General features: G+C 44.7%; 3 protein-coding genes across 7 annotated transcripts; all 3 read right to left on the reverse strand.

The window, feature by feature from the left end:
• Window positions 1–94,855: 94,855 nt before the first annotated feature.
• Window positions 94,856–438,187, reverse strand: FNIP1 (folliculin interacting protein 1). Of its 5 annotated transcripts, none has more exons than XM_085618035.1 (19): window positions 437,979–438,187; window positions 332,873–332,999; window positions 297,593–297,730; window positions 276,524–276,624; window positions 275,987–276,031; window positions 268,308–268,382; window positions 259,323–259,414; window positions 251,015–251,098; window positions 249,883–249,954; window positions 248,029–248,164; window positions 239,552–239,753; window positions 205,471–205,556; window positions 191,020–191,166; window positions 163,135–163,304; window positions 154,073–155,489; window positions 137,270–137,438; window positions 123,766–123,963; window positions 103,315–103,430; window positions 94,856–99,618 (listed from the first exon to the last, which is right to left on the reverse strand). In XM_085618035.1, exons 1-19 carry the CDS (start codon window positions 438,065–438,067, stop codon window positions 99,540–99,542), a joined length of 3,543 nt encoding a protein of 1,180 aa, XP_085474161.1. In that variant the 5' UTR covers window positions 438,068–438,187; the 3' UTR covers window positions 94,856–99,539. The 5 variants fall into 5 exon arrangements, with proteins under 5 accessions (XP_085474161.1, XP_085474163.1, XP_085474164.1 ...); XM_085618037.1 differs by lacking the exon at window positions 437,979–438,187 and adding an exon at window positions 352,779–352,916; XM_085618038.1 differs by lacking the exon at window positions 251,015–251,098.
• LOC146810982 (uncharacterized) lies at window positions 224,306–238,660 on the reverse strand. The gene is made up of 2 exons (XM_085614467.1): window positions 238,179–238,660; window positions 224,306–226,856 (listed from the first exon to the last, which is right to left on the reverse strand). The coding sequence occupies exons 1-2, from the start codon at window positions 238,623–238,625 to the stop codon at window positions 226,254–226,256; spliced, it is 1,050 nt and encodes a 349-aa protein (XP_085470593.1). The 5' UTR covers window positions 238,626–238,660; the 3' UTR covers window positions 224,306–226,253.
• Window positions 399,324–402,275, reverse strand: LOC146810983 (uncharacterized). The gene is made up of 2 exons (XM_085614468.1): window positions 399,535–402,275; window positions 399,324–399,444 (listed from the first exon to the last, which is right to left on the reverse strand). The coding sequence occupies exon 1, from the start codon at window positions 401,962–401,964 to the stop codon at window positions 400,279–400,281; it is 1,686 nt and encodes a 561-aa protein (XP_085470594.1). The 5' UTR covers window positions 401,965–402,275; the 3' UTR covers window positions 399,324–399,444; window positions 399,535–400,278.
• Window positions 438,188–576,716: the final 138,529 nt, after the last annotated feature.

The raw sequence follows: 576,716 nt of genomic DNA on the forward strand, positions 1-576,716 counted from the left end.
GCCCCGCTTCCCACAGCCCCTCCAGCAATCTGCACTCTGTCGGGGATCTATCACATGGAGACTGTCAGGTGTGTAATACCAGTACGAGGTCACTTTTGTTAAGGTCTCGATTAGTCCCATATTGCGAGCTGAGTGACGAGCCCTATGATATATATCCGCCCATTCCTTATGGCTAAGGGGCACTCCAAGCTCCCTCTCCCAGCGTGCGCGGCCAGAGTTGTAAGCATGTGTTTGCGTGGCAAGCAGCATCTAATATAAATCCGAAATGAGCTTCCTGTCCGATGTGTGCGTTAAAAGCCACTTTTCGTAAGTGGTGAGGTGACGCTGTACGTGTGGTCTAACAAGCAGGTGAAGTGCCCAGTGGCACAGTTTGAGATATTGGAGCCGTTCAGATTCGGTAATCCCGTACTCCGTGCGTAACTGATGAAATGGGATTATCCCCTCCACATCGAATAGATTCCCCAGTGATCGGCATTTCGTAGGATGCCAGCGTGAGAAGGCAGTCTCGTCTGTCCCAGGGTGAAAGTCCGTATTGTCTTAGAGTGGAGTGAGTGGGGAAAGGAAGGAGGTTAAGTTATGTTTCAGATTAGTTTGGTCCCAAGCCTCCATAATCGTCCAGGTGATATGAGAGGCGTAAAGATTAGGGGCTCTATGTGCCTTACGGAGGAAAGGAATCCGCTGTAGTGGCGTGGCTGTGACTGCTTGGTCTTGAAACAGCCCGCGCCTCTCAGATTCAGTCCGGCCCCATTCCACCAAATGGCAGAGCTGCGCCGCCTGAAAGTAGAGCTGAAGATTAGGGACCCCCAGTCCACCCTCCTCAGGAGGTAGCATGGTGATGTTGCTCTTCATCCAGGGTCTACGGCCCCTCCAGAAAGTTCAGATTGGACCTGCTTAATCCACCCAGAAGTAGGTCTCAACGGAATGGTCTGGAACACATAGAGTATCTGAGGCAGGACGGACATTTTAGTGGCAGCCACTCTACCCAGCCATGAAATATGGAAATGTTTCCACCTCTGTAATTCCGCTCGACTTTGCGTCCGTATCTTCGTGTAGTTGGCGGAGATCACCGCCGGCAGGGTAGGTGCCAGCAGGATGCCCAGGTAAGGGACCGTATCTACTACCCACTGGAGGTAATACTGTGATTTGAGGCCCGTCAAGGTTGAGGGCGACAGGGAGAGATTGAGCGCGACCGACTTTTCTACATTAACTTTAAAACCCGAAGACTGTGCAAAACAATCTAGTTCAGCCAAAAAGGCCCCCCAAGCCGGAACAGGTTCCGACAGTGTCACCAGGACATTGATTTTGACATTAAGAGGGTGTCATCCACAAACATCATTGCTGGGACCTTTGTACCTGCTAACTTAGGGGTATCATTGTCTTGATAATTGGGCAACCAATGCATTGACAAAGAGTCAAAACAGGGTAGGTGCGAGCACGCACCCCTGCCTTACTCCTCTGTCTACTGGAAACCGGGACGTTAATTCACCTCCTTTCCAGCATCTCATTTGGGCAAAATTCCTTTCATGCCATCTAATTAGCATGCCTAGGAGATGGCAAACACCCCCCATAGTTTGACTCTAGGCACCAGATGAAAGGCCGACTTCAGATCTACAAAAATTAAATAGAGGCGGCCACCGTCCATTCTCACCTTTTTCCAAAATATAAGTTGGAGTCTATATATTTGGTCGACGGTGGAACTGTTCTTTCTGAATCCAGCTAGATATGGGCTGAGTGTTTCATATTCTTCCATCCAACCCTGGAGACAATCCAAAAGTATCCGTGCAAACAGTTTTTGCGTGATATCGATCAAACTCACCGGTCTGTCGTTTGCAGGCAGGAGTGATGATCCCTTTTTAAACATTGGGACAATTTCAGCCCCAGCCAGGTTTCGGGGATCGGTAAGCCTTTTGTGATGGCACTGAATAGAGCCCATAAGTAGGGTCCCCAGATTTTAGGTTTGTCCCTGAAAAGATCCCCCCCGGAGCTTGTCCAATCCTGGTCCTTTGCCAGAGGGGAGCTTATTAATTGCATTTTCAACTTCTAGCAGGGGATCTCAATGACTTCTTCATTGCTGGCTCTTGTTGTAGTCGTTGGTGCATCTTCAGAAGGTCCGGGTACTTCCTTCGTGGTGTATAGAGCCTGGAATTGTGCTTCCCATGATTCTGCTGCTATATTAGCTTCAATTACTAAATTGCCTTCACTACTGCCTGTGCTTACAATGGACCAGAATTCTCTCATATCTTTATTGGAAAGGGCGATTTTTAAAGCATCCCATCTTTTCAGTTCCCAGGTCTGTCTTCCTAATCGCGTGGTTTCTTTATACAGCTTCTGCATATGTTTAGTTGATGGTTTGTCTTTGGCTTTAATGGCCTCTAACAAAGCTCATTTCATCTTCCGACAGTTGTCGTTGAACCAGGATCGAATGATCCGTGTTTTCGCCTTAGAGTGTATCTTTGGGAAGAATATGTCAGCCAGTTGGGAAACCAAGCCCGCATGCAAGTCTGCAACTTCGTTGATGGATACTGAGTTGCCCGTCACTACAGCAATTTTTCCAATTTCTACTAGAACAGGAACAATTGCTGTGTATAGTGCAGTCAGCTTTTCGGGTGACTGTTTAATTGCCCCCCATGTAATTCTTCTCCTGTTAGTGAGTACTAAATTATTATCGGGGGTTGCTGCTGGTCAAGACAGTTCCAAGGTACGGCATCTTCAGTTCCACGGACAGAGCGTTGGGATCGCTATCATGCCACTGATGAACAGGGAAATCAAGAACCATGCACCACATCCTGGTCTCCACTAGTATGTAATCCAGAAGAGAGGCTTGGCCAATTCTATTGAATGTCAAATTCCCCAGTGTATCCGAGGCTGTGCGGCCATTGCATGCTCTCAGGGAGTGGTTCAATGTAATCGCATTTATCTGGAGTGCCAACGGGGACCACGCCTTGATTGGTGGGATTTGTGGATCGGTAATTAGCCATTGCGCATCCTCCTCACTGCCGATTGTTTCAGTGATATCGGGAAGGGGCTCGAATTGGCAATTAAAATCTTCCCTAGCAATCAGCAGCATGTTCGGGGGAGAGTGGGAATAAAAAGATCCAATAAATCAAAGGTCGGGATTTCTTATTCAGGCCTGTAGGTCGGGAATAGATATTAATAAGAGCCAAATTCAGCCTGGTGGGGAAACGAAGTGCTACGCACAGGATATCATTGGACGGAGAATCCAGCTGATTAGCTTTGCAACCCAGGTGTGTGCCAACCCAGATGCATAGACCCCCAGACGGTCTGCCCCTGCCCCTCGAGATGGCCTGAATACCAAATGACGCAAACCCCACCTTACTAGCTCTTCCCTTGCCCATGTTCCTGGAACATGCAGATGTCAAATTGGTCCACAAAAAACCCCAATCCGGGCAGGACAGTTTGCTTTTAAGGCCAGCAACGTTCCTAGATAAGACCCTCAGCTTGCTCCCTGTATTTTGTTCGTTGGTGGAAACGACCGAGGCAAGAATACCAAGGGTTTGGGTGCCCCCACTACAGCTGAGGGAGCGATTACCATTGTGCTGATGTGTTGTTCTACCATCGTATCACTGACGTTTAGGGGGTCAGGGGCTATGGAGACTGCTGTTCCCAGGGGCTCTTCCTGTGGTCCTTCTACACCACCAGTCACCTGCTCTGGTAATATGTCCTGGTCCGTTGTATTTGTCCCAACCCCAGGCTTGGTAGATTGGCTGTGTTGGTCCCGACCAGGCTCCTCTAGTGCTCCATGGTACCTCGAAATTCTAGTACCCCAGTATATTCCCCTGGTCACTGTTAGTCAGTCCACTTCTTCTAGAACCCTGTATCTGTTTGCTACATGTATGTTATAGGGCAGAAGTCTGGCAGGGGGTGCATAAGCACTTTAGCACTGGTTAGCATTGGTAAAGTGTGCAGAATCCTAAGGCCAACAAAAACGAATTTCAGGCAAAACAGAAGGGGTTAAGGCAAAACGTTTGGGGGTGTACCTGCAGAGAGGTCCAAGTCCACCAGCGAGGGCATCTCATGTGGGGAACACTAGTCAATCTTCCAAGGGTCTTCCAGAATAACTGCTTTCAGAAATATGTGGTGTCACTCAGGGTAAGAAAATATGCGCAGGCACCAATAAAAAGTGGCCCCAAATTAACAAATCAGATATCTAAAAAAAAGTTGCCAATATCTGCAAATCATGTCAGTTTTGAACTTGTAAAGACACACTATAGATGTGTCTTGCAAGGTGTGAAAGACTGTGCTTGCTGCAGGCAATGTGTATGGTAATATCAGGAAATCAACAGTAAAACCGGCCCACCAGACCATAGAACAGGCCTGCAAAAGCTAACAAAATAGTACACACAATGACCAGTCAGACCAGCCCATCTGGCCCTGTCAGAACGCCATATAGGGCAGTCGGATACTGGGTTCGCTATTACATCTGGAACCTAACAGTCTTTCAAAACCCGACTTCAGAATTTTGTTCTTTCGGTTTCCACATGTGTAAAAATATTGTTGCACCTTCCAGCTCGATGCAAGGGAATATGCATATTGGTGCAGCGACCAGCCTTTGCTTAAACAGTCTATGTAATTTAGGATCTAGTTCAGACCTTTTGCTCAAAACAAACAAACCCAATTGACGATTTTCAAAAAACATGGACAAAACTAAGGGCCTCATTTATGGAAAGTGTTTTATCGCTGGCCGAAAACAGCGACGCCACACTTTCAGTGCGCCCTCCTTGCGACACCATGGATGCGGGGTATTTACAGTACGGCTCCCCACGTTGCAAGGATTGACCAGATACGTCAGGAATCCTGACGTAGCTGGTGGCGCAGTAATGACACATTGCTGGAGTGTGTCGCGAAACATACGCAACTCCAGCAATGTGTTATTGCACATGGGCGAGTCCCATGTAAAAGGGCCTGCGTCAGTCTTACGCCTGCTGTGAAGCAGGTGTAAGGATGTGACGCAGTGCACTCGTAGAAGTGGAGTGAAATCTCATTGATTTCACTGCGCCACTTCTACAAGCCTTTTCACGGGGAACGTCCACCCTGCGTACATTATACCTGGCGCAGGTATAATGTAGTGCTGGGGTTTACAAAGTGACGCATCTGTCTAGATGTGTCACGTTTACAAAGTGACGCATCCATCAAGATGTGTCACTTTGTAAATATGGCGCCGCGTGGCGCTTTGTTTACGCCGCCGCAGCGACACAAAAAAGTGATGCAGCGGCGGCGTAAGGCCTCATAAATAAGGCCCTCAATATTTACGAACATCTGTATAAATGAAACCCGGCTAACAATAGCTTTCCTTCACTACTGGCGAAGATGCATTTCACCCAGCACCTCTTTTGTGAATGACTTCAGTTTTCTATTGTGGAAACTTCTTGCTCCAGCTGAAAATGAAAAGCAACATGGTTTTATTTCCTGCAGGCTCGTGTCTGTGCTTTGTTCTGCTCCACAGACGGGCGCAGTCACAAGACCGAGCTCGCGCATCAATGGTGTTTTTGTTGCCAGTAGAGATGCATTTGATGATGTGCACCACGTCAGTCACACACACGCACCCTTTGCTTCTCCCCACCCCCTCGTTTGTGAATGCGATCACTTCCCTGACCCACAGCAGCAGGCCCGCCTCGCCCCGCCCCCCAGTGCCTCCGAGGGTACATCTCCCAGGGGGAGCGCGCTCTACCCCACATGCAAGGCCCCCTGACGCTCGTCCGTGTCACCCACACCCGGGGCTGCTCCCCCGTACAGGCCTGTGTGTGAAACAGCAGCATCCATTTAACAAGGCCTGCTGCCTGCCCCACCCAGGCATGACTATTATGAAAGAATTCTGGAGCAGGAAAACCCGAGGCCCGCACAATGCGCCCATTGATAAGCATTCCCTGAGAACCTGTGTGTTTGGGTTTGCACATGAATGTGGCAGAGAGGAAAAACAGAGGCCTGCCTATCCCAGCTTCCCGAAGAATCGCTGTTTGAAGCGAACTTGTTTTTTGGGCAATGGCTGCCAGTGAGTTAGCCCCGACCGTTCTGACGCCCAGGGCACTTTAGAAGAAAAAAGCCACTAATTGCAACGGAAAAGAAAAAGAACGAGTTAGTGATCTGATGAGGTAAGTGAACATACTAAAATTGGAAGGTACCTGCTTAAAGCAGTGCTTCCGGTATGAAGGTGAAAACAATCTGCAAGCAGCGCTCTGTGGAGATGGCTTGCTACCCTGGACGCTCCCGGCAGTGTTGGCACCCTGGTTTCCCCCAATCATTGGACGCGGAAGCAGCTGGTACAGCCTCAGCTCGCATCCTGAGGCGGTATCCTTCCATTCTGTGCCGGGGCCAGCTGAGGTCACCCACCAGCTGTCCACCTGGCACCCAAAGGCCTCACTTCTCGGATGGGCCTCGACACCTGCTGGGGCAGCTCGGATACGCATTGGGTATCGCTGCTGCCAAGTCACGGGTACCTTTGACAATATTTCCTGTAGCTTATTTGTGAAATTCTCACTCACTCAGGGGTATATTTACAAGGGGATAGCGCCACCAGAGCGTCACTTTCACTGACGTTCTGGTGGCGCTATGCCCGTCTCTATATTTACAAAGCGGTAAGCCTCCTTTTAAATAGGGCTCCTTAACACGCATCACTTAGCGTGAAAGGGGCGTGCATTGGGTGTTGCTGTGGGCTTTCCACCAACACCCACTGCTTTTTGACACTTCCCCAGATTTACAAGGATCCGTAAACCTGAGCAGCGCCAAAAACTAACGCCATGCAAGAGCAGGTGTTAGAATAGCGAAACGAGGAGAAACACTTTGATTTCTCCAGGTCTTTGCTTTTTCTATGTGTGCTGCATTCTGCGATACGCAAAAAATGAGCAAAGCACCATTAATGAATGTGTATGTGCAGGGAGGTGTCCCTTCCTGCACATGAATAATCATTTAATAATGACAATTTGCTACTTTTATGTGTGCTACATTCTGCAGCATACATAGAACTAACAAATTACCATTATAGGTTATTTATGTGCAGCAAGGGACACCCTCCTGCACATAAACAATCATTCCCTCAACGCAGACACCCTTGTACTATGATGCAAGGGTGCCTGCTTTTGCGCTAGGCATCAAATGTTAGCACCAGCACTAGGGAAAACACAGGGGTGCGCCCCATTGTTGTAAACACGGCGCGTCCCTATGGTTTGGAAATGTCGGAGCGCGGCACTGCCAAATTTTGTGTAGCTCCGCGCTCCGACATTTCATTATACATATACCCTGTGTGTCTTACGCACTGTTTCCCATTTTAGCACCATAGGTGCCCATGTGGGCAGTGCTAGACAAACCTTAAACAGTTGCTGGTTTCAAGGTCCAGGCAGCAAGTTTCTTTTACACATATTGAGAAAGGAGCATGGTCAACCCTATCGTGCACAGAAGTGCAAAGATAACAAAGACGAGAGTTACACTGTCCTATTTACATGTGTTTATTATCAGACTTTGGGAAGAATCAGAACTGGGACAGTATTGGCGGGGTGGAAAACTTGCATGGGAATTTACCTTTACTGTGTGGTAGATCCGCACCATTACCATGTAATTATAAATGAATCCTCATGGAATGGGGAATTATCGTGTGAGAATATATTTACTGATCGTAAAACCACCACGAATTTGCAACTCTGTCGATTTTAATGCATACATTTACCACCTGCTCCGAGCTTCTACCTAAGGGCGAGGTGGGGGAGAAGGGTGGGGTGTGGGGAATAGTAGAGGAAAGGGATAGATAAGTTCTGACATAAAAAAACAAGGAATGATGTTTGGCTGCTAATGTAGCCAAAACCTCATGCAATTGTCCCAGGGGACTACCTGGAAAAATCGTATCCAGTGTTTCCACACACAGGAAAACCAAGAGCAGGAACCCCGGCCCACTCACAATCAGGCGGTGCAAATTCCATGCAACAATTCTGCTCCGCACGGCTCATAATCATGGCCTTAGACTGCCATGAGCCCAATATCCAGGTTTGTGTATTATTTTTTGAGAAAAATGCAGCCTTGAGAACTACGCAACTTGTCTTGAGGTTCACACTAGGAGAAGATAGCACATCTCCCACTCTGACAACATTTCTTCGGCTTGCTGTGGTATCAGGGTTGAAGTTCCTTTCCATAGTGCATAGAGGCCTTCTCTCTTCATTAAGGTCCCTCTATTGTGGCTGACACAATTACATTTTTAGCTCTTTTCAGGCAGCAAAGGTGGCAGCAACACTTGGTTTCGAAATTCTGTAGGATCCGTCCGCTCAGCGGTGCCTTCTGGGTGCAGGCCAACCCCCAATACACTCCTTATCTGTGGTAATTTGGGGCCAGATGTAGATAATCCATAAATACCGAATTCTTAATAGCGAATTTTACCGATTCGGTATTAAGAAATCGGTATTTCTTATATAGCTAACGAATCGGTAAACAATACAGATTCCTTAATATTCCTTATTACCGAATCGGTAATACCGATTCGGTAATAAGGAATACCTACCCATTCATTCCTATGGGCTTGGAGGCCCATAGGAATGAATGTAAAGCCATTCTGTATTAGCGATTCGGTATTACCGAATCGGTAATACCGGGAGGTATTTCAAGGGTACCAAGGTGTCCAAAGGACACCCTGTTGCACCCCTGAAATGTGCCTGTGTGCACATGTGGCGCACATACATGCCCTGAGGGCATGGATGTGTGCCACATGGCACTTAAAAAAAAATTCAAAAGTGAATTTTGAAAAGAATTCGTTAATTACCACCAACTTGAAGTTGGTGGTAATTAACGAATTCTTAAAGCACATAAGCACTCTTTTATGTGCTTTCTACATTGCATTTACCGATTCGGTAAATACTGAATCGGTAAATACTGATTCGGTATTTACCGAATCATCACCTAAATTAGGAATGGCTAAATACCGGTCGGTAACCCTGAAATTTACAGAATTTTGGGGTTACCGACTGGTATTTAGCCACCTACATTGGGTCCCTGGTTCCTTAATTTCCATTTGAATGTATAAAGAAAGTGAATAATTTTCCCTGAAACTGCTTATCTTAGATTCCAGCAGTCTTGGGATGTTCCACTGCACCAAGAGCCCATTTTGGTGATGTACATGAGCTTAACAAACCAATACCACCATCAATGCCCATACCGATGTGTTGTAATTCAGCCATTGGACACAGAAGCAATTCACCAGTGCTGTCAGAGTGCACAGCAACCTACCTTCTGCCCAGCCACGATAGCATGGGAGTCACAGTTTCTATTAGTTCAGAAAACTTCAGCAACATGGAACCACAAAGGTGACTTTGACACACTGACACTCGCTGCATTACTCTTGTAAAACACAGTTCAGGCAGCCCCTTTACGATACAGGAGGGCCAGACAATGCTGACCACCAACTACACAAAGACATCCCATACCACATAAGGGCTTTCTCATTAGAGGCCCAAAATAGCCCAAAAAGCACCTTTCGCTGTAATGCTTAGAAGTGGCAGTGCAAAAGTTCACTCTTGGGGAAAATGCTTCACAGCGGAGAAAACACAAGACAATGTAGAGAAAATGCAAATCCAATTGTGCATTGCAAATTTCTATTCAGACATGACACTGTTTATAATTCTGAAGGCTTCAATATTTGGACATGTCAATGTACCTGGGAAGCTACTGCAGTCGTGGCTTCCCAAAGGTTCGCATGAAATTCTGTGTGAAATTGAAGAAAATTGAAAAAGTTGCTAGTGAAGTCCATGAACCCTACAGAAACAAATTTGCAACTTTGTGAATGAGGCCGAACGACTATAAGAGATCTATTCATATCTGCAAAACAAAATAAGTAAATAAATAAATGTACTATTCAAATAAGATTCGAAATACATAATGGCTTCTCTCCTTGCAAAACTGCAACAATGGGTCACAGCGCTCTGCCTGCATGGTTCACCTGGTCATTAATATCCAGAAGTCAAGACCTGCCCGGGACTCAACCTGATCATTCAAGCCCGTGGGCTCAAATACTCCTTCCCAGGAAAGACCTCTCTTCTTCTCCACCTCTAGAGTCATTTTCTTGCTGGTGCTTCATAGTGGCAAGAGGCATTACAGCCCTCACTTTAACAATCAGGGTTCGATGGTCTGGCTCTCAATGGCACAAGGGTTATGCGTGCGGAATAACGCTGTGGCCCTTAGGCCTCAGTGGATGGTCTAGTCCATTCTGAGCCACCCGCAGGGTCATTCATGACAGCAGTAGCTTAGAAGAACAAGCTCCCGCTCCCAGCTTGTGCCAGGGGCACCCTACCCTTAAGCCACCCTACATCATGCTCTCTAGTTGCGGTGGAGCCGTAGTGCTTCCCTCCTGATGGGGTGATGCCAATGCTTCTCACATTCTACCTTTCAAATGCACACATACTACATATGAGCTCGCACACGCTGCTATTTGTTGGATGTTCAAAACCATGTACGAGCAAACAGAAGTTTTTTATCTTGACTTCTTTCATCCCTCCTATGAGGAAAGCAATGAGATGGGAAGGAAATAGAGAAGTCACCTAAATCTATGCAGTGGCGTAGCTAGACCTTCGGCCGGCCATGGCGGTCCCTGCATTTGCCGTCCTGTGGTGCATTGAATAGCGGGGGAGGGGCAGGGCGGGTGCTGGCGCTTGCCGAGGCGGCAGTTAAGAGCGGGGGAGGCCACTGCCCCCAAAACTCATGCTGCCTGGGGAAGACTGACCCCCCCAATTTTTCTTGTCGTAAACGGCCCGACTCTGCAAATCAGGCTATTTGCGACCAAAAAAAAGTATTGTTCATCTGGCCCCTAGTTTCCATAGGAAAAGCATTTTTTGTTTTGCTAATAACTTTGGCGCCGTTTGACGAATCTGCACAATGTTTTCAAAACTAGTGTGCCAGTCACTTCAGCTGCTGTCTGGAACATCTTGGGGTGATCCGTGTAGCGGCGGCCGACAAAAAGGAAAACTCCCAAAACTAATTTTCCCCATGCAAGTTCCGATAGGGATTTTAGACACGACTACACCTGGGACCCCGCTGAATGGAATTACAACAAACATGGCAGAAAGCTAGTTCATTGTCCAGAAAGAGTGGTTTTTGTAATTTTATGTAAATCTGTTCAGTAGTTTAGGAGTTATTAAAGAAAAAAGATGTATATATATCTAGAAACGCGGATCCTCCGCGGCTCTAACTGATCTCAAAATGACATCTGATTCACTGCCACCACCTCAACCAGGAAGTTGTGGCAGCCATTTTAGGACTTGGGGCCCGGGTAGGGATACCTTGAGCTCTTAAGCGTGGATATGAGGTCCCACAAGGACTCCACCTCACCTGGGGTCCCAAAAAATGTTACAATATTAATTTGCAACAAATTTTCAGAGGACCAGCGGAAAAGAAAAAAAACATGCGTGGTCTCCAGCACTTGTTTTCTTTTTACACCCCCAGGTGGGCCAGTGTATGTATATTTGACGGGGAGGGGGAGCACGTAACCATCCACTCCCCAGGCCAAATTAGGCCCTGGGGACCTCATCCCCCGTGGCCCAGCCTTTTAAAAAAGTGGGATAGTGGCACGTGGCCCCCCAGGACCATTTCAGTTCAAGGACCTCATCCCCTGGGGCCCAGCCGAGTATGAGAAGGGGCCTTGTGGCCCCCTTCCCCGTGCCGATTCCAGCCAAGGAGACCAAATTCTCCAGGGTCCAGACTTTTAAAAAAGTGGGAGGGGGCACACATTCCCACTCCTGGGCCAATTTTGGCACTGAGGACCATATCTCTTGGGGCCGGCCGGATTCAAAAACGGGGAAGGGGAGGGGTACGCAGCCCCCTCCCCGGGACAATTTTGGCCCTGGCTACTCCATCCCCACAGGGCCTGGCCACAATTACAAAGGGGAGGTGGGCCATGCGGCCCCCCCTCGGGAGCCATTAATAGCCCTGGGGACCTCATCCTCCAACGCCAGCTCATATGCTATGCACCAGGCTGCCTACCTCCGGGACATTACAGTTTTCCTGTCTGCACTGGGACTGTCAGAGAAACTTGAGTTTGCTCTCGCTTGGCAGAAGCAATTTCAAAACTCCTGCCAAGCGGGAGCAAACACCATCTGGCACAAACATCAAAAATGTCATTTGTGATTCCTTATTAGCGAAAAAGAAGAATTCGCTAAGAAGGAATCGCAAATGCCTATGCATGTAGGAATCCCTTAAAAAATAGAGATTCTTAAACATTCCTTAATTGCAAGTCGCATTTAAGGAATTGCTACCCATTCATTCCTATGGGCCTAGAGGGCCATAGGAATCAATAGAAATTGCATGCACAATGTGCGAGTACCCAATAAGTACTCGCAAATTGCGCATGCAATTTCAAGGGTGCAAGGGTGCCAAAAGGACACCCTGTAGCACCCCTGAAATTGATATGTGAACACATGTTGCACACACACATGCTCCAAGGGCATGTGTGTGAGTAACCTGGAACTTTGAAAAATGCACAAGTTTTCGCTAATTACCATCAGGTATAATTTTCCGGTAATTAGCGGACCCTAATAGCAAAATCGCTATTTTAAATGGCATCTTGCATTGCATTCAAAGCATCGCAATTTGCGATTCCTTAAATGCAATCGCAATTTGCGATTTTTGCATTTGGGATGATGCATCCCAAATGCAAAAATACCGGTCGCAAAGGGGCAGATTCTGAGAATCTGCCCGTTTGCGACCATTTTTTTCCTTGATGCATGTGGCCCCAAGTCCGCTCCCAGCGGGCAAGAGCATGAAAAATGTTCCCACCTGCTGAGAGCAGACTTTTCATCTGTTTTCTTGCCCGCAATGAAGCGGGCAGGGAAAGAGATGAAAACATTACACTCACCCCCAATGAGCAGAATTGTTAGCTGTTCTCTGAGAGCAGGAGCACTTCTGGCTCCCAGTGGACACAGGGAGATGGCGGGGTCCATGGGGCTCCCCGTGTCCACCAACCATAGTGTGGCGGGTGCCCTGGGTGGTCACGAATGCACCCACCCTTGGCCAGGCCCTGGAGAATGTGGTCCCTGGGGACAAAATAGGCCTGTGGAGAAGAGTTGCATGTCCTCCTCCCCCTTTTTGAAATATGTCCAGACCCCTGGAGATGAGGTCCCTGGGGCCAAAATCGGCCCCGGGAGAGGGGTTGTGTGTCACCCTCTTCCATAAATATAGTGGCAGGCCCCAGGGGATGGGCCCCCGGGTCCTAAATCAGCTCAGGCAGGGAGACACATGCCACCCTCCCCACCAAAATGTGCTGGCTTTGGGGGATGGGGTCCCCAGGGCTGAAATCGTCTCAGTGAGGGGGGCCATGTGCCGCCTTTCCAATTAAATATGGTGCTGGGCTCCAGGGTATGGGGCCTCCGGGTCCAAAATCGGACTGGAGAGGGGGCCGCGTGCCCCCTCCCGCTAAAAAATGTATCAGCGAATGGGGTCCCCAGGGCCAAAATCAACCCAGGCAGCGGGGACACAAGCCACCCTCCCCCACAAATGTGCCGGGTCCTGGGGGATGGGGTCCCAGGACTGAAATCGGCCCAGGGACAGGGGCTGTGTGCTTCTTTCCCCATTAAATATGGTGCCGGGCTCTGAGGGATGGGGTCCCTTGGTTGGAATCGACCTAAGGAGAGGGGCCACATGCCCCGCCCCCCCAAAAAATACACTGGGCATAGGGTCCCCTGGGCCAAAAGCCGCCCGGGAAGGGGGTCTGCGGGTTGGCTGCCTATGGGCACAGTCAAATGCCATGTAACTCGTGCCCTAGGGTAACTATAATGCACACCCTCGCCATGCACTGCTAATTACCCCACATATTACATAGTCATGACATCTCCTATGACATCATCGATAATTTCACAGCAACATTGCAATAAAGTTTTTGATGAGAAAACTGTGCATGGCGGGGGTGTGAGTTATAGGTACCTTTGGGCGCACTATATAGTTTCTGGAGATAACTATAACTGCTGAATTTCTATGGTTTTATGTGTGTGAAATCTGAACCTAACTATAACATCCATGTAACCTTTGATTTTATAGTGAATTTCTAAGGTTTTTTAAATTCTATTTCCTAAGTATAATATCCCTGGAAACTTTCTTTTTTCAATGAATATGTATAGCTTTCCCCTTAGATATATGTATCTGCTTTTAGCAAGAGGCATGATTCAAAGTACAATGACCTGTACTTGAATGATGACAGCTCTTTTCCATACCGTTAGAAGTATAGTTTGTCATGTCTGCGTATACTGTTGTGGTACATTCTTTAGTTGCAAGAATAGTTGACATGTAAGGAAGAGCCAGCATTTGATTAGTCTTCTGAAGTTGAGATGGTTGTCTGTGGATCATATGTTTGCAGGTAGGGAATTCCATAGTTTGTCTGCTTGAACTGAGAAAGATGTTGCACCCATGTGTTTTTCTTGTATGTAGGAATTATGAGGCGGGAGCCATTCTTGAATGTAGGTTCCTTTGTCGCATGTATTTTGTGATTTTCTTTTTGATGAAGACTGGCCTTTTGCCCTGTATTGCTTTGTGTGTGATACAAATCAGCTTAAAGGAGGATCTTCTGGCAACCTGTAACCAGTGTAGCACCCTGAAGGCAGGAGAGGTGTGCGTTTGTGGCTTTACATGTAGGAGGAGCCTGTTGGCAGCACTCTGAATTCTTTGCAGTTTTCTTATAGTTGACAAAGTTGTGCTGTGATACAGACTATTAGTGTAGTCCAATTTTGATGGGACAAGAGATTGAACCTTATGTGAGAATCCTAGGTCTGGAAAGATGCCTTGCAGTGTTTTCATTGTTGGATACCTTGATTTGGCTACCTTTTCCACTTGTGGATTCACTGGCGTTCATTGTAATTCCAAGGTTTTGAAAAAATATTTTTGGAGGTGGTCCTAGATTGTCAGGCCAGGCACAAAGAGGTTTGTAGGCTTTCCAGTCGTCACAGGTGAGTATCTTGTTTTTGGAGGCATTCAATTTGAGGTGGCTCCATGTCATCCCTTGGCTAATGGCCCGCAGGCAATCAAAGAGTTTGGATGTTTTAATGTCCTCTGGGCTTTCCAATTTCAGAAATATCTGCATGTCATCTGCATAGTTATAGCCGGTGATATCAAACCCATTGATCAGATCCGGTAGTAATTTCATATAGATGTTGAAAGCACCGGTGAGAGGATTGAGCCTTGAGGGACTGCTGCTTTAATGTTGTATGGTTTTGAAGAGAATGGGCGGGGATGTATTTATAATATTTGTTCTACTGTATAGGTAGGATATGATCAAATGAGAGTTGTACCCTCTAATCCAGCTTCCTCAAGTCTTTGGATGAGTTTATAATGATCTACTGTGTCAACGGCTGATGGAAAGTCCAAGAGAAGAAGGGCAGCAACTCCGTTCTAGTCCACTGTGTTTTTTAATGTCATTCCAGACAGAGATTAGTTCGATTTAGTGCTTCTTCCTGGAAGAAAACCAGTTTGGAAGTTGGAAAGTATTAAATTGTCTTCAGTGTATTGTGCTTTCTGGGTGAAAGCTGCTATTTCTATAAGTTTGCCAAGAATTGTCCACTTACATAGGTCTGTAGTTGTTGGGGTCTTGGTTGTTCAGGTAAGGTTTTTTAAAACCTTTTTTAGGTATTCTGGGAAAACTCCTACTGTTAACGTTGTTGACGAGGTGGCAGCTGAAGTTGATAGTAAGATGCTTTTGAAGATTTGAGGTAGACAAGCATCAGAGGGGCAGTCGGCTGGCTTGCTTGCTTTGACAAGATTCAGAATTTCAATTGGTGATAGTTTTTTGAAGGTGTGTACTTGCCATGCTTGCCTTTGGCTTGAGGGTATTGTCAGCAATGGGTTGGGCCTTTGTTTTTTGTTCTATAAATAGGTGTCAAACATATTTGCTTTAGATTTGTAATGGTTAGCTTAACCAGTTTGTCACAAACATCCTATGAAAGGGGGCTGGTGGCTGATGAGCATTTTGGTTTCTGGAATTTGGTGAGTTTTTTTTTTATAGATTTCTTTATTGGCACACTTGGCATTGTGGATTTGGTGCAGACTTGTAGAAGCCACATGACGATGTCTAGACAGGCCAAGGTTTAAAAACTGACTGTAGGGTTACCATTCAATAGAGATAGTAGGCATTAGCTAAAACATATATCAACAGTAAACAAACAGCACATTCCAAAGCAGGAGATACTGATTCAGAAGAGACCTTCAGAAAAGAGACCAATTACACAACACACAGCAATTATTCTGTCCATAATACATCTCAGGAAGGGTACATAGCCTTTGTTTTTTGCCACAGTTCATCAGTGAGTATATAAGAATCCTGACTAGGTTTTCAGTCACACGCACAAATAACTGTATCTATAAATAAACTGCAAAAAGCATCAATCTTTTACTCTCTCAAACGAATTCCATTTCACAAACATGACAGACAAATCAGCAATGGAATTGCAAAATGGTACCCATGACTATTAGTGGCACAAGGCTACACCAGTAGAAAACTACACACCTCCTAAAATTATGTATGACATTTTACAAGGAGCAGCACATAATTCGACAAAGCACTTCCTGCTGTAACTCAACTATTGCATTAAAGGCCCTTGGAGTCAGTCACTATTGCTTTTGGCCATCAACAGACTAATGGACCAAAGTCACAGGGGAGGGTAGGGGTAATTACATTATTGACCATATCAGAGAACAGTAATATTAATGATACATGAATGGCAGCTCCCTTTCTCCTGTCCTCTAAAGCTCACAACCACCATAACTTCCACATCACCCTCCCACCCTATTTCAAATACTGTTGTGCATCAGTTGTTGCCCCCTTCAAGGAAACAGGACTATGTTTTGCCCCAACTATGATTGGTCACTTATTGGACCAACTCCACACTATGTTGACTGACTTTCACCCTTCAGTGCTATCGTCTTTCTCTGTGATTTCAACTTAATTCTCAATAACAGCTACAGCACATGTTATTTCCACATCTCTTTGATCACCTGTTGATCAATACATATCTCAAACCAACACATTCAGAGATTAACCCTCTAGACTAGATCTTGCATTATCTGGTAAGCACATTCTCCCCGCCTCACATCCAAACCCTTGACTATAACCTACCTTTAAAAATGTTTCAAAACAAACAAACATAAGAGCACTTCTATTTAAGTGGCACAGGAATAGGTCCACATCAAATTGAGGACTATTAACCCCAGAAGACACTAGCAAATTGCATTGAAAATCCCAAACCTTAATAATTTCAAAAACCTTTTCAACTCACTTCAGTCTTGCACTTAAGAATTTCCACACACTGCCAACTACTTACTCTCTCCTCCATAGTCACTTATTGATGATCTGTCCTATTCAGCTATGGGCTTTGACTTGTATCTCTCCTCAAAATGCACTAATATAAGAAACTAATTACAGTTCTAATGGCGTCCTCATACATTCCCACCACAATCCAATACTACTCAGCTCACTCCAACTTTGTCACAATACCCTTAATCTAAGTCATTCCAGTTATCAACGCTACAAACTCACCACACTGTGTACCATCGGACCCGGTCAATCCTCCGCCTATCATAATTCCTGCAGCCATGTCCAGTGTTCTCCGTCTGATCAATCTTGACTATACACTCACATTGGGTACATACCCAGCAATCCAACATGTTCCAAATCTGCAGTGGTACCAGCTATTCTTGAAGAAAAATATTACTGCCGATCAGCAAGGTTCTCAGCGCCTGGATACCATCTTGGTGATGATCCGCGCTCTATAAGTCCTGATTGATTGATCACTTTCTCTTCTCACCACCCCCCCCCCCCAATCTATTGGCCAGTCTCTCATTTCTTTTTGTTGTACATGATATTAGAACAATTCATCTGCAGACATCGAACACTTTACCTCCTCGATCTACTGAACCCCTCCAATGTATCCCCACTGGATATCATATGAATCACCTATCTTGCATCCTTAAACTTCTGAATCTAATCACTGCCTTCAACACTTGATCATCCTACTCTGGCCTTTCTACACTAACTGGTCGTCATTAGCCTGTCACACAGTTGGTTTACCTCGTACCTCACCAAGCATTCTTTCTTAGTTCCTCAGGCCTCGGAGAGGTCACTATCCAGCCCACTGCCAGTGGGTATCGCACAAGTCTTAAGGCCTGATTTAGATCTTGGCGGACCGGATATCCGTCACTGTTGTGACAGAGTAACCCGCCAAGAACTAAATAAGCCCCTAAGTCCTCGGCCCTCTTCTTTCCCATTGAACACCGTTTTTTCTCAGAGCCCAAGGGCTCTGTTGTCATCTTCAGGCAGTTTTTTTGCCAAATCTGATCCTTTCGCAGGTTTAAACCCCACCGCAGCCACATACCTCTTACTGCCATCCGACAAGGAATAACACCACAATCACTCTTGGTGAACTCCTCAAAAACAGGGTTCTCCAAAGTCAGTCCTGGCGGGCCGGATCCATGCCAGATTTTGAAGATAACTACATTTATCTAAATGGGGATATGCACAAAATCTGGCATGGATCTGACCAGTGGCGGCCCCTTCATTAGGGCGTGTGGGCATCGCCCCACTGCCTTCTCGCACTGCGAAAAGGTAGAAACTTAAAATGGTAAAAACTACCATTTTATGTTTCTGCTTCTTGCACTGCGAGAAAGCAGAAGTGCCTGGTTGGGGGCGGGAGGGTGGGTGGTCCTGCTCGAGGGCAGGGGGGGAGTGGCTTACCCACCAAATACAGTGCATGTGCGCCGGGCACGAGCACCATTTGTCAGCCTGCCTGATCACTTTCGCGGCCGCTTTGATGGTCTCAGTGAGCCGCGCGGCCACTTAGAACATCAAAGTGGCCGCGAAAGTGCTCACCATTTGCCACCCCCTCCCTTATCCCACTTCCTGCTTGTTATTTTATACTTTCCTCGTTCCTCCGTTGTCCCTTTGTAGCCCTTTTCGTTTGATTTATTTCTTTCTGCAGTCTAGCTCTCTTATCTTTTAGAAGGCCAGTAACTTCACCGAAGGGTAACGTAAAGTTCATTTAAAACTTAACCCAAACACGTTCACAAATTTCTGCACTGTAAATGCATTTTCCAAGGAGCATGTTACGGTTTTTAAAGTTCTGCTAATAATTTCGTCCTCTTCGTGCAGCTGGTCAGTCTCAAGCACCTCCGTTGCTCTCTCACCCCGCCGACTAACCATTGTTCCCCTCACCGTCTCTTTTGTTGCTCTCCAGCACCTAGTGGCACTGCTTTTCCCCTTTCCTCCATGTGCTACTGCTCCCCTTCCTCCTGCTGCTAGCCCTCCTTATCGCACTGCCCCCACTTCTCTTCTCCCTCGTCAACACACTACTGACCCTCTCTTGTTTATTCACATCTCATTTCTTTTAAAAACTTCTCCAACCTCACATAACTGCCCTTCATCAGCTTTCCTTCTTCCTATACCTGATTGTTCATTTTTCTGCACCGTCGTAAGACCCCGTCCCCTCCCCCCCTCCCTGACATTCAGCACCCCTCCTATTTTCTTTTTCTTTTTTTTTTTTCAGAGTTTTATATAGCGCAAACTTGACCCGAATCCAATCAGGTGTCAGAGCGCTTTACATAGCACTAGTTACGTTCATGATTTTGACTTCTCGACTCGCTGAAAAGCGTTCTACTCCAGAAGACATTACTGTGATGTTCCCTTCCACCACCATTTATTGTACTGTTTGCGTTGGACCTCACAGCACTCACTATTCAAACTTGTGATCCAATAACTACTTTGGCACTTTATTAAAAAGTTTAAAAAATAAGTACCAGCAGCCTGAAGGCACCGCGGCTCCATCTGAGGGTGCTAAATGAACATAGCATGACAATTTATTCACTCATCACATAGGAATATTACCCACCAACCCCACACACCTCTCTTTAACTTATAACATAGGACAGAGAGGTAGGCTATCGCTACTGGGATATACTTGCATTACGTGAGTCTATACAAGGAGTACAACCGTGTTGGGGAATAATAACTCTTGCTATGCAATCAGATAGGTACATTTTTTAAAGTAGCAGGACTTTTGGGATCGCCATGCTATAAACAAAAGTGGTTGGCGCTGTGAAACTAGAGACATGTAGTGCCTTGGTTGGTACAGAGTCTGTTGGTGTTAAGAGCCTATTAAAGTTTGAGCTATTGGTGTTGCATTATTTAGCAATGCCAATAGCTCAAACTTTAATAATGCGAGACCTATTGCATTGCAAATGCTTGTTCTCTATGTAGGAGAAAATGGCGCGGCTGGGGCGCTCTCCCCTGCGCCTTCAATCACAACGCTGCCATAGCAGCATTGTGAATGGCTTAGGGAGCAGGAGGAGGGAGGCTGCCTGTGCGCCAGGAGCAGCAGGAGCTGCGGCGGCTGTTGTGCGGAACTCGACTGGAGGATGGTACGTTTTTTAACATGTATATCTAGATTTATACCGTCCCTCTCGTATTTGTAGTAATGCATGGCTAGTAGGTAATTACGGATTACGTGACCGGGCTATGTCTCGAGAGTGTCCGCCTGCACGGGGACAGAGTCAGTCACACGCAGAGGCACTGACTTGTTGCAGATTCTCTTGATCTCACTGCAGGCTTCTACAGCGGAGGCCTTTTCGTTTTGACTCACTTGCATCATGCACAGCTTCCGTGGTACTTCTGGTTGAAAGCCTAAAGGCCTGGCCGTGATTCGAACTATAGATGTCTGAAGCAGGTGCATTTACCTCCTGGACTATCATGCCGGTGGCATGCATCTTTCACGCTGCTCTGCGGTCCCGCTTGTAGAGAGTGACGGACGGTTCTCAGAGCGCCACACACCACAGGAGCTGGTACCTGGGGTCAGCGTCTCAGGCTGTGTGCAGCCATCTGGGGTGGTAGGGGGAGGGGTGGCAGATTAGTGGTGAGGGGAAAAGGTCAAAGCTATCACAGTGACCTGCATTTATAAGAATTCATTTAAGAAGGATGGGGTCCTGCTCTGTGGTGTTGTTTCTCTTCTAGTAGACATTTTTAGAGCTGTGAACGTGGGGAAGGGGTCGCCAAACTCAGGGGGTGTATGCCAAGCAAGGGGGAGGGGAGGAGGGGGGCAGCAGGGACCGGTCTCTCTCGCACTTCTTGTTCTGCTTTTCTTTGACAGTCTGATAATCTGGACCACATGCTGTTATTGGGTCCACAGTTACTATTGTACATTCGAATCCTACTTAAATTACCGACCTTGGAAGGATGTAAAGCTCGGTCGGCTATGTCAGGATTCGATGTAAATGGGAAACCTGTCATGTACAGCGCTTGGAACGGGGGAATCATGTTCAAGTCTCAGCATCGGCTCAACAGCACCCTGTGATTCTGGGCAAATCACTTAATCTCACACGGTCGACATAAGGCGCTGCATACAACTGTTTCAAACTTTGTAAAGCAAGGAGTGCAATATTCTGTGCACATACTGCGCTGTAATTTTACCCGTAGCTGTACAGGGCAGCAAGATACCGGCAAAGTTAGGTTCCTGTCATGTCATTCATGCATTTTTTTTAGGAGCTACAGTGTAGTTCAGATCATCTTCGTGTGCTTGGGACTGTTGCTTGCCTTTAGAATACCTATAAGTGCCTGACACTGCCGTCAATAGCAGTGCCCGGCCTCTGATTGTTTATTTAGAGATTTGGCTTTGCTATTCTAAGTGCCTTACATACAGTTACAGCTTTCAGCCTTGCTCTTTCTCAAGGCACTTGACTCGGATTATCAGAGTGCCTGGAGGTTCTTCGGTTAGTAGTTTTGTGCATTAAAGGGTGCTTGTTTTTTGCCACTAGTTGGCTTTTGCTTCGTTGTCTACCTGCTTATTATGCGTACATTGAGCCGCCTGACCGACCTTCAGAGTGCCTAGTGATGCTTAACTTTACTCTCCTGAGCGCACTTGTACTTGTGTCTGTCTTCCAAAGTGTTGAAAGCTTCCTTCACTGTACCGAACACATGTACGCTTCACTGCCATTATTAGTGTTTTGAGGCGCCTGTGTCTGAGTGTCAAAGGAGCTTACCTTAGTCATTATAACGGCTTAGAGGTGCTTGACTGTGCCTTTTGAGTATTTTGAGGCACTAGACTACATAGTGCATTCTAGCAGTAATTATATACATATATCTCACAATACTCCTTAAAGGTTCCAGGCGCTTTATGAGTTTTACTCCAGACGCGACCATGTGCCCCATTTGGACATGCGCTACGAAGCCTCATATCGCAGTGGTGTGCGCTGGAAATGCATGTGTCATGTCATGGCATGGTGGCTGTTTGTGCCTCATCCCTGTGGGAGTCAAGAGGATTTTGGGAATTGTAGTCTTGTTCAAGCTCAATTTGACTTATACACACGAGGGCTATTAAACAGAAAACACAGGCTTGTGAAATGAATGGCAAAGAGGCATCTGCTAATTCACTTGATTAACTAAAGAAAATGAATTAAACCAAAGTGCAACGCTCTTTATTTCAATTTTCTCTTCACACGGTTAAACATTGCGAACCCAGTCAATATAAGAGGAGCATACTGGCCACTTACGAACAACACCAAAATGCTTCCCACTATACCATTCATCCAATAGGTTGTTCAGGCCTCACACATTTTGTCCAGCATAGTCCATATTGGCCGTACTACAAACAACACTCTTCCAAATATACACCCGGAGGATTGAAGATGTTAGAAATTACAACCTCAGCAATGCAAGATTGAATCCACATATTGCGCTTAAAAAATTCGACCCCAGCAAATACTGAATAAATGATACATAGAATTCTTAAGCAGTTAGAAGCAGACTTTCTAATTCGGGGGCTGTCATGATGATGAAATCCAATTCAGAGCACATTAGCAAACCGAACATGAAAACATTAGTACATATCTGTCAAAATCTGGAAGCAGAATAAGTATATCGGTATGGTTAAACTATAGGTTCTTTTTAGAGGGTCATGATGTAATTGGAATCAGGAACAAGAGTTTTCTTAAGAGATGACTTAGGACAGCTTTCGGGAAAGGTGCAATAAACTAACATAACATGGGTAAAAATAAGATCAAGAAAAACGTGTCACGTTTGGGAGGAAGCTGTTTTGCAGACCCAGTTGGTTCAAAAGTTTTAAATAAAAATATTCCATTTATAGTATACATATGCAAAGATACACACAACAACACATGCCTACCTGAGGGTTCCTTATTAATGCTATCAATAGAGGCTTGGAACAGGAAGCAGGAAAAGCATACTATTCACAGCTATAGGAGACTCCTAACTGGAATTTATTTCATGTTGGATGTACCGTGGTTCTATCCAGTATGATTACGAATAGTTTTGCTACTGCGGTACCAGTAAATTGTTGTTCATTTTAGTTCCATATTCCCAGAGCATTCTCACTATATGTCAAACTTCTATAAGGTCTCTTAGCTCCCACAACTCTAAACAGTAGTATTGACTGACCTTCTGGTTTGCTTGAAAATGCACCATTTGCCCACTTATTTTCCAAAATGTTCTCAGGGGAGAACTCCCAACCCCCCCAACCCCCTGTAGGTGGTTCAGGCTCGCACGCTAGGCTCGCTAGCAGCAGCGAAGTACGACAATTGTTTTACGCCCTTCCACTTTCAAATGTCACCAGCCGCCACTGGATCTGACCCTCCAGGACCGACTTTGGAGAACCCTGCTCTAAACATAATGCTCAAGCTATTAGGGCAAGATAGTGAAGGCCATTTGTATCAAGGGTATCAACGCGATTTTAGTGCAACTAATGATTCATGCAATGCAATTTAGGACTCGTATTAGTGGTGCTATGGGGATACTCCATACATTGGCCGACAACCAGTGTCAAGTTTTTTAAGTCAAGGAGATTAACTCCAGAAACGAGGCTCCTTAGAAGAAGTGAATATTGCCAGTAGTTGCATTGCCCACCGGTGCTAATTTTGTGACCTCCTAGAAGGGATGCAAATGTTGAGTGTGTCTTACATGGGAGATTTTTGCTGTTGTTATTGGGGGTCAGGGATGTGCTCTCCATGAGTGCTGTATCTTGAGTCTGCCTATGTCCAAAGAAGTGAGACAAGACAGTGGAAGATAAGATTTGCTCTGTGGGTAGAGAGATGCATGTTTGGAGCTATCCTGTAAGTGAAGAGTTGTCAAGAGAAAGCATTGAAGAAAAGCAAGGGTCCAGCAAAGTCGGGCTGAAGAAGCTGAAGATGGTCTTAGGCACCTGACTGGTGTGAAGGTCACGCCAAGGCAGGAAGCATTGCGTCGTCTGAGGGCGATAGACCTGCCTGAGGTAAATTGTAAGCCAAGGTTTATATGACTGGAAGCAATGCACGTCAAATGTACCCTATGTACTAAGCAATTCCTATTGCATGTGAGAGCCAGTGATGTACTGCGACCAAGAGAAAGCAAGGGGCTTTTTAATCCAGGGACAGCGATAAATAATGCAACGCGCACTTAGCACTTTTTTATTTATCGCCGTCCATCGCTGCAATTTATCGCCCTGGTAGCCCGTTATTAACAACGCATTTCTCCAGGGCGATAAAAATTCCAGCGATAGCGGGGAAATCGCCGTTTTGCAGGGAACATCGCTGGTTTTCCAGCGATGTTCCCTGCAAAACGGCGATAACCTTGCTGATACTCCACCCCAATGTTAGGGATAGGTAAGTCTGCATTTTAGCAGACGTTAGTTTTTGCGAAAACAGCGGTTTTCTCCAAAAAATTAACGTCTGCTTAAATGCTGGGGCAGCCTTGTAAATATTGTGATGTGCACATCAGCGATATTTGCAAGGTTGTACTGCCCAGTGACGCCCACTTTGCATCTCATTAGAGATACAAAGCGAGGCGTCGATAACAAGGCTGCTAACATGCGCTAATGCATGTTAGCACTGCCTTGTTAATAGGGCGAAAACATTATCTCCGCTTTTTTGGCTTTTAAAGCCAAAAAAGCGGAGATAAGGCCCTTGATAATATGCCCCCAAGTTTGTCACTGTAACAAAATACAGTAGAGTCTCAGAGTGATGTACTAGATGGTGAGAAATACCCTCCCATACATACTCTCATAGACATTGTGGTTAGTTTGGAAAGCTGACTCAGGATCAGTGGTCCTTGGGCGCCAAACTGAAGAAAAAGAAATAGCTAGAGAAACAACCAGGAACCTCTTTCATTTATTTAGTAAATTGGGTTTAGCATCAGAGACCTTGGGAGGTTGCATGGGAACGTCCATGCTCCACACATGGTGTGTCCCCTTGGCGCTAAGTAATGCAAAGCAGCGCTAAGGGCTTCCTTGCGTTACTTTCACGTTCTTACTAGAGCTAAACAAGCTTAGCACTTGAAAGTAAATTGGAAAATAAGATTTTGCACCGATGTGACGCATACACGGAGTAAAACCATAGTAAATCTCCCCTTCAATCTCCCTGTGCCCATGGACAGCGCCTGGATACCCTCAAGGGTGATAAGCTGCGCTATATAAAACTTGCTTACACTCATCTGCTTCAGAGAATCAAAGCAAAAACCTAGAACCGCATAATCTACAGTAGCAGGCACTGAACCCTCTTATGAGTCAAAGCTGCATATAACTGCATACAGAACTCTTCAGCACGTGCATTGGCCACCAGCTATCTTACCACTAGTGTACCACAGAGCCTGCGCCACACACGGGTCCAGATTCACTAACACTTTGCGCCTGGTGAAACTCAGCGCCGAATGGAAAGTTGGCCTTCTTCACGGTACTTTGCGTCCAGGGTGCGCCGTTCTGACCTCGACCTTTCACACAATGCAGCCAGCAACGTTGGTTGCTGAGCTGAGACGAGTTAAACGTTAGTAAGTCTGCCACCAAGATCTCTGCAGCACGTGCCTCAACCCATGTGTTATTTTGAACTGCAACATGTTTGCGACAATTAAGTTAGCCGGCAGATATTTACTATCTCTTATCTCTTAGTTGGCAAATTTCTTTAGGGCAGAAATTTTTGAAAAATGAATTTATACCTTGACTGTCAGATGCCTCTCCTCGTGACTCCGCCTGTTGTGACTCGGCCCCCTTTCTGATGCCACCTCCTCATCACCAATTTGTTGGGGGATATCTGAGTATTTTATCCCGTTTCGAGGACTGGTCTAATGAGACCCAGCCCTAATATATTACTGTGTACTGTAGACACAGACAAATGGGGAAAGTATGTAGTTATTTCGAGTCTTCCGAGTCCTCAGTGTTTTTTTTGTATTTCATCACCACCTGGTGGCGGAAATGAGCTATGACACCATCAATAACCCGGGCGGAGAAGGGATTTCAACAGCTGCAAATAGTTTCTTCCGGATACGACTTCCTCATACGGGGCTTGTGGTGATAACCATTAAAGTTCCAGACAATAAAGCACAAGAGAAATCGAGGTAATGAAATAAACTGCACGTAACTACACCAATGACCAGACGCAAGTCGTCACTAAATCAGGATCCCAAAAGCCCAGATGCAAGCAACCGGATCTGATAGAAACCGCTAGTCTACTGGAATTTGCAACAAGGAACCTAACATTCAAGTTATTCACCAATCATTTATCATATTGTCCTGAAGTCTTGCTTGTTTTTAAACAGCGAAACAAAAGGTATTGTTTCTTTTTAACATATTTTAATGTTATTATTTAAAAGTGCCACTCCAGCCATGGGCGTCCGCAGAAATTTTTCCAGGGGGGGGCGAACCTGGCAAATGAAGGGGCGTGGCTAATGTTAATAGGGGCGGGGCTAAAATGGCAGACAATCCGGATCGGGTAATGTTCAGGCCAACCTGAGAAAAACAAGCATTGGCATAGCCAATAGGTCTCGTCTTTGGGACCTTATGACTGACTGAAGAACTTATATAGCGCACTTCTGCCAAGGCGTCTTGGCGCTGGGTAAGTATGATGCCGGCAGTATAAGTATTTAGTTCTGCAGCAGGTCCCAAAGGCGAGACCAATTGGCTATGCCAATGCTTGTTGTTATATCTAGGCATGTTGAGAGGCTAGGGGACTGGGTCTCGATGTCGGGTTGGGAGCACAGCAATGACCTACTCAATTTGAATGCGTAGATAATACAACCGGAGGGGTGAAATGAAAGGTTCGCTACCAGGAATAACAGGAAAGTAGAAAGTTAGGCTGGTTAGACAGGTAAGGAGGTGTAGAGGCAGGCATGGTGGTGAGGGGAAAAACAGATGCATGCTAGGAGAGTGCTGTGAGGGAGTGAGGCGAAATGGGAAGAGGCACTGAAGGTGGGTCGGGTAAAGACCGGAGTGAGGCAAACAGAAGGGTAGCGAGGGGTGAAGGGTAGACAAAGAAGTGAGGTGTAGAAGAAAAAGATTCAGGAGCAGAGACAGGTAAATCAAAGCTGGAGAGGGGAGAATAACGCAGTCGTAGAACCAGACAGGGCCAGGTAGAGAGAGGAAGAGGTGTGTCAGAGACAGGTAGAGACAGCTGAGGAAGAGGGAATAATAACGACTGAGGTAGACAGATGAGGTAGAGGGGTGCGTTGATATAAAGGAAGTGCAGAGATGTGTCACAGATGTTACTGAAGAGGAAAAGAATTAGAGATATTGAGAAAGAAGTAAGGCACAAAAAGAAGTAAGGGGGTGAACAGAGGTAGAACGAGTGGAAGGGGAGAGAACACGTAGAAGATGAATGGCAGGGTAAAATGAGCGATCAGGCAGTGAGTGTGAGGAGTGGAATACAGAGGCATATGTGGCAGTGAGCGCGAAGTGCAGGGAACAGAGGGATATGTTGTGGCAGTGAGCACAAGGTGCGAGGTACAGAGGGATATGTTGTGGCAGTTAGCGCAAGGTGTGGGGTACAGAGGGATATGTCATGGCAGTTAGCGCAAAGTGTGGGGTACAGAGGGATATGTCGTGGCAGTTAGCTCGAGGTGTGGGGTACAGAGGGATATAAGGCAGTGAGTGTGGGCAGGGCCGACTTTAGCGCTCGTGGGGCCCAGTGCGATAATGCTTTTTGGCACCCCCAATGACCACCTCCACTACAGGTTCTTCATAACCATCCTTTCACAGCGCCCCTCAAGCCTCCGTAACCATTCAGTCTCAGGTGCATTTAATTCATTTTATAGCGCCGCTCCTATCAGTGTAAGGTGTCACAACACTTTACATCACACAGATTACATAGAGACAATCAATCATAAGGGTGTAAATCAGTGCATAGGAAATGTTACATAAGAGAGAGGACAAGAAGGTGTAGGAGTCACATGTCATCCATACAGGTAGGCAGGATAGTTTAAGAGTGCTTGGTCAGGAGAATCAGAAACCTAGAATTTAAAACCTAGCACCATGGATGGGGGGTTCTCTTTATTAATAAGAATTGATTTCTACCCAAATTAACCCATTTTGCCACATTAGGATAATGAAAAACTGGGGGGAAATCATAACGCTCTAGCCCAGTTTGCATGCATCTTTGATAACAGTTACTTGCTCACTGTTCCACATTAGGATTTTAACTCCTAAAGAGTTATCAACAATATGGTCTCTCTGACAAAAGTGTGACTCACTGACCTATTTACCTTACATTATACGCACTTTGTGAGCTGCACGTTCTTTGCAGCAAGCATAGTAACCCTCTGTGCTACCTTAGGATGAGTAGAAACTTCCATTACACAAAACTTTGATCTCTCCCTTTCTAAGGAAGTGCATTAATCACTGCAGTCATTTAGACATTTTTATTGGTGGCTGAACATTTCTAGGAGTCCAGGAAAGAAGCAGGTGCTTTTAAAATCATCATATTAGGGCCCCCTACACGAAGTCAGCAGCCGGTGCGGTGGCACCGGTCGCACCCCCCTAGAGCCGGCCCGAGCACGGGGAGTGGGGTACAGGGGGATATGAGGCAGTGAGCGTGGGGAGTGGCGTGCAGGGGGATATGAGGTAGTGAAACACAGGGTCGGGACGTCCTGCCAGACATGATAGGGTGCATACTGGCAGATGGATATGTTATTGACACGAGTCTGTGTACGTTTTAGTGGGATCTGAAATCCGGGCTATGCTGCAACCTCAGTTTTTGACTTGGGAGAATAATGCATCGACTCCCCCCAGAACGTCATTCAGAAGACCCCTTGCTCTCAGGCTACAGAGTGTTAAAAGGAGGTCTTTGTGTCCAGACCTAACCACTCGTGCTTGTGGCGCGCAGCTCAAACCGGCCATTGTCATTCTGTTTGTGATAATCAGCCACAGACAGAATGACAATGGGCGGGAGGGGCTGCGAGGAGGCGTGCAAGGAGCCCCATCAGGGAGTTGAGGCCTCTGGCAGGGAACACCTCTGCTCCCTGCAGGGCCCGTAATTCCAGACAAAAGGCTTCCGTTGAAGCATAGGTGGCCGCAGGGGGGGCAAGGAGGAGCACTCCAGGGGGGGGGGGGGGCAAGCGCCCCTCCTTGCCCCCCCCCCCCCCCCGCGGACGCCCATGACTCCAGCGCGAAATTCGAGTGAGTTCGTACCTGTTACTGGTTTCGATACAATCGGAACTACTTTCTACAGGAAAGATATGCTTAGTTTTACATTAATTGTATTTTTATCTAGCATATAAAAATCCTTTTGAAAATAATAAACTCAAAACATGGCAGCATACTTCAGAAATTGCATATTTGCCCAAAATGGCATTTTTTTTTTGCTGCTAGAGTGCTAAGGTTTGGAGAAAACACCTGCCAATCGTGCATGACAAGACTAATAAAAGTCCCCGAGCAGTGATGGCCTTATCGAGCCACAGTGACCATGACCTGTAAGCGGTCATTGTCTTGCTTTCAGTTGCTATATTCTTACAATATATTCATTTGTGGTTATGTTATCCCATTTATTCAGTGCCTCAGCAGTCACTGTGTGCTGTCTCCCTGAAGCTCAGGTCACAAACTGCATGGCGTCTTCACATAGTCAGGCATCACCAGGTGTGGCCTCACCTTAGAGGCTGTTTCTCTTTTTATCAAACTCTCTATTCCGTGAGGTCAGTGCGAAGGTTGGGGAGAGTCCTTCACACCAGCAGCAGCAAACACAGATGTATCAGGACATTGTAGTGTTGTAACTCCCAGCGTGTAGGCAAAGGGGTGATCTGGTGACTCCCCTGCCGTCGTGCTTGGAATTTGGTTTGACCTGGGTATATGGATGGGGCTGCCTCCGCAGTTAAGGTGAAACTATGGAATCACCAGTTCTACGCCTCTGTCTATTTTTTCCTGGCGCACTGCGTGCTGGCCTCGTCCTCGGGCCAGCCCCACATTGGCGACGAGGCCAGAGCTGTTCCCGCGCCCTCGCCCCAATGTCGAGCCTTGTAGTTTGGCCACGTGGAGGCCAAATACCACCCTGCGGCACGACGGTAGCGGGAACAGCAGCGTCTCGCTCAGCCCGCACACCACACTGCCGGGTCCAATCTCCATGGCGTAGGACCTCTGTCATAGGCCTGCCCATGTGCACTATCGGCAGGGCCGTTTCTACCATTAGGCAAGACTAGGCAGCCGCCTAGGGCGGCAAAAGGGGGAGGGTGGCAAAAAACATGAGTTTGGGAATATCTAATGCATCGAATTCTTCTAGCCTGGAAGACAGGGGGAGAGAGTGATGGTAGTAAAAGGGAGGGGAAGGCATTTTTCAGTTCTCACCTAGGGCGGCACAACACCTAGAAACGGCCCTGACTATCGGCACAAACCCCCTCTCTTTCCCTGCAGTGGGACTTCACAGGCTGGTGCAGGAAGCCTGGGTTATGGAGGAGGCAGCTGGGCATCTTTGGCAGCCTGCAACCTAGCACCACATGCTCTCCATCTGTCCACCAGTGGCAGCCTGCAACCGAGCAACACACGCACCGGCCCGGGCATCTACCCCTACAGGTGAGCCTCCTGCCCATCGTCCTAGAGAGGGCAGGGTTCAAGGCGCCTCTCTGGCATCACTATCCCTTGGCCAGGCAGCTGTTATGCAAATCCACTTCATGGAACAGTGCTCGTGCTGCAAGAGACCCCTTGCAACCCGCTAGTGAGTCCGTGAAGTCACCTCCACAGCAGCACGCATCAGTCACATCACGGCTACGGTCCCTGCCATAGAGCCTTTCATCATTGAGGGCGTACTCTCGTCACAGGCGCCCAAGTGGAGTGACTAGGTGGAATATCGCCGGTTATATTCTAAGGCGCAGACATAGCGGAAGAATGGCGCCATGCCCTCCTGCTGCTTCTAGGAGGCAAAGACATTTAAAACTCTTGTGGAGGCGACTCCCAAGGCATATGCAATGCTGGTTGCAGCCCTGACTGCGCATTTTGAACCTATGGCAGACAAGGACCATAAGAGATTCGTCTATAGACAAGCCCACCAAGAACCTGAAGAGTCGCTCAACACTTTCTATGGCCAACTGAAAGAACTTGTGAGCATGTGTGGTTTTCACAATGAACAAGAGATCGGGGGCCAGATTATCCAAGGCTGTGCGTTTGCTAAATTTAGAGAGAATATACTCCAAGAGTCTGGGAAGTCACTCAGAGACATCCTGATATTAGGAAGGTTGAAAGAACTAGCCAAAGCTTGAGCGTCGCATATGTGGGTCGTCCTCCACAGGGCCATCAATACAGAACCTATCAATGCAACGCTGAGACCCCAAAACGAACTCCGGATACAGAAAAGACATGTGGATATTGGTGGGGCAGCCCCACAGATTGAACGATTTCCCCGTCAAAGCCCAAAAATGCACAGCCTGTGGCAAGTACAATCACTTTGCCAAAGTCTGCAGGACATCAAAGCATGCACCCTCGGAGGAAACCATTCACGCTGTCACTGAGACATCATGTGGGTCACATGACATGAACACTGGAGTGGCTGAGTACACAGTATACGGTGTCTTTGCTATGTGGGCTGCTCGCCCCACACACCGTTTGCTCCCAGATCCAAGTAGGACATCACACCGTCACAACAATTGACATGGAAACTTCTATAGATCTCGTGTCCACAGACACCTACCATGTGCTGATGAACCCCCAAACACTTGAAAAAGCCAGGGTGAGGGTTTTTGCATGCAGCTAATCCTAGCCATTGCCCGTGATGGGGAGCTTCAGGTCATCAGTGTCCTACGGAGAAGCGAGTATAGATACCACAATCTACATGGCAGATGGAGTTTATGGAATGCTAGTCAGTGGTCACCGTGGAAACATTGGACTTGATCTTTTTTGCATTCAGCATGCATATCAAGGAGCTGTCGAACATCCTTATGGAATCTGAAGAAGTATTCCAAGAGATTAGCTGTTTGATGGGCAAAGTCGTGTGACTGCATATCGATCAGTCGATACAGCCAGTAGATCTACGCCACCGGCGGATTGCATTCCACCTCAGGCTGAAGGTGGAGGAAGAGCTGGACAAGCTAGAACCAGCTAGCATCATCAAGAAGGTAAATAATCCCACACTGTGGGTAGCCCCAATTTTGGTAGCAAACAAGCAAAAACAAACCGGAGGAGTTTGCATCTGCGTGAACATGTGGCTCCCAAACGTTGCGATCAAGCAAGAACACCATTTGACTCCCACGGTTGATGACATCATAGGGAAGCTCAACGGGTCAAAATGGTTCTCAAAAGTTGATCTTCGTTCTGGGTACCACTAGGTACCTCTGCACCCCGAATCAAGGTACATACCTACATTTCCCACACATAGAGGACTCAGGACATACCGATGACTCAATTTTGATATATTGAGCGCCACTGAGGTACTCCAGAAAGCCATCCAGGAAATGGTCAACGCTTTGCCAGCAGTGGCGTAGCAAGGTGAGGTGGTACCCGGTGCTGAAAATTTCTTGTCATCCCCGGCTTGACAAAATGACAAAAATATGTGTTTAAAACACATCTTTTTGCCATTTTGTCACCACCCTCAGTGATAAGACCCGGGGCGGCCCGCATCCACTGCACCCCCCTTCCTACGCCACTGTTTGCCAGGCGTCATCAATGTCAGCAGTGACATTCTGATCTTGGCCAAATCCATGAGGGAGCACCAAGAATGCCTGCGAGGGGTCCTCCAGAGAATCTGTGACTCAGGGTTAACCCTCTACCAGTAGAAGTGTGAAATCATAAAACAGAATAGCTTTTTTGGCTTAACTTTCTCAGCAGAAGGAGTGGCTCCAGATCCAGAGAAGGTGAGCGACGTACAAGAAACCCCTGCTCCTACCAAAGTTTCTGAAGTGAGAAGCTTTCTGGGGAAAGTGAACTACTGCGCATGGTTCATACCGGATCTCGCAGGCCTCACCCAGCCCTTCCGCAAACTCACAAAAACCAATACTCCGTGGACCTGCGGCGCGGCATGGGAAGAGGCTTTCCAGCAACCAAAAAAGGCCCACTCAGCAGACACCATGCAGTCATACTTTGATCCACTGAAGCAGACAACCATCACAGTCAACGCATTCCCAAAAGAACTGGGGGATGTCCTCACCCAACAGCAACACCAAAGTACCTGGAATCCTGTGGCCACTCACTATGACGGAACAGCGATACTCGCAGATTGAAAGAGAGGCCATCCTCATACACTGGGCCTGCAGGAACTGTCATTTATATATCTACTGACACCCTTTCGTGGTCACCACTGACCACACACCTCTCATACCTTTGTTCTTAGGCTAGGTGTCCAAATTGCCACCTTGCATTGAGAAGTGGATGCTTCAATTACAGGAGTATGATTGCCGGGTGGAATATTGAATAGTTGCCCACAATCCAGCTGATTACCTTTCCTGGCACTCCTGCTTCGCCACCCAGAACGAAGCAGAAGACGCCAAAGAAACAGAAGAATATGTCCGATATATAATATTGAGATCAAGGTCACTTCCTCTTTCCTTCAATGCCCTATGGCTTACCACAAAAGCCGCTGAGGGCCAATAGCTGCCCATTTCAGTGATCCAGTCAGGGAAGTGGCATGGGCTAAAAGAACAACTATCACAGAGAATCCCAGAAGCAAAAAATGTTTTAGAATCTTTGTTCAACGTGAGTCACAAACTCATGGCTGACACTGGCAGGTGCTTGCTAAGGGAACTCTGCCTGGTAATACCCACCAGCCCAACAGACCAAGCAGTGCATCTTGCCCACCAGGCCACCAAGGCATGATGAAGACAAAAAACAGACTCAGGACGAAAGTCTGATTTCCATGTATGGATGAGATGGTGGAAGCGACTGTGATGTCCAGTCAGTGGTGCCAAGTGTCTGGCCCCCGGAAGCACCAGCTCCTATACTCACTGAGCCTGGCCCCCAGCAGCCCTAGGAGTGCACCAGCCTGGATTTCTCTTGTCTCCCTGATTGACGATACACCCATGTCTTAATAGACGACTACACTAAGTATCGAGAAATATAGCTTGTTGGGTCTCAAGCAGCCACAAAAGTCACCCTAAAGATGGGGAAGATGATAGCCACACACGGTCTTATGAAGGAACTCAAAACAGTCAATGGGCCACCTTTCCAAAGCCAAAAATATGCAGACTACCTCCAATTATAGGGCATCAGCCACCGCAATGTAACCCCTCGCTGGCCACAAGCCAATGGAGAGGTGGAGCATTTTATGTGCACCCTGAACAAGGTAATACGCATTGCTCATCCCAATCACCAATCCATGGAAACAGCCCTTATGGGGTTCCTCAGAGAATATTGACAGACTCCACACTCCATTATTGGACAAGCCCCTGGGCAGGCCAGAATGGGGCGAGGAGTCATCTACACAGTCCCTCATCACCCATGGTGGACGCCAGATCCTATCGATAGTGCCAGGACTTTTCAAAGGAAGAGAGATACCAAGTCAGTCAATACCGCTAGAAGAGTTCGGCCATCTAGCATCCAACCTGGGATTGGTAAAAGCCCGGGACACCAGAAGCAAATTTAGACTGCCATTTGAATGTCACCCCTTGGTTGTTATCAAACAGTGAGGCACCATGACCACTGCTCGTCAACGAGATGAAGATTTCACCCTTCCCGTCTCGTTCTTCAAGCGAGCCCAAGGAGACTTTAGTGAGGAGAGCACACCTTCCACTTTTTCCGGCCCTCTGCCAGAAAGCGATGTTCCCATGACCTCATCACTCCCTGCTCCCAGCGGAGAGCCCTGGCATTCCTGACAGAGCCAGGATGACCACTGTCGCCTCAGGCGGAGCCCCCGATGAAGACCCCACACCTGCATCCGCTCCCCAGGACTCAGCAGGACGAGATGACCACCCAAGGTATTGTTTGCAGAACAAATCTGCCCCATCGACCCAGTTGAAGGACTTTTTGGTCTGAAAGCCCCGGTGAGGCCACAAGCCATCCCAGGTAGATGTGCACACACACCACTGACATGCTGAAATGTTTGCGAAACGATTGCTATATCCCTGACACATTTTCGGTTGTGTACAACTGTTTTGTTTAATTACAGTTAAGGAGGAATGCAGTGTTGTAGACAGAGGGGCGATCTGGTATCTCCCCCCTCGGACGTGCTCGGAATTGGTTTGGCTCGTGCACCACGCGTTGATTACAATAAAAGCGTATCGATTATTTCCTGGCGCACCGCATGCTGGCCTTTGCCCGGCTCAACCCCGCAGACATCATTTCTTGCTTGTAATTACTCATTACGAATAGGTAGTGATGCCCAGGACCGGTCTGGCCGTAGTAGGCACCGGGCAATCCCCCGGTGCGCCGCACGGGTGGGGGCCGGTTTTGGGCCCCTCGGGGCCGTTTTTGTTACAGGGCCGTTTTTGCAGCAGAGCTGCAAAATCGGCCCTGCAACAAAATCGGCCGAAAACCGGCCCTGGCACAGAGCTCGCTGGCACCCCCAACACAGGGGGGGGGGGGCATTGGGCAACTCCTTTGCCAGGGCCGGTTGTGGTTCCCAGTCCGGCCCTGGTGATGCCATTTTCTTATTACAAGAGCATTCTGGCGTCAGAGCGCTTCTGTAATGAGAACACAATCTCTCATAGATTACTGGAAGATTGCGCTCCTCATCTGATTATTTAAACATAGCAGCTTTAAATCTGCTTAGTCCATGTTTTATCCTGGTGCAAATATAGGTTGTGCTAGTCCCCATTACAAAAGAAGATATGATGCAAAGGATGTTCGCGGTAGTATTTTTGTTACCTCTACAATGCGTTGGTAATACAGCCATCGGTTTCCTACTATGAATTATACTTTATTTCTTTGCTAATTATTTTGCGTTGACATGATCTGCACACTACAAGTGAATCGTTTGGAAACGTGAACATGTTAAGTGATGTCATAAGAAAACAGTTAATTACTGAGCTGCTCAGGAACGTGCTGTGGATGGAGATTGTGCAGCGCGGAAGTGAAGCAATCCGGAAAGTAAAACCTTCCCAGACAGGCCTCCTCAGTATCAGAGCCAGAGGCCTCTGCTCATTAGCTCTCCAAACAGTTGTCATATTGCATGTGTTTTATATTAAATTGTTAAATCAGCTTCCCTGCTGCTGACTCCAGGAAGATATTTAGACAATCCAAGCAAGAATCCTGGCTTTAATATCCGCGACAGATGATGAACGAACATAATTACTCGAGATGTTTCAGAAGTGCTAATGTGTCAGCACGGCTGCGCGCGCGCTCGACAGGTGGTGTTCCGGCTTCATTAAGATGGTGGCCAATCCACGATCGACAGCCTACACGCCATGGCAAACACCAGCCATTTTTTTTTTTAAATGAACTTATTTCTATTATTTGTAACATACAACAACCATAGTTGCAGTGCAGAATAACTTATGCAAATTTGGCAGTGAAATCTACGAAACAAAATAGGTGTAATAAAGTGTACTTTCCAATTAAGAAGGAAAATACAACGTACAACATTCTCCACAGTTTCATACATCACGTGACACTCAATGAGTAGTCCCACCATCGTCCTCAAATTTTGGTGTGTGTTTTTTGTCAGCTTCTAGCTCGACAAATCTCTTCAGTTATGACACCAAAGTCCATGGGGGCCATCTTGGAAATGGCAATATTTGGAGGGGTTTATTGGACCATGGACCTCCCGTTCATCCATAATTCCCAATAGTATCATTTTTGTTTCTAATTCAGTCTGGCGACCCATTACATCCCCCAGCATTCTCAGAATTGCCTGCCAGTCCCCGGCTATTTTTGGACATTCCAAAATCATATGTATGTAAGCGCCCAATGCTGCTTTGCAATGCCGACAGCAGGGGTCGGGAAAGCAGTCTATTTTCCACCAGGTCGTAATAAAACCTGTGAAAATATTTATATTGGATCAGTCGGAGGCGGGAGGATGTTATAGAGTTCTCGCCACGATTTTGGCTTCTACCCAAAACTCCAACCATTTTAATGGATGCCAATCCATGTCAACATTAGACTATTCCATGGTGGCTGCAGGCAAGTGTGTGCCAATCGAGAAACAGATCACCTTAGTGACTCAAACAGGATTGCAGTGTGTGGAAAAACCACTGGTGTTTGTGCGCTCCAGCTCTCCATGTATGTTCTAACCTTTACAGTACAACACCTTATTCCATCAGGACTCGATGCCATCTGTCTGTGCAGGGAGGCATAACTTCAAACCAACTTCTGGTCTGGGTCATGTAGGCGAACTAATGCTAAGAAAAAAAGGGGTGCATCCCTCTGGCTTTACACCTTGTAAGTGGCTATTAGTCTCAGGTTTCAGTAGCACATTGGCTCATATCAGTTAATATACTGAAGACAATTTCACAAAAAGAACTGAGTAATGGGCAAGGAGCCAGCATAAGCATTAGATTAGTACTTGCCTCACCATGCTGCATTTTGATTTCTCTGTTCTCCCTAATTTATTAGCCTTCTCAGGCAGTTGTGTGTTACAATATTGAGTGATAAACTGTTGTCTTACTAAAACATCCACTCCACAATATCAACTTCTACATCATGAATGTAAGTATGTATCGGAGAATTAGTAATATTTTCTGCTGAATTGGAGGGAGCCAAGATCGCTAGTCCACTTGTTACAGTGGTTTTGGGGGTTGCCCTCCACCTAGTTCAGTAGCTTTCTATAAAAATCCATAATATATTTGGACCCTAAAACATACAGATTTCATCATGTTTTTCAGAAGTGGAGGCGTTGTTGATGTCTCTGTAAATATCAAATCAAATTTGGTCTTAGGAATTCCATAGGGAAATTGACGTATTGCAGCAAAATTCGCCAATCTATGCAGGCCAGTCAGATATTCCAACACAATAATTCCTGTTTGTTGCAGTGCTTCAAGAACTGAGTATTGATAGGGAAGATAGGTCTGGCCCAAATGGGCATGTATACAGAAATATCCTGGATATTAATAATGTTTATACATGTATACATGTTCCGTCATTTAATTTACATGACTAAAGCAGTCTTCAGTTTTATCTTTTTGTAGCACTTGGGATTACAGAATTGAGAAAGTAAATGTATGCCAACTCGAGGGTCATGCGAGAGAGAAAAAAAATCAACCAAAAATAGCTAGAAGTTAATATGGCATCTCTTGTCAAGTTCAAAACAGTCACCAATCTAATGCCAAACCCAGTTCAGTCGTAAAGCCTAAAGTCCTGCATTGCAGGGTCCTGAAGCGAGGCTCCCAGAAAAAAACTCTTCATACCCAGAGTCTATTTTCTTTAATTCCCTGTCAGGATGCGCACTAAGGAAAGTATTCTGACACCACTTAGACAATGATGGCTGAACCACACAAGTATTAGATGTGGAGGCGTAAATGATGGATCTGAAGGAGCAGGTCTATAATCCCTAGGTCTATACCTTACCATAGCAGGAACAGTTTGCAGTTTTTCCAGGACTGATTTAATTGTGGCAGCCAAAGCTCCACTGAAAAGCAAAATATGTTCCACTGATTGTATTTTTTGTTTATTTTTTTTAAATTAATTTCTCAATAAACAGATACTGAGCTTGAACAGTACATCTTGTGTCTCTTCATGAAGTTGTGAATAGGTATTTTTTTGCAACATTTATAGATCCTTTACGACATCTATGTGGGTCTCTAAAGTACTTTCCTGCATGGAGAGAATGCTACACCATGCAGAGTTTGTGGTTAAAATGCATTATCTTTGTTTTGATTTTGTGTGAAAATGTTTCTTTGTCGTGGGTGATGACCACCAATGTGCAGTTATCGTGTTATAGGAGGCAAGGCTTAGTATTGTGTTGAATGAAGAGGTGTGAGAGAGAGGCCTGCAGTTTATGATTTTTCAGTAAGCTGGCAGGTTTTAGCAGGTCAGCAGGTCCCTTTTAGTTATTTCTTATGGTTATAGCTGGCTTAGCTGGTTACTGCACTAGGTTGTCCATTCTGAGATATTTTGTTTAAAGTTTATGGTACTGAGCAGGCGTAGGTCGGAGGGAGAAATGGCGGAGACATCTCTGAGAAAGGCTTTATTAATATCATCCCATATCTGATTATCTTTGTGGGGTGTCATACATTTGATGGTCAACATAGCAACTTATTATAGAGAAGAAACAACATCCTGCCCCAATTATTATATGCTTTTATTTACAAGAACCAAATTAGGACATTAACCCCTTAGTCACCTTTACTACTTTCTGCTCAAGAACAATCCATAGAATCCTCGAGGTCTACGGTTACTGATACCATCTGCACTCATTCCCTGACATCCTTCTCCCAACTTTGCGTTGGTTCAAACACTTGCCCGTCTCCTCTCTTCAGCCAGAGCCAATTTACCGACATCCTTCTTCCAACTTTAAAACCAGTGGACCCATACAACCAATGAATCATAATGCGTCTCTTAAAGAGCAGGAGTAGCACTACACATTTTTATCTGATTTTCCTAGTTTTTGGGGTGTGGCCCTAAAATATAATTAGGGCTCCCGGTTTGATGGTATTTATTTTTTTGACATTTCCGTCTGTATTTATCCATATATTATTTATTGTCAACTTTATCTGTATTTATCCATATTTATTTTGGGTTTTGTGAAAAATAAAGCTGAAACTGGTACATTTCTACACTTTTTAACCAATAAATATGCAGTCATGCTTGAATGCCTGCCAGTATTCACTGATATGAACACCTGCAGAAGATAAATCAATGCATTTATATAAAAAATATGCACATTTCAGTATCTGCCTCGTGCATATTTACTGCTGTTTAAGCCTCTTTGCTGAAATTACTTTTTTTATTTACCCCCCTTACCTATCAATCCACACAGTTATTGGCTTGGCAGTCATGGCAAAGTGTATTTAGAATCGCTCAAAAAGCACCCAATTTCCGTTTTTATCCACATTTAAAAATAAATACAGACAAGAAAATAAATGCTTTCTGTCTGTATTTACTGTAAAAATCAGTAAAAACGGAAAACAGGGAGCCTTAAATATAATATACCACTGTCTCCCTCACTGAGTACTCCACAGTTAGGTGCAAGCAGTTCATCACCAGCTCCAGATCTCTGCATCTATTCTACTTATCTAACCATATGCAATAAATCAGCATCAGCTTAATTCCATCTAGGAGAGGCATGTGACTGCTGCAGATATATAGTATGGATAATCCTATGTGTACATCAAATCCTATGAATATATTTCCACTGAATGAGCCTGGAAGCAGCTTTAGTAGATATATGCCATACGTCATAATGTATGAAACGCTCAAGTGCAATTTCTCCCTAATTCACAGGCTATATATTGGTCGTTCCAACTAGAGTCTTGCACAGATGGACACATTTGGCCAACCTCCTTCTATTAATCCCAGTCGTATTTCTAAAAGCTCTGATTCAAGGTGTCTACCAGGGAAATTTGGCCCGAGTGCTCCCAGTTTCTTTGACACTCTACTGAAAAACTAAAAACGGACCCACTGGGACTCCAAATATCTCCATAACCTTCTCAAATATTACCATTTGGTCCACGGTATATAGGTCACCAACAAGCTTGTTCAGTTTTGGGTTAGTGTAATCAGGATAAACTTAACATGATACTCAAATCTAACAGGCCTGAACCCATTTTTGTTGTGGATGAAGGTAATGGCACTGGGGATGTCATGCTAAATAAATTCCCCCAAAGTATTCATAGATGAAATTGGCGAATTAGCTGATTTTAAACATGAGATTGTTTTAAAGAAAGATGCTTGTCCCAAAATGTACAATGCAAGGAATATTTCCACCATCGTTAGAGGGGAAGTGGAAAAAAACCTTAACATATTAGTAGAGGGTAATATAATTGAGAAAATTGAGTCTTCCTAGTAAATTTCTCCCATTGTGGTCATGAGACGTGCCAATGGTAATATCAGACTTTGCATTGATTTGCGCCATCTTAATAATAACATTCTGGTTGATCAATTCCCTGTACCGCGCATTGCAGTAATGTTAGTACTCGTTAAAAAAGCAAGTTTTTTTCTATCATTGATCTGTCTATGGCTTATCACCAGATTGTGTTGCAAGATAATTGTAAAAGTTACATGGTATTTATAACACCAATGGGATGTTACCAACACAAGAGAATGCCATTTGGGCTTGCGTCGGCTGCAACCGTTTTCCAACGTGTTATGCACAATCTTTATGGAACAATTCAAAATGTTAATTTTTTTCCAGGATGACATTTTAATATTTTGGAAGACCATGACTTTACCTTAGAAAAGGTGTAGGAGATTTTGTAAGAACAAGGTATGACTGTGAGACATTCTAAATGCAAGTTTGCCATAAAATCAGTTACTTATTCGGGGCATGTTTTGTCGGAGGAGCGTCTAAGACCGAAAGGCTATCAGTAAGGCATCTACCTTGAACGGTTTTAATCCTCAGCCTACCTGCGCTGGTACTACTGATGCCAGTTCTAAGGGTTTGGCTGAGGTCTTAGCCCAGAAATTAAAAGAAGGTGGAGAATCGTGCTTCTAGAGCACTTACGGCAGCAGAAAAAAGGTACTCTACTATTGAAAGGGAGACCTTGGCTTGCATTTGGGCTTTAGAGCACTTTAGGCCTTTTGTGTGGAGGAAGCAATGTGAGATGAGAAGTGATCATAAACCTTTGGCACATCTACTTACCACTGAAAGGATGATTAAGGCGTCCACACGCATTGCCAGGATGTTGATGAGACTCCAAGATTTTGTATATGCGATGGTGTATGTTCCGGGTAAAGACAATGTTACTGCGGATTTTTTTAACAAGAATGTCTTTACCTATCAAAGAGGATGTGTGTGTGGGGTGGGATGAAAATCAAATTGCTTTGGTCCATGATGAGGATACATCACCTATGGAAAAAAGGATAAGGGTAGATGAATTTACCAAGGATGAGATTTAGCAGGAGGTTTGGAAATTTATGGCGAAGGGTTGACCCACGAAGAGCATGCTAAAGACTGACTTATGGTGTTTTTGGGAGGTTAGAAATGAACTATTGTGTGTAAATGGTATTATTTTGAGAGGAGATGGAGCAGTGACTCCTTATAAATTAAGACGGTTGATAGTTATGCAGTATTATCAGGGACATGGAGGTATCATAAGAATAAAACAATCTGTAAAGAAAGAATTTTGGTGGCCGGGTTGGACATTTTCATTGAGTCCCTACTTAGGAATTGTGTGACATGTGCCAATGTGGCAAGTCTTTGAAGACACTAAGGCCCAATACGAGTGAACATTTTGTTCCGAAAAACCCATGGAAGATTATTGCTATGGACATTATGGGACCTATAGGCTCTAAATATAAATACATTGTTGCAGCCGTTGACATATTTTCACGGTGGCCTGTTATAAGCATTCTGGAAAAGGCGGACACAGACGGTGTGTTATCCTTCCTTGATCGGGGTTTCACAGATAAGGGGCTTCCCGTACAGATCATCACGGACAATGGTGTATATAGTTTCTTTCTAACAAAGCTAAGGTTTATTTCCAGAGAGTGGGCATTAAACATCACACCACATCTCTCTATAATCCCAGTAGGAATGACATGATAGAAAGATTTAAGAGTGTGCTTAACGGTGCTATATAGATTACCGGTGTCGAAAATGATGGTTGGGATGTTCAGGTATGCAAGACAGTGTGGCTGTATAGGACTAACGTTAAAACGTTATGAGAGGCAGGTAACCCAGAACTAGGGGGAATCCATAATGGATTGTGGAATCCACTGCTACCAGTGTGGATATGGAAGTGGTGAGACAGAAAGTAGGGGAGAATCACAAGACCAACAAGTTAAGTTTGATTCAAGAGGCTCTATAAATAGTTCTAGTGTCAGAGGAGGAATGGTGGTCAAAGTTAAGAAGCATTGGAGAGTTAAAAAGGCGACTCTCAATTTATGGGGTCATTTGAAATAGCATAAGTTTTGAAAAATGCTGTGAAACTAAATGATGGAAAAGTACGAAACCTAAGTAGGATTGCTATTCTTAACCATTCGATGCTCATCACGGAGCGGTTCCGTCATGAGCATCGGTTGGGCTGTGCTTATGACGGAACCGCTCCGTCATGAGCACTGCCCCCGGGGGAAGCGCTGGCGCTCCCCCCCTGGGGCATCGATCGTGCCCCCACAGAGGGGGATGGCAGCGGAAGAGCTTCCGCTGCCACCCCCGAGCCCCCCCACGCTTCCCCATGACGTCAGCGCTCACAGCGCGCGCCGGCGTCATCAGGAAGCGTTGGACGCGCTGGAATCCATTTCTTCCAGCGCATCCAAGGGGGTAGAGGTAGGTTTGCTTGTCCGGTGGGGGCCGCGGGGGTGATATTTTTAGTATTGAGGCATCGGGGGAGAGGAAAGAGTATTTCCTCTCCCCTGATGTCTCAATACAGGGCATTCCTGCTCCACGATCGCGCACAGCGTCGCGATCGTGGAGCAGGGATGCCCCACTAGACACCAGGGATGTGTGTTGTTGAATTTGGGAAGCGACCTCTTGGGCAAGGGTCGCTTCCTAGGGGTGCCAAATTTTTTGAAGTCTTTTCTGCCCCTCCTGGGGGCAGATCGGTCGTCTTTCTGCCCGTTTCTGCCCCCAGGGGGGGCAGAAAAGCCCACTAGACACCAGGGATGTCTTTTATGTTATGTAGGAAGCGACCCCTTGGGCAAGCGTCGCTACCTTCGGGGGCAAAATAATTCGAAGACTTTTCTGCCCCCCCTGGGGGCAGATCGGTCTTCTTTCTGCCCGTTTCTGCCCCCAGGGGGGGGCAGAAAAGCCCACTAGACCCCAGGGATGTCTTTTATGTTATATAGGAAGCGACCCCTTGGGCAAGGGTCGCTTCCTAGGGTGGCAAAATATTTCGAAGACTTTTCTGCACCCCCTGGGGGCAGATCGGTCGTCTTCCTGGCCGTGTCTGCCCCCAGGGGGGGCAGAAAAGCCCATGAGACACCAGGGATTTCTTTTTCTTTATGTAGGAAGCGACCCCTTGGGCAAGAGTCGCTTCCTTTGCGGCCTAATTATTTAGAAGACTTTTCTGCCCACCCTGGGGGCTGATCGGTCGTCTTTCTGTCCGTTTCTGCTCCCAGGGGAGGGGGCAGAAAAGCCCACTAGACACCAGGGATGTCTTTTATGTTATATAGGAAGCGACCCCTTGGGCAAGGGTCGCTTCCTAGGGTGGCAAAATATTTCGAAGACTTTTCTGCACCCCCTGGGGGCAGATCGGTCGTCTTTCTGCCCGTTTCTGCCCCGAAAAGCCCACTAGACACCAGGGATGTCTTTTTCGTTATGTAGGAAGCGGCCCCTTGGGCAAGGGTCGCTTCCTAGGGAGGCAAAATAATACGAAGACTTTTCAGACGTCTTCCTGGCCGTGTCTGCCCCCAGGGGGGGCAGAAAAGCCCATGAGACACCAGGGATTTCTTTTTCTTTATGTAGGAGGTGACCCCTTGGGCAAGGGTCGCTTCCTTTGCGGCCTAATTATTTAGAAGACTTTTCTGCCCCCCCTGGGGGCAGATCGGTCGTCTTTCTGTCCGTTTCTGCTCCCAGGGGAGGGGGCAGAAAAGCCCACTAGACACCAGGGATGTCTTCTTTTTTATGTAGGAAGCGACCCCTTGGCAAAAACTGTTTGCATTTGTGCTCGATGTGTATTTTGTTGTCTTGTGAGTAATTTGTTTTTTTTTCCTTCTTTCTAGTTGGATATCGTTGGTTTTTGCTGTGTCACTGCAAAGTAGGTTCTGGTGAGTGTAGCTGTCTCTTGTAATTGAATTCTATAGTTTTTGAGTACATTGATCATTATGATAAAGGTACACATTTCTTTACTTACTTGGTTTGCACATTGTTGGTTGTTGTTGACTTGTTTGTGCAGTCTTCAATCTTAGTAAGTATAATGGCTAGCCGCAGGATTACTGCTCAGCAGGTTGTTGGTTTGCTGTTTGAGTCTTCCTCTGATATTGGTTCAGAGACTGACTCTGCATCTGAGGGAGAGGAGGCAGGGGACAATTCTGGCAGTGAGTTGTCTCTCCGTATGGAGTCATCGGATGATGAAGATACTCTTAGTGCGGATGAAGTGCCTGTGTTAGAGGAGGAGACTGATGTGCCGATAGTGCGGCAAGAGGCTTCTGGGCTGCAGCCTGCGGCTGCAAGGCTTCCCGTTGGTGTAGTGCGGCAAGAGGCATCTGGGCTGCAGGCTGGGGCTGCAAGGCTTCCCTTTGAAAGTGATGACCTCTGGGTTGCCCCTGGCATGGTGCAGCCGGCATTGCCAGAGTTTACTGGTGTTCCAGGGTCTAGAGTGAATACTGAGAACTTTTTGCCGGTCAATTTTTTTCAGTTGTTTATGGACGATGTGTTTTTTGCAGAGATTGTTGAGCAGACTAATTTGTATGCCGAACAGTTTTTGAGGGACAACAGTGCCAGTCTTAAGCCACACTCTAGAGCTACCCGGTGGACTCCCACAAATGTTGAAGAGATGAAGAAGTTCTTTGGTTTAACTTTTTTGATGGGCTTGCTAAGGAAGCCATCAATGTCTTCATATTGGTCTAGCAGTCCCTTGATGGCAACGTCTATTTTTCCGGCAGTCATGAGTCGTGACAGGTATTTGCTTCTGCTTCGGATGATGCATTTTGTTGATAATGGTTTAGCGTTGCCACGAGATCACCCTGACTGTGACCGTCTTTTTAAGATTAGGCCTGTCCTTGATCACTTTGTTGATCGATTTTCTGAGATTTATGCCCCTGGGAAAGAAATTGCAGTGGATGAGTCTTTGGTGTTGTTCAAGGGCCGCTTGGTTTTTAGGCAATACATTCCTAGTAAGAGGGCACGCTATGGAATAAAGCTGTATATGCTGTGTGACAGTAGGACTGGATATGTCTCTAATTTCAGGGTGTACACCGGTAAGGAATCTAGGTTTAACCTCCCTGGTTGTCCGTCCACTTTTGGTGTGACTGAGAAAATTGTTTGGGAACTTGGAAGAGGATTTTTTAACAAAGGCCACCATTTATATGTAGATAACTTCTACACTGGTGTGCGGTTGTTCAGGGAATTGGCCAAAGTGGACACTCTTGCTTGTGGCACAATCCGCTCTAACCGTAAAGGTTTCCCGAAAGAACTTGTTTGTCAAAAGCTTGTGCGGGGACAGTGCAGTGCGTTGCGTTGCCAGGAGCTTCTTGCTGTGAAGTTTACAGACAGGAGAGATGTCTACATGCTGACTACCATCCATGATGAAAGCACTGCACCTGTGACTGTTTGGGGTCAGGTCGCTGAAGCGCGCAAACCTGTGTGCATTTTAGACTATAATAGGCACATGGGTGGTGTTGACAGAGTAGATCAGAGGTTGGAACCTTACACTGCTCTTCGTAAGGCTTACATTTGGTACAAGAAGTTGGCTATCCATCTTTTCCACTTGGCAATGTTTTTTTTTTTTTTTTTTTTTTTTTTTTTTGAAACCGTTTATTGCAGTTTATAGAAGTTACAGGTATGGGCCTACAACCACACGGCCGGCCGCTAGAGCATCAAAAGCATATTACATACATACAGCAAAAAGCTTTCTCAGCGGTGCACAGTAGGAAGACAGGAGTGATCAATGGTGCAGGCCTCACAGCTCCATGCCCACAGTACGGTTCCATTTTCTTAACGCAAAACAACGTAAACAAACCACAACCGCAAGGCAACCCTCGATCCAAAGTGACAACACGTGCTCCATAAGTGGGGGATCCAAACCAGCAGCAAAATTCTGAAGAGGGGGACGGGAGTAGATCAGGGACTGGGGGACCGCGCGCCCGCGGCCAAGGGAGGGGCGCCATCTAGGGAGACGGAGCCGGCGAGGCCGCCGGTAGCAGCGGCGGCTCACAAATACCCCCACGGTAGGCGTTCCAGGGGCCCCAGAGTTTCATCCACGCCCCAGGCTTACCCCTCGCCACATACACCACCTTTTCACGAAACATACACCAATCCATATGCTCTTTCCAGGCCGACACCGCAGGGGGCCTCTGGGATCCCCACAATTGGGCAATATCACGCTTGGCTATCATGTATCCCAGAGTCACCCACCGCGCCTGCGGGACCGAGTAGTCATTTGGTTCCCAGACATTCAGCAAGCATCTCCTCGCTTCAGGCAGCAGCGCGACACGCGTAACCATTCGTAGAACCTCATGCACACCACGCCAGAATCGCTCCACCTTCGGGCACTCCCACAGTATATGCATGAAAGTCGCCAACGCACCACAGCCACGCTTACACATTCCATCACTGGCAAAACCCATACGTAAAAGCCTTGGCCCCGTCACGTAGACCCGGTGAAGGATCTTGAGCTGGACGAAACGAAGGCGAGCCGGGATGGCCACCTCTTTCGGAGAGGCCACCGCGGAGATCCAATCCTCGTCGTCCAGCTCCAGCCCGTCGGCAACCCAAGCCTCGCGGAGACTAGTCAGCAGACACGATCTATCGTTAATCAATTTTTTGTATATGAGGGAGATCGTGCTGTCCGGGACATGGCCATCCAGCACTCTGTCCTCCAGGGGGGAAGACTCCGGAATGGATGCAACATCCGGGAAGACGGAGCCCAGCGCATGGCGGACCTGTAGGTACCGAAAGTACTCACTGCCCTGCAGCTGAAACTCCGCCTGCAGCGTCTCAAAAGTTTTGAATCCCCCCCTCGTCCAGAGATCTCCCACCGTGCTGATTCCGATCGTGTCCCACTTCTCGAAGCCCTTCGACGTCCACAGGGAGCCCAACCTCTCAGATGCATACAGCGGAGACGCTCGGGTCAAACGGTCCTTCCACCCCATAGCCGCATTAGCCGCGTGCCAGACACGCACCATGACACGCGTCGGTCCCGTCAAACGGGAGTCGGGCGCGCCAGAGTAGAGCGCTCGATTATAATCGCCACCGGGCAGAAGCGTCCTGTCCATCTCAAATGCCGGGTTCAAGGCGGGCCCGTAAAGGCCATGATTAATTGCAGCTAGTTGGGAGGCCCAGTAGTACCGTTTGATGTCCGGGAGGGCGACCCCTCCATCGTACCACGGGAGCGTCAATTTAGCCAGAGCAATACGCGGCCTCCCGTCCCAGAACAGGCGCCGCTGGAGGCCCTCCACCTCGCGAAAGTAGCGTGCCGGGACCAGGTCCATGGTATTCTGGAGGGCGTAGAGGAAGCGCGGCAGGGACATCATTTTAAATAAGGCCGCTCGGCCGAGCGGCGAGAGCGGCAGACGCCGCCAGCGCACCACGTCCTCCCTCAGACGCTGGAGGGGGGGCAGCAAGTTCCGCTCATAGCGGGCCTCCGGGTCAAGAGTGATATATATACCCAGGTACCGGAAACCCTGGGAGGCAATCTGGATCGGACAGTCCCGTGGCAAGACCGGGGCCTCCCCGGAGAGCACATAGACACAGGATTTCGCCCAGTTGATGACCAGGCCTGAGTTGCGACCGAAGGAGCGCAAAACATCAACCAGGACGATCAGTGACTTGCGCGGGGAGGCGAGATACAAAAGGATATCGTCAGCATAGAGGGACACGCGGTCCTCATGCTCGGGGGTCCAGCGGAGACCACGGATAGAAGGGTGCCACCGCAACCACTCCGCCAGGGGCTCCATGGCCAGGGCGAACAGGAGAGGCGACAGGGGACAACCCTGTCGCGTGCCCCGCCCCAGCGCGAATGGGGCAGATACTCGCCCATTCACCACCACCTGCGCCAACGGGCCCGAATATAGCAATTTGACCCAGCTGACGAAACCCGGGCCGAACCCAAACTTCGCCAGCATCGCCCAAATATATGGCCATTCGAGCGTATCAAACGCCATGGTGGCGTCCAAGGACGCCAAGATGGCCGGCTCCCGCACAAATGGGACACGCGCGAGCACCCCGTGTAAGCGCCGCAGATTAAGCGCCGTGTTGCGGTGTGGTATAAAGCCCGATTGGTCTTGGTGGACCAAATCGCCCACCACGCCAACCAACCGGTTGGCCAACACCTTGGCGAGGATTTTGGGCTCCGCGTTCAGAAGCGAAATCGGCCTATAGGATGTGACCCGCTCACGGGGCTTCCCCTCCTTATGGATCACCACAATTGTAGCCAGACGCTGGTCCGGCGGGAGGGAGCCCTGCGAGTGGGCCGCAAGGAACATCGCGCGCAGGTGGGGCGCCAACACATCCGGGCGTAGCTTGTATAGCTCAATGGGAATACCATTGGGGCCCATTGCCTTGCCGGATGCAACCGAGCGAATAGCCGAGGCAATTTCGTCCGAGGTGGGCGGGGCATCCAGCGAATCCCTGTCCTCCACCGTAAGGGAGGGCAGTGCGATGTCCCGAAGCAAGGCATGGGAATCTTCCTCCGAGCAGGGAGAAACCGGGGAGTAGACTTCGCGGAAATAATCCGCGAAGCAGGAGACAATGGCTTCCGGCTCAGTGACGCACACACCATCCACGCTCTCAATCAAAGGCACCACGCGGCTCGCTCTTTCCCTCTTGTCCAACCACGCAATCAATTTGCCAGCCTTGTCACCCACATCATACAATCGCCCCTGCTGCTCTCTACTGAGGCCCCTGGCCGCCTCCGTGACGAGGGCCCGATAGGCCGCCTGCTTTAAGTGCAAAACATGCAACTTGGCGTCTGTTACCCCGCTCCCCAGGTCACCCTCCAGTTCTGCAATCTCGGCCTCAACCCGGGTCACCTCCTCCCGCTCGCGCCGCCGGGCATTGGAAATAAAGGAGAGGGCCTCCCCTCTAAGAACCACCTTGAAAGCCTCCCACAGGGAGATGGCAGACGGGACCGACCCCACATTCTCATCGAAATAGCGCTGTAAGGATTTGATCAAGTCGGCACGAATGGTGGGGTCGCGCAAATACCATGCATTGATCGGGGCCACTCTGCCATCCCCCCTCGGGAAGACATCGAAATGCAACAACAATGGGGAGTGGTCTGAGATACCCCGTGCCAAATGGCGCACCTCCCCCACCCTCCCTGCCTGGGCCGCCGGGACAAGGATGTAATCAAGCCGCGAGAGGCTACCATGGGCCCCCGAGTGGAAGGTGTACTGTTGCAATACGGGATGCTTTAAGCGCCAGCAATCCACCAGGCCCAGCGTGTCTAAAAGGCCGGGCAGCCACGCCTGTGCCTGGGGGAGGTCCCTAGGGGGATGGCGATCCATAGACCCAGAGGCAACCGCGTTAAAGTCCCCTCCAACCACCAACAGGCCACCCGGAAGGTCCAGAAGGAGGCGCCCCAGGTCCGCAAATGTAGTGGCTTGTAACCCAGGCGGGACGTACACTGATATAAAGATAAACACTCTACCCTCCATTCGTCCCACCAGAACAGTGTAACGTCCCCTCTCATCATGGCGCACCTCGTCAATCTCCAACGGGAGCGAGTTCTTGACCATAATACCCACCCCCCGCGAGCCCGAAGTGAAGCCGGAGTGGGCCGCCAAACGATATCCCCGCCGATTCATTGCATGAAAGGTGTTACCTATAAGGTGTGTCTCCTGCAGGAAGACAACATCTGGAGAAATACGTTTTAAATACTGCAGGACCACACCACGCTTAATCCTATCCCCCAGGCCGTTAACATTCCATGACAACACAATCAAATCCCTACCCCCCATCATACGTCAAAACAACCGGTCGCCCCCCACCGAGCATCTTAAAAACAACAAAACAGTTGCGGGTTTGCCTTGCGGTGCTAACAAACAATACACCCCCCCCACCCCCCGGTCCCAACAGAACTCCCCCCTCCCTGCACCCCTGCATGAGCCCAGACAGCCCCCCCAAAGTGCAGTGTGCCTGTCGCCCCATAGCTAAGTACTAACTAGTCCCCCCGAGGAGGAGGGAAGCCCCCAGCAGACCCCACCCGACCTCCCTGGGAGGGGAACATACGAAAGCAATATATGGTAAAGGAACAATATCCAGAGCAAGGCCTATACAGTCACCCCTCAATTCTGATCCGGCGGGCCCTCCCCGCCAGCCGCGCCCCCCCCACCCCGATCTCCAGGCAAAGTATCTAACCAGTCCCCAGCCACCTCGGGCCGGTCGAAGAAGTGCGTACGGCCATCCACCTCCACCCTCAGCTTAGCCGGAAAGAGCATTGAGTACTTGAGGTTTAGGTCCCTTAGGCGACGTTTAATACCAAGAAAGCTCTGTCGCTGCTTCTGGACCGCCGGAGTAAAGTCTGGGTAGAAGTGTACATCCATGTTGTCCAGCCTGACCGGTCCCTGTTGCCTGGAGGTCTGGAGGATGGCGTCTCTGTCCCGGAAATTAAAAATCCGGGCAATAATAGGCCGCGGCGGTGCACCGGTCTTAGGGCGGCCCCCAGGGACCCGGTGGGCACGCTCCACCGCAAAAAGCTTACTCAGCCCCCGGGGCTGGAGATGGGTCAGGATCAGTTCTTCCACGAAGAGATCTGCCGCCTCCGCCTCTCGGCCCTCCGGCACACCAATAATGCGAACATTGTTCCTCCGGGCCCGACCCTCGGAATCCTCCAGTCGCCGGTCCATCAGGGCGCTCGCCTGACCTAGCCGGCGCACCTCCTTCTGGAGGGCCACCACGTCCGTAGTGAGGCTCGTTGTGGTGTGGGCCAGGGAGTCAACTCGGTCGTTCGTTTTTGACAAGTCTGCCCTCACAAGGCCCACATCCACCAGGACCGAGTCAATTTTTTGCGCCAAGGTATCGAAACGCTGGTCCACTGAGGCCTTCATCCCTGCGATGGCGCCCATGACGTCCCGGAGGGTCAGTTCCACCGGTTGGGCAGGCGCCTCCGTCGGGCCCACCAGGGATGACCGCGATGTCTCCGGAGAACCCTTCTGGAGCGTATAGCGATCCATACTATTGGCCTGGTGCGCCGTGCCACGGCGGGTTGTCTTCATCTTCGCCCGGTCGCCATCTTGTTTGGTGGACATGCTGGCCCTTCCACCGTCGTGCCAAGATCTCCAAACGGGCCGCCACACCAAATCACGGGTGTCAGGGGGGGGGGGGCGGGGGCGACCACCGGGCCGCGGGCCGACCCACCGCCGGCGGGCCAGCCGGGCACCTGGACAAGGCAACACCACCGCACCCCGCTCCGCAGCCCGACCCCGCCTGAGGCAAGGAGGGCGCAAAAGCGAAAGTGAAAGTGCGGGGTACGCGAGTCGCCCAGCCCCGCTCGCCGCTGTTATTCACTTCGTCCCCGGATCGCCCCACTACTCCAATCCGGGGGGCCGGCGAGGAGAAGGCCGCAACCTTCAATCGATGCTCCCACCGGTGTTCGGGGTCCGATTCGAGCCCAAAAAACGGGTGGCGCCTCAGCTCGGGTTCACCGACACAGTCCCCTCAACAAGGACAGGATATCGCCAGGATTAATTCAGGAGGTCGCGGAGGTCCTCGGGAGCCTCGCACCTACGCGGCCATCTTGGTTGCGCGCTAGGCTCCTCCTCCACTTGGCAATGTTTAATGCTTTTGTTGTGTTCCAGGATTCTTGCCCGGAGTCAAAGATGACTTTTGCTAAGTTTCAGGAGTCTGTAATAGGCAGCCTTGTTGTAGTGGAACAGGCAAGTGTTCCTAGAGTTGGAGTGGTGGAGGATGTTGCTAGATTGAAAGAACGCCACTTTCCAGATCACATTCGTCCCACGCCCGCAAAAGATTTTCCCAGTAGGAGATGTAGAGTCTGTTGGCGAAGAGGTTCGCGGAAGGAGAGTCGTATGTACTGCCCCGACTGTCCTTCTCATCCTGCACTGTGTCTCCCTGCTTGTTTCAGAGCGTACCACACGCGAAAGAATTATTGGGAGCATTCATGAGTGGTAAAGTGAATTGCCTGGTCTGTATTCTTTGGATAATTTGATTCTGTTTCAAGGTTGGTGTTAGTGCAATGTATTTAGTTGCTGATTTTCTGTTGGAAGATTTGTATCTATTTGCAATTTGTTTGTGTTTTTATTTTTTTCTAAAAAAAATCCTAAATGTGATGGCGGTGTGTGTAGGCTTGCGCTTGGCTGTTGGTGTGTGTGGACTGGCACTTGGTTGGTGGTTTGCGTGGAATGGTGCTTGGCTGGCGGTGTGCGTGGACTGGCGGTGTGCATGGACTGGCGGTGTGCGTGGACTGGTGCGTGGCTGGTGGTGTGCGTGGACTGGAGCTTGGCTGGCGGTGTGCGTGGAATGGTGTTTGGCTGGCGGTGTGCGTGGACTGGTACTTGGCTGGCGGTGTGCGTGGACTGGTGGTGTGTGCGGACTGGTGTTTGGCTGGTGGTGTCCATGGACTGGAGCTTGGCTGGTGGTGTGCGTGGACTGGAGCTTGGCTGGCGGTGTGCGTGGAATGGTGCTTGGCTGGCTGTGTGCGTGGACTGGTACTTGGCTGGCGGTGTGCGTGGACTGGTGGTGTGTGCGGACTGGTGCTTGGCTGGTAGTGTCCGTGGACTGGAGCTTGGCTGGCGGTGTGGGTGGATTGGCTGCCGGTGTGCCTGGACTGGCGATTGGCTGGCGGTGTGCCTGGACTGGCGATTGGCTGGCGGTGTGCCTGGACTGGCGCTTGGCTAGCGGTGTGCGTGGACTGGCGCTTGGCTAGCGGTGTGTGTGGACTGGTGCTCGGCTGGCTGTGTGTGAGTAGTGACTTTCCATCACAGAAATGTGGAGAAAATGTGTGTTTTCTTGTCAATTTTTTAGGTTTGCAAGGGAGTCTGGGTAACAGACCCTGGTGGGAGGCACTCAAGTCACCCCATCCTGGATTCCCCTGGGTGTCTAGTTTTCAAAAATGTATAGGTTTGCTAGGTTTCCCTAGGTGCCGGCAGGGCTAGGGTTCAAAAACTACAGCTAGTCACTTTGCCAAAAAGGGGTCATTTTTCACTGCAAAATTGAGGTGTGACCACGTTGCGTTTTGCACCGTTACCTGTCGCGGGCACTAGGCCGACCCGCACAAGTGAGGTACCATTTTTCTCGTAGGACTTTGGGGAACGCGGGGTGGGTGGAAATTTGTGGATCCACGCAGATTCCAGAACTTTCCATCCCAGAAATGTGGGGAAAATGTGTTTTTTTTGTCATTTTTTTACGTTTGCAAGGGATTCTGGGTAACAGACCATGGTGGGAGGCAGTCAAGTCACCCCATCCTGGATTCCCCTGGGTGTCTAGTTTACAAAAATGTATAGGTTTGCTAGGTTTCCCTAGGTGCCGGCAGGGCTAGGGTTCAAAAACTACAGCTAGACTCTTCGCAAAAAAAGTGTAAATTTTCAGTGTGAAAATGTGGTGCGTTCACCTTAGGTTTTGAGCCACTTCCTGTCGTGGGCACTATGCCTACCCACACAAGTGTGGTACCATTTTTATCGGGAGACTTAGGGTTGTTCAGATTTGTAAAGCAACTGTTATTACCTATTGATTTTTGATGCATTTCTCCCTTCCAAATGAAAGACATTGTGTAAAAAAAAAGGTCATTTTGAAAAATGACCAATAATTGTCATGCTAGTATGAGTATTCCCAATTTCGAAAATGTGCAAATATGCACTGTTTCTAAACTCTGTAATTTGTTCCCATTTCAGAAATACATAGGTGTCTTTCATACCGATTTTTCCATGTATACATTTTCCCACAATAATTGCTATATACCCGGAACAAAAAAAAAACATTACAAAATGCTGCTCAGTTTTTTACTCTGGGTTCGCTGGGCTCTTGGTGAACCTACAAGTCCTATATATCCCCACAACCAGGAAGGTCCACCGGATTTAACGGTACATTGCTTTCAAAGAGATGTCATAATTCGAAGAAGTTACAGGTGAAAACGTTGACTCAAAAGGCTGCTTTTTTCATCAAATTTTTAATTTTTCCTATATTTACCTGTTAGTTTCTATAAAGAAACCTTGATGGATCTACACAAATGACCCCTTGCTGAATTCAGAACTTTGTCTACTTTTCAAAAATGTATAGCTTTCCAGGATCCATTATTGCTTTTCTACCCATTTTTACCATTATCTGGAAGGAGGTTCAAAGCACAAAAAATAGCAAAAATAGGGTATGTCCCAGAAAAATGTCAAAACTGTGTAAAAAATGTTGGATTTCTAACAAAAAACTGTCATTCCCTAAAAGCTGGAGAAATTGTGATTTCAGCCCCACAAACCCTTTTTTGATATCATTTGCAGAGAAAAACCCAGACGCTTTCATTTGCAGCCACTTTTCCCCATTTTTCCCAAAAAAAACAAAATTTTGCTGTATTTTGACTAATTTCTGGGAACCCTCTAGGAGAATCCACAAACCCTGGGTACCTTTAGAATCCCCATGATGTTGGAAGAAAAGGACGCAAATTTGGCATGGATACCTAAAATGTGGTCAAAAAGTTACAGGGGCCTAAGCGCGCACTACCCCAAATAGCCCAAAAAAGGCTTAGCACAGGAGGGGAAAAGGCCTAGCAGCGAAGGGGTTAAAGGAGAGAAAGATGTATACAGTAAGGAAAATTCCAAGTTGTATTGTGATTATGATGAAGATCCTCATAATGAAGAGATAGCACAGGAATGTGGATGTGGTGAAACAGACAGACAGCTGTGGCCCGTGCAGGTAAGAGCGGTGGTGGGGGATTTCAAGGGACAATGATGAGGGAAAATGATCTATTTAATTTCCCTTCATCATTGTCCGTCGAAATCCTCCCCCACCGGGCCCCACCGCTCTTACCTGCACGAGCCGCGGCTGACCACAGAGAGAGAGAGAGAGAACTGTCATGGGGATATGGATATCCAGGAGAAACCTGTGTGGAAGTTGATTATGTCTGTGTACATAATGAGTTTGCAGATTGACCTCTTTCCCTGTGAGGGGGTCATGCATATAGTTTTGCTATCTCTGCTTTGCGTTTTCTGTATTGTTTTTCTGTACGTTTTATTGTATAACTGTTTTTTTCTGTTGTTTTATTGAAGGAGGAAGTGTGTGCAGTGTTTACTCTTACATGTGTTCTCACTCTCACTGGGCACATGGTGTTCCAGGTTGGATTTATGGAGTCGGCACTGTGACAGTTGCTATGAGAAGACCTGTTTTTCTGTGGTGCTTTTATAAGGAATAAACGTATGTTAAGTATATCTAGTGTCCGTGCTTTACTTAACAGAGGCTCAGGAGTAAAGGGCCCAGGCTGTAGGATCTCCATGAGCAAGTTAGGTTTTGTCTCTGTTAATGGAAGAGGGAGTTCCAAAATTTCCTAAGTGCTACTGGCAATTGTAAAGGAAGCTCTCTCGTAAATAGGAGGTCCATGTAGCGAATCAGGGACTGAATCAGGGGAGGTGTCAAGGCCACTGGCATCCTGTCGTTCCAGGTAAAGGCCATCGTCAGTATAATGGAGAAAAAACAAGCTGTCTACGTCTCATCATGTGGAAGTATGTTAGGAATCAGAACATTTGTCTCCGAGCTGAAAATTGTTCCAGTCTCGCAAAATGTCAGCGTTGAGAAAGTTGAACCGTCAGGGAACCAATCATCTTCAATATAGGGCTGCCCTATAGTAATTCTAGAGTGTGATATAGAGTGGACTTTTGTAGATGAATGATCTGGGCCAGCGCCAATAGATTCAGCAAGGATGTTGTTGGAATATTTTATAAGTTCCACAAAGTGTAGTGGCTCCTACCATGGGACCCACCTCTGGCTTGCTGTTGGCAAGGGTGTGTGAACTCATTTTCCAGTTCCCTCGTGGAGTCTCCACTCCATGTTAAACCTGTTGGTGACATTCTTCTGGAGTGGTCCCTGGTCCTGATCATGGTAGGGGTCTCGAGGCTGATAATTCAGCCCCAAACTTCAAGTGGTATCAAAGAAAGCACAGTCTTGAAGGACTCATGGGATTGTAGTGCCTTGTGCATAACATGCACATTGGCCTAAAGGAGCAGGGAAGTGAATTCTCCCAGCAAAGAAAATGTAAGTTAAGGTGACCCCTGTGGGTTTCTTACATTGACTAATTAGGGCTCTATTTTGGCAGTATGGGTGTTTAACCAAGGACCGCAATGATGGGCCTTGAGACCCTTATTAGGTGTAGGAGGGCACCTAAGAGAAACATGGATAAAATGGAAGAAAGGGCACATGAAGCCAGGCTGGGAAGACAGGGTGATGATAAAACGTCCAAGAAACATTGTCAAACAGTACCCGAGGGAAGCTAGGAAACTAGACCTTGTGTTTTGGTATGAGCACCTGATCCTTCTTAAAATCTTGGCATAGAAATCATAATGGCCGGGACCTGAAGGTCCCTCAAAAATGTTGATTTCTGGTGGACCTTGCATTGTGGATTATAGTTCCAACATGGCCAAAAGAACTTTCATACTGCAAAGGTGCAGGAATATCTGAATGCTTGTCTTCTCTTGGAAATGAGGATCACTTGGAGAGAAGCTTCCCCAGAAAGAATTGGTCACATTACAGGGGGAGACCAACATCCTTAGATGATGATGATGATGATTGAGTTGCACAGGTTAAGGAGATGCTGCTTTGTTGGGAAAGGTAGTTCTGAGAATGGGGCAAACTGCCAGCTCACTCTTTGATTCACTTATTTCACAGCTTTGATGCTTGCAAAGAGATAAGCAGCTTGTGATTCTGTATCACTACTTGCCGTTATTTCTGGTCTTTCGAGGGGAGCAGATATTACATAGACTTGGCAGCTGTGAGGCATTGTGGCTCTGAGACCTTTTCTAGGAGCAGTGGATTTGGGAAATTATATATTTATTGAAATCCTACACTAGAAGCAGGTTTATTGGGACTTCTGAGAGGATGGTGTGCAGTAGGTGACTAGCAGGTGGGGGTTGCAGTCAGATGTCCTATGGACATTGCACTCTGATCCAGGGGACATAATATGCTCTTTTGTTTCGTTTTTGACTTTCTGGTTTGGGTGGGTTTTTGAAAGTTGGTGATTGCCAGGGTGGGTTTCCATGAGCCAAGAGTTCCCTGGGATACCCTGGTGCATCATTCAGTTGTATCATTTAGGGTCCTGATGTTGAGTGTTAGGGGGGTTCGACTACCAAGCTAAAAGGTATTTGAACTATTGGTTTCCAAGAAGGTAGACAAGGAGAAGCTACAGAAACACATCTGAAGAGGCACACAATAAGTTTGAGAGCTGGATTTTATATTCAATCTGAACCATAACTTCTTGCCCTTCTTATCTGTGGAAATTTAGGTCAGTACAGAGGACAGCTGCATATTGGTTGAAGGGATGGGCAGTACAAAGACACTCACATTGGGGGAGGTCTATGTGCCAAACCTGTGTATTGGCACAAAGGCCTCAGAGTCACAAGTACCTTTTTCTGGCTCTTGGGTGCCATAACACAGTCCTGTATTCTTGCACATGGAGTTACAATCAGTGTTAAAATCAGAGCCCAATACAAACCTGGCACCTACCAAGCATCAACGGATGAGCCCATCTCAGGCTTGGAGCATGGGGACAGTGGTTTGCGGACTTCCACCTGTGGTCGGGGTGCTCTCAATCGTTATTCCGTGAGAACTCACGGTCCTAGCCATCTTGGAAGCCACCACAAATCCAGCAAGTATTAGAAGTCTTGTGACATTTCTGGCTTTTTGTGATTTAAAATACCTCTGCTGATAGGAAAAATAAGGGGGGCAGGAGACATAGTGTTGTGTTAGCAGTTCAAACAACCACGTTTACAATGTTGTTTGTATGGGTATAATCTATAAATTCTATAAATGCAAATGAAGATATCACAAAAAGAAAAGAAATCCTCCCCTACCACCTCAGGGAAAATTGGCCATTCTTCTTCAATCAGTTTAATTCAGAGTGGATATTCACTTGACAATTCTTCCTTGACACTAACCAAGTAGCCAAGTGCTGTGAGTGGGACTCTGTTCTGTGCTAACTGTGCAACAGTATACTTGTTCTATGGCGCCTGTTCAACATATGCTGGCCTTTAGTATTCGTTATCTACTTTATGTTGCTATAAGGCTAGTTAGTGTAATTTTACCTTTTGTGATTGACTACAAACACAGGTATAGTGGCATAAAAGGGACAGCTGTGTTTGCAGTGCCAAATGGAAAATCATTATTTTTCTCAAGCTGTCTGTGTTCCGTAAAGCAATCTGCGCTGCTTAAAAAATATAAATAAATCAAAAACATGACATTTGGGTAAACATGAGGGAAAGCAGTGAGCTAGCATCGCCCACCTGCCCCCTGAGTCTATTAAACAATTCCCAAAGGTGAAGGGATCTCAAATCACTCCTTCCCCTTTGTGAATCAGTTATCATCTCCTTTGAGGTGTTTGCAACTGTAGCTTCGGTTACAAACCATTGAACAGTTTCCAACCATGAATATATTTCTTACCAAATTGCAATTCAGATGAAAGACCCTTTTTACACCCCTTCCAAATGGCATTTCGGAATAGGTCACAAACCCCATTTTACAACCTGGAAAAACATTTCCAACTTGTAAATTGGCACCTTTGTACATTAGAAAAAGGAATCTGTGGTCAGAAACTAGTGATTTTGTTAATCGCAGGTTTTAGTGATCACAAAATCCTGTCTTACATCTGACCCTAGTTTCTTGTGCATGATGAAACTATTCTAGATTCACATGTTTTGCATAGATTGTTATAGCAGTAACCATGCTAGACTGGAGGGTATGCAGACAAAGCAGTATTAAAAGTTGTACCAGTTTAAGAAATTCGGTTATTAGTTGAGAGGGGTGAGAGCCCCACTCAAATGATAAACAACCCTTATCAGGGTGAACCACAAATGTCAAAAAATCAACCTGTTATTAAGCTTGGCACAAAAGCATCCAGGCTTATTTGAGGCAATGTGTGAAGTATTTTTGCAGCACTCATACAGTAATAAAGTGAAAACACAAGAAAATTCCAAACCAATTTAGAAGAATAGAGAATATTTTAATAAATAAAATTACACCAAAACAACATAAGTCCAATAAGTAGACCAGAAGGTATGACATTTTTAAGTTTTCAGAAGAAGTAGCTCCTAAAAACACAAAACACCAATGGCAGTTATCTGGTGGTGCTGGACTGGGTCCAAGTCAAACGTTAAGGCCAACCTTGATGGAGGGTGTGTCGCGCACATGGATCAGATTCGTTCCAATGGAAAGTTTATCCTCTAACTTAGATCAATTTGATGCAAGAAGCACTAGTTGACGAGGTTTTCGACGGTCAGGCTACAGGCTTGATCCATAGAGGGGCTTGTCGACGGTGGGTTGCTTTGGTTTTTTGACCTGGAGCCCAGTTCTGGACGTTTTTGGGTTGGAGGAGTACACCCCAACACCAGGCAAGAGTCCAGGACCTGGGGGGCACCTCTTGGGGGTAGAACTTATTCCAGAAGAGGCCAGCAGCAGGGTTCAAGCAGGCTCGTTTGGTACCAGTTAGCTTGGCAGTTGCAGGGGGAAGGCCTCTGGAAGCTTGTTGTGTCCCTGTAGCTCGAGCAGGAGGCCAGCCATCTGCCCCACGGAGTCACTTCTGGGGCTCTGGGTTCAAGGGAAGCAGGTCTAGTCTTCCTTCAGACAGCAGGGCAATCCTCTCTTCAGGTCCAGGAGTATTCTGATGTGGGGTTCTCAGGGTGCCTCTTTTTTCCACAGTGCCATCCCTTTGTCTAAACCTAAACTAGCTCTGGTCAGTTCCTCCCTTTCACCTGGGTTTGATTCCAGTCTGTCTAGGGGAACAAAGGGCAGACAGGCCCAGGTGTGGGCTGCATTTGCCAGTAACAGGACAGGCATGTTCTGAAGTCTGGAAGGAGGTTGGTACAACAGTTAGGCTACCATTTGATGTTCAGGAAGAGCTGGGTACAACCATCCAGGCCATCCTCATCAGGAGAGGAACACCATTTCCCACACCCAAGGTGTTTTGGTCCCCATCTAGAAGGAAAACACCTCACACCACAGCAGTGCCATTAACAATCATGTGACCCTGGACACTGGCAGAAAGGCACATTTGGTTTAGACAGAAAAATGCCAACTTTCCAAAAGTGCCATTTTTAAAACCGCTATTTAAAATCAGAATTTACTATTAAAGAGGACTTTTAATTACAATTCAAATGAGTGGAAGAAGTATTTATTTAGCTTTCCCTAAACTGAAGTTATAACTTATTAAATGTAATTAGGTTTCCCAGTGTTAGCCTATGGAAGAGCTAGCTCAGCTACAGTGTAAAATAACTTTGCTTTTTTTCACTGCCAGGACATGTAAAACCTAAGTATATGAGATATGTTTTATAGTGTTAATTTAGTGGGTGGCACAATGAGCGCTGCAGCCAACTTTCAGCATTTAAGTTACAGGCCCTATATATATATATATATATATATATATATATATATATATATAGTATCATTTACTCAGGATTTATAAGTAAATTAAATGTGCCAGTTAGGCGTGTACCAATTTTACCAGGTTTGGAAAAGAGAGCACAGGTACCTTGTCACTGGTTATCAACCAAATTTGGTTCAGCAAAAAAAAAAAATATAGGAGAGTGAAACAAAAATCTAGGGGAACACTACGCAAAAGATGATCATTTTCAAAAACAGCTTGTCCCATTGCTGTTTCTTGCTTTGATTGCACAGCTATGTGGGTTTTATAAAAGTATGTATAGATAACCAAGTTGTTGCAGCACAAATCTTTGCAAGTTAGAAATTTCTTAAGAATGCCAAAAGTGCAATTTTATTTCCCAGGCTCAATATTAAATGGTACTAGCCAACTAATAGTATTTTGTGATGTCCCTATCTAGCAATTATACCCTTGGTTTTTGCCTTGCCTGAAGATTGTGAACGCTAAAGAATTGTTGAGAGTATGTAATCAGCCTGATGATTTCCATATAATACATTCTGGTGTTCTAAGATTCAACACCCTTTCAGCCAGGGATGTAGGATCTCTATGAAAACAAGCAGTCCCACTGCTTCATTGAAGATGGAACCATCTTAGAAATACATGTTTGGTGCTTTCTAACCACCACAGTTTCAGCAAGTGTTTACATATAAAGTTCATGTACTGAGTGCTCGTTCAACTATGTAATTTACACATGGTTGATGCAACTCTCATCCGTGTGACACCCTTAATTGTATGTTTAAGTTTGTGCGAGAGGTTTTTGTCTCCTGGGACATGTAATAAGGCCTAATAGTTCCCCAATTCTGTATTTCCACAACATAGCAATCATTGGGTATTACATTGTACCCCCTTGCTTGTCCAGGTAGGCCATGCTCTTGTCTGCGAATACCAGCACCAATGCTCCCCTGACTTGTGTTAGAGAAGGCTTTAATGCCATCTATACAACACTGAGTTCAAGAACAGCAATAGGTTGCACTGTTTTGTCAGGATTAAAATTATCCCTCATGTAGAGGTCGTTCATGTGTGCTTCCCTTCTTCGGTGGGACGCATCTGTTGTGATAGCTACTGTACAGACTGGATCTATAAAAGCTCTCCCTGCTATTTTAATATGACAGTTACAATTATGTAAATATTTTCCCATAATATAAATCACAACCAAGAAATCTTTTCCATTCCTACCTGCTTGTAACCACCAAGCTATTCCCAAACTGGTTTAATGTGTAGTTACGCATGCGGTACAAGATGAACGGATGAAGCCATCAATTCCTCTAATTTCATCACAGTTCTCACTGTCCGAAACCGTGACATATGGAAAGGAGAATGTGATTTACAAATTAATGAATTGTCTGTGGTGTTGGAGCGGACACCAGTGATTACCACTCGGTAAAAACTCCTGGGTATGACATTATTCAGAAAGGAGCACCTTAAATTTATAATGGTTGCTATAATATATTGGGAATGTTTGACCCTGTTCACACGGGGCAGACTGGGGATAATGAGCCCCAATCGTGGTGGTTGAGGTCATTTGCCAATGGTGTCCTGGGGCCTGTAACACTGTCACGCCCCGAAAAATCTACTCGCCCACTCGCAATTGCAAGTAAAATTTTATCAGGTCGAGCTATTTTTAGCACTTACTAGTCCCATCTGGCAAGTAAACTTAGGCTGGAAAGGAACAGGTGTTCTGTTCATTGAGAAAGTGAATGAGCAATAAAGATGCCATTAAATCTTGTTTTTATCTTGACACATTTGCTGTCTGTTAAAGGAAGTTACAGGTTTTTGTCAAGTGAAATGTCAGAAGGTGTCAGTTATTTTCTCTAACAAATAACATTTATATAAATAGCTGTAAATTAATATTACAAATATATCAGAAATTACAAAAGCACATTTGTTTTGTATTTAAGGAGAGTGATGCAAACAAAGAGTTAAATAGGAGCAAATCAAACCAGAACACTTTACATGGAAATGTGCAAATGACACACATTTGCAGAAACTCTATTTCCAAACATTATTGTTTGTACACTATATCGTTTTATCAGTAAAACTACTTATCAGTGGGAAAGTTCATTTCAATGTAAAATCTGCTGATTACAAATGACAGTGTGCTACCACTCGATGCTTTAGTTATGTATTTATCAAAAGTGATAGTTTCTAAACTTGATTTGAGAAACATTCTTGCCCCTGCCCTGATGACAATGCTGTTAATGAACTAAGAGGCAAGTCAGGGGTCAGGTGTATCCTATATGTGGATAGATTTGTATTATTTATGGTAAAAACGTTTAGTCCATTAAATCATACAAAAGAGTTTTATGTAGAGCAGACATGCTGAACTTGCACACTTGAAGGTCCTCTCATAAGTGATAATGAAACAAATGGCGCCTCAATGAATTAAAATATTTTTCCACAATCACATGATTTGAAACCAGTTTATGGGTCACGAGCATTACAAATAGGTCAAGTAGATTATTTGAGTCACTAAACCTACAGGTCTAGTAAAATGTTTATGATTTTTCGAGGCCGGACTGTGACTCTCAAAACTGGGACAAGTACAACCCTTTCTGCCCTCTAAGGGTAGCTAAGGCATCGGGGAGCAGTCACGGGCTTCTTAGGGAGGCAGATTACAGTTTTGGGTATGAGCTCAGAACTCAACAACCAAGAGACACAATTTTAAAGTCCAACACAGAGCTTGCCTTTGTAGAAATGACAGAACCTTTAATCTCACAGCAATAATCAATACTACACACTGCAACCCAGTATACATGATAGTGATACTGGTCACAACTCTCTCGTGGTGCTATATCTTTCTTCTTCTTTGGTGCTATCTCCCACATGGGCGACCCTAAATTAAACTATCCCGCAGCAATTTATGGTATAAACGTCAATAATGCTCAGGTGTAGGTTTTAGTGTCCCACAAGTCAAATGCACAATCAGATAAATTATTTGCATGAATTCTTAAATCTTGTGGTATAGCCGGTAGGAAATCAGTTTCTTAGTTGTTCGCACGACTAGCACAAACTTGGTAGCTTAACTCCACCACAAGCAGAGGTCCACAGTAATCAGTTGCAGTTACTTGGACAGTGTCTGACCCTGCCCAGCAAGGCAGCTTCCTTCCCTCTCTCCACAGGCAAGTATCTAGGCACAAAGCAAATCCTGAGCTCCTGCAGCAGAAAGTGAAGACTTTAGGTGAGGTCTGGGACGCTGGTTGTCAGACAGACATCAAACCTGGTGATACAGCAGTACTCTGCAAAACACACTTTCCTGTTTTAAACTTCTGAACTGGTTTCGGGTGGTAATCTGCCAAGTCTCCTTCACAAGTTCCTCTCCAGACAACCTTTTTGTGAAGCGATGCTTCTAACAGCAGTTAGCACTGGGGTGGTGACCAAAATGTAGCCCCCACTATATAGGGAAAGTAGGAGGTTTCTTCACCTTCCTGTTATCAGCCTCTGTGATGCAGTAATCGTGGCTAGGCAAAAGGGCAGGCTTTACCCAAAACCTTTAGCACTTTAAACAACAGAAACAGCAGTCCCACACTTAATCTCTACCATTCACCAAATGGCAGTGCTCAAGAAAAAATAACCAGTAACCCCTTGCTTACAAAGACTTTAAGAAATGTCTAAAGACTGGCGTGTCTCCATCCTTCCTGTTTTAATGTCTGTCTTTCCCCTTCTAGCCACAAGAATGAAGGCAATGCAGTGTCACTGTCTGGGGAAGCTGTCCTCATCCTCCCTCTTGTTCCGTGCCAAACCAGGGTCATCGAAAATGGATCTCACTGGCTTCACTTCGCAGATTCATACACACAGAGTCCTACTGTTTTACATGTGCTAAATGCACTCAACATGCACACAGGATGTCAACAACATGTTCTGAGCATTCACATTACAGCAGAACTTTACACAAGAGTGCCTCTTGTGTAAATTTGTTCTGTTATGTGAATATCTCTGATTGACAAGAAGAAAGAGAACTGGTTAGAGTAGCCATCTTAAACTGTGGTATGCTGATACCACCACTTTATGCATTACACCCATGACAGGAAGAGTATTCGTCTTGGCACTCTGAGGGCATGCTTGGTGCACCACTCCAGGTCACAGGACAGGTCCTGGACCTCGCTTAGTCAGAGATGGGCGTAGACCTCTGCGCACCAACTGGATTAGCATAACGCCAAAGACAGAATACAAGTAAGGATATTACATTCATAGTCAGTCTGGCACTCAAGGCAGGAGATCAAGCCCCTATACCATGGAGAGGGCACCCACATTACAACAGGGATGTAGAAATATGCATCTTTTAAATTGATCAATCGTGGTAAGGCAGTTGTGCTTTTCAAATAGTGGGATTATACCTTTTACATCTTCATTTTTAATTTTATAGATTGGCATGCTTGTTCACTGATTTAAAATCCAGGGTAGGTCTTAATGCCTAGTCTCTTTTTGTTATAAACAAACTTAGTACATCCCTTGATTTATTTCTTCTGAAGGGACTTTTTGTAGAAACTCCCTTTTGAATCAGAAATTGAACTTCTTCCAATAACAGATGAAAATAATACTTTTTGGTTTCTCTTTTTTGGTCTGATATTGGGTGGACATTTTAGGGAATCTATAGAGAATCCTGAGTTTATGATCGCAAGGACCCCCTCAGTCTGTAGTGTTGTGGCCTGAAGCTTTCCATAAGTGCTTCTGATCACCCAGGACCTGTGTGGTATCATCAGAGGAAGGTGTACATACTGGTGTTGATAAAGTCTGTGGGGTTCTGCTCTTTTTCTTCCAATAATTGTGTCCGAGGTTGTGATGGCTCTTGCCGTGATGCATCAGTATGCTTTTTCCACATTGACTCAGTCGTTGTCCATGTTGGTACAGGCTACAAGGTTGTCTGGCCTGTTTATGGGTGGGTGTTCCCCTAGGAGAGGAGTCTTTTGTGTTGTAAGACTGCAATGTCTTGAACTGTTTCCTGGTCTGTTTTCACCAGTTCTAGCATTTGATATATTGGTTGATCAAACAAATATTCGCCACTGCAGGGTATATTAATAATGATGGCCTGAAACCAGATTATAAAAGCATTTATTATTGTTACATTGCTTCTGCTTAATTGAAATAAAGCATGTTCCGTCAACCCCGTTCAGTGCTGATGTAAAGCAAGTATTTGACAGCAATTTTCCTTCTTTAACTAAAGATGGAAAACGTCCTTTGTGCTATCTGGAAGTTGTTGAATTATTTCCTCTATAACTGAACTCTCCATTGCTGTAATGGTATCTAGCTAAGAGAGCAGTTTAATTCGATAAGCACAATGACGCTGCTGCAGATCTTCAGTTTTCTTTCCATGGATGTACAGTTTCTTGCTTTATTCATCGAATGCTGGACCACATGTAATAGCTCGGTTCAAAAACCCTTTCCTCGCTTCAGAGACTGTAAGTGATTCTGGTTTCACATGTGAATGTACAAATAGAGGATCATGTGGTGAACTTTTGATTCCATATGTGGCCTCAGTGCCTTAGCCATGGCCGGTACCTTGAAAGTTTCCTTACCCTTTCTAATATACTAGGCAATAATGGTAATTGCTTTGGCAACGTCAATAAGTTTAGCCTGTGTGAGATCTATTGGCTTTGTCAAAGTTACGCTGCAGTGCAACATCTCTTAACGGTAGAGGTGACCTGCAGATACATGCACTTATAGAGTGGCTAGCCAAATGTAAAAAGATTTTTTTTTTTACTGACGAATCACGGCACCAGAGGACGACACAGGCCGCACACAGAAAGCTGCAACTGGTCCATGCTTCACAGCAGAGACAAATGCTGAAGCTCCAGAAGGAAGCAGGAGGCGCTGACCAATAAGAAGCAAGAAAACAAGAGTGACTTGGAAACTAACTAATGGCACGCAATGTTAAGTAATGGGCCCTCTGCAAGCCCGTCTTTTTTTTTTTATTTACAAAAGAATTCGCTGACAGCACAAGTGCTGTCTCAGGTAAGACCTAAAAAATTGTGCTTTCTCTTGAAAGGCCTAAGTGTATCATTTTAACTACACTCAATCATTCCTCCACCAGACTTTAGTTCTGAAATGTAAGCTCTAGAGCTCTTATCTGGACAGAGTGTGAAGAGAAACACAATGGTTCTAAATGGCCTAAAAAGGTCCAAGTTATAAAAACCTTGAAAATAGGTAAGCGTATGACTAAAGGTTTTTTGAAATTAATTTTAGAGAAAAAGAGCGATAGTTAATATAGAGCAGGGACAAGAAGGTCACGGTATAACAGATATTTTATTACACAGTGAAACAAATTCAGGTGCTCACATATTCAGTGACAATAAGCGTGACATAAAAAAGTGAAAATGAACTTTAAAAGAAGACATCGCATTAACAACGAGAATTGAACCACTTTCTTTTTAACTTAATATGATGGGTTCATGTTGTAAGCGGTCGACGACGTTTCGAACTCAGTTAGTTGAGTTCATCTTCAGGACAAAAAAGTGAGCATCTATAATTGTCAGTGTAGATATAAGGTGGGGGTCGAATTTATCAACTTGGAATATGGTAAATGGATCACGAGATTTCATCATTCCAAAGATGATTATCTTTGAAGAAGGCAATAAAAAAACATTATTTCGCAATAGCCTAAGAGACCACATTGGGGCGACACTTATGACCAACAAATTCTACCGTTTTAGCTTACATTTTGCCAAAAATTGTAACCAGGGTATCTACCCTCATTTATATTTGTAATATTGATGGTATTTATATAGCGCACAGTTTGCCATTGTCATGGCATCACTGAGCTTTTCTGTACATGATTTGAAACAAGTAATCCAAAAGAGCAAACATCTGACGCCATTAGCTCAGATTTCTATAGAAATATGAAAAGAAGTCCATCTTTGAATACTTTATATAAGCCTAAATGTTGCATTTTATTATTATTTTGTTTTATATTATTTAATTTAGGCAGAACGTGTAAACACGAAGGGTTTGGTGGCTCTGAAAATTCAAACTGTGGATTTACCTACACTGACAAATGAAGAGATACGTTTGCAGCGTCTTGCTGAAAGAGAGGCAAAAGGGGTGAGGGGGGGCGTGCAGAGTATTTCACATGGAAGGAGCAAGCAGCCAGAAGGGTCTACCCCAGGCCCAGTACGTGAACACATAGTTGCAGTTCCTAGAAGTGCAGAGGGTAGGGGAATAGCCAAAGCTTATATGGGGGGGAATTAGGGCGAAATGCCACACGCTGCAGGACGCACTGCACAGAAGGCCTCAACTGTAATGCGGCAGTGATTAGGAAGCCAATTTGAACAAGCATTGGCCAGGAGTCATCACGATCACGATCGCTGTGAAAGCGAAAGTGATCGCGATGACGCGCTAAAACACGCAAGGGATGCACGCGCAAGCTCGCGTGCTTGTTGCACGTTCTAGCAAGCTGGCTAAAAAGCTGTGGGGAAAAATGCTACCACCGGCCACAGCTTGCGTGCGCCCGCGCACATGCACTGCAAGCTGTAGCCGACGGTAGCATTTTTTGAAGCCCTCACTTACAAAAGTCTCTCTGAGCAGCACTTGCGCGCTCACTCAGCGAGACCTAAAAACTGCAAACCAAAGGAGGCCACATGTCAAGAAGAAGTAAGATTTGACCAATAATGGAGATGCCGACTGCCAAGAAAACCAAAACCACCAATAATCATTCTCAGGACTGGCCCCCAGATGGTGGAACAAGCCACCAGCCCACATCAGGATCAACACAAACCTGGGGTTCTGAAGGGACCTAAAAACTCACATTTTTAGGCGCGACCTCTCCGACCATCATTCCTCTTATCGTGTGTCTCAAATGATATGTTTATCATTCTTTAGGTGACACCTGCTAATAACTGTCTCAACAATCTGACGGCCATGTTGTTAGGCCTGTGCAATGTAAGCGCTACAACGAAAATGAAAAATACGTGTTTCCAATAAGAAGCAAGGTTCCTATTGATCTCATACTCGGTTTGTAAATGTCTGCTGCTTGTTTTCAAACAGCATGGTACACAGACATGTCATCGGCGAAGGGCATGCCATGTATAGCTGTGTTATGATTGATTTGGTGAACCCTCTCATGTTCCTTTATGGTTTCCTCAGTATATGTTCGTGCTCCACTTCTCCGCCATGAAGAGAATGTTCTGCTTCCGTTTACTCTCTAGTTATCTTTTAAATACTCTTTCTGGGTGCATTGCAAAAGGTCATTTTCTTTTGCGTTAAAAGTCTGTTTCGGCTTCTTAATTATTATTAATATTTTTTTTCGATCTTAAAACTCATTTTTTGCCTTTAAACCTCTAAAATGTTGCAGGCCATTGTTAATAAAACGAACATGGGCAGGCAAACACAGCCACAGATTCGCTGGGAAATATTACAGAGGCCATCTGAGAAGGGAGGTTTTGCAACATTTCATTTTGGAGTTTATTATATGGCACACGCACAATTTGCCACACATTGGTTTCATAATAGCAGACGAGTACTTCAGAGGGACCTAGAATTGGAACTAGCAACACCTAAAAGGCTCACGCGTGTCATATTGAAGACCCAGACATGGCCACGAAACAAAATCCAGGTTTTAAATTCTACAATATGGGCCTGGGCACAACTGGCTAGGACATGCTACGTAAATACACTGTACCCGCCACATATACAATATCGAAAGATGCTCAACACAAGTGAACCTTCCTTTTACTGGCTATCTGCAAGAGGGGGTTTCACACTTCTAGATGTGTTTCTATACCATAGGTATCCGCTAAGGAGATGTTTTCCCACAAATCCCCAATGTTGGACCTCGCCATTTTTGCAGGGTTATCCCCAAACTTTTTGCCTTCCTCCACCAATTTTTCGGACCCTCTTTTTGTTGGCTTTAGGGCTCTGGGCACTTTGTCATTGCTAATCAGTGCTGAAGTGCATGTGCTCTCTCCTTTAAACGTAGTAGGATTAGTTTACACCTGTTTGGCATATTTGATTTATTTCTAACTCCCTTGTAAAGTGGTATCCAATATACCCAGGGCCTGTAAATAAAATGCTACTAGCGGGCCTGCAGCACTATTTGTGAACCCACTGACGTAGCCTTTCAAAACGGTCTCAGGTCTGCCACAGCACGGCTCGCGTGCAGTTTACAACCACTTTAATTTGCCATTCAAAACTACTTGCTAAACCTTAAACTCCCCTTTTATTACACATAGGTCACCTGTAAGGTAGTCGCTAGGTAGAGTCAAGGTCAGGGTTCTGTGTAAGTAAATTGTAGGACGTGCCTTCATTGTGTGGCATGTCCTGGTAGTGACAAACTGCCAATTTTTTTCTCACTGCTGTAAGGCCTACTCCTCTTATAGGCTAGCATTGGGAATTCCCTAATGTGTTTTTAAGTAGCAATAACTGATCAGAAAGGAGTGCAGTTGCCATGTTTTTTATGTTTATAATGGTAGTGATAAATCCTACTCACTGATGTAGTCGGATTTTACATTAGTATTTTAGAAATGCCACTGTCATAAAGTGAAAGACACACAATTGATGGACGGAATGCAGAACAAATCAAACCATTCACCTCAGTCAAGAGATCTGGGTTAAATCCATCATTCCTTTGCTCACCATGCCACCCCAGTTTAGACCTGGTCATATTGCTTCCTCACCCTAAGTGCACCGGGTATGCCCAGACGTGGTATCCGGGCTCACTGTGCCACCGGATTCAAGCTATCCTGGCTGATAAGGGGTGAAACCACAAAACCGGTCCTAGGATGCTTGTTTCCGGTCCAGGGAGGACCTGGCTTGGCAGTTCAGGCTGGACTGTTCCCATGAGGCACAGGGTCAAGACTGATTTGCATATGACCAGGTCTAAACTGGGGTGGCATGCTGAGCAAAATAATGATGGATTTAACCCAGATCTGTTGACTGGAGGTGAATGTTTTGATTTGTTCTACATTCCGTCCATCAATTGTATGCCTTTTACTTTTATGAAGTGGGCATTTCTCTGTGCTTATGACTTTGTGTTTTTGCAGCCTAACTCCAATACATGAGCTAAGGTGACAGCTACACTTGGTGCACACTTTCCCAAAAGCCACAACACAGGAAGGGCTGAGTGCGACAGTGGTTACATCTGCATTGTGATAGTCTTCCTGGGTTGGAAGAATGCGCTCGCACTTTACATTTGTATAGATTGTGACGTGCCCTCACACAAAGTGCTGATTTATCCCCCTACTGACATCTGGACCCAGGGCTGGGTTGAAAAGAAATTGTTGCACACTTCTAAGGGTTCCTTTGAAATCACTCTTGAACAAAGACGATTTTGAGTACAAGTACAGGGACTCTGACCCCGGTTATATTTCATATCGGTATCCTAATATAGGTCCAGGGAACATCGTACACTTTCCCTACATCAGCTCCCGTTATTTCATATGAACAAGCCTTATAAGGACATAACTCCAAATAAGGACAGAATGCCTTATAGGGACATCACGCCTTATAAGGACTGCAGCCTTTTATGGACTAAACCTTTCACCTAGTTCCATGCCGAGGGTGGGTTTTTCCCAATCGATATTGCTAAGACGTCATCCTTAGCACATATGAATAATTGATGAGTACACTCTCCAGGAGGCATACTTCACCTCTCTCATCGATGCACAAGGTTTAATCCCCAAACGTCATCCTCATACTGAACAATGGGTAACACACGTACATAGACTGTATAAATACAGCACCTCTTGCTATCAGAAGGCAGGAGGGAACCGAGACTTCAAGACCGACACACTGACCAGAGACGCTGCAGATCCGGCATGCCATCGCTCCAGCAGACAGTGATCGGACGATCCCTTGCGGGGTGTCCAGCTCAAGTACAGGATGAAGTCCCACACTCTCACTATTCAGGTATGGGGGCTCGACTCAATCCTAGCGGGATTCTTGGCTCTTAGGCTCTGTAGCACCTACTCACATGCTAGGTACACTTAGGTACATCTAGTCAGGCATCTTAGGAGTACGCACTTTATTTTTATAAATGCATTTCATCTTACTGTATATGTACGTGACTATTGCAAAATGGTAGAACAATACTATTCCTTTTTATTCACTGTACTGCTGGTTCTATATCTCTGCTACTGTGTTACAGTTGTAACAGCACACTTATTCTACATGATAAGAACTACGGTACAATAAATTCTTATTGTAAAAACGCTCAACTGTTTCTTCTCCGTATCTCTGAGAGCAATACAAGCAAGCACAAGTGACTGGGTGAAAAGTAGTATATTGTTCCCACGAGTCTGAGATTGTGTTCTGAGGTTGCAAAAATGAATCTCTCTGATAACAGAAGATTCTAGTAGCACTACAAGCTAGCTAATGCGAAAATAGGCTAACCTATTCGGTGGGGGTGTACAGAGTCAGTCTGCCACCAGGCCCACAGTTTATGTTATCCGCAAATGCATAGGTCCTGCATAAAGGGTACTATTGGAACTACACTACATGGCACCCAACGTGGTATATTGATGGCGCACTTACTCAACAATAGAATCGGAGTAGCCCAGTTGTGCTTATTCTCAGAGACCCTACTTACAAAACCCAGAGATGTCTGGAGTAAGTGGGCAAAAAACTCTGCCACAGCTGAGTAGGCAAGATACCCTATGTATTGGCTATTGGTTAATCAAGCTTGAAGAAAATCTTCCCAAAATTGTGCATAAAACCTTTGCACACAACCTGTTTATCCTTTCCTTGTACAATAATTCTGTGTCTTAAGCACGATGATGGACGAGGAAAGAGTTTTAAACCAGGGACTGAATCAGTCTGGTGACAAAGATGCAGATGCAATACAAATTGCACCCAAAGTAAGACAAACTTTAACAGTAAAACTACTCAAACATGGGTTACAACCCAGAGGAAGTGTAGTAATATTTATGATAGACACACATGAAGATTTCAAAACAGAGGTATTCTACTCATGGGTTATATTCCCAGCAACCGATGCTGTAACAAAAACTTTTCATTATTACATACATGATGACAGTCCAGCAGTAAACACTCCCTTTTGAGGAGACTGAGATTCCGTTTACTTACCAGGAACATATTTTGTGGTTTAATGGCGCCCTACCCCACATAAAAACAAGAGCAAGGCTTGGCCCTTTAGGGATTCCAGGAGCAACATGGCCGATATTAGAGACCTATGCACCACATCCAGACATTGACAATGCCACAGGCTGAACTACTTGTTCAACACAAACAGATGATAAAACTTTACAGAAACATGACACACTTTATCCTGAGGACTCTAGCGGTAAAACCAACAGTAATTACACCTACTACACAGAACTCAGGTACTAAAATTACTCCACAAACATTACACGCGGTAATGGGCAAAGTGCCCACAAAACGTGAACAAATTCCTTTCTGGGTAGCTGCGAAAATAACCCAGTTAGAAGCAGTATTCCCAAATACCACACCATTTTGAAAAACACAGAATGTTAACAATCTGTTTGCCCATGGGGATTACACCACAGTTCGAGGATTGCACCTCTTGGGGTACAGTCTTTGCTGCCATATATACCAGAACTCATGGTATTCCTTCATTAGCAGTAGTGCTAGATGTATTAAGACAAATACTAAACGACTATGGAGCAGAACCTGCCCTGAATTTAGGGATGAAGTTGTTAAACAACTATGACCAGGTATCAGCCATAACACTAGCTAACATTAAATGGGAAGCAGCATCAGTGGAAATCCGCCAACGCCTAAGGGAGTTCTCTCCATTAGAACAGGAGAATGTACTATCCAAAATAATTGACACTGCGTTTGCAGAATTAGGCAGGGACAGTTGGGGGGGGGGGGGGGAAGCTTTAAAACCTCAACTACAGACACTTTCAAACAGACACCTACTTCTAAGAGGAAGTGGGATAATAAAAAAGAAAATTCTAAAGACAAGAGATCTCAGTCCCGAGGTAGGTCACCTCAGCAGGAGCACTCTGAAAAGAGGTACAACCTTATGAGTAGGGATAACACTTAGAAAACTGACAGGTATCAGGATACTGATGCACGTTCCTCTCGTTCCTTTATGGGCTCGAAGAAAGGCTCCGAAAGAGAAGGACGGTCAGAACACAGAGAGGAGCGCACACAGTCCAGAGACTAGCAGCGCGCTCAAGACTTTACTTCTAAAAAAAGAAGATAAGCAAAATCCAAAACCTCAATTTAAGAAAAAAAAGTTGCTGATCTGAAAATCAGACATGCCCAGAATTCTGAGGACACAACTTCTGAACGGGGAATGGGCTCTGACGATGCTAGACAGTGCGGCAGAAGTAACAACACTTCGCCAGAACCTGAAGGAATTTCTGGTGACAGCAGAGTTGAATGATTACATCACAGTGGAAACACCACACACCAGGGTGAGCGTCCCACATAAGTTATTTGAAATAACACTCCGGATGGAGGGGGACAAGCCCAGGAAAGTAAAAGGTCTTTTTTGGAAGAACTTATCATCTGGTTATGATATCCTGTTAGCAGAACAAGATTGGCCACCTGCATTCATAATAGTGCCCTTGGGAAAAAAGTTTAATTTTTCCTGCATTTTCCAACCACGTTCCCGATCACCTTAAACATGCTTATGCACAGGAGTGTGCAGTAGCCCAAGCCCCTGCATTGTACAAAAATCACGCAGGGTGGGATGAGTACTCAACCTACCACGTGATTCCATTAAAAGTTTCACCTAGTGCTCAGAGGCAATACCCAATAAAGCAAGAAGCTAAAAAAAATTTAAAAAACAGGTCAGGGAGATGTTAGATCAACTTGAATACCAAGGGGTCATTGAAAAATGTACTTCTCCAAAGAACAATACTTTGTTTCCAGTTTCTAAACCAGACCGTATACATCTAGTTTTAGATTACAGACATTTAAACTCATGCACAAAGACATTTGCTGTCCAAAATGCACATAGTGCCGCATTAATGAATAACATTGTGCGCAAAAAATACAAAACCACACTAGATATCTCTGATTTTTCTGCCAAAATATAGCGCCTGAAAGCAGGTATCCAACAGCTATCAGTGCGTTAGGGTCACGACGACAATTTTGTTGACTCGCCTAAGGGTACAAAAATAGCCCTGGGGTATTTTCTGCAAGAGTAACAACCAAAATTTTTCTGAAGAAGCGTTGTCCTATGTGGATGCTATTTACCTGACTGACGACGACTTAGAGAGGCACTTGACCAGGGTAAGCACCATTATTATGGCATTTGCCGCAGAGGGTTACAAGTTCAACTTTAAATAGTCGAAAATTGCCACCTCAATGTCCTATTTTGGGGATAGGAGTTGTCAAGTGAAGGCAAAAGTCTGACAGCTAACTTTTTAGAAAAGTGTGTGCTGCTCCAGCCTCCAAAATCATTTAAAGGAAACGCTGGGCCTCAGGCAAACACCAATGGCGGACCAGTGGAACCCACATTTGCAAACCCTGATGCAACTAGATGGGGACACCTTGGGACCCTGTGGGGCGCACGTTGGGGAGGCACTCACTGAGGGGGAGGGGGCGGAGGCTGGACTGGGGGTCAGGCATGAAAAATGTCGCGAGGGCCTTAGCTGGCCAGGTGATGTGCCGGGGACCAGAAGGATGCTATCAATGGGGCTGTCTGTTCCGGGGGATGGGGAGTTGGTGGGGGGGGTCAGATCAGGGGACGGAACATGGGGATCTTACAGTACAGGCCGACCTTGCTGCTGTTGCTATGCTGGGGCATTTGTTGTTCTGCCTCTGTTTTCTTATTGTTTAAGTGAACTGTTTAGAGGACTGCACTAGGGAAAAGCGGGTGTATTATGAGTGGTTCCCTTGGGGAAACCCCCCGGTGACGTGAAAGCAATAGGGGATGTTGAGATAACGGTGCTGGCTAGGAGACCCATAATGTTTGCCTTTCCTAGCAAGTGGGTGTGACACTTGATCCTGTTAGTTACCATACTCATGAATGGGGATGTACCATTAGACTTATTTACTCATTGACTGTCAGGTTGCTCAAATGTACCATGTTTATATTCACAAAATGCCAATAAACAGATTTCATAATAATAATTTAATCAAACCTGACTTTTCAGCCAGAGATTGGACACAAGAACATACTAATATTCTTCGTTTTCTCCAGGAAGACATGATTGCTTCCAAACACTTCCAAACATGCGTAATCATACGCCACTTGGTGATCCGAATAATTGCGGGTCAAAGCGGGTACACTTATTTGACCTTTAATGAGGGAGAAACTGTACCAATCGCATCAAATCACACCTGTACACAAATGCGTTTCACTTCAACAGAAAAAATCCTGACAGCAGTAGCAAAAGGAAGAGCACTGGCTCAGGGGAAACTAGTTATTGTCGTAACTCCGGTACCGGCTTTAGAAGCGGTTACAAAAGCCAGCATCCCGAATGCGAAAGCGTTACATCCAAGATGGATGCAATGGGCTAATTCTCTAACTGCAACAGATGTTGAATACAGATTTGATCCAAGTTTAAAAACTCAAGCATTCCTGCAATATGAACATGAATATCCTCTACCAAATGAAATTTGGGAATCAGGGCAAACTAGTTATTGTCGTAACTCCGGTACCGGCTTTAGAAGCTGTTACAAAAGCCAGCATCCCGAATGCGAAAGCGTTACATCCAAGATGGATGCAATGGGCTAATTCTCTAACTGCAACAGATGTTGAATACAGCTTTGATCCAAGTTTAAAAACTCAAGCATTCCTGCAATATGAACATGAATATCCTCTACCAAATGAAATATTGCCTTTAGAACGATATGAATATATTATTAAAACTGACAGATCTGCTCAACCGGCGATAGGAAGTAAGCAGCAATATTTTTCGGCATGTGCTATCGTTAAAGGTTACATGCGTGATGGCAAGTTCCATCCTAGCTGCACAAAAACGCAATATCTAGGAGACTGCACGTCGTAGTTGGCAGAATTAAAAGCACTGATACTGGCACTTGTAAATACGGATCACAAATTCCCCACACTAATCGTGTGTGATTCTTTTTACTGTGTACAGTCGTACATTGAGTACTTGCAACATTGGGAACAAAACGGGTTTAAGGATGCAAAAGGTGGCACAATTAAGAATAAAATGCTATGGGAACGGGTAGCAGAATTGAAAACTGAGCTACCGAGGACTCACGTGATCCATACACTGAGTCATCAACGTGATGGCGTTCACGTTGAAGGGAATTCATTGGCTGATGATGCCACAAAGGGGGCTGTCCGCACAGCTTCTGTATCTGCGCTGACTCGTTCGAAAATGAGGATAGACGGAGATATAATGGTAGCTGTCATTGCATCATGCAAAGGCAGCACAGCAGTACCAAAAACATTTCCACTCGAATACTCCTATAAATTAGATGCACAAAACATTCCATATGCTCAGATTCCTGGAGTGGGGGATAGAGTAATACCAAATATGGATCGTAGGCAAGGTTTAATACTAGCTGCACACGAGGGTTTGGGCTCTGTGCACACAGGCGTTACAGCGACTATTTCTTTACTAAAACAGCGCTACTGGTGGCCAGGGTTATCCAAGCAAACTAAAGAGTACGTCTTGAAATGCGACATCTGCCAGCAGATGAAAGGCTCCACCGTTGCACAGACTCCATTGCTAAAGTCAGAAAAACCTCTCGCATGTGTGTACTTGGACCACTGCGGCCCCTTACAAATGGACCAAGCTCACAGGTATATCATGGTTGCAGTGGATTCATACTAGAGATTCCTATGGGTATGGCCGCAGCGTTCTGCTGTCGCTCAAACTGTTATAAAAGATTTGCGAGTCTTTATCGGTACATACGATGTTAGCACATTAAACTCTGACCGCGGCCCTGCGTTTATTTCTGGGGCATACAAAGAGGCCATGGAAGGAATGGGCATAGCATTGCTGTTCTCATCTCTGTATCATCCTGAGGGAAATTCTGTTGTGGAGAGAAAAAAACGAGACTTAAAGCAATCTTTAACAGCTAGGGTATTAGGCAAGGGCGATAGTTGGGTCACACACCTTTATGGGGTACAGCGGGCATTAAATAACAAGCCAAGAAGCTCTCTAGGGGGTGTCACTCCATATGAGGTCCTCTTTGAGACACAAATGTGGGTACTTGATCTTGATTGTGAAGGCGCAGTAGCGTATGAAAAACCATTTGACATCCATGATCGTTTGGCTGTATCTAAAAGAATCCAGGACAAAACAAAGCAATGTCCATCTAAAGCAGACCGCCACTGAGGAAGTTGAGGTAGTCACGGCAAGACCTGTCTGGATCCCAAAAGTCAGGGATCTGGTCAGAGAGAAAATTGCGGACAAAAAGGAATTTGGACCCTCTTACAGAAAACCTGTACCAATCCTTGCAGTACACGGAACAAGAACTGTGCTGCTCCCGCCTGTTGCGGGAAAAAAGAAGAAAAGATTTGTCTCAATCGACTTAATCAAACCACACTATGTGGCCGATACTAAACAGTAGGCCTAGTGGACTCTGATGTAGCAGACGTCCTCCTCTAGCTACAATCCAAGAAGTTCAAACAGAAAGACTCATCACGTTTGAAGAGCCACGTGTAAGGAATGAAGGACTAAGCAACAATGCTATGGAACGTGTTCCACTCGACCCAGACATTCAAATTCTAAAGGAAAAACAGAATAATTCACAAGTTGCAATTAGACCTAATACAGATGTCTACATCAACATGCCTCGTCGAGAGGAAAAGGACATTTCAACAATTGATCGAACTGCTTCTGGCTATTTCATCAACTTTGATACGTTTTCACTGGATCCAAGCAAACCGGAAACAACCCCAGCCAAAACACCATTCAAGTAGGAATTAAATAAATTTCTTCTCTTTCTTCAAAAGACATACCTGGTATCACCTTGGATTGAACTCTGGGTAATTTCTGGGATAATGTTTTTTCTTTTATGTCTAGGTTTAGTTTTGGACTTTTAGTATGCTTATTAATGGACATTATCTCCAACAAGATTCCACAGCCCGAAAGGTCAACATCCTCCTGAAGCCAAACACATCGTGAACAAAGAGACTTATCATCAGTGAACATCACAGCTGTTCCTATACTGGATGGTATAGTATGGGACAAGGTTGATTTCAACATCTTCGGCCCGACCGAACTTTTAAAAATGAATCATGTATTTAAAATATCTTTGAGTGATATCATTACCTCGAGTACATTTTCTGATGATTGGGACACTGAAACAGTTAATAACCTGTTATCTGATTTAGAGAAAACTGCTGCATTTTCTAATAATGAAATGTTAGAGGGTTCTTCAGACTATGACAAATTGTTGTACTGTTATAAACATTTTGGTCATCATTTCCTGCACAAATCCATTTCACCTAGGAATGTATTGGAATACAATCAGTGGGAACATTGTCCAACACCACCAAAAACTAGTTCACAAACGTTTGCACAATTTAGAGCATGCCTCATTCCACAGCAGATGATCTTTCTAAACGCTACTGTGCAACAGACATCCTGTCTTGGAATAGCCAAGATAAAGAACCTGAACACTCCAAGGTTACCTACACGAACACATGGGTGGCAGAATTCTTCTAAAAAGGAAGGGGCAATAGTTGGTGACATACTGAAGTACAATAGATCAGACCCAAATTGGAAGGAGTGGGTGGTTTGGCCCTTAGACACAAACATGTCAAACAGTTCCTGCACATTACCGAGGACTCAGTATGCATAGGCCAGAACCACGTTATGTACAGAGAGAACATCCTGGGATAGTGACATCCTATAGTGTTGGGAAGTTGTGCCTACAATGGCTAGAAACCTCAACACTTGGAGAAGTGAAACAACACTTATCTTTACTCTCACAAGAAATGGATCTTAGGGACTTTTTACAAGGACCGAGGAAACGTAAAAAACGTTTCATATATGCAGGCATTTATGCTGCCTATAATGAAATCTGGAAAATTTCCCAACATGAAGCCGCTGAGACAATACGGGAAATAGACCGTATAAACTTAGAAAAACTTTTGCTGTGGTGGATAATGGGTTAACAACTTAGACCTCCAGAGTATATTCATTGGGCAACATTGTATCTTCTGTTATTGACATATTGGAACAGGATTTAGCCATATTACAACACAGCCAATCACAGTTACGTTCTATTATGTTATTAAGCTGGACGCTACAATCTTTGCGTGCAGGCCTTGTGCCTTGGCGTTTTATAAACAGTACGTCTCTGTTTTCAGAATACAATCTAACTGGTAACCAGATTGAAATGGCACAAAGGGGAGCTAAATATACAATGCTGCAAATTGAAAAACTGGACAGACTACCATTTACAGTAGCTGAACTACCATCAACTGAGTGGCTAATCCATGGCCAAATCGCTCTCCCGGTCACTACATTTCAGTTTCACTATTGCCTTGAGCAAAGGCAGGCAAACAGATATGAAAAATTGGGTAAAGAATACATTAAGAAATCCTGGGATTTACCATACAGATTTTGAGGCCGGAGTGGGGATTGAGAAGTGTTTCTTAGTGGTACTAACTGCAAGAATGCTTTTAGTGGTGCTCTCATATGCCAAGATATCGTTTTGCACGGAGCCTGTAATGGTTCAGTTTCAAATCTGTCTTGCCACATGAAAGGAACACCAGCTGCCGTAATATCGCCTGTGTTCGAGTTAATTTCGAATGGGAGTTACTTGATGCTGAACGATCAAGGTTGTTGTGGCATGCTTCCAGGCATTGCATATCTGGGTCACCGTGAACACCACGGTTACTTGCTGTATGCAAGTATTGTTTCCTCCGACAAATACAGTCAGGGAGGCGCTAGTATGGCCTTCACTGAAGGTTTCGTTGATACAGTTTGATGCTTCGAGCAGAATGAAAGCCATGCTTTTACAGCAAACCGTGCCACTGACCTCCGCTCGAGAAACCTTTGAACTTCAAGTTGCAAGGACCTCGACCGAGATACAGGCGCGAATTCAAACAAATTGCCCCCTACATTTCATAGAAATGGTGGGACGTATCTTTAACATGTCTGATTCGAGAGGCATTATTCACCTACTTAAGACCATAGGGTCCGGATTCCTTAGCACTTTCAAGACTATCCTCGGAGTTATTCTTAACTTCATACACTCTGTGTTTGGAAGTATTTTCGGGGGTCTACCTCTGATACTGCTCGCTGTAGCTGGAATCCTGATTATTGTCTACCTGCTGCGCAATGGACGGACCATCGGCCAGCGAGAGTGCAAAGGCTCTCCAGGAAAGACATTACCGTGAGAGCATGGTACAGCATCTCGGTGCACCTCGCCTACGAGAACTAAATGCTTCTTAGTTCTTATCCTTCAGACCAGTCTTTGAGGACTGCATCATACCTGTCTTCCGATGCCTGTTCTGCGGAGGCGAATTAGAGTTGGACAGCTCTCTGACGGAGATGCCAGCGGACTTAGACTCCAGGCTGGAACCCTTGTGGTCCCATGCACGACTCTGTCCCCAGCGTATTCCCATCTTGACGCAAGCCTTCCTTGAGGAACCGCAAGTGCCTTTCACGACTGAATTAAATTTCAGCTCCAACATTGACACCGGGGTTTCAAATCTGGTACTGGAAGCCTACACACCAGCTGTTGGCAGCGAGGAGTTTCATCTATGCACACTTGACGTGCTATGCGAGGTATTGCAATGTTTGTCCCCTGCTGTAGCAGGCAGCGATAATATTATGTCTCCCAGCCGGGACATTTAATCTGAATCTGGCTCACCGTGTGCTGGGAACGAATATGGAACTTTTTCTTCCCTTTCATTTTTTAAAATACTCTTTTTTAAATTGACACTTTCTATCTCAAAGCATGGCCTTCTAAGTACGCTTACAGTAGTTCAACTTGTGTGATTTAACTCATTTAGAACTGTGATTTGCGGAATTTTACAACAATGTCAAACATTACCAAAGAACATTTGTCCCCGTTTTTTAAAACTGTTTTTAAATGATTTTTAAACGTTTTTAGAAACATTTTAAATGACTGCTTGATAATTTTATACACTGACACTTATGAAAATATGTATCTCAGAAGGTGTATTATTATTGTTAAGTATAAGGTGGAGTGGGTGTTCCATTTCATATCGGTACCCTAATATAGGTCCAGGGAACATCGTAAGCTTTCCCTACATCAGCTCCCGTTATTTCATATGAACGAGCCTTATAAGGACATAACTCCAAATAAGGACAGAATTCCTTATAGGGGCATCACGCCTTATAAGGACTGCAGCCTTTTATGAACTAAACCTTTCACCTAGTTCCATGCCGAGGATGTGATTTTCCCAATCGATAATGCTAAGACGTCATCCTTAGCACATATGAATAATTGATGAGTACACTCTCAAGGAGGCATACTTCACCTCTCCCATCGACACACAAGGTTTAATCCCAAATCTTCATCCTCATACTGAACAATGGGTAACACACGTACATAGACTGTATAAATACAGCACCTCTTGCTATCAGAAGGCAGGAGGGAACTGAGACTTCAAGAACGACACACTGACCAGAGACGCTGCAGCTCCGGCATGCCATCGCTCCAGCTGACAGTGGTCTGATGATCCCTTGCATGGTGTCCAGCTCAAGTACAGGACGAAGTCCCACATCCCTTGCGAGGTGTCCAGCTCAAGTACAGGACAAAGTCCCACACTCTCACTATTCAGGTATGGGGGTTCGACTCAATCCTAGCGGGATTCTTGGCTCATAGGCTCTTAGGCTTAGGCTCTGTAGCACCTACTCACATGCTAGGTACACTTAGGTACATCTAGTCAGGCATCTTAGGAGTACGCACTTTATTTTTATAAATGCATTTAATCTTCATGTATATGTTTGTGACTATTGCAAAATGGTAGAACAATCCTATTCCTTTTTATTCACTGTACTGCTGATTCTATATCTCTGCTACTGTGTTACAGTTGTAACAGCGCACTTATTCTACATGAGAAGAACTATGGTACAATAAATTCTTATTGTAAAAACGCTCAAATGTTTCTTCTCCGTATCTCTCTCAGAGCAAAACGAGCAAGCACGAGTGACTGGGTGAAAAGTAGTATATTGTTTCCACGAGTCTGAGATTATTGTGTTCTGAGGTTCCAAAAACGAATCTCTCTGATAACAGGTGATTCTAGTAGCACTATGAGCTAGCTAATGCGAAAACAGGCTAACATACTCGGTGGGGGTGTACAGAGTCAGTCTGCCACCAGGCCCACAGTTTGTTATCCGCAAATGCGTAGGTCCTGCATAAAGGGTACTATTGGAACTACACCACACCCCAAGACTTTAGAAACTGCAAGGACTTGTAACCAGACACTGCTGGCTCTAAAGACTGCACATTGCCAGAGGACTGCTATGCTGCCAGAGGGATCCGTCATTTGGAATACTTACTTATTGTGTTGGCCTGCTGCCTGTTGGGCTGTAGGAAGAACTACCACAATGCAATCTATCTTATGTGCTGGCTTGCTGCCTGCCTACCTGCTGTTGTGCCATCCAGTGTTCTCCAGGGGCTGACTGGCTGCTACTCCAGTTTGTTGGGGAGCTAAGGAATCACAGGAATTCCATTCAAAATGGCCTGAAGCCAGTTGTGTGACACTGGCGAATGTCAGCACAGTGAGTGCTCTATCGTTATCCAAGGCAAGTGCTTCGATTGCTTCGTGCCTCAACACTGCCTCCTCTAAGGGGTGAGAGATGCAACCATGCCTAGCTTCACAAAGGAATCACTCTGTGACTTCTGCGCCCCTTTTTGTAAAGGGAGGAAATGAGCGCTATGTGCCTACTGGGTTAAGGAGACCATTTGTCAGGGAGAGATCAGGTACCCTCAGCAGGAAGACGAGGCCAAGATGGGCTTGATAGTCTGTGCATGAAGTGCGATGCCGTATGAAGCCCTTGGGGTGGGCCTCGGACGACGAGTTGTCCCTAACCTGGGGCAGACCAGCATTCTGAGGCACACCCCCTCCAGGTTGTAGCGTGCAGGTAGCACGAAGCTCCTGACGCAGGACCCGTTGCCGATAGTTGAATAGGATTATGCTACTTACCCAGTAAGCATCTATTCTTGGCATGTAGAGCTGTAGATTCACATGCTTTGCATACTCCTGCTGTTGTGCTCCTAGTGTTGGGTACGGATGTGTGCAAGTTATTTTTCTTCGAAGATGTCTTTCCTAGTCACAAGGTAAGGGGACTCCTCCTTTCGGTGCTATTGCGCATGGGCATCAACTCCACTGTTAGATTGTTTTACCGCAAGAGGGTGAGAATGGATTAAGTGTAGTACAGAGATGTCCATGCGTATGTAATGTACATAATGAAAACTGCAACAGCTACAGGTGCCCGGAGAGGTGGGAGGGCACATGTGAATCTACAGCTGTACATGCCAAGAACAGATGCTTACTGGGTAAGTAGCATAATCCGTTAGAGACATGTGTGCTGTAGATACACATGCTTTGCATAGACTATATAGCAGTATTCTCCCAAAGCGGTAGCTAACCAGTAGATGTTGCAGCTGTTTGAAAAAGTGTTTTTTAGCACTTCTTGCCCTACATTGGCTTGTTGACGTGCTAACACATCCAGCTAGTGTCTGGTAAAGGTGTGTGGTGTGGACCATGTTGCTGCTTTACAAATGTCAGCTATAGGAATGCCACCTAAAAAGGCCATAGACGCGCCTATTTTACGAGTGGAATGTGCTCTAGGAGATAAAGTTTGTTTAGCTTTAGTGTAGCAGGTTTGGATGCACTTGACAATCCATCTTGCAATACCAGATTTAGAAATGGGATTGCCTTTGTGAGGTGTAGCAAATGCAACTAACAATTGTTTTGTGAAAATCCTTTGCTCTTTCAAAGTAGTACAATAGTGCTCTGCAGACGTCATAAGTATGATGAGCTCCTTCTGCTACCGAATCAGGATGAGGAAAGAACACAGGAAACTCAACTGATTGGTTGATATGGAAAGCAGAAACCACTTAGGGAAGGAACTTTGGATTGGTGCGAAGAATAACCCTGTCTTTATGAAGTTGAAAGAAGGGTATTTCTAAACTTAAAGCTTGTAGCTCACCAACTCTCCTCAATGAAGTGATTGAAATAAGGAAGGCCACTTTCCACGAAATAAACTGTAGGGGACAGTAGTGTAATGGCTCAAAAGGTGGACCCTTAAGCCGTGTAAGTACAATGTTGAGATTCCAAACTGGTGCTGGAGGTACCCAGGGTAGTAGTATTCTCTTAAGGCCCTCCATAAAGGCTTTAATTACTGGAACTTTGAAGAAAGATAGGTGTTGTCTGTTTTGCAAATAGGCAGCAACTGCTGCAAGATGCAAACAAATGGAAGTGTAGGCTAGACCAGCATGCTGTAAATGCAGATGGTAACAAATGATATTTTGAGTAGATGCATCTAGTGGAACAGTATTGTTATTAGTACAATATGTATCAAATCTTTTCCATTTCGCTGCATAGCATGCTCTGGTAGTAGGCTTTCTTGCTTTATGAAGAATGGTCATACATTCTGGTGGCAAGTTGAGAGAGACAAATTCTATGACTTCAGGAGCCAAATTACTAGGTTGAGCTCCTTGGGATTTGGGTGTCGGACTTCTCCATGGTTCTGCATGAGAAGACTGGAATTGAGATGTAGCTTTTGATGTGGAACTACTGACAGTTCTAAAAGCGTTGTGAACCATGGATGACGAGTCCAATGTGAAGGATGTTTGCCTGAGCTTCTGAACCAGAAATGAAAGGAGAGGGAGAATCAGAAAAGTGTAGCCAAATATCCCTGACCAGTTCATCCATAGGGCATTACCTTTGGATGGAGGGTGTGGGAACCTGGAGGCGAAGTTTGGGCATTTTGAGTTGTCCACTGTGGCGGACAGATCGATTTAAGGGAATACCCATTGTTGAAAGTATGGAGGGAGAACCTGGGGATGAAGCTCCCACTTGTGAATTTGCTGTCATCTTCTGCTTAGGAGGGCGGCAATCTGATAGTCCTTCTGGTAGAGCACTTCCCTGGAGTGGACAATGTGATGAATTGCCCAACGCCAAATTGTCTGAGAGGCATGACAGTGGCAGAGAATGTGCCCCCCGTTTCTGTACATAGTAAATTGCTGTCATGTTGTCGGTGCGGACTAGGGCAATTTTCCCTATGAAGTGAGACAGAAAAGCTTTCAGTGCTAGATATACAGCTAGAAGCTCTAGAACGTTGATGTGCAAGAGCTTTGTACGTGTTGTTCCGTAGACCTTGAATTGTCAAGTTTTGAAGATGGGCACCCCAATCTGTGAGGGATGTGTCTGCTATTAGCATGATCTGTGGATGGCCCCCTGCCCCCCCTCCCACTTTCCTCTGGGCTATAGAGAAGCATGGGGGCAGACTGAATTTGAACTTTCAAGGACTTGTCCCCCCTGCCGGATTTCAAGATGGCCACATCAGCGAGACCCTCCGCGATACTCTTTCCTCTCCAGGTCTAAAATCGTTCGGCCCTCGACCAGCGTTCACTTGACCCTATTCCCGCTCACCCACCAGGACCTTTACTCTGAGAACTTCCCCTCGACAGCTGAGACCTAGCCTTTTTGACTGATGCCCGGTGGCGCTACCTCGCGAGCTAAAGGGGAGATGGGCTACGGATTCCCTCCTTGACCATCACCTACCCAGCCGGTCTTTGAGCAAACCCTCCTGCGTCTCTCCTGACCTTATGCCCCTGCCCCTCTCTACTCTTCACCACTTTCCAGCTAATGACGTTTGCCCTCACCTGTCCTGGCCCTTAGTGCCCACCCTGTTTATCTGTGAACTTTCCCTCGTCAATTGAGACCTAGCTATTTTGACTGATGCCCGATGGAGCTACCTGGTTTAGCTAAAGGGGAGACGGGCCGGCGATTCTCTCCTTGGACGTCACCTACCCAGTCGGTCTTTAGACAGACTTCCTTTCGTCTCTCCTGTCGTCTCTTCCCCCATCCTCCCTCTATTTATGTCTCTCCTTCTCTCCTCTCTCAATGTATTGTTTATTTTTTGACATAATGTGTAATTGTTATCATTTTCTGTTACATTTTAGAACCTAATGTAAAGCGCTCTGATACCTTCGGGTCTAGCCAGCGCTATATAAAACTCTTTAAATAAATAAATAAAAAATAAATAAGGGTCGATGAAGGGCTGCCCTTTTGATAAGTTTGGTGTGTTCCACCACTGCAGGAAGCGATGGGTGCGGCTGTTTACCAACACTAGATCTGTTAATTGACCTCCAAGACTGATTCCACTGACGTGCTAAGCACTCTTGTAGAGGACAAATGTGCAACCTTGCATGAGGTTCTATGGTGATGCATGATGCCATCATCCCTAGTAGTTGCATGAAAGTTCTGACTGCTAAGTATTGGTTGGCCTGAAATTGTATTGTCAAAGATTGGATAGTTTGAATTCTGGCTGCATTGGGAGAGGTATAAGGTGTGCAAGTGTTTAGAGTCACTCCCAGATAAAACTCTATTTGTGAAGGCTGAAGGTGAGACTTTGGAGCATTGACCGTGAAACCCAATTGGTAGAGTAGGTTTAACGTAGTCGGAGTGTGGTGTAGACACTTTTGGTGTGTGCTGGCTTTGATACGTCAATCGTCCAGATACAGGAAGACATGACTTTGTCTTCTGAGATGTGTCGCTACTACTGCCAGACATTTTGTGAATACTCTGGCAGTAGTTACTCCGAAGGGGAGGATTTTGAATTGATAATGTTTTCCTGCTATCACAAATCTGAGGTATTTGCGATGAGTTGGGTGAACCGGAATATGAAAGTATGCGTCTTTTAAGTCTGGGGTGGACATAAAATCGCCTTGTTGTAACAGTGGAAGGACTTGTTGACGTATGACCATGTGAAAATGCTCTGAAAGTATGTACAGATTTAATGTCCTTAGATCCAAAATTGGTCTTAAGGATCCGTCCCTTTTGGGGATTAAAAAGTACACAGAGTACACCCCTGAACTTCGGTACTGTAATGGAACTGGTTCTATTGCTCCTTTAGTTAAAAGGGCTTGTACCTCTTGTTTGAGAAGCTGCAGATGCTCTGATGAGAGTTTGAGATTGCGAGGTGGAATGTTGGGAGGATTGCTGGTGAGCTTCAGGCAATAACCATGTCAGATAATGTCTAACAACCATTTGTCTGATGTTATTGATTGCCAAATGGGTAGAAATTGTTGAAGCCTTCAACCAACAGGTGCTAGATGATCAGGGGAAGCGTAGGCAAGTCACTGCTTATTGGGGGAAGAGGAGTTACAGGTTGGCGTGCCTTTATCCATACCTTTAAAATTGTTTCCTCTGTACCCTCCTCGAAAGAAGCCTCTACCTGAAGAGGGTTGTGTGTTGGATTTGTACAAGGAAGTGTTCTGGTCTGAGGATATACTTTTAGACCTAGCTCTATATAGTGAGCGATGAAAGGAACCTCTGCTTGAAGGAGTTTGAAGTGCTCCCATGGATTTTGCCACGTTTGTGTCCATCTTTTGTAAAGCCGAGTCAACCTGAGGTCTGAAAAGATGATGTTTGTCAAAAGGAGTGTTTAAAATAGATTGTTGGACTTCTGGTTTAAAGCCTGAAATTCTAAGCCAGGCATTGCTATGTAAGAGAATGCTGGTGTTAATTTCTCTCGCTGTGGTGCCAGCAGCATCAAGAGCACATCTAACAGAAGTTAGAAATTAGCTTCCCTTCTTGAACTAGCTCCTATGCTCCTCTGGGAGGTACTGAGGTAGACCTTTAATTTCATCCCAGTGAGCCCTGTAATGCCTAGCTAGAAGGCCCTGCGTTTTGGCAACGCGTCAGTGATTAGCGGTTTGAGCAGCTACCCTTTTACCAGAGGTGTAGATAAGCTTGGATTCTTTATCTCAGGGAGGTGCAACACCAGAGGTCTGTGAGTTGGCTCTTTTATGAGTGTTGTAAACTACCAGAGAATCTAGTGGGAGTTGTCCTTTAATAAAAACGGGATCAGAGTGCGATGGGTTATATTTCTTTTTATCAACGCTAGGTGTTAAAATGCATGCCCGAACGAGGTCTTAAAAATGTCCCCTTCATGTCTCATCATGCCTTTTAACAAAGGAAGACTTTGACTAACTGTGTGTGAAGACCCCAGTGTCTCAAATAAAAGAAATCACCATCTAAGGCCTCTTTACACAGTGTAACCCCATGATATGCTGCTGCTCTGGAAATAAGCTCTAGATAGGATACATAGTCATCTGAAGGTGAAGGTTTTGCAGGATATAGGTCTGGATAAGTATCCATGGATGGATCAATATTATAATCATACCACGGATCTGTAGGTAAAGGAACACTGTCATGATCATCATCATCCTCATCTCCTAAATCAGGCTGTCGGTGAGGAGATCCCTGTGGTGTTATATGTCATGGATCTGAGACTGGCAGGATTGGTAAAGGTGGTGGAGAGAATGGCAAGGCAAGAAGTTTCGGTGCCGAACTGGACTTATCTGTTTCGTCCTTGGAAGCAGAAGGTTTCGGCTCTGGAGCGGCCTTATGTTTGGAAACTGAGGATTTCGGGCCAAACCAGATTTGTCTTTCGGAGCGGAATGCTTCGGGTCCAAAGACAATTATCTCGGCTCGATCCTGAGCCGGGAGGTTTGACTGCTTGTTTCGGTGCCGGGCCCGAGGCTGGGGCGTCAAACGTCAGCTCGGTGCCGACCAAGGCCTGAAGGCAGAGGTCGTGCCGAAGCCTTATGTTTGTTAAGGGATAGTTTTTGGGGTACGGGGTTTTTTGGTGCTCACAACATCCTGTCCCGCTGGAATGTCTCAATCTTGAGGTCAGAATCTGATTCTGGGATCGAGAGGGCCCCCTCTTCTTCTGCAGCTGCCACCTCCTCCTGTTTGGATACTTCCCTGAGATATCCGGAGTTTGTTGAGTGCCTTGGCACTGCATTTCTTGACGTCGTGCCCGACTAGCACAAAGAGTCTTTTTCGACCTGAACGAACGACAGGCCTTGCAGTCTTCTTCCTTGTGCTGTGGTGATAAGCACAAGTTGCAGACCTGGTGTAGATCGGTGCGAGGGTACTAGGAGTGGCAGAATTGAAACGGAGTCCGTTCCATTGGCAGAGGGGATGGATGGATCAACGCGGTTAGGCCCGCAGGCCGTCCACGATGTTTTCGACCGAAGATGAGACTTTCTCGATCTAATTGATACGCGGAGAGGGAAACGCGTGCGAGAACAATACGGTCGAGGGTACAGTGGATTCTGCACCGAGGGGAACCCGAAGGATGTTTTCAAACTGGAGCGCAACAATACACGTTCAAACTCAATGGCAGAAAAAAAAAATCCAACAATGGAGTCGATGCCCATGTGCACTATCACCGAAAGGAGGAGTCACCTTACCTCGTGACTAGGAAAGACGTCTTCGAAGAATAACAACTTGCAAACATCCGGACCCAACACTAAATGGCAGGAGTATGGAAAGCATGTGTATCTACAGCACACATGCCTCAAACATATATTTTTGTGCAGAAGTGTTTGCAGAAGTTTACTGCTCTTTTACTTATACCTACAGGTTGGAACGAACACGATTATCTCCCTGGTAGCTATCTCTCATCCGCAGTGTACATACAATGAATGCAGCCAAGGTTTAAAACCCTGGTTTCACCGGCTCTACTTTACTATAGGATGGGACTGACAGATGTTTTGGGTGGACCCAGAGGACCAGATCTTCCATAGTTCAAATAAGTGTGACACACATTAGCCACTTTAGGCTATGAATATCTGCATTCCAATCCCCGATTACTAATTCAATCATTGAAAAGATAAAAAGTGATTATTTTACTTGAATACGTTTCTCAAGACTTAAGGACAGCAAAGCATGTTTGCTAACTTCTAGGTATGAAAATCTTAAATCATTTTGGGGGTTTGAGGAGTACCTAAATTACATTTAAATACAAGCGGTTAAAGAATTGTTTCTATACGTTCGATTCATGATCTACCACTCACAAGTTAAAAGATATCATGGAACTCCTAGGTCCGGTCTGCTTTTCTATGCATTTTGTGATAGCAACCAAGAAACGTAAACTCTTGGTTAAGCTTACTGTGTCCATCCCATTTTTCGGTTTTGCCTGCACAGCACTTGCGTTGTGCCTGTGAAATCATGTATTTAATATAAATCTTTAAAAGGGGTTACATCCCACCCTTCCTTTTCATTCATTCCTGTGCTTGCCACTTACGTTTACTGTTTCTATTGGTTGTTGCATACCATTTCCTGTTGTTCTCCGTGTCTTCTTCGTATCAGTGTCCCATGACCAAAGTATTCCTTCACAGTTGCTTGAATATCTTTGTTATTTTAATTACACACCACTTTTTTCGACCTACTTCTTGGTGAGTGCTGCTTATGGAATTTAAATTTAACATTTCTTTTTTTTGGTGCTAGTTCTTTATATATTTTTATATTTGTAGGCATGGGAAGAGTAAGCGATTTGCGTACAGGATGTTGAGACGATGCAGAGACTCAAACCTGGGTCCCCAGCTTTAAAGACGGCAGCTCTGCCTGCAATGCTACATCCTCTCCCATTCTCTCCAAGCCTTGCTTTCTTCAGTTGTCTGAATCGCTTTATGCCAATCAACAAGAGACAAAGTAAGGATGTCATATGCCCCAAGTACACTGCGTTTGACTGCATCATGGGATGCCCATTCATTTAGGTGCAAATGACAAGACCAATTGGCTAATAAGTAAACATGATTTTATTTTCAATAAGTCTTAGGCGTTTATAACATCTGTCCCTAAGACAAGACTTCTAGAATGGCTACAGCTGGTGACTTTTAGAACTTGAAAACAACTTGGAGTTTTGGCATCCTGTTAATTTGGGAAAATTAGTTTACAGCTTTGTCCCCTTTCGAAATGCACTTTGTGCAAGCAACATCCATCAGCAAGGGCTTTTTTTTCTTGCTTCCCTGTGGTCTTTGTTTCCTCATCATTGCTGCTAGCACTCCTTTCACCCTGACCCCTATGTGGCTTCCGCTCCCCCTTCTTCCAAGACTGAACTCAACCCTTTTGGTAGATTTGCTTTCAGCAGCAGCAGGATCTTGCTGCGAGTGCCTAGGGAAGCTGCTTAACACCATTATTATGCAGAGCTCCTACGAACCAAATCACATCTCTTTCAAACTGTTTACCCAGTCCACCCGAGCTGTTACACAGCACTAAAAAACAAGCAATACCGCTGCAAAACTCCACACACAGCCTGTTTTTGAAAACAAAGTTTACAGCCGGGTGCACGCAGTTTGATTTCACTACGGTTTCTGTGGTTTTTCATGTGCATTTATAATGAGTTAAATTCTCATGCTTGCAGGTTAGTAAAATGTACTTTGCGGTTTAGATGAGCACCAGTTACATTACACATTCATTTTCTGTAGTCATGGGGGGATTAAATGATTTGCCCAGAATCACAGGATGTTGAGCCGACACCAAGACTTGAATCGTTGTCCCCAGCTCCTAAGTCGGCAGTTCTGATTGCTACACCATAACCTCTTCACGCCTCTTTAGTGTGTTTTCTGGGACAGAGCCAAGAGAACGGAATTACCTCCAGAAGCTTGTCTGCACTTAGCCTCTTCACTTGTGTTGCTTGTTTGAATTTCCTAACAAGCACTCCTTATGAATACACTTGCAGGAGGTCTCTCTCTCCTCCCAGTGTCTTGCAGCCTACCCTGTTTTATTTATTTTAATTTCCACAGGTACAGTTCCCATCGTTTTGACACTATTCGCCCCCCCCCCCCCCCCAATCCAATAATCTAATCTCTGGGCCATTTAAAACGTTTCTCTTCAAAATATAGGGATGAACATTGAGTCCTCTGTGCAGAGGTACACAAGGGACCCAGTGGCATGACTCCGCATTTATCGCTGTTAGATGTCTTTCCAGTCAGAGCAAGGCGCAGCCAGCGACATGCGGCGAAGTCTCACCTAATCTTGTTTCCCGGCCTCATCTGTATTCACACTGTACTTATCAGGTACATGTTTTTTTTTGGTTCTTCTCTATTTACCTAAACTACCCGCTTCAGAAATATATCACCAGTAACAGCACAATATTGCCTTTCTCAATATACAAGTCCTAACTGTTTAACAGAGTTTAGTTTCAGTAACTTATATTGCATAACTACTCACCAAGCTACAACATACAACAAAAAACAGCTTATTATTAATCACATAGGCAAAACCTATTGCTTTTACCAATGCTTGTTGCTTTAGGTGCTGTTAGTGATTAACAATTATTTGCCAGGTGGAGGTAAGGACTACTAATTCAGCTTTGTAAGCTGATGACAGTTGTTTCTATAATTTATGTAGCATCCATGTTTCTATTGCACTTGTGGAGAAGGCATGAACAATTTCAATAACTGAACTTAAATCTGAAACTGATTCTCCTCATCATGCACAAGCACACTACGCTTTTTTTTTTTAATTCGTAAGTGTTAGCGCACTGCCTAATCAGAATCGTTATGTATTTTTAATTCTGTAGGACACGGCACACTGTTGTGATGTATGCTATACTTGAACTGATTGGTTATTTCTGGAATTCATATCTAGATACAGAGCGTACTGCTCTCAATCTGTTCTTGTAATTGAGAAACAAACCACAGAAAATACATGCTGCAGCTTCTTTATTTTTAGGTCCAGCCTACTAGACAGCACAGCTGTCTGTTTGGGAAAGACCTATTGTAGGCATGTGGGGGCTTGCAGCCTGCCTGTTGCTTACACATTGGTTGGTTTTACTGTCACTCTCATTTGCCTATTTCTTGTACGATGACTTGCCTTGTTCATCTTGTGTCTGTCCCTGCCCTGGAGCATTGCCAATTTACTTGTGTCCTTCCACTACTCACGTTAAGAAAAATACTTTTTTCTTTTGTTGTAAACACTCAAAAAGAGTGCATGTGTTTTGCAGCTGTTTCCCTAGTATGCTTTTCTTCCCGCCACCGTGCTCCATGTTGCTCTCTTGCCTTTGTGTTTCTTCCTCAACCCCCCTCCGTGATGTGCTTGCCTTTGTATGCTTCTCCCCACGTGCTGATTTCTCTCCCATGTGCTTCTCCCCCAGCTCCACATTTCTCTCACCAGTTTGTTTTTCCCCACCCCTCACTTGCACCTTCAATGTTGCTTTCTAATTGCCTCCCCCGTGTTTTTTTAACTCCACCTGCGCCCCCAGTGTTGCTTTGCCCGTCCCCTGTTCCCCCAATTTGCTTCCGTCCCCGTGTTGCTTCCTGCCACCTGCTTACAAAAAAATAAAGATATTTAATCCCTGAAGGCTGTGTTCCATTATTGTTACAGAAAATTACATTTTTCAGTGAGACTCATGTTATCTATACTTTGAATACTACTTTAGCACACAGTGTAGATTAACTTCACTTACACAGTTTGACAGGGATAGCACCAAAAACACAGATTGTACAACAATCATCAAGAGAGAAAAAACAATGTGTCACGTGATATCCAGATTTCTGAAATAAACTGTGTGAATTTGTTTAGGGAAAAACATTCATCAATTAACAAAATCGTCACACCGCATTTTCAAATATCGCATCCGGAAAATAGGCAAAAATTAACAGCAACAAGGTAACTGAGAGACTGCAGTCTGTATTTATTGCACAAAATTCCCCATAAATTGAGAATGATTATTACAATACAGTGCACATCTTGGAAAATATTTACAAAGCAAGTATAGAACAGCTATATACATGAATCCAGCATTTTACACATAATGCCATCTGAATAATTTAAACAAAGCAAAAATAGTTATAAAACATCTGCCACAGATGGAGGAAAAATATCGGTCATACATTTACTTGCATATTTTTTGTTTGATATCCCTATGTTTGCAGATTGCAAAACCAGAAAGCCCCCGACTGTATGCTCTAAAATGTTTTCTTTTTTGTCAGGCAATCAAGAAAGCAAATTTAGTAAATTGTAAATTAGCAACAGTACATGTGTTTACATGCTGACAAATTGTGAAAATGAAAATGTCAAAACTAATCTGTTAAAAAATACACTCTTTTTGTTATGTATTTGTAAAGGTGCGACTGCTATACATTTATTTACAGACACAGGATACTTATGAAAAACACGTGTGTTGCAACAACAACCAATTATTTTGACAGTATGCATGATGATTCTAAACAATTCGGTTTATTTGATTGGCCATCTTGCACAGATGGGCAATTTAACAATGCACTATTCCTCACATTACAGCGCAAAGATTTCCCTTGCATAAAAGTAAAAGAAACACGTGTCTTGTGCAGTGCAAAGTTCTTAAACTGGCCACCTATGAATGGATGTTTGCCTATGTGATTGAGAATATGTATCTGAATATTCGTTGTAGATCCGTCCCCTTTATGTCTTCAAATACACTAAATATCTATCTGCGCTTGAAGCGGACAGGAGGAGTAAGAAAGGTCATACATAGGAAGTCTGTGGAGACACACAAATGGACAGTAATTATTATAAAACACGTCTAGAACTTTCAGAAACCATACATGAAAAGATGTAATATTTTTTGAAAGATTTTATGTTTGTTCATGTTTGAGGGTATAAATATATGGGGCTACTTATCAAAGTGCGCATTACCAACAATACAGAAGAGTCTTTACTATAAAGGAGAGAAAATATATACAAAAGTCAAAACTGTATATTTAAGTGCTGCGTTACAAAAATAGTTGTCTTTTATATTTTAATACATTTCATTGTTAAGATGAGGTTTTGCTAATGAACTTGCAGAAAGAGAACACATGAATTTGAAAATGTAAAAGTAGTAATTGCTTTTAGTTTCTATAAATGCTAGAATTGTTTTTGCAGAGACAGCGATACTCAAAGTGAAAACACAAAGAACAATGGTTTGGAAGATGATCACAGAAACAAGGAAATACAACATAAACAAAGATAATAGGTGAAACCTCTGACAATATAAATTGGTATGATAGAGAGAACACAATGTCCTCAGTGATGTGCTGGTGAGAAATAGCCTCAGACTTTATTAAGTCTGTGGTAGTGCAATAGCCAGGTAATTCTGGCACTTGGTAAAAATGCATTATTGCTAGGTTGGACAAAGAAAACGCCTCTAAGAGCCCATCGTGAGGCTACACATTGAAATGTATTTTTGAAAGAATGCATCATTCAGGTTTATATTATGAATGCGGAAATAGATGCTACACATGACTGTTTAAACCATCTAATACGTCCATGTACATATCTTAGTTAACGATGTTTTTTGTACGCAATCAAGTAAGACGCAGAAGTTCTGGAAACATTTACAATAAGGGACATCTAGTTGGAGCTTGATGGCTGCAGGATATGTCCGTGCAATTTATTTTTCTATTACAGGTTACAGTTACGATCCCCCCATTTTTGTCTCACATTGACTACTGACTGACGGTATCAGGAAAGGTGTATGTACTTAAGCTATATTGACGAATGAGAGGGAAACCATTTTACAGGTGAATGATGAGCAAATAACTATACTCATCCAGAATAGATCGACTGAAATCTAATCTGGTTTGCTAAAAAGGCCATAATATTCTCAACTGTATACATCATACAGCCATTATGCCAATTAAAGTTGAAGTTGCTTTTCTACTTTGCAGGAAAATCTGCAGATTGCATTAAGATCAGGGAGCTTGCTACCCAATCATGGAAAGTTGGATCTTGTTTGTGTATCAAGATATTCACAGTGATGGGAGGAAAGATAAACCACATGGCTCTCATCATGTCGAAATTCAAATTTAAACACCACTCATTTACAATTCCAAATCCTACAAACGCGCATGAGCAACAAGTGTAGCCATATTGTTATTAATATTTTTCGAGTGCAGAGGGAGGATCAGAAATTGCACATACAAAGGCTTTAGTGCCCATAAACAAAGGAATCCACTGTTAATGGAAAATTTCATGCCTGGTTCTGGAGTAAGAGAAATTACATGTAGTACTAATAATGGAAGCCAAGAATTTGTGGCAAAGCAAGAAAACTTTGAGGTTTGAGCATGCACTATTAAACAACAGAAATTATACAGCACACGGTCATTACGTACACATGGATAGCTCAGTGGATAAGCTCTTATACAGGACTTTGGGATTCATGCTTTACTTAAAAATACTTCTGATGTGATGGACTGATGGTCATGCCTAGAACACTGAATGCTCACAGGATTAGAGGAATTATATGTGCATAACTCTCACAACCAGCAGATAAACAGACATGAAAAGAAAGTGCATCACACATGGAGATGCTAATCTAACCAGCTAAACAAGATGACCAGGCAAGCTTGGTAGGAAAAAACTAATTTGAATTTGAACACAGCTTGTTCTTGCTTTTAGCTGTCCAGCCACACCACTGATACGTGATGGCAAGTCCTGCCTAATGTTAAAATTAAATTTAGCAGATTTGTATCACATGACTTTTGAATGATCAACAGAGTTGGAATATTAAAGGTAGAGCTGAAGTCTAAATAGTGTCCAATCTGTTTTGCAGGCAATGAAAAGGATTACTAGAGGAGCCTTCCACTATTTATTCATATTTAATTTCCATGTACATATATAAACGTTATACAGCATCAAGAAAATTCCCTCTTGATGCTTGTTTCTGAATGAGGAGCTGGATCTGAAAGGCAATGTTTGAACACACCAGTTTCAAGGTGTCTGAAATCAGATCAGATTCATAACACTTATAAGTCATCTAAATTCCAGAACGTTAGCAATGAGTGCTAAGGAGCTTGAAACCAGAACCATTTGCTGCACTCCTCCAGAAAAAGCATTCTATTATCTGTTTCATTTAGAATCTAGCAACCTTAACTCCAGTTACTCCAGCTTACAATCTGATGTCCACCTGTCCCACATGCTGCACGGTCTAAATATATAACAGGAGATTAAGATAATTTCTGTGTGCTGCTTTTGTTACAGCAGATCCATCCAGCTTTCAAAGAAGAGACATTTGAGAAATTCACAAATGTCTACTAGAAACAAACATACAAAAAGAAGCCCAATAAAAACACTAGAGACAAGATGTCCAAATAGATTGAGGTAGTACAGACTGGTGACAACTTAATCCATCTGTTGACAGCCAACTACATTACCAAAGACATACTTCACATGGATGGCGTTTGTACACAATGCTTCTAGCATCTACTTGCCAATGGGTTTGCACATCACATATAGTGACCAGGATAGAAATACCACACTTATTTCTTGCTGATGAACACAAGACTTTGTTTGGAAAACATGGAAACTGCTTTACAATTTAGGAGCATTATGATTTTCATTTTAGGTATAATTGTGCCATCAGTACACAAGGCTGTGAAATTGAACATAAAGCAATCATTTTGCAGCAACTCTTCAGAAAATGCAAATCTATTTTCTCCAAGAATGAATACAAATGAATTTGCTCTGAGACACTGACAATCAAGATACTTTTTAAAGATATGATGGGTTGTACTTATGAAATATTTAACAAAATTGCCAAGCTTTCAGTCTGCTTTTTGACCCTTTTGATTTAAAATATATGGGTTTCCCTTTTGCACACTAACTGTTCGTTGATAGGCTGTCCTAGGTCATTTAGCAGCTGAAGTCATCAAACAAATTATTTTATGACAATACATTATTTAGTTTTAATCAACAAAGAGTAAAATCCTATGTACAACAAACTTTTCATACCCAAAAGAATTGTTCGGATGTCGGAAAAAAACAACCTGTGGTGACCTAACCTCCAAAGCAAACAAAGAGCACAGTCACCTGCAGTGTTGAAATCAAATGTAAAAATTGAGCAGCTCGGAAAACGGATCACCATGAGCGTCTAGTTCCTCAATCCATATTTACTAGCAGGGGTTACATCAAGATACTACTAAAAATGATTGGATTTTTCAATAAACCTTAGCCTACTAGCAAATGTTAAAAGGCGGTCCAATAGCTCATCAACCGAGGGGTGTCTATCATTAGTTGAGTGGCGCCGGAGCCCAAAGTGTGAGCGACAAGCCATAAACGGCTGTATTTTAGTAAGCTACTTGGGATATGGTGCCAGTCTTCCTTGCTTGAATTAGGGTCCATGGCGGACACTGTCGTCCATATTGTACAATCATCAATATGATGTTTTGTCGAGGGATTTAAAAAAATGATTTACCAGATGTGCAAAAATGTTTTTGTATGTACACGTGAATTTGCCAGTTAAAATCCTTCGGCTAAGGAGTTGGGTTCTGCAGGATTGGCATCATCTTCCTCATATACTTTTCAACAAACACAGTCTATTTTTCTGCGGAGTGGCATTTAAAGTAGTATCTGAGCAACATATGGAGAGTGAGTGCTTGCAACAGCTGCTAATAATGGTAGGTCGTTGGATTCAATTCTAAAAAGCAAACATAACAAAAGAAAATTATTGTCAGCCACATGATGATATGAAGTCAATATACAATATTAATACAATGATTACATTAAAAGGCGGTACATTCCCATTTCGTAGGCAGTTCTGATGTTCTAAAGTGTCTACGAAAGTATATGAAAATTACAGCAGGCATTTATGAACTTTTTTGCTAATGCACTCGAACTCCCCTCACGGGCGACAAACAAGAACTTGCTTCAAAAGTCTCTCCTCTGTTATCAACCTGTGGCAGAGTCATGAACAGCTTCAAAGAATGCTGTTTAACCACACCCATGTGCATCTGGTCCTACCATAGAAGGCCCAACGAGGGCTGTGCAACACTCTAGCTCTCCGCCCACTAGCCATTTTGGACTTTTAACATGAATAAACCTTACTCCTTGGCAGTACTTCAGTTTAGACCTTTCTGAATGCCTTTCAATCAAAATAAAAACCAGCTACCAAAAAAGTAAATTTATTATATTGTATTGTAAGGATGAAAACCAACAGCATCTTCTTCCAGCTATTCCACTTTGCTATTTTTCGCACCCTAAAAGAATGAATTTTTTTCATTTTAGGCTGTTTGAGGGGCCCATAACGTCAGATCTATTGAAAAGCAACTTTTTTTTTATAACTTATTTTTATTTATTTTCTACAATAAAAAACAGCCTGCAAGCCTGAACAACAACTTGTGTACTCACCTGGGCACCCCTGGTGTTCCCTCAGATTGGGAACACAGGTTCATAGTCTCCCCTATCTTTTAGTATGGAGGAGGCCTACTCCTCTGCCACAATCAACCACCATATAGCCGGGTCCCAGCTATATGGAGGTACAGTACAACTGCACCCATGAAGAGATGCCTTTTCAACCACATCAAAATAATTTTGAGCTCCTAACCTCCTTCCCCCTGCTTAGGAGTATTAGTAATGGAGTGTATACAACTGAAGTGGGTCTGTGGACTGAAGTGATCAAGACCAACAGGGAGACTGCAGACAAGGAGTGATTGTGAACACGAAGACTAGATTTTATAGAAAGATTGTTTTTACTTTTCATTTGGCCCGGGCACATGGAGGGTGTCAGTGGATGGCTCATAAGCATTAAGTTCACATACCTTTGAGTGGTGCAATGGTGAAGGGCCACCACCATTAACTACTTGATTTTGGGGAACGAGTTTAACTTCTTGGTCGCCGAATGCCAACAAAGTACAGCTGCAGCCCAGCTCATCAGATAAAAGGTGGCAGGAGTTGACTGTCGCCAACTCCCTGGCTTAACCATCTGAAGAGAATTACTTTGCATAAACCTTGATGAAACCTCCTGGAATGACATGGCCACATGCTCATTTCTTGGATGTTGAGCTTTTAGGTATTCGTTACTCATTGTACTCTTTGAAAGCTGAACTTGATCTAGTCTTGAGTGTAAAATTGTGTTTCTCTAACACTTGGATGAAGTACTCTCACCTCCATACGGCCACAAACGTAACTTCATAGTCAAGCACAGGCTCCATCATAAATGAAATACTCTTCACTTTCATTAAGATCTAGGATTGTGGTAATCTGTCCAGAACAAAATCCTTTTTAATTGTGATGTTTGACCTGGGATGGTGAAAACAAAGTTGCGCATCTATTTTAGGAAATTCCTGTCAGACATGCTGTGCATTAAGATGCCAACAGATATTCCAAGACATAGGTCCCACGCAGTGCTTCATTTTTAAAAGAAAAAGGGCCCAGATTTTTTCTCAGAATCCCACTGCCAGCACTGCCCAATATTGATTTAATAGAATAAAAAAGCTGTTTAGTTTTTATTCCACATCAGGCCTCTTTCATCCACCACCACACACTTCCTGCTCCTCTATCTCACTCTGGTGGGTTATTTCATCCAGATCTTATCCATTTATAACCAACCGTTCTCTTTTATTTCTAATCCTTTTTCTTTCCCCCTTTTATGCCTTTCTCTTTCCCCCTTTTATGCCTTTCTCTCTCGTACTCTGGGTCAAAGCCTTATGATTAGAAATAAGTCCTGGTCCCCAAATAAACAGAATGCCGGTAGGCACCACCTACAACCACCTGAAATTAAGCAATGGTCCCATGTTTACTGTGCCATAGAACTGTGCTATAGCTTTACACTACTGACAAGGCCCATAGATGTGTTGTATGTGCTCCTGTTCAGAGGGGACGTGGCCAGCCAGTTTGGGCTGGCCGCTTCCTTCTGTAGCAGAACCAAAGCCGATTTGCACAGGTCTGGTGCTGTTTGAGTTGTTCGATGGCGGGGAAAAAAAAGAAGCTAGGGCCTAGGATGTTGTCCAGAGTAATAGATTAACCCCTTCGATGCAGATGACGAAGCGGTTTCGTCATGCGCGTCGGTCGCGCAGTGCGCATGACGGAACCGCTCCGTCATGGCCCCTCCCGCGCACGGAACCTTCAGCACAGCGCGGTAATCCGCGCCGCGCTGAAGGAGTTAATGTAAGCATTCCACCCATCACTTTTAGTGTTTCTCGGTCCAACTAGATAACTATTCAGATATTTGAGATCTTTGCAGTCTCCAGGTAGACACTGGACAGGGAACTATTTGTTATACAAAGGATGCAGTCTTCTTCGGAGGACAGGGGGTGATCATCTCGCACACGCAGAGGATGTCTCAAGAAGAAAGATTTCTAATCTCAAATATGTGTAACAGGCCAGAGGTGCAAACAAATGAATACACACTAGATAGCAACAGAACCATGAGGAACAGAGAAAAATCGGTTGCCCACCTCCCAATCACTTACAGAGCAATGTCACAAACCAGGGGATTTGAACTTGAGGTAGGTAGTATAGACACACAAATAAGCAAGTCTTATTCCACTACTTGTTGACAGGACACCCTCAATTTGGAAACAGAAGAAAAAGGAATACATATTCTTTTGGAGAGATCTGCATGGATTACTTCACATGACAGGCTTTACCATCCTCAAGCAAGGGCTGTGAAACACTCTAATCTAAGAACATTTTTCCCCTTAACTGGACAGGTCTTGGATGTATCAACTTTATATTAAGGCTGAGTGAAGTCAACTATGCATGTTTTCCCTCTTTCGAGCAACTGTCTTGGGATGGGGGTCACTGACATTTTGTAATTTCCTTTAGAGCATAAGGCATTTCCTGTCATGAGCCCTTAGCCCATGATATCTCACAAAACCTCAATGTAAAGAGTCAAGGATGCAAGTCATTGTTTCATAACATAACCACTCAACAGTAGCATTAGACCCACTGGGCATTACTCTTCACCCACAGATGGAGTCAGAGGAGGACGTTCAACTTCTAAGGCCCATGGCAACAAAGACTCCCCTTGACAAAGACATTTTACATTCTTAAACGTTTCCGATTGAGACTTGGCTCTTTGAGACCCATGACCCACTAGCCACTTATACATAAATGTGCTGTAGCGGTTCTGTCAATTGTCCCCTTATAAAATGCCACTGCAGTAACATATGCTATGTCCATATGAATAAAGCTCTCTCTCTCTCTCTCTCTCTCTCTCTCTCTCTCTCCCTACCTCTCTACTATTCTCTTTCACTCTCATCAGTTAAGCAGGTATCAAAGAGGTTCTCTGTAATCAAACAAGTAGAGTGATATACCTGGAGCATTTGTTGTTGATACACTTTTACATGGAGTCGCTGAGGATCTCCCAAAAATATTACAAAGGAAGACATACCCCAACACCTTGCTCAGTTCTTCCACACGGACTCGCACCTGTCCCTTTAGGTATTCGGAGAGCATCCTGCTTTTGAAATACAACTCCTGCAGTCGATCTTCAAGGTGCATGATGCACTAAAAAAAAACAAAAAAAAGCGTAATGAAATGACTTAATATTGCACCAGCGTATATGGCTTGTTATGACGCACAGAAACAGGTTTGCAGGGGATGTGAAGGTCATGATAGTAGAGAATGTGCCCTCGCCTCACTTCCATGTAAGTTTAGTTCCAAACTACTGAAAAAAAGTACATCCACAACAGCCTATACACAATTGGCTTACATAGTACAGGGGCTATAAAGGTAAATCAAATTGAAAACTCATTTTAATATATTTACTCTCCACCTCCTAGCTCACATCAGTGATACAAAAACTAACTTCAGGCTTTAAATATGTACTTTCTGCTCAGTTAATATAAAGCACAACTGTTTACTTTCTCGATGTATTGTATTTTATTGTGTTGTGTTGTGTTACTTTATGGATCATAAAATGTAAGGCATCTTAGCTGGAAGGGAAATTTATATTTTAGAAAAAAAGGTAGATACATCAAATACATATGCACTTATTGGGATATTGATCACAATATATACCACTCAGCCTGCTGCTTAAAGCTGTGTTTTACAAGTCCAGTAGCCGAGAATTAGCCTCCGTGTCAGTGCAACACATACCAGAATTGCAGTCCACATTTCACATGCACACCCATACATAAATAAATATACTATACATATTTACACATGCACAGATAGAGATGAACAGCTGATTTATTACTCATCCTGACTAACACCAAACTCTGATCTCATATGAGGCAGAGATTAACAGACAGTGGGGGACAAGTGCATCAATTACAAATGGCAAGCCCTCATAACAACCTAGTGAGTTGATGGCTCACTCCAGAGAGGCATGTTTAACCTGTAGGTCTCAGATATCAATGCCTTTAGGCATAATTTAGCCTGTCATTGATACATCGTGCTGCTCAAAGTCTTGTAATAATACTATCCGTATTAGGTGTGTTAAGACCGCATGACCCATGGAAAGTAAAGGAACCTATTCTCTGCCAGATGATTATTTGAAAAGAAAAATCCATATGCCAGACAAGGATCCACTGAATTAATTTGCAACTCAGTGAAAGTATAGGAATGCATACAGAAACCACTTTCCCAGGAAAGATTGGGAGGAAGGGGTTACATCAGTTAAATGAATATTGCATTCAATTCTATCATACTGATATGTAATTTTCTCTGAGTATTGTCCCAGGAAGGCTGTGGCAGCCGTAACCACAACCAAAATTATATCAGGCTAAATTAGTTAGCATTTGAGAAGATAACATGGAGATCTGAATAATAAGTGTACAAGGAGAACAAACTAATATCTAAGGAAATGGAGTAGTACCTTCTCTAGAAGATCTATAAATGTGTTTCCGTACAAAGGAGAGTAGAATTTCTATGACCTTCATTATCTTTTATGCATAAGGGGAAAATTCAGACTAAATGTCACAAGGATACTCTCGAACAACATATTTCTCCACACTTAGAAATAGGCACATATTGTTTTTATACGCGTACAATGACTTCTGAGAAAGAGGAAATTGTAAACGGTCTCTGTAGTATCTAACACAACCTCAAAGAACCGCAGACTCTTAAAAGAGTATAGCACCGATCTCAGCTGATTGGCTGATGGAAAATCTTAACTCATAGGATGCCCATCAGGAGCTGAATGTTAGAAGAGTCCGTTCTCAAAGTAAACCTGAAGACTGATCCTTTGGGGGCACAATCAAGCTACCAGGGTGCAATCCCTTTAGTTAGCATTTTCAATGCTTTATTGAGACTGAAAGGGGTGCTCTTGCTCAGATACTGATGACACCTCACAACAAGTCTGAAAAACTATTTGATTTCTAGTCATTATATGAATATCAAAAGTAGGGTGAGGGAAATCTAATAAACTCTTGCACCCCTTAAAGCTCTTATTTTTTTCTTTGAAAGCCATTTAACTTGTGTGATGGTTGCTCTTTGTCAAGTACTGAATGCCTAAATGTAAGGGATTTAGGGAGAAAGACGATTAAGAGTATGCTATTCTGTTCAAGGATTTCAGTGGAGAAAAAACGTTCCACTCCCCCAAGCACAAAAGACTAGCATTTGGTTACCTTCTTGCCTCGTCATAGCATGAAGCAGAATTCTTCTTTGAGCACTTGAAAAATAAAAAGTCTCAAATCTTCTCATCCTAAATGAGCCTTGCATTTCCTTTCCGGCAGCTACATATATAATACTAGAAAAAGGAGTGGGGGAAAGGTTTGCTCGATAACCTTAAGTGCACTCCATAGAAATTCAAACATTACCATATGGAACATTGATTTCTGGAAAAGAATGTAAGACACATTGACAATCTAAATATAATGTCAATGTGTCTGTAAATGCCTGTTACTTAGTCCTTCAACCACACCACCGAACTCCACTGGACCGACCATCGCTGCATCCACTTCACCTTCTGGAAACCCACCACGCACCACTGCACCCAACAGATCCCTCGCCGCTGCTGGAGCAAAGTCACCGAAGACCAGCTAACCACCACCCTCGCCAGGAGCCCACCCACCGACTCCACCGACTCCACCGACCCCGCCGCCCGCAACCTCAGACAGTGGATAGATGACTGTGCCAACACCCTTGCCCCGTTCAAGAAACCCTCCAACAGCCACACCAGCAAGAAAGCCAGCTGGTTCACTGAAGACCGCCAGGCCTCCAAGCAAACCTGCTGAAAGCTTGAGAACAACTGGCACCGTGAACAAACACCGGATAGCCGCGCAGCCCACAAGAACGCCACCCGCAGACACCATCACCTCATCAGATCCGCCAAAAGGGCCTCCTTTAAAGACCACCTGGACAAAAACGCACACAACAGCAAAGAGCTCTTCAACCTCGTGAAGGAACTCTCCAACCCCAGCTCCAACACCGACATCCCACCTGAGCAAGACCTGTGCGACTCGCTTGCCACCTTCTTCCATCGCAAGATCGCAGACATCCACAACAGCTTCAACGCCACGACTGCCCCGACAACCACTGAGACCTCCGCCCCCCCGACTACCATCCGCACCGACCGCCTGCTCTCCTGGACCAACAAACGACGACGACACCATCAAAATCATGAACACCATCCACTCCGGATCTCCTTCAGACCCATGCCCATACCACATTTTCAACAAAGCCAGCACCACCATCGCACCCCATCTCTGGAACGCCATCAACATCTCCTTCGAGATAGCAACCTTCCAGGAGAGCTGGAAGCACGCAGAGATCAACGCCTTACTCAAGAAACCCAATGTGGACCCCAAGGACCTTAAGAACTTCCGGCCCATCTCCCTGCTCCCGTTCCCGGCGAAGGTCATCGAGAAGGTCATCGAGAAGACCGCCAACAAACAACTGACCCGCTACCTCGAGGAGAACAGCATCCTGGACCCGTCCCAGTCCGGGTTCCGCAGCAACCACAGCACCAAAACTGCCCTCATTGCTGCCACCCATGACATCGTCTAGTTGTTACCACTGTTTTTTCCTGTTGGTCCTGCTGTCCGAAATAAAAAAACAATGTGCGGCTTTTCTGTCAACTTAGTTCGTCAGTTCATGGACATTGCCGATTAGTTTGCAGCCACTCTGACCTCCCCTTTTGGGATGCCTTCATCTGTTCGACAGGCAATAACATGTACAAATATATTTTTTTCATGCATATTTTAACACACAACTTCAGAAGTTGGAACCACATTGCCCAGCAGTCACCTGGCGGGTGGTGTGGAAAACCTATTGCTACCATTTTATAAGCATACTCCCTTAAAGTTTTCCGAGTTTTTGCAAAACATGTCCCCGTTTTCGAAATTACACCTTTAGGGGTGTCAAGTACAAACTACATCTACCGGCAACCTCTGGGCGTCTGGGACTTCCAGTCAGTACAAATCATCACAAGTTCCCACAATGCAATGTGTTTCTCACTAATGGATTGACACGTAGAGGTACGGACAGACGAAAGGTGCACTCCCGATAAGCTTGCGGGAGTAAAAAGAAGCAAGAACATTAAGGGACGGGAGCTTTTGAGCACTTCAGTCCTAGCAGGTTTTGCGATGACTTATACCGCTCTGTTTACTTTCAGATCCCGGCGCGGGCAAATCATTCGAAATGTACTGATGAAGTCATACAAGTAAGTTTTGCACTTCCCAAGGCTGGTTTAGGTTCGGGCTTTGAACGCTTTTGTCAACGGTTGTTTCGGGTTTTGAACGGTTGATGACGTTAGTAATCGGAGCCCGTTTTTCCCTCACTTTAGAAAAGCCAGCATCTAATTAGTGGTAGCCGGAAAAGAGGACACGTTCCCCATATCCAGTAAGTTGAGCCAGTACTATTATTTTATCCAAAGTCTGTTGTGTGTCCTGTGCTATATGTATTGTCCGTTTTAGATAAGTAGGAAACTATAATGCAGTTGGTTTCTTGTTTAGGTTCCTTATCTTTGTAAACAACTTGGATCCATTCCAGGCAGATGGATTCCTATATTTCAAGGTGGGTGATTAGAGGCCGTAATGGTGCTTCGTAGGAACTCTGAGTCAAAGTATTATATCCTAAAACGTTTTTTTATTGTTCATTGCAGAAATTGGTTGGTCCTGAGGAGAACCCTAAATTCAGTGGTTCGAAACGCGTCGACCAGTTTAGTCCTTGTGTCGCACCGCTTTCAAGATATTTTTGTTTGCCTTGTGTATTTCAAAATAATCTGATCAATTCATGGTGTCAACGAAAAAACAGAATGTTTTTTTAGGTTGAAATTGAGATGTAATCTATTTACAAAGTGAAAGAAAGGTCGCTACAAGGACCCAGTTCTTTAGAGTGTTTGTATGTTTTGGTGTATGCATGAGTATAATGGCCATGAGTGCTTGATGAGTGTTTGCATGTTTGTTTAATTCACCGAGGGGATCATTATTAATGTGTTGTTGTATTACAAGTTTTGTAGAGTTTTTATTTAAGATCTAAGCGCAATGAAGCATTGTTCTCAGCGCAAAATCATTTTGTAATGTGAAAGTAATTAAAATTATTTCCGTTAAATAATAAGGAAATTCATAAAAACCCTCCTCTTATGTTTCATTTCTTATTAGGAGTTATTAAGGTATTCGGTTGAGTGAGTCTCAGCTTGAACTTTTTGTTCTGTTTTTCTACCCATGACATCAGGGCCTTGCTAGACCATGGAGAAACCGCAGCCCTCGTCCTCCTGGACCTGTCAGCCGCCTTCGACGCGGTCTGCCACCGCACACTACGCACACGCCTCCATGACGCCTGGATCCAAGAGAAGGCCCTGGACTGGACCACCTCCTTCCTCTCCGCAAGAACACAGAGCAGCCGCATCCCCCCTTCCGCTCCAAAGCCACCAAGATCATCTGCGGCGTACCCCAGGGCTCATCCCTCAGCCCAACGCTGTTTAACATCTACATGGCACCACTCGCCCCACGTCGCCCGACTGCACGACCTCAACATCATCATCATCATCTCTTACGCCGATGACACCCAGCTGATCCTCTCCCTCAAGGACCTCCACACCGCCAAAACCAACCTCCACAAAGGCATGAAAGCCCCTCGGCCTGGGATGACTCCTGGTGGCCGACAGCACTGGGAAAAGCTCCAACACCCACGCAACCTAGGGGTCATCCTCGACTCCACCCTCTTCATGACCAAAGCAGGTCAACGCCGTCTCTTCCTCCTGCTTCAACACCCTCCGCATGCTCCGCAAGATCTACAAGTGGCTCCCCACTGAAACGAGAAGAAAGGTCATCCAGGCCCTCGTCAGCAGCAGGTTGGACTACGAAAACGCCCTCTACGCAGGAGCCTCGGCCAAACTCCTGAAACGACTTCAACGCATTCACAGCGCCTCGGCTTGCCTAGTCCTCGTCATCCCGCGCCGCAGCCACATCACACCCCACCTGAGAGACCTGCACTGGCTCCCCGTCAACAACAGGATAATCTTCAAGCTCCTCACCCACGCACACAAGGCACTGCACAACACCGGACCAGCATACACCCCCACCCGCCAGCTTCGCTCCGCCGACCTCGCCCTCGCCACAGTCCCCCGCATCCGAAGAGCAACCTCCGGCGGCAGATCGTTCTCCGACCTCGCTGCCAAGACCTGGAACACCCTCCCCATCCACCAACGGCAGACCCAAGACCTGCTGACCTTCAGAAGACTCCTCAAGACCTGCCTTTTTGAGCAGTAGCAGCATTACCCCCCCCCTCCCCCCCCCCCCCCCCCCACACCAGCACCAGGAGACCCTCGCGGGTAAGTAGTGCGCTTTACAAATGCTATGATTGATTTATTCTTACTTCAAGTGTTTAATGTTTCAGACCTGACTTTTAATGAGATTACGGTCACTAGTCATCTGTAAAAATGCATTGCAAGTGCATAGATGTGCAATATTACCATACAGATTATTTTAGCACCCAGTTCACTCTTGCCATGTCTTAACAGCTGAGACAACAGGTAGGGGATTCGCTACAGAGCACGATGCCAGCTTTTTAATTTGAGACATTATAAACATTCCCAACCAAAACAGAACAAAAAGCATACAACTAGTAACATTAAGACACCACTATAAAAAACAAGCTATAGCATTCTGGCCAATGATGCAGAACACAATTCAAATGGCTCGTAAGCAAACATGGAAAAGAAAGACCAGTGTTGTCATTTTTCTTTTCCTTCTAATACAAACCATGGTGGACACAATTTTAATTATTAATTTTCCAGAAAAATACACAGCTAATACAGCATACATTCTCTAATGGTTTTTGTAACATTACGAATAAGAGACCCCAAATGTAAGTAATGAAGATACTGCAAATCATACTAGACTGTTTTTCTGCAGCCTCATGTTATATAATTATGAAACTGCTCAGTGGCTTGCAACACTCTGATTACATACCTTTGAGAGCACTATTTCAGATGCATTCCCTTCACAGTACCCACATGTAAGACAATGGGTTACTGGTTGAGGGGGTTGAAAGCCTACTCAAGCAGCAACCACTATCCTTGTCAGGGTGAAGTCACAAGAAAACCCCAAATTAACTTGTGCTAGACCCTCTGGTAGCTTGGCACAGAGCAGTCAGGCTCAACTTAGAGGCAATGTGCAAAGCACTTATGCAGCATTTCAAACGGTAATAAAGTGAAAACATGAACATGGAAAAATCCCATATGAATATAGAAATTTTTTGTACATTTTAATAAATTAAGCCAGACTAAAACAACAAAAATGTAATCAGTAGAATAGGAGATATGCAATTTTAAAGGTTTAAGGGAAAATAGCGCCAAAAAGCACAAAGCGCTAACTGTGTTTATCTAGCCGTGCTGAGCCGGGAAAAAGTCACAAGTTCAGACCGACCGCGATGGAGCAGTGAGGAGGAAGACGCCGGGCCGCTGGTAAGAACGGCTGAAACAAGGAGCAGCACAGGAGAAGAGAACTTGAGAGGGGCTTACGAGTTCGCCGTATGCAGAGAGGACGATCGAGGGGAAACTGCTTGGAGAAGGCCGTTCGACCCGCTGAACAGGAGTACCTTAAATCCTGTTTGCAAAGAGATGTCTCATGTCAAGGATGCGTCACGCAGCAGGGCAGTATGTCTGCAGTCCTTTTAGGAAGCAGTCCAACAGAGTCTAAGTCCTTTTCAGCGCACAGCAGTCCTCCTTTCTGGGAGGGTCCACAGGTCCAGAAGTGCACTGAGGAGTTGAGGTCCGAGGTCCAATATTTATATTTAGAGCCCACTTTGAAGTAGGAGAGAATTCTAGAAGTTTCCATACCCCTGAGATGCTTGGAATTTCCTGTCTCCCTGCCCTGGCCCCAGATTCTCTGGGGTCAAAAAGACCAGTGACAAACCCATTGTGAGGGTGTTAAGGCAGAGCCTTTGTGAGCTGGAAGTGACAGCTCCTCCCCCTCGTTAACGCAGAGTGGCCCATCCTGCCAACACCTAGCTTCCTTCTGTATCACTGTCTCGGAGCAATACACAAATACCAACTGCCAGCTACACCTCCTCATGTGACCCAGCATCAGGCTGCAGTTACCAAATGGGTAGGACAAGATAATGCCAACTTTCTAAAAGTAAGATGTGAAACCTGGCTAGATATCCAAGGGCTCCAAGTGCACTACAAGTAAGTCGCTTAATCCTGAGCGTACAGAAAGTTACGTGTCCAAATAAATCTATATAATCATAAAAAGAAAATCGTAAACTTAATCAACTGCAGTTCAAATCATATGCTTCAACACTCTCCAAAACGATCAAGCGTGAAGTGTGACGAGTGGTGTAATCTGCTATAATTCAATCAAATTGCAGATGTTCTTCAATAAGTAACATAAAGATGCTTCTAATCAGCAATTCAGATCGGCAAGATTCATCTTTCGCAATGCATTTCGGGCTATGTAAAGCCCTTCTTCAGGGGAATCTAGAATAATATGCTTGTCTCAAAAACAGGTTTTAGAAATATTAATTTATACACAATAAATGTTGCAAAACGATGGAAAATAATAAAGGGCTCAAAAAAGTAAAATTAGTAAAATGAGAAGCGATGGGACGCTGAATGTGACTACAACAAAAGCGTAAAAACTTTTTAGTGAAAACAGACGGCAGAGAAAGAAAGAAAAAGCAGTGAAAGAAAGAAAAAGCCTTGATCAAAGGTTACCCATCATGTGCGACAGTTGCTGACAAAATCTTAAAACGCAATCCAAAAACACGAGTGTACCTGCCCCCTAGCAGCCAAAGTAGACCACAAAGATTATGTAAATGCAAAAGCGAACCAATGGTCCACTGCAAAAAGAACAACAGAGCCAATTAAGCTACAAGGATGACGTGAAACGCAAATACCGTGAACTGCAGAGATTAGTGGAAGCATACCTCTCGTACTCTCAGGGAAAGCAAAACACGGGGTGAATGAAGCCTTTAGAAATACGAAATCATGGGATAATGAGCGCTGAGCGCGATATTAATGCCCAAATGAAAGTCAGCAACTAAAAAAAAAAACGGGTGCTTACCAGTGTAAAAATTCCCGGGCAGCAAGAGAACCAATTCTGTGCAAGAATACCAGCATTTCATGCAAGTGTACGATATGGCAAATTTTAAACGCACGGACGCGAAACGCAATGTGCGTGCCCTACGTGAAAGGTAGGCATGACAATAAAAAGAGGACGGTGTAAAGGACGCAGAGATAAAAGAAAGACAGTCCCAACGCCAATAAAGCCCAACTGTGCGTACAAAGTGTATTCAGTAAAGACAAAATGGTGAAAAGATGAAGCAAGGCCTACAACGTAACAGCAAAAGGGCCATAAATAGAATGAATCCTCAAAAAATCTACCTGCCTATACAAAACTATGGCCTGAAGACCTGCCAATACAAATCTGACAAACAATACTGGTGTATTACAATGCGAGGGCCAACTAAATTTAAAAAATGTGTATGAAAGCAGACTCACAATGAAAATCATAGTAGTAAACATGACAAACATTAACGTGACTTAATTATAATAAAATCCAATACTGATTTACAAGAAACAAGACAGTCTGAACTAGTCATTCCACCCTCTTGGGTGGAGAGTTTCCAAAAACCAAATCCAATGGGTTTCACGCTGCAATAGAAATCGAGTCACATCTATATCTGGTCGTTGGTTCAATGATTTCCACTACGCAAAACTAAGTTGCGCAATCAAATGATTATGCTCTAGCCAATGCTGTGACAACGGTGAACTTGAGGTTCTAGTCGGTATTCTACTCTTATGTTCTGTAATCCTGGTCCGTAAAGATCTCTCAGTTTTTCCAACATAATAAAGACCACATGGACATTTTATAACATAAATAACGTGAGCTATTTCAATTAGCGGTGAAATTAAATGCAATATCCTTGCGTGAACAGGGATGCGAAATGTGTTTACCCACTATTACGTTGTTACAATGTGAACAATTTTTTTTTTTTTTTTTTTTTTTTTTTGGAAAACCTTTATTTAACAGTATGCGCAGACAGATACGGGCCTACAACCCTCAGGCCGGCCTCGACAATAAAGGGCACATCAGCAAGCAATTATACGATTCAGCAGCATATCAGTACAAGCACGAATAGACCAGATTACGTTTATACACAATTGTGCCGCCGAGCGCCAGGATGATGAGGTTTAAGTTTTATAAAGTTTTGAAATAAGTCCATAGCAACAGGTCTGGAAGGATCCGAATCAGAGCAATGCAGTTAGGACTATAGTGGGCAACGATCATCAGAAGAGTCAGCAAGCATTATCCGTAAGGTAATCAATCGCACTCCATGAAATCAGGATAGAAAAGAAGCATATCACATGACGATCCCCAAGCACTACCCACAAGTTCCCAATCCTCCCCTCGACCCCAGAAATAAGAAAAGAAAGAGCAAACGAGAAAGGTAAGGAGTAGAAAGGGAGAAGAGAAAGAGAGAAAAGAAAGAAAGGAAAAGGAGGCCCATAGAAAAAAAAAAACCAACAAGGAAATATACCCCCCACCCTACACGCATGCAGAGGCTACGGCCTACCCCCCCTAGCAGTGTGTCTGTCGCCCCAAAAGAGTACCCGAAATGTAGGAGAAGAGAAAGAGAAGAAAAAGAAAAAGAATGTCACGGTTGATCGGAGGAGGGCCAAGGATCTATTCAATACAAGCAAAATCGTTACCCGCGGTCACCCAACCCCAGGCCCCGACCTAACACCCTGCTACATGTACCTCCAACAGTCACAAGTCCCAGTCCCAGCCATATACGTATCAATGTGCAACAAGAAAAACCCCCTTCCTCAGCCTTGGCCCCTTCGAATCTGCAGTCCAACAGAATCCAATTGCAGTACAGCCAACCTGGACGGGATGGGCCACCATGGAGTCCGTTGCAGCAATCGAGGGGTAAGAGACAAGTCAAACTGGAGCGAAGCTCGATAGTAAAGGACCACAGAATGCGCCACTGCTATGCGGTGGCTAGTACAACAGGGAGCAGGACGATGCATAAATCCCAGAGTAGCGGCCGGCCGATGTACAGGAAGCAAGTCCAGGAGGACGCTCAGAAACGTGGCACCAAAGGACAAAGGAGATGGGCAAAACGGCGGCTGAGGCACAAGCTCCGGCCATACCAAGGGAGCAGGATTGTCAGACTCCTCCAGGGCAGGGCCGAGGAGTACCGCAGCGGGCACTGGGACACGTCCCCCCGTCACTGCCACATACCTCAACTCGGGTGATCCACCGACAGTCGGCTGAAGATGTGGCTTAACATGCCGCACTGGAGAATCATCATGGCCAGCTGAAAAAGTCCGATCAAACCGGTCCTCCAAACCAGTGGCAGAGTCGCGGAAGGCCAACCACAGGTCCTCCAGAGCTGCCAGGATGTCGCGAAGCCCCAGCGGTGGATCAAGGATGGAGGGTGCTGTTGCGTCCGCCATCTTAGGCAAGCAACCATCGAGCGCCCCGGGAAGCAAGCCCCCTTCATCGGCCATCGGTATCTGGAAGGTGATAAGCTCTCTGCGGGGCCCCGGCGGTGCAGGAAACGTGGAGGCAGCCGGTCGTGGAAAGGCTTCAAGGACAGGGGGATCTGTGGTGCAGGGAAACCCACCGGCGAGACCAGGGCTTCCGATGCGGAAGATGGCGTCCGCTGCTGTAGGCTGCAACAAAGAAGCGATCCCGGCCCTCTCCCAGCTGGGCCGGGATACAGTATACGGGAGCTGGATACAATGTTGCGAGCGGGGCGCGCTGGGCAGCCGAGCATGGAAAAGGCTGCTGTGAGAATCCCAGCGCCGCGCTCCAGGTCCGGTGCACCGGCTCCTCCCTCTCCACAGCGGCCGCTGCTATCGTTGTCGCCGCCGGCCGTCCCCACTAAGCAATGGCCCGGCTGCGACCGCTTGGAAGGCCGGAATGGAAACCGGGGCCCAACTCCGCCGGGGCAGCTCCGTTTTCGACCGGAGTCAAAGTATCGTGGTCAGGAACGTGGCGCAGGTACGCGTAGGGCTCGGAGGCGCAGGATTCTTGCCAGGATATCGACGAAGGGCGAAAGGGTCGGCGGAGCCGAAGAGCTAGGCGGCCATCTCGGCTGCAGGCTAGGCTCCTCCTCCACAATGTGAACAATTTAAGCACTTAGTCATACCCTTGTGAATGACCTTTGTGGTAGGTGAGGGGGATGCCAAAATCTCCTTTAGATTGCGAGAACGTTTGTACGCAAACATAGGGGGGGTTAGAGAATAAACCCTGAAAATCGGATTCGGATTGGAGTAATTCCCATTGGTTTAGCACCATCTTCTAGATCAAGTGTGAATGAGATGAAAACGTAGAAAGAAACACTTCTCTAGGTATAGTTTTCTTATTAGTAGACTTTTTCAGCAAAACACTTCTTTCGACCTGCTGTGCACGCGTCTCAGCTTGATTTACTATTTCAAGAGGATAGCCCCTGGCCATGAATTGTATTTTGTAAGCCTGTATTGTCTTGGCACTTAAAACAGGATCTGCCAAAATGCGTCTGATTCTGGTAAACTGAGAGTACGGAAGAGGACGTTTGAGAGACCAAGGATGAAAACTTTGATACAACAAAGCGTTATTTCGATCAGTGCTTTTCTTGAATACACTGGTAGTAATCTGGGAACCATTGGTTTCAATGCAAACGTCCAAATAAGAAATAGTCTGGGAATCAATAACAGAAGTAAACTGGATTCTGGGGTTCTTGTTGTTTAACTCCTTAACCATGTTCTCAAGGTCGCTGCATCTACCATGCCAAATAATCAATCAATCAATCAGCACATTTGTAAAGCGCACTACTCACCCATGAGGGTCTCAAGGCGTTGGGGGGGGGCGGGCGGGGGGGGGATGGAGGCGCTGCTACTGCTCGAACAGCCAGGTCTTGAGTAGCCTCCTGAAGGTCAGTAGGTCCTGGGTCTGCCGTAGGAGGATGGGGAGGGTGTTCCAGGTGTTGGCGGCGAGGCAGGAGAATGACCTTCCGCCAGTGGTCGCTCTTCAGAAGCAGGGGGTGACGACGAGGTCGGCGGAGCGGAGCTGGCGGTTCGGTGTGTAGAAGGTGAGTCGTCTGTTAAGGTATGCCGGTCCGGTGTTGTGGAGTGCTTTGTGTGCGTGAGGAGCTTGAAGGTGATCCTCTTGTTGACGGGGAGCCAGTGCAGGTCTCTCAGGTGGGGTGTGATGTGGCTGTGGTGAGGGATGTTGAGGATGAGGCGTGCAGAGGAGTTCTGTATGCATTGAGGGCATTTCCGTAGTCCAGCCTGCTGCTGACGAGGGCCTGGGTGACCGTTCTTCTTGTTTCGGTGGGGATCCACCTGTAGATCTTGTGGAGCATGCTTAGGGTGTTGAAGCAGGAGGACGAGACGGCGTTGACTTGCTTGGTCATGGAGAATGTGGAGTCAAGGATGACCCCCAGGTTGCGTGCGTGGTCGGTTGGTGTCGTTACTGCTCCCAGTGTGGTTGGTCACCAGGAGTCGTCCCAGGCTGACGGGGAGGAGCCGAGGATGAGGACCTCCGTCTTGTCCGAGTTCAGCTTCAGTCGGCTCTTCTTCATCCACTCAGCGACGGCCTTCATTCCTTCATGGAGGTTGGCTTTGGCAGTGAGGGGGTCCTTGGTGAGGGAGAGAATCAGCTGGGTGTCGTCGGCGTAGGAGATGATGTTGAGGTCGTGCAGTCGGGCGACGTGGGCGAGCGGTGCCATGTGGATGTTGAACAGTGTCGGGCTGAAGGATGATCCTTGGGGTACGCCGCAGATGATCTTGGAGGCTTTGCAACGGAATGGGGGAAGGCGGACGCTCTGGGTTCTGTCGGAGAGGAAGTAGATGGTCCATTCCAGAGCCTTGTCTCGGATCCCTGCGTTGTGGAGGCGTGTGCGTAGGGTGCGGTGGCAGACCATGTCGAAGGCGGCTGAGAGGTCCAGGAGGTTGAGAGCCGCGGTTTCACCGTTGTCCAGCAGGGTCCTGATGTCATTGGTGGCGGCGATGAGGGCAGTTTCGGTGCTGTGGTTGCTGCGGAACCCGGACTGGGATGGGTCCAGTATGTTGTTCTCCTTGAGGTAGCGGGTCAGTTGTCTGTTGACTATCTTCTTGATGACCTTCATGAAGTTCTTGAGGTCTCTCGGATTCGCCTTGGGTTTCTTGAGTAAGGCGTTGATCTCTGCGTGCTTTCAGCTCTCCGGGAAGGTCGTGGTCTCGAAGGAGATGTTGATGACTTTGCGGAGATGGGATGCAATGGTGGCGCTAGCTTTGTTGAAGATGTGGTGTGGGCATGGGTACTTTGCGGAGATGGGATGCAATGGTGGCGCTAGCTTTGTTGAAGATGTGGTGCGGGCATGGGTCTGACGGAAAGCCGGAGTGGATGGTGTTCATGATTTTGATGGTGTCGTCGTTGTTCACGTTGGTCCAGGTGAGCATGGGGTCGATGCCGATGGTGGCCGGGGGGTCCGAGGTGTCGTTGGCTGTCAAGGCGGTCAGGTTGTTGAAGCGGTCGTGGATGTCTGCGATCTTGCGGTGGAAGAAGGTGGCAAAGGAGTCGCACAGGTCTTGTGATGGTGGGATGTCGTTGGAGCTGGGATTGGAGAGTTCCTTCACGATGTTAAAGAGCTCTTTGCTGTTGTGTGTGTTGTTGTCGAGGCGGTTCTTGAAGGAGGCCTTTTTGGCGGTTCTGATGATGTGATGGTGTCTGCGGATGGCGTTCTTGTGGGCCTCATGGCTGTCCGGTGTCTGTTCGCGGTGCCATTTCTTCTCTAATTTCCGGCAGGTTTGCTTAGAGGCCTGGAGGTCCGCAGTGAACCAGCTGGCTTTCTTGCCGGTGTGTCTGTTGGAGGGTTTCTTGATTGGGGCAAGAGTGTTGACAGTGTTTGACAGGCAGTTTAGATAGATCTTGTCTGACTAAAGTCTCAAACTGACGAGACTCTAGTCAGACAAGATCTATCTAAACTTCCTGTCAAAGCCACAGTGCGAGCAAATTTGTCTAGAAGTGAACGTCTTGCCTAGCAAGCATTGAGGAATAATGAAGAACTTCATTTCACTAAGGCAGATAAAGGCGGAGCATTCGTTGTAATGGACCGATTATTTTATGAGGACAAAATTGAAGCTATATTAAAGGATGAATCCACCTATTTACTTTTGTCTGACGATCCCACTGAATCTTTTAAGACCTTGTTTTCTTCTATATTGTCACATGCTTTAGATATGAAACGGATCAATGACAAAACCAAAGAATTTCTCACAATTAGATTTCTACGTAGACCAAGATTATACATGCTACCCAAGATACACAAAGACTTGATGAATCCACCTCTTAGACCTATTGTATCTGGGTGTGGTTCTTTACATGAACAACTCGGTCAGTATTTAGACACTTTTTTCCAGCCTATAGTTCAAGCTAGTCATTCCTATCTTCAAGACACGACCCATTTACCACAGATTTTAAATGAGGTTCAGATTCCTGATGTGGCCGACATATGGTTACGCACAGTGGACGTGGTGGCTTTGTACACCTTGATCCCTCATATGGAAGGCATAGAGGCCATTGATTGGGCCTTATTGAAAAATAAGGTATCTGGGGCATACAAAATCTTTTTGCTTGAACTGTTGAATTTTTGTTTATTCCACAGTTATTTTAAATGGAAGGATTGTTTCTATCTTCAATCTAATGGAACCTCTATGGGTTTTTCAAAGGGCTCCCAGCTATGCCAATATCTTCATGATGAAATTTGAAACTGAACACATTTTGTCTAACACTAATTTGACGAGCAAATAGATTGCATATCGTCGTTATATTGATTACATTCTGATTATTTGACATGGTAGACACAGCGACCTTGAGAACATGGTTAAGGAGTTAAACAACAAGAAGCCCAGAATCCAGTTTACTTCGGTTATTGATTCCCAGACTATTTCCTATTTGGACGTTTGCATTGAACGCAATGGTTCCCAGATTACTACCAGTGTATTCAAGAAAAGCACTGATCAAAACAACGCTTTGTTGCATCAACGTTTTCATCCTTGGTCTGTCAAACGTCATCTTCTGTACTCTCAGTTTATCAGAATCAGACGCATTACGTCAGATCCTGTTTTAAGTGCCAAGACAATACAGGCTTACAAATTACAATTCATGGCCAGGGGCTATCCTCTTGACAAAGTAAATCAAGCTGAGGCACGTGCACAGTAGGTTGAAAGAAGGGTTTTGCTGAAAAATCTACTGATAAGAAAACCATACCTAGAGAAGTATTTGTTTCTACATTTTCATCTCATTCACACGTGATCAAGAAGATAGTGCTAAACCGATGGGAATTACTCCAATCTGAATCGGATTTTCAGGGTTTATTCTCTAACCCCCCATTGTTTGAGTACAAACGTTCTCGCACTCTAAAGAAGATTTTTGGCATCACCCTCACCTACCACAAAGGTCATTCACAAGGGTATGACCAAGTGCTTAAATTGTTCACATTGTAACAATGTAATAGTGGGTTGTCACACGCCCACAGACCAGACGAGGCAGTGGTATGCTGTGTATATGATTTATTGGGATTCACAGGCCAGAGATCGTGGTCGATGTGGGTAAATGGCTGTCTTCGCCTTGGACCGGAGCACTGGTCATATCGGTTGTAACCTTCTCCGTCTGTTTCTTCTCCTACGGGCTCTCTGTCCGATCGTCCCCTCGGTAAAAAGACAAGAGACGGTCAGAGCCTTGTTCCCCTTTTTCTGTGAGCCTCTCTGCGCTCATGTGCTATTATTGCCATTCCCTTCCGGTGTGCCCACCCAACCAGTATTCTCCGTGATGAGGGTTGGTGTTGAATATATATGAATATATATATGAATATATATATATATATATATATATATATATATATATATATATATATATTATCCCCGGGCCCTTAAGATCAGGCAGCCTCCCGTTGGATATATGTTTGAGTTTGTCTCCCCCCCCCCCCCCCCCCTTGTGTTTTCACCTGCCCCTCCTGTCTCTTTAACAGCACTTCCGGCTCCTCTCCCTTCACGTAATCTTCCAGGGAAGCCCCTTATAAACCAGAAAAGCTTGATTGTGCATGCAGCCACCCCACCAGCGTGCGCCCGGTTCTCCCAATGACTTGCCTGAAGCCGGGACCTGATGACAGGGGCACGTCTCGGCCTCCCTCTGGGTTCTCCCGTCGTTGTCTCTGGGTCCTCGCGAATCCGTCTCCTCGTTCTCGTCTTCTTCGGGTCTCTCGGTCTCCTTGGTTTGTGGTCCTCCGCTCTGATCCTCACCTCCTCAGCCTTCCACACTGTCCGTGTTCGTTTCCGGGCTTTTCAGCCCTGTCAGACACCGCCCTTCCGCTGTCGTCACAGTCAGCACTAGTCGGTACAGCTGAGTGCCCCCGGGGTATTCTTGTCGGTCCTCCTGGGGTTTCCCGTCACATGGGTAAACACATTTCTCATCCCAGGCCAGGCAAGGATATTGAATTTAACTTCACTGCTAATTGTAATAGCTCACATGTAATTTATGTTATAAAAATCTCCATGTGGTCTTTATTATGTTGGAAAAACGTAGAGATCTTTACAGACCAGGATTACAGAACATAAGAGTAGAATACCGTCTAGAACCTTAAGTTCACTGTTGTCACAACATTGGCTAGAACATAATCATTCGGTTGCGCAACTTAGATTTTGCGTAGTGGAAATCATTAAACCACGACCAGATATAGATGTGACTCGATTTCTATTGCAGCATGAAACCCATTTGATTTGGTTTTTGGAAACTCTCCACCCAAGAGGGTTCAATGACAAGTTCCAACTGGCTTGTTTCTTGTAAATCAGTATCTGATTTTATTATAATTTATTCACGTTAATGTTTGTCATGTTTACTACAAAGATTTTCATTGTGAGTCTGCTTTCATACACATTTTGTAAATTTTGTTGGCCCTCACATTGTAATACACCAGTATTGTTTAAGTAGATCTTTTGAGGATTCATTCTATTTATGGCACTTTTGCTGTTTTGTTGTAGGCCTTGCTTCATCTTTTCACCATTTTGCCTTTACTGAATACACTTTGTATGCACAGTTGGACTTTATTGGCGTCGGGACTGTCTTTCTAATATCTCTGCGTCCTTTACACCGTCCTCTTTCTACTGTCATGTCTACCTTTCACGTAGGGCACGCACATCGCGTTTTCGCATCCTTGAGTTTAAGATTTGCCAAATCCTACACTTGCATGATACGCTGGTATTCTTGCAAAGAATTCGGTTTTCTTGCTGCATGGGAATTTTTACACTGGTAAGCACCAGTTTTGTTTTTTGAGTTTCTGACTTTCATTTGTGCATTAGTATCACGCTCAGCACTCATTATCCTAAGATTTCTTATTTTTACAGGCTTTATTCTCCCCGTGTTCTGCTTTCTCTGAGAGTACGAGAGGTACGCTTCCACTAATCTCTGCAGGTCACGGTCTTTGGGTTTCACGTCATCCTTGTAGCTTAATTGGCTCTGTGGTTCTTTTTGCAGTGGACTATCGGTTCGCTTTTGAGTTTACATAATCTTTGTGGTCTACTTTGGCTGCTACGTGGCAGGTACACTCATTGTGCTTTTGGATTGCGTTTTAAGATTTTGTCAGCAACTGTTGCACATGATGGGTGACCTTTGATCAAGGCTTTTTCTTTCTTTCACTGCTTTTGCGCTTTCGTTGTAGTCACATTCAGCGTCACCTCGCTTCTCATTTTAATAATTTTACTCTTTTGAGCCCTTTATTATTTTCCAACATTTATTGTGTATAAATTAATAATTCTGAGACATGTTTTTGAGACAAGCATATTATTCATGTTCTAGATTCCCCTGAAGAAGGGCTTTACATAGCCCGAAATGCATTGCGAAAGATGAATCTTGCCGATTTGAATTGCTGATTAGAAGCATCTTTATGTTCCTTATTGAAGAGCATCTGCAATTGGATTGAATTAAAGCAGATTACACCACTCGTCACACTTCACGCTTGATAATTTTGGAGAGTGTGGAAGCATTTGATTTGAACTGCAGTTGATTAAGTTTACGATTGTTTCTTTTTATGATTATATAGATATATTTGGACACATGTAACTTTCTGTACGCTCAGGATTAAGCGACTTTCTTGTAGTGCACTTGGAGCCCTTGGATATCTATCCAGGTTTCACATCTTACATTAGTATCAGGAGGCTGACAGAGCCCCATACCATGTGCACACTTCCATTTTGATAAATTTAAGAGGAATGGATTATTTTGTTTGAACTAGTTTATACATCGGAATGCATTCTAGCTGTATTTCTATCGTTCTTGTAACTTTCTAAAAGTGGCATTTTCAAAATTACGATTAAAAATCAGACTTTACAATTAAAGAGGGCTTTTAATTACAATTCTTTAGACACCCAACTCAACCTGTCTATGTCTACCTGCTCCCAAATGGAAGTTATGACTTATTAAATGTAAGAAGGTAATCTAATGTTATCCTATAGGAGAGGTAGGCCTTGCAGTAGTGAAAAATCAAATTTAGGAGTTTTTCACTACCAGGACATGTATAGCTTAAAAGTACATGTCCTACTTTTTAATACACTGCACCTTGCCTTCTTGGCTGTTCCCGGTCAACCTAGGGGTGACTTGTATGTATTTAAAAAGGAAGGTTTGGGCCTGGCAAAAGGTTTACCTTGAAAGAAGCTGGGGACTTGTCAGATCTCCCAGATCCAAGATGTACAGCCAACGAAAGTGTTGTACATTTTATAAATAAAGGGAATCTGTGTGATGTTAACACTATGGCAAATCAGTGAAAATGTGCTGTTTCAGAAATTGCATATTTTGAGTGAAGGAACTTGTTTAGTATTGGACTTGACCCTTTGTGTGGATCATCCCCAGACTTTTTGCATTCACTCTCCTGTTTACTGAACCAGTTTTTGTTGGCTTTTAAGGCTCTGCACACTTTATCATTGCTAAAGTGTTTGTGCTCTCTCCTTAAAACCTGGCTGAATAGGCTTACATCCAATTAGCCTATCTGATTTACTTGTAACTCCATAGTAAAGTGGTACTACATGTGCCCTAAGCCGGTCAATTAAATGCTAACAATTGGCCCGCAACATTGACTGGGCCACTCAATTAAGTAGCCCTTTAAACATGTCTCAGCCCTGCCATTGCAGCCTTCTTGAAAAAGTAGCAAGCTGTATGTTGAATGGATGAAATGGATTTTAACAATGATTTAGTCTTCAAACCTATTATAAAAGAACAGATGTAGATCAGAACATGCTATGCAAAATCCACGGTTATACAGAACTCACCAAAAATATATTCAAGTGGAAATGCTAAATGGTCACTAACGAAAGAGGGACTGCTGCACATTGGAGTCATTTTGCTTATTTAAGAAGAAAAGAAAAAATAATGCTCACTTTTTTCATGTTCTAGGTTTGTTAAATTCGAAATAAAAATGTGTGCATACTTACAAAATTTGGTGACAGCTGGTGCTTATAAAGTTGAAGCGTGGAATGAAGTAAATTGGATACCAGACTTGATACCAGGACCTCTTTTCCCAATTTATTCTCAGTTGCCCTTCTTTGACTACTGGCCACTTGGACTGTCCATTTATCCAGGTCTGCGAGAATGCAGACAGCTTCTGCAATGGGCTCATCCAAAACCGGGTGCTACAAGAAAACAGTTATGTTTAAGAATTCGGTATTCATATAAGAAGTGATCACATTTTAGGTTTTCATATAAAAGTCAATGACCAATATTTTCATATTTATCAAGTGTTGTGCAAGGTTCAAGTAAGGCAGTTGCTTCAAGGGCAACTGTGGATAGCTCTTGTGAAGATGGGAAAACTAGGTCTAATAGAACCAGAATCCCCATGAAAGCAGTTTGTTTCTTACTCTATCGCTCTAGGAAGCTAATATTACAATCTAATATACTAGAAGGTGCGCATTATACATCCCTCCTAAATTCAAACAAATTGTACAGAAATTCTCATCTAAAAACTGCATCCTTTCTGAATGACGCATCCAGGGAGTACTCCGTCACTCTCCTAAGAATGTCTGCAGTGGATATTTCTCTTTTGAAGGCCAACAATGTTACCTCTGCTGTTCAGAATTGAGATCAACATGAAATAGGCAATCCACTTTGCAAGCTACAATTGTTGAGGAATCTGGTTTCGGAAGTGGGGGCAGTACATTCCATCTTGAGTTTCTAACTTCAAAGGCAGCAACTCTGCCATTGGCTCTAGCCATGGCTAAATCAAAAATTACTTGACACTAAGACCTTGAGCTGTTGATTGTAGGAAAGGCAAAACTGACACCTTTTTGGTTTAGGGTGCTGAAAGCTTCCTCAATAGCTAGCCAAGTGGTATAATGTGTTGCAGTGTGGGAAGCTGTTTTGTCTCTCAAATGCCACTCCCCAGTCACAGAACAAGCTAGTCTTTGGTCTAACGAAGCAAGACAGAAAAGTCACATTCTTTAAGAGATGCTTCGGTATGAAATACTCCAACAATAAGCAGAAGTCTTGGAGCTAAAGTGATCATGCAGAAACAGCCCACAGGAGAAACTGGTTCAGGTAATAAACATTTAATATTGGCCTAATGCTTCAGTATTCTGGACATAAGGAAATATCTGATCTGTGGTTTGAGACAATTGACTGACTGGTGTTTAGAACAAAATCTCCTTTTTTAACCTGTCCTTATTGTTTCCCTTTAGTTTGCTTTCCGACCTTAGATATTTGAGAAGGCTGGTAGGATTTTTGAAGGTGCTATAGGGGACCGCAAAGATTTAACGATTAAAACTCCAATTCTGCACGGAGGGTGAACCTTGGCAGAAGGAGAGAACCAGATTTTACCATAACAGAAGTCCAGGATGCTGGAGTGTACGTTAAAGTGCGATTAGAGGTACATAACTAATTACAACATCCTAATTCATAGAGCTGTTAGGGTCAAACTGTATGCTAGATCTTTATTTATTTGATGCTGGTTTAAAACTACTTCTTTTGCCAACAGCTAAAGTCATATGCTGCACATGGAGGCAACATTTCAATGAAAGTGTCCAACTATTCCAATATATGCAGAAGTAACAAATGTAGACGTCTTGGTGAATGTAATGTAGGTCGGATAGAAATGGAATTCAAGATTGTAGTGCCTTTGGTGCACAATGTAACTTCTTGATTCCCTGTGACCATTATTTCTCTATAATATGTAGATTTAACATGCCCATCATCTTGTCATGCCTAAATGATCTGAATTGTTCTTTTGCTACATGTATTTCAAAGCTGAAGGTAGAGTTTTGAAAGGGATGACGGGAGAGACTGCGACAATTCCAACATGCTGCCATTTGTTTCCATCACAGTAAAGAGAGTACAGCTTTAGGTGTACACACAGACGAGGAAACTCTGTTCAGTGATGTTGCGCCCAACCAGGACACAAAATCGAGCAAGGACAGAGAGTAGCAAAGAGGAAGACGCCGGACCGCTGGAGAGGATGGGCGAAACAAAGAGCAGCTCGGGAAAAGGGTACACAAGAGGGGCTGACGAGTTCGCTGTATGCAGAGGGGACAAGCAAAGGGAACAAGCTTGGAGAAGGTCCAGAGCTGACTGGAGTCATCTGGCAAGAGCAATACAGATTAACAACGCGTACACCCAGCAGTCTGAGGAAAGAAGGTGAAGAGGTCCCAACCACTACAGCCCGAGATCGGAGCCATGGCACCAGGCAAGTGATTCTATATTCAGTCACCGAGTGGCATTAATAAGGGGGTTCATGGTGACACTGGGTGTACTGAGGGTTGGTAAGAACACAAAGACTGGACTATGGAGCACCAGTTGAGATTGTGAAAGACACGATAAAACGTGATATTCTTGTGAGCACGGCAGTGGTGACCGATGAAGGGGAAAAGAGTGACTATCAGAATACGTGCTCATGGTCAGTTTTATTTTCCAGAGGGTTGATACTGGTACTCAAGAGAATGCATAGGAGAATGGGAGGCAGAGAGTGAGAAAACCCAGGGAGACCTAGGAAGGATGGAGTTATGGAACACCGAGACAAAACCAGAATGACCTTTCTTTACTTTAATTTCCTTAAAGTTCAACCTCTGTATACTACTTATGAGGGTGCCCAATAAAGAACCAAGATACCGTTACTATTGACTTGTCTTCCGTCTAATAAAACCTGTTCCAAGAGAAAAATAAAAAAGTTTACATTTAATAAAAATAATCTCATGCAATGGAACAAAGTGTGTAATCTCCTTATAAGTAAGCTTTTATGTGGCTCCCTCGCATTCCTCCTAGTCCATTACATTTACCAGTTACTGGGGTGGTATTTAATCTGATGACCGACAGAGAACGATTTGATGCAAGACTGTATGCTATTCTTAGATAACTGAATTGATGCACCAGTGAACAGCCACCTACTGCTATACTAAGACAATGATTTCTAGATTACACAATGCAAACATTTATAGCACACTTGGGGACAGCATGCTTACATTCTGGTCAATGCCTCTGCATTTTCTGTCCATGTGGTGTCTCCATTGATGTCCCATGTTGGGGCTGAGAAGGGTCCCCTTTCTCTGTGTACCAAAGGTCTCGTCCCCTGGTGGGAAAAACCTTTGGTGTATTGTGTTTTTAAAAACATTCTTCAGAGCTTCTTCAATGGCCGAAAAAATAATTTTAAGATGGTGACCATGCACAAGAATTTCCAGGGCAGGCATCCGACACACAAGGGATGGACTTACCACCAAATGGAGGTCGACAATACCCAAAGGAAAGAAAAAGAAAGAAAGAAAGAAAGAAAAATAGCGGGAACAGACAGGACACAATGTTACAAAACCCTAAATATTTTCTGAACATTCTAGATACTGCTATTTATGTATGATTAAAGGAGTTTTGTATACATTGCAGGAATATGGTTTCTCTCTGAAAGCAGAACAGTGAAACTGGTGAACACTTTGGATCCCAAAACTAGGAAAGATGGCACAAGATCAAATTTCCGCCAATACCAGTTGGAATGGATGCAAAGTTGCCAACAGGCGCTTCAGAAAAATAGCAATTGAGGATATGCATATTCATGGGTGCAAATTAGCACTCCTGAAGAATTCAGGAATGTATTGAGGATTTTAATGAAGATGGAGGTAAAGTGGGATGTGTAACAACTTCCAAGAAAATCAGGCATGAGATTTGCAACACACTACCTTTAGAGCCATCTGGTATAAAAAGGTTTATTTTGACTATTAATAAAAGCACACAAGCTTGCAATAGTGTTGGCATAAACAGAGGGAGAAAGAATGTTTTAAAAACTGAGCGAAGATAAACTGCAGATGGCAGACTGCTCATTTAGACGGTCAACTGAAGAGATGCCAAGACCACCAAAAGTCAAACAGTATTTGACTCTAGCAGTTTGGATGAGAAACAGAAAAGGTCAGACCACAGATGAGGGGTGACCAAATACTATGGCCATGAAGATAACTTTTGAGACACTATCGTAATGTTGCAGATGGTTTTTGGCGACTATTCAGGAATGATGGTATAGAGAACATTTTGACACAAGCAAGATACAGGCTAGAAACTGTGAAGTAGCACATTGTGGCTGATAAAGGCGAACAAGAAATATGGTAAATGTATTTGGGCTTACCAAAGGTAGATGAAGAGCGCTTTGAAAAAGTTTAATCCACAATTGAGAAACAGCAATGAGGTACTAATAACTGGTAAGAGGACTGTTGAGTTTGGAAATGCTTTCAGGGGCATCGTTTAAGGTGGCTTTAATTGAACTAATGCAACAAACAAGTATAAAACTGTGATATGAGACAGTGATTGTTGATGCTCACAGCACCGGCTACATAGGAGTGATAAAAAAGCATGGGAATGGTGTTCTTGAAGGTGTATTTAGATGATTGTGGTGCTCTGGTGTGTTGATGATAATTCGGTGCCAATTAAATTGTTGGTTACTTTAAAGGTTCAGGGTTCAAACCACATAGAGCTACTTTGCCCCATCTTAGATTAAAAAGGTGGGAAGACAGGATCAAAATATGCTAAAGGGAAACATACAATTGGTGTTGCAGAGAAGGCTAACTACAAGAGGTCAAGAAACTATTCGTTTTTTTAAACACAGCAAATTCTACAATCACAGGAGAAAGGCTGCAAATCGTGTGTAGCTAGGGGATGCTGCATGTGGTACACAGAGAAGTTTAACAGATGGAAAGGATACATATGTGAGTGGTGAAAGCAAGGGAGATGTAAAGAAGTTCAGGAATCATTTAAGCCTAGAGAATATTGTTACTGGGTAACAGTGAAGAAGAGAATTATTTTTGTATTCACAGAAAGAGAGGACGGTCAGAGATATTTATTTTACAGTGAAATCAGACTGAAGCAATAAGCACTGGGATTTAATTGCATGTGTGAATTTCTAAGTGGGGTGGAACATGATTCCTACTAAAGTCAATCCTGGCCCCCTGATATGCCCCCGTAAAACAATTGTTGTCCAGAGAATTTCAGGTTTGATTTGGGTTTTGGATCATTAGAGAATTTAGCTTGGGTAGACATTGCTGTTCAACGCAAAGTTTCTTCTACATAATATGAAGCGGGATGAAGTCTTTTCTCACCTGTTCCATAACGTATTCATAACTCTGAGAATCCTTGACTTACAAACATTGCAACAAATCTAATTAGCATAATAATAAGATACGAGTCATTTGACAGTACAATGACTCTATTGGAACCATTCTGAACAGCCCACTCAACATGTGGCACAACACGAAGGTCAGATTCCTCCAATTTGCTGTTAAGTTATCGAACAATATGGCCCGTACCTTCTGAATACATATCAGCAGGCACCAACTCCTCAGTGAATCATTCCAGTAGCAAATATGGAAATTCAGTGTTCAATGAAGCATTAGCAATGTTTTGGCGAGTTAACATCTCCAAGTTCATCTTGTTCGATGTTGATGACCAGAATTTATCAAGTTGCACAGGTATATGCGTCAAATTTTTTATGCAGGCAAGGTCAATTGGTCCACTTGTAGACATTCGTCTGATTCTCTCACATTCTTTGACAGAGAGTTCAAGATAACGGTCAAAGACAATGTGCAGTTCTTGCAAGGTGCACACTGACTTTGATATCTATCTATAGAACAGTCTGAACGACCTCTCTGAAGTTGTCACGGATGAAATCCTGACTATTCGCAATTGGGACACAGCCGGCTCTACTCCTGCGTGGACGGGAGGTTTTTATTCTCATTTGCAGGCATGGCATTAAGGAAGATAAATACAGTGTTGGGCTCTCTGCCTCCCGGTGAGAATCAGTTTCCTTTCTACACAGTGAAGGATACGGCCACTCATTTGATCGGGCTCGCATTCAGATCTCTCTGGCGAGGTGTCCGCGTTTTGACATGAAACAGATCTCGCCTGGAATTTTCTTCATTGAATTTTATGAATAATTATTGGAAGCACTTTAGGGAGCCCAATCACCCATGTGTTGGGGCCACCCCCTTATGTTTTCTATGAATAGGATTTAATCCAATCTACACGGACAACATACTGTTATGGATTGTCCAGTCTACAACCACAGTTGTCTCTATGTCCTGATGAAGACCCGCATGCAGAGGTAGAAATTTCCTTCACCGCCCAAGACGGGTCGAAACGTTGACAATTTTCTCTCTTGGCCTGTAATATATCTCATTAACTTTTGGGATGATGCATGCCTGATTAGATGGCTTTATTCTGAAAAGAGGTCAGACAAGGACTAATATAGTAAAATGATAATGTATACAGGCCTAACATTGGTTCGGTTCACTTATAATCCACTCCAACCAGTGTTGTACATATAGAAATTAGGATATTATGTTCTTTATTTTTCATATTTTTCTTCTATCCTTCTACGTTCACATTGCATATGAGCACTTTCTTTACACTCTCCTTTTTGACAACCGCCTACTATAAAGATGACTTATTAAATATTGTCTATTTATAAGGATCATATAAACAAAGAGGATTTTGTCTTATAAATACAGTGGTCTTTGTTTTTTCTCTCAGGTGTATCTCTATATGTATAGAATAACCAAATGAACGTTTGGTTTGAATGTTCTAGTCCTTTGAACCTTTTGCTGGCTTGAAAATGGTATGTCAAGGCCAATTGTTGATTAGACTGAATTTGTTCCCAGGTCCTCTGACGCTTTCTGGGAGAACCCCATTAGCTTATAACAGTCCAGCACAACAGCAGTTTTCAATGAAGACACCTTTTCGAATTGAAATTCTTCCGGCGAAAGGTTTTTTTAAGCTCTTGTACGAGTTTGTGCTACACTGGTTTGGTTACACCATCTCCATCAAATAATGCATTTGTTGGAAGAAGATCATGCGACAGGATATCCTTGATAAATTCACCCCTTTCTTTTGCTACATCCATCTCTCTATGTGCTTGCGAAAGTTGTTTTATTGTAACCTGTTTTGTAGTGGCTGAATTGGCGAAACTCTAACTATGGAAAATATAGCATGGAAGATTAGCTTTAGTGATTATGTCAAATAGCTTTTTCTCTTTCAAGTTCTGCATATAGTTTTGATCCATGTTCCAACACATCTAGTAGACGTGTTTTGTTTATAGTTATCCACATATTGTTTGGTCACGAAGTTGTGTAGTTGCACAAGCTCAGTCACTGCAAATGAGTTTCCTTGCTGCTGCATGAAATGAAGATTGCGGTCAACCTGTTTATTAAAACTTTCGCCTCTCTTTCCCACAACTTCGTGGTGAGGAATAGTTTCACAATGGTGCATTAATTTTGAATTGGTCATCTCTCAGAAAACATTGTGAATAGAAAGAACTTCATGGAAAACTAGCTGCCATTAAGCAACATATTCACTTTTACGTGTCTGACAAACAATTCTCTTGGAGCTTTTCTGTGATCTCTGGAACGTCTGTTCCAGTTTGATATATGGAGCCACAGCATTGAACCTTCCCTCTCGGTCTTTCACCACAAAATGTCTTTGGATGAATTTGCTATAGAGGCATGGATTTTTCACCTATAGCTTCTTTACGCTTTCCAATTACCAGGTCAAATATCTCAGGTAGTTTATGCAATCAAAATCGCGAAACAGTAATCACTGACTCCACAGTCTTGACGTGCAGCTCCTGATCAGTATGTACAAAGTTTTTCACTAGAGCTATCATGAGGAAAACTTTTCCCCAGTACTTGCAAAGTTCTGATTTTTCTTCACATTCTTTGACAGTCTACAAACTTGTTTTTCAGGTTTTCTGATTTTTAACTGAGTGTACTGAACATTGATGGCTTTGTATTAGGTCTTTTGAATGAAGTGCTCCCTGTGCCTTGTTCACTTCTGGGATAAGATATGCAAACCTAATTTGTCATTCTTGTTTCAGAAAGCATTCCAACGCAATGTTTCTAAAGCCTCAGCTATGATGAGTATACCTTCTAACAAACTAACATAATGAGTTCTGCTCAATACGGACTGGACAGTTTTACTTCCAAAGAATTCAACCTCAATAACTGCATCATCTATGCCACTTCCATTGAGTTAAATTCCTGCACACCGCAACACAACTTTGGCCATGTGCAAAGCGTCCATCACTGGATAAAGATCTGCAAATTCTACTGGATTGCTCATAAAAATGTCAGCTACAACACAGAAAACACCTTCATCGCAGAAACTTGGCAGGGTAGGCTGGTCTTCAAGCAGACAACGCACATTTTGGAAATTCTTTAGAGCTGTTTATACTGTTGCGTAGTTTTTGACTGGAGATGGTATTACTGGTAAAAAAAACAAATTGTTCAGTAGAACGGTATTCTGGGGGATCAGAGCATGAATTCCAGGCCACTGAGGAACTAGCTTTTCTTCATCCTTCAGTCCGCACAAAATAGGCAACATGGTAAATTCAATTAAATCAGCTTTGCGGCCGCAGCATCAGGTAGTAGATCCATGTGCACAGCCACTTGAAACTTTCAGGTAGACTGGGAAGTGTTGATGTCTTGTAGTGATTTTGCGCACGTTGGCAAGGCAGTGGGGTTATAAGTTTGCAGCTTCGTTTGATTATGTCTAAAGCAGACACAGACGGTTTTCTATCAGCTACTTCATTTGTACAATCTTGATAAAAGGACCATGGCAGTATCATGTGTGTTGGATGTTCCAGACAAAGAAGAGCGGTCTTCAAAATCAAAATGATCAAGACCAGCAATTGTAAATCCTTTCCTGGTAAAGTGACTTTGAAGTGGTGTGCTGTCGGATTCACAAGATTCTACCGCATGAGCTGCTGACAAGTTCCTGCTTCATACTATGTCATTATAACTTGTTGATACACCAATCGTATTCATTGAAGTGATTAGCTCTCTACTTTTACACTCATCATAGATTGCGTGGGCAGTCATGTGTAGTGGAGTTTTCTTTTTGCTGCGATGCAATTAAATAAACATGATTTGGAAAAGACAGTACATTTGCAAAGCATAACCCTGTCAGTTCCTGGTATTTTCTGCCACTTCTTTGTTTATATCTTTAAAGCCATCATCAACCTTGTCGGCTTCTTTTCTGAACTCAAGAACTTTCGTTTGTAACCGTTTTGCTTTGCTAATTTTAAACAATGATGTGAAAAATGTAAAGGCAACATCAGGCATCCTTGTTGACTCCCATGATTTGCAGAGGTCTGGGGCATCATAAAATGTGTTAAGCCCAAAATGTAAATGTTTCAGGACATTTCTTAAAATGGTTCCTACAGAACTGCAGGAGTCAAATCAACTGAGAACATGAAAAGTGGCTCATTCTTTTTGTCAGATTGACAAAAACAAATTCTACGATTGTTCATTCTCACCAGAAAAATCTTAATTTCAATATTATCGATCAATACAGTTTATTCAATGTTGACCATTATTTCTCTGATCTCACTGAGTGTGAACCAGTAGCCAGCACAAAAGAGTGGCGTTAAAGCCTTATTTTCTTTTTCAAAGAGTGCAAACTTAACTGAAGGCTGGTGGTTACATTACTGCTGGAAGCTCATTGTACATTCATATTTTCAAATGTATGCACACATGCAGTTCAGTGGTATACAAATCCACTGCAAATACATTCACTTCGATGTTTAGATCAGCTACTCAGCTGAAAACGTCATCTTGGAACAAACTAGCTGCAGATAAAAACATGTTTGCCCTTTGAGACTCAAAGTTGGCCCTTGTTCTGGCTACACCACAGATAACACATTGAAGATCCTCTGCTTTCTGATCAGTTTTTGGAGGTGAACAGAGGGGTTGCCATCAATCGTCTAAGTGGATGAGCACTGGGTTTGGTTGTCGTCGCTTTCTCAGAAGGCTCGGGTTCTTGTTGTGTCACTGGTTTCTGCTATTTTTTAACTATTTTTTTCCAGGCTTTTTTCCATTGTATACGACTTGTAGCAGTTCTAGTTCCAATGCTAAAATATCTGATCCTCTTCACCCATCAGTTTCAATTCTTTGTGAACTTCGTCTTGCCGTACTTCTGCAGCATCTCAAACACTCTTCTGTCCAGCCGCAGTTGATGTTAGTTTTTCTTTCGGATTACTTATGGCATATGAAGTGTGGAGAAGTGTGGCTCAATAGTTAGAGCGGCAGACCCTGATGCAAAGGTCCGGCCCGGGACCAGGGTTCAATTCCCGCCTCGGCGGGTCTTGGGTTTAATTTCCTCGGACCGGATATTTCTCGCCTCGGTGCCTAGTCTAATCATGGGTCCCACTCTACAACTCTGGGCAATAGCTTCCTTAATCTCCACAACGGCCCCAACAGCGCAGGGGATGCCTGGCTGCACCTTGGGGGGGCCCAGGAGTGGACACTTCACAGGGAAAGCCAGGATGGGTTCCTCTGCGGTACAAGTACAGCGCCAGGACACCTCAGTTGGTAGGTAGCTGCGCGCTTTACAAATGCCAGATTAATTAATATGACACATTTTACTTTGTTGAAGGAGTCCTCAGATTTTGTAGTCAGCAGCACTCTGTCAGGAGGAGGCAAAGATCTTTTGCCACCACCTGATTGGCTCAGGTTTACAAATTTGAATCAACGGAAAACCTGAAACAAAAACAATATTAAATTATAAATGACCAATATGATGGCTAAAACACATCATTATAGAGCCGCCATTGTGGATAATGGCGGAAGGGTTGCTCTGAGGAGTTACTGTTGGTCTCTATAAGACTACTTGACCCCCAAAACCTATGTTTTGACACCAAAATGAATTATATAGTTCTCATGGTTCCTGAAACATTACATTATCAAAGCAACACATCTGCCATTTTTAAAAATGTTGTCCAGAAAAAGTCGCCCGGATTAGCAATGTCTACATAAGCTAAATTACTTTTTTAATGATACAAAAACACAAATCAAAAGAGAAACTCGCTGGACGACCATTTATGTTTTACAGAGATATATCAAGGGGCCAGGACCTAGAAAGGGGGTGTCATTGGAAGGGGGGGATGTGGTTACAACTAATGAGGAGATCCCACTAAGGTTTGATAAAGAGAAAAAATATGTACTGTGTGGCGGAAGTGAATCCCAAGGATGTCTGTGAGTGAGTGACAACACAGGAGATGCTGAGACTCCAATGAAGACAATGCAGGATAGCCTAGGTAGATGATTGAAAATGAAATGAAAGAAGAATGATGCTCTGAATTGCTTTTTCAAAATTTATATGTGAAAGAGAAGAGATGTGTGGTACAGTGTTGCATAGTATGGGTGATGTGTGCATGTTAGGATGGTCGATATGGATGGATGTGATGTGTAAATGGTAGGCAGAATAGCAGGCTCAGGGATGATAAAGAGGATTTGGGCTGCTAAAGATGGACAGGAAATAATATTACCTGATGTATGGAAATAAATGTATTGCACCCAAGTTCTTATCTATCCGTTCCCTTATGCATCTCTACATTGATGCTACCAACTTGATTAGCCAAGTGGTAATTTTAAACCTCTAAATGTCAGTGGAAGCCCTCTGGTTGTGGGGATAAGTCAAACTTTTTAATTACAAATCTTCTCAATACCACCTCCAGAGGCATGCTGCCATGCAAAGGACAAACGCTTTATTAAAAAAGAGGAAATTGGAATCTCGAAAGGAAATGTCTCACAAGGTAAACAAGAACTTCCAATTGACCTCAAGAGAAATTAGTCCATCCAACTTTCTTCTTTCCTAATAATGAGGTACCTGCAAGAATTGTTAAAGTGACAACGCGGAATACAAAACTGGTAAACCTTAAAACTCAAATTGTATCTTTCTGGGGGTATGTTATGGTGCCACCATTTCAAGCACATGTTTCCATTCTATTCTAACAGTAGGACATTAGTTGCAATTGCTAAAAAATGCAGCAAACAAACATGACTATGGTATGAAAAGGTTATTCAACAGTGTTCTGCTACAGTTGCCAATAGTCTTGGCCACTATAACTTTCTGCTCCGAGAACAAGTGTGAAGAAGTACATAGAATAATACGACATATTTTCACGAGATTAGCACTTTGTATTAAAGTAGAGGCTTCTTTGAAACCTTATGATGATTCATCTACTGAGATGACTCTTTAATGACCGATTTTCCTAGTGGGCGTTTCCCAAAATCAACAAGTAACAGCTTTGTGAAGTTCAATATAAATCAAGAGGTCTTCTGGTAAGCATGTACTTACGCCACCCAATTACTGTTAAACTGTAATATGTTAGCTTGTAAATCACCTTATACATAACTAATACTAGAAGAGATTCACAAGACTCAGTCAAATTAACCCTCAGTAAATTGCGTCCTATCCAGGTTGCTATGTAGACTATGGTCACATAGTATATTCTAGGAGAAACAGGACTCGGCTCTAGCTTGTTGCATAGAGCTAAACATGCATTCCCGAACTTGATGGTCCAACTCTTGTTCTGACATGTTCAGCTTACGTTCAGAATTTTGTCTGGAGGATATGTTTCACTGATGAGTGACAGCCAAATAGACACGGATTGCCTTCGCGATTCAGCACACTATTATGGGCTCTATATAAAATAAAAAGACTTCGGCACACGTCCTTGATGAATATCATAATCAATATTATCTAGCATGGAACCTTCAGCTGTGAGCACTAGATATATCTTTTCAAGTTCAGGTGGGTTAATCTCTAGAGTCAACTATTCCAGAGTCTATAAGCCACACTAGCCAGTAAGCCTTTCAAGTCAGGCTGCAAGTGACAGCCTTAGTCCACTAATCTGGCACCGACAGGGCAGTCACCACAGCACAGCTCACATTATGTCACACAATATGCAGTGCAAAAAAGAAAGAAAACTAAAAGGGGTTCTACACAGATACCTGAAGGGAGGACAGGCAAAGGATCACGGGGTCAAAGGATTGCTGAGTGAAGATCCTTATGGTTAGGACTCACTAGGGTCTCACCCATAAGGAACCACTTACCTGCCGTTTCCGCAGCTGTACAGAACCCCCCAATCAAATGTCATAACATCAGACCATGTATAATTGGTGGGCAACATTGCAAGGCACACAATACATACCTACAGAATACCCAAGTCCTGCACTATGCACCAAGCCAATAGTTTAAATTGTGCTTGGCAGCTCAGCGGCCTACATGACCTACTGTTATGAATTCCTTAAATTATACAGAGTGGGCTTTGGTTCCACCCAGAGGAGTAATCCTACTTCACATCATGCTAATGGCTGACTGCTGTACCATTTTGGCTCGTATGGAGGGCTTGCACTGCACAATGATCTGTCATCACAGTTCAAAATAGACTGAATCAACAAAGATTAGTTACCTCATAGAATCACAAAGTAAAAAAAAGAAACCCTTTCTTGTTTTGTTTGTACTTCGCAGCAGACTTTTATAAATGTTTTATTCAGAACATACTGGCTTAAACAATGCTTATTTTAAAAACTGATGTTGGTCCTACTTAAATTGAGTAATCCAACCAACTGAAAAATCTGGGGGCAACCTTGTACTCCTTTAAACATATTAAAAACATAGTGAATAGCATACAATATTACTTACTTGCACAGCATGTGACAAGTCTGACATCAAGCTCTGTTTTATTTTGTCATCATTTCCTATCCCTTGCAGAACAAAATCCGGAACATAGGTCGAGCAGTAACCAGCTAGCAGCGATCTCCCAAAATTTGCAATGCTGGGCATGACGGAGTTCATATCAATTAACTTTGACCTGCAGGAAATATATATATATGACGCTTGTAAACATTTTGATGCGAATTATCAGCTCAGCTAAAATAACAAGTGTTGGCAAAGTCAATATGTCATGCCTTTGTACAGCATCCCCAATTAAGTTCTGCATGGCTGAAGAAAAAAAAAAGTCACAATGACACAATCACTTTTATAAAAAATAAAAATTACGGAGTCGGCCCAATAAATAAAAAAATATAAGTAGTGCAAAAGTGTTTTTTAAGCACGAGTGGGGGAGCAACAAAGAGGGCGCTGGAGGAGGAAGCATCACAACGGACCTGGGTAGGGGGAAGCAACACAGACTGAGGGTGGGTGGGCAGGAACATGGAGGGCACGGGCGTCAGGAAGCAACACAGAAGGCGGTGTCAGGATGCAACAGAGAGAGTGTGGGAATCAAAAGGAAACACAGAGGGTGGGGGAGAAGCAACAGGAGAGAGAGAGAGAGCGTCGTGGAGCAGGCAGGAGAGAAGCACAAGGGCAACAGACAGCCACACGGAGTGCAGCCAGGGGAGAGAAGTACACAAGGCAGACATCTGAAAAACACATGCACTCATGGAATGCTTACCCCAAAAGAAAAAAGCTGTGCTTGGAAAAAGAAGCTGTGCAAGGACAGAAGTAATGTGCCCATGCTCAGGGGAGGGATAAACACATTAAGAGGAAGGAAGGAGAGCCAACACAAACTAACAAAGGAAAAGAAAGTAAATGAAAGAGACAGCTAAACCATGCAATAGTAAGCAGTCGGCAGGCTCGAAGCCCACAATAAGCGGACAACAGGTATTTTAGCCAACAGACAGCTTTCCCTGCTTTGGGGTCGTAGCCAAATTGGTGGCCGCATCGAATGCAACCTAGTGAGCTCCGTAGCCAGCCTGTATAAGATCCTCGAATAATCCTTCCCACTCAGTCCAGATTTGCAGTTGAAGACCTCTCAGGTACCAGACACGTACAACAGATGCCGCCCGCTCCGATTTGGGTGTAATACTACTGCCATTGTACAACCGCGGCAGCAGAAGGATAACCAGCTAGGCAGGGCTTCAAAGGTGCCAACCCGGCCCTGAAACTACGTTAGGCCTGAGAGGTGACGATATCAACCTCTGCGCTGGTGAGCCCCGCAGCAACCAGAACGACCTATCCTCATTGCATGCTCCTTCAGGTCTCCCAAGAAGGCATCAATACGCTGTACTTGTGGCCCCCCCCACCCGGTCCCAAGAGAAATGTTGCTGTACGAGAGCCCACTAGGGCTCTCGACTGCCCCTTGCCAGCTGGTCTGAGATCGGGAGGAGTGCTTACGTTGTGGCAGACAGAGCATGTTGGGAACTCCTCACGGGACTACGGACTAAACCCCTGGATCTGCGATGCATGGGCCTGCTGATGCCTGTGCCCCTGGAGGTGAGGGTCTTGTTACGCTTGGGGAGCAGGAATGAGGGACTCTTCCCGCCCCCCTAAAAATGCTCTAGGGGGTGCCCACTGTCACTTGTCTGGGGGACCCTTGCCTCACCTAACCTTGCACCTTGGAGGGGCCTGTAGGGGCTCGCCGCGCTGACCGCCCACTCTTAACCTGCCTGCCAGCTGCTGACAAGCCCTCTATTTGTTCACAAGATACCGTGCCCAGCTGGAGACATTGAGGGTGAACCACAATCCTTTCAGATCTCACGCTCGAGACTCAACCACGGCTCGCTCGGCCGCATGTGAGGTACGCTCAACTGTTGAGCCAACATCGGCCACACTGTGGATCTCCGGAGATGAGACGCATTCCCGCGAACACACCAAGACCGCAGTGAGTGTGGCGTTGCACCGATTGTGCTGCAGCCTCTTTGCTCTGGATCTCCCTGATGGGGACCACCAGATGACTGCTTCGGCATGGACTGGGTCTGCTGCCTAGTGACCCTCACCACAACATTGACTGCTACACTGGACTGCAGAGTGCTCTCCCCCTGCTCCCCCTTTTCGGCCCCATCAGGCCCCATTCTGGCCTAAAACTGCAGACCACTCCGGAAGTCCACACCAGCAGTTCCACAACACAGCCTAAAAACACTAGAGGACAACCACCCACCCACCTTGAGAGCTTGACTGCACTGCATTCATGAGGAAACCAAAAGCAAAGACTCTGGGTCCCCGGCCAGGCATGGGGGAGCTCTCAACACCCGGATGTGGGGACGGACACTCCGTTGACATCTATACACCTTCACCTCAATAAAATATTTGCTGCCATAGTGGACACCAAAGATACCCTCCAGCAAGATATTAGTGCAGTGTCAGTGGGCTTAGGGCTCTTGCAGACCTCTTGGAAGAGTTCACGGAGGGTCATGAAGGACTAATCGCTGAAGAAACCGACCTCCTGGCAAACGGAGCAGGAGCGGGCAGCTGCACTCCAAGTGGATGTGGAAATTGAGTCCGGGACTTCTATGGTGGATGGTGCTGCCTTATCTGAAGTGACTCCAAAGTGTGTGAATGAATTGGTCTGAAGCACTGAGCTGTTGATGAGGGGTGGGGTTGGGGCGGGGAGTGCTACCTGCGCAACTTTAGGCCAAAATGTGCTCTTTATACATTCCTAAACGGGGTCTTTTAGGAGGTTCAAGCATGGGGCTGTGTCCTATGTGGGTTTCTTACTGTCTCCTCTATGGCTCTGAGATAGGGGGTGCTCTTGTGGTTGGAGACACATGCCCACAGAGTGAGTACATGAGGGGCTGGAATGGAATTGGCTTACACTTTACAGCATGGCCTACCTCTCCCAGATTAGTCCCTACCAGGTGACTGGAGGTGGCATTCTACTGACAATGTTTTTATTTTACATGTTGTGTGGCTGGCTGTTGCTGGGCTTCTCTTGGGTCTGGGAATTCATAGTTCGGGTTCTTACAGTTTTTCTCTGGGTTTGCACTGTGTATGGATGGGGGGGGGGTTTGGTTGCTAGGAGCCGTCGGGGAGACCGGTGGTGGACACACATGTGATCCGTTCAGATGCAGGACATACACTAACCTTTCCATCTTGGAATATTCGGGGGATGGGTTCAACCTCTAAATGCCATAATATCAACAGGTATCTGCGGGAGCAGGGGGTGCAGGGGGATATGCTGCAGGATACTCACCTGGTAGTGACGTAGAGCACTTGCGGCATAGGTGTGGGGCCAGTTTATAATACCTCCTATTCCGCTTATGCTCAGGGGCATTGATATGGATTAGAGTGGGGACACCCTTCGAGCTTATACACTCCACCATTGGCCACGAGAGACGTTATGTCCTACTCAAGGGTATGGTATTAGGCAGGGACATCACTTTAGGGAGTATTTTATTTCTTCGCTCACTCTCCACCCTCTGGCTCCAATGACGACAAATGAGCTCTTGTTAGGTGGGGAATTTAATTGTGTAGCCCAGGGCATTGGCACACAAGACAGGAGACTGCTTTAGAAACTGCCTGGACCGGTGGCCGCTATCAGACCCCTGGAGAACTCAGCATGGAACGACACAGGATTACTCCTACTATCCTCATATTTACCAATTCCACACTCGATTAGAAAAATGTGTTTGCCCTAACATGCTTAGTCAATATGTGACGCACACAGAGTACTTGGGGCGCACCCTCTAAGACCATAGTCCCTTGTTGTTGGGCTTCTGGCCAGTTAAGGAATGTCCAGAGATCCCTATGTGGCGACTTAACCCACTGTTCATAGAGGATGCTTGTTTTCAGGACTCTCTGAGAGAAATGATTGCCCAGTACTTCGAACTCAATGAAGGTTCTGCTTCCTCAGGCCTAGTCGGGGGGAAATCCTTTAAAGTGGTTGTTCGGGGTCACTGTTTGAGTCACTCGGTCAGAGTTAGGAGGTGAACTAGAAGGGGAACTACGGATTCTGGATGGCAGGTTGCATGAGCTAAACAACACTCTGGGCTCCGATGGGGATGCTGCGCTCCACCTCCTGGAGGCTTGATAGCAATATAATGCCATGTTAGAACGCCTCCGCTGTCATGAGTATAAGAACTATATTGCCAAAGCACATGATGCGGAAGGACGGCTGGGTAGGCTATGGCTTGGCTCATTCGCCTGGAGTCCCGTGGGGCCCTTATTACACACATTCTAATAGAGGGCAGCATAACTCTGTATTCTTCCACGGCCTTTAACACCTCGTTTCAAGAATATTACGAAACACTGTATAGGCGTCCAGACGCTCTGTCATTGGAGAAGCAGGTTGCCTTCCTGCGGCGAATGTCACTGAGAGCGCTTACTCACAAGTCACAGGAAAGCTTGGAGGGGGGTGGGGGCCTATGATGGCACAGGAGACTTGGTACGCCATTAAGGAAAGGGCTACTGGGAAGACCCCAGGTCCTGATGGTCTGCCTGTCGAGTTTTATTCCACATTTGCAGGGAACCTGGCTCCGAAACAGGAGTTGCTGTATGCTGACTCTTTAAAGCATGGATCTCTGCGTGCGTCCACACAAGATGCAATTGTGATCCCACTCCCCAAGACTAAGATCCTGGGTGCCTGTACCACGGCGTTTTGCCATCTGTGCATGCTCAACATAGACTTCAAAATTCTTAGCAATGTTCTGGCCCTCCAGCCGCTTCCCACAAGCCTGCATTGATAACACGAGAACCAAAACGGTTTCATTCCATCTCGCAGTACTTCCCTTAATCTTCGGAGTCTATACCACGTCCTTTAGCATTTGAAGGTGCAGTCTCTGTCTGGCCACGCTTATGTCAGTAGACCCCGGGAAGGTCTTTGATTCACTGTGGTGACATTTCCTGAACCAGGTAATGCTTTAGCCATGGAGCAGTTGGGGAGCTCTTCGATGAGAGGGGGTGTGCTCAGGCGTGGCAGTGGAGGGCCAGGAACATATTATTTCTCTTTATGCAGAAGATCTCCTTCTATATTTGGCTGATGGCCAAACAAGTGGAGATACCACTTTACATCTTCTAGGAGAATTTGCTATGCTTTATGGCCTTCAGATCAACAAAGCCAAGACCTGCTTGTTCTCCATGTCGCTTAGAGTCATCCTACTTAACTGGACTTAACTGCGTCTCCCACATCTTTTAAATACTTGGGAATTCGGATATTCCACTCCCATGAAGACCTTTGGTGAGGCAATTTGCGGAAGGCCCTTAGATCGCTTAAGACCTGCGTCCCCTTCTGGAGATCTCTTAAGTTACACATTATGGTCAGGATGTTGTTGTCCAAAATGGTCATGCTCCCAGAAATATTGTATTTTTTTTACTAATCTCCCCATTGGAGTTCCTCTGTCTTGGTCCTGGCAATTAGAGTATTTGCTTTAGGAACGGATATGGGATGGAGGCCGCCTAAGGGTCTCCCTGGAGGTCCTCTGGTGCCCACCTGATGAGGGGGGCCTGGGTGCACCTGATTTTGAGTTGTATTTCTTGGCAGTACAACTCCAGTAGGTCACCCAGTGGCTTGATGGGGCTAGACTTCAAGAGTTGGGTCAGATGGGACTGGCTCATAATCAGACCATGCTGCTGGCAAAGTTACTTTGCCCAGCAACGGCAATTCCCATAATTGGGTTCTATTAGTGATGGCCTTGAGGTGTTGGAGGCGTTTTGAGGGGAGGACTACGGGGACACCCTTTACCTGCCTGCCTTCCACTGGTTGGTCTCACCCATGGGGACTCTCACTTTTTTCACAACTGGGCAGCTGTCGGCCCAGATAGATACTGGCTTGATAACAGTCGGCGACTGTTTTCAATTGGGAGTCTGACACCAGATAGAAGACTTAGTGGCTCAGCATGATCTACCCCCAGGCCAATTCCTAACCAATGAAGCATTGCCATGCACCTTTAGAGACTTGTGGGCCAGTGAGCGGATGAACCAATGACAAAAGGTACTAACAGCTTTGGTGTGGATGGGCACGGCATTTGGTGAAGTGTTTTTTTATAGGTCACTGACCAGTATGGTCTGAGGCACGTGTTGATACCTAGGCATAGGAGGGGATAGATATTATGGAGACACCTAACAGACTCTGAATGGAGTAGGGTTCTGGGGTACCCTAAAAAGGTCTCCAGAAATATGAGATTGAAGTATACTCAATTTAATTCTATTCATATTGACATACCTAACACCCCACAGACTACAGGTCATCTATGGAGTTGCCCCAGATGTAAACATTTGGATGCATATTTTTGCCATATGACCTAGAGCTGCCCCCAATTACAGCCGTTCTGGAATGCAGTGATCTGTGCACTAAATGGCACCCGGAACTGAGCACTCGCTTGCAATCTGGAGGCCTGCTTGCTGGGGCTGTTGCCTAGACCCTGAAAACGTAAGGTTGGCTCACGGTACCTGGATTTGGCCCTAGTGTTTGCTTGAAGACTAATTGCAATAGCATGGAAGTCAGCTGTGGGGCCAGTGATGAGTACATGGATGAATGATGTCAGCGTGAGGGCTAGGGCTGAGGAGAGGGCCCTGATTTGTGAAGACACTAGAGGGGTGCGGCGATGGGAGAAGGGTTGTGGTCAGAGATATTGGAGGCTTGCAACAACCAGGGAGTGCCACGGAAGACAGCCCCGACACAATAGATGGATTGGCTGAGAGAAATGAAGGAGACTCCTCTGGCGACTCGGAAAAAGAGATTAGACTCTAGAGTTAACAGTCTCATGTGCCCTTTGTCTGCCCTACCCCCTGCCTTAGATAATAGCTCTGCTTGTCATGTCCCCAACCCCCCCCCCCTCCCCCCGATCGCTGGACTTCCTGTCTTCGGCTCTGAAACCCCAGGAGCTCCAAAAGGTCTCTCTCAGGCTATCCTCCCTCAACTTATCTGTTCTGACACCCTCCCTTTTTAAAATTGGCATGTGCGACCACTGAGACAGCTTGGTTTCCCATTTCTGTTATTAGTTTTTCATATGATGGCATCTGTGATTCCCCTCCCCTTTATTCCTGAGGCTTAATTTACATGACAGTGAGACTTGGAGGAACAATGTAATTTCTTTCGAAGCCATGCATTATCTGTGTGTTAGGTCACAACTAAGAGGAGACCCGGCGGGTGGAAAATAGAGGGAATTATTTTCAGTATTGGTCTATACTTGATCGTTAAATTCAACTCACTTTTACCACAAAGTTATTTCATCTTTGATTATACACCTGCTGGCTCTCTTTTGTAAGTCATGTTCATTGGAATGATATGTACAGATCGAGATGTCAAGACGCGAGTGTACTGAATTTTTGCCAATAAACACGTTTGAAAACAAAAAAATTAAAAAAGGCAGCTTTCCCTGCTTGCTAGTCAAGATGTAAAAATAAAAAATTGTTCACTTTATCACCCAAAAGGAAGGGGAAGAGCGTAGACAGCCGTTTCTGAAATAGGTGCTTCAGAGAAGGAAAGCTGAAGGAAAGTTGCAGGAGAACCAAGCTATTTATTTTAACACTGTTTCTGGCGAGAGCTGGCTCCTGTACCCACTGCACTCCCTAATTTGTGTGGCAGGGGGAAGAGCCAGAAGGGTGTTAGTAGCATTATTGCCAATACCCACTGAACAACAACAGCTGTTAATTAACCCCTCTTTATATAGACCCTCACCAGTGGCTTAATCCATTACGGCAGGTAGGGTAATTAACAGTTGTTACTGTCCATGGTTTATTTGAACATTCGAGAGTTAAGAAATCCATTGTAAACAGTTGAGAGGCACAGGGCCAATAATCGTATGCTCCACACAGCAGCACTGGTCTTTTAGTTTCTCCAAGTTTATTTTAGAAAACTCTCCTCTGCGTAGGTGGAAAGATCTAATAGCGCTGCAGCTCTTCTGCCTCGGGCTATAGCTGTAGTTAAAGACTAAATAGCTACATTTTGGTAAAGGGCCTGTAAAACCCATGACACTGGTTATAATTCTATAAAATCAACCACATTTGGCTACACACTACAACATACACAGAGGAAAAAATGTGCTCAAAAAGAAAATTCTTTAAAAACAGAGGGATGTCAAGATGTTGAACGCTTTGGTTTGTTTTCTGAGACTGACTTTTAGAAGTCATAAATACTTGCCCAAGAAACAGGATTAAGTTTTCCAACCTCTTGAGTTAAATGTGTTTCAACATTCAATTGTTTAAGTAATTTCCCAAAACTCCATTCCCACTCTTCAACTCCTCGAAACCAACACACTGGTTTCTTATTGCACTTTCTAGCTAGTTGAATGTAGTTTCTCTCTTACACAGGTCATCCATCTTAACAGGCAATGTACTTGGATATCTGTTGTTGAAGATCAGAATCACTTCTTTTCTAGTAGTGGTGGGTGACATTTAATTTAAGAAGGCAAAAACTACGAGTGATGCAACAAAGATTCTACTGAAATACAATACAAAGTTATGGTTCTTCTATTATCACTCCAGACTCAGGGGTTTATAGTCTGAGGAAGACCAACTGGTTGCAGGAACCAAGGACCCAGAAATGGACATAAATTGTACATTACCTTGCCACAGATTAAAATATATTATAGGGTATCTATATAACAACTTCTATTAGTCATGGAGCCTATTCAGAATTATTTTCTTTTAATGCAGGAGGCCCATTTAGAGTGATTCTCTCGCCGTTAGGCCAAGAGATATGACGGCGGTCAAAAAACTCAGGCTGAACTAGAAGTCTGAGGTCAAGCGACGCAAGAAGGAGCTCCAGCAAGAGGCCTGGGACAAACTGACCCAGGCTGCGGAGACACACAATAGTGTTCTCTTTTGGGCAACAGTCAACTGCCCGTTCCTTAAGGATGATATGGTGCCTGAACTCACTTCTAATGTAAATAAGGCTGCCTGGGTAACCCATTTTTCTACTATCTTCAATTCTAACATATTGTCTGAAGACAGTTGTGGTCCATGGTCCTCTATTCCGCTGGATGTTACCACCGCTGAGATCATTTTAAGTATTAATGCCAGTAAAGGGGGCAAGGCGCAGGGCCCAGATGGGGTCCCTATTGATGTGTATAAAGCTGTGCCTGAGTTGTGGGGACCGCTGTTAGCCAATGTATTTAATGTTGCTATTTGCGCCGGGGTCCCACCTACTTGGGGAGAATCAATTATAATACCAATCTATAAAAAAGGTGACAGAGGGGATGTTAAGAACTACCGCCCTATCTCCCTATTAGACTCCTCGGTCAAAATAATGAGCAGGGTTTTATTGGCAAGTTTGGAACAATGGGCTGAAGAAAAAGGGATCCTGGCTAGTACCCAGTATGGCTTTAGGAAGGGGCGTGGAACCGTGGACCAGTGTTTAAATTTAAATCTCCTTATAGGGAAGTATACGCAGGCTAAAACGGGTTCCCTTTATCTCTGCTTTGCGGATTTGAGTAGTGCCTTTGACATGGTAGACCACTCGATTCTTTGGCCCAAATTTCTAGAAATGGGCGCACCAGAAGGCACAGTCGTTTTTCTTGCCCAATTATATTCTAATCTCCGCACTTGTATCCGATATGGCCCCTCAGGGAGTGCACGACAAAGTTTAGGATTCGCCTGGGAATTAGGCAAGGATGTGTTCTTGCCCCACTCCTTTTTACGCTTTTTATAAATGAAGTAGATGCTGTTTTAAAGGGGGTGAGCGCCGATGTTCCTAAGACTGATGGCCTTGACGTACCGGTACTGTTATATGCTGACGATGCCGTGTTATTGGCAAGGACTCCACTAGGGCTCCAACATTTGATGGATAGTTTTTCTGTTTTTATTGAAAATAGAAAACTACTCATCAACAAAACTAAAACTTTTATTATGACCTGTGGGGCAGGGTCTAGGAGATCCCAATCCTATTTTTTAGATGGGACAAGGTCCAACAAGTAGATAAATTCTGCTATCTGGGTATTACTTTTGGTAAGGACAGCAGATGGACCCATGAAATCACTAATGTACGGACTAAGATGGTGAAAAGTGCCCATGGTGTTTTTAAGTTTGCTGCTAAATTAGGAGAAAGGCGTATTTGGGATAGGCTACAAATCTATAAAGCTCGTAGCGTGTCTACTTTCCTCTATGGTGCAGGGGTTTGGGGATATTCATCCAATAGCATTCTACAACTAGAGGAAAATCTTTTCCTCAAAAGGTTACTGTGCCTACTACCCAAATCCACTTCAAACGAATTAATCCATAGAGAGTTAAGTGTTTATCATTTATCTGATATGATCGCCTTAAAGCCATTAATGTTGTGGCGATCAGTTTGGCTGAAGGATGAGACTTCCTTAAACAGGGCAGTAGTCACTGACTGTCTTTCCCATGATAACTATCTCAACATTCCATGGCTAAAATATGTTGTCTCTAGTTTTAGAGATATCTATGGATTGGATGTTACTAAGGATTGTTATGCTGCCTCAGTTTTGTCTAAAGTTGAGATGAAGAATATTTTTATGACCTATTGGGGGGAGAGACGGAAGGTGAGGGCTGGTCCTTTAGTTACCAGCATACTCTATAACAAACATGTGGATGGAGATGGGTATCAAATCTATCTCAGTAATGTTACCAGAGCTTCCCACCGATTTGTGTTGACCAGACTAAGACTTGGTATTGTACATAAACTGGTAGCCTTCCCCTCTCCTAACTCACACCCGGTAGGACCCTGTCCCTGTGATGGTACCTCTGCACAAAGCACTTTGCATCTACTTTTAATATGTAAATTGTATTACCATTTGCAAATTTACTTTTTAAAACCAATTTTTGTGAAATATGGTGTACGTACTGTGCACGATTCTATGAAATTGCTTTTTAATATGCGTGAAGTAGATATGTTTTTTTACTGCTACCTACCTTTTTAAATGTATTCAAACAAGGAAAAGTCTGATGTTTTAATCATTTGTAAGGCTCATTTGTATCACTGTATCTAGAATGATGCTATTTGGTGTTGTTGATTATATATGCTTTTATGGTCATTATTGCAATGCATCGAATAAAGCTTTATGAATTGAATTGAGTGATTCTCTCAAAGCATATATATACGCATTATATTCTGGTTAAGTAATTTAAATACCTTTGAGTATACTCCATTTGACAAACAGATGTATACAATGCACGTACAAATACACACACACACACACATATATATACACACATATATATATATATACACACACACACACATATATATATACAGACACATATACATACAGACACATATACATACACACACACATATACACACACACACATATTCACACACATACACATATATTCACACACACACACACACACATATATTCACACACACAAACACATATATATATATATATATATACACACACACACACACATATTCACACACGCGCGCATATGCATACATACATACTGGTTTATCATATGCATTAGTTATACACAAACTATTTTAATCATAATATGATGGGTTCAATCCATGTACTGAGAGAAAATCACTCTGAATGGGCCTCATGATTACTTGTAAAGTTGATTTCCTCTGCCAAGTGGGCAGAAAATGCATTTTGAGAGACAACAGGCAGTGTTTTCTCATGTCAGTTATGTTGTATTGTGGTAATAAATTGAAATCTTACCTTTGCGGTGTGATAATTGATAAATATGTGAATGTAAGTTTATTCGTTTATTTGCTCTATATAACGTGTTACTGGACCACATTTATTTTCAATGGCAAGTCATGTCATATAGATGTGTGAAGAACAAAACAGTGACAAAAAGATTTATATAACACAATTGGTGTGCAGTAAACTTGCAAGAATTCATGAGCATGCACCCACTGTTTTGACATTATAAATCGGTGTTATTTTCAAGAACTAGCAAATTTCTGTTAATTTGCAAGTTTCAGGTACACCTACAACAATAACAAAAACAAAAAAAATATATATAAGGAGCCACTGAAAGCAGGAATGAAAGGCAGTTAGAGCGAGGACCCAGCATCCAAAACTGGCTGAGCAGAACCAAAAACAAGGTTGGCCATCCACAGCGGGTTAGGCATGGGGCATGACCGCAAGACAGGCTTTGCAGTAAAACCCCTGCTGAAGGCAATGCACAGCAGCGATTGGGAATAAAGCATGCCATAAAATAACCCTAGAAAATCTCCAAAAACATCCAGCTAGAAATGACCTTTGATTCTGCATCAAATGCATCAAACTACTTAACATGGTTCACAGCACTCGCAATGCAAGCTATAACTCATGTCACCTGCCACACCTATTCTCCAATAGCAAGCTAGGAAACATGGTGTGTGACATCAGCTATGGCAAACGTTGGGCGTGCCACGAACCACAACTGGTGAATTTCAGTACTTTTAGATGCTTGAGCAAGAACCATAACTCAGTTTTTGTGTTTTTCAGGAAAAATATACATCTATATATCTTTATATATTGCAGCTCCAGTCCACCAGACTGTACTTAGCACTCCAGATCGGGTGTCGGCCTGATCGCGTGGCGGTGGTGCCCGTCTTCTAAAATTGAATTTAATGAAGTAAATTAAATATTCAATGTATAAATGTAGGCTCATACAGAGCTCAATTCTGTGATGTTTCACACATTACAACCACGTATTTGTAAAAATGAATTGACAAAATTATATATTCTGAGAGGAACATATGTTCATATAGAACCTGATTTATGTATTTATATGAACAAATCCAGAGTATGCAATCTAGGACTATGGTCTTTAGTAAAATAATCATGTCACAAATGATCTAATTAAGATGATTTGGATGTTAATGTAAGATTATATATAATTGAATGGCTAGTATGGCCTTAATGATATTAAGCTCTATATATGCTCATTCAGAGCGCAATTGTGTGGATACTCGGCTGTCTGTGTGCCAATGAATATTCTATCACTATATTATGGATATTTTAAATAAAAATCGTAAGGTAAATCGATAAATGAATTGTGATTTTATAGAGATCAACATGTTCAAAGATGGCACTCGTGAAACAAATTGTAGACTATGTAGCAAACATTAGTCCTATGTTGTTGTTCATGAATTCATGACGTTTCAGGGAGCCACAACAGATCGCATGACTTAAATACACAGCAGTACTGTTTGAATATTGAAAGTTGAAAAAGGCACAAGCCGAAACGCGTCCATGATTAAATTAAGTTATTCTCCTGTCTCGCGAGTGCGATCTATTCTTTGCAAGTGCAAGATGGATATCTATATATATCTTTATCTATATCTATATACCTATACATTTGTGTGTGTGTGTGTGATGGCAGTGAAACGAAATGTGGCACAATAAGACTATTTTGAGAAACTGCTCTAATATAAGTACACTCACACGTTTATTACAAAATTTCAAAGGTCTAATTCAAGTTTACCACCACAGTACATCAACACGCACATTAGAAAAAGACTTCACTGCCTCACAGATTGCATGGAACAATTGCTTTATACAAAAAAAATATACTAATATGTCACAAGGTCTCTGCAATGGGCTTGCCCCATGCAGAACAAATTTAATCCCTTGGTTCTTGCTTTTGGTGAAGTATTTTTTTGTTAAAACAAGTGAAAAATGACTATGGCATAAACCATATATGCAGTGGTGCAAGGTATAATCAATTTTATTACCTTTGCGGAGGCAGGGGAAGGGCATCATCACCTACTTGAAGCGTTGTGTCGGAGTCAAAGCCCCAGCCCACACTCAACAAATTGTAATAAATACCATATTTCTCGGCATGATTACATACATAGTTAAAGTTTATACACATAAAAAAGGGTATATGCGCAGCTATGATTGCAAATTAAACTGACTAAAAAAAAAATACATTTCCAAATTATGGTTAGGACCGCAATCTAAAAACTCACAACAGTTATGCAAATCATAATTTGCACACCAAAAGCAATGCTCATGACCTAACACTTGTTGTGACAGATGCTAACACAAATTCAAGTAATCTTACTGATGAGATTACATATAATACTAGCAGCTTTTAACACTTAAAGAGCCAACTGTGAGTGCAGATGTATTGATTTGTGTAAATATTTCTATTTAACTACATTGTGCTTTTAAGCCTGGTTATTTATTGATATCAATATTGAAATCATAAGCATTGCATTTGGTGAGCGAGTTGTGGTTTGCATTAATGCTGTGAGTTATGGATTGTGGTCCTCATGCAACAAATCGGACCTCAGTAGTCTAAAAGGTGTCTTGCTTTTGAGGAGATAAGAGCTTTAAATTGGATAGCAAATCCTTACATGTCTATTTAGAGCCATCAGAAAATTCTAAATCTGTTTTAAGAACACATATTTGAATGGAAAAGATGGAAAGACATACACCAGAATGAATGGCTTGGAGTTCAGCATGACTTCAGCCAGAGCACCCATTTTTGGAAACCCAAGACTGTAAAACAGTAGGCACTCTGTGTTCAGGAGAGTTATAAAGAAAGCCAACCAAGAACACAGCCATGCCTAGAAAGATGTTGAAACCACATCTGGATTAAGGCCACACTCTTACTTAAGTGTAAGATGGCTACCGACTACAATCCCTTCAATATTACTTTACCTTGGAAAATTAGGCGCATGGATGTAGATGCTGGTCAGAATTGTATAAAGCCAAAACATCAGCTTTTCTCTGTGCAATTTCAATAAGCCCATTACTTTGCACTGGTTCACTTAGAGCCAGGGTGATGACAGTAAATGTCAGAACCAAAACGGTCAAGAAAAACATTACAAGGCTACTTGATTGCTCTGCGCTACAAAAGACTGATGTGAGATGCCTATCATTTCCCACCAATAGGTGTTCACATTTTTAAAGCTCTAAATGCAATCCACCTCCTGCCAGAGAAGCATCTTTTCAATAACAACTTGACAATCCTCTTTAGGCTTTTGACCTGCACTCGATACAAAGCCAGATCACCTTCGAATGTGTCAGTTAAACTGGGCAATGGGGCCCATTGAGACTACAGCGATCACTCCACAGAACTCATTTATAGCCTAGCCTGTCATAGCCACAGAATGTAGAACACCATAAGTGTACCAATCTATCACCTGAACCAACTTATCTGGCACACACATAGGAATCATGTATTTTAGTCTCTACATGTGTTCCTCCGACGTCAACCCTTTTATCATTAGTGTGTCCATCACTGTCTCAATACACTGATTTTCCTTGCCTGGCTTAAAGCTTTGACTTTGGGAGGTGAAGGGAAAACACCTGCTCATGCAGTAGAGCCACTGCTTTCGCTCATATGCTAGCAACAAACAGAATGAGTATGTAGAATAGATTCAATTTCTAGTATGCATTATATAAGCTGCACATTGAGTCACATAGGCAGGGTCCGCCAGCAATGTGCAGACAGAAGATCATGTTGCTGCTTTTCAAATCCGACTCAGAAATAACCGAAATTGCCTCTAGGAAAGAACACTGACAATCGCTTGCAAATCCTATGAAAGAGGGCATCAAATAGCAAAGGCCACTCTGAAATTAAGGCGGCATAAAATTTCAAAACCACGCAACAAGCCGGTTTCCAACATATATTTTAAGAGTGGTGCATGGTCTTAGGATCTAATATACTGTAATCAAAAAAGGGATTGTTTTCAATTATATCAAGAAGTTGACTTATTCATGATACAATGAATGACAGCCAAATGCTTACTTCGGATATCAAGGAAATAATCTTCTAAACCAACAGTTAATAAGAGTATTCTAGGTATGATGACATTAACACAAGTAGAACAAATAACTTTTAGACTGAGAGGTCAAGAGGATCGATTCAATTACATATGGGAATGTTTTTGTTTCAAGAGAAATGTAAATTATGTTGATAAATTGGTTGATATGTCTCATTCTTCTAACTCCTAAGATCCCCTCTCCCTGGGTGTTTCCTGAGAGTCTAATGCTTCACCTTGTCCACAAGTACTGTCTAAGATAATAGGCTTTTGTAAATATTTGACAGAAAGGTTTATAGGATTTTGCTGTTAATACCTGATCTTTATGAAGATAGGACTTGGCAAAGTAGTTAAGATACAGACATAAGTAGGTTTTACAATTCTACTAAAAGGGGCATGTTGCACTTATGTTTTAGTCTTCAAATTCATAGTTCTGAGGTAATAAGAAATATGGTTATATCACCCATCAAACTGCTATGCTAAATATATATGAATTAATCGACATATGAGACTGATTAACATGCTTCTCTTTGCTTTTGAATAAATACATGCCATGGAAAACCAGGATGTCTATATGCTATCCTAAGTTGATCTTTTAGAAATCTTGAATAGACACCCGCTACATTACTGAAGTATGATGGAATCTGTCACAGCTGTGCCACAAGGCAGTGCGGCTACTTAACCCCATTATTATAGATGCGTAGAACCAAACATCAAAAAAATATTTCTCTGTTGTGGGTGAAACCATAAATAATGTATAAGCGAGTACCTTTCCTTCTTTAAACACGTTTTACTATACAGAATGATAATCTAACTCTGATTCATGGATAAGTCAGAATTATTCATAACAATATGCATAATCAACAGTGTATAAAGTTCGATTCACTTTTTTCTAAATTACATATAACAAGCTATAAACAATGGCTCATACAAGCAAACAGTTTTGTATCAGGAAAACATGCGTACACATTTAAAAGTAATTCGGCTATATGTTGTGAGGCACTGATGACCAGAAGTGTACCTTTTCCTCACAACAAAAGTGTTGAGGCCAGCGTACTTTGCTACCTATCCACACGCATCTATTCATAGAGGTGACATTGTGAGGAGGTAGATCTTACCCTGGAAAAGGAATTTCATCTTCCTCTGTCCAGTCTTCATTTCCACCACCATAAAAGCCGCTGCTTGATCTCTGCCCCTCATGACCTGCATCTTCGCTTTCACTGTCTCCGAGGGCGCTGTCTGAGCTTTCATTCCTTGGAATATCCCACTCAGGATTGGCAGCAATATCTTTCCCAAAACCCTCCTTATCCCCATAGGGGACATAAATAGATTTCTCCAATTTTTGGTCCCATTCAGCAAAACAGTTTTTGCATAAGTCTTGATTAATTCGGGAGCATTTAAACTTACAAAATTCACTAGGTGCTTTCCATAACTTTGTACACAATCTTTTAGGAAATTGCACCCTACAATTGTGACCCAAAATTACTTTATTATTTTGTGATGCAATATCATCAATAGTCCTGGTTTCTATTGAACCATCATCTGGAAAATACTCATCAAATAAACTGGTGTCAGTTTTGAAAGGGTTCCAATCCGGACATGTGATGGCAACTTTTGGGAACACTTGCGACGTTCCACAAGATTGGGTTTGGTCCTTCTCAGAAGCCATTTCTTTCCTCGGCTTGCTATGATGTTTATTGATTTGCTCTGCCACGGCTTGACTCCTGGTCTCAGTATCAGAGTCTGGTGACATAGAGTCTCCAATGAGGAACATCACCTTGGACTGAACCTGGGAAGATGTACATGGTAATGCTGCAGACAAAGCCTTATCTGGAGGTTTCTTCTCAACAGCTATCCCAGGTGATCTCAAAGCTTCGAGTATTGGCCCAGTGTCTGGCGACAATCTGCTTTCTTCCATTACTGGTTTCACCTTCAAATCTGTCTCTGCTGAGATGCATTTGTCTGTCAGAGCTGATGCACTAATAATTGGAGCTGAGCCTGTACTTATCATGCGCTCCACCTTAGGCTCCAAACAAGGGCTTGAAGTATCTTTATGTAGCCTGATTTGCTCATTATCTTCCCGACCGAAAGAAGGCACAACTTCCTGGGATTCCTTTAAAGGAGTGTTCAACTGTTCATTTGGTGTAGTGGGCGTAGCTTTCGTCTCTTCTTTGGAACCACCACCTTTATCCTGTTTAGCATACAGGGGACAATGGCAACAAACACAGTGACTGTCCATTGTACTTGATTCTTCTACATTTCTCGAAAAGGAACAGCCCTTGTTTTTATGCATAGTGATAAAAACATATTCGGATTCCTCTACTTCACCTTTCTGGAGAGTAGTGGTGATGACGGTCCCCGGTATAACAATGGCTTCGTCTTCACCATTCTCCAGCAAGTGGGTCTCTTGCAGCTCAGAGCACCTGATGAAATATGTGAGAAAATACAGAAGTCGCTGGACAAGTTCCTGTCTTTTGCCGATAACAACTGTTCTTGCAAGTCTGACAGGAGATCCAATAGCGCCATACAAGTCTCCTGTAAATAATAAAACACATTAGTTACATCTTTGGCTTTGTTATTCAGCCTCATTTCATATTAGATATTAATCTTAGAAAAAAATAAAACTTGCCAACTAGTTGGTACTACTAAAACCATGTGCCAGAAGCTGTGCATTAAACACATTTTCTAACCTAACTTTGGTCAAAATTTGATGATAAAACGCTACGGTAGCCCTCTATTATTTAAACATGAAGATCTGTTCAGTGGAAAAATTATGATGTAAGAATGCGCAATGTAGGAGTTGGTTTCTCATGCCATTAGTCAACTTTGCATAAGCAAACATAGGTGAAAAAATACTACATTTTATATTTAAATACAAAAATATTCTAAAAATTAAATACCAAGTTATGACACACTGCAACTGTGCCAATTGGTCTGGCTTAATACTTAAAGTGACTTTTGTGTCATTTATGGGTACTACAAATCTGGAGAGAAAAAAACCCACTTGCAAAGCAATATACAACCACTCTCAACATGGCCTAACAAGAATAGTCAGTGTCGGGCCCTCAAGGGTTCGTCAAAGTGGGTGGCCAATGTCAAAACATTGTCTACTACAGTTATCTGTGGGATTCTATGCAACAGAATACATATGTGGAGGCTCTAAAATAGAGTAATACCAAACCACATCTAAATGCACACCATGCCACCTCAGTTTGGATCCAGCCATATGTAAATCGGTCTTGACCCTGCTCCAATCGAAATAGTACAGCCCGGACTACCGGGCCCTCCCTGAACCAGAACACAAGCAACCTATGACCAGTTTTGCCCTTATAAGGGCTCACAAGCCGGGTATACCTGTTCATGGCCTGGCAGTTCAGGCTGGACTGTTCCCTTAGGAGCACAGTCAAGACTGTGCTTTAGGAAAAGAGCTGGCAATTGTCTGTGCCCTTAATTTATGCCAAGATGGAAGATTCTTAGGTCTCTTTTCTAAGACAATTTGTTTGAAAAATAATTGCTTGAGGACATGAAACCTTAAATAAGGGTGGAGTGATCAGGGCAGAAATATCTACCCCTTTTGCGACACTCCGTTGTGGGTTCACTGTGCCTACAGTAATGTTCACTGGTTGCAGACCTTGTATTCCCATTCCTGTGGCCAATCTCAAACTCTCACACTGCGCTGGGGTTAGCTTTTGAGAATCTTTGTATTATTCCACAGCACTCTAGATGCCCCAGGATGACTGACATTTTCATATCACAAGAAGAAACTGGTTACAACTGTTTGCAGGATTACTCGCCTCTCAATTGTAAATATTAAATATGTTATTACTAAAGGCAAGATGTCTCTCCAAGTACACCCATTATCCGCCGTGCATGGTGATATGTGGAGCCCAAAGGACAGTGCGCCATCGCTGTGCTGGACCGTAGGTAACTAGATCGTGCAATTCCTTTTCTGCTCAAAAGGGGAGGGTTTCAGCATGAGATGGGAAGCAGAAATATTCTGTTGTGAAAACAAATATATCTTAGGGCAACTTCTTTAAAGTGTAAAGAGTGACACAAGCACAACCTGCTGAATTACTTACTTCATAGCTTGGGCTTGCGGCCTTATCTGTGCCAGTTTAGACACAAACTGGAAAATGTTTGAATCGGATGAATTGCACCTGAACATTAAATGCACGTTGAGCAGCCATATGAGGCAAACGTTTATATTAACTCATACACTACAACGTGCAAAACACAAGCTAAAACAAGCTAAGCAAGAGAGCTATGTCCACAATCTCTTCACGAAAGAGGCGCAACTAGAGCCAAACTTCAGGGGGGCTAAGAAAAAATTTCGGGGGGAGGGGGGTAATTATTCCAGCAATAGGCAGAGTGGAGATGCAGGGGCTCAAGGAAGGCGTGAAAAAACAACAAAACCTCACTAACAAGCACATTGTCTTTTAAAGACCTGTGAAGTACTCGGGTGCGGCTGTGTGTGTCTCTGGGAAGCTGTCTCAGCCCGGGCTGCCACACACGACGGGGGCAGGGGGGTCACTAGGCATGTAGATAAAATGAAAACAGGAAAAAGGATTTAATGTGCCTTGTGAAGCAAGTTGGAAGACGTTCAACGATAGCGATCATTCTCCATATGGGTACTAGGTGGCAGCATTGCACCGTGAAGCAATGATCTGCCACACCCCCTATTCAGAGCGCTGTACCACATTACAACAGACGAACTTATTTGCACTCATTTAATGTGCTGCTCCTGTGCCTAACTAATGCTTCCACCCTCCATATTACATTTTCGTTAGACTTCTATTTTTAAGCCTTATCGTTTGTATAAAGACAAGCACGTCAACAATAATTCTGACCGATTCATGAAAAAGAAGCACCTTTTAACCACTTTTTTTGGTGGCATGCCCGGTTTGTTTGACTAAAAGACAAGGAAATATATCAGAGGTACGAAGTACAAACATTTTATCATCTTTAAGATGGTGTATGCAACAGTTACACCTTTCATACAATAATTAGAAACGTTTGCACAATGTTTCAGGAATAACCTAGGTTTAACAGATGAAGAAATTAAGCAAATCCTGGAAGAATTCGAAGCTATGCCTACTGGTGAATGCCTTTGCTTTAAATTTGTCCAGCATGAACTCTTAATTCAAATAGTAAACCAGCTTAAACAATGTCGACTTATAATTTTACGATTATGTGTGCATACACAACTTTCTGCTGGCAGTTTGGTTAATAAAACTATTGCTTCATGGCTTCGAAAATGTAACGGTAGATCGTTAAACTGTGGGAGAACTTACTTGTCCGGCCTTCCATCATGGACTCTGCATGCCTCCAAAGAAAACATGCATTGGCAAAGCCACGCTGGCACTTAGTCAATGCTTATTTTGCTTTGCCACGGTTTTTATGAAACTTTCCTGTGGGAATTACCGGATCTTTTCAATGTGTAAAAAAAAAAAATACACTGCAGATAGCGTAAAAATATTTTTTGCACTCAAAAAGCACACATTGCCACAATAGTCTCCGTTACTGAATGGAACTACTTTATGAATTATGTGCTTCTTGTGAAAGAGCAGAAAATCCTGCTTACTTACCGGTAATCCTCATTACTCTTAGTCTTACTCGTCCTCAACCCAGTCATTACACGTGAGGTAGTATTCACTGACAGGAAACAAAACAGAAAAGGCTTGCTAACTCCACCCACCTTCCTGCCAGGGGCTATAATACAATAGCCAGAACGCAGCACTTCCTGACATACCAAGCACAAAGACCTGACACAGGGAGGGTGGGTGGGAAAGATGACTGGGTCGAGGACGAGTAGGACTAAGAGTAATGAGGATTACCGGTAAGTAATTAGGACATTACCTCTACGTCCCTCGTCCTCGACCCAGTCATTACACATGAGAAACACCAAAGCAGACTCCTCAAAGAGAAGGCCTTTGGAACATTGGTAGAAAAACCAGACATCACACAGGAGAGAAGCACACCACAGTAAATTTAATGACATGAAAATAAATAATTGAGGAGCATCAGATTCCACAGCATGCAAAACACCAAGCCCAAAATTCAAACGGTTACCCAGAGAACTACGTAACTGTAATTCCTAATAAAGGTAGACTCAGAAGCACAAGTCCCAGCACAACAGCTTTCATCCAAAACCAGCCCATTAAAGACAGCCCAGTACGCCGAGACCCCTCTAGAGGACCAGGCCTGGACACCTGAATGACATAGCAAACCTGAGCCCTGATAAGCCCAAAAAAATAGCGGCCTTGATCCAACGCCTAGGGTCAGCCAAGAGGCAACCTTCCCATGGCCCGCCAGACAAAAAGTCACAGTCAGAAGCACCAAACACAGCAGACTTGTCCACATACACAGACAAAGCACGCTTTACATCCAAAGTGTGCAACAAGTGTTCATCAGGAGAAGATGGTGCAGGGTAGAAAGAAGGCAACACCAACTCCTAAGACGTATGAAACTTAGAATGAATTTTCGGAAGAAAACCAGAATCTAAACGTAACACTACAGCATCCTCCATGAACCTCAAGAAAGGGGGAGAACAACGCAAAACAGAAAGTTCCCCCAACTCCCTAGCCAAAGAAATGGCCACCAGGAAAGCCACTTTAAAAGACAATAATTTTACATCCAAAGACAACAAAGGTTCAAAAGGAGAGGACTGAAGAGCATGCAAGACTAGAGAAAAATGCAAGGCAGGCACCGAAGAAAAGACAGCAGAGGAGGAGAGAAAAGCTTATGAACAACCTGGACACCAACAGGCCATCCACAGAGGACAAAGAAGCAGGATCCTTGAAAGCCCGACAACCGCCCACTGGCCCTTCAAAATAAGAGAAAGCAAAACCCTTACTAAAGCCGTCAAAAACAGAACTGCAGAATGTCAGAGTCAGAACAAGAAGTAGAGGACAGATCATGGCTTTCTTGGCTCTCATATCGCACCTCCTAACAGTCCTTTCTGTCAATAGTACAGTAGGTGCATTGTTTTAGAGTCAGGAGGAAGCAGCTATTACGGCTGTATGGAGGCACGAAGTGACGTGTGTGCATACAGCCAATAAAAGTGTGCATGTCTGCCGGGATACCTATTTTTGCGGCCAAAAGTGCAAATTGTGTTCATTGCACCCCACAGCTGAATTTGCTTTTATTTTGCAAATCGCAAAATAACAAAATGCTGGAGGGTTCGAATGTGTGCTAACTAAAGTAAAATATGGTGCTTTTGTCTTCACTTCCTAATCAAAGGTGTAGCTGAGGCTCTGGCCCACAATCTTACTTGCATAAGACGAGAGGACAAATACCTACTGCATTAAAAAATTAACGTAGCTACTAATATATCTTATTTGTTTCAATATCTGTGTACCTTTCACATTGTGTTTTGGCTCAACTAGCCATAGCTTACTACACGAAGGGATGGGTTTGAATTCAGGGGACATGGGTCACAATTAACACAACAGACAGATTTTAATTGCTTACAAATTTAGTGATCCAAATCCCACCAGTATAGATGGTATATGTTTAACCTCTGGTCTAATAGATTGTCTAAATGTATGACAACACATTAATAGGGATTCGAGTATCATAATCACCATGTGAACAGGTCCTTTGTTGTGTACTAGTATTTGAGTGGGGGATGGCCTCTTTTCTGCCCCTATAGCTCCTTATTGTATATGGTCTAGAGAACAAGACTAGACCATTGTTTAGGTTCAACCCAAGGAGGCATGCCTCAGACACATGATAAACATAAGTATCTAAGGTTGATTGGACAGAGGAGATCGTGTTCTTTCTAATAAGGCACTCAACGCCTGAAATCCTGCCAGAGGACTATGGCAGGCCCACCTTAACCAGGAGCAAGTCTTGTGGACACACTGCAGGGCAATGCTATAGGATAGTGTATTATGAGGTCTTAGTGACACATGGATGTGATGCAGTGGATTCAAGACCCTAGAATCGATTGAGCGGTGGATGTTAGCATGATTTGGAATTTGCGTAATTCTGTTGGTTAGTACTCCTAACATGTAGTGTATTGTGGCAGGAGATCATTCTAAAGAGGCAGATAAAAGGATTAGCATCATTGAACTGGAGTTAATTGAAGTGGAACCCTGTCGCTTCAAGGGCATGCAGCATGAGGGGTTAGAGTTAATTTGCCTCAGATATATTTTGGGGCTAGGGTCTCTAGGATGCAGTGCAGCATGTTTGGGACCATGTAGTGCTGTTAGGTGAGTTTGCATCCCTAGGATGCAGCACACTAGGTGTGTGACCCTGAAGGGCCTTGTGGTGGGGCACTCCTAGGACGAAGTGCAGTGTGGCATTTTAACATCCAATGACAGGTGTGGAATATGAGGGAGGTATGGTTACTACCCAAGGATACTGTGCAGTGTACTATGTCAGGATCCTAAGTATGCACATACAGGACACTAGAGAAGCATATGTAGCACCTTTAAAAAGGTGTAGGTGTCCAATGTCCACGATGCACCACAAACAAAATAGTGATAAGAAACATTCCTATGATCCAACATTCCATCTAACCCGGTCATTCATGTCCTCTACAAATAAATAATGAATATCAGGTTTTAGAGAATGTATGGGTTGAGAATGTGCAGTACTTAAACAGAATACATCAGTGTGTCCCTCAATCTGTTCCTTTAAACTTCCCAATTTCTGACCAAGACGAGTAACAGGGGTCCCTATGAGGGATGTAGGACTTACAGTGATATCTCCAAATGTCTGAAAGAGAAATACAGCACTGCTGCATTGAGTTGTTTGTTCTGCATTTCTCTCAGCTGCGATGAGGGGTGTCGGCTTCCCTTGGCAGGGTAGTGGTAATATGGCGAGTTTCAGGGAGCCAATGCTCATTAAGCTACCACTTTACAGCCTAGGCGCAGTCCAACAAAGATGCACCTTTAAGCTCTCTACAGAGTACTGACTTGGGGCCAGGAAAAGGGAAGTGTGGGTCCATGATTTGAATGGGTGTAGTATGGCCTCTTCCACATTGAAAAACTGGCACTCAGAACAATCACCCAAACCCAGCAGGACACATATTTCACAGGTATGTAAGATGCTGGAGTTGTCCCCCAACACCTGTTCATAAGAGAAAGGTGGGGTAGATCACAAGTCCAAACCACTGTGGTTACCGATATCTTTTTTTCATCATTAGGAAAGTGGGCAGTAATGACCGAGGAGGCCCTGCTTAGCCCTCAAAAAAAGGTTACCTTTGTTCAATCTCTGGCATGAGATCTTATTAAATTAGTAACACTGCTCAGTGATGTGAAAATCACAAAGATAAACTATGCAAAAACAGTTAAGAAACAAAAGTAAATACCAAAAATACAACAGATGGAGAAGGAACTGGATAATCAACACTTCTACAGCATTTAGAGATCAATGGTTTACTCTAATCCCAAAGGAGAGGCCTATTTGTAGGGCACAAGATCCTTACCATCCAAAGTCGCATGATTCCTCATCCGGTTTGATCGTCATCCAAGTAAAGATAGATCTAAGTTTGGACAGGCTTGAACAATAGAAAGTCTTAGCACTATGCATTTTCCTTTGTACTCAAGAAGAGCAAGGACATTCACGGAAAAAGAGAATATAAAAATTACCTATAAGTAAACTAATAAAGTTTTTTTTAGGGTTGTCTATACCAAGGTTGAAACAAAAATCTCATTAGGATGAGGAGGATAAGAAACGGTCAGGTCATCTCCTGGTCCAGGATCTTGAATCCTTGATGTCATTATCCTCACCCTGATTTAAACAAGTATGTAAGTATGTGTCAAAATATACAAGTATTGTATACACCCAAAAGATAATATTTAATTTTATTGTGGTTAATTTAAACCTGCACTTTGCTTCCCCTATAGTAAGGGAGGTTATGGCCCTTTAAGAAGGAGTGCTGCGGTAACCATCTATAGTCAAACATTGGTACAGAGGCATTACGAGATCAAACCACCTGTGCGTCCCATATTCTTGACAATAGAAAAGTATCCTGCTTACTGTCAAAGGAAAAAGTTAATTATTTCATATTTAATGAGCCACCTTACAAAGCTTTTGCTAGTGAAAAATAATCCTGAAAAGGAAACTGTTCATGTTCATAGGTTTTTAAATGAACAGTACCAACCTAATTCAATGTAAAGGATAAAAAGACAAAAAAAGGATTCTTTTGTTTAGACACATCTTTCAGACTTACCCAACTGTGCCCAGAGTGGATTATACGGATGAGTTTTTGCCAACATGTCCACACTTTGAGAGGAATGTTTTTCTAGGAAGATTTTGATGGGCGGCTGTCCATTGGGCATGACAGTTGGGACCCATGCTAGGTGGTTTGTCAGAACGGCAGTCAGCAGGGCTGGTAAAAATCTGAGAAAAGAAAAAAGGACCCCCATGTTATGTTTTTGCATCCAACCCTTTAAACCAACAGCAAATCGACACAGCATAAAGGAAGAAGTCACAAGTTTAGTTTCACAAACTTAACAATGATTGACTTCCAAATCCCATTTGTGGTTGCGAACAGCACATTTATGCAATAGGATGGTATTGAAAAATCTGCCACAAACGCAGATTTTCTGCAGTATAAGTTTAAAGACAGGACATTAGTGCTACTACCAGAGGGTGAGTTTGGGTGGGGGCACTTGATAAAGTAAAGAGCACGACAATGGTGTAACCAAAATGTATCGGGCCAGTCGGACTAAAGGGTGACAGGTCATATAAGAAATGTTTATATATACATACACATATATACATACATGCACGTATGCATATACAAAGTGTGTGGTAGTAACCATTAAACACTGAAAACTATTCTGATTGAATATCGCAGCTCAAAATCATTTACAGGGACTAAGTCTCTGGTACATTTACATGCAGATTTAAGTTATTTTCACTTATAGTGCATATTTGGCACCTTGGTAAGTAAAGATTAATTACTTTTTGCCTGTGAAAATTAAAGTATCTTTAACATTTCAGTGCTGCAATGCCGAACCACGTAACTTTCTTCAAAAAATAGGAACATATTTTTAAAATTGTCAAGTGTCAGAACACTGGGACAAACCACTGAAACCCGGACTGTCTGGGGAAAATCGGGTCGTATGGTCACCCTACGGAGGGGGCCCCCGGACGGCAGGAGCTGCGGTGGCCATTGTTACACCACTGGAACACGACTAAAGTCCTAACTCTGCCCAATGTTTTTCTCCCAATCATACGCACACAGATTTACTCACCAAAATGGCGGGGATAGGTATTAAAATTAAGCAGAGTATAACAAATATTACCATATTTATAAAAATAACATGTTTGGAAAGCAATTAGACACCCTCGTAGGCATGCAGCTATAGTTGTACAATATGAAACATCTGTTCCATAAAATCCTGATTGGTCTGTATGTAGTAGTGCAATAGGAGTTCGAGCTTACTTACCAATGTTTTAGCATATCGCTAAGCCTCGAAACTTAATAGGGCTATCAGTCAGGTAGGAAGCGCAATCACAAGGGTTCTTTCCCGCCTTACAGATAAATAATATGTCTGTCTTAGAAACAAACTAAAGGACCAATGTCTGTTTTTGCTCAAAGAACGAAGATTTGAGAAATCCAGTGTTATGAAAAACCAGATGATTCTGGTCACTGATGGCCTGCAGCCATATCTTTACTCTTGCAGAATGGTCATCATAGGTTTGTTTTGAAGAGTTTTAGATTAGAGATCTTTTACCGTCTTATCACTTCTCCGAACACTAATGATTGGTCAAACGAACTGATTAAATGCCCCTGTGATGATCGATCGAGCTAATGCACCTTGCACATTATTCTCTTTTGCACTTTCTATAAGGTCCCTCCAAAACGTTTTATACTTCCTAGCCTTTGTGACTACAATTTCAAACAATTAGGCCCGGCATTACTGTTTTCACAACAACTCACTTCTTTATTGATTTGCAGTATGCTTTTTAGGGTCCGTGATTCATCTCAGCAAAAGAATGACTATATAACAGCCATAGCTAGAGTTTTCTTAACGCGGGAGGCCTGACTCAGATGTTTCTTCATGCTCAAGTGGTACTTAAGTGAGCAAAAACAGACATGTGTATATGTAAATCCCACGTCCTGATTCAGAGGACTAAGACTAGTGGTATTATTTGGTAATGTGGCATTTGAAGTTTGTTTGGCAATGTGGTGCAGTAGTTTATTTGCTATTTTAGATTTAAGAGCAATTTTGTAAGCGTATCTGGGTGGGGCACTATGCACAAACAGATTTACAAAGAACCTTGTCGGTTTAATGGAATTTGGATATCTGCTGCAGAATTGTTTATTTTCTGTTAATTTAAAATTTTTGAAGTCCTAACAATGCTTGATTTCGGAAGCCATTGTAGGCGATGGAAGCCATAGCATGAATGCGATCTAACGATTCCACCCTAATCCTAGGACATTGCCATTGTTGTACAGATGTTAATCCATGCACCAATGGAATTTATTTTAGCTGCCAACCAAGGATAGAGGTTGTAAATGTCCAACCAGTACGGAGGTACCACAACTTTTACAACATGACATTGGTGTGGTGCTAATTAGTAAACCAAATTAAGTTAATAATAAGAGAAAATATTAAAAGAACACTTAAATAAAAAAGTAATACAAAAAAGCAAAAAATCGATTGTTAGGAACGTAAAGGTGATGAAGAGAAAGAAATGGAAGGCATGATCTCATATTTATGTTTGCATATAACAAAGAAATAAACAGCCACAGAGATTCAGCTAATATTATTTTTGAGGACGTCTTTAATGTTTGCCAAACTTAAATTTTTAAAGTTTGACATAGAATGTCGCAATTCCAAGTTCCAATCCTGACGCCGATAAGACCTCCGGCAACCAGTTCTAAACTTCATGGGATTTTTATCTTTCCAGGCTCTGGCAGTAGCTAATCTAGCAATTCATACCGCAAAGCAGAGGCTCATCTTCAACTTCCTATATTTATTTGCAAGTCAAGTTGCAGTCCCAAAAAGAGCTATCAGAAACATTTGCTGTAGTGATGTATGTAATGCATCTTCACAGAAAGCAAACATGCTTCCAAAACGTACTAAATAGAGCACTCATATGTCTGAATGATCAGCGTTGTTATCTCCGCAACCGTGTATTAACATTAGTTTGTGATTGGATGCTACACAATTTAAACACAGATAAGTGTGATGGATCAGTAAAAAAAAATTTGACAAGGATATCCAGTATTAATAAAAGTGGTTTTGTTATTACAAAGGTTGCAATTCCCCAGACTGGGGGCGAGTGCTTGCAATTCTCAACACTCCGTCCATCATTTCCTTTGGTTTTGGCTTTGTTCGCCATAAGTTGGCAGGGTATGCTCAGACGTGAGTCCCGTGCTCACTTTGCCACTGGATTCAAGCAAGCCTGGCTTAAGACGGCTGAAATGCCAGAAACCGGTCCTAGGAAGCTTGTTTCCGGTCCAGGGAAGGCATGGCTTGGCAGCTCGGGCTGGACTGTTCCCATGAGGCACAGGGTCAGACTGATTTGCATATGGATTTGCATATGGCCATGTCTGAACTGGGGTGGCAGAGTGGGCTAAAGAACGGTGATGGATTAAACCCAGATCAGTTGACTGGGGGTGAGTGCTTGCAATGTTCAACACTCCGTCCATCATTTCCTTTTATTTCCTTTGGTAATGCAAATGTGTCCGCTTTTGCGCGAGACCCGATTTGATTCTTCATATGATTTCGAAGGCTCCCAACTGTCAAAAACCTCCCTGAATTACGGGACTATCTTGTTCCAAGTGGAATTCAATGAAATCTTTAGTGCTGGGAAATTCTGTGTGGAATTCCACCTGGAGGTAACTGTATGTGTACACATTTTCCACAGTCATGTATTCCATTTACTCCAAACCTAGGACTAATCCTAAAGAAGATTTCTGACTTTTTAACAAAGTTTTGAAATTAGCACAAAGTGATCATACAACCCGTATCCATGATTAAACACTAGGGCCTCGATTCCAGTCGGCCAGGAAAAGAGAGAGAGAGAGCTATTGTAGCTCAATATTATCCAACACCCTGGGATCGGGATATAGTGGATGCGATAAATAGCACCGAATTATGATTTCTGCCCTAGAAATGGGGTAAAATATGCATATTTGGGTGTTTATTGAACCAAAATATTAATGTCCCGTTTTTTAATCAGGCCTTTTTGGCCTAGTAAATTTCAGCAGGTTTTACAGCAGTGCAAGGCTCATCACAAAGTATCTACAAGTGATTGCCACTTGCATGCTTTTTACAACAACTTTTTTTCAACAAAATTATTTTAACTTTTCATTCACTGCGACAAGTAGAAACACACGAGTCAGTAACAAGATGGTAGAGTTGGCGATCAATACATACATAACATTACAAAACTGTACCCATGGGGTTCAAGTTCATCCTTTTTATTGACTGTTCAATAAGTAACTCTTTGTGGCATTTCTCAAGTAAGTTTGATACCCTGTATCAATGTCCCTCTTCATTAGAGTTACTGGGTAATGAGGAAGAGGGTTTGCATAACTGATTTGCATAACAATTCTGACATGTTCACTGGATCCCCACCCACAAGCCGAAATATTTCTATATCATGAATGGCAGCCAGACTGCTTGAAATTTGTGGGCCCCATTATGCAAAATAGCCGATAATTTCTCTATTGTGTGTGTGTGTTAATAATTTCAAATGTAGTCTAATCCCTGTTAAGGCCCGAATACCTGGCAGTGTTTCATTCCAATATGTCTGCATACTGAAAGGGGTTGCAACGGCAGTGTAATCCCCGTTAGGGTTTTCATTTGTGACACTATTTCTTTCAAATAAGTTTATAAATCTGCACGAGCCCACCACATACGGAACAAAGTGCCTACTCCACCAGGAGTACCAAACATGGCATGCAGCCTATTTGGAGAAAGATACCAACTAATTAGCAATATATACACATTTTCTTTATGCTGCACGTATATAGATGACTTAAATGCTATGGTCCATATTTTGACCCAGGTTTTCTCTGCTACCTTCACCCCATAGACTCTCTCCTAAAGGAGTAAGCAATCAGGCTTGTGCTGGTATTGTAGGTTGCTTTTGGGTCGCTGGAACCAAGGACGGCCTTTCTGGATTTATTTGTTGAAAAGCATGGCTTCAAGAGGGGTTCTTTCCTTGCCCGCCATCTCTCCCTACGCTCCATGTGCCAATCCAGAATACGAGCTGCGTACGACAGTAGTCCTCTTCTCTCTTCAGTCCTAGGCTCTCTTGGATAACTTCCATCGTGTTTAACTTCCCCCTGAGAACAAATCCCCCACAAGAGTTGGATTGCTTCTGTTCCATCTTTTAAATCCTGTGTCAAAATACCGGATTGGAAATTTGGGTTGTGAATAATTGGCCTGGTTGGGGAAAGTCGTGCGCCCCTCTTTCCATGCCATCTAATGCCAATATTCTAAAAGTACTGATGTAGTGTTATTGTACTTCCGATCGCACTCTGTGTCAGCCATTGCAGATAGATTAGAGTTGAATTTCTGTTCAACGTTTACTCCCCTTTGCTGCCCAGATTGTAGTTTAGTTTAGTCATATTTAGTATTATTGGAGTACTTAGCATTCACTTTAATCTAAGTTACTGGCTTCTTAAAATTGGCTAGGATTAGTTTCTTTATTATTGGGTCCAAGGGGGTCCTATCTAGTATTTGTAAAACTTACATTAGGAAGCATCTGAGCCAGGTGTCTTCGGGCGAGGCTTTCTTTTTATGGCTGCTTTAACCTAATCTATGTAGAAAGTTCTTCCTTAAGAGGACAATGTTTACCAGCTTGACTGCAAATGTGAAGTCCTCTAGAAAGTAGTTCATCAGCTGCTCTTGTCTTCGTTTTGTTCTACGAACAAAGTCATGTAGAAGGTGGAAAAGGTTTTAAGGATTTCCAGGGTGTTACCTAGTGAGGCTAGTGCTTATTTTGTCTCATCTCTTTAATATAATTTCTAGTTTGCATTTGTCTAATCTTGTAAGGCAGCAATCTGTCCGCCTTGCCCCTCTAATATGGTTGATTTATGTGTAGCGGTTTCTTAGCTGCATTTCACATCACAAGTAACTCCAACTCTCCTAACCTTTCACAAATCTCTTAAATTCATAGAGAATTATTCTTTTTATGATGGGATTCTAATCGCTTTAGGGGAGTTTCCAACTATAGCGTTTTTCAGTTTAGCTATTTCTTCAAAGGTTATTGAATGAGAAATCAGAATTCCCCCTCTAGCACAGCCTTTGCCACAATCTAACTAATGCTCGAGCTCACCTTCCCATTGTCTTTATCTTCAAAATAATGTTCTATCACTCCCCTCTTCATATCTCTTAGTGTTGGGTCCCAAAAAACTATTTTCATAACCAGTCAAGGGCGGTGCGGAGGTGCTTGTGGTAAGACTGGATCTATAATCCACCATACTGAAGCAAGAAAAGACAAGGTCTTCGCCTCGATTCAGGTGGGAAGTACTTAGGTGATCTAATCCCTTGAGATGAGGAAAAAGTCAATCTGTGTGTATAACCTATGTAGCTTAGAAAACAAAAGTGATATCTTTGTCCTCTATCGGCTGCTGTCTCCTGATGTTTAGAAGGTTTAAATCTATCATGCTTTGCGATAATGATGCTGTGGCTTTTGAGCATGTAGGTTCCATTAGCGATCTGTCATCAGTGGAGTATAGAACAGAGTTAAAATCTCCACCTAGGAGTATGCTACCCTTTATAGAATTGGCTACCTTGGGAAAGAATCATGCCCCTAACCCCTATGAATATGCCTCATGTTAGACCTGCCATCCTTGTCATGGTTTCCCCTGACTTTTTGCCTCTACCTCCTATATTGTTTAATGTGTGCTGGATTTAATTTTTGCTGCTTTAGGTACCCCGGGCACCTTGTCTCCGCTGATCAGGGACAAAGTGCAAGGGCTCCCTGTTTAAATTCTGATAATGATGTATTATCCATGATTGGTATTTCTGATTTACTGAGAAGTCCCTAGTAAAGTGCACTTTTGTGCCCAGGGCCTGTAAATCAAATGCTCCTAGTAGGCCTGCAGCACTGATTGTGCCAGCCACACAAGTCGTCGTAGCAATGTCTCAGACATGCAACAGTAGTGCCTGCGTGCGAAGTTTTTAACTGCCATTTCGACCTGGCAAAAGCACCCACTTGCATGGCCCTAACCTTCCCTTTTCTTACATGTTAGTCACCCCTAAGCTAGACCCAAGGTACCCCATAGGCAAGGTGCAGTGTATGTTAAAGGTAGGATATGTACAGCTGTGTTTTACATATCCTAATAGTAAAATACTGTGTATTTCGTTTTTCACTATTGCAAGGCCTAGTTTCTCCCAAAAGCATTGGAACTACCTTGGAACATTTTGCAAGTGTAACGTTCAATTGGGAACAGCTAGCAATTTGGATTTTGGGCTCCATGAACTCTGAATTTATTAATACACCTTTTAGAAAAGGTGGTTTTTAAATTGCGCATTTCAAAATGCCACTTTTAGAAAGTGGGCATTTTCTTGTTCAACCATCTTGTGTGCCTCTGCCTGCTTGTGGATTCACAGTCTGGTTGGAGACTGGCGGGGGCTGTTTGTGCATTCACTCCAAACACACACAGAGCTGAAGTGTGCCCCACATATGATGGGCCATCCTGGCTTGGCAGTTCGGGCTGGACTGTTCCCACAAGGAACAGGGTCAAGACTGATTTGCATATGGCTGGGTCCAAACTGGGGTGGTGTGGTGAGCAAAAGAATGATGGATTAAACCCAGATACTTGTGACTGGGGGTGAAAGTTTGCTTTGTCCAGCATTCCGTCCATCAATTGTTTCTTTTGCATATGTCACCCTAAGTGGGAAGGGTATGCCAGACGTGGGTCTCATGCTCACCACACCACTGGATTCAAGCTAGCCTGGCTAATGAAGGGTGATGCCCTGAAACCGGTCCCAATATGCTCGTTTCCGGTCCAGGGAGGACCTGGCTTGGCAGTTCGGGCTTGACTGTTCACACAAGAAACAGGGTCAACACTGATTTGCATATGGCTGGATCCAAACTGGGGTGGTGTGGTCAGAAAAAGAATGATGGATTAAACCCAGATCCTTGTGACTGGGGGTGAAGGTTTGCATTGTCCAGAATTCCGTCCATCAATGGTTTCTTTTGCAAATGAGCCATCCGGGGCTAGAGTGGTTTGAGGAGTTGTCACAGACACCTGAATAGGCTGTAGCTGCTCTACACAATGCTCTCTACCTCCTGTAGTGAAACTGGAGCAGGGAGGACAGAACTGGTTTTACTGAGCAAGAGCGACTTTCTGAACAAAGACTTCAAAGGGAAAAAGGGGTACAAGTATTAGATATAAATATCAAAAGATTCAGATTGCTTCTGGACTAACAGGGCCCTGCCGAGAAAGAGAGCTGAAGAGCTGCCAGGAGGTGTGCTGCCCCTATGCTGTGTGTTGCTTTGCTGGTGAACCTGCAGTTGCTGCTTCTGTATGTAGGCAGTGGAAAGGGCTGAGCTTTTGCCCTGCTGTGGTATCCTTCTTAAAGAAGATCTCCAAGGGCTTGATGTAGAGTTTGCCTCCTGTTAAGAAGTCTCAGGGACACAAAGACTTCATCAGCAGCTGCCTTGAACTCCACTGCTAAGAGTTCTGACCTGTGTTGTGGTACCAAATCCAGTTCTGGGCCTTTGGAGGTTGTTCCCGTTACAAAAAAACACAAGAATTTAATGAAACCTGAAATTCAACGCTTTGCCCTCCATGCGGCTGAATTTTCTGATACAGCACCACCATGTGGGAGAAATTCCTGACGCACAGCCCCGTGGCCTCAAGTAATCTATGCAGCGCCTGCCAGCAGCCTGAAGACTCCAGTGTACCGGCCTCTAAAGCAGGCCCTGCTCTGCGGCTACAAGAAATGACGCATCGTGGGATTGCGGCTGAAGAAATCGATGCAGAGCCAGTTTGCCGCAGCGACCTCAAGCGAGTCTGGATTTCCACGCATCGCTCCTGAGCGCCATGCTTTGCTGATGCAGCACCTGTAGACCAGAACCATCCTGGAATAGACTGGTAAGTTCCCCATACAGTCTGGCTTTGACGCATCACTTCCTCCGCGTGCAGAAGTGCTGCATCGCCTCCCCAAGGACTCAGGAACGCACGCATCACTGTGTTTTCCAATGCGTCCCTCCTCTGCGGCTGTTATGCTTTGTGGATTTTGACACATCTGAGGTACTTTGTTTAGAAATCACACATCCATAGTTTTCTATGGCCAGAACTGCTTGTATTCTTTTAAAAGTCATATTTTGAGTTCTAAACTGGTGTGGTGTCCTTTTATATTGTTTTCACTGTGTTAATGTGTGTGTTTTGTGCAAATACTTCACACATTGCCTCTGAGATAAGCCTGTATGCTTCTGCCAAGCTAGGAAAGGGTGAGCATGGGTTATCTAGGTGTGTAACTTCCTTATCCTGGGAAGAAGGAAGGGTTCCTACTTGGACAGGGTACATACCACTGCCAACTAGAGACCCCTATTTCTAGCATCCCCTTTATCTGTAAACTTTAATTTCAGATCATATGCCAACCCATGCCTCAGCAATATCCCTACCCTTTTCGTTTTGGTTGTAGCAGAGAGGAACACCAATACGATTCTAGTTGTGGTATGTCCTATGCAACCAGATGGGTCTCTAGCATAAGAGCCACGACTATCTCTTCCGCTTTCAACTATTGCAAGAAGTCTCTGATCCGGATTGAGTAGAAGCCAGGAGAATGGACACGTAAAATGAAGGTAAAAGAAGTTAACACCATCTGCAGGAACCACAGGTGATCGGGGAGAAGGGTAAGCGCATGCAAATCTACAGCACCGCATGCAACAAACAGATGCTTTCAGGTTTAAGTAACATTTTCCATTTGTGGCATGTGTAGCTGTAGATACACATGCTGTGCACAGACTGTAATGTTGTTCTTCCACAAAGCAGTGGCTTAGCCAGAGGATGTTGCAGAGATTGGAAAAGTGTACGTAAGACAGCCTGGCCAACATTAGCTTGCTGGCGGGCAAAGACATTCACACAAATATATTTAGTGAATGTGAGAGGGGTGGACGAAGTAGATGCTTTACAGATGTCAGCCAGAGGTATGTCGCCCAAGAAAGCCATTAAAGCTCCTTGCTTGCGAGTAGAGTGTGAATTGAGAGGGATAGAAAGTAGTCTTTTGGCTTTGGCATCACAGGCCAAAGTGCAACCTGCTTTACAAATAGCAAGCCCTGTGTGTGGTTTGGAAAACGGCACAAAAAGCTGTTGTGTCCTATGAAAGGGTTTGGTTCCGTCAATGTAGTATATGATAGTCCTCTTGATATCCAAGGTATAAAGAGCGTGCTCCACTACAGCCTATGTATGTTGGAACACTACCGGGAGTTCTATTGTTTGGTTGATATGGAAATTGGAGACTACCTTGGGCAAGAATTTAGGGTTGGTTTTGATAACCAATCTATTATGATGCATCTGAAAGAAAGGTTCTTCCAAGGTGAAGGTATGTATTTCGCTGACAAAGGGAAGTAATGGTCGCAAGGAAAGCTACTTCCCAGGAAAGAAACTGCAATAGGCAAGAGTGAAGTGGTTGCAAAGGAGGGCCCATTGGTCTAGTGAGAACTATATTAAGGTTCCACACAGGAACGGGCAGTGCCCAAGATGGAATTTGAGCCCTTTCAGAACAGCCTTAATGACAAGGATTCTGAAAAGGGAAGTGGGCTTCCTATTTGTAGTTAAGCTGCCAAATCAGGCAAATGTAGTCTAAAAGAAGTATAGACATGGACAGACGTCTGCAAGTGGAGAAGGTAACAATGTCCTGTGCAGAGGCTGTGAGAGGGTGAACATGTGAGGAGATAATAGTTTATGGACCATTTCCACTTAGCCGCATAGCAAGCTCTAGTTGTGGACCGATGTGTTTCATTCAGAATTGTCATACACTCTGCAGGGAGGTTGAGATAGCTGAATTCCAAGACCGCAGGAGCCAAATCACAAGATTGAGCTGCTGTGGTTTAGGATGCGCAAGAGTCCATCGGTTTTGAGATAGAAGGTTCAGCCAGTTGGGGAGCTTCTCATGAGAGACTAGGGAGAGTTAGACCAGAGAGGTGAACGAAAGCTGGCGTGCCCAAGTTAGAGCTACTAGGGTGAGAAATGTCTCCATCAGCTTTCGAACCAAGAATGGGAGAAGTGGAAGAGGCGGAAAAGGGTAAGCAAATATCCTTGACCAATTTATCCATAGTGCACTGCCCATGGACTGTGGAGTCTGGAGGCAAAGCTTGGGCATTTTACGTGTTCAGCAGTGGCGAATAGGAAACCTCCACCCCCAACGATCGGCATACGGAATTAGGGTATGGGGGTGGAGATCCCATTCATGGACTTGTTTATGCATCCTGCTGAGCAGGTCTGCCAAATCATTGCCCATCCCAGGAATGTACTGAATCCAAATATATGCGCCCCGTGATGTATCGCCCAACGACAAATTCTCTGGGCTAACGCAGTCCAACTGGAGTGAATGCGTTCCTCTCTGTTTTTGTAGGTAAAACATGGGAGTCGTGTTGTCTATCCGGACAAAGAATACTTTGTGCTGTATGAGGTGAAGGAATGCCTGAAGGGGTAGCCTGGATATCTAACAGTTCTAGGCGATAGATGTGCTGGCTTTGTTGTGCAAAAGCTCTCCCACTTGGATAGTGAGGTCCTCTAGGTGCACCCCGCAGCCTGTAAATGAGGCATCCATGGGGATGGTCTTTTGCAGTAGTGGGTCGAGAAAAGCCTGTTCCTGCAACAGATTGTATTAAACCACTGCAGAGAGCGAGAAGTACGGCCACAAATCAACTCTAGATCCTCCGCCTGAAGCCACTGCGCAGCTAGACACGGTTGTAACAGACTCAGGTGTAACCTGGCATGAGGAACTATGGTGATGTAAGATAACATCATGCCCAGTAGGCACATTACTTTCCTGACAGAGATCTAGCAATTTGGCTGAGAGAGGCAGCAGCATTTGGAAAGCTTGCACACTTCCAGGGCTAGGAAAGGCTTTCCCTACACAGGAGCCGAGAATGGGCCCGAGAAAGAGTTGGACAGGCTGAAAGTGAAATGTGGTCACACTGAGGGTGAAGACTACGCTGTGAAGTTGATGGTGAAGCCTAGGCTGTGAAGGAGTTGAATTACTATCTGCGTGCACGTTAGGCATTGAAGCTGCAGGGTGCTCTTTATCTGCCAATCGTCCTGGTAAAGGAACACATGGATGCAGCTCCATCTAAGGCAAGCGTCTTCCACAGCTAGACCTTTTTTAAACTTCCTCAGTGGCCGTGGTGATCCCTAAAGGGTAGCACTCTGAACTGATAATGCTGGCCACTGACCACGAATAACACATATCTTTGATGAGCCCGGGTGGATGGGTATGTGGAAGTACGCATCCCTCAGATCGAAGTCGACTAGCTCCAGCAGGGAGAAGACATCCTGCAGTATTACCATATGGAAGTGTTCCAACAGGATTTACTATTTGAGGGGCCTGAGGTCGAGGATGGGCCAATGGGAACTGTCGTATTTGGGGATTAGAAAGTCCGGAGAGTACACCATCTAGCCGCGATGTTGTAGTAGCACCGACTATGGCTCCCTTGGCGAAAAGTGCATGAATCTCCCCCTAGAGCAGACGCTGATGTTCCAGTCACAGTATTTGTATGTAGGGTGGAATGTTTGTGGTGTTTGCATGAGTGTAAACAGTACTCCTCTTGCATGTCTAGAACCGACTAGTCCGAGGTGATTGCTGCCCAGTATCTCCCTCGTGGCGATGCGCCGCTAAAGCGATGCGCCCATCGATCCCGAAGCATATTTTTCATTATGGAATGCGAGGCACATTGCACAGGAGTCCTCACGGTGTTTGGGGGACACACAGAGGTTACAAACCTTGTGATGGTCTCTCCTCGGGTACTTTGCATAACAAGTAGAGCAGAATCGATAGAAGTCCTTTCTTTCACGTGGACATTCTTGGGTCTCGAAGTCTAAGCCCAACATTAGATGGCAGGAATATGCACAGCATGTCTCTAAAGCTTCACATGCCACGAACAAATGAGTTTGTGGTAGATATTAGGGAGTTAAGGCGCGGGAGTCGGGGGAGGGGGGTGGTCTCCAGGGTGTATTTTAGCAAGAAAAACATTTCTAACTAAATAACAGTTATACATTAAAGATTATGTGGGAAGAGAGATATTAAAAACAAGCATGAAGGCTGATGCCAAGCCCGCCATCATTCTTTTTGTACAGTTTTGTCAATTAGCATATCACTTTCGTGCCCCTGGGTGAGGCCCCAACATACTTTTAGGGAGTCAAATAAGTAGCTACTAAGTCTGCTGTGCATGGGTAGATTAGTGTTGTTTGAGGAATAATATTTTTGACAGCATTCACAAGGTTATGAGGGGTACTCCAAACCTATGCAGCTGCACTTCTTATGTTTTTGTGGAGAAGCCAATTAAAATCTTATAAACTTGTTTAAAACAAAGATACCGTGCTCTACAGGCACTTTTTTCATTTGTTAAAAATCCGCGCCGCGCTGAAGGGGTTAATTCTACGTATACACAAAGCTGTGCCGCATTATCTTATATTTAAATGGAAACAAGTGTGATTCTCGACACAAAATAATACACACTTTACTCAGTTAATTGGTTAGTAGAGTTGGCGATCTAAAGATGCATAAATTAAAAGAGTGCACATTGAAAGTAAGTTAATCATCTGGGGTGGGTTAGGAGCAAAGGACAGAGGATGGGAAGGTGGGAAAGTGGATGGAAAAGAAAGAAAATTATACTCTTAAAAAACATTTTATTATAATACATGTTATTAGTTGAGATTCATTACAACAAGAATCAATGATACCAGAGATAACAGAAGATCGATCGCATCATATAAACTATAGTGAGCAGAAAGCTATAGGAGTTGGGTACAATACTGACTCACTGAACCTTATGTCGTGTTTTAATGTGAACATTCAAAGTCTGTGCAACACACTAAACCTTGGAAGTCCCAGGGCAGGGAACTAGAGGCAGGGGGTATTCAGGATGAGCTGGCCTCCAACCTTAACATGTATACACTAAAGAAGCTACCCTGAATAGAATTGGCTAGGGGTTTTACAAGGTACTTGGTAGAGTATCGGGCATCTCACAAAAAGTGAAGGACTGTCATCACACACCACTAGGTGTCATGTTTCATCATTGGTAGTCCTCGCTCTGTAGAAACTCCATTTGGTAGAGAGCGGGCCTACACCTGGAGACAGGGAGGAACTTCTAAATCTAAGTGGGGTCCGTGAAAGTGAGTGATTTTTTAAAAATCAACGCAAATGCCAAAATACATTTAATAAACAGGCAAGCACACCCCCTACAGCAAGTCACTGTAATGACCTGCGATGTAAGGGTATTGCGTACTAACAACGCAGTCGTTGTAACGACCGCGTTGTAAAAGTATGCGTTGTGATAGCATGCGATGTAACATGCTATATTAGCCAGAAACAGTACTCTTTGGAACCTATGCTGATCTATTTCATTGCATTCTTTTAAATCAGCATCACCATCTGCTGTGTACAGACTTTTATTTATGTGTGGCCCATTTACTTTCGTTGTAAGCTGATGGATAGCTCCAAGGACCTAGAAGTCAAAACTCAGTGACTGCCAACATGCCATAAATACATGGATGATGAATTACCGACTAGGGCTCAATACTGCAAAGGCAGCGATTAGGACATGCGGACAATGGCAAAACTCCCAGCCTACTGCCATGTTTCCTAAGGAACTTGAAACCCCTCCGACAACATCAAGAGAGGTTTAAACCCTAAGAGTAACCATAGATTCAGACTTATTCTGGATACCCTACGCTACCAACATCACAATGACTACCTTCTACACAATGAAAACCCAATATTGCATCTTCCCATATCTTGCATACCGACAAACTGCAAGACATCCTCCCACTGTAATCCAAGATTGACTATGCCAAAAGCCTATAACTTGGCACACCCGCATTCATTATACGCAAAATGCAATATCATCCAAAATGTTTCTTCAAAGCTTCTCCTCTACCTTCACCCAAAAGAATGCATGACCCCAGTCCTGCAATCCCTCAACTGGCTATCTATAGTTTGAAGGGCAATTTTCAAGGCACTCTGCATTGTCCACAGAGCCCCCCAAAGAAAAGGAACGGTACACCTACAAGTTGAATTCAAGCAATACAGACCAAACAGATTACTGCACCCAATGTTTGCATCACTTATACCACCTTACCATAACAAATCCGTAAAAGGCACTGCTTCCTCCATACAGGCAACAGAGTAGAGAAAATAGTCACACTTTCAAGCGCTATCTTCAGCCTAGAACCCACAAAATGCAAACAACATTACCAACAAATTGCTTTCGTTATGCAGGTAACCATGGTTCACTGTTATCTACTTCCATATGTAACTGTTATTGCCCACGATAATACTAAAACCATAATATGCAACCGGCAGCAACAAATTGTAACTTATACTTATTAAATTAACGTAATACATATCTGCTATGAGAGTTGTCCACCACACATTACTGTACAGCCAAAAACAAACAATCACCACCAAATGAACAGGCATGGAATAACTGAAGAGATTCACCACACATTACTGGAATATTTTGGATGACTTTGATATAGTCCATCACTGCAGGCCCCAAATATCTATACAACCGGACAGCTTAGTTTCATCTCACATAGACATTCAGATATAGGATGATAATAAAAATGCCTCTACAGATCTCTCAAAGTTTCTCTCTCCCTCAAACTCAGGAACACAACTATGCACATAATCTCAGATTGGACAACCCAGTGCTGTTAGCAGTTAAGCAGACTATCATTTGAAATACAATAAAGGGACCTGCAGAGCTGTTCAATGCTAAAAGCATGATGAAAACCATAAAACTACGTCTGTCTCTTACACTTCATCATTCAACACACTAATGACTGCGTCCCATAACATGATAACCGCACCTAGAGGGTCATCATGCACGACAAGGAAACACCTTCTACATAGGATCAAAACAAAAACATCCTTCCAACCCCACATCCTACATGGTGTAGGATGCCACTCAAGTAGGCAAGCACTTCAGCGCCCCACTTCGGGAGAAATACATCCTCATTGCTCCTCAATCTATTCTTTATTCTCTTCATGCTACAAAATTACATTTAATACCCAATTTCACCTCTGTACCTGGTCGGCTGCACTACTGGCTACGTGCTCAGACCACGGGACTGGTCAAAGTCTGATGAACTTTAGCCTTTCAGAAAACAAGCAACACATTTGGGAAGTCAGAGACCCAAAATAACGATCAATTTCAAACAGTTTTCTTATTTATTTTTAGGACAGAGAAAAGACAGTATTTCACACATACAACCCACATTGCAAGATCACCATTCTAAGAATTTTTAACCAAAATCATTACATTTGCTAATAGTAACAAGTGTTATTTACAGCGCTCAGACAACTGAACTGTGGTGTGAAGTGCTATATTGAAAATGGGTTTCTCATTTAGCAATATTATTAACAAAAGATACATTGACACTTTTCTCATTACTTCCGTATAGAAAGGATGACAGGGTTTTGAGGAGGATCATTAACTACATTAGTGAGAAGGTTTCTTAGTCAAATGCAGATTGCCTATTTATCATCCTTACTAATATCAGCGTTTTGCCCAGAGACATGAACTTAGTGCCTGTCATTCTTTCCATGCCACCGCATGATGAGTGCTACAAGGTCGAGAATGATGGAAGCCTACGGTGTGTGCGTTTTTCTTGTCATGACGCAGTTATGAGCTTCTTGCTGAGGTCTATGGGCCCCCAGAAGATTTTTGGGTGCCTGAATGTACAATGTATAACTCCGGTTATGGAACAGGGAAAATCTGAAAGTGACGTTTGTCAGCAAGGGTTCTCCAAAATATAAATGTCTCCAATATTGCTTTCTAATAGGGTTAAAGCATCACGAGTAGCAAAAGGAGGGTAAGTACATAGCTGGGATTATTATGCTGATGCTGTTCAGAAATCAGCATAGGTAAGGATGCCACCTTCATGGTTAAGGGTCTTCAGGTAAGAACCTCTGGAACGGTTCCTCGGGAACACCAAGAAAAGGAAAATGCTACTTACCCAGTATGCATCTGTTCTTGGCATATAAAGCTGTAGATTTATATGCGTTAGCACAGATCACCATTTGGTGTTGGGCCCGGATGTTTGCACTTTGTTTTTCTTCGGAGGTTTGATGATGCAATAGTAATAATAGAAAGAGATGCCCATGTATAATGTATCTAATTAAGATAATACTGCAACAGATAAAGGTACCCGGGGAGGCAGTGGGTTCATATGAATCTACAGCTTTATATGCCAATAACAGATGCATACTGGGTAAGTAGCATTTTCTGTTCGAGGCATATGAGCTGTAGATCATATGCGTTAGCATAGACTATATAGCAGTTATCTTCCCAGCAGTGGCTAACCTGCATCTGTTGCAGTGGTTTGAAATAGTGTTCTTAAAACTGCCTGGCCCACACTAGCTTGTTGTTTTGCTAACACATCTACACAGTAGTGCTTTGTGAATGTGCGTGGTGTAGACCATGTTGCAGCCTTGAAGATGTCATCTAAGGGTATTTTCCCTAAAAATGCCACAGAAGCCCTAATTTGCGTGTAGAGTGCACTCTAGGGGGAATTGTTAAGGTGCGTTTAGCCGAGAGGTAGCATATTTGGATGCACTTAACTATCCATCGTGCAATACCTGCTTTTGAAATGGGATTGCCTTTATGTGGTAGGGAAAAAGACACAAAGAGTAGTTTAGTTTTCCTAAAATATTTGGTTCTCTAAATATAATAAAGTATTGCTCTTTTTACATCTAACGTGTGAAGAGCACGTTCTGCTACGGAGTCTGGTTGAGGAAAAAACACAGGTAACTCAGACTGGTTGAGGTGAAAGACCGAAACTACTTTGGGTAAAGATTTTGGGTTAGTCCTAAGAACCACTTTATTGTGGTGAATTTGTAAAAATGGTTCTTGTATGGTAAGAGCCTGGAGCTCACCAACTCTTCTAAGAGATGTGATGGCTATAAGAAAGGTTACCTTCCAAGTTAGAAACTGTAGTTCGCATTTGTGCAAAGGCTCAAATGGCAGGCCCATGAGCCTTGTAAGGACTATGTTAAGATTCCACACGGGAGAAGGTGGAAGTCAATGAGGAATGATTCTTTTGAGTCCTTCCATAAAAGCTTTGATAGCATGTACCAGAAACAAAGACAAGTGTTGTCTGTTTTGTAGGTAAGCCGCTATTGCGGCAAGATGCAATTGTATAGATGTATATGCTAAGTTAGCACTTTGTAAATTTAACAGATAGAAAATTATGTTTTGAGTAGAAGCATCTAATGGATTGATTTTATTATTAGTACAATATATTACAAATCGTTTCCATTTTGCTGCATAGCATGCTCTTGTGGTAAGGTGTCTAGCCTCTTTAATGACGTCTATGCAGTCTGGCGGGAGATTAAGGTAGCCAAACTCTATAATGTCAGGTGCCAGATCGCAAGGTTGAGTTGACTGGGATCTGGGTGTCTTATCTCTCCATGGTTCTGCGTGAGAAGCTTGGGAGCGAGGTGTAACTTTTGATGTGGAACTACTGATAGTTCTAACAGGGTTGTGTACCATTGTTGTCAAGCCCATGGGGGAGCAACTATAATAATTGTGAGGGAATGCTGCTTGAGCTTCCGAACGGAGAGGTGGAAAAGCGTAAGCAAATTTTCCTGACGAATTCATCCATAGCGCATTGACTTTGGACAGTGGTTGTGGACACCTGGATGCGAAGTTTGGGAATTTTGCGTTGGGGTGTGTGGCGAACAGATCTATTTCTGGGTAGCCCCAGATCTGGAAGAATGGGGGGATGTAGTTCCCATTCGTGGATCTGCTGTCTTTGACGACTGAACAGATCTGCAATCTGATGGTTTACTCCTGGGAGATGTTCGGCAAGGAGATATATCTTTTGAGGTATGGCCCATCTCCATATGCTTTGAGCTAGGTGCGAAAGCTCTAGAGTGTGTGTCCCCCCCCTTCTTTTTGGATGTAGTACATTGCTGTCATATTGTCTGTACAGACTAGGACAGCCTTGCCTACTATGTGTAGTTGAAAAGCTTTCAATGCCAGAAAGATTGCTTGCAGCTCCAGATGGTTTATGTGGAGTTGCTTTTGTTGTAGTGTCCATATGCCTTGAATGGTATATTGTTGAAGATGAGTTCCCTAACCAGTGAGGGATGTGTCTGCTGTGAGTACTATCTGTGGAACCGGGTCGAGCAATGGCCGCCCTTTGGAAAGGTTTTGTGTGTTCCACCACTGCAGAGAGCGATGAGTGCAGCCATCCACCAACATCAGATCGGTTAACTGACCTTGAGCCTGGTTCCACTGACGTGCTAAGCATTCCTGTAGGGGGCACATTTGGACTCTTGCGTAAGGAACAATTGGAATTCAAGACGCCATCATTCTGATTAACTACATAAACACTCGAACTGGTAGTGAGGGTTGCGGTTGAAATTGTGATATTAGTGTTTGCATGGAGCGTATTCTGACTGGGTTGAGGAACGCTAGAGCTTTGCGGGTGTCTAATGTAGCTCCTAGATACTCTTGTGTGTTGGAGAGATGCAGATGAGACTTGGCGATGTTCACAGTGAATCTCAAGTCATGAAGTAGTTGAACTGTTTTGTGAGTGTGGTGTGGGCAGCTGTGTTGTGACTTGGCTTTTATTAGCCAGTCGTCTAAGTAAAGGAAGACATGAAAAGGTGTCTTCTTAAATGAGCTGCTACTACTGCTAGGCACTTGGTGGATACTCTTGGTGCTGTAGTGACGCCGAATGGGAGGACTTTGAACTGGTTGTGTTGTCTGTCCACCATGAACCTGAGATATTTTCCGTGAGCCGTGTGAATGGGAATATGAAAATAGGCGTCCTTTAAATCTAGAGTGGAAAGAAAGTTGCCTTGCTGAAGCAATGGGAGCCCCTGTTGTGGGGTGACCATGTGGAAGTGGTCCGATTGAATGTAGAGATTTAGCTGTCTGAGGTCCAGTATGGGCCTGAGAGAGCCGTCCTGTTTGGGAATTAAAAAGTATAGGGAGTACACTCCTGTCCCTTGGGGGTGTAAGGAAACTGGTTCTATTGCATGTTTTTGTAACAGAGAGAGGACCTCTTGTTTTAACAGGATGAGATGTTCTGGTGACATTGCCTGCTGTTTTGGAAGGATTGTTGGTGGAGTGCTGGTAAGTTCCAGGAAATAACCATTTTGGATAATTTGTATTACCCACTGTCTAAGGTGATTGAATTCCAGACAGGTAGGAACTGTGAGACGTCCCCCGACGGGAGTGGAATGGTCGGGGGAAATGGGGGGACGTCACGGTTTGTTGGCAGGGGAAGAGCGGTGGACTTGCCTCTTCCCCTGCACTGGTTATGGTTTCCTCTGTAACCTCCTCGAAAATAGCCTCTGGAGGGGCTGGATTGGTTGTTCCCCTTGTAAGAGGAGAAGGGATTTTCTGACAAAATTGTTTTTGAGCCACTCCTGTAGAAGGAGCGACGAAAGGAGCCCCTGCTAGATGGTAATTGTAGGGCTCCCGTGGATTTTGCAGTGTCAGTATCTTTCTTCATTTTTTCTAATGAAGTATCCACTGTTGGCCCGAAAAGATGTGCTTTATCGAAAGGCTGATTAAGTATGGAGGATTGTACCTCCTGCTTGATCCAGAGATTCGAAGCCACGCGTGTCTCCTCAGGAGTATGCTAGTGTCAACGGCACGCTAAGCTGTGTCTGCAGGATCTAGGGCGCTTTTTATGGAAGTATTTGTGATAAGCTTCCCTTCCTGAATGAGGTCGTTAGCTTTGGCCTTATGTTCTTCTGGTGAATGTTGTAGAGGTTTTTCAATTTCATCATAATGTGCCCTGTCGTAACATGCCAATAGAGCTTGAGCATTGGCAATACGCCAAGAGTTGGCGGCCTGGGAAGCTACCCTTTTGCCTGCGGCATCGATAAGTTTTGACTCTTCATGAGGAGTAGCGTCCCCAGTTGTTTGAGAGTCAGCTCTCTTGCGAGCATTAGACACAACACGAGAGTCTACTGGTAACTGGCCTTTTATGTATACAGACAGGGTCTGAAGGAGTGGCCTTGGATTTTTTTATCTATCCGAGGGGTTAGTATTCGGACTCTAACTGGATCCTTGAATACCTCGTTGGTATGAACAGATTGCTGAGGCGGACAACGGCGGACACACTGACCTCACTTCCCCTGTTGTGTTCCCTTAGTGTGATGAACAATGGTCAATTAAGTTTGGTGTGCACAAGCTACTCCAGCACCTGCCATTGTTTGGTGCTAACTGCAATGCAGAGAGATACTGAGCCCAAGAAGGGAGTGGTGCACCACCTTTTATATGTGAAGAAAGAAGTTTCAGTAAGTATCAGTCTTTTGGAATATGTCTTTAGACTGTCTTTTATTGTGAAAATCCAAATGTAGAAAATTGTCAGCCAACGCGTTTCGTTCATAGAAATGAACTTCTTCAGGGCTGTAAATTACAATATAGAGTACATAAGAATGTGTATAAAAACAAGCATGTATAGAATACATGACACAGGACTTGGGTGACAGAGATGAACATGGAAAAGGGGAATGGTGAGGGTGGGATTCGATGTGTCCGAGTTTGGAGAGTGGTCAGAGAGAAAGAAAAAAGGGGGGGGGGGGGGGAAGTGAGGTAAAGGGGAGGGAAAAAAGGACACAAAGTAAATATTGTGGATACAAAGTATGTATAGTTATTAAGTCACTTGGGAGCCTACTGGTAAAATGGTTAAGCTACATTTGTGCTCGGGTTTATAGGCATAATAAATTTATGGAACATTGTATCATTTGTTATACAGACATATTTTGAAAAAACATAAAAAGAAAAAAGAAAGAAAGAGGGAAGCTTCATGAATACATACAGTTTATATTACAATTGCAGTTTGTTGTAAAGCAGAGGGGCGTAGTTGACCCTAATGATAGTACCTTGAGAATTGGGTCTAGATGGACTCAAAAAACATGTTCCGACCTGCAGTTACCCACCCACTGGCTCGATACAGAGTGGCACGTATGGCGGTTAGTGACTAGTTATAGTGGGCTGATCAGGGGTGAGAAAGGAGGCACCGGTCTACCTGTGGTGTATGCTGATAATAGATGTGGTACATACCAAAAGTGTACTTGGCATCTGAGTTGTGGTAATCATAAAGCAGAGCAGCTGCGAGGGCCTCCTTGATAAGGGCTATTGTGCTACAAGATCTGGTGGAGAAAAACATCATCTTAGCGTTGTTTCATTTGTTGTGCAGTGGCTGGCAAGGTAGTATAGTTAGGGAGCGCGCCGGTGTAGGATCTGGGTATGAAAGCAAGGGAGGGCACAAGTAAGCAGAGGGCACTATTGCGTGTGGCCTGATGGGAGTAAAGGAGGGCTGTGTCTACTGATGTAATTGACACGGACCATTGTAGTTGAACTGTGAACAGAAACTGGGTGCGTTTAGTGGGCAAAAAGAAGGTGAGAAGGCCGAAAAGTTGCCTAAAAGTATGTGATACAAGGTAGAAGCTGGCCGTAATAGGTGCGGGGTTGGAAATGTGAGGATATAGGAAAGAGTGATGGATAATAATGACGCGCGGTTGAGTTTTAGGCGCGTACTGTTCCTGATGCGTGAAGGTTGAAGTAGCAGGTGTGAATCCAACATAAAATATATAAATTAGGCGCTGGTAATGTAGGGCGGCCGGTAGGCGCGCTAGCAAAGTGACCGCAATAGGTTTAAAGTATACAATTCAAGGCAGAGTTAAAATGTCGGAGCGAAGTCCGTGATCGACGCTGATGAAACGGTAAATCGTGACCTGCCGGTTATATGAGGCATTGTGCATAACATAAAATACATAAAATGGGCGCTAGTAATGAAGGGCGGCTGGTAGGCGCGCACGCAATCTGACCGTAATGGGTCTAAAGTATGCAAGACGAGACAGAATTGAAATGTCGGAACGATGTCCGTAACCGACGCTGATGAAACGGTAAGTCGTGACTTGCCTGTTATATGAGGCATTGTGCATAACACGGCATAAGGTGTAGTGAGTGGCTTGCATTTGAAGGGGAGGTCGCCGGGTGTATATTGTAACAGTTAGCGCGATTAAGCAGAGGGCAGTCGCATACATGGGTGGCAAAGTGCAAGAGTAGTAGCACTGCATGGGGATTACTAACGCGGCTTTGCTACGTGTGCGGTCGGGGCCTACTAGTGTGTAGCATATAAGTTCCAAAACGGCGTGGTGCATCAAATGTGTGCGAGTGAGGTCGGGGCCATAGGAGTACGTGGCGTATAAGTATAAAGATAAGCTCGGTGCACCAATTAAGTGCACGAAGAGTTAAGATGATAGAGAAGTAAGAAGGGCATGGACGTGAGCAGAAAGCAACGAGCAGAGCTGAACAGACTGCCTCTGCTTACGAAAAGGTTCAAGCCAGTGAGCATGCCAGAAATGAAAGCAGAACGTAGCCGTAAGAGAGCAACAGTATAGCAAGAAAAAATAGAAAGTAAGCAAATATGAGAGCCGATAAGAACTGTCGGCGGTTGAAGGCTGAACATAGAAGAGCATGACATGGCTCTAGGTAGGCAGTGCATAAATCGGACGTACCTGTACGGACGAGTGAAGAGCAGCCGTCAGCTCTGGTAGATAGTGTGATCTGGCGAGTGGCGGAGAGGCGATTTAAATACAAAGAAAAAACCGCGGGGAAAAACGAGAGGTGTGCATCCGAGCACGTAGGTAGATGCGCACTGATAGGAGGATGCCCTAGTGGCTAAAGGGATAACCGGATGAATCCGTATCCTCTGTGTGGTCTGTTGATACTGTGGTGGCAGTGTCAGCACAGGTTATGTATACTAACGGTGAAGGCTAAACAAAACATCACGTTGTCTGCACCTGCATGTGTAAATGGCAGGGCAGCAGCGTGGATGGTAATAATAGATAGTGGTCAGGAGATTACATAAAGGTGAGAGGCGTACAAGAAGAGAGTATATATATCCTGGTAGATGTATATAAGGATAAAGAAATATACGAAGCAGAGTAACTAGTAGAAACCAAACAGTTCGTGACAGGGTCTGCACCTGCATAAGCTGATAGCAAGGCAGCAGCATGGATAAAAGTAGAATATGAGCAAGGGGATTAAAAAATGTAAAAGGTGTACAAAATAAGAGTATAGATATTCTTGGTGGATGTTTCTGAGGAGAAACCAAAATGCGAAGCAGAACATGTATATAAAAACAAATCAATAAGAAGAATATATCTGGTTACCAGATCAATCCATAAGTAATGAATGTTGAGCAATGTGGAAGATGTTCAGCGTGAGTCAGTGGCGTCTACATGGGAGTAGGCCACGAACCTAAGTGGAGGTAGTTCTGGCAGAAGTTGGAAAGGACTAGGCAGTGGGACTTACTGGCGATGTCAGGAACAATATGTTCCAAAGTAAGAAGTGATGGGAAGCGTCAGATAAGCGATGACAGGCAGGTAACAAAGGATGTATATAAGACTAATGTACAAGTGAGTTAGTCTTGAGCTTGGTATGTTTTAAAATGCCTTTTAGCATGGGTATGGTGTTAGTAAACCTTTGTGAATGTTGCTACAAGGAAATCCTCTTCTAGAGGGTCATTATGTAGTTCCACCCCGTGATATTTTTGCAGCCCTGTTGATGAGTTGTGCAGAGCCAATATGGTCATCATGTGGGGAAGGCCTAGAGGGATATATATCAGGGACATTTGGTATATCTGGATCCTTATCGCAATCATCCCATGGGTCAGTGTCGTGTGGTATGTCTGGGTCTTGCAGGATATGATGATCATCATCCCCAATCCCATCCCCATCTTCGAAATCGTCATCCTGTGAGTCAGGTGACATTGGAGGAGGTGAATTTGAAGGTATGATGTTTGGAATTGGAGGAGGAGATGGAGGTATATAAGGGGGAGAAGGGTTGGTACCCATGTCTCTTTTTTTGCTTAAAAAGGTATAGGGGCCTCTTGTGAGAAGTCTAACTTCAGTTTTTTGGGGAAGAGTAGCCATAAGGTGTCCAGTGTTGGGATCAATACTGAGTTTTTACTGTTTTGGGTCCAAAGATGGTTCTTCAGATGGAAGTTCTTGGGAAGGAGTCTATGTTCCTTTTGGAGTAGATTTCGGCAGCGAAGATTTTTGTTCAGAGTCTTTGGGTGCCGCGTGTTTGGGATCTAGTTCTTTAGTTTTAGCCGGTTTAGGCTGTGTAGCCTTCGGAGTGGTTTGTTTCGGCTCTGAACTTTTCGGCGCGGAGGTTGACGGCTCCGAGCTTTTAAGGTGTGGAGCGTTTCGGCTCTGAGGATTTCGTCTTGGACGACTTTGGTTCTTGCTCTTTTGGCTTGGAGGGTTTCGGCTCCAAGGCTTTCGGTGTCAAAGATGTCCTCGGTACCGACGACGTGAGAGGAGTCCCATGTCTGTCCTTATGTTTCAGTGCCGAAGGTGTTGGTTCGGCACCGGACTGGGATCGGCTCGAGCCCGAGCTGGAAGGCTTGTGTTTCATAGCCGGGACGGAGGGCGGGGCATCTGAAACTTTCACGGTGCCGACTGAAGCCAGAGGGAGAGGGTGATACCGGAGCCTTTCCCTTGGCCTGGGTGGGCAAATGGGGTCTGTACTCACGGTACGTTGAGGCGGAGTGACGCTCAAGTCTTCTTCCATGTCGGAGTCGGCTTCGGACACGGAGACCAGTTCTTCTTCGGCTTCTGCTGCAGGACTGTGGGTGGTTTGTCGCCAAAGATGTCCGGTTCAGAGCCACTGCCGCGTTGCATCTCATGGCGTGGAGCTCGACGATTACGGATGGACTTCTTTGATCGGAATGATCGACACGCTTCGCGGGATGATTCTTCGTTTTCCGGGGATAGGCACAGGTCACTGACCTCGTGCAGGTCGCTGCGCTGACATTTAGCACGACACCCGGGACATAGCTTGAACAGAGTCCGTACCATCGACTGCTGCGTATTCGGCACGGGTAGGCCCGACGGCCTGCCTCGAGGTTCCCGATCAAAGGTTTCACAGTTTGGACAATGCACGACGAATGGGAAAGCGCAATCGAAGACAATACCGTCGAGGGTAGAGGGTTGCGCGTCAAAGGGGTTCGAGAACGATACCGAACCGGAGCGCAGCAATACACATCCGAACCCAATGACAGAAAAAACAATCTGGGGATGGAGTTGATGCCCATGTGCACTATCACCAAAGGGAGGACTCACCTACCTCGTGACAAAGACTTCTCAGGAGAAAAACAAAGTGCAAACATCCGGGCCCAACACCAGATGGCGAGCTATGCTAAGGCATATAATCTACAGCTCATATGCCTCGAACATATTGCTGCATTTATTGTCAACAGCTTCTGCAAAATACACCATACTAACCACCACTTGAAAGCCATCAAGTGGCTAGCAGGGAGTATAAGTAGAATGGCTCGTAGAGGGCAACCTCGAACCAAAAGAGGAGCGACCATGTGTCAGGCAAAAAGGCACCCAAAGAAAAAAGAATCCAGACTATGACAAGTTGGGCAGTAAACCATAAAGCTCACAATGTAGAACATATATCAACATTAAAGTACCACTGTATGCAGAGTTGACCTGTTCATGTCTGCCAAATCTATTTATACCAGGGACAAAAGAAATTGGAAGAAAGTGTTGTGTGTGTTTATACTTCAGGTTAAACCAAAACAATTCCTATTTGGCAGATCTGAGCTGTAAAAAAGATTCACTTCGGCTCTCTCTTCAAAAATTGCATTTGAAAATGAGTAAACGCTCTTCTCAATAGGTCAAGCTTGTTTTGCCTTCACCCACTCACCACACATCTCGGTTAGCCCTAAATGCCCTGAGTCTCATACAGTGGGTAGGGCTCCCACACTACAGTCACTAACAGGGGAACTCTGCCTTTATCTAGGAAAGGTTCATAGACCACCGTATCAAGCCAACCAAAGATATCTGTATTTAGTATGATGTGCACAATGCTTTCTATTCGGTTCCCTCAAAACCACCACATCTGGAGCTAAAATATTTTGTGTTTTAGCAGGATGAAAAAAGGCCAAGGAATTTATAACCATTAAGAGTGACCTCTCCTCTCAGACCCCCAGAGCAGGTTTAAAGCTGAGGTACAGGCTGTGAGAGGAAAACTACACTGGTGTAGAAGACATCACCTCTTTATTACTCTCCATTGTCCTCTACACAACTCACTTCACGCATATATAGCATGCGCTAGATTTGATGAACGCAGTTAGCAATCCCCGAGTTAAGATACTATGCCATGGATGGGAGCATCATATCAAAATTTGTCACATATGGTCACAAGCAGAGGAAATCCAAAAATATAAGTGATATTGTGGGATTTGTTAAAGAATGAATATGATGTATGTGTTCTACAATGTGCGTCCTTTGGAACTCCATTTGGCTGTCCCCAATCCGTCCAACTTCTCTCCTGCCACATCAGCTTAGCATTCGCAATCAAACAAAAATATAATAATCCCTTTGACTAGTACTGGGTGGGTGGCTAACAGGCATATTCAGAAAACAGTATATTTGCAGTAAGCCACTGCAGTGTTCTCAGTTAGTTAATATGAGATAAATGTGGACAATAAAAGCATTGGGTACAATCTGCAAAGCTTAGCTATAAGTGCCTTTGCTTAATCAAATCCTATAGTCGCATTAAGCCTTAAAGCAACTATAAGTTTATTCCTTCTTTAATCTTGATGGTGGTGCAGTATCAGTAGTTACACTTGATAAGACATGCCAGTTCATTCTGTGAAGCCATTTGAATGAAGCTCATTGGTATCACCACTTAACATACGTTAATCTGCACACGCTGGTGGTTCAACTGATGTGTTGACCTATTAACAAGTGATCCAATCTTGAATCACACACCCTGTTTTTTTCAGTCCCAGTGCTACTACCAAAAAGGCTTTTGAGTTTAAAAAAAAAACAACGGGAAGAACAATGTATTTATAAGGATAATTACAGCTGATGTTACTATACAAAATACGAACGGAAAAATAGCTTACTGGTTTTTGGAAGTATGCTCCATTAGGAAAATAAAGTCCCTCATGAAGCGGTGGCATAGCTGATTCTTCTCCGGGGTCCCAGACATCATGGTCAGCCACACAGGCTCAGAGATCCGCGGCATAGTGTACAGATTACAAATGGTCGTCCTACAAGATGAAGACACGTGCATGGTAAAGAAAAGGCATTTACTTGTGGTAAAGATTCACAATGTTTCAAACAAAGTGAGAAGTCGATTGTTTCCGTTAAGATTTGCATGGATTTCAAACGTTTAGGAAATCTGCAAAAATTAAGAGTAGATAATGACCGTTTCTGACTTCTCCAGACTGTCCCACAGAGCAAGGAATCTGAAACCGTACGTACAGAAGGTGTGATAATTAAAACAGGTAATAATTTTGTTATTAATGTGCAAAAAAAAAATCTAAGAGGAGAAACCTTTCCTTGCACAATATTGGTGTTGCATGCCCTTTTCGACCCTGGAAACGTATATACTCCTACAGATTATTGGAGTAGATGTACGTGTTTTTCAAGGGAAGTTATAGCCATGCAAACTCAATGTAAATGCAAACAAAGTTCTTTTTTTATACCAGATATTAAGTGCACTTTGCGGTCGAAAAATTCTCCCAATCATGAATGTGAAATAGGATTTGAAAATTGAGCTTTTTAGTTTAAATCTTACTAGGCATATCAGAATAAATATCAGTATACTTTGAATAAACCCTCAACACAAGCATCTGCAAAACAAATTTTGAAATGTCAATTTGAAAATAGTTAAAATCCTGCAATAACCACTGTCGAACTTGCGAGGCCACTTGTATTTAGGGCCATAGTACGGAGTGCAGCACTACAAATGCCCCTTCAGATACATCCCTTCTGTTCCCAAACAGAGGTAAAGAGAAAAGTCACACACAGGCTATCACAGATAGGATGTAAAGTCTAGGGCGGAACCTGCCCAGGTAAGGCGCTGCTCGACAGCCAGGCTCTGTCAGACCTTCAGTGGCACCTGGCAGTCGTGGAAAAACACCTCTTTACCTGTAGAAGCTCTATTTTCCCAGCCCGCTTACAGGTTGCTCCATTGAGCTCTATGACCACATAGCAGTGAATATTCTAAAGTTAATTTACAGCAACTGAAAGAAGACAGAAACGTAGGTAAAACCTCCACACTTTAACTAAACTTCTTTGCATAATGCCACGACATTCAAATATATGTTTGTGTTGAAAAGCTAGCCTGGTCCCATGACACGGTATTTACTATTCTAGTAACAGAGGCTGGATCTGTAACCGATAGTGCTTCCTCCGAGGGAGATCGGGTTCCAGCTGGCTGCTCTCCAACAAGCATGTGACTGCAGCGAAGGGAATCCTCAATACCAGACATTTCAGCAATAACAGACCAGAAGCCCAGAGTGGGGGAGGGGGGAGGCAAAAGTTGCATGTGGGGAAAAAACTCCTCAGCAAGGGTTCCTTTATTAGCGAGAGCCTGCCAGCAGAGAAGGAGGGACTGACTGCCAAGGCATGTGCACCCCTCCAGGCTCCCCATACTTGGAATACAGGAGCTGGTTTACGTTTTGCTTTTTAAAGTCTGGATTTAAGCAGCCTCTTCCTGATAAGGGTTCCATGAGGGTAGTCCTTAGCAAACCACAAACGTTTACTCTATACTTCCACTGTAACAACCACACATTTTAAAAGAGGACAAATGGCAAAGCAGACTACTAACAGAGTAACGAGTCAAATCCCTAGAAAGAGACAATTTAAAGGTTGCATTGGTGGCAGCTTCTCTGTACTACACCAAAGTGCATTTTTGGATCAGTCTCTATAACTAATCAATCACTAGTTGCAAATGAGTTTTTGTAACGAGTAGCTAACTACACAGACCCGATTTTGGCCCTGCGAACTGCTTTTTTTTAAGACATGTTCGCATTTACACCGTGTTTCTCCAAAAGGTCAAACCCCACGCACGACGTCAACTGTACATTCCTCTGTCATCTGGGGACGCTGTTGACGTGTTTTGTAGGTGCACGTGCACAGCGGCACTTACTAGCCTGGACTTACGTCCTTGACCTTCACCGAGGGAAGTCAGGGAAAATAAAACCAGCATGAGACTACAATTTCGTATGCGGGTTCAAGAAATGCTAAAGTGGTTTAAATTTAGGAAAGGATTTCAGGCCACAGCTTGCCAACACATCCGACTGTAAATCTAGGAGCAGGCATGCAAGCGGCCTGGTCACGAGTATTCTGCCATTAATCTGCCGCATGATAAAGCAGGCGTCCAAGAAGCTGTCTACTAGCATGGTGGCTCTCATTACTCGGCTCCCTGGAAATCAGCCAGTGGTTTTCTTTCTTCGCACTGGGGCCATTTACAGACCCTGTGTGTAATATCTTGGAGGTGTGGCAACAGAGGAATAGAAGACAAGCATGGCGGAGTAAATGAGGTTTTCATGGACTCTGCTATAAAGCCCCAAGCCCAGGGCCTTCCACGGTTCCACAGCCCACGTGTGGCTGCCACTGAAGAAAGGTGAAGGCTGAGTTAATAGTCTCAAGATTCTTCTGCCATCCAAGGTGAAAGCTTGCTTTGCAGCACTGAGATGCGGCCGCTCCATTTGAGGAGAGGGATGAAATTGATATTTTCTTTGCGATTCTTTAAGCACAGCTACACTGCTTTACTTTATCTAGTTCGATTATATAAGAAACCATCACCATGTGAGCACTGTAATGAGCTCTACGAAGCTTTTCAGAAGTGGATACAGAACCAAGTATAAACATGAAGGTAAAAGGAGATGAGTACCAGGTCTTGGGCTGTGCTGATCTGCGAGAGTGCTCGACTGGCTTTGAGGTGGGTGGCGTGCGGTTCACCCAATGGACACAATGAGTGCAGACGAAAGCACACTTGACCTCATTCAGGACTATGTCAAATCCCTGAAGTACAGTGAAAGCCTCGAGATTTGAGGGTGCCTATGCCCAACTGCAACTGACCAGTGCAGAACAGTAGGCCGCCTTACTCCTTAAAAGGACATCTGGTTTTGGTGCCCCATCCACTAAATAGCCCTGCCCATAAAGAATCATTATTCCTCGACCTATTGTTTCAGGTGTGCCATGTAACTGGCAAGTTATTTGGGAGTCATCCTGAACCCAATCTACAGTACTTGTCAGCTTTGTGGGTGCCTAGTCTTGACGGTCCTATCAGCACCTGAAAATCTTTACTGTAACCGGCAGAAACCAAGATACAGCACTTCAAGTCATCCTGGCCCCTTGGGTGCTAATTTTAAGGGACCAACCCCTTTCCATCACCTCCCTTGAAACTATGAAATGAGCTTCAACCAGAAACACACTAAACTAGACCCCCTTTACCCCGGTCTTGTGTCCACTAATCTTTACCAAGAGCTTGTGAACAGTATAACTTATTTAGAAGAGCATAATTCCAGGCTCAAACCACCCACTGCTTCCAATTTTCACTGTGACTTTTGAGATGATTACCGCAGCTTTGGCAAAAGGCTTTTGCTCATAACACTGAAAAAAGTCATGGGTCCAAAATATTAGAGTGGTCGAGAATAAGAGCTGCGTCCACTTGCCCAATACTTGGGGGATCCCTTTTTAAGGACAGTTCCCCTCACACACCAAAGGTGTCATTCTTCATGATAGGTTTACCTCCTCGCATGAGGGACCTAGTCCCTACAAGGGCTACAACCCCCTCTCTACGAAGGAGGAGCACAGGGATGTTCTATTTTTGGTACAGCAGGTGTACTAAAACCCTATGTGAGCTTGGTGTGGTAAAATAGTGCAGAGCTGGTGTGTGTGTGTGTTCAAAAACTGGCTATGGGGTTAGCTAAGTAGCAACTTTATTCCGCTACCCAGTGGCAGGATTAAAAACAAATCAAACAGCTTGTGACACAGATAACGCTATCAGGGGCGACTGTGTCCATACAAGACCAACATGTTTCGGCCTGGAGACCTATTGTAGTGTTGCGGCCTTCTTCAGGGTCGGTTGACCAGCTACTGCAATTTAAACTAGAGTGTGTATATGTGCTCACAAACCAGGAAAACATGCAATAATTAAAATCAAAAGAGGAGGTATACTGAACCCGTGAGGTATCTGTTCAGTATGTTCACTGTATAACCTGTAGTAAGAAACAAAAACAGCATATAATATGTGCATACATAGTCAATATACGTGTGTAAAGTTGGCTATGGCTCAAATTGATCATCTCATGCATCTCATATAGAAAACATTGGAGCATATAGTCAAAATGTATTAGAGATGTAAGACTCACCACTGTTGGTTATCGAGTTCGCTACATCAGTCCTGGCATACAAGCCACGTGGTACATGCGCCAAACCTATCAGAGAAGGTTCATTATGTGTTTAAAATGGAATCAGAAGTCCAACAAAAACAAGGGGGAAAGAATGAGAGTAGAACGCAGTGGCAGTGCTTTGAGGTGTTATGTCTGTAAAAGCCAGGAGGATAAAATGGCTCATTCATACAAATGTGGCTACTAGCTTACAACCAGACAGCTAAGGCGGACAAAACGGGCACATATAGGTGGCCTGTGAGTGGTAAACAGGGTGGGGACGTTGCGGCATCTCCTGGATGCCGAAGGTGGAGTGCCCAGGACTACATAGGATCGGAGCGCTATGCAGCATATTATGGTTGTATGGGTGCTGACCCAACAACTGTAAGAGCAAAATGCAACGAAGGTCCGGTTGATGGGAAAGGAGTGTCTGGCAGTGCCTGGCTGGGTTGTTAAACAGGTACACCATGGGTGGACCATGACGGGTAACCTATCTCGTAGAATAGCATGTTTGTGGAAGCCGATCAGGGTAGGGTTGCACTCCATTTTGCTCTTACAGTTGTTGGGTTAACACCCATACAACCATAATACGCTGCATAGCGCTCCGATCCTATTTAGTCCTGGGCACTCCACCTTCGGCATCCAGGAGCTGCCGCAACGTCCCCACCCTGTTTACCACTCACAGGCTACCTGTATGTGCCCTTTTTGTCCGGCTTAGCTGCCTGGTTGGAAGTTAGTAGCCACATTTGTATGAATGAGACGGTTTATCCTCCTGGCTTTTACAGACATAACACCTCAAAGCGCTGACACTGCGTTCTACTCTCATTCTTTCCCCCCTTTTTTTTTTGGGTGACTTTTGATTCCATTTTAAACACATAATGAACCTTCTCTGATAGGTTTGGCGCATGTACCACACGGCTAGTATGCCAGGACTGATGTAGCAAACTCGATTACCAACAGTGGTGAGTCTTACATCTCTAATAAATTTTTGACTTTATGCTCCAATGTTTTCTATATGAAATGCATGAGAGGAACAGTTTGAGCCATAGCCCACTTTACACACGTATATTGACTATGTATGCACATATTATATGCTGTTTATGTTTCTTACTACAGGTTATACAGAGAACATACTGAACAGATACCTCATGGGTTGAGTATACAACCTCTTTTGATTTTCATTATTGCACGTTTTCTTGGTTTGTGAGCACATATACACACTCTAGTTTAAATCGCAGTAGCTGATCAACCCACCCTGAAGAACGTGGACGCAGCTCTTATTCTCGACACCTCTGTAATATTTTGGACCCCTGACTTTTTTCAGTGTTATGATTTAAGAGTGGGGAGTTGATTCATGCTGGTCCTTGAATCTACCTAAGCCCCCCTTGTGTGAATTCAAAAGGCTTTTGCTCACCCGCCTCTCCGTAACAACTACTCCAAGGAATCTAGCCCAGACGACAAGACAACAGAGATAAAAGGCATTACTCAACTTATCGAAAGTAGGAAACAACACCGTAATATTTACTGAAGGTAAAGCCAGATCAATTTATTGTTTGAGTGATCTCCCAAAAATTGTTTTGAGCCAGTGTTGAATGAAAACCTAATATAACAATTACTGCGATTTTAAAACCCAACACCCTTAATGACTCAAATGTTGAACTGCGGGGGTGCAGAGGCCTCTGGAAGTTTTGGGTCATCTTAGATGCCTACGTTTCCTGATTTTAATTAAAGTTATATTCCCATTATACAAACATTACTGACTGAACACTATAATCCTTACTGTGAGTTATCGCTGCGATCTATACCATTTCCTTGAGTGAGGCATGACTGGTCAAGAAGTCTTGGTTATCCTTTAGCAGTGCACCAAAATTATAGGTACTGGAACCTTGACGATAAACAATAGTACCCACAAAAAAACTCAGTTGAATAACCACTAACTGAGCCACAGCCCAGAGATAAGCCTGTGCAAGAATGTGTCCGGGATACTTACATTTAGTTCATCATGGATTAGGACTTCTTCTGATAAGGCGTGCGCTGGGAAGATTCAAGTTTAGGAAATGACTGATAACACAAAATCATAGAAGAGGACCATGAAGTGAGCCAGCTACTATCTGCCGCAGTGTCAACTGCTGCTTGCTGTGGAAGCACTAGGCACCTAGTTTAAAATGTTAAGAGTCATTTTTGGTAACCGTATGCACTGCAAACAAGCAGTAACAGAATGTGTAAAAACTCTTAAGTTTAACTCGGGTATAAGATGATATTTTGATGCAGTATGTCTTTCTCCCAATAATTAAGTGGGTGTTTTCTAGAATCCCATACATTTACAGTAATTCTTCACTACGAACAACCATTGCTTTCAACGTTTAATGTAAAGAACTATGCAGTCTGACACAGTGGGACTAGGGGGAAAACCTAGAAAACAGTGGTGCGGCAGATTTAAGATATTGTACCAGAGATCTTCCCTCCCGATTGCCCAGCCCCAAAAATCCATTCCTCAGTGGATAATTTCACCCACTGAACTACTATTTCTTGTGCTGGTACAAGCTCTTTCACTCTCCATTCCTAGTCTGTATCACAGAAGACTGCATACAAGCCATCCGTCCACAAATATTATCGAAATCATCAAACCCGCAAAATGTCATCAAAACAAGCCCACATGACTGGAACCATGCAGCTGGCCAATTTTAAACTACATATTCATAAATTTGACCCAAGCTCATGCCTTTAAATTGAGGACTAGGAAGAACGGGGGTGGCGGGACTAATTCAGTTGAGGAACAACAGGGGCTGGAATTTAAAATACAGCAAGCACAAGACAAGAATGCCCCTGACACCATAAATACAAATACATTCACTTAACGCCTAGGCACAGTGCGTTGCCTACCCTTCAGTTCCATTACAGAACGATATTACATGTAGAACATTTTTACAACAGTAAGTCTACAAGTACAGAAGGTGATTACCACCAAGATGGAAATTTTATCAAAAGTATTTAATATTTTTAATTCAATTGTTAGTAAACATAACCACTTTTTTGCTCTTTTTTGAGAAGAAAGTTTTTCTCAGAAAAACAACATTTCATTATCACAAAGATTAAGGCGACACATAAAGTGTTGTAAATTCATGAGCGATACACTTACGATCAGTTAAATTTGAACAAGTTCTTAACATCTTTTGGTCCCAAAACTTGATTAATCAAATAGACATCATAAATCTGGAAAATCATACATAATTTTTTCCTCGATTAATTCACAATACAACGGTCCAAAGGTGAAGGGGTCAGAGATAACATTGATACAAATTGGACACAGTTCTACCACAATTAATAGGTACACTTCAACATTTCATAAACTCTCCAATCAATTATGTCATGTTACAACTCTTGACCTCGTAAGGACTTCATCGAATTACACAATCTAGACATTTTATTCATTGCTAAAGTCGCGCTATCCCCAGTTTTCGCCCTCTTTCTGTCTGTTCATCCTAAAAAGCTCTTCCAAGTTACAAAAAGACTAAATAAATTAATCAGTTCGTCGACTTTCACTAATATTCAAATCCTCCTCTAAGTGGCCTAAAGGCTAGAGCGGTCGACCTCGAAGATGGGGGAACCAGGTTCGAGTCTCGGCAGGAATGCTCAACATCCTGTGAATCTGGGCAAATCACTTAATCTACCCATGCCTAACAAAATGAATGTGTCCGCCTGTAACGCAACTGGTGCTCATGTAAAGTGTTAAACTTCACACAAAATAGTGGTTAGGACAGTTGTCACGGTCAGACAAATCCCTGCTCCACCCTTCTTCATATAATGTGGTTGGGCTTACTGCCAATTCACTGGTGGCCACATCTGGGGAATTCTTACTAGTCTGTCGTACTCAGGAGTTCCCCTTTGACTCCTTAGAAATTAGTCAAAAGGGTATATGGTGATGCAACAAGTCCACAGGGGCACCAAAGGCCCAGTCCAGTCTTTCCTGCTTCAGCAGAATGTAAGCATTCAGTGGCGCAGCGAGTGCCCTCTCGATGGGCACTCACGAGTACTGATCCTATTTGGTGAAGTAGGGAGGCTCGCTGTACACCCAGCAGATGCAAACTATCTCCTTTGTGCAGGCATGCCAGTTGGTTGCAGCGATCGGAGCTGCTCCAGCTTAGTAAAAACAAGGTAAGTCATTCTTCCCCTCTTAGGGATAGGTGGGTGGATGATGAATTCGATCCTCCAGCTCTTAACTGGAGCCCAGAGAGGGTACGACATTCCCAGCATCTCGGGGAATCAGTCAGGTGTAGGTCTCGGTGTGTGGGCTTAACTCACCAGTCACAGCCGCAATCTTTCAGTTCAGGCAACTACTCAAACTCTTAGCCATAGTGCTACTGGCAGCCCCTCCTGGCATATGGGGATGTCACAGTACTCACAGCCTTGCGCAGGCTCTTCCGGTGCAATCACCCTCATCATGGCAGCTCCTCCTGGCATACGGAGTCACAGACAAAAAGGCAGGCACGTCCTCAAAGCTCCAGGCCCAATACGTACAACCATGGCCCCTTTTGGCATACGAGGTCACAAACAAAGCGGTGCAGGCCTAGCACTTCCAGCACAGCGCTCCTTACACAGCTCAGATCATGGCAGCCTCTCCTGGGATAAGGGGGTCGCCTGACTGTTGCTGTGCATGGGCAACGACCCGATCAGTACGAAGCAGTTTCCCTCACACCTAGTTCAGGGACTCCTCTCAGCAGGGCTCGCTTACTAGACCTTGTTCGCTAACGCTCTCCTCTTCCTCACAGGTTACACTGTTTTTGACAAGCAGGCAGATGCTGGTGTTCCAGGGCAGGTGGCCTTGGGTTCCCTGGGTGATGTCCCTTCAACCAGCAAGGAGATTAGCAGGCCTTCGGCCCAAGTTCTGGTCATAGGGAAAAGTTTTGAAGAGCTTCCCTTCCTCATGCAACCCATCTGGGTGCTTAGCAGATGACACATTTTGGGGTTTCAACATCACCTTCTTATAGTTCTTTTCCAGAATTCACACCTGGATGTCAGCCACAGTGACATGTGCACTAAAAGGTTAATACTGGGCTCTCAGTCCCACTCTTTTCGAGTTCCATATCAGCCTCATCTACTTTCCTGAGATGTGCCCAGGTCCCTTCCTTGTGATCTATCACTGAATAAAACAGCAGCCTTTTGAATAGTCCATTCCTCCAGCATCCCACCCAGCTCACAGGAATGCAACTTTACACAATTCTGTAAGGGGAGGGGGGAGTTAGTCCTCTACTCCTCATGTCTTTACAAGGCAGTCATAGGCTTCCCAAAATGGAACCCAGGGTCCTCTATGTAATGCACCACTGCAGGCACACTCACTCTCCAGTACTATTACCTCACTGCATTGCGCCACTACAGAATCGCACACACATTCAAGCACACACATTCAGTCTGCGCACACTGTTCAGTACACTAGCTTTCCTGTTTTATGCCAGGGTGTGCTATTTGAAAACACACACACTGCCAGCACACACACACACACACACACATGAGCTACACAACACTTCACCCTTCATGTATTGTACTTCCCGCTAGAACACCTACACCCAGCACATGCTTTCATTGCGCATGCACTGCACAGCACTACATCTCTCAGGTAATGTTTCCCCCAAGGCATAAATACTCTCTGCATATGCACTAACCACACATATATAATGCACAGTATTTCTCGATCACTGTACTGTACCCTTCCCAGGCACACATACATCCAGCACCAAGTGACTACTCCTGTGGTACGCAGCACTCCTTATATACCTGATGTAACCCAAGGGTGAGTTAAGCACGCAGCAGTAGAACTTTAAAAAGGGGAGTGAGCCTGTAGGCCTCACTCCAATGACACAGGATAAAGAGACCCTGTTCACTACTGCCGATCACTGCACTGTATGCTGCTACAAGCACGCTCATGCTGCTTAACACTTGGTGAAGGCATTAGCCTTCCCCCACTATGAGGGTAGAGGTTTGGGCACTACTCTCGGTCCATCAAGACTGCAATCCGTGCGACAGGCCTATGTCATGGCACACACTCATAATCCGGGTCTACCTATGACAGGGATCCAGACAACAGTACAGTTGGGCACTCGGGGCAGTGTACAAGTCTTTAACCATGCATAGGACTTTTATGTCCCACAAACTAATAGAATAGAATACATGGTAATATACTCATAATCACGTGTCAGTGAAAAGTGCCATATCTTAAAAAAAAAAAACTGACTACACTACAAAAGTGCAAAAACAAAGAGAAACCTACATCGAAGTCAACAACAGCTGCAGCAACTGAACGTAAAATATGGGCTCCTATTCTCCGCAAAGCTGCGGTTAACTAATCCAGACAGCTTGCTCTTTGAGACTACAGCGGAGGCGTGGGAATGGTTGGAAATGACGGCCACTTAGTATCCAGGAACCTCAAAAGAAAACTGTGATGAGGGCTGGAGGAAGCAGAGATAGAAGCATGGATGACAGCAAAGTCAGAGAGGGTGGGAATTGTAGCCAAAATCCAAAGTCACCAGACCTGGTCTGCAGGCAACAGTTGAGAACCACTGGAAGCGGACAATGGCACTACTGCTGGGGAGGCCTTGGCAACAGAGAACACGCAGGATGAGATGAGGCTGCTGGTGGCAGGCCCCATGACTTCGGACATGATTGTCTGAGGCGGTAATGGAGATCCAGTGTGACTACAATCCACCCCATCACTCACCTAGTGCTGAGCCACATGGACATGCGGAGACTGCAGTTAAGAAAGCAAGGGGGAGTGGTGTCAGAAGCCTCGAGCATTGGGGATGTGGTACACTCACTGCACACTGATATAGAGAGGGGGTTGTTGATGGAAGGGTGGGAGTTAACACTAAGACTGCGGCTACTAAGGTCGAGACACAGGTGGATAGGCAAAGAATTTAATCCAGGGTAGGGGAGATGGGCTGCCCGGGACCTGAGGGGAGTGACCCTATGGGTTATCTCATAGAACGCAAATGGCCTGGGCAGCAAATTAAAAAGATGTATAGTTACACAATTGCTATTGAGACATGACCCAGACATCGTCCTGTGGCAGGAGACACACCTAGTGGGTAATAAGTGTGGGTTCTCACCTGAGGTAGATATACACTGGTGGCACACACACGATTCTTGGCGGGTTCCAGGGGTGTCAAGATCCTAGTCTGTAAAATAATTCCCCCTCAAAATCACAGGGACATGGGAAACAGCTAATGGCTGCCAGACAGCAGCCACTGGTACCAGGAATGGGATACCCCTAACGATCTGTGGAGGGTAGAACACCCAGAGGAGCTGCAATACTCTTACACAACTAACACCATGGAGTCACTCTTCCATCTAGATTACCTCCTGGTCCCACACCACCAAGTGGGCTGGTTTAGAGATACTCAATATCTGCCAAGAGGCATCTTGGACCACTCCCAGATGATCTCGACCTATAAGTTACACCTGGGTTGCTTGAGGGCGAGCAAGTCTCTCGACCCTTGGGAGATTACAAACTGGCAGAGGCTTCAAACGTTACTTTGAGGAGAACACAGGGACAGTGGAATCTGGGGTGGTACTATGGATGGGCAGTAATCCAGGGTTCCTTGATAGCCCATAATGTAGGGAAAAAGAAGAAGAGAGTCCGAATGTACACCGAAATAGAGATGCAATTATTGCTCTAGAAAGCTTAGTTTATTGCATTGCCAAATCCAGACCTGGTGAACAGAATAAAAAAAAAAAAAACCACAGGAAGACTACAAAACCCTGCCCCAGCAAGTAGCCAGAGACAGGTTTAGGGCAAAACAGGGGCAATCATACAAACTTGGAGACAAAGCTGGGATATTGCGGTCTACTTGGTGAAAGGGAAAAATGGCATAAACGGATACATAATATATGGGGTGAGATGGTTCCATGGTGGAGACCCCAGGAGTCATATCCTGGGTGTTTGCGGACTACCTCAGGGAACTATACCAATCGCACTTAACTAGAGAAGAGGGGAGACTCGATGACTTTATCCAAGATCTTCCGACCCCCCAAATGGGGAGGTGAGGTCCAGAAAACACTGGAGCCAGAGATATTAGACTGCAAAATTGTGGATGCTTTGGCACAATTGAAAAGCAGGAACACTCCGGGCCCTAATGGGCTGCCTCCTGTATTTTTGCGAATATCTCCAATTTCACATAGTTCCCTCTAACCCCCTCCTTTGGGCAATGTTTCGGAAGGGACGATGGGAGGACGTGCAGCAAGGAGACCTACACCATCCATTGATTGTACTCATACACAAGGAGGATAAACCACCGGAGGACTATGCATCCTATCATACCCTCTTGCTGCTGAACACAGAAGCAAAAGTGTTGGCACGGGTCCTTGCTAACCACATGCAGCACTTGGTGGATTCCTTGGTAGAGCATATTAGTCAGGGTCCATGGCTCATTGGGTGCCAAGACACAATCTCGGATGCCTGTTAATAACACTGGTGGAGGAGAAACGCAGCAAGAATTAGAACGTCAAGGAGATTCCGTTATTTGAAGACCCCTGAAGAAGGGTCCACGAGGACCCAAAATGCATTGGGCAGGACTCTGGGACTAATCTATGCTTAAGCAACAGAACATAGTGAATCATAAATGATTTTTCAGAATATTGAATTATAACAAGTTTACCCAAATTTCATAAGCTAATAAAGAAATTGGTGTCACTATAACCGTTTACATGATGGAACTTTGAAATCAATGAAGAATCTGTTGATAAGATTTGATAAGAAAACATAAGTGTTTTCCAGCTAAGTGTAACCGGTAGCCAGGGAGCGACTTTCCGCCTCTGACAAACTCAACATTCTAGGAATTACCACAGTGGGGGCGGGTGGGATGTCTGGAGGGGGGGAGGGAGGAAATAACCTTCTCCAAACTGCAGGCCGAATACAAACAGATGGAGTCAGTACCTTTTATACCTGCAGATGTAGTATATACTACGAAAACCAAGGACCTCCTGAAGACCTGGCGGTGGAATCATCCCTTGAATTTAGGTTTCTAGCCGCCCCCCTATACAGGTAAACTGTCTTTGTCACTTAATTGCTCACCCACAGCCTTCCCAAGCTTGATTCTCTTAGGAACAAGTGGGTGTAGGACCTGGGTAGACTGGAGGATGACGCATGGAGCGAGGCCTACAGTTACCAAGGGAAGTGGTGATTAGGGCGGGCTTCCCTTTGGTCCAGCTCAAAATGCTACGCAGTCCCTACCACACAAGGACAGCATTGCACAAAATGGGGCACAGTGACTCAGATTACTGCTTAAGGGGGTGTGGCCAAATGGGTGCCTTTCTACACATTATCTGGGGGTGCACTACTCTGCAGAGATACTGGGAGAGGTTGGGGACTAGACTGTCAGAAGTCACGAGAGGAAAAGGTTTAGTATTAGGTATAGGATTAGTAGTCCAAGGCATCTGGGGAGACCAGCCTCTGGAGAAACACACACTGCTTTTCTGCCTTCGCTGTTGCGAGACGTAACAAAGCCAGATGCTGGGGAAGCACCTGTGTTCCAATGATGCGGGAATGGGAATCTAATATAGGCTGGTTTATGAGGGCAGAGGATCAGGTCGGGGCAGCTAAGAAGGGAGAGAGCAGTGAGATTACAGGAAGAGAGTGAAAACGTACATAAGAAGCCAGACCCACCAGGATGATGGCCAAACGGCAGGAAGCACTCACAATGGAGACAGCATATAATGACCTCTCCATAAGGGTCAACCAATGTGAGAGGAAAGGGGGCAGGGGGAGGCTGGTCTATGTTGGGGGTAGAGAACAGTTGGGGAAGGTTCCAAGATAGAGAAATCTGCCAGTGGATAGGATATGGCAATGTATGGTGTAATGTTGAAACTATCGATGAAAAGTTTAAAAAAAAATTACTTCATACCTCATATTTCAAGAGTTAGTGGCCCACCTATGACATTCAGTAACAAGACAGCAGGTCGCAGGTAATGACATCATAAATAATGAGACCGTGTTCACGGTTTGGAGGGGGCATTGCATTCTAATGCAGCAATAGATTCAAGATGAATATATTGCTTCTAATTGCATTTGGAGAAATTACATCCACATGTTTTATGACAAGAAAGACATACCAAGGACAGCTGAACAGTAGAGATGCAGTCTATATTAATGTATGTAAACGTCTCATTTCAGACACTCACCTGAACTCATTCAGGCCATCAACAATTTTGTTATACACCAAACTCCGCTGACTGGAATCTGCTGATCTGCGACTCATTTTCATGGCCTTAAAAAGTAAACATTGGGAAGGTCAACGTTTGCACAAAAGCTTGTAATGTAGGTGTCTAAATAATAGCGTCTATTTTCTTCATGAAAATAAGTTTAGATTAAATCGTTAGGCAACTAACAATTCTATGAAGGAAGCTACCAAGTCCTGTAATCACAAAATAATCATAGCATTACTTATTTAACTGATCATTGTGGAAATAACTGGTGCAAAACCATGGAAGAAAACTGTACTATTAAAAAAAATACAATGCATTTCTAGAAGACATCTTCCCTTCAACAAAAACAAAGAAATTATACACAGGGTTTGGCTAAATGTTTCATGAACAAATAGACCTCTGTTGCTAATTAAAAATTCAACTGTATCAAATCGGCCTTAAATAATGTAATCAATTAGATCACACATTAAATTAAGAAGAGCAGGGCCCATATTACATATCGGGCACACTGCCCTGTGCCGTGGCACATCTTTAACATGGAGCGTGGGAGAAGACCGGGGGAGTTACTCTTTGTCACATGGAAGGTATCCTCTTCTTCTGAGATGCAAACTTGTGCCAGCTCTTGAGGAAGAGCATTAATGAACAGCTATTTCTTAAGCCACTGGTTCCCTTTCACACTGCAGGTAGCACCCTGGCATGCATTTGAAAGGAGAGCAGAGAGCATCCTGCAGGCCGGTGCAATGAGTGACTGAACTCATGTGCAGGTTGGATGTGAGAACTGGTCCACTGAAACCCTCCACCCCACCCCCACTTCCAAGGTGAGGAGTCAGGGGAGCAATGACAGGGCACTATCTCTCTGTGGCGCACAGTGAGGGTGCCTCTGCTCGGGAAGAAATAGCACAACCTCCTAAATAAATAAACCAAATAAAGGGATTATCAGGATCATTTTGCTGGAAAGACCCTCTGTAGACATGCCAACAGACCCGATTTAGGCATGAGACTCCAGATATTTTAAGCCAAAATCATATTTAATTTATCTTCCTCATGCCTAAAATTGCCCCTTTTTCAGTGCAATCAATGGGCAAAAATAAGCCCCCCCAATTAACATTTCAAAACCTCCCTCTTTCCTGCTTCCAGTTGGTATGTATGCCCCCATGTTATACGGGAACCATGTTGCAACATAGTTCAGATAAAATCAGCATGTCTGTGCGTAACTGACAGCACTATCTAGTAACCGTAGTCAAAAGTCTTAAATGGAGGTTTCTCATTAGAACTGATGCAAAGTTTGGGGACATGCTCGCAAACCTTAATGCATAATACAATGATGAGCTATAAACAGCTGAGTTATGTTTTACCATTCTCTAAAATGCTTTTTCGTGGTTTTGCAAGTCATATGAGTGGGGGACAAAAGGAAGCATTGTTTATTGCTTTCAAGTAGTTTATTGGATAGCTGCTGTAGAGGTTTCACTTCACAACCTTGCTTCTGATTGGTGCCTTTGCTGATTAAGAGACATTTGCCACTATTGCCTCTGCAAAAAGCTATTAAATAAGGTATTGGGTCTACCCTCTACTGAGCCTTTGTGTGGTGGATGGACAAATGGCTATTTGCTTCTCTAGGTTAACCAATTTCAAAGTGTTCTCCTGAGTTTTGGCCTTGTTAGGCAAAGCTAGAAGAAGTGACTCATGGACAGCCCATTGTAATACTCTTTATTAAGAAAGCTCTCTCCTTTATTAACTCATCATTTTCGGGATCAATTGTGTTTATTGATTATACCACTAACTGACTTCCCAGAGAAATACTGCATTTTAACGGCTTACTTTTGTTCATTGAGCGAGGCTGCCCTAGTATATGATGTCCACTAATGTAAGTGGGCACCTTGCACCAGTCCAGACAACACTTATGGTGATTTAAGAGGTCTCAGACAACCTTAGATAGCTATCCAGGTGGTAGCTGTGGAAAGCAGCCTTCAGGCTTAGTCTTGAAGGAGTGTAAAGCAGATTGTTTTACCAGAAGGCAATTTAATAGTATAGATTAAATGAAAAGGGAACCACACAGTAGTTATAAAAATATGTATTTATTAAATAACACTATCGAGTACGTTACAGTATCTCCAACACGAAGATAGACACAAAGCACACAATACTTTAGCAAAGAAATCACAGTAAATAGCACTAACACACTGCGGGCCCCTGGGGAGGACCAAACCGTATACTAAGAAAGTGGTATAAGAACCACGACTCGAGTTAGGACAAAGTCGAGAGGACGTAGAATTGCTGGGACCCCAAGGAACCACCCAAGGTGACTAGATAGGGACCCCACGAAGTGTGTGTACAGTGTGGTGTGGTAAATAAAATAAATATTACCGGACTGAATTTCATACGGAATCTTAAAATAAAGTAAATAGCTCAAAATAACAAGAGGCAGAATCCGTGGTATAAGAGGTTTTCTAATGGGCTTTATTCCATTCAAAATGGCCGACTCGAGTCGCGGCCCTCAGGTTCCGTCACCACGAGGGTTCAGGAAGTGAAGTACAATAATTTATTAACAGACATGTATTTTTATAATAAGTTCATTACAATGAAACGAATGTAGAAGGCGTAACATTTGATAAGAAAAGTGACAAAACAGTGACATAATCGAAACTAGGCGTAATAAGGAATAAAAGAAACATGATTGGTTAGAATTATCAGACATAGGTGGATCTATAAGATAATACTTGGCATAGATGCGCGCGCGGCAGCATGACGTGTAATTGACGTGCAACTAGGGGGTGAAGGGGACTTGACATTTAGCTCTACATGTGGAGACGAGAAGTCTGGGGTCAAGTCAACCTAATCCCAAATCATATCTAACATCCTATGTTTAAAGAACTATGTTATCCACAAGGAAGGACTCTCGGACAGAATCTATTCTATACTGACTGTGTACGTGTACAAGCGTCTAAGTGTCTATATGAGATGCGAGGGGCAGAAAACTTTCCATGGCAACAGGGCTATGAATCACTTGCAGGAGGACGGAAAGGCTGAGTCCTTTGCTTGTGAGCCAAAGGAAATGTTTACCTAAATCACTGGACAGGAATGCATCGGCTGGAGAGCAAAATAGATAATTCGAAGGTGAAATACAACTTCTTGGCAGACGGGCGAAAACTGGCCGAGGCAGGCACCGTTAGCTGCACAGGGAGTAGGACAAAGTTCATGGATACAGATGCGAGCTCAAGCTGAAGCTGTCAGAGACAGAAAGCAGGGAAAGGCTTTGAGGACAGAATCGGGCCTACTTGTCTGAACTGTAAAAATGGAGTAACTTAGCCATATAAAGTCGGTGGCCTTTCATACTTAGGAATCGAATATCCAGCCCATTGATGGCGGATCTGACAGAGAACATGTTGACGGTAGACACACATATGTTTGCGTCTTAGAAACTGGAACTGGAGGGAACATACATGTACTTGTAACATGCATATAGAACCGTTGGGGTCCAAGATAGGGGACATAACTGATCAGGAAAATCCACATTTCCACATTCCCTCCTTGTCCCCTTCTTGCCCTTCACGAGACATCAATCTTCATCATTCCATTGATTTGCTCATGGAGCATCATTTCTTCTTCCTTCCGGCATTTTGAACGAGAACTGTGATGTGGAATGCATGATGTGGCACACAGACCACAAATCGCTGGTCCACATTGTAGGCATAAACAACAACTGAAGAGCATAAGAAGGCCAATACCTAGGAAGGATAGAACTCTCCATCCCCAGGCTGATATCACACTCCAAAACCACCCGGACCACGTCCAAGCGCCTGGATTCTCGTGTATCTGGCTTACAATCTTATGAAGGCGTGTTATAGCTTTATATACAGATGGCGAATTTTCTGGTATGAATATGCAGCAGCTGGATCCGATGACCCTGCAAGCTCCGCCCCTATCGGCCAGGATGACGTCAAGGACAAGACGATTCTGGAGAACAACAATTCTCATCACTGATTGTTCCTCTGTCAGATTGCCTAGGGCGGCTATAGTCTCGTTTACTACAGCTTCAAGAGTCTTGGTGAGTCTGCGTATCAGCTTACTATTTGATATTGTACCTATATAGGGAAACATACCTTTATTGAAATCTACATACTTGTCCCATGCTGTTTCAGTATAATCGACAACTGGGAGATCTCTTCGCTCTCTATTGTGTACTAAATGAACATTTCGATAATAATCAGGGGGAGCTAGGAAAACAGGTGGCAAAAGGAATGCTATGTAACAGGTACCATCCCAATCTAGAGGCAGACGCATATATGCCGTCTGACCACATATGAAGTAAGAATGGCGAGAAGCTCTAAATGAAGATTTACCTTGATCACTATATTCTACTGTAGTAACGCATTGGCTATGGCCCATATGTATGGAACCAACTTTTCTTACACATAATTCACCCTTAACTGAAAATACTGACATAGTGGGCAGAATTAGTTCAACTTCGGATTTGACATTCAGAATCATAAGATTAGGCGTAAAATTACCTAATTTATACACTTCATTTTCTAAATCAGTTCCTGTTCTACTGGGGTGACCCTCCTTATTAGGGTGACAGACTTTGAATAAAACTAGATTCAGATTTCCCCATATCCAATGTTGTTGATAAACTGCTGTGTCTGGGTCTATGGAATTTAATAAACTAAACCATGCTCCACAGGAGCCATTGTGTGTGAATGGATGTGGAAAGAAAGGCAGAACTCCTTTGTTATTTTGATAGGGAGGAAGTCGGCCACACACCCAACAATTGGTGGCATTACTAGTCTGATGGGAATGATGTAACATACTAATGAAGGTGTTATTGCGCAGCGCAAGTCTATAAGATAATTCATGTGGCGGTAGGTCACTAAAAGAATGTTCATCAGTTATATTGAAAACACGTTTAGAAACAGGATAATACATATGCAACAATATACTTGCAGTAACTATTAAAAAACTCAAGGAAGACAAAATTAATAAAGTCACAATACAGTGGTTACGCAGTAATTTACAATAAGCATGTCGTTTCATTATGATTCTGGACTCTACATGATTCAGACCTAAGGGGTACATGTCGGGACAGATTCAACCGCTTCACCTTGGAGAGGACTTAAACAATCAAATCGTCCGACAGTTTAGATCTGGACCTGAGTTTCTGTTTATAGAGTTCGGTGCTACTGGCCTCAGCCAAAGGTAGCTTTGAGTCAATGGGGGAAGACACACGGGCAGTACTGTCTGTGTCAGGAGGAAGCCCATGAAATTTTTTGACGTGACTTGAATGAATCCACCCTTTTCGTCCCTCGATCTTCACGGCTGTTCTTGTGGTCAACAGGACCAACTTGGGTGCTTTCCACCTGGGCTCCAATTGACTTTTCCTGTCGAAGTTTCTCACAAAGACAAGATTACCCGGAACAACGTCATGGGGTTTCGCCTCAGTGTTGTCGGGAAAGGCTGCAGCTACCTGTGAACGAGAAGATTGTAGTGCAGACATCAAGGAAGCCAAGTAATCTGTCAGCATGTTACAGTCAACATCAGTTATTTTACGTGGTATAGGCGTCCCCCACATATTCGGCGGTCTACCGAAGATCACCTCATACGGGGATAGCCCTGTTCTAGAGTGTGCTACCATTCTCATGTAAAAGAGTGCAACTGGTAATGCTACTATCCAGTCGACACCTTTCTCTCTACATATTTTGGACAGTCTGATTTTCAGTGTCTGGTTATGTCTTTCTACGAGACCTGCTGCCTCGGGGTGTCGGACACAGTGGAATTTCCACTGATATCCCAACAAGAGTGAGACATATTTCATTAATTCGGATGAGAAAGGCTGACCGTTATCTGAATATACAACACGTGGTAAACCGTACCGTGGGAAGAATTCTCGAACTAGCTGCTTGGCAGTAGTCGGGGCAGTGTAATCTGATACGGGATACGCCTCTGTCCAACGGGAGAGAGCGCAGACAACTACGAGGACATATTTGAATCCTCGACAACGTTCCATCTGAATATAATCCATCTGGAGGACTTCAAAAGGATGGTCAGGAGGCTGAAATCCACCCTGCTCTACGGGAACACTCTTTCCTGGATTAAACTGACAACATATCATACAGGTACGAACTTTTTGTTTAGCTGCTGCTCGTAAATGTTTGTTGAACCAAATGTGCTGAATGCTGTCTAGCATAGCCTTCTCTCCTAAATGTGCTGGACTGTGAACTGTAGCTATAATGGCTTGAACCATGGAATCAGGGAGAAACCATACAGATTTCTCCTTCGTCATCCACCCTTGATCTGTCTGGATCCCTCCTAGTTCAGTCCACTTCTTTATTTCTTCTGCTGTGGCATGTGTCTGTATGTCAATTACGTCAAGTGTGGGATCCTTAATTGTCATACACTGTGTTGGTGTCTGAACTATTGGCTTTGTCATGTCTAATGTGCGATTCTGAGCAGTCTGTTTAGCTGTTCTGTCAGCTAAATCATTGCCTTGAGAAATGGTATCAGTAACCTTCGTGTGTGCTTTACATTTCATAATCGATATAGCAGTGGGTAGATGTATTGCGTCTAACAAAGCATGAATGAGGGGCCCGTGCTGAATGTGGGCACCATGGGACGTTAAATAACCTCTCTCTCGCCATAGCACGCCGAAGTCGTGTACAACTCCGAATGCATAACGTGAGTCAGTGTATACATTAACTTTCTTATTTGTGGCTTGAATACAGGCTTGCGTTAGAGCAATAAGTTCTGCTGCTTGGGCTGACAGAGTATCTATACAATGTGTCTCAATAACTTCAGTGTCTGTTGTGACTGCATACGCGGCCACTAAATCTCCTGTACTTGCTCTCATGCATGATCCGTCTACATACAACGTCAGGTCTGGATCTAACAATGGAACGTCTGTCAAGTCTTGTCTAGGTTTCGTCTTTATTTCAATGATTTCAACACAATCATGAGCTAGTGGGTCTGTTCCAATTACAGGTAATAGTGTAGCAGGATTCAATGTATTACACCGTCGGATCTCTATGTGTGGTTGAAACAATGTCAGTTCATAACCGGTAAGTCTTGCTATGGTCAAGTGTTGCGTTTGTGTTCGGTTCACAAGAACCTCTACTGCATGTGGTACTTGAACTGTCAATGGGTGTCCTAATACTATGGCATCGCTTTGTCTGATTGCTAAAGCTGTCGCTGCCACTGATTTCAGACATGCAGGCAAAGCCTGAGCTACGGGATCTAATGTACTGGAAAAATAAGCACATGGCTTGCATGATCCTGCTTGATCCTGAGTGAGTACTGACAAGGCAGTACCTTCGCGTTCTGTAACAAAGAGTGTAAAAGGTTTGCTATAACATGGTGTTGCTAAAACAGGTGCTTGACATAAAGCTTCCTTTAGGCTTTCAAAAGCTTGTGTATGTTCCTGAGTCCAAGGGAGAACAGTCGATGTGGCTGCCTCCTGTGTGGTTAACTGAATGAGTGGTTTTGCTAGAAATGCGTACTGAGGGATCCACTGCCTACAATATGAAGTGAGGCCTAAGAAAGCCCGCACCTCCTTTTGTGTCTGGGGTATTGACATGTTAGCAATTAACTGGATGCGATCTGGTGTAAGCTGCCTTCCCTCCTTGGACAGCGAGTGACCAAGATAAATAACTCGCTGAACACAGAATTGCAGCTTAGAAGGGGACACCTTGTGCCCCTTGTCGGCTAGGAAATGTAAAACTGTCAGAGAAGCTTTTTCACATTCTGGCTCGCTTCTCGCGGTGATCAGCAGATCATCGACATATTGAAGCAGTGCAGTATTGACTGGCATGTGGATACTGTCAAGTTCTCGTTTCAGTGCTTGGCTGTAGATGCTGGGGCTTTCTGTAAATCCTTGGGGAGCGCGTGAGAATTTAAAACTACGCCCATTTAAACTGAATCCGAACAAGTATTGGCTTTCCGGATCTATTGGGACGCTGAAAAAGGCATTCTTGAGATCAATTACAGTAAAAAATGTTGCTTCGGAATCAATTGCTGTCAACAATGATGATATATCAGGGACCACAGGGAATTGTGGTACAATACACTTGTTTAGTTCACGCAAATCAATAACCAATCGGTACACTGGTGGAGCAGTAGGATCAGTTCGTTTAAGAATCGGAATTATCGGTGAATTACATACATTGGAGTCTGTTTCTACAACTACTCCCTGGGCAATTAGCTCATCAATGATTTTCAACAAAGCCACTACAGCATCATGCGGTAACTTGTATTGTCGCATTCGTGGTAGTACCACTCCTGCTTTCAATGTAACTCGATAGGGTGTAATGTTCATGCAGCCAACATCCGTAGGGCCTTGTGCCCATAGATGTACTGGTAAAGTCTGTAGTCGGGGATCCATGTCTCTAGACACATAGTGACCTTTAAAATCACGCAAAAACAACCTTACTCCTTCCGGAGAACAACATATTATCGCTCCTAGTGCTTTCAGAGTCTTAATTCCTAACAGATTTTCTGGGCATGATTTAGTAAGCAATAAATCTGTAGTTCGTGTCAAAGGTCCTATCGTAAGTGGTAGAGGCTGTGATACTTCATTAACAATAGGTTTTCCTGAAAAACCAAGGGAAACATTTTGAGAGCCTGAGAGGGGTGCCCCTGGAACTTCACTACGTTTTATGGTTGTTCGACTTGCCCCTGTATCGAGTAAGAATTTTCTATCTTGACCTAATAATTCACTATGTACATAAGGTCCTTCTTGATCTACAGGAATCTCGATAAGCGGTAAGTCAACTTCCCTCTCTAGGCTGGTTCATGCGTAACGCTGATACTCAGGGTATTCATACTGTGCAGTCTGATACATTTGTTGTGTTGTGGTTTGTGTGGCAGTAGCAGGCAACGGTGGTGCAGCTGGCACAAACTGTATGGGTTGCTGTGAGGCTGGCATAGGCTGTTGCTGAACTGGCATGGACTGTCCATGCTGCATAGCTCCTTGTTCATTCTGATCTTGTCTAACTAATCGTGGTCTCTCTTTTGCAATACCTGTAGCTATATTACGTTTCAGGACTTGACAATCATGTACATAATGGCCTAGTTGTTTACAGTAATTGCAGGTTCCTTTTACAGGAACTGCAGAATCACCAGAATGTGTCACACCCTTTTTGTGACCATCTGCTGGTACTGTCTGAGAAACTAGCATTTTCATTTTTGTATCCTTCATGCGTCTATGCTCGTGTTCTTGTTCATCCCTAATTCTATTGTGATGATACTGTAACATTTGTAGCATTTGCGACGGAGTGTTACTTTGCCAGGTACTCTCGAATTTCAATATTCTATTCTTCACTGGAGGCAATGCATTTTCCACTAATTTTGTCACAAATAAATGTGGATATGAGTCACTACTTGCTTTTATACCACTATTTATACCAAAACATTTTTCAAATCGAGCATAATAATCGCTTGTGTCTTCATCTTGCTTTTGTTTACAGGCTGTGATTGCACCCCAATCTTCCTTTTTTGTAGTTAATAAACGTGGCAGTACCTGTACTAGTAAACCTGGTAATAGTTTAACTTTATCCCCGAGCCCTGAACCTGCAGCTCGGCCCCTTTCTTCCTCTGCTAATGCTGTCCAGTCTATCTTTTGGTCTCCCACTTCCCACTCTTTTTCTTTCAGTTTTTCATATATGCCAGCAGGCAAAAGCACCTTTAATATCGTCATAATATCAGGAAAGGTGTACTCTCCCATCAGTAACATGTCTTTAATTTCTCGGTGGAAACCCGCTGGGTCTTTGTCATGACTAGGTACTACTTTTTTCATTTCTAATAATTCCATTTTTGATATGGGTGTGTAAACAAATACACGGTGAAACTCATTGTCTTCGCCTTTTATTGGGTGCACTTCTCGTAGGGGATTTTGTCTATCCATATAGTACGGCGCTCTTTCTCTGTGGGGCAGTGAGAGAGAATCCGGACTTACAAAAAGGACATACTGCTTACGTGACACTAATATCTCTTTAATTAGCTTGTTACTAGAACCTCTCCATCTGTTCGTGAGTAGTTCCGTTAATATATCAGGTAAAGGACCAGGGTCAGCATGTTGGCTCTTATATAATATGAGGAGTTGCTGAATCATATATATTCCAGCTAAACGTTGTTCATCTGTACTGAGATTAAAAAACGTGTGTGCTACGGTCTCATCACCGTATTTTTCAGGACTGTCAATCCAGTGAACGGCTGATCTGGCTAATTCTTGCTCATCCATGGAATCGAGGAGGTGGTAACCTCTTCGTTCTCGTAGTATTTTATCTGCGGCTTGAAACAAATGTTCAGGAGATTTCAGATTTATTACAGGCGTCGGATACGTTCTGCTATTATTTGGACATACAGAGTGTATGGGATCAGAAAAACATCTAGTATTTTCACAGTATCTTCCTTTGCCTACATAGGCTATGGTCTCTGACTGTCTTGCGGAATTCCCTGATTCGGACACTTCATCTTGCTCAAACTCGTCTGTTCCCAATCTCTCTTCATGAATACGCTCTATTTCTTTACGTATTTTTCGGCACATGGCTATTATACAATTTTGCTTATCGTGTCTCCCTTCTGATATATTCTGACTCCATCTTGTAAGAATAAGCATTGCATTCGGGTCTACCCCCGGACGATCTTGATTTCTGATTACACAGTTTATGAGGAAACGTAACAGTTCCCCCTGTATCTCTACTTTCTGGAATTCCATAGCTCTGTTAATACATCCTGAATCTCGTCCTGTTTGAACAAAATGATATATGTTATCTAGATGCGTAGTCATCCCTGGTAACCTTGCTAAATACTCTGCGGCTCGCCTGATACGTAATGATGCCAGGACCATTTCGTCCTCTTTACCAACCACTGGGTCATATCTACAATTTACAAGGAGTTCCTTAAGCGTACGTTCATTTACGAATTTAGGTGTACGTGAATGCGCTGACTCTTGAAAAACAAGTTTATTTATTCTAGGTGGTGTAAAAGTACTGCTAGCACCTCCCGTGGCCCCATCTGGGGCGTCGGGTGTGAATGGATTCGTTGAACGTGACACAGCAACTATGGGTGTCGATACCCCTATAGGATCGACTGCGGAGACAGATGCGGAAACAGATGTGCTTGCCGAAGCTTGTATCGGGACTTGCTGTTGCACGGGGACAGATACCTGATCCTGACGTTGAACCCCTCCGCCAGACGGTCTATGTGGTGTGGCGTTAGCATACTCGGGAGCTGCATCGTCTAGATATGAGGAAAGAAAAACATCTTCTGCGGTTCTGGGATGCCCCTTTGGATGTACCTTAATTGGAAATAATGGGGGTGGCAAGTCTTTTGGTATCTCTGGAGCAGCCTTAGGTAGTCCTTCGGCTAGAAGGGGATACATACCATTCATAAGAGCATTTCTTTGTCTATTCACTTGTTCTGATTTCACTCGGATACCTTCCTCAATTAATAGATTTTCTTGAACTTTATTTGAACTTTCCTTACTCCTCTCTTCTTGTCTACGTGCTTTTTCTGTTCGTCTATGAGATTCTTTACGCCATAACTCAACAGCGTCTTTCTGTGACTGTCTGACCTTTCTTTTCCATAACTCTTCCTCCACTTTCATGATGCACTCTGCATCCCAGGTTCCCGCTATGGGCCACCTTTGACTTTCCGGTAATCCTTTGGTATAATCTACCCATAGATCAAGAAACAATATGGCATCTAAGCCATGCTTATGGTACATGAAATGCCCTGGGGTGTCCCTAGGAGGAATAGGAACTGCTTCTTCAAGCACCCCTTTTCTGGTAGTAATCTGTCTTAACTTCGAGAAGAGCGGCATATTGACAACTGATCTGATACTTACTCTTGAACTTGCTTAATACGAGAAACACAATAATGAACAGTGAACAATGAACAATCATTCATACCACAATATGCAAGACATTTCTGAATACTTTAAACATTAAACATTAAACATTATAACAATGATCGACAATGATGACAGTCTGCCTAACTAATCACCACGCTGAATTCTTGACAATAACTGAATACTTCGGAATACTTGATATGAATTCTTGACAATAACTGAATACTTCGGAATACTTGATATACTGCCAAACAGTACATATACACTGCTAAACAGTGCAGCCCGGATTTGTGTACCCAAATCCGTCTTGACCGGCACAACCTATGTGCGCGTCAACACGCCTCCCCGGCGATGGTACTCACCGAGTAGCTCCTTGAAACGGAAGGCCTCAGAGAATGGACAGGACTCGATAACTGCGGACATCGGACCCTCTGGACGTCGGGATTTCGGAAAACCTGGTGGGCCTCTGTATACCTCGGATCTTGCTCTCTCAGCTAGGCTCTGGTCGGGATACTTCGCACTTCTCACCGCCTCGTCTGGGTTGATCGCAGCCTCAGTCGCCCCCGCTTGACCGGAGGGAGCTTACAGGAAATCCTGCTGGTACGCGTTTATGGTCCGTCCAGCTGTGGCAGGAGACCGGGCCTGCAACGCACCGCCGGCGCGTGAGATGAGAAAGTGTCCCTGTTCGGGCGCCATTATGTGGTAAATAAAATAAATATTACCGGACTGAATTTCATACGGAATCTTAAAATAAAGTAAATAGCTCAAAATAACAAGAGGCAGAATCCGTGGTATAAGAGGTTTTCTAATGGGCTTTATTCCATTCAAAATGGCCGACTCGAGTCGCGGCCCTCAGGTTCCGTCACCACGAGGGTTCAGGAAGTGAAGTACAATAATTTATTAACAGACATGTATTTTTATAATAAGTTCATTACAATGAAACGAATGTAGAAGGCGTAACATTTGATAAGAAAAGTGACAAAACAGTGACATAATCGAAACTAGGCGTAATAAGGAATAAAAGAAACATGATTGGTTAGAATTATCAGACATAGGTGGATCTATAAGATAATACTTGGCATAGATGCGCGCGCGGCAGCATGACGTGTAATTGACGTGCAACTAGGGGGTGAAGGGGACTTGACATTTAGCTCTACATGTGGAGACGAGAAGTCTGGGGTCAAGTCAACCTAATCCCAAATCATATCTAACATCCTATGTTTAAAGAACTATGTTATCCACAAGGAAGGACTCTCGGACAGAATCTATTCTATACTGACTGTGTACGTGTACAAGCGTCTAAGTGTCTATATGAGATGCGAGGGGCAGAAAACTTTCCATGGCAACAGGGCTATGAATCACTTGCAGGAGGACGGAAAGGCTGAGTCCTTTGCTTGTGAGCCAAAGGAAATGTTTACCTAAATCACTGGACAGGAATGCATCGGCTGGAGAGCAAAATAGATAATTCGAAGGTGAAATACAACTTCTTGGCAGACGGGCGAAAACTGGCCGAGGCAGGCACCGTTAGCTGCACAGGGAGTAGGACAAAGTTCATGGATACAGATGCGAGCTCAAGCTGAAGCTGTCAGAGACAGAAAGCAGGGAAAGGCTTTGAGGACAGAATCGGGCCTACTTGTCTGAACTGTAAAAATGGAGTAACTTAGCCATATAAAGTCGGTGGCCTTTCATACTTAGGAATCGAATATCCAGCCCATTGATGGCGGATCTGACAGAGAACATGTTGACGGTAGACACACATATGTTTGCGTCTTAGAAACTGGAACTGGAGGGAACATACATGTACTTGTAACATGCATATAGAACCGTTGGGGTCCAAGATAGGGGACATAACTGATCAGGAAAATCCACATTTCCACAGTGGGAACACAACCGCGTGCTCCGTAAAAGTTTATGTGCACGTCGCGGTTGGAATTTTAAAGATTAAGGACCCTTCCCAGTGGAACCTGAAGAAACCCCATGGAAGACAGAAGGTTGGAGAGCCACCCCACCCATGGATACCGAAGTACCCAAGTTACTTATCCCAGGGAAGCCGGGTGCATAGGTGTGAAGTGGTGTTGGAAACCACCGTCTAACCCAATGGAGGACTTCAGGAAAGTGCCGCTGCTGGAAGAGGAGAAAGTGTCCGTAGGAATCCAAATGTGGATTCTTGTTGAAGAGTACCTGAAAGCAGAGGGGACAGATTCTGGGGCACTTGAGAGTGACCAGGGGCTCGGTAGATGAATTCCCACCAATGTCGGGTGCTTCAGGATAGTTGATGGCGACTTTGACTCTGCAGCTGAGGGGAACAGGTGACGCAGAGGACAGCCAGGAGCCAGATACAAGCTCTCCGACGAAGGATGTCAAGTGCTGAAGGGTCGGTGTCTGGCGGGAGCACCAACAAGCCTTGGCAAGGGCCACCCACGCAGGAGGTCAAGAACGTATACGGTTCGGAACGCAAGGTCCAGGAGACTCACCACAAGCAGGGGAATCAGGGCAGGCCCGAGCAAATAGGGCAGCCCAAGGAAATCAAAGGTGACCCTCAAATGGACCCACAGGCCAGCAGCACAGGAGTCGAGAGAGGACCTCGAGCAGCTCACCAAAAGAGGAAGGCCACGATGCGGTGTGGCCGAAGAATCTGGGGCACAGGAGATGCTCGGGGTTGGGGTTACTTGGAACCCGAAGATCTTCATACAAAGATGTCAACAAGCCTTTGCAACTGCAAAGATGACACGGTACCCAAGAGTTTGGTTTCTGCAACACTCACTCGAGCTGCTGGTCTCAAACTTGGTCTGAGCGGTGAGTAGGCATCAGGGGGCTGAGGAAAACCACCACCTGAGTTGCAGAGCCCACGGAGTCCAGAGGAGCTTGGGACCTGCAGAATGGTCGTCTTTGATACGGTGTCTGCGAATGCGGGGGAGTGACTCCTTTACTCCAAGGGAGATTACTTCGGTTGTCCTTGATGCTTCACAGGCATTGGAAGGTTTCTGGAGTATGCACAGGCACAGACGATGCAGCAGACTGAAAGGGACATGAAGTCAGGCCCAAACGAAATCCAGAGTGCTCAGACAATAGAAGTGCAGTGGTTTCCTTTCTGAATCTTGTCCATGACGAATCTAAGGTCCTACAGCCAGGTAAGCCCTTAAGTACCCACGGGAGTGGGTTGGAAAGGTTCAGGGGACCCTCCCAGGGGAGGGTCTGACAGGGGGGAGGTTACTCCCATGTCCTTTGTCCAGTTTCGTGTCAGAGCAGGAGCCAACGGCTCCCAGGACTGGTTTGAACTGGCCTAGGCACAGGGACACCAAATGTGCACCTCATGCAGACTTTCAGGCGCTGGCAAGCACACCCACCCAGTCCTAATACGCTAAATCCTGTCTGGGAGGTGGTCACACCTCCCCGTGACAGGATGCCTATTGTCCTGCCTTCTCCTGCTCGAGCTTGGCTCAGCAGCAGAAATATGTCTCTGTCGGCAGCAACCGTTTCGTGCTGTCTGGCGCTAGAAGGCTGGTACTGGGAACACAGAGAGCCCCACAGAGGGTCTTCCTGGTGGGTGGAATCATAGCAACCAGTTACCGGTGTGGGGGTATGATTCCAACATGTTTGACACAAAACACAATAGGGTTTGCTGCAGCCGTTTTTGAGATGGTCAGTACCCAATCTGGAGTGTACCTAAGTACATAACAATAACAGTTTAGGGAGAAAGCAGATAGACTGGGGTCCTGATTAGCAGGACCCCAGCCAGACTAGTCAAAACACAGCTTAGTACCAGGAAAAAAGTGGGGGTACCCATGCAGAAGGATCCTACCTTCCTACATTCATCTACAAATACTACTTTCTGGAGAATTTTCACTTGAAACGGTCTACAAATTCTACATTACTATTATTGCACAAAAGATACATTTAAACATCATTCAATCGAAGAGGAAAATAACCTATTCTCTTATAGACAAATCCTCTACATTCACACGGTGCTTGGTTTTATTCTGGGCAGGGAGAAATGAAGTCAGTTTTAATTTTAAACATCTACTAAACGGTGTACATTTAATTTCATTACTCATGTATATTACAGCTTGAATATGCTACTTACCAGTATGCATCTGTTCTTGGCATGTAGGGCTGCTGACATTCATATCTGTGCATAGATCGCCGCCTAGTGTTGGGTCCGGATGTTTGCACGTTGTTGTCCTGGAAGAGTCTTCGAGGTATCCTGGGATAGGTGACTCCTCCCCTGGACTACAGTGCGCATGGGCATCCCCTCCATCCTCAGATTGTTTTTCGCCATTGTGGCAGTGATGGAGTAGATACAGAAAAGTGATGACCATGCTTACAGTAATTCTGAGAGCTGCAGCTGCTACAGGCGCCGGGGAGGACGATATGAATGTCAGCAGCCCTACATGCCAAGAACAGATGCATACTGGTAAGTAGCATATTCAGTTCGAGGCATGTGGGCTGCTGAATTCATATCTGTGCATAGAATGTATAGCAGTGCCCTCTATTAGCGGCGGCTACCAGTGCCAGCTGCAGCGGTCTGAAAAAGGGTTTTGAGAACAGCCTGTCCTACAGCTGCCTGCTGTTTTGATTGCACATCTACACAATAGTGTTTGGTAAATGTGTGTGTGGTGGACCAGGTGGCTGCTCTACATATATCATGCAGGGGAATATTTCCTAGAAAAGCCATGGAGGCCCCTAACTTACGTGTTGAGTGGGCTCGTGGGGGAATAGTTAATGTGCGTTTTGCCTTTTGATAACAAATTTGAATACACTTAACTATCCATCTGGCTATCCCTGCTTTGGAGATGGCGTTACCCTTGTGGTGTGGGGCAAAGGCAACGAACAGTTGTTTTGTCTTCCTAAAGGGTTTAGTCCTGTCGATGTAGTACATGAGGGCCCTCCTTACGTCTAGTGTATGGAGTGCTCGTTCCGCGACAGTTTGTGGGTTTTGGAAGAAAACGGGCAGTTCAATAGTTTGATTCATGTGGAACTGCGAGATTACCTTGGGCATGAATTTGGGGTTGGTACGTAGTACGACCCTGTTGGCGTGAACCTGTATAAATGGCTCTTGAACTGTTAGTGCCTGGAGTTCACTAACCCTTCTTAAAGAAGTGATTGCTACCAGGAAAGCTACTTTCCCGGTGAGGAATTGAATCTCGCATGAGTGTAGAGGTTCAAAGGGTGGACCCATCAGGCGTGTGAGGACCAGGTTGAGGTTCCACATTGGAGCCGGTGGGTGGCTTGGTGGAATGACTCGTTTGAGTCCTTCCAAGAATGCTTTGATGGCAGGCACTCTGAATAGTGAGAGGTGCTGCCTGGTTTGCAGATAGGCTGAGATTGCGGTCAAATGGACACGTATAGAGGTGTACGCCAGATTGCATCGGTATAGGTGTAAGAGGTAACAAATGATGTTTTGGATGGATGCGTCCAGCGGGTTAATGTCATTATTACTGCAATAAATGACGAACCTTTTCCATTTGGCTGCATAGCAAGCTCTTGTAGTGGGTCTCCTGGCCTCCTTGATGATGTCCATACAGTCAGGTGGCAGGTTGAGGTAGCCAAACTCTAGGACTTCAGGAGCCAGATTGCCAGGTTCAGCTGTTGCGGATCTGGGTGCTGAATCTCTCCATGGTTCTGCGTCAAATGCGCGGGTTTGATCCGCAGCCTTTGATGCGGCACCACGGAAAGTTCGAGGAAGGTGGTGTACCATGGCTGGCGTGCCCACGTAGGAGCAACTAGGACGAGTGTCAGGGAGTGTTGTCTGAGTTTGCGAGCCACCAGCGGTATCAACGGCGCTGGGGGAAAAGCGTACGCAAATCTGCCGGACCAGTTCATCCATATCGCATTGCCCTGCGACTGCGGATGTGGGAACCTGGCGGCAAAGCTTTGGCATTTTGCGTTTTCGCTTGTGGCGAAGAGGTCTATCTCTGGATGACCCCACTGCTGGAAGTACGGTTGGAGTACTGATGGGTGTAACTCCCACTCGTGCATCTGGTGGCTGTGTCTGCTGAGCAGATCCGCCATCTGGTTGTCCTTGCCCGGGAGGTGCTCTGCCATGAGGAACATGTTCCTCTGAATGGCCCACTTCCACATGCTCTGAGCCAGAGGAGACAACTGTGGAGAGTGTGTTCCTCCCTGCTTCTGTATGTAGTACATGGCAGTCATGTTGTCAGTCCGGATCAACACGACTTTGTTGCACAGATGTATTTTGAATGCCTTCATGGCCAGGAAGATTGCCATCAGTTCCAGAAGGTTGATGTGCATCTTCTTCTGTTGTGTTGTCCATAGTCCCTGCACTGTGTAGTGGAGTACATGAGCTCCCCATCCCTGGAGATACGCGTCCGCTGTCAGTACTATTTGTGGAACAGGCTCTTGGAACGGTCGGCCCTTGCAAAGGTTTTGAGGATTCCACCAATGCAGAGAGTTGTATGCCCGACCGCTCACCAACACTAGGTCTTTTAACTGTCCTTGAGCCTGATTCCACTGACGTGCTAAGCACTCCTGAAGCGGGCGCATATGTAATCTCGCGTGTGGGACTATGAAAATGCAGGAGGCCATCATGCCTATCAACTGCATGAACACTCGCGCTGGAAGTGAGTGTTGGGGTTTGAACCTGGAGATCAGCATTTGCATGCTGTTGATCCTCACTAAATTTGGCTGAGCTGTGGCTGCCAGAGTGTCTATAGTCGCACCTAGGTACTGTTGTACGTGTGTGGGCTGGAGATGGGATTTTGGGTAATTTAGTGAGAACCCCAGACTGTGAAGGAGGTGAATGGTGCGGGACATGTGGCTGGCACATTGCTGGGCTGACTTCGCTTGAACGAGCCAGTCGTCCAGGTAAGGGTAGACGTGTATGTGCTGCCTCCGTAGATGTGCCGCCACAGTAGCTAGGCACTTTGTAAACACCCTTGGTGCCGTTGTCACGCTGAAGGGAAGGACTCTGAATTGGTAGTGCTGTCCTTGAACAGTGAACCTGAGGTATTTTTTGTGTGATGGGTGAATGGGTATGTGGAAATACGCATCCTTGAGGTCCAGTGTGGCTAGAAAGTCTCCCTGCTTGAGCAGCGGGAGGACTTGCTGGAGAGTGAGCATGTGAAAATGCTCGGAAAGAATGTATCTGTTTAGGGGTCTCAGGTCTAATATAGGTCTGAGTGACCCGTCCTTCTTCGGTATTAAAAAGTACAGGGAGTACACCCCCGTACCTTGCTCGTGGACGGGTACGACCTCTATTGCGCCTTTTAGAAGCATGCTTTGCACCTCCTGCTGTAAGAGCGTTAAGTGCTCTGAGGACATAGGACGGTTTCTTGGAGGAATTGTGGGTGGAGTGGAGGTTAGCTCTAGACAGTAACCGTATTTGACAATATCTTTGACCCACCTGTCCGTGGTGATGGAGTTCCACGTGGACAGGAACCTTTGTAGCCTTCCCCCGACAGGTGTTATGTGGTCGGGAGGAAGGGAGAGGGCGTCACTGCTTGTTCTTGGGGGAGGACCTGGTGTTGCCGTAGCCGCGTCCTCTTCCCTTTGTACTGGAGCCACGATATCCACCCCGGGTGTTTTTATCGTAGGTGGTTTGTGTATTGCCCTTGTTGTATGTCTGCTGTGACCCCTGTCCTCTACCTGCTCCTCTATTTCCGGGGCGACGAAAGGAGCTGCTCCGAAAGGACTGAGTCTGGAGAGCCCCCATGGACTTTGCGGTGTCCGTGTCCTTTTTTATTTTCTCAAGGGTGGTGTCAACCTCCGGTCCGAATAAATAGTCGGGGTTGACAGGCTGGTTGAGTATATTATTTTGCACCTCCGGTTTGAATCCGGAGATTCGCAACCAGGCATGTCGTCGCAGCATGACGCTTGTGTTAATGGCCCTGGCAGCCGTGTCTGCGGCATCTAGTGCACACTTGATGGAAGCATTTGTGAGTAGCTGTCCCTCTCTGATAAGAATTTCTGCACCTTCTTTGTACTGGTCAGGGAGATGTTGGAGTAGTTGTTCCAATGTGTCATAGTGCGCTCTATCGTAGCGAGCGAGGAGCGCTTGAGTGTTGGCTATGCGCCATATGTTGGCAGCCTGTGCGGCAACTCGCTTGCCGGAGGTCTCTAGCACCTTGGACTCTTTGTCCGGGGGAGGAGCGTCACCTGTCGTTTGCGAGTGTGCCCTCTTGCGAGCATTCGCCACGACAATGGAGTCTAGTGGTAATTGGCCTCTGATGTAAGTAGGGTCCCCAGGCGCCGATCTGTATTTCTTATCGATCCTGGGGTTTATCACTCGTGCCCTGGTGGGTTCTTTGAAGATGTCCTTGGCTGGTTTGAGGACCCCTTTCAACATGGGCAGAGTTTTTACATGTCTTTCTGAGGATGCAAAGGTGTCCATAAGAAAGTCGTCCTCGATGGTGTCAGAGTGAAGCTGCACTCCATGATTATTTGCGGCACGTTCGATAAGAGCGTTGAACGCTGCAGTGTCCTCTGTGGGAGATGTTTTCGCCCCATAGAGTTGTGGGTCCTGTGCATCTAGAGGTGCACCTGGATCTACAGGGTCGCCCCAAGTTTGATCAGGGTCCTGTTGGTAATCAGAGTCTATGTCTCCGTGGTAGGGGACTTGGTCATCCATGTAATCCCCCAACACATCCGTGTCGGAGTGTGTGGGAGTATGATTGTGGATCCTGGTAGGGCGAGTGGTAAGATTCGCTTAGGAGAGGTTCTGAGTCCACAGGCAGCTTCCTTTTTAGCGGGATCCGGAAAGGGTCCAAAGGTGGCTCCGAAGTTATCCTCCGTTCGTGGATAACCATCCTGCCGGTGATGGCGTCGATGACATGTGACGGAGACGCCTCAGGAGGTGTAGTTGTGGTGTGGGCGACCCGTGTCCTGAGTTGGAATATTTTTGGGATCGTGGACGGAGGCAGGCCAAAAGTGATGTTGGCTGGCACCGAAGAGGCTGCTGGAGCTTTTATTGGGCCGGAGCCCGACGTGTCCTGGAGGACCGTTTTGGTTTTGCTGCTTTGTGCTGCACCAGGTCGGACTTGGAGCGTCTTTGAGGCTTTCGTGCCGACCAGGTCTGTCGAGGCGGTCGTCGACTTTTTCGGCGCCGGCGGGTCATCGAGTCGAGGGGCGGGAATGGCCGTCGACGTCTTCGATGCATGAGGCTTCGGTGTTGCCGTGGAAGCGATGTGAGACGCGATGTGACCTTTGGTGTCGGAGTCGATGGCGACGACGCCGGGAACCGATCAGGTTTGCTGGCACCGAAGGCCTTTTTCCGTATGCCGACTCCGACGTCGGCCGCTTCAAGTTCGGCACCGAAGTCTGGCTTGGTGCGCTCGGTGCCGACGCGCTTCGCTGGCGTCGAAGGTGTGGAAGGCCTCGATCCAACCAGCGCCACTTTTGGTTTCGGTTTCGATTGAACCAGTGCAGCTTTCGGTTTCGGTTTGGAAGAAGGGAAACCAGCCGGTTTAGGTAATAATGGCTGCCGCTGAACGTCCGAGGCCGGGCCCGAGGGCGGGGCCGAAGAACTGCGGGATAGGTCTCGGGTAAGGCCCGAAGGCGATCCCTCGACCTGTGGAAATGTGGATTTTCCTGATCAGTTATGTCCCCTATCTTGGACCCCAACGGTTCTATATGCATGTTACAAGTACATGTATGTTCCCTCCAGTTCCAGTTTCTAAGACGCAAACATATGTGTGTCTACCGTCGACATGTTCTCTGTCAGATCCGCCATCACAGGGCTGGATATTCGATTCCTAAGTATGAAAGGCCACCGACTTTATATGGCTAAGTTACTTCATTTTTTCAGTTCAGGCAAGTAGGCCCGATTCTGTCCTCAAGCCTTTCCCTGCTCTCTGTCTCTGACAGCTTCAGCTTGAGCTCGCATCTGTATCCATGAACTTTGTCCTACTCCCTGTGCAGCTAACGGTGCCTGCCTCGGCCAGTTTTCGCCTGTCTGCCAAGAAGTTGTATTTCACCTTCGAATTATCTATTTTGCTCTCCAGCCGATGCATTCCTGTCCAGTGATTTAGGTAAACATTTCCTTTAGCTCACAAGCAAAGGACTCAGCCTTTCCGTCCTCCTGCAAGTGATTCATAGCCCTGTTGCCATGGAAAGTTTTCTATCCCTCGCATCTCATATAGACACTTAGACGCTTGTACACGTACACAGTCAGTATAGAATAGATTCTGTCCGAGAGTCTCTTCCTTGTGGATAACATAGTTCTTTAAACATAGGATGTTAGATATGATTTGGGATTAGGTTGACTTGACCCCCAGACTTCTCGTCTCCACATGTAGAGCTAAATGTCAAGTCCCCTTCACCCCCTGGTTGCACGTCAATTACACGTCATGCTGCCGCGCGCGCATCTATGCCAAGTATTATCTTATAGATCCACCTATGTCTGATAATTCTAACCAATCATGTTTCTTTTATTCCTTATTACGCCTAGTTTCGATTATGTCACTGTTTTGTCACTTTTCTTATCAAATGTTACGCCTTCTACATTCGTTTCATTGTAATGTACTTATTATAAAAATACATGTCTGTTAATAAATTATTGTACTTCACTTCCTGAACCCTCGTGGTGACGGAACCTGAAGGCCGCGACTCGAGTCGGCCATTTTGAATGGAATAAAGCCCATTAGAAAACCTCTTATACCACGGATTCTGCCTCTTGTTATTTTGAGCTATTTACTTTATTTTAAGATTCCGTATGAAATTCAGTCCGGTATTTTTATTTACCACATAATGGCGCCCGAACAGGGACACTTTCTCATCTCACGCGCCGGCGGTGCGTTGCAGGCCCGGTCTCCTGCCACAGCTGGACGGACCATAAACGCGTACCAGCAGGATTTCCTGTAAGCTCCCTCCGGTCAAGCGGGGGCGACTGAGGCTGCGATCAACCCAGACGAGGCGGTGAGAAGTGCGAAGTATCCCGACCAGAGCCTAGCTGAGAGAGCAAGATCCGAGGTATACAGAGGCCCACCAGGTTTTCCGAAATCCCGACGTCCAGAGGGTCCGATGTCCGCAGTTATCGAGTCCTGTCCATTCTCTGAGGCCTTCCGTTTCAAGGAGCTACTCGGTGAGTACCATCGCCGGGGAGGCGTGTTGACGCGCACATAGGTTGTGCCGGTCAAGACGGATTTGGGTACACAAATCCGGTCTGCACTGTTTAGCAGTGTATATGTACTGTTTAGCAGTATATCAAGTATTCCGAAGTATTCAGTTATTGTCAAGAATTCAGCGTGGTGATTAGTTAGGCAGACTGTCATCATTGTCGATCATTGTTATAATGTTTAATGTTTAATGTTTAAAGTATTCAGAAATGTCTTGCATATTGTGGTATGAATGACTGTTCATTGTTCACTGTTCATTTATGGTGTTTTTCGTATTAAGAAAATTCAAGAGTAAGTATCAGATCAGTTGTCAATATGCCGCTCTTCTCGAAGTTAAGACAGATTACTACCAGAAAAGGGGTGCTTGAAGAAGCAGTTCCTATTCCTCCTAGGGACACCCCAGGGCATTTTATGTACCATAAACATGGCTTAGATGCCATATTGTTTCTTGATCTATGGGTAGATTATACCAAAGGATTACCGGAAAGTCAAAGGTGGCCCATAGCGGGAACCTGGGATGCAGAGTGCATCATGAAAGTGGAGGAAGAGTTATGGAAAAGAAAGGTCAGACAGTCACAGAAAGACGCTGTTGAGTTATGGCGTAAAGAATCTCATAGACGAACAGAAAAAGCACGTAGACAAGAAGAGAGGAGTAAAGAAAGTTCAAATAAAGTTCAAGAAAATCTATTAATTGAGGAAGGTATCCGAGTGAAATCAGAACAAGTGAATAGACAAAGAAATGCTCTTATGAATGGTATGTATCCCCTTCTAGCCGAAGGACTACCTAAGGCTGTTACAGAGATGCCAAAAGACTTGCCACCCCCATTATTTCCAATTAAGGTACATCCAAAGGGGCATCCCAGAACCGCAGAAGATGTTTTTCTTTCCTCATATCTAGACGATGCAGCTCCCGAGTATGCTAACGCCACACCACATAGACCGTCTGGCGGAGGGGTTCAACGTCAGGATCAGGTATCTGTCCCCGTGCAACAGCAAGTCCCGATACAAGCTTCGGCAAGCACATCTGTTTCCGCATCTGTCTCCGCAGTCGATCCTATAGGGGTATCGACACCCATAGTTGCTGTGTCACGTTCAACGAATCCATTCACACCCGACGCCCCAGATGGGGCCACGGGAGGTGCTAGCAGTACCTTTACACCACCCAGAATAAATAAACTTGTTTTTCAAGAGTCAGCGCATTCACGTACACCTAAATTCGTAAGTGAACGTACGCTTAAGGAACTCCTTGTAAATTGTAGATATGACCCAGTGGTTGGTAAAGAGGACGAAATGGTCCTGGCATCATTACGTATCAGACGAGCCGCAGAGTATTTAGCAAGGTTACCAGGGATGACTACGCATCTAGATAACATATATCATTTTGTTCAAACAGGACGAGATCCAGGATGTATTAACAGAGCTATGGAATTCCAGAAAGTAGAGATACAGGGGGAACTGTTACGTTTCCTCATAAACTGTGTAATCAGAAATCAAGATCGTCCGGGGGTAGACCCGAATGCAATGCTTATTCTTACAAGATGGAGTCAGAATATATCAGAAGGGAGACACGATAAGCAAAATTGTATAATAGCCATGTGCCGAAAAATACGTAAAGAAATAGAGCGTATTCATGAAGAGAGATTGGGAACAGACGAGTTTGAGCAAGATGAAGTGTCCGAATCAGGGAATTCCGCAAGACAGTCAGAGACCATAGCCTATGTAGGCAGAGGAAGATACTGTGAAAATACTAGATGTTTTTCTGATCCCATACACTCTGTATGCCCAAATAATAGCAGAACGTATCCGACGCCTGTAATAAATCTGAAATCTCCTGAACATTCGTTTCAAGCCGCAGATAAAATACTACGAGAACGAAGAGGTTACCACCTCCTCGATTCCATGGATGAGCAAGAATTAGCCAGATCAGCCGTTCACTGGACTGACAGTCCTGAAAAATACGGTGATGAGACCGTAGCACACACGTTTTTTAACCTCAGTACAGATGAACAACGTTTAGCTGGAATATATATGATTCAGCAACTCCTCATTTTATATAAGAGCCAACATGCTGACCCTGGTCCTTTACCTGATATATTAACGGAACTACTCACGAACAGATGGAGAGGTTCTAGTAACAAGCTAATTAAAGAGATATTAGTGTCACGTAAGCAGTATGTCCTTTTTGTAAGTCCGGATTCTCTCTCGCTGCCCCACAGAGAAAGAGCGCCGTACTATATGGATAGACAAAATCCCCTACGAGAAGTGCACCCAATAAAAGGCGAAGACAATGAGTTTCACCGTGTATTTGTTTACACACCCATATCAAAAATGGAATTATTAGAAATGAAAAAAGTAGTACCTAGTCATGACAAAGACCCAGCGGGTTTCCACCGAGAAATTAAAGACATGTTACTGATGGGAGAGTACACCTTTCCTGATATTATGACGATATTAAAGGTGCTTTTGCCTGCTGGCATATATGAAAAACTGAAAGAAAAAGAGTGGGAAGTGGGAGACCAAAAGATAGACTGGACAGCATTAGCAGAGGAAGAAAGGGGCCGAGCTGCAGGTTCAGGGCTCGGGGATAAAGTTAAACTATTACCAGGTTTACTAGTACAGGTACTACCACGTTTATTAACTACAAAAAAGGAAGATTGGGGTGCAATCACAGCCTGTAAACAAAAGCAAGATGAAGACACAAGCGATTATTATGCTCGATTTGAAAAATGTTTTGGTATAAATAGTGGTATAAAAGCAAGTAGTGACTCATATCCACATTTATTTGTGACAAAATTAGTGGAAAATGCATTGCCTCCAGTGAAGAATAGAATATTGAAATTCGAGAGTACCTGGCAAAGTAACACTCCGTCGCAAATGCTACAAATGTTACAGTATCATCACAATAGAATTAGGGATGAACAAGAACACGAGCATAGACGCATGAAGGATACAAAAATGAAAATGCTAGTTTCTCAGACAGTACCAGCAGATGGTCACAAAAAGGGTGTGACACATTCTGGTGATTCTGCAGTTCCTGTAAAAGGAACCTGCAATTACTGTAAACAACTAGGCCATTATGTACATGATTGTCCAGTCCTGAAACGTAATATAGCTACAGGTATTGCAAAGGAGAGACCACGATTAGTTAGACAAGATCAGAATGAACAAGGAGCTATGCAGCATGGACAGTCCATGCCAGTTCAGCAACAGTCCATGCCAGCCTCACAGCAACCCATACAGTTTGTGCCAGCTGCACCACCGTTGCCTGCTACTGCCACACAAACCACAACACGACAAATGTATCAGACTGCACAGTATGAATACCCTGAGTATCAGCGTTACGCATGAACCAGCCTAGAGAGGGAAGTTGACTTACCGCTTATCGAGATTCCTGTAGATCAAGAAGGACCTTATGTACATAGTGAATTATTAGGTCAAGATAGAAAATTCTTACTCGATACAGGGGCAAGTCGAACAACCATAAAACGTAGTGAAGTTCCAGGGGCACCCCTCTCAGGCTCTCAAAATGTTTCCCTTGGTTTTTCGGGAAAACCTATTGTTAATGAAGTATCACAGCCTCTACCACTTACGATAGGACCTTTGACACGAACTACAGATTTATTGCTTACTAAATCATGCCCAGAAAATCTGTTAGGAATTAAGACTCTGAAAGCACTAGGAGCCATAATATGTTGTTCTCCGGAAGGAGTAAGGTTGTTTTTACGTGATTTTAAAGGTCACTATGTGTCCAGAGACATGGATCCCCGACTACAGACTTTACCAGTACATCTATGGGCACAAGGCCCTACGGATGTTGGCTGCATGAACATTACACCCTATCGAGTTACATTGAAAGCAGGAGTGGTACTACCACGAATGCGACAATACAAGTTACCGCATGATGCTGTAGTGGCTTTGTTGAAAATCATTGATGAGCTGATTGCCCAGGGAGTAGTTGTAGAAACAGACTCCAATGTATGTAATTCACCGATAATTCCGATTCTTAAACGAACTGATCCTACTGCTCCGCCAGTATACCGATTGGTTATTGATTTGCGTGAACTAAACAAGTGTATTGTACCACAATTCCCTGTGGTCCCTGATATATCATCATTGTTGACAGCAATTGATTCCGAAGCAACATTCTTTACTGTAATTGATCTCAAGAATGCCTTTTTCAGCGTCCCAATAGATCCGGAAAGCCAATACTTGTTCGGATTCAGTTTAAATGGGCGCAGTTTTAAATTCTCACGCGCTCCCCAAGGATTCACAGAAAGCCCCAGCATCTACAGCCAAGCATTGAAACGAGAACTTGACAGTATCCACATGCCAGTCAATACTGCACTGCTTCAATATGTCGATGATCTGCTGATCACCGCGAGAAGCGAGTCAGAATGTGAAAAAGCTTCTCTGACAGTTTTACATTTCCTAGCCGACAAGGGGCACAAGGTGTCCCCTTCTAAGCTGCAATTCTGTGTTCAGCGAGTTATTTATCTTGGTCACTCGCTGTCCAAGGAGGGAAGGCAGCTTACACCAGATCGCATCCAGTTAATTGCTAACATGTCAATACCCCGGACACAAAAGGAGGTGCGAGCTTTCATAGGCCTCACTTCATATTGTAGGCAGTGGATCCCTCAGTACGCATTTCTAGCAAAACCACTCATTCAGTTAACCACACAGGAGGCAGCCACATCGACTGTTCTCCCTTGGACTCAGGAACATACACAAGCTTTTGAAAGCCTAAAGGAAGCTTTATGTCAAGCACCTGTTTTAGCAACACCATGTTATAGCAAACCTTTTACACTCTTTGTTACAGAACGCGAAGGTACTGCCTTGTCAGTACTCACTCAGGATCAAGCAGGATCATGCAAGCCATGTGCTTATTTTTCCAGTACATTAGATCCCGTAGCTCAGGCTTTGCCTGCATGCCTGAAATCAGTGGCAGCGACAGCTTTAGCAATCAGACAAAGCGATGCCATAGTATTAGGACACCCATTGACAGTTCAAGTACCACATGCAGTAGAGGTTCTTGTGAACCGAACACAAACACAACACTTGACCATAGCAAGACTTACCGGTTATGAACTGACATTGTTTCAACCACACATAGAGATCCGACGGTGTAATACATTGAATCCTGCTACACTATTACCTGTAATTGGAACAGACCCACTAGCTCATGATTGTGTTGAAATCATTGAAATAAAGACGAAACCTAGACAAGACTTGACAGACGTTCCATTGTTAGATCCAGACCTGACGTTGTATGTAGACGGATCATGCATGAGAGCAAGTACAGGAGATTTAGTGGCCGCGTATGCAGTCACAACAGACACTGAAGTTATTGAGACACATTGTATAGATACTCTGTCAGCCCAAGCAGCAGAACTTATTGCTCTAACGCAAGCCTGTATTCAAGCCACAAATAAGAAAGTTAATGTATACACTGACTCACGTTATGCATTCGGAGTTGTACACGACTTCGGCGTGCTGTGGCGAGAGAGAGGTTATCTAACGTCCCATGGTGCCCACATTCAGCACGGGCCCCTCATTCATGCTTTGTTAGACGCAATACATCTACCCACTGCTATATCGATTATGAAATGTAAAGCACACACGAAGGTTACTGATACCATTTCTCAAGGCAATGATTTAGCTGACAGAACAGCTAAACAGACTGCTCAGAATCGCACATTAGACATGACAAAGCCAATAGTTCAGACACCAACACAGTGTATGACAATTAAGGATCCCACACTTGACGTAATTGACATACAGACACATGCCACAGCAGAAGAAATAAAGAAGTGGACTGAACTAGGAGGGATCCAGACAGATCAAGGATGGATGACGAAGGAGAAATCTGTATGGTTTCTCCCTGATTCCATGGTTCAAGCCATTATAGCTACAGTTCACAGTCCAGCACATTTAGGAGAGAAGGCTATGCTAGACAGCATTCAGCACATTTGGTTCAACAAACATTTACGAGCAGCAGCTAAACAAAAAGTTCGTACCTGTATGATATGTTGTCAGTTTAATCCAGGAAAGAGTGTTCCCGTAGAGCAGGGTGGATTTCAGCCTCCTGACCATCCTTTTGAAATCCTCCAGATGGATTATATTCAGATGGAACGTTGTCGAGGATTCAAATATGTCCTCGTAGTTGTCTGCGCTCTCTCCCGTTGGACAGAGGCGTATCCCGTATCAGATTACACTGCCCCGACTACTGCCAAGCAGCTAGTTCGAGAATTCTTCCCACGGTACGGTTTACCACGTGTTGTATATTCAGATAACGGTCAGCCTTTCTCATCCGAATTAATGAAACATGTCTCACTCTTGTTGGGATATCAGTGGAAATTCCACTGTGTCCGACATCCCGAGGCAGCAGGTCTCGTAGAAAGACATAACCAGACACTGAAAATCAGACTGTCCAAAATATGTAGAGAGAAAGGTGTCGACTGGATAGTAGCATTACCAGTTGCACTCTTTTACATGAGAATGGTAGCACACTCTAGAACAGGGCTATCCCCGTATGAGGTGATCTTTGGTAGACCACCGAATATGTGGGGGACGCCTATACCACGCAAAATAACTGACATTGACTGTAACATGCTGACAGATTACTTGGCTTCCTTGATGTCTGCACTACAATCTTCTCGTTCACAGGTAGCTGCAGCCTTTCCCGACAACACTGAGGCGAAACCCCATGACGTTGTTCCGGGTAATCTTGTCTTTGTGAGAAATTTCGACAGGAAAAGTCAACTGGAGCCCAGGTGGAAAGCACCCAAGTTGGTCCTGTTGACCACAAGAACAGCCGTGAAGATCGAGGGACGCAAAGGGTGGATTCATTCAAGTCACGTCAAAAAATTTCATGGACTACCTTCAGATATAGACACTGTGCCCTGCACTCCCTCACAGACTGATTCAAAACTTCCTTTTGTTGAACAGAATGACTCTCAGTGCTATAAATTAAAGCTTAGGCCCAAACAGTCGAGCAATTTGATTGTTTAAGTCCTCTCCAAGGTGAAGCGGTTGAATTGTCTCCGACATGTATCCCTTGGACCTGAGTAGAGAAAATACCCGAGAAATGTTGAAACGACAGGCGTATTGTAAATCACTGCGTAGCTACTGTATGAGGACATTATTAATTTTGTTTGTATTGAGTATTTTAGTAATTATTACGAGTGTGATTTTGCACATATATCATCCTATCTCTAGACATGTTTATAATGTTGCTGCAGAACATTCTTTTAGTGACCTACCCCCACATGAGTTGTCCTATAGACTTGCGCTGCGCAATAACACCTTCATTAGTATGTTACATCATTCCCATCAGACTAGTAATGCGACCAATTGTTGGGTGTGTGGCCGACTTCCTCCCTATCAGAATAACAAAGGAGTTCTGCCTTTCTTTCCACATCCATTCACACACAATGGCTCCTGTGGAGCATGGTTTAGTTTATTAAATTCCATAGACCCAGACACAGCAGTTTATCAACAACATTGGATATGGGGAAATCTGAATCTAGTTTTATTCAAAGTCTGTCACCCTAATAAGGAGGGTCACCCCAGTAGAACAGGAACTGATTTAGAAAATGAAGTGTATAAATTAGGTAATTTTACGCCTAATCTTATGATTCTGAATGTCAAATCCGAAGTTGAACTAATTCTGCCCACTATGTCAGTATTTCCAGTTAAGGGTGAATTATGTGTAAGAAAAGTTGGTTCCATACATATGGGCCATAGCCAATGCGTTACTACAGTAGAATATAGTGATCAAGGTAAATCTTCATTTAGAGCTTCTCGCCATTCTTACTTCATATGTGGTCAGACGGCATATATGCGTCTGCCTCTAGATTGGGATGGTACCTGTTACATAGCATTCCTTTTGCCACCTGTTTTCCTAGCTCCCCCTGATTATTATCGAAATGTTCATTTAGTACACAATAGAGAGCAAAGAGATCTCCCAGTTGTCGATTATACTGAGACAGCATGGGACAAGTATGTAGATTTCAATAAAGGTATCTTTCCCTATATAGGTACAATATCAAATAGTAAGCTGATACGCAGACTCACCAAGACTCTTGAAGCTGTAGTAAACGAGACTATAGCCGCCCTAGGCAATCTGACAGAGGAACAATCAGTGATGAGAATTGTTGTTCTCCAGAATCGTCTTGTCCTTGACGTCATCCTGGCCGATAGGGGCGGAGCTTGCAGGGTCATCGGATCCAGCTGCTGCATATTCATACCAGAAAATTCGCCATCTGTATATAAAGCTATAACACACCTTCATAAGATTGTAAGCCAGATACACGAAAATCCAGGCACTTGGACGTGGTCCGGGTGGTTTTGGAGTGTGATATCAGCCTGGGGATGGAGAGTTTTATCCTTCCTAGGTATTGGCCTTCTTATGCTCTTCAGTTGTTGTTTATGCCTGCAAGGTGGACCAGCGATTTGTGGTCTGTGTGCCACATCATGCATTCCACATCACAGGTCCCGTTCAGAATGCCGGAAGGAAGAAGAAATGATGCTCCATGAGCAAATCAATGGAATGATGAAGATTGATGTCTCGTGAAGGGCAAGAAGGGGACAAGGAGGGAATGTGGAAATGTGGATTTTCCTGATCAGTTATGTCCCCTATCTTGGACCCCAACGGTTCTATATGCATGTTACAAGTACATGTATGTTCCCTCCAGTTCCAGTTTCTAAGACGCAAACATATGTGTGTCTACCGTCGACATGTTCTCTGTCAGATCCGCCATCACAGGGCTGGATATTCGATTCCTAAGTATGAAAGGCCACCGACTTTATATGGCTAAGTTACTTCATTTTTTCAGTTCAGGCAAGTAGGCCCGATTCTGTCCTCAAGCCTTTCCCTGCTCTCTGTCTCTGACAGCTTCAGCTTGAGCTCGCATCTGTATCCATGAACTTTGTCCTACTCCCTGTGCAGCTAACGGTGCCTGCCTCGGCCAGTTTTCGCCTGTCTGCCAAGAAGTTGTATTTCACCTTCGAATTATCTATTTTGCTCTCCAGCCGATGCATTCCTGTCCAGTGATTTAGGTAAACATTTCCTTTAGCTCACAAGCAAAGGACTCAGCCTTTCCGTCCTCCTGCAAGTGATTCATAGCCCTGTTGCCATGGAAAGTTTTCTATCCCTCGCATCTCATATAGACACTTAGACGCTTGTACACGTACACAGTCAGTATAGAATAGATTCTGTCCGAGAGTCTCTTCCTTGTGGATAACATAGTTCTTTAAACATAGGATGTTAGATATGATTTGGGATTAGGTTGACTTGACCCCCAGACTTCTCGTCTCCACATGTAGAGCTAAATGTCAAGTCCCCTTCACCCCCTGGTTGCACGTCAATTACACGTCATGCTGCCGCGCGCGCATCTATGCCAAGTATTATCTTATAGATCCACCTATGTCTGATAATTCTAACCAATCATGTTTCTTTTATTCCTTATTACGCCTAGTTTCGATTATGTCACTGTTTTGTCACTTTTCTTATCAAATGTTACGCCTTCTACATTCGTTTCATTGTAATGTACTTATTATAAAAATACATGTCTGTTAATAAATTATTGTACTTCACTTCCTGAACCCTCGTGGTGACGGAACCTGAAGGCCGCGACTCGAGTCGGCCATTTTGAATGGAATAAAGCCCATTAGAAAACCTCTTATACCACGGATTCTGCCTCTTGTTATTTTGAGCTATTTACTTTATTTTAAGATTCCGTATGAAATTCAGTCCGGTATTTTTATTTACCACAGACCGGAGCCATAGACTGTGGCACTGGGCTCTCTTCAGTCTGAACGGGTAGGCCTTGCTCGTCATTGGAGCTACTCTCTTCGGCCCCTAAGGCCTCATCGTAGTCTCCTACCTCGGTGTCGTCTTCATCTCTGCGAAAGAGTGATTCGTCGACGTCGTTCGATCCGGAGTCATGTTCGGAAACGGGACTGGAGGGTAGGATCTCCAATTCTTCGACATCTTCGGTCTCGGCGTTGAAGATGTCTGCCGGGGCCGGTGCCGCGTGCTGCGCTTCGAGTCTTGCCGCTCGTCGATTCCGTAGAGTCTTCTTGGAACGGAACCGGGCACAGGCCATGCATGTCGATTCGTCGTGATCCGGCGAAAGGCATTTGTTGCACACCGGATGGACGTCGATGTGGGGATATTTCGCATTGCATACCGGACATCTTTTGAACGGTGTCCTCGATTCCATCGTCTATGTCGTCGACGGGCAGGTAAGAAGCGAAAAGTCGGTGCTGAGAGTTGTTAAACTAACAAAGGAGTATCGAAACCGATCGAGAAAAACAGTACCGACGCGAACTAAAGGCCTTTTGGCCTCGATAAAGTTTTTCCTAACTTGAGCTAAGATAGCACATCCGAACCCAATGGCGGAAAAAAACAATCTGAGGATGGAGGGGATGCCCATGCGCACTGTAGTCCAGGGGAGGAGTCACCTATCCCAGGATACCTCGAAGACTCTTCCAGGACAACAACGTGCAAACATCCGGACCCAACACTAGGCGGCGATCTATGCACAGATATGAATTCAGCAGCCCACATGCCTCGAACACTATATTACTGTAGCTCAATGACTTTGTAGGCGAGGTTTCAGATGAACATTACGCCAGGCCTTCATCACATTATAAACTTTCCTACAGTTATCAATTACAGCTTATTCCATCCTATCCTCCACCATATATTGTTTCTTTAATTAAGAATAGTAGTAGCAAGTGCTTTTCTTAGGCTTCTCAGTTTTTTGACTCAATGTTTATTTTGTCACGTCACACATAGGTAGGTCCTTTTTTGTTTTATGAAAGTCTAGTCTCCAAATTACCTTAATTAATGCTCTCTATCTTCCAAATAGTCTTTGATTCTTCCAAATATCTGAATAGCTGTATCTCTACTTTTTATCCTTTTCACATGTTCCGTCTTATCTTTCTATTCTTTTGAATCAATTAAGTAGCACCTTCTTTTCCAAATTTCTTCTATAGGCCTTTCTTATTGGGGGGGGGAAGGGTTGAGTGTAACAGTTTCCAACTCCTAGTGTCTCTACTTTATGCAGCATATTCCAGTGACCACAACCGAGAAGAACAGAGTACAGAATAAAACCAATACATTTAGTAATGTTAATAAGATTACCTGTTCTATTGCGCTTTTCAATTTATTCATGTGTCCTTCAAAGAGAGGGAAATGTGAGAAAAAGAATTCATAAAATGTGTTTTCTTCCCTTTCATCCTGCGATAGCGTGAAGATGACTCCAATTGCAATCTTTTTTTTCCTCACAATTCCCGAGGTAGAACCTCCACTTTCATCTGACATGTTAAAGCTTTCTTCTACAGACCTACAAAAAGTTGGGACGGGAGAGTTAGTGGAGTCATGTTGTACTTTTACTGTAGTCTTTTTATGTGTGTTTATAAAACAAATGTATTGGAAAAACAAATTCACAAAATGAAGCTCCAGAACAATTTATAAATAGCCCAGTGGCTGCTAAACAAATGTATAATAACACCCACTGCAGAACAAAGTTGCATATTTTACGTAGATGGATGCTGGAGAATTTCTCAGAAAAAGAGGATTCATTCATACTTGCATCATGCATGGGAGCAGATATTCGGGATATGGATGGGCATAAGCAGTGACGCTAGATTTTTCAGCATATACTTGCGCGTCTGTAGGTGACGTTGTGTGACTCAGTGTCAACTTCGCTCCACCCCGAAAGGGACGACTGAAGCCACATATAGGTTCCAACGCCAGCATGCTGATATCAGTTTCTTGTTGGAAACTGTCGCTGAGCTCAAAACTTAATCAGTCGTTCCAGTGTACTGATCTTGTCTTTGGTTTCTTTTTAGAGGGAAAAGAATCCATTCCACAGAACGGGGACGAGGAAGGGAGGTGAGGAATTTGCAGTATCAGCCAGAAATAGGGTTACCAAAGGTAAATAAGATGCTCGCTTGAGGGATAGATTTAACAGAATACACACCCTCCCATCCCAGGAGTCGGTCAGTGGAATGACACAGAGCAAAAAGAAGTCCTGTGGAGCAGACAGCCAAAATGCCCTCCCCATGGGATCTGGTTGTGAAGGCAGTAGTGCTTTATGAACATGTATACTGATGCCAATGTTGCAGCCTGACAAATATCCAGGACAGGCACTCCATGTGTTAATGCAGTGGTAGGTAGCAGCACTGGCCCTGGTGAAATAGGCCCTCGCCTTTCTGGAAGCTGTTGCTTGGCCATCACATAGCAGCTCTTAATGCAGAGAATTATCCACCTGGACAAAATCCTATTCTGCTCAGCATTGCCTTGGCCTTCTTTAACCCCATAGAATACAACAAAGCGCAAAGGTCTTCTGTACGACACATGTAAAAAATGAGCACTCTTTGGGATCCAAGCGATGAAGTCTCTTCTGACCGACATGAAAGGCAGCCACCACTTTCAATAGAAAGGCCACTCTAGTTCTCAACACTAGTTGTCCTGGCAAGAAGGTTGTGTAGGATGGCTGGATATATTGCTAATTGCAATACAATATGGCAGTGTTACTGTTCGTAGAAGTCCTGAATCAGCCTCCCATTGACAGCAGGAAGGCTTTCAATGCCAAGACTACTGCCTTCAACTCCAGGACGATTATGTGGAGGTGGGTCTCCGCTGAAGACCAGAGCCCTCTAATCTCCACCTCCTCAGACGACATTCACAGCCCAGTACTGATGCATACGTGACCACAGTCGACTCTGATTGGATTAGGGACAGCAATCTGCAGCTGGGCCAATTGCAGTCGAGCAGCCACCACTCCAGATCTTTTGTGGTCTCCTCCGAAACCTGGATGGAATACGACAAGTTACCCTGATGCTGGGCCCGTTGACACTTTAGATCCCACTGCAGAGATCGGATGTGCCTTCTGGCATGGTCGATGAGCATGATGCAGGAGGAGAGAAGGCAAGAATCCTTAGAGCTATCATCAATGAAACCATGGGCTGAGGATAAAGCTTCAGGATAACAGCCTGAATGTCCTAGGCTTGTTGATCCAAAGGGAAGCCCTAAAAATGCACTGAATCAAGAATGGTGCAGATGAAGGGAAGCATCTGTGAAGGAGAACCCCCAGAGGTGTAAGGTTGTTTGCTGTGGTCTGGAGATGGTGCATGACTGACAGTAGCGAGCCCGCCTTTGGCAGTCAGTCAGTCATCAAGGAAGTGGAAGATTGGAAACCCCAAACTTCGAAAATGGGCTGCAATCACCTTTGTGAACACCCGAAGGGCACCAGTGAGGCCAACTGACAATGCTTGTGGCACACCTTGAACCACAGTTAAGACTCTGCAGGACATAGAAATGGAAACGGATATCCTGCTGGTCCAATGCCACCATCCCGTTTTTTGGATTGCGGGCAAATAGTCCTTGTCCTTCCACAGGAACTAACTGAGGGGGGTGGGGGTTGAAGGTCTAGAATGGGATGGAGGCCTCTGCCCTTCTTCGACACAAGAAGTATCAAGCGTAGCATCCAGACCCGAACTCCGAAGCGATGATCCTATCGATGGATTTTTTTAAAAAGAACATGTATTTCCTGCAGCAAAATGAATAAATGGTCCTCAGAAATCCGTTCTGATGAGGGTGGAAGATGTGGGAGACGGAAAGGAATGGGAGGCATAACCTCATTGGACTACCTGTGTAACTCATCTGCCGGATGTTACTGCCTGCTACCCAGTGGGGAATATTACTGCTTCTGAATGCAACAGGGCGGTCGTGTGCCACTCAGGGTAAATTAAAGTCAATTGACCGTTCTGATGAGGGTGGAAGATGTGGGGGACGGAAAGGAATGGGAGGCATAACCTCATTGGACTACCTGTGTAACTCATCTGCCAGATGTTACTGCCTGCTACCCAGTGGGGAATATTACTGCTTCTGAATGCAACAGGGTGGTCGTGTGCCACTCAGGGTAAATTAAAGTCAATTGAAGGCTGATGATGAAAGAGTGGGGTACTGGGCGGGCCACTGTTCTTGCGGTTCTGGACGTTGCCTGCTGGATTACTTACCATGCCCCCCAAAGAACTGGGGAGGTGGGCCTTGATGCTGCCTGTAGGCAAAACTGCTAGTGGTGCTTAAAAGCGGCCAAAATTATTTGGGATATTGCCTTGGGGATGTGGAGAGACAGAGCGAGCATGCATTGGCTCTACTCTCTTAAAAATGTTCCATGGGAGAGTAGACCTTCTAGCCCAAAAACTGTGACCCGTCTAATGGCAAGTCCATCAGCAATGTTTGACAGTTGTCCAAGAAAGCCATGGATTTCATCCATGTGAGCCTCTGGAGCACTGCACTAGTTGCGACTGCTCAGCCTAAGCAGTCAGTCATGTCCAGGCCTAACTGTATGACCTATTTGATTGCTTCCTGCCCATCTTGAATGGTCTGTGCCAAACTGGCACAGAGGTCATCTAAGACTGCTGGTGAAATTTCTGGGAACATAATGCACGAGTATCTATCGAGCATGTAGCTTGCACTTACCAATTTGAGGGCAGAGGAAAACATCCCCTCATTCCAAATGTCTTCATTTATTTCCAACTCTCTCTGGGGTTTTAATGCGAAAAGAATTAGGGTTAACTTTGCCAGTGGAGGTATTTACTACCAGACTCTCAGGATAGAATGCTGTGCTAGAAAAGCAGTGTCACCCAGAGTTGATTTGTGGTGACTTAAGCCTGTCCGAGTGTGGACAGGAGCAAAGGTTTGGCCCAAGTGCCTATGAGGGTGTTGGTCAGGGCCTCATCGAATGACAGTAGTGGAAGTGGTTCAGAGAAGGATGGACCCACCAACGATAAATCAACTGGAGGCCACTCCTGATCTAGAGGGTGCCAGTAAGATGCCAAAGATTCAGAGAGGAGCATAGCCTCCTTGAAAATCTCAACCAGCTGTGATGTTGCCAATGCTTGAGTAGACTAGCTTGGGAGCGCCTTCTTGCCCTGAGTGGAATTGTGCCTGTGAAAATTAAGTGGCAGCATGTCCAGCAACCTACTAACTTTTCCCTACTGATGACGGATGAATCCACAAAAACACGTGTCTAGGGATACACTACTAAAAATATGGCATTAGCCAATTTTCATTTCGAAATTTGTACTGAGCGAAAAACAATGCACTACATCGACCAAGATGCTCTGAGGTAATGACGCTGAGACATGGTGGCAGTGTACTTCTATCCCCTTTCACCGTTTTAAAAGGTTCCCTTGAACCGCTTGAGCTGACGAGCTTGGGAGCGCCTGCTTGCCCTGAGTGGAATTGTGCCTGTGAAAATTAAATGGCAGCATGTCCAGCAACCTACTAACTTTTCCCTACTGATGACAGAGGAATCTAGAAACACGTGTCTAGGTATAAGCTACTAACAATATGGTATTGGCCAATTTTCATTTCGAAATTTGTACTGAGTGAAAAACAATGCACCACATCAACTGAGATGCCTAGAGGTAATGAGGCTGAGACGTGATGGCAGTGTGCTCCTAACCCCTTTCACCGTCAACGATAAATCAACTGAAGGCCACTCCAGATCTAGAGGGTGCCAGTAAGATGCCAAAGATTCAGAGAGAAGCATAGCCTCCTTGAAAATCTCAACCAGTTGTGATGTTGCCAACAGACCCAGGAATTCAGGGTGAATCGGGATCAGTTGCGGAATCTATTCCTCAATCAGGGACTGGAAACAGAACCATGGGGCACCTTAACATCCCTGCGACTTCTCAGGTGGACCATGACAAGGCCGGGGTGATGCCTGTTTGAACTTCTGGTGTCTTTTCATTGACTTTCCCAAAGACTTCGACCTTGACGATATTCTGCCGCTGACTGGCCTGGAGGCGTGGACTCGGTCCTAGATCAGAGGTCTTCAATCTGTGGGGCGCGACCCCCAGGGGGGCCTTGGAGTCATGGAAAGGGGGGTCGCACATTTCCAGGCCTCACTTCTGCCTGGAATCCAAAATGTGCTTTTTCTTTCGGAAAAAGAGAACCGTCTGGGAGCTTCATTCTGATCGGTAAAATGCTTCTGCTGAAGTTAATTGCTGAAGTTAATGGAGTCTCTTGTGCTGTGAAAAAAAGAGTCCAGGTAGACAGGTAAAACAATCCTTCACACCAGGGTGCCTGCTTGGCTAAATGAAATGCAAATGCAGCTATGAGTTAATCTGCAAATGTAAAGGGTGCTTGGGAGCGGTAATCACTCCATGCCTGTGATTGCAAAGATTTGGGTTATTTTCAGTGGCAGTAGGAAGAGTTAATACCTGGGCTGTGAAGTTGTGCTTTTAATTGTAACTGTATTTATGCAGTACCTAGTACCCCTGAGGAGGGTTGAAGGGACAGTTATGCAAAAAAACAAATTGCATTACTTATGTACTGGTATTACTAAAATCTACATTTTGGAAGCTCCATTTTATCCTAAAATATTATTTAAAAAATGACTTACGCATTCCCAGTGCTTTCTGTCGCAGGCTGTAACCTCGTAACACAAAAAATTACACAGATCACTATTCACCACTGCACCAACCAAATGTAAATCTATGGCTCTCTGGTTACAGACACAGACCTCTGCAGTGCATTAACTAATAGAGGTTTCATGTTGTACAACAGTGCATTTTCCACTGAGTAACATCTTTTTGAAATGTATTGTTCATTTAAGTTATCCATTATTTTATATGTAGCTACCTAATTCTGAAAGTTCTAAAAACGTACAAAATATTTTGGGGCTTATTTGTGAGGCGCTTGAGCCGCTGGAGCATCACTTTATGAAGCTCCTGCAGCGCAAGTGTCTCAATTATATATATATATATGAGGCGACGCACAGTCACAAAACATGGCTTTGCATGGCCTCATAGATATGGAGAAAGACAAAGCAATGCAAGTCGCTGCGTTGCCTCACGCTGTCTCAGGTAGGTGCTTCATGGGCATTGTGGTGGGAGTTTCCATGCAACGCCAATGGATTTTGACACTGCCCAAGATTTACAAAACCATGTAAACCTGGGGCAACGCCAAAACCTTAATCCTCCACACAGCAGGCATAGCAGGGAGAAATGTTTTCATTTCTCCTCATTACTTCCACTTTCCATGTGTGTTGCATTCTGCAACACGCCTAGAAAGAGGAAAACCTCTCTCTGGATTCTTTTTGTGCAGGAAGGTGCCCTTTTCTGCACAAAAACAATCCTGCCTATGTTGGCGCAAGGCAGCAATTTGTGCGCCAACGCAGGAGGAAAGGACAGGAATGTACCATATTTCATAAATAAGGTGCATTCCTGCCCTTACACATTGGCATAGAGCAGCGCAGCAAGAAAACTTTGTTTTTAGCCACACCTTTGACCACGCCCCCACGACCACTGACCTTTGCTAAACACTGTTTAATATAATTTTCCCTCTATAAAAACGATTTGCTGTGGGAATTGGGGGCGTTTATGGCTGTCGATCGTTGTCAATGATGAGTATCAAGTTCTAGAAATTTTTGTCAGGAGGGGGTCTTTACGCCAAAAAGATTTGGAGAGGGCAGTTTAAACATTAAAAAGTTTGAAGACCTCTGTCCTAGATTTTGAGCAGGAATGGCCTTTATATGACTTCTGATGGTGCTCACTAATGTAGAGCTTAGTTTTGTAGTGTTGGATTGCCATGAGGTGCACAGGAGCACACGGCTCACATAACTAGGAGTTGTGATTCGACCCCAAACACCTGAGGCACCTCATGTGGGATCCGGTCACTGACATCTGTCTGCCAAAGTCTCTACAATGTTTAAATCCTTTAGTTTTAGGAGGGCTCATATCAGATTGCACACTGGAAAGAAAGTTTTGAAAAACGTATGTCAGATGACAAGAAAAAGCAGGAGTTAACCGCGGAACCATGTACGGAAGAGAAAAAAGACAGGAGCTGATGTCAGCATTCTGGGGTGGCACCTATAAGAGGCTACTACCTGGGTGAAGTCAACACAAGGGCTATGTAGAAAAAATCTTCCAGATCCAGCCTGGTGCCTAGGGATATTCTAAAGGTCAGGAATCTGAACTTAGAAGAATTAGAAACATGAGCTACAAATAGAAAATCACTATGTTAAAACATTTAAATTTCATTTAACAATTATCACAGACCTGAGAAAATGCCTATTAAATCTACATGGCTTTATCTTTCGGGCGCTTGCCATAACTTTTGCCGCCAAAAAGCTACCAAAGGCAAAAATAAAACACCATTAGACTGAAAGAAAACAGAAGATTTAAAAAGACAGAATTGTCAAGTAATTTTCAACAGTGACAAACAAACTTAATAAATGCCTCTTTAAAATATCAGGAATGCATGAAGAATTGTTGAAACAGTTGGACAAATTTACAAGGGGAAATATTGCAAGTGAATGCCTAACCAGTGGATATTAGAATATAGCAATCCAAAAAAGAGAGAGTGAATGGTTACTATAAACATTGTTATCACCTTATAGATAATTTTTAACTTTCAGACAAGACTTAAATAAGATAAAGACTCTCACTGAGTATTTCAGCAGCTTCTCGAACAGCTGAATATGGGCCATAGCCATATCACATACACAATCACCTCCCAAAAACAAAATACATCAGCAAAGATGAGGAGTTGCCTAATAAAAATTAGGCTAAGTTTCATTTATTTAAGCCAAGATCTTTGCCATGCTTCATCCAAATTCTAACACATTGAAGCACTGCACTTATTAAACACACTGTTTAATTTAAACATATACTGAGACCCAAACTTAATTGTGTCTTCTACAGAGATAAATGAAGTTTCCAGGTGTGTGGCAAAACTGAACACAGAACGGGGCAGATCAATAGTTCCCTCAGAAATCTATTTTCTTCATCCTTCAGAGAAGTAGATTTTACATATCTTCCATATATAGCCAATGGGAGACTCTTTGCTAAACAGATCTTCAGCATTACTGACATTTTCTTTCACTCATAGTAACCCTCGAAATTAAATACTGTACCTTTATTCTCTCCCTTCTTGCTCATAATAAAGGGCGCCAATATCGTTTGTCATCAAACACCAAAAATGTGGGAAAGAGTGAAAATTTTCTACAACAGACTGCTTTACAATACACGCTTTGATTTAGGGGTCTGTGGCCCAATGGTCATAATTATTTACATACTCAGTTTAGTTGATTAAGCAAAATGGATCCATAAATGAGGCCCATTTGTGGTGCGGCATATAAAATACAGTTTCATCTGCGTATTGAAGAAGTGGTAAAGATCTTAAGACAACTTTGGGATTCAAATATTCTACGTGATCTGTGAATTTATGTTATATCAAGACGATTACACTCAATAGTACACAATGGAGAAACTATTAGGGTGCTGTTTTTTGTTGTAACATGTGGGTGTTAAGCAAAAAAGAGTAAAAAACATAAAATAAAAGCAAGGCAATAACACAAGATTGTGATCATCCCTCAGCTGGCCATGATCGTGTGTGTTTAGTGCGAGCTTCGGAAAACAAATGTCATCTGAAATATATAAGCCAAGGAAATGTTGGCTAATTTTGTCTACATTACTTTTCAGGAATGGTAGCTATTATTAACTTCAATTATAAAATGTTCGTCCCAATATCTTGTGTCTTAAATCATTATTCAATAAAGTGCACATAAATAAATACAACTGAATAATAGGACATCTCACCATCTAGGAAAAACTCCATTCTCCAGGCTTGTGGTCTGACTACGTCGCCAGCGTCGCTGATAACTGCTAGCACAGCTGCTGGTAAGCGAGGAGGTTGGTGAAGGGAAAGGAGTGATAAGCAGGCTACTAAGCGATGCTAGAAGAGTGGCAAAAAAAGGAGAACAGGCAGAAAGTCAGACTGTGGAGAAACGTAGGGGGTAAATCAAAGCAAGAAGTGCATTATAAGCCCACTCTACGGACTACAGTGGAATAAATAAAATTCAAAACTGTACCCACCCCCCCACTACCAAATCTAATCCCCTAGAAATATACATCTTTATTTTACAGACATTATAATTTGATAATTAGTCCATTTTCATGGTGCCCAATCATTTGTCTTAAGAAAGAAATTATAATAAATATTGGTCACTAAACATCCTCTAAATATCCTCCGAGATTCCCATGTCTAATTCAAAACATTAACTATTTGAGAAACTCCAATAACTGAGAAATAAGAATCATAATTATATATTTGCATCTAATTTTTGTTATCACCGTGTTTTCAATAAAAAAAAGAAAATTACTAAATCTCAAATAATTTAATATACAATAACAAAAACACTCCGTTTAAGTTATGTAACTCTTCCAGGGCTAAAATACAAAATATAGAAATCCCCAGTTAAGAACATGACCATCCCCTGCCGAGAGAACCTCGAACATCAAGACCCTAAAGGTTGCATTGGGAGCATTTATCAAGAATAGCAATACATTAGGGCTAAAGGTTATGTGGCGGTAAATTTCTCTTATATTTAGTCATTTTCTACTACTATGTCCAACTAAGAATACAAATTTACATTTATCCAGGACTATCTACTTAATGTCATGGTTTTTAAATTGAAGAATAATGCTTGACCACTACTAACCTAAAACGTATCTGTTATCATGTATGCAGTAAGATTTGGATAAAGTAGCTCTATTAAGAGAGTGACCGGGCTGAACAATGGAATAACCCAACATTTGACTTTCGCTCTTTAAAACATTCACCAAAGAGGTTTTGTATAACAGTGACCAGCTTCACCTAACAAGACTTGTTAAATTTCACTAGTTCCAATAAATACATGCAAGTAGAAAACTAATATGCATTGTAGTCTACTTTCATGTAATAGTCTTATCTTGAAATCAAACAAACTAAGAACTATGACTGCTATTGGGGTTTACCACTAAAATAGCAAATATTCAAAAGTATGTTTTACCCCCAAACAATCTTTTTTAGGTCTCGCCTGACCCAGCGCATGCGCTGGTCTGGCGAGACTTATTGAGAGGGCTCCAAAAAGTGCTACCAGGCCAGCCTAGAGCCACAGTGCGCATGCGCGCGCGCCGCGATTAGTTTCACTTGTGCGGCCGCACAGCAGCTTGGCATAGCCAATAGGTCTCGCTTTTGGGACCTTATAAGTATTTAGTTATGCAACTGTTGCATGGCTAAACACTTATAAGGTCCCAAAGGCGAGACCTATTGGCTATGCCAATGCTTGTTTAATTTCTATTAGAGCTACCCACTACTTCACAAACAGGGTCACTAAAAGGGCTATACAAACTTGGATGGGTAAACAAAACAGCTGATCAATAGCTATTTTAAATATTATATAATCTACAATGAGAAATGGACAAATGTAGTGTAGATTTAGTTTGGATGTTTCGCAGAGATAATTTAAAGACTTCACTAATTCGATTTCACAGAAGCAAATATTTAATCGCATAACTTTGGGCCAACGTATGTACAAGTAAATTTTTACACTGCAATACTACCTTGAATAAACTGTGTTCTTTTCACAATATTTAACTGTGGTGCATTATAGGGCAAAGTTAACACATTACCAGATCTTGCTATGCCACTGTCTCGATCATCATTCAGTCCTCTCCCAGGCATGTCCATTGGGTTACTGTGAACTATAGAATAAAATGCACTCATTAACCATTTAATATGAAAACATTTTATTAAATACTTTGCCATGCAAAACTAGAACTACGTCATGCATACTTAATTATTTCAAATTATCTATTGTAATGCAATGCAAAAGCCCGTCACCAGGAATTGCTGCCAAGTTGAACACGCCTCTAAGTCTTCTTTACACATAGTCAAATATTTAAACTGAAAGACTATATTTTTATTACTGCCAATAAAACGGGTTGAGTCCATTTTTCATGAATAAGTTCATTAAACATTATTGGTAGCAAAATTAATGAGCTTGCGAGTGAATCAACTCCAGAATAAAAAATAAAATCCACTCCAGAATAAAAAATAAAATAACTTAGAAGCAAGCGTATATCAACTGCAGCAAATGCAACCAGCGTCCATGCAGTGAATTCATTTTCAATATGATGCACCTGAGGAGAGTGCAAGGTAGCAGACTTGAGATGGGGGAAAATACAAGTACGGAACTAGGGACTAGAATGATGGCCTTTAAAACAATTCTTGAATTTGTTTTTTAGGGTAATTTTTCAATGAATAAAACATAATACCTGCCAATTCAAAAGCAACACGCCACAGTGCTTGATGATCTTGCCCATTTTCATCAGTGACATGGTTGTTGTCATGTGGTCCCACCATGGAAATAAAACTTTTTATATTAAAAAACTAAGGGTTACTAATGGCTATTAAAAGTGATGGTCAAAGAACAGCTATGATTGTCAAGTATCTTGGAGAAAAACTTGGCAAAACCCATTGGAGCTTGCAATGCCAATTTGAAGGCAGTGTATTATATCAACACTTACATACCTCAACAACAGAGTTTGTGTCTCTTCGATTTCAAAAAGTGTTTGTAGTAGACAGACATTACTTTATTTGAGCATGTGCAAGATCTCAAATGTATGTGTAAACCTCACAAGTGAGCTAAACACGTTAAATGGTATTATAGCTAGAATTGGACCATTTCATTTCCACAGCGGGGTCACATAATGCAACCATTTTGCAACTCTGACTAGACTACTCATACAGCACACTGCCAACCTGCAAAGAAAGAAGCGCTCCGGATGAGGCGGAGCGGACCTTGTTCAGAGAATGCCCTCCTGGGGCTGCAAAGCTGAGAGAGACCTACATGGCAAAATGCAAAATACATAATGGAAGAAAGAAATTAGTAAAGCAGAACAAGTCTGGAAAAAGATATGTAGTGGCTTAAAGTGTTCATCTGGTCAAATGTTGTCCTGGTAGATTTCCAAACTTGTGGCAAGAACCTCCATCACCACAAAAGGACATGAGTAAATTTGACATTGAACTGTGATAAACTGCAACTCCTAAAGCTAAAATAACTGTAAGGCAACAGGTCACTCCTATCCAAACCTCCTTAAATAAATACTAAAATGTGCTGCGGTATAAGTGACAGAATATGGTTTATCTGGAAGAGGAGCAAGACAACTAAAAACTAGGTATGGGCAAAATGCAACTTATGCCACCATAATTCATGTCATTTTGGGAATTTTATGTTACGCTAATAATGCGAAATTCCTGATTTTACACCATAATGCTACTTTACGTAACTATGTGCAATTTGCAGCAAAACGGTACCATGTACCCACAGGGACGACAGAAGTGAGAAACAGTTATTCACTGTTCTTTTGTTTGTTAACATTATTTTTTAATGCAATACGCGCCCTTGCTTTGAAAATTTAAACAGTCTCATTACGCACTAAAATATAGCACGAAATGATGGATTTGCGTTTTCTGCAATATTAACAAAATGTTGTGCAATTACATGAAAGAAAATTATGTAAATTTCAGCACCCCTACGAAAACATAATAGGTGCTTTATTTCACATTAACATTAGAGCAGGTGCCAAGTGGGTCTACGGAGGCTTGGTTGAGAATATGGATGCCGTCTTGTACTCTATACACATGTGCATGCATGCAATGGAAAGTTAGAAATCAGCTTTCATTAATCACTATAAGAATGGCTTTAGCGCCACCCTCACATGTGCCCTTAAAAAGGAGAGTAACCATTTTCAATTGTATCCAGCATAAATCACATGAATAGTATATTAAATTGAGTCAATAACAGTATGTAATGACAGTATTAAATAAAGCTTAGGCCTGCTTATTTATGGGTTTTTGCCGACTGACCGGAGGATTGAGTAAAATCTATTTCTATAAAGACCTGTCCACTTATTTGATTATTTACATGATTTATAATGGACCACATGTCACCAAGGCCTCTTTGCAGCACACTTGATATGGAGGCATGTGGTAGAACATCTTGGAAAGACAGAGAGGGGCCCTGCACGAAAGGAGGTGGAATCTCAAGAACGATATTTAAGGGTCAAACACTCCTGTTTCCAGCACATTTACAAGACATATTTTACCAAAAGGAAACCAAACTCTCTTTGGATGAAGCCCAAGAGAGGATGTTGCTAACGACAATTTCATTTACTGGAAATTGAGTTAACTGTACACTTATGAAATCTACATCTGGAAGAAATAGGTTTTCTTTAAAGAAGCTCAACTGCATTAATCTGATCCTCTGAATAAATTCTGTGCTGTCTTTGCTTCGCACTAAAGCGTAAGTACACTTGTTAGTCTCAGAAACTGAAGAGCCAAAGAAGGTGAGGAGAATCCACCAATGCTTTCTCTCCTTCCCACATCATCAAGAATAATGCAATGTTTTTCTGATGAGTGGTGAAGGCCAATGGACGCAAGCTTCTGCCTAGTGTGGAAAAGGAAAGGCGGGCAGCAAACGCAGCACAGAAGCAAACATGGAGTCAGATTGATTCTATTCCGTGTTGTATTTATGACCTAACAATTGACCAAAAGGGCACTTTAACAGAAGCCCAACAGACATAAAGCAAAGGCTTCATCAGACTTTACATTGTCATTTCAAGCTGAAGTACTCCTCACAGAGATGTCAGTGATATTGGAACATTCAGATTTTTTTAAACAGTGTAACCAAATTTGCAAAATCATTTTTGCTATAATCAAATGTTAATCAATCTTTGATTTTTTTTAAAAACAAAACACTACACACAGTTAACGTTCAAATACAGGTGACATAAGAGCAAATCTAAAGATTAAGAATGCTAGCTAAAATTCAATTAACAAGAACGTAAATCTGACAATAACTGTACTTCAACTTGAAAAAACAATAAAACGTAAGCACATACATGTGGGGTAGGCCCGGGCGGTAAATTCCGTTCCGCTCGCGTAATTTGCAGAATTTGGGTAATTTCGCGTTCCGCGGAGAACGTGGAATTGCCCAAAATTCTGCATTCCGCGGCTTCGCGGAATTTTTTGCGTGTTCGCGTTCTCAAAATGCGTGTTCGCGAGATATTTCCCCCCGAGCACGCAAACAGCGATCGCGAACACAAAAAAGCATCGCAAAAAAGCAATTCCGCGTGTTCGCGGAATTTGTGTGTTCGCTGAGATTTTTTACCGTTTCGCGAAGCTTTGCATAGCGCGACTATGCAAATTCCGCCCACCCCTAATGTGGGGTTCCTAGAACCCAAACTACAAATCAATAAACATTGATTAGAGCAACAAGAGTTAACACAAGCAGTTTATGGCGAGATTACTATACTAGAATAGCTATAGCTAGAGTTTCATATCTAGAATTTTAAAATGGCCAGCTTCATTTAAATATGATAGAAAACATGATGTTTCTAGACAGTGAACCTTTTACAGAAAAGTACAAAGCAGATGCATGGAGGGACCAGTTGATATGTATGGCTGTGGCAGTGTGCCAATATCATCTACATCAGTTTCTGAATCTGATAACTCTGCTATGACGTCCTAACAGAGGACAAACTCTTTACCCACCGTTGCTAACTCACAAAGGCCTTGCAGGCCAGGCTGATGAGATCTGAGAGCCTGTCAGTGCAGCACTGATCGTCTGCTTTGACAGAAAGCACAGCTGCAGGAAGGAGAAGGAAAACAGTAAAAGTGTTCTGAGGGACATCATAGACAACCGGAGCTTCGCTCTAGTTTTCTATTTGATGTCACTCAGAAGACCTCGGTGAAAAACATCCCCATAATTCACTGTTAACCATATATATATATATATATATATATATATATATATATATATATATATATATATATATATATATATATATATATATATATATATATACACACACACACACACATACATATATCTATATATATGTTCAAGTGTGCACATTGTTTTAATTACTTTAACAATCTATTTGCCTGTCTGAGATTTCGAACACAATGCTTATTACGTAAGATCCAGCAGCACCTTCTTTACTCCTATGCAGAAGTGAACAGTCAACATGTTATCCATTTCTAAACCACGAACCTGTCTAACGTATAATCATTAACTATTAAAAGGCAGTAAAGTCACGATAATTCAAGACACAGCACAGAGATAAGTTGGCCTAATACTGTCTTTTATACTTCGTTAACTAAAATGCATGACAACATAACAGTTTTACAAGAGCCTTGACATTTGTGTTTTTTAGGTCTCGCCTAGGCATTGCATGCGCAGTCTGTTTGAGACATGCTGTATCTGTGGGCTTCGAACACGCCTATTGTTTTATGGGTTCTTTGTGTGCCATTCTTAAAACCTGGCTTTTCAGTGATGCACAGGCTGTATTTTTCCCTCCTTTTGGTTTTTGTTTGCTCTCATGGCGACTGGTCCTATTACATGTACTCATTCCCTCCTGTCTATTTAGGTTAGTTTCTGCACACTAGTTATTTTATTTTTTTACTTCTTGGCTTATGTTTACAGAATGTAGTGTTTTTCTAGCGAAACACGCTCAGCTGACGGCATTTGCATTTTTCAACCAGAAGGCAGCATGTGTAAATAAACGTTGCTTGATTATATGCTTTTGAAACCTAAGTGGCTTTTGTTTTATCAGCACGCCATGTTTCATATTTCACTTTTTCTTTTTCGTGTATTTCCTTCAACTAAGCAGCGTGTGTGCTTCTGGAGTTGCTGCAGATTTTATTTGGTTTCATTATTTTTATTTGGAGGCCGCGCGTCTTAACTACACTCCCACTTTCATGTTTCACTATTGCACGGCAGCTGGAAAAAACACAAGGAGTGCCATATCAGCTTCTCTCCGAGCCCCGGTATCTCTCCCGCTTCAGTTGAGAGGTCTGGGGGAGGGGGGGGGGGGGGGGGGTGAAGAGTCGGATACATTCTCACATTTATTTTTTGAAATAGCCCACTTTCCTCTTCCAAAAATGTTGGCATGAAGTGCACCACACTGCTCATGTGCATTGTCTAAACTCCACTCCCTCTAATGGCATGCCCCACACAATTTCCAGCTTATATGGCTGCATACACAGCAAATGACTGACTTATCTCACACTAGTCATATTTTCTCTTGGGAGAATTAACATTAAGGGATTAACACCCCTTACCAACCAGTCCAAGTTGGTAGTATTTCCTGAGAGGGTCCCTAGTTTGCGGATTTTACACTTCAGACACCCAGCCAGTATGTATTCTTCATTCCTTCATCATTAGAGCACACTTTATCCATTATCCTCCTAATTACGCTTCTTTTCTCTCTCCCAGACCCCAGGTCATTACAGTCCGATGAGACCCATGTATTACTTAATGGGTCGAAACATCGTCGACACATGTAGAAAGACAGACCGTTTTCTATAATTGTGATACACTGATTCGATCCCCTGTGTCCATGATTGTACTGAATAAAAATGGCTGTCTTTTAAAAAAAAAATAACCAATATACCATTGATGCTCACATTGCCTTCACTGTTTTTCCTTGTTCAATTTTAGTTTTTCTTCACACCTGGGGTCTATTCATTTGCCTCATTCTAAGAGACTTCCCATCACTCACAAAGTGATTTTTTATTAACATTTTTAAATATCCTATTGGTTTTCAATAAAACTCAGTTTGGCTGAACCAGAGTTTTTGAAAAATATTGGCTTTTGCTGCTTCTTTAATGAAATATCAGTGCTGATCAAATTAACAATGTTGGTATAAAGATTGATTCAACACATAATGGTCTGTGCAAATATTGTTTGTTTTCAAAACTAGTTCCATGTGAACACTTTTTCCAAGGATCTCTTCAGTCTGACGCTGAACTGGCAATCAAGAAGAAAATTGTAATGTTCCAAGCAAACCCGAATTCTGGATATCAGCCGGCCAGTGAGCCTGGATGCTAAAACCTCGACAGCAAGCATTGCCACATTCTACTCTTCCATGAGTTCTAGGGTCGTGTGGGCTCTAGAGAAAGTGTGCAGATTAAACAGTACTGTGGCGGGGGAACTAGCTGGGTTGTATGCTACTAAGTAATCTCTATTTTTAAGCATAACTTGAGCTAGTTGGTTTCTCGAATATGGCAAATAAAAAAAACCTGAAATTTGACTCAGTGGCTGCCCTGCTGATACAAATAGAATAATGTACTTCCATTCCATGGGCTTGTAGTACACCCTTCGGTACACTTTACTTCATACCTTGCCTCACTTGGATGAGGCAGAGGATCTGGAAAAAAAGTTTTATGGGAATAAAAAACTACTTTTTGAAATAGCTGAAAAATAATCATAGTTCAAAATCACACCTGTTGGTTAGAAATTCGTAAAATTCCCAGTAGGAATTAACCTAACACATCGTCGTTGAAGAACTACTTTTGTACGGATACTGTAGTGCCATGGTGCCCTTTGCAGGCTTGAGAAGTGTATTCCAGAGCAGTGTAAACAGACAATAGGATCTGACTAAGCCCACAGAATCTTCAATAGTTACTGTACATCTTAATTTGTTAGGGGTCACAGCAGCTCCGTTTGCGCTGGCAGGCGCTAAACGGAGAAACTACAGTTCCCGGCAGCCTCGACACGCCACCAGACGTCGGACGTCAATCACCGCGTCCCACGTGATGCGGAAGCGGCGATAAGGCGAGGCAGTGGGAAGAGACGCTGCCGATTATTCCGAAGGATTTTGGTCCTCGCTGGCTTCATTCTGGTCCCTGTGGTCGGGTAAGGGTGCCATTGGCACCACTCGTTCCTTGTGTACTTCGCCCCTGGAAGGCGGTGAGTTCCTTTTTTCAGCCCTGTATCTACGCTTGGAAATCCTTGTGAGTAAGAGGAGCGCGCAGTATATTCTTTGTCCACTCACCTTAGAGCAGTACTCTCAAGCACTTATTCACTCTGCTGGAGAAACATGGAAGCGAGCTCTGTGTGCGATGTTAGCTCCGTTATGCTGTGAGATTGCGGTGTGCTTTTCCCTACGTTGGCGAACTCTTCCCTGACTAAGTAGCAGAGTTCATGCGAGGGAAAACACCTATAGAACCTATATGAAAGAGGGGACGCCCTCCGTACACCTTTCGCTTTTCTGCCATTACCCGAGGTATGAGTGACGTAACTCTACTGGAGATTTATCTGTTTGGGTCAGCTGCTGTTGGCAAACTATTACCTTGATCAGTGTGTGCATAGATGAATTGCGTACCTGCTATTTTGACTATCGTAGTCAAACCACCTGTGTTTGTGCTATCCTTTCGTTTCCACAGGGGTGCCTGACAGAGCCAAGGTTTTCCCGCAAGTACTTATCCTCACGTAGGCTCAGACGGGTCAAACTCTGCACCCCTGTTGGCTGGTCATCGTTATTTTCTTTTACAGGTTAGTAGAATAGAGGTACTGGAGGAGTAGGGGGAGAGATCTAGAGAGTGGTGGGTGGTTCTGGTAATAACCTGTGTTCCTCTTTGTGTTTCCTACAGGTCTCCCTCCCTCCTGTCCCCTTCCTTTCCTTCCCCCGCTTAACCACCCTTTAGTCTGCGTATTATTGGTATCCAGACTTGGGGAGGTTGAGAGGTGGACCCCTTAGAGCATTGATTCGATCCGGAGGATACGTTCAGGCCTGGGACATAATTTTGAAAATGCTGTGCATTACTTTTCGGACTAAAATATTTCCAACTACTATGGTAGAGTTGAAGAGATCATACATGGAAACAGTAGAAAATACCTGTGGGTATTCAAATACAAACTATAAACTGCTTAATTGGTCACAACAAAACACATTACCTACTTTATAAATAGGAAAAAAAACAATCATGTAGCCGTAAATATGGGTGACAAGCACCAGAGCATAAAAAAACAAAATCCATGGCACACCCTGGATCATGGGATACAAGTAGGAGTGAAACCTCCATTTGCCTTTCTTTCAATATTCGCCTTATACAGCTAATGTATGTCATTCTACAACCACGTCCAAATCAGGATAAGGGCATATAGGTAGTTGAATATTTTCTTCTGAAAGACCCCTACAGTATCATGCATACACCTTCATACATAGGGCCATCTCCCACACTTCACTAACCGCCCGGAACACTAAAGCTAATAATCCATCGCACTATCCAACAGTTCAAAAGAAACACCTCAAGATTAACTCCTCTTGTGTTTGTACACTAGGACTAGACAAACTCAATTTTCCCTATCAGCAAAGCCCCCACATAATTCCTTTCTTTGTACCATAACACAATGTTTCAGACCACACCAAGCAATTGATCCTTCAAGTACTGCATTTTTGTGGGTAAAAGTGTTGTGTGTTGTTGTGTAAACGTTTGTGTGCTTCAGTGGTGGAAAAAGTGATTTTCTAATCGGTGGTGCAAGTGGCACTTTTCCCAACACCCACTTACCTAACTAATACTGCATAAAGGGCACAGCAGCAAATGACCACCAACATGGACCACAGAACACAGCAGAAATCAATTGCTACAGACCACAAGGCCAGGCCTCAAGATAAATGACCAAATGATCTCAAACAATCAATCTCGAGCATAGTTCAAACACATCAGTCTACCACGCACTCCTTCACATCATCACCTACCACACATGCCTGAAACAACCTGTACCTCATCATATCTGGCACCATAACGGTCATCACAACTTCATTCCAAACTAGACCGCATACTTCAACATGCACCAGCATTCTAAATACCATTTAAAGGTCACACCAACACAAGACCACGACCAAGCAAACAGGAAATGCACAAAAAAGCCTTGATTGTAAACACAAATTTAGACATTCGTTACAGGAAGGCCGAGGCTTCGAAGGACCACCACCCATTACTCAGTTGGACATCTGCTAAAATGCCACACACTGCACTACACAACAGCATAAAACGGTCAAGGAGCCTTGCTACTTTTTGGTACTCAGTAAATGTGGAATACAGCAATCCGACGTTTACCTAAACTGATAAAGGTGGTCTAATTCATGGGGCATAATCATTTTGTACATCCAGACATCTGGCAGGCAACAAACATAGTATGCAACTGTCAACTAAAATAAAAGGGAAATATCATTAATAACAGTTGAGAGACAAGAGTATTGAAATCAGTCCACAGTACCTATGTTTCCGAGCAATCCATTCATAAGCGTATTGTTGTCTGGCTTCAGGGTGTTATTGTCCTGATTGATAATCTCAAGGCTGTCCTGCAAACTATAAAAGCAAGAACATGTACAATAGCATAGTATATGTTTAACTTTATGCAATTAATTTTCTAGATCAAGAACAAATTCATAGAAATCCACTCCATTAAATAACCCTGCCAATACAGCGGGTGCACGAGCAAGAGATCATTTTCCCGCAGTGATTTTATCGAATGTGAATTAGAGGAATGCATTACTAAAAAGATAAAAAGATCAACGGGCCAAAGTGCAGCAGTCAAAGAGAATTGACTGTATGAAGGTCACAAAGCAGTGCTTTGTTACACACTGTTGAGCATTACGACTCATCAACAGTCTCTTCTCGCCATCACAGAATTTATTTGCTAAGTCAGATTGCTGTGTAAGCGATCTCCAAACAATTAACATGACATTTTAGTTTAAAAAAAACATGCAAACAAAAAATATTAATAATAGCTTCTTCCAATTCTCGTGTTGTGGAGGAAAAATTCCACCAGCCAAAATGAAACACTTAGCAACAACATCAAAACTTTAAGCAAGTATGTCAAACTCCAACTGACTAAGCACAAGAGAAATGCACCAATTAAGTCTGCACAAAATACTGTTATTTGCATCTTTCTAAACATATCTATGATTTTGTTCAAGTGTGGTTAAGAAATTAATTTCAGGTGAAGCAACACAGACTTCGAATGATTTTCGGCAGATTAGACATGGGATGACCCTTTAAATGAATGGAGTCCTTTTGGTGCAGAAGCTGCTGCCGTCATTGGCGAGGAGTAGCAAGCGTGATCAGATGGTTAGTGTGGCAAATGATGGCAAGCACTCTCAGTACACAAAGTCAGTGGCAGAGCAATGCAGGGAAGAGTCGGGGAGCAGGAAGTGGGTGGGGGGGACTTTACATTCAGGAAACTGATTTCAATTATATGCCTACCTTCAACAAAATGCATTGATACAAATAACTTTAGGCTAGTCTTGGTTACCTACAATTTGCTCCACGCCCTCCTCACCTCACTCAGATCATCACAAGATGCCGTACAGGAACAAGTATTGGCAAAGGCAATAGGTTTCGCCTATGTAACATATATTGGCTTTGCCATTTAAAACAAATATCTTTAACAGCAGCACGGGCAACTGTGCAACATGGCTTAAAAGAAATTGCAATGACGAGGCAAGCGTTAACAGCGCCATGTTACTTTTTTTTTTGCTTTAAGCCATGTTGCACAGAAGCCAGTGCTTCTGTGCAACATGTCTTAAAAAACACAAAAACAAAAAAGAACTGGAGAGAGTGATGGAGCTACCAAAAAATAGACAGCAGGGTAGGTGGTGGAAGCAACTTCATGGAAGTGTGTGGAACGAGGGAGGGAGCAGCAACAGACAGCAGGAGAAGGGCGGGGAAGCAAAATAATTATTTTGGCTTCCGAGAAGACTTGTCAGTTTTAGGACAACTGTTTCTTCAGTAAGCACCTTGCAGCCTTGAAAGGGCTATGGGGCACTAAGTAAATCTTCCAGTACAATGAACCCCAACCACTACATGGATGTGCCTGTGTGAGCAACTGTTAGAAGTGTGGACCTGTTCACTTGTAGCCCATAAAGTGTCTGGTTAGCTTCTGTTCTACCTTTTCAGTTTTATGGACTCATCTGCGTGTGTCACCAAGCACCTGACTTCGGATTACCTTACCAGAAGCATCCCCAGGTTCCCCAGTTGTGCACCATATATCTGTTCTCTAACATTCCCATGCTGTTTAACTCCCAAGTACATCTGCTTTACTTGTTCAGGAGATAAAGTGGCATGTCAGTTACCTCAAGGCTTCCAAGTTCGTGGCTTGTCATGTGATACGCTGCATAGTGCACCTGCTGCAGTCTAATGGCTACGGGCTTGCACACTCACAAGCGAAAGCAGCCACACAAGGAAATGTTTGTCATGAGCAGCTACCAACAAATACCAGTTGTGGTCCCTGTTCTCTTTTCTTCGCATCCATCTTACTGGTTGTTGTTAACCTTCAGTGCAGCGCAGGTATCTGTTTTTTTCTGGTGTATGCATACTCTACAAACTCTCTACGGTACAGTTCCTAAAACGTGGGAGAAGCAACACTAGGGAGGTGCGTGGGAGGAGGGAGGGAGCAGTAACGGACAGCAGGAGGGTGAGGGCGACCCTACAGTGCCAAGGTACATGGAGAAGCTCAAGGCCAGTGAAAAGACACTAGCCAGACACAGGAAGCTGTGATAGGTCCATGCTCTACGGCAAGGACAAAAGAGCCAGGAAAAAAGCAGGAGTCAGCGAGCGCCGGGAGAAAGTAGGAGGCATGACCAACAAGAAGCAAGAAAACTAGAGTGACGTGGAAGCTAGCCGATGGGAAGGATTGTTAAGTAATGGGTAAGTTCTAAGCCAGATTTTAAGCTTTTATTTTTATTAAGAATACATTTTGCTTACAGCTCATGTGCGCTGTTCAGGCGGAACCTAATAATTAAGGGGCTACATTTGACTGACTTCAAGCAATATGGCCATACATATAATACATGATTCAACAAGCTCAACCGCTACACAGCAGGAAAAAGGTCTAGGACTTATTAAGTGTTTTCATGAACAGGGTCTTAACTAAGCACTCCAACTTAGATTCTTCCCTGGCTATCAGCAATACGGTGTTTTAAATTCTTGCTTAATTATTTGAGAGCTGCACCACCAGCCTCAATCTTACATACATTTACAAGACTCCCAATAAGCAACTTCTTCAAAGGCTTTACACACCATCATTCCAGAATTACAGGACGAACTAAATCATCATCAGTAAGGAAAATGCTTGACTTGAAGAATGCAAGAGTATTATTTTATGCTGTTGAATGTTTAGGGGGGGTAGCGAGCCCTTGCAATCCAGCGATTGCGCTAAGTCGGAGTAAAAATAACAAGGGGACCTGATCAGGTAGCCTAAGGACCTCGGGTGAATAATTATTTTGAAGAACAAAGGTCCTTAGCTTAAGAATAGATAGTGAAACCATTTCGACAGACTACAATGAGCGCTATGGAAAGTCTTCCAATGTCCAGCCGGACAGAGGAACATTTATTCAGAACAATGCACAGGGAATAAACAGAGTAAAGGAAGCAACAAGGGGTGAAACATAGGCACAATCCTGTACCGAGCTTAGAAGGAAAGGAATTGAAAAAATGGAAAAAAGGCAAAGCAGCAGGCAAGAACTTTCGGAGCAAAAAAGGCGGCTTACATTACACAATAATCTTAAGTAAGCTCGTACCAACAGACACCACAATATAGGTTACACAATGGTTAAATTGCGGTGCTGCTAGACAAGTCGACGTTTCGATCCCTAGCTCCTCATACAGTAGGATCATCATCAGGACTAGAAATTAAACAGTTGCCTGATACAATTTAGACGCCCAGTACAAGGAGAGAGGTACGGAAGGGTCTCAAGGACCACCTTAATGGAAATAAAGGGCTCCTAGTCCGGAGAAAAACGAACTTCAAGGCCTGAGTGGGCAAAGCATCTACAGGAATAGCGCAGAATTTGGAACAGCGAGCAAGGGCTGTTTGGTAGCACCGGAGCTCAATGGAGTCACAGGAGGCCGAAGGATTTGGAACAGCGAGCAATGGCTATTTCGTAGCACCGGAGCTCAATGGAGTCACCGGAGGCAGCTATCATGCCTTAAGGAATAGCAGACCTTTTGCAACCTTCGGCCTCCGGTGACTCCATTGAGCTCCGGTGCTACGAAACAGCCATTGCTCGCTGTTCCAAATCCTTCGGCCTCCTGTGATTCCATTGAGCTCAGGTGCTACCAAACAGCCCTTGCTCGCTGTTCCAAATTCTGCGCTATTCCTGTAGATGCTTTGCCCACTCAGGCCTTGAAGTTCGTTTTTCTCCGGACTAGGAGCCCTTTATTTCCATTAAGGTGGTCCTTGAGACCCTTCCGTCTTGGTCACTGCAGACTTCCAGGACTGAAAAGGGACAAAGCAGCACGGAGGTAATTTGCAATGTAATCGGTCTCGCATTTATGAAAGTTAGAGCTATTGGAGTTGTAAATGACAATGTTGTTGACTTTTGTGGTTTTTTTTGTATGCAGTGCAGGGATTTTTTTAAGCACTAATGAGGGAGCTTGCGTGGGTAGGAGTGGGCTTTGTAAAAATTATTGATGTGAAAGGCTTGGCCCCATTAGCCTAGGAGGCATTTTTAAGCTGGTGAGGTTTGCAGAAAGACCATTATTACTGTGCATACTATGCAAGCATATTGTATAGTACTTGTTGTCCTGACTACGCAAGGCATAAAAGACACATCAAGACCTTCAGCAACAGATCATGAATTAAACACTTGAATTGCCATAAATATGCAGGCCACAGCGCATTGCTCTCCTTACATAGGTTATACGGTAAGCAATGCCAGAACATAGGGCACAGGAACAGCTGCGCACCTATAACATTTAGTACGGTAATTCACAGTGAAGTTTTTCCATTAACCAAGCGGGGACCTCCTTCAAGGTTCCACCCCATAACAAGATGTAGCGTCCCCAGATATGTGTCAGTGTGGAGACACACATACTGCCTAAGCCGGCGGATCGCAATCCAGTAAGGCTGGAACCACGCGGGTTCGATTTCTGTCCATAAAGCACGCAGTGCGGGGTGAGCCCAGGTGCGGAACGATGGGTGTAGTCACTGAACACGTTGTGTTTAGGGAAATTTTGTGCCCGAGCTAGCATTGCAAGCGACTTTACGTTTCCCCAGAGCCGAGCCCCTGACCAACACAAACAGCATTGTTGGGAAGTGGTGGTGTGAGGGCGGCACCTGGGAGATTAAGTGGAGATAATCTGCCCCACAAGCAGAGCATAATGGCAGCTCAATGTGGCAGCCCCTGTAGTGTGAATAAAAAAAAGCGGTGCCGTGCTGAAACATGAAGCACCGCGCCCATGTAGATAACGTATTAATTTTTAAAAAGTGCATTATGTATGCCAATTACCTGTGCGCTTAATGGCGTTTGGGAAGCAGGGAGAGTCTCTGCATACAGAGCCGCCAATGGCTGTGTCAAATGTTTGTGAGCAACCCTATAGCCCGGGGGTTTCTCGACAGCAAAGCATGCAGTCAAAAATATTTTAGAGAAGCGGCGGAAGAAATTAAGCCGCCTGCCGGGGCTGACCATGTCCGGAGGCAGGCGAGCAAGAAACAGCGCTGGGTAAAGTAAAACAAGCATTTGCAATGCAATAGGTCACGCATTTATAAGAGTTTGAGCTATTGGCATTGTAAAATTACAATGCTTTTTATTTATGTTTTGGTTTTAAAACAAATAAAAGGCATTGTCATTTACAATGTCAGTAGCATAAACTCGCATAAAAGCAGTGTGTGGAGTGCAGCAGTGTGCGGCGTGCAGCAGTGTGCGGCGTGCAGCAGTGTGCGGCGTGCAGCACTGTGGCGTGCAGCAGTGTGCGGCGTGCAGCAGTGTGCGGCGTGCAGCAGTGTGCTGCGTGCAGCAGTGTCGTGCAGCATGCAGCAGTGAGTAATGCAGCAGTGTGTGGCGTGCAGCAGTGTGCGGCGTGCAGCAGTGTGCGGCGTGCAGCAGTGTGTGGCGTGCAGCAGTGTGTGGTGTGCAGCAGTGTGTGGCGTGCAGCAGTGTTTCGTTTAGCAGTGTGCGGCGTGCAGTAATGTGAGGCGTGCAGCAGTGTGCGGCATGCAGCAGTGTGCGGCGTGCAGCAGTGTGCGGCATGCAGCAGTGTGTGGCGTGCAGCAGTGTGTGGCGTGCAGCAGTGTGAGGTGTGCAGCAAGGTGTGGCGTGCAGCAGGCCAAGTCCGTTATTTACATAACGCTATATAAGCAGCATGTGACACATTTCTAAGCACTCCTAGTGCTGATATACAGGCACTGAGGAACAGTGAGATGATGTCATTTGTCCAGATTCACACGGTGTGTGGGCATGATGCAAAGCCTGAGCTAGCACTACGCCTCGCGGAGACACATTCACATGTTAGACGCTAGCACATGCCATGTGATTGTAGTCATTTTTGAGGCGGAACCAACCACCTTTTCCTGTTCTGGTTCCTAAATTCTGTCAAATATACACTTGGATAGTGAACATGAAGTATCTTGGTAAAACAGAGGGGGGGGGGGGGGGGGGGCGGCTAAGGACCGTTCGAAGACATGGAGGCTCAGTCACATCGCGTTGTAGGAAGTTCTAAAGATCGCCAGACTGCGTCCCTTAGAGCCTTTCATCAGGATAAAAGGCGGTTGGATCGGAGGAATCCGCAATGTGTAGTTGGGGTGAAGGATGCAGTGGCATATTTTACTCTCAATAACCAGCCAAATGGCTCCGCAAACTAAGTGTTATTATCCAATAAACAAGTGCGGTCTTCAAGTCACGAGCTCTGATCCTGGCAGGAACAACCAACAGTTCACACTGGAGTCCGACACTTTGAGTCCTTTTGCATTGTCACCCACTTTAATGCCTTCTATTTCAGTAGTCTTAGTCTTAGTCGATTCATCATCCCTCGAAGAGTGAAAGCAGTATTCAGTCGCTCGAGAGCCAAGTGCCTAAAGACCTCTGCTGCAGGGCCTCCACCCACTGAGCTAGAGTATTAAAGGACGGCTTCTGCGAGCATCTGTGTCTCTGGTGCAGAGTTACTCCCACGAGAAGGGCCTCTCCGAGGCTCTGAAATGATGCACCCTTCAGAGGAATATTAGAAAAGCCAGGTCACTCGATCCTGTTCTCCCAGCTCCAAGGTCGCCGCTCTGGCTCGCTAGTCTTTGCGGGGTTTTAGCAAATAACATTTTGCGTTTTCAGCCCTGTCAGCCTATACCGCTTAATGAAAAGTTAAACTGCCAAACCCAGTAAGGAAAAAGTGGATGGATTAATTTAAATCAGAAGCAAACTCAACAGAGGGCGAGCTGGAGGACGTAAACAGACTGCCTTCGCAGGAGACGGACCCAGAGTTGCTGTGACATTTCTTTCATAAACCCCCCAAGGACAGAATTGGCACGATGGCTTGGACTGTGCTGTCTACAGGACACTTGGGCAGGAGTCCAGCATTTTCCGGTGATCCAGACAGGCACCCTGGCAGCGCATTCTCAGGATGCCCGCAACAGCCAGGCACAAGAATCTAGAGCAGACATGGCGAGTAAGTTGGCTGAAGAGGTGGGGTGTGGGTAAAGCTCTGAAAATCCAACAACCTGGAGCCTGGTGAAAACGTGTGAAGCAGGAAGGGGGTGGCAAATGGTGTGCACTGTCGCGGCCGCTTTGATGTCCTCAGTGGCCGCGCGGCTCACTGGGGACATCAAAGCGGCCGCGACAGTGATCAGGCTGTGCTTTTCAGGCTGCCAAATGGTGCGCGCGCCCGGCGCACATGCACTGTATTTGGAGGCCTGAAAAGCACTAGTTTGCACTTCCAGATCCCCCTTTTACAAAAGCTCTCGCGAGAGCAGCGCTAAAGCGCTGACTCAGACGAGACCTAAACAGTACAAACACAAACAGCGACGGTGGGAGGTGGTGGTGTGGGGGACAGCACCAGGGAGATAAAGTGGAGATTAAGGAAACCGCGAGCAGCGGCGGGCAAGAGGCGAGCTGGAAACCATGAAAGTGGCCGACTTTGAAGCTTCAGAAAACAGGACACTGCAACGAAAAAAAAGAGTGCGCCAACACAAGCGCAAATACAGTAAAGGTAAAGGATTGCGGTAATAGGCCATTACTCCAGGGGAGGAGCAAGACACAAGAAGGTGGGACCATTAAGGTCAACACACTAGAACAAATTGGCTGCAGGGGGGAGGGGGGGGGATTAAAGCCCACATACTGAAAACAGCATGTCTTCCATACAGCGCACTGTCTAGGCTCGATCTAAAAAATGTAGGCAATAGGCAGAGGGTGACAAACCGACAGTGGGCACCACAGTAAAGATGCTGGCAGAATTTCTGCTGCAATGATCTTCCCACCGCAATGAGCCTTTGAGCCAAAATCACGTATTTTGGAATTTGGCAATAAAATGAATTATTTGAAAAGTGGTCTTTATTTTCTTACAGAGCAGCTATTTGCTTGATGCTTTGTGTAATTGTAAATTTACAAGCTGGAAGAATCACATAACATCACATTAATAGTTTAATTTTGCTTGGGTCTTATGCTCTGCTTGGTTTGCCCCCATTTTGCTTACACCCCTCAATCTCTGATCAATTTGATCACCTACTGTAATTTCTCGCTACGATTTTTTATGACACTCAAAATCCATCAGCTCATCTGCACTTTTGCCTGTTCTCCTCAGTTTGATCAAACGGTGTTTGTAAATACTATTAGCATAATATGCTATGCTAAAAACAGAGTAGCTTTATAAAGTCCTACTGTTCAAAACACAGTCCTAGGGTTAAATTAAAATGGAGAAATACACTGGTTAAGGAAAATGTTGACGTAATTCGATTTTGGAGCTCTTACAATAAGCAGAATTATACTAATAATATATCTTATGCAAACTGTCAGCCCAATTTCTTGTTAGCCTTTTTTTAAATTAAATTGATTACTTTAATGAGATCTGCCAAGGCCAATTGCGGATACTAAAATAACTGTAGGAAATGCCTTCAGTAATGAGATTCAATACCTACAGAAAAATGAATTCCAAAATCTAAAATAGTGAACAATCGCTAGGCCATTATTTAAGTTTTGCAAAAATGCTACTACTGACCAATGGAATGAACCTCTAAATATACACAGTGGTGCAACTTGTGTTGGCTGATTGAAAATTAAGATAGCTAAGTTATTCGGCCGTCATTCAGTTCTCACTGTGCAACCGCCATTTATTTTTTAATATCAACGCCTAAATCCATTAAGTGCAACTTAATAATTTCATTAACTGTTCTGTTTACTGACAATTCCATTTTGTGCTCCTCCATAAGACTTGTTATGCCCTTCCCTGGTGCAATCACATCTCTTGAATACCTTCTGATTAACTTCTCAGTACTCACGTGTTTAGACTGCCGTATATGCTGCTTCCTGTTCTTGCTGTAAATACTTTGCTAAGCATGAGTTGCGGAGGTGATCTAGAAAAATAATTAGGAAATAGGATTCAAAGGCACTAATATCAGCTGTTTGCATGTGTGTGAAAGCAATAAAGAAATGTATCATATATGAAAACAGAATTAGTTAGTATCTTTTAGCTAACAAAGCACATATCAATGCAAGAAACAGACTAGTTTGTAAACAATCGTATTTGCTAAGTTTTAATAGGACATTTCTAGGAATTACGTGGCAATATTTCTTTTGCAGGTTTAATATTAGTAAACAGCAAAAAAAAATATGAGCTGTAAGCAGTTTATTGGATCGCGGAGAATAGGGGTATCAATATTTTTCTGTGATTACATAGTCCATTTTGTGAAAGGCAAAGCTAGCAGACAGGTGAATAAAACCTACACGTGCCCGTATTCAGAGAAAAATGGAAGCCTCCGTGGTAACACCTTAGCAGCGTCAGAATGCCTGCCTTTTGTGGGCAGGGATGGAAAGGAATATGCTACTTACCAGTATGCATCTGTTCTTGGCATGTAGAGCTGCAGAGTTGTACACTTAGCATAGATCGCCATCTGGTGTTGGGCCCGGATGTTTGCAGTTTGTTTTTCTTCTTGGACAGTCTTTGGAAGTCACGAGTTCGGTGACTCCTCCTTCGGTCCGTACTGCGCATGGGCTTCGGCTCCATCCTCAGATTGTTTTTCGCCAACAGGGAAATGATGGAGCGTAGTAATAACAGTGAGAAACCCATGTGTGTTGTATCTAAATAAGATGTACTGGAACGGATACAGGTAGCCGGGGAGGCGGGTGGGCGTGTACAACTCTGCAGCTCTACATGCCAAGAACAGATGCATACTGGTAAGTAGCATATTCCGTTCGAGGCATATGAGCTGCAGATTGTACACTTAGCATAGATTATATAGCAGTACCCAACCTTAGCGGCGACCACCGGTATCCGTTGCAGTGGTTTGAAAAAGTGTCTTTAGTACAGCCTGGCCCACCCTAGCTTGCTGCTTGGAATGCACATCTACACAGTAATGTTTTGTGAAGGTGTGCGGTGTAGACCATGTGGCTGCTTTGCAGATGTCATCTAAGGGTATATTCCCTAGAAAAGCCATAGAAGCCCCTAACTTTCTTGTAGAGTGGGCTTTGGGCGGAACAGATAATGTTCTTTTTGCCTTTTGATAGCAAATTTGTATGCACTTTACAATCCACCTAGCTATCCCTGATTTAGAAATGGGGTTGCCTTTATGTGGTGGAGAGAAGGAAACGAACAATTGTTTAGTCTTCCTGAAGGGTTGCGTTCTTTGTATGTAGTATAGCAAAGCCTTTTCACATCGAGTGTGTGTAAGGCCCTTTCTGCAACAGATTGAGGTTGCGAGAAGAAGACAGGTAATTCCACCGATTGATTGAGATGGAAGGGGGAAATGACCTTGGGCAGAAACTTCGGATTTGTGCGAAGTATGACCTTGCTGTGATGTATTTGTATGAAGGGTTCCTGTATAGTGAACGCTTGTATTTCACCAACCCTTCTAAGGGAAGTGATAGCTACGAGAAAAGCTGTTTTCCAGGTGAGAAACTGTAGCTCACATTTATGCATTGGTTCGAAGGGCGGACCCATTAGTCGTGTAAGAACTAAATTTAGATTCCATACAGGGGAAGGTGGTGCCCTGGGAGGAATTACTCGTTTAAGGCCTTCCATAAAGGCTTTAATAGCGGGCACTCTGAAGAGTGATAAATGCTGTCTGTTTTGTAGATAAGCAGCGATCGCTGCTAGGTGTAGGCGTATGGATGAATATGCCAGGTTACACCTGTGAAGATGGAGCAGATAGCATATAATGTGCTGTATGGATGCATCTAAAGGGTTGATTGTATTGTTACGGCAGTAAATTACAAATCTTTTCCACTTTGCGGCATAGCATGCTCTAGTGGTAGGACGTCTGGCTTCCATGATGATGTTCATGCAATCAGGGGGAAGGTTAAGGTATCCGAATTCTAAGATTTCAGGAGCCAGATCGCCAGGTTGAGCTGAGCTGGGTCCGGGTGCCTGATTTCTCCATGGTTCTGGGTTAGGAGGCATGGGGATAGGTGCAGTTTTTGATGTGGTACCACTGACAGTTGTAGTAGCGTGGTGTACCACGGCTGCCTGGCCCACGTCGGAGCTACTAGAATGAGTGTGAGGGAGTGTTGTTGTAGCTTCCTTACCACTAATGGAATTAGTGGGAGAGGTGGAAAGGCGTATGCAAATCTGCCTGACCAGTTCATCCATATCGCATTGCCCTTGGACAATGGGTGTGGGTATCTGGCAGCGAAGCTTGGGCATTTTTTGTTTTCGTGGGTGGCGAAGAGGTCTATCTGAGGATGCCCCCACTGTTGGAAGAATGGGTGAAGAACTTGTGGATGCAGTTCCCATTCGTGTAGTTGTTGCGTTTGTCTGTTGAGCAGATCTTCCATAGTGTTTTTGTTACGCCTGGAACGTGCTGTGCCAGGAGAAAGATGTTTTGGGGAATTGCCCATCTCCATATGCTCTGGGCTAAGCGGGAGAGCTGGGGAGAGTGTGTCCCCCCCGGTTTTTGGATATAATACATTGCAGTCATGTTGTCTGTGCGAATGAGGACTGCTTTGCCCGAAATCTGTTTTTGGAAAGATTTTAGGGCTAGAAAGATCGCCAAGAGCTCCAGATGGTTGATGTGGAGCGATTTTTGCTGTGGCGTCCATAGACCTTGCATTGTGAGGTGTAGGAGGTGCGCTCCCCAGCCGGAGAGCGATGCGTCCGCTGTTAGAATCACCTGAGGAACCGGGTCCAGGAACGGCCGCCCTTTGGAAAGGTTTGTGGTGTTCCACCACTGCAGAGAGTGATGTGTGCGGCCGTCCACCAACACCAGATCCGTCAGCTGACCCTGGGCCTGGTTCCACTGTTGTGCTAGGCACTCTTGAAGTGGACGCATGTGGAGTCTTGCATGGGGCACTATGAAGATGCAAGACGCCATCATTCCTATGAGCTTCATAAACACTCTTGCTGGAAGAGAGTGTTGGGGAAGGAATGTTTTGCATAAGGCTTGAATGCTTGTGATTCTGGCTGAGTTTGGATAGGCAATACCTTTGGAGGTGTCTATAGTGGCCCCGAGATATTGCTTTGTGTGAGATGGTATGAGGTGGGACTTTTGGTAGTTCACCGTGAAGCCTAGCTGGTGGAGCAGTTGGATGGTGCTGTTTGTATGTTGCACACATTGGTGGTAGGACGCGGCTTTTATCAGCCAGTCGTCTAAGTAAGGGAAGACGTGAATATGTTGACGTCTGAGGTGTGCTGCTACTACCGCTAGGCATTTGGTAAACACCCGTGGTGCGGTGGTGACCCCGAAGGGGAGAACCGTGAATTGGTAATGTTGCCCGTCCACCACGAACCTGAGGTATTTCCTGTGAGAGGGGTGTATTGGAATGTGAAAGTATGCGTCTTTCAGATCCAAGGTTGTGAGAAAGTCTCCCTGACAGAGGAGCGGGAGGACTTGTTGTAGGGTGACCATGTGGAAATGGTCTGAATGTATGTAGGCATTTAGAGGCCGGAGGTCCAGAATGGGCCTGAGGGTCCCGTCTTTCTTTGGTATTAAGAAATATAGGGAGTAGACCCCTAGATTTTGCTGATTGACGGGGACCTGCTCTATAGCGTGTTTTTGGAGGAGGGAGAGTACCTCCTGTTTGAGCAGTGTGGAATGTTCTTGAGACATTGGACGGTGCCTTGGTGGGATATTGGGTGGGGTAGATGTTAGCTCGAGACAGTACCCTGACCGAATGATTTGGGTCACCCATTTGTCCGATGTTATGGACTCCCATGCGTGGATAAAGTTTTGTAGTCTGCCCCCGACCGGAGTGGGATGGTCTGGGGGGAGCGGAGGGAAGTCATTGTGTGGGCGGGGTGGCAGAACGGGTGGTGTTAGTTTTGCCCCTGCCCTTATTGTTGTTGCCTCTGTAACCACCCCTTTGGTTGCCCTTTGAAAAGGTATTTTGTGGAGGGGACTTGTAGGAGGTAGAGGCGCTATCGGTGGAGAAGCCTCTGCCACGAAAGGAGGAGCGTCGAAAGGAACGTTTAGAGGCTTGTGTTTGGAGTGCCCCCATAGACTTTGCTGTGTCTGTGTCCTTTTTCATCTTTTCCAACGCTTCGTCTACCTTTGGCCCAAAGAGAGTTTGTTGGTCAAAGGGGTGATTGAGTATGGACGCCTGGACTTCAGGCTTGAACCCTGAGATCCTGAGCCAGGCATGGCGACGAAGCAGGACACTGGTATTTATGGCTCTAGAAGCAGTGTCGGCTGCATCGAGGGCACACTTAATGGAGGTGTTTGTAATTAGTTTACCCTCCTGTATTAGTTCATGAGCCCTACGCTTGTGTTTCTCGGAAAGGTGCTGCATAAGAGCCTCAAGTTCGTCGTAGTGTGCTCTGTCATAGCGCGCAAGTAGCGCTTGTGTGTTTGCAATGCGCCACATGTTTGCAGCTTGAGAGGCGGTGCGTTTGCCAGACGCGTCTAGGAGTTTGGATTCCTTGTCTGGCGGTGGGGCTTCTCCTGAGGACTGGGAGTTAGCCCGCTTTCTAGCTGTAGAGACAACTAGGGAATCTAAGGGAGCAGGGCCCTTAATGTATGCAGGGTCTGTGGGTGCCGCCTTGTACTTTTTCTCTATTCTAGGGTTTAGTACCCTGGCCCTGACAGGGTCTTTGAACACCTCTGCGGCATGCTTGGTGACACCCTTAAGCATGGGTAAAATAGATGTGGATTTGTCCTGTATGTCAAATGTGTCCAGTAAGAAGTCGTCTTCCACTGGTTCACTGTGCATGTCCACCCCATGGTAGTGTGCTGCTCTTTGCACTAAATGATGAAACCCTAAGGAGTCCTCTGGAGGAGACGGCCTGGATGGGTATAGGTCGTCCTGAGGCATATCGGGTATATCAGGGTTATTGTAATCCTCCCATGGGTCTGGGGTCCCCGGTGGAGTGGGATCCATTGGGGCGTCCGCCGGGCAATTGTCTGGGTCCCCGTCGTCCGGATCTGGGGACGGGGTCGGAGAGTAATGAGGTAAAGGTGGCGGAGACCTGGGAGGGGGAGGGGGTGGAAGAGGTGGAGGAGGCAGGGGAGGAGGTAGTGGGGAGGGCACTCTGAGGGGAGAAGTAGCAGAGTCCTTCCGTTTGGGCGGTGGAGGAGGAGCCGGAGTATCAAGGCGTCTTTTCTTGATGATTAAAGTCAATAGCCCAGTCTTTGGATCTTTGGACAGAGTCTTTTGTAAAGGGTCTGGTGTAAACAGAGCCAATGGTGCCGAATCGTCCGTCGGTACCGATGATTTCGGAACCGAGGGCTTCGATGGTTTCTGTGCGCCATGCTTTTTTGGGGCCTCCGGTTTTTTCGGCGTCGAGGGAGTTTTCGGCGCCGGAGCCGACTGATTTGTGTTTGTGTTTGGTCGGCGCCGAGAGTCCAGGCTTCGGCACCGGTGGCTTCGGAGTCGAGCTGGATATTACTTTCTTCGGTGCCGGATGCTGTTTTTCGGCACCGGGCGTCGGCTGGCTCGATCCCGAGCTGCCGTGAGACTTTGGAGGCTTCGACACCGGGCCCGAAGGTGGGGTGACAGAAGCTTTGGTCTTGGTTTTGCCCAGGCCAGCAGGCGAGGGTGTAACCTGAGTCTCTTTGGTTTTGGGCGCGGGGGTGGGAGGGGGCACAGTACTCACGACCCGCTGCGCCGGTGTGATGTCCTCCACGTCGGAGTCGTCGGCCTCGGAAGCGCTGACGACGTCTTCCTCCTGCTCGGTGTGTATTTGCCCCGAAGCTTCGGCGCCGTCTACGAAGATGTCCGGTGGAGCTGCAGACGATGAGTGTGCCATGGTGCGTCGAGCTCTTCGATCTCGGATGGTCTTCTTCGATCGAAAAGACTTACAGGCGGGGCAGTCTCTGGCCTCGTGTTCTGGAGAGAGGCAAAGATTACACACCTGATGGAGGTCGGTGTGGGGAAATTTAGACCCACATTTTGGGCACTTTTTGAACGGAGTCCTTTCCATCGGCCGGGACCGGAGTCGAGGAGGGCCCGAAGGCCGGTGCCGATGTACGGGATGGAGAAAGTGCCGCTTCGAGAGATGAAGATGATGATGAAGAAACTCGAAGAAACGAGGATTTTCCGTCGAGGCTGGAACTGTAGAAGTTCGAAGCCGGAGCACGAAGTATCACATCCGAGCCCGATGGCGGAAAAAAACAATCTGAGGATGGAGCCGAAGCCCATGCGCAGTACGGACCGAAGGAGGAGTCACCGAACTCGTGACTTCCAAAGACTGTCCAAGAAGAAAAACAAACTGCAAACATCCGGGCCCAACACCAGATGGCGATCTATGCTAAGTGTACAATCTGCAGCTCATATGCCTCGAACACAAAGTTCATGTTATGATTACATACGTTACTATTTAATGTATTATTCTAGCGGGCCATAGCATTGAGTCCAAAGATTGTCTTACACTAAATCCATACCAGCGATCAGTCACTCATTTTGTGGGTATCATTCAGCCTCACAATTGACTAATTTGTGGTTGCAAGATAAATAACAGGTCCAATTTTAATGATACACAGATTACTTGCAACTTAATTCACTGGAATTGTCCAGGTTTGAGAACCCTGCTACTATGATTACACAATGACTTGTGGTGAGATAATCATACACTTGTCATGAGTTCAATGCAGGGAAGTTGAACAAGTGCTCTGTTCAAGGCTATCGAGTCCATAAACTACGTTCTCTGGAAGGAAAGCTACTATTCAAAGTCATGGAAACACTCTTTAAAATGTGTGCTTGTCTGGGGGGGTTTACTGACAGCTGGGGGGGTATTGAGCCTGTATGTACAGTTTATGCTGCCATTGTTACGGTTTTGTTATGTATAATCTTTGGACCTTGCGGGTATTTTGCCTGTTCTTCATTACCTGAATGGGGCGGGAAGCACTCGCGCACAGGCACGGAGCCTGGCTGAGGTATGGTTAATACTGTCACTCCTGATGAGACTGCACTGGAACTGCCAAAGAGACTGTAGATGGCTCCGCTGGGGACAGTGTTCACAAATAAGCCTGATTGCATGCCATAAAGTAGTAGTTATTGACCCTGATGCGGGGCGATCCCCCACATATGTTTTCAACTCTCTGCTTACCTACTGTGTCAAATGCCAAGGAATGTTCTTGTTTAAAACAATAAAAACAGATTTTCAAAAAAAAAAAAAATGTGTGCTTGTCTACGACGTCCTTCATTCATGAAATGGACCCAACTATCATATTTTCCTCTCCGTGGGCTCTCAAAAAGCCAGTCTGACGTCTTATTTAGAAGATGAGAAGTACCACATATAACTTTGCCCATCACACTCTCTAGGAAGCATGTTTAGTAGGGGTCCTGCAAAAGGACTCAAACGATGGGATAACCGTATTGCTGGATTAAATGAAGTACTATGTAAAAAGACAGTAAATCCCAAGCTGTGTCGGTCAATCTCAACTTCTTTGTGTTATTAAAAAAAAAACTGCAAAAAATAAATAAATAAAATAAGAGCCAAAACAGATTCTCAGCAAAAAAAATGCACTGCCTGTGTTTGGTTGTTGTGGCGGGCATCCCCCTTCAAGCTACACCTGCTACATTAACTTACCGTTCAAGCTCTTTGCTCCTATGGTGCTCACAGCAATCTTTGATGCTATAAGAATGAAAAGAAAGTATTTTTGGCTTGGGGAATAAATGTGTTTTCCGAGGTAAATATGTATGGGAAAAAAGGAATACCTCAAGGAGTCCCAGGGAGGCTAACACAAACAACAAATAGGGCGCATCCGGGCCCCATACATCCCTTCAAGAGGTGTGTGGGTGGGCAGTGTGTGTGTTTATTTATTTGCTTATAAGGTAAGCGGGAACCTGGTTAGTTTACCAGTTTGCAATATTATTCTGTTGTAAGTCTCAAACATCCATTGATTTTTGCACGATTATGTAGACAACTGACCATTTGGTGTTAGTTCATACTGCATGAGAATTGGGAATGGGAGGGTGCACAGGTATCCTACTTATATTAATTTGTATTAACTAACTTTCAATATTTCACTACTGTATGCACTGTGACACATGATTAAGAGAAGAAGAAATAAAATAACATGCAAATGCTGATATCTTGAAAGTAATAGCTGGTGTGTACTCTTACCGAATCTGATGAATTTTCAGTGTCGAGCCTTTGTAGCTCATAGCTACAGAACCAAACATCATCTCTCCAAGCATGTTGGCATCCGAGGAACACCGGGAACTCTACAGAACCGAGAACATCGTGTATTATTAATTATCAAAAAGGCGAGAGTCAAGATTTAGATGTGCACCTGGTTTATTTTCAAACAACCTTCAACCACGGAGCAGACAAACATCGATTTCTGTAATAAACAACGTCTTTACAATCATTATTTATGTTGTCAGCATGCTTTTCACAAGGGTAGGGATTTTTAAAACATCTCTCTCCGGGCTATATCACATACAAACTTAGTATGCAAATGTAGGTCTTGGGAAGTGAATATCTAATAATGATAACATGAGTGTTTCAATGTTACACCACGTCCCTTTGGAAACACAGAATAATTCAAAATGGTTGCAATGCCATGACCTAGTCATTTTGAGTGTATCATCGTCCCATGACATGTAGTTGCCTCTTAGTCGTCTGCTCGTTTCCTCATCTTTTGGAAAGTGAAAAGCATATGATGTTATGTATGAATCCACTTCCTCTAGCATGCCCAGTGATGACTGAGAAAGGTCCTATTTCTGCGCCCGATCCATTAGGGTGCTGATGCATGAGGAACAAGTCCAGATTGGTGGTGTCAGCATCTGAAGACAGATTGCTAGGTATGCCAAATGGTCTTCGCATCGGCAAAAAAAAACATAGCATGTCCTCTTATGCCATTCTCCGCTAGTAGCATACAATGTTGCACATACCACCACCTACATTTATTTACAGTTTATGTAAAGCACAACATGAAGCATTGCGGCAGATTCAAAGTTATGAGGCAAACTCTAGGAGTGAGACACTTTGAAGAAAGGCAAGGTGAACAGTATGGCGCAAAGACCAAACGTGGCCACTTCATGACAATTCGGAGGTTTGATTGAGGAGTCATCTTGGGGGTCTTCTGTGTGGATAACCCTTGATTATTATTAAGATTAGTGCATATTGCCAATGTGTTTTCAAGAGGCCAACCTCCAGATCCAACTAATGTGGGGGTCAGACGTGCACAGAACGCAGGAACGAAGGGCTCGTCCCGCAAGAACATTATTTGCTGTGCATATGTACTGCATTATCATGCTAATATTATTTCATTTTCAAAACAGTCGCAGACCCCCCGAATAGGCGTTGTGGATCCCCAGAGGTCGGTGGACCACCAGCTAAGAACACTTAGCATACAACATCTCTAGTTGAGGTAATTTTCGGAGGTATACAAGGCCTTTGTTCCAGTACGCCTTATGGATGGATTTGCAGCATGAAACCCGATGGTTGTGTCAAGATTACAAATAAACCCTTTAATGTATATACTTATTTAGATGTTTTATATAACAATAGTGTGTCATTGTGCGATAACTTTAAAGCGCTATTTTACAGAGGAATGCAGGGCCTTTACACCTACAGTATACTTTGTACGTAAAGCTATAGCATAAAACACGCGGCAATATTACTGTTACTTGATCAATTAGTTTTCATTATGTGATATATTCAAAGCACTGGGGTACTTCTTCAATTACAACCGCAAGGATTGAATCAGGCACATGGTTTCTTGAAGAATACAATTTTAAGTAGTTTCCTAAATCGAAGGTAGTTTAATTAACCTATCATTTGAGGCATCAAGGGTATTCCTTAGTTTGAGACCTATCACAGCCGATTTGCTCTGGACGCAACTGTCAAGTGTGAATAAGTTTATCACTTTTGAAGAATCTATGCTATTGGAGACAAAAACTAGGTAATCCTGAAAATGACAAAATCAACTAGGCTTCACAACTGATAATCAGATCATGTGTAAACATTGCACCCGAAAGAAACAGAACGAGAAAAAGTGTTGCACCTAAATCACTGCTTATTCCTAAACAATTCCCAAGGTCTCTCCCACGACTACCGCTGCACTCTATGAAGACCTGAAAACGACAAGGCGGAGAAGAATTAATTTATTTCTAATAAAGCTGAAAATTATTCAGGGAGCACAGATATTCTGAGCTAGAGCTCCAGTTTGCAGGTTAAGCTGATTCGGCATGGACACCTGCTTTGAGTAAGTAAAAGTGGAAGGCAAAGAAAACACAGAATGGTTGAAGTCTTACATTTAAAAATAAGACAGTACATGGGCAGACAGCTAAAAACTAGGGTCTAAGGTAAGTCTACAAGTATTGCTACAAATTGGGAAAGGAACTAACTACTAGGTCTGCTGGTCTTTCTTTGCAATCACTTTATATGGAAATAAACAAAAACATGTTAAAACAACAATTCGCAATGCAATCGGTCTCACCTTTGGGACCATATATGTATTTAGCTTTGCAGCACATTAGCCTGGGTGCTGAAAAATCTACTGTTCTTTAACACGGAGGGAAAGTAAGCACCAAACCGCGTGACCCGCTAGGTATGGGAACACATGGAGAGACATATTGTCTTTCAGCGGGAAATGGTATAGTCCAAAGCTCTGTTTTTAATATAAAATCAGGGCCTTCGGTTGTCAGATCACAAAAAATACAGGATTTGAAAAAAATATTGTCTACGGGTGCTCATGGAAGACCATTTCTATGGACTGGAATCTAGAGAATGCTAAAGTGATTCTGGTATTTTACTGACCTCTGCTGGTCGTTTTCTATCAAGAAAGTTAAATAGAGGCAGTTGCAAGAAAAATAAAAAAGAGAAAGTCCCTCAGCAGAAAGCAATTCTTGTATTTTACTGACCTCTGCTGGTCGTTTTTTCTCAAGACAGTTAAATAGAGGCAGATGAACAGAAAATAAAGTCCCTAAGCGTAAGCAGACAAGTCCTAGGGCTGATCTCCAGAGCCCACAAAGTACATACACGTATAAGTATATAATAAGTATATACTAAAGTATATACAAGAGGTCTCGAATGCTCGAAATAAAAAACAAGGAATAATTTTCCTTAACAATTTTTCCACAAAAAAGTTTAAAAACTGAGGGGGTCATATACAGTTTGGCCGATGTGGGACACCTGCAAACCATTCAGGGATGTCCGGTACTTTAAGTTACCCTGAACAGTGGTTTCAATCCAGTGATCTTTACACACAATGGACAAGGCAAAGAATTTGCTTTACAACTTTTTAATGGGCAAAGGAAATGTGAGTGTATTTTACCCTAAGTCAAGGGTACACTGTGAACATGGTGGTGGTCTCACAGACACAGGTACGATGACAAAGTTCAACAATCTTGAGCAACAGTATTTCTCATGTGACACAGAGCCACAACAGGCACCCACTCCAATATGAGAACACTTCCACTTCTACCTGGCATACCTGCAATTTAAAATCTGAGCCTTCTAAACACGATTTCCTACTGAGCGCCAAGAACTGGACTGTGCAGGTGCTGGGGCTGTGTTTATGGCCACATGCACCATCTTCGGTTCTTTAAAGGGACACAGACAACCCAGGTTGAAGTAACACTAACCGCTACAAGCACTATACAGTCCAGTGTAACAAATTGCTCACCCATCCTCCCTATCACAAAGCCAGAAGACTTTCAAATGACTTAATGAAGAAACAGTTACTTACCTTCGGTAATGTCTTATCTGGTAGAGACTATCTAGCCACAGATTCCTTATCTTAAAATTATCCACCGGAATCAGACTGAATCCAGAAACTTTTTGTGAGCAGGACCTGCGCGCTGGTGGGTGCTGTTGACTGGCTCTGCGTGGTGTCGCTGGAAGCGACATGCGCGGTGCTTATATAGGCACCATCCTAGCACGCTGGGGTAATAGTGTTTTGTGAACGTGTGCAAGGAAGCCCATGTTGCTGCCTGGTAAATGTCCAGGACCGGGATTCTGTGCGCTAACGCAGTGGTCACAGCCGTGGCGCTGGTGAAATAAGCATTCGAACCCTTAGAGGGTTGGTTTTTGGCCAATGCATAGCAGATTTTAATGCAGAGCACAATCCATCAGGAGATGGTCCATTTCTGAACAGCCTTCCCCTTCTTTGCACCCTATGAAAAGTTGAACTCTCTTGTGCGGTCAAGGTTGAACAAAAACACTCTTTTTGGGTCGTGTTGGTGAAGTTGCTCCTCTTCCTTAGAGGGCTGTGGCGGATCATAAAAAGTAGGCAAAGTGATGGACTGGCCTACATGAAAGGGAGTGACTACTGTCAGCAGAAAGGAAGCTCTAGTTCATAGAACCAGCTTGTCTAGGTAGATATTCAGGTATGGAGGCTTAGGTGACAAAGCCTGACGCTCACTAACACTCCGGGCAGATGTTATTGCCACCAGGAAGGCACTCTTGATGGTAAGGAGCCTGAGAGGACAGCTGTGCAAGAATTCAAAGGTACGCACATCAGGAATGTCAGGACAAGATTAAGGTCCCACTCAGGCAAAATAAAGGGAGAAGGAGGAAACATGTTGCAAACCTTTCAAGAACCTATGTACAACAGGAGATTTGAAAAGTGATGGGTGGTCAGGCAACCACAGAAAGGCTTAGTTAGCAGAAAGATAACACTTTAAGGGGCCAGAGAAGAGCCCTGCTTGGTAAGGCAAAGAATAAAGAGAAGAACCTGAGCAAGGGGAGCAGAAAGGAAGTAAACCTGCTTGTCTGCACAACATTCCACAAACTTGCCCAGTGGGCAGGCATATACTGTTTTAGTGGAGGGACACCTGGCTGCCAGAATAATATCACAGACTTCAGGTGGAAGGTCGAAACTGTAAACTGTCGCCACTCAATCTCCTTGCAAGAAGGCACAGTGTTAACAGGTTTGGGTTGCTGCGACAGAAGATCCTCTGGAAGCTGCAGCCTGCATGTACGACTAATGACAATGCTCAACAGCTTGGAATATCAAGCTCTTCGAGCCCAGTCCAGAGACACAAGGATGACTTAGGCAAGGTTGTTCCTGATCTTCTTGAGAACAACGGGCAGGAGTAGTATAGGTGGAAAGGCATACTGGAAGCCTGAGCTCCAATCGAGACAAAATGCGTCTCCAAGCGAGAGCCGCCTTGGAAACTCCAGCACGAAAAACTGCTGACATTGCGCATTCTCGGTGGTGGTGGTGAACAGATCTAACCAAGGTACTCACCTCTTCTGAAAGAGACCTTGCACCACCTCCTGATGGAGACGTTGATCCACTAAGCATCTTTGGCTTTGGATGTTTGTCCGCCACGCTGGCGTTCAGAGAGCCTGCCAGGTGTTGAACCACCAGGGACATGCCCCGATGTTCCACCATGTCCAGAGACACAGGGCCTCTTGGCAAAGGGTCGACAACCCCACCACACCCTGTTTGCTGCTGGACCACATAGCAGTAGTGTTGTCTGCGACTGGGGCAAGTCCACCTTCAACAGCCAATCATCGCGATAGGTGGAAGACTGGAACCACTGATCTCCGCAGATGAGCTGCAACCACCCCCATCATCTTGGGTAAAAGCCGAGGGGCTTTGGTAAGGCCAAAAGGGAGCACAGTGAAATGAAAGTGCTTGTGCCCCACTGTGAGCCACACGTAATGCCTGTGGGAAGGCAGGAAAGGAATGTGGAAATGTGTCCTGCAAGCCTAACAAAACCATCCAGTGTCCAGGGTCCATTGACAAGTGTGTGCATTTCAAACTTCTCCTTGTTGAGGAAGAAATTGACAGTGCACAGGTCTAGAATAGGACAAAGGCCTCTGTCCTTCTTGGGCACCATTAAGTAGCGGGAAAAGCAACCACATCCTACTTCGGGCGTAGGTACCCTCTCTCTATGAAGCCTTTGGCCAAGGGAGCTGTCACTTCCTGGCGTAGCAAAGAAAGATGGTCCTCTGTCAGCCTGTCGCAAAAAAGTCGCATCGGTGGAGATACTCTCTCTCGTTCAAGGATGCATCTCCTGCAGACAATCAGCTGAAACCATTGGTCCGATGTTACAGACCACCGGTGGTGCAGGTGATGGCTGATCCTGCGGCCCACTGGATGCACATGATACAAAGGGGGTTAACTATAAGGGATTTAGAAGCTTAGGCTGCCGAGGGGGGGGGATGCTGGACTGGTCCAACCTCTGGCTGCCCAACCCACAAGACCTGCGAGTACCACATTCTCAGCCACACAGAGGCTAGAAGCGTGGGCATCACAGTGGCTGGGCGGGTACAAACACAGCTAGAAAGAACTGGTTCTGATTCCATCCATGGATCCAAGGGTCTTGAACGCCACCAAGCTGTAGCAGACGGCATCAGAATCCAGTAAAAACCCCTCCCAAACCCACAGGGCCTGAAGGCTCACCAGTGGAACAGGCCGCTCAAATGAGAGGCTCGTGGCCTCATAGAACTCTTGAAGTTAAGCGGGGGTTGCACCGGCTCCCGGAAACTGGGCAAAGCACAGAGCTGACCCCAGGTACTGACTCAACCGCAGAGCCAGGCATTGAATGTCAATGCTCCTACGTCTTGTCGGGCCAACAGATGAGATGAAGTCACAGACCAATTAGACTTCTTGCTCTTCTTCTAACAACGGTACTTACCTGAGTGAGCCGATGGCTTTGAAGGTGATGAAGATTTCGGGCTCTGTAACAGTTTCCGGGACCTTTCTCTCGACCGGGATTGAGATAGTCGCAGGGTCGCTCAACGAGCACCCAGGAGCTTGAGTGATCGCTACCTAAAGGCCTTCAGGTTGAAAGCGTGGCAATCTGAGCAGGCCTTCGGATCATGGTCGCGCTCAAGACACCCAAGGCATACATGGTGCAGGTCCATCACAGACATTGGGTGGTGACAGGGGCTGCGGGACTTGAAGCCGGCCTTCCGAGATGACATTCCTGCCACAGGAGAAGATCTCAAAAACTATTCAAAAAATGTTTAGTCAATAAATGACTAAGGGGTAGCTCTCTCCGTATCTGCGTGGAAAGAAAAGAACTGACGTCAGAGCACTGGGGTGGCGCCTATAAAGGCACCGCAGTTATTTCCAGTGCGGACGATGCCATGGGGAGTCGATCAACGCCACCTACCGGAGTGGAGGGTACTGCTCACAAACATTTTCCGGATCCAGTCTGATGCCTGGGGATAAATCTAAGGTAAGGAAAATTGGACTAGAAGTCGCTATCAGATACTGAAAGTCAAGTAGAAAGAACACTCACTCAGTGGCAGGTGGCACTCAATGGTATCCCCACAAAATGTTAAATGAGGGCTCACTAAACTTATTTACAGCAAGCTTAGAGCAAATACCACACAAAAGCTCAAGGGTTTAGCGCTCGGATTAGAGCTTTTTTTTAAAAAAACCAAAGCTGAACTACACTTCAGTTTCTACAGTTGGGCTGGTAAATGTTTAAATTACATTACACAAATGAATTTATTTTCGCGAGTGTAGTTGTGCGTCGATGACAATGGTTTAAATGGTCAAACTCAATTTTATACTCAACTGGTCATATCTGAGTAAGACTCCACTTTCGTCCAGCTTAAACACAAGCAAGCTATGTGAAAATACCTACCACTGTTCAAGGATTTAACATTTTGCATTATTCTCAACAGACAAGCCATCAAGAACTATACTTGATCGCATTAACGAGAAAAACTGGGTAGCATTAGCTTGACTCCGGTCCATAGACAGTAAGGTGTAGTTGCTTCAGGATACAACACTGAAACCAAACAATCATTCTCACCTGCCAAATCTCAAACCCTATCTGCCTCTGTGCTACCTGTTCAGTACTGGAGAACCACAAATAATAAATCCAACATGGCGGGTGTCTGAATGAGTTCCCATAATCCACTGATTCTGTAGTGTCCATTGCAATAGTCACCCACCGGGAGGGTCATATCAATCTATACAGTGGTGTCAAGGCACACTACGTATTTTGGGGTATAAAATTGTCCAACTGTATGGAGAGCTCAAGGAGCACAGGCTCCAACATATTGGAACAGACTCTAAGGTACTGACAACTACTCATACAACATCATTGCTAGTCAGTTCCAGACTGCTACAGTCCCTCATGAAGCTAGTTGTGTATGGAATCCAGCCACAAATGAGGAACGGAGCAAAAGGAATATTGTGATCAACTGTGAACAACACACTCTTTCTGCGAGAGTCCATATTCACTTTCACCAGATTTTAGCAAACTGTATATTTTTTGTCTGCAATGTGCATGAAAGGTCCTTGTGACCAGAAAGGCGTATACCTTTGAACACCAATATATGACACACACACAGACATACACAGAGACACACACACACATAAAATGCTGTACATTTTGTGTAGTAATGCTAATGTGATGAAGGAGTTTCTGTCCTATCTGTGAGGCGTTGCCTCAAAAATGTTGTATGGATTTGGTCCAACTGTGATATAAAAGACACATAAATCAACACCACAGCAAAGAACGATAAAACGAGCAACAAATCACATGACTAATGGAATGTGAAGACTATAAAATATATGTATTGTGTCCTGCTACCTGATTCCAGATTGATTTTAATTTAGGAAAAAGAATTAAGGAAATAAAAACGTGGACAGAAGTATTCATATCATTATTGAGAAAACATGCTGCTGTGATTTATGTGTATCCTGCTTTAAAGAGAAAAACTAATTTGGATTGTACCAGTGAAAGTTTGGTGCTGGAGGAGTGGTGCCAGGAAATGTTTCTCCTGACCCTCTTAACTGTGGAATTCATGTTCTGGTACCTGTGCTTAAGTAATCTTAATCGTTCCAAGTGGTGTGCCTCGAATCGAAAAGATTGTGTTAAAGAGGACACTTTTCTTATTTGTGCTATTAAGTACGAAGAGATGCGAACTGCAAACTGAAAGGACAGGAAACGTAGGTGTTTGTCAGATGACACTGCCTCTCCCGAGCTAAAAACTGCCCTCTTGTCTGGGTCACATGATATATGATGACATAGGAGCATTTAACTCCAACAGATGGATCTACTGGTCTATGGGAGACTACACTTCCGTCTCAAGGGGCGTATGTTGCACAATTGGGTATTTTGATGCGGTGCACTTTTTGTAGGAAGTTCTGTCATGCATGTCTAAGTCTGTAATTTAACTTTATTAGTGATCAGGCAGTAGTCCAAATGAAGAAAGGAGCATAGAAGAATCAGGCCGTCTGTCATATCATAACATACCTGTACAATACTTTCAGTCACTGATTAAAGCGGTGATGTAAGATATCATTTAGTCTTATCAAGGAAAAGAAATGTGCAGGTCATACAGAGAACTTCGGGGGTGCATTTTTGTCAATCTGATTTTAAGAGTCAAACTACATTCTCTGCGAATGCTTCTACCGATGCACCCAATAACACTACTGCCCAAGTCAAGAAGACAATCGTAATAAACTGTTTGGTTCCAGCTGCATAAAACGTATGTATGTTACTTAAGCAATAACGATACTTTGATCCATCCCGAATGTTCCTGGATTCATTTTTTTTTAAACATTTTGTTGTATTTTGATTGAAAGAAAATATGTACACCTGAGGAGCTAATCATTTGTATGTTAAACAGTTGCTACTACAATTCCGGGATGATGGTACTCATGCGAGTTTGCGTTATATGATCAGAAGTTTTTTTATCTATGAATTCAGAACTCAGCATACTGAATAACATTACTTTCGGTCCTCACAAGATCGTTTTATTTCATTTCACATAAACCAGCAAGCATTGTTCGAATACTAGGTTTTATTGTACCCAAAAGTACCTCAACCACTGCTGTGGCAATCATTTTCCCAATCCCCATTTCTAAATAAAAAATGGAGCAGGCACCAACTCAAATCCGAACACAGGCACTTTGGGGTCCCGAAAAAGTTACTACTTCCCTTCTCAGAAGATGTCTAATTTGTCCGGGTGCAGGACACCTCCTTTTCTACTTCTACAATGAACAACGTCTTAATTTAATTAAACCTCTCTCATTCCTAGCTGTGGAAACCCTTACACTTTCTTGTGCTCTCTCTCTCTCGCTCATGTACGTCAGTCACACTTAATTTCAACATAAATTCTGCATCCTAAGTTTACACACGAACATCTGATTTTGGTAGTATCTGTCAATGTAAAGCGGAGTCAGCCATTCCATTCAGGACAACGAGGTCAGGTACCAAAGAAAACTTCCCCTATGCTCTGCCTGGTGGGCACAAGAATATTCATGTCACATTTTCTAGTGTGCTGAGTGGGCTACCATGGCTCTGTTTTCTATTATTTGCAATTCACTCAGACACTTGTTCTTATTCTATTTTAGTAGTACTAGCTACATGCATACAAGTATTGAGATTTTCACAATAGCATTGTCAGGCAGGATATATTATTCAGAATATATTCGTCTGTCCATCTAGTCTCTCTGACCCAGATGTTCAGCCCTGTGCATCAGTCGCACCATTATGTTGTTATGCAGATTTGTAGAGTGTGCTATCACTCTGGAGGGTATACTGGCGCTGAACACCTAGGCAAACCTAGGACCTAATGGGACTACTCAACAAGCCATGTCTTTAGCCTCTTGCAGAATTCAAGAAATGTGGAGGAGCAGCAAGTTGTCCTGCGGTTTAGGAGCAATGTAGAAGGCTTGACAGCCAGCTCTGGTTTTCTGGATGTGTGGGATGTGTGCAAGTAGGAGTCCGGACGAGTGGAGGTGTCTGGAAGGCTTATGAATGCAATTGTTGAGGTATGCTGGGCTAGTGTTACGTAGTGCCTTTAAAGTGTGGGTGAGGAGTTTGAATTGTGCTTTTTTGTGTACGGGGAGTCAGTGGAGCTCTTTCAGGTGTGGTGCGATGCGAGTGTGGCATGGGAGGTATAGAGTGATCTTGGCTGCCAATTTCTTAATGGTCTGCAGCCTTCAGGTGCGTTATTTGTCGATATTGGCATAAATGTTGTTTCCGAAGTCAGAACGTTTTCCGGATGCTGACCGGGAGCCATTTGATAATCTTCCTCAGCATCTTCAGGGTATGGAGACATAAGACTGTGACAGCACTGACTTGGGCGGTCATGTTGAGTTTTCCGTTGAAAATAATCCCAAGGTTATTGCTGTGGGTGGTGGGGATGAGTGTAGGTCCTAGCTCTGTTGGTAAGGAGGTGGAGTCCCACTGTGAATTGCTCTGATCGAAGATCACAATTTAAGTCTTGATAGTGTTCAGCTTCAGACAGTTGATTTTCATCTAGTATGCGATTTCAATCATGCAGGCATTGACCTTGATCCGAATACAAGGTAACTTGTCCGTGAGAAAAAAACAATTTCTTCCCTTCCAAACTTCCCTTTAGCGATTTAAAGTCATCATTTAATTTATAAAACTAGTTTGACCTTCTGGCAACTTAGACTCAATTTCCCCTCATGCATCAAGCACAGAGTATTGGGTAAGTTGTACTAGTCAGAAGGTATAACTTTCTCTAAAACGTTGCTTCTGTTTGCCTCTCCTGCGAGCATAAGATTTTCTCCTATTCCTGCTTATCCTAGCAGCCTCACTGTCACCTGGAATGACTCCTCCTTTTAACCGCTTAACCATCTGAATGTAAAAGTATGACTACAGAACCGGTTTGCTCCATCTCAGTTTACACCACTACAGGTGTACCCAACCTCACAATGGCTTCAAATGTCCCATAAAGTATACCTGTATACCTGTATACCTTGTAGACAGTTCTGCCTGCACTTCGAATGGTCAGCAAAGTCATTTCTGCATGACCTCTTAAACTAGTGGCCTGACCACACATGACCTCTTCTGACATTCTAGTGGTTTCCTAACGCAGTTTTGCAGTAAAAGGGACCAGTGCATTCATCAGTGGGCTCTGGTTGATGTCCACACCATAGATGGAGGAATTGAAAGCACAGCACGTGTTGTCTATTGTAGGAGGCATGAAGATCTAGGGGTGGCCAGACCAAAGTCAGCTATATCAGTTCTCCTAGAGGACCTAGGAGAATGCACATTCAGCACAGCCTTAGCCATGCCAGGTGGCAATCATCAGGGGTCAGACTAACACATTTAGGGAATTTCCTTGCACTACTGAAAGTTCCAAGAATGGTTATACATATCTGCTGGTTGAACCAACAGCAAGTTCTGAATTATGATAACATAATTTTACACTTTACTGAAGTTCCTGCACCTCACTGCCATAAGTTGCCAATGGAGAAGTTGCTTAGAAGTTGCTTAAGCCCAAGATCCTGACTGGCTGTGAGGTTGGCCTTCAGTCCTGGGCAGGCACTTCTGATTGATGTTGTTGCTGCATTATCTTTCTGCATCCTTCATAGATCACTCATTCTACTCTGTTGGACGACGTTCGGACAAAGTTGAGTCAACCCAGGCCCACCAGGCTGTTGGGCATCCAGGGAGATGGACAAAGTGAGGGAGTGGAGGATGAACAAGAAAAAAGTAAATATCAGCGAGGCAGGCAGTTACAACTTCAGTTACCGATCACCTCAAACAGATTTCAAATTTCTTATGTGCTCAGTGGTCGGATCTTGTGGGCCTCAATGTCTTCCACGGAAATAAGCACAGTAAGATATGGCACAGATATAGGGCCACTAATGCTAATGTACTACTAATGTCTCAGATCAAGTGTCAATACTCTGAAGTGCGAGGCCATAAATGTATTCTCTTAAGACAGCTTTGCATTTGCCATAGTTTAACTGGAATTAAATAGTGCCTTAAATTGTCATGAGGCTGTACAAAGGCTGGAGATGTAATCACCTGTAGTCAACCCTGCCAAATACCACGCATCAAGCATTAGACTAACACATATCAGTGTGGTGGTCTACATCACCGCACTGAAATGCAAAGTTCCGCATTATAGGGCCTCCTCAGCTGTCAAGCCGGAGCACTACTATAATGCACCATACTTACTGAAAGCTGTGGCAGCGCTTCCGAGAGGCGAAATAGGGCCTGCTCAGCTGCTCACAGCTCTTGCTGCTACTCTGATACAGTGTAATACGACACCCTACACCCTGGCATGACATTCACTGACGTCAGTAGTTAGTGGCCCAATGGCTACTATCAAGACAGTGCCACTCAGGTCAGGACACGTGAGACAACTTTACTAGGTGGGTCCGCATGAGGCGCGAGCGGGCAGCAGTTCATGAGATAATTCATTAAAGTTTTGGCTGCTGCTGCAATCACAGCGCAGCAGTCGCAGCTGCCCCTCACTACAGCAGTTTGGTGAGTCTGAGATCATCCTGCGACCACGGGACCCAACCCCACGAGTTGTTTCTCAGCAGCCCACAGCACATTGTAGCTGAGCAAGAGTCCCGCGAAGTCCATGTCATTGTGGCCAAGACGGCCCGCCAATTGCCGCCAGCTGAGCTTGCCTGAGCCTCGCAAGAAGTACATGCCTGAGTGACGGGTATCTCCGTTAAGTTGCTAATACTAATAATGTATTTTACAGTGCACAGGGTCATGATCTGCCTGCCCTATGTCACACTCACCTGAGACCTGCACCACACAGCAGTCGCTCTGATCAGTTTTCAGCTGCGATAATTGCACTATACTCATTTTGGGTCAGGCCCCGTGAGAGCCACTGTCTGTGGTACAACTTTAACTTCTGAACACAGCACGCCAAGCATTACTAAGTTAGCAGAGCCTGTAGTGTACAGCTGTGTGAGAGGCTGCGGCTAGCGTGATCTCTGGTGCCGCAAGCGGGGCTGGGCAGGTAGGGGGCAGCGCGTCGGCACCAGACCAGACTGCTCTAGTGATTTTTGTAGGGCTGAGGATGAACTTATTTCTTTTTGAATTTATACAACCTGGCTGTGACTGCTATGTGTGCCTCACTCTCCTGAGGCTTGCCCAATGCTGTACTGTCTGCTGGGGGCCATCTGTCGAGTCGGCAAGTCAGCTGACTGTTGCCCTTCCATTTCTGATGCTTTGCTGCAGTTGTAAGAGGTGCTTAGAGTTTCTTGTTGCTCATATATGTGTAATTTCTGATATTTATAGGTTTCCCTCATCTTCATTGCTTGATTTTGCTCGTAAGAAAGTGTCACTCAGTCGTAGAAATGTCACTCATAATTACACTGAAATTATGAAAATGTCACACAGAAGCAATCTGAAACCTTGGAAGCTATGTGTAATTCATTTTGTTCCAATAAATATGCATCATACCAGATCTAACTGTTCAAAACAGAGTTTTTCTTAGGGCGGTTTATTGGTTGTTTAATGTCTAAAAACTAAATGTCCGAAAACTAAATGTCCCACTCGAGTTTAGGTGCCTTATTTATGTGGATGATCAATCTTATTCACTAGTTCACCACTTTGTTGTTATCTCGCAGAAATTATAAGTGGTGGTCATTGACCCACTGTGCTGCTGAGTACTGATGCATATTTTTACAGGCAGCACAGATGCATGAAATGCAAGAGAAAATTGGTTCATATAAAGCGAGGGGACACTGACTCATGCAGTGCAAGCAGCCAATGAAGCACGTAGCACAAAAGGCAACAGCTGCACATATAGCAAGGTACGGCTGATGCCTGTACTGCATAAGACCTAAAGTGCTGATGTATCAAATTGTTAACTTTTCATTAGCTATCAACTTTCATTCTGAAGGTTTTTTTGAAGAAATTTAGTTTTCTGGCCCTGATAAAGCAACATGTAAACTGTATCTGTCGCAAAACGTGTTGGCCTTTCTTTCATTTATAAAGAATTTATGCAAAAGGACTATTAGTTATTAAATCAGAAATTTTTAAAAGAAAGTGGGTGACTGTTGAAGCTCTGCTTTTTAAATACACTCCTTTTGACCCCGAAACATATTGTCTATTTATTGTATGCAAAACTGTATTTTTTTCTGGGCGTAGCCAAGTATACGCACTCCTTTGTTGATATACTGAGTGAGATATAGACAAAGGAAGTAGGTGAGAGATCTTGAATTATTTGCTCAGGTGTAAACCAGCTGTGTCCAGATCATTACATTGCAAAAAACGGGATTTTTTTTTAAACTTCTCACTGCATGAACTTAACTACTATTTTCTGCTTGCAACAGTATAACATAAAACACCCAAAAAACAAAGCTGATACAGCACACCCCTAATAGTTACGAATAATCCAAAGGTTACATAAATCAATATTTCAATGCAGAGGTCAACACCAGTTCATACAGGCAATCTAATGAGGTGTCTGGCACACAATGAGCGATCCAAAACGGTCATCTGTTGATTTATCAAGTTCTTTTTGTTATTTCTCTTTAACAGTTTTCCCAGCGCACAGGCTTGCCGACACGTGTTTCGTCTATCTCAAACTTTATCAAGGCGAATTGGGAAAATCATCGCAGTGTGGTCCAATGCGAATAAGTCATGAGTCGTACTCCATTTGTTAATACTCAAAGACCAATATCATATAGAGAACAAGAAAGTCCAAATTAACACGAAACAGTAGCAAGTCCAAAAGGGTCTTCTGAAAGGGTCCGTAATACCGTACAACCTAATGAGTATACTCATTACAGCCCTAGTACTGGTAGCTGCAACACGCGTGGCTTCGTTTGACAGATATTGTTTGTTCAAGGTGGCATACTTATCATGGACGTGCCTCTGTATTGAATTGACTTCTTGGCTATTGTTGCCAAACTTGTGGATTCAGACTCAACAGTTCGTTTATTTCCGTAAGACTTAATCTGGGACTATATACATTTTTGTTTACGGGATATCATATCGGATTCTATGCTCATTAGGTTGTACACTATTACGGACCCTTTCAGAAGACCCTTTTGGACTCGCTACTGTTTCGTGTTCATTTGGACTTTCTTGTTATCTATATGATATTGGTCTTCAAGTATCAACAAATGGAGTACGACTCAGGACTTATTCGCATTGGACCACACTGCAACGATTTTCCCAATTCGCCTTGATAAAGTCTAAGATAGACGAAACACGTCTAAAAAAGCCTGGGGGTGTGGCTGGATAATAAACTCTCCTTCTCTACTCAGGCCAAAAAACTGTCTTCCACCTGCTTTGGCCTACTTAGGATCTTGAGGAAGGTTCTCCCGCTACTCCCCCTAGAGGCTAAAAAGGTGGCGGTACAAGGCCTCATCCAGTCTCGTCTGGATTCGAACAATGCCTTATATGTAGGGGCACCGGAGATAACCCTCCGAAAACTGCAGGTCGTTCAAAATTGTGCAGCCCGCACATTGCTGGAAATCTCGCGCACTCACTCAGCCAGACCTGCTCTGAAAACTCTTCATTGGTTGCCAGTGAGGCAGAGAGTTACCTTCAAGGCGCTGTGCTTGGCGCACCGCGCCTTCTGGAAAACAGCCCCAGCCATCAACTCCGACCTTATCATTCCTTACCAACCTAACAGGAACCTTCGGTCGACGGAGGCGTTCCTTGCTGTTGTTCCCAGAGTGAAGCGAGCCAGGTCGGGGGGCAGGTTGTTCTCTTTGAACACCGCCAAACTCTGGAATGCTCTCCCCATCTCACTCCGATCCAACCCTGACCTCCTCTCATTTCGCAAAAATTTAAAGACCCTATTGTTTGCCAAATCCGACTCCTCCTAGATTGCCTCTAATTCATTCCCTGCTTCTACTCAGCGCTTGGACGCTTTCGGGCAGCAACCGCGCTTAACAAGTACTTTTACAATTACAATTACAATTACGTGTCGGCAAGCCTGTGTGCTGGGAAAACTGTTAAAGAGAAATAATAAAAAGAACTTGATAAATCAACAGATGACAGTTTTGGATCGCTCATTGTGTGCCGGACACCTTACTAGATTGCCCGTATGAACTGGTGTTGACCTCTGCATTGAAATATTGATTTATGTAAAACTTTTCCAATATTGTATTTGGATTATTAGTAACTATTAAGGGTGTGCTGTATCAGCTTTGTTTTTTTTGTTTCATTAACATGCATGTTAGGTTCTAATATGCTAATAACACCTTTTTGGTAGTAGGTGTTCCAAGCTACCTTAGAACCCCGATCGAACTATAGGACTAGACTTACTCATACTTAAATTTGTTATAGCCTAAAATATACTATAGATTGATTGTGCGGTTTCTTCCCTTTTAGGGAACACTACTACCTACTCCTCTTTTTTCTCAAAAATAACATAAAATACCACACACAATACTAAATAGTCATATGCAGGCACACTAAAAACACAGAAATTACACACATAAGCAACTATACAAAATCATGGCTCTGGAGCCTCCATCCCACATGCCCTCCTATTACAGGACGACAACTCACAAAAGTCATTGAAATGATTCTCTACACAGGAAGCCAGGGACACCCTTTTCCCAGCCTTTTCTATTTGCAGAGGTCCACACCTTCCGGTGCAGCATAACGTGGGCTACACCATACCTCTACTTTCCGAAGATCACATCAGATCCGCCTCCCCAGTTCTTGAATTCCACAAGAAACTGAAATCTCGCTATTCACCTAGCCTCTGACCATACAACTTCTGCTTCAGCTCGGGTTATCCCCCCGGTTGAGTTGTGCGTTATACAAATAATATAAAAAAAGCGGAAAACCAACATTCTTCATTCTGGGATCCATAAAGGGTCTAGGCTCTGATGTTCTAAGGTTTTTTGGGGTCGCAAAGTGTCCAATTTGCAAAATCGGACTATTTGCAACCACAAATGCCATTTTTGTATGTGCAAAACCCAAATTGTGATTTGGCAACACGTTACCTAATCACAATTTGGGTTTGCGACTACACATCGGTTCAGTATTTCGAAGGGGCGTGTTATGGGGAACCCCTTCCAAAAAGCAATCTGGAATGGGATTTATTAATGTCTTACGACTGAAATGCTGTCACAAAACATTAATATTTTACCAACTACTGAAAGGATGTGGTAAACCATTCACAAATGGGAAGAGGATCGCAAGAAACTTCTTCCCCTTTGAGAATGCTGACAAACACATTTTTAATAGTAGGCAATGGTTCCATGTTAAACTTCTCTTTTTTCTTTCTTTAGGGAAAATGGGCTACATTAGAAAAAAAGATTTATTTTTCGTCCCTGTGATGGCAGCAGTGGTGCTGGAACAATTTCAGAGTAGGGGTGCTGAAATCAGTGTTACATTACTATAGTCATATGAATGATGATCAATCCCAACATCACACAAAGACCAGGTGTAGCAAATGAGTCACGCCTATTCAGCAGAAGAGCGTGAAGGGTGTGGTAATATCTGTAGAGAAAATATTTGAGCACGCGGTTGCAAATATATTACTAAACATGATGTGGCAGCACACTGTCATTTATAGACAGCACATTTTCATTTAAATGGTCACTAAATGTACACAGACATTTAAGTTTTACAGATAAAACTATACATCTCACAAATAATGTGTGGAAAGCGGGTTTCACTGAACATTATTCATCAAGGGAAGTGTCTGTATTTGTTTCTATCATACTTCAGAATTACAAAAGTGCTTAATTTGTGCTTTCCTAACTACTGATACATTTTGAAATATCTGTACAATTCAAGTTTTGTTGTGGTGATTTTTTTTTTTCTAACACCCCTCAGCCTTTCCTTTCACACTCAGCAAGTGTGTCGCATTATTCAGATTACAAAATCCTCTCATTTTACAGTCAGAAAAAGTGCCAATTTCCATTTTAAAAAAGACATAAGCAGTCATTTGTCATAAAATGGAGATTGACATTTGACCTCTAAAACAAGATCAAATGTAAAGGTATGTTTATTGCTCATTCACCTTTTAAAACCAGAATGGTTATTTTGGGGATGCTGCAGCACCGCTACTTCCAGCGTCTATGGATGGCAGCAAATCATAGTGGGTCGCAATATGGAACCTACTTCATTAATATTCATGAGGTAGGTCAAACTGCGACCAACTACGATGCAGTATTTTGCAACTGGCCTATATGTACATAGGTCAATTCGCAAATTGTGACTAGTGTTAAATACATCTGGCCCTGAGTGAAGTTAAGGGGCCGGCATTTTGTAGGTAGCAGACCATGCCCCCAAAGGCATTCTCTAGATTTTACTAACTGCTAAACCCACACTGTAATGCAATATCACCGTTTTAGGCTTTCAACCCAGGTTATTATGGGCCTTGGAAAAGGGAGTGAGGGGTTTTCGCGCATTGTCTGGATCTACATACAATACTTGCTATGATTACATCACTTGCATAACTTGCTCTCTCCCATGAAGCACTATCCATTAACACACCTTTGAAAATAAACTGCCAAGCAATACCCAATGGAGAAGGAATCTAGTGTCAGGTCCCTAGATCAAAGCAAAGACTCCAGTCCTGCGCATGCCCTCTCAAATGACTCTGGCGATCTCATGTCCTGGTAAGCAGGCATGTAGGTGAAAACTGTGGAAATTTTGGCTATTGTCTGATAAGGTCTACCACATGTACTTCCCAAAGGGGCAGGGTGATGTTGCAGGTGAGTAATATGCATGAACATGAGCAATATACTGGAAGAATCAGGATGGAAGTTATGTCCAACAATAACCATTTACATCAGTATCTCACTCCACAGCGTATAGAAAGCTGCCACGTTTGTCATCCCTCCCTACTTAAAAATACAATACCTTTCCTCACTAGAAATCTGTGGCATTTAGAGACTTGATACTGAAACACTATATTTCTTGTGCCTATTTTCGGGTTTTGCAAATTGAGAATGATCTTCAGGATGGGTAGATTCCTTTGGGCTAATGGAAATCTCATGCAAAGGCTTGCTACTGACTATGACCTGGCATTTTAGCACTCTGTTAAGTGTGTTTGGGTTTCTAATTCATGTTTCACCAATAACACCAAAAGAAATTCCATCTTAAACGTTTTTGTGTTGTGGTTTCTAAGTCATAAGGGAGACCTTTAGGTAACTATAATTCACTTTAAAAAAATACCCATGTAAATCTCTTTACATGTAGCAAATCACTTACTTTTATTTTCAGGGTGGTAGCTTTCTTTCCTGCCCATAACATTTCGGGGCCAAGTAACCGATATTTGCCATATTAACCCCTTCAGCGTGGCGCGGATTACCGCGCCGTGCTGAAGGTTCCGTGCCCGGCGGGGCCGTGACGGAGCGGTTCCGTCAAGCACACAGCGCAACCGACGCGCATGACGGAACCGCTCCGTCACTCGCATCGAAGGAGTTAAATGACTGATGTGTCCCTAGATAGGGGTTGGATGTTCTAACCTTGTTCAGCCCTTATGTCATTCTGGATCCTGCAGTCAATGATGATAAAAGTAAACTTCTCATTTTGCTATGAAGATGTATTGCAGGGTTCTCTGAAGTCGGTTCTAGAGGGACGGATCCATGCCACATTTTTAAGATAAGTACATTTATCTAAATGGATAAATGCTAAAAAACATCCAATATGGATCGGGCACTTTAGTACTGACTTTGGAGAACCCTGAAACAATATGTGTCCAATCTGAAAACAGACCAGGAGTTAGATCTAGGTTATGATAACTAAAAGTTGATCTGAGCAATCAAGAAGAAAAGGTCTAGAATGGGCATGTCCATTCCTTAATGAGGCATACATACAGCACTTTGTCCAAAAGGCAAGTATGCTTAAGACTGAAATACACCAGGTCTGACAAGAGTTCACCATCTGGAAAAGTAGCTCTTATTTGTGAGGCACTCACTCGCGCTGCCCAACTACTGATCAGTTGGTCCCTAGCCAGCTGGTTGTACAAAATGAAAGTACATTAACTACTTGTCTATCCACTTAATGCCGAGTGCAAGAGAGTGCCTTCCATCAATGGTCATTCACATAAACCTATTAGTGCTAACTATCCTTACCCAGAAATGTATGCTTTTTAAAAATAAAGAAGAGATGTACCGAGAGTGAGAGTGACAGACCCATGTGTATGAGCACTTCCTTCAAAAACAATCTATATACAGACATACGTCAAGGCACCCAGTGTCATCCCAATCTGGTGATGAGGAGAGAAAATATCACTACTTGTTTAAGTTGATATTCATTTACATGGAGAGAACATAGTATATGATACAAAGGGGGCTTGGTCAGTAGTGCTGAGCTGTAACACCTCTGGAAAACTAATGGCTCATGAACATGTGCCTCTGTGGATATAAAGTAAGTAATGAGAGCTGGAACCACCAACATACTGTCACAGACTACTGTGGAAAGTGAGCAAACCTTGTCAATGACTTGTCAATGTGTTTGAAAGGAAATCTGGTGCCAGCTAAGCATATTGAATTGAACTATATACACATTCGTGCTAAGTCACATAAAAGAGGGCGACAATGCTCACCTGATACTTCAAGCATGGTTCATTTGTATCAGATGCGGAAGAATTTATTGAGCTATCCAATGATGTCGAACTGTCCCCTCCAGGATTCAGTTGGCAGCATTTTCCAAATACTCTCACTTGAGCTTCACTGCATAGTTTCTGAAAAAGAATGATTCCATATTTGAACAAACGTTGTGAAATTAATAGTTCGAGAACGTGAAAGAAGCTGTACTCCTCACTGGAAATACTAGACATTTTCAGACTAAAATTAAATTCTGGGGCATCAACTTCAGGTTCCTTCAAATTGAATGCTACCACTGATCTATGAAGCAAGGGTGCAGTGTGGTGATACTCATATGAAGCAAAATGTATTACAAATCCTGGATCATAATCTTTCTACCGGTCTAGAACTATATACATAAAGATTCTATAAAACCCACTCTCTAGACTGAAATTATAGCAGTGTACTAAGAAAACAGATAGTAAAATAAACCATTAGAAACACTAACATTAAAGCGCCAAAGTAGGTACCATAGCTTCACATTTAATGGTAAAATATTATCACAAATATATCCAAGACGAGCAAAAGACTCTTCTGGCATAGTTAGTTGGAGAAAGAGCCCTGGGTATACTTGGACCCTCTCCACTACAGATCCTGGTGGAAGTAAATTCAAAACCTCAGTAACTTCACACAAAAATCAACATATTTGCGTTTTCCGCCTCCCAACCCCAAATTCTGGATTCTCAGTGTAAATATATAAAGCATGTTTCACTGTTTATAGTATATTTTCCCTTTTGGAAGTTGAACATTTGTCCTTTTAGACAATCCCTTATTCCTGACACACGCGGATTCCTATTAAAACATAAGGTGAGGTTGAAAGCGACCTCCAGCGGCTGGAGGACGAACACAATGCAGCACCGTCAGAAGCAACTAGACACCACCTATAGCTTAAGCAAGAAGAATATAAGATATTAGCTAGGAAAAAATACGGACCAAACTCCTTCACACCACACATAGGCTACACGAATTAGGGACAGAGCCGGGAAATTACTGGCATGGCTAGAGAGGAGGGAGCAGGGGGAGAGATGGGTGCCTCAGTTGACTCTTGGGGATGGGTCACACATCACACACCCACGCGACATAGCCGAGGCCTTTGCGAACCACCTAGAACAAGTCTACACCTCATCCACGTCCTACACCTCAGAGGAATCTCGTCAACTTCTTGCGGACAGCGATGTACCGGTATTATCGGACGAGGACAGAGAGGCATTAGAGGGTGACTTGATGGATGTGGAGATTCACCAAGCTATGAGCAAAATTCAATCGGGCAAAGCGATGAGCCCTAATGGGATACCCATAGAATTTTTGAACATGGTCGGTACGCAAGTGACGCCTCATCTACGGGCTATGTTCCAAGAAAGTTATGAGAAAGGTCTCCTACCGGAAGACCAAAGACTATCGTCCATCGTGGTACTCAGGAAGCCAGGTAAGCCAGCAGAGGCATGTAGCTCCTACCGCCCGATCTCCCTAATAAATGTGGAAGCAAAGATCTTAGCTAAGGTCCTGGCCCTACGTCTCATAGCGGTTATCTCATCACTGGTCCACCCAGACCAGTCGGGCTTTATGCCCGGGAGGAATACAGCATTAAACATTAGACGCCTCCATAATGTAATGGCACGTCGTGAGTTTATTGAAGACGACGCTGTTATCCTCTCCCTGGACGCCTCGATGGCGTTTGATTCCATCGAATGGCCTTACTTTTTCGAAGTCCTGCGGGCGTATGGGATTTGGGCCTAAATTCATGGGTTGGGTGAAACTCCTGTATACGGATATCTGGGGACAGGTCCGAGTCAATAACTACACATCCAAACCCTTCCCACTTAATGGGGGCACTAGGCAAGGTTGCCCTCTCTCCCCCTTGCTATTCGCCCTGATACTGGAGCCGCTCGCGGCATGGGTTAGGCGAGATGTCATGGTGAGGGGTTTGAAATGATCGGTATATGCAGATGATATATTGCTCTACATGGCTTCCCCTTATAAATCCCTCCATGGGGTATTGAATATATTCACAAACTTCGGGAAATACTCAGGATATTCCATCAATTGGAGCAAATCAGTACTGTTTCTCCTTAAGGGCCAGGCTTCCCGGCTGCCGTCGGGCTGCACCGTGGAGATTACCATGGAAGGCTTCCGATACTTGGGGATATTTGTGACCCCAGAGCCCCAAATTTTCTACTACCAAAATCTTGCAGCCCTTCTGGCCAGACTACGGGCTGATTTTAAACACTGGCGCTCCCTGCCGCTGTCCCTGGTGGGACGAGCTGCTCTTTTTAAGATGCTGGCCCTCCCCGGTTCCTATATATCATTCAAAATTGTCCCCACAGGGTTCTGGACTCATATTTTGCAGGAGTGGAGAGCGAAATACGAACATTACTATAGGATGGCGGATCCCCTCGAATAGCCATGCATAAGCTAACCAAAGCGTGGTACAATTACTATTGGGCAACACAACTGGTGGTGGTGAACCACTGGATTTATAGATCCCTGGTGGACCCAGCGTACATGTTAGATAGGTATCAGATGGGGAGGGCAGGATACCTAGAGGCACTCTACTTGAAGACTCGAAAGGGTCGTTACTTTGGCCCCACTGCTGTGATATGGGACCTGGCGAACTCCCGCTTAGGATGGGCAAAAACCCTCACTAAGGCCACGCCCCTGTGGTGTACCCAGAAACTGGGGCTTCTCGGAAACCACCCCGGTTTCGACAAGTGGGACAATCAGAATCTCAACGATAGGAGAATTGGTAAAAAAGGGGGAACTTCTCAAATTCTAGGACTTGCAGAGGACATATGAAATGGCTCAGGGAGAGGTATTTAGATATCTACATATTAGACATGCCCTCAATACTGCTATCCCAGACTTGACGGATATCCCAGACTCGTCCCCTCTGGAAAACCGGCTTCTTGATGGCCCACTACTCACTAAGGCCATATCACTCGCATACAAAAAACTCTGTAATAACCTACCTGACACCTTCCATAAACTCCGAGAGAGGTGGCAATGAGACATAGGTCAGACAGACGACGGCTGGCAGGCGGCACTGATGTCCCCTCGTGAGGCAGCCGTAACATTGCGATACAGACGTATCCAACTAAAGATCTTACATAGGTCATACCTCACTGGAACAACCCTTGCAAGGATAGGCTCCAGAGCCAGTGCAGCATGCCTTAGAGGGTGTCTGCAAGATGCCTCTTTCTATCATATGATATGGGATTCCCCAGGAGTGAGACCTCTTTGGGAGGGGGCCACGGAAAGTATGCTTGAAGCATTGGCGAAAACCAACACCCTTACACCTCGGCTGGGTCTCCTCAATATATGGGAGCCGACAGATATAACGGAAACTGAACAACAATTTATGACACTGGGCTACACGTTGGTCAAGAGGGAGATAACGAGGGGGTGGGGGTGGCAGATAGTCCCTCACTTCGGCTGTGGACCAGGGAACTGGATAAGTGTATGATTGCGGAAAAAGAGGTGTTCAAAGTCAGAGGGTGCTCCAAAAAATGGGATAAAAAGTTGGGCAAATGATAGGCCTATCAAGTTAATTTATGTGTGGCCCCAACAGTAGAATTAGAAATGCACCGGACAAAACGGAGATGGCAAGTTGTACCCTAATTGTGCTCAATGTATTGCATAGTTGTACGGTGATGCATGATGAAATATGCCACTTATATCTTGAGTATATATGTGATTTGTTATTGTTCAAACTCAATAAAAAGATTTAAAAAAATAAAATAAAACATAAGGTTACCTAAAAAGGATGGGGGCTGGGGAGATGTAAATTTTTCTGTACCTTACAAATGTTTTTTGTAGAGTTTATCAGTAGTATACAACTAGTCTACAAATTGAATATTGCAAATTGAGGGCCCCCCTTCACGAATTTAGGGTAGGCATGCATAAAAGATAGAATTTCCTGTGACTAAATACAACTCACTAGGGTTAAGACTACTGTATGAATCAATGCCTTTCTCCATATTTGGGAGTGGCTACAAGAAAGAGGTAAAAAAGAAACTTTCAGAGGATGTTTTACTTTCTCTTTAAATACATGACTCATGTAGCTGAAACCAGGTAGTAATGGTTCCTTTAGCCATGGCCTGCTCACAAACTAAAACCACCATTGGCAAAGCCAATAGTTCTAGGTTTCGCCACCTGCCTTTTGAATTTGTCAGTTTGTTTTTGTACAGCCATGTTTTTTCTAAAACTTTATTTTTGGGAAGTTACTAGGCTCAAGTTAATCTTTTAAAAAACTGACTAAAAGCAAAAATAATGTTAACTTCAATAAGCACACATTTCCATTGCAGTCCCTAGCCTTTAAGGTTGATACTTTGTGTGTAGATGTTCTCCTTGTGAAAAGGGTAGAATACCATCACTCATAGTGAAGTTGCAATTGCTGCAGTGCCTGAACTATTGTTCAATGCTGTGTGCTGTAGTGGATGGAAGAAGAATTTAATTGTCACAATAGACCAGTGGAGGAAGAGGGCTGCCCCCCCCCCCCCCCCCCCCCCCCCCCCCCCAATAAGTATACCCAGGCCACGGAATTATGAGATTCTGCATGCGCTGCACTTTTTGCATAGTTATGGATATGCCACATTTCCAACATAATTCATCACATGGAAGGTTTTCTTACAATTAAACAGTGCCATCACTTCATGGATGTGCCTAGAAGGGAATGTGATGGCTGTTTATTAGTGAAGCTGTTTCCACAGCATTAGGTAAGAAGACCATAAATCTAACACCAGAGGTCACTTCCACCAAAGACAGGATCTAAAGCAGGCAAAACAAGCTTTCTGCAGTTTCTTACAAACCCCATAGACTCTACTCATTGCAAATTATTTGATGTTATGGTCATCCCACTGTTAAAGAGTTATTCCAGTCAGATACTAGAGTGTATTGGGCCAAACCAAAGATGGCACCTGAAGGCTAAAGCAAGGTGCTGTACGGAGAAGGCTCTGGTGAACCAGAGTCACTAAGCACATATTGATATGATCTCTATAGGAAAGAGCATGGGGCGGTTCGGCTGATGCATTTTGCAATTTCAGCATTGAACAGAATAACTGCTTGCGAGCAGGCGATAAAGGCTATTGCAGTAGTCAAGATTTGATACATTTGCAGCACACACCAGAGGCTAATCCTGGAGACAGTCATTTTAAAAAAAAATTTAAATACAGACATCAACAGAGCCATCCTTATACAGTAGTTCACAGAGATTATGAAATGGGGCTTTATTCCTTCATATTTCGTGGTATTGCTACTGCATGAGATTATATCAATAATAAAGTGTTAACAAGAAAGACTATTTCACTCAATGCTGATTTTGTTGAAGGCTTTAGCAATAAAATATTCTACTACTTGAAACAGGAGCACGTCGAACCCACAGCTACTACTGACTGTAAAGAAAGGCAATTGCATCCATGTAAGACAAGCCACAACTACGCACAATAATGTGGTTTGTGCAGAGCGGACCTTTACAAAATGATGGCGCTCCCCAGATTCCTCTATGCACTACACAACACGCCCTTTCCAGTATCGCCTGTATACATCAAAGCAATACACGCAGAGGTGACAAATTTATTGTGGGATGGAAAAGCGCCGCGGATAGCACTTCACAAATTAACGAGAAGCTGGTGGGATGGGGGTATTGCACTTCCTAATATCAAGGTGTACTACTGGGCCTCGCAGCTCGCAGTGGTGAACCAATGGATACATGCCCCCGGTGATGACCCGGCCTATCGTATGGACAGACACTTGCTAGACACTGTAGGAGTAATGGGTGCGCTCTACAACAAGGTCAGAAGGCATGACCTTAGGGGCCCAACGGCACATACAGTAAAAATCTGGTTTGAGGCTCAACGTGCGCTAGGTTGGGAAGGGAAAATAACACAAGCCACTGTGGGACACGAAACGGCTAGGTATGCTGCGTAATACTAAGGGCTTCCACCAATGGGACCTCATAGGAATCTCTAGAGTCGGGGATCTATGGAAGAAAAGAGAAGTAGTCACATTTGCTCACCTACAGGATACATACGGTTTGGCGGATATGGAAAACTACCGGTATCTGCAGATCAGACACGCCCTCCTGGCAGCAATCCCACCAGGCACACAGCTAGTGGAGTCATCACCGTTAGAAGATAGACTCCTTACAGAGCATCTCAATAAAAAAGCCATATCACTAACGTACCAAAAAATAATAAACAACCAGCCCGACGACCGCCCTCAAATCCAAATGGGAAGCGGAGATAGGAGAACTGGACAACACAGACTGGCAGGACGCACTCTCATCCCCTAAAACAGTAGCGATTCCCTCAAAACTAAAGTTGATACAACTCAAAATTCTACACCGTACGTATTACACCTGAACATTACTATATAAACTGCGACAGACAGATTCACCACTATGTCTTAGGCGGTGTGGGGAGGAAGGGACTCTCTTTCATACCCTTTGGCAATGTCCAGCAATCGTCCGCTATTGGAAGGGAGTTATGCGTACCCTCTCTCAGGTAACAAAAATCACGATTCTCCCAGACCCAAAAAGATGTCTCCTTAACATATGGGAACCGACAGACCTAACCCGCATGACACAAACATGGGTAACAATGGGCATGATGCTGGCGAAAAGAAGTATAGCACAGCAGTGGGGGTCCCGTCAGACACCCACACTTCCTCAGTGGAGTGAAGCAATGGATAATGCAATGATAGTGGAAAAGACTGTACATATTGACAGAGGGTGCCCCAAAAAATGGTCGATGATATGGGGAGGGTGGAATGTTTATCGTGGGAACATATGTGAGCCCCCAAGGGATGATCCGGGCTCGGACAAAAGCGATTAAAGGGCTCATCAAAGAGGAGTATGCGTAGCTATATTACCAATGTCATCAATAGTATCTGTGATATGTCAAAAGATCATTTATTTGTTACAAATGTGTGTCTCATGATGATCAGTGCCAAAAATACATTGATAATATTTGAAAATGTTAATAAACAAAATTTAAAAAAAATAATAATGTGGTTTGTGAACGTGTAAAAGATAATAGTAGAATTTTAAAAAAACACGAATTTACTCTATGAAACTAGTCTCACAAATCTTTAGCCATAAAAGTATTCTTTCATGTCCTGGCAGAACACTCATTTGTGCTCTCTGCTGTCAAGACCACTGAATTTGTTCAAGGGAGAGATTGTGGCATCAAGTTTAAATGTTCCCTGATCCGATATCACAGCAGTTTTTGCAATATAATAGAGGGTAGTGCTTTATTAGTGACCCCAATTAACTAAGCATTTAGAGATTACACACTGCACACGTCAAAAAGAGTAAGTAACCTTCACCATCGAGGCCCTAAATATCTAACCCAGGGTTTTAGGCGATACAATCCGGTACGCTGTCTAAGATCTGTGGGCCAAAACCTGCTGATTATCCCTAAATTTAAGCTGACAACTAAAGGTGGCAAATCTGTCTTCGTGTTGGGTGCTAAAGCGTGGAACAAGCTTCCCTTTTCCTTACGTTCCTTGTCGGATGAAACCCAATACAGGAAAGCATTAAAAACTTGGGTATACTCTATGTCCGATTCAGCTTGTATAGCAATGGTCTGAGATGTAGTGTGCTGCGCGTAATCTGTGTCTACTCCCCCCCCCCCCCCTTCTCGTACATCTGAGCTGGGTGAGCGCCAAGATACTCCCTGGAGTGGTAGCAGCGCTATAGAAGTAGTTTTTACATTACATTACATAATGTACTCAGTTCATTCTGGATCAACTAGCTACATCACACTGAAAACAAACAAATATCCCTACATTAATTTCTGGGAAGAATATGACCAACGGTGCAAAGGTATTTTTCTTTGCCCTCTCCCAAAGTCTGTACAGTTCCAAGGGTACTGTTAAGTAGCACATCAGAGAACACTGCAAAACTAATCAAGGTAGGAACTGAATCACACGGATCTTCAAAAAAACCAGGCACAACTATTGAAGTTGATAATCCTAATGTGGGAGGAGAGTAACCCTGATGGCACGTCCACTTAAATAAAGAGCGATCATCACGTTTTCAAACTTACCAAAACACTTCTTGTGAACGACAATGGGCATTAACCATAAACAGAGCCATTCTTTCTGCTAACAAATAGGGAAAATTGTGCTAAAAATTGTAACAACTGTTTTAACTGTCCACTACACTTTCAATATTGCATGCCATAACCATCTCCATTTCTCAGCGTGCCCATGTGCCTTGGTATTTAAATTCATCAGTAAAAAAAACAAAAGCTAAGTTTTGCAATAAATCTAATTCTCGAGCCAGGTTGTGTATGGTCTGCAGACCAAGCTCTACTTGTGATTACTAAAATAAGAACTGTTATCTAGGGCGATTAAGCTTTCTCAATTAGCCACTGCTAAAATCTGGAACTCGCTATCTTGCAACTGATGAGCTGAATCAAGGCGGAGCTCTTTAAGCAAGTTTTAGTGTTGGGTGTAATGTATGAAAAAGTAACAAATAAAGCTATAAAAATAAAAAAGTTCTAAAAAATAACCTAGCTTTTAAAAACTATTATTTTTCCTTCTGTTGCTACTTTCTGGCCGGCTGACTTATTGCTGCTGTCATTTTCTTGTTGTTATTAATTCTTCTCATCTTTTCACTCTTATCCCCTCACATATTATTTTATCTTGCGTTTCTAACTTTGCAGCAAGAAGCTTTGCAATTGAGTGCTCTAGAAACAAATTTAAAATAACTCACAGTTCAGCCCTGGCAATAGTACCGATTTTGCCCAATTTACTGACAGTCCTGCAGCGAGGAAGAAGTTCTCCGTTTTTGTGCTATTAATCAGCATTACTCCATTGGATTGTGTCACAGCACTGGCTTAAACATCAGCTGAAACACTTGTGCTGGATTCGCCATATGGAGCAGGAAGTTATTTGAGCTTAAATGTCCACACCAACATCAAGTAATAAGATAAAAAGCAGGCCCAGGTAGAATCGGAATTATGCCAGCGTAATTCACAGTATTTTGCATTGCGCTTGTATCATGAAATTCTCAAAATGATGCCATTAAGACGAATTGTGTAATTACGCCGCTGTTTGAAGCAAAATTATAGAGCGCAGGTACAGAGTGAAGAACCAGAATGTGAGCAGTGTTCACGGCACTTGTGTTTTTTTTTAGCTATTTTTTACGCAAAATAGGTCCTTGCCATAAAAATAGATGAGAGGGTGGCTTCCAGATGGGTTGTGCTGCGCAGGCACAGATGTGTGCCTATGCCTGTGTGGCAAGTAAGTGATATCACACAACAACGTGCCGGAGTCAGAGTTGTTGCCTTGGGCTTTGTTGGCTCAGAGGCAATGTGAGTGGTTACTCCAAAAGAGGGGAATTTTCTGACTGAACACTTAATACCGAATCCCAAAACCCTGGTGACGGTCCAAAAAAAAAAACCTTTAGAAATTGATTGGGGTCAAAGTGTCCCAGTTCCAAGGGAATAAACCAACGTGCATTTCCCCCCCCCTCCATCTTCGATACCATGGAGGATTAGCAGCAGCAGCTTTTTCTCTATTCACTCCACATCTATATTACTTCTAAACCGGCTTTGGTGCGATGACCAAAAACAACTCCAACTAACTGCCTCACCAGGCCAAAGTGATATATCTGCCAAGCAGATCAATCCAATAAGGGGCATACTATTGATGGAAATTACAAAGTTGATTCTGCATCTAGTAGTGCCGCACCCACACACTCCTCTGACACAGCAATGTGATTTTCTCAAGCCATCAACAATTACTGCCAAATCCTGGAGGCTGAGATCAGAGAAGTTGAATTCGATGTAGTCCTGCAAACAGTATCTATAGAGTCACTGAATCAGAAGGCCTAATTTCTGAACTGGAGAATGTGGTTCGTGGCTTTAACAGGACAATTGACAATCTTTCTGCCTCTCCCAAGGCCCTTTCAGAACGTGTAAAGATTGCAGAGGGAGGCGCCCACCAAAACAACATTCACATGGTGGGATTTTCCCCAGAGAGTGGCGTGGTCTCGGCCAGAACATTTTCTGGACACTTGGAAACGCTCTTGGCTACATAGTACCGAGCACTACTGCTGCGTAATTGAAAGAGCTCACAGAGTCTTAGTACAGCAGCAATCTCTGGGACCTTCCTTGATCCCTCAAAGCTAGAATGTTGAATTAGAAGGATTAGGATTTCACCCTTCACGTGGGTCTGAAAAAAGAGGTCATCTAGTAGCCCTAAAAGAAATGTTATCTTCCTAGATCATATGGGCTTGTGCAGCAACAAAGAAACCCCAATGATGGGGGAGGAGCCAAGATGGCGACCGGGATGGCAGCGTAGACTCCCGGCTCCGTGAACCTCCGCATCCCGCACGGATATCCTGCATGAGATCCTTAGCCTGCGCTATACGCCCGTGTTTGTGAATGAGAGCGGCAACCGATCGTGTGACTCCGAAGTTTCTGGCGGCGGTACCGCCGGAGAAATGTGCATCTGAAATTTGCGGCCTGTGCAGCCCTGGAGCCGGGACCTCGAGTGGACACCTTGGCCGGGTGGCAGTTCAACAACAGCGGCCTTTGGTGACTGGGTGGAGTCGGACTACCGGAGCGGTGCGAATATCGGCCTACATTTCGCCGTGGTCGTTCCTACCACTAAGCGTAGCGGAACGAGTGCATGCCCGGGGTGGCAATTTCAAGACTCTCCGGTGATTGCCTCTGCCTTCGACGGTGAGCTGCCCGGACGCTGCCCGTAACTCGCCCTGATTCCTGCGGGCTGCTCCCGGATTTTCGCGGGCGCTGGTCCGTGGTGGGGACGACTGTTGCCCGTGACCACACAACGGATATATTTTTTGCCTGCCTCCGGAACCCGGTTTCCCAGCGACATGGACCTTGCGGCGCTTGTCCCTGTGTCCCGGTCCCAATACGGGTCGGACCTACCCGGCGGCCATCTTGTCATGATGAAGTCTACCATCCTGTCCACCGGGCCACAGCAGGATTGGGAGTGTGCGACTCTGGGGAGCGTGGCGGAGCGATCGCATAGAGCTGTGCTGGGGTACCGTGACCTTCTCGAGGCTCTCGGTGCCCTTCATTCCACCTTGGTTCATGGCGTCTGGGTATTGGGGAGTAAGCTTGATGGTGTGGCATCAGCGTCGGGACAGTTGCGGCCTGCCTGCCCCCAGGTACACAGGGACTTCCTACACTGCACTCAGGAGGACAATGTCGTGGCCACCCCTGTGACTAGTGAACAGCTGGAAACTCCGGACAGTGTACTACCGTGTGATCGGCTGGCTGTGGGTCTGATCTGTTCCGGAGGTATTGGACCTGAGTGGGGGGTGGTGGCCTTGTCCCGTGCGCGGCCTCCGGCGACCCAGGGAAAATTCAAGCAACGGTTGTTTACTCTGGCTGATTCCGCCTTCCTGGACCTTGTGTGCAGTGCAGATCCTGGGGTAGCACTGGGAAAGACGTCCCTCCATAATGCTGACTGTGTTGGTACTCAGAGACTTCCACCCCACCTGTGTGCGTCGCTTCCTGGTCGTTTTTGGACGCTCCTTTACCTTGTAACATTGGACATGGCGCCGGGTCGAGGGGTATGCATGGGCAGATTTGCAAAGAGTGGCCAAGGATAAGGCTGATCCTTCAGAGGTGGTCATCTAATAGGCGGGTGGGCTCAGGGGTTGCGTGCTCTCATGGCATAATTGTTAGTATAATAGGTGCATAATGCTCCCCATCTTTCTTTGACATGGTCGATTTTGTGTTGCTTACTGTTTGCTTTGGGGAAAACATACTGTGCGGGAGGGAGAGGCCGGGGGCATGTTTTGAAGGCCCTCCTCCAGTTTATTAATACTCTCTCAACCCCCCCGTCTGGTGGGGTTCTTTTCTTACTCCTTTTTCTCTGTTTTTTCTATATTTCGGGTCTGGTTCCAGGGCGACAGGCACACTGCTGGGGGGGGGGGCCGTACTCATCTGCAGAGGTGCAGGGTGGGGGGTTGGGGGAGGGGATTCTTTAGTCTTTAACCCCTTTTTTTCCATGGCCTCCTTTTTCTTCTCTGATTCTTCTTTGTTTTTCTTTTCTGGGATCAGCGTGGTACAACTCCTTTGTTGTGAATCACTGCCTTTTCATGTGTGCCACAATTTCCGGGGTGTTTTCTGGGTTTTAGGGCAGGGGACTGCAGGCGCAACTGGTCATGATAGTCCTCCACATCCTGAACTTCCTGTTTCAGCGCCATTGACCCGATAGATTGCTGTTTATTGCTTACGTTTATTATTCTGCCTGCCATTTTTCGCTGCTGGGAAATTGTTTGGCACCTGATCCTTCCGTTTTTCCCTATTATAAAATGAAAACCTTTTTATCCTGGTGTCCTACTTGCGCTGCTCAATGGCCGAGAATATATTAGCATGGAGATTCTGCTCCCCGAGGTGCTGCCTGTGTTAACATTTGATCTCTGTTACTCTGACTGCTTAGCGGCCGGCCCCGGGGGGTTGTAGGCCCATACTTGTTATTGGTTGAAATGTCAATAAAGGTTTTTCAAAAAAAAAAAAAGAAAAAAAAAAAAAAGAAACCCCAATGATGGAGTTAAACAAAAGTTGAGGGTGATGAACCTTGAATACGACCCCTCTACACGGCAAAGCTCAAGCTACTCCTGAACTCCAAGGCATACTTCTTTGGAACTCCTGAGGTGGCCTGGGGTTGGCTGGTTAAATGAAAAAATCTAGAGAAAAAACTTCTGCTGGAGCATGCTCCAGTGAACGGGGCCATTTCATTGAAGGCTGCAACTAGAGAGAAGTGATTAATTGGTAGATAACAGAGGAGGGTAAGGTCTGGAGTTCGCAGTCATGAGAAGAGTCCATGTCAAGATGCGGAATCTGACTCCACTTTAGACTGATCTGATCAGGAAAAATGTGAGTCAAGGAGGCCATGATAAATGTCTTACCAGACAGACAGAACTAGGGATGTATGCCACTTGGCGCAGACTCTGGTACCCGCATAACTTGGCATGTGATACTCATTAGTTACATTTATTTACGAAAATAGGCATTGTAGTGAGTTGCTGTCTATCCCCAACATTCATTCTTTTTTTCATCCTTTCTTCCTTCTCCCGGTTTCTCTTTGTGTCTTTCTGGTTTAATTGCCCACTTTTTGTTGGCCACAGTGCTATGGTTTTACAACAGAAATATGTTTAGGCATTGGTGTATATGATGGTTGTGTTATGTTAATACATGTCTAAAGCACAAGAAAAACCCCAAACAGTCTCCTGGCACTAACAAAGCATAGCCAACAGCTGAGAGAGTTCTACTTCTTGAAAAGCCAGGTCTTTCAGCTCTTCCTGAAATGTGCAATGTGTATTCTGTAGATGTCTCGACATCTCATGTACCCTGCAAGTGGTGCAGGACTTGTACACATCTAATTCACGAATATGTAATGTTTTGGAGGGGGAGAGGCTGAGAAAGTTACATGCTTTATTGGAATTGTTTCAGTGTTAGCATGCTGGCATCACTTTGGCGCTTGACACACACATTGTTTTAATGTTGTGCCACACTTCGTCAAAGGAATGTCCTATAACACCGATGTTGCCTCGCTCCGTTTGCTCTGCTGTCTCTACTGGAACGTCAATGGCTTGTAAAGTTTAAACTAGTGACAGTTCTCTCTGAAAGTTGTCAAGACATAGGATTCAGATACTCTCTTTTTACACGAGACAGACTGGATGGGGACGCAATATAACGTCGGGGTCATTATGGCTCCTTTACTGTGCTTCATGAGGGTTTGGGGTCCCAGGGGGTGACGATCTTGATCAGACTACACTTACCTTTCCAGTTATTAAAATCATGGAAAGATGCGCTAGGTCGCTACATTGCGATGCAGGGACATCCACACAGGAAACAGGTGTGCCTATTGATTCTGTGTGCCTCACCTCTGCTGCCTTCTTAAAAGCTAGTGGTTGCCTAATTTAAAAAAAACCACTGGTGGTTTTGGCATTGGGGGAGACTTTAACGGGGTACTGAATGGGTAATTCAACAGATATAAAACCTATCTACTCCCTCCACGTGCTTCCACTTGTCTGGCTAATTCTGGTGAGTCTGTGTGCATCTCAGATATATGACGACTTCTTCACCCAGACAAGCATGATTTTATTTACTACTACAGCACTCAGATCTTTTTCGAAGGTTGGTTATTTTTTGATGCCAGAGGTGCAGTGTTGACTTACGGCAGGATGCAGCCCCTCAGACTACTCCCATGTTGAACCCGAAAATGGGTGGGGGTCAGACATGGCAGGAAGCTATTCAATGCATGTGGTTAACGGACAATGGTTTAAAATGTGTGGAAAGACGCAGAGTTATGCGACACATGGATCCAAGGATCAGTTACTTCACCCGTTATATTGTGGGAGGCCTTTAAGGCCTCCAGGCGAAGACCCATCACAAGCTACATCAGGAGACCCAAAAGGCATCAGCAGAAAGAGCTATCACATCTAAAGGCGCTACTCCTACATTTAGAATCTAAATAACTTTCTTTACCAGCGCCTGAGATACTCAGAAAGATAGACTATAATAAAATATTACTGAAGTAGAATCTCCTTTTTGGAGATAAAGATGACTCGGTCCCCTCTGTAAGTTAGATGTAATAGTGATGTAACAAGGCGAGTAAATTACTGCACTGGTTGTGCAAACAGGTGAAACCTAATAGACACATTAAACACGTAATTGATTTAAATAAATATAAAGTGCTAGAACAACGTGCCATTGCCAAGATCTTTGCAACATACAAGGCCCTATACATACAAAGACCAAACCTTCTGTACCAAATGGCCTAGACGATTGTGGTCAATATATGAGGAAAGGTTGCCCCTAAAAAAATATTTTGTAGGTATGGGAGGGGAAAGACAAAAAGAAACATACTCCCACCCGACCTGTATTGCTTCTCTATGGGCTTACTGGAGCTGTATGGGCTGTCCATCACTGAATTGTATTAAATCAAAAACATAAGCATGCTAATATTTATACTTTTATTATGCTTGTATTATTGCTATTATATAATCGGATTATACAAAGTTAAAAACATGTTTCTGAGGCACAATTTATTCGCAAGTGTACAACTCTTCCACATTGTGTACATCAAATATTGATCCTATCATGCTGAGACAAACTTGGAAACTATACATGTATAATGGAACAAAATATTTGGCAATATTGACACATGAAATACAACACCTCTCAAAGGTAGATGAGGAGTCTCTAGAAGGAGAGATCAGAGATTAAGAAATTTCAGTAGCACTGACCCAACTTCAGACCAGCAAGAGTTCGGGTCAGAATGGATTCCCAATTGAGTTTCTCAAGTACATCCCATTGACACTTTGCCCCTCTTCCACCCTTCACACCTATGCTATGTTTGAGACATCGATAATTGCTGGTAAACAGCCAAGGGATGCGAGGGGACCTGAAATTAAGAGTGATTGAACAGATGGCAGTGCACCAGGGCTATGTACCTTGTACAGACTGATATATCTTATAAACCTTGAAGCCTAGCTTTTAGCCAAGGTCTTCATAAATCAACTAAGAATAGTTACCAACTCCGCTGTCCACATGCAACAGAATAGATTTATGCCAGGACGGTCCGCCAGACAATATCCAGTGCTTACATAGCACACTTGCATTGACGTGGTCTCCTCGGCTCTTCTCAAAGTCACTTTGATTAGACAATCGCCTCTGATAAAACTACTTATTCACCTTGTTGAGAATAATGTATTTTCATCCTGCCTTCCTAAATTATCCATTCCTCCTATACGTCTACAGGCCAGCGTTCGAGTTAACAGGGTAACATTAGAAGCGTTTCCTATATGGAAAGCATTAGACAAGAGGATCCACTGCACACCTTTTATCTTCCCTTGCCACTGAGCAGCTGGCTAAATGACCAAATACAGGGATTTGACTGTTCACGGGAGAATGAAGAGAGAGTCTCATGGCATGCACATGATCTGCTGACTTTTCTCTGTTAAGCCCACGGGTCAGGACCCCAGGCCTTGAGAACACTGGAATACATTTGAGGAGCTATCTGATGGTCCAGTCCACCTATTCCCAATCGGAGGTTAGACCTCAGACATGGCATGAGCTACCAATACTAGTATTGTAACGGAGGGCTTCACATAACTAGGAGTCCATGTGGTCTAAAATATACACTGGCATTTACTCTAATCTAGCAAAAGAACTTGGCTCCACGGTTCGTTTGGCTGCAAATGACCTTGCATTCTGGAATCCATTGCCATCAAACGGGTCAGACTGCTATCATCAGAATGGTCACCCTCCAAAAGCCCTTTATCTCCTTCACAATTTTTCATATTAAATTCCATTGTACTCTTATTTAGGCCTCAACTGGAACAGGGGCACCTCTTCAATGGTAACGGCTAAATGATTCAAATCCCACTTTTGTGGTAGTCTATGTGCAGCTAACATAACGTCATAATATCATACCTCACATTTGATACTAGTAAATCAATGGCTTATGCTCACACACATGAAAAACACAAGTAAATGCCAGTGCTGATCTACAATTTGTCAAATAAATGGACCGTGGAAGAAATTTTAAACAACCACGTCTAAAATAATTAATAGTATTTATTCAAACGACATCTTTTTTCGTTCAATTAAATCTTATATGAATTTTTTTTTAGCGCACATACAATAAAGCACCACGTTAAATTATTACAAAAAACATGTACCACAGAATTGACAAAAGTGACTAAACTGCCAACTTGGTAGATATCCCAATTCACAAAAACACTCATACACCACTCCTCATTCATCAAAAGCACACTCATTCAAACAATCTGCCTTTGGTTGCCAGTAACATCAATTTGAATACACCAAAGGTCTGCCCAAACATGGTAAAATGTTGACCAATTCAATTTGATGTGCATATATCCTATTGTTAGACAATCGTTTTACAGATAAGCAAAATACTTTTTATAATGCACCAAAAGAAACCAGTTAACCAATGTTTGGTATTAAAACAGAAGAAGGTCTACGTGTTTCGAACCCCAATTTGTTTAAACGGAGGGGTTCTCTTCAGGACCAAGACACTGAAAAATAGAAAGAGAGAGGAAGTTTTTTACTTAAAATAATAATTATACAATGACCCGAGAGTGCATAGGCGCGACCCGCCGCCAGATTATGACAAGTCTTACCAAAATGGCAGCGCATTTGTGGATGCCCTTTCTGTATTCACGAGTAGAAACAACTATAACAACAAAAGTGAACAAGCATTGGCATAGCCAATAGGTCTCGCCTTTGGGACCATATAAGTGTTTAGCCATGCAACAGTTGCATAACTAAATACTTATAAGGTCCCAAAAGCCAGACCTATTGGCTATGCAAAGCGGCCGTGCGGTCGCTAAAGTGAAAGTGATCGCGATCAAACATCAAAGCGGCCACGAGAGTGAAAGTATTCGCGGTAAAGCGCGGCGCGCGCGCCCGCGCACTGTAGCTCTAGGCTGGCATAGTAGCACTTTTTGGAGCCCTCTCAATAAGTCTCGCCAGACCAGCGCATGCGCTGGGTCAGGCGAGACCTAAAAAGGAAATGAATCAAAATGGTAAACTAAGAATAGAAAAGTCTGTCAAGGCTTTACTTGATGCTAGTCGACTTACTATAGTGGTAAATATTCCCGAGGTGAAAAAATGAGGCTACTGCCTCTGTCGAATCATTTTCATCACACGTGATTCAATAGGAGCATAACGCTCCGTGCTCCAAGGGAAAGCGGAGGATTTCTTAAGTGAAAGAAATAAGGATGGCCATATTTAAAGCATAAATCCAAGAATGGAGCAGGGACCTACCTTACAAGTGCTTCAACACTGACCCTGCAGATCAAAAGGTCCCTCGGCTGTCTGAGAAATTCTTAACGGGAACCAACGGGTCTGAAACCAACAAATAGACCGTAGTTCAATCAAAGCTCGAAAAATGTCCAATTCAAAAAACTCGAACGGCCGATGTAACGTACAAACTGAATTTACCTAATTCGTAGCGGAGAAAACGTTTCTTCCGACAGTGGGAGAATCAATGGCTTCTGAGCCAACACTTCCGTGTTAGATCTAAATGGAATCCTGGGAAAACCGGAATTCTGGGAAATGTAGTTAATAGTCCAAATAAGAATGAAAAAATTACTAAGCGATATTGATCCACTTGATCAGCTTAATTAAATGCCAAATGTGATTATACAAACCAAGCCATTGTGTTGATGGCCCACTAGTGGGGTGGCATTGATAAGGAATTCCATATGTCAACCGATAAAGTTACCAACATTTTTTTTTTTTTAAAAAGCTATTGAAGTACGACATAGATGAAATTTGTCTAATAATATGTTTGATGGCTCAAAAAGTCTTAGAAAAATGTAGAATATGTTGTGATCGACTAACTACCATCCTTACAGTCTATAAATTTCTGATAATTTGTTTAAACCAGTAATTGCAGTGTCAAATTTCACAATTAACATTGCTTCACGTTGTGAAAGCTTTAACTCCAGGTCACCTCCTCGAGGATCACGTTCCACTTTAGAAATAACGGTCCAACTGCGATCTTTTTCCGTATGTGTCATTTTTTGCCAATGGTTGACGAGTGGGGCAGTCTCGACAATCTTCCTGATCCGGGACTTGTGCTGCGTTATTCTATGTCGGATCTCCTGATTAGTTTTTCCGATGTATAACATTGGACACGGGCAAACTATTCCATAAATCACATATTTTGTCTTGCAATTCGAGAAAGTGTTGTGCTTCCAAGGAATGCCTTTATGGGAGAACAAAGCTTCTTCGATCGTTTGGTCGCAACACAAGCAAGTACCACACATTTGTGATGTCCTTTTATAGGTGTTAAACCCATCATTTGTCTTAATGTTGGTTCAATGTTCTTTTTGGATGATGCCCTTACTATATGATTAGCCACGCTTCTTTCTCTTTTGAAAGCAAATAAGGAGGAACTCTCCAAAGTTGGATCCGAGTTCTTAACCAGATGCCAATTCTGGTGAATCACTTTTTTTTTAGTTGGTTTGAATTGGGGCAAAATGTGGTAACAAATACTTGGCGTTCTGTAGAGGATTTCTCTTTTCTGCTCAGCAATGTTTCCCTGGGGGTCCAACAGGCTCTCTTCATAGCTGTTTTCACCAATTTTTTGGGATAACCTCGGTCCCGTAATTTTTCTACAAGGTTATTTGCATGAGTACTGTAATCATCCTTAAAAATGCAATTCCGCCAAATTCTTAAAAACTGTCCATAGGGCAAGTTCTCTTTTAGGCTTCTGGGGTGATTATTTGAAAATAGAAGAGCCTTGTTCCTGTCTGAGGGTTTTGTATATAATGTCACTAAACGTCCTTCAGGTGGAAAAACTTCAACATCCAGGAACTGTAACTTTACGGATGAGAAATTAATACTGAACTTGATATCTCTAGATCTCTGGTTGAGCCAATCAAAGAACTGCGTCAATTGGTCGCAGTTTCCAGTCCATGTCATGAAGATGTCATCTATGAACCGCAGCCAGGTTATTATAAAATGCTTGAACGGGTTATTGTTGTAAATTAATTTTTACTCGTACATTGACATGTACAGTACTGCCAATTATGCTCACACCTAGCATTTTCAGTAGAGAGATGGATGATGGGCAAGACAACTGATTCACTGTCTATATGGAGGATGGATCCCAGTCGACCTTTCCCCATCCCCCACCGCAACAATAGTGATGACAATGTGGCATGAAACCCTGTCTAAATGGAGGTAAAAATATCCAGCAAGACCAATCTGGGTGCCCTACCTGGGCAGAGCTCCAGGGTAGTCGGGTACATATTTCAAAAGCCATTAATAAGACATGGATTATGTTTTAATGCAAATTATTATCTTTAGTTTGGTGATCCCTGCACACAGTTGTATTTTCACTCCTTAACAAAATATATTTTTTGGGGTAGACTGGATGTAAATTCAGGAAACATTACGCATTCAGAAGAATTCAGGACGATTTAGCCCCTACTTCTGGCAGTGTGCTAGATAGGATTTCTGTAGATAACTAGTTTCAACAAATGCTAGGGTACAGATGCACAACAGCACTGTGTGTGCCCTCTTCACCCCAAAATAATCTGAGAACCCATCAGGCAGCAAGGAATCTTAAATCTACTGCTCCCGATATACCTCCTTACTAGGACCTTAAAAATGTCTGATAGGACAACAGTTTTAAGGTTGCATCTCCTAGAGCATTCCTTTACATGCTATACTTCAGATCAATTATTTGGTTGACAATTGCAAGCTCAAAACTGGCCCTGTAAGTGCAGTCATCTCAGTTGTCAAGGCAGACACATGTTCAACAGTCTCAGTAACGTTATTGAACACTTTCTTTAAAACTTCATGCATGAAGTTCCCCTCCCCAACCACTTCATAACCATTCCCTTCCAATGGAATTCTGGTGTCTTACATCTATCTCATAAGCAACTTATAAAAGTTTGCATTTGTAGCGGTCACGGCCTCTCCCGCCAGCACTATCAGCCGAGCAACAGTCACTCTTCACCCGTTTATTTACCTTCAATTGACTAAATCAACTTTACTCTGCTAATCTGGCATGCTGATCTTTTACTTTACCATGGTGCCGCCTAAACTAGAGGAAGGTCACTTGCAATAGTCAACGATTTTCACTAAAATTAGTGGAATGGTGATACAGCTTGTATATCACGATCTCTTAAAAGCATCAGCAGCCTAGAACATGCAGTTCATTAAATTGCACATTTTCTTAGATAGTTGTAGTTTATCCTCACTATATTCCGCTGAGGCCCTGACACAAGCTGAATGGAACCATGAGATACAGACTTTGAGTAGGTGGAAGCCTGTAAACTTTCAGCCAGGACAAGAATTCTATATGTGAAGTCAAATTACCTTACTTTAAGGCAGTACTTGAAATGGAAAAATAGAAGTGCAGGTACTCTGAACCAGAGTACCGGCTTGTTTCTTAGAAATGCCGGCACTCTCCAATTAAAAGTATTACGTTTCTCTTGAGAAGTGCAGGTACTCTCCTTCTCAAGATAAAAAAAAGTGCCATTACTCAGTATCTGCCCATTTAAAGCACTGCTTTAAGGGAACGTGGCATACAAGTTTAGAAATCCACAGATGGCATCAACAATTATCTACGATTCACATTATTTTCAAAACAGTACGAACTCTAAAATATCTAAAAACAGGTTTTCTTTTTCAAAAACTAAGGACCTGATTTGGGCGGACGGGTTATTCGGTCACAGCTTTGACGGGATATCCCGTCCGCCTAAATAAAAATCCTATAATATCCTATGAGATTTATATTTCGGTGGATGGATATCCGTCACAGTCAGCACTTGAAATGGAAAATAGAAGTGCAGGTACTCTCCAATTAAAAGTATTACGATTCATTTGAGAAGTGCAGGTACTCTCCTTCTCAAAATAAAAAGGTGCCGGTACTCAGTACCGGACCATTTAAAGCACTGATCACAGTTGTGACGCAGTACCTCGTCCGCCAAAATCTGAACCATGTTCTAAGCCTCCCTTTCTCCTGCAGTGGCGGGTGTTCAAAAAGCATTTTAAAACCTGCTAGTTCATCTCTATACGGTATGGTAGAGACAAATGAAAATCTAGGGGTTCCAGGTCGTTGCGGTGCACTCAGTAGTATCCACAGATCTGCACATTAAAGCCCCGTAAAGTAAGAACGTGATGGTGTTTTCTTGAAGAAAACAAAAGGTGCCGTATTTCGGCATGCAAAGCTTAACAAAGCAAGCAACGTGGCTGTGACTCATTCAGGACAAATTAGTACAATAAACTATGTGAAGACCTTAAAACACAAATTTCAGTAAGGTGACCTAGAGGTAGTTGAGAACTGACAGAGAGCAGGTGCAGTGTGCGAACAATGTCACAAACCGCGTGATGAAGAGCGGGCTGAGTTTTGTGACCGCGCCAAGAGGGCTAAAACACTCTGCAGAGGCACGATAAACAAAGAAATGAGCATTAAACCGAAGTCACTCTCGTATGCTTAGAAAATAAAGCGGCATTGTAAGAGGGCTTCCAAGTACTGCAGCAACGGCGAGAGAGGATAGCCTCCACACCTGTAAATGATCTCTCTTTTGCGAACAACGGTTTGTATATGCAATATAACATAAGCCATGACAACGGCTGCCCCCAGGGCAGGCAACACTTTACTGTGAACGAAACGAAAAGCAAAGCTCCAGTGGCGGAGCGAAATAATCATGGCATTGTCGCAGCTTCGCACCAACCACGTGACGCGCCGCGAGGACACACAGGGTGGAACCCGTGAATGATTGTCTCATGACTGCCCAAGAGCACATGAGCAACGTCTGAGTTTCCTCTTCATCACAACAACGTATCCGGCCAAGTGCAGTATCACGTGAGAAAACCACAGCGATGTGGACGGGCTGTGCCACTTACACGAGGAAACCGCCCTTGGGCAATACGATCTGCAATAGAATAGGCAGTCTCACAGTACGACCCAGCAGACAATATTCGCGTCGGCACCAGACGTGCCAGGAATCGGTCCGGACTGCAGGCACGTACACAGATTATTCATTTAAAACCACAAGTTTCTCGAGGATTTAAAAGGCGTTTTTTGACGCATAGGACTGCGACAACAGGGTCTGCAAGGCACACATATCAACATTTGGAAAGAATGCGACATTTTGGTAATTAAAAAAAAATAAAGAAAAACGGGGGCATTTAGATTTCCCTCTGACTTCTACTGAAGCAATTTTAGGCGAGAAACAGTTACATTAAAACAGTTTTGGGCTGAAAAAGTTAGGAGTCTCCTGACTGAATCTGGTGTGTTGACATGTATAAACAAGCATTGGCATAGCCAATAGGTCTCGCCTTTGGGGACCTTATAAGTGTTTAGCCATGCAGCACATTATCCTGGGTGCTGTGCCCCAGGAATTGAAGAGCTATGCCAAGAGCACATGCTGGTATTTTCAGGCCACACTAATAGCATGAAAAGTTAAAAAAACAATAGTCCCAGAAAAAAAATACATGTCCTGGCCGCCCTTATCATGACAGTGGGCATATTGGAAACGTGAGTGGTAATAGGGGAAAACAGTGTTTTTTTATGTAGTGAGATTGTACATTAAATAAGAAACCACTGGGTTCTAGATGCAGGTGGAACTCAACGGATCTGTTTGCAGCAGGCTTTAAATATTTAACAGAGGTTCCTGAGCTTGGACCAGGACCTCAAACATTGTGAATTAAAGACCTTGAAATTATGACTACTGGTCACACACTTCACTTTTCCAAGCCCCTATACAATCCAGCTGAGTATCTGCAGTTTTATGAACTATGGGCAGAACTTGCCAGGGTTAAAGTGAAAACATGTTTTTTTACAATTCCCTAGGAGTGTGCGAAACTGCTTAATATTTTTCAAGAAATTCGAAATACATTTCACAAAGTAACCCTTTTTGAGCGAAGATGTTTTTCAGTGCCTTGCATCATTTTCCACGCGAGTGCACTGTTTGGTTGTAATACATAAGGCATTTACACACTTGTAAAGACCTGAAAGTAATTTATATCAGAGATGCAGGATGACTTAATCACACGATTGCTATTTATTTACTGTGCTTCAATAAAACTAGGATTATTACTTACCTTAATAAACTGTAGTTTGGCCTGCGCAGATTTGCAGTAGGCATATTAACCCACTGAGCTATCTTACTGGAACTAGCATGGCAGAGACAACAGAAGTCCAGGAGGCTTAGCAGACATTAATAGCTGGAGGTTCTTCAGTGTGTGGGTTTCAGCTGTTTCCCAGATAGGGGGCAATTAGTATGATATTTCAGTCTAGAGCCAGGTTTAGCCAGGTTTAAGAGGTCGGGAAAATGGAGTACAAAATTGGGTAATATAAAACACATATTTGCAGCACACAGAAACAGAAGCTCAAAATAAAAAGCTATATAAGAATAGTGATTTTGATTATTACAGTAGAATACATCAAGAGCACAAATCAAATGAACGAAAGTGGGCAGCTTATGGTTTGAAATAAGTCAAAGACTTTTCCCTCCCTCTAGCCCAAAATAATCGAGTAGCCCTCCACAAGAACTCAGTACAGTCCAAACAGTTGAACATAATAGCCTGCCATTACATAACCCACACCAAACACGTGTATTTTCCCCACCATCTCTCTGAATTTTACCTTTGACTCAGACTTAACATCTAGCCTCTCTCAGCAGACGAGCCCAAAGTGAAAGCGACGGTGATATTAAATAAATAAAGGCGCTTAGCCATGCCTTGTTGGGAGGCGGGAGGGATCTGAAAGCGCCCGTGATGCTAAATAAATGAAGGCGCTTTCCCAGGCTGTGTTGGGAGGTGGGAGGGGCCTGAAAGCACCGGTGATATTAAATAAATAAAGGCGCTTTTATCATGGTGTGTTGTGAGGCGGAAGGGATCTGAAAGCACCAGCGATGTAAATAAAGGCATTTCACCATGCTGAGGTGGGAGGGGTACTCTAAGTTAATAAAAAGGAACCAAGTGCTGGCACACCTGGTCTCAAATATCCTGCCTTGTTCCGATAGGTGCTCATAATACGGACATATTCAAAAAAATCTTCACCCTGTCAAGAAGTTTCTGTCCTCTCCTTCTGGAAAAAAAGCAGCAAGGACAAAATCGCGTGTGTTAAAAAGCAATGACTCATGAGGTTTTGTTTCCTCTCCTCACTCTCGTTCCTCCTGTGTCCAGCTTGGACACAGAGCGACAGGGTAAGGGCATTGCCTGCTTGGGCTCTTTTGGGCCTGGAAACGGATTAGGGCCAGGAACACTGCATCGCCCTTCATTTTTCATAAGTAATCTGTTGGGAATAAGTGCCCCTCTGTGCATCCCATAGCTGCACACTGCTGGATAGTTGATCATGGGTACAGGACATAAGTACGAGGAAAGTAGTACTCGTCTGCTCCGGGACAAGCACTCTTATTGCCGAGAGACGAGTGTGTGTCTTATTCCTAAAGATGCACGATCAATTCCTCTCCACTGAAACACCAAACAGCGCAGCTACTGCAAGTGACAGCCTAAAACCAAGGAATGTTTGAGTTTAACCCTTCTTGTGAGGAAGCGTATACTCAGGCACAGCCTTACCCGTCATTATGGTTGCTTCGCTCTTCTGAACTTAAGCAAAGCAGTGAGCTTAGCCAACCGAAAAGCAAAACCATGAAGGTGGCTGAGGTGACATGAAGTACCACCGACACTGTTTTTTACATGTCAAATCACTAGCAGCTAATCAGGGGGCAGCTCGGCGCTTCCTGACAAGCGGGAGGTGGTGGGTAATGTAACGCCAAGAACAGTGCTGGATGCCAATCATTAGCGGCCCCGAAAATGGAAGTCGTGTTCCCCCAAACCCATCCCCCTTGTTATAAAGAGCTGACGACCGCCAAGTTAGTCAAAGTCCCGGAAGCGAGGTGGCCTCTTCGGAGGCAGCATTGGCGTATTGATGGGGACAGGAAGAGACTGTTGGCGAGACAGCTTCTGGAGGTTAATGGGCGCGCACGCACTCCTGTGCTTCATCATCCACAACCGGACAGACTTTATCGGAAAGTTGGAGACGGAAGTGCAAAATCGTAGGAGCTGCAAATAAGAAAATTGTGTTTGGGTATTAGCAGAACATTACATTTTTTTACACTCAAGATACAATCAAAAGGTGGCAAAAAGTTAATTTATTCCATAAGTGCTATAGCGGGAAAGTTGGAGACGGAGCAAAAGTGCAAGATAAGCAGTTAAGGGAAAATAAAACATGCGGCCGTGCGGCCGCTTTGATGTTTGATCGCGATCAAACATCAAAGCGGCCGTGGGGCCGCGAAAGTGAAAGTAATCGCGGGTCAAGTGCGGCGCGCGCATGCGCACATGCACTGTAGCTCTAGGCTGACCTGGTAGCACTTTTTGGAGCCCTCTCAATAAGTCTCGCCAGACCAGCGCATGCGCTGGGTCAGGCGAGACCTAAAAACAAGGCTGGTCCTTGCTCTGACAGTGCTCTGCTGAAACAACTTTACCTGCCCTCACACACTTTGGAATAAAAAATATTCCTCCCACCCTCTGTTGGTTTTGAAGGTGAGATATGGATCCCTGCCATATCCCACGCATCAGGGATTATACTAAAGCATTTTAGTGCTGCTGTTCGAATCACCACACTAAACTGCATTAGTCACGCATTATAAGAACCCCTGGACCACCCCACGACGAGGCTTGCTACTAACGTCAGCTCAGCTGCATAATATAAAAGGGGTGTACCAACACGTTAATATGGCTTGCTCTGCCTGCACCTCAGACATTTTCCTCTGACATTAGTGAAAATCAATCTTTTTACGTCCACTTTCGATATACAACGAGAGTTGCTCAGGCTCCGTGTATGGGCTGGACCACATGGTCTCGCACTGAAATAGAAACAAGCATTGGCATAGCCAATAGGTCTCGCTTTTGGGACCTTATAAGTATTTAGTTATGCAGCACAAAATCCTTGGAGCAACAACATCAACTGTTGCATGGCTAAACACTTATAATGTCCCAAAGGCGAGACCTATTGGCTATGCCAATGCTTGCTATTTGAGTTCCTGGGACCAATATTGCAATTAGGTGAATAATAAAGGATGCTGCTTGTTGCTGCAGGAGGAAAAAGCAGCTACAGTGTAATATCATTCCCCAGCGTTGCCTCCGGCTGTCAGCATCACACTTTTCAGAAGTGGCTCACCCAGCCACTTCAACTTCGAAGCGTGGCCCTTCCCGTATCATCACCATCAACCCGGCCAGACAAAATGTGAAGAAATGGCACCGTTAGGGCATCGCCTGACACCACATTTTGAACCGGAGTAAGCAAGTGGTCTTGTCAGCTCTTCGGGGTCAGGCGCTGAAGCCGGTTTTGTGGCCTAGCAAAATCATGCTCTGTGACAGCGACTGCAGCCCGAGCACAGACCTCGTAAAAACATGCCAGAGACGGGTGCATTTCAAACACGTACTCTTTGCTCTCTTCCTCTTGCGAACTGACACAAGGTGCCAAGCAGTCTGTCGTTCATGTTTGTTAAAGCATTTGTTAGATTCTGCTGGATTTTATTACAACCTCTATGCGAGGTAGTTGCAACATGCGCCCAAAGGGTGTTAGGCAAAACAGCGTGGGACGGACCCTTGGAGGTAAGTAGGTGTTACACGCGTGAAGTGAACTGTGCCATGCAAAACGTTTGCCCGCGCTTGCGTGTTATTGTTCAAGTATTCACATACACTCTACTTCTATCAATGCAGAAAATGTTCATGTCGCAATGCACGTGTGCAATGGTACTCACGATATTGACACATACCTGTGTTCCATATTTTGCATGTATGTGCTTTACACGACTTGTCCTTTGCTCATACGTACGGTTAGGAACATTGTGCAATTTTTTTAATAATGCATGAAAGTATTTTTTTTCGTGCCCTCCATTTTTATAATGAATGGCACGCCTCCCTTAGCATGACCTATTAAATTGAGCTGTTTGAAGGAATTTCCTACACTGCCCCAGTCATGCCTCGTCTTAGTCGGAAAAATAACTCCAAATTCATTTCTGCATGTTAGTGAATACCCAAAACAGCGCCACCTTCTGGATGTTAAACTAAATTGCATTGCAGTTCCCGGGTCAAACATCTATCGCTTCCTTAGGTACCTCCCGTAATTTAGTCCGCACCCCTCCTTGTCCATTTTGGCACAGATCTTGGTGAGAAAACAGACACACATATTTGGAACCTTTTTTGCCCTGGTGACCAGGTGGCCTCAAATTTGTTCACTTTTTTAACCAGATTTTTATTGCTGACAATAGCGAGTGGATAATATGTGAAATGAGCTGATGGTGTGTGCAAATCGGTCATAAATACTGCTTCGCTTGTTATCCCCTTCAATATCAATGGTCTCCACTTTTGGCAGTAAATAAAAAAAACAAGCAGGAAGTGGGATAAGGGAGGGGGTGGCAAATGGTGAGCACTTTCGCGGCCTCTTTGATGTTCTCAGTGGCCACGCGGCTCACTGAGAACATCAAAAGCGGCCGCAAAAAAGTGACCAGGCAGGCTGCCAAATGGTGCGCGCACCCTGCGCACATGCACTGTATTTGGAGGCCTGAAAAGCACTAGTTTGCACTTCCAAATCCCCCGTTTACAAAAGCTCTCGCCAGAGCAGCGCTAAAGCGCTGGCTCAGGCGAGACCTAAAAACCGCACTAGCTGCCTGCCGGAAACAGCACATGGATCCATTTGAGGCAATGCAGACCTTGCCTTGTTTTCCAGCACCATAATCAAAAGTATAGCTGTCGAGGTAGAATCTTTAGATCCCTCATTGAAGTTGTAAACTATTAGACAGCAGGACAGACTAAAGAACATTTCTTACTGATGATTTACAAAATGCGTTGTTTTTAATTCTGTGCACTAAAAGCCTCTGAGGAAACAGACGTTTTACTTCTCCAAACAATTACTAGCCTCCAAGACGTAATACTAGTTCAGTCACAGAGGAAGAAAACCACGAGTCAGTTCCTCGGCACCAATGAAGGCAACGAAATTCTGCTGAAAGTTGAGGATTGTGAAGCACATTGTAAGTTACAAATATAGCTTTCCTACCAGAAAAGCAAGCGGACCTCACTCACCAATCTCTCTCAGGGCATCACTAAGCTATGGCTACAGCCTTGCAAGTAGTGTCAGGAGAGTGAAACCCTATCGTGAGCTGTTCGAAAGAATCAATAGGCTGAAGAGACGTAAAGCTTCATCTTTACTTACTACCTTTAGTTCTGCTTCCCGTCACCCCCCCCCCCCCGAAAGAATATGTTATGGTCAAATTAACAATGATCTACACAGCACCAGCACTACTCAAATTGCATTCGTTCATGCTAGTATGGTTGGATTGTAGCAACAGACTGCTAATATGGTTTAAAAAAAACGTCAGTTTAAGTGTTTATGAACCTCGCACACCGACTTGGGCTAAACTATGAATTCTGGATAAAGGAGCAACAGTAAAGGAAATTCACATTCTTACTTTCTCAAGATCATACAGTCAGTGGGAACAAAAGGTTGCATCTCATACAAAACCAGCTGGTATTTCAATAAATTAAAAACTATAAAGGGGAAATCAATGTCCCTCTAGGCGATTTGGATCAAACAGACTTTGGCCAATTCAGAATTTTGAAAGGGCATAGAAAGTCATAGAAACACATGTTAAGAAAAGAAGAGTTTAACTAAATATTTGTTTACAACACTAAAAACTCTGGTTGCTTCAACAGAATTCAAACTCTTTCAGATCAACTCGTTAGACAGGTGTGTAACAGCCCCAACTCTTTTGCGGAAAAAAGTCTAAAATCTCAGGCAGGATATACAAGGTATGATAATGGATGAACGACAAATGGATTAATGAGGGATGAATGAATGGATGGATGAGGACGACGTCCTAATGCACCATATAATTTACGTTTGTACACCGTACCTGTTGGAAACGCTCCAGTTCTTGCACAACTCCAAAAAAGGAATGAGAGAGCACAGCAAACCGAGTACAGAACTATCAACCTCACAGGATTCATGTTTACATCTAATGTTCCAATTCCAATTCTTAACCCCTTCAGTGCCCATGACGAGCTGGACTCGTCATGGGCCGCGGTGGCGCTGTGCCCATGACGAGTCCAGCTCGTCATAGACCCCGCCCGCTAATGCAACGGCCGGCACTGGGCGGGGAAAGGGGCGGGCACTGAAGGGGTTAATGTATTTCAAAATGTAAACGTTTAGGCAGAGAGTGGAAATCAGTAAAATTCTGGTCGATAAGGAGACAGCGTAAAAGTGTTTGTCAATTCCCAGGTTTCCTGATAGAAAACCTATTACAATATTATTACTTGATGTGGTGTAAGGCAACTTCAATAGTTAGAACTTGTTTGCACCACAGAAGAGCAAGGACTCTGTTGCTAACCGCGTAGGCGTTATTATAACTGCTCAGTTTTCCGAGGAGAGCGTGCTCATCCCACACAAGCTTACTTGGAAAGGGCAATGCTCGAACGATGTTCCCAAGGAGGTCTGATACTAGGTCACAAACAAGTCCTCTCAACAACAAAACACATCCAAGAAGCAAAGGAAACTGCTCAACAATCGCTCCTTGCTTTAGGTAAACATTGGGAGTCGCCTGGATTGAACCAGAGATGCTCCATTGATTAAAACATTTTTTTTTTATTGGACTGATTTTATTTACCGGGTACAAGGGCTGAGAGCCTCCGAACGCATTGCAAGTTTAGAGTTGCAGGGCATACATAACCATGAACAACGGCTTATTTGAAACAAATGAAAAATAACATGCATAAGTACAAGCAAAATAATGCAAGTTCATATAAAATCAATAGTTCTGAGAAAAAACAACACAAGAGCATATATTGTTTCTAGGAGTCTGCAGTTCAGAATTAGTGAGCATAAAGTTGTGTAAACCTTTGCTCACTAGAGAAGGCAAAGTAAAGCCTTTAAGACTGTAAATACCCAGTTAAATATTGTATTGCAACATTTATATAGCGCTTACTACTCCTATGTGGGGCGCTGAAGCACATGCCTACATAGGTAGCATGCTACACAGAGTAGGGTGTGGGCAGAGGGTGTAGTCTTTGCTTTGATCCTGTGTGCGCAGTAATTCCATGTCGAGCGTGAGGACCACTGAGTTGCAGTTATGTTTAATTGGTTGCGGCACTTAGCAGTGTGATAAATATGGGAGAGAGGTGAGAAATTTATGGTTTTCAGTACGTTGGCAGCTTGGAGCAGCTCTGCGGGTACCTTTATAGCATTTCTTTTTTTCATAGTCCACTTAGCTGGTTACTGCACTGGGTTGACAATTTGTTGATATTCTGTATAAAGTTTATGGCCCTGGGCAGGTGTAGGTTAGGAGTAACACATGGATCACAGACCTACTGTGATGAAATTTGTTACTATCGTCCCATATCGGGTTGCGATTGTCAGATGTCAATTGGTAGTTGTAGCACGTAACTAATTGGGACTCAGAGGTGAACTAAATTAAAGTCATACAATTGTCAAGCAATGTGTGACAGATCTATTCAGTTATTCCATGCCTGTTCAGTTTGTGATGGGTGGTTTACTGCTGTGGACTGGCACAGTACTGGGTGATGGACATGACCCAAAGTAGCTTGTCTTATGTGAGCGTGTGTAAGCAGTATTAGTGTCTCGGCAGTGGATTGTAGTTCAAACAGACAGCATAATAATGTCCTAAGTGTATGGTATTAGCGTGTGATAAATATTGGACTATAATCACATTTTTATAGTACTAAATATCCCTGAAGAGGCATTGCAGCATTTGATGTAGGGAAGCAAGCTGCTTTGGAACCTAGGGTAAGAGCGTTTTATTTTTGGGGGGGGGCTTATTTTTCATTAATGAGATTAACCTTGCACTCTTAAAGAAACCATGCCATGCAATCTACTTCAGTTTCTAAGTGGTAGATTAAACTAATAGGAGTTAGGTGCGATTTTTATGAAAGGGGTTGGGATATGTGAATTCATGCATTGGTTGGTGGTACTAATAGATGAGCTACAGACTATTAGGTATTGTTAGGTTGCGGAGGTATGATTTTTAAAGGCGTGGTTGTGATCTTTGATGTGGGAAATTTGTAGAGTCAATAACAGGGATTGAGGTAAACATGCATGTGACTAAAAGTAGGCTGTGCTCAGAAAGAAGAGGCATGAAGAGGCTGGAAAGGAAGGACAGAATCCTTCGATGAAAAAAAATGTACCTGCTGAAAGGTAACACTTGGTAGGTCAAATTCACCTCGTGCCTTGCTACGCTCTAATATTTCTCAAGCGGAAGAAAGTCACTTGTTACTTTATTTGGATGCAGCAGCAGGAGTGTTTCAACACAAATGATGCGACTCCCTCTTGAACCTCCAATTCTTAACGCAGCTTCCTTTTTCACGTCTCTGAACTCACCGATAACCTCTGCAATACTATAAATGCCATTTTTTCTGCTAATCTGTCTCGAACCCATCACTTTTGACAGGATGGCCCACATGCTCTACCGTTCCCCATCATCCCTCTTACAAAGGGAATCTCAAGCAGTCCGCCAAAACTACTAGGATCTTTCACAAAATTCGTCATTGATTCACTCCTGCAAGACCTGCACCTCCCCATACCCAGTGAAGTTGGTACACCTTTTGACACATTGTACTTCATTATCCACCACTCTCCAATAGAGATCCCAGCACCCCCTGCAACCAAAAGATGAAACTCAGACTCAAAATACACATTAAATAAAAACTATGGAAGGCATGGTATTCTTCCAATTCTCCCGAAGACCAGTAAGTTCCTAAAATCACAAACGGTGTCTGTACAAGGCATAATAAATAACAAAACCAAAATTTGAAATCAAAGCAGTTAAAAACTGCCTAAACGTACTCTGTTCCATCATCCCATAAATGCTGTTGACAAATGAAAGAACCAATAATAACCTCTTCTTCATTAGCAAAATAAAACACTATAGAACCTAAAATCCCATACCCTGCAGGAAAATCTCTGCCTGGTATCCTGATATGCTTTCTTGCCTCATCTCACCTAATCTCATCAATACTATGCAATCTCTCAAAGTAACACGATACAAAGTCGAGTAAGCCTCTTCCTGAATCACCAGGATCCTTCCTCACGCTGCCATCAACCTAGAACCTATCATAAATATCTTCCTAAACTAGATATTCCCATCAACCCTGGCAAAATTCTTTCCCTGCTCCAAAGCCCAACATACACTCAGACATCCTCACCAATTACTGCCCCATCACCTGGTTGCTCTTTCTTAAAGTTCTCAAAAAGAGGTGTGGCACTTCAAGTGCAGATCACAAGGACCATCACTTTTGTCTAATGTCTGTGCTCTTTAGCAACAACACAGTTTTGCAGGATATGCCCTGCAAATCCCAAACAAAGGCAATTTAATACCTTCATATACTTCACGACCTCTCAGACGTCTTTGTCATTGTTGACAACCAACTTCTACTCAACAGCCGCTCCTCCTGTATGGAAATCTACAAATGGTTGGTCTTTTTTCTGGCACTCAGGCCACAACACATTTAAATGGACGCTTTTAAGTCTCCTTTAATCAGATTCAAACATGACTGTCGTCAAAATTGTCATTTCTTTCACCATTGATCCACTATCCATTGAGCCCTTATCCTACCGTCCGACTCCAGTCTACACCAGTACCCTATCAATATAGACCTATGTGTTAAGGTGTCATTGATGTCCAGAACCAAAGGTACTGCCTTGCCATCACTCAATTTTGGATGTCTTCAGTCTTCCTGAAACTGAATCCAACTGAGATAGAGTTCATAATGAAATGGAAGGCTGCTTGAATCCTAGCTTGGCCCGACTACATGCTGTTTATTATCTTCTCTCTCACCCGTGCCACTTAAACAGTAACATCAACACATGCCTCGTATTCAGTGAGCCCACAAAACTATTTTAAGAAGAGTAGTATCAGACCAGCCTCCTACAAGAATTAAATCCAGTCTCCGGTCCTGGTCTGCAAATGTGGCTATGTTCCCTATGTAACGAATCCCCCCTTGCTTTAGTAAATACCTACTCTAGCTTCAATAACCTTCATTTTTCGACATGTGATCCACTGTCCTAAGTAAATTGCTTTGCTGTCCCGCGAGGGTAGTGGAGTGCTATATAATTATACCTGCTAAAAGTAAAGTAAACAAATATATATTAACAGCAGACAAATACATATTTATCTTCATATTGAGAAAAAGCACAACTTACTTATTATGGAGAATAAAGGCCTGCAAGTAACTTAAATGAAAGCAAAGCTGAAATCAAAGTCAGTAAGAGATCATGGCTGTTTAATAGAAAGGGCCTGTGTAATGGTTTAGAGCTTGGCACTATATCCATCTCTCTTGTACAGGCACACAATAGTTAGTGTTAAATACTATTTTTATTCTTTATGTGATGCAGTGTATTATTGGATGAATGATTAGTAGAAATTCATGCATTCTTCATGTACTGGTGTGAACCTCAAATGTGTATATACCTTCTGTGACTACTTTTGGACTGCTGCTGTCCTCTAATTTGTATGTTAACTACATGCTGCATTGTTTTACTGCTCTTGACTCTTTCACTTGCCTTTTTGTAAAGATATAAAAAACTCAAATAAAAAAATTGAGAGAATAGTCTACAAGGGTACCGACTTTATGTTGCGTAGAATGTCTGCTTAAGAGGTGCGCCACACAAAAACAGTGCAATATTCTGGTTTTATGTATGATTAGGGTCTGTTGTGTAAGGAATAACTTGCTTCGTGTGGAGTGGGTGCTAAAAAAGATACATACACAAGATTTTTAGTAAGAGAAGGAGGGGCAGATGCTTAAGTGAACAGTTTTATGGCACTAATCAGCTAGTCTGAAGATGGTTCAGTATTCGAATGCGAGTCAGTGCAATGTGATCAGTTTGGGCTAACCCAATTGAATGAATGGTGCCATTTAAGAGGCAGCATATAGGGTCTACTTCAGGAGTCAAAGGTTGGATTTCAGAAGTCTGCCTGCAGGGTGCGGACGGAGTAGATTCTAGAGTGACAACGGATTGTGTCAATGAAAATGCGGCGGTATGGGAAAGGGCGTCACGTTTCGTAAGCCTTCTTCAGAAGAATGGAGCTGCCGGATGCATCAATGCCACTGATCTGAATGGAGAGGAGATTGTAATACATGAAGGTGTGTGGTGCAAAGGTGGACAGTCGATGAAAGCAATCGCTCTTCAAAAATACAAATAATCTAGCTTAAATCAGCCAATTGCGGGCTTTCTGTCCAGTAAACTCAACATTCATGCCTCAATGGTGGGGAAGCAGACATTAAATTTATGGACACCGGATATATTCAGAAAGAGCCAAGATACAAAGCAGATGATAAGACAACAAACAGCTGTTTAAAAGCCGTTCACATGATTTAAAATCTATCTTAGGCACGCAAATATCCTTTGCCTTGCAAATTGAAAGGGCTTCCAAGTCTATGACCTCGCATGGCAGGGATTGGGCTACTGAAAGTCATCAGAAAAAAAAAAGAAAAAAAATCAAAGGCATCACATGGCACAAAGCTTACTCAGAGTGCAAACGTCTTCCAAGGATAACATGACGGCTATGCTGTTTGGAGAAACAAAGCTGGAACAACCTGCAACACAAGCTGCATTTATATATAGTACAAAAAGGCCGCTCTTTGAAGTGCACGATTACTACAAAACATTTACGTCTGCAAACTCGCGTACTCCTGAAACAACCATAAAATAATGGCACCCCAAATTATTAGCAGTCTTACCGACACAGATCCTTCTTCTGTTTTTCGTTTAGCGCTGGAGTCAAACAAAACATTTCGCCCACGTCTCTCACAATCCTGGTATACAACCAAGCGTATCTGACTTGGATCGAACTCTGGAGAAGGCCAGCTGGAACAAGAGGGCACATTTATTAATATTTATCCTTTTACTCAAATGATTTTTTTCCTATTGTACACCTCAGTCTTCACATTATCACAGTGTACACCAGAGTAATAATTTGTTTGATAAAACACTTGTTAGAACACATTTTATCCACACAATTATGAAACAACAAAAATGCACTACCTCAACCTTACTGTCCTTAGTTTATCAACCTTCAAAGGATGAATGGCTGTGCTGGCCAATTTGAGATTGAAAATGTTAACCAATAGGTTGTCCACATATCGCCTTCAAGCAATCAAGTGACCGAGCTGCTTCAGGCGCACATTTATCGAAAAACATATGGTTACAGCCTCTTAAAGTTCTTGGTCAACAGTCTAACACCACTGCAATCCCACAAGAACGCAAAGGTTCATAGTTGTTCTAATATGCACAATATACACTAAATATGGATTGGGCAGCCCATAGCGCCCAAGAAAAAAGGTATCAGTGAAGAGAAGATAACCCGCAGGGCTTCTCCTAGGTTGTGTCCTCATGTGAAGTGTGGCAAACCGGAGGTTGATGTACGGAGAACCTCACAGAACACTTGAAGACGTGACCGGAACATCCACGTCCAAAGCATGTAATAGAAGAATATGTACATGGAGGTTTGCGGGTGCACAAAAACACACCGAGTTTTGATCAACCAAAAGATGTTAAGATGGCACAGTTCAGAGGTTTTCCATATGGACACACTTCTGGAGATGGGCAGTCTGTATAACTCTGAGGACTCAAACTGTGCCAAGTTTGCACATATGTGTTGGTTAGGCCAGTAAAAGATGTACAGTTCCTGGACTCTAAAAAGCACAAAGGGACATTTTTCTGCTTTCTATTGCAGTCGTGATATTGACTTGCTTGTCATATTGTGTTTTACACTACAACGTTTGTCATAGCTAAGCCCTTTAAATAACAGCTGTTACTATTACTCAATTAAATGATTTGTATTGCTCAACAACACACAATCCAACGCCACTATGAAAGCAACTACAGGAAGTATTTATGCTCCATGACCAGCAGCTCACCCAGTAATAGCGGACATTTGAAGCAACACTAGACCTTGAACTTCCAATCTACTCTTTCTGTCAAAAGAAACCTGTGTAAGCAATGAACTCAAACTCGTTCAAACACCATGCATCCAAAAAGAATCTAAGAGATATTAACAATGGCTAGATCTGATTCTAGAGTCTATTAGACGTGAAGGTCATAGGATGAGTGTGTCCAGTATTCCAATGAGCCCACAAAGTGACACTGCAGCACTGTACAAAAACTTCTCCACCACTGAACATGCGCCAAGAAATAGGAAGAGGATGCACCCAGTACAGAAAGATTCCTGCAGTTGCTCTACCAGTGGAAGCGATGAATTGCTGATATTCATGGGGGTGCCTCGGAAGACAAGAGCCCAGGACAACCATAGTCCAAGACTAATGAAATAGCCACCACAAAGGGAATAATAGTTCACCGCAACACCGCTAACTTTTCACAGCATAAGGGTTAGCTTTTGAAATCCAGTTTAAAGTACTTGTTATTGCCAAATCCTTTAGGAGATCAAATAAGGGGTCTGGAGGGCTTATTTAATTTCTGGCTTTGCAACTGGTTGGAAAATATGCCCGAGTGATGCATCAAGAATGGAGTTCAGCTTTCATATGGTAGAACGTGACGTATTATGTTTCAGTAGTGATATCGAAGAAATTCTCTTGTTTAGAAACCATTCAAATCAGGTATCTGCTGTCATAGCATATTTGTGTTTCAACAGCAGAGCCGCTGCGCAGGTTCAGGGCTGTGCAATGACAATGAATATAGGAAGGAGAATACCATAACAGAAACTACCCAAAACAAAATTCATTACAAATAATAGTCCAGGGAGTCATGCAACAGCTTCTTTAGCATATATGCCAATGATCGTTTCCATTGAAGTTAAGTTGACATGACGTGAGGCCACTTGGCAGCCATACAGGAGTAAAAGTGCGTATATGTAGGAGTATTGTGGGAACCTGTAGGTTACCTCTGTATATAAGTACCTGTGTGTTACCTATGTGTGTGAATGCAAGTACATGGCAGGAAGCCAGCAACTGCATTGCTTTCTAAGCATGTGTTGGAGCGTGTAGTACAACATTTTGTATACCCCCCCTATTTTGCATGCCTATACTAATTAAAATAATCTATTAATTATAATACTATTAATGTGTTTGCATGAAGTTTAATCAACATTACTAATGTACGAAATACACGTGGGATTTGCATTTTTGCATGGCTAAATAATTTGTAATTAACATATGCACGCATACTAATACTAGGAAAATAGAATATCGCATGATATATGTTGCTTTTGTGACGTTTTCGTAATGTTGCACCAGATGACATCAATGGGTGAATATGAACGCTTTAAATGTCGCCATACGCTAGAAAATTACATGCACATCGAGGGATTAGTAAGGGTTTAACATTTTATTCATTATTTCTATGTATTAATTACTCTTTTGTGTTTGTTTCGCTTAAGTTGTCCTTTGGGCCTAAAACTAAGATGGCCGCCGACTTGACACGACGTGATGGCCACCATTCCACGAGGTTTAGGGCCAAGTACGCCTGCGCTAGGACATGTACCAATGGCTCTCGCTGTACCCAAGCAAGACCACAGTGGGAAGCCCGCCAAGTACTTTAACAATGGACAGACACAAGGAACCGGATGGATCATGTATAATGACATAACCTCCTGAACAGTGTGAAACCTCACTGGACGATCCCAACCGACCAATGGGATAAGCCCAAATTTGGTAAAATGGGGGCGTGGCTTGGTGAGCCAAGATGGTGGACGAGCTTTGAGCTGGCTCCCGCCCGCCCGTTACATATATCCTGTATACTTATCCTTTTTCCCGGAGCTGAGGCACCCTGCTTCGAGGCTGTGGGGTGCGACTGGCAGCGGCGGCAGCCCGAGCGATCCTGGAGGTCTGGAGTCCCCCGTGAGCCGCCAGACGATCGAGCGGCGTTCCCGGCGCGAGTGGAGCAGCGGCGGGGACCCGCATTGAGCCCAGCAGTGGACGGACGGGGCGTGAGTGGCTGGCGGCGGAGCGGCGCCCTGGGGCAGAAGAGTCAGCCCAGCTTGGAGGGGACCTGTGGTGGGTTCCTGGAGCGCCCTGGCCCGGAGGGGCACGTGAGGCGGTGAGGTGCGGGGAGTGACCCCGCCGGGCAGTGGGCCCCACGTCAGCGTCGCTCCCCGGCTCTCTGTATGCCGCGTTTCCCCCCCCCCCCCCACACACCAGTGATCCGGGGGTTCGGCGGCCGATTCGGATCGCAGGGGGAGAGGGGACCTGTTGGGGGCTGCTGGGATGGACCGTCAGAAATCCGGCCCAGACAGGACGGGCTGCAGTATCCTTGACCCCCGAGACGGAGGGACCGGACTCAGTCGGCCGGCTGGGTGGGTGCGGACGTCGCGCCCTCCCCGGGGCATTATCCAAGAGGTGGCACCTGGATCCTACTGGTGGTGATTGGGCCTAGTCCGGTGAAGGCCGGTGGCACGCGGATCAGACGGCGGCGGCCTGGCGCGGGGAAGCCAGGACCCTGATCCCTACAGCTCCCACCAGACGGTTGGCGCTTCTGACTCTTCTCAGGGGCAGCATCCTGGAGGCGGCGTCGTAGGTGGCAGAGGAGACTTACCTTCGGGCCAGTCTGGTTTTGCGCGGCTGTGGCCTTGGAGCGGGGTCTGAGACGATGACCAAGGACAAACATGGTGGAGGCGCGGCGAAACAGGGCCGATAGATAAATTCACGGGCCCGGGCCTGGCGGGGACGGCCGCGGGGGGCTCCTCGGCCACGACGCCGGACAACGCAGCTCTCCTGGCAGCTATAACGCAATCTCGAGACATGCTGGATGCCAAGATTGGGGCAGTTGGGTCGGATGTGATGCTTCTGCGCCAGGATCTGCCCAATGCGGTTGCCCGCATCACGGAGACTGAAACCAGGGTGTCGGGAGTGGAGGATGAGGTGGCGACGCTGAGGAAGCAGGTTGCGGCCTTGGAGTCGACCCAGTGGGGCCTAGCGGGCAGGGTCGAGGATGCGGAAGGACGGGCCCGCAGAAACAACTTGCGCTTCGTGGGTTTTCCGGAAGGCTGCGAGGGGAGCAATATGGAGCGCTTTCTTTCCCAATGGCTGGAGGGTTGGCTCCCGCCGGAGTCGCTGTCCCGCTGCTTCGTGGTGGAGCAGGCGCACCGGGCACTTATCCAGAAGCCGCCGGTGGGTGCCCGTCCGCGGCCAGTCATCGCTAGAATCCTTAATTATCATGACAGGGATGTCATTCTCCACCAAGCCAGAGAGAAGGAGTCTCTTCACTTTGAAAACTCCCGCATCCTCGTCTTCCCGGATTACACGCGCATGGTCCAACAGCAGCGCCAGTCTTTCCTGGCAGCCAAGGCTCGGCTGCGAGAGCTTCATCTCTCCTACGCGCTTCTCTATCCAGCTCGCCTGAGGGTGGTCTATGAGTCCCGTACGTTGTTCTTTGATTCGCCGGAGGAAGTATTCAAATGGACAGATGAGACAGTAAAGCTGCGTCCTCATACACCCCCTGGTAGGGAATCGGACTCGTCCCAGAATGAGGTATCAGGAAACAATTCGCAGGGATTACCAAAGAGACAATGGCGTTCCAGATCCCGCCGTCGCAATAAGTCCGGGGGAGCCCTGCGTGGGGCTGGCCCGGTGACTGGTCATCAGCCGTCTGGGTCCTGAGGGCCCGGGAGTTCCCTGGGCTCGAGTTATGTTTGCTTTGCCTCATGGGCTAGCTTTCGGCTGCTTCATCTTCCTTTGGGCGCAGGGTTGCCTTGGCCCCGGAGAATGGCGTGAAGGGCAGATACCACCGTAGCAGGTTGCGGGTGGGGATTCTGTGTTTTAGTTGTGGGAGACAAGTTGGGGATCCATTGGTTGGAAACTCCTGAGGTCCACGGTTGGGGCCTTGGGATGTCTCTCACCGCGACAGGTACTTCAGTGTTTGTGAGGTATGGGGTGGGGGAGGCGGGGTTAGGGTGTGTGTTGATTAGTCGGGTTTTATGTTGGGTGTTGACCGCACTTTTGTACAGAGCTGGGCATGGGCAGAGAGACTTCGGAGTCTCTTCGTTGCTACCATACTATTGTCATACCTCCCATGGCGGCAGATTCCCGGGGGGGCTAGTGGGCGATTAGCCACAATAAAAGTGTTGAGCTGGAATGTCCGGGGCGCCCTGGACAAAATCAAGAGGGGGGCTATCCTGCAATATGCGAAGAGGGCCGCTGCTGATGTACTGCTCCTACAGGAGACGCACCTGTTGGGGACGAAAGTCCTATGCCTCCAGCGCTATGGCTACACACAAGTGTTTCACTCGGGGTTTGTTCAGGGCACCAGGGGCATAGGCATATTGGTACACAAACGGGTCCCATTCACGCATCATCAGACTTGGGCAGACACACATGGGAGATATATCTTCGCTCAGGGGCAGATAGGGGCGGAACAGGTAGTTTTTGGCAGTGTGTACACCCCCCCCCCTTGTCCTGGACATTTGCTGAACGACTCATGGCACTCTGGGCGGACATCCCAGATGTTCTGGGGATTATAGGGGGGGACTGGAATGATGTGATGGATCTCTCAAGAGACCGAAAGTCCGGGGGCGAGGGGAGGGTGGGCCTACGAAACTCAATGCACTGGTCGGTGGCCTAGCATGGGTGAATGCCTGGCGGCGCCGCCACAGCACTGCCCGTGAATACACTTACCTGTCGGCAGTACATGGCCCCTTCTCCCGCCTCGACTACATTTTCCTCTCTGGGGCCGCGGTGTCCCGATTGGAGGAAGCGGAGATTCTTCCGCGAGGGCTTTTGGATCATTCCCCAGTGTCTGCTGTCCTACGGATGGGGGGCGCGGGGCGGCCATTTAGTTGGCGGATCTCGGTGTGGCACCTGCAACAAAATGACTATAGGGCACATATGACTACGGCATTAGATCAATACTTGACACTGAATGTGGGATCCGTGTTCGGGGCAGACATGTTGTGGGAGGCGTGGAAGCCAACACTGCGCGGGGCGGATATCTCATACTGCGCAGCGGCCCGCTGCAAGCGCCGAGAGGGGCTGGTCCAAGCAGAGGCAGAGGTCGCGAAATTGGAACGTAAGGGTCGGGAGGATGGGGGTGAGGTGTCTCGCCGGCAGCTACTCTACGCACAGCAGACGTACGGTTCTCTCTTGCTCGACGAGGCACACCAGGCCTGGTTAGCCACCAGGAGTCAAGTATACCTATGGGGGGATAAATCAGGTGTGATGCTGCACAGGTTGCGTCAGGGTGTATATCATACCCAGGATCTCCCGGGGATTGTAGACCCGGAGGGCACACCTCTTGCGGATCCGGGTGCGCTCGACAATAGCTTCGCTACATACTATGCAGGCCTATATAGCCCCAGTGAATGTCTCACGAAAACGGAAGTAGAGCGGTTTCTACGTGATCACCCTATCAAGGCTCTATCAGAGGCGGCGCAGACTAAGCTGGATCTCCTGCTTACGGTGGAGGAATTCGGGGAAGCACTGGGTGGCCTCAACCAGGGCAAGGCCCCGGGCCCAAATGGGTTCCCAAGTGAGTTTTTCAAGAAGTATTTCCTCCAATTAGGTCCACATTACACGGCGGTGGTGGAGGAGGCTCGGGATTGTGGGTTGTTACCTCGGGACTGGAGGCATGCGGAAAATGTGGTGTTCCACAAACCAGGCAGACCCCCGGGGGAGCACGCCTCGTATCGTCCAATTTCCCTCCTTAACTTGGAGGCAAAAATCCTGGCGAAAGCCCTGGCCAACCGCCTCTTGCCATACATCACCTCGTTGGTTCACCCGGACTAGGCGGGTTTTATGCCATCCCGCGCAACGCGGCATAACATTCGGCGGGCTCACGTTGCGATCGCCGAGGTGCAGCGGTTGGGGGTTCCAGCCGCCCTGTTGTTGGCGGATATGGATCGGGCATTTGACTCCCTTAGCTGGCGATATCTGTTCCTGCTGCTGAAACGTTTGAATTTTGGTCCGCGGTTCATATCCTACGCGTGGTTTTTATACACGGAGCTTACGGCCTCGGTCAGGGTAGCGGGGGCGACCTCAGTGACTTTCCCAATACAACGTAGAACACGCCAGGGGTGCCCCCTGTCCCCCTATCTGTTTGCCCTGGCCATGGAGCCTTTGGCAGCCTGGGTGCGGATAAACGCGCAAATTTCCGGCTTTGAGTGGGAGAATGGACTATTCGATCGCATAGCTCTCTATGCGGACAACGTCTTATTTTTTCGAACAGATCTTGACCGCACGGGGCCCCGGCTACTCCATATTATGCAGATCTTTGGAGAGACTTCGGGTCTTTTCATGAATCCCCGGAAGTCTACCCTGTGGGTATTGGGAGGTCAGACTCAGTTGCAGGGGTGGGCCTCCACGGTGCGGATAGCGGCGGGGGGACTCAAGTATTTAGGGGTGTTCTTATCAACTACCCCGGCGGTTTCCTGGGAGCGTAATGTGGTGCCCGTGTGGGATCGTATTTGCCAAGACATCAAATTGTGGGCCCGCATGCCGCTCACCATATTCGGTCGGTCTGCGATCTTAAAGATGGTGGCCCTTCCCTGTCTTCTATACTAGCTACAGAATCATCCGTATAGGATTCCACTGGGCTGGTTCCGTTGGGTGAACTCGACCCTGGGTCAGTTCCTGTGGGAGGGTGGGGCGGTTCGGGTGGCCCTGCGGACGTGTTTCCTATCGACCTACGAGGGGGGGCTGGCCACGTCAGATATGCTTTCCTACTACCAGGCCTCCCACCTGCTGTTCCTGAACGAGTGGTGGTATGGGGATAGGGGGGATCCGGCCTACGCAGTGGAACGGCGACTTATGGCCCCACACACACTAAATACCCTGCTATACTCCGCCCCGTATCGGGCACGGTTGCCACCGGCGACGCAGGTAGTTTTTCAGATTTGGCGCCAGGCGCGGACACGAATTGGGTGGTGGAATGTGCTCACGCGGGAAACCCCCCTGTGGCACAATGGGCGACTACCACAGATAGCGGCCCTGTCCGGGTCTGAGGGGTGGAATCGGATAGGCATCTCCACCATAGGCAATGTGGTACGGGGGTGCGCCTTGAAGTCCTTTCAAGAGCTACAACAAGAATTCAGCATGCCCCGGACACAGTTTTATGGATACCTCCAATTCCGCCATGCACTCTCCCCCAGCCTAGCGGGTTTGGATTCCATAGCTGAGTTTAGCCCTGTGGAAGCGAAGCTCTTCATGTGGGACCTCCAAGAGCGAAAAATTTCCAAGATATACAGAACGCTCGTCATTCACAGCTCCTCCTCGCTCCAGTATCTAAAGGGGAAATGGGAGGGAGATGTTGGTCCCCTCGGGGGGGCGGCCATAGCTATTAGACTACGCCTTATTCAATTTAAATACTTGCACAGGGTTTATTTTACACGTAGGAGGCTGTGGCGGGCGGGACTGATCGCATCTCCGGAGTGTCTTCGATGCGGGCGGGAGGAGGGCTCCTTCTATCACACGGTACGGCTCTGTGTTTCATTATCCCGTTCTTGGAGAGGGGTGCTGTCCTGCCTATCCGAGGTGTTGGGTTGGGATCTTCCCGCAGACCCTAAGCTGACACTCCTGCACGTCATGGCTGATATTGGAGGAAACATATATAAGAGGCACCTGCTACTGTTGGGCCTCACGCTGGCCAAGAGGGACGTGGCCCGGGCATGGAAGGCTCCAGTGGCTCCCTCTCTGAACGTGTAGAAGAGGGGTCTGGACTTTAGCATGGGTTTGGAGCTCCCCATATTTGCAGCCAGGGGGTGTCCACGTAAACATTATAAGATATGGAAGCGTTGGGCAGCTTACAGGGGTATCCCCCTGGAGCCAGTCCCGGAGGAGCGAGAAGAGGGGTCCCTTTAGTTCCCCTGGGGAGGAAGGGCTTAATCTGGGCCCGGGGTCGGAACTGTCTAGTCTATGCTCATACAGGATGTTGCTTGTTGGTCATGGTTTGGTGCGGTCGTGGGGGGATCCGGGAGTTGGTGGTGGGGGGGTCTGTTTTTTATATGAAGTGCATCTTCAAGTATTTTACTAATGTAAAACGTCAATGATATTATGTTTGTACTGCTTCGGCAGGTACCTCTGGGATTTCAGGGGTCTGCAATCTAGTGTTTATTGACGAATAAAAACTATTAAAAAAAAAAACATTGTAAAATGTATCATCCTGTCCTTACTTTCATTATAAAAATGACGTTAGAATAGAGAGGATATCTTGTACTTTCTTTTTTGCTGACGAAGACGACGGTGACGCTACGTAACTGCTGCGTTCCTGAATCTTTGACAGACTGAATGCTGCCCAATTTCTTGATGAACTGAGGACTTCCTAAAATGTATGGGCACTGATCGATGCTTGCATGTCTCTGGTCCTTGACCCAATCTTTGGGACTGTAACGTGCTGCATGAAGAACTTTCGAATTCTGACTGACGACTACATTTGATGACTTAGAGGATGACCGATAGCCAGATTAGGTAAATATGGTGTTCTGTGATTTGCGTAAAGACTAATAAATTTACTAGGTGGAACTAAATTCTTGCATTAATTAGATAAACAAAATATTGATTAACAAGCAAATGTGTTTTGGTCGTTTATTGAGAGAGGATAGATCAGGATCTCGAGTGTGTTTTAGCAGGACTAAATCACCCTACCAATCCAACTAAATGATCCATTGATCATGTGGGAAGAGTATCTTAATGTTTAGGTTTACGATGTGTAGCTATAAGGATATTAGTGTATAAATGTGTAAATAATTTTCTCTCTATAGGTTATAAGGTATTCCTTTCATGTCAGCGCTTGGAACATTCATCTCTCCTGTAAGTGTAGACCAGTGAGAAGTGAAGAGTGAATGTTGGTGTTATGGGCCCCACCAATGATTGAATGAGTGAATGTGTTAACATGATGTCTGGTCTGTGATGAAGGGAGGATATTTGGTACGGTTTTGTATTGATTCCCGTTACCGAGGTTTCCGCGCTGCAACACATGCATGCACCATCCAAGAACCAAGCCGGTTAGCCTGGTCAGTGCTTATTCCATTCAGCTGGGGTTGTTCTATCCTTGCTAGTGGTACTGGCCAATGTATCCCCTTTGGATATGCAATGGGAAGAAGCAGGAGAAAAATGGCAGATATGCATTCACAATGAACCCATGGGGCTAAATATATAGGCAAGTACTTACATATTTAAGACAAATCGGAAGGACTAGGACACTACTCAGTCCTACCAATGTGATAAACAGCAACTGCTTCTTCCCTGACTGGAGAAATAACCAACCACAAGTCCCCAAGGACTCCAGATTATATAGCTGCAAAAACCAAAGTACCCGTTTCTGTACCTGCTTTATATTGCTTTGTAATAGCCAGGTGATAAATATCTGCAAATAATATGGCGAGAGTCGCAAACAAGCTGATGAACTGAAAGTAGAAAGGAGAAAAGATGTATGGGTGAGGGATGTGTGATGGATTCTCCCCCATCACAGAGCAACCCGACCACTCCAACATGGCGGCCGATGGGACCCCTACCGGAGGCGGACTCTACGTTCCAGTAGAACAAGCCGGAACATCCTTGCCGGTGAGCCCACGGGGTGGGGCCGAGAGACTGGCTTTATGGCCGTGGACAGTATGAGGAGTGGGAGAGAACATGAGGAAGGACGGAAGACATGGAACAACCAGAAGACGAGGACAAGACCTACCTACAGTTTGGAGAAGCCGGGGAGCAGATGCAGGCCAGAAGCACGCCTCAGCATGAAGAGGACCGCACCAAGGTTGACCGCTCAAGGAACAATGCCCATGAGTCCGATGCTCCAGCGAGGGAAGCGGAGGCTGCGATTCCCCTCCCCACGGCCCAGGAGAGTCGTGGGTTCAGGCAATGCCTGGGTTTTTTTCATTTAGGGGTTAGTGGGCGGGATACAGGGCATCTCACCCTGAGTCACCACGACACCTCTTCTGCACTTAGGTACCTCACAGAAGTAGAACACGGGTGACAGGAGCACTATACCTTCCCTTTAATTACTGCTAGGACAGCGGCCTGTCACAATGTTCTTTTATTCTTTCCGGTTCCCTCACGAGCAGAAGAACGGAGACTTCCCTTAGAAGAAGAACCAGACCTGGAGCGAATATCAGCAAAACAGCCTCCCTATAGTGAAAGGGATATACCCATGAAGTAATGGGATAAGAGTAAAATAAAACAAAACCCTTCCTCATACTACCACACTCGTTTCTTGTGTTACTGCAGTGGGAGGGACAGTGGGCACCCGGCGCGGCCAAGCCCTCACAGGATTCTAATTATAATGCGGAATAAGGAGGAAATGTGGTGTTGCCGTGCGTCAGCGAACAAACTGAAAGTCCGTGGCATATCCGAGCTTACAAGCAAGTTTCTGTCAAGTATCCTAAGTTTCTGCTTGAACAATAACAGGAACCAAGCTGACTCCGCTTGTGATATAGAATTCCTACTACTAAGACACTTTAATTTTATATTACAAACATATTAACTAGCTTGGCTGCTCATAGGCAGGATATGATGTTTTAGTATTTCACTAAAGCTACATATTTAATGTGTAACTCCAAAACCTGAGAGAGTTACTAAAAAGTACTATGACTTTCTTAGCATCAGCAAGGCACTCCTGAAAAAACATGAACAGCACTAGCCAGCCAAATAAGAACACCAGCTAGCTAAACAGTCAAGTATTGGGTTGTAAATGAGAATGACCGAAGGGAGATGCAATCAAGGGTTTGAGCTACTAAATATTAGAAACGAAAAAGCCTACTGACAGGCGTATCTTACAAGAAGCTAAACATTGACATTTTGAACAGAAAATAGCACTAAAATTTCTGAAGCTAAAGGTTCAAGGCAAGTGAGGCCGCCTTAAGTCCTGCATTCACTGTCTGTTATCCATCTCATGAGAACTACAGGGATCTAATTTTTGGGAGTAAGGCGAAGCACCTTCAATAATCAATAATGACTGAAACCGTAACCACATTGTCTTCAAACTGAAAGATGGGACTTGTAGATAGACTTCCCATCCTAAAAGTAGACTTCCCATCCTAAAAGTATAAGTGTGCTGCTCAAATCTTCACATTCCCAACGATATGCCCTCCTTCCAGTATAGATATAGTGAAATAAAACTGTGGGCCATCCAAAACAGGGGTGTGTGCTCACTGAGGATCTTCAACAAGAGCAAAGATTGAGTTATCTCACAATACACTTGGGACCCAGAGGGGGGAAAGACAGTATCGGTGGATGATAAAGCCATGCAGAATCTTATTCTGTGTAAAAGCACCCGGCATCATGACTACCTACCTCCCTCGGAGTTCTACCTATCTACTTATTTTTGAAAAAATACCTTTCTGGTTCAATTCTGCCCCTTCGCTCCATACAAGTACTGAAACCATTCTGGCATTCCTCACTTGAGATCAGGGAGCATTGACAGCACTCATTACGTTTCTGTTAGCTGGACATAACTTCTGTCACAACAGAGCCACCTTTGACCAACTTCCCTCAGGTCTGTATAGACTGGAGGGAATGAGGGTGCAGCCTTGTTGCTTCAAATCTGCAGTGACCCAGGAAAGGTAGACTAAATTTACCAGTCATAATATAGCTTGCACAGCCTTCTCTGAACACAGAAGAGAAACATGGGAGATCAGGAACCGAAACCTCTCTGTAACTTCTATACTAAAACAAGCATTTGCAAAGCCAATAGATCTCACTTTTGAGACTTGTTGGCTTTGTCTATGGCTTTTAGCCAGGCTGTACAGCTTTCACGATGCCGTGCAGCATGGCTAAATATACCAAAAAAAAGCCACCAGAGACCTGCTTGCGTCAATTTGTAGGCACACACAAGACTCATGAGCGTCTACAAACTGATGTAGCCATTTATTTTTAGTTTAATTTATCAATCTGAGTTGGAAAAGTAAATAAAAACGGGAAAAAAGCACAAATTCATTCTTTTGTTTTTTTTAAAGCGTGGGTCGGGGAGCAACACAGATGGTGTGGGAAAGGAGAGAGCAATGTAGAGGGTGCAGGTGGGGTCCGACAAAGTGGGGAGAAGAAGAAACTGACAACATAGGAATATGTGGGTGGGTGGAGCAACAGGGAGGGCAGTAGGGAGGAGACGTAAAGGGTAAGAGAGCAATGTGGAACACCTGGGGGACATGCACACAGACATGAAAGCAATTGAGAAGGACACAGAGGCAAGTGCAACATGAAGGGGGTAAGGGAGAAGCGCATGGAAAACAGTGAGCAACACAGAGAGCAAGGGTTGAGAAGTACATGAGGGAGCCAGCTGGAAAAACATGCCTTCTAATGAAGCGTTTACCCAAAAAGAAAAATGTAGTGCTTGAAATGCAAGCAGTGGAAGTGTGGAAGCAAGCGATAAAGTAAAGAGGCTATACTCCATGGGTGGGACCAACAGAAGATTGGCAAGATGGGACACGAACAGGAGGCAGGCAAACGAGTGACAGGAAAGCTAGCCAATAGTAAACAATGGATTGGCTCCAAGCCCCTATATGTGCTTGGGAAACTCCCAATATGTCTTTCACAACCAGGAAGCTGTGCTGTATGGTAGACATGACCTAAAAAAAAAGATGGGAATGGAATGAGCTAAGGAGTGTACAATGCTCAGAGGTCGCAGTAGTGAACACAACCCAGACTTAAGGAGGGGGACAGGGTGTTAGACTGTTCAGGGGTGCAGCCCCCCTCCTCGAAGACATGTGACAGCGTGTTTGCCCCCTAATCTTCATGTGCTACTTCTGCAGCAGGATCACAACTCAAGAGACAATAATGTAAAGTCATTCAGAATTTAATCTGAGCCAGTTGTTGCAGGTAGGGCCCACCAGCACTAATTTTTGGGTTCTGGCACTTATTGTATTACTCTCATTAGACTTTCACCCACAACAAAAGAGAAAAACACGAAAAGGGGAAAGATGGGGCAAGAGAAAGATGGAAAAACTGTAAGAAAGAAACAAAGCAATGATAAAAATAAACTTGAAAGAGTAAGATAGAGGGGCAGGGAGGGGCTGGAGGATGAAGGAGGCATGTAGTGGAATCCATGATTGTGGAAGAACAAGGACAAGAGCGGATGAGGGCTTGAGTAGAGAGCACCCTGCATTGCAAACATGTTTCAACGCCTCGTCCAGGGGCATAAGCGCTATATAAACGCAATTACAATTTAAATATATTGAAGGACAGAAGATCATAAGTACTCAGTCTCGGTAACACGGAATATGAATATAGAGATTTATGGGAGGAGAGTCAGGGCGGGTTGTGGGATGGTCTGCGAATATGGGGGGTCTTGGGGACCACAGGAGAGCTGCTGGTGCCTGGAGACCATATGAGGTCCCCTGGTTTATTGGGGGTTAACCCTTCAGGACCACTGGAGGACAGCATAGAACTCGGGGAGAGAGAACTTAGCCTTAACAATATGTGCATAAATAGAAGCAGAGGAGGGCAGTTGTCGACCTGAAAGACAGTGAGAGGGAGAAATCAGGCTTGAGAATAACTAAACAACAAGCACTGGCAAAGTTAATAGGATTCTCCTTCTGAGCAAAAATTAGGAGTGTGTGGGTGCAGATGTGGTAGCAGGCAATGAAATCATAGGAGCAGTCTGAAGGAACCCCTCTGCTGCACATTAAAGAAGAGGTCCGGCTGGAGAAGTAGGGAGCTGCAAGAAGGGTCACCCCAGGGGCGCATGAGAGGAGGGGCCTGGTGGGAGATTGAACAGTGAGCAGTGGGCGCTGCACGCAAGGATGCATATTAGAGGAGTGGCTTACTTTCACAGCAGACAGTATAGCCACTGGACTACAGATTAACGACCAGATGCTGACTTGACTTCCTTGCGATTGTTGTTTTAGGCACTCTTTCCGTGTTGCCCAATCCCTGTACCTTTTAAAACTGGTTGCTAAAAAAATATTAGGCGCTAGTTAGCATTTAGCGCTTCTTTAAAAAAATGGGCAGTTACTTTTCCTTATAATAAAACGCCTCTTGCCATCACAGTGCGTTCTATGCTGATGTTTGTCATTTCGTTTTGTCAACAGGTGTTTTCTGAATGATAGCCGGAGAAGGCACAGTTTAGGATTTCAAAGCTGTGGAAAATGTGCAAGCGCAGGTTGAGCAGGCGAGTAAGCTATATATAAAACATGTGCTACTTGCAACAGCACAAATGTGATAAAGGTAAACTAACCTGTTTACTTCTTTGCCTCTCCTTATGTTACTTACTTCGAGCACCTGCCAAGGGTTAAATCATATTACCACGCAGCTCCACTGCTAACAGTACAAGCACTGCACAAACCTGCTCATTTGCCCTGCGGTACCACATTAAAGAATGCTGTAGGCCCCCTAGCAATGCTTATATTTAGTCATAATTAACAACTATATATCTTTCGAGCAAATACAAACAGGGAGACGACTTTTCAATGCCATCCTTCTTTAAATATGTGAATTACCAAAAAAAAAAAAAAAAAAAGAGGTTCTCCAACTAAGAGGTCAGTAGTTAAGCTTCATAAAAGACAGGCAAACTGAAATTTTCAATTATATCCAACGTAGGACAGACCTATTTCTATGTAAACCGTCTTAACAAGTAGTCAGGCCAAACAGCTTTTCTACTATTAAGAAGCTTTCCAAGCATACAATCGTGGAGAATGACCAACGAAGTAAGAATCCTGGATTAATTGATAATGAGCAGATTAGAGGATGTATTTTTATTCCTGAAACACAACCTGGTGGGAAACACAACACTATACAACCTCATCACGATCGATGAACGAGACTGGATTCACTACTAGTGCAACATAACCTGGTGCTGTTTCAGTGTCCATAGATGCAAAAGGGTTTAACAAACTATTTCCCCATTGGTGGATTAGCCCATGTAGTCTTTGAACCCCAAGATGATATAGCAACCAAAACTTCTATTATAGCAACCTTCAAATCTCAGTTAAGAGCACAACTCTTCTATAGATAGAAAAAAACACCATAAAATAAAGCACTAAATAAAGACACACACTAAAAACCGCCTCAAGCATGGTTTTTAAAACGCAATTTTGCTTTATGCATACAGCTGGTGTTACCGTACTCGGCGCAACACGAGTGGCGGCGTCCGGCACATTGAAAGTCTGACTTTGAGCTTTTGGAGACGGGACATACCGAGCTCCCTGGACATTTATAGGAATACGAAATTGGGACGGCGCCATGACTGAAACCCTTTGAGAGTTGGAAATATCACCACGAATCGAAGGTTTTCTACTGAGAAGATATAGCCTTGAAAAAGTCGCGGGATAACCTCCCTGTATGCGACGAAACACATGTTGGCTGTTGGAGGGTGGTTGAAGATCTACGCTATTAAACAACTGAGCAGAGAGAAAAAAGAATCTTGTTTATTTTATATTAATTGTGCTGATTAATTACACTGCTTAATTGAAAAGTTTTACGTATACTCGATGTGTGCTGGGGAGTGCTAGTTGATTCAGGATGAAGTCCGGACCTTTGGAGTGATGGGAATGGGCTGGAGGGGGGCAGAGTGCAGATGGCTGTTAAAAGAAAATTGCTGTGTTTTATTGTTGACAGTGGAGTGGGTGATGGGGGGTATGTACATGCAGGTCTTTCCTTTTTTCCTTCTAACATTATTACTCATTGTATGGTTGTGTGTTGGCCCATCAGGCCTTTATTATTGTACGCATTGAAAAATAAATAAAATGCGTTTTAAAAAAAAAATTCTTCACATAATTTAGGAGAAGGGAAACAAATTCTAATCAAAATGGAATACCAGTTTCAATATGTTAAAGATTTTACTTAACATTAAAATACAGAAAAATTTTGCCATTCCCTTAATTTACTACATGTTTGTTGTGGCAATAAAACGACAGCCCTCCAAAACCAGGTTAGGAAAGCCATCTACACTGAGCTCCACTGCAGTAACGTAACTGCACGTTCACCTTCAAGACCTCTGTTGGAATTGAGCCGTCAGCCATTTGACATTTACTGCGACCTGGATAGCTCCCAGCTTAGCTCATGGAGATTTAGGCAAATCTCTTTTGAGCTCAGCGACTGAACATAATGGAACAATGTAGTTGCAAAAAATGGATAGGGATTTCAAAGTACACGCAAAAAGCTGCGCCCTTGCTGTGCCGAGGTCAGACTACACAACATCCCTATTGAATATCTAAAAATTGTCCGAATTTGAACGCTGGACGGGATGGACAGTTTAGTTCAAAGGGATTTGGCTACAGAATGGTAACATTAAATAGGTCACTTTAATCTGCAAAGGTTGGATAGCAGGATGCATACATTTGTGTACCAGGCCGGTGTCTAGGCCATTCCTCTGTTGCCCAGCAGCTGAATCATAGATCCGAGGTTACTTTAATCTGAAAATACTTTAAGAATGCTTTGTTGTATAGCTAATAGCTCTAAAATGTAAGAGTACAGTTCAGCTGTGCCAAGTCAGGGGACGAAAATATCTCCCTGTAGAGTTCATCTACCTGGGTTCCTGGCAATATGGCATTTTGAAATATGACCGCTAGTCTTCAAAGCAATCCTAATAAGGCATGTTGAATCCTATATTTTATAAGTGTATAACATTCCCCATATCATTATGCCTAGGTGTTCTGGTGCTAGTGGCAACAATTCAGGAGTAGAAAATAATCTAAAAGGACAAGAACAGAACTTGAAAGTATCACAGCAGGATCCCATTCACTACTAAAGCTCTTTGCACCCTCTGGTACTGTCGAAGGGATTCAGATGTGGTAAGCTTTTTCTGAATGGATAGCAAATGTGAGATTCCGCCTCGCTGCAAGGACAAAAAAAACACCCTAAACGCAAGAATAAAAATGAATGTCAATCCCATTCATTAAACATGTACACTTTTCAACTGTATAGTAACTGAGTGAGCAAAGAAAGCAATGTGATAATGCAAGCCCCTGTTGCCTGTCTGGGTAAGGCCTGCGTGGCCAAAGGTCATTTCCACATGTTAAATCGTTAAGAGTCACAAGATGAGGAAGAAAGGACTGGAGAGAAGCTGAAGGACGAAGAAGGCGAACAAGGCATGGAGCATATTATGTTGTGCCACGTTGGGTACTGCCAAGAGTCCTTGGTGGCCGAACGACTCTTGAAAGTATGAAAAGGGACTAATGAATTAGCAGAGCGGTGGGAATGAGAGGGACGAGGAGGGAAATCATGCTTGATCATTATAGTTGCTTTGATATAGTTTATGCTCCCAATCCAAAAGGCCATTCAAATGGGCTGATGTGTAATAAGAGAGCGGAAGGACTAAACAGGGAGGAAAATATTTTTATTGTTGTTATATGCACGTGTTTAATACACAATCTGCCATTGGTATAGTACTGCAGCTCTTTTCATTAGCTTTTGGCTAGCTTCACACGTGGATCAAAGGTTTTCAACACATAACAGAATCTGATTTGGTTCGTGGAGATGCATATTTAACAGAGTGAACAATAATGCATACATTTTAGGTGAATGTGTCACCATTAAGGAATTTAGATCATGTTAAGTGCATAGTTGCCATATGGAACTGGTAAAACAAGTTACTTATATGGTGCTTAATAACAGCATTCAGACAGTCTCTAAGTACTACCAATGTTTGTCACTTGTTATTTTAAGAGTGTTTACATTGCATATTGAAATAATTTCCATGTCCTGATCTACTTGCGGAATCGGAGCACGTTTTACAATTCTAGTACTCTTGTAGATCGGAGTTAAAGTCGTCTTTTTATGTTTGTTATGGCTGTCTCTCACATCATGCAGATACGAGTCATTTTGGAGAACGGCTGGCATATGGGAACAGAGACAATAGCAAAGTGATTGCATAGAATCACACAATCTTTAGAAGTGGGGAGCCTCTGAATAAAATTCTGGTTATTAGATAGGACAGCCACAATTATCTCACAAAGCATCTACATTAAAATAGTTACAAATTTAAAAAAAAGTAACTTGGGGTGTTCAATAAAATAGGACGCAGCAGGTCCAATGCGTACATAAAACATTTGGTGTGGGAGCACTCAAATAACTGGATGGCCAGATTGTATTAATGGTACATTCTGCCGCCTTTTTATTGACCTTGTTGTCGTGCAATGAAAAGGATCTTAAAATACAATCAAAGAGATGGCAACAGCTAGATTAAAACAACCTAAACGACAGCTATTTTAATCATTTCAAATGTTAACACTAACCTTTATTGGAAAACATCTGCATACACAACTTACTACATTCCATTTTGTAAAACTGCACAGCGCCAACGGTATTTGACAGAAGGAGATGAAGGTTGCATAAAGTATATGAATTCAAAGATATATAAGTATATAATGAAATTAAAGGATCGTTTAGAAACCCATAGCACTGCAAAAGGACATGGTTAGGTTTAAAATTGAACATGTATGGGATAAATATGCATTTATTATCCTTAGCAAAATAAGGGCCAGGGAATAGGTTCCGTGTGTTGGAAGGAAAAATAAAAGGCCCCACTGATGAAAAAGAATTAGCATTTACGACAATGCCGCGTTTATGGCGTGATACACAGAAGGCATCTTTCAGAAGTCACGCTGATCGCATGATATATTAAAAACAAGTAAACTTTAGGAAGGGATTATTTGAAGACACTATCATTTAGCATATACTTTAGGAGTATTTTTCCAGCAGTAGTCCACCCATTTACCCCTGCCGAAGGCATGAACTAACCAGCCAGTTAATTTACAGTAAGGATCTGCTGTACCTGGGTACCATGCTTGTTCCCCTTTTCCAAGGTCTCCGTAAAAGAAGCCTACGAGCCTGTGTGGTTGCCAGCCGGGGTTAATTATAGCATTGAGCCATATTCATCCACAAACCACAAGACTGTCAGGTGACCTGCTGACGGGTCCGAGTTGAACACCAAAGGGCTCGCCATGCTGCAATACAACCTGCTCCGCCCTCACCAAAGCGAGCGGCCGAACAGCCCCTTGGCGCGAAGATCCATCGAGCTACCCGGCCCTAGCAGCTCACACACAGCCAGCAAACTGTCCGTGACAGGCCTGCTAAAACACCCAGCATACTCGCGAAGGTAAACGGGGCCAGTCCCCCCCTCCGTGGCTGCCTCGGCCAGGGCTTCACTGCCGGGAATGAGCGAGCCATCGAAAAACACACACACACTGGCTTCGTCAGTTCGGGGAGCCTGCCTGTGGCACCTCAATTTATCCTCGCCCCGGAGAATCCGATACGGGCTCAACCTCCTGACCGCGCGCCTCTGGCAAGTAGAGCTGTCGTGCTGCAGCTCCCGGCTCCAAATTTGTCAGGCATTCAGGCTGATGCCCTCCGGGAGGGGGGCCGCGGCGTCGTGTCAAACCCCCTCCCTCCTCCCCCCCTCGTGGTGGCATTCTTGGGAGCTGCGGGATGCCGGAGCTCAGCCCCGCTGACGGGCAGCGGCAGACAAGTGGCAGCGCAGGCACTAACAGCCATCATGTGACTGCGAGCTGTCAGCTCAAGCCACCCAGATCTGCACTAAACAAGGCAGCCCGAGCCTGCCACCGCTGCTCTCCACGCACCTACGTGCAGCATCATTTCAGCACTCCCCAAATTAAGACGCTGGGGGGCATCGTTTAGAGCGTGTCAACAACTAGTGCGCGCGCGTAGTAGGTGTCATTCCCTCAGCCGGCTCAGCTGCACTAATACCCCGCGTCTCTCGATTATATTTAAATCGTCGTGCGTTTCTATTTAAATCTTTTGTAAGTTGTACAACAATGAAAACTTTGCTTGGAAATATACTATTTGAGGTCATTTACATTTCTACCAAAATATATTGACTGCGTTACTGGATACAGCTGTAGCCTCGGGGGGGGGGGGGGGGGGGGGCAGAAAGTAATACCAATAACAAGCAGGCGTTTTATTGTGGGCTGGCTATGGACGTTATTTGATGCTTGATCAAAGCCTTTTTTGGGGTACAAACAGGCAATGGCACTGCTAAGAAGCGTGAGCGGTTCAATGTGTTTATTCGCGGTTCAATGTGTTTATTCTCGGCTCAATTTTCCTCGTTTTTAAATGCGGTCATACGTCAAAATAAACGCTGTTTGCACTCCCCCGACCCCTTCCTCCGGCTGGACCGAGCCAGCTGATACGGAAAGCAGAGGCAGACACGGCCTTGCACTCAAACACAGTTCACTCCATTTCACATGTAGACTGCATGCAGCCAAGAGGTTCTCTTCGCTGAAGCAGGCTGCTACAAAACGAAGGAATATTGATGCACAGATCAGATCCCACCACTCCAAATGCTCGTGGGAACAGAGGTACCCTAAAATCGAAACCACCAGACACAAAGACGTGTCGTTTATGGACTACAATTGCAGTTGAGCCAGTTACACAGCCGCTGCAGAGTCGGACATTACAAAGATAGCGAATGAAGATGGACTGCATAGTATTCAAAGTATATACAACACAACGTAGTTCTCAGAATGTAACATTAAAGTAAACATTTGAAACATTCGGAACGTGATAAGTCAAAACTATTGAGAGGGCTTTTTGTTAGGCTCTTGAATAACATATTTAGATTGAAATGTACATGTTTTGATCTGCTTTATATATCAAGGTCCATCGGTTCAACGCAGGCGCGCACGCCCATTGGGCTCAAAGGGCTTCACAGGTCTTAAAACGACCATGTACTTGTTTACGAGGCTTTGTTGTTCTTTCACCCCTTCTTAGAGCCCCTGCATCTTCACTCTGCCGACTGCCGGAAGAAGTATTGGATCCCCAGATCTGTTTAGTTTAACTTATTTACCTCACTATTTTTAATTTTGCTTTCATGCCATTCACTTATTCAAGTACTTCAGACACACAAACCCTGTGGTCAAATTAGTCCATGTTGTATGGGCGAAGCACACATCAAATCCCAAGGAAGTATGAGAATGGTGTGAAGGATTCCAATAGGCAAAAAGCCAGTTGTTGATCTTCAATCTAAGTGTGACAATAATGCCCACCTCATTTCATTACCTATAAATAATCAAAATACGAAATGCGTGTTGGCTGTTCATTTCTTAACATGGCTTAATACTGTAATGCTTGTACCACTATTTGCCTTATTTTGTGTTACTACTTGCTTACAATTGGAAGTGTGCTCCTGCCACTCTTGTTTTTACTATCAATTGAGAGCCCTACTTTCCTGGGTCCCACATACACCGCCTGGGGTGACAGGGTGTTTCCTTAGGATTGACAGAGTACCCTATATCGGCCTAGGAAACCGAATTCGTATATCGGACTGCTTTGCCTCCAGTAAAACGGAGCACAATTTTTGGGACTGTGCAACTGGTTAATTCACCTTTACATTTGTAATAGTAGGCTCAGCACACAAAGGTCAAATGCCTCACTAGGTCAAAGTACATTCTCAAATTCCTTTGAATATGAGAGCCAATCTAAAACATAACCAACTCCAACTTTCTGGCAAGCTCCCAGAAACAACTGGACTGGACCAACTGCTAGATAAATTTTGTAACTCATCTCCTAATAATCAGGGTTCAAGGGGGCATGGCCTGACAGCATGGCTGGCTAGTCGCATATCTGCGTAGCTCCTGCCTCATAGGTTGAAATCCCACTGAAATCCTGGCGGAATTGTGACTCTTTGCACACAAACTGGCATCAGAGCCCCCTCCGGCCCGAAGATCCTTGTCGGGGTGTGAAAAAACAGCCCACTGTCGGGGAAAACATCTTTAGACACCCGAGGCACAGCGGAATGCCCATCAGCAAGATGGCGGTGCCAGCCTGTCCCGAGAGATAGAAGGCCTCCTTGTAAGCTTATCCGGACAGACTTTGAGACAAAGACTCGAATCCGGGACCCTCGCAACACCGAGTGGTGGCCCGGCAGAGGCAGAGCCAGAGACGAGGGGCTGCTGTGGATCGCCTGGCCGATAGGAAGACCAGAGACCCGGGTGCACGCTCCACGCAAGCCCGGTGCTGCATGAATGCCGCGACCGGCCCATCCCATATCCTGCCGCACACGCCCAAATTCACCACTGACGATGCCACGGTGTCCGCGCTGTCAGGCGAACATCTGGACTGGGAAGCCGGGGCTCCTGCTCTGGGGGTAAGTCTACCGCCCCTTGTGAGAACAATAGCAGAGGTGGCTGGGCCGTAAAGCTTGTGGCGGTAACCGGCGGCTGGGGCACTCGCTCCACAGATCGGTGGAGGTGCCGCCCGGCAGTACGCCTGTGGAGGTGGACTGGGGCATGAATGAGTGGCCCATAACGGAGATCGGGCCGGGGGTGACCACTGGCAAACCTCGTGCGTTGAGAGAGGTGGTCTGAGAGGCGAACCATCTAGATGAGACATATTGTCCCGGACTTGGGGTAGCGCAGGGTGATTGCATGGATATCCTTTGGTCCCGGCTGTACCCTGGGCTGGTCCTTGCGCCCTTAGCCAACGAGCAAGAGGCCACAGGGGAAAACCTTGCTACATTTCCACTGGATATGGGGAGAGATAGACCCACTAGAGGAGCACAAACCAATAAGATCATGCAATACACGGTGCCGGGCCCGACCTCCTCTGACCGCATTAGACCAGATCCTGAACAGGTACCGCATCAGGGATAGGCGGCCCGCGACAAGTCAGACATTTTGGAGGCCATAAGAGAATCTCGAGTGGCGCTGGAGTCGAAAATGGATGGTATGGCCATGGACATCAATCATTTGCTCCTGGATTTACGGAAGGTGGCGGACCGAGTTACTACCACTGAAGGGGACCTAGGCACATTGCGGAAGGAAGTCCAGCAACTACGTGCAACAGTATCCGCACTCCAGGAGCACACTACCCGTCTCGAAGATAGGGCAGACGACTCAGAGGGACGGTCAAGGAGGAACAACCTCCGATTTTTGGGTTTTCCGGAAAAGGCGGAGGGTCCGGCGGCAGATCTATTTCTGGAAGAATGGATTGTCTCCGCCTTCTTGAACCTCAGGCTCTTGAGGATGTTCACAGTAGAAAGGACCCATCGCTCCTTCGGTCCCCCGCCGAAACCTGGGTCCCCACCCAGAGCTCTGATCGCTCGTTTGTTCAACTTCAGGGACCGAGACACGATCCTGCAATTTATTCGTACGACCGGTCCTCCCAGGTTTGAAAATCGTGACATTCACATTTACCCGGACTACACCAAAAAAGTGCAAGACTTGCGGAACGACTTCCTAAGTGTCAAACGGCGATTGAGAAACCTAAATGTCAAGTACAGTTTAATGTTTCCGGCCCGGCTCCGTGTACAATATGCGGACAAGGTCCACTTTTACAGTAATCCGCAAGAGGCAACGGACTGGCTGGACAGGACCAAAACCAAGGCTGGCAAGAAAAGAGGAGAAGGAGTGTTCGGCAACGGAACCAACATCGCCACACTGGAGAACAACGACCCAAACTACGGGACTTATCGGACGGAGGTCGAAGTATGGTGGGGCCGGATGGCACCCTACAAACGGAGGTGGAGGCGATCCCGATGCAGAACCAGTTTTCCCCATAGTGCCTGGTACAAGAAACTCAATCGGAGCCCAGTCGGTGGTGGCTCCTGAGACACTTGAGGGCCAGCTACGGGACTGAAGCGTTGGGGTAACCGGTCATTGTAATTGTAAGTACGGGACTTGGCCCTGATGGGGTTTAACTCTGTTACAGAGCACCTTCTAAGGGGCTCCCAGCCCCAGGGACTGCAGGGGGGGGGATTGAAACGTCATTGGGGGAGTGGGTACTATTCCGCCAATCTATAGTTCAGACACTCCAACTGTAGTGCGCTGAGGCGGCCTAGCTAGACCACCAGTCGGGCGGGGACACGCAGTGCCAGACAGTTTGGCTGTATACCAGAGACTGAGGGGGGGGGGGGGGGGGGGGAGTTCTTTGTTAACGTCCCTCAGACTAGTTGTTGACTATTAAGTTGTGGGGTGTGATTTAGGGGGAGGGTGACAGCTGTGGGGCAGAGTCCCGAGTCCTCAGACCAGGGTTGGGTTATGAGAATGAAGTACTACTGCCTGAGGGAGGGGGGACGTGGAATTGGGAGTTCACAATGTTATGTTTTACAGTTAAATACAGGAAATGTACTATGCTGAGTCACCAGAGATCCTGGGAGATTTCAGAACGAGAGGTCACAATGCAACACTTTTGGGTTTCCCCCCATACGACGGGTGTCACCGCACCATGGGATGTCAGACTCATGCCAGGCGATAAACAGAATTATAAACTCATAATGTAGAATGTTAGGGTGCTTAACAACATGGTCAAACGAATTCGGGTGGTGACGTATCTCAAATGATATGGGATAAGTGTAGCCTTTCTTCAAGAGACGCACCTCTGGGGAGACTGTCTTAAATATGTCCAACGCAGGTGGAGAGGCCAGTTTTTTGCGACCTCCTATTCGGGGTATGCTAGAGGGGCGCTTATATGGGTGGCGCCAGGAGTCCCATTTAAGGCTGTAAACACTAGTCTAGATCCAGACTGGAGATATGTGGTAGTGGAGGAGGGGGACACTAGATGGGCGCTGCGTGTGCTTGGTAAACATATATGCTCCGAATAGTGACGATGGGGAGTTTTTAGGTCGAGCCTAGCGCAGCGCGCATGTGCTGCTCTGCTCGACTTTATGTAAGGGCTTCAGAAAAGCTCACCACATGCACGTGCGTTTTTGTTTCTGTAATAGGCTATTGGGCTTTGCGTGTGTCTTTCTAAGAAAGACAGCACGCAATTGGGCAAAGGCAGATGCATGTCCCGCCTTTGCTCCGCCCACGGCCTATTGCTTGCGGTTACCCACACAGGCCACATCTGTTTTCAATTATCGTGCCCAGACACGGGCGCGATAATTGACAGATCGCTCACTGTGGTGCGCGCGCGCCCACCACTCGCGGGCGTGTCTTCTCTTGTTTAAAGAAACCTTTAGTTGCATGCTCTCATGTGCCTGTAGATGTGCATCTTCCAGTTAATGAACTTAACTTGTTACCTTTCACCATTCGCATCTTCAGTTAAAATGTGTTGCACGGTAGAAGCTTTGAAGCGGCCAGCATTTCACCATGTGAGATTTGTGATATTCCCTGGCCTCTGAGTGTGATGCTATCCCTGGCCTCCGAGTGTGATGCTATCCGCTACCCCCTCGATTTATTCCACTGTTAAAGCCTCTTTCCAGTGCCTGTGAACGACAATTATCCCTTCAGTACAATGTGATTCATGCTCTGCCATACGCTGGATTTAACTTGAAAGGTAGTGTGCATCCTCCGGAGTAAGGGGGGGGCGTAAAATTGGGTTGACAGTTGAGTGGCCCCTTCTTCCCCTTGATTGAGCATGCAGTGTGCCGACCTGTCTGCCGGGGAGGGGGGGGCAGGCGGCCGCTGAGCCGGTCTGCTCCCGCGAGCGGCAACTGTCAGTATTGTTCAGGGAGCCGATTTAGTGTCGAGAAAAATGGATAACGCTTTGCTTTTTAAAGAGCAGCGTCGCCGAAGCTTAGAGAGCGAAAGATGTTAATTCCGCAGTTTATACATCGATTACGAGTGTAAAAGTTTACTAACAAATGTTTGGAGGCAGCCTTTGGGGTGTGTGTCCCCTGCGTGTTTGTCTCATCGCCACAAGTCGTGTGTTATGCATCTTTTTGCTAATGATGCTGTGTGCAGTACATGCAACTGTTTGTTTCTACCGAGCACGCACAGCAAACAAATGCAATCCCCATCTTTTTTAGATTCCTTTCTGATTCGGGCTGTTGAAAGGGTGCTAATCCTGCCGACCACGCCCACAATGGATTGCCTTTGTTAGTTCATCAATAATTGAACAAGCGTTGGTGCCAGCCACGTTATAATGATAGGGACTGGTGGGGATTTGCTATAATTAAAGGCTTAACTTACACCACGATTCATACGTGTGTTTTTTAATTTTTTTATTGAACATTGACAGAATGCCATTTCAGGATTCAGCAAATAATGGCATGATATTGAAAGTCGTGTTTTATTGGTAAATGACTTCCTGTGCACCTACCCTGGTGGTCTCCTCGTTCTGTTCAGTTTTATATGTTTTGGCATGTTGAGATGTTTAAAAGTGACTCTTTGTTGGCATTTTACTCTGCTTTATCGGTCTGTTGCTGCACGGGTGCCACTGCCTGACATCACCCAGTCTCTACCTTCCGCCATGATGAAAACAATTGGATGTCTGCCAGTCAATCTCCTGCCTCTCTTTTAAGAAGTAGGGTCGCGGGAGCAGCCCCTAGAGCAAATAACTTTCATAGTGTTTTTGAAATCTAATTAAGTCCAAGAATAAATTGCCTCCAGAAGTTTACACAAGTATTTTGTTAATAAAAACAGAAATGGATTTGTCTATCAAGTAATTTTTGGGGGAGTTTTGGCTGAAGTAATGAATTATCACAGACGGATGGCTGGAGGGTCTGTGCGAGAAAGGCAGTCAGGTTGCCAAATTAGTAGTCTTTAGCTATGAATGTTCTCTCACACTGAACAATATTGCTATGTAATACTCTATTCATGGTCTCTGCTTCTTAAAAGAAGAGGTTGTTTGCATTTGGGACTCGCAGTCTTTTCACTCTGGAGTCAGCAACGAACCATGAACTTGTGCTAGATTCTAGCTTTAACTTTTCTAGCTTTAACTTTTCTAGCTCTAACTTTTCTAGCTGATATTGGCGACATGTCAAGTTGACCACTAAGGTCAATGCTTGCTTTCCAAGCATTGTGGTGCAGTTTTCTTCTTAGCAGCTTTTGGGTTAGCCGATTTCAGATTCTAAGTCTTAAAATTGTGGAATTACTTCCTTCCTCCTGTCTGATCAGAATCTCAGCTCTTGTGATTTTAGAAATTGGCATAGCCAATAGGTGTCGCCTTTGGGACATTATAAGTGTTCAGCCATGCAACAGTTGATGTTGCACCAAGGATATTGTCCTGCATAATTAAATACTTAGAAGGTCCCAAAGGCGAAACCTATTGGCTATGCTAATGCTGGTTTGCAAAGGTCCTGGGCAGTTAGATCTGGCTGCTGCCAACACATGTAGTAGATTGGACTATCTCTTCATTCAGAAGGCGGCTGCTAACCAGATAGAGGAGACAATACCTGGCCCGCTATTTGTCAGACCACTCCCCCTTGCTGATCACATACAATTTGGGCCGGCCGAGATCCAAGGTACCGTTATGGAGACTAAATACAGAGGCTTTCACGGACCCGGTTTACAAAGATGCGATGACGAAAGGGTTAGATGACTATTTTGACATGAATTGGAAAACGGCCAGCACTAGAGCGTTCAAATGGGATGCGATGAAGGTTGTGTTGCGGGGGGTGTATGTCCACTGAGGTGGGAGTTAAGAGAGTGCTGGAGCGGATTTGCACCGCCAGGAGGAGCGCTTAGCAGTTCTGGAAAAAGAGCTCCCCACGGCCAGGGAGGGTCCTGCTAAATGGGCGGAACAACAACGGAAGTTAGGGGACATCTGGGACTCACTGGGCAAATATAATAGAACCACGCGTAGACGCCGAAGGTACACGGAGGGTGACAAGGCGGGGCGTCTACTGGCGCGCCTGATTAGAATGGAGACACAGCCTCACCCGATTTTGACACTCAAGACCGAGCAGGGCCAAATGGTTTATTCACAACACAAGATCAATAGGGCATTTACTACCTATTTACAAAAGATATACTCCGAGCCCCGACCCCCTACCGCCTCACAGGTTGTAGAGGCCTATCTTGCCGAGGTGGAACGGCCTTGCCTCGACCCAAGGAGTCAGGAGTCCCTGTGGGCCCTTTTCAGAGGAGAGGAGGTAAGGGCGGCGATCGCCCATTTGAAGACCGCTAAATCCCCCAGGATGGATGGCCTAGCGGCAGAACCATACAAAGAATATGGGGGGGTCTTGATTCCTAAACTCCTGGAAATTACAGTGGAAGCTGGCAAGAACGGTATACTCCCAGATTCCATGCGCGAAGCACCGATTGTGATGATTCCCCGAACCGGGGAAGCATCCCCCTGCTCCCCGGTTCGTATCGACCAATTTCTATGCTAAACGTGGATCTTAAAATTATTAGCCAAGTGCTGTTTCCGCATCTCAGGCAGCTGGTGCAGGATGACCAGTCAGGTTTTATGCCAGGTAGGAACGCATTAAGGAACATCCGCGGTCTCGCACACGTCATGCAATCCCTGGAGGGTAGAGCCCAACAGGGTACCTTAGTATTCCTAGATATCGAACAAGCATTCGACTGGATCCGATGGGAATACTTGTGGCAGGTGCTTCTAAAAATGGGGATGGGTGAAGGGTTTGTAAACTGGGTGAAACTACTCTATGCTGAGCCTGTGGCGAGGGTTCGCATGGGTCGATACGTCTGGGATGCACTATGAATAGAAAAGGGGACGTGACAGGGGTGTCCGCTCTCCCCCTTGTTTTTCACCCTGGCAATGGAGCCATTGGTGTGTCATCTTCGTGGGATGCTCCAGGGGCAGGGCATTCGAGTGGGTGGTACAGAACATTTTGTATCACTGTATGCCGATGATGCATTGGTGTACCTATGTCAACCGACCCAATCAATTCCGATACTGCTTGCGGCTTTAAATCAGTTTGCCAAGGCTTTCGGACTTTACATTAATAAACTAAAATCACAACTATATGCGATTGGGTCAGAGAACGAGAGGGAAGGAGTCCAGCTCCCTCAGATGGGGCTCCCGTGGGTATCAGACACACTGCGCTATATCGGGATATGGATAAGTAGAGAGGAGGACACCTTTTACCAGCACAATATGGGGAGACTACTCAGGGGTCTTCAGGGCAGTATTACCTTCTGGAACACACTCAAGATCTAATTGATGGGGAAGATCACCTTGATAAAAATGGTGGTTTTGCCTAGATGTCTCTTCACATTGCAGGTCTCCTTCTTTGAACTCCCGCATCAGGTATTTAAAGAACTAGATGCACTGCTCATACAATTGTTATGGAATGGGAAACGTTGTCGGGTCAGCCTAGAGGTCATGAAACGCAAGTGGGGCAAAGGAGGTTTAGAAATTCCAGATTTAGAGCTCTATTACTTTGCATCACAATTACAGCATGTCATAGCCTGGGTGGACACAGACCCCTCCTGGGAAAGGTCACTACTGGCAGACACATATGGAAACCAACAGTTAGGAGCACTCCTTTGGCAGGCAGGGGGGCGACGGGAACAATGTCCTCCATTGGTTCAATTACTAGCTGCAATATGGAACCGAGTGGTCAGGAGGTTTAATCGGGAACGGCCATATGCCCCAGAGGCAGATTTCTGGCTTATGCCACCCTTCGCTTAAATTGAGCGGGTTATGTCGACTGACAAATGGAAGGAAGAGGGCTGCCTAATGTTGTCTGACCTCTATAGGAGGCGGCAGATACCTCTGAGTTGGGATCGGGGCAATTTTTGCAATATGCCAAAATAGCGGCAACGGCATGGCAATAATGGCCTACGTTCCCAGAGGCCCCGGGGCACACCCATACCTTGGTCACTATGATTGCCATGGCGAGAGGGCGGAAATTGGTCACCCACCTAAATAGGGCGTTAAAGGACAATAAAAAATGTGGACTCATAAAAGTAGGAGAAATGGCAGCGGGTGTGTCCACAGGAGATTACACCACGTGACTGGGAGAAAATCCATGAAACCGTACACAAGGTGTCGGTATGTAATAGATTCAAACAGATACAGTATAATATAGTTCATATGACCTACCTTTCACCCAGGCGGCTGCACGCTATTGATGGTTCTAGAGATCCAAAATGCCCTAGATGTCGCTATGTTCAGGCGGATTTTCCACATATGGTTTGAACTTGTCCAACGATTCAGACATAGTGGACAGAGGTCCTAGAGGACCTCAACAGAATAACAGGGTGGACGATTACCTTGGATATGCGCACTTGTCTCCTCGGTTTAATTCCCCATAACCCTAAATGCAAGACGAGCAGGCGGTTCCTGGTCTTGGGGCTTATAATAGCTAGGGGGCGCATAGCGATCCATTGGTTAACTCAGCAAGGGCCGCTGCTGGTAAACTGGAAAACGGACTTGAGAGAGTGGGCACTGGCCGAGGAAGGGCATATGTGTAGTACTAGATGAGATGACAAACTACCCGAGGTGCTGCTGGCGTGGGGGGATGATGATCCAGGAGATAGAGGGACATGCCCCACATTCAACACAGGCATCACTAGATGAGGAACATTCCACGGGGGTGGGGACCCACATTGCGGAGGGGAGGCATGAGGAGACCCAAGGCTGATTTTCAGTTTTCAGATAATTGGACCTCGAGCTGTTGGACCCGGTAATGAAGGGGGGTAGGTGGGGGGGTTTGGGGATTGCCTAGTTACAGTTTGTTAAAAATGTCGGATTGGAAAGCATCTTCAAGGGGAAGTATATATCAAAATTCCTGAGTTTATTATTGGAATGTTCATTGTGTCAACTGTTGTCTACGAGATATGTAATCGTATATGAACATGGACTATACCTTAAAAAAAACAAAAAGAAAACAATCAGGGTTCAAGATCGCTACTCCGCAGATTCTGTTTAAGGCATAGCTCTGACAGTTTTCTGATATTTCTAGGCTCCTCAGAGCGCTCCTTATGAGTCCTTACTAACCAACCTTTTCCCTAATATGGAAATAAAGAGTACAGTGTTGAACGGATGTATCCTCTTCATTTCTTTCCCCATATATAAGCCCCAAAAAATTAAATCATTCAAGAACCTCGCTTTGCCCCTATTCTGTGGAATACCTCAAGCCTCTGTTTTATGAACAGTATTCTATGCATGCAGAGAACCACTAGATAAAATGAAGGGAAATACCTGTTCACCAATATGCAAATGACACATAGTTCTGCTCTTCACTTTGAAACTGGTTATTTATCTAAAGGATGAAACTCTGCATGACATCCTTGTCAAAAGAAACCCAACCAGAAGGAAGTTGCTCGCATTTTCAGTAAATCATGCAAATGTACAAACAGGATGACAATAGTTACATTCAACAGGAATATCCCTTATGTTGACTCAAGCTGCTAAATATCTTGGCTTCTTTATCAATTCCCACATTACCCTACAAGATCACATAGCAAGAAATCATGAAAACAGAACTTCACCAGTTACATCCCTGGAAAAAACAAACTGATGATCCTGCCAAAAGATTTCAAATTGGTAGGACAAGCAATAATCTTCTCTTCCCCAGACACAGAATAGAATTACTGGATTAATGAATCTATCTGTAACCACACTTAAGTACATACTACATGCAGCAGTTTTTGGTTTCTTACAGAAGCGATAAAGAATGACTTTATATCCTATCACTCCTTCAAGATTCATTAGCTCCTATTAGAAAATAATTTAAAATTATCATCAGTTATGTCTTAGATGAAAAAGTTCTTCTCATTCAACCCTACAACTGCTACAATAAATTGATATTCGCTAGTGGTTCACATAGCAAAAAGAGCAAATGTAGCTTATTATTGGAAAATTCCAAAAATGCTCAAAGCTCATGTGAGGCCTCAAAACCATAGAATTCACTCCCATTGCTAGAGCACTTGAAATATTTTGCTTCACGTCCTTCAGGAAAGAATATTCAGAAACCCCCTCTTCCTCAACGGTATTAGATGTCGTTTTTAAAGTGACATACATAAATAAATATGTCAAATGTATCATGCTTTGAGAAACTTGTGTTGCTTGCGAGGCTGAGATATTGAGTCATTCCATTTCCTGGATAGCCTGCTTATAAGGGAATGCACATCCACTGCTCCATAGCTTTTATGAACAAATCACCGATCTATTCCCATATTAAAAAAGAAAGCACACTTTTTTCCATTCTCTTTCTCTCTGGCCCGCAGAACACTTCAAATGCCACTAATATGAGTGAGTATATTCAAAATAGGTCCCTTTTCTGACCAGACATTTCTCAATGAACCTGGCTCCTACAGTGTTCGCCGCGTGAAGAACGCAATTTACCAAGAAGTTACGTTTTTGTAATGCAAATGGAGGCATAATATGTGGCTCTGAAATATGCATATATTGCTGCTACTATGAAATTCAAAGGATGTAGCCAAAGGCAAGGCAAATAGACAGTCCTGCCAAGTATCACGCATCAGGTGTGACGAACGCATTTCAGTGTGGTGTTCCGCATCACCGCACTGAAATGCATTGTCAAGCATTTAATGCCACTCTGAAACTGGGTAGCGCGCACCGCCGGCGCCTCTGTGCACCTGTGCGCTGGCTCTGCTGCTCCCCGCAGACTTGCCAGCAGCTCTGGCTCAGTTAATAAACAGTTAACTGTTAAAGATCTTTGTGTGCTCAGCTCTGGCTGAGAATGCTACAATGTTACAAATCTGCCGCTGCATATTGAATCCCCGCGGCGCGGCTCTCCGTCACTGACGGACAGGCCTTTGACCTGGCTGACCCGGGAGCTCGGCCAACGCCAGAGTAGTGGTGTCTCAGCACCCTGAACTGAACTGGGGCCTCTTTGCCGTGCGAGTCGAGTCCTGGACCGCACACGCTGCCTGGGAAGTCTTCGGGACTGGAGGTCTGTTAGAGGGGAGACAGCCTGGAAGTTAAGTTACTCCTGAGGTGGGCGGGGCCATGGTGGGAGCACGTGGCAGTGTTACCGAATTTTTACTTTAGTTTGAGCGGCAGCCAGTACTCGCACCGCTGCCTATGCCCAATTGGTCACAGTGCGTCATCATGCCCCTCATGGCGCTCCGTTCGCAGAACTGCTGCTGGCTCTTGTGCCTCGCACCGGCCGGGCCGCCACACAGTGGGGCCTATCTTATGGGCGTTGCTCGGCTGCCGCCAGGATATACAGGACTCACATGGACAGGCCGCAGCCTGGACTAACACCGGCGCCGGCAGCACACCGAAATGATTGCTGCGAGGGTTGCTCAGGTCCGCCTGAGCCTGCAGTCTGCTGCAGAGAGTCGCCGACGTCAGTCATGCAGCGCTGCCTGGCTGAAGATCCATCAAGAACAGTTAGTAAGTAGACTAGTTACCACTTGTCACCCACCGAGTGTCTGTCAGTGTGTGTTAATGATATAATTTCAAATGAGCGCACTATCAGGCACATTGGTAGATCCGCGCCGACTAACTGTTCATGATGCTGTTGGGACTCTGGCCTCTCACGGTGCAGTTGGGCCGGCCGGGTCACGTCAGTCACTCGCATCACAGAGAGGGGTCGGTCCGACTCCTGAGATTGATTTTGCCAGTAGCGGGAGGAGGGGGTGGGGTGACATTGGCTCACAAACTGTATTTTGTTTTTCTGTTGCCCGCTCAGCAACACTAGGCACCAGTGTGTTGTTGCAGTTGTTGGGGCCTCACACATCCTGTTGGAGTCAGGTCCCAGACGCGGAAGAGAGGCCTAGCCTGGAGTGATGCTAAGCTGCCCCATTTATGTGTCCCTACGTTTTGATGGGAGAGTTCCCTCTGCCTGTCTACACCGTTTCTGCATTAAGTTATAGTGGCAGTCTGTCCATGTCTTCATGCCCCCGTGTCTATCTCTCAAGCCTGTCCCAGTGTCAGTTAATCCATCTCTTTCTTCCTTCTTGTCTCTCAGTTGGAGTGTGCACAGTACCACTGCATAGGGGCCTTACACAGCCTTCAGATACTCCCATTCAAACTTCACTGATATCCATTTCACACAGTGGAGTGATGCCTGCAAGACATTTCACTCCTGCAACAAAGGAAGCAGGGGTGCACTGAGTAACTAGTATATGGTTTCTCATTGAGTAAATGGTTGTAATTTGCAATATTTATATGTTTCTCTCGTCTTCATTGCTTTGTTTTGCTCGCCAGAAAGTGTCACTCATACTCGTTGAAATGTCACTGAATAACCCTGAAATTATTAAAATGTCACACATGGCAATCTGAAACCTTGGCAGCTATGAAAAGAAATAGTCAACGCTTTGCAGGCATTGCAATGAAAAATTTGTAAGTGACCCAGGAAATTTCTGCTGTATTGTGGTAGTTTTGGTGATGCCACTATAGAGTGCTGTGTTGTTCAGATTTCTTTGTGCTGCAGTTGAGTACTGTGTGTCACAGTAGCAATGCCCTTGTAACCCTGGCCATGCAGCAATGTGCATCTGAGCTTTCAGTAAAACTGGTATGTAAACAGTATTATTGTTATTTAGCAGTTGTTCTTTGCATTGTTGTATTGCTTAATTCATTTCATTTCATTTTTCAATCTTTATTTCGACCATTTGGTCATAAAAGATACACATACATTAAAATCACAAAAATTCTGTCACATTTGATAAAACATCAGTGTGTGATTTAAAAATCCACTTCAAACATTATTAACAATGTTAAAAATAGAGCAATCTACAGACTACCCAGCATTTTTTAAAAGACGATTACGCGTATGCCATACATTTGTAAAAAATTTGGCAAGCGCAAAAACGATTGGGCCGGAAACATCACATTTTAAAATCCTGTACATAGGTATATATTCCCTGCCACCCAAGTTCTTAATCAGAGGCAGCAGCCAGTACTTTCTGGCTGCCTTATATGCTGGGCAGAAAAAGATCACATGTAAGTCATTTTCCTCTTTGTCAGCGCAGAGGGGGCAATACTTAGTGGAAGGGACTTGCGACCAGGTGCTAGAAAAGGAGCGCAAATGCAATGTACCGTATCTCCACTGGAGAAATAACTTTCTAGTGAGTACGGGGTATATGGGATCAAAAGCCTTTTCAAGTGCATAGAGATCCTTATTTTGCAGGAATTTAGAAGAAAGGGACCCCTCTGTCTGGGTAGCTAAAGCCCTTACCCTTTTGTGTTCATGATACAGATTCGCCAAAAATCTCTTAGAGATTCTAGGTGCTGTATCTGCTGGTTTAGTCCACAGTTCGGGGAGCCCCAGATCTGTGCAGGTTGACTGGATATTTTGGACCCAGGGGATACTGAGCGCCTTGGGGTGTTTTAATAGTTCGACCAGTTCCGCCCTATAGTCGGCGAGATCGTCGCTGCTCCAAAGCCTGCGCCAGAAGGCAATGGGTCTTAGACTTATCTCGTCGGCGAGAGGCCGTAGCCCTAGATCAAGCCTCAAAGGGAGAAGTGGGGTGCTGGAAGGAAGTGCGGTAATTTGTCTTATGAATCTGTTTTCCGTGGATGACAGATTCCGACATGGGGTATGGCCCCACAGTTCAGCCCCATACAGAATCGCCCCCCTGGCCTGTGCTTTATATATCTGAATTAGGGCCCCCAATGGGCGATAGGTCGAACCGGTCATCATCCGGGAGATACCCCCGGTAATTTGTACTAGTTTAAGGTTAGCCCTGGTTTGATGAGTCCCCCAGGTCATATTTTCGTTGAGTGTCACGCCGAGATATTCAAACGTGGCTACTCTTTCCAGCCGTGCTGCTCCCAGCAGGGGATTCGGGCGCTGTTTGGGGCTTGGATTCAATACCATATATTTGGTTTTTGTGGCATTGATTTCCAGTCCTCTGTCCTGACAGAAGGCCACAAAGGCATCAAGTATCCTTTGGATGCCCATGGGAGTTTTAGATACCAACAGTGTGTCGTCCGCAAACATTATTGCGGGCACACTGTTGCCATTTAGTTTGGGGGCATCTGTGTAGTCGGTGGCGTTCAGATGAACGATTACCCCGTTGACGAAGAGGCAAAACAGGGTCGGCGCCAGCACACAGCCCTGTCTTACCCCTCTGCCCACGGGGAATCTGTCAGTCAGCTCCCCCGACCTCCCACACCTCACCTGGGCATAATTGTTATGGTGCAGCCTCTGCAAGGTCAATAAGATGTCTGGTGGTACGCCCATCCCTGCCAGAATGACCCAGAGTTTTCCCCTGGGCACGAGGTCGAAGGCGGCTCGTAGGTCCACGAAAATCGTGTACAAACTGCCACCCTCGAACCTCACTGTCTTCCAGTACACCAGGTTCAATCTAAAGACCTGGTCCACAGTCGATACCCCTTTCCTAAAACCTGCCTGGTATGGGCTGAGGGCGCCTGCCTCCTCAATCCATTCCTGAAGCCTATTCAGGAGAACCCTGCCGAACAACTTCTGCGCTACATCTATCAGGCTGATCGGTCTGTAGTTGGCTGGGAGGAGGGGGGATCCCTTTTTGAAAATCGGGACCACCTCAGCCCCCAGCCAAGTACTAGGGATTTCCATCCCACCGAGGATACCATTAAAAAGAGCAGCGAGGTAGGGCGCCCAGACGGTGGGCTCCTGCTTGTACAGGTCTCCCGGTAGCCCATCCAGCCCAGGGGCCTTCCCCGAAGCCAGGCCTGAAATGGCAGCAGTGACCTCACTCAGTGTTATTTGGTCCACCTGAGAGCCCTGCCTTTCTGGTTCAATTGACACAGGAAGTTCTCCGGACTCAGCGCTGTATAAGGACTGGAAGTGGGCCTGCCACACTCCAGGAGCTATGTTAGGCTCCACTGCCGAATGTAAACTCCCTGATCCCCCGTTCACCATTCTCCAGAACAGGCGTTGATCTTGCACTGCTAGGGCCTTAGTGAGTTCTTCCCACTGGTTTTCCTCCCATTCTATTTTAGCCTGAGCGAGAAGTTTCTTATAGGCTTGCCTATATTGCTTAAGGCGTTCCCCTCCTTTGCCCTCCTTTATTACTCCGAGGAGTTCTGTTTTGGCCCGTCTACAGGCCACATTGTACCATTGGGTTTTGCCTTGGCACCTCTCTCTTAGCTTTCGTACCTTACATGTGAAGTGGGGTGCCGCAACTTTTATAAGTTCCTTGTGGGCATCAGACAATTTGCTCCTTATGTCTATTTTTCTTGCTACACTATCAAGGTCCCCAACAATTTCCAGGATAGGGGTAATCTCTGCATAGAGCAGTGGGAGTTTGTCCTTTTTTGTGACCAGATGCTCCCACCTAATTCTTCTCCTACTGTTGTCTATAAGGAGCGTGGGGTGGTTCCCTTCTTCCTGGGTCACTAAGCCCTGAGGTGCTGGATGAACAAGATCTAACTCGAGGGCATTATGGTCACTATCCAACCTATCTATTACCCTAAAATCCTGTATAGTTGACCACCTCGCTAGTTGGACCAGAATGTAGTCCAAGTGTGACTCTCTTCCCCGGCGGTTGTAAGTATTTTTGCCTGGTGTGTCCGATTTAACTCTCCCATTACACGCTCTAAGTCCATACCTTAAGGTAAGAACAGTGATTTGCAACGCTAATGGGGTCCAAGCTTTCGGAGATGGAACATCAACCCCTGGTACTGCCCACCTAGCTTCTTCATCTGATAAAAACCCTTCCTGAAGGCCGGGGAGTGGCTCAAAGTGAGAATTAAAATCCCCACCCACCACATAGTATGAATCAGTCGACAGTTCAGATAAAAAGTTCGAGAGTTCATTAAAAGTCGGTGATTCTTTTGCCTTTCCCATCGGCCTGGAATAGATGTTAACCAACAAGAGGTTTGCTTTGTTTGGCCATGTTAATGAGACCACCAGAATGTCATCAGAGTTACATGGGAGCCGTGATGCCACACAGCCCAGATGTACAGCAACCCATATCACAAGGCCCCCTGAAGGGCGGCCTTTGCCTTCCCACCTAGCTGGAATAAAGAATGATATGTAGCCTTGGTGTCCATGGTCCTCTCTAGCCCAGGTTTCCTGGAACATGCATATGTCGCCAGTTTCTATATACTTTTCCCAAGTCGGCTCTTCCAATTTGTTTGCTAATCCCGCGATGTTCCAGGAGATTATCCTCAGATATTCAGAAGTGGGAGGTGTCAAAACGCAAGGGTTGGAAGAGGTAGGTCCTGGCTCCTCTTGTGTTGCAAAGCCTGGAGCGAGAGCAGCGTAAGTTTCATATGGCACCATGGCTCCCCTCTCCCCCTCACCAACAGGGAGGGGAACCAAAGTTATCCCCTCGGCAGCAACTACTCCATCAGTGGCTAGGTGAGAGAATTCGATTCTGCCATGATCTATGGCAGGTGGGTCATTCAATAGGCCAAAACTTGGGCCGGAGGACAAAGTGAAATGCTCCAACGACCCACGAGAACCCAAAACCCGTGACGCTGTCTTACAGGCAGTAAGTCAGTCAACCCCATCCAAGCCGTCCAGACAGTTGAAGCGATTGAAATCGCAAAAAGGTGTATCCGGTGGTTGAAAATACAGGGGTTGTACAGAGCCTTTGTGATTACGTCTATGTTCCACCCTTGTCCAGTCATCGTATATTGGGGCCTGACGCTTAGGAATCGGGGGAAAGAAAAAAGATACTGGGAGGGTCTGTATGGTGGAGTCCAGGGAACGGTTCATTCCTCTGCAAATATGTCGAACCCTGCCTGGATCTTTAAAGGTTACCATGATACAGTCCCCCACTATAGTTTTCCTGGTCTTCCCTAGCCATGGGACCCTTCTCACCATGATGATTTCGTTATTATACTGGGGAGGCAAAGGTCGATTCCAATTGAGCCATTTGATTACCTTTTTCTTAAGTGACTGGTAATCCTCGTTTTCCCCTGATCTTAAGTGAGGGGCACCCGCTAGAACCACCATTAATCTGTTGGCCTCAGGTGGAAGGTCTGGCCTCCGGGGTCTGGGAGTTGGACAAACGGGCGTGAGTGGGGGAACATTGACCTGGCCTTGATGCATTCCAGAGGACTCTATTTGTGAGCTATGTGAGATTAAAGCCGCATGATGAGTAGGTCTGGGGCTTTGGCTGTTGTGCCGTGCCTGAATTTGAGTGGCCATAGGGGGTTGCAGAGGGGGAGCAGATGGCATGCTTCTGGGGGGGGCTCTATTGGCATTAATTGCGGCATCTTCTTTGGAAGGTTCCTCAGCCGGGGGAGGGATTTCCACTAACTTTGTCTGCTTACTTACTAGAGTGCTCAGGGTGGTAAGAGAAGTTTCTAGTAAGGTGAGCCTAATCTCGACCTTTTTTAAGCTGTCGGTGATGGGCTGTAGAAGGGAGCGGAGTAGGAATTGAATGTTCCCCTTAGCAGAGAGTGGATTATTTGGATTTGGCGTAGTTCCCTCTTGTTCTTTGGTGGTGGCAGTGGTTCCGGTGTTTGAGAGCTTAGAAGGAGGCACTATCTCCGTGTGCTTCCCCGGTAGTGCAATATTTGGCCGTTTCTTGCCAAAATCCAGATGGGATATTTTGGGTTTCCCCCGCCCCCCCGTTGATTTCCGAGCACGTTTACTGGGTGGGGGCCTATGTAACTCCACCACTGCGTTTATTTTGGGCTTACTCTTATTGGCCAATTGGATAGGTGGAATTTGGGTTACCAGGTTGACGGGGGAATGAGAGGTCTCTGGGGGGACTGGCTCTATGTTTTGTACAAGCGCTATCCCTGGGGTGGGGGGGATTTCCCTTAATAGGACAGGGAAGTCCTCTAGTGTCGAAATATTTAGACTGCTGGATAGCACGCCTCCCTCTTGAGTGGTGGGGAAGGGGCTGATGTCGATCAAGGGCCTGTTTTTTATAGATTCAATGGAGCGCCTGCGGTCCGCCCTGCGTTTCTCAAGTGAACCGTCCATGTCCGCCTCACCTTTATTGGGTTTAAAATAGTTATCCAAAGTCCCGGAGCTGGAGGCTCCATCCCTTGAGGGGGTTTCCCGGTGTGTAGGCGAGGGCATTTCCTTGGTTATGGCGCGGGCAGGAATCAAGAGAGAGGGCCCAGCCCGGCCTCCTTCGGCCACTGACGGCCTAGGACGGTCCCGCCCTTGTCCCGGGCTTCTCCCGGCGCCCTCCCGCGCGCTCCCGCGCCGCGGGAGAACTGGCCTCCAGATATGGTAATCACTGACTAGGGGGGGGAGGGGTCGGGGAGAGCAGCCCAGGTGGTCACAATCAGGCAGGCGGGTGCTCCTGGGAAACAGAGTCCCAGCACCCGCGCTCGCAGCCCCGCCTCACTCAGTCCACTCCGCCTTGCACGTCCCTCAGCAGTGGCCCCCGGTGTTGGTCAAACTCCCCTTGCGATGCGGGACCCGCGGAGCGGGTACCGCGAGGGGTGGAGGAGAAAGGTGATCAGCCAGAAAGGTAATCTGCAAGGTCCCAAATGCAGCGTCCGTTCTGCAGTACGTCCCCACTTACTGCTTAATGGTCATAGTGTTTCCGTAGCAGCAGCAGCAGCATTGTCATAGATCTATGTTTTTGTGGTAGGGCTGCTGTAATGGTTTTTGAAGCATGGTAGCACAAGAGCTGTATAAGTAGATTAAATAGTGTTACAGTTCACTAGCTGTGGTAGTGGTGTAACTATAGTTTTGCAACAGACATGTCAGTGCTGTTGCCAAACCTGCTAACTCACACAGAGCCACAGTGTGACACAATATCGGTTCCCATCACCCGGTCACCCGTCGAGGAGCCGATATAACACAATGGCAGGGAAAACAAGCTGAAAACCACTGTAAACAGTGGTTTTCCAGCTCGTTTACGAGAGGCTTTGAACTGCTGACGTCCATTAAGGGGTGTGGAAACACCCCAGAATATCGGCACCAGCCTCTACTTTTTTTGTTTTTTTAGGTCGAGCCTAGCGCAGCGCGCATGCTCAGCTTTAGGAAAACGACCTCTTGTAATCACTCTGGACTTTTCACACGCTTGTGTTTTTTTTTTTCTACTGGGCTTTGCGTGTGTCTTTCTAAAAAGACAGCACGCAATTGGGCAAAGGCGGGTGCATGTCCCACCTTTCCTAGGAAATGTATCCGCCCACGGCCTACGGCTACGAGCAGGGGCGCCATCTATTCAGGGTCATGTCACCATCTGTTTTTAATTAGTGCGTTCACCGCGCTTTCGTGCTCACGCGCCCCTGCTTCTCTCTCGCGCCATTCTTTTTAACCAACCCTCCCTTCACATGCCACATGCACACGCACAGCCCTGCCAGTGCTCTGTTTGCAATGAGAAACTTGTGCATTCGCTGTCATGTTAGGCCCATTGCTGTTGACTTGTAGAAGGAGGAAGGCAGCAGAATCGTGTTTTGACACTGGCGGCAGAGGTAGCGAGGCATCTGCTTACACACATGGCTCCCGATTTTCTCTGCTGTGCTCGCTTTCTGATTTGGTACTGGCATTACATAATGCAATCTTAACTTTAAGGCAAGCACCCAATTAATCTTATAATTGACCTCACAACCGCAGGTTCGAACCCCAGCACGTCTGCTCAGCCTTTCATCCTACTAGAGACCGACGGACTAATTAACATTCATTTGGTTAGCAATAAACATCTGTTACTCGGCACCAAGATGCAGCATACTCCAGCCACGCCTTCACTTGCACACTGGGATAACTCACTTTCGCCTCCTTTCAATTTGTCTCCTGATTTTCTATACTGTGCTCGCTTTCTGATTTGGTACTGATTTGGTACTGGCATTATATAATAGGAGCCAGCAGCATTGACGCGCAGTCTGCCATCTGTTTTGAGTCAGGTTTCATTTCCAGACCTTGCCGCTTTCATTAGAAGGCGCGTCCCCTCTACCCCACCTCCACAAGAGTGCGCTTTCATTTTCTCTAAAACACAAAAGGAACAGAAACGAAATCAATTACGGTGACATCTTACTTATCAGCGGAATCGTCAGCACCGTCTAAAGAGCGGGCCTTGGCCAACAAGCCTACCCTGGAAGGCAACAAGCAGCTGCTACAGTAGTTAAAGCTCCTTAAAGACCACTCTTGTCTTGAGGAGGAAGGGAACAGATCCTTGTGGGGTTTCAGTAAATAGCTACATTGTGATGCTTAACCATTTGTTGACCAGATGATCATGCTTCTGGTTAAACAAAACAGAAGAACGTTAGCAATCAGCATTTTACCCTAACTGTTGAGGTGAAAAACCAAACATCTACAGCAGGTAGGCACAGCGTAACTCTACAGAGTGCATCTTTTTGCTCCCCCACCTCAGAAATCTGCAAGCACTTCTCCTTTCATTCCTTTTTATTTGTTGCATTATGTAGCGGGAATGAAGGTATCAAAGCACTTTACATAAGTACTAGTTCCATTACAGAAATCTGCCCGGTGGGTGATAATGTGCTGCATGGCTAAACACTTATAAGGTCCCAAAGTTGAGACCTATTGGCTATGCCAATGCTTGTTTTTGGTGGAAGGAGGCGGCTTAGGGCGGGGTTCAAAAGTACCTCCTAGGTACTTCTCGGCACGAGGCCCCGCCCCCTCCTCACACTGAGATTGTTCTTCAAGGTGGCAGGTATGTATTGCTAAGTTATAGTAGCAGACAGTCACATTTTTGTGACGATGCTTGCTGCAGGAAAGTAAACAGGGCAGCAACGCCTAAGGGAAAGAGTGTCTCAAAAGTCACATGACATCCTGCACATTTTATTTTTACAACAAATGCCCTACCTGTGTGCCTCTCAATAACAATACTTCGCTTTCTGTAGGCAATGGACTTGAAAAGTAGCCAGCACCACACGGCTTTAAGCAGGATGAAACAAGTGTGAATGAGAGAGGGGTGTCTGAAGGGGGCGTGGTCAAAGAAGCGTGACTATCATTTTCAAAATGCATGGTCTTCGTAATTACGGGTGTGTCTTAAAAAGTGTAAACAAATCATTTGTGTTAGGCCTAGCTGATAGAGCAGTTACAAAAATGAAGGTATGATCGGGTGAGACAGCACTCGGCAGTGCTCTTTGATTTCATAATACGCATAGACATAAAACGATAAGTCCAGAACCATCCACTTTATTTTAGACAAGTGCCAAAACTAGGACTAGAATACAAGAATCCTGTCTCCAATGATAGCCACTCAGCCGCGGGTTCGCATTTCCTTCAAACGCTATTACAAGCGGCACTTCTTGTTCACGAAAGTTCCTGTCCTAACAGCCAGTCAGAGAGGCAAGAGACTATTACTCCCCGATTACTCATAATGATGGTCATAGGATTCCACTGACAAGGGAGTGTCAGTTCATCTCTGTGACTAGTCAGTCATGTGTTGCTTGGGTTACTTAGTCATGAGAACGCCGAACACGAGCAGGTATGGATCCGAGCACTCCCAGAATTGGAGCAACGTGACTTGTTCTGCAAGTCCTGCGTGCGCGAGACACGAGCTGGAAGCACTGCGCTTGAAGGAAAATACGCTTTCGAAGCAATGAAACAGGTTACACTTGCGGTTCTGTTTACCAACAGGTTTTCCGTGGAAGCATGAAATCTGCTTGAAACGAGAACTAGAACGGTTATATGCCCTCAGTTTATCACTCAATGTTCGGTAGAACTATCCAATACTAACTGTACTGTACCTCCCTTGGGTACGAACTGCCGAATATGCAATTCCAACAAGCAGAGGCTCATCCAACTGCACTTATCACCCAGAAAAGTAAAACGTTTACGTAAAGAATTTCTAGCAAATATCGGTTGTGCATTATGCTAAAGATCATCAGCGTGAAAGATGAATTTCGCCCATTAAACCAGATATATTGGTAACGGTCATAGGGCCATATGTATCATTCCAAATTGCGATCGCAAACGCCGAAATTCTGCGAAATTCGGCGTTTGTGATCGCAATTGGGCTTAGTGGTATGTATGAATGAAAAACAGCCTCGCAAAATAAGGAATCGCCAAGTTTGCGATTCCCTATTTTGCGATTGCATTTAAGGAATCGCAAATTGCGATTCCTTAAATGCAATGTAAGAAGCACAGAAAAAGTGCAATTTGGCCTTAAGGAATCGCAAATTACCACTAACTTCAAGTTGGTGGTAATTTGCAATTTCTTTTAAAAATGCACTGTTTTGCATTTTTAAAAGTGCAATGTGGTGTGCGCACCACATGTGCACCCATGCTTATTTCAGGGGTGCAACAGGATGTCATTTTGACACTCTTGCAACCTTGAAGTCGCATTCTCAATTTGCGATTCTCGAATTGCTAATCGCAAATTGAGAATGTCTTCTTATTCATTCCTATGGGCTTCTAGGTCCATAGGAATGAATGGGGAGGGCTTCCTTAATTGATAATCGCACTTTGCGATTCGCAATTATGGAATATGTAGGATTCTCAAATTATTTTGCAAATCCTACATACATCTCGTTTTGTGATTCTCAAATAGTGATTCTCTAAAATTCGCTATTAGAGAATTGCAAAACCAAACTTTCATACATATGGCCCATAATCTTGTGCAGATTTTATCGCAGCAATAGACTCCATGTATCTCTTGCCGTTTGAGGTAGCTTGCACAGTTGTGAGCAGGGAGCTTTTGCCTCAAGTTTTTTTTTTTTTATAACCCCACGCTCTCTCTGAAGGGCGGGGCATATTTTTCCCAAAAGATGATGAATTCTGAGAGTTACTGTGCTAAATTGCATCACCAAAGACAACAGAAACCTCCAATCTGTATAAGACGGTGCACAGTCACACGAAATGCGTAGAGTGTTCCTTCTCAGTGAGCACGTCGAGATGACAACTCCCTAGTAAACTCCGACTTTACCTCAAATTGAACAACCTTTCTTTTTCCAGACGTTTTAGATTTATCGGCTTCTCTAATTTTTAAAGTTATTTCTAATGTTTTTCTAAACTGTTATTTTAAAATAATTGATAATGTTGTATGGTTTCCTCACCAACTTAAAATATAGTAATTTCTCCTTGGAATTCAGTATACTATTTTTTATAAATATTTTTATTTTCAAGGTTCAAAAGAAAAACGTACAGTTTCCGGAACTGTAACTGTAACAGGTCGTACATAGTGGACTTATGGTATAGCCAATGCCATACAGTCTCAGTGGTCACATAAAGCAGAATGGAATATCAGGTATAACAAAAGATTCACAGAAGCATAAACTTTCACAGCACAGACAGATCTTCCCTTTGTTAGGTTAATTAGAAAGGTCGACTATCGGTCCCCAACTTCTGTTATCTGTATGGCCTCCCCCAGGTAAGCCAACTCATAATGATCTATCCAGTTACCCCAGAATTTGCGGATTTTTTGGGGGCACCCTCCACTCTTGTACATGATCCTTTCAGCTGCCATATAGAGGTCCATTCCCCTTTTCCACTCTTTGAGTGTCAGAGTTTCTTGTGCAGCCCAGTGACTTGCCACATCCCACGTAGGTACCACTAATCCTAGGGCACTGAAGAGCAATTGAGGTCTTAGAGGAATTCAGTATTCTAATGTGTAATATGAAACTCAGGTGAAATACTGGCGTCGCCGTGAGTTTAAACTGAAACCATGATGGAGATGCTCAAAGGCTGAAGCCATCCAAGTCTGATAGACAAGCTGCAGAGAGAATGCCAGGATACTTCCTGCCTTTTCGGGAAAAATGCGTGGCTAAAAACAGGGCAAGTATCTGAATGGTAGCAGCTTGTGCTTAACAGCCATTGCAGCACTAGACAGCCTGACAATTTTTAGGTTTTACTGTAGAAACGTTCATGGAACCGCGATGTAGGCTGCGAAGAATTAGAATGACAAGGAGGAAATGATGAACGGGGATAATCAGAGTTCTGAAACTAGACCAGTAAAGGTTACACTGCCTGCAAAAGGAGTGGTAGTGGTAGAAACAAGCTAAAGTGGCAACAATAGGAGATTAACAAGTAGTGTTTATATACAGCATTTTACTGAAGGCTATTATTTAAAAGCACTGTTAACAGCAGGGGCTACAATTACCCAACTCAAGGGTACACTTGATCAGCCTCAGAAGAACAAAAGTAATTTCTGCTGGGATGCGAATGTCAAACCTACAGCTACATTCAGACAGATGTCAGACATGCCCTTAACTTATTTACCTATTTCACAAGTGACAACTTGGGCACATCATAATCAGATCAGAGAATGGAAACATACAGTAGCCGTGCTTTGCACATGGCACATTTCTCGTTGAACAATAAATAGTTTTAAGCGAAGGCTCTAATAAGTGTTCTTCCATTTTTCAATTAGCTGCAGTTGGAAGCAAAGTACACTCCCATGATTGTAGGGCTGTACAAAGAGTAAACGGCTTACCTTGGTTAATGGAGTACCAAAGTACATACCTTTCCCTTAACCACCGGCTTCACTAGGTGCAGGAGCGACACAAAGTATATCCAGTTGTGGGCAAGAGCAGGAAGAAGCACAATGCGAGCAGAAAAAGTCAGAGCAGGACTAAGGAGCTTTAAAAGAGATACGGATTAGAACAGAATGGAATTCCAGTGAAATGGAGGCAAAGAATCGTCAACAGAGAAGACAAGGACCTCAGAAATCTGACCAAGAAGTTCACATGCCGGAAATAGAGGAAATACATTCTAGGAGGGTGGAAAGAAAACCAGAAAAAAACAGGCGCAGGGAGTGGAAGACTAAGAGCTGAAGGGAGCTTTGGGTACTGTAACGAGTGACAGTTGAAGCGCTCTTTGGAATATCAGAGCGTCAAATTTCATGTTTGGGGCTGAAGTAGTAGGTACTGGAGCAGGGTGAGAGAGACTCGAACGCACAGATGGTTACAGGACAGAGTTCTGTGGCCCACTGCCACCATTGTTCACGCGGCTGAAAAAGAAACTTCCAGCATGCCACAGCCATGGTCGCTAACAACAGACCTCTGCCAGTTCAGCTTGGAATGGCACCACATAAACTGAGGTAAGCAACGAGGTTATTAAAAGCCGCGAAGGAGGGAAAACTGTGATGGGGAGGGGGCTGGTAAGATCAAACCAGGTTACTGAGGCTTCCAAGATACAATTCCTTCCTAAATGCTCCTTTGAGCCATGATAACTAAACTCTTGAGGCTCAATGGACGTTTTTAGCCACATGGCCGTATTCTAGCCTAACTCCGATGCTTGGTCATGTAAATGATGGTGTAATCCTAATGCACTTTATGAAGAACATCAGTCTGAACTAAGAGACCTCACTCCAGTTAGGACTAAAGCACAGCAAATAAAACTGTACCCTCCAATGAGAGATGTACATAATGGGAGTCACAACATATAAGGCAGCGGGCAGCGTACCTTAAACTCCCAAAAATTCTGCAATACAGACTTTTAAAGAAGGAAGGCAAAAAAAGTATATGTAGAAGCCAAACAGATTTTCACAAGGTGCAAGACTAATAAACAACAAGCATTTGCAATGCAATAGGTCTCGCATTTACGCAAGTTTGAGCTATTGGCATTGTAAATGACACTGCCTTTTATTTAGATTTTCAAAACGAAAACAAAAATAAAAGGCATTGTTATTTGCAATGTCAATAGCGCAAACTCGCGTAAATGCAAGACCTATTGCATTGCAAATGCTTGTTATGGCGTTGTGACGGGACGAGCGGCGAAGACCGTCAGGAGTGCCCCGGGGGCACAGAGCCGACGCGACTGGTGCTGACTCTAGCGACGGCCAGGGGGCGGAGTCAAAGGAAGCACATAAACCCAGAAGAAGGAGCAGCCGGCGTGGGACGCCAAGAAAGCGAGGAGCCACACGGAGACCCGCGAGACGAAGAGGAGGAAACCGAGAAGACGCCGGAGGAAGAGACGAAGGAGACCGGTCTGAAGGAGGCTCGAGGCGACGACGAGAGGACCCAGACGAAAACCGGAACGTACCCCGAGGAAGGCGCCATGGACCAGACGGCCGGGACCCGGTCTTCGGGTCCCGGTTTCAGGCAAGTGATGGGAAAGACAGGGCGCTCGCTGATAGGGTGGTGGCAAGCGCGGTCCGGCTTCTCTGGTCTTTAAAGGGAGCAGGGAGAACGCCTGAACAGCAGGGGAATAGAGTAAGGAGAGGGAGGTTTTCTTTTGCATCTCTCTTCTTTTTTGTTTCAAAGGCGGGCACAACCGAGGCCAGGGACCACCCTCGTTCACATCCAACGGGACTCCACCTGAAGAAAGGGTCCGGGGACAGGAGAGAGAGAGAGGGGGGTTGAACCCGAAAGGCAGCATAGGTTCCACTGGGAGACCGGGGAGATAAAGGATAGTGCAAAGCCTACGCGCGTAAGACTAACAAGGGCAAGTAAAAACCCTGACCGTCTCCTCTTTTCTTTACCGAGGGGGACGCCCGGCGGAACAGCCCACGGAAACAGGAACGCGGCAGAGACCGACATCCGTGCACGGAACCTATGGAGCTCAGGGGATAGGGACTACGGCGAAGAGCCAACCTCAACACGGACGAATTCCATGGTCCTTCATTTGTATCCGCCAAAAAAACCAAAACGTATACACCCAGCTCCTTTGCCTCGTCCAGTCTGTGGGGGCGTGACAGGCGTGTCCTGTGGGCAACGCGGGCAGGTGGGGGCAAAGGAACACTTACAGCAGACAGACAGTTTGGTCAAAGCACGCAGGGAGGGGCAAAACAGACATTTGGGTAGTATGGGGCAAAGCAACACGGACTGCAGGGAGGGTGAGCATAAAGCAATAAGTACAGTGGAGCAAAGCAACTCGGACAGCGGTCAGGGAGGGTGGGGGCAAAACAGCAAGACACTGCTTAGGAATAATTCCATTTTTATTTTGTTTAAACTGCATGCAGGCACGGCACCCTTTACATGTTTGTCCCATGTGCCTTAGATCCAACCATGGCTCCTCAGTGCAGTGGTGAAATGTACACCACTACACCGAGGAGCCATTTTAATGGGGCAGTCACTGTAGTTCGATGTGCTCGAACTACAGAGACAACCCCGTTAAAAACACAGGTCTGTGCTCTGTGAACGTGTGCCAGGATTTTCAGGAATCCGCCGCTGTGCTCAATACTACAGCCCTGGTCTATCACTGTGAAGGCGGAGTGAGCCTGCGGGTAGGGCAGAGGGAATGGAGGGAAATGGCTCGTTAGCATATTCGGCCCCCTTCACCGCTTACCATTGCCTCTTTCCTCGCAAGCAACAGGGTTAGGATAAAGCTCCTCCCCTCTTTCCTTATCGCGGCACAAACAACAAACAAAGACGTACAGGCACACGCTTGGGTTCAAGCAGACACAAACACACACAGGCGCATGCAGTCACAAACATACAAAGACACATAGGCGCATGCATGAGTTTCCGCGGTCACAAACACACATAGGCACATGCAGTCACTAACGTACAAAGACGTACAGTCACACGCTTGGGTTCAAGCAGTCACAAACACACACAGGCGCATGCAGTCACAAATGCATAGAGGCGCACACGCACGGGTTCAGGTAGTGACAATCATGTCGATGCTCATAGAAAAGCGCACATCCGCGCCAGCAGACACAGATACACACTTACACAACACAGAGGTGCAAACAGGGAGACACACCAAAACCCTTGAGAACAAAGGAAGGAGACGGCCTAGTGGCGTAGCGAAACTTGAGGGGCCCCTGCAAATTGCACTAAGGGCCCTCCTCGCTCTGGACCAGCCAGGAGCTTCCAGGCCCGCTGCCCGTGCACAGTGCCGGAGGGGGCCCTCAGGAGCTCGGGGGTCCCCCACACAGCGAGGGTTATTGTTAAGCCACTGAGCCGGCCTCATATTTAATTTTTTCTGGGCTTTGAACACCTCTCCAGTCGGATCCATTTTAGAACACTTACCTGACTGAGCATAGGCTCACAAATCTTCTGTGGTGATCGCCCCACACAGACTGCCACGTGAAGGGCCCTAAAGTCTCACACAAAACGCTAGTGCCCTAAGACCCTGCAGACATAGATTCCATTGAGCCTTGTTTCATACTTAACCGATTTTCCATTAGGCATCGTATCTGCAGCACCCTTGATTGCACCATTAACTTTCAGTATTTCTCCTACTCCCTGGCTCTCCACTCTTCACTGGTGTCTTCTTCTGTCCCACCCTTCTTCTACCCTTACTCTTCCGGGGATACAGGTGTACTTAAAAAGAGATTACACCCCATAAAGAGTGAAGAATAAATGTTTACCCTCGGCCTCTTCTGTCTTTACCAGCTCAGGAGAGGGCAAGAAAGCCGGGATCTGTCCTCCATACTCCCTCATATAGTTCTTTGTCTAGTTTTTGTCTCCATTTGGCTTGCCACTTTTTATGTTTCTGTGCACGCGGGAGCATGGAGGTTTTTTGTGCGCTAGTGAGTTTATGTGTTTTGTTGTGTGGAGTTGGTGAGCATGACGCATGCACGCTGTTCTGTGGTGTTGGGACTCCGGGACTGCCGTGTGTGATGTTAGTGTGTGTGTGTGTGTGTGTTAGTGTGAGGAGGGCTGGTGTCAGTGTTTCGATGATGTGTCTTGTTTGTGTCTGTATGCGTGCCTGCTCTTCTGTGCAGTTCAAGTGTGAAGTGTTGATGGGGGAGTGCGCATGTGCGCAGTTAGCATTCGTGTGTTGCTGATGTCTTTGTGTGCCTGCCTCAGTGTATGCCATGTCTGCCTCGAAGCGTGTTTGCGCACTCTGTATTTCCAATGCATTTGACGTGTGTGCGCTCGCGTATTTCAAGTATGTATTGTAAACAATGGTTGTGTTGCTGCCAATGCCTTCCACATTTCCAAGCGCCGTGCACACTGCATCCTTTCTCATTGATTAAAACAACAAGCGTTGTTGACATTGCGTAACGCAATGGTGATTACTTTTCTTAGCTCGTAAGTGTAGATGGCCGAGTTTGCCCTGTCTGGTTCGAACTCGTGATCTACTTCATGTGAGACACACAAGCATGCAAGATTTCTCTATACGTTGGTCATATCTTCGGTCGTTGCTTTCCATAAGGTTAGCCTGTTTAACAGTTTACCATTTTGTAAAAAAAAAAAATGTGTTTGTCAAAAAGAGATTATGCAAATGGCTGTCTCCTGGTTTGGACTACAGTGTTGTGTGGGGCTTTTGGGTGAGCACATGTATTTACCAATGGATTGTTATTTTGTATTGACCTTTTTAGCATGCCTCTGCTGTAAACAAGAGCTATTGCCATAGCCTAACGCAATGGTGCTTACTTTTCTTAGCTCGTAAGGATGGATGGCCGAGTTTGTCCTGTCGGGTTCTAACTCGTGATCTACTTCATGGGAGACACACAAGCAGGCGAGACTTCCCTATTCGTCGGTCATATCTCAAGCCAGAGGTTTATACCGAGAGGGTCGGAGCCTCAATTAAAGCTATGACTCTTTTATTGATGAGCAAGGCCATTGCTTATGTTCTGCTTGGCCTGTTTATTGCAGGAGGTTAGATTCAGGCCATATTGATGCCGCTTATTGCAGCTGCCCTTTGTACTGGTAGGAAGTGGTAACACGCTTCCTTGTTTTTCTTCTGTTTTAATGGCATTTTTGAAGTTACACATAACGTACCTGAAGAGCAAATTGTGAGTACATCGTGGAGACCAAACGTATATTATGAAGAACTTATTTTTATGTATTTATATATGTTTGTGGGAAAAAATATTGTTCCTCAGATTAATTTTAGGGGTTCCTTGGTACGTTTGCTCCCCAAAAGATAATGCTTCCAGTCATTGCTTAAGGTTTGTTTTCTGGATGCATTTAAGAAAATGTTCTCCGAAAAAAAAATGCAGTGTGTTTTATAATCCATTTAAACTCTATTATACCATAAACAAGATAAGGGTGTTTACCAGTAAATTCACAGTGAACTGGGCATGCCCTTAGAAGTGATCACTGTGTCAACAGTAAGCACTCTTCAGTCGTGAGCACGTGCCAGTCGGGCAAGTATTTGCCAAACGCTTTGCTATATATATGCTAATACTAGGTAACACAAGCGCTCGCCATTCCTCCGGATTATTTTAGCATCGAGCTTTCACTTGAAGTGAAATCGCGATGCAAAAATAAACACGTGGCGCCCTGTCTCCTTTTGGGGCAACCCATCCGGACTGGATCTCACGGCTAGTTTATATAACCGCCTCATAAAGATAAGAAATTGCTTCACGACAGCCATGAAGCAGGCGATCCAGTCCGGATGGGCCGGAACAAAAGGAAGGCAATGCAAACAGCTCATTTCCAGTGGCAGGCCACCGTTTAGCATAAACGGTGACGCCAGTCAAAGGAAATGAGGGACGGGGCTTCAAGCCCTTTTCTGAATATCCCTCTCTCACAATATCGCTCGCCAGCGAGCAGCGCATGCGCACTGCAACGCTATGCAAGACCTAAAAAGAGCATGAACACTGTACAGAACTCCTACTGCTTAGATTTAGTGTTACAATCTGCAGGTCATTTCGCCTGAAAAATAGACACCTTTATTTCAAACTCTGGTTTGCATAACTGGAGCGGCGCCATAAAGGTATCACAATATATGAAAAAAATCCCAGCACCATATCCAAAAGAGCAACATAAAACACTTCCTTACAAGGCTCAAGGCCTCAATTTGTACAACACTTAGTAGATTTGTGAGATGGTGTTGGCTAATTTGCATGAACTGCTACAAATTCAGTAGTCAACCCTTACCTGTATTCAAACACAGACTGGAAATCAAGTTTAGTAAGAGCCTATTGAGAAAGTTGGAAAATAATTTTTGGCATTAACAAGTCACATGTTTAGGAGCTGAAAAACTGCAAAAATGATACTTTTGGCTATCCATTGCCACAGTCACCAAGTGAAAACCTATATAGGCATAGGCTGGCGGAAGTATATGAATCAAAGCATCTTCAGTAAAAATACAAGCCAACAAAGTTTGTCTACATCAATTTTGCTACACAAAAGTCCCCTGCCCCGAGCTGGCTTTCAAAAGGTCCGATACGTTAAACAGGTAGCTGCATCTGGAACAAAAGGAATCGTGCAGTAAGTAAATGGACCTAACACATTGGCATTGGAGATAGGTTTGAATCGGTTTTAAGATTTCTCTATCCTTCTCTAATTCGTGCCATAATTCTATATTCCCCGTTCGCCATTCCACAATTTCTTCATCAGGGTTGATGCCAGTATTTAATCTGCTTACACAGACTTATGACAATCTTCTGCTATGATATGGATCAATGAAAACACAAGGAGATGATGGACGGAGCGCTGAAACTTTTCAGGCTCTCAGCCCCAGTCACAGATCTGGGTTGAATCCATCATCGTTCTTTAGCTCACTTCCCCACCCCAGTTCAGACACAGCTATATGCAAATCAGTCTTGATCCTGTGCCTCATGGGAACAGTCCACCCCGAACTGCCAAGCCATGTCTTCCTTGGACCCGAAACAAGCATCCTGGGACCGGTTTCGGGTTAACAGCCCTCATCAGCCAGGCTAGCTTGAATCCAGTGGCAAAGTTGACAGGGTATGCCCAGACGAGGGTACCTTGCTCACTTTACCATGGGTGAGGGAAGGGCAGACGGACAGGACCAATTTGAGTAGAACTTTCACTGGTGGAAAGAGCTCCAGCAGATCAAACCGTTTTATGCTATTTTGGAAAACGCCTAGAATAATGCTTTTCGGGATGGATTTAACCATAAGGCAGGAAAGTTGCCATAAAATGGGGTGAACCTAGCACTGCTGACTTACTGTTGTACCTTGGTGCTCCCCCACTTGTGACACAGAGTTTCTCAGTTTGGTAGACCGTTTCATTATTGTCTCATGGAAGTGATCCTCCAAGAAATCGGATACAATAACTCATAAGTTACACATGAAAACCTTGAAAGAAGGAATCAAGGTATTTTGGATGAGGCCCCAAAGAAGCAAGGGTGGAGAATCCCATCCCCCTTATGATTCCATGGCATGGCCCCCTGAAAAGTTTCTGAATGTTTGGAAACATTGAGAAAGAACATTCAACCCTTGGAAAGTTGGTACCAGACATTTGGCTGTGCCCTTAAGCAGAAGGGTTGAGAAGTCTGTCTCCCCCCCCAAATAGAGCACCTGAAAACTTGGGAGCACCCGTCTGCAAGATAACAGAGTCTTCTTCCATGGCCACCCACCATCACCATGTGTCAAGCTGAGCAGATAACTTGTAACTGTGACTGTTTCTAATACACAAATAGCCATTAGTAGCCACTTTTGTTCATGCACTACTGCAATACTAAACTGGATTTTGGTCGGCAATTGTTTCCTATTCACTTTCGAATCTTTGTTCAGAAATGTATAACAATATAATGAAAGCTATTGTATGATCTTACTACTTACAGATCCGAATTATAGGTCACGGCAGAATATCGGATAACCCTCCCAACCAAAAAACCTATTGTTTTATATTTTGGGACCCTTGCGCACACTGGTAGTGGCATGCCTCAGCATTGGGTCGCATCCTGGTCCCAAAAAGATAGGACGGGCTCATTCATGTTCCAGGGACAACTTTCGAGATTGTTTTCTGCAAGGGTTTTCTAGAGAATAAAAATACCACAAAAACACCCAGGTATTCCTTTTAATAATAGGAGTTTTCGGTATGACTAAAAAACCATATATCTAGGGTGATACCGGGGTATTATGACCCTAAAGCCTTATTGAAGTTGACATGTCTCAGTCCTTGTTAGAGAAAGGCCCATAAGGGTACCGGGCTTTCATCAGGACTAGGAATGTGCCCTGGAAATTACTTGGCCTGTTGATGTCCTTTAATCAAAACCCACAACCATGTGTGGGGAGGGGAGAGAGTTTTTTTGTCACTAGGAACTGCAGGATACTGCCTTCCGGTCTATAACTCATTAAACAAAAAGTTACCATTGTTGAGGCATGACACCAATATGATTTCTGAGGTTTCATTTAAAAGCATAAATGGTTCTCCCTATGGAGAAGGAAGCTTTGTCTGAAGGTCAGTAAAAAGGGCAATAGAATACCTTAGTGTTTAATGGCCTATTGATGTCTGTCAATCATACTAGCTCTGTTAGTCTGACCATACGACATAAAACATTTAACATGCAAAGAGGCTACTTGCCCTAGTGTTGAGTCTGCCACTCTGGATTCCCTATTTGGGATCAGTCTGGTGCAACACTGGAAGACGTGGGGAAATACATGAACCTGTAGCTAGCTTGTATGCAGACAGGAAGAAATGGGGTATATTTAGGTGTGGAAAAGTGACCAATTGGGCAATTATTCCTGGAAAATTGGAATTTCACATACAGTCTTAGGACTTTAGTATTTTTTTGTGCTAATACAGATTGATAGGGAGGGTGTACTGATAGTCTTGAAACTATCCTTTCCCAGCTTCCTCAACTGTAAGATTGTCAGAAAAAAACAGTACTAGAGCAGAGTCAGCATCACTTTCCATGGAAGTATTAGCAGCAGGGGTAACACCCAAATAATTTTACGGGCTGGTTTTGCTGTATACAATCCTTTGATATTTATACATGCCACTTAAAATCTGCTTAATTTCCTCTGGTCAACGCATACCAATAGAAGATTTAAACAACACAACAATAGCAAGATAATTGCTGTTGAAATCGTACTTTCAGTCAAATTGTCTATTACACAACAAATACTTTGGGTCTGAGCTCCAGCTCCCCATTTTTTATTTCGAACTCATTAATCTAGATTAGGATTTATTAGGCTAGAGTACACTGTTAAACATGCAAATTTTGTTGAGCAGAATGTAGGATGTTTTTAACATGGTTACCCCTACTTTTTGCCTGTTGTCAGTGTGTTTTGACTATAGTCTGCTGGGACCCAGCTTATCAGGACGCCAGCAACTGTGCTCTCTCCCCTAAATCGGCTTGGTAAGTACTTTGGTGCTTCCACCATTGGCTACTGGTGTACCCTTATAAGTCCCTAGTATATGGTACTGAAGTACCCAGGGTATAGGCACATCAGTGATCTCCCATGGGCTGCAGCATGTTTTGTGCCACCCATGGTAGTCCACTTAAACTCATACTACAGGCCTGCCATCGCAGCCTGTGTGAGATGGTGCTTGTACCTCTCACAACAGATATACATTTCCTTAAATCTGAGGTCATTACATTTAAATCTATAGTAGGCCCTTCAATCCTGAGGGCAGGGTTATTCGTTGTGAGGGTGCCCCTGCATTAGCAGGACACCCCTACAAACTCCACAGTCGAGTCTCCAGTCTTTGTAAGTGTTGTCCACAATGTATCTTAAAATGGCTAACATCAGTCATTACGAGATGTCTAACTATATAATGGCTGCACCAAACCTGGTCATGTTTGGTGTCAAACATGTTGGCATCATACTCCAACAGGGGCTGCTTCTCCGCTAAGGTGGAGGAGCGTCACCCCACTGCTCTCAGAGCAGTAAAAATAGAAAAATAAAATGATAAAACCATTATCATTTTATTTTTCGTAGCCATGGGGCTGATGTGAGAGCTTGGGAGGAGAGGTTTGCCCAATCTAAGTGGGTATGACAGCTTGGCTGTCTTGGCCTGGCCAAACAGTCTTGCAAACTTTGCATATTTCCCACCAGGCTGTAATACATAGCCTGGTGAGAAACATGCAGAGACTCCTAGTCCCCGTCTGATAGCCGAATAGCGGCGCTCAGACCAATCACAATGCTGCATTGCTGCGTTGTGATTGGCTTAGGGGAGTCTGGGAGCTTACTGGTTCCAGGAAGCGTCCGGAAGAGAAGCAATGAGGTGAGATAGCAACTGCAGTGAAAATGTAAGTGTTTTTTAAAATGTATATTTTTTCCAATCCTCCACCTCCCCCGCCACCCCTGTTCCCTGCCAGTCGCTACTGGCATAGTACAAGAGGCAAGAGCCTAGGCAAGGTGGTGATCTACCCGAGATTTACTCAATTGAATCTCTCCACCAGTCACTCTACGTTGTAAGTACTGTCCTTCTTCTCATGCTGGTTGTCAGTTTGAAACAACACACTCTGTGCAGGAGTTGCAATTCCCAAGAGTACAGAATCCGTGCAGAGCTGCAGGATAGTTTGATTTATGGTACTCAAGTCCTGTAAATTGGAAAGACTACAAAATACTTTTCCCTTCGTGGTGCACATAGGCCTCCCATGCCATCTCTCCACATACCGTTGTCTGCAAGGTAACTTCACAGCAGAATGAAATGATAGCGCACAAGAGGCCTTGGCCATGGATGTAATCTAAACATAAGCAAAAAAGGGAGTAAAGAGGTTCAGTAAGTTGTGGACTCGCCCTCCTCTGTAAATCCTGAAAAACAAATAAAGTCCAACCTCTACTACTAGAATTATGTTATCCTTCCTAGATCAGTTCTATGGGGCGTTAAAGAAAACTGGTTGTTTTCCTAAAGATGTACAAGAAAACCCAATGTTTTGTTAAAATAACCCTCACCCACCAAAAGGTCCCTTGGTGGCATGCTTCATCATCGGGTTCTTCCCGCCCGCTGCGGGACGGGGCGTGCTGCAACCAACAAAGAGGTGGGAGCACTTGTCAGTGAGGTGATACTATGTGTGATGTGAGAGTGGAAGGGTCAGAGTGAATATAGTGAGATTAAAAAATACCTGGGTGAGTGGAAACTGAAATGTAATTCCCTATAGCTGGTATTAGAAAAATGGGGAGTGGAGGATGTATGCTGTAATGGTCTACTACCTCCCTAGTCTACATGTTTCAAAGCCATCCCCTTGCCTTCTCTTGAGGACCAATAAAAGTGATCCCTGCATCCCTCTACAAAGGAAACAACAATGTGGTCTGCCTACTCAAAGTTTCAGTTTTTATGTGCATATTAAAAACATGCACTTATACAATACCCAATTGGTATAATCATATATGTTAATATTTTTGTAGCCAAACTATAGCCCCATGAGCTTTTTCACGGGAGGGGAGGAGCGCTTGTAGTCACATAGTTGTCAAAGCCGCTCTCTCACCCTAGCAATGGCTGCGATGAACATGTTCACCTCACCTCACTAACAAGTGCTCCCACGTCTTCGTCAGTCGCAGCACGCCCCGTCCAGCAGGGTAGGAAGAACCCGATGATGAAGCATTCCTGCGGATTTGGAGAATTTGTTCTCAAGAGGTACAATGGGACAAGAACAGCAAGGCTACAAGTGCAAGATTCAAGAGGCGAAAGTACAGAACTAAAGTGATAGATGCCAGCCGCCAAAAAAAAAGAAAAATTTGTAAGAACTAAATTGCTTAAAACTAAAAAAAGAACAACAGAAACAAGAGTAAAGTAATCAGGAAATTCGTCTTATAACGACATTCTCCACAGAAAACAATCAAATCAATATGATACTGCGAACAAACTGGAACACATTACAACTGGATCCGACAGTGGCAAGGATAGTGGGAGACTCTCTGAAGGGGACTTATCGAAGAGCAAACAATCTAAAGGATCAACTAGTGCACAGTCACTTTGTAAATACACGATCAAAAAATTGGTTGAAAACGACAGGTTTTTTCCAAATGCACGAACTGTAAAGTTTGCATAATCGCACGAAACATGAAAGAAATCGAGATGACCAATAGGAAAATGTGGAAAATAAATCAACTGATAACATACAAGAGTCAATTCGTGATTTACATAGTGGAATGCCCATGCTCATTAAAATACGTGGGCAGCACCATTTGTGAGTTAAAAAAAAGTATCCTTGAGCACGTAAGAGCAACCATTAACATTGATGGAAGTAACGCCATTGCTAAACACATGGAAAGAGAACATGGCAGCAATTAGAAAGAGCTGAGATTATGTGCAGTTGAGCAAGTGGAAATGAATGTAAGGGGCGGTGATCGAGAAAATATCTCGAGACAAAAAGAGTCAAAGCACATCATAAATTTTCGAACACTGACCCCTTTGGGATTAAATCAAGACGAAGAGTTACATTCACATTTATAATGACAGGAGGCCTGGGTTCTTTAATGTGACTGGCCCTAGGAGCATGTCAAATCGTCTCTTAGCTGTTTCCCCCCCTTTTTAATGATTTTAATTTCCTTTTTCCTTCTTCCCCAGAATTTACTTTCATATATTTGTAAAAGATCTTGACGAGTAATGAATTGATGAGGAAATTTGTAAATATAAAGTATTGTCAAACTGTCAAAAAGTGAATTGATGGTATTAGTAAAAAACTAATGAGTAGTTCTATGTGGATAGAGGAGTGAGTAGACCCACTGGAGGGTTGATAAAAGGCCAATATATATATATATATATATATATATATATATATATATATAAAACCTACTGGCGGTGCCGTACGCGAGCGCGATTCTGATTGGCTGTTAGATCTTAGTAAACATTCGAATCGGTCGAAACCAGGAAGCGGCGGCCGCCATTTTCTCTCTCGCACTCTGAGAGGGGGAGCAAAAACAAAGGTTGAAAACATGTAAAGGGGCAGGTTAGACAGCTCCTAACCACCTAGCCTTGATTAAGGTGTCCCAAAAGAACCCCAAAGACCAAAAAATTCATTTTTATATTTTTTCGAAAAAACGGCGATTACGCTTACCGTACGCGTACGGTAAAAATTAATAAAAAAAAAAAAAATATCCACATTTCCCCCCCCCCCCCCCCCCCCCCCGTGTGCAAAAGGTGCCCGTAGTGCACCTATTGTGCATGGCATATCATTAATAGGAACATTTAATAGTTTACCTTTCACAACGAAGCGCATAATATGTCCTCCGTGTGCGGACGGTGCGCGAAGCGCATCGTGCGTACATGGCCCATAGAGCGTAACTTTGGGCACGCGGTGCGCGTAGCCCACCGCGTGCCCACCGTGTGTGCACGGCACTAACTGCGTAAAGTGGGCGCGCGGTGCGCGAAGCGCACCGCGTGCTCACTGTGCGCACACGGTGCGCGAAGCGCACCGTGCGCACACGGAACGAACTACGTTAAGTGGGCGCGCACGCCACGAATGGCGTAAAGTAACTTAGCATTTAAAAAACCGTACAAATTCACTGAAAAAACCATATGTTTCACACACGTTATAGTTAGGAATTAGCATTTAAAAAACCTTGCAAATTCAATAAAAAACCATAGGTTTCACACATGTTATAGTTAGCTGGACATTTCACTCGTAAAAAACCAATGAAATTCCCCCGTTATAGTTAGTGCAGGCAACTATAACTCACGTGACCGCAATCCTCTGCTGATGACATATGTGTCTTTATGAAAAAAAAATATTTGTAATATATGTATGGCTAAAATTTAATGGAAGAAGACATGGGCAAATAAGTTTTAACGAAAGAGGAAGGTGCACCAGTAAGAAGTCCAAACATAATAGAAAGTCCTTTTACGTTTCTTTAATTCTTGTATGTATTCTTAAAAACAGACATCAGCCAACGCGTTTCGTTCTAAAAGACAAGAACTTCTTCAGGGCTGAAACAAGTAACAAACAAATATACAGACATAACTACATTTATATAAAACATATATAGTCATACAAAATATTGCAAACAACAATAAAACACATAGGACCATACGAAACGACTGATATATACACAAATATTAATACAATACATATATATATATATATACACAAATATACAACAGACCATTGTACTATAAAAACATGAAAATACATTCAAATATCGTGAATAGTATAAAATCCAATAGAAACCATTAATTCAAAAAATGAAGTACATTGTAAATACTACTAAACCATTTAGAACACTCATATATTTATATTTTTCAAGAGTATATATAGTGAAATTGATTACCCATAGAGTTAATTGGTGTGCGGCCTATCGAATATGCCCCAGAAGTAAGAATTAAATGGGGGGAAAGTTTGTAGTAAAGGGATCTCACCTCTACTATGACGATGTGGGATACCTGCGAATATCAATCTGGTTCCACACGATCAATAGATCAGTATTGTCACACGATTCAGTATAGAATTCAATGATGTGTATTCAAACGAGTAATAAGGATATCTTTCATAGGTCTGACATATAATAAACGAAAAAAAAAAGGGAAAAAGAAAAGTTTCTAATGGGCTGTTTTTTACTTCCTTGTGCTTTTCCTTCGTTCACCGCTTTTCTCTTGCTTTGTTTACATTCTAGCGCATTGGAATGTTCATCCAATACTAAGATTTATGCCACTTGGCGTCTTGACTAAAAGGACATATTCGAATCTCATACTGACGGTCTTACTTATATATATTTTTTTCAACTGAACTTCCAAAATGATTTAGGTGAGATATTATTTGATACTATGGTTCAGTATGACCACAATTCGTTCAAATTAACTTGACATCTCTTTCAAAATACACATGTCTTTGGAATGCTTTATATAAATTGAGTCGCCGTTTATGTTTCATTGTTTTAACGTATGTCAGTCTTGTTGCTCATTATTTTTTGTTGTTCATTGACAATTATTTTGTTGAATATCTTCAAGCAAACTTTATTGTTCTTGTCTATTTTTCGTACTTTCATTTTTTCCATTAGAAACTTTTCTTTTTCCCTTTTTTTTTCGTTTATTATATGTCAGACCTATGAAAGATATCCTTATTACTCGTTTGAATACACATCATTGAATTCTATACTGAATCGTGTGACAATACTGATCTATTGATCGTGTGGAACCAGATTGATATTCGCAGGTATCCCACATCGTCATAGTAGAGGTGAGATCCCTTTACTACAAACTTTCCCCCCATTTAATTCTTACTTCTGGGGCATATTCGATAGGCCGCACACCAATTAACTCTATGGGTAATCAATTTCACTATATATACTCTTGAAAAATATAAATATATGAGTGTTCTAAATGGTTTAGTAGTATTTACAATGTACTTCATTTTTTGAATTAATGGTTTCTATTGGATTTTATACTATTCACGATATTTGAATGTATTTTCATGTTTTTATAATACAATGGTCTGTTGTATATTTGTATATATATATATATGTATTGTATTAATATTTGTGTATATATCAAAGTCGTTTCGTATGGTCCTATGTGTTTTATTGTTGTTTGCAATATTTTGTATGACTATATATGTTTTATATAAATGTAGTTATGTCTGTATATTTGTTTGTTACTTGTTTCAGCCCTGAAGAAGTTCTTGTCTTTTAGAACGAAACGCGTTGGCTGATGTCTGTTTTTAAGAATACATACAAGAATTAAAGAAACGTAAAAGGACTTTCTATTATGTTTGGACTTCTTACTGGTGCACCTTCCTCTTTCGTTAAAAAAGTCGTTTCATCTGTGAATCAGTGAAGTCCTTCTGCGGCGGACTTTTGGAAGAATTGTGCACAGGACTTGTATATTTTTTTGTATACATCAAGATTGAGGTGCAGAACCAGTGGTCAGCCGTGGTGGTGCTTTGTGTTAAGTATGGGCAAATAAGTGTCTAAATACAGTAGTAGCATCAGCAGAAGATTGCGGTCGCGTGAGTTATAGTTGCCTGCACTAACTATAACGGGGGAATTTCATTGGTTTTTTACGAGTGAAATGTCCAGCTAACTATAACATGTGTGAAACCTATGGTTTTTTCATTGAATATATATATATACCCGTGATCAAGGTTCGAGTTAGAACCGAAACGCGTTGGGCCAGTGTTGTTGTTAACTGGCTGTGCTGATGAACTTTCTTTTGGATTAAAAACGAACTGAAAACTAAAACCTTGGATTTCGTCTGAGTGCGTGTACTCCTGACCTCTGGGCTCAGAGGTCTCCTGCTTCTTGTATATACCGGCTGTCCTACCGGCTGTATCACGCACCCCCCAGACCGAAGAGCGCCGTCCCCCAACCCAGGACATTACATGATTCCTATATATATATATATATATATATATATATATATATATATATATATATATATAAGAAATTAAATATATAATGACTGTAAAATTAGTGAGGTCATATTATGGATGTAAATGATTTGCATCCTTAATGAATGAATGCCCACTGGAGGGCTGGACTTTAATTATCAGTAATGGCCTGCTCTTCGCTATAATGAAATGCAGAAGCTAATGACAGATATGAAGAAAAAGATAACTATACATTTTCACACATGCAAAAAAAAACTTTCCATTTGGAAGCAATACTGGTAATTTAAGGAATGTTTAGAGTAAAATGGCATTTATAGATTGAATTTGAAGTTATATTGATAGCTTAAGGATGGTTTGAAAGAAACAACTACAGATACCACAATGCATAGCGATACATTACAGGAAGTGATGTTGACTTGTTTAAATAAGATGTGGAAATGCACATGTGTTGTTTCTATCCCTGTGAACAAGGTCTCAGCGGAGACCAAAACGCGTAAAAGGGGTTGCTGGCATGCTTTGAATAAACTCCTGATGTAAAAGCACAAAGGACTGGAATATATATACATATGGAGCCTGTGATGGCCTTGGGGACCGCCACCCCCCAGGGCCGGATCCTGCAGTGTCCCGAGGTGCCCACTCCCGGGACACTGCTGTTTGCTATGGCAGGGTCGGAGCCGCATGGCTCCCGCCCTGCCATAGCAAACTGTGGTTTGGATTTTGGAAGAAACCTGCTCTCTCTTCCAAAATCCAAACCACATTGCTTTTCCACACGGGGAGCTGCATGTCAGCAGCTCCCCATGTGGAAAAGCAATGCCGGCTCCCGCTGGACGCGGGGAGCCGGCAGGGACCGTAGGGGGAATAGGGGCTCCCCCCACGGTCCCCAACGAGGTGGCCAGGCCCTAGGGGATGGGGTCCCCGGGGCCAGAAGTGGCCAAGGAGGGGGGACACGCGCCCCCCACCCCAAAAATCATTTAAAAAAAAAAAAAAAGAATGCAAAGGTCGGCCCCGGGGGATGGGGTCCCCGGGGCCATAATTGGCCTGAGCAGGGGGGCCACGCAGCCCACTCCATAGTAATAAAAAAAAAACATGGCCATGCCCCGGGGGATGGTGTCCCCGGGGCCAAGAATTGGCCACGGGAAGGGGGCCCACGCGCCCCCTTCCCGTTAATAAATTCTTTTTTTTTTTTTTAAATTGGGGGTCAGGCCCTGGGGGATGGAGTCCCCAGGGCCTCAAAAAAGTGAAAAGTGGGGCCACACAACCCCCCTTACAAAAAATAAAATAAAAAAATTAAACGCGATTGTGCATGGGCCCCGTCCCCTCTAAGCAACACTCGGCAAACGCGCCCTGTGGCGCATTTTAAGTTGGGGAATTAATTCCCCGTCAATACTGGGGGTCCCTGGTGGCCAACTAGCCCACCAGGTACTTCCAGTAAGCGCCACAGGGCTGCATTGCAGAGAGGTGGTCCAGGCCACCCCCCTTTTTACACCTCTCTGCAACGCAGCTCTGTGGCCCTTACTGGACGTACCTGGTGGCTTAGTTGGACCCCAGGGACACTCCGGATTCAAGGGGACTTTATCACCCCAACTTAAAACATGCCACGGGGCGCGTTTGCACAGTGGTGAAGGGAGGGGGCGGGGCCCGAGGTGACATGTGTGCAAACACGCCCTGTGGCGCAATTTAGGTTGGGGAAATAATTCCTCTTCAATCCTGAGGTCCCCTGGGGGCCAACTAGCCCACCAGGTACCTCCAATAAGCGCCACAGACCTGCGTTAATTCCCCAACTTAAAACGCGCCACAGGGCCGCCCCCTTCCTTCACCACTGTGCAAATGCGCCCCCTGGCAAGTTGTACGTTGGGGAATTAATTCCCCTTCAATACTGAGGGTTCCTGGGGGCCAACTAGCCCACCAGGTACCTTCAGTATGCACCAGGGAGCTGCGTTGCAGAGAGGTGTTCAGAGCCCACGCCCCTTTACACCTCTCTGCAACGAAGCTCTGTGGCGCTTACTGGAGGTACCTAGTGGGCTAGTTGGACCCTAGGGCACCTCAGGATTCAAGGGGACTTAATCTCCCAACTTAAACTGGCCACAGGGCATGTTTACACAGTGGTGAAGGGAGGAGACGGGGCCTGAGGTGATGTGCGTAAACACGCCCTGTGGCGCGTTTTAAGTTGGGGAAATAATTCCCCTTCAATCCCGAGGGCCCCTGGGGGCCATCTAGGCCACCAGGTGCTTCCAGTAAGCGCCACAGCGCTGCGTTGCAGAGAGGTGGTCCAGGCCATGCCCCTTTTTACACCTCTCTGCTACGCAGCTCTGTGGCACTTACTGGAGATACCTGGAGGGCTAGTTGGACCCAAGGGATACTCAGGATTCAAGGGGACTTTATTCCCCAAATTAAAACGGCCACAGGGCATGTTTGCACACGTCACCTCAGGCCCCCCCTCCCTTCACCAGTGTGCAAACGTGCCCTGTGGCGCATTTTAAGAGGTAGTTTTAATCCCCCTGCCTTATTATGTACTAGGGTCTTACAGAGGAGGTCATGGTAATCATCACAGGGGTACCCCAACGCATAGTATTCCCTAGTGTATGTAGGTGTTTTCACTGTATTCTAAGTGTCTTTTAGCATAGCACTGGCTCTAGGCCTGGTTAGTCAGATTCAGTTACCACCAGTACCTGTCTGGAAAAGTTGTGGGCACAGGAGGACTTTCTGCTCCTCTGTTGGTTCTTTCTGTACATCTCTTCTACTTCCTGCACTTTTCTTCGTCTTTGTGGACTTCTGTTGCTTCTTTCTGCATTTCTTTTTTTTGCTTTCTGTGCGTTGTTTCTTCTTTCATCACATGTCCTACCTCTGTAGGCATAGTTAGAAACGAATAGTTTCTTACCTGTCGGTGTAGTTTTGCAGCTTGAAGATCTTTCTGGATTCACTATGCTGTGCATTATTCCGCGATCTTGTGGTTGGGTCCGGATTCGTAGTCTTTTCTTTGTTTTTTTTTTTTTTTTTTGTAGCCCAGGTGGGCGTCGACGTACACCATTTGGTGCACCTCCCGTGACGTCGTCGTGCTTCCTGCGGAAGTCCCACCTTTGGGGCGCCATCTTCGGGTTCTTTTTTCCTTTCCTCTTTTTTTTTTTTTTTTTTTTTTTAACCCTAGGCGATTGATTAATCCTTCTTGTTCCTTTATCTGTATGTTTGTATTTCTTTGATCTTTTCCATTTTACCCCCTCTTCCTCCAGCCTCATCTTCCTGGCGGAGGTGGGTGGGTTCGCTAGTGAATCCAGAAAGATCTTCAAGCTGCAAAACTACACCGACAGGTAAGAAACTATTCGTTTTGCAGCGTGAATCTTTCTGGATTCACTATGCTGTGCATCGATTTTGTAGCGGTTTTCCTAGTTCTGTGGCGGCTGGGTGGTAGATGAGCGTTGGTCGTTGAAAATGTGCTGAAGCACCTTCTGTCCAACCTGTGCTTCCTTGTTCATCTGAATGTCCACGCAGTAGTGTTTCGTGAACGTGTGCACAGATGCCCAAGTTGCCGCGAGGCATATGTCCTGGATGGGCGTGTTCGCCAGGAAGGCCACGGTGGCCCCTTTCTTCCTTGTGGAGTGAGCCTGCGGCCCCTCCGCTAGCTCCTGTCCAGCCTGTTTGTGGCAGAATTGAATAGTGAGGGCAATCCACCTTGCGATGGTGCCCTTAGTCACTGGTCTACCCATGAAGCTAGTAGCAAAGGACACAAACAGCTGTTTCGACTTCCTGAGTTCCTTGGTTCTCTCAATGTAGTGCATCACCGCTCTTCTGGCGTCGAGGGTGTGCAGTGCCTTTTCTGCGTTTGTAGTCGGGTTTTGGAAGAAACTTGGTATCTGGATAGCCTGATTTATGTGGAACGCCGACACTACCTTGGGCATGAAGTGTGGGTCCGTTCTCAGGACTATCCTATCTTTGTGAATCTGAATGTAGGGTTCCTGCAGCGTTAGTGCTTGAAGCTCGCTCACCCTGCGTAGCGAGGTTATGGCCACCAGAAAGGCTGTTTTCATAGTCAACATCTGCAGTGTGGCCTTGTGAATGGGTTCAAACGGTGCCTTCATGAGCTCCGTCAGGACCACATTCAGATTCCATGCCGGCGGCGGCAACCTTTTCGGGGGGGGGCCATCCTTTTGGCTCCTTCCATGAATCTCCTCACCACCTGCGAGCTGAAGAAACTTCCACCTTTTTCACCTCTGGTGTAGGCCACGATGGCCGCTAGGTGTACCCTTAGTGAGCTCGAGCAAAGGTTACTCTTTAGAAGGTGTGTGAGGTACCTCAGTACTGTTGAGTCTCTTGTCATTCTGTTTTGCAGGCCCTTTTTCCGGCACCACACAGTGAACCTCTTCCATTTTGCGCTGTAGCATTTTCGTGTAGTTGGTTTCCTCGCCTCCCGTAGCACTCGCATCGTGCTCGGCGGCAATCTTAGGTGCGCGAACTCTATGTCTTCAGGAGCCATGCCGCTAGGTTGAGGGTCTCTGGTTCTGGGTGCAGGACCTCTCCGTTTTGCATTGAGAGCAGGTCCTTCCTCCTCTCGAACCTGTATGGGTCGCCTTGTGCCATTTCTTGAATTTGTGAGTACCATGTCTGCCTCGCCCACTGTGGAGCCACCAGGATCAGGGTCATGTTGCTGGTTCTGCACTTGTCGAGCACTCTGTGCAACAGGGGTATCGGTGGAAAGGCGTAGGCAAATGTCCTCGACCAGCTTATCCATAGGGCATTTCCCTTGGATTGCTGATCTGGTTGCCTGGACGCGAAGCTTTGGCATTTTGCATTGTGGCGTGTTGCAAAAAGGTCTATTGTGGGAGTCCCCCATCTCCGGAAGAGTTTCTCCGTTTCCTGGCCATTGAGCTCCCACTCGTGTGATGCTGAGGTCTGCCTGCTTAGCCAGTCTGCCTCCACATTGTCCTTCCCCGGTAGGTGAATTGCCAGTAGATCTATCCTGAGAGGTATGGCCCATCTCCAAATCTCCTGAGCTAGGGATGAGAGCGGGAACGACTGTGTCCCCCCTTGTTTGTTGATGTAGAACATCGCCGTGGTGTTGTCTGTTTGGACCAACACCCTCTTGTTGAACAGGTGCCTCTGGAATGCCTTCAGGGCTAGCAGGATTGTTTTCAACTCGAGGTAGTTGATATGGCGGACCGCATCTGCTGGGGCCCATAGACCCCTCATTCTGAGGTTGTCCATGTGCGCTCCCCATCCCTTCTGCGATGCGTCCGTGGTAATGGTCACTGTTGGGATTGGTGGTGTCAGGCTTCTCCCTGCTGTTATGTTGCCTCTGTTCCACCAAGTTATCTCCTCCTGCACTGCGTGCGTAACAACCACTAGATCCTCCCAGCTTCCGTTTGCTTGTGACCATTGTTGTTGCAGCCATTCCTGGAATGGTCTCATGTGCAGGCGTACATTCGGCACCAGCTGGATACAGGACGCCATCACCCCCATCATCTTGCTCACCGCCCTCACTGTCAGAGCTCGCCCCTTCTGGTAGAGCTTCGCCTCCTTCAGTAGAGCCTCTGTCCTCCTCTCGCTGGGCACTACTGTACTGTTGCGGGAGTTGATCTTTGCCCCCAGGAAGATCTTCACCTGCTCTGGTTCCATCGATGATTTTCCCCAGTGGATCGAGAATCCCAGTTTTGTGAGGGTGTCTGTTACGCGTTTTGCGTGCCTCTCGCACTTTCCGCGTGAGTTTGCCTTGACCAGCCAGTCGTCCAACTAGGGGTAGACATGTATTCCCTGCCTTCGTAGGTGCGCCGCTACCGCCGACAGGCATTTTGTAAAGACCCTTGGTGCTGATTTTAATCCGAAGGCCAGGGTCGTGAACTGGTAGTGTTCTTGTTCGATGTTGAATCTTAGAAGGCCCTTGTGCCTTCTGTTTATTGGGATGTGAAGGTAGGCATCCTTGAGGTCCACGGTGACCATGAAGTCCCCTTCTCTTATCTGTGGCAGAACCTCCTGCAGTGAAGTCATTTTGAACCTTTGCGTTCTGATGAACTTGTTTAGGTAACGGAGGTCTAGTATGGGTCTGAGGTCTCCGTCTACCTTCGGAACCACAAAGTAGTTTGAGTAGACCCCTTTGTTGCGTTCTCTGAACGGCACTGTCTCTATGGCTCCCTTTTCCAGGAGTTTCCGCGTTTCTTCTCTGAGTATTGCCAGTTCTTGGGCCGATCTCAGTCTTCCCCTTGGTTTCCTGCTTGGAGGTCTTTTCTCCAAATCTACGCAGTACCCGTACTGCACAACGTTCCGTATCCACTTGTCTGTGGTTATACGCCGCCACTCCTGAAGGTAGAACCTCAGTCTTCCGCCTACTGGTGTCGTATGCTCGTAGGCTCTTGAATTTTCTCTTCCCCCTGATGACACTTTTTTGCGCCTCACCCTTGGGGTCCTGACGAGGGTAGGCGTCCTCTTGCGTGCTGAGTCACTTTGTCGAGGGCTGTTCGCCCCCTCTCCTCCTTTGGCCACGTCCGTTCCCTCTCCCGCGAAAGGACTGGCCCCGAGGTTGATATTGCCAGTTTTGCTTCTGTTGGCCTTGTCCGTGACCTTCACCCTGCTGACTTTGTTGGAACGCCTGGTGCGACGTCCCCTGCTGGCTTCCTCCCCTACCGTAGGGTCTTCTCGAGGGATTTCCTCGCCTCATTCCCCTCAGCTGTAGGGCCCCCATGGACCTCGCCGTCTCGTTTTCTTTTTTCAGCTGGGTGAGCTTGTCGTCCACTGTTGCTCCGAACAGTGTCTCTCCATTGAAGGGGGTGCCAAGGATGTTGTTCTGCACTTCCGGTTTGAATCCCGAGATTCTTAGCCATGCATGCCTCCTCTCTGTGACCCCTATGGCCATGAGTCTTGCTGAAGTCTCTGCCCCATCCAACGCCGTCTTTATACAGGAGTTGGCGATGTTTTTGCCTTCATCTATCAGGTGAGAGGCTCTCTGCCGGAATTCTTCGGGGAGGTGCTTTACTAACTCCCCCATCTCATTCCAGTGCTGGTACTGGTGTCTATTGAGGAGTGCATTTGAATTCGCCATGCGCCAGTGCATTGCGGCGTTCCTCTCGACCTTTCTTCCTGTGAGGTCAATCCTCCTGCTCTCCTTATCCGGGGGTGGGCCCGAAGTTGCTGGTACGTTGGCCCTTCTCCTGGCCGTGGAGGCTATGATGGAGTCCGCGGTCACGCTACCCTTGATGTAAGGGGGGTCCAGGGAGGAGTGCTTATATTTCTTCTCTGTCCTGGGCGTGATCGACCGGCAGGTTGCAGGTTCCTTGAAGGCTTCTCTCCCCCGATTCATCACGCTTTGTAGCATGGGGAGGAACTGGCTCCTTGTCTGGATGGGGAGCAGTGTCTCGACGAGAAAATCGGCTTTCGGTTTCTCCTCGTCGAGTTTGACGCCGAAGGCCATTGCTGCGCTCCTGACCACCATATTGTAGACCCCGATGTCGTCGGGTGGCGAAGGCCTCGAAGGGTACGTGTCCACGGGCTCCTCCGGGTTTTCGGTGTCGAGATCGTGCCATTCGACGTCGTTGCTGGTAGATGCCGCCGATTCGTAGAACGACCGTTGGTCTTCTTCCTCGGCTTCTCCCTCATAATAGGGCTCTTCTTCCTCTTCGAGTTCTCTTGTCAGCCCTTCGGCGTCGAACTCGTCTTCGACCTCACCGACGTCCGCTGATGAAACCGTTGGAATCTTGAATTCCCTCATTCTGGCGTCGAACTCCTTCTTTCTTTGAAGGATGTTCTCCATTTCGGCCTTGAGCCGCCTCTTCTTTTTCTCCATCTCGGAGATGCTTTCGGCGTCGACCGCGGGTCTTTTCGATGAAACTTGCGTCGACGTCGAACGTTCTTTCTGCGTCGATCGGCCCGTTTCATGGGATGCTTTCGACGACCCTTGCCTTTCGGCGTCTTTCGGCACCAGGGAGTCCTTATCTAAGGATCCGCTCGGCCTCTTGTCCGTGGTTCCCCCTTTGGACGTCGAAGTTTTCGGCGCCGGGGCTCCCTTCGTGGACTTTGACTCAGATTTTCTCGAGTCACCCTCGTGTTGTCGAGGTACTTTCTGTTTTGCGCTCGACGATTCTCTTACCTCGTCTTCTTTTTTCTTGTCGGTCTCTACGACCGTGAAGTTTTCGGCTGTCTCGGCGTCGTTGTCCTCGTCGTCCGAGGAGAGGCCCAGAGCGTAGAGTGTCGGGGGCTTCCCCTTGCCATCCATGCTGGCGTTGGCCCTTCTCTGCCGCTCTCTCACCCTGAGTGTCTTCGGCGCGAAGGCTGAGCAGGCGTTGCAGTCGATACTCTGGTGATCGACCGGTAGGCAGAGGTTGCAGACCGGATGCTGGTCTTTCTGCGCGAACTTGTGGTGGCAGTTTGGGCAGAACTTGAATGGCGTCTTGTCCATTGCGCTCAGGGTCTCTGAGCGTGCATTCTCCAAGGCCGTCGAAGAAAAAGGGCGCTGGTCCTCCTTTCTTCGCGCTCCTGCTGAAATCTTTTCCTTTCCTGATATCTTCTAGTGTTTCTATCGACGAAACTCGCTTTTCTTCCTTCTTCCTTAGAGTGTAATTCTGGAGCTTCCCGATGACGATCCAGACCCAACGGCGGAAAAAAGAATCTGAAGATGGCGCCCCAAAGGTGGGACTTCCGCAGGAAGCACGACGACGTCACGGGAGGTGCACCAAATGGTGTACGTCGACGCCCACCTGGGCTACAAAAAAAAAAAAAAAAAACAAAGAAAAGACTACGAATCCGGACCCAACCACAAGATCGCGGAATAATGCACAGCATAGTGAATCCAGAAAGATTCACGCTGCAAAACTAGCATTTAATAAACCTTTGAAATTCACTGAAAAACCATAGGTTTCAAGGGCGTTATAGTTAGTTTGACATTTCACTCGTACAAAACCATAGAAATTCCCCCGTTGTAGTTAGTTCAGCTAACTCTAACTGGCGTGCCTGCAATGCACTGCTGATGACGTCACATATTACATCACTCATGACATGGTCAGTGACATCACTAATGACATCACTGATGACATCTCAAATGACATCACTGATTACATCATCCTTGTGATAGAGTGGCAGACCTCCTCTCACCCTAATATAACCTTTGATACACACACTCAAAAATCGAAATTAACATTTTCAAAACAATAGACATACCAATACTAGTTACAACAACCTATTCAATAATTCCAAGATCTACACACACATCCACTCATTCACCAACAGTCCTATATAGTCACTCATACATGTACTCACTCATCATATGTACTCATACACCTATACATCCTGTTACTCATCCATAGATTTACTCACACACAGTCACACATGCAATGTATCAAACATCTATTTACTTGCATATACAGTTATACACACACCACCACACTTACTTCTACAGAAACTTACACATACTTACTCTCCTAAACAATTACTTATAGAAACACATACTTATTTATACAGGAACTCTTCCAATCTCTCACTGTCACATACACCAATACTCACATATACTAGTTTAAAACATATGTAGTTACTCATAAAGACCTTATTGAGACAGTCATTCACTCAGTAACACACCCATACACACACTCATCCACCCATACAGTCATGCATACATGCTGTCTTCAACACATACAAAGAGTCACTCATTCCTGCATCTATGCACTAAGTAATAACCCCCACCGAACCATACAGACACTCAGACACTCATACTGATACTAAAAAAACCAACTAATAACCCATATAGAGACTCATGTAGCTACTCACCAACCCATGCAGCCACTTATACACAAAGAAAGAGACTGATACAGATATTTACATATTTAAACATTGCTCACTAACCCATGTATTCACTAAGATGCACTTAATCAGTCAGTTATACAATCAATTTTACAAGAAAAAGCATCCATTTAGACACTTGTATACCCATTTATTCTTCCATCGACCTTGAGATTTACATATATAAAACAGATTTAAATTTCAGAAAAACACACATTCACTGGATGATGTCATGAGTGATGTCACTGACCATGTCATGAGTGATGTAATATGTGACGTCATCAGCAGTGCATTGCGGGCGCGCGAGTTATAGGTAGCTGAACTAACTATAACGGGGCAATTTCGATGGTTTTGTACGAGGGAAATGTCAAACTAACTAGAACGCCCCTGAAACCTATGGTTTTTTTCAGTGAATTTCTAAGGTTTTTTAAATGCTAATTTCTAACTATAATGTGCCTGAAACCTATTGTTTTTTTTCAGTGAATATATACATACATACATACATACATATATCTCAAGCTGGTCCAGACGCCTGCTCTGGTGTGCTGGGAGTCCACTGCTCCCAGTAAACGTGAGGGCAGCAGCGATGCATATAAGGAATAAAGCACCTAATGCACTGTGCCAGCATCAGTAATAAATTACAAAGAAAGAATGCATGGTGAGTGTAAATTAAATCTCTCTAGCACAGCCAGTGTTCACTTGAAGCTCTCCAAGCTTCGCGCTGCAAAGTAAACAAGCATCATTTCATTTGAGCTGTGAAGGGTAAAGCAGGGGGGGGGCATCTTCTGATCCAAGGTATTGACGACTGCTTTGTTTACCGGAAACGTCAATGGCATTCCTGCGCTACCTCATTTTGCATCATTAGGAGAACCCTATGCATTGCTAAACCAAGGGGGACCTTCATCGGGGCGATTATTTTCAACTCTGCAGTTTTTAAATATTGCAGGCAGCAAATTGAAAGGCATGGGTGGAAGCAAGAATGTAGTACGGTATGGGACAGTTTTTAATGTGTTTAATTATTTCAAGACTGCACATTCCCAATTACTGTAGAAATCTTGCTTTAAGAAATTTGTTTTAAATTGCACCATTTGCTACTTTTTTCATAATTTTATTTGGGGAAAGAGCACCCTCTCCCTTCCCCCCCCACCCCCCTCCAGCTTCACTTTTGTCAATTGGGCACACTCTCAGCATAACACACATCCACAACTGTTACAACACACCACTTTCAAATGTCACCAGCCGCCACAGTACCCAAACACTGATTCCAGTGCTGGAAGTATGATCCAGTGTACTAGTGGGTTCCTTAGGGGAGCCCCCTGTACTACCAGTAACAGCATTTCAGGGTCTGCCAGCAAGCTAGTGCTGCTGCTGACCACAGGCACAATTCTGCCCTACTGCTGCTGAGCTGAGCTCGAGGAGGGGAATGTAGAACAATAGGTTTACTGTCACAGGAAGGTGTGACCATTGCCCAGACAGGACTTACAGTATTGGGCTGGGGTGGGGGTGCTTTTCAACGCCACCAGACTGCATTGAAGGGCAAATTTGGTGCCCTGCTTGCATACTCCGGTTTGAGCCATTTCAGGAACCCTTGGTTCCCGCTCTGGCACGAAACTGAACAAAGGGCAGGATAGTAGCCTCCCCTCTGTCCAGCCCCTCCTCTGGGAGGGACACCCAAGCGTTCCAACCCTTTCCCTAGGGTACTTAAAGGCTCCACTGTGGGTGGGTCGTCAGATTCATCAGGAACAAGACTCACCTCTGAAACCAAGACACTCTTCGATGTATGGACACTTGGACTTCATCTGGAACCGAGACTGCATCAAGGAAGACTCCTGCTGCTCCTTGTCTCGCTGCTTTTAAAGTCTTCTGCCTCGTCTGTGCTTCTTCCAAGTTCTCCAGAGGTCTGTGGGCATCAAGGACATCCAAAGACTTCTCTCTTGGAGTGAAGGAGTACCTCTCCTGCATCTGCAGGCACTGCAATGAAGCTGACCGTTCTGCTGCTCCTGTCATCCTACGGGCTTCCCGAGGTCCAGCACCAACACAGGTGGTGGTTCTGCGGCTCTCTAGAGACCTGACCGGTCTTCTCTGCAATTTTGAGGACAGTATCCCTTGTTGGCCGCTGGGACCAAACCCTTATGCACCGCGTCAACTTGCCGTTGACGAGGCTTGTTGGCTCGGCACACCAGAGATCTTCGGGATACAAGAAGCTCCAGCATCCAGCACCTCACTCCTCGAAGATCAGAGTCCTCACTGCATCCTTTGCACCGTGGGCCTCCAGTTTTGTAAAGCGTTCTGAGGTCATTCTGTGAATCCTATGCCTTCGGCCTATGGGCCATATGCCTTCAGCCTATGGGTCATCTCAAGGCTCTTCCTCTGCTTCGGTGGGCTCCCCTGCTTGCTCACGGCCTGCTCCAACTCTCCAAAACTTGGTGAGTCCCTTGGGCCTTGCTGGTCCTAACATTTGCATCTTTTCGCTTTCCGCATCAGTTGTGGCTACCAAGGCCTGTTGGTGCTCCCGGCAGACACCGACCACCAAGACACCGACATCCGACGCGAGACAGCTTGTGTACGGCTCCTGGTCTTGCTCAGTGTCACCTGGTCCTCACAGCTGCAGCGACAAGGTCACAGTCTTCACTGCTGAACTTCCCGACATTGTGGGTATTGTGCTTCCATGCCTCCTGGTCACCTCATAGAGACCTAGACACTGTCTCCTCTGCAAACAGGTTCTCCTCTTCACAAATCCACCAATGGATTCCACAGGACTCCTTCACAAGCTTCTCCAGAAGCATCTTCTTCAAAGTCTTCCCTCGACGTCTACGACAGGTTCCGACGTCACTCCACCCCTATTCACCCAGTTTCCCTGGTGCAGGTAACCTGGTTACTGGGGCATCCACGGGTGGGGTGGCTCTCCAACCTTCCATCTTCCAAAGGGTTTCTTCTGGGTCCACTAGGAAGGGTCACTCTTCTTTAAAACTGCAACTGCGACTTCTCCAAGGACTTTATTGGGCCCTTGGCTGTGTTTGCACTCTGTACACAGCCTCCGTGGGGTTCCTGGGTACTTACCATGGGTGGTTCCTTGTGTCCCCGTCTCCTCCAAGTCTATTGATTCAAGTATTTTTCTCCTTTGCAGTAAGCATTCCACTTTGAGTATATGGTTTGGTCTTCCTCTGGCAACCAGTGTATATTTGTGCTACTTACCAGATTATTTTGATGTATCCTTGTGCTGCTTTACACTCCAAGATAAGCCTGAAGGTTGCTCTCCACAGCTACCGCTTGGAAAGTTTTCTATGGTTATCAAAGACCACTAAAATCACCATAAAGGTTGCCTGGATTAGTGCAAGGTGCATCACTCCTTGGAGTGGCCACCATATACTAAGCCTGTCTTCTACGCAAACCATAAGAAAGATTGAACAATAATTATCAGTCAAGCATTATAGTAATTATAAAAACGACCGAGTGATTTTAATGTGAGGTATAAGAAGACCAAAGCAGATACTTTCAATTAAGCTGTCAAAGTCTTTACAGGTTTGGAAAATAAAGTAACAACAAAACACATGAAATAAACAACAGAACCTAACCGAAAGAAACAGTAGTACACAAAACGACAATTGAATATAAACATATCAAAGTGGTAGTAAATGTTCAGTTGCAAGACTGAAAATACTTTTTTGCTTAACAGAAAGAATCAAGAAGTACACCAATTGTTTATCTTGTTGGTCCGGTGACTATGAAAGAGTCAAGTCCTCAACTGCCAAAAAGTCTTGCAAAAGCCTGACAAAGATCTTTAACAAAAAAAAATCATGTGGTTCTGCTCATGTCCTTCTGCCTGTACTAAAGTGGAAGAAGAAAGTAAGAAAAAATTACTAATATCTGCAGTTAATCAGGCATATGTGTTAGAGGCCAACACAAAAAGTCAATGTTTACAAGTAATTGATTTTTCGGTCAGGTACTCATACATGAGAATTTACTAACTAGAATATATTGTACCGAAGAACCGGTACAGCACTTACGAGCCCTATGTGGGGGGTTGAAGCAGTTACCCACATGGACATCAAGATACCCCGTCTAGGGCGCATATTTAGAAGGGTGATGTTTTCATTTTTCGGTCTATTTTAAGTGTTTTAGTACTGTGTGTGATGACCACTAAGGTGCAGTCATCTTGTTATGGGCCGCAGCCCACAGCAGTATGATGGGTCAGAGTATGTGATTACAAGGAATAACCAGTTTCACCACATGGGGAGGGGATGCTGTGTGCTTGCATGGTTGCCAAATTGCTGGATGAAGACTAAGAAGTGTAGTAATTGAAGCATTTGGTAGGAAACATACCCGGCGTGTGCCCCTTCCATGGCGCACCATGAGGAAGGGTTAGATTTCTGAGTGGCGGGTATAAAAAAAAATAAAGAAATAAGAAAGTCAGCCTGAAAACCTTTGACCAGGTCATCACTCAAAGGAAGTGACGCAGTATGTGGATACTTCTTTCAAAAGTCATTAACAGAGAAAGGTAAGCATCTGTTTGGATCACCTCTCATGCCGCTAGAGGGCCTATGGCAATAGGCAGCTGCACTATGCAACTGAAGTGTAGGTTTCTATTATACAAGCTTTTGATATTTTTCAAATAAATGTGTTTTTAAAATACCTAGGAGACAGTAGCAAGCACCCCATAAATAAGATGGGCTATGTGACCTTCACACGTACAGAAAACTCGAAGAAAGAGAGTAAGAGGAGGCCCGTTGACGTTTAACTCACTGGGAATTGGTACTCTTGAGAACAGACATTGTATTGTATTGTAAATGCACTTCGCGATTACTACCCCTGAAAGAGGCATCAAAGCGCTTTTTTGGAGAGTAGCACGCTACTCCAGAACACATAAAAAAAGACAATTATGAACGATCTGCAGATTAATAGCACCACTATGATTTGAAACTTTTTCTTGCATTGGCAGATCTTAAAAACAGGTTTAACAATGCTAAACCAAAGCCTTTTAAGAAATATTCTGCAAAAAAATAAAAAATAATATATATATATATATATATATATATATATATATATATATATATATATATATATATATATATATATATACACACACACTTACAAAACCATAGGTTTCACACATGTTATAGTTAGCTGGACATTTCACTCGTGAAAAACCATTGAAATTCCCCCGTTATAGTTAGTGCAGGCAACTATAACTCACGCGACCGCAATCCTCTGCTGATGACGTCAGATATTACATCACTGTATTTAGACACTTATTTACCCATGTCTTCTTCCATTAATTTTTAGCTATACATATATTACAAATATTTTTTTTTCAGAAAGACACATATGTCATCAGTGATGTAATATCTGACGTCATCAGCAGAGGATTGTGGTCGCGTGAGTTATAGTTGCCTGCACTAACTATAACGGGGGAATTTCAATGGTTTTTCACGAGTAAAATGTCCAGCTAACTATAACATGTGTGAAACCTATGGTTTAAGTGAATTTGCAAGGTTTTTTAAATGCTAATTCCTAACTATAACGTGTGTGAAACCTATGGTTTTTTCAGTTAATTTGTACGGTTTTTTAAATGCTAAGTTATGTATTTTTTTATTTTTATTTTTTTTTAAGGTTTTTCGCCGTGCGCGTACCGTGCGTGCACGGTGCACTTCGCGCACCGTGTGCGCGCTGTGGGCGCGAGGTGCGCTTCGCGCACCGCGCGCCCACGTTACGCAGTTCGCGGAATTTTTCAGTTTCTACCGTACGCGCACGCTAAGCGTACTCCGCGATTTTTCGCAAAAAAATTAAAGGAAATTTTGGCCCTTGGGGGTCCTTCTGGGACCCCCTGACAAAGGCTAGGGGGTCAGGAACTGTCCACCCTGCCCCCTTTTCACGTTCTCCACCTTTGTTTTTCACCCCCTCAGACTGCGAGAGACAAAATGGCAGCCGACACTTCCTGGTTTCGACCGATTCGAATGTTTACTAAGATCTAACAACCAATCAGAATCGCGCTCGTGCGCGGTAAGTTTTACCGTACGCGCACGTTGCGCGCTTATAGATATATATATGCTTTTAAATGCTATTTTCTCAGGAAATACTGAACAGATTTACACCAGACCTGCAAAAGGCACATCCCTGACCTGAGGACTACCTCTCTGCCAAATTTCAAGTAATTCTGTTCAGCCGTTCGGGCTGTAGCTTGGACTAAAGGTCCTATGGAAAAATGCATGGGGAAAATGCGTTTTGGGACCCCCCCTTTTTCTCAGCCCCCGCTTGACGAATCCCCCCCGAGACTTTCAGGGAAGGAGCGGAGCGCCCCACCTATTTTGAAAATTTCGCGAGGATTCGTCAATCGGCGCCAAAGTTATCCCAAATAGAATGTTGCGGATTTCCTATGGAAACACGATCCTAACTATAACTATCTACTGGCCAGTAGATAGTTATAGTTAGGACCGAGTTCCCATAGGAAATCTGAAAATTCTATTTTGAATAACTTTGGCGCCGGTTGACGAATCCTCGCGAACTTTTCAAAACGAATGGGGCGCTCCGCTCAGCTCCTACCCTGAAAGTCTCGGGGTGATTTGTCAAGCGGGGGCTGAGAAAAAAAGGGGGGTCCCAAAACGCGTTTTCCCCATGCATTTTCCCATAGGACCTTTAGTCGATACAGCCCGAACGGCTGAACAGAATTACTTGAAATTTGGCAAAGAGGTAGTCCTCAGGTCAGGCATGTGCCTTTTGCATATATTGTGTCAATCTGTGCAGTAGTTCCTGAGAAAATTGCAGTTAAAAGTACATAAATATCTATATGCGCGCACGGTGCGCGCCCCATAACGTGCGCGAGCGTAATTCTGATTGGTGGTTACATGTCAGTCAACATTCGAATCGGTCGAAATCAGAAAGCGTCGGCCGCCATTTTGTGTGTGACAGTGAAAAAGAAAGGTGGAGAACGTGAAAAGGGGGCAGGGTAGAGAGTTCCTGACTCCTTAGTCTTTGTCAGGGGGTCCCTGAAGGACCCCGAAGGGTGAAAGAAACATTTTATTTTTTTTTCAAAAAATCGCGGTTTGCGCGCACCGTGCACGCACCGTCCGCACACGGTGAAAAAAAACTTGAAAAAACAAAAAAACATTTTAAACTGTTTATAGAAGATATTAACTATGCTGTTCAACTTTATCCAAATTAAAAAAAAAAAGAGCTGAGCCATTCCATATTACAGGATACAGTCAATCTATAACTATATACATAGGTAGTTTATTGTAAAATAAATATATAAAAAATATAATAATACATACATAAATTACCATTTAAAAAAACCTTACAAATTCACTTAAAAAACCATAGGTTTCACACACGTTATAGTTAGGAATTAGCATTTAAAAAACCTTGCAAATTCACTTAAAAAACCATAGGTTTCACACATGTTATAGTTAGCTGGACATTTCACTCGTAAAAAAACATTGAAATTCCCCCGTTATAGTTAGTTCAGATAACTATAACTCGCGCGACCGCCACTCTATCACAAGGATGATGTCATGAGTGATGTCACTGACCAGGTCATGAGTGATGTAATATGTGACGTCATCAGCAGTGGATTGCGGTCGCGCGAGTTATAGTTATCTGAACTAACTATAACGGGGGAATTTCAATGGTTTTTTACGAGTGAAATGTCCAGCTAACTATAACATGCGTGAAACCTATGGTTTTTTAAGTGAATATATATATATATATATATATATATATATATATATATATATATATATATATATATATATATATATAATCTACTGGCGGTCGCCAGTAGATAGTTATAGTTAGGACCGTGTTTCCATGGGAAATCTCAAAATTCTATTTTGAATAACTTTGGCGCCGGTTGACGAATCTTCACAAAACTTTCAAAACTAATGGGGCGCTCCGCTCCGCTCCTACCCTGAAAGTCTCGGGGGGATTCGTCAAGCGGGGGCCGAGAAAAAAGGGGGGTCCCAAAACGCGTTTTCCCCATGCATTTTCCCATAGGACCTTTAGTCGAAGGTACAGCCCGAACGGCTGAACAGAATTACTTGAAGTTTGGCAGAGAGGTAGTCCTCAGGTCAGGGATGTGCCTTTTGCATATATGGAGTCAATCTGTTCAGTAGTTCCAGAGAAAATTGCAGTTAAAAGCACATACAGATCTATAGCCGCGCACCATGCGCGCACCCTAACGTGCGCAATTCTGATTGGTTGTTACATGTCAGTCAACGTTCGAACCGGTCGAAATCAGGAAGTGTCGGTCGCCATTTTGTTTGTTTTCAGTGCGAGAGTGGAAAAGGAAGGTGGCGAACGTGAAAAGGGGGCAGGGTAGAGATTTCCTGACCCCCTAGCCTTGGTCAGGGGGTCCCTGAAGGAACCCGAAGGCGCGCACGGTGAAAAACCATTAAAAAAATACATACATACATCTATACAAAAAATATAATACATACATAACTTAGCATTTAAAAAAAACGTACAAATCACTGAAAAAACCATAGGTTTCACACACGTTATAGTTAGGTGGATATTTCACTCGTAAAAAAAACAATGAAACTCCCCCGTTATAGTTAGTTGAGATAACTATAACTCGCGCGACCGCCACTCTATCACAAGGATGATGTCATCAGCGAGGTCATGAGTGATGCCACTGACCATGTCATGAGTGATCTAATATGTGACGTCATGAGCAGAGGATTGTGGGCGCGTGAGTTATAGTTATCTCAACTAACTATAACGGGGGAATTTCATTGGTTTTTTACGAGTGAAATATCCACCTAACTATAACATGTGTGAAACCTATGGTTTCATAAGTGAATATATATATACATACACACACAAACCAATGCACGAATTAGTACAGAGCAAGCAACCATTTTAGATAACCAACAAAAAAACGCTTTAACTGCTGCTTTATGACTGAGGTTTTTTTTAAGGGCTTTTCAGGCATTTCTACATCTAATTTTAATGCAAAAACAATTGTACAGTAGGCTTAGGTTTTAGAGGTTCTATTTGGGTGAGAGAAACATGTGGTCTCGGGCAACAAAAATGCCCTTATAGAATGCCCATGTAAAATTGATTATAACAAAAACACAAGTTATTTACCTCATTGAAGGTTAACTAAGTTTAATTACGCCAAAGGCTGCGTTACATATACAAATTAGTAGAGATTGGTAACTCAAATGAGTATGCAGAATTTCAAACTGAAACACACGTAATATATATTTATATAATTTGTCGAAGACTTCTATCAGACAAATAAGCTCTCCGCCGACAGTCAAACGGTTCTCATTGCATTTTATGAGTATGGCAAAATAAAATCACGCATTAATACTAATTACTGCCATCAGCCACTGACAAAAATTCAGGATCCTAGTAGTCTTTCATCTACTGATGTAAAAGGAAAATACAGCGTGTTTTAGCAAATTAGGTTTTCCGCTCCCACTGAAAGACAATCAAATGAGTAAACACAGCTTCAGACACGCTAACCTAAGAAGTACAGCTTCTTATACAATAAACACACAAAAACTGCCAAAAGGCTAGTTGCGGAATGAGAACCAACAGTGGGAAAACTAACATGTGATTCAAAGCAAATATTTACCTAAAATGTGACCTTTCCAGTTTAGATGAATTAAAAATATTCATGGGCGTATTTTGCTCCGCGTGACACCGTGCACGCCAACACTCGTGCTATTTTGTAACAAGTGTTTGCTACAAGTGCAACATGGTATATGAAAAACCCTTTTGGAAGGCTGTGAGATAAGACTTCTTAGACGGGGTGCATCACAGAATATCACAAACTGCTTGGTCTGATAGTTAGTTTAACTTTGCTGATTAATTAGTTGATAAATTCCTCAATCTGTATTAATGCTTCAGGCTACAAATGTGTTGCTTAAAGTGTTTTTTTTTTTTTAAACAGATTTTATTAATCAATGGACACGTATACAGCAGGGCTCTCTAATCCATCTGCACAATAAATGGAAAGCTTCCCGACCTTGATATTTCAATAATACAATCTATAAGAAGTGGAAAGAAATACAGATGAAGAAAACCCCCACCCCCCAGTCACACCGACTGTCTCTTATTGAAGATCTAGCCGTGCCCGTACACCACCAACACACGTTCCAGTGAACGAAGAAGAAAGAAACTACAGTTTGCACCATCAGGGTAATATAAAAACTGAATGGAGAGGCCCCACTGCATCATCCGGCTCCAGGAACAGGCCCTGGTAGTCAGCCCATCGCTTCCAGATTTTATAATGTTTCTGTGGGCAACCTCTTGTGGTGAAAATAGGGATTTCCAAGTCCATACAGAAGTCCAATCCCTTTTTAACGGACTGACACCGAAGGCGGCACCGATGCCTTCCATGCCCTAGCAATGTCCCTGTTCGCCAGAGTAAACACCAGTAGCATAAGGTGGCGTTTATAAATATTATCCCCCAATCCCCTCCATAATATGCAATAGTACCAATTTCGGCGAATGGGGTAGATCCCAGCCCAGTACCTCAGAAAGGTAGACCAGTACTCCCCTCCAGAATCGTGACAGCGAGACACAGTGCCAAATCGTGTGTATCAGAGTCCTTTCCTCCCGCTCACATCTAAAAAATACAGGGGAGGCCACCAGACCTGCCCTCCATAGCCGGACCCGCGTAAATTAGACCCTATGAAAATATTTAAACTGGACAAGGTGAAGGCGAGTCGCTATGGCCGCCCCCTCGGGGAGGCCAGGGCCTCCGTTCAGTCTTCCTCATCCAGTGAGCACACATCCCCCTCCCAGGCCCCTCTGAGCTTCTGCAGTGTAGGGGAGCTATGAGTGACTAGGGACTGGTATATCTTGGAAAAGTTATGGTCCTGAAGTTCCCCATGAACAGCTTTGCTTCTATTGGGCGGAATTCCACCAGGGACTCCAATCCCGCCAAACTTGGGGAGAGGGCATGTTGAAACTGGAGATATTTGTAGAATTGGGTTCTCGGCATTTGAAAATCTTTTTGCAAATCTTGAAAGGACTTCAAAACCAGCCCCCTCATGACATCCCCCAGGGTAAAGATATCAATGTTGTCCCAGTCACAAAACCCGGCCAGAATAGCCAATTGCGGCATGTGGCCATTATTCCAAAGGGGGGTATCCCGTGTCAGTATATTCCACCACCCCATCTTCCGCAGGGCCTGTCGGCAGATTTGGAAGACCACTTGAGTCGCGGGCGGCAAGGTTCTACGAACCGGTGCTGAATACAGAATCATGTGTAAGGATAAGTCTCCCATAAGACTCCGCTCCACAGCATAAGCAGGGTCATCTCTGCCACCATGCCACCACTCATTTAAGACCAACAAATGGTAGGCCATGTAATGTGACAGTATATCAGAGGTCGCCAGTCCTCCACAGTACGTCGAGAGGAAACACGTCCGTAGGGCGACTCTCACCGCTCCTCCCGCCCATAGAAATTGACCCAACACTGCATTGACCTGCCTAAACCATCTAGGGGGAATCTGATATGGATGATTCTGCAGTTGGTACAGTAAACGGGGAAGAGAGACCATTTTGAAAATGGCCGACCGACCATAAATAGACAGCGGCATATGGGACCATGTCTGAAGATCCTCCCGGACGCGTTACGAGACCGGGGCCAGATTCCTCTCCTACGCCACAGTGAGGGAGTCCGATAAAAACACCCCAAGATATTTCATCCCGCCGGTAACAACCCGAACCGACGAGGCCCAGGCGCCCAGTCCCGACGCGTCCCCAAGAGGCCACAGGGTAGACTTACTAGGGTTCATGTACAGACCCGAAGATTCCCCAAAGATCTGCATGATCCGAAGCAGCCGCGGCCCCGTCCGGTCAACGGCGGTGAGAAAGAATAAAACATCATCGGCGTATAGCGCAATACGGTCCGACAATCAGTGTGCCCATTCGAAGCCAGACACCTGGACCCAGGCGGCCGAAGGCTCCATTGCCAGGGCAAACAAATATTGGGACAGCGGACAGCCCTGCCGGGTGCCCCGTTGAAGAGAAAAGGCGGAGGAAATAGAGCCCGCAACCCGTACAGATGCAGTATGATCAGTGTAGAGTAGAGACAGGTAGGACAGAAAGAGCGGTCCACGATTCAATCTGCGTAGCAGCGCGAAGTGATAGACCCAACTAAGGGAGTCAAATGCCCTATCCATATCCACCAATAAGAGCGCCGCCGGTACCCCTAGCCCACGGATAGCCGCAACAGCAACCTGTGGCCGGCAAATATTGTGTCGTGTCTCCCGCTGGGGCATAAACCCTGGGTGTATCAAGGTAGAGATGTGGGACCGTAAACGGTTGGCCAACGCCTTGGCCAGAATTTTTGCTTCTACATTTAGGAGTGATATAGGACGATAGGAGGCATGCTGATCTGGGGGTCTGCCTGGTTTGAGGAACACCACAACCTCCGCATGTCGCCAATCCAGAGGAAGAGTCCCCCGCTCACGGGACTCCTCCACTATTCTGCGGTAGTGGGGTCCAAGTTGTAAACATTTTTTTTTAAAGAATTCACAGGGGAACCCGTTGGGCCCTGGAGCCTTTCCCGAATTGAGGTCTCCCAGGGCTGCACCCAATTCCTCCTCAGTAAGTGGGAGATCCAACTTTGCACTTGCTTCATCAGACAGGGCCCGAGGCGGGAGGTCATCCAAAAACCGGCCTACGACGTCTCCATGGAGACATTCTCTGGGGGCATATAGCTCCGCATAATAGGTAGAGAAGCTCTCAGCAATATCCTGGGCGTCCGTGTCAGGCCTACCATCTAGGCCCACTATACCAGGAAAGGACTGGGAATGAAACATACCCTGACACAACCGATGGAGCATCTTGCTCGATTTATCTCCCCATTGGTAGACCCTACTGCGCGTAGCCAGCCAGGTAAGATGGGCCTCATCCATAAGAAGAGCTGCATAGTTTTGTTGCGCCAGCACAGCTGCCGCCATGTATGGTGGCCACCATCCCCTCTACTACAAAGGTCAAGATCCGCAATAGAAGTCTCCGCTTGTAGCAGAGCCTCCCTTTGCGTCCTGCCGCGCAAATGGACATGTCAACGCCCCGCATTGTGGGCTTCAGTGCTTCCCACAGTGAGTCAGCCCCTGATACCGAATCCACATTGAGCGTCAAGTATTGATCAAACGCATTTTCAAGACACTCCCTGTTTTCTGCCTTCTGGAGGTTCCACGTCCAGCCCATCTGTATTGTTAGAGTAATCGGTGAATGATCTGAGAGCCCCCTCGGAAGGATCTCCGCCCGCAGCACCCTGCCCGCTGCCGCCCGAGGAACGAACAAATAGTCGAGGCGAGAGAAGGAGTTGTGAACCGCAGAGAGATACGTGCACCCCTGAGTGTTTCCGTTCATTCGACGCCAAGGGTCCACCCAATCAAGCCCAGTCACCAATGAGGAAAGCTTCGTAGCTTGGCGTGTAGTCTCACTCTCCCCAGGCCTCCAGCGGACCCTGGAGACATCCAGCACATCATTTCAATCTTCCCCTATCACTGACAGGCCCTCTGGCATATCCGCCCACAACGATAAAAGCTGCTCCACCAGGCCCCATGTGAGCGGGGGAGGTGCATAGACACAGCCCAATACCACTGGTTCCTCTCTAATCATGCCCTGCAGGAACAGGTAACGCCCCTGGGTGTATGACCAAGTCTTAACGTGTGTGTAATGGACCAGACGGTGAACCAAAATCGCCACCCCGTGCAAATCCCGAGTGGAACACCTGAGCGTAGCCGTAACGCTGAAGGCAGGGTGCCTTCGAACCCATAAGATGTGTTTCTTGTAGCATGAGTATATCGGCATGAGCCCTCTTAGCATGTTGGAGAACCGCCTCTCACTTTATTTTATCTAAGACTCCCCTGACATTCCAACTCACTATCTGAGGAGTCCCAGGAGATACCCGGGAGCCACTAAGTGGAACAGCCGTTAGATACCCAGATGAGAAAGTGGTGGTGCAAATGAAACTATGTGGCGAGTGTACAAAGGCCTAACAGTACCACAGCAAAGTGCAACTTGTTGACAGAACCATAGACATCCCAACAACCCACCACTTCAATAACGATGAAGCATCTGTCGCGGCGGGCACAACCCGCAGACCCCAACGGGGAGTCCCGGCGCACCTCGACCAAGGGATCCCCAAGTTTCAGCCCAACATTGGCTGGCAACACCCCCGTGGAAGGGACCAACAAAGAAGCCGGCCCACATTTGGGCTCCTCCGATCCAAGCAACCATGTCAAAGATAGGCAGGACTGCGGACCATCCCTCTACTCAGCGGGCCAATGTCTGGATGCCGAGCCAGCCCGGGAGGATATACTGCAGGAGTGGGACAGACAATTGGGTCTGGAGCGTTTGCAATCCTTAGGCTTCAATGTAGGCCAAGTACGAGCCGCCTCGCTGGATGAGGAGTCGGAGTCACGCCGGGGTGGCGTATGAGGTCGCAATTGCACCGTCTCGTCTGTTGACTGAAATACTTCCTCTGGCGAATCAAATAAATGTGTCCAGGATCGGTACACCACCTGGAGTCTGGCCGGACACAGCAGGGCATATGGAAGTTTAAGCTCACAAAGTCGACCCTTGGCTGCCAAAAAGGATGGTCTCTGTTGCTGGACCAGTTTTGTGTAGTCCGGGAAGATCAGAATGCGGGCATTATCAAATAGCAAGGGTTCCTTGGCCCTGGCTTGTTTTAAAATGACGTCCTGGTTGTGATAGTCCAGCAGCTTTGCGATAACCGGCCTCGGCCGGGCTCCAGGCTGGGGCTTCTGCATGAGGGCTCTATGGGCGCGCTCAATCACGAAACAGCGGGACAGGGACTCCGGTGGGAGCCAGCTCTCCAACCACTTAGTTAGAAACTGCTCCATATCTCCCCCCTCGCATCCCTTCGGGAAGCCCACAAAATGGAAGTTGTTGCGCCTGGCCCGTCCATCCGCATCCTCCACGCGTGTCGCAAGGCCTCGAGGGTGGCCACCCGCTTCTGCAGAGTGGCAACTTCGTCCTCCACCCCAGAGATCCGCATTTCCGTCTCCATGATGCAGGCCACTGCGTTCCGCAGGTCTTGGCAGAGGGGCATGACATCGGAGCCGACTGCTCCGATTTTGGCTTTCAGGGCATCTCTGGACTGCGTGATAGCGGCCATGAGTGCAGCATTGTCCGGCATATCCGGCCCAGTTCCCTGTGCCCTTGTAGGTGCTGCAACGGCGGCCCCAGGGCCTGTATATTTGTCCAGGGTACTTTGTTTGGCCGAGTCCCCACTCGTCTTGCCCCTCGTCATGGAGTCCGCCGAGCCTCCCTATTCCCAGGAGACTCAGCACCAGATCGCCAAGCGGCTGCACTCGAGGAGCACTCTCCCGTCTGTGTATAGGATAAAGCGTCCCGCTTCAATGAGCACAGCTGGCCAAGACGACCCCCCCCCCCCGCTGCAGAGGTACGCCAAGCGGAGGGAGGCCCACAGGCCACGACTCTGGGCCCCACACAACCCGACCTGGCTGCCGAACGCAGGAAACTAGTATGTTGGGCTACATAGGCAGCGAGTGGAGGGGGCCCTAGACACCAACCAAGGACTGGCAAACTTCAGCCCAGGGCCGACACCCGCCGTAAAAGGCCGCCCACTCCGTTCAGGCCTCCCCTCTGCAGCAACAGGCGGTATGGCCTCAATCAGCGGAGCGTAAAGTATGGGTAACAGGGGACCCCTAACACACACACTCCGGGACCACCAGCAGTGTCTCCAGTCCCTTCTGGACGCCAAGAACTTCTGCGGGTCTCCCAGCCGTCCTCGCCAACTTGCGCAAAACGAAATGGCCGCCGGTGCAAGTGTACAGCGGTTCTAGCACTGAGCGAAGCTACCAGGGCCCCACTGCTTCCCCCAACACAAGGGGCACGGGCCTTCCTCGACCCCTGGGCAGCACAGCAGGCATCAGGCTCCGGCACCAGCACCCCCTTCTCGCAGCGTCTCCACCGTGGCTCGATACGTCCGCCGATTTGGTAGCTAATGGCACCCCCACGTCCCGATATAGCCGCCGACTGCACTGCAGTATCTCCGGCGAGAGAGTAGGGGGAGGGGGCAGCCTCACTCGAGGCCCCTACGGCTAAACAGACCGTGCCGCCGACACCCTTACCTCCTCACCGCCTCAGGGAGCACACAGCGACCGACACCCCGGCTTCTCGGAGCCTCAGATGCGTCGCTCCACTTGGGTCTGCTGCCACTTCAGGCTCCGACGAAGCTCCACCGTTCCCGGGCCGCGGCCACCGCGGCTCGCCACTCCGAGATGCAATGTTTAAACAGGCTCGGACTGCAGCCCCCTATCGCGCCCCACCAGGGACACGGTCCACGCGTATGAGGGGATCAGAGGACAGGATAAGTTAATGATTAATGCCGTAGGCTGGACGGAGGGAGCCTAGCACACGTCAGGCAACGCCCCCGTTGCTCAAAGTTTTACTGAGCAATTGCCCGAACAGAAAAATTCAACTGGAACAGTTAAACTAATGAATATTTGGTAACCGTGACTAATATAAATTTGGAAAATAAACAAAAGGACACACAGACCTCTCTACATTTATATGAGAGACGTGCAGAGTTTAATATGCCATTTATCACCTTTGTGGAGTGTGCGGATGGTCAGGACGCAAGAGAGGCAAAGCCTTGAGTGGGTCATGGTGACCCTCCCCTCTTCAGCAGTTGGGAAGGCTGGCTCTGAAGGATCTGGGATGGAGTGGTTATTTAAAGTACACCACGAGGCACAGTACATGCGCAGAAGTAGAGTTGAAAGGGCAAGAAAAGGGTCGTGATTTTTGGAGTTGCTGGGTCTGACGGTGATATTGAATGTCTGCTTGCAACAATAATGTTGTTGAATTCTTTTTCTGAGGGGGTATTGCAAGCATTTAGTGGCGGAAGCTTGTTGTCCCTCTTTGTCGTGGTTGAGCCATATGTAGGTGGTGTGTTAGATGTTTTCTCCCTAATGTAATTGTTTATTGTTTAAATTTTTTCAGATCAATGCCATGGAGATTTTGTCACATAAGGCTAACGATCCTGTTGGTTCTGCATGTGGGCTTTCTGGATTATGGAATTCTGGTAGAATGTTGTGGTTTTGCTTAGATGGGCAGCTCATTTCAATAATGCATATGGTGTAATATTGTCTTTTTGTGGTTCTTGTGATTGTTTTGTGACCTCTGTTATACAGTTGTAGTATGATTTAGTCTTTTTCATCACCTTGATTCCCACCTTTTGCACTGTAGTACACAGAGTTGAGTTTTCATTATTCCAATTGGTTTTGTTCGTGTGATTAACAGTAGATGCAGTCTATGACAGTATCTAGTAGGCCAATGCAGAGAAGATCCAGTTGTAAAATGACTTAGGTCTTGAGGGTGCCTATTTATTGGCGTTCTTTTGAGATTGGAGTGGAGTGTTACGACATGTCGTTTTTTCCCATTGCCTGTAGGTGAATTTGTTGTTGTTAGTGGTGGTTGTAATCTTTGAAGTGTTGTTATTGATGGGTTTATTGAAGGCAATGGTGTTGTCACTCCAGCTTCCTGGAGAGTTGACGGTCATAGTGGCCTACCTCAGCAGAACAAATATAACATCTAAAGCGAGTCTGACAAAGATCTTACCAAGATACAATTTTCTGAAGGTTGAAGGGCTCAAGATTGGATGCGATAGCCATGGTTATAATTAGATTCTTCTTGTCAAACTGGATGTTGAGATCTCTTAGAATCTACAGAATGGGATGGTTCAGAAGAGACTTGGTCACAGTGTGTATTAAGACACCTTTACAGTTTGTATTGCTGGGTGGTGGTCTTTGTATTAAGAGGAAGGGACAAGCAGGAGTTGGAGTGTGGTGACATCTTAACAGCAAAGATTAACAGTTGTTCATGGTGAAGTTTTCAACGTTTTGGCTGCTGCCAAATATTTGAACTTGGTCTTGCTGTCTATCTGCATGAACCATGTGAGCAGTCTGCCTCTTGCTTAAAAGCCAATATACATGATGTTGAACTAAAAAATAATGGTCTGTCACATCCTCTAAAAGCATTTCTAACTCAAAGCATGAAAGGAATGGCTGCTGGGGAGGGACTTGTCACTTCCTACCAGTGTTTAACCAGCCTCTAGGCGTTCCCAGCTTTGGTAGTTAAGGAAACTGAGAAGCAGGAATTACCATGATTACACATTGCAGTTCTAAATAAGTGAGGCGGCCAGGATTAGAACCATGGTCACCAATTCCACGGCCTTGGTTTAAGTCTGCAAGTTATAGGTTGAAGCCTAATGAGGCCAACTTCACCATCATGCTTCCATGATTGATATCTTAGTAGTTGGCATAGTTCTTAGATGTCACTTTAGAACCTGGCCAAACCACCGTCTCTTTCCAACTCTTCTGGTCAGTCTATTTATTCATGGAGTCGTTTTTCATAGCGCATGCAAGGCCCAAGAGCATCAAAGAGCTATACATAAAGCAGCAGCATTTCAACAGCTATAATATTAAAAAGCAAGAATGTGAGGTATATTAGTATATACAGAGAAATCTAGTTAGGTTATGCGTATTTGTAAAGAACACTTTCACCCGTGATGGTCTCCTGGCGCCTACGCCTATGGTTAACCATAACAAGAAAACCAATCGGAATAATGAAAACTCAACTCCACATAGTACAGTGCAATGGTGGGAATCGAGGTGAACAAAACGACTAGATCATATTACAGCAATATTGGTGAAATACTTTTGGTAACATGGACATGTCTCATAACCTCAATAAACACACAAAGTATCATGATATTTTAGCTTGTCCATCATAATGATTCCCACAGATCATATTATCCAAAGCAAAATGATTTGTCCATAACCGGTGACAGACACCCTTGGCACTGTGCACCTGAGAGAGCAGTCTAGATCAGCAAACCCAGAGCAGGCGCGGAACCCCAAAGGGGAGCAAGAACCTAGAGAGCGAGAGGCCTTTGAAAAGCAGCTGTTTCAGGTCTATGTTGAAAGAGGGAACAGTGTGGGTAGGAGAGCGATATTGAGTTGGAAACTTTGGATAACTAACCAGAAAACTACTGATTCTGTGTACTTTTTTGTAGAAAGCATCGGTCTCTAGCTGGCTTTACCCCTGTGACTGACATCTTCAGATTTCTAGCCAGGCAATGAGAATGAGCAGTGTATAGATGTTCGGTACTAAACACACATGTATTTGTAGAACGCTCTGCCTTCAGTGGAGACAAATGTCTAGGAAATCAATATAGGGTTATGAGGTCGAAGTAATTACCACTGGAGATAAATTAGGCTGTAGCGTAATGGGTAGATCTTATTCTGGAATTATTTTATTTCGTGGATAAGTTTGAACTGATAATAGGCATATTTGGTCATATTAATGTTCTTGTGTAAGCCAAGTGTCTAGAATAAACGCAAGAGATTTACAGCTACTGAGGATGGTCAGTTTACATTAAGATAACTGTGGAGACAAGCCAATCATGAACAACGATTGGAGGCGTGACAGGCGATAAAGTTGAGCATCATCCACATATTAGTGAATTAATATGGTAGAAACATTAAGGATGTCTCCCTCCATAAGCTTCAAGAAATTGGTTAAAGAGTGTGTGACATGAAAACCAGCCTGAAGGATTTTCGTTTGAGAGCAATTAGCAATGAGTTAGTCACTCCTCTCCAGAAACTACATTAATTACCAAAGGCTGGCATTGTAGAGAGCCCTGTCTTACCAAGAACAATAATTTCTTGGGTCATTTGAAGCAATAGATTTCATCATTAGTGACCACATTTATTATAACGAATGTGTTTCTTTTCCATTATTACATTTTTGTATTGAAGATGGAGTACTTGGAATTCATATAAAAAAGTGCTACTCGACAGTGTTTTTTTTTCCACTTGCCATGTCAAGTTTACATCTCCAGTTGATATAAGCATGGAACTAGTGAAGTGGTAACATCCATTGTGTATCTCCCTTTCTACATTTTGAAGTGATTTTCAGTTGTTAATTGTAACATATACATTTGTCAAAGTTATGATGAACATTTATATAAAGCAATTTGAAAGCAAAAAACCAACAACAAGCGATAGCAATTTATTCAACATTACAAACTATTTTAGGTGGAATCAAAGATAGGTCCTCAGAATGGAGGACCAGTATTCTTGGAAGTGGCTTCCCAACAAACAGAAACAAAATCATAGAGTAAAAGAGGTTCATGAAATCAGGTCTCCTTAAAAGATTAAATTACCATGAAATAACATCCTACTCAAAATGCCTAGATTTTTACCCGATTACAATTATGCCCGTTCCATACGACCATTGTGTGAGCACTCCTCATATTAAGATGCATCACTTACATAAGAGAATCTGAAAGATTAATTGGTAATATCTGCAAAGGGAGCGAAACGATTTTGTGTAATCTGCAAGTCATTAGGAAACAAGCATTTGCAATGCAATAGGTCTTGCATTAGGAAAGTTTGAGCTTTTTGTATTGTAAATAGACTAATTTTTTATTTATGTGTTGGTATTGAAATTACTAGCTTTCTCATGTACAATGTCAATAGTTTTAACTGTTGCAAATGTGACACCTATAGCATTTGTAATGCAATATGTGTTGTATTTACGTGACTTAGATGTATTGATATTACAAATAACAATGGCTTTTAATTTTTGCAAATAATTAATACTTAAATAAAAGTTAATGTAAATTATAATGGCAATCGTTTAAACTTTTGTTAATAACTCTTGTGAAGATTATGTTTAGTGTATTTAATTCCGCCTAAAATCCAAGAACAGAAGTTAAATATTATCATTTTTTTGTGCAATTTGTAATAAAGCCTAAATATTGAGAGAACATATTAGAGCCAGTTGTTGTTGAATGGTTGTACAGATTGATACTGTGGTGGCGGTGAGTGATGTTGTGGTTGTGTTGAGTGATGCTGTGGCGTTAATTGATGCTGTGGTCGTGCATAGTGATGTAGTGGTGCCCTTGAGTGATGCTGTGATGGTGCTGAGTGATGCTGTGGTGGTGCTAAGTGATGCTGTGGTGATGCGATAGATAGAGTGCAATAGTCCAATAGATAGATAAGATAAGATAGACAAGATAGATAGAGTGTAATTATGTAGAATATAATTATGTGGCACTGAGTGGTTTTGTGTGGAGTGTATGTTGATTTTAGTGGCGTGTAATTATGTGGCATTGAGTGTTATTTTGAGTGTATCTTGCATTGTTTGCATTGTAATTAATTGGCACTGAGTGTTATTTGGAGTGCATGTGGCATTGAGTGTAGTGTAATTATGTGGTGTGTAATTATGTGGCGCTGAGTGGTATTTGAAGTGTATGTGGCATTGAGCGCTGTGTAATTATGTGGTGTGTAACTATGTGGCACTGATTGGTTTTTGGAGTGTCTGTTGTATTGAGTGCATTGTAGTTATGTGGCATGTAATTATGTGGCTCTGAGTGGCATTCGGAGTGTATGTTGCCTTGCCTTGTATTTCTATGGTTCCTTAAACCCTTAGAGGCAATTCTTTTATTTTAACTAAAAGGATGGTAGTTAAATGGTGTTTACGGCAGGATGGTCGTTAAATGGTGGCTACGGAGAAGCTGTGTGCTGAAAGGCAAAGAGAACACGGGCATGAAAGTGAAAGCGAGGATGAAAATGGAATGAGTGTGGCAGGATGGTCGTTAAATGGTGGTTACGGGGAAGCGGAGTGCTGAAAGGCAAAGAGAACACGGGCCAAAGCTGGAAGAAAACACGAGATGCGAGAGGCATGTGTGTGTGGCAAACACTGGTGGGGCTCAGAGCATTCTGTTGCTGCCTTGATGCCTGTGTGTGTGAGCAGTGGGGCTGTGTGTGTGAAGTGCCTAAAGTTGAAAGAAAACATATGGTTATTTAAATCCTTAGACGCAGAATTAATGGAGCTAATGTTATCGACCTTAGAAGGATGAAAAGGGAATGAGCGTGGTATATGTTAACTTTGTAAGCGCAGCAAGCGTGCAGGGCAAATTTATTATTTTGGTTGTTTGAGACTCAGATCTGGGCAAAGCTGCAAGAAAACACAGAGGGGGGAGGGCGGGCTGTGTGCTGAAAGGCAAAGAGAAAGTGAAATCGATGGATGGCAATGCGTCCGTGAGACTAGCCCTGTGGTGGGGGAGGGACAGTTGTGAGAGGCGCCATGAGGAAACAATCTCTCGGCATGCTGTGGAGGGGGAGTGCATTCCAGGCGGGGGAGCGGACCCTTTGAAGTATGATGCCGAGGCTGTGGCTACACGTGCACGCGCCAGTGGGCTGAAGCGCTTCCCCAAACGGATTGCATGGCGGCACGATGCACGTGATTGTGCGCGTGCTCGCCATGCAATCCACTTTTGGGAGCACTTTGAAATGCTCCTCTTACTAGAGTCTCGCCTAGCGATTGCGTAAACGCAATAGCTAGGCGAGACCTAAAAACACCCTTTAGTTTCCTTCCCTGCTATAGAGAGAAAACACTTGAAGGTTATAGACTCTAGGTCCCAACGAGGATGTGGCTTTAACTAGATGATTATCAAAAGAAACCTGTCAGGGGAGTAATCCTGAATGATAACTTAACACACAGCCTGTACTGGATATTCAGAATAGTTGATCTTTCTCAGGAACCATAGATATTTCTTTGGAGACTAAATTCAATTCTGCTTTCAGAATCAGACTTTCAGATCCATTGCAAAAAGGGCTAGCTTAGCTACTTCCCACCATTTCTAGATCAGCTATAGACATATACAACCTTCAATGAAGAAATATGATATAACAGAGATACAAGTGTCAAGGCCCTCCTTTTGTGCATACATAAAGATAAAATGTTTGGGAGCACAGTCTGCACAGCCATGTATCCCATTACAAAGGGAATGTTTGCCTTGAGAGGGCAACGGTTTCATATACTTAACTTGACCTTGTTTTACCAAGGTATTTAAGAAGCTATTTATTTTGCACTAAATGTTAGATGATCAGAGGACCCTGTGCCTTCTCTGGCTGCTAATTTATTTTTTACATTATGCAGCTCCTTTTTAGAATAACAATTCTTTGAATACCTTCTTTTGTAGTAATTTGCCAAGTTAGAAAACAGCGACAAAAAGTTTATCAAGAACACTCGTCTCTCCATTTCAGAATCATGGGTCATCGAGAAATATAAACTGTAGGTGATGGATACTGTGTAAACAGAACTGTTTGAGGAAGCTCATCTTCAATCTATATATTCGCTGAAGTATGAGATTGCAAGTAGATCTTACTAAAGTTGACATGCATGAATTAATTAAATTCAGATGAAATTTCTTTCTACAGAGCAGATTGAGATGTGCTTGGATCCCAGAAGCAAGGACTTCTAGCATCCCATGCAAGGTCCAGTGCATTAGCAATACAATTTCAAGCACTAAAGAAGAGGGCAATGAGATTACACTCAAAGAAACAGTAGTAGAGGAACGTGGGCTTAACCCTCCTTGCTGAAATTCATTGTGGGGATCCTGAATAATACCATTCAAAGATGTTGGTGGCAAAGGTAAAATTAATGGCAATGAAACTTCACATTGTGGACCCTCACCTAAATGTGACATTATCACAGGTGGAGGGGTGTGTAGTATGCGCATTCAGGGGAGTGGAAAATTAGAGAGGAGGCTCAATAACTTTAAAGGAACAGTCAGATGAATAGTGCCTGTTTATGAGATCTAACAGTGGAATTATCTCTCAAGGATAACCACCAAAGCATTGCTGGTAGAAAGAGAACTTGGGGCACTAAGAAAGATTAGTTGTCATGGTGGCAACAGAGAACTTCCAGGTTACTCTCTTAACCGTAAGATTGGGAATTCATTCCTTTTAATTCCTGGGGTTTTGGTGGACCAGTCTGGCACACTTTTAAACGTCTTATTTACTCTGTGCCGACATCGGGATGTGCAATTTTTAAGTTAGGAAATGCCAACAAAATATGTTTCTACCAAAGACAGTTTTTTTCCCAGTAATGCTTTGTCTGTTGTGTGTGGTGTGATTTAACAAGTGGTTAAATAAACTGATGAGTGCTGTTCAGCAGGGAAACAACTGACTGAGTATTTAGGTAATACAAATTACTTAATCTGGCACCATCCCAAATGCCTCACTCGCACAGAATATGTGCTTTCCAGATACTAAACACAAGCCAAAGGATCTGTGGTGTCCACAGGTGGGGAAACAACATCATACAAGACCAGACTAAAAACTGCGATTCCCAGACATACTGTCGTCTTCTTCCCAAACAATGTCCTAAGAGCACACATGCATTCATTCATTCCATTCACACAAAAATGTTCTTTACCTTTCTCTACCCCCTCCACACTGCATTGTGTGATGCTAATAGGAGACAGTTGATGACCAAGACCACCCACACTCAATCTTGCTGTTGGTTCCTGTCGCTCCACTGGTCATAATATGGTCCAACAGACTCCTTACCTATCTAGTCTGGGGACTTCTGGCATAAGGGGTCCAATGCTGTGCAGTAGAATCTCGCTGCTAGTCGCGGGGCAAAAAATTAAATTTCCTCGCTGTGTCATCTAAATAAAGCTAAATTTCTCCTCTAAAAGGTAAACATACTGCTATCTGTAGACACATATTCAAAACTCTCAAGCTCTTCACTCTGGCTCTAACTATGATGAGTGGCTTATGAAATGGGTCAGTATTTTCCACTGAATTACTGATACCAGCGGTGGAAGAAATCTAGGCCATGAAAAAAATGGACGCTGAGGGTCTACTAAGAAAATAGGAATTGCTGGGAAAATCTTTAACTCTGGGTCAAATTCTCCTGAAAATTCCTTATTCTGATCCACACTTTTACGCAGAGATATTGGCTGCTTTCAGCAGCCAAAATATCTGGGTGAAAGTAATGATGACCTTATTCTTCAAAAGCCTTTGGACAGAACTATAAGTCTTAACAGATGTAGAGTAGAAAGGTGTGCCATTCTACTGTAATGAACCATGGCCTCAATCATTCAAACAAACTTCATGAACCACCAATGGATAAAAGGCCGTGCTCACCGCCTAGGATACTATACACCAGAATTATGTAACAAGTGCATTAAGCTGCTGACCCATTTAACAACCTTTTTAGACTTGCGCATATGAATGTGAGCCAAAATGTTGTTTCTAGTCTAGTTATATCTCCACATGCAATTTCATAGAGGCATAAAAAGTTCACTATTACTGACAGCTAGAAGAAAATCTTTTCCCAGCTGCAAATGAATATCTGCCTTTGTAGAGAAAACATATAAAAACCATTTCCTGTGTGTATGTTAGTCTCAAATACAGAGTTTCCTTAAAAAGACTTGTAAGAACCCAGACTGCACTAATTGTGCACTTTATTTATGATGTTCATTAGAGCAAAGTAGAAATAACATACACTAAGAGCTGAATTGGCATTTTGGCTGACAGAAAATTGTTCAGAGCAGCACTTCTGATATTGTCTCTAGGAATTTAATGCATGAGTAATGGAGTGTTGCAAACTCATCCGGTGCCCTGGGCACCCTCCAACTTTTTACTGACTGATACTGGTGGTAACTGACTTTGACTGACCCTGGGCTTTGCCTACCCAGGCCCAGGGCCAGTGCTATACTGAAAGAGACACTTAGAATACAGTGAAAACACCTACATACACTAGGGTACACTATGGGTTGGGGTACCCCTGTGAATAGCATGACCTACCCTATAAGGCTCTAGTACATAATAGGGCAGGGGGATTTAAACTACCTCTCAGTCCCTAGTATATAATAGAGATTGGCAGTTTAGAGGCCAGCAGCCCTTTCTGCACTTGCATGTGTGCACTGCTGACCCTGAGGTCAGTTTAAAAGTAGCCCTGCGTTGCAGGACTGCTTTTAAAAAGTAAAGTGTGTCCAAACTTGATTTTGGTGTTTGGGGCACTTAACAATTGATAACCTAGAATGTTTGGGCATATTAGATACCCCCAGGGTCTCCCTTATGTGTTCCAGAGGTGGGGGGTTATGTATTTATAAGGCGGAGACTTATAAAAAGAGTTTTGTATGCCCTGGGTTAATTGAAATTGCACATTTCACGCCCCACATTGTGATAAAGTGCTGCACAAAATCGACTTTGGTGCTAGGAGCACTGTGGAGAGAAGGTCTGCAATATTTCTACATATTCAGAGCCCCTGAAGTCTCCCCTAGGTGTTCCGGGGTGGTGGGTCTTTAAGATATAGGCAGAGTACTTATAAAATATGTTTTTATATGCCCAAGTGCTGGAAAAATGACCCAAGTCATTTTTCCCATTACCAATCCCCTGCCACATAGGTCAACATTGCAAGACGTTATTACCTACGAGCTCTTAATAGGAGAAGGCTAAAAATATGATTCAAAGACTTACCAGAATGGTATTAAAAAACTCAACAATATGAGGTTGTTAAATTTCTCCTAAAATGTACAGACAAGAAGTTAAGACTTTCTTGTCTGTAAGCCCAGATTCAGCCTTCTAGTGGTCTATCTTGATTGGTCAGAGTTAAGTAGATTAGCCAGGCTTCTTTGAAGAGGAGATAGAGCCCCTGGGGTTGACCAGCTCTGCTGGGAGGGCAGTGTTCTGTTACACAGGAATGCCAGTGCTGGACGAGGAGTCAAACAATGGACTTCAAGGGAAGGGGAAGACACAAGTGTCATTTACAACTCTACTCTTTTGAACCCAGCCAGATGCTAGGCTTAAGGAAGGAATGAGCAGATGCAAAGGGGGGAAAGACCATGGGGATTAGCCATCATATGAGTGTGTTTAGCCAGCTCTTCTCTCCCTGTTGGAAAATCACCCATTATGAATTTGGAAGAATTGGTGCACTCTGGAACAAACTAGTGCCACACTCTGCAGGAAGTGGTCATACCTTGGGGCGGTACTCTACACCCCATTGGACAGAAGTGACCTCCTGCTTGACCGAGAGAACTTGGAATAATTATTTGAGAGGGGCAGAGCCTTTCAGATCTGCTTCTTGAAACTGAAGAAAGCAAGACGGGCCATGCTGAGAAGTTTGATGTGCATTTCCTAAGGCCTGCACTCTGAAGATGGCACCATCTAGAACTACAGCCCTGTGGACTACCTTGCTGTAAAAAGACTAAAGAGTGGACCCCTGCAAGCTCCAGGTTAACAGAGCTCACCTGGAACGTCGCCACCAAGAATCCTCAACCTGGAGCACTACCAGTGGATTTGTAGGGGTTTTGTCCAAGTGGATTGTGGGAACTGAAATCCGCAACTTTCAAAGACCATTCTGGAGCTTTCAGACCCTTAGAGCGAGTGTGAGACAATCTGGGACCCTTTGGGGAACTTCAGGAAAAAGTTCCAGAAGTTTGGAGCAACTTTGGAAGCAAGCTCCATAAGGGGACCAACTCAACCTGGCCAGCCAACCGCCTGCCTTCAACCGCGAGTCGGCCTGATGTCCAGGTTTGTTCCACTGAAAAGCTTCGTAGGTCCTACTTCCAAAATTTGACTGGGGGTAGTCGAAATACAAGGCCGGCGAACCTTCACCGAATCCCGCCTGGTGAAGAGCATCGAGGGACCCCGCGAGAAAAATCTATGTAAATGTGTCCAAGTCCGAGTGAAGAAAAGGTGACCGGAAGCAACCACGAAAGCCTTCAACCACGTTTCGGCCTGGATCTTTAGTTTGTCCCGCTGGAACGGTCCAGAGGTCGGACTTCCATAAGTTTGACAGGGAGATCGTTGCAAGGCAATCCAGTGAACCCTCACCGAATCCGGACTGGCTGAGATACAATATTTATCATCTATCCTTTGGTGAAGCATAGAATGACGGTATATATATATATATATATATATATATATATACACACACACACACACACACACATTTATATATGTAGGAATATGGCTACCAACCCTTCCTTGAATGTCATATAAAATAGCACACCAACAGAATCAAACAACACCATCAACCATTTTAAGATACCAAAATAACAAATCTGCCCACCATGATGAAACACCACAGCCTTCAGTGACATTTCCCATCTGCAACCTCTACTAAAAATAGTCAATGAAATAAATAAAGAAAAGTCACAAAGAAGAAAGCACCAAGATGGTGTATACCTAGCGGCTCTGTATTGCAATGTAAATATAACATGGCATTCAGATGTTAACATGAACCACAAGAATGACAATGACATTTATTTCCTGAATGAGCATATTCAAATAATGTCAGCAAAAGAGACATAACACTATACTAAAGAATTCATCACATGTTTGAGATCTGTTGAATTGCTCACTACATCACAGACTACGTTCCTACTTACTGCATTTGTAAATGGAATAAATATTACAGTTTTACAAAATCAAAGCAGCTTCTGGGGTACAGAAGAAGTCTGACTATTCAAATTTACACATACTTTTGCTAGAACTAAAAAAGGCACACTTGATGGCATACTTGAAATCGAAATATTTGGCTTAACAGAGAGGAAATATTTCTAGGCAGCTTCAAATCAAATTTATTGATTAAACTTTACAGTAAATCCAATAAAAAAAGCACACAATACACAGTACAATCTAACTCCCGACTGATGTAATCAATGTACAATTCAATGTACAGTTCAGGCCCCAGAAAATACACAAAACTGACAAGAAAAAGGCATTCCTGTCAACGCAAGCCCTTTTTGCTTGTATACCTTCTTGTAATGGTTTCAGGCAATCAAAGTGCTATCAGCTTAGCTTAAGACGCCTTAGAGGACAAACAGTGAAGCCCCGTGGCTACTCTCAAAAACATTGCTAAGTCCTCCGTCCTACGCTACAGCATAGTCGAACTATAGCCAAGGTTTAAAAGGGAGGGGGAGGCAATGGATCAGGTCATGAATGTGTTAAAACAAAAGTACGACTCCCATGCAAGAGGGTTTGGACAGGATCGATCATGTCCAGTTACAGTAAAAACACTGGAGATACTAATGCTTTGTGAGTCTAAAAAGGGGGGTGCAGTGGATATGCAACAGTCTGATGAGGAAGCTAAAAACTATTAATAATAGTGCCAGCCAAGGCTTAAAAAGGTAAAACACTAAAGGCTTATATATACACAGGAACCACAGAAAGTGCAACCGTGCAAGAGCAGAGTTCGTTAAGAGGAGTATATATGCCTGTGCAGCATGCTAAATAAAGTGCAGAATGTGATTGCCAACATGGGTAACTAAAGGCAAATAGCCTCATAAGCTTGTGTGTGCAAGGACCGCAAAAGTACAACCCTGCCAGAGCAGGTTTAATTGGAAAGAATCTTATATGACTGTACAACAGGTAAAATAAAGTGCTATGTACAGATGCCAGCAAGGGTGGTTGGCGGCTTTATGCTAAGTGTAATGGTCATCCAAAAGAACCAAATCCGAGCGGTAGAAGAGGGCCGGTTGTACTAAAGTGTGAAGTCTGAAAAAGACACATTTATATTGCTGACAGTCTAGCATGAGTAGGTGGACAGAATCACAATACTTGTACCTGAAGACTTTAACAATAATTGGTTCGGAAGCAGAATGAAACCAGAGTGAGAGATCCATGCATGTGCTCAACAGTACAATGCTTCGATATCTCAGATGTATTAAACAGTTCAGAAATTACTTTCTTGAACAGTGCCATATTGCTCATCGCTGTTTCAGGAATTCCCATTACATGCACATTGTCACATACAGAGTAACCCTCAAGATTTTCAGATTTGCCTTGAATTAGTTTCACTGTCAAAATAAGCTTTTCTACAGTAGATGGGGAGCCTGTGTATTGTTATCTTGGTTTGGAAATCATCTGACTTTTATCATTATTTCTGTCTGAACGTTTACCATGCCTCGAATAAACAATCACCTTGCATAGGAGTCTTCTCCCCTGCAAGCCATTAAACTGCAGGGTGCTACAGGCCTCCACCCATGCCCATTAATATTCGTTATACACATAAAAACCCTCAACAACATCCCCCAGGACAATCACATACACTTCGTCTCCCTATCAGAAATTGAGCTCTCACAATTCTAAAAATATTTACTTAAAGTGCTTTAAACCAATGTATTAAAGGACTTTAGTTCACTGTAATTTGCTTGATAGTAATATATTTTTTTAGGGTGATAGACAATTATTATTTGCTGTTTTAGCCCTCGGGCTATACAAAATACAAACAAACAATCATGAATAACACTTTACATCGATAGGCACAAATATAATAAAAACTATTTGAAAAGACTGGCCATTGTGAAGTAATTCATCTCTGCAGTGCTCAAGTATTTGCTTTACTATATAAATGAAAATTGCGTCTGGACAATGCGCATGCCTGAGAGATGTAAAGTGCCAACTTCTAGTGATAACAGAAACAGACTTCTAGTTTACGTAGGCAATTACTGTAAATTATTTTACAGTTGTTGACTCTGAATCTGTATACATTTACTTCTGATTAACATTCACTTGCTGGGCACAACAGAAGTAAGCTTTCCAGAAGTATCCGTCAACAACAGGTTTTCTTGCAATTATTTTGCACTGGAGCGATAATGACAAAATCTCAAATTTATAAACATTCTCGCTATACTGATTTTGAAGTACGGAATAAGCAGCCGCGTTAAGTACATCGGGATTCCTTGTAGCAATTCAACTGATTATAGATCGTCTGTCCTCGGGAGTAATGGGAGAATAATAATGATTTAAAACAAATGGCTGGGGCGAGCACGGAACATAAAAAAAATGTGCAGCAATAATGTCGTCCGGCACTCTAGCGCCTCTCAGTGCATTAAAGGGATAGATTTCACAAAAATAAAAAGCAACACTGAGTAAAGTACCAAGTAGATGTCAAACGTAAGAGCTTCTACAGAATTTGTACAATGATGTCGTTGCAGATCACAAAGCAGCGTGACACAACACGATAAATACATTTTATGAAGTAGAAATAACAATATTTAAAAAAAATACAGCACCAAGAGACTTCTCTACAACTATGACTGGTACTAAGGTATCTATCTATGTTTAACCAAATATAAAGATGGAAAAAGCCCTTTTCGTTTACAGTTTCACAAACAGTGAAACATGAGAGTGCTTCTATTTGCATACAATAACAAACGAAGTGGAGAGGCACAGCTGGCAGGGCGTCTGCTTTGCAGAACGCGAACCAAACTTCGGAACAGTTGACTTACAGCACGAATATGATCAAACTATTCTGGTTTACAAAAGACTGCATATGTGAGAAGAAGAAGCAGCAGCATTGAGGAGTACAGTAGATATATGATGACATGTCTGCGACTAGTCTGTTTTACTTCGTATTTCTAAGCCAACAAATACATTGGGGGTAGAGAGGTATATGCTGGACGTTAATTAAATGGTTGGCATTTTACTTGATACGTGCTCGCGCGCACACACACTAAATGTGACTTGCAAGTCATCTTGACACGATGTCCTGTAGCTATTGCAAAGACCAACAGTGACATTCGTGCAATGGCATTTTACATCTAGTCACGCATGATTCCGTAGAAAACTATTTGGACTGCTATGTAGCTGCCAAATAGAGTTAAAGGGGAGCGCACCGCTGATCGTCAAGGATGCAGTTTGAAGCTCGCCGTCCACCACCTCAGTAACAAGATGCTGTTGTTGTCAAATAAATAACTTGTGAACTTGGCATCTGCTGCTCAGGTAGCACAGCCCTCTCCACAAGTGGCAACATGCAGTGCGGTTACCTGAACATTCACTGTGGTCTCTGCTGCTCAGAGCCAAGCGCTCACCTTACCAGCCTTTGACACAACACAGCCATCATCACAACAGATAAGGTGCGTGTCGTGTGTCGGGCAGTTAGTAGGGCAACACTTGGTTACCAGTCCTAGGGCGCGCACACACATAAGCTGTTCTCAGGTGACGCTGTGCTGGCTGGACCCTGTTCGTCCTGGGGATCTTGTCTCTGAACACCCTCCTTCATTTTCATGCGGAGAGCCTGCAGCTAAATCAACCCCCGCACCCATCTACAAGGGTACACAAAATTGTGCCCTGAAGTAAAGATGAACCCATACTCTGTGCTTCTGTTGGGCGAAAGGAGTCATCCACCCCCCCTAGCAAGTTATTTCCTGACCCCCCATCACCTGGTGCAGGAGGGGGGGGGGAGCCAACTACACACACTGTATTGTTACCTTAAGATGAACTCCTGATCTCTGCTGCCTGTGGGGGAGGTAAGCCCCCCTTTCTTGCTGAAGAGTTTCTGGAACAGAGTGGGAGGCATATTGGTGCCCCTCCAGGAGGCGCGAACGCCGTGGCTGGTCCCTTTCGCACTGGGTCACGTATCAGCCTCCATCCGCCTGCAGTCATATGACAGGCGTTAGTCACAGAGAGCAGACACGGCTGCAAGCCACGGGGGCGGGCCCAGATGCTGGGCGCGGCGGCACAACAGCATCACTGCCAGCTACTGACACAAAGAAAGGACTTTTAAATGTCAGACTCGGAATATCCGTCAGCGTACCAACACGGCGGCCATCTTGGTACAGAGGGTTCTGTCATCCGATCTCCATTTTACAGGCAGCAAAGGGCACAATAACAACACAGAAGGCTCCTATTGCTCGTCAACACCTTAACAACGCACATATCAGGGAGCAAGCTCTAAAGGAATTATGCTCTTTCAAATAAGCGATTAGCCATTTCTTTCATATATTTAGCACATCCGCTAGAATATGTGGCAATAATCAAATTTCACATCAGCAGGTCATTTTAACATTCCGAATAGGGTGAGGAATGCTCATATGTTTAGTTCTAACAACCTTTATTTCTTCTCATAAAAATACTTGCTGCAGACTGCATCTGCGAGCTTCTATTTTTTAATTACCGGTTATTATGCTTTATATCAACTTTCTTTATGTGGATCGTTTATATAGGAATTGTACCAATCGAAACTGGTACTGAGCAGTAAATAGGTATCATGAGGCTAAGCAACATGCAGGCATGCAGCTGTTGTAATACAAAGTCCATTACCCAGGTGTATATTCTGTAGATAGTTTATTTAGGCTTAGTTACTGTAACGTTAGTAAAAGAGCACTCGGGACAAGTGTTATCTTTCCGCTATGTTTATTGGCACAACAGTTGAGCAGTTACACCAAGGAGCGCCGGCCACCTCTATCTGTGCGCTCGCTGCCGCACACTCCTCTCTCCACGCTCCGCGCTTAGTCCTGCGCGCGCATCCTGGCGTCAACGTGCGTACCCGCGTCACGTCACGTGACGCGCTAACAACTAGACCGCTACATATCTCCCCCTTTTACCGACCCAACAATAGGTCACTTACAGTTCGCAGTCCAGTTCAAAGTCTTGGAACCTGGAAGGCCTTACTACTTGTCTTCCGCTCCTGGTCACCTTACCGCTTGACCCTCGAGCCCCTTGGCTCTGTGGTTCCTCACGTTCTGTCCCTTCGGCCATCGCTCCCCCACTGTTCAGATTGCCTCCCAGCCTGTCCATCTCTGCCACTGGGGTCTCACCCCCTTGCTCTCCTCCTTGCTCCTCTCCTGCACCTGCTTCTTCCCTTCCTTCACTTCCGCTCGCCTTATTCTCTTCATCCACGTCTCCCGTGCCTTCGCCTTCCGTCTCCCACTGTTCCCATCTCAATATCTTGTTGCACCGGGCCATGCGGTCCTGCGACCACACGTTCCCGTCACTGAGCAGAGCCGCTCTGTCATACACTTCCCTGACCTGCATGGGCTTGCTGTACTTGCTGTCTCCTTTCCTTTGTAGGGTAGCCAACTTCACTCTCACCCATTCTCCTCTCACTAACCGAGTGTCCTTCACACTCCTCCTCTTGTTGTAGTTGTTGGTGTAGATGGCTTGAGCCCTCTCCATATTTGCTCTCACGACTGCCGGAGACCATTCACTGGTCACTACCTTCTCCTTCCAGATTCTGTTGTCGTGCGTGAAAGGTTCACGTCCTCTCAATATTTGGAACGGGCTGTACCCTGTGCTTGTGGGCGTTATCCTGTAGGCCCATACCATATTCTCCACCGCCTTCTTCCAGTCCTTGTTGCAGGTGATGGCTGCTTGAATGGCCCCCATCACCACCCTGTTAAATCGTTCCACCAGACCATAACCTGCCGGATGGTATATGGCCGTGTGCTTTACCTCGATGCCGTTCCTCCCCATGAACTGTTTCCATTTTTCTGATGTGAACTGTGGCCCGTTGTCGCTTAAGATGGACTTGGGAATTCCCTCTCGGGTGAACGTTTCCGATAGGAACTCCAGGATATTCTCCGTGTCCATCGTTTCGCTCACTTTTATCTCTGGCCACTTGGAATAGCGGTCGATGAGGACACACACATATTTTTGTACGCTCTGGTCATCCAGCACCGGCCCTAAAATGTCTATGGACAACTCTTCCCATGGGTTTGCGGGCGTGTCGAATTTCCCCAGAGCCGGGCGTAATGGCCTCAACGTTTTGTCAGCCCCTTGGCATTGGGGGCACTCCCTGACATGTCTCTCTGCTCTCATGTCCATGCCTGGCCACCAGTAATTCTGTTTCGATCTAGCTTTGAGTTTCCCAATACCCAGGTGGCCTTCATGCAATAGGTCCAGTAGTTTGTTGATGAGATTCGTGGGGGGGATTACTCTGTCTCCCCGGTATATGAATATGCCCTCATCTCCCACGGTCAGTTCTTCTCTCACTTCATAAAACGGTTTGAGGTTGGGTTTCACCTTTTTCTTGTCAGGCCACCCTTGGGTGATGTGGGCTTTTGCCTCCATCAGGTCCGCATCTTCGTCATACGCGGCTGTCCACTCCTGTCTGCTGATGATCTTCTCTTGATCCTCAATGAGAGCCACCATCTCTCCTCTGTCCGCGGGGTCTTCTTCTCCCGGCTCCATGGCCGCCGCTCGGCTCAGGTAGTCTGCCACTCGGTTCTTGTTTCCCGGGATGTACTCTACATCATATCTGTAGTCCAACAATTTTAGGGACATTTTCGATATCCTGGGTGTGGCGCTGGCGTGTCCACACGATGTCAGAACCTTCACTAACGGCTTGTGGTCCGTTTTGAGCAGGAATCGGGTACCCCATAGGAATTGCCGGAATCTCGTCATGGCCCACACTACCGCTAACATCTCCTTCTCAATGACGCTGTACTTGCCTTCTGTCTCCGTCAGTGCTCTGGAGGCGAAGCTTATTGTCTCCACTTCTCCACTTCCTCGGTCTTGCATGAGTACAGCGCCCAACCCCTTGTCGCTGGCGTCCGTGATGAGTATGGTGGCGCCTTGCGGGTCGTAACCCTTGAGAGGCATTGCTTCTAGGATCCCTTTTTTGATGACTTCAAATTCCGCTTGGGCTTCCGGTGTCCATTGGAACACCGTGCTTTCTCTGGTCAGCCTCCTCAAGTTATAGGTCTTGGATGCGAATTGTACCACGAATTTACTGTAGTACTCCGCCATCCCCAGGAAGGACCTGACCTCCTCCTTGTTCTTGGGGGCCGGAGCTTCAACGATGGCCTTCACGTTTTCCATCTTGGGGGTGACCCCTTGTTGCCCTATTTCGTGGCCTAAATAGGTCACCGATTGCATTCCCAACCGGCATTTCGACCATTCCGCCGTGAGACCTTTAGCTTCCAGCGTCCGTAACACCTTTTCCAGTGTCCTGTCATGGTCCCTCCTATCTCTGCCCATCACCAGTATATCGTCCTGGAAGTACTGCACGTCCTTGCAGTCTCTGAACAGCTGGTGCATCATCTTCTGGAAAACGGCCGCCGCCGAGGCCAACCCGAACGGCATGCGACAGAATCTGTAGCACCCAAACGGGGTAATGAACGATGTGAGACTTTTGCTGTCCGGGTGTAGGGCTACCTGGTGGTAAGCTGATGTAAGGTCGATGGTGGAGTACCACTGGACTCCTCTGGTTCGTGCCAGCATCTCCTCTATCTTGGGAAGGGGAAATTTCTCCACCACTATGTTCTTATTGAGTTCTCTCAAGTCTACGCAGAGCCTGACCTTCCCGTTGGGTTTCATCACGACCACCAAAGGCGCCAACCATTCGGCACAGGTTATGGGTTCTATGATGCCCTTCTTCTCCAGGTCTTGGAGTTCCGTCTGGACAGCTTCCCTTACTGCAATGGGCACATTCCTTACTTTGTGTGCTACTGGTGTGGCTCCTTCCTTCAGTACTATTTTGTGTTGAAATTTCTCCATTTTTCCTACTGCGCCCCCAAACACTCTCGGGTAGTTTTCTTTCCATCTGTCTGTGTTCAGCCATTCCACCTGGTCTGTGAGCAGGATCTGTTCCTTCCCTCCTGGGTCGAGTTTTATGCCCAGGTCGCCCTGGTCCAACCAACCCAGAACGGAGGGTCCTTTCTCGGCCACGTACAGCTTGCACCACGCCGTGCGGCCTCTGAATTCGAACAACAGACGTCGGAACCCTAGCATGGGGATGCGATCACCATTGTATGTTACCGGTCGTATGTCTAGTTTCTCCAGCCCAGGGCCCAACTTGGGTTGGAATTGTTCTACCCACACTGCACGCTGTACGATGGTGAATGGGGATCCGGTGTCTGCCACAACTGAGATGGTTATGCCGCCCATGGACATCTCCAGGACCGGTTTGGTTGATCTCTTGGCATCCACGCTCAGTACCTGATCATATATGCACAGTACGGTGACCACCTCCTCCTCCGTGGCGTCTTCCGGGTCTTCCGCGCTTTGGTCCATGTATTTCACCACTCCTTTCTGTTGTTTCTTCCGACACACCTTCTCGTAGTGGCCCATGATACCGCAGTGCATGCATTTGGCTCTGAAGGCCGGGCAACGTCTGTCGTGGGCTTCGTGGGACCAACTTCCACACCTGTAGCACGTTTTCTTGTTCTCACCATCCGCTTGTTTCCCTTGCCATCTGCTGGTCCCTTTGGTTGTGGGAGGCTTGGGTTTCTGGTCCCTGCGGTGATCTCCCTCCTGTATCCTGTTCACCATGGTTGGGGCGCCTGTGTCTTTTCTGGTAGCATCGGCGCACCTCTTTGAGAGTTCCGCCCTCTTCACTATGACCATTACTTCCTTGAGTGTGGTGTCCCCACTCGCCCACAGCTTGTCTTGCACGTTTGTACTGGTGGTGTGCATGATCACCTGATCTTTTATAAATTCGTCTTCCCACAGTGCGTACCTGCACGGGGCTGCTAGCTTCCTCAGTGCTGCTACATACTCTTCGATGGATTCTCCCACCTTTTGTTTCCTTTGCTGGAAATTATATCTGTCTACCGAAACACAGATGGTGGGGCGGTATCGCTCATCCAGGTCCTCCACCGCGTGCGCATACACATCATCGTCTGTGTCTTCTCTCTTCGTGGGCACTAGGCTCTTGTATATTCTCAGACCTTCAGGCCCTAGATTTAGTAGCAGGATGCGTTTTTTTCTCTGGGGCGTAAATTTCTCTTCGTTCTCGTCCTCCAAAACCCCTATGAAATTGTCTATGTATTCCTTCCAGTCCTCCCATTTCATCATTGGTTCACCGGGTTTCGTTAGGAATTGCACCGGTGCAATCGCATACCCTGCCGGGGTACTCATCTTTGCTTCCTTGGCACTTGTTTCGACGGTGGCTTTACTCGGGGGGCTGCCTGGGGTGTTGTCGTTGTTTCTTGTGTGCTTGATCCTCTGGGGGCTCTTGTCACTGGGCCCCACTTCCTCCTCTTTGGTAGCCAGTGCAGCGCTTTCTGTGCTTGATTACGTGCGAGGGCAGCTCGTGTGCTTTTGTCGGTTGTGGACGGCGTCGTCTCTGTGGCCTGTTTGTGGTTTGGTTATTGTACCGTGGCACTGCCACGCTCCTCGGGTGCTCTGTGCCTGGGGTCGATCTCCGCAGTTGGCTGGGTCGTATCTCGTGACTTCCCCCTTCCAGGCGGCCTGTGCGGTGTTTTGTTTGGGCTTGATGGCCTGGTAGCGTGTCTTCCTTCGACTCGTGGGGCCACGTGGAGTGTTGCCCTCTACTGCGCTTCCCCCCGTCGGTCCGGTTTCCGTCCCGACCTCGTCGCCACTGTAACGTTAGTAAAAGAGCACTCGGGACAAGTGTTATCTTTCCGCTATGTTTATTGGCACAACAGTTGAGCAGTTACACCAAGGAGCGCCGGCCACCTCTATCTGTGCGCTCGCTGCCGCACACTCCTCTCTCCACGCTCCGCGCTTAGTCCTGCGCGCGCATCCTGGCGTCAACGTGCGTACCCGCGTCACGTCACGTGACGCGCTAACAACTAGACCGCTACAGTTACAAGGTAAGTTCCAGGTAAGTAGGTAGATAATAACAGATAGCCCCACCAGAAGCAGTCTCCCTGCGGCTCAGCCTGCACACTCAAACTGACACTCAGAACATCACCAGGCACCCATGCATTCTATGACATCACCAAGCATTCATCATTCCATTCATCACCAAGCATTAGCACTCATCCTGGCTGAGCAGTAGGAAAGCAGTAGGAGTTCAAACTGAGGTGGCACTGTGTGCAAAATAAGGATGGACCTGGAATGCTGCCCCAGTGATTACCAATTCCTGAGAGTAATTCAAGCATTCCTTCCATCATTTTTTTGTAGACTTTTGCTAACGTGAATTTAATTATTTACCAAATGTTTCCTTAAAAATACAAATGTGCAGAATTTATGTTTAAAAATAAGGTATGTTTAATAAAAAAATTGTAAAAGGCAACCATGATTAAAACCTATTGGCCTGTAACCTAGTAATGGAGTACTAGTTCTAATATTGGCATGTGTGAAGATGCCATGTTTTAACGTGAAGGCCCATTTATATTGAAATGCTTGTTTTTCACTTTAAACAATAATTGTGCCATTTGTTTTTCTTCTCTTTGCTGCAGACATTGCATTTTCTGAAGTTACTGTTTATTAGTTGATGAATAGACATTTGTTGCATTAAATGACTGATAGTGAGGGTCACACCACACGTAGACGACAGGGAGGATGACTCATTGGAAGACGATATTGCAAACAAGAAAGGATGTGCCCGCAACATTCAGGTACACATGGCTGAAAGACGATTATACTCTGGTGAGAAGATGGGGAGTATACCTGTTCACAGGAGTGTACTGAAATCTCATTGGCCAACATGAAGAAGAAAGAATATTAATGTTGTAACGTGTTTATATTGGTGCGTGTTCCTAGACTAGTTAGGCAGATGCTTCTACCCTTTCTAAGCAGAGCAGACTGAGTTTTCACACATCCTTTTCTCTTAGACTGAGAGCAGCAGCTCATTCTGTTTCCTTTTCCTGACTCTCCGAGAATTGATTCTGTAATGAGTTTCTTTGACTTCTCTTTACGAGAAGTCTTAGTTAATTTTTTTATCTGCTTTTATTAGAGCTGAAAATGCTTTCCAGCTTATTCTGCTAAAGCTTCATGCTTATGCTCGATTCACTCATAAGAACTCTACCTGGGTATCTGAACTGAAACCTTGAACCCTTTTGGCATTTATCTTGGCCTAGCTTAGAATAGGGATGTTTCTTAATGGAGCGCACTTGTTAAATTTATTGTATTGATGCTTTATTTTGATTTACCCAATTGATTCATCCTAATGCTAAATATTGATTGATAGTTAACCTTTACTAATGAATCTTGAAGTATAATGCTTAACTAAAAGAATGAATAAAAAAAGATAAAAAAAAACCTTTAACTCAACTCTCTTTATTGACTGAACTAAAGTAATGATAATTGCGGGGTCATTCCGGAGCACATCTACCGAACGGAAGACAGCGCAGCTCCTACCTGGGCTCATGTGAGCAGCCCGCATACTCTCCTGGACGCCAGTATTCCCGCCGCCTCCTTCTAACACTCGAGGCCGCAGTTGGGAGTAGGGAGACAACTACAGGATCCAGCATCCCTCCCAGCCACGCCCACATCCGCCGGACATCGCACACGGAGGCGCTACTTAGAGCAAGGCTCCCTCGGTGGAGCGGGGGGTCATTCCGGAGCACATCTACCGAACGGAAGACAGCGCAGCTCCTACCTGGGCTCATGTGAGCAGCCCGCATACTCTCCTGGACGCCAGTATTCCCGCCGCCTCCTTCTAACACTCGAGGCCGCAGTTGGGAGTAGGGAGACAACTACAGGATCCAGCATCCCTCCCAGCCACGCCCACATCCGCCGGACATCGCGCACGGAGGCGCTACTTAGAGCAAGGCTCCCTCGGTGGAGCGGGGGGTCATTCCGGAGCACATCTACCGAACGGAAGACAGCGCAGCTCCTACCTGGGCTCATGTGAGCAGCCCGCATACTCTCCTGGACGCCAGTATTCCCGCCGCCTCCTTCTAACACTCGAGGCCGCAGTTGGGAGTAGGGAGACAACTACAGGATCCAGCATCCCTCCCAGCCACGCCCACATCCGCCGGACATCGCGCACGGAGGCGCTACTTAGAGCAAGGCTCCCTCCGCGTCGCGGGACGCGCGCGGGCGTCGCCGGGCTGAGCCCGGACAGAGGGCGGGCCGTCTGTGGCCGTCCGGGGCCGACGGAGGCTGGGCTGGGCCATCCCCCGTTATTCTCTGTTAGCCCTGCCCGTATATATTGGCCTGGCACCTCGGGGGTACGTTATTGAGCCGTGCTGAGCCTCTAGCCAACAATTCCACTAACGCTAACATGCCGAAATGGAAAGCTGGAGACAAGGTAGTAGGTACTCTAGATGCTTTCCTAGTACGTGCAGAATCAGTGTTGATACACGAAATCGAGGCCACTGAGAGAAGATTATCACTGGATCCTAGGTTATTGGGTGGGGGGCTCACTTCTAACACCCCACTTTATGCTCCCAGCCCGTTAAGGCATTCAAACGACTCCCTTGACCAGTCCCTGACCACAGCTAATAGTGATGCTCTAACTGTTCCTGTATCTCCCCCCGCTCCTACCACTCAGAGCAACCAGAGTAGATCTGTAAGGGCGAAGACTAAGGGAACGAAAGTTGCAGGGAAAATTGCTAAGGACCAACACACAAAGGCTAAGAAGGGCTGCCATACACCCAAAATCACTAGATCGAAATCAAAAGCCTCTGCCACATCTGTTAATAACGACCCAGCCAACACTCCTGCCTTAGGCGACCCAAATACTTCCCTCAACGAAGTCATAGCTAGCGACCCCGTAGCGGTAAACCCCTTACTATCATCGAGGGATCTTATCTCGCTTCTAGAAGGAAAGCTAGCCTCCATTCTTGAGCCAATATGCAAACGCCTTGATATGGTAATCCTAAGGTTAAATAAAATAGAGGAGGCCTGCGCTTGCACAGCGGCAGCGGCTTCGCTTCAATCTAGTACAGAGGCAGCAGCAGAGGCGCCTCTATCCACGTTATCTGCCAAGGTAAATCAAGACAACCAAACTAGGGGCAATCCTTCCCAAGACCGAATGGGGTATGTGGGTGTACAAGAGGGGGTAGTCAGGGCAAATCCACAGCCACCTATACCCACCATGGTAGTTCCAACGAACAACGGAACCTCGACCCTTGTGAAGACTCGTGGTCAGGCTACCAACAATAAGACAGGCGATTATCCCAGGTGCCCCTCTCTTCATCTGCCACCCCAAGCAACCCCTTACACTATTATCTTGGCAAACGTGCCCGTATTACCACATAATACACAAGAGCATTGGTCGTCCCTCAAGAACAAAGCCCTGCATCATCTAAACAAAATGACAAACTTAGGCAATAGACTGCATAGGGACTTTAAAATGGTTAGAAGGATAGATTGGGTAGGTCACTCTGAAAAATCTTTTGCTGGGGACTGTGTGGTTCTAAGCTTTAGGTCACCGGATTTGGTTTATGATATCCTTGAATCCACTGGACACCCATCATGCGATTGGTCATCAATCCAGGTATTGCCATTGGGGTATTTTTATAAACAGGACACTGTAAGACACCAAATAAATGACCTCCTTGGGAAAGCTATATCAGGCCCCGAGCAACGATTTGTATCTAAAAATCGCTTTGAAGCATTGTCTTCTCTTGGAGACATAGATTGACAAAGAACAGGGGGCCTAAGAGCATACAGGGAAGGTGCAATCATCACTACCCCAGAGGCCCCGATAAGCAACCAACCTCCACAGCCAAAGCCCGTTGTCCAATCTAGGGCATTTCATATAATACAAACAAGCCCCGATAGACTCCCTGTTGTGCATTTACATGATGCAGGGAACTTGACCAACCCAGCAACAAACGATTCCATGGCCATTGCCTCTTGGAACATCGCCGGCCTGGAATCTAAGGTCGACATAGATGATTGGGCAACCCTAGTTAATGATGTGGATATATGGGCCTTTCAGGAAACATGGGCTGTAGAGAATATACACAACGTCGGATACTTGAATTTTTCAAGACCCGCGAGAAAGGGACCTAGGGGAAGACCGGTAGGGGGCTTGACGATTTGGGTTAGACAAATTCCTGGGGTTTCTATTGAAGTAATTCCAATAGATAACCCGGACATCCTGGCTATTAAATTAAAATTCCAGAATGGGCCAGTACTATCCCTAGTCAATGTTTATGCCAGGGGACAAGCGGGCGGAAAGAGCTCCCAGACCATTACAGTATTGGAATCCCTTTTAACGGAAGGTTCCATTAAAAACAACCTGATCATCCTGGGGGATTTTAATACATGTTTTGAACCCCTGGATGGCGATGATGGTAAGTTGAGTGAGGAGGAAGATGCCCTTTGGGGCATCCCCTTGCTAACCTCCAAACCAATAAATAAATGGACCGAGGCTGCGCTCCAGCTCAAAGGGATGTGTCTGGAAAGGGGTCTTAGGGCAGTGAATGGAAGAACAAATTCTGATGCCCAGGGTGCACCGACCTTTAACAACGGTCGAACGAAAAGCAGAATCGACTACATTCTAGTCAACCTGGAAATCTGGTATATCGTGTCTGACATGGTTATACAAACTAGGCCAGAAAGTGATCACAATCCACTGATTTTGACAGTGGATATTCAGGGATTTGCACAACAGACCAGTGGTAATCCGACAAAAAGTGGTGCCCCAATAATAATTGGCAACGACTTTAGACGAGTTAAATGGGACAAGGTGGCACTGGACGAGACCAAGGTGCTAGGTATAAGGGCCCTGATATCAAGTGCATTGGGCGAAATAAACACCTGCAACACACAAGAGTCCCTTAATGATAAACTACCAAAAATCCACTCGGACCTCATAAATAGCCTTAAGCCATATTTCATTAACATAAAACCCATGGGGAGTAAAAAGAAACATGAGCCCATTACATGGTATAACGCTCACTGTAGGTCCACCCACAAAGCCCTCTTGTCTGCTATTAAATCTAGGTCCTACGATTTGATTAAGCAGGCACGGATCAATTACAAATCCACCATAAAACATGCAAAAAAAGAGTGGGATGAGGGACGTTGGAAGGACCTGCTGGAAGCCTGTAAAGGCAGGAATATGTCCCATTTTTGGGACCTAATAAGGCGGGGAGATGGACGAAGGCCTCAAGCCCCAAACAACAATGTGGAACCTGATAGTTGGGTTGCCCACTTCAAGGCACAATACCAACAGGGCCCAGTTCGAACTCCTTGTCCCGCAATTTTACAAACCAAAATAGAGGCTCCATTAAGATTTAGCACAAAGGAGATTGAAGCGGTTTTAAAAAATATACCTAGCGGCAAGGCCCCTGGTCCTGACTGCATTCCTGCAGACCTGTTCAGACAGGATAAAGATCTTTGGGTCCCCTACATCACTAACTTAATGAATTCCCTGGCCGGGGGAACTTCTTTCCCCGAATCATGGTCGGGCGCAGAAATAATACCGATCTATAAAAAAGGAGATCGTGCTGCCCCAGGGAATTACAGGCCAATAAGCCTCATTGATGCACTGCAAAAAATTATCGCTCGTGTCATTTTAGGCAGAATACACAGCTGGATTGACGATAATAAGATTGTATCTATCCTCCAAGTAGGGTTTCGTGCACGCATGGGGACACTGGATCAGGTTTTTAAATTTGTTTTAATTTACTGGAAGGAGGTTTTGTTGGGCAAGGGTCTTATCTTTGCAGCTTTTGTGGACCTAAAATCCGCATTTGACCTCGTCCCAAGATTCAAACTTTGGGACGTCCTACTTAGGTTAGGGATGCCCAGGGAGTTAGTTGACTTCGTGGTCAAGCTCCACAGCTCTAACTATGCCCAGGTCCGGTGGGGGAACCCTGGCGAAGTCACTAATAGATTCAAGGTTGAGAAGGGAGTACGGCAGGGGTGCGTCCTGGCACCCACACTGTTTTCATTATTTATTAACGGTGTAGTACATTATTTTGAGGACCATCCCACTGACGCACCCAAATTAGATGGACAAAGGGTCCCTCTACTCATGTTCGCTGATGACACCCTGATATTATCTAAAACCCGTCAGGGTCTACAACGGGCGTTACATCGCTTTGAGGCGTTTTGCAGCGAACATGAGTTAGAGATTAATGTGGACAAAACTAAATTCATGGTCCTTCATGGGGCAGGTGATGTTACAGCAAAAGTGTCCATGGGGGGGAAGCCATTAGAACAGGCCAAGGTCTTCACCTATCTGGGCATAACCATTGGCGAGAAAATGAGCTGGGCCCCCCAGATGAAGCTTCTGGCTTTAAAACATTCTCAGTTGGCGGGAGCTTTATTAAGAGAACACAGGCTATCCATCAGCAAACCTATAGCCCCAGTAATCAAGTTGTACTCAACGAAAATAGCCCCAGCCGTTTTATACGGTGCAGAAATCTGGGGGAATTGCAACTTGTCAGACCTAATACTGGCCCAGAACAAATTCTTTAGATCGCTAGTAGGACTCCCACAATCGACCCCACGAATTCCTCTATTGTTTGATCTTGGTTGCAACCCAATTGAGGAAGTCGTCAAGTTAAAAATGTTATATTTCTGGAGAAGGTTGTGGTCGAATCAGGAATTAATCCAATTCTCTAAGGCCCTACTCGAAGTAAGGGGGTTGGACCATTACAATAAGATTTCATGGCTAAAAACCATCAAAAACCTCCTTATAGATATGGGCATGAGAGACCTCTGGTTTTCCCCGTCATCTACTGCTATCCCATCAAAATCGGACTTAAGAGTGGCTTTCTGGAGTTTGGTCAAATCAAGAAGGATCAACATACTATTGGACTCTCCTTTGACCAGAGCCTTTTTGGATTTTAAAGACGAACCCTCTCTTGAAGCTTATTGGGACCTGATCACAAAGCCCAGAGATCGTAGGCTGTTTCATCAGTTCAGGGTGGAAACGCTCCCTTTAAGGGACTTTACCAGAAAATGGAAAATAGGTCTGGGAGACAGGTGTCCGTTCTGCCCTGAGCATTCTGAAAACATAAGCCATCTCCTCTATGTCTGCCCAGCTTACCAATTACCTAGGAACACATGGCTCAAACCCCTGTGTCGCTCACTGGGCACAGCCTCTGCCCTCTCTGCTAAAAGGCTGTTAAAAATTGGTGACAAAGACTTAATTATTGTTGGTGTAGCCAAATTTCTTAGTTGGTCTTGGGCAATCAGGGAAAGGAGCGGAGGTTCGTAGCCCAACTTGCTCCCTCCATTTTACTTATAAAGCTGATTTTATGACCATTTTACATTTTATGAATTGTGTCATCACATTTTAATTATGATGTATTAACTTGATTGCTGCTTTTAAATTGACTTGTATAGTATGTCTTTTAAGATGAATAATCATAAATAAAGACTTTTTGAATGATAATTGCTAATGATTTATGTTGAGATTTCCCTTTTACATTTCAGCTGACAACAAAGATCCATTGACCTGATGTATCTGGGTTCTTGGTGAGGTGTAAGTGACAAGCGGATCCCTGTACTCCAGCAGTTGATAGCAGAGTGTGCTTCATGTCATGAGACAAGAACTCTAATTATAAATAGACTTTGTTTCGAAATGCCCATGCCCTTAAGCCCAAAGATCAAACTTGAAGATTAATGGAGTTGCGATTTTGAAGACGGTTGCTGTGGTGAAGGTGCGAGTATCAATAGGGTCATGCGTCGCTATTGTCTTTGTTGAGATTTTGACTCATTGTTGTGTTTGAGAATAAGTGGTGTATAAGCACTAAATGTTGAGCAGTTGAAGCGCTTATTGGACTTAAGGTAGTCTAATATCACAGGATAGATAAATGAACAGTTGAAGTTGTGTTGATATTTGTCTGCTAAGATTTGTGGTGTATTTTCATGAGGTATAGCACACAAGGGGGTAGCTGTTCCTAAAGAAGTGACATAATACAGGAGGAAAGTTGATTCTGGGGTGGAAGATCTTCCTCATTAGGAAGTCATGCCCTCACACACCTGTGAAGGTGTCATGCTTCCATTGGGTGTTTTGCTCCTAGTAGGGTCGGCGCTGCAATACCGCATGGGCCCGCGAAATTAGAATTCTGTAATGGTGAGTGCAAGTGTGTGGAACAAGTGAATCGGTGGGTTAAAAATACAACAGAGGTACCCTGAGGGTGAATTTTTTATCCTGGGGCCCCCTGGTAAGGTTTAAAGCAATATCTAAATTGTAAATTCCCAACAATGAGGAAACACAATTTAGTGGTGAGTGCAAATGGTGTGGGTCAACATGTTTCACGCCCTAATGGTCTAGGAGAGATCCATGGCATTTCATGCGGACTAGGGGGTGGTTTAGTAAAAGAGAACATCTATCACTATCCTAATTAAGGTATCGGAGAATGGGGGTGCAGATATCAATTGACTACCGACCTGTACACTCGTAGGTGTGAGAATGATAAGAATAGTAGAGGGTAAACCTTTTGTGGTTATTTTTTTAAACAAAATCCAACCTGTAAGAGAGGGGAGAAATCTTGAATAAGTAGGGGGTCCCTGGGATTTCCCACAGGGACTTAAACTTCGCATATTGTTACATATTGGTGAGAAAAAACATGGTTGAGGTGCAATATGAAACTCCCAAATTGCATGGTGTCACTCATTCCTCAGTATATAGTCAGTAACAGGTGTTTACGTGCAATTAAAAACATATATACATAAATACACGACTAACAAACTTGCACATACAGTCGCAGATATAGTGATATGTGCGCATTGTGACGCATCCTTATGCTGCGAGGGACAATATTCTTACCCTCCTATTGTAAGGACTGTGCCCCTTAGGTCGGAGCAGGCGTCCGCGTCAAGACTGCGCCATGAAATCTGTGAGAGTGGGGGAATAAGAGGCTCATTGTCAAGTCAAGAATGCAAGCAGTTTTAGGGGACTCGGGCCGCTCGTAATTATTTACTCCTATTTATCTATGCGGTGTTAGGTATAGTCACCTACTCCTTCGCCTGCTCACCCAGAATGATGGGATACCAGCCCGGAGCTGTTATTAAGGTTTTATCAGGTGTCTGCAAGGGTGTAGGAGGTATGAGCTGCATGCCAGTTCCCAGGGCAGCCATCTTTAAATGGTGAAAACAGCCGTTCAAGGTTATATGCAGCTCCAAACAGTATGTGTTTTTAAGAGTTATGTACGAAAGATAGACATAGTGTGTGCGCCAAAATTAACTGTTGTCGTTATAGGTGTGTAGGGGAGGCTTAGTGCCACCGGGGTGTGATGGGCCACAAGACGCGGTATCAGGCAGTACGTGACTTCTTTTATTTTCACTAGGATCAGAGTAGGTGAGGATATATCGGGTTACTGGTAGGATAGTTGCACAAGAATAGGAGACAGTCTCTCTTCTGGTTTCCTGGCTCCGGGACGGGGTAGGCCGGGGTCCTCCGGGGTACTCTCTGTCTTGCTTGGACACACGCGGCGGTGGGGAAGGAAGAAAAAGAAAACAGAAAGAACAGGTCGGGGTCAGTAACTGTGCTTGTGGGTTAGGGTTTTGTTTGTGCTACCTTCACCTTTATCTACATGTGGGAGGGGGTCGTGAAGGTCCTTACAAAGGGAACCACCACTACTCAAGTGCCCTACCTCCCCACACCTCCCCACCACCCCCACCAGAACGATCCCCCCCGAGGGGTACTCGCCTTAGGCCACAGCCCGTTTCCAGGACCGTGGCGTCGGGACCCGGGGCGTCTTCTCCTCCCTTCGGCCCACCGGGTTTGGTCGCAGTAAAGAATACACTCTCCTGGCTTAGTCTCGTCTGCTTCTCTTCACTGTCGCCTTCCTCCGCTCTGCTCTCGCTTTCCTTCACTCCGCTGCTGTCCTCCACGTTCACCGCACTCCGTTCTCCGACACTGCACACTGTCTCCTGCACCTCCGCGTCTTTTGTGTGACCCTCTTCCATCAGCGTCTCCTCCCCACTCACCCGAGCCATAGCTAGACCGCTGCCTGCTTCCGATATGGGTTGAATCGGCACACCTTCCCCCACTTCCGGTCCGCCCCGAGGTCATCCTCCTCACAAATCTCCCCCCCTAGGAATGGACGGTGGGGCCATTCAGAGGAGGGATGTCTGGACAAGTAGTCCGCACAGACTTGTCGGGTGCCCGGCAAATGCAGTGTCTGAAAAGAGAAAGGTTGCAGTGCTAAGAACCACCTGAGGATGCGTTGATTTGAGTCCTTGTGTTTCATGAGCCAGGTAAGAGGGGCATGGTCAGTGAGTATAGTGAAGGTGCGTCCCAACAGATAATATTGAAGTGCCTCAACCGCCTACTTTATTGCCAGACATTCTTTCTCGACTGTTGAGTAATGCCCCTCCCTGGGAAACAGCTTCCTACTGATGTAAAGAACAGGCTTGAGATCACCCCTTGAGTCAGGCTGATGTAGCACGGCACCCAGACCCGAAGCATCGGTTTGGAGGATGAACTGTTTGTTGAAGTCAGGACAGTGTATCACGGGTGCTGTACAGATGGCGTTTTTTAGGGCTTGAAAGCTATTCTCATGTGTCTTACCCCAGGTCACTATTCGGGATGGGTAGGTTTTGGTCAGGAGATCCGTTAGGGGACTGGCCAGGGAAGAGAAGTTCGGGATAAATCTCCTATAGTAGTCGATAAATCCAAGGAAGGAATATATGTCTCGTTTGGTTTTGGGAACAGCGAGCGATTTAACGGCTTCGATTTTGTTTATCTGAGGTTGTAGCAGTCCCCCTCGTATCGGGTACCCGAGGTGCTGTATGAAATCTGTGACCAGCAGGGATTTCCTAGGGTTTATTTTGAGACCAGCCTCCTGGATGGCTGAAAACACCGCAGCCAAGTGTTTCAAATGGTTCGCCCATGTGGGGCTAAAGACAACTATGTAATCCAACTAGGCGGCGGCGTAAGCAGCATGGGGTTTCAGCAAGTGATCCATTAGGCGCTGAAACGTTGCTGGTGCCCCATGCAGGCCGAAAGGGAGTACCCTAAATTGATAGAGTCCTGAGGGGGTCGAAAAGGCAGTCTTCTCTCTGGCTTGAGGAGTTAGAGGTATTTTCCAATAACCCATAGTAAGATCAAGGGTTGTCATGTAATTGGCACTTCCTACTCTTTCAATTAACTCATCGATTCGAGGCATTGGGTATGAGTCGAATTTAGTGATGCCAGTCACCTGACGGAAGTCAATACAAAAACGCAGACTTCCGTCTGGTTTTGGCACAATCACAATCGGGGAGCACCAGTTACTTGTGGAAGGTTCTATGATGCGTGCCTGTAGCATAGCAGTTACTTCTTTTTCCACTGCCTCACTCCTTGCTGCTGGAATGCGATATGGTTTCTGTTTTATGATAGTCTGGTCCAGGGAAATGATGTCATGTTGAACCATAGTGGTCAACCCAGGTGTGGAGGAGAAAAGGTCAGGGAAGTGATCTAGCAGGGAAAACAATTGGGGCTGTTGTTCTGGGGTCATTATGTCTCCAACCGGGGCTCTCTTGTTTGGGACTTCCTGGGTATCTGCTGTGGAGATCTCCAGGGGTTTCTCGGTATTCACAAAGAGAGCTGATTGTCCCGTACCCGTGGGCAAAGCAGGCTTTTCCCATTTTTTAAAAAGATTGACATGGTATATCTGTCTGCCCCCAGCCCGCAGGGGCTGCAGAACACTGTAGGTGACTGGGGTTATTCTTTTTTCAATGACAAAGGGACTTTGCCATTGAGTAAGTAGCTTATTTTCTGTTGTTGGGAGTAAGAGAAGAACCTTTTCTCCAGGAGGGAACTCCCTCATCTGGCTATCTCTGTCATAATACTGTTTTTGGGTGCTTTGGGCTTTTTTCATATTTTCGTGGACCAGAACCCAGATCCTAGATACTGCTGACTTCAAGTCAGCCGCATACTTTGACAGTGGTTGTCCCTCCTCTTCTTCCCCTTCCCATTGCTCCGGTGCCATGTCTAGCAAGGTTCGGGGTTTTCTCCCGAACAACAATTCAAACGGGGAATACCCTGTTGACCTCTGTTCATGTGTTCGTATAGCAAAGAGGATAAGGGGTAGTTTCTGGTCCCAGTCCCTTCCGGTCTCTGAGATGGCCTTGCGGAGCATACTCTTGATGGTCTTATTGTAGCGCTCCACAAGGCCATCTGTTTGTGGATGGTAAACCAATGTCCGGATTTGACGGATACCCAGTATCTCACAGACCTGTGCCATTAGATGGGTCATGAAAGGAGTTCCGTGGTCGGTGAGTATTTCTGACGGAAACCCCACCCGGGAGAACAAAGCAACCATTGCCCTGGCTATGGTAGGGGTGGTCATTGATGACAAAGGAAATGCCTCCGGGTATCTGCTCACATAGTCCACGATGACAAAGATGTACTTATGGCTGATGGAGGCAGGGGTCCTACCAGGTCCATGCCAACGCGCTTGAACAGGACATCTATGACAGGCAAGGGGAACAAAGAGGCCTTTCTTATCCCTTCGGGGTTCGCGTACTGACATCTTACACAGGCCGCACAGTGCTTTGCCACATCCCTGTACACCCCTGGCCAGTAAAATCTATTCAGAAGGTACTTCAATGTGTTTTCTTTTCCATAGTGTCCTCCCCCTGTGTGGTTGTGGGCCAAGTGCAACACATGGTCACCGAAGGAAAGGGGCACAATTAGTTGTACGTTGGTATGTTCTCCTCCCTTTTACAGATCTATATAGCATTCTCTTTTTAACAAAAAAATATGGTCCTACCTTGTCTGGCTCTTGTTCCTGTACCTGTTCCCAGGCATGGATAAGGGTGTTACCTTCCCTCAGGGCTGAGCGAAAGCTAACTGGGGCTGTCTCTACTGGGTCTGTAAGGGAGAGAGGAAAAGCATGGTGTGATGTCTGCGTCTGTGTGTATAACTGCTTCTCTCTCCGTCTCTCGCTCTTGCTCTTTCTATTCTTTCCTGCTGTGCCCTCCAAGTCGCTATCACTGAAGGGGGCTTCTCGTGAACCGGGTAGGCTCTCACTTTTTGTCTCGTCCAAATACCGCTCAAACCTGGGTGGTCAGTGCCAATAATGACCGCCTCTGGTAATGACGGTATGACCCCCACCTTCCGCAGCTGTGGGTCGTTTGAAACGTCCAACAAGACCTCCGCTACGGGATACGATTTCGTGTCTCCATGAACACAGGTAACTTGTACCCTTTCGGTCTCTCATACTTGGGGTCGGGATACCAGGGCTCTATCTACTACTGTCACATGACACCCAGTGTCCAAAAGAGGCTGTTGCTTTTTCCCATTTAGTAACACGTCCTTCCTGTATTGTGGAGAAGTGTGGCTCAATGATTAGAGCGGCAGACCCTGATGCAGAGGTCTAGCCCGGGACCAGGGTTCAATTCCCCGCCTCGGCAGGTCTTGGGCTCAAAAATTCCACGGACCTGATAATTCTCTCCTCGGTGCCATTCCAATCATGGAGTCCCACTCTGCAACTCTGGGCAATAGCTTGCTTAATCTCCACAACGACCCCCACAACGCTAAGGATGCCTGGCCTCCACCTTGGGAGTGCCCAGGAGTGGACGCCTCACAGGGAAAGCCAGGATGGGTTCCACAGCGGTATTCGTACAAGCGCCTTGAGACCCTTACGGGTGAGTAGTGCGCTATACAAGTATCAATTTACAATTTATTGTTGGGGACCCTTACCGGTTACACATATTCGCCCCCTGGAGTACCCTACTTCCATGGGTTCTGCTGCTGGGGCTCGGTTGGGGACACTGCCGGGCTATATGTCTCCACTTGGCGCAATGATAACACTGTGGTCCTTGCCCACTTGGACCTGAGATGGGGTGGGCAGGTCTAGGGGCTGCACGTGGTACTGGCTGGGGTTTGGTATCGGGTCTGGGTGTGTTTCCCGGGCCAATAAAGGGGTTTGTGTACACCTGCCTTGAACTCTGGGGATCTATGAAAGGCACACACCAGATCCACAGCCATCTCAGAGGTGAGGTTGGGATGCTGCTTCACCCATGAACGGGTTGTTGCTGGTAGGGCGTCGAGGAATTGCTCCAAAAACACTCTTTCGGTTACTTCTTCCATACTGGAAACATGAGGAGTCAGCCAGCGATTGCCCAGATCCTTGATCCTGTAATACAGGGCACGTGGGTTGTCCCCAGCGGTTCACCTCTCTTTCCCGAATTTGGCTCTATAGTATTTCTGGTCACACCCCAAGCGTTCCAGGATGGTTCTCTTCACATCCTCATAGGCTGTTGTACCGGCGGGAATGGCAGCCTGGTAGGCGGCTTGGAGCTCTCCGGACAAGAGGGGAGCAATGTATTGGCTCCATCTCTCTTGGGGCCAGGCAGCGATGGATGCAGCCCTCTCAAAGTTAATTAAAAAGTAGTCAGGGTCATCACCCTCTTGAAATTTTTGCAGGACAGACCCAGGGATGTTTGGGTGCACTCGGGTGCTTACAATGGCGTCCGTAAGTCGGAGTATTGCCGTGTTCTTATCTGCTGGTTTGAGGTGAGTAAGGTGGCTTGGTCCCTCAGGGTGTCTTGTAAAGCTTCCCTATCTTTCTGGGCGGTTTGTACCTGCTGTTCGAACACCAGTTGTAGGTGTTGTTGTTCCTCTGCAAGTTGGTTGATTATGCTCTCCACGGTCATAGGCACGGGTTGTGTCATGGTCGACACCTTGGAGAGTTAGATCCCACTTCTGACACCAATTGTCGGGGAAGCTTAGGGCCACAGGTGTGTGATGGACCACAAGACGCGGTATTAGGGAGTACGTGACTTCTTTTATTTTTCTCTAGGATCAGAGTAGGTGAGGATATATCGGGTTACTGGTAGGATAGTTGCACAAGAATAGGAGATAGTCTCTCTTCTGGTTTCCCGGCTCCGGGATGGGGTAGGCCGGGGTCCTCCGGGGTTCTCTCTGTCTTGCTTGGACACACGCAGCGGTGGGGAAAGGAGAAAAAGGAAACAGAATGAACAGGTCGGGGTCAGTAACTGCTTGTGGGTTAGGGTTTTGTTTGTGCTACCGTCACCTGTATCTACGTGTGGGAGGGGTCGTGAAGGTCCTTACAATGCGAACCACCACTACTCAAGTGCCCTACCTCCCCACACCTCCCCACCAACCCCACCAGAACGATCTCCCGAGGGGTACTCGCCTTAGGCCACGGTGCGTTTCCAGGACCGTGGCGTCGGGACCCGGGGCGTCTTATCCTCCCTTTGGCCCACCGGGTTTGGTCGCAGTAAAGAATACACTCTCCTGGCTTCGTCTCGTCTGCTTCTCTTCACTCTTGCCTTCCTCCGCTCTGCTCTCGCTTTCCTTCACTCCGCTGCTGTCCTCCACGTTCACCGCACTCCGTCCTCCGACACAGCACACCGTCTCCTGCACCTCCGTGTCTTTTGTGCGACCCTCTTCCGCTTCCGTCAGCGTCTCCTCCTCAATCGCCCGAGCCACAGCTAGACCGCTGCCTTCTTCCGGTACGGGTTGAATCGGCACAGCCTTCCCCCACTTCCGGTCCGCCCCGAGGTCGTCTTCCTCACAAGGTGTATCATAGTTAATTTGTCTAAAAAACAAGATTTTCATATAAATACACAGAGACAGAGAAATCCACAGATTATATTTTATACATAAATGCAAGGGCAGGGATGTCCACAAGGTTGCGGCCATATTAGGATGGTACCAGAAGGTGTCAATTAAAAAGGTGGTAAAACTATTTTGTACATATACGCATAGAGGCAGAAAAAACGCCAAAGAGTGTTTTCATATGTATGCGCAAATAGGCAAAGGTATCTACAGAAGTTACGGCTATGTTAAAATGGTGTTGGAACTGGTAGAGTTATATAGGCTAAGATTCTGGAAATATAACCAGGCTATATTCAGTTACGCTAGTCGCTGAACTAATGTGAAACATGGTCTAGTTGAATCCTGTGGGGTGTTGCTTAGAATGTACCTCTGAATGGCTATCATAGCGGGTGTATGTGTTTCAGGTTTCCTAAACATAGTAAGGAATGTTTAGTTAACTGGTACACTCAGACCAGGGGGTTTCATCGTTTAGCCCAAGGACATGAGTCCTGAGATGAAAAACACACAGTTTCTCTCTAGAGAAGAGGGATTTGGTGTTCTATCTACTATTAGTTTCAATAGTTGTCCACCTTATACTGTCTGCTGTGTTGTTCAGTTTGACGAAGTGAGAGGACATTTTTGTAATAGCCTTCTTACAGGGCATGATGCTTCTATGTTCAGTAATTCTGATTTTAACGATCCTTGTCGTCATACCAACACACCTTAGTCCACAAGGACACATAATAAGGTAGATTCAGTTTTTAGTGTTGCAGTCAGTATGGTGCCTCTGTTGCCATGGGTGGGTTAAGCCCACGCCAATCTCAATTGCAGTTTTGGTGAAAAGGCACACTGTGCATGACCCACAGGGGTAATGTCCCATGACCTGTGGAAGACCCCAAAGGGTGGTCTGTGGGTCCTTGAGAGAAGTGGGGCTTGTATGACAAGCATATCTCTAAGGTAGCTAATATGTTTATATGCAAATAAAAAGTCCACCATCTTCAAGGTGCCTGTTTTTAGGATGGACCAATGTTTTTTGATGATTTTCTTAATTTTATTGGATGAAGGAGTAAAGGTTGTAACACAGGTAAGCGTGTCTGTTGGTTGTTTGACCTTGGTCTCCAGGAGGGAATCCCGATGGTTGTTTTGACAATCCTGGGAGGGTGGTGTCAGGTGATCAAGTTAGAGCTCAGTGTGGAGGCCTGTGTGTCGTATTCCCTCATGGTGTTGCAGTTGCGAGGTAGGCGGAGGAACTGACCCACCGGTAAGTTGTCTCGAAGGGCTTTTGAATGATGACTGTCATAAAGTAACAACTGTTCCCATCTGTTGGGTTTTTGTAGTTAGTGGTGAGTACCCTGCCTCCTTCTCTTGAGATCAGTAGGTCCAAAAAAGTTACTGAGCATTGCAACACTGTGCTAGTGGATTTTAGAAAGGGGTTAAGTATGTTAATTCTCTTGCAGAAGTCCATACAAGTAGATGCATCTCCTTGCCATAGGATGAGTAAGTCATCAATATATCTTCGCCAGGTAAGGATATCCTCCTTGTATGGATTGTCATTAGTGAGGATATATTGACCTTCAAATGGTACCACATAGAGGCAGGCTAGACTGGGGGCGAAAGTACTTTCAATGGAAGTGCCCTTTATCTGGTGGTATAGCTGTTCTTTAAATTGTAAGAAGTTCTCTTTCAAGGCTACAGAGGCACAATCCAAAATGAAACTGGGAGGGGGGGAGGCATCGGAGATGTCCATGGTGTCTCTATCTTTAAGATGGTTTTCAAAACTTCTATAGTAGCGTCTTGTGGGATATCAGTATACAAGGCTTCTACATCGAGTGTGACGAGGGGATCGATGCCCGCCGGCATTGTTAAGTTCTGTATAAGAGTCAACACTTCCATAGTGTCCTTCAAATATGTAAGTGTCTTCATCACTATGGGCCTGAAAAATAGAATTTGCTCAGTAGTTCAAATAGTGAGTCAATGCCAGAGACTATGGGTCTTCCTGGGGTAGGGATGGTGGCATTGTGGCTCTTGGAAAGGGTGCAAAAGTAGAGGATCCTCGGTTTCAGATTGATAAAAATAAATCCACCTCATTTTTGGTAATCCACCCTTCTAACTCTTCTGTAGTCACTAACAGTTTGATCTTCATTGTAAGCCTGGGAGTAGGATCAATATCTATCGGGCAGTAATATCGGTTGTTGTTTAGTTGTCGTAGGCAGTCTTTGCCGTAGGCCCTGAGGTCCTGTAGCACAATAGCTCGTACCCTGTCAGCTGGTTTTATTACAATAGATAGATCCTCTGTGATTTCTCATATGGTTTCCCTTTTTGGGTGGATAGGTTGTTGTAGGGAGCATGGAGGGTAGTCCTACCCACCTCGTTGAGACCTGCCTTTTCGAAAGTTAAAACTTCACTAGACATCACCACAGAAGGTTGGGTGAACCTAGGATGATTGCTTAACCCTGAGCCTTCTGATACTGGTGGAGATTTCGCTTGAAAAAACACACGTAATCTGATGTTACGAAAGAACTGTTGAAGTTCCAAATTCAAACAATAGGAGTCTTCCTTTGGGGTGGGGACAAAACCCAGCCCTTTGTCCAGAACCCTGATCTCATCAATGCTTAAGTTTTGTGAGAACAGGTTGACATCTAGTGTTTTGTTGACATTGTGTGACTCCTCAGTAACATCTGGGATTCTGGTTCCTGCCACTGTACCCTTTTGTTGTGACCTCTTCTTCTGCCTCTTCCTCTACCCCTCCCTCTGTTGAAAAACGGGGGGGCTGAGGAAATTGTTGATACAGTGGGAACTGTGGTTGTGGTGTTATCTGGTGCATCAGTTGCCATATAGGTGGTGGCCCCATCCATGGTCCCCCATATTGGTTTTGCGGAAAAGATGGTACTGGATAGTTAGATAGGGAGAGGGGGTTGGTTCCCTTTTGGCATGTTATAACTACCCCTACTGTCATTACTGGACGTACTAGTAAATGAGCCTGTTTTTCTATAGGAGGAGGATGAGCCCTCATCAGATGAAGTGACGCCCATTGGTGCCTGAAACTCCTCTCTAATATAGGGATAGACCTTTTCCCTGTCAAATTGTTTATCATCTTTTTGGAGTTTAGTGGTCTTTTGTTGTGTCAGATAATCTTTGTGTTCATTCAATTCTTGATTGATTACTGATAGGTGGGTCTTAAATGCTGATATTCTATTTTCTGCCTTCTAGGCATTCTCAGCAATGGTTATCTTGATTAGGAGAGCCTCTGTAATGCATTTGGCTGTATTATTGATTAAAACTAGTCTATCGCGAGATCATTTCTGGGCTATCTTCGACCATTCGCGTAGAAAATTGATGTCATCTAAGAAAATGCTTGGTGTAATGGTCACTAATAGGCCATTTGCAGCGATGTTTGTTCTCAGATACTTGGTCATGATTGACCCATGTAGAGCTATCTTGGCCTGTTGCTTTCTCAGGGCTACCAATGATTTCCAATCCACAGTGGGGCTCCCTGAGGCTATGGCACCTTCTGCTGCCAGCAGTGATAGAGTTTTCTTATTTTTATATTCTTTTTATTTATTATAGAACAAATAACGTGATAGAGTTGTTAATATCTCGGCAACTAAGTCGTTGTCATCAAAACTTAATTCTAAATTGTCTGTCATGTTTATATTACCAGGATGGTACTCGTGTATCCGTTGGTAAGGTGACTCGAGAAAAGGTTAGGTGAAAGTCAAAGCTCTAACCTTGGTGGAAAATTATAAAGGAAGAGGAAAACATAATGATAGAATGGCCACAGGTGAGCCACCGTACTAGTAACAAAAACCACTATAGAGGGGGACGGGGAGCCGATAAAGGGCTGGTACCCTTGCTCCCAAGAACAAGCATGTAGCACACAAGGGGGTATCTGTTCCTAAAGAAGTGACATAATACATGAGGAAAGTTGTTACGGGGGGAGAATCTTCCTTATTATAAAGTTGTGCCCTCACACCATCGGATTGCATAATTGAGATAGGGAATCTAACGTAGTTGTGATTGTATTGATGTTGATTGATGTTAGTGGAGCTTATTGCGCAAAGGGGACGCTACATAAGTTAGTGAGTTTTCCAGCTGTTTGAGAGAGATAGAGTGAGTGAGTGTGTGTATGTATGTGTGAGTTTAAGTCTGAGGGTGTTAAAACCTTATTTCTAATTGATGATTGTATGAGTGAAGTACTTTGATTTTCTTTAGTGGTGCAGACAAAATTATTTGTTTATTACGCTTGCTTAGAGTTGTCGAATTTGTGTGAAACAAAATTGTAAAGGAGGGTGAACCGCTGTGAAGAATGAGAAAATACATCATAGCGTGTTGTGTTGAGATTGGTTGGTGGGTGTACTGTCGCGCTGGTATTGCTTGATGATGATGCAGAGTGCCACACTGGCATAGGTCGGTTGTTGTGAAAGTGCCATGTTGAGATTGATTGACGAGTCTTGAAGTATTAAGGCTGTAACAGGATCTGAGAAAGAAATTGACGTGTACGGAATTAAAACAGAATTAAAGCATTGAAGATTAATTTGATTGTTGTACGTTTACTTTTGCATTATTGATGAAATTTAAATGTTTTAAAACTTTTTGAGATTTGATGAGGATTGATATCGGTCCCAGTTAGGGATGGTGAAGAGGCGTCACCGGAGGGTACGCCAGCTCATTACATGATGACAAATGTAGGACAACATACATTTTGATGGCTTCGTCAATGGTGAAAATGAGGGTCTGTTAAAGTTTCAACAATATGGTACATTCAATTTAAAGGTTGTAGAACATTTGAGGGGGAAATTATAGGAGATAAAACCACCTTCTAGACCCAGAAAATATGAAACATTAAATGTGTGGGGAAGAGCAGCTCATGCTAAAGAGAAGGAGAAATATCAGAGATGGGCAAAGAAAGCTGTGCAAAAGTACGCAGATGCACAAGGGGATAAAGGATAGCAAAGGTGGAGAAAAGGTATAATCGAGAGAGCTAGAATGCATCCAGTTATAACAACAGAAAAGCTAAAAAAAGAATCAAAAACAGGGAAATGAGGAAGAAGCTGTAATGACATTTGACACTGATAGCGATTCAGGGGATGATATTCCAGATGCTCTATTGGCTTTGAATCCACCACCTTATGTTGCCCTTATAAACACTGATTGTTAGACTCTCCAAATCCGTGTCCTCAGGGCTGTGTCGATGCTCTATGGGGGCCCACCTCTGAATCGACCCAAGTCTGGCACATGTATAAATGCACAGACTTTTGGGGCAATTGAGCGGCGGAAGGAAAGGATGGGGACTGCAGGGAGGGAGACCTGTGTGGAGAAACAAAGAAACAATGTGAAGACCGAACAGCTGTGTCTCTTCCCTCCCTCCAACTCCTTTTTTATCCTTCACCTAACCTCTCTATTTCGCCTTTCCTACCTGCAAAGAAAAAGAAGGGTGGCTCTGAACATGTCCATAGAGAAACCAAGGTGGCACTTAAGGAGGCAAGCCAGGTGTAATCAGGACCATTAGCCAGTGATCGCTACCACGCTTCTTCCTCCGGGATGCTTGAGTGTTGTTTCCTGAGTGAAGGCAGAAAAAAGGGAAACAAAACTACCGCAAAATAAAGCACTCCACTGTAGAGCATATGTCTGAGAACCCTCGTTTGAGTTTACTGCCACACCTGCCGCTCAGTACCTGAGGGTGGTCTAGTTCAAGTTTAAAGCCACATATTATAATAGTTGCGTGTTACTCATCACACACTCATTCCGTTCTAACCGAACAAAGGTGATGTTGAAGGAACCATAGCCCCCTCTCACTGATTCAATACATAGATCTTGATGCGTGTTGTTTCCAAAGTTCGAAAGTCACAGCACACACCCACGCTCACTGACTCAAGGCGTAACTCTGGATTCGTGTCTTTTCCAAATTACGAAAGGCACAGTACACACCCACGCTCACTGACCCAATGCGTAATTCTGGATGCGTGTCTTTTCCAAAGTACGAAAGTCACAGCACACACCCACGCTCACTGATTCAAGGCGTAAATCTGGATGCTACTACTCGCGGGCACTATACCCTTCCTGCATAAAAACCAAGCCTGGCTTTTTCCAACAGGGAGATTGTTGCCCAAGCGCCTCTACGGGCGACAACTCTCCTCTGCATGAAACGGCTATGAAGGCGTGTCTCTGCCAACAGAGGAGATAGCGTGACCGGGGACGTCCGTCACCGGACCAAAGCAAGAATATGGCGGTTCCAAGAGTCTTCACTCCAGAACCCTCTTACCGCCTCTTTGGAGTAGCCGGAGTTCCGATCTGCATGGGAACAGACCTCGGGGAAGAATAATCGGCAACGCCGCCCGGGGCTCAAGCCGTTTTGATTTCTGTTTCCGGCTCCGCCTCTGCGTTACGCACGCCGCACCCCGCTAAGCATGCTGGGGAATGTAGTCCCTGGCCGTAAATACGCTGCTACAGCTAGCGTTACAGCCGGCCATGGGATCGTGACAGGACATTCCCTTTCCCCAAGAACGCTAGCTGTCACGTGGGGCCCCCGGGTGGAGGCTATGAAACCGGGCCAGCAACTTGGGTGCATGAACCGCGTCTTTGGGTTCCCAGGAGTTCTCTTCCGGGCCATACCCTTTCCATGCGATTAAATACCATAGCTTGCCTCGCACCCTCTTAGCGTCCCGTATGCCTTGCACTACCTATTCTGGTTCCCCCTTCACTAGCACTGGACCTGGTCTTCTCTGTATCTTGCCCTGCACGGGTTTCAGGAGGGATATGTGAAACACGGGATGCAAGCGCATATGTGATGGGAGTTTGAGCTTCACTGCCACAGGGTTTATGTGTTTCACGACCTGATACGGGCCTATGTATTTAGGATGGAATGTGCTGTGTCTTTTAATCCTAATGTGCTTTGAGGCCAACCACACCCACTCCCCACTCCTGTACGTTAGATTAGGCCTCCTGTGCTTATCCACTTGTGTCTTATATCTCTCTTTGGCTTTCATCAAGTTGTCTCGTGTGGGTATGAGCGTTTTACGCATGTGTAAGAGCTTAGCGCGAACGTCAGGAAAGCGGACCTGTGTGCTAGGAAGGACCAAGGGAGAGAATCGGGGGTGAAACCCGTATGTGCTGTAGAATGGAGAGTGTTTTGTGGAGGAATGTACGGCGCTATTGTAGGCTATTTCCGCAATCCATAGCCAGTCGACCCACTCGTCGGTGTTTTCCGTAACATAACATCTGAGGTATTGTTTGAGTGTCTGGTTCAGACGTTCCGTTTGGCCGTCCGTCTGTGGATGGAAGCTGGTGGATAGGGAAGAGGATACCCTTAGCTCCGAATACTATGTCCTCCAGAAGTCGGCGGTGAATTGGGCTCCTCGGTCCGACACAATGTCCTTGGGCAGGCCGTGTAGCCTTACGATATTGATCAACAACAGCTTGGCCAATTGGCTGGCGGTGGGCACTTGTCTGCAGGCGATGAAATGACCCATCTTTGTCAAGAAGTCGACCACCACTATTATGGCCGTGTGGCCCTGATCTACTGGCAATCCCACCACAAAATTCACCGAGATTCTTTCCCATTGGGTTTTTGGTGTTGGCATGATTTGCAACCGTCCTTGCGTTCTCCGGTGGTCTACCTTCATCTGGGCACATCTTGGGCATTCCTGTACCCAAGCTAGCACGTCGGGACGCACCGACGGCCACCAGAACTGGCGCAGTATTTTTTCCAGGGTCTTTGTGCCTCCTAGATGTCCTGCCCAGGGAAGATCATGACACCATGTGAATGCGGTTTTGCGTAAACCTTGCGTTGGAAGCAGCACATGTCGAGTTTTTACGGGGAGTCCTTGCCTCATCCGCCATTCCGGATGGGCCTTGAGCCAGGTTTTCCACTTGAAGGAGCATATGCCTCGCCGCACCTCTTGCAAAAAATCGTCAGTGTGTACAGCACACAATACCCGGCTGGGTTCGATTATGGAGTTCTCGCTAGGACGTGCATACAGAAGAGCTATGTCTTGTCTCGTCAAGGCGTCTGCTTTCTTGTTCTGAACCCCCGGTCGAAAGGTTACCATGAAGTGATACTCTGCGAAGAAGAGCATCCACCGGAGCTGACGAGGGGTTAGATGTCGAGCCGCCCCCATAAATTGCAGGTTCCGGTGATCGGTGTATACCGTAACTTGTTGAATCGCCCCCATCAGCCAATGCCTCCATTCGAGAAACGCGCCCTTGATCACCAACAGTTCCTTCTCTGCTATTGTGTAATTCCACTCCGCGGGATTGAACTTCCGGGACATAAATGCAATAGGATGCAGACAACCTGTCTCTTCGTGTCTTTGCGAGAGTACCGCACCCAATGCCACCTCCGAAGCGTCTGCTTCCACTACAAACGGCAAAGACGGGTTGGCGTGCCTGAGGACCGGGGCTGTGGTGAATGCGGATTTGAGACTGTCGAATGCCTTCTGGGTATCTTCAGTCCACACGAAGGACACATTTGTTCTAGTCAACCGGGTCAGGGGGGCTACCAAGTCAGAGAACCGATGAATGAATCGACGGTAGACATTGGCAAACCCTAAGAGGCTCTGGATTTCTTTCACTGTGCGAGGGCGGGCCATTCCGTAATAGCCTTCACCTTTCTTTCCGCCATGAGTTGGCCCGAGGGGGTGAGCATGACCCCTAGGAACTCCACAGTGGTGACGTGGAACTCACATTTTGTGATTTTGCAGAATAGGGAATGTGCCCGAAGGGATTACAATACCATGCGAACATGATCAGCGTGTTCTTCCTCTGTGTTGGAGTATATTAGGATGTCGTCAATATAGACCACGACAAAACGGTCCAGATATTCCCGTAAGACCTCATTGAGAAAGAACTGGAACGCCGCGGGGGCATTACATAACCCGAAGGGCATTACCAGGTATTCGTAAAGCCCATATCGTGTTTTAAACGCGGTCTTCCATTCATCCCATTTTTTTTTCCGAACCAAATGGTACGCCCCTCGGAGGTCCAATTTGGTGTATATGCCAGCCGTCCGTACTTGTTCCAGGAGCACCGGTATCAGGGGAAGCGGATACTGATTTTTCACCGTGATCTCGTTTAGCGCCCTGAAATCGATGCAACAGCGTAAATCTCCGTTAGCCTTCGGGATAAAAAACAGGGGGGACGCTGCAGGTGATCGGAATGGTCTGATGAAGCCCAGCGCTAGGTGTTGGTCTAGATATTTCCGAAGATATGTAGTTTCGGGTACTGTAAGAGCATAAACTCTTCTGCAAGGGACGACCGTCCCGGGAATCAGGTCTATACGACAATCGTATTCCCTGTGGGGTGGTAGCTCTTCTGCCTTGGTATCACTAAACACATCAACAAAATCCGCGTAGCAGGTTGGCAGCGCTACCTCCTTTTCCGCAGCTGTCGCGACATGATGGTTAGTAGACAGGATTTGTGCAGGCTGAGGACTATTCGGGATACAATGGACTCTGCAGTATTCTGAGTCGAACCTCAGCGTCTTGGTGGCCCATCAGATATTTGGGTCATGTTGTTGCAGCCATGGAAGACCTAGGATGATCCCACAGTGTGGGGCTTGTATCACTCCAAATGACAATGTTTCTCTGTGGTGTCCGTCGTATAGTAGTTCGCAATCAGGAGTGTTATGGGTGATGGGACCGGATTCTAGTTCCTTGCCATCTACGGCATACACCGTTTCGGATTTTGCCTTGTGCCCCAAGCGAATTCCTAGTCTTTGAGCCTCGCCTTTATCCATGAAGCAGCCCGTGGCTCCCAAGTCGATCATGGCGGTCACAGGAGTGCTCGTATGGTTTATTTCAAGAGTCATTGGAATGAAGTAATGGTCCGTTTTGGTAAAGACTAGGGTGTCCACAGAAGGGATGGACCGACCGCTTGAGAACCTCCCTTCGTGCGCACTCAAGCTTTGTAGTTTCCCTCCTCCTTTTCTGTGGAAAGGACTGCCGCCTGTCCTTGTCGGGTCCTGCTGGTCTTGGTTTTGACGGGACATTCCCTCAGGAAATGCCCTTTCTTCCCGCAGTAGAGACATAGTCCTTGCTTCCTGCTATAGTCCCTCTCGCTTACTGTCAGCGAAGCCCTTACTGTTCCTATTTCCATCGGTTCTGACGTTGTGGTCGTTTTCTCCATGGGGAAGACATGGTCGCCATTCAGATTGTGGCAGTCCTTTTTCTTATGGTCTCCTCGGCGTTCTCGTAACCGATGATCCAGCCTGAGGGTGAGGTCTATGAGTGCAGAACATGTCCTAGGTTGGGGGTCTATTTGTGCTAACACGTCTTTGAGGTCGTCGGAGAGACCTTGATAGAACCCAGCCGACTGCTTTACTTCTGGCCATTCGGTTTCCGCAACTAGATGTCGCAAGTTGTTCAAGTAACTGATTAGTTCCGAGGACCCCTGTCGTAGTCCCAACAAATCTCTATCCGCCGAAAACGTCTCTGCCCTTCTGTCGAACGTATTTTCAAAACACTCGCGGAATTCGTCCCAATCATAGAGTTTCGGGTCGTCTCTCCTTACTATGGGGACCGCCCACTGGGCTGCCTCGCCACCAAGGTATGAAATTAAAAACGCCACCCGAGCTTGGTTTGTGATAAACATCTTTGGTTTGCAGGAGAAATGCAGGAGCACCTGCGTGAGGAACACCTGGACCTTCTTTATATCCCCGTAGAACCTCTCGGGGGGGCTAACGGTATTTGTGCTGGCATTTCTACTACCACTGATGGTGGGTGAGGGGTTCCACCTATATCAAAGGGGTTTCTCTGTAGCCTGTCTATTCTGGCATGCAGTGTCGCGGTTTCCTGCCGCGAGGTGACCAATTCTGCTTGGACCAATGCTAAAGCGGCCACTACGTCTTCTAGAGTGGCCATCTCGACTATCAACACAAGTGGGAGGAGACTAATTCATGGCCGATTATTCGGTCAGACTCTCCAAATCCGTGTCCTCAGGGCTGTGTTGATGCTCTATGGAGGCCCACCTCTGATTCGACCCAAGTCTGGCACATGTATAAATACACAGACTTTTGGGGCAATTGAGCGGGGGAAGGAAAGGATGGGGACTGCGGGGAGGGAGACCTGTGTGGAGAAACAAGGAAACAATGTGAAGACCGAACAGCTGTGTCTCTTCCCTCCCTCCAACTCCTTTTTTTATCCTTCACCTAACCTCTCTATTTCACCTTTCCTACCTGCAAAGAAAAAGAAGGGTGGCTCTGAACATGTCCATAGAGAAACCAAGGTGGCACTTAAGGAGGCAAGCCAGGTGTAATCAGAACCATTAGCCAGTGATCGCTACCACGCTTCTTCCTCCGGGATGCTTGAGTGTTGTTTCCTGAGTGAAGGCAGAAAAAGGGGAAATAAAACTACCGCAAAATAAAGCACTCCACTGTAGAGCATATGTCTGAGAACCCTCGTTTGAGTTTACTGCCACACCTGGCGCTCAGTACCTGAGGGTGCTCTAGTTCAAGTTTAAAGCCACATATTATAATAGTTGCGTGTTATTCATCACACACTCATTCCGTTCTAACCGAACAAAGGTGATGTTGAAGGAACCATAGCCCCCTCTCACTGATTCAATACATAGATCTTGATGCGTGTTGTTTCCAAAGTTCGAAAGTCACAGCACACACCCACGCTCACTGACTCAAGGCGTAACTCTGGATGCGTGTCTTTTCCAAAGTACGAAAGGCACAGTACACACCCACGCTCTCTGACTCAATGCGTAATTCTGGATGCGTGTCTTTTCCAAAGTACGAAAGTCACAGCACACACCCACGCTCACTGATTCAAGGCGTAAATCTGGATGCTACTACTCGCGGGCACTATACCCTCCCTGCATAAAAACCAAGCCTGGCTTTTCCCAACAGGGAGATCGTTGCCCAAGCGCCTCTACGGGCGACAACTCTCCTCTGCATGAAACGGCTATGAAGGCGCGTCTCTGCCAACAGATGAGATAGCGTGTCCGGGGACGTCCGTCACCGGACCAAAGCAAGAATATGGCGGTTCCAAGAGTCTTTACTCCAGAACCCTCTTACCGCCTCTTTGGAGTAGCCGGAGTTCCGGTCTGCACAGGAACAGACCTCGGGGAAGAATAATCGGCAACGCAGCCCGGGGCTCAAGCAGTTTTGATTCCTGTTTCCGGCTCCGCCTCTGCGTTACGCACGCCGCGCCCCGCTAAGCATGCTGAGTAATGTAGTCCCTGGCCGGAAATACGCTGCTACAGCTAGCGTTACAACCGGCCATGGGATCGTGACACTGATACCTTAACAGCTACTAGTGCCTCAGTGGCTACAACCCCTGTTGAACAGAGTATAATAAAGATTGAGTGACCATTTCCAGCACTTCAAAAGCGCCTGCACCTGTTAAAGTGGCTCATACTGTAATGACTTCATCTATTACTGCTTCAATTGTGACTGTCCCTGCACCAGTACCACACATTGGAAAGCACAGACATTGGCAGGGCCAGTTGCCACTGTCCCTGTCGTGCCTTCCAAATCCGAGTCCTCAGGGCTGTGTCGATGCTCTATGGGGGCCCACCTCTGAATCGACCCAAGTCTGGCGCATGTAGAATACACAGACTCTTGGGGCAATTGAGCGGGGGAAGGAAAGGATGGGGACTGCTGGGAGGGAGACCTGTAAAGAAAAGAAAGGCAACGTGCAACACATACACATAGGCAAATGAAGAACATGAGAAAACACAACTACTGCACAATAAAGTGCTCCACCCTGGAACACATATCGGAACACGTTGTTGCCTGTAGAATGCCCCACCTGGAGCAACAGATAAATAAGTGAACTCTGAGGTTGCCTCCTCAGATCACAACAGTTGCGTGGCTAAGGACCCCGCACCCTCTTTCTATATACTCAAAGTCAAAGTGAGGAGGACGGAAAGATATGGAGGTGTGTTTAATCCTCCCTCAAGTCAATTCACACACCCACACTCACTGCGATGACCGTTCGCTCTGTTGTGTACTGTACTTCCCAAAGTACGAAAGGCACCGCACACTGCACGCTCTCCAAACAACTGTTTATACTTGACTGCGTGTCTCTTTCAAAAGTACGAAAGACACTGCACACTGCACGCTCTCCAACAACTGCTTATGCGAGACTGCGTGTCTCTTTCAAAAGTACGAAAGACACGGCACACAGCACGCTCTCCAACAACTGCTTAGACGTGACTGAAAGTTAGCTCGCGGGCACTATACCCTCCCTGCAATAAAGGACCACGAGTCGGCCTTTTTCCAACAGGGAGCAGGTAACCCACGCGCCACTACGGGCGACGACTCCCCTCTGCATGTAACGGCTGGGAAGCACGTTACGGCCAACAGAGGAGATCCCAGGACTTGGGTTGTCCGAATGACGGACCAAGGCTATGAAATGGCGGTTCCGAGAGTAAAGACTCCAGAACCCTCTTACCGCTACCACGGAGGCGAAGACTTTCTCTCTGCCACTGGAGCAGACCACAATGGAGGAATAATCGGCAACGCCGCCCGGGGCTCTGCCGCTTTGTATCCTGCTTCTTGGTTCCGGCTCCGCCCTTGCTGGCGCACGTTGCGTCACTCTGGGCATTCTGGGGAATGTAGTTCCTGGCCGGCAATACGCGCGTACAGCTAGCGTAACACCCGGCCAGGAATCGTGACAGGACAGTCCCCTTCCCAGAAGACGCTAGCTGTCACGTGGAGCATTCGGATGGAGTCTATAAAACCGGGCAATCAACTTGGGCGCGTGAACCGCATCCTTGGGCTCCCAGGAGTTTTCCTCTGGGCCATACCCTTTCCATGCGATTAGGTACCATAGTTTGCCACGAACCCTCTTAGCGTCTCGTATTCCCTGCACTACATATTCCGGCTCCCCTTTTATTAGCACAGGACCTGGCCTTTTCTGTATCTTTCCCTGCACAGGTTTCAGAAGGGAGACATGGAATACTGGATGGAGGCGCATATGTGAGGGAAGTTTGAGTTTGATTGCCACAGGATTTATGTGTTTCACAACTTGATATGGACCTATGTATTTAGGATGGAATATACTAAGTTTCTTAAACCGTATATGTTTTGTGGCCAGCCATACCCACTCCCCCTGCCTGTACCTCGGAGTAGCCCTTCTGTGTTTATCCGCTTGTTCTTTATACTTCTTTTTTGCTTGGATTAAGTTGTTTCTTGTCTGGATGAGCGTTTTCCGCATGTGTAACAACTTCTCTCGAACATCGGGAAAGCGGACTTGTGTACTAGGAAGGATCAAGGGGGAGAATCGGGGGTGAAACCCATACGTGCTGTAGAATGGAGAGTGTTTTGTGGATGAATGTATTGCGCTATTGTATGCTATCTCAGCAATCCATAGCCAATTGACCCATTCGTCGGTGTTTTCCGCTACGTAACATCTGAGGTATTGTTTGAGTGTTTGATTCAAACGTTCAGTTTGGCCATCCGTCTGAGGATGGAAGCTGGTGGACAGGGACGAAGATACCTGTAGCTCAGAACACCATGTTCTCCAGAACCCTGCGGTAAATTGAGCCCCTCTGTCTGAAACAATGTCTGTGGGCAGGCCGTGAAGACGTACTATGTTGATTAACAACAGCTTGGCCAATTGGCTGGCCGTGGGTGCTTGTCTGCAGGCGATGAAGTGACCCATTTTTGTCAAGAAATCGACCACTACTATTATGGCTGTGTTGCCTTGATCTGCTGGCAATCCAACCACGAAATCCACCGAAATCCTTTCTCATGGGATCTTTGGTGTGGGCATGATTTGTAGTTGTCCTTGCATTTTCCGGTGATCTACCTTCATCTGTGCGCATTTTGCGCATTCTTTCACCCAAGTTAGAACGTCGGGGCGCACCGTTGGCCACCAGAACTGTCGTAGTATTTTCTCCAGGGTTTTCATGCCTCCTAGATGCCCGGCCCAGGGAAGATCGTGGCACCATGAGAACGCGATCTTGCGTAATCTCTGGGTAGGAAGCAGCACTTGTTGGTTTTTTACCGGGAGCCCTTGCCTCATTCGCCATTCCGGATGGCTCTTGATCCAGTCTTTCCACTTGAAGGAGCAAACTCCTTGACGTATTTCTTGTAAGAACTCATCAGTGCGAACAGCACCTAACACCCTACTGGGTTCAATTATGGAGTTTTCAGTGGGACATGTATCTGGGAGCGAGAGGTCTTGTCTCGTCAGGGCATCTGCTTTCTTGTTCTGGATCCCTGGGCGAAATGTGACCACGAAATGATACTCAGCAAAGAAAAGCATCCACCTAAGTTGTCGAGGGGTTAGATGTCGAGCTGCCCGCATAAATTGCAAATTTCGATGATCGGTATACACCGTTACTTGATGACTCGCCCCCATCAGCCAATGTCTCCATTCAAGAAACGCTTCTTTAATCGCCAATAGTTCTTTCTCTGCGATGGTGTAATTCCGCTCTGCGGGATTGAATTTTCGTGACATGAATGCTATAGGATGCATACATCCGGTCTCTTCGTGTCTTTGAGACAGGACCGCGCCCAATGCCACGTCCGAAGCATCGGCCTCCACTACAAACGGCAAAGACGGGTTGGCGTGTCGAAGGACTGGAGCTGTGGTGAATGCGGTTTTGAGACTGTCAAAAGCCTCTTGGGTGTCTGCCGTCCACTCGAATGGTTCCTGTTTTCTGGTCAACCGGGTTAAGGGGGTTACCAAATCCGAAAACCGACGAATAAATCGACGGTAGAAATTGGCGAATCCTAAGAGACTCTGGATTTCCTTCATGGAGCTAGGACGAGGCCAGTCCAAGATGGCCTTCACCTTTCTTTCAGCCATGATCTGACCCGAGGGGGTGAGCATGACCCCTAGGAACTCTACGGTGGTGACGTGGAACTCACATTTCGTGATCTTGCAGTACAAGGAATGCTCTCGAAGGGCCTGTAATACCATACGAACATGATCGACGTGTTCTTCATTGGTGTTGGAATAAATCAAGATGTCGTCAATGTATACGACTACAAAACGATCCAGGTACTCCCGCAATACCTCGTTTAAGAAGAACTGGAACGCAGCAGGGGCATTACATAACCCGAAAGGCATTACCAAGTATTCGTAAAGCCCATACCGCGTTTTAAATGCGGTCTTCCATTCATCCCCTTTCTTTATTCGGACCAAGTGGTACGCTCCCCGAAGGTCCAATTTGGTGTATATCCCTGCCGTTCGTACTTGCTCCAGAAGCACCGGTATTAGGGGAAGCGGATACTGGTTTTTCACCGTGATGTCATTCAGCGCCCTGTAATCGATGCAACAGCGTAAATCTCCGCTAGCCTTCGGAATGAAAAACAGGGGGGACGCTGCAGGCGAACGTGAAGGTCGAATGAAGCCCAAAGCTAAGTATTTGTCTAGGTAGGTTCGAAGATACGTCGTTTCGGGCACCGTAAGGGCATACACTCTCCCGCAGGGGACGACCGCACCGGGTATCAGGTCTATCCGACAATCATACTCCCTGTGGGGTGGTAGCTCTTCTGCCTTGGTGTCGCTGAATACATCAACAAAATCGGCGTAGCAAGTGGGTAGTTCCACCTCTTTTTCAGCCGCTGTTGCAACATGGTGAATGGTGGAAAGAATTCGAGCAGGCTGAGGACCATTCGTAACACAATGGGTTTGACAGTATTCTGAGTCAAATGTTAGCGTCTTGGTGGCCCATCGGATATTCGGATCATGTTGCTGCAGCCATGGAAGACCTAATATGATCCCGTAGTGTGGTGCTTGTATGATTCCAAATGACACAATTTCTCTGTGGTAATCTTCGGATACCAATTCGCAATCCGGTGTGTTATGGGTGATGGGGCCCGAGTCTAATTCTTTACCATCCACTGCATATACTCGTTCTGGCCGTGGTTTAGGTACCAAGTGAATTCCTAATCTAAGAGCCTCTCCTTTATCCATGAAACACCCCGTGGCTCCTGAGTCAATCATGACCAGTACAGGATTACTGGTTTGATTTATTTCCAGAGTCATGGAAATAAAGAAGTGGTCTGTTTTGGTAAAAACAAAGGTATCCATAGAAGGGATGGATTGACCGCTTGAGACTCTCCCTTCTTGAGTGCTCAAGCTTTGAAGTTTCCCTCCTCTTTTTCAGTGGCTAGAGCTACCACCTGTCCTTGTCGGGGTCTACTGAGCTTGGGTTTAACTGGACATTCCCTCAGAAAATGGCCCTTCTTCCCACAGTACAGACATAATCCTTGTTTCCTGCGATAGTCCCTCTCACTGACCGTTAGTGAAGCCCTTACGGTCCCTATTTCCATTGGTTCCGCCGAAGTAGTCGGTTTGTCCAGAGGGGAAACTCTATCCCCAGTGAGAGGATGGCGATCTTTTTTCTTATGGTCTCCCCGACGTTCTCGCAGCCTGTGATCCAACCTCAGGGTGAGGTCTATGAGCTCGGAACATGTTCGGGGTTGAGGATCTATTTGCGCCAACACATCTTTTAAGTCGTCCGAGAGGCCTTGATAAAATATCGCCGACTGTTTTTCTTCCGGCCAATCGGTTTCGGCGACTAAACGACGAAAGCTGTTTAAATAACTGATCAGTTCGGAAGACCCCTGTCGCAGTCCCAACAAATCTCTATCCGCCGAGAATGTTTCGGCTCTTCTATCAAATGTCTTTTCAAAGCACTTGCTGAACTCATCCCAATCATACAACTTCGGGTCATCTCTTCTTACTATGGGGACCGCCCACTGAGCTGCTTCTCCCCCTAGGTATGAGATTAGAAATGCCACCCGAGCTTGGTTTGTAAGGAACATCTTTGGTTTGCATGAGAAATGGAGAAGCACCTGTGTGAGGAATACCTGAACTTTCTTTATATCCCCATAGAATCTCTCTGGGGGTGCTAGGGGAATTTGTGCCGGCATTTCAACTACCACCGACTGTGGGTGCGAGGTACTCCCTGCATCAAATGGGTTCCTTTGCATTCTGTCTAGTCTGGCATGGAGAGCCGCGGAATCCTGCCGTGATGTGACTAATTCTGCTTGGACCAGCGCTAAGGCGGCCACTACATCTTCTAATGTGGCCATCCCTACTTTCAACACAACCGGGAGGAGACTAATTCGTGGGCCGATTATTCTGTTGTGCCTTCCAAATCCGAGTCCTCAGGGCTGTGTCGATGCTCTATGGGGGCCCACCTCTGAATCGACCCAAGTCTGGCGCATGTAGAATACACAGACTCTTGGGGCAATTGAGCGGGGGAAGGAAAGGATGGGGACTGCTGGGAGGGAGACCTGTAAAGAAAAGAAAGGCAACGTGCAACACATATACATCGGCAAATGAAGAACATGAGAAAACACAACTACTGCACAATAAAGTGCTCCACCCTGGAACACATATCGGAACACGTTGTTGCCTGTAGAATGCCCCACCTGGAGCAACAGATAAATAAGTGAACTCTGTGGTTGCCTCCTCAGATCACAACAGTTGCGTGGCTAAGGACCCCGCACCCTCTTTCTATATACTCAAAGTCAAAGTGAGGAGGACGGAAAGATATGGAGGTGTGTTTAATCCTCCCTCAAGTCAATTCACACACCCACACTCACTGCGATGAGCGTTCGCTCTGTTGTGTACTGTACTTCCCAAAGTACGAAAGGCACCGCACACTGCACGCTCTCCAAACAACTGTTTATACTTGACTGCGTGTCTCTTTCAAAAGTACGAAAGACACTGCACACTGCACGCTCTCCAACAACTGCTTATGCGAGACTGCGTGTCTCTTTCAAAAGTACGAAAGACACGGCACACAGCACGCTCTCCAACAACTGCTTAGACGTGACTGAAAGTTAGCTCGCGGGCACTATACCCTCCCTGCAATAAAGGACCACGAGTCGGCCTTTTTCCAACAGGGAGCAGGTAACCCACGCGCCACTACGGGCGACGACTCCCCTCTGCATGTAACGGCTGGGAAGCACGTTACGGCCAACAGAGGAGATCCCAGGACTTGGGTTGTCCGAATGACAGACCAAGGCTATGAAATGGCGGTTCCGAGAGTAAAGACTCCAGAACCCTCTTACCGCTACCACGGAGGCGAAGACTTTCTCTCTGCCACTGGAGCAGACCACAATGGAGGAATAATCGGCAACGCCGCCCGGGGCTCTGCCGCTTTGTATCCTGCTTCTTGGTTCCGGCTCCGCCCTTGCTGGCGCACGTTGCGTCACTCTGGGCATTCTGGGGAATGTAGTTCCTGGCCGGCAATACGCGCGTACAGCTAGCGTAACACCCAGCCAGGAATCGTGACAGTCCCAATAAATATTGTCCCGAATCTGGAAGCTCAAGGAGCTGTAGGAGGAGTAGCTATGACATTGTTAATTCCAACATCACTGAACTAACAGATTGTTCCTGGATGTCACTACAAAATGTTCAATCGTTGAGAGAAAGAAGTAGGGTTGTATTTACGACACCTATAGCCCAGGGAGAGACAGGACAGTTTGAGGATGGAATTTTTACCCCAGGTGTGAAGAGAGTTCAGAGACTAAGAGAGTGGAGAGATCGGAGAGGCTACCAGCTAGTCAAGAAAAGGATCTTTAGATGTGCCAAAATGGAAGGCAGAATTAGAGGAGATCATTAGGGGTCGCCTTAACATTTCACATTTGGATCATTATCAGGAAAATTAATTGATATATTTGAATAAAGAAATCACAAGACGTCCAGCTGCAACTCATGATAGATTAACTGAATCGGCAGGAAAATATGAAATTTATCTTTAAAAAGTAATCCACTGCAGAGAGGTTTTAGGGCAAAATTATATAATGATACTATTGTGACAATTAGATCTTCAGGGATGAGGTAACACATTGCAGAATTGGTATAATTAATCCGCAAATGGAGTTTTTTTGACAGATTAGAGCGCAAATAGGCAAAGAAACAGGAAAAGAAACCATCGGATGCAACAGAAGCAAATAGTAAGACACCACCAGCAACTCCTGATGAAGGGCAGGCATTTACTTTTCCTATGAGGTTAATACCAGGTGGAGGTTATTTTCATAAGCCATGGATGGATTAGAGGTGATCTTGCAACATTTACTAATCATTTTCCGAAACTGAAAGAGAATCTTACACAGTGTTATACACAAACTGACAGATTTGTTAAAATTTCAACTGTTTTGTGGAAAGGTTTGAATACTTTCTTTGACATTGAGGTTGCCCAGTAAAAATTGTGGGTGTAGAATAGCTTTACAATGGCCAGTTTCCGAACCTCTGAGAGATGCACATACTCGTGCACCCTCACCCAGAGTAATAATAAAATACGACAAGGTGATTACCTTTTTGAAAGGAAATGTTCCAGCGAGAGATTGATTGGTTGAAAATCAATAGAACGACACAAGAGGCAAAATAAACAGTGCATGCTTATTATGAACAATTGTTATAGATGTTTAACCACTTCGCCGTGGGGGTAATTCCTCCACGGCACGGGGCGGCGCACGGTGCCGTGGTGCTCGTGACGAGCCCAGCTCGTCATGAGGCACAGTGGAGCTGTGCTCATGATGAGCTGGGCTTGTCACGACTCTGCCCACTGATTGATTCTCCCGCACAGGCGGGGAATCAATCGCGCGTGGGCAGAGCGCGGCCGTTATGACAAGCCCAGCTTGTCATGAGCACAGCTCCACTGTGCCTCATGACGAGCTGGGCTCGTCATAAGCATGCAAGTGGTTAAACTATACAGTGGACAAGAATCCAGAGAAAAGTGATATGGGGAGTTTTATGTTACAGTTTGTTCTTGGGTTGCGACCAGAGATTAGTATGCGCATACAGCAAAATGTGATTTATTGGCAGATAAAACCATTTGATAAGATACCCTGAGGTATGTAAAATACCGTAGTGATGAGCAATAAATGAAGCAGAAAAGACTGAAGGGGACATTTATGCTTGCACAGACAGAATTGGCCCAGAAAGGATTTCAGAATCAGTCATTTGGAGGGAATGTTAGTGGAATGCACGGTGTTGGTTTTCAAGCTGGAGGTCAAGCTGCCCGGGAGCAGTTTGTGCTTCACAGGGTAGAGGTAGAGGTGCTCCAATTGATCAAAATTCTGGACTAGATTTTACAACGTTGAAAAAGTCGACCCCTTGTCATTATTGAAACGAAATTGGGCATTGGAAGAGGGAGTGTAGACAGAACATAATAGAGTGAGTGTTGATGGGCAAATGCAGGAAGCAGATCAAGCACAGAAGCAGAATATTCCAATCTGTACAAAGAATGCAAATGCTAGTACAGTTGCAAGTTCCTGCAATGCAGGTTCCGCAAGTCCCAATGGCCATACAGAACATGGGAAATCCGAGATTTAATGTGAATCAGGTACCAAGGGCATATCCAAACCCATTTCAAAACCAGAACCCATTTCAACAGTTCCTCATGTTGTAAAAAAATAATTTTGACTCCGACAACTCCCAATTAAGATGCCTAAGGAGGGAGGAAGATTGCATACTTGGCATAGTCTTGACGATAGACCAAAGTGGACCATTTTTAGAAGAAGTTAATGGCCACCAAGTGTCATTTCTTATTGACACCAGAGCTACCTGATCCACTGTTAGAACAGCAGATGTGCCAGACCTACCCCTCTTGGGAAAGAAGATCCAAGTTGTAGGAGTTACGAATAAACAAATAGCAAATCACATTTCTGAGAAAGTGCCTGTAAAATTAATTTGAGGCAAACCATCAGTTTGTAATATGTGATTCTAGTCCTGTAAACCTTTTACAAAGAGATCTTTTGTGCAAGTTAAATTGCAAAATTTACTGCACACAGGAGGGTGTTGAATTCCAAATGCATGATTAAGATGTTGAATTTAAAATGGCCCAACAAGAAAGAGCTGTAGGATTGTACCTAGTGAGAACTGTTGAAGATTTACGCCCTGATTTGAAAGATACAGTAAATCCAGAATTATGGGATTTTACAGAAAAGGACATCTGACTAATTAAAGGTGTAGACCCTGTCCGAATCACAGTAAACCAAATGCAATTTTCCCAAGAACGCCACGTTATAATCTGATGCCAGAGACCATTGCAGGAATAACACGAGTGATTGAGAGCATCTTAAAACAGGGAATTTTAAAATAAATTGTTGACGCCCTTGCAATTTGCCTATTACGGTTTCATAGAAACCAAATGGGAAATATTGAATCCTACAGGTGCTTCAAACAATTAATAACAGTGTCATGATTGCTCAGTATCAGTCCTAACACTTAGTCATCCTTGACTTCCTTAACGACATGCACAGATTTCTGGATGTCTGATAGCATCCCGTGTGGTGGAAGTCCCAGATGAGAGTGCACCTGCTGTACCCCTGTATCTTATGTGGCCTCAGCAAACAACCATCATTGTGTGTGCTGCTTACAGACTCTTGCCTTAGTCTGGGCTTGTTGTGTGTCTTCTCAGTGTGGAGCGCGCTGCATGCGTAGAGTTCCATGCACCACCTAACTAACTGGTTGGCATTCTAGTTAATATGCAGTCACGCGTCCGTAGCAACGCCATCTCAGAACCGGTTGGCATTCTAGTTAATGTGCAGTCACTCGGCCACGTCCGTAGCAACTTCGCGACCTCTATCTTGGAACCAGCGTGTCTATTTAAAGCTGATCCTGCCTGCGGTCCAGCGCTCATGATTAGTGCAAAACCTCGATCCTCGCAGCGATCAGAAAGCAGTCATCGGGCTGAGCCATCTCATAACGGTAAGCCTCTTTTATTTGCACCGCTCTTAAAAAGAGCATTTGTTACAGCAGAGAGCATATGGTATAGCCGAAGGCAAATTTCAGAGATGCAGTACGTATTTCTTGAATTGTGGATTCGTGAATTTGTAGTGACAGTGATCAGAGTTTTATTAAAGACTCTGTATGCCGGGCGTGGCTTGGCAAGCCTAACATGGCGGACGTGTGCTGAGTGAGCTTCGTCCAGCCCACCGAATATCCGACATTTATCCTAACTCCTTTGCGTTCTGAAATGTAATAGTGACGACCCATCAATGCTGCACTGACTCTGCAATCGCCCTGAGAGATATTTGTGAGCCCGCAGAGATCCTGGTTGGCGCGATCGAGCGGCACCTGGAGAGAGGCCTAGCTGCTAGCGGTGGAGCCAGGGAGTCGCATTTGGGGCCACCAGAGACAGTTGCGGGACATGCGGCATACAGGGCATGCCCACCGACACACGATCAAGTTGGCGAGTCTTACTGGTGGCGGAGGACCTGGCCGGCCGGCGTGAGTACTGGGCGCGAGCCGGCGTGAGTACTGGGCGCGACGCCGTGGTTCTGCTGCCGGGCCCGGGACACAGTTTGAGGCGGAGATTCAGCGGCCGGATCAGGCCACGCAGGTGAGGCGAGGGTGGGGAGCTGAGATCAGGCCCTACGGCGGTGAAGGCGACTGGCGGCACTGACGATAGCCGAACCGGCTTGCAGGCTCGTGACCCGTGGTGTGGGCCCCCCTCCTACCGGTACTGCTTATATTGTGTGGGGGATCGGTGGTGCAGCCGGCCCGCGTGGGAAGCGATTGGGGCTTTACCTCGCACACTCTTTTCCTTCCTCCCCACCTGGGACCGGCGGGGGCCAGTGCAACCCCCACATCGGCGGTTGGGCGGACCGCACGCAGGGGAGGCGAGAGCTGTATGCCGCGTTTGTGCCCCTGAGGCGGCGAGGGTGGCAGGTGGCACTGAAGATCACCGATCCGGATTGCAGGATTGTGCGCTGAGGTGTGGCCCCCCCTATAAGTACTATTGATCTTTTGTGGGGGATCGGCGGTGCAGCCGGCCCGCGGGGGAGGTGCTGGGGGTTGCCACACGTTCTTTTCCTCCCTCCTCACCTGGGCTCGGCAGGGGCCAGTGAGAATCTCACATCGGCGGTCGGGCGGGCCGCGTAGGGTTGGTCTGCTGACTGGGGGGCGCCCTCATCTCTCTGGTGGGTTGGTGGGGGATCGGCGGCTGAGTCGGTCTGAGGGGGCAGAGCTCCAGCGGCTTGAGTTCAGCTTCTGCTCCCCCCCCTGTGCTGGGCCATTCGAGGGGCCGGCCCGGACGGCGGACCTGAGTCCTCAAGAGTATCTTCCTCCTGAGTGTGTGCTAGCGGTGGGAGACCAGCGACGAAGTCAAGCCGCGAGGGGGAGGCTGCGGAATTGGCAGACTGGCCTTCTGCACCTGCGTTTCCCCCTCCCAGAGTTGTGTTGGGATCGAGGGGGTGCCCACATCGGCGGTCGATCAGGCCGCGTGGGCTCACATTGGGCCTCAGGGACTGGTAGGAGTGCCTGCGAGCCTCATTGCTCCGACTATAGAGACCGGGTCTTGGCAGTTGATTTGAATTTACTTATGGGCCTGGAGTCCCTGGAGAGGTGGGGCCCCGCAAAGGTTTTATAGGCTGGGTGGATTTGAAGCGTCTGCTGGCCGGTTCCCATTCAGCGGCCTGGTCAGACCACGGGAGCTAGCGGTATTCGCGCCTGCGCCCTACCCGGCAATCGAACGTCGGTGTGTCAGGGGGCAGGGAGGGACCAGAACGTGCGGCAATTGCTCTATGCACAACAGGCATGTGCCGCCCTGCTACTGGATGAGGCACGACAGGTCTGGTTGGCGACGCGCAGCAGAGTATACCAATGGGGGAACAAGTCTAGTAAAATGTTGCACCATCTCTGTCAGGGTACCTTCCATGCCCAGGCCCTACCAGGTATTTTGGATTCGGCATGGATGCCGATTAAGGATCCCCCAGCCATAGCTGAGAGCTTTGCCGCCTACTTTGCAGAATTGTACGCCCCGCGGGAATGTTTATCAGGATCCACCGTTGATAAGTTCCTTGCGGACCTACCCCCTAAAATGGTGCCAGATCAGGTGCAGGACCAGTTGGAGGCCCCCTTGACAGATGAGGAGTTGGGTGTGGCATTGGGGGAGCTCAATTCTGGTAAGGCACCGGGACCCAATCGGTTTCCTAGCGAATTCTTCCGTCGTTACAATATGCAATTAGTCCCATATTACCGAGCGGTAGTGGAAGAGGCCCGGGAAGGGGACGTGCTCCCTCCGGATTGGAGGCACGCGGAAGAGGTGGTGTTCCATAAGCCCGGTCGGCCCCCAGATCAACATGCCTCGTATCGCCACATATCCCTGTTAAACGTGGAGGCCAAAATACTGGCGAAGGCGTTGGCAAATCGCCTTCTGCCCCACATTTCTGCCTTAGTGCACCTGGACCAGGCGGGGTTTATGCCCCAGAGGGCGACCAGACACAACATAAGGAGGGCGCACGTTGCGGTGTCAGCCATACGGCAGACGGGAGAGCTGGCGGCGCTACTCCTGGCAGATATGGACAGGGCATTCGATTCCCTCAGCTGGGTCTACCTTTTTGCATTGCTACGGAGGCACAATCTTGGTCCCAGCTTCCTCTCCTACATAACGCTCCTCTACACTGAGCTAAAAGTGTCAGTTCGGGTGGCTGGCGCGTCCTCCCCCACCTTTTCCATAGGACGGGGCACGAGGCAGGGGTGCCCCCTGTCTCCGTACCTCTTCGCCCTAGCCATGGAGCTGCTGGCAGCGTGGGTACGCATTGATGCGCAGGTCCGGGGATTCAAATGGGTCCCGGGTCTGTCCGACCGGATTGCGCTATACGCAGATGATGTCTTATTTTTTCTTACAGACGTGGACAGGCAAGGGCCGCGGCTTCTGCGCATCATGCTGATTTTTGGGGAAACGTCGGGTTTGCACATGAACCCCCGCAAGTCCACCTTGTGGGCTCTGGGAAATCGACGAAAGTGGGTGCATAGGTGTCCTCGGTCCAGTTGGCAGTGGGGGGCCTGAAATACTTTGGCGTGTTCCTGTCAGACATACTGGCAATCTCCTGGGAACGGAACGTGGCTCCGGTATGGGAGCGAGTTCGCTCAGACATTAAATCTTGGTTCCGTATGCCTCTGACCCTGTTTGGCAGATCGGCAATCTTCAAGATGGTGGCGCTCCCTCGGCTCCTCTACCAGCTACAGAACCACCCGTACCGTATCCCGCCGAGCTGGTTTAGGCTGGTGAATTCTGTGCTAGAGCAATTTTTGTGGGAGGGGGGTAGGGTGCGCGCGGCAATACGTATGTGCTTTCTGTCCACATATTGCGGAGGGCTTGCGACATCAGATATTTTATCGTACTACCAGGCATCACACTTGCTGGTTCTTATTAAATGGTGGTATGGATATAGGGGAGACCCGGCATATGCGCTGGAACGGCAGCTTACGGGGCGTCTCTCATTGCACACACTCCTATACTCGGCACCGTTGAGAGGTGCGCTGCCACCGGTCACACGGATAGTGTTTCAGATTTGGAGGCAGGCTCTGCACCGCATGGGATGGTGGAACACCTTGACTCGGCGGACCCCTCTGTGGAACAATAGGCGCCTGCCCCAACTAGCGGCTCTAAAGGGCTTCAAGGGATGGGACATATTGGCATTTCAACACTGGGATATGTGATAAGGGGTAGGACACTCAAGTCCTTTCAGGATCTACAGAGGGAGTTCCATATGCCACGGTCGCAATTTTTTCGATACCTCCAGCTTCGTCACACCCTGTCTCCTAGTCTGGAGGGTTTGGAGTCACTCCCTGAATTTAGCCCACTGGAGGCGAAAGTCTTTATGGGGGACCTGAACGACAAAAAGATCTCTCGGATATACCAATCCCTGGTCACACACTGTTCCTCCACACTGCGCAAACTTCGGGGGGATTGGGAGGCGGACGTGGGCACCCTAGAGGAGGAGGACTGGACGGAGGCACTGGCAGCACCGCGGGGCGCGGCAATAGCGATGCGGCTCCGTCTGGTTCACTTCAAATACCTTCACAGGGTCTACTTTACAAGAACACGCCTGTGGCGGGTGGGATTGATTGCTTCCCCGGAGTGCCTTCGATGTGGTATGGAGGAAGGCACTTTCCTGCATACTGTATGGCAGTGTACGTCCTTAGATCGTTTTTGGAGGGGAGTATTTGCATGCCTCTCAGAGGTACTGGGGTGGGAGCTCCATCGAACTCCGCGGCTGGCTATACTCCATGTCATGGAAGGAATAGGGGGCAATATCTACAAACGACATCGTATGCTGTTGGGGTTTATGCTGGCTAAACTGGATATTGCTAGGGAGTGGAAGGCAACACGGGCCCCTTCAATGACTGTATGGAAGAATGGATTGGATTTTTGTATGGGGCTGGAGCAACCTATCTTTGTGGCCAGGGGGTGCCCACGCAAACACTATAAGATTTGGAAATGGTGGGCGGACTATCGGGGAATATGGTTAGAGCCGCCGGTGGAGGCGGAGACCCATTCATTGGGGTAGTTGCTAGTAGGGTCCAGGGCAGAGGGGGGGGCGTGGGGGTGCGAGTTACGAGGGTGGGACATTTTGTTGGTGTTAGACTGAGAACAGGATTAAGCGGATGTAGTGTGATCACAGGGGAGTTGGGTGAAGGAGGGGGGAGTTAAGGGTGGGGAAACTAGTTGCTTTCAAACATGCATTCGTTCTATATCTTGATGTTCCATATACAAATGTCGTTTGCTTTCCTGTATATGTATGATTGATGTGGCAGACGTCTCTGGAGTACAGAGCCCTGCATTGTGATAGTCAAATTGAAAAAATAAAATATGTTAAAAAAAAAAAAAAAAGACTCGGTATGCCTAAAAAGGAAAAAGCTGTAAAATAAGTGAACATTCAGATTACTTGGCATAGATAAGTGGAACTACCACAATAAGTACATGTTATGATGTGTTCATAAAACAACATCTCGGAAATCACACTGACCATCAGCATAGACAATGGAACTTACTTATTAAGTATATGTTACAATGCTGTGGTCCTAAAATAATGTGTTGACCATTACAGTGAACATTGAGATTATTCCCATTGGCATGATAAGTGTGGAATGATACAAGTAAAGCAGAGAAATTATAGACTATGTGTTAAGCAATGGAGAATCTCTTTACAACAGTGAAACATGAATGCCAGAACCTGTCTATAGGTGTGATATCTAACACCTTTACTTTCACACAGGTAAGAGTCCTTAGAGAAAGTACAGTTTAAAAGAATAACAATAGTTTTGAGTGGCTTACAGATCCTGTTACTCGTAGTTTTAATCACTGTCTGTTATTGTTCCAGGTCTCCCACCCCTCAGTACCCTCCCCAAACACCCTTTACCTCATCCGGCCACTCCGAACCTCTGGTGTTTCAAATCAGAGTTGGTGATGCCAGAAGGTGGGCAATCTGAGGGTACTGCTTCTGAAGAACACTGTCCTGACACATTTTTGTTCCATGTTGTCCCATGGTACCGAATCCAGCAATAATACTTTTCCAGATTCCTTGCACTGCAGAATGGTTTGTGGTTGAGAATCTCTGTCAGGCTTTCTTCTCTATTTCCTTGCATGAAGACAGCCAGTACTTGTTCTCATTCGTGATTAGAGCTAAAGGGGCAGATTTACAAGAAAGTGTCGCATTTGTTGAGATGTGTCACTTTCCCAGCACCACCCTGACAAACCCTTGCGCCACCATGGATGCGCCGTATTTACAATGCAGCGCACCATGGCGCAAGGATTGACAGAAGCGTCAGAAATTCTGACTCATCTGTTGGCGCAAAAGTCACGCATTGTTGGAGTCGTGTCGCAAGCATGATGCAACTTCAGCACTGAATGGGGAGGCCTATCCTCATTGTGCTGGGTGACTCCTTACGCCAGGCGTAAGGTTTTGGTGCAGTGGCGTCCTAGAAGTGGCGCAGTGAAATCTTGTCGATTTCACTGCGTCACTTCTATGAGGCTTTTTTGCGTTGGAACGCCCACCCTGCATACATTATATCTGATGCAGGTATAATGTGACGTAGGGCCTTACAAAGTGACGAATCTCCCTAGATGCGTCCCATTGTGAATGGGCCGCGTTTGTACTCCGCCGCTGCATCACTAAAAAGTGACGCAACGGCGGCGCAAGAATGATGCAAGGGGCTTGTAAATCTGCCCCAGAGTTATTTGTGTGGTGCAGAGTTCTACAGGGTATACAGAGAGTCGATCAATCTTTTATCAGATCTTGAAAAATAATCTTGAAACTCTGCAGCTGCCTTGCAACTTAATTCTCGTGCAGTACATTGATGACCTACTTGTGGCATCAAATACACGGAAGCTTGCAAACAGAATCCAATTGCATTATTAAATAATTTGGCTGAGAATGCACATACAGTGTGCCCAAACAAACTGGAAGATTGTCTAAAAAAAGTCTAGTATTTGGGACACACAATTGAGAAGGGAATGAGAAAGGTGTCACAAGAGAGAGTGAAAACAATTTTGACTATGAATCCTGTAAGAACTCAGAGAGAAGTCAGAATTTTCCATGGAATGGCTGGCTATTGTAGACAATGGATTCCAAATGTTTCCCTAGTGGCCAAGCCTTTTTAGAGGCTAACGTACAAGGATATGCCTGATCCACTTCCATGGGACAACAATTGCTTGAAAGCTTTCCTTGATTGAGAGAAAGTTTCTGTTGTGCCCCAGCACAAGGAATGCCTGATTACAAAAATATGTCCTCATTATTTTGCAGTGAGAGGGAGAGGCTATGCTCTCTCAGTGCTTACTAAGATGCATGGAGATTCCTGAAGACCTGTGGCATATTTTTTGACTACCCATCACCCTGTTGCCACAGGATTGCCCAGCTGTCTTAAAACAGTTGTGGCAGTTAGTGTCAGTATTGAGAGATGTAAGGGAATAGTGATGGGACATTCCCTTACAGTGATGGTTCCTCATTTGATGGTGGTATTGCTTACCCAAGCTAAAACACAGTATTTGACAAACAGCAGACACACAAAATATGAACGATACTTGCAGCTGAAAAGATGTTATTCAGGAAATGACGCATGCTCAATCCATCTACCCAATTGCCCACTCTTGAAAATGAAATTTACGGGTATGAAGTTTAACATGATTGTCTAGATGTCATTGACTTATGCGCATAGACCACACACTAAAGATGAACCTCTTGATGAGCCGGATTGTCCTTTTTGTGGACGGCTCATGTTTGAGAAACAGTGAAGGAACTCTCAGAGTAGCCTATGCAGTTTGCACAATGCAATAAGTGATAGAAGCTTCATGGTTTCGAGGTGTTACCTCTGCACAAGTGGCAAAATGAGTGCCGAAATGAGAGCACGGTGCCTTTCAACACAAACAAGAGTGACTATATTTACAGATAGTAAATTTGGTTTCGGTGTGGTCCATGATTTAGGACAGTTATGGTCACAAAGGGGGTTTATGGCATCTTCAGGCTCCCCCATTCGTGACATTATGTGAAAGAATTGCTAGATGCACTACAGTTTAGGAGCAGTGCCATGATCTTAACCCCAGTGACTTCGTTTAAGTGAAGAATCATGTGCGGAAGTTTTGTCTGGAGCCAAGGTGGAAAGGCCCCTGCCATGTTATTCTGATCACAAAAACTGCTGTCAAATGTGCTGGGATACCTAACTGGATGCATGCATCGCACATTCAGAGAGTAAGGTGTCCACATGAGGAAATAGTGTGCTTTGAACCAGGTAGGAGATAACCGGTGACAGCACTTTCAGACGGACAAGAAAGGGCGGAACAAGATCTCACACCAGTGTCATTTCCTGAAATATCGCAGAGTGGGGTGGAAGTAAACACAGAAGAAACAGATGGAGTTTCACAAAGACAGTTGAATGGCCCAGATGAAGGAACGAGTGTGAGACAAGAAGGACCGATCTGGAGATTTGAATGGCCAAGTGGGAAAAAAGAATTAAGATCAAGTGTGTCAATCAAACATATATCTCTTACAATCATTATAGAAACATAATCCTGCAGTATGAGTGACACAAAAGAGGATCAGCAGAGACTGAGGAGAAACACCATTGATTAAAACAAAATATTTTAAAGCAATATTGCAGTTGACAACTTGACAAACAGTATTATTTGAACTTGAGACTGAAAACAACTTCAACGACAAGTGATTAACGATTTTAAAGTCAATAAGTTAAAAGAGACTGAAATAATAAAAAGAACTAATAAAAACAAATACAAAATAATGAAGAAGAATTTCCTATGTCCAAGGTTGCAGTAGAAGAGTAGGGATAACACATTTAGAAAAGATGAAAAAGGGTTATGGATGACTCACAAAGATTATTGTATATAAGCTGAATAAAATAATCGCAAGTTAACTTTCAAAAGAAAGAAACATTTTTTGCTTTATGCACAAGTAGAAGTTAAGGCAGAGAATTTAATCTGCTTGCTGCTAATTTGTACTCAAAGGATTGACTGTAGACAAACGTGTTTCTTTGCCAAAGCTAATTGTAGGGTCTTTTTAGGGTTACTTTAATGGTTGTACTTCTAGTAATCATAACATTGTTAGTGGCATTACATTTTACACCAGAGGTAGAGATGCCTGTATCTGGTAAACAACCTTTACAACGCAACTTTTACAACGCACTACCACTACAACGAAAGTTTTACAACGCAAGTGGATTTACAACGCATGCTCTTACAACGCAAGTCTTTACATCGACTTGCGCTAGATGGCGTGCTAACATTACAAATAGTGTAGTTTACTATCCCAACACCTTCCCTACTGTTAAGTGGACTGGAGTTGGAATAGTAAATTACACTTTTCTAATGTTAGCACGCCATCTAGCGCAAGTCGATGTAAAGACTTGTGTTGTAATGGCATAGCGTGGTAACATCGCAGTCGTTGTAACGACCGCGATGTAACAGCACGCGTTGTAATGACTCGCGTTGTAACGTCATACATCCGTGAGAAGATGGAGAATAGACCTGTTCCCAGGAGGGTGCTGTAATCTTATTGGCCAACATGAAGAAGAAAGAATATAAATGTTGCAACATAGAACATGTGTATTTATATTAGTGCATGTCCATAGACTAGTAAAGTAGATTGTTCCACCCTTTCAAAGGAAAGCAAACTGATTGAGTTTTCGCTCATCCTTTTTCCTTCGACTCAGAGTAGCATCTCATTCTGTTTTCTTTTCCTGACTCTCTGAGATGTGATTCTGTACTGAGTTGCTTGGACATCTCTTTATGAGAAGTCTTAGTTTATTCCTTGATCTGTTTTTATTAGAGCTGAGAATACTTTCCAGCTAATTCTGCTAAAGCTTTATGCGTATGCTCGATCAGAACTCTGCATGGGTATTAGAACGGACACCTTTGAACCTTTTTGACTTTATTTTGACCTAGCTTAGAATAGAGACGTTTCTTAATGGAACACGCCTGATACATTTATTGTATTGATGCTTTATTTTGATTTAATTAATTGATTCATCTTAATTCTAAATATTGAATGATTGATTGATTGTTAACCTTTACTGATGAATACTTCAATAAAAGAATGAATAAATAAAAAAAAAAAAAAAAACCCTTTAGTTCAACTTTACTCTCTTTATTGACTTAACTAAAGTAATGATAATTGTTAACGATTATGTACGTGGGGTTCTTGGTGAGCAGTAAGTGATGAGCGGAATCCTCTGCTCAAAAACTTTTAAGACAAAAGAGTAGCACCCACAATGACAACATCTACTGTGGTTTTGATCTCCAAACCGGGTAAGCAACTCAACAACTGTGCCTCCTATGAGCAAATTTCATTATTAAATATTGATGTGAAAATATTTACTATGACAACAGCCTTATGCCTCCAGACAGTAATAGGAGACATTGTTCATCCAGACAAATTGAGTTTCATTTTGGGAAGACAGGTCGGCGCTGATACAAAAAAAAAGACTTACACTTGATGGAATTTGGGAGTAAGGGGGATAAGTGAGCAATCCTGATCTTCCTGGATGCCCGAAAAACATTTAATAGAGTGGCAGGGACTTTTTTGCAGACACTCTTAAACCAATGGGCTTCAGAGAGCTTTTGTAGCTGTCTTTCAACTGATTACCAAGCCCAAAGAGCAAGGATAAAAGTTTATGGATCCCTCTCCTAATGGGTGTGGATCAGCACAGATACGAGACAGGGGGCCCTCTCACAGATCTCAAATTCGTGCTGACATTAGACCCACTTGTCCAGAGGATTAGATCAAATGCAAACTGTTGGAAATTCTCCCACTCCCACACCGGAAAGGGTGGTGGTAACGGGGTCTTTCCAGACACACAGTGGTAGCTTGGCTCGAGTGGTCAGGAATCAGGCACCGTGCTAAGCATACGTCATTCCCATACAATAACCATGCGTGCATCCGTTCCAAAAACGACTCTACACCGTAAAAATTATGAAAATCTCTTTCTTTATCTTCTTTTTCTCTTAGTTGCTGATTAGATAAATAATAACACAATCACAATATAAAAGGCTTTTTAAATAGTGCAGGTCAAATAAATACGGTCTTACTGATTCAATAAATAGGGGTGATCATAAATAATTAAGGCATAAATATAAGTGCAATACATACAGACAATTAAATATTCTGAGGCAATAAATACTGCAAACCAATAAATATTGTGCGACAATAAATACTGTGGAACAATAAATACAGTGAAGCAATAAATAGGTTAAATACAATAAATACAGTGCTCTCAATAAATAATTAAAAGCTGACAGTGACACTCATAGAATCAGATCACGTTTAGATTTCTATGGGCTGATTTGGCCCAGGCACAGCTTGTAGTTATGTGGATGGCTTGAGGGTATCTACTCCCTGGCTTGGACAAGGCTGAGGCCTAAACTGAGGTAGATCAAGGGGGGAATACTAGAGACCTGGCTCTCTCACTCTACACAACCCCTCTGAATTAGTCTCAGCTCACCCCTGGCACAGTCAAGCTGGTTCCAGCACCTCTCTAACCCCTAGGGTAGTCTCTTAGGATTCCACAGGGCCTTAGGCGCCCTCTATTCCACTTACTGCCCTTTTTCTGAAGCTCCGACGCCGCTGGAGTCGTGTCGACGCCGTGAGGCGGTTCCGGTTCGATGTCGGCGGCCTCGGCACAATGTCAGTTCTTGACGACGCCGGTAGGCGGTTCCGGATCGATGTCGGCGGCCTCGGCTCGATCTCGACCTCCAATTCGATGACGTCGGGCAGTCTTGGCTCGATGTCGACTTCGGGCGGCTCCGGTCCGATGGCGACCTCAGTTCCGATGACGTCGGCCGGCCTTGGCTCGATGTCGACTTCCGGCGGCTCCGGAGTGCGATCCCCACTCCCGACCTCCGGTGCTCCTCTCCTCAGGTTCCGGCGACTCCGGAGTGCGACCTCACTCCCGACCTCCGGTGCTCCTCTCCTCAGGTTCCGGCGACTCCGGAGTGCGATCTCCACTCCCGACCTCCGGCACGCTTCACCTCGGTCTCCGGCGACTCCGGAGGGCGGACTTCACTCCCCCGGACGCCGCTCACTCGACCTCGGGTGACTTCCTCCTCGACCTATGGTACTCCTCCGACCTCCGTCGGCGCCCTCTCTCGACCTCTGGCGGCTCCGGGTACGACGTCTGCTTTTCCAGTCAGCGCCGCTTCTCCACCTCGGGCTCCAGGTCTCCAGGCTACTCGACGTCAGACTCCAGGGAAACCAGTATCCAGGTCAGGATCTTGCTGTTCTTGGATTCTAAGGCCTGTTCCTGCTGTCCAGGTCCTTAAGATGGTTTTTCTTGCTTCTTCCCACACAAGGCTCCAGGCTGGGCTCAGTCAGTAGGGACTAGTATCAAGGGTGGGTTTATGGACCCCACTCCAGGCACAAGTTTCCACCCCTGCTGCTTCACTCCTTCCTCCTTCAAGTTTCTGCTGCTCACTCTTCACCAGTCAGGTGCCAACTGCCAGCTCCAACTGCCAACTCTCTGTCTTAGCTTCCCAACATTCTAAACCGCCTCCAACTGTCACAGGGCTCCAGAATGTTGTAGAAGGTTCTAGTAGGTTCCAGTGGGTGCTGGTGATGTCACAGGTGGCCACCATTTTGTGCTCCATGCCCTCAGACAGAAGTTCCAGGGGTAGATAAAATGGCTCCCTGAATCTGCATCAACACTAAAAAGTCTGGTGGTTCCCAAAAAGGAAAAATTCTAACAGGGTTTGAGGCAAAAAGTGGGACAAAATAAATAATGGAGAGGAGGGACCACCCAAAGGGCTGACAGGTCTAACACAAACATAGGCATTATTAAATCAGGAGCACAAGTAACTAAACTTATGATTTTTGTAGATGACATTGTGCTTTCTGTAACTGAAATCCCTTAGCACACTCCTGCACCTAGCGCAAGAAAGCAGAGCGTACTAATAGGTGTCTGGTTACAAAATCGGAGATTTTAAAAAGTTCTACTACCAGAGACTAATTCAAAAAGCACAATATACGAATCCTTTTAAATGGGATGAAAAGTCAATTAGATACTTGGGTATAGATCAGGCGAGTAAACCAAAATGAACTAGAGAAATTAACCTTCAGCCATAAAGGATGGTGGTGAAAGCTGAATTAAGAATGAATGAATGAATGAATATACATTTTATAAAGCGCAAACTTAGCCCAGGGGCATCAAGGCGCTGCGGAACAGGATCAAGGAAGGAGATATCAGACGGTGTAAGCACTAAAGATTCACATTAGACACAGCAATCGGACAGGTGAAAAGCCAGGTTTTCAAGGACTTCCGAAAGACCAGATGGGACTCCGAGGAGGAAACAATGGAAGGGAGAGAATTCCTCAAATTGGCCCCTATCAGTGAGAAGGCCCTCCCCCCCACCTGGCTCTTCTGGTCCTAGGAACAATAACCTGGTTCTTATTGGCAGATCTAAGGCCCCTGCCAGGACAGTATCTTAGGAACATTTTATTGATGTCTTCTGACCCCTTTTTATACACAGCCTTGTGGACAAGACATAGGGCTTTAAACACAATTCTAATCCTCAATGGAAGCCAATGCAGGCTTCTAATAGTGGCAGCAACTGAATGGAATTTAGGGAGGTCCATCACCAGCCTGGCGGCAGCATTCTGCACTAGTTGGAGTCGATGCAGGAGTCCTTTATTAATCCCCAAATAAAGAGCATTGCAGTAGTCCAACCTGGACACCACAAGGGCCAGCACTACCTGTTTGCGGGCAGGCAGGGGCAAAAAACTGAAAATCTTCTTAAGAATCCGTATCACCCCAAAGTAGGTAGCAACTGTCCTATTTATTTGAGTACCCAGGGAGAGCGTGGAGTCCATAATAATGCCTAAATTCTTGGCAGTTGTACAGGGGCTGGGGCAGGAACCCAGCGAATCAGGCCACCAGGCTTCTGACCAAATATCAGTCTTGCCACCGAAAATAAGGACCTCCGTTTTATCCCCATTGAGTCTCAAATAGTTCTCAACCATCCATGCAGCCACCGCTCGCATGCAGTTTTTAAAATTGAGTGCTGAGGCAGAGACACTCTCAGTGATGGAAATCAAAATCTGAGTGTCATCGGCATACAAAAGCACTTCCAGGCCGAAGGACCTTACCACAGCAGTGAGCTGTGCTACATAGATATTGAAAAGAGTGGGACTCAATGAGGATCCCTGGGGAACTCCACAAGACAGTTGTAACGGGGCAGGGAGATATTGGCCTATCTTAACTATTTGCGATCGGTTCAGAAGAAACAAGGAGAGCAAATTAAATGCAACATCCTCTATCCCGATTTCCCAAAGCCTTCCCAGCAATATGCCAGGAGAGATGGTGTCAAAGGCTGCCGTCATATCCAGGAGGATCAGTAGGGTAGAATGGCCAGCATCAACCTGTTGTCGGATGTTGTTAAAGACAACGGTTAAGGCCGTCTCCATACTGTGTTCACTCCTGAACCCTTGCTGTAACCCATCAAGTAATTGATTTTCCTTCAGGTAGGAGCTAAGATGACAATTGAGGTGTTTTTCCAGGATCTTGGCTGGAACAGGCAATAGAGAAATGGGCCGAAAGTTTTTTTAATTCTGTTGGATCCAGAGAGGCCTTTTGAAGCAAGGGTTTTACCACTGCTGTTTTCCATATGACAGGGACCTGGCCAGAGGAAATAGCAGTATTGATGACAGTAGTCAAGAGGGGTACATTGGCCTCCCTCCCTAGTTTTAAAATCTTGAGAGGACAAGATTCAAGGGGGGAGCCAGATCTAACCCCACTTAACAGCTGCTCAGTCTCCTCTTGAGAAATAGGGGGAAATGACTGCAAACAACAATCCTTAGGTGGACCTACCCGATAATCAGCAGGGAGGCTGATTTTGGGTCCAACAGAGTTTGACTTCTCCAGAGAGGAGTAAATGTCGCTAATTTTAGTGTGGAAAAAGACTGCCATTTTATCGCAAAGGACCTGGGAGACCTCAGTTACGGCAGTGGTTGAGGGAGCTAGAAGGGAATTGACCATAGTGAAAAGTTCCCTAGGGGATCTAAAAGATTGCACCATCTTGGTGTAGTAAGAGACCTTTTCCTTAATGATGGCTTCCTTGTATTCCTTTAGCCAAAGTTTGTGCAGATCCCTTTGCACAGTAGTGGGGTCCAGGTGCCACTTTCTTTCCTGCTGCCGACAAACCTGCCTGAGCTTTCTCAACCCCTCAGAGAACCATGGGGCAGAAGGGCGCCTTCTTGCCACATAGTGCTTTTTAAGAGGGGCAAGGGAGTCCAGGGCTAAGAAGCTGCCCCCCCCCCAGACTGCGCTCCTTACAACTTTTTGCAGATCCCTTGGAGCCTTCCTTTCGGGGTTGCACATTAGAATACCCAGGGCTGCCCACTTGAATTAGCAGGTGGGTCTTCTTGCCCCCTGGGGCCCCCTATGCCCCCCATCCTGGGCCCTGGCTCCCCACAGCGCAACCGGCCTTGACCTCCCTCCCCCCCCCCCCCCCCCAAGGAGGGACACCTCCTACAATGGCCCTTTTCTCTCTTTTTCTGTCTTCATCTCTCTCGTTGTTTCTTTCTTTCTTTTGTTGTGCGTTTCTGTTTTTGTTATATATGGCAATGGCTGTCTAGTATTGTTGCAGTGCGAGGTACTTGCACTCCGGGAGGAGAAGGTTCTATTGTCGTCTTGGTTAGCCTATTATGACCCTATTATATGTCCAGCTGTGATGCTCCCTGTATTTGATGGGTTGGTTTTGTACCTATGTTTCAACTTACAACTTAGCCTATGATGCCATCTCACTGCTGTTCTTGCTGAGACGTGTACCTTCTATATGCCTGGCCTTAGTTTTCTTCTTTGTTTTGTCTTTAATAAACAGATATTACACAAAGAAGCTGGCTCCAGAGAACACAGTCCCTACTGCGTAGAATAGCAACCATCAAAATGTCAGTCCTCCAGAGAATATTCTATGTTTCAATCAATGACTTCACATCCCCAAATACTATATAATTGACTTACAGTCACACTGCTCAGACTTTATTTTTCAGGGGAAGAAAGAAACAATAATTAGATAGCAATGTACATTGAGCATACATGCCAACCCTTCTGATTCAAATTAAATGTTGATGCCTGTCATGCACGCTTCCATCTCCCCCTCCAAGAATTACCTCTGACATCAAAGGTTAACTCTTTGTATGGAGCAGTACTACCTTGCTGCCCAGCTTCAATGGGTGGCGAGATTGTTAAGCGCACGCCAACTGGAAGACTTAGCGACTCAAGCACCGGCTCTCACTTATTTGCAAGTGATTGAACTGTTCAACCCTAGCAAGAAGGGCAGGCCGCCAACCCAGCTGATGCTGGAAGTAGCCCATTATTGCTACCGCCGCAGCCTGCAAATCACACACAGCGTGATCCCATACGCACTTTCTCTTCCCATAGTGGGCGCGCCCAGGAGACACTGCGCTGTTGCGGGGGCGGGGTTAGCGCAATGGGAGGAGGCTGGCATCCTGACAGTCGGGGGCCTATACAGTGAGGGACAGCTGTTACTTTTTGAGACGCTAGCAGAGGACTCAGGTCTGCCGCGGGGTCTATTCTTACTGCATGCAGCGGTGGTCTGCACACTGCAGAATACATGGGGCAATATAGCACAGGAACCACCTACGCACTTAGTTGTGCAATACTTACACGAAGTGGGAACAGGCCGCCACCTTGTCAAATGGTTTGCTGGGTCGCTGAGAGCACACACAGTTCCACAGTTGAGCTCCCTAGGTGCTCACTGGGAGGCTGATATGCAGCGCCCCTGCACTGAGCGTGAATGGTTGGCCATTCTCGAGGGTCCCACCCGAATCCCTCGCAACACAAGATTCCGGCTCATCCAGTACTACATGGTGCACAGAGCCTACTTAACACCAGCTAAAATAAATAAATATTTTAATCACATTGACGTCGGCTGCCCGCAATGCAGGAAAGTCAGGGTCAACTTACTTCACATGGTTTGGTCCTGCACGGTCATACAACCTTATTAGAGAGCCGTCACCACAACTCTAGCACAATGCATGGAACATACACTGAGTTGGTCTTGGGAGGTATGCATACTGGGAGTATATCACAGATCAGATAAACACAAAGTGACATCTTGTTACATAGACCTGGAACTCATAGTGGCCAAGCGTTTAATCACGCGGCACTGGAAGTCGCCTCACAACCTGCAGAGAGGGCCTGGTTCTAATCGCTTGTCTGCTGGGCACAGGCGGAGAGTATAGTGCTGCATTGTGAAGTTGCATGGAATAGTTATTCGTAAACAGCCGCTTGCGGCTAACTGAGATGTGATCCTGGCGGACTTCTGCACTTCACCTGAACGAAATGGGAGCTAGACCCGGGAAGCATGTTTATATGGAAAGACCTATAATAGAGCCTTCTCTAGAAGCACATTCACGGTGATGGGTGCCAACCCTCTAGTGAACACAGTATATAACATATAATCATTGTGTAGTAGGCACCTTGTGGGGTAGGGTACAGAGCAATTAATACAAATTCAAACGCTGTGTGCAGACAAGCAAATAGATCTTGCAGTTGGAAGATATCAAAAGTGCATCATGTTGCTGTTTAAATGTTATAATTCCAAGCATAGGAGTCAGTGTGATATTTCACTTGGTTATATCAATGTTGTGTTGCAAATAGTCTAATTCTATATTCATCAGGTTGGCAAATCCAGACTAAAAATACCAGGCATGATTGTTATGTGTTGATTTCTAATCTACATTCGTATCACCAGAAACCAGATCCAGGTGAAATAATGGCATTGTATTGTAAATGTACTTTAATTGTATCGCCTGAAGTATATTGGAATAATGCTAAATTAAAATCAATAAAAAACACATTTAAACAAAAAAAAAGGCTTACTCTTTGTAATTAATTTTTGGAGGGAGAGATTAGTGTGTGTGAAAGGCCTCGACATTTTATTTATAGCAGTTTTACATGGCGCATACAAAACAGAGTTTAGAACTCTTTTGTTTTGCACTATGTTATTAATCTGCCAAAAATAAAATGCTGATTGTCTGTCGCCATACATGCCAAAATACTCGATTCAGGCAGATTGCCTATTCTTCAGTCTAAGTCAGTGGGAAAAATACATTATCATGAGAAATATTTTTCAAACCCCTACTTTCCTGTAAAATATTTTGGCATGTATGACCGGTACAGGGTGGACATGGGCTTCCCGAACCTTCTTACCTGCGTTTCCTGGTGCACTGGACTAGGAAACAGAAATGTCACGGTGCATAATGGACTACACACTGAGCGTTCCATGTAAGCCAATTGCACAGGGAGATCTCTCAAGCTTTATACCTCAGAGGGTACGGAACAGGCTAGCAGTCGAAAGGGGGCGCGCAACGGTGCCCTTCACCGTTCACAACACTGTGGGGCAACAGAGATTTAACACTGTACCCACACAGGTCAGTCTTTCATCAGTAGCAGGATGGGGAGGTGTAAAACCATGAAGGATTTGGTGGAACAAAGCGACATGAAGTCTTTCGAACACTTGAATGAGGAGCTTGGGCTACATCATACAAAAAGCTTCTGCTATATCCAATTAAGACAATGGCTCCGGAACCCCAGCATCATGCAGGGTGTGTCTAGAGCTCTTACCCTTTCAAGAAATATCTATTGATCTGTGGAGACAAAAAAACATGCAATATCTCACATCTACATGCTGCTTAATGAAGCAGAGATGGAAAGCTAACTACCTTCTCTAAAAGTGTGAGAGAAAGAATTATCGCTGGATGGAAAGCAATGGAAGGAAATCCTTATTCAAACAAATAATTTTGCCACACGTGGGATGAAGATGTTGAATTTAAAATATCCCGACAAGGAACACTTGTATCATTGTACCCAGCAAGAAGAGTTGAAGATTTACCTCCTGATTTGAAAGATACAGTAAATGCAGAAGTGTGGGATTTTACAGGACATCGGACTAATTAAAGGTGTAGTCCTTATCACAGTAAAACCAAACACCATTTTCCCAAGAACACCACCTCATAATTTGATGCCAGAGACTGTGCAGGAATAACACCAGTGATTGAGAGCATGCTAAAACAGGGAATTATAAGAGAAATTGTTGTAAGCCCTTGCAATTCACCTATTATGGGTTTACAGAAACCAATTAGGAAATATCAAATTTTACAGCATCTTTGAACGATTAATAACATAGTTGTTCCATGCTGTTTCTTTCATGGCATGGAATACAGCAACAATACAGCACTGCACCTCCACATGACTGGCAAAGATGGGACACCGGGAAGGAGGGGGGTAGTTGGGGGGAGTGCTGGCTGGGTCGCTATGAAGCAAGGACATTTACACACATCATTCAATCCTGCCTCCAGATACAATCTTTTTGTAAAAAGGTGCTCCAAATAATTGAAGCAATCTCATGCTCTGAGCTGGTGGGCTGCCCCGAAAAGAGAAACATGGGCAGACCGTTATCTGAAATATATCTTCTACAAGGGAGAGAGGGACAGCTTATTTCTCATTTGCACCTAGCAGCAAAACAGTCTGTTCTTACGCTGTGGGGTCAATCAATAGCACCCACTCAAAACAAATGGGTGGACAGACTGTGGTGGATGCTGGGAATGGAAAAGCGGTCTAGATTCACCCAAAGCAAGGAGAGCGATTTTAGAAAAAAAATGGAGCCCACTGTTGGACTATTTTAGCAGAGACTTTAAAGACTTATGAAGGAACAGAACTATTTAGTCATCATATGCAGTTGTTGAGTGATTAATCAGCTTCATTCTGCTCCTGTTGCCTTCCCTCCCTATTGGGACTTGTTTGTTAACATTTTACTTGGGTTATTCCTCTTAGCTGAACGTCCCTCCAAGATCTTCTGAGGATTCTCTTGACAGTCTAGACTTCTGGCCTTCTTTTGCTTCATCAGGGAGGAGTTCAGTGTGTATGATTCTACTGGGGAAAGGTAAAGATTCAGATGTTTTACTTGGTGTATTGTAACATTGTTCATTTCTTCAAACATGACTCTAGTGTCGCCAGTATATGCTACTTCGCTCCCTTTCACCCTACTTCCCTTTAGTGCTGAAAGTGATGGTGCAGGGGAGAATACAATATTTTTGTACCCCGTTCAAAGTCAATGACCTCATAACCCTAATTTACTAATTGTTTGAATGAATGTACTGATCAATCAATGCACCTTTAATTAGACACTACACGCGGGAAAACTAACTGGCATATGCAAAATCTAATTTACTTACAGATGTGAAATTAACTTAACATAGCATTGTGCTTCGTGTAGAAAATAGAAGTAAGACTGCATGCATTGCATTTTGTAGTTAATTATGCAAAAGAATGCAGATGGTAAGTAAAACAGCTTTAAATGTTGCTTAAATGTTAGTTATCACCTAATACGGGTCATTAGAATGGTGGGTGGTAAACAGAAGGGCTTATTTGCTATACCTAATTTCTGCTGTGTTGTTTTCACATTAGTTCCTTTCAGGCCTGCTAGGCCTTGCTGAGAAAATGGACGCTGCCGAGAGAGGATGATCACGTGTGCTCAAAATGGCCCTGCGCATGAGCAGAATGAAAGTTACAGTCACAAGTGATGGCCAATGCCTGGAGTGAGAGATGTCAAGGCCGCACTGGCCTAGGACAAGAATGGATGCCAAGATTCTCTGTACAAAAGCCTGGAAAACGGATGCAAGTATTTGGACTACAGCATTTATGAATAATACAGTTGTTACAAATGGTGGAACATGACAGGTCACAAGAATACATGAATATGAAATTTACGGAACCGGTTTAGGCAAGGAGGATAATGAGGTGACCACCACCAACCCTCCAATGGACCAATGGAAATTAATCACAGCCCCTAAAAAGTTCCAATTCTGGGTATAGCAAGTTAGTGAAAGGGTATAAATGGTGCTTATGATGACGTTGTGGCACTTGCTTATATTCTATTCAACACGACACGCTGTCTGTTGAGACAATGTATCTCCCTGATGCTGAAAAGACTTTGACCGATTTTGAACTTCGAACTTTGATGGGAGAAAGGAACGAGACCGTTGCGGGATTCAATCCTGGGAGGGAATACGTCCGAGGAGGTTAGAGGGACAGTCTGTCAGTTTGGGAACCTATCCTATGATCTGCGGTTCATGTTCTGGTGAACCATTCTCGTCATCGCCCTAAGGCCAAGGGTAATGAGTATTTTTCTGTTTTCCTTTTGAATCTTTACTTGAAACGCTTATGAAATTAATGATTATAAATTGTCTAATAAAATGTTACTTATTTAATTAATTCAAAGAATCTAGATAAAATTTCATGCTAACTCAAACTGAGTCTCTGCTTATTAAAATTAAAGTTATGATCTATAAAGGTTTAATTGTGATTGCGCTGGTCTTAATCGCTTTCAACTGATTCCTACTAGTTGGTCCATTGACCCAAAATAACGGAGTACCTTGATGTTTAAACCGGAAAACTCCAGAGTTAATTGTATATAATGTATATAGATATTATTTTAGGGAAAATAATAGTAATAAGGTACCCCATGTTGTCTTGCAGCTCGTCAGCTTGTCACTTATCCGGAAAACTGAGTGAATGTGTGTTTTCGGTGTTATGGGCCCCACCGATGAATAAGTGGTGTGTGAGTTTTCCTGGGTTGAGTGACGTTTTGTAAAGGGTTTGTATTAGTCGCGCTGCATCAGTTTTCCTGGTAGCAGAGTTATGGTTTCTATAGGTCAGTTAATCAGATTATTGAATATTGATTATTAATCTTTATGTCTTTATGTTTAACACTCCATGTTGAGTCTGTGTCACGTTATATGTAGTTGGAATTTTTAAGCTTCCGGGAAGTAGAAAGTGGATTTGTGTGACAAGAGAAGTCACATGAAATTGTGCATTGTCTGATTTCAATCTGGTGATAACACAGGATTGTGTTATGATAGGGAAATTCCTGTGTGAATAACGTTGAATGGAATAGCAACAGGTGTTCTTGTCAAACTCTGGACTTAGTTCTCAGGAGCAGTGTAGTCTCCACATGTGTTTTATCTCCAGAGAAACGGGTTTACTGCTTGCTTGAGAGAATGGTATGGTAGAGAGAAGTGCTACTTTATCGGCGAAACAAAAATTCTGTGGTAGGGTAGAGGTAAGCGCTGCCTACTGGAAAAACAGAATTCTTGAATGATTGGGAAACTATCACTTTTGTTTAGCAAAACAGACAATGGAAAACGGGTTTATGTCGTAACTAATAATCGACTTTGTAAACTAAATGAGTTATAAAATTGTGCCGGTAATTTGTAAAGGAGAGGTCAGCAGAAGCAGGAGTAGAGCTGACGTCGTGCTTGGATTGGTCTGTTGCAGAAAAAACAAAGAGTTTCTGATAGGTGCGTAGGTGTGAGTCCTGCTAAGATTGGTCAGTTGCGGAAAAACGAGAAGCTTTCTGATTGGTGCATTAGTGTGAGTCGCACTGGGATAGGACAGAATAGTTAAGTATTTTGGAGAAGAGTTGTGTGAATAGTTTCGACAAATAATTGTGAAATATGGCTTATTATGATGAATGAGAGAAACCTTCATGGTTTAAGAAATTCAAGAGTTTCTTTAAGAAGGATAAAAAGATTGTGACGAGAGATGGAGAAGTACTTCCTCCGCCAAAAACACCTGCATCTTATATGATGACGAAATATGGTTATCATACTTGTATTTGGTTGGAAAATTGGGCAAAATATACTCAAAATGATGGAGTATTGGCACAGCTATAATATGGAATTTAAGAAATAAAATGATGAAGCTTGAACCGAGACCTAGACTGACACAGTTTGAAGCCCTAGGTGAATGGGAAGATGAAATGTACGAAAGAGAGAGACATAAAGGTACAAGGGATGATGGTTTTGTTCCTGTAAAGAGTATGGGGTTGGAATCCTGAGGACAGGATGAGACGATGGCGGTACGCTAATATGATGGATAGTATGTTTCCTGCTAGAACAGTTGAAGAGAGAACAGGGAAAAAGTGTACGGAGAAAAAGAAGCATACAATATCAGAAAGATGTGGATACAGAGACAGTGATACAGATGATGAGTTGCTGGAGGATATATTAAATAAAAGACCCCCTCCATATCAACAGGTTTCTGCGGTGGTGACACCAAATGCACCACCAATGGAAACTGGGATAAATCAAAATCTAGAACAATTTTCTGAATTAAATAATTCATTTAATAGACAGAAAATACCACAGACTGTAGAACATGATAATCATAATGCATCTGAACTGGCAAAAACAACAAAAGAATTAGCTGAAAATATAAAAGAATTGCCAAAGAATGTGGAAGCTGTAACTGTGCCATTAACTATAGGTTCAGTGGTACCTGCATTTGAAAATCAGAAGATAGATGAACATTCCTTAACGATTCCCTTAAATTCAAGTATGCAAAAAGTGAGAGAAAAAATGTATCCTGAAATTAGGGAAACAAAAGATTCGGTCAGATTAATTCCACCTATGGATTTGACAATAAATCAGTCTGATAAATAAAATTCCTATGGGAACTGAATCAGCAACAGAAACACCAGAGAAAAGTGTAAATAGGGTAGATTTAAATATGACCCCTGTGGGACCGACGGCAGAAGAATTAAGTGATTGGGTCAGGAATTTGCAGAAAAAAGATACAGAACCACAACCTTTAGATGTAGTGAGATTAAAAATAGACGTGGAAGAACTGATTATAGGAACTATTGGTACAGACTGGTTAAAGACATACGAAGATGAAGAATTAATGTTCATGTGCAAAAGGATAACGTGGAGCGCTAGAAATTTGCACGAGAAATTGGAAGAAACAGCAATTGGGTTGGGAGTAGATTTTGCAAAGGTTAGGGGATTACAGAAACCTTATAGAGTAGATTTCAGTGAAAAAGATATAGAGAATTTGAACACTTCAGGACGGCTAACTCAGATAAAAGAACTAATTGCGTTACTGAGAAAATGGGGAGACGTAGATAAATGGAGAAGTAGATGGACAAAGAAAAAAGAAGATATGACTCATAAAATGACTTTAGCTTTCCCAGTAAAGGAAAAGGAACCAATAGCAGTAGAATGTCCAATGAGAGAAATTCCAGGAGGAGGTTATGTACATGTCCCATGGTCTAGACAGGACAAATTGTCATTTACAAATGATTTTCCGAGATTGAGAGAAAAGCCTGTAGAATGGTACAGATAAGTGGAAAGATTTGTAAAGGTTTCGAAGGTATTGTGGGAAGATTTAGATGGACTGTTTGAGATTGTTGTACCTGCTGATTTATGGACAGAATGTAAAATTACAATTGATTGGCCAAAGGAAGAATATCCTAGAGACGCCAAAACAGGAGCTCCAGGTCCAGAAGTAATGAGAAAACATGAGCAAGTACTCACCTTTCTGAAAAATAAGATTCCTCCGAGAGAAACAGATTGGGTAAAGATAGATAGAACGACACAGGAAGCAAAAGAGTCCGTGCATGCTTATTATGAAAGGTTGCTCCTAGTTTTTAAGCAGTACAGTGGATATGAGAGCTTGAGTGAAAAAGACATGAGTCACTTTGTATATCGATTTCTGTATGGTCTAAGACCCGAGATAAGTGAAATGATTAAACAACAAATGTTATGTTGGCAGTCTAGTACAGTGGATGAGGTGTTAAGGTAAGCAAAATATTGTAGTGATGACATAGAAGCTAGACAACGTAAGCTCAAAGAAAAAGCAATGTGGGCACAGGTGAAGGTTGCAGAACAGCAAGAAGCTCAAATATTAAACCAGATTAATGATGCAAGGCAGACAAAAATGAAACCTAACATTGGTAAAGGAAAAGATCAGATGAATATTGAAGAAGCTAAAAAGAAATGACCATGTCATAATTGCGGAAAATTAGGGCATTGGAGAAACGAGTGTAAATTACCTCTAAAAGTTAATACCAAAAATAAATCATTAAATCCACAGGTGCAGAATGAGGTGGGTTATCAACAACCGTCACAGCAACAGGTAGTTACTCTACAGAGTCAGGTGCCGCAGCCACCTCTCCCAAAGAGTGTAAATCTTCAAAGATACAGTGCAGAGACAGGATTCTACGGTGGAGAGCAGGTAACAAAATTGCCACGCGCAGCTGCTGTTTCACAGTATTGGCTACGACCGGATGGAAATGAATCAGATGAACGTTTATGACGGTGCCTAGGAGGGGAAGAGGAGTGCGTGCTAGGTGAATGGTGTAAATGGTACTTTCCTTGTAGACACTGGCGCTACCCATTCTACTGTAAGATCAGTTGAAATTCCAAACCTTCCTCTCTCAGATGACTTCATTCAAGTTGTAGGTGTGTCCAATAGACAAACTAAAGCCCCTCTTACTAAGTGGAAGTCGGTCCCTTCGAAGACATGCACCGTTTTGTAGTGTGCGACTGCAGTCCTGTAAATTTGCTTGGACGCGATATCCTTTGTAAAATGAACTGTGCCATCTATTCTACCCCTGATGGTATTGCATTTCAGACATCAGATGACAATGTTCTGTATAAAATGCCTATGGCAGCACTTGAACCAGAAAATTGTGATATATTTCCTGTGTTTGATGCAGAGAAAATCCCTACTGAACTGAAAGAAACAGTGAAAACTGATGTATGGGATTTTACGGGTGAAGACATAGGTCTAATGAAAGGAGTTGAACCTGTAAAAATTACTGTAAAGGAAGAAGCAATTTACCCGAATACTCCACAGTACAAATTAACACCAGAAGTTATTGAAGGAATAACACCAGTGATTGATAAAATGATTGAACAAGGGATTTTGAGAGAAATAATGAGTAGCCCATGTAATTCACCTATAATGGGATTGAAAAAGCCTAATGGAACGTATAGGCTAGTGCAAGACCTGTAAAAAGTGAATACAATTGTTGTTCCTTGTTGTCCATTTGTACCAAACCCTGCTGTAATACTGTATCAAATTCCACATGATGCAGAATGGTATACAGCCATTGATTTGTGCCATGCATTCTTTTCAATTCCATTGCACCCTGATAGCCAATAATTATTTGCCTTTAGGTTTGGTGAGCATATTTTGGCATGGTGCCGAATTCCTCAAGGGTATACTGAAAGTCCTTCAATTTTTAATCAGCTTTTGAAGAAATCATTAGAAAGTTTGAGAATGCCAGAGAAATCTGTTATGGTCCAGTGTAGTGATGACCTGTTGGTGGCATCAAAGACCAAAGAGGCATGTATTACCAATACCATTGCATTGTTGAATCATTTGGCAGAAGGAGGACATAAGGTGTCTCCATACAAATTACAGTTCTGTCAACAAGAAGTGCAATATTTAGGTCATAAGATTGAAAAGGGATGAGAAAAGTAACAACAGAAAGAATCAGGGTTATCAAAGGAATGAGAGCCCCAATGACACAGAGAGAGGTGAGAATGTTTCTTGGCATGGTTGGTTACTGTGAACAGTGGATACGTGGATTTTCATTGATTGCCAAGCCTTTACAGCGATTGACAAAGAGTGATGTAAAAGATCCAATTGTGTTGAATGAGCAAGAGATGGAAGCCTTTGAACAACTGAGAAACAGGTTGTGTGAAGCTCCAGCGTTGGGAAGGCCTGACTATGAGAAAGAATTTGAGTTGTACTGTAGTGAAAGAGATGGATGTGCACTTTCAGTACTAGTACAGAGGCAAGGAAGAATGAGACGGCCCATAGCATACTTTTCAGCTGTTTTAGACCCAGTAGCAAAGGCATTGCCTGGATGTCTAAAAGCAGTAGCAGCCACATGTGTGAGTTTGGAACAGAGTGAAGGTATTGTAATTGGATATCTGTTAAAGGTGTATGTCCCACATTCAGTTGAAATCCTTTTGACCAGAACTAAAAACCCAATTCATGACACATAGTCGTCTAACTAGATATGAGAAGGTGATTTTGGGTGCAGATAATGTAACGATTGTGAGATGCATAAGTGTGAATCCTTCCACTTTATTACCTGATGCAGTAAATGCAGAGGTCAAAGAGGATGTTGATCACAATTGTCTGTATGTACTTGAATTCTGTACAAAGCCTCGCCCTGACATCAAAGATGAACTTCTGGAAGAATCAGATTATGTGATGTTTGTGGATGGATCATGCTTGAGAACGAAAGAGGGAATTTTGAGTGCCGTATATGCTGTGTGTATGGTGGCAGACATCATGGAAGCATCTTGTTTGAGAGGAATACGTTCAGCCCAAGTTGCCGAGTTGATTGCTCTGATTCGAGCTTGTAAACTGGGAAGAAATTTCTGAATCACTGTAATCACGGACAGCCAGTATGGCTTTGGAGTGGTGCAAGATTTCGGACAGATCTGGTCACAGAGGGGATTCATGACTTCTTCGGGATCTCCAATTAGAAATGGTGAATTTGTGAAATTGTTGCTTGAGCCGATACAGCTGCCTAAACGGATTGCAGTTGTGAAGTGTGCGGCACACAAAAATGGTGATGACTACATTACAGAGGGCAATAGGTTCGCTGAAGAAATGGCTCAGTATTGTGCCAGACATACAAACTCAATGAATCGGAGAAGGGAAAAAGAACATGTTTCATGTCCTTTGCTGTTTACTAACACAGTTGAAACGTGGGAAGAAGTAAGACAATTGCAGGAAGAAGCAGGTGATGAGGAAAAAGAGATATGGATAAAATCAGGCTGCAGACAAAGAGAAGAAGATGGAGGCTGGGTTTACAGGGATGAAAGACCAGTCATGCCTGATAGCATGATCTCTAACATGGCACGGATGTACCATGGACAGGCACACATAGGTAGAGATGCAATGATTAGACTCTTCAAACAGACTTGGTACAACCCAAAATTTAGGGTTATAGCTGAAAGTCTTTGTCAAAGATGTCTTATATGTCTACAATTGAATCCAGGAAGGAAAACAGTAGTGAGTCTAGGAACAATAGAACGAGAAGGAGGTCCTTTCACCAGTATGCAACTAGATTTCATTGAAATGCCCCCAAGTAACAGATTGAGATATGTCTTCGTAATTGTCTGTTTATTTTCTCTTTGGGTGGAGGCATATTCGACAAGAAGGAATGATGGAGTTACTGTAGCTAAACTCCTGCTGAGAGAATTCATTCCTAGATATGGTTTTCAAGTCACGATAGAAACAGATAGAGGAAGTTATTTTCAAAATGAGGTCATCCAGCTGATATGTGAAGCATTAGACATTCAACAAAAGCTGCATTGTGCCTACAGACCAGAGGTTTCTGGGGTGGTTGAACAAGTAAATGGCACGATCAAGAATAGGCTAGGGAAAATGTGTCTCGCTACAGGACTCAAATGGCCAGATGCCCTACCTCTTGTGCTTATGAGCATGAGAAGTGTGCCAGACAGAAAAACTGGTTTGAGTCCGCATGAAATAATAATGGGACGAGTAATGAGACAAGCATTCGTACCTGTCAACAAACTGCTGACATTAACTGATGATCTTATTCTCGACTATTGCAAAGGATTGGCTGATGTAGTGCATTCTGTGTTTCATCAGGTTGGACTGGATAGCATCACACCTGAAAGAAACCCAGCTCATTATCTGAGTCTTGGAGACTAGGTCGGCATAAACGTCCACCGAAGAAGAAATTGCCTGGTTCCTCGCTGGGACAGACCACGACAAGTGATCCTAGTGACTAACACAGCAGTAAAGTGTGCAGGTGTGAAAAATTGGGTTCATGCCAGTCATACGATCAAAGTCCCAGATCCTGGAGATCGACATGTGAGCCGACATCTGGAAATATCAGACACCAGTTCGGCATCTGAGACAGAAACTGAAACAATCAGAGTTCCAGATCCTGAAGATCGACCTGTAAGTCGACATCTGGAAATTTCGGATACTAGTTTGACATCTGAAACAGAACAATCTGAATTTGGTGAAAACCAAACTGAGGACATTGAAAAGCAGACTGAGGACATTGAAAAACAGACAATTGATATTGAAACAGGAGAGATAGAAATAATTCACAGTAATGTCGAACAGCCAAGTACAAGTTTTGATGAAATCCCTTCAACAATAATCGAAAGAAATCAAAATTCAGATAGTGAATTAGAGATCGTAAAGTTCAAAATTAAGGAGAACGAAGTAAGGTATGAAACAGAATCAGAAGAAAGTGAAGAAGAACTAAGACAAAGGAGAGGACCAAGAAAGAGAGCTTGGAAAGTGGAATGAGAGGAAACAGAGGCTGGACTAAAAAGGCCATGAACAGGAGATAATTGGCACAACGAATATTAAAGACTGAGATACAAAATAATACATTTGAATGAAGAACAGGAAGAAAAAGTGAATGAAATAACAAGTCAAAGAAATCAAATAAATTTGGATAAATGACAATTGCAGAGACCGAAAAGAGTAAAGAGACCTAATTTGAAATATAAATCACCTGAATGGACTTACATAGCACTGCCTGACATTGAAGAGGTGGATAGCAGTCAAGAGAACTCAAAAGAAAATTGTAAACAGGAGGGTGAAGGTGAATTGTGCCCATCCTGAAGAGACTGAAGAAACCAGAATCAGGACAAATTGATGAATTTGAAAAAGATTTGAAAGGACCAAACAGTGCGCCAAGGGCTGTTGGTTCAAAGGCCATATACTTTCTGAGTGTGGAGAGATACATTTTCTGTACATATCTTAGAATATAGTTTATCATGGCAGAGATTGAAAATAGAAGAGCTAGGTGTAGTTTTCTACGCGGATGGTGTAGAATGTGTTTTTATTGTACAGGTTTACTGATGCTTATTTGGTTAATTTTAGCAATAATTATTCCACTTAGGTTAACTGCAGAAAATACATCTGGGATGAACAACAAAACAAATAATGACAAGGCACATAACGCAAAGGATACTGCAACACTGTTAGATAATACTGAGACACAGGTCAATAAATGATTTTTCTAAGAATGTATTTACAAAGCTTTTATAAGAATATGTAGAGACAATGGATGTTAGGGATTGTTATGTCTGTATGCAGTTACCTGCGTCTGTGACAGAGGGTGTAACATATCATCACCTTCCTTTGACGTCTGGAATAACTTGCAGTGTGTTAGCCAGTTTATTTTATAGGACAGGTAAACTAGAATATTACTATACTGCTATGGATGCTATTTTTGCTAACATTTCTGTAGCTTCTTAACTAAACAAGGTGAAGCCTGGTAAAGTATTTGGAGAATTTTTCTTAGAAACAAAAGAACTAACATTAGAATATGCATTTAGACATAACCTGACTAGTAGACTAAGGAAATGAGAAAAAGTGTTTGTAGACATGGTAGAGGATAGAAGAGTCTAATTTCAAAGGAAAGTGGCAGGAGAAAATATGAAAACACTACCTTGGGGTTTTGAGGAAGGAAGTTATGATAAGAGCGATACTAATGTAGCAATAGGGCTGGATTTGCCTGAACAAGGGAAATTGTGTATTCGTAGTGATAACACTATGTATCATAACTATTTTGTGGGTACTAGTGAATGTCGAGATCCATATAGAATTATAGGGGGATGGGGATTCAAAGGTGGTAAAGATCCAGTATTTCCAGGGATCTATTTTATCTGTGGAAACAAAGTTTATTATAGGTTGCCGGACCATTAGTATGGAACATGCTATCTAGGTCTGGTCTTTCCAAAGATATTTCATGTAGATAGGGGAACTAGAGGAACTCATGAAATAGGTAAACCACTAACACGTAGATGAAGGGAAAGTTTTTCGGAGATAATAGGCGACATTTTTGGGGCATTGATACCACCAGTGGTTGTATCTTTTAATGCATACAAGATTTGGAAATTGTCAACAATAGTAGATCGTTTATCAACGAATACTGCTGGAGGGTTCTTGATGGTAAATACCGAGCTGGTTGCCATGAGAGCTATGGTGATGCAAAATCCACTTGCCCTTGATATTCTTTTAGCAAAAGAGGGAGGAGTTAGTGGAATACTGAGAGTACAACATTGTTGCACTTACATTCCTGATAAAAGTCAGAATATACAAAAGTATATAAAGAATATTACTGAATTGCATAAAGAAATTACCCCACTGGAGGTTGATGGTGCTTGGGAGAAACTTTTCCTCAGTAAAGAAATGGTTTGCAGAAGTAGGTAGTTCAGTAGTTGGGAAAATATTAATACCAGTGACAATAGTTATATTGATGACATTAGTATTAAAATTAGCATGTTTATATATTAGAAAAAGAAAAAGAGAAAATAGGGTAAGAAGACAAAATGCGAAAAATAAACATAAAGAACGAGAAATGGAAGAAATAGAACTAGAAGAATTTAAAGAGAAAATGTACAACAAAACTAAAAGACAGAATGTGAAGAATACAATTGTTTGAATTAATAAAATAAAAAGGACAAGAAACATGATTTCTGATAAATTGGTGGAGATGGTTTTGTGGTGGTATTAAAAATCACCAAAGGGGGGAATTGATGGAGCAGGGGAGAATACAAAATATTTGTACCCCCTACAAAGTCAATGACCTCATTTAAACAAATTGTATTGAGTTATCCAAAAGACATTGGCACATACACGTACTCAAAGAAGGCTGCAAGTGGACAGATTAAATATAAACTTAGTGCTGAGCAGGACATTACAGATCCATGGTGCATCAACAATCATCCACAAGCAAAGGAGAAAGGAACCCCCCTCCTAACATGGGGAAATGTAACCTAATTGGGGGATAATCCCCGGCACCCCGTCCTCCGTCTTGTAGTAGAAGCCAGTGAGATCTATTAGTAGGTATCTCTCCAGTCAACAGCTGTAGCTTGGAACTCAACCAACCCCCCTATCCCCCTAATCCCAACTAACCCCCCTCCCACTCCTCCCTCGGCATGCCGTTGAGTTAAGAAAAGGTTCAGTGCTGAAACCATGGACAGGACAGTGATATTCCACAGCTCATGCATTCCGAACCGCTAATCTCAGTGTGAGGGACAAGTAATCACCCAAGATCATCCCAAAGTCAATGACCTCATAACCCTAATTTACTAATTGTTTGAATGAATGTACTAATCAATCAATGCACCTTTAATTAGACACTACACGTGGGAAAACTAACTGGCATAAGCAAAATCTAATTTACTTACAGATGTGAAATTAAATTAACATAGCATTGTGCTTCGTGTAGAAATAGAAGTAAGACTGTATGTATTGCATTTTGTAGTTAATTATGGTAGCAAAAGAATGCAAATGGTAAGTAAAACGGCTATAAATGTTGCTTAAATGCTAGGTAGCACCTAACACAGGTCATTAGAATGGTGGGTGATAAACAGAAGGGCTTATTTGCTATATCTAATTTCTGCTATGTTGTTTTCACATTAGTTCCGTTCAGGCCTGCTATGCCTCGCTGAGAAAATGGCCACTGCCGAGAGAGGATGATCACGTGTGCTCAAAATGGCCCTGCGCATGAGCAGAATGAAAGTTACAGTCACGAGTGATGGCCAATGCCTGGAGTGTGAGATGTCAAGGCCGCACTGGCCTAGGACAAGAGTGAATGCCAAGATTCTCTGTACAAAAGCCTGGAAAACGGATGCAAGTATTTGGACTACAGCATTTATGAATAATACAGTTGTTACAAATGGTGGGACATGACAGGTAACAAGAATACATGAATATGAAATTTACGGAACCGGTTTAGGCAAGGAGGACAATGAGGTAACCACCACCACCCCTCCAATCGACCAATGGAAATTAATCACAGCCCCTAAAAATTTTCAATTCTGGGTATAGCAAGTTAGTGAAAGGGTATACATTTTGGTGCTTATGATGACGTTGTGGCACTTGCTTATATTCTATTCAACATGACACGCTGTCTGTTGAGACGATTTATCTCCCTGATGCTGAAAAGACTTTGACCGATTTTGAACTTTGAACTTTGATGGGAGAAAGGAACGAGACCGTAGTGGGATTCAATCCCGGGAGGGAATATGCCCAAGGAGGTTAGAGAGACAGTCAGTCAGTTTGGGAACCTATTCTATGATCTGCGGTTCATGTTCTGGTGAACCATTCTCGTCATCGCCCTAAGGTCAAGGGTAATAAGTATTTTTCTATTTCTTTTGAATCTTTACTTGAAACGCTTATGAAATTAATGATTATAAATTGTCTAATAAAATTTTACTTATTCAATTTATTCAAAGGATCTAGATAAAATTTCATGCTAACTCAAACTGAGTCTTTGGTTATTAAAATTAAAGTTATGATCTATAAAGGTTAAAGGTTTAATTGTGATTGAGCTGGTCTTAATTGCTTTCAACTGATTCCTACTAATTGGTCCATCGACCCAAAATAACGGAGTACCTTGATGTTTAAATCGTAAAACTCCGGGGTTAATTGTATATAATGTTTATAGATAATATTTAATAATAGTTATAAAGTACCCTGTGTTGTCTTGCAGCTCGTCAGCTTGTCACTTATCCGGAAAACTGAGTGAATGTGTGATTTCGGTGTTATGGGCCCCCGATGAATAAGTGGTGTGAGAGTTTTCCTGGGTTGAGTGAAGTTTTGTAAAGGGTTTGTATTAGTCGTGCTGCATCAAAAGCAAAGTTGGTTCTACCAGTGAAGAATTATATAGAGATTGGCAATTAATGTTGTTGCTGAGCATCCTGGTACGCAATAGCTAGTAACCTTTATCCTTACATCAGGGATGTAGATTCTCCCTAGGGAAAGGTAATAAAGCTCCTGTAATAACCGAAATATCTAATGTCAATCTCAAGATTACAAGTGGCATCGTCAAGACTTTTTCCACACACATCCTTTCTTCATCAGTTCCACTCTTCATAGTAAACTATTAGAACGTACATTGAGATAAGAGAAATGGTGGAAGGGTCACAGAGTAAGGAGGTGCCTCGTTCACAACACTGGATCTACGGACTCCTGCATCCTTATTCCTCTTATCACCATCCACTACACCTAGATTAACATATAGACTGAAATAGGTTGGGGGCAACCATGATCATTTAGCCTAGTATGTTGTTTGGCATGGCATGGGAAAGCGAGCACCAACCACACAGCTAGCCTACAACACTTTTTTTGGTCTTATAGCAGGTGGATGTTATAGGAGTGACTGGGTGACTTGTAGATCACATTTATGGTCAAGTGCTTTTGGAAAGCCACTGGTATTCCTTTCTCAATAACTACGTGAGGCAGTAGTCAGCTACTAGATGATAACAGTTCTTTCACAGATAACATTCCTTCACGGAGGATAATGCCTAATGGGCAACATTAAGGGGAGAGGAGTTGGCCTAATGGCTAGGGTACTCGACCTCAGACCTGCGGAACTGGGTTCGAGTCTCGGTAATGACGCTGAACATCCTGTGATTCTGGGCAAATCACTTAATCTCCCCGTGCCTTACAAAAAAAAAAAAAAGAATGTGTGTCCTCATGTAACGTAACTGGTGTTATGTAAAGCGCTCGGATACCTGATTGGATTCGGGTCAAGTTCACGCTATATAAAACTCTGAAGAAAAACAAACAAACATAGGAGTTGAATTATAATTTACGTGGTTGGTGTCTCTGCTAAAGATTAAGTTAAGTGCCAACCCTAGTGTTTATTATTTTCTATATCGCTCCTGCACCAGAGGAAGCATTAGTGCACTTCATAATGAACATGGTGGTTTGAATTTTAATAATATGAAAGAGGATTAGAGTTGAACAGACCATAACCACGTACATTAGACACAAATTTGATGCACCTGAAAGAGATGGGTTTTGATGATTTCCTTAAAGAGAGCTGGTTGGAAGGAGATCGCAAGTTGACTGGAAGTGAGCGTCAAAGTCGTATTCCCGCACATGTGAAAGACTGGTTTACAACCGACTAGAGTTCATACTGCTGAGGTCACGTTGATCAGAGACAGCAGGATGAGTGAGGTGTGGAAAACTATTTTGGGGGATTGCTTTAAATGTAATATGCATACTTTAAAGTTGATCTTCTCCTCAATGGGAAGCCAGTGTAGTTAACTAATTATATGGTTGGATTTTACCTAACATGTATTCAAGACCACATTGAGGTTCATCCTTACATGTATAGACCCTGTTGCCCCCTTCAATGAAGGATTAGAAAAAAAAAGTCGAGGGAAGATTAATTGGTTGACATTAACTTCAAATGAGCCTTTGGACGAAGGCTCAGCTAATACCGAGGATCACTTTGTTCTAATCCCAAGGATCACTTTGTTGCTATTAAAAATCATGTAATGTTCCTTAACACACATCATCTCTCCAGTTGGCTAACTTTTTACCATATAAGGAACACCTTCATACAACTAGGGGATGCGGTTGCAAGGAAATATGAAATAATACCAAAAGAATTATTTAAATCCCAAAGAAAAGCAGAGTTTTGCACGGGATAAACATGGAATAGCCCAACAAAAAGTATTATAACAACCTCATTCAGAAACGTAAAGCAGATAACTTTTTGCTCCTGTGAAGCCTGATTGCATACAGTTAAGAACTACACCACCCCAACTGGACCTCAAATGCAGTTGTTACAAAAGGACAATATACTCAGTGGCAGCTGCTACGGAATGGGGGTGGGGCACAGGATAACAAAAAATATATATATATCACTTACCTGGTTACGGCCGCAGCATCCCCTTCGTCCTCTTCTCTTCTGGGCTCCCAGCAGCACACAGGCTCCCCTAAGTCAATGACGACGCTGCTGTTGCCAGCCTGACAGCAGCGTTTTCGATTGGTCTGAGCTGCCTGTTTGGCCACTCAGATAGTGCCTTGGGACTGTTCTCCACCCGGCTGTGCAACACAGCCAAGTGGAGACATGCTAAGTGTGCATGACTGTTTGGCCGGCCAAAGATGGGCATCTATGCAGCACCAACCACTCCTCCTCCCTGTGACCCCAGCCCGCCCTGTCCTAACCTGTCCTCGTAGCCTAGCCCGTACTAAAAATAAAATGGTAATAATGTTTTGATTTTAATTTTCCTTTTTCCACTGCTCTGAGAGCAGTGGGGTGGTACTCCTCTGCCTTAGCGGAGGAGCCGCCGTTGAATATACTGGAAGTGACTCCATCTCTAGCATGATGTCAGGAGGCATCCAATAAGGATCCAGAAGGAGGGGCATACAGAGGATAGTTAAACTTTAAACATTTGAAGCACCACAGAAAAGATCCATGGGTATTAGGAAATCTATATCAAGGTCCATAAAATATTTCCATAACATGTACCTGTGGGGCGCCAGCATAATAAAATAAGCTTTAGCAGGGGCAACCTCAAGAACTCAGTTGTCATTCTTTGGTTTCTAGTGGATAGAAGAAGCACAGAACCTTATTTTCAAAGTCTTCTGATATTTTCTTAGATAGATCTGCCCAGATGAGGTCACCTGCTTGAGAATGTGTAAAAGACTAGCATCCGTCTAGATTTAGTGGTGAAGTGCACCTCTCACCCCTAACATGGATTGTGCGCAGTACACCTCTCACTTGATGAGGAGGACATGCACTTCCTAGTGCGTCTGGTGCCAGGCACAACAATTTAAGCAATGCATGTAACTGGACCTAAACATAAAGTGTAAAGCCATTTGCTATTGCCCTATGTTATCACAGATGGCATCCAGCAGTTTCATCATAAAGTGTAGAAGTTTGTCCAAAAAGTGAGCCAGTAAGGAAGAGAGGATTGACGTGCCCGAAAGAGATTGTCTGTTCTGATCTTTTTCTGTCTGGTTTGGGCTTCTTCATACTGTGGTGTGAATGCAAAGGACAACACCCTTCTCCCGGTCTAGAACCTTGACCACCAGGTGACAGTAAACCTGTGACAAAGTCATCAAAAGTGCCCGGGCTGTGGTTACACTACACAGCATTGATTCTCAGACACCTAGCAGTTGATGGGGCGGTGACTGGCATCTTGTTTCTGTGCATAATCCATGTTAGTGGTGGGAGAGATGTTGATGGATCATCTGGCAGACTTCTAGAAGGGATACATCATAGGGATGTAAGGAGAGGAAAGTCAGAGGATTGGCACTTTCCACAAATGGAGAACTCTTTCTCATGCAACAGATCACCTCTGACCTCAGACCACAGCCACAAACCTGCTTAGCACTCGGGGCACTTAGAGAGTGGTTGCGGAAGGACCAGCACCACACCTGACAGGCCCGCAACACCTAACCAGTTGCAACAATGGGAGATGGCTCTGATCTATCCTGTGGATCCCTGCAGGATTCTCACCGTTTGAATCATCCCAGGACCCAGACTGGATCCAGAAAAATCTTGCAAAAAGCTCACCGATTGTTGTATTATAATGAGGTTTGGAGTTTTTACATTTTTTTTTTTTTTTAGATACCTCTTTTATTATTTTGAGCTTTACTCAACACAGACATGGGTTTTTCTATTCTGCCGCAGGAGCCATTTTGCATCTTTCAAGTAAGTGGTCCAGCCCTGGAGCTGCTCCTCGGAGCATCTGCAAGGACCCATTGACCTACTTAAAGAAATACCCAGCGGATGCAAACAGAAAGGACACCAAAGTCAAGCCTGTCTGCGCTCTCCCGCAACAGCCTGGGAAGAGGGGGCAGCCATCCAGTTCAAATGTATCAATAAAATTGAAATGTTCTCACAGTATTTGAACGCACTACAGCGCAGGCGCCTCTAGCTATCCTGCATCTTCTAACTAAACAGGATGCAGCAAGGTCTAGCGCTGCAAACATCTCTCCCAACTGAAAGAAAACAAGGCGATCAGCAGTGCATATATGATTGCAGGTTCACTTGTTAAACACAGGCTTGTGATTTATGATTTTATGTTTTATAATAACCCAGATATACTCTTAGTCACTGAAACAGGGCTCACAGATGCTTAAGCCCCGGTTTTCTTGAAAGCGGTGCCAGAAAGTTACCTCTTCGTTAACCAGAACTAGGCTGATGGCAAAATGAGGGGGGGCGGTGGAGAGGGGGGGCAGCCATTATCTGTAAACAGCTGGAAGTACTGATGGTTCCTGCCCCTACCATCATAGGAAGGGCCAACCTCACATTACACTCAGATCAGCCTCCCTCCTCTAGTTTCACTTTTATTAAAGTACCAATCTCCAAATATTATGCTGGACTTTCCAGTTGCCTGTTTTAATGTACTCTTCCTGTTGACTGCCTCCATGTCCAAGCCACTCTTATAGAGCATTTTATCTACTGGGAGAAGAATCATACCAGTCAGAACAAAGGGTGGAACTCTTGCATGATGATGCGGTCTAGCGGGAGCCGGTGTAAGAGGAAGAAGGCAAATGACTTTGTCCCTACAGGTGTAACAAAGTTTGTGAGGCAGCAGTGCTCCCACACGAACCACCAGCCCGCACCCGAGTACATCGTCACCGGAAGCATGACAAGGCTTCACTCCCATCAGGCTCCCCAGACCCTGCACCCCCGCTCTTGACAACACCCCCGGCTCTGCCTCGCTTTACCCGCCAGTTTGCTGGAGCCCAAATGTAAAGAGTAATTTGTGATATCCTGTGTATGTGTTTACACTGGTACTTTATCCCTAGCTGCTCAGCTCACTGCCAGGAGAGCTTCAGATGTGACCAGGGAACCGAGATAGTGGTCACAATCAATTTTTTGAAACTTATTTTTTATTAGGTTTTGCCTAAATTACATTATCACTTTGCATATTGGTCAGAATCTGAAGTGATCCCAGGCCGGAAATAAACCTGGCCAACCCTCTGCTTTGGATGCTGGGCATCGTCATCCTGACCTGTAGCCTTGAAGTGAAGCTGATGCTTCCTGCAGAACTCATGTCTCGTCCGGTAACATTCTCGCCCTTCGAGCTGTGGCGTTTATTTATTGAGAGTTTTAGAAAGCACGAACATGGCCTGGGAGTATCAGAGCGCTGTACAGGATAAAAAATGTAAACAAATACAAGTTAACATCCACAAGTTAACTAGGGAGTGGTTTGGCCTGGTGCAAGTCCACGGAAGCATCTCAGTTGCGCAGTAACTATGTGAGGGCGGCCATGGCTGTTCTTCTTGTACACATATACCAAGTTACTGCCTTAAATATCTTTCGATCAGGAGTGATTTTATGCTCTTCTTGAAAGACCTAAAGGTGGGGACTCTGTGAATCTCCGACTGTAGAGAGTTCCATTCCCTGGGTGCACTCCCCCTGAAGGAACCTGGGCGGCTGTAGCAGGAGTGACACGTGCTCAGCTCTATCTCCACCATCTTTCAATGTCTGCATTCCCCTTTATACCTAGGTGAGTTATTCAGCCTATAATTCGACTTGCAATACGCAACCTTTTGTAAAATGGCTCACTCCTTCTTCAGAAACAAGTTTTGGATGAAACTCGATGAATTCATGTAAAATCCCTTGAAGATGGTGTTGTTGGTCATGGACCCTCACAGGATGCTCAGTAATTTCTCACTGGCTAAGGCAGCCCAGTGGGTGAGGGACCTGGAAGTTTTGTTTGACTGAAGACTCTCAACAAAGCAGGCCACGCCAGTCTATGATCTTTACATCAGGCCCATAACTGCCACGAGCACAAAATGTTTGCTCAGTGCAAGTTCTCATACTGTCTATAAGTTACACTGTTGGAATTTCCTTTTATAATCTCAAATGTTAAACACCATGAGATACTACAGAAGATGACACGATCCTTGTCAAAGCAACCATGAGTCAGCAGCTATTTGCACTCTCCACTGGTTGCATCTGGGATAGAGCACAAAATTAACAATCCTGTCCATGCATTACCTTGAGCTTTGCAATCAAGGGACAAAATACTTATAAGGAACAACCAACTTTTCAGAACTTCTGCTCAGAATTCCTCGTGTGGGGATCTAACATGCAAGAGAAATTACGTTATCTGCACTGGTGCACCTATGTTAAGTTTCTTTACGACGTAGATGAAAAGCACTGAAAATAAAGCTCGTTTTAGGAAGCTTTTGAAGAAGCTTTTTCCTAACATTCTTCAGCCAAGCTTCAGGTTTATGCAATCACAATGTATTACAGCTCTAACACAGCCCACTGCTCCAGAGGTACTCTTATATTCCTCAGCTCAGCACTTTTTATTGCAGTGTTCAGTGATAAGCTGGAGGGCAAAAAGATATGTTGCGCAATTAGTGTATGAATGCATATGCTTAAAGGAGATGGTGCACCTAGAGAATTTGGTGTTCATCTTTAAAGGACAATGCTTAATTTTCGGTTTATGCACTATTTGTGAGCACATAGCTGGTCATGAAGGATGGTGGACTGCAAGTGAGCAAATCTGTCATGATCGGCAGCAATCCAAAAGTCATTTACTAAATTAGTAGGACTACATAGCATTTAGGACACTAACAGATATTCTTCCCTCACCTAAAGAATAATCGCAGTGCTACTGTAAACCCCTTGAGAAGTGTACACCTTTGGTGTACTGCAAATGGTACATGCATTTATATTATTCTCCCCGTACAGATTTCCTTTATTTGTAATGTGATCCACATTAGACGTATCCAGATCTACGAACATCAAACACTAAACATCAATTCAACTAGGCAATACTGATTTGTGACCTTTCGTAGGCCCTCTGTTGCAACCTTGTCTCAGGGACAAGGATAAAATTTAACCATGTTGAATTTTGTGTGCTGGGTGTATACTCGGAGTAGTAAGGCGGCAATGGAAATGTTGGAATAATATCAGTTTGTGTAATGCACAAAGTACTACCTCCATCAGACATAGACAATTTGAGTCTCCAGTCCTTACTGTAAGATAATCCATGACTGTGTTGTAGGGATTCTGTTTGAAAACAGAACTATGCCTTAGATCACAGAACGTTACTATGTAGAGACTGAATCACCATACCACATCAGTACGTATGGGCCCAAATCCTGACTAGCTCATAGTGCCTACCTGCCCTTCTAACCTTCCAGAGTAACAGGTAAGCTGGCACCTCAGGACACAACACTTTAGCCCCCTCAGGGAACCGCTGTAACAGGTAATCACCTTTTGTTTTCTCACTCATACATGTCCATAATAAACTAATGAAAGACACGAGGAAAGTTTACAATATTTATTGAAATTATTGTGCTCTATCATGTAGCAACTGTGCTACAATTAGGAAACATATGCAACTAAGCAGAGTGATTAGCATTATCAGTTGACTGTACACAATGAAAAGCTCTACCATGGCAAATGATATATTTGCCTAAGCCTAACGTCACTACATGAGCACATTGATCATAGAAGGATGGGGTTAGAGTAAGGCTCCATATCTGTCATTTGCCGTTAGCTGGTCTGCATCTCAGATTGTGCAAGGCTGGCATGCTCATCCCGGGGTTTTTCTTCTGCAAGAACTTCTCACTATTTTCAAAACGGCAAGTCTCGGCTTATAGGATAAGAAACGCCATGCTAGAAAACTGCAGCAGGGTCTCTTAGTTTATTTATTTATTTTTTATTTTGAGAGTTTTGTACAGCGCGAACCAGGCCCTTGCGGGTATCAGAGCGCTTTACAGGGTAGAGTCTAAGGGGCATATGCATCAACATTGGCATTTGCGATTCCTTATTAGCGAAAAATAAGGAATCGCTAATAAGGAATAGCAAAAGGCTATGCATGTAGGAATCGCTATTCAAAAAGCGATTCCTTAACTTTCCTTAATTGCTACTAGCAAATTGCGAGTAGCAATTAAGGAATGCCATCCCAATCATTCCTATGTGTCTCCAGGCCCATAGGAATGAATTGGAGATTGCATGAGCAAATAGCGAGTACCAGTAGGTTCTCGCAAATTGCTCATGCAATTTCAAGGGTGCAAGGGTGTCAAAATGACACCCTATTGCACCCCTGAAATTGATATGTGCACATATGTTGCACACACACATGCTCTAAGGGCATGTGTGTGCGCAACATGAAACTTTGAAAAATGTACAAAAGTGCATTTTTCAAAGTTTTAGCAAATTACCATGCAGTTCATCTTCATGGTAATTTGCTCCCCCTATTAGCGAATTCGCTAATTTTTTTTACTTTCATGCATTGCATTTAAGGAATCCCAAATAGAGATTCCTTAAATTAAGGAATCTCAATTTGGGATTCCTTAAATGCTATCGCTATTTAAGGAATCGCTATTTAAGGATTCCTTAAATAGCGATTTTTGCTTTTGGGTTGATGCATTGGGATTGGGTATTTTTGACTCAATACCGGGAGCTATTAGCGAATCGGTATTTTACCGACTGGATTTTGGCTTGATGCATGAGGCTGTTAGTTACATAGACACAGGTAAATCACATAGAGATTACAGAAAAACAGTGCAACTATACTCATTCTATCGTTGACACATGGTATAAGATACATAACAAAAACATTCAGTGAGATTCAAGCATAATATAGATAATTATCTAGGGTCTCTAGCTGGGCAGAGGACATTATAAAGTTCCGAGTAGAGGATACATTGGGTCGCAGAGTAACAGTAGTCCCTGTTCTATTGAGTTTGGCCATAAGAAGCGCCCTCACTTCTTTTTTGAAAGATGCAGTAGAGGGATTAAGTCTGGTTTCTGGGGGTAGAGCATTCCAAATTCTGGGCGCCATCCCTGAATTATGTCTGAATTATTAGTTATGTCTATGTGTTAAATGTGTTAGTGACCGGCCACAGAGAAAAACAGGGCACAGTCTTGTTTGACCTTGTATGAAATGTTCAGACTGAATCCCAGCAGAAGAGCTCAATAACAAAAAACGTGTGCAGCCTATATCTAAAATAATTATGTGCCACAAAAACAAACGTGTTACTTCATAACGTGTGGAAAGCAAAAGTAGCCTACAACCGACAGGCTAACAAAGGGGGAACAACAGTGGGCCTAATAGGGAACTCACGACGACACCCCCCTTTGGTCAGGACAGGAACATAAAGACTAACTTAACAATAAAAAGTTAAGAAACAAGCTAAGCATGTTCAAGGCTTTGCTAATAGGCATGTTATAAAGAAGGATTATAAAACGTAACAAGTCAATTTGAAAAGGGAGCCAAATTAATGATGCCTTTCGCAAGTTGAAATGCCAATGAACCAGAACGGATTCTGTCTCCACAGACGATGATTGTTCAACAGCTCAGTCTACGAACTCCAGAGAACAAACATGATCCTTCACCTCAGCCGATCCTGAGAAAGTAACCAAGTTACCAGCATCCGTGTTATTAGAGCCAGTTGCTCTTGATCCATGTGCTGAAGCACTTGTTTCTTCTTTAAGAAGTGGCTCATAGCTCGCATTCTGAAGAAGCAGTATGCGCAAGGGACAACTTTGAAAATGGGACACTAAGGGACTCATCAACAGCCCTATGTCCATGGGAGTCGGCGTTGGCTAGGCCAGGCAAATATCTAGTGCCCATTCAAAGGGGCACCAAAGACAGGGAAACACGGGTTGCACGCATATAAACTAGGCAGGTTGGAATTACAATGATCAATCAAGGTCCGATTCCTGGAGCAAGAGGATTCCAAAGAATCGAAGTATGTGCTCATGGCACAGCTGGGGTGGTGGTACTTCCAGTGGGCTTGAAATGGAACATCAATTATGGAGAATGAAAAATGTTAGAAATGGCGATTTCTGGTTGGCTAAGGCTTGCGCCAAAGTCAGGCAGAAACCACCACTCTAGTCAGGGCAAGTAAATAACACCCCAAAGATAACCCCTGCTCACCCCCTTGGTAGCTTGGCACGAGCAGTCAGGCTTATCTCTGAGGCGATGTGTAAAGCGTTTGCGCGCGCACCCAGCAACAACACCCAAGGCCCACCACAAAAGAAACTCCACACAAGGTATTGTATAAAAATAACCTTTGTATTACCAAAACACATTAGATAAAATACACACTTTACAATGTGCCAACAGGCACGGGCAGAATTTACAAGGGATTATATGTACAGGGGACAGGGCCACATGGACCACTGTCAGGAATTAGCACTTTTTAGAAATAGCACTTAGAACATAGGAATAAAATTACTGTAGCACAAAATAACATATATAGCACACAACCAGTAACTACTGGTATCAGGTAAGTACCACCTACGCAACCCTAACCACCTTAGGAAAATGTCACGCAGGGAACTAGGACCTCACTAGCACCACCTGTACTAGGAGAAAACAAACAACCACCTAAGTATAACAATACCTGTAGGGGTAATAGCACGTTACACATGATGCCTCACAACACATTCAGAGGTGTAGGGAAGGAAAACACATGATGCATAAAATACATTCAGCGGTGTAAAATAAGGCACATGACGCATAAACACACATTCAGAGGTGCAGGAAAGGAACAATAGCGCCAAACTCACATGAGCCACCACCTGTGGCAGTCCCTAGGCCAACTGGCCTTGTCGGGGCTAGGACGCCCTGTCCAGTAAGGCTGCGCAAGCCAAAAGCGTAAAGATCCCAACCTAAACGTTGCAGCTGCCCACTAAGTGCTGGGCAGCTGGAGGAATGAGCGTGGGCACCACTGTGCCCTTCAAAACAAATCTGCCGCTCTCGTGGAGCCTCTCCTGGGCTCTAGCCGCGCAAAATGCCCCCTCGCAGTTGGAGCGACCTCGCGCTCTACACCAACACTAAAGAAATGCCCCCTTCTACCTGGGAGCCTTGCGGGGCTCTGGAAACCACAATGTCCCCAACGTTGGAGCCTTACCGGCTCTGTCACGAATGATGTGCCCCTTTTGAGCCTCACAGGCTCTGCCACACTGCAGCCCCCTTCGTTGGAGCCTCACGGGACTCGTAAACACTGCCCCCGTACCCCCAACACATGCGCGGAGTCCCCCAGCCCTTCGCACTCACCGGGCTGCTCTCCGGGGATTCCGAGGCTTCTTGCAACGCGGAGGGGCAGGCACCGACAATGTGCCTCGCGCCCCCTCCGCACCAGCTCCGGCCACACTCCTCCGCACGGTCCAGCGCGGGGTGGGCTCCCGCCTGGATCTTCACTCCTCGAGCAGGCTGCAACCGCGCGGGGCTCCCTCAGCTCACGGGAGCCCCGGTCACTTCCTCCGCTTCTCCTTCCAGCCTAAGGCCCCGCCCACGTCTCAGTCAGCGCTGCCTGACTTCCTGGGCTTCCCCGGCCGCGGCGGTGATTCTCGGCTCGTGAGAGGGGTAGGCTCCCTCGCAACCACCACACTTAAGCGGGGTGGGCACCCGCCAACTAAAAGATCAAATAAGCGGGGTGGGCACCCGCCAACGAGCACACACTGCGGGGTGGGCACCCGCTGCAATTCTCGGCACCACGAGGGGGGGGATCCCTATGCTGGGGATTCCCTCGTTGCAGGCAAATAGCTCGGTGCGGCTGACGCGACACTTAAGCGCTCTCTCAGTGCTAGGGTCCAGAGTAACGCGCTCCTAGCGCTATAGAGCAAATAAAAGCGCTCCCAGCGCTACAAGTCAAACAAAAGCACCTCCAGGCGCTCCAGCAGTCCTCTTGGCAGAACACAGCGCTCTTCAGCACCAGGATCAAGGGCTCCTTCAAAATAGGAGATAAAACGCTCCCTGGCGCTCAAGCAAAAGTCCAAGAAAAGTCTTTCAGCTGCAGGGGGGCTAGGACTGGGCCCAGGGGCCAGCTCACAGGGCCCTCCAGCAGGGAGGCAGTCCCCAGTGGCGGTCTCTCCTGGCGCCCAGCAGCAGCAGGCCCCCTCAGATCGGATCCTGGAAGAGAACAGATTCTGTGGGGACACAGCCCCATTTTTATACAGTAAAACCCTTAGTTCTTGGTTCAGGGTGAGGGGGAAAACCAGTCACAGCTGGTTGGGGAGCACCCTTGATGTGCTCAGCCCCTCACTCTATTCACTGGCAGGGCTAGGGTCGTCAGTCGCACCACAGGGGCGGAGCCAGCATTGTGTGGGGAAAGCCCTGCCCTATTCAGGTCCAAGGTGCACTCCTCCCCAGCCATCAGCATGCTAATCTCACACTCACCACTGGGGCAGACCCAACCAGACTCCTGGAGCCAGGCTCACCAGCCAGCTCCAGCCAATCACACGCCAGACACTGCACACAGAAGTGCCCACTTCTAGAAGTGGCACTTCCACACTAGGTACATGCACGCCGCACACATCATCGCGCAGCATTCAATCATACGAGTCCGCGCATACCAAACTCGAGCCTGCACACCCCACGCATCAGGAACTACCAGGGATACATACATTCCCCATGCATTCCTATGGGAGGGCAGGCCTGTCTCACCATATGCACTCAGAATGCGCACGCACTTTACTCTGGGACACAGGGAAAGTGCGCAGAAACCAAAAATCACTACACCAGGTCACCAATAAAAAGCAAAAAGTTTCGGGGGTGAACCTGCCAGAAGGGCCAAGTCCAACAAAAAATAATACCAAAACGCCACAAATGAGGAATAAGAAGCAACGGGAAACCCCTAAATGAACTGGAATCAATAAAATCTGATATTACACCAAAGATTTTCTGGAAGGAACTGACTAGACCAGAAACGATAACTTTACAAAAGTGGGCAAGGCCTGCAGTATTCGATGCCTTAAACATACGGTAAACCAATTCGCCAAAATATAATGAGAGGTTGGTGTTTGTATGAAATGTTTAAACTGAATCCCAGCAGAAGAGGTAAATAACAAAAAACATGGGCAGTCTATTTCTAAAATAATAATGTGGCACAAAAACAAATGTGTTACTTCGTAACACGTGGAAAGCAAAAGCGGCCTATAACTGACAGTCAGGCTAGCATACAGTAGAACTATAGTGGGCCCCACAGGAAACTCACTACAACAGTAAGGTTTGAGAAAATTGGATGGGCAATTACATTTTTGTAATGCCATCAGCACACAATAGGTTCATTCATAAAGGCTAAATAAACACACTAGACCAACTGAGATCATCACATCCATGCATAGTGCACTTCTTGTGACCCATGACTGCACCATTGCAATTGACCAGTTGGAGAAATAAAAACCTTTTTAGGGGTTCACTGATACACCTGGTCCTTTAACCCAACAAAGAAGAGATTGGCACGGAAGCTGTAATATCAAAAAGAAGTATTTATTAACCTCACATGAGGGAGACTGCGTCATACAGTACCCCCAGGCCACTGTAGGAGACAGTCTAAGGAGTGCAGAGAACAGGGGGCTTTTATACCCACACAGGGGCTAAAAAAGAGGTGGTACAAATACACATGAGAAGAGTTACACACATAGATGGTCATACAGAAAATGCACAGTCAACAAGTAGGAGGAGTAATGAGTTGTTGACATCAGTTAGAACAGCCTGACAGTTACAGTCTAAGGCAGGTGCATTCTAGAAGCTAGGCCTTTCTGAGCATGTGCAGGACTCTGGCTCAGTGCTGAATGAGATAACTATATCACATGACACAAGCAGAATACAAGGGCAGTCAACAGTGAAGAGGGAGAAAGCACATGGCGAGCACATGGCTAACTAAAATGGCTGCCACAAAACAAAATGGCTTCAGCAGATGCTAACAGCTATTGCAGCTAGTATTCCACACAGTCAACTACTCCCTTTGTAAAGTAGACAATGAAAGAAAAGCATGTCATCTACAGGATCATAGCCCTTCACTGATCCTTGACTCAACGAGAAAAATAATGTGTGATAGAACATTTACTACCACCACCATCATCCCTCAGATGAAGCAGCTGTAACCTTCACCACTCTTGCACCACTGCACTACCAATCCTGCATGGACTGCACCTATGATGATCACCACCACCAGTTATCTATTGGCTAGACGTACGTCCATCACTCCTGGTATAACATTCTGTGGCCATAAAATGCATGTTAATGGATGTCAAGCTTGATGTGAGCCGGGGAGTCAGGAGCAGTAGGTGAATCCACGCTACTGCAATCCTCTGCTGTTGAATATAATGCATGGAGCATCAACAGCCATATGGAGAAAGACAAACCAACTAATGTTCCTCCTGCAGTGGTTCTTGCAGGGCACCCACCTGCAGCAGACATCTCAATAGGAGACATGAGTGGGGAAGCAGCTGAAATTGGGCAGAGACTGACTTCCATGGAGGGTGCACAAGTCAATATATTGCGCCAGTCTCAAGACAACAATTTAGCAATCAGAGATTAGGGATTTCCTGAAGGACTTGGTTACAGTGCAAAGGCGAGAGGCAAGATCTGCAAAACGACAGGAGGGACATCAGGTAGGTTCAAGGCCATCACATGGGTGAAACGGAGGATGACCTCTGCCTTCAATAAGCTGGCCTTTTAGCTAGAACAGGGACAGCTGGTCATACTCCTCGAGAAACATCTGATCCAATAACATTAAATGACAGAGGATGCCTACCAGCCAATTGCAAGGCCATGCCAAGGACAACAGCACCTCACAATTCGTCCCACCTCCCCACCCAAACCACCTCCTCTCTGTCCCACTTCACCCTGCAGGTGTCCCATGTCAGGCCTCAGAGGAGGTCAGCTTCTACTGGTCAGATGACTGCAGCTCAGAACTGCCCTGCAAAGTTTGTTCCATTGGATAACATTGTACATAGCTGTACATATGTGTGTTATAGTGTAGTTGTAGTGTTTAGGTGTGATTGCTAGTGGAGAGAGATAATAGTGGTTTAGTGGGAAGGATAGTGGTGCTAGTGGACAGGGATATTAGAGGCTAGGTGTGGGGTAGGATATGGCCGCAAGGGGCAGGGTAAGGGTAGTCTTTAGGTGTTGATGATGGGTTAGTTGGGAATGGGGTTTGGCAGGGTCAGGATAGTGATGCCAAGGGACAGTGATAGTTGGGGTTAGAATAGTTAGGATGGGAGGTAGTAAAGAACAGTTAGTGACGGACGGGTGTTACTCATCAAATACAACTTTTCAAACTGATGTTTTGTGTTAGGTGTCATTTATTTCAAAAGTGTAACACTAAATGTGGTGATGTCTTAAGTAATGGGGAATGAGAGAACTTGGGCTCAAACCCTTAAGATATTTTGCAGTCCTGTGAGGAGAGACTAAACTGCTTTTCCTGCAAAGGAATCAAAGATGTCACAAAAAATTGATGATACAGACCAGAGGACAGGAGTGTCAAGAGCAGGTTGTGATGCTTGCTTCTTAATCCAGAAGGACTTGACCCCGAGCTAAAGTCATTTGCTTTCATTAGACACGGTACAGATTGGTGATTGGACAACAGTACACATTAAGTGCCCCCAAAAATCACTTTGATTTAGAAAAAGCCAAACATCCAGGAATGACTGGACAGAAGACAAGGAAGGTTAAAGAAGACCAAGGACCCTTGAACAGTTGGGAAAGTGATGAAGATTCTGGAGAAGAAACAAACTAGAACAAAAATCTAGGGCTAAAAATTAAGGCAGATAGCAACAGATCCAACAAAAATTTGAACTGGAAGCGTTGAATCGCATGGCTTCTTAAATCACTATCCCTTAAATACTAAAAGTAGGCACAGAAAGAAAACATGGGAGAACAAGAAGTAATACCTCCATATTGGTTTGGGTAACCAGCTCTCAACTCTAAAGCACCATCTTGGATTGGGCTGTATGAGTATTCCCTATCTCCAAGATGGTGTCAGTCTGCACCAGAGTAGTTTCCTAAACATCTGCAATGAATGCCAGTCCTTTTGCCCTCCAGCCTACCTTCTGCCCTCTGGAGGGAAATCGAGGAGCACACCCTGCCACAATGCCGTCCCTCCTTGGTAAATGACAGCCCCCTTTGATGTGCACTCCAGCTGTCCTTTGCGGCTTCGTACCCTCAAGACAGTGTTCTGCATCACGATAGCATCAATGCAGAACATAAGTGAGCTACAGGCTCTCTGCATCCATCAGCCGTACACCACCTTCTTTCCAGACAAACTGGTTCTGCGGCCACAAGCATCCTTGCAGATTGTTACACCATTCCACGTCAGTCAAACCATCACCCTGCTAGCATTCTATGCTCTGCCTCACTCCTATAAGGAGGAGGAGAGACTCCATCGCTTGGAGCCCAAAAGGGTGCTGAGGTTTTACATCGATCATACCAAAGAGTACCAGGTGGATGATCAGCTTTTTGTACTGTTTGCTGTAGTGGAAATGGAAAAGCCATGCAGAAAAGGACTATCTCCTGCTGGATTGTACTTAGCATCAAGCTCTGATACGCAATGGCAAAAAAGCAGCCTCCAGAAACACTGCAAGCTCATTCCAAAAGGGCCAAAGCTGGTACCACTGTGTTGTTACATGGAGTTCCTTTTAGGCGGCTATGTGGGCGTCACTCCATATATGTTCATGAAGCAGTACTGTCTGGACAGCCAGGTTTCAGAGAGGGACATTTTCTCACTCAGTTCTACAGGAGTTTTTGTTTTGAGCGAATTCACAGTTTATGTTCCATTTACGGGGAGGGAGAAGAGGGAAATAAATAAGGGAATGGCCTGCCTTCAAAATAGGGAGGAAGGAAACGGCCACATCTTGAAAAAAGAAAACACCATGAGATCGTGAAAGCAGCCAGAGATATATGGAGAGTAGAGGAGTTGTCTTTGCCTATGGAAATCTCCAAAGAAACCTCGTGAATGTTCACGAAGAAAACTTGCAAACATATAGTCTGATGTTTTGCCGACACAATCTTCGATAGCTAATGTAAATTTCTGCTTTCCAGCAATTACTAAACTCCTCTCTTAATGTTCACAGAAATATATTTTCCTATCTATTCATTTTTTCTTTGCCTACGTGCGAACACAAAACTGAATTCATTTTCAAGTCGAATGAATTACATTTCAGTGCCACTGAAAATATCCGCTAGTTCACAAATACACATTTCTGTCTTTGTCACTGTTCTGGTAACACTCAGTGTGTAGCTAAGGCGTTGCATGTTGTGGACAATCTCACACAATTATACTACACTGCTGAAGCCAATAAACGAAATATCTTCTAACACCTACCAATTCCGTGACGCTCAATATCTGAGAACTAGTGCCTTTCCCTGTTGAGAGAGCTCCCCCATGCGTCTACAAGAAGGTAATGCAGACCTTAAAAACAGAGGCGACAACAAGGAGGTTTCATACATACTGCAAGGCTTACTTACGTTTACAAACTTTCTGTTCGTTTAGTTTTCTTAATCTTTCGTTATTCAAAGGCTACCAGCATGATTCCGTTGGGTAGTAAATACATATTGCAAGAGCTTTGTATATTGTTATTGGTGTAATCACTCCTATATTCAGATACAGCTGACATTATTATGTTGCATGCATATCACTTTCCTATTGTTCTCCCTGTTCTCCTCCTAGAGGAGCCAAGCCAGCATGTTCCCCGATTTATATTGATGGAGCGGGTAGTACAAAATGTTGTATACCTCCCCCATTCTGCATGAAAATTATTAATTAAATAATCCATGAACTATAATATTATTAAATGAGTTTGCATGTTTATTAATCAACATTATTAATATTCGAATTACACGTGGGATTTGCATTTTGCATGGCTAAATAACCTTTATGACTAAAATCTGTACGCATACTAACAAGTAGTATATGTAGTAATTAGAATACTGCATGATATATGTTGCTTTTGTAATGTCTTGTAATGTTGCCTGAGAAGAGGACCAAAAGGGTGAATATAATTGCTTTAAATGTAGCTATACGCTAGATAAATACAAGCACATAGAGGGATTGGTAAGGAGTTATCATTAGATTTATTATTTCTATTTATTAATTACTCTTTTGTGTATGTTTTGCTTAAGTTGGCGTTTGGGCCTAAATCAAAGATGGCCGCTGATGCTACACGACGATGTGGCCACTGTCCCACGAGGTGCGGAGTGAGCTGCGCAGGCGCGAGAAGTCTCCTAAACCTCGTCACAACCTTTGTTCTCCATGTACCCGAACAAGGACACAGTGAGAAGACGGCCAAGACAGAAAACAATCGACCTTACAATAAACCAGAACAGACTGACTTTTAAACAAACCCATGACCTCACCCCTAGAACTGCATTAAGATCCCAAAAACTTACATCGGACGATCTCAACCAGCCAATCACGAATGTGCTAAAATATAAAATGTATCATCTTTGCTTCAATTTTATCATAAAAATGCAGGTAGAATAGAGAGGGCTACCTTCATCAATGACGCTACTTTCGATGCTACTTAGGGTGACTGCTGCGTTTTCCTGAATCCTAGAGGATCCGGATGCTGCCCGATTATTTGATGACTGCGATCTTTCCTTAGATCTACAGACAATGACAGATGCTTGCACGTCTCTGGTCCTTTGCCGATCTTTTGGGACTGTAGCGTGCTGAGCAAAGAACTTTGAACTTTGGTTAGCTTTTGAACGACTGACTGCAAATTTGAGCCAATGAATTCGAGGACTCCGAATAGCCAGATTAGGTAAATATGATGTTCTGCAATTTACATGAAATTTGATATAAACTTTCCAAATGCGAATTTAACCCATCATGAAAATTTAGATAAACAGATATTGATTAACAAGAAACAAGTTTGTGGTTTATTAAGAAAGTTAAGATCTAAATCTTGAAATGTGTTTTAGCTGGTTCTAAATCACCATCAACCAATCCAACTAATTTGGTCCATTGACCGAAGTGGGAGGAGTGCCTTGATGTTTAGGATTAAGGATCTGTAGGTGAAAGGGCGTTAATGTATATTTGTAAATGACTTTTCCTTCCCTATAGGTTATAAGGTGTTACCATCACATGTCCGGCGCTTGAACCACTCATCACTCCTGTGTGTGCAGACCTGTGTGGAAGTAAAGTGTGAGTGTTGGTGTTATGGGCCCCACCAATGACTGCATGTGTGAATGAGTTAGTGTGATGTTGGGTCTGTGACGCAGGGAGGATACTGGTACGGGTTGTTTCCCCGTTGCCTGGGTTTTAGCGCTCCATCAGTTTTTCTGGTAGCAGTATGATGGTTTTTATTGTTTTGGTTTGGTGATTATTGCTTGTAAATTGCTTATTGATTATTGATTGTGGAAAGTATTGGTTTATGCAGTGGCGGCTTGTGACATTTGAAAGTTGTGGGGCGTAGAAGCTGTTGAGTGTTATGTCGCAAGCGAAGTGATCGAGCCTATTATAAAGCAGGTTTGGAGGGAGTTCTTTTTTTCTTTAAACAGTGGGCAAATCTTTGCTTTATAATATCAGAAGTGCATGATTGAGAAAATGTAGGTGTAGGGAAAGCATGGCGGCTGGTGAAAGAACGCAGCAAACCCGGGAAGAGGAACGAGACGTGCGTCCCAGCGGGGGCCCTGCAGGCCCTAGTTGGAGATGCTGAGAAGCACATGTTATTTTAGAGGCCTGCCCAGAAGAAGCCTTTAAAATAACTGTCGCAGACGAGTCGTGCATGCTGGCCATGCACGAGCCATTGCAACCTTTGGCAATGAGCACCCAGGGTTTAATTTTTAGACACAGCACGTTTTTATTTCTTCATAGGGGCCAGTCTCTGCTACGCTGATTATTGTGGAGTTATCCTAGCTGTTATTAATTGTACTGATCATTTCACAGCCTTTCTTAGAATCAGCTTTGGACGGGGTAGCATTTCTGATCACAGTAGTTGTCGCATCAAAAACACAGGGTTGGGGGTAGAAGCGAGGTTAATTTAGTAGTGAGAACTGGATTTCGTTCGATGGTAAAATGATTGCAGCTCTCGAGGGTGCATTTGATGACAGCAGAACACAGTTTTGTTTATGGGAACATACTTTTAACTCCTCGGCGACAGTCTGAGGCTTAACCATTAACCGACTGCGCTGCGCAGAGATCCGGATGAACGTATACAGTTTGCATTTTAGGACAATAATTTGACATCTTTAGCGCCTCCCAGGGCAAATCATATTCGCCTTATACTTTTAAGTGCTGCCCACTGTTCATGCATTGTAAAAATGCGAATTTAAAGCTTTTTTTTTTCTCAATACAATAATAATTTGATATTTTTAATATGTATTGCTATGGCTTGCTGAAAGCAATACTGCTTGCTTGATTGCACTGCTGCCAAGTGATACTAAAGCATGAACACACACGCATATTATATATTAAAATACACTCTTTAAATTGATCGCATCGTCACTCACAATCTCGTATTACTGTTTATGGGGGGGTTTCCCATGCCCTCCCTCACACCGTGGTATCAGAACGGCAGGGAACGGAACACATTACACAGCAAGGGTGTGTAAGCCTTAAGGCCGGAAAAATGAGGGCGGATCCCCTGCTGCACGAGGCAGGTGTCAGAGAATCAGTGCTCAAGTTGCAATGCTCAGCACTGGCTTTTGGGCTAAGCTTCTAGGCGCAGGTTGGCATCTCACGAGCCAGCCGCGCAGTCTGCACAACACACCCTCGGCCCCAGAACTTTGACAGGCGCCATAAAAACTCACCCCCGCAAGCCTCCCCTTTTGTCTGCCTCTGCCCTGCTTTTTCCATTAAGCCTGATGTTAATCTCCTGCCGCCGACCACGGGTCACAAAATGGAGCTAATTAGGCTGCAGCCCGCGAACCGGGTGAGACCTTCGCTATAAGTTAACAGTCGCGGCCAGCATAATGGGCGGGGGGGGTAGAAATGGGGTAGTCAGGTGGGGTATGGGGGGAGGCGGGAGGGGTTAAATAACTTACTAATACTTCAAAATATTAAATAAAACTTACAGAGCTTCTGGATGGGTCCGACGACTTCCGACTCCCGCCGTCCGGTCCAGCGCCAATTCCTGCAGCTCCTCCTCGTCAACTGGAAACGAAAGGCCGCCTCGCTCTGGAAAGGCCGCCTCCCTCCCTCCACCAATCACAATGCTGGTGAGGCGCTGGGGAGAGCGCCCCAGCCGCGCCATTTTCTCCCGCATAGAGAAACATGGAGAGTGGGCGGTCGTGCTTGAGGGCAGGGGGGGGAGTGGCTTACCCACTGTTGTGGGTATTGACTGTTTGGTCGGCTTAGGGCCGACGGCCAAACATTCAGTATCTACAACAGTGGGTAAGCCACTCCCCCCCGCCCTCGAGCATGACCGCCCACCCTCCCGCCCCCAACCAAGCACAGAGGACTTCTGCTTTCTCGCAATGCGAGAAGGCAGAAACATAAATGGTCGTTTTTACCATTTATGTTTCTGCCTTCTCGCACCGCGAGAAAGCAGTGGGGCAACGCCCCAACGCCCTAATGGGGGAGCCGCCACTGGGTTTATGTATTAACACTCTATGTTGAGTCACGTCGAGTTCTATGTTGTTTGACGGCTTCAGGGATGTAGGAAGTCTGAAGTTTGTAACAGTTCCGTAGTAGCGCAGAGGTAAGCGCTGCTCTCGGGAAAGACAGAATTGTTGTTGCCCTGTAGGTACACGGGGAAAACGTGTGACGATTGGAGTTGCACGACGCATTGTCTGGGTTTGATTCGGTAACATCGACGTGTGTTGCCATTAGAGACATTTTCTGTATGAGAGAAGTGTATGGTAGCGAAGGTCACCTGTGAAATTTTGGTCTTAGGTACCAGGAGTCCAAAAGGCACTCTGATTACGCTTATCACTGGAAAGTTAATAGGTGTTCCCTAAGTTTGTTAGAAGGATAAAGTAGAGGGAAGTGCTACTTTATTAACAAATGTAATAATTCAGTAGTAGGGCAGAGGTAAGCGCTGTTCTCGGGAAAGACAGAATTCTGTGTGAATGTACTACATTTTCCGTACGAAAGTGCGTGAATGAAATAGCATTCAGGTTAATTGTGAAACTCTGGTTTTATTTCTCAGGAGCAGAGCGTCTCCAACTAGGTGTCTTAATTCTGGAGAAATGGTTAACTAATGCTTGTTAGAAGGGTAAGGTAGAGGGATGTGCTACTTTATCAACGGAAGTAACGATTCCGTAGTAGGGCAGAGGTAAGCGCTGCTCTCGGGAAAGACGGAATTCTTGTAAGAAAGGTCATTAACTATTCTTTTGTTAGCGAAACAGATAATGGTGGCGGTTTTATGTCGTTACTAACAGATTTGTAAGCTTACCAAGAACATTTTGTAAAGGAGGGGTCAGCAGGAGCAGGAGCTGCGATAGCGAGAAAAGCTGATGATAGAAAGACCGCACTGGGATTGGCTAGTTAGTAAGAAACGTCAACGCCCCTGATTGGTGTGTTAGTGTATGCCGCGCTAGGAGTGGAGAATTACAGGGTGACGTAGACGCTCCTGATTGGTGCGTTAGTGTGAGTCGAGCTGGGATTGGAGAATTACAGAAGTGACATAGACGTTCCAGATTGGTGCGTTAGTGTGAGTCGCGCTACAATTGGTTAAAACAACAGAATAGTCGTAGGGAAAAACTAGCGATACACGGAAGACAAAATGATGTATTACGATCCACCAGAAAAAGAGAAAAAGTCCTGGTTTGGAAAAATCAAGAGTTTATTTAAAAAACACAAACCGATTGTGACTAGAGAGGGACAGTTGCTTCCTCCACCAAAATCGCCCGCATCCTTTATGGTTGCGAAATACGGATACCATACTTGTATTTGGTTGGACAATTGGGCAAAATATACAAAAGATGATGGAGTTTTGGCATTTCCAGAACATGGTTCATTTAATTTAGCAGTTTTGAGAAATTTGAGAGAAAGGATGATGAATCTAGAACCGAGACCTAGACCAACACAGTTTGAAGCATTGACAGAATGGGAAGATGAGATGCATGAGAGAGAAAGACAGAGGAGTGGCGGAAGGTATAGATACATGTTTGGTAATTCACATGGACAGGAGAATCAAGATGATAGAATGAGGAGATGGCGAAGCGCAAATATGACTGATGGTTTATTTCCTGTGAGACATGCTGAAGAAGTTAGTGGAAGAAAATGTACAGAAAAGAGACATAATATAGAGTCAGGAGGGTATGGAGTGTATGAATCGGAGGATGATGTTCTTGACGACATGTTTTATAAAAATCCACCCCGTATCAACCAGATTCTGACATGTTGACACCAAGTGCCCCAATAAGAGAGACTTTGCGAAACATTAAGATTGAACCAGTACCCCAAGAGTTAGGGAGAAATAATTCTTTCAGAGAAATAGAGTGAAAACAGGATAGTAAGATGAGTAGTGAAAATTCAGCAGAATTAGCAAAAACAACTTTAGAGTTAACTGAAAAGATTAGGGAATTGACTAAAAACTTAGAAGCCGTAACTGTTCCCGTAACCATAGGTCCTGTAATGCCTATTTTTGATAAACAAAAGGATAATGAGCATTGTCAGAGAGGCCAAGGATAAATTCAGACGAGAACCCTTGGAGGCAAACAGTAAGTACATCAGAACAGAGTACGCCTAAAAATTTGACAGCAAATCCAGGTTTTGTTGAAAGACTGATAATGACTACAGATTCCATATCAGAAACTCCAAGAGATTCAGAACGAGGTAATGAGGAAAAACCAGTAGGTCCTACTTCCGAAGAATTAAGCGAATGGTTGAGGAGCTTACAGAGAAAAGACAGAGAATCTCAATCTATAGATGTGGCCAAGCTAAGGATGGTTTTGGAAGAGTTAATAGTAGGGACTATCCCCACAGAGAAGTTAAAAACATATCAGGATGAAGAATTATTATTTTTGTGCAAAAGTATAACTTGGAGAGCAAAGAATCTACACGAAAGACTAGAGGAAACGACAAATAAAATGGGTATAGACATTGAAAAGGTAAAAGCTTTGCAAAAACCATATCGAGTAGACTTTACCGAGAAAGATATTAAAAATCTGAACACCACAGGACGAATAATCAAGATTAAAGACAATCATTTTGTGAAGAAAATGGGAAGATGTGGACAAATGGAGAAGTAGGTGGTACCGAAAACGAGAGGATGACTCAGAGAAAACGTTTGCAGCTTTCCCCGTAAGAGAAAAAGAAAAGATAGTGACAGAATGTCCCATGAGAGAAATTCCAGGCGGAGGATATGTACATGTCCCTTGGACTAGGCAAGATATTTTGTCATTTACAAATGATTTCCCTCGACTACGCGAAAAGCCAGTCGAGTGGTATAGGCAAGTGGACAGGTTTGTAAAACTATCAAAAGTTTTGTGGATTGATCTAAATAGTCTATTTGACATAATAGTACCAGCAGATTTATGGACAGAGTGTAAGATTATGATCAATTGGCCTACACAAGAATACCCTAGAGAGCCAAAGACAGGTGCCCCTGATGCGGAGGTGATGAAAAAATATGAACAAGTAATCACCTTTTTGAAAAACAAAGTACCTCCCAAAGAGACTGATTGGGTAACAATAGACCAAACTCATCAGGAAACTAAGGAGTCAGTGCATGCGTACTACGAAAGGTTAATCCTTGCCTTTAAACAGTTTAGTGGTGACAAAAATTTGAGTGAAAAAGATTTGAGTAATTTTGTATACAGATTTGTATATGGTCTACGTCCTGAAATTAGTGAGATGATAAAACAGCATACAGTGGATTGGCAAAATAAGAAAATAGATGAAGTACTAAGACATGCAAAGTATTTTAGTGATGAAATTGAGGCCAAGCAGCGTAAATTTCAAGAAAAGGCTATGTGGGCACAAGTAAAAGTGGCAGAAAGACAGGAAGCTCAGCTGATTGAACAAGCAAAAAGTGCAAGACCAAAACCTAAATTTAATGTTGGAAAAGGAAAGGGACAATTCAATATAGAAGAAGCCAAAAAGAAATGGCCATGTCATAATTGCGGAAGAATAGGGCACTGGAAATCCGAGTGTAAGTTTCCCCCTAATACTAATAATGATAATGCATCATTGAATCCACAGGTGCAGAAAGAAGTGGTGAGTGGTCAACCGCAGCGACAGCAGCAGGTTGTTACCCACCAGAATCAGGTGCCAAAACCGCCTTTTTCACAGAGCGAAAATTCACAGAAATACAGTAATGAGACAGGATTCTACAACGAAGAACAGGTAACTAAGCTGCCGCGCGCTAGTGCTGTTTCGCAGTATTGGCTACAACGCGATGAGAGTGAGTCGGAAGAAGGTTATTGACAGTGCCCAAGGGAGGAAGAAGAGTGCGTACTTGGCGCAACTCTAGAAGTAGACCAGACAGGCCCTTTTGTGGACGGAAAGGTAAATGATGAAAATATTACTTTCCTGGTAGATACTGGTGCTACTCGTTTAACTGTTAGGTCAGCTGATGTTAAGAATCTTTCTCTCTTGGACGAAACAATCCAAGTGGTTGGAGTATCCAACAGACAGATCAAAACGTATCTCACAGAACCAGTAAAGGTTAATATAGGGAAATTTTCTGAAATGCACCGCTTTGTCGTGTGTGATTCAAGTTCTGTAAATTTGTTAGGAAGAGACTTACTGTGCAAGATGAATTGCACCATATTTTGTACCCCTGATGGTATAGCATTTGAGACCCCTGATGAAGACATACTGTATAAAATGACTATGGCTAATATGGAAACTGAGATTACTGAAGTCTTTGCTGTATTCAACCCTGATGAATTACCAAACGAATTGAAACAGACAGTGAAAGCAGAAGTCTGGGATTTCACGGGAGAAGACGTAGGACTAATGAGAAATGTGGATCCAGTAAAAATAACAGTGAAGGAAGGAATAAGCTACCCAATGTTCCTCAATATAAATTGACACCCGAGATAATTGAAGGAGTTACTCCCATAATCGAGAAAATGGTAAAACAAGGTATCCTGAGAGAAATAATGAGTAGTCTATGTGATTCACCAATTATGGGACTGAAAAAGCCTAATGGAAAGTTCAGGATAGTACAAGATTTGAGAAAGATAAACAAAATTGTTGTCTCTTGTTGTCCCATTGTACCAAATCCATCTGTGATTTTGTATCAGATTCCCCATGATGCAGAATGGTATACAGTGATTGATCTATGCCATGCTTTCTTTTCCATCCCGTTGCACCATGATAGCCAACAAATTTTTGCGTTTTGTTTTGGAGAACGTATTTTGGCTTGGTGCCGAATCCCACAGGGGTATACAGAAAGCCCCTCGATATTTAATAAGATATTGAAAAAGTCCTTGGAAGACTTAGAAATGCCCGAGAATTCAGTGTTAGTCCAATATATTGACCACCTACTTGTGGCGTCAAAGACTCGGGAAGCTTATGTAATGGACACCATAGCATTGCTAAATCATTTGGCAGATGGAGGACTTAAGGTATCCCCATCGAAATTGCAATTTTGTCAGAAAGAAGTACGATATTTAGGTCACAAAATTGAAAAAGGACTAAGAAAGATAACTACAGATAGGATCAAGATAATAAAATGAATGAGAGCTCCAATGACGCAAAGAGAGGTGAGAATGTTTCTTGGAATGGTTGGATATTGTCGTCAGTGGATAAGTAACTTTTCCCTGATCGAAAAACCTTTGGTACGCCTGACGAGAAGTGATGTAAAAGACCCCATTGACTTAAATAGGGAAGAACTAGCAGCTTTTAAAAAGTTGAGAGACAGTTTGTGTGAAGCGCCAGCATTAGGAATGCCTGATTATGAGAAGGAGGTCGAGCTGTACTGCAGTGAGAGGAATGGATGTACACTCTCGGTACCAATACAGAAACATGGAAAATTGAGAAGACCAATTGCATACTTTTCAGCAATGCTCGACCCTGTAGCTGTAGCGTTGCCAGGTTGTTTGAAAGCAGTAACTGCTACTTGTAAGAGTCTGGAACCGAGTGAAGGAATTGTGATGGGATATCCTGTGAGAGTGTTTGTACCTCATGATGAGGAAATCCTTTTAACAAGGAGTCGCACTCAGTTCATGACACATAGTCGGCTGACTAAATATGAGGTCATATTAGGTGCAACGAATGTGAGCCTTGTGAGATGTCTGAATGTGAATCCTTCAACGTTACTGCCTGATGCTGAGAATGTTGAAGTCAGGGAAGAAGTGGATCGTGATTGTTTGGATGTACTCGATTTTTGTACCAAACCACGTCCCGATATAAAAGATGTACCTTTATCAGAAAGTGACTCTGTGATGTTTGTGGACGGGTCATGCTTGAGAACAGACGAAGGAATTTTAAGTGCAGCTTATGCAGTATGTACGGTTGCAGCAGTAATGGAAGCATCTTACCTGAAGGGAGTAAAATCAGCCCAGGTTGCTGAACTTGTAGCCTTAACTGGAGCATGCAAGTTGGGAAAGAATGTGAGAGTAACTGTGATAACTGATAGTCAGTATGGCTTTGGTGTTGAGCATGATTGCGGCCAGATATGGCTGCAGAGAGGATTTCTGACTTCAAGTGGAACTTCTAAAAAGAATGCTGAAGTGGTTGGGAAGTTGCATGAGGCGATACAGCTGCCTAAGCAATTGGCCGTTGTGAAGTGTGCTGCCCACGTTCAGATGGGAGATTATGTCGTAGCTGGTAATAAGTATGCCAACGATATGGCTCAATATTGTGCTCGAAATCAGAATTCGATCAATAGGGTTAAAGAAAGAGAGATGAATTCTTGCCCCCTAATGTTTACTAACATTATGAGTACCTGGGAAGTAGTGAGGCAATTGCATGAAGGAGCAGGAGATGAGGAAATGAGACAGTGGGTAAAAGCAGGATGTGCACCAAGAGAAACAGATCATGTGTGGGTTTATCGCGATGGAAAACCAGTCATGCCTGATAGCATGGTGTCTGCCATAGCACGGATGTATCATGGACAGGGACACATAGGGAGAGAAGCGATGATTAGGTCCTTCAAGCAAACATGGTACAATGCAAAATTTAGACTTGTAGCTGAGAGCCTTTGTCAAAGATGCCTTATATGTCAGCAGTTCAATCCTGGAAGTAAAACAGTGGTAAGTCTAGGAATGATAGGTCGAGAAGGAGGGCCTTTCACCAGAATGCAGATTGATTTTATTGAAATGCCTCCCTGTAACAGGTTGAGGTAGGTTCTAGTAATGGTCTGTTTGTTTTCTAGATGGGTAGAAGCATACCCCACAAGAAGGAGTGATGGAATAACAGTTGCAAAACCCGCCTTTGAGGGAATTCATCCCTAGATTCGGGTTCCCAGTTACAATTGAGTCAGATAGAGGAAAGCATTTCCATAATGAGATCATGAAGTTGATTTGTGAAGCATTGAATGTACAACAGAAACTACATTGTGCCTATCGCCCAGAGGCTTCTGGTGTGGTGGAACAAATGAATGGCACCATTAAAAACCGATGGGAAAAATGTGTTTAGCCACAGGTTTGAAATGGCCTGATGTCTTGCCTCTAGTACTCATGACTATTAGATCTATTCCAGATAGGAACTAGGGGTGGGCGGAATTTGCAAAATCCACTTTCGCAAATTATCGCGAAAATGTTTAAAATTATCGCAAACAAGCGGAAATATCGCGAAGATGCGGAATTTTTTTTCCCGCATGTTCGCGAGATTTTCTGCATGGTTGCGGGTCGCCAACTTACCCATGTGGTTGCTCGCGGGCGCGGCCATCTTGTTTTGAGTTGTCTCGCGGTGCATGATCGCGAGAAGAAAGACGTGATCGCGCGACGCATGACGTCACTGCGGGCGCGAACTGTCGCGAGACAGCGCAAATGGCTAAAAACAATCCAACATCTCATGGAGAACGCGACCGGATCAAGAAAACTTGTCGGCGAACGCAGGGATTCAGGTAAGGCGATCGCGCGCGCGCGAGTATGTATTATTTTACAGCGCGAGCAAGAAACAAATTATCGCCAAGCTGCGGAAAGCAGAAATTTTGACATTTTCGCGCTCTCCGCGGAACGCGAAAATGTCAAATTATCGCAATTTCGGCGAACGGAACGAAATTTTCGCCCAGGCCTAATAGGAACATGTGTTTGAGCCCTCATGAAATTATCACGGGAAGAGCAAAGCGTTATGTATTCATACCAGTCAACAAGCTGTTGCCTATAACTGATGACTTGGTGTTGGATTACTGTAAGGGGCTGGCTGACGCAGTTCATTCTGTGTTTCATCAGGTTGGATCGGATGCCACCACCCTTGAAAAGAAGCAAGCTCATGATCCGAGCCTAGGAGACTGGGTGAGAATTAAAGTACACAGAAGAAGGAACTGTCTGGTCCCACGTTGGGGAAAACCACGACAAGTGATTTTGACTACAACAACAGCTGTGAAATGTGCTGGGATCAAGAAATGGATTCATGCTAGTCACACACTGAGAATACCAAATCCAGTGGATAACAAAGGAGAATATTTTGAGGAGTCAGAGACTAGTTCTGAATCGGATGCTGAAGAAACAAGAACAAGAGAAAATCCTGAAAGGGGGAGTCAGAACCAAATTTGATCGTTGCCCCAGAAAATATTCCCTTGAGAAGAAAATTACAGATTTCTGATACCAGCTCAGACTCAGAGACTGAACAAGCACAGGAACATTGGAGAAAAGAGAAAAGCAGTGAAGAGACAATCAAAGAAATTGCTGATAAGGAAGTTCCTGATGAAAAGCTGAGAGAAATTTCACCTGAAAAAACAAAAGTAGATGAACTGGTGCCAGATACAGAAAGAGAGGGAAATATTTGTAGGGAATTCGAAAATCCAGTTAGAGGAAGGGACAATTAGTCAGCAGGAAGATTGTGTGCAAGAACCACGAGGAGGGACAGAAGTAGGGAAAATAAAAGAAGTGGTGGAAAGAAGAACAGCTGAAAGCAAAAAGCAAGTTGAAACAGAATCAGAGGAAAGTGATGAAGAAGTACCAGAAGGTCGAGTCTTGAGAAAAAGAGCATGGAGAGCTGAAAAGAATGATACAGGAAATAAATCGAAAAGACCAGCAACAGATGAAATCTGGCCAAATAAGATAAATAGATTAAGATATCGACTGACACGAGTGAATTCACCAAGAGCAGAGCAGGTGAATGAAGTATCAAGTCAAGAAAAATCAAAAAATGAGAAAATAACTACAGCAGAGGAAAATAAAAGAACGAGAAAGCCCAACCAGAAGTATAAGTCGCCAGAATGGTCGTATGTGGCCCTGCCTGAAATAAAAGAAGAGGCGGATAGCCAAGAAAATCCAGAGGTGACTGTACCGGAAGTGGTTGAGGAAGACGAAGAATCGGAAATCCTGAGAGTTATCTTGTCCGATATTGGAGCAGGAAGTTCTATATCAAGATTATGAGAGAAAAGTGAAAGACGATCAAATACCAAACTGAGTAAGACAAAAAGTGCTGCTAATGGAAAGAAAATAGAATACAGGAAAGGACATAACTGATAGAACCAGGTAGGTGTTTAGAGCTTTGGGTTAGACAAAACTAGTTGTGAAGTAGAAGAGGCTAAGTCAAAAGACACTGATCATTTTTACGAAAATGGCAAACATAGACAGTAGAAAAGATAAATGTATATTTCTAAAATGATGGTTTAAAATGTATTGTTGTTGTACAGGATTATTAATGCTTCTATGGAGTGTATTAGCTTTGATGATATCTTTTAAGATTACCTTAGATCAATAGAAGGACATAGTGAGAATAAAACTAATATAGAAAAGATTCAGAAAGTATATCCGACTAAAATAGATAGGATAGATAGATAGATATATAGGAATTATCCACATAAAGATAGGTCCAAAAATGATTTCTCTAACTATATGTTTTCGAAACTACTGTATGAATATGTAAAGACAATGGATGTGAGGGACTGCTACGTTTGTAAGCAACTACCTGCATCTGTATCGGAGGGAGTGACCTACCATCACCTTCCAGTAACATATGGAATAACATGTAGTGTAATAGCTAGTCTGTTTTACCAAATAGGGAAATTAGAATATTATTTTTCAGATGTAGATAATATATTTTCACAAGTACCTGCAATTAACAAATTGAATAAGGTAAAGCCTGCAAATGTGTTAGGTGAATTTTTCTTAGAAACTAAAGAACTAACCTTAGACTATATAGTTAGAAATAATTTGACTTGCAGTTTAAAGAAAGAGGAAAAGACGTTCTTGGATATGGTTGAAGAAAGGAGATTGGCATCTGAGGGAAAAGAGGAAAAGACAGTCTGGGATGTTAAAATGGAAAACACTTGAAGGGAGAAGCTAGTCCAATATGGCTTTAGATTAGCCTCAGAAAGGAAAGTTGTGTATTAGAAGGAATCAAACGGCATATGATAATTACTTTGTAGGTAACAGTGCCATGATACATACCGAATCATGGGTGGATGGGGATTTAAAGGAGGAAATGATCCAGTTTTTCCTGGGTTATGTTTTATCTGCGGGAACAAGGCATATTATCGGTTGCCAGACCATTGGTATGGCACATGTTATGTAGGTCTGGTTTTCCCAAAGATATTCCACATGGGAAGAGGAGAAGCTGGTGTACATAAGTTAGGTAGTCTACTAAGACATTTTTGGAGCATTGATACCAGCAGTGGGAATATCGCTGAATGCACACAAAATTAGAAAACTATCAACAGTAGTGGATCGCTTGTCAACAAGCATCGCTGGAGGATTTTTATTGGTAAATACTGAAATGGTTGCCATGCGTGCCATGGTAATGCAAAATTGGCTTGCCCTTGATATAATATTGGCAAAAGAGGGTGGAGTCTGTGGAATGCTGAAAGGTCAACATTGTTGTACTTACATTCCGGACGAAAGTAAAGATCTAAAGATCTATATTAAAAATATAACTGAATTGCATGAGATTGAAAGTGTTTGGGAAAAGAAACTTTCTTCTATTAAAGATTTCCTGTTAAACTTAGATAGTACATTTATAGGTAGGATCCTATTTCCATTAACATGTGTAGTTTTTATAGTATTAATTTTAATTAAGATTAGGATGTTTATGTCATAAAAGAAAGAAAATACAGAGGAAATGAAAGACAGTATGTATAGAACAGCAAGAAGAGAAGAAATTGGGGAAACAGAGATGTGAATCAAAACAAAGAATTCATTTCGCTTTCTTGACAAAATTGATACAAAATTTTAATGGTGTGGTGATAAAATCACCAAAGGGGGGATTGATGGAGCGGTTAGTACAAAATTTTGTATACCTCCCCCATTCTGCATGAAAATTATTAATTAATCCATTAACTATAATATTATTAAATGAGTTTGCATGTTTATTAATCAGCATTATTAATATTCAAATTACACGTGGGATTTGCATTTTGCATGGCTAAATGACCTTTATGACTAAAATCCGTACGCATACTAACAAGTAGTATATGTATTAATTAGAATACTGCATGATATATTTCTACCCACTGTGGGTTTTTGTCCAACACAAGCTTGTAAAATCATTGATGTTATTGTTGATTTATATACATTTCTACATGTTTTGAAATTAAAAAAAAAATTTCATCGCAATCCAACAGCTATTGAGTCTAATGCTTTAAGGGGAGAACCTCCTAGTTATACTGTGGGGGATGTGGAAGGTATACACCTAATCATGTCACTAAATGAAGAAAATACCATCACGATAAGAGGACTTAAATAAGGAGCTGGGGGTTCATCCTAAGCAGGATATAGATAGTGGACGGAGAATAAGATCTAAGTTCGTGCCACAGTTTTCACATCCAAATATAGAGCTATTTAAGACACATGTGACTGAGGACCTTCACAAGTTATTGAATGAGAGTCCACGCAGGGATGAGGGTCCGCATCTAACTAAGGGTGAACAACTAGCATTGCGAACATTATGTAACAATGACAATCTAGTAATTCGTGAAGCCGACAAGGGCCGCAACGTAGTAATTATGAAGGAGGAGGAATATATGGGAGAAATTGCAAGGCAATTGGCAGATAAGTCCTGCTATGAGCGAATTCCATATAACCCCATGACAGACCTAATATTTTTTATCAATGTAAAATTGGGAGACTGGAGGGAAAGGGGACTATTGACGGATGAGGAGGTTAGATACTTGACAGTTACTAAACCTAGCTATCCTTGTATTTATGTCCTCATAAGGGGGGGGGGCTTTTCCCCTAGGTCGACCAATCATTGCGGGTATAGACCCCCACAGAGAGTCTATCAGAATATGTTGACTCATTTTTGCAACCGTTGGTAAAAAATCTACTAGCCTTTATACAGGACAGTAAGGACATCCTCAACAAGTTTGAGGATGTCATATGGACAGAGGGGTTACATTTCATGACATTCGATGTAGCCAGTCTATATACTTGCATTAAGAAAGAATTGGGCTTACGTGCAATGGGACATTTTCTAAAGACAAGGACAGCAGAATGGTTTGAACACAATGAAATGATTTTTGAGATGACTGAGTTAATATTATCCAAAAACTTTTTTCTACATGACAACCAATGGCATCACCAATTGCAAGGTACTGCGATGGGAGCTAAATTTGCTCCATCGTATGCTGGATTGTTTATGGGATATTGGGAGAGAGAACATGTTTGGGGTCGATATGCCTCCCCCTGGATAGAGAACATAATTTTTTGGGGGAGGTATACTGACGACATTACTATGTTGTGGAATGGAACGGAGGCCCCATTGGAAGATTACTTTGCATTCCTTAATCATAATCCATTTAATGTGACGCTGACCATGACGCATTCAACTGACCAGATAGACTTTTTAGATATAACATTCTCAGTACATGACAATGAGATTCAGAGTAAATTATTTCGTAAATCAACTGAGAGCAACAATACACTACATGCAACGAGTGCGCATCCTAAGGTTACTATTAATAGCATCCCATATGGGGAAATGATTAGGGTGCGCAGAAACTGCAGTAGTATGACTTTATTTATTGATAATCTCCAAATGACGAAACACAGGTTTAAGAAGAGAGGTTACAAACAAAGAACTCTGGATATTGCAGAAAAAAAGATTCTGGCCAAACCAAGGGAAACTACTTTGACGGCAAGAGAATCTGCCAGTAAAAACAGGAACTCGTTGGCTTCTATTAATTTTGTAACCAAATGTAATAAACATAGCCAAGGGGTGTATAAAATTCTATCTAGACATTGGCCATTGCTTCATGAAATACCAGGGATTAAGGGTGAGATTTCCACGAAACCTAAGATTACTTATCGACGAGGTAGGACATTGAGGGAAATGTTATGCCCTAGTTTTGTATCAACAAAGAGGAAGCTAGAGGGAACACGGTTACCTGGGCCAATATATGGTTTCTTTACATGTACCGATTGCAATATTTGCCAATATGGAAAGAACAAATTGAAAGATTTCAGTTATAATACACAGCGGGTCTATACCATTAGGCATACTATCACTTGTAGAACAACATATGTGACCTATGTAATAGGATGCAGCTGTGATATTATTTATGTAGGCAGTACCATACGGCCTTTAAAAACTAGACTTCAAGAGCATGTACGGGCCATTCGAAATGGAGATACTAGATATCCCATGACGTTACATATGAATGAGCAGCATGGGGGAAGGCCCGAAATTTGGTTTCATTGCATTGATCATATCCCAATGAAACCTAGGGCGGGGGATAGAGATCTAGGCCTCAGACAGAACGAAGCTGGTTGGATTTGTAGATTACGCAATACGAGTAAGGGACATAATACTGATGATGAATTACATTATTTCCTTTAATAATTGGTTGTTATAGCATGATCAATCTAGTTGCAATCTCCAGTGGACAACATATGTTATTGGGACAATATTAATATACAGGATAAGGGTAAGAGCACTAGTTATGACCAATAATGATAGATCGCTATGAATAATGGACAAAAGAGAAGAGATGGAAGTATTATGTACACTAGCAGTAAATACGTGTACATAAACCTAATTGTAGATAGCCCAAAATTTAGATCTTTTATTATGAATCAATATGTACATCATTCCTGTGTTTCAATTGTTTTTATTTTTGAGGATTTTCTATACGTGCAATAATAACATAAATATGCTATAAAGTACTGTTCTGCCCCTTTTTGATACAAATATCAGCAGGTTTTATTGGTAATATATAGAATAGGTCGTAATATGGACGGGGGAAACAATTTACTTGAAGTCGACAACTTATTCGAAGTCGACAATTTTGGAGTTGCATAACAGATTTATGCCGAAATAAATATTATATATATTATGTGAGGTGCAAGGGCCCAAATATATGTATGTTGGGTACTAGTAGTAATGGAGCGTGGTAGTACCGTAAACACACCCAATTTTGTGCTCCATATGGGTATAGAGCACCTGGCTGATTCTAAGAAGAAATTTTTGACATGTGATGTAGGGACATAAGTGAAGACTTTGTTTATTTATGATACGTACATGAGCGCTATAAATAAAATATTCAATTATTTTCGAAATGTAAGTTACATCTCATAAGAGTGAGGAGTCTGTTAGGTATTATTAACAAATTATTGGATCACCCGACGGCCCAGAGGTATAGTTTGCGTGTGAGAATAGTTTGATAATTTAGAGATTTCGCCTAAAAAATCCCAATTACGTGGCAGAATGTGGTCGACGTCCTCGAGTGAATAAATGGAAGGAAGACGCTCGGGCGTTTCTTTAGAAGCACCTGAGTAGAGAGATTATTGGCCACTTCTCTTTATCACGCCGCTGTCTGAGTAACGATGAGCAATTGGGGGGGGGGGGGGGGTGACAAGGATATATTGCCGTTATATACGAATTTCATTTATAAAACGTGTTTTACCGTGCTAGCACTGTAGGCCTGGTTAAGCTATCTAAGGCCAAGCCTATTGGGGTATTATTTCCGTAAGATTGAATAAGTGTTACAATGTTGTGTTGTCGTCGTGTACGGACTATACTTATAAATCGCGCTTATTGCGTAAACACAGACGGCTTGGATATTACCTGTTCGTCCGTGGATTGGGGTGACATTATTGCAAGTTTGAATATTTTGGGGAAACGAAGTGATATTTTACTGAAAAGTTCGATATCAAATGTATAATATATCTTCACTGGTAAATTATTTATTTCTTACTGTCAAATTGTTTAGTGCAAAAGCAATATAATTGGGAATACTAACTTTAAAGCAAAGTTTCAACGTATAGACAAAGCTTTCAGGGCTTGTAGTTTATGAAATATGTCCCAATAAGTTTGGAGCGGGGATAAAAAAGATTTTCAAATTTCTTATTTATATTTGGCCACACGAGTTGTGCTGTTCTTAAAGGAAATAGGATTGGGACGTTTTTAGGGATGTCTTGGCCTGCCAGCTCACTAATTGGGGCCACAACTAAGCTCGCATTTAATTATGGCCAGCTTAGATAACATGTATGTAGCTACAATATGTGGGTAGCTCAGTTTTTTATTATTTTAGTGATGATGCGTTTTGAAATGTTCATGGATATGTTGCACATATTGAAAATATTTAGAGAACTATATGCAAATGTTAATTTATTGCAGGCACAGTAGCCAATTAACAGGAGATTGTCGCAAGACCTAAGGGATAATACAAGCCGTGGTTGCTATAGGTAAGGTAGTATTACTCTGACTATATTATAACAATCAACGCTTAGTGTATATGTGATAGAAGCAATTTTTTCATATTAGTAATAATCCTTTTGTTTGACAGGCAGAATAGACGTAAATGATTCTTTGCGTCCCTTGTATTATTGATGAAGTGACAGAAGAGTGCGCAACTTAACTATCTGGCAATAAGTGCTTGCTCATCAACAAATATTTTCCATTTGAATGATTGGTAGGTACATTGTTATCTAAAGAGGAATTTAGGTTAAAATGGTAAAAATACAATTGATCAATTAGAATTTATAAATCTTGAGTATTATTATTTGATATTATTTTAGACTTTATGGGCTGATATGAACACCCCAGTCTTTTTAATTTATGGACTTAAATTAAGGGGTATACAGCTCTATGGTGCTCAAAAAAGCTTGATATATCATATATATATCAGAATCAATTGGATGAACAACATAGGTTCATATCACAACCCGTTTAGTTTAGTTACACTATGTGCTTTCTTTCTTTTCTTTCCCTCGCAAAATGTGTGGATTTAAGTGGTAAAGTTGAAGACTTCAGACACCAAAATGTACCTCTAGGGCTTTTTTATCTAATAAAACTTAACTGATATATTGTATGGGGCAACATGAGCCAAAAGAGTGTCGCGCTGCACGATGAAGTTATTGTAATCATATTTAAATTACTTTGTGATAGAGGTTGTTGCGTAATTGGGACCTCCTATGTACATCATAAGTTGGATTTAGTTTGACTTGCCTCTAATGCTTTGAATGCATTTATCAAAACTTTATTAAAAATTTCACAAATAAGGGTCAGTAGCCCAGGTGCTTGACTTTTCATATCAATTAAAATTGTTAAAAGAATAATATGAGATTTGAAGCAGTTTTAGCTCATCTCCTGTCTTGATTGTACTATGAGCTAAGTATTATTGTGTGTCTATTTATTGTAACAATGTATTACATGTGTATTTTTAAATGTTTTTACAGCCCTGACGAAGTTCTTTGTACAAGAACGAAACGCGTTGGATGCCCGATGTTTTTCAAAAATGAAAGAATAAAGAAAATCTGAATAATGTGAATTATTGGGTGGACATTCATAAATTTACTGTTTTTGTAATTTGTATGAGGTGGTGCAACCCACAGTGGGTAGAAGTTTGTATTGATCTTGTGGATCACCCCTTGGGAACAGCGGGGGTAGTGGAGTTGCACACCGTGTCAGCTAATTGCTTGTATTTGTTTGCACTTTGGGAGGGCGGATGAGAAGTGTCTAGAGAGAGATGCGACACACACACAATTTGTGAGTGTAGGGTTGTGCTGTTTCCTTAATTGCCTCAAAAATACTGCATGATATATGTTGCTTTTGTAATGTCTTGTAATGTTGCCCGAGAAGAGGACCAAAAGGGTGAATATAATTGCTTTAAATGTTGCTATACGCTAGATAAATACAAGCACATAGAGAGATTAGTAAGGGGTTAACGTTAGATTTATTATTACTATTTATTAATTACTCTTTTGTGTTTGTTTCGCTTAAGTTGGCGTTTGGGCCTAAATCAAAGATGGCCGCTGACGCTACATGACGATGTGGCCACTGTCCCACGAGGCACGGAGTGAGCTGCGCAGGCGCGAGAAGTCTCCTAAGCCTCGTCACAACCTTTGTTCCCCATGTACCCGAACAAGGGCACAGTGGGAAGACGGCCAAGACAGAAAACAATCGACCTTACAATAAACCGGAACAGACTGACTTTTAAACGAACCCATGACCTCACCCCTCGAACTGTATTAAGATCCCAAAAACTTACATCGAACGATCTCAACCAGCCAATCACGACTGTGCTAAAATATAAAATGTATCATCTTTGCTTCAATTTTATTATAAAAATGCATGGTAGAATAGAGAGGGTTACCTTCATCAATGATGCTACTTTCGATGCTACTTAGGGTGACTGCTGCATTTTCCTGAATCCTAGAGGATCCGGATGCTGCCCGATTATTTGATGACTGCGAACTTTCCTTAGATCTACGGAAAATGACAGATGCTTGCACGTCTGTGGTCCTTTGCCGATCTTTTGGGACTGTAGCGTACTGAGCAACGAACTTTGAACTTTGGTTAGCTTTCGGACGACTGACTGCAAATTTGAGCCAATGAATTAGAGGACTCCGAATAGCCAGATTAGGTAAATATGTTGTTCTGCAATTTACATGAAATTTGATATAAACTTTCCAAATGCGAATTTAACCCATCATGAAAATTTAGATTAACAAATATTGATTAACAAGAAACAAGTTTGTGGTTTATTAAGAAAGGTAAGATCTAAATCTTGAAATGTGTTTTAGCTGGTTCTAAATCACCATCAACCAATCAAACTAATTTGGTCCATTGACCGAAGTGGGAGGAGTGCCTTGATGTTTAGGATTAAGGATCTGTAGGTGAAAGGGCGTTAATGTATATTTGTAAATTACTTTTCCTTCCCTATAGGTTATAAGGTGATCCCCTCACATGTCCGGCGCTTGAACCACTCATCCCTCCTGTGCGTGCAGACCTGTGTGGAAGTAAAATGTGAGTGTTGGTGTTATGGGCCCCACCAATGACTGCATGTGTGAATGAGTTAGTGTGATGTTGGGTCTGTGACACAGGGAGGATACTGGTACGGGTTGTTTCCCCGTTGCCTGGGTTTTAGCGCTCCATCAATCTCAATGCGCGTGGGCCCGCAATATGAGCTTTGTAATCATTTTACCTCAAGAGGTCCACCAAAGTGAATAATTTCTCCCTTTCATACAGCACCCGCTCCCTACCCTCCACCGCCTTCCTCAGATCCTGTGGTATGCCATGCAATACCTCCTCCTCACACAGGAAGCAGAGTGTGGACGCCCAGCTTATTGGAAATATTTTTACAAGACGCTCGAATAAAACATGCAGAGCTATTAGACACACTTAGGTACATAGACTATACCGCCTACATGCACGCGAAACGCGCTGACGTGGACAAGGCAGTCCCGCTATTAGCACGCATACTCAGGGATGTCATCCCACAAAATCCCCGATCCATGGGATTATCACTAGCATCGGGGACACAGTAAATACGCAACAGGACATAAATGCGGTCTTCTGTGACTACTATCAGGCCTTATATCGGGCCCCCCTTCATTGGCCGAGGAGGCCCTAGACGCCTTTTTAGCTGATGTACAGTTCCCACGATTGGACAAATCGGCGCAGGATGCTCTCTCTGTCCCTATTACAAGGACCGAAATTAAGGCGGCCATCAGGGCCCTACCCCGGAACAAGGCTCCAGGTTTAGATGGCCTCCCGGCCGAATTCTTTGCCACATTTTCGGACACTCTGGTGCCCCAAATGGAGAGACTGTACAATGCCACGCTGTTCTCGGGGTCCCTGCCCCACTCCACTAGGCAGGCAATGGTAGTATCTCTCCTCAAACCAGGACGCCCGTCGACGGACCTGTCAGGATACAGACCATTGTCCCTACTCGCCACCGAATATAAAATATTAAGTAAGGTGCTTGCTGGCCGCCTGCTCCCATATGTGCATAAGCTAATTCACCCAGACCAATGCGGCTTTGCACCATCGCGGTGCACCTCGCTTAACATCAGGAGGTTGTGTCACCCTAGATTTGAGACAGGCATTCGACACGCTCCGATGGGACTACATGTTCCGAGCGCTCTAACGATTTGGTATACCCCCGGACTATTTAAAGTGGGTGAGGCTTACTAGGGCGCTGTACGCTAGGCCGGGTAGATTCCCGTTGACAGGCCCTACTGCCCATGCAGTCCAGGTGTGGCATACGGTAAACAAGCATTTGGGATGGGACGGTAAGCTAACACAGGCCACACCTCTGTGGAGTTCCGAAAAACTGGGTAGTCTTTGGAAATCCAAGGGCTTTGACAAGTGGGATCTTATAGGGATCGCGCACATCAAGGACATGTGGGGTCAGGGTACGGTTCTATCGTTCCCAGCCCTCAAGGAGCAGTATGGCATGGCAGACACCGAGCACTTCCGGTATCTGCAGATCAGGCATGCGTTGTTGGCAAGGATCCCAGAGGGTGGGTCGCTGCCAGAGGCGTCTCCACTGGAGGCTAGGGTCCTAGACTGACATATCCCAGAGAAAACCATCTCCCTTATTTATAAGAAGCTAATCAATAACATGGAAGATCCGCTGGTGCGCCTTAGGGAAAGATGGAATGCCGAAGGCCTGGAACTAGACGATGAAGATTGGCAGGAGGCGGTCACCTCCCCCAGGGTGGTAGCAACACAGGCCCGACTTAGGCTGGTCCAGCTCAATATTTTGCACATGACATACATAACGGGTCCAGGACTGGTTCGTATGGGAAGGGCGGAAAGCGGGGAGTGTAGACGGGGGTGCGGGGAACTAGGGACCTTTTTCCATACCCTTTGGGAGTGCCGGCGGATAACGGAGTATTGGAGAGGTGTGCACCGCATTATGCGGGCCGTGCTAGGGATTGACATCCACCCAGAGGCGCGTAGGTGCCTGCTCAATGTCTGGGAGCCTATGGACCTCAACGTGTGCACTACACAGTGGGCCACGCTGGCGTTCATGATTGCGAAGCAAAACATTGCGCAATTGTGGGGGGCGGTACAGCCACCCGGTCTGGGGAAATGGAAGGAGGATCTAGACTGGTGCTTGTGGAGGGTGAAGGCGGTGTATGTGGCTAGGGGTTGTCCCGGAAAGTGGAGTAAAGTGTGGGGAGCTTGGAACCACTACGGAGGAGATGTGTGTCCCCCACCAAGCAGACTAGCTGCGGATGAGGGTCATGTAACCCCCTACTCAACTGGATACTCCATTGGACACATGTATTGAGATGTATAATTTGTGTGCCGATTGTAACTGACTACGCCTGCCAATGTCTATATGCTGTTTGACTGCCGAATTGGTTTAAATAAAAATATCTCTAAAAAAAAAAAGTGGGTGAGGCTTTTATACATGGACCCCACAGCGCAGGTCCGCATGGGACGGCACATCTCAAAGGAGTATCCGGTTGATAAAGGTACCCGCCAGGGATGCCCCCTATTCCCCCTGCTATTTTGCTAGACCTGGAGCCCTTAGGGTACGGCTATCGGCGATGCAACAGGGGATCCGCCTGGGGCAAACAACACATGTAATTACCGCATATGCGGATGACATTATTCTATACGCTGATGACCTCGCCTCTCTCTCACCCATCCTGAGCATCTTTGATTCTTTTGCACAGCTCTCGGGCCTTAGAATTAATGACAGTAAGTCTTATGCCTTCTTTTTCCAACAGGGGGAGCGTCCAGAGATGGTTCAGTTTGGCCCCCATTCCTTGTTTGTCACCGCACACACTTTTAGATATCTAGGCATATAGATTTACCGATCAGCGCCTCATTGAGGGTAATCTGGGCAAGGCTATACGTTCGCTCCGCTCCCAGGTCACTTTCTGGTCCTCCCTACCGCTCTCGGGGATGGGCCGAGTAGCGATCTTGAAGATGGTAGTCCTGCCCCGGCTTTTTTTACTTTTTTACTAATCTACCGGTTGTGATCCCGACCCCGTTGCTCAACTCCCTGAACACTACACTCTCCGATTTGATCTGGGGGTAATGGCCGCCGTAGGGTAGGGCTGACCAAGTTACAATTGGACACTGATAAGGGCGTGCTTGGTTTCCCGGACTTCCGGGCATACTGCTACGCGAGCCAATTACAATGGCTATCATATTGGCCGGCAGGGTGTAACTTACAGGAAATATATTTTTCTCCTGCTGATGTAGACCGAGGACGGCTCCATACACTGCTTCTACCGCAGGCTAAGATCCCGACCGATGCCTCACTGCTCTTGCCCACAGCGCTTACCTATTAGAAAAAAGTCACTCACTACACGCATAGCTGCCTTCCCTACTCTGACACTACACCACTTCTTGGGATCCCTACCCCCACTGGCCTTCTCACTAAAAGATGACTGCTTCAGTGGGCGGAGGGTGGTGTGACCACAGTGGGTGACTTATTTGACGACGACATGCTCATGGACCATGGTAATTTTGTTCGGCGTTAGGGAGTCACGAATGCATTGTACTTATTGCATGCTGCACTCGTGCAATATGTGAAGAAACATTGGGCCCCACACAGGGAGGAACCCCCACGCCACTTAATGGTCTTTATGACCTACCTGATGGGAGACGGCCGTCATCTCACTAAGAGCTTAACAAAGGCATTATCACCCACACTAGAATCCCGCTAACGGACCTACGCAATAAATGGTCCGTAGACCTGGGGCCATATCTGATAGATAGGGGCTGGGTTAGAGTTTTGGCATACCCTAGGAAAATTCCGCGGAACGCTACATTTAAATTCATCCAATATATGGTTTTACACAGAGCATATCTAACCCCGCACCGACTGCAATGTATTTTTACGACCACACAACCCTGTTGTCCTAGATGCAAATTAGAGGACGCTGACTTGTTACATATGTTATGGCAGTGCCCCATGCTTATCCCTTATTGGTCAGAGGTACTGTCCTTGCTTACAGCTGCGGTTGGGATCCCCGTCCCACACTAGAATCCCGCTAACGAACCTACGCAATAAATGCCCCGTAGACCTGTGGCCAGATCTGACAGATAGGGGCTGGGTTAGAGCTTTGGGATACCCTAGGAGAATTCCGCGGAACGCTACATTTAAATTCATCCATATATGGTTTTACACAGAGCATATCTAACCCCGCACCGACTGCAATGTATTTTTCCGACCACACAACCCTGTTGTCCTAGATGCAAATTAGAGGACGCTGACTTGTTACATATGTTATGGCAGTGCCCCATGCTTACCCCTTATTGGTCAGAGGTACTGTCCTTGCTTACAGCTGCGGTTGGGATCCCCGTCCCAGACACGCCTGCAGTGTCTCTTTTGGGACTGATATGACACCCTAAGGCGCAGAAAGTGCAACTTTGCTTTGTAGACCTGACTTTGCTCCTGGCTAAGCGCTCCATTACGATGCGGTGGAAATCGGCCGCACCCCCACAGCTTTATGGCTGGCATGAGGGAGTAGTGAGATGGGGTGGAGCGGAGAGTGCTGCTATTCGACGGGAGGAAACCCGGGTATTGCACAAAAGAGTCATCTCCCTAGACTGGGACAGTCTTCTGGAAGCGTTCAGGGCCTTGGCCCCGCCACCTGTGCCATTAGCTCGGACTTAACAATTGTTTTATCACCTTGCCCTAGTTTTCCAGTATCCAGGATATGGAATTCCTTTGTTTGTGGATCCTGTGCCATAGGGTGCATACATACACTTTGAATGCTTATGTGCAGTTGGGAGTAGATAGGGGAACAACTTGCCATATGAGCTATGAATGGTTGGTGCCAGACGAAGTTGGGGAGGGAAGGAGGGATGGGATAGTTATAGTCATATGTCATACACACTGTAGATGATAATGCACGCACACTGTTCAGTGATTTCAATGTACTACATTATTGTGTATAACTGCAAAATGCCGTAATTGATGGGTTGAAAAAAAAATGTAATAAAATATGTTTTAAAAAAAAGATTCATATAAAAACACATTAACATGAATAATTCAGTTTCTCCTAGTAAATTCACTCATTATTCTTTTCTTCAAAGGTTACATGTCAATATTAGGCATCTACTAAAAGAAATACTTCACATGTTTTAATTTTTTTGGCAGGATTAAAATACATGTCATTTTATTATTCCCATTGGAAATTTACATATTTTAATTAAATGCAGTAAAACGTTTACTGCTAAACATCTTCAAACTAATCAATTAATCATATTCATTATGATTTACTATTTAAGCATTCTTTTAATTATGGCACATTAGGTAATCAGCAGTATATTTCTAAGCTAACCACATTTTATTGCTTAAACACGTTTCTACATTTCATAAATTTATAACTATTTCTCTTCACCCTTTATTCACGTTTTTGACATTTTTTATGTTTTCAGAACATTTCTGCATGCTTTTACAATGCAGTATGAGATCTCATGTTTTCGTCTTCATTCTGTTTTGCACATTTCGTTAATATTATATTAGTAAATCACGTCTAATGGTGAGAATTGATAGAGGCAACAGTCTCGGAACTCTTACGCTCCATCAATTCCCCCTTTGATGGTGAATCAAGCCACCACACAATCTTATTTTATCTATTAATCTTAATCTGATGTCACTTTTAGAATGGAGTTGTTTCCATTCGTTTCAACCTCATTTGTTCCAAATTTTTCATTTCATCATAGAAATCCCTCCTTTTATCTTCTAATTCAATTTCTGATCTATTTCTTTTTTGCCCTGTAGTTTCTTTAGAATTTCTCTCATTTTTACAATATCGATATATTAGGACCATTATTAGTAAGCTAATAACAATTGTTATTAAAGGAGTTAGTATTTTCCCCACTAACCTTTTTCCCAGTGCCGCAAACCAATTTCCCACAGAACAAAATCCTGCCCCAATTTTCTCCCACGCACTGTCTGATTTCAGTTCTTTTAAGTCTTTTCCCAAATTAGTAATATTGCTTCTAGATCCCTTCAAATCTTTACTTTTGTCTGGGATATAGGTGCAACATTGTTGAACTTTCTGCATGCGATAGACTCCGCCTTCTTTTGCTAGGAGTACGTCTAAAGCAAGTCGGTTTTGCGAAAACAGAGACGTAATAGCAACCATTTCTGTATCAATTACTAAAAATCCTCCAGCAGTATCTGTTGATAATCGATCTACTACTGTAGATAATTTTCGAATTTTATTTGAATTTAGAATTAGCCCAACTGAAGGTGTTATAGCTCCAAATATACCCCCAACAATTTCAGCAGCACTTAAACATCTTCTAAAGCGTGCAGGTTTTCTTTCATTGATTCCATTGTTTTCATCCACATGATACATTTTAGGGATACAGCCATACCAATGCTTAGGCAATTTGTAATAAGCATTTCTTCAACACACAAAATATACTCCAGGAAACACTGAATCTTGACCTGCTAAGAATAATCCCCAGTCTCCCATATGTAGGAAGGTGTGGTCACGTTCACTGGAACCAATGAATTTATTGTTATGCTCAGTTTTGCATCATAGTATGCAAAGCCTTCCTTTGTGTTGCCAATTTATAGTCATTGCAGTGTATGTGTCTCTTTTTTTATAATCACCCTCCTCAGGAGCCCATGGGGGTGTTCTCATTTGTTTTTCAGATTTGTTTTTAATGTCTTCCCTACGATCTTCTACTGAATTAATAAATTCTTTTTCTACACTATGTAAAACACAAGTCAGATTGTGTTGGTGCGCATATACAGTATCTATAGGTGTAATAGGATGGAAAAATTATCCCATTATCTCAGCATCTCGAGCATCAGGTACTATATTTAAATTTTTTCTTTACTGGGACCTCTGAGAAAATCAAATCATAGTTAGAGTAGTAATATTGAAATTGTCTTTTAGTATAAAAATCCAACTCGTTAGTACTATACAAGATATACCATATGTTAATGGGAGGTGAAGGTAAGTTATTCCTTCAGACACAGAAGTTGGTAATTGCATGCAGACATAACAATCTCTCACATCCATGGTGTCCACGTTTTCATAGAGTAATTTAGTGAACACATTTAAGGAAAAGTCATTAATTGAATGATCACTATGTAAAACATCACTTGGTTTTCTCTACTCTTTCTTTCTGTTTAGTAGTCTTGGTAGTAATGGACACATTCAAATTAGTATTTTTATCCACATAATCATGATGAGGTAGATTTAGTATTATCAACAAGACAAGTATTAAGACAAAAGCAAATAAAAAGCAAGCGCATATACGCCTATGCTTTAGTGAAACTAGATTTTGGTTTTCAGTCTCAAATTTAGAAGCACTCATTTCTTTTTTATATATATATTTAATCTATAGCAATAGGCTGTGTGCAGTGGCTTTGTAGTAGTATCCAATTACACCTTTATTTCTCAGATACTTTTCTGGCCTTTCGGTTTTCTTTGTTTCTCTTTTCCCAAACAGTTCTTTCATGGTGGTTTGCATGAGTCACAATTTTTAGAGCAAAACATGAAGAATTCCTTTCCGCAGGCGTTTGCAGCAGCTAGATATGTTCATTCCATAGCTGCATATCCCTGACTTGATGTCCATGCTTTTTTTGTTCTTGACTGTAGGTTCTTCTCCGTCAGTGTCACTTTGTTCAGACGTACTAGAGACTTCAATCACAGTTGAAGGTATTTTTCCTGCAGTTAATATGTGTCTCAATCATTCAGATTTTCTGGGCCAACGGTCTCCTTTATGCACTCGTTTTCCTAGTACACTGTTTACATCATCTGAGTCGACATTTCTCTTAGTTGATCCCAAGTTTTGTCTCTTGGTACCAATCAGGATCAACTCTCTTGGACTCTCATTAACAACAGTGTTTCGAGACAGAGTAGCTGGTGCCTGTCTCTACTCTGCGCTCAGTCTGAACAGGACGTTTCTCTGATACCACCAGTTCGTCCACCACAGACCCTACACTTTCAAGAGGACATGGGACTCAACGAGTGTGGACTGCATGAACCCAATTAGGTAGACCAGCACATTTAACAGCAGTTGTGGTTACAAGAATCATTTGCTAAAGCCCACACCAACGAAGTTCCAAACAGGATTTTCATATGCGCTTCTTACGAGCACCCAGTCGCCTGGGCACAAATCGTGGCACTGCTCCTGTTAAACTGTAGTTGCGACTTCTCCAACCTGGTGAGACACAAAATGTACCACATCAGCCAATCCTTTACAATAATCCAGTACCAAGTCATCAGAGATATTTACAAGCTGATTTGCTGGGACTGTAGGCTGTCCCATAGCCCTCCCCATAAGTATTACATGAAGGGACAGTCCAGTTCTCTTGTCTGGGATACTTCACAAACTCATCAACACCAAAGGCAATGCATCAGGCCATTTCGAGGATGTGGACATGAACACTTTCCCTAGTCTGGACTTGATCATACCATTCCTCTGCTCCACAACGCCTGAAGCCTCAGGGCGGTATGCACAATGTAGCATTTGCTCAATTTGTAATGCAGCACAAAGCATTCATATTGCTTCATTATTGAAGTGTGTTCCTCTATCTGATTCCAACGAGACTGGAAAACCAAACCTAGGAATTAATTCTCTAGGAAGCAATTTTGCCACAGTTAAGCTGTCATTCTGCCTGGTGTGGTTAGTCTCAATCCAACGAGAAAACAAACACACAATCACAAGGACATATTTCATCCATTACATGGGGGCATTTCTATGAAGTCCAGCTGCATGCGGATAAAGGGACCTCCTGATTTTCCAATGTGACTTGTACTGACTACTGTCTTTCTTCCTGCATTTTGTTGTTGACAAATTACACATCTCTGAAACAGACTCTCTGCAATGGCCCTGAATTTAGGATTGTACTAGGTTTAACGAAAAAGACATAACATAGCATCTCTACCTACATGTGCAGGTCCATGGCAAATCCTGGCCATCGGTGATAGTAGGCTATCTGGCAACACAGATGTCCCATCCATGTAAACCCAAAACTCATCTTCTTGTCCGCGGTTACACCCTATTTTGATGTACCCTTCTTTTTCTGCCTGTGGTACTGAATTCTGTAATTCTCTGATCTTTTCCCATGTCTCAACAACTGAAAACCTCAATCTGCATTTTGTGGTATCAGAGTGTTCCTACAATGATTCATCATTAAATGCATAAGCATTTAGACCGCAATATCGCAGTCTAGTCAGCTTATCTATTACCAACCGTAACATAATCATGACCAGCTTGATGAGCGAAACACTTTACCACTGCAATTTGTGCAGGCAGCTGTAGTGCCGTCAGTAGATTCTTTACACACTCTGTTTTGGATAGGTGAACCCCACGTTGAGACCACAACTGCCCAAAATCATGCACAACCCCAAAACCATATTGAGTATCAGTAAATATGGTTACTTTCATTTGTTTGGTAATGCTGAAAGCCCTGGTAAGTGCGATCAGTTCAGCCAGTTGTGCTGAATAAACTCCTTTCAACAACAATGCTTTCACCACACCCACCACAGTATAAATCGCATATGCAGCACGCAAGGTCCCCCAAAATCTCTCAAACATGATCCATCCACAAACAGCACGATACGACTCCTGCAACGGAGTATCTTGTATGTCAGAACACGGTTTGGTACATATTTCAGTCACGTCAAGACAATCATGACCAGCTTCTTTCATCACAACTTCATGTCCAGGTAACGGCATCAAGGTAGCTGGATTCAAACTCATACATCTCGTCACAGTCACATTCTCTGCGCCCAAGATTACCTGCTCATATTTTATTAACCGACTACTTGTAAAGTGCTGTGTTTTGGGGTACGCGTTAACAAAATCTCAACTGAATGTGGCACATGCACCTTTGACAGATGTCCCCTCACAATGCTCCAAACTCATACATGTTGCAGCAACACCTTTCAAACAGGCAGGTAAAGCAGCAGCCACAGGATCTAATGTAGCTGAAAAATATGCAACAGGTCTGCGTGCAGTTCCATGCATTTGTGTCAGAACGGATAGTGCACAACCTCTACACTTACTGCAAAACAGAGTGAAACTCTTGTTAACCCCTTCGATGCTGCGCAGATTCCGCCGCTGTGCTGACGGAATCTTGCGCGGGTGTGGTCATGACGGAATGGTTCCGTCATGAGCACAGCTCAACCGTGGGTCATGACGGAACCATTCCGTCATGAGCACCGAAGGGGTTAAAGTCGGGCATTACCAATGCTGGGGCTCAACACAAGCTGTCTCTCAGTTCCAGAAAACAGCGCATGCATTCCTCATCCCAGGGAACAGGATCTGACACGTCTTTGTGTGTTAATCTCTGATGTGGCTTAGCTATCAATGAAAAGCTTGGAATCCATTGCCTGTAGTAACCAATCATTCTCAAGAACATTCAAACTTCTTTTTGTGTGCTCAGAGGATTCATCTGCAATATAACAGTGATTCGATCTTGTGACACTTTTCCGACTCCTTTCTCAGTGTGATGTCCCAAATAGAGAACTTCTCTCTTGCAAAACTGTCATTTTACTGGTGACACCTTTTGCCCACTCACTGCCAAACAATTCAGCAAGGCCACAGTATCAGTAACACATGCTTCTTAGGTTCCAGATGCCACTAACAAATCATCAACGTACTGCACTACCACAGAGTGATTCGGCATTTGTAGTGACTCCAAATTTCTCTTCAAAATCTGATTGAAAATTGAGGGCTGTCCGTATACCCTTGTGGAACTCGGCACCATGCCAAGACATGGTTTCCGAACCAGAACACAAACAAATATTTCTATCTGGGTGCAAGGGTATGGAGAAAAACGGTTGACACAAGTCAATAACCGAAACCGTTCAGCTTCACATGGGATCTGATATAGAATTACAGCAGCATTTGGTACGATTGAACAACATGGTATCACAATCTGATTCATTTTTCGCAAATCCTGAACTAGTCTATATTTGCTAATCGGTTTTTGTATGCCCGTGATAGGTGAATTACGTGGACTGTCCAAAATCTCTCTCAAAATTCCTTGTTCAATTAAAGTCTCAATCAACGGGGTTATTCCAGCAATAGTCTCCGGAATAAGATTGAATGCTAGTGTTCTCGGGAATTCTCATTTGGTTTCACTGTGATTCGAATTGGAGCTACTCCTCTCATTAGTCCAATATCTTTACCTGAAAAATCCCACACTTCAGGCAAAACCATTTCTTTCAACACAGGAGGTAAATTATTTTCTGTAATGAGAGATATAAACCTTTCACTGCTGTCTTCTGTCTGGCCATTTTAAACACTACATCCTCATATTTGGTATGAAGTTCAGGGGTACAGTACATTGAACTATTCATTTTACACAACTGGTGTCGCACACAACAAACTTGTGCATATCTTCAAAGGTTCCAATTTGTACCTGCATTGATTCTGTCACTGGGGTTGGAATTAACTGATTCGATACTCCTACTACTTGGATTGTCTCTCCCGAGAGGGGTAGGTTGGGAATTTCCACAGTTCTTACGGTGTAAAGTGTTGCACCAGTATCTACAAGGAATAAAATAGGTGTTCAATTTACCTTGCCATCCACATATGTACCATTCTGGTCAACCTCTAAGGATGCGGCAAGCACGTATTCATCCTCCTCTCTAAGGCACCGTCATTGGGAAGTATCTGAGCCACTGTAATCCATCTGCAATAAATATTGTGAAGCCACTTGTACATTTGGATTTACTTGATCATTGGTATGAAAACCTATATTCACATTGTATTTCTGTAATTGTCCATTCAAATTTTGCACAGGGGCTTGAGGTATATTCTGATTTGGACCTCTTACATTTGCCATTGACTGGTTTAACATATCAGTTAGTCACCTGTGATTGAATCATTTCATCTCTACCTGTCACTATTGCTTGTCCATTTGCCTGATTCATCTTCCACTCACGCTTCCAATGCCCTAACTTCAATGACTCTATATTCGATCCATGTCCCCTTCCTTGTGGCTTCAAATTTGACATAGGATTTACCATTATTCCATTAATTCCCGTCGTGGTCTGAACATTTCCCTGTATCATACCTGTAAAATCTGAATCGAATTTGAATGTTTTTATTAACTGTTCGATTAATTGAAATCATTACATTAAGAACAAACACCTTTAAAAGAATAGTAATTGGACTTAGCAAGTGTACCGCCCTCCTTTCCCCGGCACCCTCCCGATCCAACCCACACCTCGATTTGTAGTTGACCATGTGTCCTTAAACCCACTTTTGCAGTCCCCAATGTTCTTTAAAACTAATTTTGATTAATACACCTCATTAAAAATGTAAAAGCACAGTCTTAAAAGTACTAGTAAAATGGGGACGCTCTCCTCAGGGCCTGTCATGGACCAGTCCGCTTGCTTCCGCAGGGTTTGGCGTACCCGTCGCCAAGGTCGGACTGCGTTCATTTGAGGCCTTTAAGTCAACCGTGATCGGATGCGTGAATTTTCCCAGGCTTGCTAAGGTCAGCATTTGTTTTGGAAAAGCACAAGGCTGACGCTTCACTGCAGGTCTTTGCTCCGTTAACAATACAGATCGGGCGCAGGAGTCACCAACGTTCATTGTGAAGATTGGGGCAGCAGCATAGGAGGTGCAGCCAGGATTCCCTTGTGTAGGAGCACAGCCTGCATTGTATGTTTTCCCCCTTGAGGGCCCATGCTGGATTGAAATTAGCGATACCTAATGTGGTAAGTCTCATAAAGAGTATTTTGCTTCGAGCTTGTGGTGTTAGGGCTTCGCTTAGGTAGGGTTGGGCTTTGCCAGGCATGTACGATTTATTTAGTGGATCAAAATTAAAGCTTGAGCGGAGAAACTTGGTTTCTTGAGCAAAGGATATTTCATGCACTTGTCTATTTATCGCTTTTTTCCAAGCATTATTTGGGATTTCCAGTGACTCTAGAGTTGCTTCCTCTATCTTCAGTGTATTGATGGTGCTGCCAAGGCCAGTTTGCCAGACCGAACCGGTCTCCTCTAAGATTGATCTCAGCTGGTGTCTTAATAAGTTGACTGGATCCTTAGATGTAACTTTATGAGCTCCCCCTGACACGTCAGATCATGCCTCCCGAGGCCTAGCTCCAATCTCAGCCTTGATTTCTTAGCTGACTTCGGGATAAGGAGCACTGATTTACATGTTTTAACTTGAGCTGAGTTTAAAAAGGTGTCCAGCAACCCTGGGAAGGCCAGTTGGCCATAACTGATAGCTGGAAACAGTTTTGCTTTTAGGACAATCAATATTGGTCCGGCGGAAGGGCTTATCAGATGTTGGCTCAGTTGTTTTAACAGATGCGTGATGTTGCTGGTCTTGGAGGTCAGATGTTACTGATGGTATTTGAATCAAAACCCACATCTTCTTTCTTGGCTGCCATCATCTGTGCTAACATCAGCTTTTACTTCAACTTCTTATGTCGCATCTCAATGTCAACCCCACAATACTTTGCATTACGTAATATCTCATCTACTGATTTTCTCTGCCAACAAATCAAATGCTGTTGAATCATTGCACTAATTTCGGGCCTTAAACCATAAACAATCAATACACAAAATGTTCCATATCTCTTTCCGACACATTTTCAATTACACTGTATTGTTTGAATGCCTGCAGGAGCCTCTCATAGTAAGCATGTACAGTTGCTTTTAATTCCTGGGTAGTTCTATCTATTTTCACCCAATCCGTTTCTTTCAGCAAAATCTTTGCTTTCAAATATGTAATGACTTGATTGTATTTCTTCATCACTTCTGCTGATGGTGTGTCTGTTTTTAGATCTCTAGTGTATTGTGTTTATGACCAATCGACTGCAATCTTACATTCAACCCATACATCTGTAGGAACCACTATCTCAAATAAAGCATCCAAATCCTTCAACAGGACTTTAGAGACTTTCACAAACCTTTCCACTTGCTTTTACCATTCAACTGGTTTCTCTCTCAACCTTGGAAAATCATTTGTAAAAGACAATATGTCCTGTCTACTCAAAGGGACATGTACATATCCTCCTCCTGGGACTTCTCTTATTGGGAAACCCAATGCATCTGCCTCATCCTTTTCTTTTTCCCTCATCAGATATAGAGGCAGTGTCACTGCAGTATCTTCCTTCTTTTTAGCCCATCCTCCTTCCCACATTTCTATCTCTCCCCCATCACTTCAGGATTGTGATTTATCCTTTAATTTGTAATCTCTTTCCAGAGGAATTTAGACTCTCCAAATCTCTGTCACTAAAATCCAATCAATATGTTTTCTGTAAAGCTTTAGACTTTTCTACATCCACCCCATATTTCTGTGCAACTTTAGCACATTTCTCATGGGTATTTCATGCTTCCTGAGTTGTAACTTTCCACATAAACAATAACTCTTCATCACTGTATTTCGATAATCTCTCTGGACTAATGGTTCCCAACATAATTTCTTCCAACTCCACATTTAATCTGCTTATATCTATGTTTGCATTTTAATTTGCATTAATTCATGCATTTCCTGTGGGGGCTACGTCTCTAATTCAGTCATCAAGCTCTTCTGGGGATGGCCCTATCAAAGTACTCATTTCTAGTCTCTGTAATTTCCTACTAGTCTCTACTGACCTCAGCAATACCCGTGAATCTGAATTCTGACTACCCATTTGCAAAACTCTCCCAGTAATCATTTGTTGTCCTCTACTTTGTGTTTCAAGAGTTTTCTCTGAAATATTTATCAAGGAGTCCATTCCCCTTTCCAGGATGAAATACGTTCTACTACACTCTTCTGCACTATTCTCATGTGTCTCTATTCTTACCGGTGTGCACATTTTTCAACTGATCTCTCACAATCTCTCTCATTCCAGATAACGTATTTATTTCCCCTACATTTTCACTTAGGGCAGTTATGGCATGAATCTGTGTAACCTCCCGCCCTGTCTGATGAAGAGGAATAACTTGACCAATGGTCACAGGTACTGATAAAGCATCAGGATTATTCATCATTACCATATTAGAAAATTTGTCTCTCTCCGAGGTCTTATTTTCATCTGAAAACATTCTCTTATAAGCAGGATTTAAATCTGCAGGTGGAGCTTCTGGCCTCATATCTACAAATGGATTAGTCTCTGAATTATTCTATTCTTCATTATAAGTTGGGTCTTTTCAACAAAAGTTTGTTTAAACAATTCAACACCTATGTCTTCTAAATGCTCATCTGCTCCAGAGAGTACTTGAACCTTTTGCTCCTGTCCTGTACATGTTTTCCTTTTTACTTACATTTCTCTCCTTCCTTTTGTTCTGCTACCATTACTGGATACATATGAGCTCCCAAAGCAAAATTCTGTTTCCATATCTTTTTCTGATAATCCCATTTTGATTGTTCATATTGACTTATTGTATTTCTATATCTTCCCTGATATTTCTCCTTTTCTCTCTGATATGCTTCATGCTCCCACTTTTCAAGAACTTCATACTGTATGGGTCTAGGATTAGGTTTCAAATCATTCATCTGTCTTCTCACAAATTCTAAAATTCTAACATTAAATGTTCCATACTGTGGAAAGGCTAAGGGACCATCTTTCTCAGTGTATTTGACCCAATTCTCTAACCAAATACAAGTATGATATCCTTTTTCTAATGACATCTGCAAAGCAGGTGTACCTTTCGGAGCCACAGAAACTCCTTCTCTTGTTGGTACCGGCTCATCTTTTTGCACTAAAGTCTTTAACAACTGAAACATTTCATGATTCTCTTCCACCAACTCAATCTGTAATTTAAATCCTTAAATTATCTTCTGTATTATTGTTTTCTACCACCAATCACTGTTTGTTCTCGTCCACCAATACCAGCGCAGCTTTACACCAACCTCCAATACCAGCGCAGCACTTTATGACGTCAGTCTAACTCCTCACTGTACTGACGCTCCCTTCACAATTTGTTCATCGTCTTTTCTCTAGTCCTTTAAACAAACTCCACAAACAATACAACATAAAAATGTTGTCTGCTCAACTAAATGAATTATAGATAATCACTCATTCAGAAAATCTCATTAGCTTCTTATGAAAACCTTGACCAGCACGATTTCACTTTCATTAAGTAAGAACTCTTAAGATCTCGCCCATGTGCTTTCCAAAGAAATCTCAACAATTTCAACTTGTAATGCATCAAGTTCCCTTTCTCAGTACCAGCAACAACATCTCATATACAGTTCTCCCAGAACTGTAGACAAACACACTAAGGTGTATGCCACACTAAGACTGCCCATTGGCTTATCCTGGGACCTTAGGTCTCGACGAACCCGTACTTATGTAGGTCATGACGGACCACAACATAAACATAAAATTTGTCAATTTTCTGTAATCACAAGTGCATTTTAAATCCTTTTGTCAAAGTCAAAACTCAATCATATGTCAAAAAAACACCTATTTTTCTACTCACAACTATAAACCCCAATCACTTTTAGTCATGTCTCCTCATATCCTAGTTAAATTAGTCAAACTAACCATCCCACATGCTACCAGATAACTAATCCAGCACGAAGAATACAAAAATATGTTATACACATATATATAGTTACATCACTCTTTCCACCTATTTCCTTTCTGGGAACATTATCAAAACATACATACAAACCATTGAATCCTCCGATTAATCTTTTATGTGAGCTAACAGGCACATAGATATTAGGAGAACATGGGACCAATCCTTATGAGGACCTGGAATAAGAAAATGCCAACTTCATGTAGAAAACAAACAATTAAACCTTTAGGTCCACGTGGGTAAATGATTGACAAAAGATTTCACACCAATAACAACTCAAAACAATAATATGGCTCACGTATATCATTTATCTATGTCTCAATTTGAATGGTCAAGAAACAGAGCACAATTAGTCTTTTAGTTGTTTTTTTATTTATTATTTATTTTGCTGTCATAAAGATAACAACAAACAGCATATGGCTTGCTGAAATTGCAGTTCGTGTTCGCCCCCCAAAAACTGGCAAAGTAATCATTACAGTTACATTATGTAGTTGATCCACGTGGAATGGTGCTTCGACATTTGCCCCATCTGTCAAAGGCTGTTCCCTCAGTCTCAAATAGCTCAGAAGTGGTGCCCAAATGTCCTTGGGCCTTGCCGTTGTTGGTAGCTCCTCTGTATAAAGTTCCAGGTTCTCCTTACAGTACACTAAGTCCTTTACCCAAGGCTCGGGCTGAGGGGCCACCCTCCTCTTTGCAAGAAGCTACGCAATTTGTATAAACTTGCCAGTTGTACCTTTAAGATGGGGCGTTATACACAGTAGACATGCTTGTGGAATACAATGCAATGTAACGTCGGTCACAATTTGTAGCCGAGATACCACCTCAACCCAGAACTCATGCACCCGCCGACATCCCATGCCAAGTGCATGAAGTCTGCACCCTGTACCCCGCACCTGTTGCATTGATCAGATTCCCGGAGACCATATTTTGGCAGCATAACAGGTGTATTGTAAAATTGGTGTAAATATTTGCAATGGATGATGCGAAGGTTGCCATTCGGCGTCAGTAAGCTGGCAACTGTAATCCCATTCTTTCTGCATGAGCTGGGGCTGAATTTTTTAATTCCAGCGGGCTAGGCTTCTATCAGTGGCTGGAAGACTTTCATCCCTAACAGCTCTGTATAACTTAGTGATTAATTTGTGTCTTGTTGGGCTTATAAGTAGTGTCTGCAGGGATTGTAGTGTCGGCGGCTCATCTGGAAAGGTGTGGTAGAGTGCCTGTACAGCCGCACGAAGTCTGCAGTATGTAAACATGAACAATGGCATCTTATTTTGTATGTATTGCAGCTCTTCTGGTGTCAGCAGTTCGGAAACAAATCTTGCATTTTATCTATACCTGCTTGCTGAAGAGAGTGCATAGCACCCTCTTCCTGCATGAGACCAATAGCATCGCATGATGTGCAAGGGGGAGCATGGGGGCATACAGTGGAAGTTTCGCTGCTGAGCGGCCTATGGCCTGCCAAGCTGCAATTGTACAGTCAATGGTATGGATTTCAATTTTGGGCGTTCCTCATTTGGAGTGAGACAGGATGCTGCGTAGAGGAATTGGGTGCGCATCTCCAGATTCCACCACTACATGTAGAATAAAAGCGTGAGGATACCAGTAATGCGCATATTGTGCTTGAGCACATAGATAATAAGAATACAAATCTGGTACGTTAAAACCTCCTTTTTTGTAGTCCAAAATAAGTGTAACCTAGCCCACCCGGGATTGCCTGCCTCCCCAAACTGGTTTCAACAATTGTGAGCGTATATTTTTAAAAAATTGACTGGGCTGTTTGATGGGTATGTTGCTAAATAGGTACAAAAAACGTGGAAGCACAATTATCTTAATAAGTGCAATTCTGTCAGCTAGGGACAGCGGCAGCCCGATCCACCTAGCCACCTGGTGTTCTAGCTTGCTATATGCTGTGCCATACTTTTCCCTCACCACTATGTCTGGGTCGTGATGAATCCATATACCTAAATACTTCACAGGGTCGATAGCCCACTCAAGGGGAAACTCCAGGGCATGCGGGCGGTGCCATCTGTCAAAGGCATTACAATCGATTTAGTCCAATTTTTGCCAAGTCCTGAGAAGTACCCGAATCAAATGTATTACCATAGTATAGGTGCGAGGTACCTCTGTGGCTCCCTGATGAACAATACCATATCATCAGCATATGATAGATGCTGACAGGCCGCAGTGCAAAGCGCAGAGCCGAGTCCTTATGACGCAGGCCAAAAGTTCCAGCAGTACTGAAAATAGGAGCGGGGAAAAAGGGCACCCCTGTCTTGTCTCCCTGTAGATCTGTATAGGATCCGAAGTCAGACCCTCTATCCTTACACGCACAGTTGAATCCATATATAACAGCTGCACCCATCTACAGTAGAACACAGGGAATCTCATTTTTTGCACTATCCAGAACATATAATTCAACTCAACTCAACAGAGTCGAATGCCTTGCCTTGGATCTTTCTGGTATAAAACCAGATTGGTCTGGTAGGACCATATCCGGAAGCAGGGGCTGGAGTCTAGCGGAAAGTATCTTTGCCAGAATCTTGGCATCTATGTTGATGAGGGACAATGGGCAGTATGATTCACACCTGGATAGTACCTTATCTTTCTTTAGAAGAGCAATAATCAGGGCTTCTCTGAGCGTGGGCGGCAGCCTGCCTTTTTAATAGGCCTCCTCAAACATGTCCAGCAACTGAGGCACTAACTTGTCCGCAAATTCTTTGTAAAATTCACTTGTGAGTCTGTCAGGCCCTGGCGCCTTCCTGTTTGGGAGAGCCCGAATCATATCACACATTTTCAATGCCTCGATCGGTTGGGATAAGTAATCCTGTTACAGCCAGGCAAGAGCAATATGCGCTAGGTATTCGTCCAACTCGCACCGGAGCCGCACTTCCCTTTGAGGTGCACAGGTTTGCGTAAAACTTCTGGAATTGGGCTGCGATTGCATGTGGTGTGAAGTGATCCTTCCCCGAATCGTCCGTAATCTGTTATAGTGTGTTGGTCATGCCTCGCCTTTATTGTAACTGCAAGATTGTGACCTGGCCTTCCACCTTCCCCATATGCTCGCACAACATGTCTCCTTGACAGGTATCTCACCTCCCCTGCCGCCAGATCGTTGTATTCTAGCTCTAATTCTTTAATTTTTGCCAGTGTCAGAGCTCGGAGAGGCCTCCTGTTCCCTTTTGAGCTGTTTTAGAGCAGTCTCCACCCTCGATATCCCTTAGTATGCCCACATTAGTGCTGATGCAAGTCCCTCTGATTGTGGCTTTGAAGGGCTCACAAAGTGTGGCAGCTTCACTGACCGACCCCTTATTAATACGGAAGTATTGTTGAATAGCTTCCCTGATCGTAGCCTTGTAAGTCGGGTCTAGCAATGCCTCAACCCTAAATCTCCATGTAAATTGACGGGGAACGCTGACCGGGATGTGCAGAGTGAGTTTGACCGGGTTGTGATCTAACAAAGTTCTGGGTAGCTTATCTATGTCTGGAACCCATGCATTTACACCCCCGCTAAGTAACCACTAATCTAGTCTCAACCAGCTTCTGTGAGCGGTGGAGGTGTATGTGCCTTCCAGTAAGTCAGCTTTCCGGATCCTCCACGTGTCCCAGCTCTTCCATCCCCTTCCTAATAACGTGGGCAGGTTTAGGAGTGCCCCCTCTGTTGACTTGATTTATCCTTGGAGGGATCAAGATGCGTGTTGAGGTCACCTTCCCATATTATTTCTGATTCTGGCCACTCACGGATCACATTCAGTAAGCCCATGAAAAAGTTGTGTTCATCCGTGTTGGGCCCATATACGTTCACTAAAGTGAGAGGCGTGCCATGTAGTTTGCCGTACCTACCACAGACTAACACTGATTTGATCAGAGTGAACGGGGTTCCTTTCGTGATGAGTATAAGCACTCCCTTTGCATACGATGAGTATGAAGAGGCCAAACGGTACCCCGCCCATTGTGCGCCCACCCTAGCCTCGATGTGCCTAGTCAGGTGCGTTTCCTGAAGCAGAGCTAGTTGGGTTAGTACTTGTCTAATCTTCTTGGGGTAATTCAAGCAGCGAACATTCCATGTCACACATGATAGCGACACGCTATCTACATTTGCTACACCAGCCATCTAGTATGTCAGACACAGAAACGGCGATCAGAGGCGAACATCTATAAGAAAGGAGAATCCATGACAACAGCAAGCCATATGGAACAGTCCCACAAACCCCCCCAGCCCCAGTCCCAGCCAACCCACAGCAGCATCCCAAACATTCTAAAGACAAAATACCGAAGGTCCCAACCCCCAACCATAGAACCATGCTGGTCAGTTCAAGAGAAAAAGAAAATGGGGATTTCCCACTGGAGGGTCGTCAGGAGACCGAACAGCCTCCTTACCAGAGGTGGCCAAGTGAGGCAAACCCCAATCAGCCCCACAGTCTGCATGTAGGAGCCGGCAGTGTGACCTGAATTACCTCAAACCCTTGTTTTCCGCTTCCCCACATAGTCAGTCCGAGTCCTCCGCCTCTTGCGAGCGATGAACGCGTTTAATTTTCATAGTTTTTAAAAAGAATTCCTGCACCGCTTTGGGGGAATTGAAGATTTTGTGTTGTCCATCATATTCAACCTGAAGCCTGGCCGGGTACAACATGGCATAGGTGATGCTTGCCTTCTGCAGCTGCTTCTTGACCGCTTGGTACTCTCTCCTCGCTGCTTGCACTGTAGCCGTAAAGTCCGGATAGAAGGCGACTTGGAAGCCCTGGTAATTTAGATCCGATTTCCCCCGGGCCTGGTGCAGAATCGCATCCCGGTCTCGGTAGTTGAGCAGTTTTGCTATTCCCGGTCTAGGGGGTACGCATGGAAGCAGTCTCGCTGCCAAAGATCTGCGGGCGTGCACAACCACCAGCATCGATAAAAATCCCTCCCGGCCAAACAAATCAGTGAGCATCTGCTCCACATACAGCTCCAGCTTACCGGTGTTGATGGTCTAAGGTATGCCAATGATGCGCATATTGCTGCGCAGGGAGCACGCTTCCAAGTCTTCATTTTTAGCTTGAATAATATGGAGGAGCTTTTCAATTTCAGTACATTTGCTGGTCGTGGCTTGCACATCGTCCTCCACATTGGACAGTCTCTGCTCTGCTTCCGCAATTCTGGAGGCTTGTTTATCCAATTTGGATGCCATGGGGTCCATGCGTGGTTTAGGGAGTCCATCTTTCTGTCTAGGGAGAGAAGGCTCTGCTGCATGGCTTGTAGCATCACTGCGTGGAGCTTTGTGCTGCAGGGTTTTGCTATGGGTCGTCCTGGTCGCCCGGTGTTGATTTCTGTGTTTTCTCACCTCAAATGTGAGCTGAAGCTGTCCCTTATCAGGCTTGGCCATTTATCAGCCAGCCCGCCCTCAAGATCCAAAGTAGTATCTTTCATGAAGCAGTCAAGGGCCTGTGAATGTGCTTGCTCAGTCCGGGTTCTGCACAGCCACGCAGCCGCCACTGCCATCGCAAGAAACGTGAATGAGAGCCTCGTGTTCAAAGCACTATGCACAATCCTAGTTTCGGGCACTGACCGCAGCACACAACAAGGGCCAAGCTTACTCTGTCGGCTATCTTTAGCCGAGTATCGAGCACACCCCCAGCTTAGCAAATACCAGCAGTATTTGAGTCTTCTATCCTCCTGCGCTGTCAGCAGCCTTATCGCAGCTGGGGGGGGGGGGGGGGGGCAAAATGGCACCAGCGCCTGTTCCCTCCGTAGCTACACCACCGATGTGCACCCCTTGCCTGCAGTCTTCTCACCCTCAGAGACCGAGCCCCGCCAGGTAGCGCAGGCACCAACGGTCTTGTCACGGCACTCCCATCCAGCGCTCTTCACCTTAGGCTAATGAGTCGCGGCTCCCCCAGCGCGGACTGAAGCCCGCCCCAGCGCTCCGCAGCCACCGGTCG

Source organism: Triturus cristatus, chromosome 7, assembly GCF_964204655.1.
Source record: "Triturus cristatus chromosome 7, aTriCri1.1, whole genome shotgun sequence".
NCBI lineage: Eukaryota > Metazoa > Chordata > Amphibia > Caudata > Salamandridae > Triturus > Triturus cristatus.

Excerpts from the sequence above, each read along its gene's own strand:
- LOC146810983 (XM_085614468.1), bottom strand. The coding sequence starts at position 401,964 with ATGCCTGTCGGCGGTAGCGGCGCACCTACGAAGGCAGGGAATACATGT.
- LOC146810982 (XM_085614467.1), bottom strand. The coding sequence starts at position 238,625 with ATGGAATCGAGGACACCGTTCAAAAGATGTCCGGTATGCAATGCGAAA. Across the intron at positions 226,857-238,178 it reads TGCCACAGTCTATGGCTCCG|GTCGAGGGATCGCCTTCGGG; the intron begins GTCTGTGGTAAA and ends ACATTTCCACAG.
- FNIP1 (XM_085618035.1), bottom strand. The coding sequence starts at position 438,067 with ATGCCTCCCACTCTGTTCCAGAAACTCTTCAGCAAGAAAGGGGGGCTT. Across the intron at positions 268,383-275,986 it reads AGGAGCAAAGAGCTTGAACG|ATCACCTCCGCAACTCATGC; the intron begins GTAAGTTAATGT and ends TTATTTTTCTAG. Across the intron at positions 191,167-205,470 it reads GATGGCCTGAATGAGTTCAG|GACGACCATTTGTAATCTGT; the intron begins GTGAGTGTCTGA and ends TTCATCTTGTAG.